The 527500-nt window shown below is 40.0% G+C and overlaps 4 protein-coding genes across 5 annotated transcripts; 2 read left to right on the top strand and 2 right to left on the bottom strand.

Annotated features, from left to right (window-relative positions):
• Positions 1 to 29348: 29348 nt before the first annotated feature.
• lg14h1orf52 (linkage group 14 C1orf52 homolog) lies at positions 29349 to 37433 on the bottom strand. Its single transcript, XM_061975666.2, has 3 exons — positions 36975 to 37433; positions 35162 to 35375; positions 29349 to 29775 (listed from the first exon to the last, which is right to left on the bottom strand). The coding sequence occupies exons 1-3, from the start codon at positions 37278 to 37280 to the stop codon at positions 29621 to 29623; spliced, it is 675 nt and encodes a 224-aa protein (XP_061831650.1). The 5' UTR covers positions 37281 to 37433; the 3' UTR covers positions 29349 to 29620.
• A 136440-nt stretch (positions 37434 to 173873) lies between these two features.
• Positions 173874 to 445830, top strand: LOC133616842 (uncharacterized). Of its 2 annotated transcripts, XM_061976458.2 has the most exons (60): positions 173882 to 174414; positions 207816 to 207886; positions 231097 to 232448; positions 240996 to 241049; positions 260715 to 260768; positions 277860 to 277913; positions 278323 to 278376; positions 282418 to 282462; positions 284403 to 284456; positions 284724 to 284768; positions 288197 to 288250; positions 290625 to 290669; positions 291945 to 291998; positions 294610 to 294654; positions 305653 to 305706; positions 309787 to 309831; positions 315911 to 315964; positions 316071 to 316124; positions 318555 to 318608; positions 325681 to 325734; positions 325813 to 325866; positions 329111 to 329155; positions 329247 to 329300; positions 332727 to 332771; positions 351071 to 351124; positions 360566 to 360619; positions 368444 to 368497; positions 368756 to 368809; positions 373881 to 373934; positions 374050 to 374094; positions 378115 to 378159; positions 379650 to 379703; positions 380233 to 380286; positions 380374 to 380427; positions 380632 to 380685; positions 392320 to 392373; positions 392645 to 392752; positions 400331 to 400384; positions 400473 to 400580; positions 403797 to 403850; positions 406677 to 406730; positions 408884 to 408940; positions 410637 to 410690; positions 412709 to 412762; positions 412852 to 412905; positions 419994 to 420047; positions 421583 to 421690; positions 427405 to 427512; positions 427629 to 427736; positions 429575 to 429628; positions 429700 to 429762; positions 430538 to 430591; positions 430721 to 430756; positions 433468 to 433503; positions 436809 to 436835; positions 439016 to 439081; positions 439960 to 440128; positions 440263 to 440372; positions 440540 to 440764; positions 444671 to 445830. In XM_061976458.2, the coding sequence occupies exons 1-60, from the start codon at positions 174362 to 174364 to the stop codon at positions 444815 to 444817; spliced, it is 5139 nt and encodes a 1712-aa protein (XP_061832442.2). In that variant the 5' UTR covers positions 173882 to 174361; the 3' UTR covers positions 444818 to 445830. The 2 variants fall into 2 exon arrangements, 1 of the variants encoding a protein (XP_061832442.2); XR_012050812.1 differs by lacking the exons at positions 440540 to 440764; positions 444671 to 445830 and having other exon boundaries at positions 173874 to 174414; positions 430538 to 430605.
• A 7837-nt stretch (positions 445831 to 453667) lies between these two features.
• Positions 453668 to 505040, top strand: znhit6 (zinc finger HIT-type containing 6). The gene is made up of 10 exons (XM_061975669.2): positions 453668 to 453889; positions 459825 to 459890; positions 466754 to 466860; positions 466971 to 467053; positions 478230 to 478333; positions 489782 to 489850; positions 491674 to 491754; positions 493350 to 493430; positions 499065 to 499189; positions 504470 to 505040. The coding sequence occupies exons 1-10, from the start codon at positions 453774 to 453776 to the stop codon at positions 504946 to 504948; spliced, it is 1311 nt and encodes a 436-aa protein (XP_061831653.2). The 5' UTR covers positions 453668 to 453773; the 3' UTR covers positions 504949 to 505040.
• Positions 505041 to 523008: 17968 nt separating this feature from the next.
• On the bottom strand, positions 523009 to 525374 carry ccn1 (cellular communication network factor 1). The gene is made up of 5 exons (XM_061975670.2): positions 525153 to 525374; positions 524822 to 525041; positions 524355 to 524699; positions 524065 to 524267; positions 523009 to 523969 (listed from the first exon to the last, which is right to left on the bottom strand). Exons 1-5 carry the CDS (start codon positions 525198 to 525200, stop codon positions 523667 to 523669), a joined length of 1119 nt encoding a protein of 372 aa, XP_061831654.1. The 5' UTR covers positions 525201 to 525374; the 3' UTR covers positions 523009 to 523666.
• Between the last annotated feature and the right edge of the window lie 2126 nt (positions 525375 to 527500).

Raw genomic sequence — 527500 nt, 5'->3', positions numbered from 1 at the left:
GTAACCATGTGTTAATCACAAAGGATATTATTTAACACGTAAACCTTAGGATTAGGTCAGACTGATTAGAAAAATAAATTTTAACCAAATATACTGCATAAGAAAGGACTACTGACAATAAATACATTTAGATACAATTATGCTATGCTAAAATAAATAAACTAAATTAATAATGATTATGTTTAACTAGTCTGTCAATAAAATTAAGGTATAAATGAAAAAACATAATTCTTGCGCTAAACAAACTCCTTTATGACTTAAGATCCAGATTTCAAAACTAACTAAATTCAATTTATCCAAACAGTCATTGTCCTGGTTTGAGTCATATCTAAAGGGCCGTGAACAATGTGTCACCATTAATAATGTGAGATCTTCCTTCCGCAACATAGAAACAGGGATACCTTAGGGTAGTGTCTTCAGTCTATACATCAATGACCTACCAGATGTATGCACAGATATAGATTTACAGATGTATGCGGATGACACAGTGGTATATACATCAGGTAAGACCTGTACTCTAGTTGCTGAGAAGTTAAATGCTAAATTAGACAAAATAGCATCTTGGCTGGCATCATCCTGTTTAACCCTAAACACTAAAAAGACTAACTCTGTCTGCTTCTTCATAAAAAAAGCTACCTCAAACAAACCTGAATATAAAAATTAATGAGGAGCTCATTGAACAAGTACCTGAAGTCAAATATTTGGGCATAATCATAGACTATCAGCTGAATTTTAAAAGTCACATTAAGAAAATGTGTAAAACCCTGAAGGCAAACCTAGGCTGTTTTAAGATTATAAGACACTGCTTAACTCTTAGCTGTGCTTTTACTTTTATGAATGCAATGATTCTTTCACACATATCTTATGGCTTAACTACATGGTCCCAGGCACACAAGTCATCAATCAAGACCAATGAGTGTCTTTATAACCGCACCTTGAAAGTTCTAGACAAGAAGAGTATACGATATCATCATTGCCAAATTTTAACCAAATACAATATTTTAAGTTTTACCAATTTTATTTTATTACACACAGTCAAACTGGTTTTTAAATGCTTGGATAACTCTGTTCCCCAATTGCTCTGCAAGGCAATTACAAGACTGCAAAGTGGTACCAGATCTACCACCCGAGCAATGTCAAAAGGCAATTGTTGTGTTCCATTCCGTAGAACATCTTTTGCCCAGACTGCCTTTTCAATAAAAGGACCACAACTATGGAACTCTTTACCGGACACTTTGAAAAGTATACCTGCACTTGTCACTTTCAAAAAACAAACAAAATTGTGGCTAGTTAAGCAACAATCGTGTTCCCATGTTTAGTTTTTACTAATTGTTTTTTATCGTGTCTGCACTTTGTCTGTGTTATTATTATTATTGGCTTTTATCTAGTTTGCACTTTGTCTGTATCATTACTATTATCATTATTATCGACTCATTCTATTTTTTATTTTCCTATTTTAATGATGTTGGATCTGTGTTGTTGTTGTTGTTGGGGACAAGTGTTGTAAATTAGCTTTGGCTACAAACACTATGATGCATACATTGGATAACTGTATCAGATGTCTATGTTTTTGTATCTGTCCCTATTTCAAATAAACCTCTATAATAAAAAAAAAAAAATGATGTCTGTTTGTTTGAGATTTTCATTACTGCCACAAGTGTTGGAAAAGTGTATTACAACTGAGAAACGCTGCGGCCCATAAGGACCACAGCTAAGAAACAGAAATGTTATTGCGGCCCTCTTGGGAGCGCTTGCGGCCCAACAATGGGCCCTACGGTTAAGAAACACTGGTCTGAAGCGACCCAGTCCGAGATGGGACAGGCTTTGCTTCAACTGCTGCGTTTGCGTCATTTATACTTCTTTCCTATTGTAGTACCACCAGTAGCGACTTACAATCAAACATTAACAATGGACTGTAACTTAGTTGAAGCTGCAGCCACACTGGGCACCACCATATTACAGCTAAGTCACGTAGTAAGGTACATGTACGCTGTATTCTGTGCATTTAATGCTGTATTGTCACATACAGTATTTATAAATTACCGATTTTTCTGCCGGTTATTGTTGGAAAGAAAAAGCACTAATGGGAAGCTATTCCCACAAATATTTCTTTTTAGATAAGAAATCTGTGAATATGCTGAATAACAACTAGAGATATCCACTATATATGTTTAACTACATGTGGGTTGTGGAAATTACAACTCCTGCTGCACAAGCCTCTGATGGTCTTAATATTAGGACCATCAATGCTAAATATTAACTTACCACTTTCCTCTGGTACTGTTCCCCTAGCATTCAAAAAAGTGGTTATTTATCTTCTGCTCAAAAGACCTAACCTCGATCCTGACATCATGGTAAACTACGATGTACCACCTTCCCTTTATCTCAAAAATCCTCAATGAAAATGTTGCACAGCAGCTAAATAAACACGTCTAACAATCTTTGTGAACCCTTTCAGTCTGGTTTCAGGGCAAACCACTCTACGGAGACAGCCCTCGCAAAAATGACTAATTGCTAACAATGGATGCTGATGTGTCATCCATGTTACTGCTACTTGATCTTAGCGGTTTTTGATACCGTCAATCATAAAATTCTATTAGAACATATCAAAACACATATTGTTATGTCAGACTTAGCCTTTTCTTGGTTTAACTCCTATTTTACTGACAGGATGCAGTGTGTCTCCCATAACAATGTGACCTCGGAGTATGTTAACCTCTTAAGGCCCAAGCTGTTTGTTTACATGCTTTTTTTTTATTTCTCTTTGCTATTTGGGCTTATTGGACCCTAATTAGAATAAAAACTAAGAATCATCTTTTTATTTGATGTACTTAGTCCATAAGTGACAAACGTGTACTTCATGTTTAGTGACATGCTAATTCTTATTTTTACACTTTTTTTTTCCAAATTCCATTGTATGTTATACTCTTCTGACACCACCAGATAGCAGTATAAGTGTCCACATAAGGGCCATAAGACCCCAATTCAGAAGTGTACACAATTTAGGAAATAAGAGCTAAAACTAAAGCTAAACTGTGCCATCAGCAGTGTCCTCACTTACGGATTTTTAGTGTGGTTTGCTAGCTGCACTGAAGCGAACCAACAGGCCCTCCAGCGAGTGGTTAAAGCGGCGGGGAAAATTACAAGGACGATACTCCCAGAGATGAGTGCCATGTACACAACTCGCTGCCTAAAGCGAGTACACAACATCCTGAAGGACAGATACCACCCAGCACATGGCCTCTTCAACCTGCTACCCTCTGGAAGGAGGTATAGATCGATTCGCGCCAGGACCACCAGAATGTCTCACAGTCTGTATCCCCAGGCTGTGAGACTGCTAAATGAACAGCCTGCCCCTTTGCTACCCCGGACCATCTTATTACCTCACTCTTCACCACCTCAATAATTGTGCTCTGGACATTGCATTGCTGCAACATCAACGTAACACCCATCAGACATCTGACTGTTCCCACCCCCACGTCCCTCTTATCGCGATCTTCCTGACAATGCTAAAATGTAAACTATTGTCAACCTGCACATCAATGCAGTTTCTATGCCGCTGGACAAAGCTCAAACAAAATCTCGTTGTTATGTATGACTTAAGTGTTATTATGACAATGACAATAAAGGAATTGATTGATTGATTAAAAAGTGCTGTCCACGCATGTGGCCAACTAAGCCTTTAGAGGTTAAGGTAACGTGCGGAGTTCTACAGGGTTCGATTCTTGGCCCTGCAGTCCTTAGCATCTACATGCTGCCGCTAGGTGACATCATACGCAAATACGGTGTTAGCTTTCTGTCACAGTGTGTTGGTGACGATCCCCAAGATGCAGAGACGGCAGGCTTGGTACAGGAAAACATAATTTAATTTAACACTAAAACAACAACAAACAAAAGAGTACAATCAAAAGGCGCGCACAAGGCGGAGAACAAACTTGGCTATGAACAAAAACTAGCACCAAGGCTAACTGTGGACAAAAAACAAAAACACTTACTGTGACACGAAGGAACTATGACATCAGCAGAGTGAACAGAAGTAGACACAGCTACAACGACAAGTATTAATGACATTGACAATCATAATACTCCAGCACTGACTGGAGGGCAAAGCAGGACTAAATAGTAGCTGGCTGATTGACACCAGGTGTGGCCCAGTGCCATCAGCCAAAGCTGAGGGGAAAAAGCACTCAGGGATACAAGCAGGAATTAAAGACAAAATAATAGCGCTTACAGGAAATAAGGACAGACAGAGGAAAAACTCAAAACATAACTAAACTGTCAGTGACAAACCCGACACTTTCACTGTTATGCTGACACCCAACTTTACATACCCCTAGAGCTGACCAACACGCCCGATTGTAGTCACCTGGAGGCGTGTCTTAATGAAAGTAAACAATGGATGTCCAGCAATCTTTTGCATCTTAACCCTAAGAAAACGAAAATGCTGATTATTGGTCCTACTAGACACTGGCACCTATTTAATAATACCACCCTAACATTTGACCAGTGTTGGGACTAACGCGTTACTTTGTAACGCGTTACTGTAACGCCGTTACTTTCGGCGGTAAATAGTAATCTAACGCGCTATTTTTTATATTCAGTAACTCAGTTATCGTTACTACATGATGTGTTACTGCGTTATTTTACGTTATTTTTTATGTAGTATCGGCTAGAAACTGAGAAGATCTGAGTGTGTTTTATTGGAGCGCTGCGGAAGAGGCGACCGGAAAAGAGGCGCGCGCTGTGTATGTGTGTATGTGTGTGTGTGGGAGGGGGCGTGTCTGTGTTTACATCAGAAGTCGAGTTTTTTGACATGGAGATATTATCACTACTTTTCTTTTGTCGACCACAAAAAAAAGAAAATTTTAGTTAAATGTAAGTTGTGTTCTTGGATCAACGATCCTATCCTAGCAATTCAAATCTGCTGAAACAGCTACAAAAGCAACATGCTTCGACGAAAAGAGAGACACACTTCACCTCCACCTCCTTTGACGAGGCACTGCGCACTGAAGGTACACACACTCTGTCAATTCTCTTATATACTCTTTCATTCTAGACTTCTAGAGTGTTTGATTATCACATCACTCTAAATGTATAGACTATAAAGTTCCCAAACATAAAGAGGGATCCTGGTGGGCCAGGCCAATCTTTCCTTATCTCTAAACTAAAACTGAGGAAATGTGTAGAGTGTTCTGGGCTTCAGACATGATTTTATTTTAGAATTTCTTGAGAGAAAAAAATGCCTGGTTAGGCTTTGTGTATGTAGTGTGTGCCTTCCTTGGTTTACAGCTATGTTGTTATTATGCTGTTTGTTACTTATGTATGTTATGTTGCAGCTATTTAAAATAGTTTTGTCAATTTGTTCTGGCCTGAAACAAATTGGCCCTTTGAAACATATATTTATCTTTGTGTGTTGTATGTAGACCACATTGATTAGCAGAGTTCAGTGATGCAAATGCATGTCAAGTTGATCAACAGATTGTATTATTCTCCAGTGCAATAACAGTACTGAAATGAAGGCTAAAAGGGCATTAAAGGGGGCCTTAAAAAAAAAAAAATATATATATATATATATATAAGTAACTAAAAAGTTACTTTTCACAGTAATGCATTACTTTTTGGTGTAAGTAACTGAGTTAGTAACTGAGTTACTTTTGAAATAAAGTAACTAGTAACTGTCACTAACCCAACAGTGCATTTGACAACCAAACAATTACACAAGGCAACTCGGTAAAGAATCTGGGTATTATCTTCGACCCAACTCTTTCGTTTGAGTCACACATTAAGAGTGCTACTAAAACTACCAGTCTAGCAGTCTGTGGTTGCCAGTGTTCTGTACTACATCGTAGTGTGCTGGGGGGGCAGTACATCTAAGAAGGACAGCTCCAGACTGGAGAAACTGATCAGGCGGGCCGGTTCTACGATCGGAATAAAACTGGACTCACTGGTGACGGTGGCAGAGAAGAGGACTGTGGAAAAACCAGTGAGCATCCTGGATGATGCCAGTCACCCTCTGCATAGCGTTATCAGTAGCCAGAGGAGCCTGTTCAGTGCGAAACTGCTTCATCCCAAGTGCAGGACTAATAGACTAAAAAACTCCTTTGTCCCACACGCCATTAGACTGTACAACTCCTCTCTGGGGAGGAGGGGGGTACTCGGATGACAGGGGATGCAAAACAATAACAGTGCAATACTTTTTCATAACATGGTCACTACTGCCTAGTTTATCTTGTTATATTCTTATTTTACTGTTATATTTGTATTCTCATTGTTGCTTTTTATTTTTGTTCTATTGTAATATTTTTCTATTTTGTTTCCATTTATACCCCCATTATTTACTTTTTACTTTTTAAATTCGATCTCAATTCTGTACACTGCTGCTGGAATTTTAATTTTCCTGAGGGAACTCTCCTGAAGGAATCAATAAAGTACTATCTATCCATCTATCTATCTATCTAAAACGGCCTTCTTTCATCTCCGTAATATCGCTAAAATTCGTTCCATTTTGTCCACCAGCGACTCTGAGATCATTATTCATGCGTTCATTACGTCTCGTCTCGAATACTATACCATATTATTTTTGGGTCTCCCTATGTCTAGCATTAAAAGATTGCAGTTGGTACAAAATGCGGCTGCTAGACTTTTGACAAGAACAAGAAAGTTTGATCATATTACGCCTATACTGGCTCACCTGCACTGGCTTCCTGTGCACTTAAGATGTGACTTAAAGGTTTTACTACTTACGTATAAAGTACTAAGCGGTCTAGCTCCATCTATCTTGCTGATTGTATTGTACCATATGTCCCGGCAAGAAATCTGCGTTCTAAGAACTCCGGCTTATTAGTGATTCCCAGAGGCCCAAAAAAAGTCTGCGGGCTATAGAGCGTTTTCTATTCGGGCTCCAGTACTATGGAATGCCCTCCCGGTAACAGTTAGAGATGCTACCTCAGTAGAAGCATTTAAGTCCCGTCTTAAAACACATTTGTATGCTCTATCCTTTAAATAGACCCCCCTTTTTAGACCAGTTGATCTGCCGTCTCTCTTTTCTGCTCTGCCCCCCTCTCCTGCCTGGAGAGGTTACTAGGTGGCCACGGATCAGACTCCATGGAGGATGCGCTTGCTGTTCCAAGTCGGGACCCAGGATGGACCACTTATCTTTGCATCAGTTGTGGACGTCTCTGCGCTGCTGACTTGTCTCCACTCAAGATGATCCCATGCTGGCCCCACTATGGACTGGTCTCTCACATTATTAACCGTATCCACTCGGCCTCCATTGCACCGGTCACTCGGGGGGATCTGCGGTGCCTTCCAAGGTTTCTCATTGTGCCCATTGGGTTGAGTTTTTTCTTGCCCTGATGTGGGATCTGAGCCAAGGATGTCGTTGTGGCTTGTGTAGCCTTTTGAGACACCTGTGATTAAGTGCTATGTCAGTAAACATTGATTGATTGATTTATTGAAGATTTTCCATTGAAATTCAGCACATATTTGTCCTGAAATGTGAATTAAAGTCACATGTCCCACTTTCACAGGTGGGTGCAAAGGCATTTTAGCAAACAGAAGGGAAAACGACTCATCTCAGGGGTAAAATATGCCAGGAAATACTTTCTCACACAAAAGAGCAGGAGTTGACAAATACGTTTTCACTGGTTCATCTTAATTATTGCACAGATGAAGACATATTTTCCCTTTCTGTGACAAACCCACGCAGATTGCACGCACGGCCTGCCACATGATGGATTGTTGGTGATTATTGGACTGACACTTTTATCTGAAGTGGATCTTGACTAATCCCCTCTTCTTTGACCCTGTTGCTAAGTTGCTAACTCAGGCCAAGCAGACAAGCAAGAGTGTTGAGGCAATGTAGAAAAAGAATGAAACATTCTTCACTTGAATTGCAAGCCATTTGTTTGCTGTTGCCTTTGCTTGGAATGTGCAGAAGGATGAGCTGCTGGTGTACGAGCGCACGTGTGAGCAGCGGGCCGCTCTCTTTACAGGATCCATAGTGTCCAGATGACAGAAATTTCCCTAACAAGTTCTCTTTATGTATTCTTTGCTCCTAAAAATGAATGTGGCAGTCATTTCCCGTAATACCAATTTTGTTTTTGAGTAATCGGTTGATAAGTAACTGTACTTGGAACGTCCCCTTTCTGACTTGATATGCCGCCCCCTCTGCAGAGCTGTAGCACATTTCACCCTATAGACCAGGAGTGTCAAACGTACGGCCCGAGGGCCGGTTCAGGCCCGCGAACAGATTTTATCCAGCCCGCAGGATGAGTTTGCTAAGTATAAAAATGATCCGAAATTTTTGAATGAAAGAAACTGCTGGTCTAAATGTGTCCACTAGATGTCGCAATAGCAATTATTTGTATCTTTGTAGATGATCCTACATATGTAAAAAAAAAATTAAACACACAATGTTAGTGCACCAGTCAAGGAAAATGAGCAAACTACATAAATAACATCCTGTAATTTGATTTTGATATTATTTTTTTATCTTGATAGATTGAAAATTATCACCAACGAGTTGACTGATGAACATTATCACATAATTCATTCAGAAAGTATAAATAACGTCAAATAAAGATAGATTACTATTAACCGCAACATGTAAGTGTAAAAAACCCCCAACATTATGATTTGTACATTTTCAGAATGTACTTGTTCTATTTTTAAACTGTGGAGGGGGGCGTGGTCGGCGCGCCTCCTGTGGGAAGGGAGTGTGTATGGCCCGGCTTCGAAGCCCAGCTGACAGGTGAGTAGATTGCCCAGCTGGGGATAATTATCTAATCACCTGTTGCCTTTATCAGCAGCGTCCGAGGCCATGAGAGGAGGCATATGAGAGGAGAGAAAAACCCACACGAAGAGAAGGAGGCCGCTGGGGACACAGCCCTGAAATGACACAAAATATAAAAATAAAAGACTTGTTCAACCCTGTATCCCGGGCTCACAAAGATTCTGTCGGTCCCAGGAGAACCCACCACGCAGGAGACGTTTACATAAACAAATAACACAATCTGAAGTTGTCTTTATTTTTAAGTTACCGTGTCGTGATTTTACCGTCCCACTTGGGAGTAAATTTTTCTCCATGTGGCCCCCGATCTGAAATGAGTTTGACACCCCTGCTATAGACAGGAAAGTAAAACTATTAATTTGATCACTTCGTTAGAGTGTCCGCCCAGAGATCGGTAGGTCGTGAGTCGTGAGTCATACCAAACACTATAAAAATGGGACCCATTACCTCCCTGCTTGGCACTCAGCATCAAGGGTTGGAATTGGGGGTTAAATCACCAAAATTATTCTGGGGCGCGGCCACCCCTGCTGCTCACTGCCCCCCTCACCTCCCGGGGGGTGATCAAGGGTGATGGGTCAAATGCAGAGGATCATTTCACCACACCTAGTGTGTGTGTGACAATCATTGGTACTTTTAATTGCAGGTTTTTGTCACCCTGGTTCATGATTACTTCAAAACGGATATATTTAACACTATGAGCAAAAAATAAATATAAAAGAAACGCCCTTCCATAGACACCACAGCCTGTGTTTTCTCATGCTCTTTCAGCATTTCCTCAAACATCTTGAGAAAAACATCAGTAGAAGAGGACGCTAAATAAAACAATAGCGACTTACCTTACCTTCTTTTTGAGCGCCGGGTCTCCCTTTTTTTCTCCATTTTTATGCAGGATATGACTGTCTTTCTCCTGTCGAGGGTACTTCTGATTTTCAGGATCGCATTCGGCTTGAGTCTTTAAAATGTTTTCCATTCAAACTACAACCCAAACCCGCCTTCTTCAGAGTTAAAATGATTGCTGAAAATTACACTAGTCTCGCTTGTTCCATCCCACTTTGCGTGAGACAATTTGACTGGAAAGGTCCATACTTTCCTTTTGTCCCCATCATTTGTAAATGTATGCAGGCCGACCCCTTCTTTAGTTGTATTGCCACAGGCTGCAACAATGCATCTGACTGACATATTTGATCATTCCTTCAAATTCTAATCCTTCAAATATCGTAATATGGGATGAAGACGTTGTCAAAACACATAGGAAACGTCCTCTTCTGTAGGCTCACATTTTGGAGCCAAAAGTGGACATTCCAAAATGGGCTGAAATTCATTAAATAACCAGCTTAAAATCACTGCTGTGTCTTTTTAGGGGGAATTTTACCTGTGCACATAATTTTAAGGTGCCACATTTTGAAATAAGTGCCAATGTTGTCAGCATTAAAGATTTGATTAATTTATGATGGCTAAGGTGTGATTCACTACAATAGGGCCCCACAACACACTGGATTCCAGTTAATTGAAATACCACACCACTGGATATTGTTCAGATATGTTAAAATGTAATTTAAGAACTTGTACACAAAGCAACACTGGAGGTGACTATGATGTCCGCATTTTCCGAGCATGCATATTAGATCGCGTTGCGCCGGCGGACGGAAGGGGGACAGGGTCTTAAAGGGGAACATTATCACAATTTCAGAAGGGTTAAAACCATTAAAAATCAGTTCCCAATGTCTTTTTCAAAATTTTACCCATCACGCAATATCCCTAAAAAAAGCTTCAAAGTGCCTGATTTGAACCATCGTTATATACACCCGTCCATTTTCCTGTGACGTCACACAGTGATGCCAATACAAACAAACATGGCGGCTAGAACAGCAAGTTATAGCGACATTAGCTCGGATTCAGACTCGGATTTCAGCGGCTTAAGCAATTCAACAGATTACGCATGTATTGAAATGGATGGTTGTAGTGTGGACGCAGGTAGCGAAAACGAAATTGAAGAAGAAACTGAAGCTATTGAGCCATATCTGTTTGAACCGTATGCAAGCGAAACCGACGAAAACGACACGACAGCCAGCGACACGGGAGAAAGCGAGGACGAATTCGGCGATCGCCTTCTAACCAACGATTGGTATGTGTTTGTTTGGCATTAAAGGAAACTAACAACTATGAACTAGGTTTACATCATATGAAATTTGCCTAATTTGCTTAAGGCAGGCCTGGGCAATTATTTTGGATTGGGGGGCCAAATATAGAAAAAAAAATATGTCTAGGAGATACATTTTAATTTAAAAACTTGCACACAAAACACAGCGAACAAATGTAAAATGCACAGCAAACTATTGACAATATAGCTATTTTAAATAACTTCACAGTGAAGTAGTCATCTACTGGAGAGCTTGGAGCAGATGGACGATCAGGTGGATTTTTTAATTGATTTTTTTACCCGCGCATACGTACTAGGTCGCGCTGCGTCGGTAGACGGAAGAGGGCGGGGGTCTTTAAAAAATGACATCCCCAGGAGAGGTTTGAAAAAAATGATGTCAAAGGAATAATGTCTAAATCAGACTTAGAAAGACTAATCCATGCCTTTGACTCCAGCCGGTTAATAGACTGCTGTAATGGCCTTCTCAATCGGCTGTCTAAACGAGCTGAAAAGCACCTACAATACATCTAAAATGCTGCTGCTTGAGACCTGACTAGAACCAGAAAATATGACCATAATAGTGCAGTGCTCAGGTCACTGCATTGGCTTCCTGTTTGTTCAGAGAATATACTTTAAAAAAGTTCTCCTTGTGTACAAGTCTTTACATGGTATTGTGCCAAAGTACATCTCTGACATGTTACAGCCATATGAACCATCACAGGCTTTGTTGACCTCAGGGAGTGATCTCCTGCTGGTATCCAGAGTCAGGGCCGAACGTGGTGAATCTGTGTTTCAGTTGTATGCTCCTAAAATCTGGAATAGTCTTCCAGAAGATGTGAGACAGGCCTCAACGTTGGCAATGTTCAAATCCAGGCTGAAAACATTTATAATTATTGTGCATATGACACACAATTTGATTTTAATTTCAATTATCATAGCTTTATGATGATTCTATTTTATGTTTTTAATTTGAATTATGATTACTTTAATGATTACCATATTTTCCGGACTATAAGGTGCACTTAAAATCATTTTTTCCCCCTCAAAACTCGACAGTGCGCCTTATAACCAGGTGCGCCTAATCTAAGGAATACGTTTGGTTGAGCTTACTCACCTCGAAACTATTTTATTTGGTGCATGGTGTAATGATAAGTGTGATCAGTAGATGGCAGTCAAACATAAGAGATAAGTGTAGGCTGCACTATGATTGCAATATGGCTCAAGTAAACAACACCAACATTTTATATGTTCCATTGAAAATATAGAACATTACACACGGCGCTCAAAAATATATCAAAATGTTTTAATACGACTTTGGTAAGCTATGAAGCCGCACCGCTTGAAGGATTGTTGGCGCATTAAACATACGAGTATTATTATGGTGTGTGTGTATAAGGTAAGACATATTATCTGGCGTTTTGTTTTGCAATATTATGCAACAGCAACTTTTTTTTTACCTTCTGGTACCTGCTGATCTGTATTTGGGATCTGTAGAAGTCCTGAAAAATTGCACGCGTTCACAAGTCAATAAACTTCTTCTTTTTCGTCTATCTTCTTGTTATGTGACATTAATCCTTCGCTGTTGCCATTTCTAATATAAAGTAGTGTAAAGTTCTTACTTATATATGTCAGTAAACTCGCCATGAAAGTGCTAAAACATACCGGTGTAGTGAGTTTTATTATTCACCCAAGGAACTTTAGTTATTAGAGTTCCAGTCGGACGGTTTTTCACGGGACACATTTCCGGTGTTGTTGTTTCCGGATGAGGAGATGCTGCTCCATTATTGATTTAAGTAAAGTCTGAATGTCATTAAAACAGTTAGCTCCATCTTTTTGATTGATTGATTGATTGATTGAGAAGTTTATTGACATCTTAAAGAATTGAATCCATGCAATGCTTTAAAAAGGCAAATGGATGGCACAAATAGACAAAAGGCTTGTTTCCATTGTGGTCCAATAAATATTCATCACATTTGATACATTCAATAATAAAACATATATAACCTGTAACATGTATATAAAAAATTACGTTAAAAAATGGATAAATTATGTATATATACACAGTATATATGTCAGGTGATTTGAAAAACAATATATACACTTCTGCCACCCCCGTCCTTGCACGCTACACTGCTACAACAAAGATGACGGGGAGAAGACGCTGCCGAAGGTGAGCCACGTAAATAAGACCGCCCACAAAAGCGACTGTCAGAAAGCAGCTTGAAGATGATCTGTAAAACATAATCTATGCAACATTTTGACCAAAGAACCACCATTATGGGCAGCACGGTGTAACAGGGGTTAGTGCATGTGCCTCACAATACGAAGGTCCTGAGTAGACCTGAGTTCAATCCCGGGCTCGGGATCTTTCTGTGAAGAGTTTGCATGTTCTCCCCGTGACTGCGTGGGTTCCCTCCAGGTACTCCTTCTTCCTCCCACCTCCAAAGACATGCACCTGGGGATAGGTTGATTGGCAACACTAAATTGGCCCTAGTGTGTGAATGTTGTCTGTCTATCTGTGTTGGCCCTGCGATGAGGTGGCGACTTGTCCAGGGTGTGCCCCGCCTTCTGCCCGAATGCAGCTGAGATAGGCTCCAGCACCCCCCCCCCCCGCCCCCCAAAAGGGACAATCGGTAGAAAATGGATGGTTGGATGGATGGATGGAACCACCATGTTATGTAGACCACAAGGAAGTGTTTTCAATTTAGAAAATAATAATATGACTCCATTAATGCGCCCTATAATCTGGTGCGCCTAATATATGAAAAAAGATCAAAAATAGACCATTCATCGGCAGTGCACCTTATAATCCGGTGCGCCCGATTTTCGCGGGAGACTCATGAATTTCAGTTCCCCTCCCGAAAATCTCCCGGGGCAACCAATCCCCGAATTTCTCCCGATTTCCACCCGGACAACAATTTGGGGGCGTGCCTTAAAGACACTGCCTTCAGTGTCCTCTACAACCTGTCGTCACGTCCGCTTTTCCTCCATACAAACAGCGTGCCGGCCCAGTCACATAATATATGCGGCTTTTAAACACAAGTAAGCGAATGCAACGCATACTTGATCAACAGCCATACAGGTCACACTGAGGGTGGCCGTATAAACAACTTTAACACTGTTACAAATATGCCCCTCACTGTGAACCCACACCAAACAAGAATGACAAACACATTTCGGGAGAACAGCCGCACCGTAACACAACAGAACAAATACCCAGAACGCCTTTCAGCACTAACTCTTACGGGACCCTACAATATACACCCCCCGCTATCACCAAACCCCGGCCCCCCATCTCCCGAAATCGGAGGTCTCAAGGTTGGCAAGTACCGTATTTTTCGGAGTATAAGTCGCACTGGCCGAAAATGCATAATAAAGAAGGAAAAAAACATATATAAGTCGCACTGGAGTATAAGTCGCATTTTTTGGGGAAATGTATTTGATAAAACCCAACACCAAGAATAGACATTTGAAAGGCAATTTAAAATAAATAAAGAATAGTGAACAACAGGCTGAATAAGTGTACGTTATATGAGGCATACATAACCAACTGAGAACGTGCCTGGTGTAGCGGCCCACTTGGATTAATGACACAAGATGCAGAGAGCTTCGACTGGTGCAACTTTAATTCTCTCCTCCTTTTCTCCTCACAATTTTGACACCGTGAAAACTATGAAGATGGACAGAAAATACAAATGCCATATTTCCACAAACAATACATAAATCATGTTTACATTTTTAAACTTATAAACAAATCTTTTTAGTAAACTTAAAGAATGAATTAAGCTTAATTACAAGTTACAGCTCTTATTTAAATAAAAATAATGACATTTTCCCGTTTGTTTTAAATGAAATGAACCACTTGTTTTACAATAAATAAAACCATTAGTCTCCTCCTACCTCCTTCCGCTTCCAAGGGCGCTAAGTTTGCTCCGCTAGTTAGCTTAGCTTCCACACACAGCTCGGAGTGACTCTCCTTAAATGTGACATATAAACAACACAAACACGAAGCACAATAAAATAATCTCTCACAAATGTTCACACAGAATATGAGAAATATATCTTTGTCAGCATGTTTTACCAGTCCTGGAGTAATGTGAGTATGCTGTTGAAGTCAGACAGAACGGCAGCAGGAAGTCAAGTATCAGCAATGAAGGAAGTAACAGAATAAGAGTGGGCTCTTCAAAATAAAGGCACAAAAAAAACGTAACATGACAGAACTGCAATTATCTCCTGAACAAAATTTGCTGCCATTTACACCTGGTATGTTAACGTAACATATTATGGTAAGAGTCATTCAAATAACTATAACATATAGAACATGCTATACGTTTACCAAACAATCTGTCACTCCTAATCGCTAAATCCCATGAAATCTTATACGTCTAGTCTCTTACGTGAATGAGCTAAATAATATTATTTGATATTTTACGATAATGTGTTAATAATTTCACACATAAGTCGCTCCTGAGTATAAGTCGCACCCCCGGCCAAACTATGAAAAAAACTGCGACTTATAGTCCGAAAAATACGTTATGCCCTATGGTCTGGAAAATACGGTATTTTATTTTATATGTTATGCCTTCTTGTCCTTTTCTGTACAGCACTTTGAATTGTGCTCTACAAATAAACGTGCCTTGCCTTGCCCAGGAGGGCCGTGGAAAAAAAGGTGATCTCCCAAGGAGGGGGCGTAAAAGAAAATATTTGAGAACTTTTGCTTTAAGGGACAAACACAAACATTAATTTTGAACTGGTTAAAGCACTCCTTTGCTTTAGATTTCTGACTGAGAGCATTTACGAGGAAAGCTATGCATTGACAGGGCCCCACAGTGAGAGACCCAAACCCCCCCCCCCCCCCCCCAACTACCACTATGCACCACCACCGTCAGTAAAACATGATAAGCATCTGTTATTACACTGCAGGAGCCACAGAGGCCCTGACGCCTCGGCCTGCCTCCCAGACTGACTAGACCCTGTCTGGGCAGTTATTTTCAGGTCAAAGCCTGCAGGCTGCATTATTGTGTTTTTGCAAAAGTGGGACCTGAGAGAGGGGAGGCGGGGAAAATGAGTGAAGAACCCGTACATGCATGAAGTCTTTGGACCCCACAAGGGAGTCAGGACACTGTGTGTGAACTCTCACTTAGTGATAAACAACGAGTGCAAGTTTCATGCGGGAAATGTCTGGCATGCCAGGAATAGTTGTCTCACCCAGTGATATCTGGGACATTACAAGGGCAGAAATAAAGAACAAAGAGTGCAGCATGCAACAAGAAGAGCACCAAAAACATCATGTAGCCGAGTGCTGCTCTGCGAGCTGGACTGGGAAAAAAAGAGGAAATGTTTTCTGTCCCAACCATACCACCACCACCACCCCCCCCTACCAGTCACAGCCTTTGTGGAGGCAGTGGCAGAACATCTGCTTAGCTGCCCCCCATTCAGATGGCCTGGTCACAGAAAAAAAATGTATGTGTGAGAAAACAGAAGGAAATGACAAGTGAACAGACTCTATATTTGTGTGTGTGTGTGTGTGTGTGTGTGTGTGTGTGTGTGTGTGTGTGTGTGTGTGTGTGTGTGTGTGTGTGTGTGTGTGTGTGTGTGTGTGTGTACCTGACTGTGTGTAGTAGCTTCGCAGCTGTTGGGTCTCCCCTCCTGATGGTTGCCCATTGTTCCCACTCTCTGTGTCTCTGGCTTGCCCCTTTTCTGTCCCGGCCGCTTTATGGGCCTTCTTTTTTTTCCCCCCCGAGTGTGCGCCGCAACTAAATTTATGTGCCGGACACAAGCCTTTCTCAGGGTATAAATTAGGCTGGACGCTGGCTGACAGTGACGCCTCGTCCACAGGCCTGCAGCTTTATGTCCCACTGAATCGCATTATTGCTGTAGGCGTTCACTCATATTTTACGACAGAAACAATCTTCAAGGCACATCAAATGTGTCACTGCAAATTACGCAAGGTATCAATTTCACTAAGACACTGAAGTTGTGGAAATGTTCATTAGGTTTTGAATAGAAATGTCCGATAATGGCTTTTTTGCCGATATCCAATATTCCGATATTGTCCAACTCTTAATTACCGATTCCGATATATACAGTCGTGGAATTAACACATTATTATGCCTAAGTTTGTTGTGATGCCCCGCTGGATGCATTAAACAATGTAAGAAGGTTTTCCAAAATAAATCAACTCAAGTTATGGAAAAAAATGCCAACATGGCACTGCCATATTTACAAACCCCGTTTCCATATGAGTTGGGAAATTGTGTTAGACGTAAATATAAACGGAATACAATGATTTGCAAAACCTTTTCAACCCATATTCAATTGAATGCACTACAAAGACAAGATATTTGATGTTCAAACTCATAAACTTTTTTTTTTTTTTGCAAATAATAATTAACTTAGAATTTCATGGCTGCAACACATGCCAAAGTAGTTGGGAAAGGGCATGTTCACCACTGTATTACATGGCCTTTCCTTTTAACAACACTCAGTAAACGTTTGGGAACTAAGGAGACACATTTTTTAAGCTTCTCAGGTGGAATTCTTTCCCATTCTTGCTTGATGTACAGCTTAAGTTGTTCAACAGTCCGGGGGTCTCCCTTGTGGTATTTTAGGCTTCATAATGCGCCACACATTTTCAATGGGAGACAGGTCTGGACTACAGGCAGGCCAGTCTAGTACCCGCACTCTTTTACTATGAAGCCACGTTGATGTAACACGTGGCTTGGCATTGTCTTTCTGAAATAAGCAGGGGCGTCCATGGTAACGTTGCTTGGATGGCAACATATGTTGCTCCAAAATCTGTATGTACCTTTCAGCATTAATGGCGCCTTCACAGATGTGTAAGTTACCCATGTCTTGGGCACTAATACACCCCCATACCATCACAGATGCTGGCTTTTCAACTTTGCGCCTATAACAATCCGGATGGTTCTTTTCCTCTTTAGTCCGGAGAACACGACGTCCACAGTTTCCAAAAAAAAAATTGAAATGTGGACTCGTCAGACCACAGAACACTTTTCCACTTTGTATCAGTCCATCTTAGATGAGCTCAGGCCCAGCCAAGCCGACGGCGTTTCTGGGTGTTGTTGATAAACGGTTTTCGCCTTGCATAGGAGAGTTTTAACTTGCACTTACAGATGTGGCGACCAACTGTAGTTACTGACAGTGGGTTTCTGAGGTGTTCCTGAGCCTATGTGGTGATATCCTTTACACACTGATGTCGCTTGTTGATGCAGTACAGCCTGAGGGATCGAAGGTCATGGGCTTAGCTGCTTACGTGCAGTGATTTCTCCAGATTCTCTGAACCCTTTGAAGATATTACGGAGCATAGATGGTGAAATACCTCAATTCCTTGCAATAGCTGGTTGAGAAAGGTTTTTCTTAAAACTGTTCAACAATTTTCTCACACATTTGTTGACAAAGTGGTGACCCTCGCCCCATCCTTGTTTGTGAATCTACTTTTATACCCAATCATGGCACCCACCTGTTCCCAATTTGCCTGCACACCTGTGGGATGTTCCAATATTTACATCTAACACAATTTCCCAACTCATATGGAAACAGGGTTTGTATTACTGAAGACACAAAGTGCATTATTTTTTTTTTTAACATGCCTCAAAACAGCAGCTTGGAATTTGGGACATGCTCTCCCTGAGAGAGCATGAGGAGGTTGGGGTGGGGGTTGTTGGTGGGGGCCGGGTTGAGGTATGGGGGGTGTATATTGTAGCATCCCGGAAGAGTTAGTGCTTCAAGGGGTTCTGGGTATTTGTTCTGTTGTGTTTATGTTGTGTTACGGTGCGGATGTTCTCATGAAATGTGTTTGTCATTCTTGTTTGGTGTGGGTTCACAGTGTGGCGCATATTTGTAACAGTGTTAAAGTTGTTTATACGGCCATCCTCAGTGTGACCTGTATGGCTGTTGACCAAGTATGCATTTCATTCAATTCTGTGTGTGAAAATGCCGTAGATATTATGTGACTGGGCCGACATGCAAAGGAAGTGCCTTTAAGGTTTATTGGCGCTCTGTACTTCTCCCTACGCCGTGTACACAGCGGCGTTTTAAAAAGTCATAAATTTTACTTTTTGAAACCGATACCGATAATTTTGAAACCGATACGAATAATTTCCGATATTACATTTTAAAGCATTTATCGACCAATAATATCGGCAGTCCGATATTATCGGACATCCCTAGTTTTGAAGAAAATATATTGTACTACTCAACTTTGCTGTTACCATTTTTTTTTTTTAAACAATACAAACTACTACAAATAGACAACCACATTATCCGTAAAGTATTAGCCCACTTTTTATGTTTTGTTTGTACACAGCCAGATCACACTATGTTAATAGCTGTGATATCAAACAATTTGTGCTCCATGTATTAGAACTAGTGATGTCAAATGATACATTTTTGAAAAGAGATTATTCACTGTGATTCATCACAGTAAATTAATCGTGTCCACAAAGTAAATTAACAAAAATGTTGGCACAGATGCAATTTATCATCCGCGATTAAGGTAAAGGAGCATGTGTGGTCAAAATAAATTGTGTGACTATGCTGCGTTCATACATGATTAATGCAATACTTTTTGTGATTAATCGTATGAGTTAATATACGTGAATGCTTGAAGTGATCAATATACTGTAAATGTTACATGTTGTCATGATTGGGCCTGTTAATACATTACATACAGTCACGATCAAAAGTTTACATACACTTGTAAAGAACATAATGTCATGGCTGTCTTGAGTTTCCAATCATTTCTACAACTCTTATTTTGTTTGTGATAGAGTGATTGGAGCACATACTTGCTAGTCACAAAAAACATTCATAAAGTTTGGTTCTTTTATGAATTTATTGTGGGTCTACTGAAAATGTGACCAAATCTGCTGGGTCAAAAGTATACATACAGCAATGTTAATATTTGGTTACATGTCCCTTGGCAAGTTTCACTGCAATAAGGCGCTTTTGGTATGACATTGTTCTTTACAAGTGTATGTAAACTTTTGACCACGACTGTACATACTTTCAGCATGTTTATACAGTGCACCCGGAGAGTATTTACACCTTTTCCACATTTTGTTGTGTTACAGCCTTATTCCAAAATGGAATAGTCATTTTGTCCTCAAAATTTTACAGACAATACCTATAATGACAATGTGATTTTTTTTCTTTTAATTTTGTAAACTTATTAAAAAAAAGTATGTATTCACAGCATTTGCTTAATATTTTGTTGATGCACCTTTAGCAGCAATTATATCCGGGTATTTGCCTGGTTTCCTCCTGTCATGTTTGGAGGAAACCAGGCACCGCTCATCACCAGGCCAATATCATCCCTACAGTGAGGCATGGTGGTGGTAGCATCATGCCGTGGGGATGTTTTTCAGCGGAAGGAACTGGGAGAGTTATCAGGGTAGAGGGAAATATGAATGCAGCAATGTACAGAGAAATCCTGGATGAAAATCCATCCAGCCTGATGGACCTTGGGAGGTGCTGCAAAAAAGTATGAGCAAAACTGCCCAAAGATAGGTGTGCCAAGCTTGTGGCATCATATTCAAAAATACTTCAGGCTGTAATTGCTGCCAAAGGTGCATCAACAAAGTATTGAGCAAATGCATACCTGCCAACTACTACGGTTTTCCCGTAATTAGTACGGTTTTCATCAACCTATTCCGGGTTACGGTTGCAGTGATAAAAAATACGGTTTTTCATTAATTAAAAAAATATATTTAAAAAAAAGTTTTATTCACGAAATCGCGTAACAACAATGACAATCGACACTGCTTCCCGTAACTTCCTATAGAGCCATTCCGAATGCCATGCGCGAGGCTATTTATAGCACCGCTGCCAAGCACGAGGCACCAGTTGCCATTGTTTCCAAACGAGCGAACGATCATGGAATCAGCCGGAGAAAAATCGCAAACGAGTCTTAAACCGAAAAGAAAACTGCAGTCATTCCGTGAAGAATATTCAAAAGCCTATCCGGGAATAATTATCCGTTCCAAAAAGGGTGAAAACTACGCAAATTGCACCTTGTGCAGACAAGACTTTTCGATCGGACACGGAGGAATTAGCGATGTAAAAGACCACGTTGGGACAAAAAAACACAAGTCTAATGCCGTTGCTAGCGATACAAGTGGAAAACTTTCAACGTTTTTCGTCGCCCAAACAGATTCTTTGGATGTGATAAATGCCGAAGTTTTATTTACGGAGGCAATAATTGAGCATGGACTTCCAATCGCACTGGCTGATCACATGGGACAGTTATTTCGGAAAATGTTTCCCGACTCGAAAATCGCCAAAAAATATGGATGTGGTCGAACCAAAACATCAAACATTATTCAGTGTCTTGGAACAGAATCCTCAAAAAGTATCGCCGATGTCATGAAGACGGAACCATTTAGCATGTCGACTGACGGCAGCACCGATTATGACGATGTAAAACTGTACCCCATTTGTGTTCAATATTTCGATGACGACATTGGAAAAGTATTGTCAGTACTTCTGTCTTTGAGGGAATGCAATACGGCTTCCACAGGCGAAAACATTTACAAAATACTCGCGGAAGAAATAGACTCAAACGAAATTCCTTGGCAGAATTTGGTTTGCTTTGCTGCCGATAATGTGTTTATACTGTTTATACTTTCAATTAACAAATTGAAGTCTTGTGAAAGGTTGACAGGATAACTGGCATTAACTGTCAAAATAATTTCAAACTATTGAAATTAGCTTACAGAATAAACATGTCAATCAACCCATATGATTTTTGCTGTAATATTTTTGTTTTGAAAAGTCACTGTGACTGATAGAAAAGTGATGGTTTTAGCAACATTTTAACCTGTCTGAATGCTAATAATCATTTTGCGTCGGGGGGCAAACCCCCCACCAGGACTTTGTCCTGTACCTACCGGGGCCTGCGGCCCCTGGACCCTGGCTACTAGGCTTTTCTGATTTCAAAAGTTGGCAGGTATACAAATGCTGTGAGAGACAAGCATTTGGCATTTTAGTAAACAATGCCCATCCCAGTTCTTGAAAATCACAGACTGAGCAGTCTTGTTCAAACCTCATAAATTGCAATAATAAACATGACTTGGAAATTGTTTTAGGTTGTTGAGTATGTTATTTCGGCTCATTTTATTCATCTATTTTGATAATCAAGTGAGAATGCTGGTGCCAGCAACTTATACAGTGGTTTGTAAACATTCATATATAATGATCAGGTTCTCAATAGTATATAAACTTAAGGGGGACTTGAAAAAAATGTGGTCCCCTACGGGGTTATGACAGAAATTAATTGAGAACCACTGGGTACCAGGCACACTTGCCAACCCCCCAATCTCCCGAATTCGGAGGTCTCAAGGTTGGCAAGTATGGTACCAGGTAATATAGCTTAATTTTTTTGTGCCTACATTTTTTTTAACCATACCTTAAAACTACAGATTTAATTATGGGCCTGAGGAAAATGAAACTCAATTTAGTTTTGAAGATCCTTTGTCACAATGTTTTCTATTTTTTTATATCAATTCAATTATATTCATAATCTGTTACTATCAACCTATGCTATTTATAGCCTACTCTATTTATACCCTACTCTATTCAAATGATTATGTACACACTCCTTGGGCTAAATCTGGGATCTCGGTTACTATGTTGTGCCATCTCATGTGTCTGCAGTGTCCTGGTATGACAATAGTTCCTTGGATCCTGGAGGGTCTGACTATTGTGGTGATGAGTACTGTATAAAGAAAGACGTTCATTATTAACCAGGGATGGGAAAGGAAAATCGGTTCTTGTTCAGAACTGTTTCCCAGTGTATCAATTCCTTGGAATCGCTTGCCAATTTTTCAAACGATTCCCTTAACGATGCCAGTAGATGGGAGTGACGTGATTACGCGACATGTGTAGTAATGTCAGACCACAAAGTTACGGCCCGTGGGCGCATGAATCGCTGTAGACTGGACTACATTTTACAAGAAAAGCTTGCAAAAATGCTACTTGTAATAATTGCAATATTGCTATTTCATCAAGAGGAGGACATAGGAGGAATATGTTGAAACATTTAAACTAGAGATGTCCGATAATGGCCTTTTGCCGATATCCGATATTGTCCAACTCTTTAATTACCGATACCGATATCAACCAATTCCGATATCAACCGATACATATATACAGTCGTGGAATTAACACATTATTATGCCTAATTTGGACAACCAGGTATGGTGAAGATAAGGTACTTTTGAAAAAAATTAATAAAATAAAATAAGATAAATAAATTAAAAACATTTTCTTGAATAAAAAATAAAGTAAAACAATATAAAAACAGTTACATAGAAACTAGTAATTAATGAAAATGAGTAAAATTAACTGTTAAAGGTTAGTACTATTAGTGGACCAGCAGCACGCACAATCATGTGTGCTTACGGACTGTATCCCTTGCAGACTGTATTGATATATATTGATATATAATGTAGGAACCAGAATATTAATAAAATAAAGAAACAACCCTTTTGTGTGAATGAGTGTGAATGGGGGAGGGAGGTTTTTTGGGTTGGTGCACTAATTGTATGTGTATCTTGTTTTTTATGTTGATTTAATTAAAAAAAAAAACATACCGATAATTAAAAAAACGATACCGATAATTTCCGATATTACATTTTAACGCATTTATCGGTCGATAATATCGGACATCTCTAATTTAAACATACTGCATGCAATAACTATAATCAAAATGAATGAATGTCGTGTTTTTGAACCATGTCAATTTCATCCCAGCAGCAGTAACGCTAGCACGTCATCTGCTGTAAATACAAACGTTTACAACAGGTACCAACTCACCGCCTATCATGTTAGCGCTATTATTTGTCAAATGGAAATGAATGCTTTCTAATGTAGGTGAGCAAGAGGCAGGCGAGACGAACACACAGTGAATAAGTTTGTGGTTAAAAACTTAGACAGTGCTCCTGATTTTCGAGAGGTGAATGTTTAATTGTCGTCGGAGAAAAGTTGCGTCTTTTCCTGCAACAACATTTTCACTCAACTTGTAGATAATGTAAATAATTCAATGTATATACTCTGATGATGATTAACTTGTGTGATGACTGTATTATGCTGATAGTATATATTTGTACCATGAATTGATTAACGTGGACCCCGACTTAAACAAGTTGAAAAACTTATTCGGGTGTTCCCATTTAGTGGTCAATTGTACGGAATATGTACTGTACTGTGCAATCTACTAATAAAAGTCTTGATCAATCAATCAAACTCAGTCATTTCCATTACACAGGTGAAACTCATTTTACAGAAGAATATGTATTTCTTATATTTATTTTCCAAATTATTTTTTTTCATATGCTATGTGCTTCTTAAGACCTCACTTTTGGCTTTGTAAGGTCATGTTACACTATATTGCCAAAAGTATTTGGCCACCCATCCAAATGAACAGACTCAGGTGTCCTAATCACTTGGCATATGTGCATAAAATCAAGCACTTAGGCATGGAGACTGTTTCTACAAATATTTGTGAAAGAATGGGCCGCTCTCAGTGAATTCCAGCATGGAACTGTCATAGGATGCCACCTGTGCAACAAATCCAGTTGTGAAATTTCCTCGCTCCTAAATACTCCAAAGTCAACCGTCGGTTTTATTATAAGAAAATGAAAGCGTTTGGGAACAACAGCAACTCAGGCAAGAAGTGGTATGCCACGTAAACTGACAGAGAGAGGTCAGCGGATGCTGAAGTGCATAGTGCAAAGAGGTCGCCGACTTTCTGCACGTGATCTTCCAATTAGCCCACGTACAGTACGCAGATAGCTTCATGGAATGGGTTTCCATGGCCGAGCAGCTGCATCTAAGCCATACCTCATCAAGTCCAATGCAAAGCGTGGGATGCATTGGTGTAAACACGTCGCCACTGGACTCTAGAGCAGTGGAGATGCGTTCTCTGGAGTGATGAATCACGCTTTTCTATCTGGCAATCTGATGGACGAGTCTGGGTTTGAAGGTTGCCAGGAATACGGTACATTTGTTAAATTTGGTGGAGGAGGAATTATGGTGTGGGGTTATTTTTCAGGAGTTGGGCTTGGCCCCTTAGTTCCAGTGAAAGGAACTAAGGAGCCTCCAGGATACCAACCTTGTGGGAACAGTTTGGAGCGGGCCCCTTCCTCTTCCAACATGACTGTGCACCAGTGCGCAAAGCAAGGTCCATACAGACATGGACTGGCCTGCACAGACTCCTGACCTGAAACCGATAGAACACCTTTGGGATGAATTAGAACGGAGACTGAGAACCAGGCCTTCTTGAAACATCAGTGTGTGACCTCACCAATGCGCTTTTGGAAGAATGGTCGAACATTCCTATAAACACACTCCGCAACCTTGTGGACAGCCCTCCCAGAAGAGTTGAAGCTGTAATAGCTGCAAAAGGTGGACCGACATCATATTGAACCCTATGGGTTAGGAATGGGATGGCACTTCAAGTTCATATGTGAGTCAAGGCAGGTGGCCAAATACTTTTGGCAATATAGTGGTACCTTTAAACTAAATAAAATTGATGTTAATCCACCATTTTTTTCAAATAAGAATTAATGGGAGAACCGATAAGGAACTGAATCGTTAAGCAGAATTGAAAGTGGAATTGGAAAAGGAAAAAATGTAACTAAAGTTTTGAGGCATGGATACACCACAGCAGTGATATCATATTTTTGATTCGATACTCCATGTATTTGTGTACCGAGCATACCAAGCTACTACTTTTTGCAGAAAAAAAGAGTTGCAAATGGAGTCTTCTCTTTACAGTCTGACCACATTATTGACTGCAATGTTTGGATAAATCATTTTGGAAACATTCCATTCTTGTCAGACTTCTGTGCCACACTCACAGTAAATTACATTAAGCTTCAGTCTGAGCATTTCATTTGACGTCCAATGTGAGACCAGCGCTGTGGTTTACTCCATGCAGCCTGATCTGAGCCATTTAGTGTTTTTCTTTCTGTTTCACAGATCTCGATGACGCAAAGCATGAGTCTCAGCCAGGGTTGTAAAGGAGCAGAAAGAATATCTCAAAGTTAGTCATGAGCTACCTAACTATGGGAGAGGTATAGCAAAATAGATGACAGAATTATGTAATTAGTAGTGATGGGTCAAATGATGCTGAAGCATCAATCACTCATGAATGATTCACTTTAAAAAAAAAATAACATGTGACCGATACAGCTGGTGTGTCATTTTACTGGGAAGCGCCAAACTGTGTTTTATCGGGAAACTTGTACTAAAATGAAGTCAGGAGAGTGGCGTGCCACGTTTGACATCGAGTTACGTCTACATCATTGATCGACATGAATCTAAGAAAAAGGCACAATTCCAAAGTCTGGGATCATTTTGATTAGCGTCAAATAAGATAAATGTTCTTCTTTTCCTGTTTACTATTTGGCGTATTGACCAGTGTTGTGCGATTCATATTCCTTTCTATACTGCTATTCTTTTTTTTTTAAAGGAAAGTTTAGTTTAGGAGATCACAAAAAGCCGCTGCCTGACCAGGGCTCAGAAAATCTGTAGAGACTCCTCCTACCCCCACCAAAGACTGTTTTCACTGCTGGACTCGAGAAAGAGGTTCCGCAGCCTCCGTAGCAGAACCTCCAGGTTCTGTAACAGCTTCTTCCCTCTTCTTGAACACATCATAATAATCCCCTCAATTCCCCCCAGAAACGGATTAACTCACTGAAATATAAAGACAATATAACATACATCCATAAACTTGATGCATATGCAAAAGTGCAATATATTTATCCGTACAGTAATCTATCTTTTTGTATCTGCACATTATTGCTCTTTTATCCTGCACTACAACGAGCTAATGCAACAAAATTACGTTCTTATCTGTACTGTAAAGTTCAAATTTGAATGACAATAAAAGGAAGTCCAAGTCTAAGTCTCTAAGTCTAAAAACTTTAATTTTGTAAATGATTTCAGTAACTTTTTGTAAAAGATTAAGACTTTATATTTTTACACAATGATAACTATAATTGTATTTTCTTTTAGTCTCTAACCGAATTGCATTGAAAAAATATGTGCCTTTTTTATTAGGGCATGGACTTTTCAGTAAAATCTATGTACCGGTAAGCATACCTAGAAAAGAATATAATTAATGCGTAGCTGTTTTATTTAGAATTTGGTGTTCTTGTCATGTATGACTATGTGTAATGTAGCAAAATACTTTAGAAATTGCAGACCCCAGGAAGAATAGCAACTCTTATTGCAGCAGATAATGGGGATCTTAATAAAAACATAATATAAACTACTAATCTTATTTGTAGGTCAAGTGTAGCGACTGTTTTAATTCATCAGATCGCCATTATGAAACATGAATACAGTATGGATTGTCGATACAGGTATTAAGTGTACCATACATTCACTAAGGCGTCATTTACCCATCACTATAATTAAGCATATAATGGGTTCCCTCCGGGTACTCCGGCTTCCTCCCACCTTCAAAGACATGCACCTGGGGATAGGTTGATTGGCAACACTAAATTGGCCTTCGTGTATGAATGTGAGTGTGAATGTTGTCTGTCTAACAGTGGTGGCCGCCTGTGATGAGGTGGCGACTTGTCCAGGCTGTACCCCGCCTTCCGCCCGAATAAAGCTGAGATAGGCTCCAGCACCCACCGCAACCTCGAAAGGGACAAGCGGTAGAAAATGGATGGATGGATGGATGAACGATGCATGTTTAGTTCCCCTCTAGGGGTTGGAACTTCTTGTTTGAGGTGTGGGATGGACTCTTAGATATAGAGGAAAAAGGTATGTACACAATGACAAAGCCTAACACAATGTTGTGTCATTTATGCTAGACCATATTTCTCAAACTGTGGTGCAAGTAGCACTAGTGGTACGCAGGCTAATCACTCGATTAAAATAGTGTTTTATTTTCCTATATTCAAACCCAGTGTTACTGTTCAAACTGTGTGTAATGTTACAGTGGCCAACAATATTAAATATTAGTGTTAAATAAACAGCTACCTTGTTTTTAATGAATACTTAGGCCTACTATGCCACTGTATTTTATGTTGGTCATTATGGTGCTACTTGAAGAGCCAAGTACTTTCTGAGGCCGTACTTGGTGAAAAAAGTTAGAGAACCACTGTCCAGGATAACCTTCCCTCGGCTACGAATGTGACAGTTTTATCAAGTTGTCAGCCTACAGACCCTTCAAAACAACTACTGAAACATTCACAGTTGCTGCTTGTTTTCCACTCATTTTAATAAGCTCCAATACAAGAGCTATTGCAACAATGTTTAACATGACTGTTGAGGGACAACAATAAACTGCTCTTAGTGGCACAATATTAAAATGTTGGTAAAGTAGCACCTCTCTGTCACGGTCAGTCAAACCTTAAAGGTATAAAGATGTTAATATTTTACATTGGGTTTCAATACAGTGTATGAGCATCGCACTCGTTTGATAATGCTAATGTTATACAGGTTTACCTCAGTAATATAATTCTATGTGTAGGAAGGTTTCTCCTGTAATTCCAAAATAGGGTTGTTGAAAAAAGGTAGCTAAAAAACTTTTCCAGCAACAAGCTGAAGAGCAATTCTTCAACAGTAATGTCTGCGCCTTTCTGGTCATTTAAGTCTAGATGCGGTTGATACAATCAGTCTGCGGGTGCGCATTACGGGCAAGGCCAGGCACATACCTGGAAGCTGGAATCTTATCAGAAGCATATTTACAGCTTTTTCATGTCTGCCCATGATGACAGAAAGGCTCAAAGAATACCTGTGATCACAAAGCTGTTCCTAAGTGGAGACATTTTTATTCTTCTTCTGCATGAAATGTTTAACCAGTAAAACACATTTGGTTTATTGACAAGTAGCCATTCATTGACAAACTTTAACACCAAGATGGATTGTAGGGCTTTTTTTGTATCACACACAATCTAATAATTTCATTATTTTACACTTTATTTCTTCTGCACAAATATATTAACTGTGCAAACGAAAGAAAAACATTGAGCAGACAGTATTATAGTTGTAAAATATCCAAGATGAGAACAACTACCTTACATGGACTTGTAACAGCATGGTAGTGTCAAGACTTCTAACACCAAGGCAGTGGATTGTTGAGTGGCACAAAGGCGCCACCTAGTGCCAAAGGTAGACAGCACAGGTCTATAATTAGAAAGTTACTATGACAACACAATATGACTGACAGAAATTGAGCATATCACATCACAAATTAAAAATATCCATAAAGTACATCTCTATACTATAGTATGTGTTATAAAAAATAATCTGGGCTCATTGCAGAGAAATCATTGCGCAAGAAAGAGAACTAAATACTAATTTATTATGATTGCGTTTAGCCTTCATTTTCATTATGTGCCATCTTATTTCTCAACATAGCAACCCCCCCCCCACCCCCCCCCCAAAAAAAGTATCATCTGGAAAATGTTTGTGTGTTGACAAATCAGCTTTTTTGTGTGGCATAAATTCTTAATCTAGTCCGTGAGTATGGATCCAAACAGTTTCTGCTAGTTTTGAATATTGTATACCATACAGACAAAAAACAACAATGCTGAAAAGATACACACGAAGCCCAGCTACCTACCTGAGTAGGTTGTGCTAATGCTCTTTGCTGATGTAAAATGTTCAAATATGACACTGATTCCATTTTGCAGCCACTTTGGACTTCACTCAATCTTCTGTCTGAGGATCCTTTTCTCCTCTTCTACAAAATTCTTGTCAGAGGTGGCTTGTCCTAAGTCTCTCTTCCTCTTCTCCTTCTGTTGAAAGCTCTCCACTCGACGTGTTTTGATGGACACAGCAGACGTCTTGGACTCATCATCTAATCAGCAGGTTAGACAATTTAGTGGAATAGAAATTATTAGTAAAGCTTCACTGTATCACAGATTTGTCTTTTTTTTCTTAAATTTTTTAACGGTAGAATTAAGTCTTTTGAATGTCTTACATATTGCAGTATTTGTTTTATTTTTCATGATTAGCTTGTACAATAATATTAACAATTATGCAGCCCTATGTTGACGTGTTCCTTATTAGTTGTGTTCACTGCGGGAGTATAAATGAAATGTAAAATGTATTTTGTGCAGTGTTGACAATATTGACTTTAACTTTCTTGACTTGTATGCACACCTTTGTCATGTTGCTTCTTGGTTTGTGCTTTGAATGTAAGTAAAATACCCAATTTTGTGATCTTGTTTATTTTATGTACCCTGTAGTCTTAAGCGTAATTTTTGGTTATTATGTATGGTTAAATGTTTTAATAGAGTACTCAAGCACTTCCTTAAATGTAACTGTATCAAAGATTCTTCCTTTGTAAGATATAGGGGTGCACCAGAAAATATCGTGTCGATGTTCGAAATTATGACGTCACACCGATAATCCGACAATATTTTAAAAATCGTTCCAATGAGGCGAGATTACCCATATTGTGCTGTAGGAGGGTAAGGGGTAAAGAAACCCTGCGTGCCGTCCAAAACTGCACGAGGAAAGAAAAAAAAACACCGGCTTTGACACGTCCAACATCACTATTATCAAGTGAATGCAGACCACCTACTGTAAAATTGTGCAAGTAAACATACTTGTTAGTAATGTTTATATATGCGTCCAGACAGAAGCAAACACAGTGTGAAGCTCTTTTTTCTTAACATTATTGCCGACCTTAACGCGCCAACAGCAGCCCTCAATACACTGCTAGCACAGCACTAGCCTAGCAAGTAGCCGAAACAACAATAACACACAACTTACAGCGGTTACGGTGACCGAGGTTGCATTCAGGAACACCCTGAAATTTCAGCATCAAACATTATGACTCAAGGAAGTTGTTTGTTGCACGTTCTTTATGTTCAGTTTTGTTGCAATAATTATTATTTTTTTTTGTAAATAGTATTTCTTATTTTTGAAGGTATTACTTGGTTAACGTTTAATTTAGATCACTGAAGTATTTACATTAATTTGTTCAACTTTAATGTCAAAAAAGTATATACAAATAAACAGTTTTGTGTATTTGGGATCCCTATACTGTAAATCCCAAAAATTTCACATCAAACCATTGAGGCATTGCGGAGATATTTGTAAAACAAGCTTGCCTTCCTTCATACTTGGTAGCTAGTGACTAATTTGTCCTTAGTTATGTCAACATATTTTGCCATATTTGCTAAAGTTTTACCTGAGGACCTGAGCGCGAGTCCGCCATTGTAGTCTGAATTTAGTCACGAGGTTCCTTATTTTTCTCTATCCTCTTGTTGTGGGGCAGACTGGTTCATACATGCACATGTATGTTAAAATCCTGCGCTGTCAGTATCATATAATTCTAATTTATATCTGTCAGTAGATTTGATATGGAAGCGCTAAAAATTACAACATGGCTGATGGAGAAAATACTCAGTCAAAATGGAGGCACATTAATAAGACCACCCACAAAACGGTGTATCCTGAAGAGACGGTAAAAAGCAGATTGAAGATGGTCTGTAAAACATAATCTATACAAAAAAATGTGACCACAGCACCACCACTGCATTTTATGTAGACCACGAGGAAGTGTTTTAAATGTAAAAAATTATCATAATTTGATCCCTTAAAACACTTTTAAAGCACTGATTTAGTACGAGTTATAGTAGTAATCAGGGCTGCGAATCTTTGGGTGTCCCACGATTCGATTCAATATCGATTCTTGGGGTCACGATTCGATTCAACGCAATTCTCGATTCAAAAACGATATTTTCCCGATTCAAAACGATTCTCTATTCATTCAATACATAGGATTTCAGCAGGATCTACCCCAGTCTGCTGACATGCAAGCAGAGTAGTAGATTTTTGTAAAAAGCTTTTATAATTGTAAAGGACAATGTTTTATCAACCGATTGCAATAATGTAAATTTGTTTTAACTACTAAATGAACCAAAAATATGACTTATTTTATCTTTGTGAAAATATTGGACACAGTGTGTTGTCAAGCTTATGAGATGCGAACTATTGTTCTTTTATTTTTATTTTTATAAATGTCTAATGATATTGTCAATGAGGGACTTTTAATCACTGCTATGTTGAAATTGTAACTAATATTGATACTGTTGTTGATAATATTCATTTTTGTTTCACTACTTTTGGTTTGTTTTGTGTCGTGTTTGTGTCTCCTCTCAATTGCTCTGTTTATTGCAGTTGTGAGTGTTGCAGGGTCGGGTTTGGTTTTGGAATTGGATTGCATTGGTATGGTATTGCTGTGTATAGTTTTGTTGGATTGACTAATTAATTAATGTATTTATTTTTTTAAATAAATAAAAAAAATAAAAATAAAAAAAAATCGATTTAAAAAAAATGAGAATCCATTCTGAATCGTACAACGTAAGAATCGCGATTTAAATTCGAATCGATTTTTTCCCACACCTCTAGTAGTAATGTCATATTTGGTTAGGACATTACTACAGGTATAGTTTGTCAAATTCACCTTTGACTCCTTCTCACTTCCAGGTGTGCACAAACTACAGTTACATCGTCTTTAAAAAGAAATAATAGATACAAATAAGTTATCGGTTATGTGTAACAGCCTTGAAAAAACAGGAAGTTATCAGTTTTGGCCTGAAAACAATATCATGCATCCCTAATAGGACTGAGCGGTATACCGGTATTACAGTTAATACCGGTATATTTTAGAAAGCGGTATATATTTGAAACGTTACCGTTGTCTTTTGATATGCCTTTGTTACGGACATTTGCTCTTCTCTGCGCCTGACCAGCGAAGCACATGGCCTCTTTGGCTTGCCCCTGCCCCTTGCGTGTTTACACCAATTTGCTTGAGAACCTATATCTCACCTTCTTTAGCGACTTTATCGCTAATCTCGTGTGTTTATGTTGTTCACTTCTTGTTAGCGACTTAGCACAGCAGCAATCGATAGCTCCTTTCTGCAGCTTGCTCGTTGTGTCAAATGTTTAGCGAGACCTCGGTTTTATAGTGCCTCTCTCTACGGCCCGTGCGGCATGCGGACTAAGCTAATGTAGTATAGTGGCTGAAAAGTAATTTCAAACTACACAGCCAGCTGCGTTCACCGCAGTGAGTGAGTAAAAGCTCTATCTAATCCCCGAGCACAAGCGTAATGCTATAAACATAACGTAATAAACAAAATGAACGAAAACTGCTTTGACATAGTAATGGCTAACTAATTACTCTATAAAAAATTAACAACACATTACGTTACTACTTACAACTAAAATAATCTGAGTACTCTAAACAATGGTTATCGAGCCGTAAAACACTTAGGCAACCTTAAATACTTTGCAGATTTTTTTTAAGATACCGGTATATACCGTTCACCGCCATTCGGACTGAAAATACTGCGGTATCAGTTTTGGTCCATATTGTCCAGCCCTAATACCTATTACTAGGGGTTAGGATTATTAATAACAATGCTCAGTTTGAGAGACACAAGTCAAAGGGGTAATAACTTAGAAGTAGGAATGTCCCGATCCGATATTGATATCGGAAATCAGTCCGATATTAGGCAAAAAAGTGAAAATCGGATTTTATCGGACTGAATCTAAAAACTCCGATATAAGCGCTCCGATATAAGCTGTCCGTTTACCGCTGCAGCACGTCTATAATAGGTGACTCTGGTTTGATCACACACCAACACAGTAGGTGGCGGCAATGCCCCTTAATTAACGTTGGTGCTGGCCGCGGAAGAAGAGCGCCTCTGATCCAGCATGCACAGCCCACGTGATCACAACGACGACAACGCGTGTGCTTGCAGCAAAGTGTAGTGATGTCGGCTGTGTGGAAGTATTTTAACCTAAACTCGGACAAAGACGTTGCCGCTAAATGCAACATTTGTCAGGCGCAAGTGTCCCTTGGAGGGACAGAACCGGGAAGGTTCAATACAAGCAACCTCATCGCACATTTGAAAAAACACCACAAAAAAGAACACGAGGATTTTCGCTAGAGCAACAAGGCGAAGCAACAAACCTCTGGCTCGCTTCAGCAACCCACGCTGGCCGAAAGCTTTGCAAGACGTGACAAACTACCACGGCACAGCAAAAAGGCAATGGCCATAACAGAAAAGATAGCCCAGTTTATTGTGCTTGATGACCAGCCCCTGTCGGTGGTGAGTAATGTCGGGTTTAAACGCTTAATGGAGCACCTCGAACCTCGCTACATTATTCCTAGCCGCCACTACATTGTAGAGAAAACTATACCCCAGATGCACGAAGAGGTTAAAAAGTAACTGAAGTGAACTTGAATTGTTTGCACTTTAAAACGTTTTTTTATTTTTTTATTGGATTTATTTAGGTTATTTTTAAGTCTTCTAATTTATTTTTAATGTATTCTATTCAATTGTATAATTATGTTGGTATTAGTGGTTATTTTGAACTTTAAATATAACATTTTGTTTTTATTGGATTTGTTGAGGTAATAATCTTTATGTTGAAGGTTAAAATTTATGTAACCAATTTTTTTAATAATAAATGGGTCAGTTTTTCCTATACCTACTCTTGCTGACTATTGTTTTCTGTTTTAACACTACAACATCAGAAACAGTAACATCACTTTATCAAGCCTTTTCTAACATTCCACACAACAAAATAAGGAATAAATATATGTATGATTCGTGCCTATATCGTATCGTATTGATATCGGTATCGGCCAATACTCAAGGCTACAATATCGGTATCGTATCGGAAGTAAAAAAGTTGTATCGGGACATCCCTACTTAGAAGTGTACCGTCTGTGGCAAATGGAGAAGCGTTTTTGTTTTGTTATTTACATTTAGCTACAAAAGGGTCATAATTGTAGAAATTTCTCCGTAAAGCCTGATGCGCCCCAGTTGCACACCACTGCAAACTACGAGCATAATAATAAACACTGTAAAATGAGTAACAGAGAGACAAAATTAGGTAGAATTTGTACTACAAGATTGAATGTAATTTTTACAGATGCATCTTACCTTACTATGTAGCGAATTGACCATACCATTGACTAAGTAATTTTTTACTCTTTCTATACTTTAACAACTATTAAGCATATTTCTATCAAACTCTTTCGGATATATATATATAAACATTATTTTATTTTCGAGAAATGTTAATTTAGTTTCACTGTAAATACATTTGCTTACAGTATACTCCCACGGTGCATATTGAAACAAATGAAATGCAGTAATCACTTCAACTCCCTTGTTTGTATACGTTCTTGTGCATGTGCATATTTTAGGTGCACTGACCTGAGTCAATAAGCTGCTCCTCAGGAGGGAGGAACTTGGCTTTGCCTGCGTGAGCCTTTGGTGCATCCTCGCCATTGTCCTCATACACATTGGACCACTTTATAGCCATGTCCATGCCAGGAGGGGGGCCCTTCTTCTTCTCAGGCTCTGCTGCTGTATACGTTTGGGGAGGTGGCACAGCATTTGTGACCCATGGCTTAAACTCCTTGGGAGCCTGAAAATAGCAGCAACAAGTAAATAAATAAGCTTTACTTGTATGTAGTAAGAAACTAAACATAGTATCTATTTATGATATCAACACAGTTCAGTCCTCTCCTTTTATCTATAAACGTACTTACCTCCCTAATATGCTTCCTACACCTTTCAAAGATTATTTTAAGACCAATTCACAAGTTCATCATCATAATACCAGAAAAAACTGATAAACTCCGTCCTATCTTCGGCCATATCACTCTTAGCCAGTTTTCCATCAAACAGAGGTCCTTTACTCTGGAATAGTCACCCTTGTATTGCAAACTCCTCATCTTCACTCACTAACTTTAAACATAGATTAAGGGACAGCTTGATGAATCAACATCCTCCATCTGTTCCTACCTTTTAATGTAGCCCTATTACTTCATACATACACACACCCTCACACTCACCTATACTCAATCCACACAAGGTAGACTACTTGTTATCTTATTGTTTCTATATACTATGTTTAATTGTGTTTGTTAATTTACTGCTTTAGGTGAGAACCTTGTCTAAGCCTTTTTGGGTTTCTTTTCTCACCTGCACTTATTTCTTATTACTAGGGATGTCCGATAACATCAGACTGCCGATATTATCGGCTGATAAGTGCTTTAAAATGTAATATCGGAAATTATCGGTATCGGTTTCATAAAGTAAGATGTATGACTTTTTAAAACGCAGCTGTGTACACGGACGTAGGGGGAAGTACAGAACGCCAATAAACCTTAAAGGCACTGCCTTTGCGTGCCGGCCCAGTCACATAATATCTACGGCTTTTCACACACACAAGTGAATGCAAAGCATACTTGGTCAACAGCCATACAGGTCAGACTGAGGGTGGCCGTATAAACAACTTTAACACTGTTACAAATATGCGCCACACTGTGAACCCACACCAAACAAGAATGACAAACACATTTTGGGAGAACATCCGCACCGTAACACAACATAAACACAACAGAACAAATACCCAGAACCCCTTGCAGCACTAACTCTTCGGGATGCTACATTAAACACGCCCCGCTACCCCCTACCAAAACCCCGCCCCCCCCCCCAACCTCCTCATGCTCTCTCAGGGAGAGGATGTCCCAAATTCCAAGCTGCTGTTTTGAGGCATGTTAAAAAAAATTATGCACTTTGTGACTTCAATAATAAATATTGCAGTGCCTTGCTGGCATTTTTTTCCATACCTTGAGTTGATTTATTTTGCATCCAGCGGGGCATCACAACAAAGTTAGGCATTATAATGTGTTAATTCCACGACTGTATATATCAGTAGATATCGGAATCGGCAATTAAGGGTTGGACAATATCGGAATATCGGCAAAAAAAGGCATTATCGGACATCTCTACTTATTACGTATTTCTCATTACTAATTTTTTGACTCCATGTTTGTTTTTTACAATGTTATCTCTAGTACTGTTTATATTGTGCGAACAAATAAATAAAACAAAATAAATTACAAAGAAATACAGATAATTTCTGAAAGAACTAAAACAGAAAGTGTCTCGTTATTGTTACCTGGAGTACAAATCACTCTCCAATTACAGTATTTATACCTATTAGTTACTGTTGTACCTCTTCGGGTGCTTTAACTGTCAGGCTATCCCAGTCTATCTCCTTGTTCAGAGGATTGTACAGGAAAGTCGGTTTGGACACGGAGCTGAAGAGCTCATCTGGCTTCGGTAGAACACTTCCACCGGCAGCCCGTTTGCTCCCTGACCGGGAAGAGTCAGGTTCGCTTCCCTGAGCGTCTTTCTCCGGCTTCTGGCTCCGCTCTCCCTGGCCGCCCTTCGCCTCTTCGTCTGAATCGCTGCTGTCGCTCAAATCGTCGTAGCTCGAAAAGAAACCTAAAGAGCCGGTCTTTTTGTCTTCAGTCATCATGTAGCGCTACGTAATGTCTTGTCTACATGAACTCTTTACACGCAATTCCGCACACTTGTGATTAAGATACGATACAACTGCATTTAGTAGGTTACGTTTCCAGAGCCGGACTCCATTTTGAATAAGCCTCCAACTCTGTCGTAAAGCACTTCGTTGTAACTTATGTCGTAAAGATTGTCGCAAAGACAAACACTCAGGCGATCGCGTTCGGCGTTGCCAGGCGTACCCAGGGGCGCCGCTAGGGATTTTGGGCCCCATGAAAATAATCTTTACAGGGCCCCCAACACAGTGTCATTATTTTTTCTGTATTATAATTTCATCATCATTAGGGGCCTCTCTGGGCCCCCCTCCATCATGGGCCCCTAGAATCCGTCTCCTTTACCCCCCCTTTTCGGCGGCCCTGGGCGTACCATAATTAGCATATGTGTATGATGTTACCCTCTGTACAAACAATCATTACAAAAATCCTAATGAGTACGAAAGTTTGACCCCTTCGATATAAAGTTGTTAGAAAACACACACACCTAACATTATGCATCGTTTCTCATGTCTCTTTATAGCCAGATGGGGGCACATTTTTCCATATAAAGGTAAAACTACATTACTATATGTAATGTTTACTGCTTAAACCTTTATTGTGAAAGTCTGTATCATTACTGCTGTAACAGGATTTATCGCGCTTCACTAACCGGAGGTAGGGGGAAATGCCGGTGTTCGACCAAGAGGTAAAGAATAAACAAAGCTCTCGGGCTGAACTGAGAAATACGAGTTTTCTATGTCCAGTTATTATCCAGATTAGTCCGGGAGCTTTGTTATTTTTCTTTACCTCTTGGTCGAACACCGGTGTTGTTTCGGTACAACACCGGCATTTCCCCCTACCTGCGGTTAGTGAAGCGCAATACATCCTGTTACAGCAGTAAGGATACAGACTTTCACAATAAAGGTTTAAGCAGTAAACATTACACTATACACGTTAGGGGTGTGGGAAAAAATCGATTCGAATTCGAATCGCGATTCTCACGTTGTGTGATTCAGAATCGATTTTCATTTAAAAAAAATCGATATTTATTTAAAAATTATTTTTTTTAAATTAATCAATCCAACAAAACAATACACAGAAATACCATAACAATGCAATCAAGTTCCAAAACCAAACCCGACCCAGCAACACTCAGAACTGCAATAAACAGAGCAATTGAGAGGAGAAACAAACACGACACAGAACAAACCAATAGTGAAACAAAAATGAATATTATCAACAACAGTATCAATATTAGTTACAATTTCAACATAGCAGTGATTAAAAATCCCTCATTGACATTATCATTAGACATTTAAAAAAAATAAAATAAATAAACAATAGTGTCACAGTGGCTTACACTTGCATCGCATCTCATAAGCTTGACAACACACTGTGTCCAATATTTTCACAAAGATAAAATAAGTCATATTTTAGGTTCATTTAATAGTTAAAACAAATTTACATTATTGCAATCAGTTGATAAAACATTGTCATTTACAATTATAAAAGCTTTTTACAAAAATCTACTACTCTGCTTGCATGTCAGCAGACTGGGGTAGATCCTGCTGAAATCCTATGTATTGAATGAATAGAGAATCGTTTTGAATCGGGAAAAAAATCGTTTTTGAATCGAGAATCGTGTTGAATTTAAAAAAAAAAAAAAATCAATTTTGAATCGAATCGTGACCCTAAGAATCGATGTTGAATCGAATCGTGGGACACCCAAAGATTCGCAGCCCTAATACACGTCTATGTTTTACTGTAGGTGATAGTTAAAGTTAAAAGTTAAAGTACCAATGATTGTCACACACACACTAGGTGTGGCGAAATTATTCTCTGCATTTGACCCATCACCCTTGATCACCCCCTGGGAGGTGAGGGGAGCAGTGGGCAGCAGCGGTGGCTGCGCCCGGGAATCATTTTGGTGATTTAACCCCCAATTCCAACCCTTGATGCTGAGTGCCAAGCAGGGAGGTAATGGGTACCATTTTTATAGTCTTTGGTATGACTCGGCCGGGATTTGAACTCCCAACCTACCGATCTCAGGACGGACACTCTATAGTCCTGCACAGCGTCCATCCATCCATTCATTTCTACCGCTTGTCCCTCTTGCGTTGTCCAGGGTGTACCCCGTCTTTCTACCAAGTGCAGCTGGGATAGGCTCCAGCACCCCCAGCCACCCCTGCACAACGTCAAATAAATTATTTACGATTATTTCCCTCATAAACAATATTGCTAAGCTTCTGTTACGATAAGTTGCCTTTGCCCATCTGGCAACGCCAATAATTTGTTTCGTTTTTTAAAAACACTTTATTTATAAACCACAATGCTAATCAATGGCAATCAAATCACAAACTGCGAACAATAAAAAAAAAGTATACATAACAGAAAAAAACAATAAATACATAATACAACTGCATTTAGTAGGTTACGTTTCCACAGCCTGACTCCATTTTGAATAAGCCTCCAACTCTGTCGTAAAGCACTTCGTTATGACATATGTCGTAAAGATTGTCGCAAAGACAAACACCCGCATTCGGCGTTGCCAGGCGTACCATAATTAGCGTATGTGTATGATATTACCCTCTGTACAAACATCCATCCATCCATTTTTCTACAGCTTGTCCCAAACAATCATTCCAAAAATCCCAATGAGTACGATAGTTTGACCCCATCAATATAATGCTGTTAAAAAACATATACAGGCACTTCGCCTAATATTATGCATTGTATTTCATGCCCTTTACAGCCAGCACATTTGTCCATATAAAGGTAAAACTACATTACTATACACGTCCATGTTTTACTGCAGGTGATAGTCCTGCACAACATCCATCCATCCATCAATTTTTTACCGCTTGTCCCTTTCGCGACTTGTCCAGGGCGTACCTCGCCCTTCGCCCGACTGCAGCTGGGATAGGCTCCAGCGACCCCTGCACAACGTCAAATAAGTTATTTACGATGATTACCCTCCTAAATAATATTTCAAAGCTTTGGTTACGATAAGTTGCCTTTGCCCATCTGGCAACAGCAATTATTTGTTTCCATCCATCCATTTCCTACCGCTTGTCCTTTTCGGGGTCGCAGGGGGTGCTGGAGTTTCGTTTAAAAAAAACAAACACTTTATGTATAAACCAGACTGGTAATCAATCAAATCAATGCAATCAGTTCCATTTCGAAAGTAATGGAAAATAGTTTATGAACAGGTCGATGGTTACCTTGCCACTAATAAACTCTTGTACAAATTCCAATCCGGCTTCAGAACTAACCACTTCACTGACACATGCCTTCTCTATCTGACCGACCACATCAAACATGAGGTGGACGCGGGCAAATACTGCGGCATGGTCATGCTGGATCTTCAGAAGGCCTTTGACACCGTTGACCACGCTATACTGTTGGATAAGCTCAGAGCAATCGGACTTGACAAAACCTCATCGAGCTGGATGCAATCTTACTTGGAGGGGAGGGAACAGGTGGTAGAGGTGAACGGCACCGTGTCCCCCCCCCCCCTCTCGGTGAGCTGTGGAGTCCCCCAAGGCAGTATATTGGGGCCTTTACTGTTCCTAGTATACATAAACGACTTGTCATCAGCATGCGACTGGGAATTGTTCTTGTTTGCGGATGACTCGGCCCTGCTGGTATCAGACAGGGACAAGTCACAGGTGGAGAAAATCCTCAGTGCTGAACTCTGTAGAACTTGCACCTGGCTCGCTGACAACAAGCTATCCATACACTTGGGTAAAACAGAATCCATCCTGTTTGGGTCCCACATCAACCTTAAGAAAGTCAATGACTTCACTATAAAAGTGGGTGACATTGTTGTCACCAGGAAGGATGAGGTCACCTACCTAGGTTCCATTCTACAGGCTAATCTTTCCTGTGATAAAATGGCAACCAAGGTAATCAAAAAGTCAACAGTCGAACGAGATTTCTCGATAGAATCTCCTCTCTGGTCAACAAAAGCACCATGAAGATTCTGGCGGGAACTCTCGTTCAACCCTTTTTCGATTACGCATGCACCTCCTGGTACCCTAGCACCTCCAAAACCCTCAAATCTAGACTCCAAACATCCCAGAACAAGCTAGTCAGACTACTTCTAGACCTCCACCCCAGATCCCACCTCACTCCTACCCACTTCTCCAAAGTGGGCTGGCTCAGGGTGGAGGACGGAGTAAAACAACTTGCACTGAGCCTAGTCTATAAAATCCGCTACACCTCCCTGATACCGAAGTACATGTCAAACTACCTCCTTAGCGTAAATGACCGCCATAACCACAACACCAGGGGGAGCTCTACTAACCACGTTAAACCCAGATTCCGATCTAACAAAGGTCTTAACTCATTCTCTTTCTATGCCACATCAATGTGGAATGCGCTCCCAACAGGTATAAAAGAAAGGGCATCTCTATCCTCCTTCAAAACCGCAATAAAAGTACACCTCCAGGCAACTTCATCCCTTAACTAACACCCTCCCCGGATTGTTGTTAATAATCAAATGTAAACAATCAAATGCAGATATTTTTCTTATACCTTCTGATCTCTCTCTCTCTCTCTATGTCCACTACTTGCTGTACATATCCTACCAAGTCAGACCTACACTGTTTCAATATCCATTTCTCTGTTCTCAATTGTTGATGACTGATGATAACAACCAAACCTACCGCCCACCCCCCACCCCCCCCCCCCCTCCACACCCCGAATTGTGAGTAATGTAAATAATTCAATGTATACACCCTGATGATTATCTTGTGTGATGACTGTATTATGATGATAGTATATATGATAGTATATATCTGTTTCATGAATCAATTTAAGTGGACCCCGACTTAAACAAGTTGAAAAACTTATTCAGGTGTTACCATTTAGTGGTCAATTGTACGGAATATGTACTTCACTGTGCAACCTACTAATAAAAGTATCAATCAATCAATCAATCAATAATACAAACTGGGAACAATAAAAAGTAGAGATGTCCGATAATATCGGCCTGCCGATATTATCGGCCGATAAGTGCTTTAAAATGTAATATCGGAAATTGTCGGTATCGTTTTTTTTTAGTTATCTGTATTGTTTTTTATTTTATTTTAATTTTTAATAAATCAACATAACAAACACAAGATACACTTGCAATTAGTGCACCAACCCCCAAAAAACCCTACCCCATTTTTGTTTCTTTCTGTTATTAATATTCTGGTTCCTACATTATATATCAATATATATCAATACAGTCTGCAAGGGATACAGTCCGTAAGCACACATGATTGTGTGTGCTGCTGGTCCACTAATAGTACTAACCTTTAACAGTTAATTTGACTCATTTTCATTAATTACTAGTTTCTATGTAACTGTTTTTATATTGTTTTACTTTCTTTTTTATTCAAGAAAATGTTTTACATTTTTTTATCTTATTTTTTTTTTTTTTTTTAAAGGACCTTATCTTCACCATACCTGGTTGTACAAATAAGGCATAATAATGTGTTAATTCCACGACTGTATATATCGGTATCGGTTGATATCGGTATCGGTAATTAAGAGTTGGACAATATCGGAATATCGGCAAAAAGCCATTATCGGACATCCCTAATAAAAAGTATACATAACAGAAAAAACCCCCAATAAAAACATATCTGTGATTACACAAGAGGAGAACACATTTTCACAAAGTGTATCATTTGTGCATTTTTGATTTTCATTGTTTTCATGCATTTCAATACAGTTTAAAGTACTTTTTAAAAGCAAGTACCGTGTTTGGGATTTTTTAAAACACATTAATGGATATAAAAGTTTGCAAGACACAATCCAGTGTTGGACGACTATTATTTTTTGTTTGGGACTGTTCAATTGTGATTATAGCAGAAATATGGGCAACACTGGTTAGATTACACTGCATTAACAACCACTTTTAAAATAAATAAAGGAATTGTTTTCATTCATCCATTTGTGTTTGATGCTTGGATACTGGTCATAATAAAAAAAATTAAAACAAATAAACTAAAACTACTTAGAACTTTAGACCAGTGGTTCTCAAATGGGGGTACGCGTACCCCTAGGGGTACTTGAATGTATGTCAAGGGGTACATGAGATTTTTTTTAAATGTTCTAAAAATAGCAACAATTCAAAAATCCTTTATAAATATATTTATTGAATAACACTTCAACAAAATATGAATGTAAGTTCATAAACTGAACATCAAATCAAGTAGGCTATTCCATTCATTACAATGCAACAATGCAATATTCAGTGTTGACAGCTAGATTTTTTGTGGACATATTTATAATTGAATCACTTGTTTATTTTTCAACAAGTTTTTAGTTATTTTTATATCTTTTTTTCCAAATAGTTCAAGAAAGACCACTACAATGAGCAATATTTTGCACTGTTATACAATTTAATAAATCAGAAACTGATGACATAGTGCTGTATTTTACTTCGTTATCTCTTTTTTTCAACCAAAAATGCTTTGCTCTGATTAGGGGGTACTTGAATTTAAAAACAATGTTCACAGGGGGTACATCACTGAAAAAAGGTTGAGAACCGGACGGCGTGGCGAAGTTGGTAGAGTGGCCGTGCCAGCAATCGGAGTGTTGCTGGTTACTGGGGTTCAATCCCTTCTACTATCCTAGTCACGTCCGTTGTGTCCTTGGGCAAGACACCTTACCCCTTGCTCCTGATGGCTGCTGGTTAGCGCCTTGCATGGCAGCTCCCGCCATCAGTGTGTGAATGTGTGTGTGAATGGGTGAATGTGGTAATACTGTCAAAGCGCTTTGAGTACCTTGAAGGTAGAAAAGCGCTATACAAGTAAAACCAATTTATCATTTATTTATAACCACTGCTTTAGACATTAGGGGTGGCCAATGAAAATTAAATAGATGCACCTACACCAACTCACCGTTAGATGTCAGTGTAGTCAAGCCAATAAAGATTCGTAGTACTACAGTGGTAGCTGGTATTGGAATAACATTAGGTCTGATTGATTGATTGCTGCTGTGCTTGCTGCTGCGGCCAGCAATCAACATTTATGAGATAGAATATGTACTGTAGTATGAACTAACCTTTCAATGCAAACCATCTCTCAAGCCACCATTATTAAGTGCAAGTTGTTCCATGTGTCGCGTTAACCACTGCGTCACATTGATTTACAGGATACGAGTTTTCTACATGCATATACGTTTTCTACAGCCAGCCCTAGTTTGAGCACTGCTATCAGATATACGCAAATTCAACTAATCTCCGCGAAATATACACGTCCTCGCAATTTTGTCCAATCCCCGCAAATTCCCCCGTACATTTTGACCAATCATCGACATTTTCACCAATCAAATGTATCCCAGCAACACCCAAACGCAACGCAACTGTCTAACCAATCAAATGTCTCCCCGCGTCTTCACTTCCTTGTTTACATTGACAGTCATTCATCCACCGACAGAAAAACACCACTTTAGATCACTCCTAACAGCAGTAATTGATTGATTGATTGAAACTTTTATTAGTAGATTTCAAAGGAAGAGAATACATTTTATGAAACAGTACAGTTAACACAGTATGGTCCATATTCCGTACAATTGACCACTAAATGGGAACACGGGGTCCACGTTGATCAATTCATGGTAATTCATGATGGGCAAGCTACTTGGAAAATGTACAAGTCACTCTCGATTAAAGGTAGCTAAGCTACAGGGATGAATTGATTAAGTGGACCCCGACTTAACCATTGTGTAATGGTCATATTGTTGTTACTCAGCCAGTGTTTGTGGGTCTGATGGACCTGTTGCATTTTGTGGCTTTTAATGCCTCAAAATCAAACACTTTTATGTTAAAATGCTGAACAGATGTTTACCTTATCCCAATAAACAAACTCTGCCAGTTTCTGCATCCCACAGGGATTCTTCTTTTGTGTTTCTGCACCTGCGGTTCCCATACAAGGTTGCAACATTGTTTGTCAACACTGTCTGCTCTCATTTTCTCGCACATTTGACCCTCTGATGTTCTGTGTACCTACACTCTGTCCTCCTCCTGTCTTGGCCTGCTGTGTGTGTGTGTGTGTGTGTGTGTGTGTGTGTGTGTGTGTGTGTGGTACACAGAACATCAATTTCCACACTTCTATTAGCCCCTTATATGTAATAGAAATGTGTAGGGGGGGGGGGGGGGGTATGGCGTGTGGTCATTAAATAGGTATTCTGATATATGTTCTTCACAGAAAATGAGCCAAAGTCAGTGAGTCTCAGTTTGAAAAATTAATTAATTGTATCATTTTTTTTAAAATAAAAAATGAAAACGGGTCCTACAGACACCACACAAGGGTTAAACAAGTTGAAAAACTTATTCGGGTTTTACCATTTAGTGGTCAATTGTACGGAATATGTACTGTACTGTGCAATCTACTAATAAAAGTTTCAATCAATCAATCAATCAATCAAGCTTTACCCGGAGAATTGTAGCAAGCTACACGGCCAAAGTAGCTTGCTACATCAAAGCTACATTTACCAGCATTTATAGCTATGGGCCCACAAGTATAGCATCAATGTTCATGTAACACGGTGTGTACAAATGGACCTAATAAGGTTCCTTTACTATTAACTATCTGTAATTTAGCTGGGGACAACCTACAACTACCTCTTCGGGTCCCCGCGCCCCACTGTATTTATTTATATAGTTTGCCTTTTCTTTGGCCCACCCCTATAATGTAATTCATTTTTTCTACCTACAGTAAAAAAACAACAACATCTATCTATATCAAAAACAATAACTTGTGTCATTGTCTACCTTTAAGAACCTTCTTAAAAACAGTTTTACTCCGTGGCTTTTAACCCAGCATGAGACTTTGAACTGTTTAAACTGTTTTTAACCTTTTAACTGCCTTTTAGCAAACACATTGCTCTTAAGATCATTTTTATCTGCTCGTTTTTCCAATATATATTTTACCTCTCTTTTAAGTGATATGTTTTAGTCTGTCTTTTGCCTGTACTTCTCTGCTTTTTATACGTTTGCTTGTTTGTGGTGTACAGCCCTTTGTTTTACAACTGTAGTTGTTTTTAAAGGGCTTTATAAATAAAGCTGGTATGGTATAGTATGGTTGTGTGGGAACAGTTGGTAATGGTTATGTGCCGTAAAACTTTTAGCTCCTACATGGGTCTAAATATAGCTAAGTTACAGGAAAAGCTACTTGTTAATAAAGTAGAGAAACTACCACCAAACTACTGGAAAATGTAGTTAAGCTACATAGCTTAGCTACATATAGCTTGTTACCAGAGGTGGGACCAAGTCATTGCTTTGTAAGTCACAAGTAAGTCTCAAGTCTTTGCCCTCAAGTCCGAGTCAAGTCCCGAGTCAAGACAGAGCAAGTCCGAGTCAAGTCCAAAGTCAAGACTGGAAAGTCTCAAGTCAAGTCCCAAGTCCTGCATTTTGAGTTTCGAGTCCTTTCAAGTCGTTTAACCACAGACTAATATATTTACACAGATTGTGTATGCTTTTAAAATGCTGTATTTATTTATTAAAACAAGTGCATTTGAAATTGCAGGGAAAAAGATAGTGCTGACATTGCACTTCAAAATAGCACTATTAACCAGTCATTTTAAACATGTAACTCATTCCTTTACAGAATAAACACATTTGAAAAAAACAAGTGCAACTGTACTTATTTGCACAAAAGAGTTAACATTGTATTTCAATGGCATATTGCATTGTAACTAGTTCCACAGCAGTTTCTATCCTGTTCTTACCTTATCTCATTGATCTAATCTCATACTGTATGTGTGTTTATGTGTGCGTACACATGAAAAACATAACAAATATATGAACATAACAATGAACAGAGTTGTACTTTTTAGATGTCAGGACCCTATGCAATATGTACACATATTCTTAATATAGTATACATTTTAACTGACCTTTATTTGACTATGTTTGTCTTTTTGTAGGTGGCTAAAATACGCGGTGCTGCTGACCACCGTCTAACTTTACGTTACTGTGTGTGATACATTGACTAACGTAATGTTACTGTGTGTGATACATTGACTAACGTAATGTTACTGTGTGTGATACATTGACTAACGTTACGTTACTGTGTGTGATACATTGACTAACGTTACGTTACTGTGTGTGATACATTGTCTAACGTAACGTTATGTGTAGGTACCTCATGCAACCCTGCTTAAAAAAAAATCACTTGACAAAAAGTATGAATAAGGTAGCAAACTGCAGTGGACGCAACAGATTGCCGTGTTTGCAATGACGTTGTAACCATAGACATCTTATAAGTAGACGCAGGTTGCTGTGACGTGAGCAATTTGTCCGCCATCTTGAAGTGGTGATGAGGAGCCGGCGAGCAGCCTAAACTGACAGTTGACAGGTAGAAAACAAAGATGGTGTTCAGCGTTTTCCTGCTCAAATGAGCAGACTGTTGGAAATAGGAATCGGGGGATTACTTTTCACAAGTAAGATTTAACATTAACGTACTATTGGTTGTATCTTATGAAAATAATATTACCACAGAGTTGAGAAGGATCAAAGATCTTCAATATTTGTATGTGAAAATCACAAATAAATATTCTGGGGGAGGATGACGCCCCTACAGGGGTTTGGTTTACAAACTTTCAGCCCCACCTAAAACAAAATTCACCAGCCGCCACTGATTATGATGCATTCTCATTTTAGGCAAAGTATAAGACAATACTTTCTTAACAGTATAATTGTAACCAGGAATAAGTCTTCAAGTAACAATATTCAAATACTAACATTGTTGGGTAAAACAGAATTTGGTTTTATTCTGAATCCAGTGAAACAGATTGGTGGTTTTAGCTGATATGAAGACTTTCAGGTGTTTATATGTGTTTATGTTTAAGTATTTGGCAGACGCTTTTATCCAAAGCGACTTACATAAAATAATACATATAAAACAATCACTGCAAATATTATCATTTAAGGGAAGAATGTAATAGAAAATATCAATACAAAGTGTCAAGACAGAATAAACTCTCTGCTGCTGCAGCAACAGAGATACAGTCTATAGGTCCCTAAGATATATAGATATCTAATGTATTCATACATTGTTTATGTAGGATATACGCATGTATATATAACCTAATCATATTGTTTCTTCAACTTAAAAATAGTTTACCGTTTTTTCCCCTTCTCTAGGATTATAATCCCAGTTTTGATCTCGGACGTCTGGTCACTTATAGCATATAAGAATATTATATTACTGTTAAGCAAACTATGAATACTAAAACACGCCAAAACATGTGTCTGTTATCATAGCTACACGTATGACAAAAAAGGGGGGTGAAAATCAGTGGTATTCAGTGAGGTAAAATGAATTAAATGCGCTGACAGTTCATTGTTCCTGCCAAATGAATTGCACTGAGTGGAGCCGCTCACCACTCCAAGATGGCGGCCCCGCGCCTCGTCTGCGCCAGTAGGCAGTAGCGCTCCATGCTGCGTCTACTTATAAGATGTCTATGGTTATAACGTTAGCAGTGAGTTTGCAGCCTCACTGATTTAACTACACAGCAAATACAAGTCACGTAACTTAGCCAATAAACGTTATCTTACATTCAAAACTTACCCTTCTTTGTGCAACTTCAAATGTTGAACGTTGTTGCGTAATATTCGAACTGCGTGATTTGCATACGGCAATTCGTTTTTTGTTGACCAAGTCGTAGTTTTTATACCCGAACGAAACCAACTTTGGCATAATTGTTGCGTTGTTTGACAACTTGTTCGGTGGTTGTACTGCAATTTGATTGGATGAATGCTGCGTGATGAAAACAACGTAGATCTAATTTGATTGGCTGTTGTACTGACAGCACACCAGCTGACAGGAACAACACGCAGAGAGACACAGACGAAGAAAATGCAAAATACGGAGCGCTCCCAAATAACTTTTTAAGCGTTGGATTTTGGGGAAAGTAGCAAGTCATGTCAAGTCATGTCAAGTCAAAAGGCTCAAGTCCAAGTGAAGTCACAAGTCATTGATGTTAAAGTCTAAGTCGAGTTGCAAGTCTCTTTACATTTTGTCAAGTCGAGTCTAAAGTCATCAAATTCATGACCCGAGTCTGACTCGAGTCCAAGTCATGTGACTCGAGTCCACACCTCTGCTTGTTACTGCTCATGACTGCCTAACAGTTACCAATGTTCTAACCAAAAGTGCGGGTAGGCTACATCAATGTGTTGGAACTAAACAAAACTTTCAAAACATGCACAAATGTGCACGAGCATACCCGAAGTTTGTGGACGACAGAGCAGACTATAAGACATAATAGTAATTATAATAATACATATAAGAATAACAGCAACAATATCCTGACAATATACATGCATGAATTCTAAATACAATAAGACCTTTGGTGGTGTTTGTTTTACAAACTATGCATGCGTGTATGTGAAAAGGTCACATCTGTAAACAATAAACATGCCAGCAGATGGAGCACACTGTTGATTAAGAGATGTGTCACACTGCCTAAATTACACTTTACTGTATAAATAAAGAATATATTGAAAATAACTTTATAAAGCATGTGTACATATACAGTAGTTCACATAAGTGAAGTACACCCTTCAACTATTTTTACTACAGTACATCCTTTTTAAGGCGGAATACTACAAAACCCCAAACCAGTGAAGTTGGCATGTTGTGTAAATGGTAAATAAAAATAGAATACAATGATTTGCAAATCCTTTTCAACCTATATTTGTCAGGGCTTGGTAAAAGGATAGGACTCAGATGCAGAGTAGGGAACTTAGACAGGCTTTTATTTTGACAGCTTCCTTTTCACCTCCAAAGTCAAGGATTACAATATCTATTTATCCAAAAACTAACCGGCAAAAAAGGTTCCAAAAAATAGGAACAACCAAAATTCGCTCCGAACGGAGGAAAACACAAAAGCAAAGACGAACTATAATTAATAAATGCTATAAAATGTATAAACAAAAAACGTTCCAACAGGAGGAAGAAACAACAACTATGAAAAATTCTATACTATCTAATCTAATAAAGTATTAACAAAAATTGTCACTCAAAAATGTGAGGAAAGAATGAAAAATAACTGAAACTTACCACTTCGGCTGAATAAACTAAATAACAAAAAATCACTCTGCTGAGGAGGAAGAAAGGAAAACTCAAAGTTAAAGTTAAAGTTAAAGTACCAATGATTGTCACACACACACTAGGTGTGGCGAAATTATTCTCTGCATTTAACCCATCACCCTTGATCACCCCCTGGGAGGTGAGGGGAGCAGTGGGCAGCAGCGGTGGCCACGCCCGGGAATCATTTTTGGTGATTTAACCCCCAATTCCAACCCTTGATACTGAGTGCCAAGCAGGGAGGTAATGGGTCCCATTTTTATAGTCTTTGGTATGACTCGGCCGGGGTTTGAACCCACAACCTACCGATCTCAGGGCGGACACTCTAACCACTAGGCCACTGAGTAGGTCCAAAATAGCAACGAAGGGATTCAGAATCAAAGAATATAAGCACAAGACGAGGCAAGGCAAGACAAGGCATGGACATGGGCATGGACGCTAGAGAGTACGAACAAACGAAACAATCTGGCACAGAACAAAGGAAGGAGTGGGCTTATAAGACACATGAGGATAATAGAGAACAGGTGGAAACAATTAGGGAATCGGGATGACGTCAGACTGATGACACAAAAGGAAGGGCAAGTGACCTGAAACGAGAGGAGAGTTACTTTTCAAACTAAAACATCACAAGACAGAAAAAACCAAGACAAGACATCCCTCACCGCGGTGTGACAGTACCCCCCCCCTTCTAGGGCCGACTCCTGACGGCCCAGATTGTCCAGGATGGTCCCTATGAAAGTCTTCAATGAGGGTGGAGTCCATGATATATCGAGAAGGCACCCACTGTCTCTCCTCCGGACCGTACCCCTCCCAGTCTACCAAGTACTGTCTGCCCCGACCCCGACTGCGAACTGCCAACAACTTCTTGACCTTGTAGACAGGGCCACCCTCAATCATCTCGGGTGGTGGAGGGGACATGGTGGCCGGAACCAGCGGGCTCTCTTTGACAGGTTTTACTCTGCTGACGTGGAAGGTCGGGTGTACACGCAGGGACCGAGGCAGACGGAGTCTTACTGCTGAGGGCCCTATGATTTTAGTAATGGGGTATGGACCTACGAACCGTGGTGCTAGCTTCTTGGAGGGAACTTTGAGCCGCATGTCCTTTGCTGAGAGCCATACTCTCTGCCCTGGTCGATATGCCGGGGCGGGTCGCCTCTTACGATCCGCTGCCTTCTTCACTCTGTCCCCTTGTCGAACCAGCACCTGACGAGCTGCTGCCCAGATGCGTCGGCAGCGTCGGACCATGGCATGTGCAGAGGGGACCGACACTTCCAGCTCATTGTCTGGAAAGACTGGAGGTTGAAAACCATAAGCACCTTTGAAAGGCGAGAACCCTGTGGCAGATGTAGGTAAAGAATTGTGAGCATACTCGACCCAGACCAGGTGTTTGCTCCATGTAGGGGGATTTTGGGACACCAGGCACCGGAGGCAGTTTTCCAGTTGTTGGTTGAGGCGTTCGGTCTGGCCGTTGGCCTCCGGGTGATAACCTGAGGTCAGGCTGGCCTTAGCTCCGATGAGCCTGCAGAACTCCCTCCAAAACCGTGACACAAACTGGGGCCCCCGGTCGGAGACAATGTCTTTAGGGAAGCCGTGAATCTTAAAAACATTGTTCATCATGATTTCTGCTGTCTCCTTGGCGGAGGGCAGCTTAGGCAAGGCAATGAATCTCACCATTTTGGTGAAACGGTCCACCACCGTGAGGACGGTGGTGTTACCTTGAGAGACCGGGAGCCCCGTGATGAAGTCCATGGAGATGTCGGACCACGGTCTGGAGGGAATGGGTAGGTGCTGCAATAGGCCCATACGGGATCCAGAGGACGTCTTGTTCCGAGCGCAGACCGAACATGCCTCCACGTACTCCCGTACCTCCGGCTCCATGGATGGCCACCAAAACCACCGAGAGATGGCGAACATCGTTCTCCGAACTCCCGGGTGGCATGAAAGCAGGGAGGTGTGAGCCCAGTGGATCACCTGTGGGCGCAACTCAACTGGGACAAACAAGCGATTATCTGGGCACCCACTAGGTGGCGGGACTCCACCATTTGCCTGCTTCACCTCATCTTCTATTTGCCAGGAGATTACTCCAACCACACGGGTAAGTGGAAGGATAGTTTCGGGTTCCTTGGCATCAGGCTCGGGGTCGAACAGTCGAGACAAAACGTCTGGCTTGACGTTTCGGGACCCCGGCCTGTAAGAGAGAGAAAAAAAGAAGCGGTTGAAAAAGAGCGCCCACCTGGCCTGGCGAGAATTGAGTCTTTTAGCTTTTTTGATATACTCAAGATTTTTATGGTCAGTCCAGACAATGAACGGGAAAACGGCCCCCTCTAGCCAGTGCCTCCACTCCTCCAGAGCGATTTTGACCGCCAACAACTCACGGTTACCGACATCATAATTCCTCTCAGCTTTGGATAGGCGTCTTGACAGGAAGGCGCAGGGATGCATTTTACCATCCTTCTCCGAGCGTTGGGAGAGGACGGCTCCGATTCCTTCGTTGGATGCATCCACCTCTACAACAAACTGGCGTTGGGGATCTGGCATGGTGAGGATAGGAGCTGAAGTAAAGCGATGCTTGAGGTTCTGGAACGCCCTTTCAGCCTCTGGAGACCAGTGGAACTGCACCTGGGTGGAAGTGAGAGCATGGAGAGGGGCAGCTATTGTGCTAAAATTTCTGATAAATCTTCTGTAAAAATTAGCAAACCCCAAAAACTGTTGAACCCTCTTCCGGCTATCAGGAGTAGGCCAGTCGGCTACAGCGCTAACTTTAGCCGGGTCCATCTTAACTCCTCCAGGAGCTAAGATAAAGCCCAAGAAGGAGATAATGTTGGCATGAAACTCACTCTTTTCAGCTTTGACAAATAGCTGGTTCTCCAGTAGCCTTTTAAGGACCTTGGTCACATGGACCTTGTGAGTCTCAATGTCTGTAGAATAAATTAAAATGTCATCAAGGTACACATATACAAAATGGTCTACGAAGTCTCTTAGCACATCATTTATCATGGCTTGAAATACAGCAGGAGCATTGGTGAGTCCAAATGCCATGACTAAATACTCATAGTGTCCACTGGGAGTGTTAAAACCAGTCTTCCACTCATCCCCCTCCCTTATGCGGATGAGATGATAGGCATTACGAAGGTCTAGTTTAGTAAATACCTTGGCTTGCTGGAGTTGGTCAAACACCGAGTTCATGAGAGGGAGGGGGTACCGGTTTTTTATGGTGATGTCGTTCAGTGGGCTGTAGTCGATGCAGGGTCTCAGGGTTCCATCCTTTTTGCCCACGAAGAAGAATCCGGCACCTGCCGGTGATGAGGAGGGGCGAATCAGTCCTGCTTTTAATGAGGCGGTGAGGTACTCCTTCATGGCCGCCCTCTCAGGTCCGGAAACGGAGTACAGGCGTCCTTTGGGGATGGTGGATCCTGGGACCAAATCAATGGCGCAGTCGTACGGGCGGTGAGGAGGAAGCGACATGGCCTTTGTTTTGCTGAAAACCTCTCGTATGTGGTGGTAGCATGGAGGAACCGAGTTCAGGTCCGGGTACTCTGATTCTGTGGTGGGGTTCGTAGAAAACAAATTAAGTTGTGCTGCATCCTTATTTCGTGTAGCACCGGTGACACATTCATTGACACAGTCCTTCCCCCAAGCTTTAATTTCACCCGACCTCCAGTCTATATGGGGGTTGTGGTGAAAAAGCCAAGGTTGTCCCAAAATCATAGTGTGTGAAGAAGTTTTGAACAGATACAGGCAAATCTTTTCTTCATGGTTATTTATGCGCATGTGTATGGGTTCTGTGGTGTGTGTGATAAGAAAAAGTTCCTTTCCATCTAGGGCTTTGGCTCTCATGGGTCGGGCTAATGGCTCAGACTTGATACCTAGTTTAGCAGCTAGACCCCAGTCCATTAAACTCTCATCTGCCCCCGAGTCAATAAGTACCCCAATGTCTGTGATAGTGTGATGTTTTACCTGCACTTTAGTGAGAGTGCGCGTAATGGGGGTAGAAGCTGAGAGTTGACTCACTCCTATGGGTCGCTTACCTGGACAGGTGGCGACGAGGTGACCAACCTCTCCGCAGTAAAAACACCTTCCTTCAATCTGTCGTCTCTGTCGTTCCTCCTGCGACAGCCGCGCTCTTCCCAGTTGCATGGGATCCTCACCTCCCTCCACGGAAGGGTGATGACTCGGCTCGGGTGAAGCGCGGTGGAAGGCTGGTCCATGCTGCGTCCGAGTGTATGTGGCCCTTCCCGCAGTAGTGGTCCGTGCGCTCCGATGTCGTCTGAGCTGAGTGAGTCTGTTGTCCGTGCGAATGGCAAGCGTGATAAGCTTGTCCAAACCGGCAGGTAAATCCAACGGAATGAGAAGGTCCTGAATCGGTGCGGCCAGCCCTTTCAAAAATACGTCATAGAGGGCTGTGGAGTTCCAACCGCTCTCCGCCGATAGCGTGCGGAACCGGATGGCGTAGTCGCATACAGAGTCTTGGCCTTGCCTCAATCTGCTCAGCTCCTGTGCTTTCTCCCGGTCGTCGGTGACTGGATCAAAAGTCATTCGTAGGGCCGCTTGGAATTCCGTGAGCGAGCCGCAGATAGCTGAGCGCCGGCCCCATTCGGCGGAAGCCCAAGCTTTGGCTCTCCCCGTTAGATGGGACATCATGAAAGCAATCTTTGCTCGGTCAGTGGAGAAGGCGTGATGGTTAAATTCAAAATGAATAGAACAGTCTATGATGAATGTCTTGCATTGTCCTGTTTCACCTGAATACTTAGTTGGAGCCGCCAATTCACTTCCTGCTCCGTCATATGACGTAGGCAGAGCGGGTACGGGAGCCGAAGCGGTGGTTAGGTAAGGCGGCTCATGTAATCGGCCATCGCCATCTGAAACTCCTCCTGGCGAGAGAGGCGTGATTCTTGAGCTTGTAGGATCGCTGAAAACGGTCCTTTCTCTGCTGGGTCCATACTGGCCAGATTGTAATGTCAGGGCTTGGTAAAAGGATAGGACTCAGATGCAGAGTAGGGAACTTAAACAGGCTTTTATTTTGACAGCTTCCTTTTCACCTCCAAAGTCAAGGATTACAATATCTATTTATCCAAAAACTAACCGGCAAAAAAGGTTCCAAAAAATAGGAACAACCAAAATTCGCTCCGAACGGAGGAAAACACAAAAGCAAAGACGAACTATAATTAATAAATGCTATAAAATGTATAAACAAAAAACGCTCCAACAGGAGGAAGAAACAACAACTATGAAAAATTCTATACTATCTAATCTAATAAAGTATTAACAAAAATTGTCACTCAAAAATGTGAGGAAAGAATGAAAAATAACTGAAACTTACCACTTCGGCTGAATAAACTAAATAACAAAAAATCACTCTGCTGAGGAGGAAGAAAGGAAAACTCAAAATAGCAACGAAGGGATTCAGAATCAAAGAACATAAGCACAAGACGAGGCAAGGCAAGACAAGGCATGGACATGGGCATGGATGCTAGAGAGTACGAACAAACGAAACAATCTGGCACAGAACAAAGGAAGGAGTGGGCTTATAAGACACATGAGGGTAATAGGGAACAGGTGGAAACAATTAGGGAATCGGGATGACGTCAGACTGATGACACAAAAGGAAGGGCAAGTGACCTGAAACGAGAGGAGAGTTACTTTTCAAACTAAAACATGCACATCACAAGACAGAAAAAAACAAGACAAGACATCAATATTCAATTGAATAGACTGCAAAGACAAGATACTTAACTTTCAAACTGGAAAAATGTGTTCCATTCATCCGTCCATCTTCTTCCGCTTATCCGAGGTAGGGCCTCGGGGGCAGCAGCCTAAGCAGGGAAGCCCAGACTCTCCTCTCCCCAGCCACTTCGTCCAGCTCCTCCCGGGGAATCCCGAGGCGTTCCCAGGCCAGCCGGGAGACATAGTCTTCCCAACGTGTCCTGGGTCTTCCCCGTGGCCTCCTACCGGTTGGACGTGCCCTAAACACCTCCCTAGGGAGGCGTTCGGGTGGCATCCTGACCAGATGCCCGAACCACCTCATCTGGCTCCTCTCGATGTGGAGGAGCAGCGGCTTTACTTTGAGCTCTTCCCGGATGGCAGAGCTTCTCACCCTATCTCTAAGGGAGAGCCCCACCACCCGGCGGAGGAAACTCATTTCGGCTGCCTGTACCCGTGATCTTGTTCTTTCGGTCATAACCCAAAGCTCATGACCATAGGTGAGGATAGGAACGTAGATCGACCGGTAAATTGAGAGCTTTGCCTTCCGGCTCAGCTCCTTCTTCACCACAACGGATCGATACAGCGTCCGTATTACTGATGACGCCATACCGATCCGCCTGTCGATCTCACGATCCACTCTTCCCCCACTCGTGAACAAGACTCCTAGGTACTTGAACTCCTCCACTTGGGGCAGGGTCTCCTCCCCAACCCGGAGATGGCACTCCACCCTTTTCCGGGCGAGAACCATGGACTCGGACTTGGAGGTGCTGATTCTCATCCCAGTCGCTTCACACTCGGCTGCGAACCGATCCAGTGAGAGCTGAAGATCCTGGCCAGATGAAGCCATCAGGTCCACATCATCTGCAAAAAGCAGAGACCTAATCCTGCAGCCACCAAACCGGATCCCCTCAACGCCTTGACTGCGCCTAGAAATTCTGTCCATAAAAGTTATGAACAGAATCGGTGACAAAGGGCAACCTTGGCGGAGTCCAACCCTCACTGGAAACGTGTCCGACTTACTGCCGGCAATGCGGACCAAGCTCTGACACTGATCGTACAGGGAGCGGACCGCCACAATCAGACAGTCCGATACCCCATACTCTCTGAGCACTCCCCACAGGACCTCCCGAGGGACACGGTCGAATGCCTTCTCCAAGTCCACAAAGCACATGTAGACTGGTTGGGAAAACTCCCATGCACCCTCAAGGACCCTGCCGAGAGTATAGAGCTGGTCCACAGTTCCACGACCAGGACGAAAACCACACTGTTCCTCCTGAATCCGAGGTTCGACTATCCGGCATAGCCTCCTCTCCAGTACACCTGAATAAACATTACCGGGAAGGCTGAGGAGTGTGATCCCACGATAGTTGGAACACATCCTCCGGTTCCCCTTCTTAAAGAGAGGAACCACCACCCCGGTCTGCCAATCCAGAGGTACCGCCCCCGATGTCTTGTCAACCAAGACAGCCCCACAGCATCCAGAGTATTAAGGAACTCCGGGCGGTTCTCATCCACCCCCGGGGCCTTGCCACCGAGGAGCTTTCTAACTACCTCAGCAACCTCAGCCCAAGAAATAGGAGAGCCCACAACAGATTCCCCAGGCACTGCTTCCTCATAGGAAGACTTGTTGGTGGGATTGAGGAGGTCTTCGAAGTATTCCCTCCACCGATCCACAACACCCGCAGTCGAGGTCAGCAGAACACCATCCGCACCATACACTGTGTTGACAGTGCTCTGCTTCACCCTCCCGAGGCGGCGGATGGTGGTCCACAGGGCCGGCCCGTGGCATAGGCCGTATAGGCAAATGCTAAGGGCGCCGTCCATCAGGGGGCGCCACGCCAGTGCCACAAATGTTGGAGAAAAAAAATAAAAAATAAAAGTTGGTACTATTACTTCTAAATACAAAAAATAATCCCACGTTAATTAAAATGCAAAGTAATGCTTATTTAATAGAAATATTATTTGTTACAACATTACGACAGCCCCCCCCCCCCCCCCCCCCCCTCCCTCCCCCCGCACGGTGCGCCCCCTCCCTTCCCGTATCATGACTCTTTTTGGACGTCACCACATCAAAAAATCAACACAAGATGTCAAAAGGGCCAAAACTGTCAGGTGCCCAGGGAAGAAAAAAGAGAAAAGAGGAGGAGAAACGAGAAAAGACAGAGGTAGCAGGTAGGTAACGTTAGCCCATACTTGCCAACCCTCCCGAATTTTACGGGAGACTCCCGAAATTAAGCGCCTCTCCCAAAAACCTCCCGGGACAAATATTCTCCCGAAAATCTCCCTATTGATGGGAGGACAACAGGGTGACAAGAACTAAATCATCCAGAGTAGAGATAAATTGTATTATTATGTTTATCTTACCTAAAAATAAATATATTTATTTAATTAAAAAAAAAAAAAAAACTAAATACAGTTTTACTATATTTTGCTAAAAATTAATTGTATTTTTATTTGTATTTTTTCTGACTCCTTATTACATCCAGCCATATAATTATACATTAAAATAAACATATTTGAAATAATTAATTTTAAATTATCATAATAATTCATTTAAAATGACCATATTTAATTATTAAAATAATTGCTTGTTTATCAAAAACTTTAGCATTTTATTCATTACATTTTGAAGCTCTCAGAAGCCAAGTTATGTTATATTCCTTAATATTTATTTATGCAAGTTTGAAGTATCAATTATCTAAACACAGTTTTGTTTGCATATTTTCAGGATATATATATATATATATATATATATATATATATATATATATATATATATATATATATATATATATATATATATATATATATATGTATGAAATACTTGACTTGGAGAATTCTGGCTGTCAATATACTCCTCCCCTCTTAACCACGCCCCCAACCACGCCCCGCCCCACCCCCGACCGCGCCCCCAACCCCCACCTCCCGAAATCGGAGGTCTCAAGGTTGGCAAGTATGCGTTAGCCTACATGAAATTATTTGTCTGTTACAGAATGTGATAGTAACCTGGCTTTTTAGCATTAAGCTAATGTTACATGATTTGGCAATTGCTATTCAATAAATAGCTAGTTCTGTTTTAACGTCGGGTTAATATTGTGGAGGGGGCTAAATTGTTATGGAAAATAATAATGTAACGTTAGGTAATTACAGTACTCCCACCTTACATTCCTCAGGGACATTTGTATTAGATCTTTTAAGCAGGTGTTTTTTGTTTACATTGTTATTGCCTTCTGGTTAGCTAATGTTTGCCCTGCAGGTAATAGTCACTTTTCCACCCCTTTACATATTAGGTATAGTTGTAAGCAGAGGTGGGTAGTAACGCGCTACATTTACCCCGTTACATCTACTTGAGTAACTTTTGGGATAAATTGTACTTCTAAGAGTAGTTTTAATGCAACATACTTTTACTTTTACTTAAGTATATTTATAGAGAAGGAACGCTACTTTTACTCCGCTACTTTTATCTACATTCAGCTCGCTACTCGCTACTAATTTTTATCGATCTGTTAATGCACGCTTTGTTTGTTTTGGTCTGTCAGACAGACCTTCAAAGTGCCTGCCTTACTGGTGACGTTTCACTTCGTTCCACCAATCAGATGCAGTCACTGGAGACGTTGGACCAATCAAACAGAGCCAGGTGGTCACATGACCTGACTTAAACAAGTTGAAAAACTTATTGGGGTGTTACCATTTAGTGGTCAATTGTACGGAATATGTACTGTACTGTGCAATCTAATAATAAAAGTTCAAATCAATCAATCAAAAGTGTGAAGGAAAAAAGATACTTGTTTTATTTCAACCGTACCGTCAAAAGCCTCAAGACTGACCGCACATGAGGACGTTCCTGTCTTCACAATAAAAGTGCTGCGCCATCGCGCCATCGCGCCTGCGCTTTCAAAACAAGAGTCTCCGAAAGCCAGCGTAAACAAGCTAGCAAGCTACGGAGTTTGACACCAATATATTTCTTGTAAAGTGTATAAAAACAAATATGGAAGCTGGACAAATAGGATGCCAAAAACCCACCACTTTCATGTGGTATTAGACAGAAAGGAGGAACTTTTCTTCTCCTCCATTTGAAAACGTGGACGTTATCATCACGACTGTCTGATTACAATCAACGCAAGTCATCAGAATCAGGTAATACACCAACTTATATTCTAGTCTTCATTAAAGAAAGGAATCTATATGTTAAACATGCATGTATATTCATTAAAACACCTTTAACATGTAAACAAAAACAGCAAAATAAATACTTATAAATTATATACTGTATATATCAATGTATATGTATGTATGTATGTATGTATATATATATATATATATATGATATGAGTGTGTATGTTACTCATCAGTTACTCAGTACTTGAGTAGTTTTTTCACAACATACTTTTTACTTTTACTCAAGTAAATATTTGGGTGACTACTCCTTACTTTTACTTGAGTAATAAATCTCTAAAGTAACAGTACTCTTACTTGAGTACAATTTCTGGCTACTCTACCCACCTCTGGTTGTAAGTTAAAAAAAAGGTCAAAGACAAAGCTATTCAGTTTCTTGTGAGTATATACACTTCACTGCCGATGTGGGGGGGCGCCACGTAAAATCTTGCCTAGGGCGCCAGATTGGTTAGGGCCGGGCCTGGTGGTCCAAAATCGCTTCGAAGCCGTCCGGAAGTCGTTTTCCATGGCTTCCCCGAACTCCTCCCAAGTCCGAGTTTTTGCCTCCGCGACCGCTGAAGCCGCACACCGCTTGGCCTGTCGGTACCTGTTCGCTGCCTCTGGAGTCCTATGAGCCAAAAGAACCCGATAGGACTCCTTCTTCAGCTTGACGGCATCCCTCACCGCCGGTGTCCACCAACGGGTTCTAGGATTACCGCCACGACAGGCACCAACTACCTTGCGGCCACAGCTCCAATCAGCCGCCTCGACAATAGAGGCACGAACATGGTCCACTCGTACTCAATGTCCAGCACCTCCCTCGTGACATGTTCAAAGTTCTTCCGGAGGTGGGAATTGAAACTCTCTCTGACAGGAGACTCTGCCAGATGTTCCCAGCAGACCCTCACAATGCGTTTGGGCCTGCCAGGTCTGTCCGGCATCCTCCCCCACCATCGCAGCCAAGTTACCACCAGGTGGTGATCGGTAGAAAGCTCCGCCCCTCTCTTCACACGAGTGTCCAAAACATGAGTCCGCAAATCCGATGACACAACTACAAAGTCGATCATGGAACTGCGGCCTAGGGTGTCCTGGTGCCAAGTGCACATATGGACACCTTTATGTTTAAACACGGTGTTTGTTATGGACAATCTGTGACAAGCACAAAAGTCCAATAACAAAACACCACTCGGGTTCAGATCCGGGCGGCCATTCTTCCCAATCACGCCTCTCCAGGTTTCACTGTCGTTGCCAACATGAAGGTTGAAGTCACCCAGTAGGACAAGGGAATCACCCGGGGGCGCACTTTCCAGTACTCCCTGGAGTGTATCCAAAAAGGGTGGGTACTCTGAAGTGCTGTTTGGTGTGTAAGCACAAACAACAGTCAGGACCCGTCCCCCCACACGAGGGCGGAGGGAGGCTACCCTCTCGTCCACTGGGTTGAACTCCAACGTGTAGGCTTTGAGCCGGGGGGAAACAAGAATTGCTACCCCAGCTCGTCGCCTCTCAACGCCAGAGTGGAAGAGAGTCCAACCCCTCTCGAGAGAACTGGTTCCAGAGCCCTTGCTGTGCGTCAAGGTGAGTCCGACTATATCTAGCCGGAACTTCTCTACCTCGCGCACTAGTTCAGGCTCCTTCCCCCCCAGCGAGGTGATGTTCCACGTCCCAAGAGCTAGCTTATGTAGCCGAGGATCGGACCGCCAAGTGCCCTGCCTTCGGCTTCCGCCCAGCTCACATTGCACCCGACCTCTATGGCCCCTGCTATGAGTGGTGAGCCCATTGGAGGGGGGACCCACGTTGCCTCTTCGGGCTGTGCCCGGCCGGGCCCCATGGGGAAAGGCCCGACCACCAGGCGCTCGCCATTGTGCCCCAACTCCGGACCTGGCTCCATAAGGGGGCCCCGGTGACCCGCGTCCGGACGAGGGAAATCTGAGTCTTTGTTGTTTCATTCCCATAGAAGTCTTCGAGCTGCTCTTTGTCTGATCCCTCACCTAGGACCTGTTTGTCTTGGGAGACCATACCAGGGGCCATGAAAGCCCCCGGACAACATAGCTCCTAGGATCATTGGGACACGCAAACTCCTCTACCACGGTAAGGTGGCAGCTCAGAGAGGAGGAAAAAATATATTATTTTTTGCAAATATTGGCTCATTTGGAATTTGATGCCTGCAACATGTTTCAAAAAAGCTGGCACAAGTGTCAAAAAGACTGAGTAAGTTGAGTAATGCTCACCAAACACGTATTTGGAACATCCCACAGGTGAACAGGCTAATTGGGAACAGGTGGGTGCCATGATTGGGTATAAAAGCAGCTTCCATGAAATGCTCAGTTATTCATAAACAAGGATGGGGCGAGGGTCACCACTTTGTGAACAAATACGTGAGCAAATTATCCAACAGTTTAAGAACAACTGTTCTGAACGAGCTATTGCAAGGAATTTAGGGATTTCACCATCTACGATCCGTAATATCATCAAAAGGTTCAGAGAATCTGGAGAAATCACTGCAAGTAAGCGATCACTCAGGTGGTACTGCATCAAAAAGCGACATCACTGTGTAAAGGATATCACCACATGGGCTCAGGAACACTTCAGAAAACGTCTCCTGCGTGGTGGGTTCTCCTGGGACCGACAGAACCTTCGTGAGCCCGGGATACAGGGTTGAACAAGTCTTTTATTTTTATATTTTGTGTCGTTCAGGCCTGTGTCGCCAGCCGCCTCCTTCTCTTCATGTGGGTCTTTCTCTCCTCTCATACGCGCCCCTCTCATGGCCTCGGACGCTGCTGATAAAGGTGACAGGTGGTTAGATAATTAGACCCAGCTGGGCAATCTACTCACCTGTCAGCTGGGCTTTGAAGCCGGGCCATACACACTCCCTTCCCGCAGAAGGCGCGCCGACCACGCCCCCCTCCACATGTATGTTCTCAAAAACCAACATTATGTAATATTCCTAATTGACCTATTTTGTAACACGGTTAATGAATGAAGTGTACTTTTGTAGTTATTTCCCGATATTTATATTTTATATTTATCCATCCATCCATTTTCTACCGCTTGTCCCTTTTGGGGTCGTGCATATATTATATAAAAAAAAAATCATGTTTATATTTGTTCATCAACTACTTTTTCTTCAGCAAATTTCCCTATTATAATTACTCCTGGCTAAACTGTGGCCACAAGCAAACATTTTATTTTGACCCCCTCCTCCCCACACACCACATTAAATGACTTTTTTTTACTTTTTAAGTTAAAGTTAAAGTAAAGTGCCAATGATTGTCACACACACATTAGGTGTGGCGAAATTATTCTCTGCATTTGACCCAATTATGTGAAACAATTTTCCTACTTTTTAATCAAACTTTTATTTACTTTGATGCATGCTTTGTACTAAAACTAATTCATGGGAAATGTGTGCAAAAATAACAAAGTTAATGCAATTAAAACGTAAACTTACACATTTTTCCCCAGTACGTCTGCTTATAAGTACAGCAATAGTGCAATAGGAGTTGGAGTTCATTTCTGGGGAATTTTGCAACATGTATTCTTATCAGTGAAGGATGTTCATTAGTCAGTCCCTTCTGTATTTCGCGATGTTGCAGTCGCGCCAATTCACACAAAGGCAATCAGTCCCCACGAATTATGCAACTTTGTCCAAAGCACATTTTGGCCAATCAGCATAATTTTCGGCAGTCAAATTTGTCTTTGAGCGACGCTCAAACGCGCACAGCAACTATCTAATCAAAATGTATGTTTAATTCTTGTGTAGACAAAGCAGGAACAGCAATGTGTAACAATATCAAGTATTTATTGCTCGAACAGCACAATTGTCGTCCCCTGTTCCCGTCTACAGTGCAAAGCTTTCTGAGTAAAGTAGAATGTAAATATTTACTTCCTTCTGTTCCTAGTTTATACATATTTATGTATTTATTTAAGCTTTATTTATCCGGGGTAAGGTAATTAAGAACATATTCTCAATTGCAATGCTGACCTAGCAAATAAGCAGCATTTACAAGACAGAGAAGTTGAAGTGTGATAATAATCCCTCATCGTCTCTCATTGACCAACAAAAATGACTACTATGGATTGTTCTCAACAGTTTACAAATGCTCTTAATGTGGGTGGGTTGAATATGTTGCAACATAAATTAATGTTTAAGATGGACACACACATTTCAAGAGTAAAACAAACATGGAGAATGTCTGCAACTTGGACAACAGAGTGAGGATATCTGCGGGGTCTTAAACAGTTTTAAATCCAACAATTTGAATTTAAAGCCTTAAAATGTCTAAAATTCTCCTTAAATCTCATAAAAGGTCTTACATACAGATTTGAAACGTGTTAAAAATCTATTAATATTACTTTTATTTAAATCATACATAAACTTCAGTCTTGCTTTTAAATGTTTAGATTTTAGAGGAGGCTATAACGTAGTTACGTTATAGCCAAAACGGAACGAAAGTAGGCTACCTGTGCTGCCCGATTAGAATTTATCAATCGCAGCAGTGTGTTGTTAGAGCTGTAGTATAGCAGCGGAGAAAACCCAATGAAAGCCCACAGCAAAGCCGAATTACGTGCATAAGGTGGGTGAGTGCAAGTACAACAATTTGTGGCTCCAGCAACAGTGCTTAAATTAAAAAACAGCATTCCCTCTCATGTGATATTGCTTAATTAACATTATTGATGTGCACTTTAACAACTAGGCTTACGACTATACCTAATATATAAAGGGGTGGAAAAGTGACTATTACCTGCAGGGCAAACATTAGCTAACCAGAAGGCAATAACAATGTAAACAAAAAACACCTGCTTAAAAGATCTAATACAAATGTCCCTGAGGAATGTAAGGTGGGAGTACTGTAATTACCTAACGTTACATTATTATTTTCCATAACAATTTAGCCCCCTCCACAATATTAACCCGACGTTAAAACAGAACTAGCTATTTATTGATTAGCAATTGCCGAATCATGTAACATTAGCTTAATGCTAAAAAGCCAGCTACTATCACATTCTGTAAGAGACAAATAATTTCATGTAGGCTAACGTTACCTACCTGCTACCTCTGTCTTTTTCTCGTTTCTCTTCCTCTTCTTTTCTCTTTTTTCTTCCCTGGGCACCTGACAGTTTTGGCATCTTGTGTTGATTTTTTGATGTGGTGACATCCAAAAAGAGTCATGATACGGGAAGGGAGGGGGCGCACCGTGCGGGGGGAAGGGGGGGGGGGGGGGGGGGGGGCGTAATGTTGTAACAAATATTATTTCTATTAAATAGGCTTTACTTTACATTTTAATTAACGTGGGGTTATTTTTTGTATTTAGAAATAATAGTACCAACTTTTTTTCTTTTCTTTTTTTTTTCTCCAACATTTGTGGCACTGGCGTGGCGCCCCCTGATGGACGGCGCCCTTAGCATTTGCCTATACGGCCTATGCCACGGGCCGGCCCTGACTGTGATGGCCTCTACGGTGTTCCACGCCATCGTCTTCTGGGGTGGAGGGTGCATGGCAAGAGACCGAAGTAGACCCAACAAAGCAACCAAGAGAGCCGACTCCACTCTCGGCCGCCCACTAACTCGGCCAGTGTCCAGTCCGCATGGATAAGCGAGGATGTGTCTCAGGAGACCGAGGTGTCCGATACCTGCTCATTCAGCCAAAACACTGTCAAGCTTGTCTGTCCCGGCGCTCAGCGCTAGCTCCTCAGCTCTGTCTCTTCATCCGCATCTCCTCCAGTCTCTCCAAACGGACTCTGGTGTGGCCGAAACCCAGCAGCTGGTCTCCATGGCCAAAAGGCTCCCGGGAGGCAGATCCAGAGTCCACAAAAAAGCACCGCAGAAGTCACGAAAGTGCCACCCCTTGTCACACAGTCCCAAAGGGTCCCGAACCAAAAGGCAAAAAATATATGTATATATAATAACACATGATAAACAAGAGGGAAACACAAAAGGATGACTCAAGAGCACAGAGCTCCTGCCAACAGCAGCCACTACAGCAGCGCCATCTTGGAAAAAAAAAAAAAAAAAAAATAGTCATTGTTTATTAGCAGTACGTTTTTTTTTAAAGTCACAGAAAACAGGTAAAATGTATTCATGCATACCAGATACAAAATGAGCTGAGCAAATTTAAATGTTATCCAAATTCTGTTTGAGGCTTGCAAACCATAATCGTCTTCTGTCTTTTTAAACAATCGCTCTGTCTGCACTCTCCGTTTTTCACAACTTTGTGCAGGTACAGTATTACTGCAGATGTTTTTATCTAACCCAACCCAATTCTGAAAGCTGCAAAACACTGAAAAAGTTATTAGTTTGGATTTAACAGCGATGCTAACAGTCCCTTTCACCTTTTGCAATTATACAGCTCTATGGCGAATCTGAAAAAATGGCTATTATGATTTTTTCAAACATTTTTTTTCAAATATTTTACATTAGAGTGGCTTCTGGTGTATTTAGTTAGTTTAACCATTTTATTTTCTAATGTGAAAGAGCAGTGAATGAATTAATCTACTTATAATTTATTTCTGGCCCTCTGATTTTCCTTTGTCTTTGTAACTTTTGTCCGCATGGATATGAATTGGTCTCAAATTATAATCATTATGGTTTTAAAAGTCTTAAAAAGTCTTACATTTGACTTGTTGAAACCTACAGTGAGCCTAAAAGTAGAATATAAGGTGTTTCTTTTTTGTAATTATAATTAATTAATACTATTGCTCGTTATGATTAATTCAAACAGTACAGTAATTTGACAATGAGCTTTGAGTTTGTGATTCTTAAGTATATGTGGTATAAAATAAGTATTTTTTTTAAATTAAATCCGGTGCTTTTTGAGGTGAAGGTCACAAAAAACACTTAAAACATTGATAAAAAATTCATAAAATCACAAATTGATTCAATGTTATTGAAAGAAAATAATCTCAGAACATTGCAGAATTTTCCTTAACTTTTGCACTGATATTGGAGCCCTGAGTATTGGCTGATACCGATATTAATGATATCAGCACAAACACTAACATACGTATTTTTTATTATTTTGTAGTGTGGAATGTTCAAAAAGGCTTGATCAAGAGACATACCTCAAACAGAGAACAATGGTAGGTACGAAAAGCAATTACCCTAATTATAATAAATGGTTTGGAATGGACTTATGTTGTCTTTTAGCTGGAATGGAGTGGTAATTGTTTTTTTTAATGACACAACAATTCATTACTTTAAGCTCAAAACATAAGTTGAATGATGCAGACACGTTTCTTACTGGACAGTTTCTAATATGCTTCTGTGTTGGAGACTTTGCATCATCAAATGATAATTCTTGATAATTAATTATGTTTACTTAATTTCAAAACTATGGTTATATTTATTTGATTAAAATTATTTTAAAGCCATAGCAGCTGAGATAGGCTCCAGCACCCCCCGCGACCCCAAAAAGGGACAAGCAGTATAAAATGGATGGATGGAATATAATTATATTTTTAAATTAGAAAAATATACATAAAATAATTCAAGCAGCAACATAGGGGCAAAAGATCCTGACTAAATTCCCATTACTACTGCGTAACTAAAATGTCTTAAATGCCGGAACCTTAAACTAGAATAAACAATAGTGATTGCAAGGCAGGGTCGTGGTCTACATGCAAGCCTACTACTGTGGTTTATTTACCTCTTTCATTCATTCAGTCTAACCTGACCATGTTGTGACAAATTCCCCATAGAGGTGGAAAGCCATACCTCTCCCAGTCTCTACTGAATCTGGCCATGAATAATTTCTCAAATGTCTTTTTTAATCAATTACTACCATTGAAATTACAAACCCTGAAACCAGTGAAGTTGGCACGTTGTGTAAATCGTAAATAAAAACAGAATACAATGATTTGTTAAACCCTTTCAACCTATATTCAATTGAATAGACTGCAAAGACAAGATACTTAACGTTCCAACTGGAAAACGTTGTAATGTTTTGCAAATATTAGCTCATTTGGAATTTGATGCATGCAACATGTTTGAAAAAAACTGGCACAAGTGGCAAAAAGACTGATAAAGTTGAGGAATGCTCATCAAACACTTATTTGGAAAATCCCGAAGGTGAACAGGCTAATTGGGAACAGGTGGGTGCCATGATTGGGTACAAAAGCAGTTTCTATGAAATGCTCAGTCATTCACAAACAAGTGAACATTTGTTCACAAAATGATGACCCTCGTCATGTCCAAGAAACCAAAAAAAACAAAACAGGATCTAGAGTCATGGGAGGGCAGGAGGGGGACATGGCGGTGGGTCGCCAGACCACATGTCCCTGAATCCACCGGGGCAGAGTTAGGTGGCGACGACGCGTAGAACGCCGCTGCACCTGACGAGGTGGGCGACCTGGGAATGGCCACATCCGTGGCCGACGAGGAGGTCGGCGTACTTGGTGTGACGGACGCCCATGGAATGGCTACATCCGTGGCCGACGAGGAGGTGTATGCGTCGTCATCGTGGCAGGCGGCGAAGCTTGGCGTGGCGCGTCAGGCGGCGAAGCTTGGCGTGGCGAAGCGTGGCATGGCGGGTCTTGGCATGGCGGGTCTTGGCATGGCGGGTCTTGGCATGGCGGATCTTGGTATGGCGGGTCTTGGTCTTGGCTTGGCTCTTGGTCTTGGCATGGAGGGTCTTGGTCTTGGCATTGATCTTGGTCTTGGCATGGATCTTGGTCTTGGCGTCGTGGAGCTGCGACTGGCGGCACTTAGCGTCGTGGAGCTGCGACCGGCGGCACTTGGCGGCGTGGAGCTGCGACTGGCGACACTTGGCTGGGTGAAGGTACTGGAACCTGCCGTTGAGCTGGTACCGGAACTCGCCGTGGTGCAAGTACTGGGACCTGTCATGAAGCTTGGCGTGGTGCTGCTGGTGCTAGCCTTGGACTTGGTGCTGGTGGCCTAGCTGGGGGTTGGGGTTTGCAGGCCGAAAGACCGGTGGTGGCGGCCGGGCCGGAGGTTGCGGCTTGGCGGGCCGAAAGACTGGTGGTGGTGGCCGGACCGGAAGTTGCGGCTTGGCGGGCCGAAAAACTGGTGGTGGTGGCCGGACCGGAGGTAGCGGCTTGGTGTGGCGATGTTGAGCCACCCCACCTGAACAATTCCCAGCCCTAGCCCCCCCCCCCTCAGGTGGAGGGAGGTCAGGAGGGGGGCAGAATCCTCCCCTCTAAATTGTCCAACAAATATTTCTTTATCCGCCACCTGAGGTTGTGTGGGCGGAAAAAAATAAACATTTTGTGATGAGGGCGGGGCATAAAAACTAGGACGTGGCTTTGTTTGACAAGATCTAATGTTCAGTAACATGTTTTGATGATGCTTTATCATGGTCATGGTATTAGAGTATTTTGCTGGAGGCGGGTGATCAAAAGAAAAAGAGTTCAGAGAAAAAAAATCTTGAGCTGTGATGTCATCTGCTGACGGTGGCGTGACGTTGTCCTGGAGCCGCGGGGCTGGCAGCAGCCTGCTTCCGCCCGGAGGAGGAAGAGCTTGCACACAGACACAGACATGATTAACAACAGGTGCGTGAGTGCAAATGAATCAGGTGTGTGACATGAGGACAGGTGAAAACTAATGGGTTGTCATGGAAACAAAACGGGGAGTGAAAAAACAGGAACTGACAAAATCCAAAAAAACACATGGCCAAACAAAACATGATCACACAGACATGACAAATATATCTTGCGGCGTACCCCAAGGATCAATATTGGGACCAAACTTCCATCCATCCATCCATTTTCTACCGCTTGTCCCTTTTGGGGTCGCGGTGGGTCGCTGGAGCCTATCTCAGCTACAATCGGGCGGAAGGCGTGGTACACCCTGGACAAGTCGCCACCTCATCGCAGGGCTGGGACCAAACTTGTTCAATCTCTATTTAAACAACATTTGTAAAGTTACAAAATACTTAAAGTTAGTTCTTTTTGCTGATGATGTGACTATGTTTTGTTCAGGAGAGAACAAGCAGAAGCTAAAACAAATAATATCAAAATAAAGGAACAAATTAAAGAGATGGTTTGACAAAAACAGACTGTCTTTGAGTCTCAGTAAAACTAAAACAATTCCATTCAGTAACAGAAGAAGAGAAAGTCAAACACAAATACAAATAGACATTGTAGACATTGAGAGAGTAAAACAAATGATAGACAATAACATGAACTGGAAATCTCATATACACTATAACGTGGCAAGACATACTTCAATAATGAATAAAGCAAAATAAGTTCCGGACCAAAAATCCCTCCATATTCTTTACTGCTCGCTAGTGTTACCATATCTGAGTTACTGTGTAGAAATATAGGGAAATAACTACACAAATACACTTAATTCACTAACCGTGTAACAAACGAGGTATGTTAAAATAACACATAATGTTGGATATAAAAACACTCAAACCCTTTATTCATTGAATAAAAAAGGTTGAAATTAAATTATTTGGTGCATTTGCAAAGAGCTAAAATTATGTCCAAAGCAAATTATAACCTGCTACCCAATAACATACAATATTATTTCTCAACAAATCAAGAAATATAATTTTAGAGAAAAATTAAAACGAAAACTTTTCTCTGCACGTACAACAATTAAAACATTAAGTATATGGAAAAAAAAATAATTAATGAATCAAGAAAATAGTTCAAACAATGGTGATCCAGTTTGAGAAACTGTTCAAAGTGTTTACAAAGTACAAAGAAGAACCTTATCAAAAAAATTAGATAATTTTATTCATCTCATTATGTGAATTACAATGTATTTAACTATTTATTGAGAACCTTATTATTTACTGTTTTAAATTGTTCACAAATTGCGAACAGGAAGTGAACAAATTTGTTTGTAAATGCTATGACATTGAAAAGGGGTAGGATTAAATCATCTCTGCTTCTTTCTTTTACTCCTTTTCAGACATGTTGTAATGAGAAACTGGAAATATGTGATGGGTCACATTATAACTGTATGCGTGTTAGAAATAAACCTAACCCATAAACCATAAACCATAAACCACAATGTATATCATCGTTCCCATGGTGATGACGCTGTTGTCTTTTTTACACAGTTCAACAAAGTTCAAAACCCTCATTCATTTGTTTGAGTGGGTAAATCTTCATGTAAATACAGACTTTAAACAGCTTGTCAAAGTATTTGATGTTCAGTCAGTCTCTGGCTTTTGCCACTGAGCTAACCTATAACCTCAAGTTCTGTTGATGTAGCGGGGTGACAGGTGAAGGAGACTCGGTGACCCCAAAACGGTTAATAGGAGAACAGACAGGCTTATGTCAAGATCATTGCCTAGTCCTCCAAGACAGAGCTATTTTATGTAGTTTGCCAGGAACATTATTTTAAAATGTATTAGTTTGAGATAACATACATTGCAGGACACTACATTACATACAGAATCACATATATCCAATGAGATTAACTTTTAAATTGTAATACATTTTGCAATGATAATAACACTATAATAAAAGTATATTATTTTGTTTTCTTTTACCAAAGGTGTTAGTAAATTACAGATATTCAGGATTCCATCTACCAATTTTTCTAAGAGGGCCTCATTACACTCTACACATGCTCTTTTGTTGAATAGTCGAAAAGTCAGGTTTTCTGGAAGATTTCTCAAGTATTTATTAAATAGGTCCCTGGTAAATGTTACAGCGTTGGTCTCACTCACGCAAAAAAATTGTCGATTGCGTACATAAAAAATATTAATATCTGATATGTAATATCTAATCTTTGTACCATTTTTTGTGAATTGTGAATTATATTTATATAGCGCTTTTCTCTAGTGACTCAAAGCGATTTACAGCGTTGTCTCAGTCACGCAAAAGCATTGTCCATTGCGTACATACAAAATATTAATATCTGATATATAATATCTAACCTTTGTATCATTTGCGAATTATATTTATATAGTGCTTTTCTCTAGTGCAGTGGTTCTTAACCTGGGTTTGATCGAACACTAGGGGTTCGGTGAGTTGGCCTCAGGGGTTCGGCGGAGCCTCCACCGCGGAGGTCAAGACACACCCGACTCATCATGTAAATAAAAACCTCTCCCTATTGGCATATTATGGATACCCCCAAACAATGTTCCCTCTAATTTTCCATCTGATTTGCAGGTGTGTAATTTGTTGGAGCTCATGCACTGTGTTGGTTTTGTTCCTTGAGGTGATGTTCATGCACGGTTAATTTTGTGCACCAGTAAAAAAAACATATAACTTTGTCTGGAATTTGAAAAAAAATGTTTTTTTTATTTTTCACTAAAGAAGGGTTCGGTGAATGCCATGTCATTTTCCATTCTATTATTTTATCAAAATTATTAAGGACAAGTGGTGGAAAATGAATTATTAATCTACTTGTTCATTTACTGTTAATATCTGCTTAATTTCTCTTTTAACATGTTCTATCTACACTTCTGTTAAAATGTAATAATCACTTATTCTTCTGTTGTTTGATACTTTACATTAATTTTGGATGATACCACAAATTTAGGTTTCAATCCGATACCAAGTAGTTACAAGATCGTACATTGGTCATATTCAAAGTCCTCATGTGTCCAGGGACATATTTCCTGAGTTTATATGGTGGCAGACCGTTACATTTCAGAGGCGGTATAGTACCGAATATGATTCATTAGTATTGCGGTACTATACTAATACCGGTATACCGTCCAACCTAACCAAAACTGATTTTTTTTTTTTGCATCACAACAGGACGAGAGCGAGCGTGATCATTGCAGCGAGAAAAAAACCCGAAAGGGTTTTCTCAGATCCAAGCAGAAAGCGTGGGTGATCTGGGCTAAAAGGATGGTGGGGTGGGCTGTTGAAGGTGATGATCCCCATCACATGTTCCACCATGTCCTGCAGGGTGTATGAATGTGGGCTAAGCACACACAACACATTCAACCCAATGCCCTCCTCATGCTTTGATTGCCATTGCTGCTTGTGACCCCTACGACATCACACGACCAAAGTCTACGTCTGAGTAGTCTGAGACGGGCGGGTAAGCTGACTCGGGGTGGCAATGAGTTTCAAAATCATTACGATGCTTTTTTCATTCGGAAGGAAAAACACATTCCAGGGCAGTAAACTAGAATGTCCCATTTCAAATACATTTACAGACATTAAATCAGGGGTGTCAAACATACAGGATGAGTTTGCCAAGTATAAAATGAAGAAGTTAGGACATAAATCATGGTCCCAATACGGAAAACCATTGCATCTAATAGAGAATGTCTCATTTGCACCCCTGGTGGTGAAATCTGTCAAAATTAGGGTGGTCCTAAAAAGAAGGTATTTTTCTATTTTTCAGTTTTAAAAGTGCTCCCCCTGTGGTCAACATATGACATAACAAGTGTGTGTAAAAAAATGATTGTGCTCCCCCTCTGGCCAACATGTAATAACAAGTGTGTGTAAGAAATTAAAATGGGCCCCCTTTGACCAAAATGTATTTAAAAAAATTAAATAAACATGTATATAGAGACATACTGTAATAACTTGAAGTAAATAATTAAGATTAAAAACCAATTACAAACATCCATCCATCCATTTTCTACCACTTGTGACTTTTTTCTCACCGGTCCTCATATGGACGGTACTTTTCCTTGGCCTGGTGGTTAGAATGTTTGCCCTGAGATCGGTAGGTTGTGAGTTCAAACCCCGGCCAAGTCATACCAAAGACTATAAAAATGGGACACATTATCTCCCTGCTTGGCACTCAGAATCAAGGGTTGGAATTGGGGGTTAAATCAAAAATGATTCCTGGGCGCGGTCACCGCTGCTGCCCACTGCTCCCCTCACCTCCCAGGGGGTGATCAAGGGTGATGGGTCAAATGCAGAGAATAATTTCACCACACCTAGTGTGTGTGTGACAATCATTGGTACTTTAACTTTGTTTTGTTGATGTCTCAAGAAGGGTAGAAAATACAAGAACAGGGCCGGCCCGTGGCATAGGCCGTATAGGCAAATGCTAAGGGCGCCGTCCATCAGGGGGCGCCACGCCAGTGCCACAAATGTTGGAGAAAAAAAATAAAAAATAAAAGTTGGTACTATTACTTCTAAATACAAAAAATAATCCCACGTTAATTAAAATGCAAAGTAATGTTTATTTAATAGAAATATTATTTGTTACAACATTACGACCCCCCCCACCCCCCGCCCCTCCCTCCCCCCGCACGGTGCGCCCCCTCCCTTCCCGTATCATGACTCTTTTTGGACGTCACCACATCAAAAAATCAACACAAGATGTCAAAAGGGCCAAAACTGTCAGGTGCCCAGGGAAGAAAAAAGAGAAAAGAGGAGGAGAAACGAGAAAAGACAGAGGTAGCAGGTAGGTAACGTTAGCCCATACTTGCCAACCCTCCCGAATTTTACGGGAGACTCTCGAAATTAAGCGCCTCTCCCAAAAACCTCCCGGGACAAATATTCTCCCGAAAATCTCCCTATTGATGGGAGGACAACAGGGTGACAAGAACTAAATCATCCAGAGTACAGATAAATTGTATTATTATGTTTATCTTACCTAAAAATAAATATATTTATTTAATTAAAAAAAAAAAAAAAACTAAATACAGTTTTACTATATTTTGCTAAAAATTTATTGTATTTTTATTTATATTTTTTCTGACTCCTTATTACATCCAGCCATATAATTATACATTAAAATAAACATATTTGAAATAATTAATTTTAAATTATCATAATAATTCATTTAAAATTACCATATTTAATTATTAAAATAATTGCTTGTTTATCAACAACTTTAGCATTTTATTCATTACATTTTGAAGCTCTCAGAAGCCAAGTTATGTTATATTCCTTAATATTTATTTATGCAAGTTTGAAGTATCAATTATCTAAACACAGTTTTGTTTGCATATTTTCAGGATATATATATATATATATATATATATATATATATATATATATATATATATATATATATATATATATATATATATATATATATATGTATGAAATACTTGACTTGGAGAATTCTGGCTGTCAATATACTCCTCCCCTCTTAACCACGCCCCCAACCACGCCCCGCCCCACCCCCGACCGCGCCCCCAACCCCCACCTCCCGAAATCGGAGGTCTCAAGGTTGGCAAGTATGCGTTAGCCTACATGAAATTATTTGTCTGTTACAGAATGTGATAGTAACCTGGCTTTTTAGCATTAAGCTAATGTTACATGATTTGGCAATTGCTAATCAATAAATAGCTAGTTCTGTTTTAACGTCGGGTTAATATTGTGGAGGGGGCTAAATTGTTATGGAAAATAATAATGTAACGTTAGGTAATTACAGTACTCCCACCTTACATTCCTCAGGGACATTTGTATTAGATCTTTTAAGCAGGTGTTTTTTGTTTACATTGTTATTGCCTTCTGGTTAGCTAATGTTTGCCCTGCAGGTAATAGTCACTTTTCCACCCCTTTACATATTAGGTATAGTTGTAAGCAGAGGTGGGTAGTAACGCGCTACATTTACCCCGTTACATCTACTTGAGTAACTTTTGGGATAAATTGTACTTCTAAGAGTAGTTTTAATGCAACATACTTTTACTTTTACTTAAGTATATTTATAGAGAAGGAACGCTACTTTTACTCCGCTACTTTTATCTACATTCAGCTCGCTACTCGCTACTAATTTTTATCGATCTGTTAATGCACGCTTTGTTTGTTTTGGTCTGTCAGACAGACCTTCAAAGTGCCTGCCTTACTGGTGACGTTTCACTTCGTTCCACCAATCAGATGCAGTCACTGGAGACGTTGGACCAAACAAACAGAGCCAGGTGGTCACATGACCTGACTTAAACAAGTTGAAAAACTTATTGGGGTGTTACCATTTAGTGGTCAATTGTACGGAATATGTACTGTACTGTGCAATCTAATAATAAAAGTTCAAATCAATCAATCAAAAGTGTGAAGGAAAAAAGATACTTGTTTTATTTCAACCGTACCGTCAAAAGCCTCAAGACTGACCGCACATGAGGACGTTCCTGTCTTCACAATAAAAGTGCCGCACCATCGCGCCTGCGCTTTCAAAACAAGAGTCTCCGAAAGCCAGCGTAAACAAGCTAGCAAGCTACGGAGTTTGACACCAATATATTTCTTGTAAAGTGTATAAAAACGAATATGGAAGCTGGACAAATAGGATGCCAAAAACCCACCACTTTCATGTGGTATTAGACAGAAAGGAGGAACTTTTCTTCTCCTCCATTTGAAAACGTGGACGTTATCATCACGACTGTCTGATTACAATCAACGCAAGTCATCAGAATCAGGTAATACACCAACTTATATTCTAGTCTTCATTAAAGAAAGGAATCTATATGTTAAACATGCATGTATATTCATTAAAACACCTTTAACATGTAAACAAAAACAGCAAAATAAATACTTATAAATTATATACTGTATATATCAATGTATATGTATGTATGTATGTATGTATATATATATATATATATATATATATGATATGAGTGTGTATGTTACTCATCAGTTACTCAGTACTTGAGTAGTTTTTTCACAACATACTTTTTACTTTTACTCAAGTAAATATTTGGGTGACTACTCCTTACTTTTACTTGAGTAATAAATCTCTAAAGTAACAGTACTCTTACTTGAGTACAATTTCTGGCTACTCTACCCACCTCTGGTTGTAAGTTAAAAAAAAGGTCAAAGACAAAGCTATTCAGTTTCTTGTGAGTATATACACTTCACTGCCGATGTGGGGGGGCGCCACCTAAAATCTTGCCTAGGGCGCCAGATTGGTTAGGGCCGGGCCTGTACAAGAGCACACCCACACACACACACACACACACACACACACACACACACACACACGCACACACATGTTTCATAAAACCCCTACTAAATAAATCAGAAGTGACTCAGCAGTACTTAAGTCGTTTTTTCCCTGAATACTTACTTATTACTCTATTTCAAGTAATTATTTGGATGACTATGTTTTACTTTGACTTGAGTCATATTACACTAAAGTAACAGTACTCTGTCTTGAGTACTGTATGTGCTTTGTCTACTCTTCCCACCTCTGGTACATAGAAATATGGTTTGTTTATTTTGAACTACTACCTCTTTAGAGGCTAGACAGCACAACAACCCCCCACACTCCAAAAACCAAGAAGACCCACAATTGTTGGAGTAATTCTTAGCATCAGTATACTGTAAATATTCTTACTATAAATTACAGTAAACCAATGTTATTGGTGACTAATTGGTTCCAGGCCTAACTATGGTAAATGAAGTAGGGTTATCAATAATAAATCAAAAAATAGTTACGGCCTTCTAGATAGATCATCTCCAAGAATCTAAGTACGTGTTTTTCATAATTAGTCCTCTACAGATTAAATTAAATTTCACCAATTTAGTCACCTTTACATTTGTTTAATCCAGTATTGTAGATTACAGTAGAAGATTATCCTCTCCTTGTATTTGTATAAAAAAAAAAAAAAGAAAAGAAAAAGAACATTTGGTAAAAGAACTGAACTTCAGTTAGGCCAATGAAGTCTAAAGCAGGGATACTCAAACTGGGGTACGTGTACCACTAGTAGTACGCCGGCTCTATATAGTGGTACGCCAAAGAATCCCTTGATTGGAGCACAGTCTTTTATTTTCCTGTATTCAAACACAGTGTTACTCTTCAAAGTCTGTGCAATGTTACATTGGCCGAAAATAATAAATATACTTGTTAATACTACTACTACTACTACTACGCTACTGTATTTTAATGTTGGCCATTACAGGGGGACTGCACTTTTTAAAAATGTTTGCCTATTTTTCACAATCATTATGAAAGACATGACGATGGCTGGATTTATTTTATTGCATTCTTAATATTAAATAAACGTAAATAAAAGTCCACTTACAGTGGAGCCAATGGGAGGTCCTCTATTCGACCCATAAAATCTGATTAAAAAAACATTAAAAAAGCGCCAAAAATACAAATTTACATTTCGTGACTTGTATATTAACCAAGTATTAGTGATATTGTTATTATAAGCGCTAACATAGTATAGTATATATATATATATCTTATAGTATATAGTATAGATAGTATAGATAGTAAGCAGCACCAAGTTCCTGGGGGTGCAGATAACTGACAATATAACCTGGTCCCTACACACCGGAGCTCTTGTAAAAAGAGCTCAGCAGCGCATGCACTTTTTGCGTCGGATGAAAAGAGCACAGCTCCCTCCCCCCATTCTCACCACATTCTACAGAGGCACTACAGAGAGCCTGCTGACCAACAGCATCTCTGTCTGGACTGGAGCCTGCAATGCCTCAGACTGGAAGTCTCTCCAGAGAGTGATGAGGACGGCGGAAAAGATCATCAGGACTCCTCTTCCTCCTATCCAGGAGATCGCAAAAAGCCGCTGCCTGACCAGGGCTCAGAAAATCTGCAAAGACTCCTCCCACCCCCACCAAGGACTGTTTTCACTGCTGGACTCTAGAAAGAGGTTTCGCAGCCTCCGAAGCAGAACCTCCAGGTTCTGTAACAGCTTCTTCCCTCAGGCCGTAAGACTCTTGAATGCATCATAAGTAAATTATCCCCTCAACTCCCCCCAAAATGGATTAACTCGCTGGAAAAAAAAAATACAATATAACATACATCCATAAACGTGGACGCATGTGAAAAAGTGCAATATATTTATCTGTACAGTAACCTATTTATTTATTTATATATATTGATATATATTTATTTATTTTATATATATATGTATATATTATTTATATATATTTATTTATTTATATAAGCAACTTATTGCTTTTTATCCTGCACTACCATAAGCTTATGTAACGAAATTTCGTTCTTATCTGTGCTGTAAAGTTCAAATTTGAATGACAATAAAAAGGAAGTCTAAGTCTAAGTCTAAGTCTAACGCAGACAAACTATTTATAGCAGCGGCGTGATCACTACCATGTGTCCCTACGTTTACATCATCGAGTGGTCTGCTGTTTCCTCGCTTCCCTGCTCCCTGTAAGTTTATTCTAGATCATAAATCGTGCATCTCACCTGGAAAGTATATGGCTGAGGATGTAATCTGACAAGTTGGGACACTTTGACCGCCATTTGAGACCTGGAACTGGCGAGAACAACACCAAAAGCGTTTGTTCCCCCCAGTTTCTTCGCAAGGATTATGAGACATTTTTCATAAAAATGGGAATACATTAACATCCCAGCAGTCGGCATCCCAATGACAGCAGACCTTGCACAGTAAGTGATGTTTTATTATGTTTGTTGGCTCTCATGTAGTCTGCAGTGAGCAGAAATCATGAGACGAGAAAAAAACCCCGCAAACATTGTGATGCGTTTTGGAAATTATTGTGCCACAAAAGCCTACATTCAAATGATCAAAATACGTAAATATTAAATGTTGTTATAAATGTGCCCATTACTACATTACATATATACTTACATAATGTATATAAAACCCTAATGGAGGTGTTTAGATGTTTTTTTTATAGGCTCTATAGGCATAATTGAACGGCTCCCATAGGCTCCAATGTAAGCAGACTTTTGATACATTTTTTAAATATTTTGAATGCATAAAAAAAAAATCCATCTGTCGTCATGTCTTTCATAACGATTGTGATAAAATTACGATAGACAAAATTACAAAAAAAAGTGCCGTTCCCCTTTAAGAAGGTACTTGGAGAGCCAAGTTTTTTCTGAGGTAGTACTTGGTGAAAAAAGTTTGAGAACCATTGGTCTAAAGTATATATATAAAAAAAAATAAATCACAGCCAACCGTGATATGATCGAAACAGAAAAGGGGCAAAGGGCAGATTAAGGGGTTGTTGCTTGCCACCTGGTGAGTGCGTGGGGTCAGAGGGTGTGTTCACACTAGCCCTTATTAATCTGGTTAAATTGAATATTGTAGCATTTACCCCTGTGGTGCAGTTTGCCTGGATTGATGTGAACAAGAGAACCAAACCTTGGTTTTTTGTTTACTGATTGTGGACCCCTTTGTTAACTAACTGGAAAAGTGGAATGTTTAATCCACATTGCACTCGCGAGAGCAACACTTGCTAGCATGCAGATGACCGGAATTTCCCTAACAAGTTCACTGTACATATTTCTTGCTCCTGAAAATGAATCTCGCAGTCTTTTCCCAGTATATAAATTATTTTTTGAGTAATCAGTACTTGCACAGCCATCTTTCCATGGCCAGACTCTTGGTGGGAGGTCATCTACAGAACAGGAACCCATGTTTCCGCATAGACAGTGTGGATAACTATTATTTTCATCACTTCATTGCATGTTTTTGTCATTCAGGTCCATGTTTACTTCATAATTGATATGGTTAACATAAATATTTTCCATCTCCTCTTTTATAGACACCATTGCCTGTACTTTTTCAGCATTTCCTCCAGCATTCCAAGAAAAAACATCATTGGAAGAGGACACAAAATAGAGTTCTAGTGGCTTACATTCTCACCTTCAGTCTGTCTCCCAAAGAGGCTGCTCCTGATTTTCGGGATTGCAATTTGCTTGAATAATTAAATGTTTTTCCTTCTTTGAAATTAGAACCATTAAAATGATCGTTCCAATTTACACTCCTTGTGCGAGTCAACTTGACTGGAGAGTTCTATACTTTCCTCACATTCCCATCATTTGAAACCTATGCAAACTGACCCCTTCTTAAGTTGTATCGCTATAACCTGCAATAATGCATCTGGCAGACATATTTCAATCAATCAATCAATCTTTATTTATATAGCCCTAAATCACAAGTGTCTCAAAGGGCTGCACAAGCCACAACGACATCCTCGGTACAAAGCCCACATACGGGCAAGGAAAAACTCACCCCAGTGGGACGTCGATGTGAATGACTATGAGAAACCTTGGAGAGGACCGCATATGTGGGTAACCCCCCCCCCCCCCCTCTAGGGGAGACCGAAAGCAATGGATGTCGAGTGGGTCTGACATAATATTGTGAGAGTCCAGTCCATAGTGGATCCAACATAATAGTAAGAGTCCAGTCCATAGTGGGGCCAGCAGGACACCATCCCGAGCGGAGACGGGTCAGCAGCGCAGAGATGTTCCCAGCCGATGCACAGGCGAGCGGTCCACCCCGGGTCCCGACTCTGGACAGCCAGCACTTCATCCATGGCCACCGGACCTGTGCCCCCCCCCTCAAGGAAAAGGGGAGCAGAGGAGAAAAGAAAAGAAACGGCAGATCAACTGGTCTAACAGGGGGGCTATTTAAAGGCTAGAGTATACAAATGTTACTTGATGCTGCGATCGACTGAACGCATCATGATTTGCCACCTCAGTAGAATGCATATCTACCCCGTGTCATGATCCGTTACCCGGATCATGGCATGATTTATGTTGATTATGTTTCTGCTTTAGTCTGTTTCCTGGGTGCACACTCTTTCCCTGTTTATTCTTGGTTTCCATGGGCACTGATTCTCCTCACCTGTCTTAGTTTTGGCAATTAGTGTTTCCACCAGGTGTTTTGGCTAATCACTCCCCTTTATAGTTTCCTGTCACCCAGCAGTAAGTGCTGGGTCAATGTTTGCTCTATGCAACATTTACGTTTCCCCTGGTTTTCTCCTCATCGTAAGTTGGTGCACGCTAGCATTCCTTGTTTATCACCCTTGGTGACATTTTGGTTTTTGTTTAGCTCCACGCTTGCTAGCGTCCTCAGTTTTCGTATTTTTGTCCTGCCTTTTATTTATTAAAATACTTAAATCTTACCTGTACGCCGCTCCTCATTGTCTTCTGCCTTGGAAGGAACACGACAACCACAACCATGCGTCCAAGACGTAACAGATTGACCCAGCCAGACGAAGTGTTCCTGTCCAACATGGACAAGCAAGACATCCTCCTGGAGCTCAGAGCGGACGCGCAGCCATGGGAGGACGAAGCCGAGCTGTCCGAAGAAGACCTTCCGGTCGACGCCATGGTAGCATGGGGGCAGCTAATGGCTAAGTTCACGGAAGCAGAGACCCGTTTCCTCCCCCACTCTCAAGCCACCCGGACGTCGTTCACCCCACCCAGTACTCGAAGGCTCCGGCAGCGGGCCAGCTCAGAGCAGGCGCAGAAGGGGTACCAGTCGGACACTTTGCCCTCAAAAATGTCTGCCAGGCTCTTCCCGTGCGGCTTCTCCTCCCCTCAGTCACCACCTGCTGGCAACTGTCCAGAAAGGCGCCAGCGGCGCACACGCACAAGGCCAGATTCCAGGCTTCCTAGAGCCCACCCGCCCGTGCCCTCTGCTCCCGCCGAACAAGCGCTCCCCCCACCAGCTCCATCTAGCATCTGGAATCTGCTTCCTGAGGGGGGGGGCAGTGCTAGTAGCGTGTCAGCGGGACAAGCAGACCTCATTCCACTGAGGATGCTGCCTGCCTCTCCTCCAGCGGGGGCGCTGTCTGCTTCGGTCCTACTTCCTGCCCCAGTGCCACAAAGCAAGTTGGACCCGCCAGAGAAGTACAGTCCGGCTTGGGTGGATGAGTGGTACAGCAAGGTACTCATTGAACTGCAACTGGAGGAACAATCCCAATCAGCAGAGAACACTCCGCCCACTCCTCTGGCTCCTCCCACGCCGACAGCCCGGACGCCTGCCACTCTGACGCCACCATCAACCCTGGTGGTCCTGCAAACGTCATCCTCTCCACCTCCTGCTCCAGCACTGCAAAGCACACAAGACCCCGCAGAGACCAACCCAGTAAAAAGGGCATTGCACCAACAGGCCAAACAACTTGAACAACAAGAGGAACAGTTTGGCGTTCTTGGGGCTTGCGTCAACGCCATGGCGGAACACCAAGACGCCCGCCTTGGGGCTTTGGAGAGACAGATGAGTAGTATACTCTCCGCACTGCAGGTGATGATTCCCCCTACGGCCAACACAGCAGTCCAGCTGAGACATCCACCACCCACAGAGACTCCGTTTCCTGCTCCGCCTCTGGCTCCGCCCACGGCGACAAACGAGCCGCCTGCTCCGCCTCTGGCTCCGCCCACGCCGACAGACGAGCTGCCTGCTCCGCCCACGCCGACAGACGAGCCGCCTGCTCCGCCTCTGGCTCCGCCCACGCCGACAGACGAGCCGCCTGCTCCGCCTCTGGCTCCGCCCACGCCGACAGACGAGCCGCCTGCTCCGCCTCTGGCTCCGCCCACGCCGACGGCGCCTCCTGCTTCCATGGCGACGGCGCCTCCTGCTTCCATGGCGACGGCGCCTCCTGCTTCCATGGCGACGGCGCCTCCTGCTTCCACGGCGACGGCGCCTCCTGCTTCCACGGCGACGACGCTTCCTGTTTCCACGGTGACGACGCTTCCTGTTTCCACGGCGACGACGCTTCCTGTTTCCACGGCGACGACGCCTCCCGCGCCTGCCTCGCCTACGACGTACCCACCTCGTGTCCGGCGGGCCGCAGCACGGCGCCGCCCACCTCCTCGTGTCCGGCGGGCCGCACCTCGGCGCCGCCCACCTCCTCTTGTCCGGCGGGCCGCACCTCGGCGCCGCCCACCTCCTCTTGTCCGGCGGGCCGCACCACTGCGCCGTCCACCTCCTCGTGTCCGGCGGGCCGCACCTCGGCGCCGCCCACCTCCTCGTTTCTGGACTTTTCATGGACACTTTTGGCGCCAACAGCAGCGAAGCCCCAGACTTTGGTACAGGACTCAAAGACTGCTGAAGTTCTGGCGCCAGTCTCGTCCGCCTCCTCAACGGCCACAGACATGGCCGTTCCGAGGTCGCCCGCCTCGACGATTGCGGCGACAATCCACCCGCCGCCGCCACCTGACTTGTCCCCGGTGGCTTCGGGGACACATGGCCTGGCGGCCCACCACCAAGTCCTCCCTCCACCCTCCCGTGACTTTTGACTTTCTGGGGTTTTTTTTTTGTAGGGGAGGGGATTCTTGTTTGGGACGTCTGGGATCCGTCCCTTAAGGGGGGGGTTATGTCATGATCCGTTACCCGGATCATGGCATGATTTATGTTGATTATGTTTCTGCTTTAGTCTGTTTCCTGGGTGCACACTCTTTCCCTGTTTATTCTTGGTTTCCATGGGCACTGATTCTCCTCACCTGTCTTAGTTTTGGCAATTAGTGTTTCCACCAGGTGTTTTGGCTAATCACTCCCCTTTATAGTTTCCTGTCACCCAGCAGTAAGTGCTGGGTCAATGTTTGCTCTATGCAACATTTACGTTTCCCCTGGTTTTCTCCTCATCGTAAGTTGGTGCACGCTAGCATTCCTTGTTTATCACCCTTGGTGACATTTTGGTTTTTGTTTAGCTCCACGCTTGCTAGCGTCCTCAGTTTTCGTATTTTTGTCCTGCCTTTTATTTATTAAAATACTTAAATCTTACCTGTACGCCGCTCCTCATTGTCTTCTGCCTTGGAAGGAACACGACAACCACAACCATGCGTCCAAGACGTAACACCCCGGACACATTCACAACAGAAAACACATTATGTGAGTTGTGTGTTATTCTAAGAAACTTGCTATGCGTACAGGAATGATCCAGCCTGGTGCTGGCTAGTTCTAGCTTAACTGACTCCTCACCCGGACTAGCAGGCTCTGTAATTGCCTGTGACCGGGCTTGCTCTAGTGTAGTTAGTCAAATGTGACTTAAACAGTAGTCTATATTCTTAGACAGGATGATGGCGCCTTCCTGGTTAGGGTGAAGGCCGTCCCTCATCAGCAAGCCTGGTTTGCCCCAGAAAGAGGGCCAATTATCAATAAACGTTAGTCCCTGTTGTCTACAGAAGCTAGCCAGCCACTTGTTAAGCGAGACTAATCTGCTATATCTCTCATCATTGCCTCTCGCAGGCAGGGGGCCAGAGACAATTACTCGATGCCTGGACATCTTTCTAGCGAGATCACAAGTCCTGGCTATGTTTCTCTTTGTAATCTCTGACTGTCTCATTCTAGTGTCATTGGAGCCAACGTGTACAACTATATTCGCATAACTAGTGGTGCGATTAGCCTGTCGTACGTGTTTACTAGGCCTGTTGCGAGTTAGCTCCCTAAGATTAGCCTCAATGTCAGGTGCTCGGGCCCCCGGGATGCACTTAATTGTGGCTGGTTTGCTAAGCTTTATGTTTCGGGTGATGGAGTATTTGATAATTCCTTCAAATTCTGCGCTATAATAACGTGAGTGGGGATGAAGATGCTACCAAAACACATACGACACAATACGAAATTGCCTCCAGTCTTATGTAGGTTACGTCAGTAGGCTAATACAGGCCCACCCACATTTTGGGGCTAAAAGTAGGCGTCGCAAAATGTGTTGCAAAAAACTTGCTTTGTCTATTTTACCCGTAGACATTATTTTTAGGTCCAGAACTAAGAAATAGACTAGACTTAGACTTAGAGACTTCCTTTTTATTGTCCTTCAAATTTGAACTTTACAGCACAGATAAGAACAAAATTTCGTTACATAAGCTCATGGTAGTGCAGGATAAAAAAGCAATAAGGTGCATATATAAATAAATAAATATATATAAATAATATATAAATATATACATAAAATAAATAAATATATATAAATACATATAAATAAATAAATAGATTACTGTACAGATAAATATATAGCACTTTTTCACATGTGTCCACGTTTATGGATGTACCGGTATGTTATATTGTCTTTTTTATTCCGGCGAGTTAATCCATTTTGGGGGGAGTTGAGGGGATGATTTAATTATGATGCGTTCGAGAGTCTTACGGCTTGAGGGAAGAACCTGTTACAGAACCTGGAGGTTCTGCTTCGGAGGCTGCGGAACCTCTTTCTAGAGTCCAGCAGTGAAAACAGTGCCAATGTTGTCAGTTTTAGAGGGGACTTTTAAGCAAAAATAATTATTTGTCTCAAACAAACCATGACTTTCATTACTTGTGTCGATAAAGCTTATGTTGGGCTTTCTCGCCACATGTCCTCCAAGAATTATTTTCTCAAGTTTGAGGAAAAAAGTGCACTAAAACTTACTCAAAGTCCTTCTTTTCAGTAAAGCAAAGCAGCACATTGTGCTTATTTGGCTATTCTACACTTACAAGTCAGTCTTAGTATACATTTTTACTTAATGCCCTGCGATGAGATGGTGAATTGTCCAGAGTGTATCCTGCCTTCCACCCGAGTGCAGCTGGGAAATTATTTTTGATAAAAATCACAGATGATAAACACTAGCTTGAACGGAGTTGATCTGTTTAAAACCATTGTCAAACTTAAAACCTAGATTTGTGACTGTTGGTTTAAAATTAGGCAGCAGGGGTCCATGTCACTTGGGTCAGCATTCAGGTTTCCATTTGGGCCGAATTAAATTATTTCCATCTTGTTCCCATTGTTCCAAATTGAGGAAGTTTCCCAAGATGGCACCGCTGTAGTGGCTGCTGGTGGCAGGAGCTCTGTGCTCTTGTGTCATCCTTTTGTGTTCCTGATGTTTCCCTCTTGTTTTCTAGTTTTTTTGTCTTTTGGTTGGGGACCCTTTGGGACTGTGCGACAAGGGGTGGCACTTTCGTGACTTCTGCGGTGCTTTTTTTGTGGGCTTCCGGATCTGCCTCCTGGGAGCCTTTTGGCCGTGGAGACCAGCTGCTGGGTCTCTGCCACACCGGAGTTCGTTTGGAGAGACTGGAGGAGAGGAGATGCGGATGAAGAGACAGGGCTGCGGAGCTGGCGCTGGGCTCCGGGACGGATGGGCTTCACAGTGTCTTGGCTGAATGAGCGTGTATCGGACGCCTCGGTCTCCTTGGACGCATCCTCGCTCATCCATGCGGACTGGACACTGGCCGAGAGTTGGTGGGCAGCCGAGGGTGGAGTCGGCTCTTTTGGTTGCTTTGTTGGGTCTGCTCCTGTCTCTGGCCATGCTCTCCCCACCCCAGCAGACGATGGCGTGGAACACCACCACAGTGTGTGTCGGTGTTGAAATTATGTTTTTGTTTGGTTGCTTGTCTATGCATGGTGCAATCGGGTGTGCACAATGTATATTATTGGTTAATTATTTTTAGTTTTTTCCGTTGTTTTACTTTTGTGGCTGCGTGTAGAAGTGGCACTGCTGGAGTGGCAGCTGGTTCCATCAGCTCTGCTCTTTTAATGTCTTTAATGTCCTTTGTGTTCTTTGATGTTTGATGTTTCCCTCTTACACACATGCTTATGTGTGCTATGGCTATGCGTTTTTTCCTCTTGGCCTCAGTCTAGACCCCCTCTCCAGGGGCCCAGGCTTAGACTGAATGTATATATATATGTATATATATATTTTTTCTTTACTCACACCCCAGTGTTGACCTGTTTCTCACCATTTTTGTAAGGGGCGCCGGAAGTTGGCAGACCCATCAGCGATCCGGTTCTGTCTCCCTGTAATGTTTGTCTGATCTTGAATTGGTTTGTGCTGAAAATCTTAATTTCCCCTCAGGGATTAATAAAGTACTGATTCTGATTTACTGCTCACCATATGCTTTTATGTCCTCAAGGCAATTTAACAGTGTTTTTATACATGTGTCACTTTTCTTTTTAAGAGGGACATAGATTTGTGTGTGATCATGATAAAGATGATATATTATATTTTTTTTAATGTGTTGCATGGGCGGGACGTACAGTGAGAAGAGGATAGGTCCAAGAATCGAGCCCTGAGGGACACCACAGGACAAGTAAGCACAGGAGGAGGCAGAGTCATCAATTCTGATTTTAAAAGCTCCGTTTGTCAGATATGACTTGAACCAGTTTGAGGGTGTGCCTCTCAAACTCACACATTGTTTCAAGCGTTGCGTGATCTACGGTGTCGAGTGCAGCAATTAAATCCAAAAGATTTAAGATGGCCGAATCGCCAGAGTGAGTCAATATTAAAAGTTTGCTAAAAACCGTTAAAAGTGCAGATTTTGATGACCTAAACACATCAACAATACCATGAAAATTAAGATATAACTGTAATGGTAAAATAACAGCTTTATCTAAAATCATTGAAATTAAAGGACGCTTTGAATTGGGTCTAAAATTTGATAGCGAAGAAGTATCTGAATTTTGTTTCTTCAGTAAAAGGTTCCAAAACAGCGTGCTGAGAATAATTTTGGACAGTTTCTGAAGCAAGACTGCTGTTAATTGTATCCTAGACATGGGGCCGATGACACTCCAGATGTTTTTGAACATACAATGTGGCATCAAGTCAGAGAAACATGCTGTTGGTTTGTGCTGAGATACGGTTTTGTTAAGCAAGTTCAGAGTCTACGGCTCAAAATGCTTGAAGGTGAATGGAGAGGTGACAAAAATAGAAGAGTTAAAAGATGGAAAAGAAAATGTTTGCCCTAATTGTGTCAGCTTTATCAATAAAACAATTAAAGAGATCATATTAAGATATTGTTTGGATTGTTGCAACATTTCATTTTAGTCTACAAAACATGTAATTATGGCTCTTTGGTCAAAAGTTTGTATACATTTTGCTATAAAGACCTATCTTCAAGCCACTTTTTGGCTGCTTGCATAAACGGTTTGTTTTGTTTACTATTGTTGATAAATGCAAACGACACTCTCCTTACCATACCCCTCACGATGACTACACTTATGTGCCCGTCTCGGCAGCCTTGTTTTGTAGGGTTTCTTTTGTTTTGTTTTGCTAAGACCGTATTGAATATGGACACCGGTGATCACCACCAGTCATATAATTTTTACTAGTTTTTCACCACAAGGTCCCAGATGACGCAGGGCTTGAAAGGGCAAGTGATTTGGCAATGCATTGTGAGGCCTGAGTAGGAATTGTTGCTGGACAAAATGTTTGTCTACATCCATCGATCCATTTTTTACCGCTTGTCCCTTTTGGGGTCGCGGGGGGTGCTGGAGCCTATCTCAGCTGCATTCGGGCGGAAGGCGGGGTACACCCTGGACAAGTCGCCACCTCATCGCAGGGCTGTTTGTCTACATGGCTGTACTCAATCAACAATCTGGAATAAAATGGATCATAAGAAAGAAAAAAAATCAATGTACCGTACCAAAACAAACTGGAACCTGTTCCGTAGGCTTGACACATTAAAAAAATAAGCAAAATTGGTCTAATTGATCCATATAAGCACGTCCAATAGACAAGATTTGAGCAAGCTTTTTCCTGTATCTCGGTCATCTACGGAGTCAGTTTTTATACAGGCAGTCAGAAATGTGAAGGGGGCATCATGTGTGCACGTTGCTGCATCATGCTCCAGCACTATTTTTCTGTATTAAAACAGTAGTAACATTGCCTTCTTCATAAAATGTAGTTGTTAGCTACCGTAGTTACCACTGAAGGTGCATGGGAGAGAGGCTGCACTTACTCTGCTCAATCCGCAAAAATGCATACGTCAAGAAGTTTTTTTCATAAAAGGAATATTTTAGTGATACAGTATATAATCTATGTGGAAAAAAATGAATGTCATTAAAACAAATATTTAAGGACACCAAAACGCATAAATCTAATTTGATTTAATCAGCCCCTTGCAGGCAACTGCACTTTTTGGGGAATTTTGCCTATCGTTCACAATCATTATGAGAAACATGACAATGGATGCTATTTTTTGTAATGCATTTTAAATATTAAATACATGTGATGAAAAGGCAACTTACATTAGAGCCTATGGGAGCTGCTCAATTCTGCCTGTAAAAGCCATTAAAAAAACATCCAAACACCTCCTTTAAGCTTTTATATACATGATGTAAACATATATGTAATGTAGTAATGGGCACATTTATAATAACGTTTAATATTTACGTATTTTAAACATAACGGGCGCAACGTTTTGCTTTCTTTTTTTCTTCATCACTGATTATTACTCAATGCAGACTTTATGAGAGCCAACAAACATAATAAAACATCACTCACTGTACAAGGTCTGCTGTCATTAGGATGCCGACTGCTCGGGTGTTCATATATTCACATTTAGATAAGAGTCCAGCAAGACCCACAATACAATGCGTTTCCATGTCACATTTTTAAGCCCTACAGTGAGACCGTGGTGTGTGGTCGGCTAAAAGAGGAGACTACGTGGGTCACAGAAATCCAGGCTACAAATGTGGTCCTGCAGTATATGCTGGTTAAGGTTAAACTTCTACCGAGTTAATATCTCTCCAATGCTAACTCCTGGATATATGCATGTGTATTTTGACAATACAATGTTTTCCTATTCTATATCATGTTAATACTTTTACTGCACTGTTGCTTCCAAATAGTATGCAAACAATAGAGAATCAAGCTGGCTATACAGTAAACTACGCTGCGAGCTACATTGCAAACACAAAAAGTAATTATACAACTAAGTGGTCCATTGCCAAACACAGCAGACACTGATCCAATTACAAGTAGATTTTTGGAAATTAATTCTTTATTTTGCCAGAAGACAGTGATGCTGTTGTTTTACAGTAGAAGGCTAAGCTAGCCACACAACAAATCGAGCTAACATTGCTAATGTATCATTCACACATTTTGAATGTACTGTTATCACTTACTATTTCATGGTCTCTATTGCCATACATAGTAAGCACCAAACACGCCACTAAAAGTAGTTTTTCGAAAAAAATCCATCTTTTTGTGAAGGTCTGTGGATGAAGCAGGATTGTCCTTGGCACACACTCAGAGTGACTTCTTCACAGATGAAGGCACACCGCCGTAAATCATAAAAGTTTGAAGTAAGGCACTTTTTAATTCAGACAAGGCTGAAAGTTTGTGTATTTACATAAAGCTACCAACAACAGATCATTTTCCTTCATTGGGTTTCATCGTGGAAATGTTGTGGTACAGCAGCTCCTACATTAATTAAAAATGGCAGACTCACACAAAGCTCTTTAGGCAAATGTCTACCATATATGGATAATCCGCTGACGTCACACTTGGAAAAAACGTCAGACTTGGAGCAAATTCTAAATTGCTCATTAGGGGCAAGTATGACGGAAGGCAAGAATGTTTTATAAATATTTTCGCAACGCCTCCATGGTTTGATTTGAAATTTTCGGGACTTATGCAGATCCCACATAAACATAAGCAGGGACCAATACTTAAGAAAACTTGGTTTTGCATAATGGGGCCCCTTTAAAAATGTTTTACAGACCTCTGGCAAAGCTTCCAAGATTGGGAAGATTTAAAATATAGTCAATTGTTTTGAATAAAACACATGGGTTGTTAAAATGATTTGCAATGATGTCAGACAAATGCGTGTTATTTTTTACTTTCAGAACTTTGTGATACTCTTTCCAGGAGTCTTTAATGATGGCATAGGAAACCTATAGCGTATCCTTCTTCCATTTTCGGTCTGCCTTTTTGCACTGGCATCTTACCTCTCTTGTTACGTCATTTAACCATGGGGCACCAACGCGTAGGGACGCACTTTAAAAAAAAAAGAAAAAAGTTGAGTAGAATTAAAAAACACAGGCATATGGTCAGAGAAGACTGTATTACATACTTGAACGTTAAGTATATCACGATTATGTGCCATTACAAGATCTAAAGTGTAGCCCTGTTCTTGTTTGGGACCACTAACATGTTGCGCAAGATCAAAAGAGTCCAAAATATGTGAAAAGTCTTCAGAGAGTGGCTTTAAAGGACAGCAGACATGTACGTTGATGTCTCCAACAATTAAATGTCTGTCATGAGTCGACTATGTACCAATCTGGACAAAAATTCAGAAAAGTAATTCATAAAATGTACGTTATATTTAGGTGGGCGGTAAATAACTGCACACCGTAGCACAAGCAGCTAAAACGTGCACAGCTCAAAGCTGTAAAAAGAGAGGGATGGCAATTTTTTTTTTAAATTGCTACTCCTCTTCCATGTCCAGTGGTCTTTGGATAATTAAAATACACACAATCAGGCGGCAAAAGTTAAGAAAAGGCTGCAGACTCACCAACACTCAGGCAGGTCTCAGTCACAAACATAAAATCCAGACACATGCAATGTGTGGTAATCCTTTAGAATAAAAGTTTTTCAGGCCACACCTGGTAGAAAACTGAACAGCTGTCTTGGTTTCCCGACACAGCCAACGAACGTTGTTGTGATTCACTCCACTTTAAAGGGGGTGAGGGCGGCATAAAGACGACTGGTGTAATTCAGGTACCAGCATAATTTCAAAGATTACAACCGACTGAAATATTCAGCTGTCATAGCCACCTTATAATTGTGCAATATCAAGCCAAGAACCTCACAAGTCAACGCCCTACGATGACAGACTTGTTTTGTAAAAAATAAATAAAAATATAAAATATAAAACATACGTTAAGGCCAGGAAAAAACACGGAGGCTATTTCATCCCTACAAGCCTGTTAGACAGGTTTCCCTGCTATTTCTTCCCTACAGGCTTGTAGGGATGAAATAGCCTCCGTGTTTTCTCCTGACCTAATGTATATTCCGCTCTACCCCGGTATTGAGCACTGTATAACAGATAAACCACAGAAACCTTGACTATAAAATATAAAACATGTTTTCTTAAACTTCCCACGGCTTGGACAAAATTCCGAATTTGTGTGGACATCAGAATTCGATCACCAAGTAAAGAATAAATGCCATTACGTCTTTCAAAATTGGGAAAGCGCCTGGCCAAAGTAATCTAAATGCATAGTTACTCAAGGCAGACCCGTAGTGTTCTGCTAACATTTTGGAGCCACTATTCACAACTATGTGGGAGAAGAAGGAAATACCTGATGATTGGTCAGAAGGAGTCATCATTTAGATGAACAAGGGCAACATAAGAGAGTGTAACAACTGGTGTGGGATCACTCTCTACCAATTCCTTGTAAGATTGTGGCAAAGCCGATCATGCAACAATTCTCAGATGCGGTGGTTGAACAAATTAGGAATGAACAGGCAGGATTTTGTAGAGGACGGGGTTGCATCAACCAGCTATTTGCCCTACGTAACATAATTGAACAGTACACAGAATGGCAGACACCGATCTACTTTAACTTTGCTCTATCGTCCATTTGTTTGAAGGCGACCACAGAGTCAGTCCCTGGGACATCTTGCGAATGTACGGAATCTCATGGCCCAAAGCTGACGTCGTTATGACCTCCTATGCCAACTTCTCTAGCAAGGTGGGACACAAAAGCCTTGCATTTCAGGTGAGGACAGAGAGAGACAGGGGTGTGTGATGTCGACGCTGCTCTTCAACATTTTTAGGAAGTGTTGGTGACGAACCCCAAGATGCAGAGATGGCAGGCCTTGTTGCAGAAAAACATGATTTTAATGTCCAAAAGAAATGCAATAAAACAGGACTCAGGAATCAGGAACCAGGAACCAGGCAACAACCAACAGGCAACAGAATACAGGAATCAAGGAGAACTGGAGACAGCAAACAAGAACCAGCAAACAGGAAACAGGATACAAGATTCGAGGAACCACGAGACAGCAAACCGCACACAGCTAGCAATCCTCAAGCTCTGACTGGAGGGCGAGGCAGGTATAAATAGTAGCCTGATTGGCAATTGCCACCAGGTGTGCCAGGCTGCCAATCAGGGACATTTGAGGGAAACGAGCGCTCAGGGAGATGTGCAGGAAATGGAACCAAAATAAGAGTGCTGACAAGAAATAAAACACAAACAGAGAAAAACCCGAACATAATCAAACTGTCAGTGACAAGCCTGACAAACATGGGTGACGCGTCAGACGACAGACCCTCTTCTCAGTATCGGAAGACCTTGACTTGGCTCTGGTCTTTCACACTCACAAAAACATCACATCTCACTGACCACAAGAAAACTCAAGTTATGACGCTAAATATTCCACACCCGTTACCAATCCAAGTAAATGGGAAAGATCTTCGGACACTTATCTTGGGAGCACAGTGAGACATGACGGGTACCACGCAACGACATCAAGAACCAGTTAAACAAAGCTAGGAATGCATTTGAATGCTCAACAACACATGGCGGTCTCAGTAATACAGCACCAAGACCAAAACTCAATTTTAATCGGAGCTGTGTGACCTCCAACTTCCTATGTGGCTTGGAATGCTGGAGAATAACAATGAGTGACAGCTGTCAGTCGTCCACACAAAAAAATCTGAGAAGAATCTGGAGGATTTTTTGACCCGACACATCAATCTAACCTAACCAAGACCTGCTAAATAGATAGCAAGACAGCGTTAGAACCTGATTGGGCATATGATGAGAAGAGAATCTAACAGTGTCCCAAAGGTAGCCCTACACTGGTAAACGGTTGGAAAAAGAAAACAAGGCCGATGGCAGAGGACGAAATCAAAGCACCGAACTTGACCTGAAGAGATGTCCTGAAAACAGCCCAAAATAGACAGGAGTGGAGCTTCTTCATTGCTGACCTACCTGCCAGGAGGTATAATGTAAGTAAGTGAGTCCCAGCAAAAAGCCTAGAATTGATTCCCAGTAAACATGTCGAATGGCTACATACCGACACTTCCCATCCAACCTGGTAAAGCTTGAGAGGTATGTGGCATTAGATTTAAAAATTATGACATTTCAGCCAAAAAGGTTATACTGAAATTGAATAACACCACACCAGTCAATTCAATATTTACTAACCATTTCCTGAGCTCAGATCCAGATCTCTCTATAGTGTATATGTGATCAAATAGATTTTTGAGGAAACTTACAGTAAACCAACGTTTCCAACCCAACTATGCTCCCCCATTAAACTCAATGGACGCTCAGCTTCAACACTGTTTAATGCACTGTGATGCTACCGCAATGAATGCGAAGATAGTCATGTCAGCTGTCACTAAAGTAGCTGACTCTGAAGAAAACACATTCTAGCGCATAGTCAGTCAATAAAATTAAAACACAAAAGTACATATTTGACTACTTATTTATTTATTTATTTATTTTACATTTAAGGGAAGCTAAGCTTCCCTTGCAGTCGTAGAGCACTGGTTCAAATTGTTTATTCAGGTCCTGGTTTCTCCTGCAGCCTCTCCTCCTCCTGCTCTAGGTGGGCTGTCTGATGGGGTGTGTATGAAAGGGATTGGGGGCATTTCACACCTTCAGGGCAGCTTTGTGGGGGGTTGGCAGCAGCTTGATGAACAGAGTGCACCTGGCTATCCCCCAACCTCGCTGGTACAGACATGGTTTGGTGATCAAAGAGCTAATCCTTGCCTCATACATCCACAGTATTTTCTTCCTCCAATTAATGTATGTCCTCGTAGAGTTTCATCTCTCCATAGGCTTTCTCCAACAACCCATGCATATTCTTAAACTACCTGTTTCCCCTGATGCCCATGGTGAACCCTGAAGGCCTGGCTGTGGGATTTTCTGACTCATTAGCCCTGCTCAGTCAAGTGGAGCCATCTGCAGATTCCTTCCAGCCAAGTTCATCGGTCCAGTCCGTGGTCTGACCGAGCTTTGATAAGCAAGAGGGTTGCTCCAGCAGTCGGCCCCCACTGTGACTTTGTTTTAGCGCGGAATGAGATGAACTGAAGGGGCAAGGGGGAAGACGATGGAGTGCGAATGGGCTTTAATGCAGTCATAAGTGAGCTGTGGCAGGATCGCACCACACCCAAAAGCAGTGTAGCGTGTTTAACGCATCTTAGCAGTGTAGTTACAGAAGTGTTAATGCCTGTCAGTTATACGGCTGCTCATCTTGGCAGAAGGTGTCTCTTTGACCTTACGTCTAATGTGCAGACGGTGTCCTGTTGACCCGGATTTTTTGTGGATATCTAACAAAAATGAAACACAAAGACAACCATTTCGCAGTAACACGTTCAAAGGGTTGATTGTTTACATAAACAGTCAACATGTTGATGATTGTGCTGTCATACATGCCCCTCCCCATAAATTATGTACAAGACTGGGAACTTCCTGCTTTGCAAGACTGATTCTGTTAACCAAAACAGTGGAACTGTCATAACCTGTCACACAGGTCATACCTTGTTTTGTTTTTGTTTTGTATTCTCCTATGTTTGGTGTTTTAGTTTCTGTCTAACGCGCTTATTCTAGTTTCGATTTCCTGTGTTGTCTGTGTTGCTTTGCAGTGACTTTATTCCCTTCCTCTGAGCGTGTTTTCCCTAACCTGCTCTTGATTGGTGATCAGTGGACTCACCTATCCCTGATCGCTAATCAAGAGGGTTTATATGCCAGCATCACCAGCCTCTTGCGACAGGAACATTGTTTCTTGTTCTAGTTGTGATTGCTTGTCCATTCTTCCTCGCAGTTGGAATCCTAATGACAGCAGACCTTGCACAGTAAGTGATGTTTGTTATGTTTGTTGGCTTTCAAAAAGTCTGCAGTGAGCAGTAATCAGTGATGAAGAAAAAAAAGCAAACGTGATGCATTCTTGAAATTAATTTGCCGCATATGCTTAAAATGATCAACGTACGTAAATATTAAATGTAGTTATAAATGTGCCTGTTACTACATTACTTAAATACTTACATCATGTATATAAAAACTTAATGGAGGTGTTGGGGTGTTTTTTTAAGGGCTTTATAGGCAGAATTGTGCGGCTTCCATGTGCTCCATTGTATGCAAACTTTGATCGCATCTATTCAATATTTTAAATGCAAAAAAAAACAAAAAACATCCATCGTCATGTCCCTCATAATGATTGTGAACGATAGACAAAATTCCCAAAAAAGTGCAGTTCCCCTTAAAGGAGTCTAGTAATTTCAAACTTAGAGCACCTCAGGGCTAGTGGCAATGTGTGTGTGTGTAGTCAAATGTGATCAGTTCAGCTGGTTGTTTCTGTTTTGACTTTGTTATTAAATAGAAAGTTAATCCATCACCCCCTTGTTATGTTTTATTGATATACAGTACTGTATAGAGCTTTATAATGAGTTCAAAGTGAACAAACTTTAAATAAAGTAGGGACTTTTGTCGACACTGGAACACATTATTCTTTCAGTATTTACATTGCTTCTCATGGAGATTATTGCTTCACTATATCAACTTTTCTATTCACGAACCCTGTTCAAGAACTAATTAAGTTTGTAAGGTTCCAAGGTTTCAAGGTTCCATTGTAACAGCCTGCTCAGTGGCCTTGTGGTTAGAGTGTCCGCCCTGAGATTGGTAGGTCGTGAGTTCAAACCCCGGCAGAGTCATACCAAAGACTATAAAAATGGGACCCATTACCTCCCTGCTTGGCACTCAGCATCAAGGGTTGGAATTGGGGGTTTGTGGAGGGAGATGTGGCCAGCGCTGTCTGCAGGAGCAAAGGTCACCGCCTCTGTCCATGGTGAGCACCATCAGCCAGGGGAGGCGTGGCAGTGCTGACGGCGAGACACAGCTGACAGGTGATTAGATTTCACAGGTGGTACATGTTAATCTAATCATCTGTTGTCTTCAACAGTAAGCGGCCGGGAGCAGGAGGAGAGAGAGGATACGGACATGACTGAAGAGTCATGTTCTGCTGGAGAAAAGACTTTGAGACAATCTATGTACGTTAAAACTTTGTTCAACTTGGCACGCCTGGCTCCTGTAAAGTGTATGTCAGTGGTACCGCTTGGAAGCGACCTCTATAGGGTTAAATCACCAAAATGATTCTCGAGCGCGGCCACTGCTGCTGCTCACTGCTCCCCTCACCTCCCAGGGGGTGAAACAAGGAGATGGGTCAAATGCAGAGGGTAATTTCACCACACTTAGTGTGTGGTACTTTAACTTTAACTTATCTATATTTACTATTTTAAACTGTATATTTTACTGTAATTTGAGCACACCTAGAGGTGAGAAAAACAAAAACAAAGGTTAATTTGGCAAAGTGTACCTGTAGATTTGTCCTAACCAAATATGAAATCACTACTGAGGTGGGGCTAACATCACATCCATTTCATCTATCAGTGTAAGCGGGAGTGTGCGATCACGTTGCATTTTGCTCGAAAACATACATTCCGAAAAAGCGGCTCAGAAATGCAAATCGTAGCTTTGGGTGGTCCACTGGCTGACAGGGTGTCTTCAGCATCTCTGATATTGCAACTGTCAACTATATCAGTGATTTGGCAGTAATGAGCGTTGTGCTGCTGGGGAAAGCAACCCAACGTGTCCCGGTGCTTTGCTGTTACAATTTGACGTCCATGCATGATTGACAAGTTTAGCCCGCTTGGACATATTCACGGTGCAATGGCTGTGGAACTCAAATGAATAAGAGCAGCTTCGCGTTTCCCCTGCTTGCTCACCAAAGTGGGTGAGTTGCGCCACTGGCGTCAAAAAACTGAGGTTAGCTCTGTTTTGCTCTCTCTGTCCAGTGTCATCATCTAAATACTAGGAGGAAATTACAGATCTCCTTGGACTTAGAGTCCTCTATTACCTCTCCTTTCTGCTGTGTTTGGGCTTCAAAATAATTGAAATGTGCTCCTGTGCAGCTAGCACACGTCAACTTAACATAATTGGATCGTGTGTTGTTGCCCCATAAACACCCTTCTTTATTTTCAGGACCGAGCAAATTGTCGGCTTTTTTTAATAAAGTTTATGAGCAATAACAAAAATGTACTGAGTAAGCGTTCTCGGTCTTCCCTTTTTGTGGATCGACACTAGTAAGAGATTCAAAATCAGTTTTTTTCTTCTGATTTCCTGCGTAGCTCGGGTGGATTTTATTTCCCTCTGACTAAAATTATGAGCCATAAAAACCACATGTTGGAAAGAAGCGGAGGTAGGCCCTGCGTTGATGGGGCAACTTGTCCCGGGCGGACCCTGCCTTCCGCCCGAGTGCAGCTGGGATATGCTCCACCGTCTTCATTTGTTTATAGCTCTTCTGCGGGGGCTTGCATGTAACTCGCAATTCTCTTCCAAAACACTAAGACCCTGTCTAGATTAAGCCGAATAACTCATTAAACAAATAATTATTTAGCCTAAGCCCCAATAATTTTTTACACGTGTAAATGCGCCGTCTATTTCTTGAATCTCCGGCTCTTTGCTTTGTATGAATTCATTGATCGTTTACAAACTGAGTTCGGAGAGGTAGCTAAAACACTGCCGACTGCGGATGGATGTTCGCTGCTAGGTAGCGAGCCATGTCTTAAAGCACCTCTTCCTGAGGGCGTTTCAGTGTTATAGCGTCACCTTTATTGTCAGTATTTAGGCCAAAATGTGTCTGTTCTACCTTTTCTGTCCACACACTGTGTCTGTTTGTAAGTACTCCGTGATTGTGCACTGCCGAACATGCTCCTTTGCTCATAAAACCAGCAATGTCACGACGTGACGACGCGCCGTCATGCCCCGGAACTGGTACTTTTCAAACAGAGTACAGTACCGTTTTTGATTCATTAGTACCTCGATACTATACCAGTACCGGTATACCGTACAACCCTACTGCACACTGTAAAAAGTGACATGACGTCAGACAAGGCACTGTCAATGTTTACTTACAAACTATGAAAAAAAACATTTATATCATGTGCTATCATTCTTGTCAAAGAAAATATTCACATTTCAGCCTACAAGAATTCCACTTCCAATTAGAGAAAACACGTTGTGGTAAGTTGTGCATGGTTTTTTTTTAATGTTTTAGCTGCGCATATGCGAACATTAGCCCTGTTATAACATCATAAGTAACTGTATACTGTGAAAATTTTTGTAGTACATATTGTAGTAGGGTCTCTCTCCCTCTTGCACAGACACACGCTACAGTTGTAGTGCAAGTTGCATTAAAAATAGATACTAAGTAAATCAGAAGCTACAGTAATCACCAGTTACTCAGTACTTGAGTAGTTTTGTCACTGAATATCTACTTCTACTCAATAAATATTTGGATGACTACTTTTTACTTTACTTGTCTCATATTACTCTGAACTACCATTAGATTTCCCTATGCCATAACAGAACGGCATCACCTCCACCACCCCTCATTTAAAAGTAATGCCCTAAAAGACATGACTCATTAAGGCATTTGAGGAACAGTTGCTGCGTGTTTCGCAGAAAGCCTTAATTACAGTATGAAATCTAATGGAAATATTTGTGGTGAGGAATTTGCCCACACAGGTTGCTTCCACAGTTCTGTTTAGTCTGAAGACTCACAGGATTCCTCAATTGGACACAAAGATCAGGGAAGCCAGCTGTGTTACAGGACGTTGCCATGATTGAGCTTCTAATCTCGGGGCTTCAGGGATTTGCCTTTTTAAAATTTGACTTCATTTATTGTGAAAACACTATATCAGGGCTATTTAACTGGTGGTGTGGGGGCCAAATCCGGTCCAGGAAGGACACCATAAACCCCAGTTAAAAAACTTGGGAGTTAGTTGGTGTTCCTCAAGGTTCGATTTTAGGTCCTCTCTTTTTCGTCATTTGGGCTATTCAACTGAGTTAAGTTAAAAAAAAATGTGTTAAACACCATTATAGTCAAATGAACTAAAGAGAGAAGAAATACAATGTTCAGAGAACTAATATGAACACTTCCTAAATCTTAATGATTAGCTGTTGCCCTATTTGGGCCCTACACCAGTGTACTGGCCTGTCTCTTGGTATCTCATCCACACTCTAGACCAGTGGTTCTTAACCTTGTTGGAGGTACCGAACCCCACCAGTTTCATATGCGCATTCACCGAACCCTCCTTTTTTTTTCAAATTCAAGACAAAGGTATATGTTTTTGGTAACACTTTAGTATGGGGAACATATTCTAAGTAACAAAGACTTAATTTACAGTTTTTTGGACACTAGGGGAACATATTCTAAGTAACAAAGACTTCATTTAGAGTTATTTGGTTATAGGGTTAGGGTTAGAGGGTTAGGGCCAGGGTTAGAGGGTTAGGGTTATAATAAGGCCATGCCGAATAAGGCATTAATAAGTACTTAATAATGACTAGTTAAGAGCCAATGTTACTAATTTGCATGTTAATAAGCAACTAATTAATGATCCCTATACTAAAGTGTTACCATGTTTTTTTACTGGTGCACAAAATGAACCGTGCATGAACATCACCTTGTTCAAACAACAAAACCAACACAGTGCATAAACTCACAACAAATTACACACCTGCAAATCAGTGTGACTTCTGCTGTTGTCGTATCCGTAATACGCCGATAGGGAGAAGTTTTTATTTACACGATGAGTCGGGTGTGTTTTGACCTCCGCCGAACACCTGAGCCCGACTCACCGAACCCTATAGGGTTCGATCGAACCCAGGTTAAGAACCACTGCTCTAGACACAGCAAACTTTCTGGTTGTGGTGCATAAGGATGTGACATCCTTCATGCATTTTTTTTTTTTTTTAAAGCTCTTTAAGTTGTCATGTTTTTGCAGCGATTATGGCTTTGACTCTTTGACTCTTGAACATCTGTTTGAGCCTTTACAGGAATACAAACCTTGACTTTTTGTAAGTTTCCAAGCAGTAAGTCAATTTTTAAAAGCACGGATATAATTCCTTTGGGGCAGTGGCGTGGATGCACACAATGTTTGAGGAGACAAAATAACAGAAACAAATTTTTGAAAAAAAAAAATAATAATAGTCTTACATGCTTTGTACTTGTGTATCTCAGGTGTGTTTGATGGGGTTATGATCGGGATTCTGATCATTTTTCCATATCAAACTCGTCTACCATTACCTTTAACAACCTTGTGTTGTGAGCTGGGACCATTGTTTGGTCCAGACTTGCCCACCACATTCCCAGAAGGCCACAATTTTAAACTATTTGGCTTCTAACATTAGTTTATTTTTGACCCATGTTTTAAAGTAATACAAATAATTTGTTAAATATTTAGTTTTTGTGCAAAATAAAAAATAAAAAAATGAATTAATTAATAAAAACAGTTAAAAAAAATTGACTATGTCATTGTGGGCTTTGTCACACTGATTTTACTTTCTTACAGTACTGGCTGGGATTCGATCTCACATCCTGCGCTTTCAAAAGCAGATGTTCATACCACAATGCCAGCAGAAAACGCCTAAAATTACACGCCTAATTGGTTCTATGACGGAGCTCTTAACTCAACATTTTTTTTCTCAAGTCAATGTCGGCCATTGAAATCAATTAAGATCAATTTAATTGGTTCTTGGCCACCAAACAGCATAATTTTAACATGTAAGATGCCTTTTAAAATAAAAAAAACCTTTTAGATATGAAATATTACAGTAGTTTTGAATAATATACAGTGTGTATCTTAGCGAGGGGATTTCTACTCCGTCGAGCTGCTTCTCTGTCAAACACACCATCAGCAGCTTCTCCATATTTTCATGGATAAAGGTCCACCATTTAGATATTATTTAAACATTCTTGGCTGGCGTTAGACTCATCTGGTGTATGGTGCAGACTAGCAGATAAGCTCAAACTGCTTTGCCAAGTCTGCTACACGCTAGTAATGTTTTTGATGATTTCTTTTTTTTAATTCAATGAATATCATCCAGTTCTTCTTGTCAGCACTGTCCTTCACACTCACTATCTTCCTTACCATGTTTGAAAAACAAAGTTATGTCCATCTTTATTTACAAAACCCAAAATCAGTGAAGTTGGCACGTTGTGTAATTCGTAAATAAAAACAGAATACAATGATTTGCAAATCCTTTTCAACTTATATTAATCTGAATAGCCTATATATTTAATGTTCGAACTGAGAAACTTGTTTTTTTATTGCAAATAACCATTAACTTAGAACTTAATGGCAGCAACACATTGCAAAAAAGTTGGCACAGGGGCATTTTTACCACTGTGTTACATGACCTTTCTTTTTAACAACACTCAGTTAACATTAGTTAACGTTTGGGAACTGAGGAGACACATGTTTGAAGCTTTTCAGGTGGAATTCTTTCCCATTCTTGCTTGATGTACAGCTTAAGCAGTCCAGAGTCTCCACCGTGGTATTTTAGGCTTCATATTGCGCCACACATTCAAAATTTCAATGGGAGACAGGTCTGGACTACAGGCAGGCCAGTCTAGTACCCACACTCTTTTACTATGAAGCCACGCTGTTGTAACACGTGCAAAATGTGGCTAGGCATTGTCTTGCTGAAATAAGCAGGGGCATCCATGAAAAAGATGTTGCTTGGATGGCAACATATGTTGCTCCAAAACCTGTATGTACCTTTCAGCATTAATGATGCCTTCACAGATGTGTAAGTTACCCATGCCTTGGGCACTAATGCACCCCCATACCATCACAGAGGCTGGCTTTTAAACTTTGCACCTATAAAAGTCTGGATGATTCTCTTCCTCTTTGGTCCGGAGGACACCGCATCCACAGTTTCCAAAATCAATTTGAAATTTGGACTCGTCAGACCCCAGAACCCTTTTTAATTTAGCATCAGTCCATCTTAGATGAGCTCGGGCCCAGCGATGCCGGCGGCGTTTCTGGGTGTTGTTGATAAATGGCTTTCGCTTTGCATAGTAGAGTTTTAACTTGCACTTAGAAATGCAGCGACAAACTGTAGTTACTGACAGTGGTTTTCTGAAGTGTTCCTGAGCCAATGTGGTGATATCCTTTACACACTGATGTCGGTTTTTGATGCAGTACCGCCTGAGTCATCGAAGGTCCCGGGCATTCAATGTTGGTTTCCGGCCTTGCCTCTTACGTGCAGTGATTTCTCCACATTCTCTGAAACTTTTGATTATATTACAGACCGTAGATGGTGAAATCCCTAAATTCCTTGCAATAGCTGTTCAACAATTTGCTCACGCATTTGTTCACAAAGTGGTGACCCTCGCCCCATCCTTGTTTGTGAATGACAGAGCATTTCATGGAAGCTGCCTTTTATACCCAATCATGGCACCCACCTGTTCCCAATTAGCCTGTTTACCTGTGGGATGTTCCAAATAAGTGTTTGATGAGCATTCCTCAACTTTCTCAGTCTTTTTTGCCACTTGTGCCAGCTGTTTTGAAACATGTTGCAGGCATCTAATTCCAAATGAGTTAATATTTGCAAAATATAACAAAGTTTACCAGTTCGAACGTTAAGTATATTGTCTTTGCAGTCTGTCCAATTGCATACAGGTTGAAAAGGATTTGCAAATTATTGTATTCTGTTTTTATTTACGACTTACACAACATGCCAACTTCACTGGTTTTGGGTTTTTTATAAGTCAAAGGCAGCGAGCAAGACCGGATGTTTTGGGTGGACATTACAGGGTTTACTGTGACATTTGCTACACCAACTAAGCTTGTAACTTAAAATTTTGCTTGCTACTGAAAGCATGACAATTAGTAGAGACAACTGTTATCCCAAAACACACTTAAGATAGGATACTCTTAAGTTGAGGTACCATTGTTCCATTAATAGTGAAAGAGCAGGAAAGGGCTTGGAAATTGTTCACATAAAGTGCCCTGTCATTTATTTTTTGATGTTTTACAAGCTACTTTTGGTTGTCGTGACCTGGCCTGAAGAGTTACCAAGGCAAGGCGCATCCATAAACAAATAGACCGGTAAATAAACGGCCGTCCACTGATCGGAACACCGGGAAAAATCATGGTACTCCTGATTGACAGTCCACCCACACTGTAAAAAAAAAATCTGTAAAAAAACAGTCAAACGAAAACCATAAAATTAAAGTAAAACATTGTAAACCAAATAATGATCAAAAACATTATAATTACAGAAATAATATCGTAATATTACATGAATTTGAAAGTAATTTAAGAAAACAGAAAATGCTATGTATAATTAATTTGGTATTTTTCTGTAAAAAAAAAAGAAATATACATAGTTTGTCATTACTGGCATATTACATAAAATAATTGTTTATTTACAGAAAATGTCTTCAATTCTACAGTTTTATAAATTATTTAAAAAAAAATAGAAAAAATACAGTAGAAATTAAATTAAAAAAATTAAATTAACCATAAAAATAGGATTTTTTTTTTACAGTGCAGGACTGGGCCACAGCCTTTCTGTCAACTGTCCTATTCCCCACATTGGAAACATTCTCAACCTTTTATACAACTCAGTCGATTGAAACGTTTTTAACAATATATTAACAACACTCTATGTCGCCCAAATGTGTCTGGAAACAAGAAGTTTCTTGTTTTGTTTCGCCTATATTACACTTTCTGCACCACCTTCCAATGTCCTGGCACCTGATCCATTTCTGTTCAAGAGAAAATAACAGATGAACAACAGGACTTGGGAAAGCTTACGTTACTTGTCTCAATGCTGTAAACATAAATGCAGCGCAATTTGAGTAGACAAGTAGTCTGAGGCTCTGCAATGACGGCATGATTCTGGAGCTCAGGACCAGTAGTGACACACGTGACACAAAGAAATAAGGCAGAGTACGAAGACAATGGCAGAAGTATGGATGAAGTCAGCTGTTTATTCTGTGCTGTCCTGTGACAACACTGCAAATAACCATCTTGTAATGTTTAGCTTTAGTTTTTGTTCTCCGGTGGAGAATGGAGTGTGCAAATCCAACTGCACAGTATCTGACGTAATTTTTTTCTTTGTAAACAGAAATACTATATTTTCTGGGCTATAGAGCACACCAAATTTTAGAAGAAATACATATGTTTCATTACATTACATTACATTAGCTGCACGGGACTATGAGCCACAGATATATACCGGTACGAAAGATTTTGAAAATGTTTATTTACATACCTTAATTGTTTCCAAACGGTGCCTGGAACACGGCAGTAAAACGGCTGACCAAACAAAACAGAAGTCATCTTCATGGACCCACGAGCTGCGGGAGCTTGCTCTCCAATCAGCTAAACAGACTCAATAACTCCAAGGTGACGTTTTGGTGAATTTCCGAAACTGAAACAATACAAAAGAGAATGCCAATTAAAGTTAATAATACTAATACAGACACTTAAATGTAAGCATATACGCATATCAGCTAATGCTAACGACTCTAGCTTAAATACATTACAATAGCACGTACAAATATGCATGAAAACACTCCAACAGACATCACACACGGGACGGTTCAGTAAGTATAAGTAGTTTTAGTTATATTGTAAAACTGACAAACTTTGCTTGGAGCGATGAATGAAGAATTATTTCGAGCAGAAACAGCATGGATGAATACTTCCGGTTCAAGTAAAGAAACAGGGAATACATTTTCAACTTGCAGCACCTGCAGTGAGCAAACACGTTCATAAGGTGGCGCCATAGCACAAACAATAACACACCTTTTCAGTGTCACTGTTTCTGTTCTATGAAAACTATTTGTTGAATACAAAACATTATGGTCGCTAGCGAAGAAAAATCCATAAATTAGCCGTACCGTTATATAAGCCGCAGGGTTCAAAGTGTGGGAAAAAAGTCCAGACAATAATGGTAGTCACGTATGTTTGTCTTAAAATGTGTATTTTAGCTGTTTAATTTAAAGGGGCTCTTTTCCAGAAAATACGATGTCAAAACATTGGAGACAGGAAAAAAACATACACTGTTTATTGTATATTTAGGGGTATTTTTTAAAAACAAGTTAAAGTGTTTCAGGTTTTTTCATACTAAGCTCAACCGATTCTGTTATTTTGGAGACATTCATTATGTCACATTTATTACATAATATAATCTTAGTTGACATGACCTTTGTCTTGGCTAGTTCAGTGTTTTGGTTTCCATTGACTCCAAAGAGGCAGTCAGCTGAAAAATGTCTGGAAGTCCCAAAGATGACCTCAGGTCTGTCTCAGTCTCAAGTGCTTGGATACATATTTTGATTTCAGGACTTTGGTTCTTACATGAAAAAGGGATTACATGCAGTTCAAAAGTATAAAAGTAACTGCAAACAGTTAATTTTACAGGAGGGCATTCAACCTGCAGTCGTTTTACACCGCCTTTGATTATAGTTTGTTTTGTTTCCGAGCAGTGATATGCTCCAAGGATCTCACCTGTACTTTTGGCTACAAAGGCATTTTTGATTAATTAATTATGTTAGTGCTGATTGAATTACAACGAGAACAACCCTCACTCCACAATGCAAACGGTCAAGTACCACTCACCTAATTCCAATAGGACTGGATCAATCAATCAATCAATCAAAGTTTATTTACAAACCCCGCTTCCATATGAGTTGGGAAATTGGCCTTTGTAACATATCTTTGTCTTTGTGTGTTGTATGTAGACCACATGGCTTAGCAGAGTTGAGTGATGCAAATTCATGTCAAGTTGATCAACAGATTGTATTATTCTCCAGTGCAATAACAGTACTGAAATGAAGGCTAAAAGGGCATTAATTGGAGCTTTAAAAAAGAAAAGAAAAAAGAAGTAACTAAATAGTTACTTTTCACAGTAACGCATTACTTTTTGGTGTAAGTAACTGAGTTAGTAACTGAGTTACTTTTGAAATGAAGTAACTAGTAACTGTAACTAGTTACTGCTTTTCAGTAACTAACCCAACACTGGTTAAGACTGAAACACAGCACTTCACGTTTGTCCAAATACAATAAATTATTATTTTTCCATACACAGACTTAGAACCTGGAGCTTTTGCCAGAGTCACAAACACTATTATAGTCACTGAAGAGTGTTAATCTCTGTCAAATGATGGCTGCTCACAGCCTCCCCTAAACAAAATACTTACAAATATCGAACCCCGATCCGATCCCAACATCTCTTGTTGTTGATTTTGTTTGAGTTCCATTCCTTAATTTCCATAATAGGATTAAAGTATGTATAATCTTGAGCAATTACTGTCAACATTTGGTTATATTTTCTTTGGAGGGGTAGACATCAAGTAGCAAGTGCGAGGTGGCCAAGTCATGCAACCTGCCCGCGCTAGAAATGCTGTCCACACATCCCCACTGATTGGGAGCTAGCCACTAAGCAAAAAGCCCTGGGCTGACAACCCACTGCCTAGTGCAGCTCTTAAGACGTTAGTGAGTAAGGTTTAAACGACATACTATCACACAGCCATACTAGCTGGTATCGCTCACACTTACCGCACTGACCATCAATCTAAACTGGGTTACGACGGCACCATTGAAGTGCATGCGTATCAGTCTGTCAACTTGCGGTCCAGCACAGCTCCTAAGGCGCTGGGAAGTGAGGTCCAAACAAACTACCGCATTTTCCAGCCCATAGGGCGCACCGGATTATAAGGCGCACTGCCGATGAATGGTCTATTTTCGCTCTTTTTTCATATATAAGGCGCACCGGTTTATAGGGCGCATTAAAGTAGTCATATTATTATTTATTTTTTTCTACATTGAAAAGACTTCCTTGTGGTCTACATAACATGTAATAGTGGTTCTTTGGTCAAAATGTTGCATAGATTAGGTTTTACAGATCATCTTCAAGCCACTTTCTGACAGTTGCTTCCGGATGTGCCATTTTACGTGGCTCACCTTCGGCAGCGTCTTCTCCCGGTCATCTTTGTTGCAGCGGTGTAGCGTGCAAGGACGGGAGTGGAAGAAGTGTCAAAAGATGGAGCTAACTGTTTTAATGACATTCAGACTTTACTTAAATCAATAACGGAGCAGCATCTCCTCATCCGGAAACAACAACACAGGAAATGTGTCCCGTGAAAAAGTGTGCGACCGGAACTCTCTAATAACTGAAGTTCCTTGGGTGAATAATGTAAACTCACTACACCGGTATGTTTTAGCGCTTTCATGGCGAGTTTACTGACAGATATAAGTAAGAACTTTACACTATTTTATATTAGAAATGACAACAGCGGAGGATTAATGTTCCATAACAAGAAGATAGAGAAAAAGAAGAAGCTCATCGACTACGATGTCGGCACGGACTACAACGGCAGTCCTGCGTAATTTTTCAGGATCTATGCAGATCCAAATACAGATCAGCATGTACCAGAAGGTAAGAAAAGTTGCTTTTGCATAATATTGCGAAACAAAATGGCAGATATTATTTCTTGCCTTATACACACACCATAATAATACTTGTAGGGGACGGCGTGGCGGAATTGGGAGAGTGGACGTGCCAGCACTCGAGGGTTCCTGGTTCGATCCCCAGCTCCTACCAACCTTGTCATGTTCATTGTGTCCTTGAGCAAGACATTTCCCCCTTGCTCCTCCTGATGGTTAGCGCCTTGCATGGCAGCTCCCGCTATCAGTGTGTGAAGGTAAGGGTGGATGTGGAAATAGTGCTTTGAGTACCTTGAAGGTAGAAAAGCGCTATACAAGTATAACCCATTTACCATTTTGTATGTTTAATGCGCCGACAATCCATCAATGGTGCGGCTTCATAGCTTACCAAAGTCGTACTAAAAAATTTGATAGATTTTTGAGCGCCGTTTGTAGTGTTCTATATTGTCAATGGAACATATACATTGTTGGTGTTGTTTACTTGAGTCATATTGCCATCATAGTGGCACATATCTCTTATGTTTGACTGCCATCTACCAGTCACACTTATCATTACACCATGTACCAAATAAAATTGCTTCGAGTTTGGTAAGCAAAACCAGAATTTTTCCCTACATTAGAGATTCAGAGTTTAGTTTCATTTAGAGTTTAGAGTTGAGTTTTGAGGAAAAAAAAGGATTTTAAGTGCACCTTATAGTCCGGAAAATACGGTACTATCACACAACCGTATTCGCTGGTATCTGTTTTAAGGAAATACTGTTTTCAAACTACTTTGTGATCAATGATTTTTGTTCAATGAACCAACCATTTTCTTTATGTAAAGACCCGTTTAAAGTAAAGTTATTACAATGCTTTGAGACTGTGTTCAAGATGCTGTTGAAGACAATTAGACTTCAAATAACTTCACAAACAAGTCGGTGACATCCCACTAATCGGATACTGTCTTTGTTTGTGCATCTATTCCATTAAGCCCACCATCTGCAGGATCTGTTTAGTTTCAAACAGAAAGGAAGTTGAGTCCACAAACTCACTCTGCAGAAAATGTGTAATCCATAATCTGTCCTTCCCATATCAAGAAGTGACCAACCTTTTTGCTCTTTTATGTCCATACAATACTGCCGCCAGTCTGGCCACCATGCACAAATGAGGTAATGATGATGAAGTCTTCGGAGGTAGTCACACCAAAGCTGGCTTTAATCCTTGATAGCAAACACATCATGATGAGGATGATGGTGATTGTCCATCTGTGTCTGAAGCTGGGTTCTTAAAACTATCTTTAGCGAAACAGGTGGCACATCGTTTGCTTCAGTGGACAGCCAGGCAACAAGAGCTATTTTTTGCCTGGTTGACACTATGGACTGTGACCATGAGGCAGCTGAAGCAAAGTCTGAGCCTGAGGAATATGTAGCTAATGAACGTAACCTATAGTTGGCAGTGTTGGTCATCTGTCCTTAAAAAAGTCATTAGTTACAGTTAAAAATTACTTCTCCCAAAAAGTAATTGACTTATTAACTGAGATAACTCATTATACGAGTAATGAGTTACTCTGCAAAGTAGGGTTGAACGGTATACCGGTATTAGTATAGTATCGCGATACTAATTAATCATATTCGGCACTATACCGCCTCTGAAAAATACAGGTCCGCCGCGCCCCCGTCGTCGTCACGGTTTACGAGCGAGTTCGGTAGAGAGTTTGGTAGTGAGTTCGGTAGCGCACAATAACGGACTACTTACAAGTAGACACAGTGTGTAGACAGAAAAGGGAGAACGGATGCATTTTGGCTTAAAAACGATAAAGGTGAAGTTATAACAATGAAACGCCCACCGGAAGAGGTGCTTTAAGACATGGCTAGCTCGCTAGCAGCTAACGTCCAGCCCCAGTCGGCAGTGTTTTAGCTACTTCTAAATCACTAATCCTCGCCTACATGGAGACAAATAAAGTAAGTTTCTTACAAGTATCATCCCTGCAGGACGAGGAATAACTAAACATGCTTCACTACACACCGTAGCACACCGGCGTCAAAATGTAAACAAACGCCATGGGTGGATTTACACCTGACATCCACTGTAATGATACCAAGTACAGGAACGTATCTGGTCGATACCACTATGATTATGTTGATATTTTTTGGCATCACAACATCATGTTTCGTTTAAAAAAAAAAGTATATTATGTTTATAAACTCAGGAAATTGGTCCCTGGACACATGAGGACTTTGAATATGACCAATGTATGATCCTGTAACTACTTGGTATCGGATTGATACCCAAATTTGTGGTATCATCCAAAACTAATGTAAAGTATCAAACAACAAAAGAATAAGCGATTAATATATTTCAACAGAAGTGTAGATAGAACATGTTAAAAGAGAAAGTAAGCACATATTAACAGTAAATGAACAAGTAGATTAATAATTCATTTTCTACCAATTGTCTTTAATAATTTTGACAAAATAATAGAATGGAAAATTACACAATATGTTACTGCATAGCTCAGCAGCTAAATTAGGAGCCTTTGTTTACTACTAAAAGACAAGTTGTCTTGTATGTTTACTATTTTATTTAAGGACAAACTTGCAATAAGAAACATATGTTTAATGTACCGTAAGATATTTTGTTAAAATAAAGCCAATAATGCCATTTTTTGTGGTCTCCTTTATTTAGAAAAGTATAGAAATAATTTCGGTACAACACTACTGCAAAGTAACTGTTACGTTATTTTTCATTTCAGTACGATAACGTACGATAACATCTTTAATGTCAAAGATGTTTATATTAACTAAATGAAGAAAAAACACACGTCTGAACTCCGTAGATTACAGTGTGCCATATGATATGCAAACAAATAAAAATGTATTTAAAAAAAATTATTCCGTAAAATAACAACATTGAATATTGAAAGTACAATACCCAATACGGTACCAAAAATGTAAACTTAGGTGAAAAGAAACATTTGGCATTTGAGTTGTGCAATTATCTGCACCTCTACAGCAAAAAAACAGCCTGAAAGAACTTTAGATAAAACTGTTAGCAAGTTCAGTGCAAATAAATGACGTACATTCAAGTAAAACATTGAAAAACGTTCTTGAATGACATTCTGACAATAAAATTGCATTTATGTATAAATATTGGGATCTTTTAGACTTAGATTTAGACTTGGACTTCCTTTTTATTGTCATTCAAATTTGAACTTTACAGTACAGATAAGAACGAAATTTCGTTGCATTAGCTCATGGTAGTGCAGGATAAAAAAAGCAATAAGGTGCAGATATAAATAAATAGATTACTGTACAGATAAATATATTGCACTTTTGCATATGCATCCAGGTTTATGGATGTATGTTATATTGTCTTTATATTCCAGCGAGTTAATCCATTTTTGGAGGGAATTGAGGGGATAATTTTGATGCGTTCAAGAGTCTTATGGCCTGAGGGAAGAAGCTGTTACGGAGGCTGCGGAACCTCTTTCTAGAGTGCGGGATGCAGCTTTAAACGCGTGTTTAATATTGCTGTGCACCATGTCCAGCGTGCTTCCACCCCTGGTTGCAAAATTCACATATTGATGGAAATGAGGGAACACAGTTTTCATGTTAGCTTGGTTAAAGTCCCCTGCCACGATGAAAACTCCCTCTGGATGTGTAGATTGCAGTTCATTAATGGAGCAGTAAAAAGCATTCAAAGCTTCTTTGGTGTTGGCACTGGGAGGAATGTACACTGCTGTGAAGATCATAGCACTGAATTCCCGGGGTAAATAAAATGGCCTGCATTTTATAGTTAATAGTTCTACATCGAGAGAGCAGTGACATGAGACTATCTTCCCATTGTTGCACCAGTTGTTATTGATTTTCTTAAGCTAATTCTAATCATACAAGCGAGCAATGACCTGTCATTAATCACGATTATTCCAAATTCCAAAATGTGATGAAATTCAGATTTTTAAAAATTATCTACATTTGAGCTTGGGGTTGGGTTAGCAGCAGCAACAAGTGTCATGCTGGCAGGTGTTGATGTGAGGTGGGATTCGATTTGCTTGAGGCAGACGTGGATGAACGTTTTTTTTCCTGGACGTAGCGTGCATGTTACATTCTTGTCTCTGATTTCAATGAGGGAAAAGTGGTGGTAGTTGCAGTATAGGAACGCTAGCTTTGAATTTCCCTGTCTCCCACTCGTCGCAATTATCCCACGCTTGTGTGTCTTTTACAACAGCGTCATCATCCCGATACCTGACACCTTGCGCTTCATTCAACCAAACTGTAGTAATGAGCCACTTCACTTTCTCAGTAACTGCAACGGCAATAATTAGTTATACAACTTGTTACTGGAAAAAAATAACGCCGTTAGTAACGCCGTTATGCTCTAACACCGTTATTACCAACACTGGTAGTCGGGTTCAATTATGAGTTATTGGTTTATGTGTTGAGAGATCCTGATTTTCAACAACATTGACACCAATGTTATATTTTAACGACAAAAACAGACTTTGCTACTTGGCCAACACTAAACAGCAAACAGATGGGTTAAGTGACTGAATGTGGAACATAATGATGCATTCAGAGGCAGAGGAGTCAGCTTGGAAGTCAACTGGGAACAGTAGACGAAAGAGAAAACTAACTTTTTACAAATGTCCTTTATATAAAGATTCAACAGTTTTGGTTAAAATTTTGATTCCTGGGGTATGGCCAAAATATACTTACCGTATTTTCCGAACTATAAGGCGCACTTAAAATCTTTTTTTTCTCTCAAAACTCGAGAGTGCGCTCTACAACCCGGTGCGCCAATGTAAGGAATAATTCTGGTTTTGCTTACCGACTTCGAAGAAATTTTATTTGGTACATGGTGTAATGATAAGTGTGACTAGTAGATGGCAGTCAAACATAAGACATATTTGTAGACTGCAATATGATGGCAATATGACTCAAGTAAACAACACCAACAATGTATATGTTCCATTGAAAATATAGAACATTACACACGACGCTGAAAAATCTATCAAAATGTTTTAGTACGACTTTGGTAAGCTATGAAACCGCACCGCTTGATGGATTGTCGGCGCATTAAACATACAAGTATTATTATGGTGTGTGTATAAGGTAAAACATATTATCTGGCGTTTCGTTTTGCAATTTTATGCAAAATAAACTTTTCTTACCTTCTGGTACCTGCTGATGTGTATTTGGGATCTGCATAAATCCTGAAAAATTGAGCGCGTAAGCTTCCCCCTTTATTGTCTATCTTCTTGTTATGTGACGTTTATCCTCCGCTGTTGCCATTTCTAATACAAAGTAGTATAAAGTTCTTACTTATATCTGTCAGTAAACTCGCCATGAAAGCGCTAAAACATACCGGTGTAGTGAGTTTTATTAATCACCCAAGGAACTTTAGTTATTAGAGAGTTCCGGTTGGATGGTTTTTCACGGGACACATTTCCTTGTTGTTGTTTCCGGATGAGGAGATGCTGCTCAAGTGAAGTCTGAATGTCATTAAAACAGTTAGCTCCATCTTTTGACACTTCTTCCACTTAAACAATCAGTCCTTGCACGCTACACCGCTACAACAAAGATGACGGGGAGAAGACGCTGCTGAAGATGAGCCACGTACATAAGACCGCCCACAAAACGGCGGATCCCAAAGCTACTGTCAGAAAGCGGCTTGAAGATGATCTGTAAAACGTAATCTATGCAACATTTTGACCAAAGAACCATCATTGCATGTTATGTAGACCACAAGATTCAAGATGCTTTATTGTTGTCCATTCCTTAACATGTACAAGACACATAAGAACTGAAATTTCATTTTCGGCACAGTCCCACTAAGAGCAGACATACGTTACAAGGGGACAAGACGGGACCGCCAACGATCGCCACTTACGGCGCTCCTTAAAAAAGTTGGGAAAAAGGTGACATTGGGAAAGGGGGAAGAGTAAAAAAAATATCAGTCTAAGGCTGGACCCTCATATCAGTCTAAGGCTGGACCTAGATATCAGTCTAAGGCTGGACAAGGATGTGTTTTTAATTTAGAAAAAAAATAATAATAATATGACTCCTTTAATGAGCCCTATAATCATTATATATGAAAAAAGATCAAAAATAGACCATTCATCGGCAGTGCGCCTTGTAATCCGGTGCACCCTATGGTCCAGAATATACGGTAAATGTCGTATTGCCTACTATTGGTTAAGTTGCTTCTTATCCAGTTCAAGATACCATTCCGTTATAATTTGTTAATTGAGATTATATGATTAATTGTGTCAAATTATTTTGTCAAGTCCATATTCAATGCAGCTGCACAGTGTTAATGCACAGATGTCAAATTCTGGCCCGCCACATCATTTTGTATAGCCAGACTGGAAATAATATGCTTTATCTTTCTATTCATCTCTATTTTCACAGATACAAATATGTATGTATATGCACTTGCATATATTTTAAACAATAATATTATATCATCACATATAAATAATATTACAGAACAAATATGCATTCCAAACATTTGTTTGTTAAAATAAAAATACTTAAACATATCTGCTTGACTTATAATATCAAAGTAAGTTATCCGTCCATAAAATTGTACACTGTAAAAATGTTATGTAATAAAAAATAAAAAAAACAGGCAGCTCAGGTCCACTTAAGGGTTCCAGGTTTGATTCCAGCTTCCGCCAACTGAGTTGTTTCTTTGGGCAAGATATTTCCCCCACCTTTCTCCCAGTGCCGCTCACACTGGTGTACGAATGTGAATGAATGTTTGGTGGTGGTCGGAGGGTCTGTAGTTCATAAATTGGCAGTCTACCCCAGGGCAGCTGTGGCTACAAATGTAGTTTACCACCATCATAGTGTGAATGTGGAGTGAGTGAATGATGGGTTCTCAGTTCTCTGTGAAGCGCTGTGAGTGTCTAGAAAAGCGCTATATAAATCGAATATAATATTATTATTATTACTTAAAAAAAAAACAGTGGTACCGTTTGTCACTTTATGGTAATATGCTGTAAAAAAAAAAAAAAACAGTACATTTTTATTCGAGCAACTGAGCTGCCAGTTTTCCAGTGCAAATCCTCCGTATTTTTTTATGGTGTACTGCACGTAAAAAATATAAATGATCAAATATTAGTAACAATCAAATATTAGCAATTGTGTAACAAGATCATGAGGCAAATCTTCATATATTCATGTCCGTATATTAATCATTGTTACAAGCAGCCCTCTGAGGGCAGCCATATCTGCAGTATCTCCAATGGGAAAATGAGTTTGACACGCCTGATCTATTGAATTGTCAATCAATCAATCAATGTTTATTTATATAGCCCTAAATCACAAGTGTCTCAAAGGGCTGCACAAGCCACAACGACATCCTCGCCCACATAAGGGCAAGGAAAACTCACCCCAGTGGGACGTCGATATGAATGACTATGAGAAACCTTGGAGAGGACCGCATATGTGGGTACCCCCCCCCCCCCCCCCCCCCTTTCTAGGGGAGACCGAAAGCAATGGATGTCGAGTGGGTCTGACATAATATTGTGAAAGTCCAGTCCATAGTGGATCCAATACAACAGTGAGAGTCCAATCCATAGTGGGGCCAGCAGTAAACCAAGATGGGACTTAAATGCTTCTACTGAGGTAGCATCTCTAACTGTTACCGGGATGGCATTCCAGAGTACTGGAGCCCGAATAGAAAACACTCTGTAGCCCGCAGACTTTTTTTGGGCTCTGAGAATCACTAATAAGCCGGAGTTCTTTGAACGCAGATTTCTTGCCGGGACATATGATACAATACAATCGGCAAGATAGGCTGGAGCTAGACCGTGTAGTATTTTATACGTAAGTAGTAAAACCTTAAAGTCACATCTTAGGTGCACAGGAAGCCAGTGCAGGTGAGCCAGTATAGACGAAATATGATCAAACTTTCTTGTTCTTGTCAAAAGTCTAGCAGCCACATTTTGTACCAACTGTAATCTTTTAATGCCGGACATAGGGAGACCCGAAAATAATACGTTACATTAATCGAGACGAGACGTAACGAACGCATGAATAATGATCTCAGCATCACTAGTGGATAAAGTAGAACAAATTTTAGCGATATTACGGAGATGAAAGAAGGCCGTTTTAGACTTAGACTTAGACTTAGACTTAGACAAACTTTAATGATCCACAAGGGCAATTGTTCAACACAGTAGCTCAGTTACAATGATGGAAAGTGTAAGGATGGAAAGGACAATGCAGGTATAAATAGACTGATATAGCGATAAAAAAATCTAACATATATATACACGAATATATACATAATATGTGTACAGAATAATATATACACAGATATATTATATTATGTCTATGACATATATACAATATATACAATATATACAACACATGTACAATATTACAGTATATACAGTATATGTGACAGCAGCAGCATAAAATAGAGAGTAGATCCAACAGGAAATAGAAAATAGACATTATAAACATTATAAACAAAGAGAAGTAGCTAACATGTCAGGTGTCAGGTAATAGGCAGAAGTCATCTATTGCTGTGTGGCGAGTGATTATACAGCTGGATGGAGTGTAAAATGAAGGAGTTCTTGAATCGCACAGTGCGGGAAGGAAGTTGAAGGAGCCTGTTGGAGTATGAGCTCCGCTGTCCCTTAATTGTCAGGTGGAGTGGGTGGGCAGGATTGTCCATTATGGCCAGCAGTTTGTCCAGTGTCCTCCTGTCCCTCACTGACACAAACGCCTCCAACTGCGTGCCAATAGTTTGGCCGGCTTTCCGGATCAGTTTATAAATCCGGTTTGAGTCCCTTTTGCTGGTGCTGCTCCCCCAACAAACCACTGCAAAGTACAGGGCACTGGCCACAACAGACTGATAAAATATCTCCAACAGTTTGCTGCACACATTAAAGGACCTAAGCTTCCTCAGGAAAAAGAGTCTGTTCATGCCCTTCTTGTAAACAGCTTTGCTGTTGTCCTTCCAGTCCAGTCTGCTGTTCAAGTGGACTCCCAGGTACTTGTACTGCTCCACATTTTAGTAACACTCTTAATGTGTGACTCAAACGAGAGAGCATTGGTTATTTCCTCCCTTATTTTTATTATTGCCACTGATATCGAGATGTTACTCTGTATCTGTATTGGTTATCTGCAAGCTTCCACTTTTATTCATGAATTTTTTCAATCTGTTGTTGAATAATTTTTCGATGATTTTTGAAAATTGCAGTTGTAAAAATAAGAGTCTATAGTTTGTAAACTGGTGTTTGTCCCTTGTCTTGTAAATTGGTACAACTTTTGCTATTTAATTTTGTTTGGGAGTGTACCTTTTTGAAATGATTGGTTCCTGATGTACTTTAATGGTTCGGAGATCTCTTTTTTAACCTTTTTTATAGTTTCTAAATCAATTCCGTCCAAGGTTAAAATGATTCTAATCTTGCTTTAATTCTAACAATAATATGTGGTTGTGCAGGCGGGAAAAACACTTTAAAGGGGAACATTATCACCAGACCTATGTAAGTGTCAATATATACCTTGATGTTGCAGAAAAAAGACCATATATTTTTTTAACCGATTTCCGAACTCTAAATGGGTGAATTTTGGCGAATTAAACGCCTTTCTAATATTCGCTCTCGGAGCGATGACGTCACAACGTGACGTCACATCGGGAAGCAATCCGCCATTTCCTCAAACACCGAGTCAAATCAGCTCTGTTATTTTCCGTTTTTTCGACTGTTTTCCGTACCTTGGAGACATCATGCCTCGTCGGTGTGTTGTCGGAGGGTGTAACAACACGAACAGGGACGGATTCAAGTTGCACTAGTGGCCCAAAGATGCGAAAGTGGCAAGAAATTGGACGTTTGTTCCGCACACTTTACCGACGAAAGCTATGCTACGACAGAGATGGCAAGAATGTGTGGATATCCTGCGACACTCAAAGCAGATGCATTTCCAACGATAAAGTCAAAGAAATCTGCCGCCAGACCCCCATTGAATCTGCTGGAGTGTGTGAGCAATTCAGGGACAAAGGACCTCGGTAGCACGGCAAGCAATGGCGGCAGTTTGTTCCCACAGACGAGCGAGCTAAACCCCCTGGATGTCTTGGCTCACACCGTCCCTTATGCCACCGAAGTTGATCAAGAGAAGAATATCGACCCTAGCTTCCCTGGCCTGCTGACATCAACTCCAAAACTGGACAGATCAGCTTTCAGGAAAAGAGTGCGGATGAGGGTATGTCTACAGAATATATTAATTGATGAAAATTGGGCTGTCTGCACTCTCAAAGTGCATGTTGTTGCCAAATGTATTTCATATGCTGTAAACCTAGTTCATAGTTGTTAGTTTCCTTTAATGCCAAACAAACACTTACCAATCGTTGGTTAGAAGGCGATCGCCGAATTCGTCCTCGCTTTCTCCCGTGTCGCTGGCCAGGCCCGGCCCTAACCAATCTGGCGCCCTAGGCAAGATTTTAGGTGGCGCCCCCCCACATCGGCAGTGAAGTGTATATACTCACAAGAAACCGAATAGCTTTGTCTTTGACCTTTTTTTTTTACTTAAATAAAGCAAATTAACAATCAGAATAGTTAACAAGATAAAAAAAAATATGAATAAATAAATGAATGCAAAAAATAAAAAATGAATATATGAAATACAATATTTTTTACATACATATTGCTTAATTTACATTAATGATGTGCACTTTAACAACTAGGCTTACAACTATACCTAATATATAAAGGGGTGGAAAAGTGACTATTACCTGCAGGGCAAACATTAGCTAACCAGAAGGCAATAACAATGTAAACAAAAAACACCTGCTTAAAAGATCTAATACAAGGAATGTAAGGTGGGAGTACTGTAATTACCTAACGTTACATTATTATTTTCCATAACAATTTAGCCCCCTCCACAATATTAACCCGACGTTAAAACAGAACTAGCTATTTATTGATTAGCAATTGCCGAATCATGTAACATTAGCTTAATGCTAAAAAGCCAGGTTACTATCACATTCTGTAACAGACAAATAATTTCATGTAGGCTAACGTTACCTATGCTACCTCTTGTCTTTTTCTCGTTTCTCCTCCTCTTCTTTTCTCTTTTTTCTTCCCTGGGCACCTGACAGTTTTGGCCGTTTTGACATCTTGTGTTGATTTTTTGATGTGGTGACGTCCAAAAAGAGTCATGATACGGGAAGGGAGGGGGCGCACCGTGCGGGGGGAGGGGGGGGGGGGGGGGGGGGGGAGCGTAATGTTGTAACAAATAATATTTCTATTATATAGGCTTTACTTTGCATTTTAATTAACGTGGGATTATTTTTTGTATTTAGAAATAATAGTACCAACTTTTTTTTTTTTTCTCCAACATTTGTGGCACTGGCGTGGCGCCCCCTGATGGATGGCGCCCTTAGCATTTGCCTATACGGCCTATGCCACGGGCCGGCCATGTCGCTGGCTGTCGTGTCGTTTTCGTCGGTTTCGCTTGCATACGGTTCAAACCGATATGGCTCAATAGCTTCAGTTTCTTCTTCAATTTCGTTTTCGCTACCTGCCTCCACACTACAACCATCCGTTTCAATACATTTATAATCTGTTGAATCGCTTAAGCCGCTGAAATCCGAGTCTGAATCCGAGCTAATGTCGCTATAGCTTGCTGTTCTTTCCGCCATGTTTGTTTGTGTTGGCTTCACTATGTGACGTCACAGGAAAATGGACGGGTGTTTATAACGATGGTTAAAATCAGGCACTTTGAAGCTTTTTTTAGGGATATTGCGTGATGGGTAAAATTTTGAAAAAAACTTCGAAAAATATAATCAGCCACTGGGAACTGATTTTTAATTGTTTTAACCATTCTGAAATTGTGATAATGTTCCCCTTTAAAGAGCGCTAAAACCCTCCAGCTAGTGTTATCCAAACCCTGCGGTGAAGATGAGCCTTTTTTCATCAAGCCCCCATGCTTGAAAGTGGGGTTATGTCTCCCATAGTGCATGATGCATTGCCCCCTTTTAACTCACATTGTCATCTGGAGTGATTAGAGGCCAGGTAAAAGGCACTTTGCCTGTTAAAAAGGGACGAAAAAATTCATCCAGTTTTTTCCCTGCTTTGCAAAAGCCATAATGTGATGAATAATGCCCTAGCAGAGAGACCTTTGCAGGGGTTGACCTGAAATGTAAAGCAGCCCTGTGGTCAGAGCAAACATGTGAAATATTTCTGTCCTTCTTAAAGTGCCGGAAAGGCAGCAGCGAGACAGTGTGAAGTCTCTTCAGCTGTGGGTACTTCCGGGCAGGGCGGGGTTAGGAGATGGCTACTTGGGTTTATGGCGTGAATGTTTTCTGAAAAGCCTCAAATTGAAGGGGGGGATAACAACTGTTGGAAGTAACGTGCAGTACCAGAGTCCAACAGAGAGGAAGATGCTGTGTGAAGTTGCTTCCATACAGCCTGCCTAAGCCTCCCCTGAAGAAGAAGCACTTAAGCATTAGTGATGTGCGATACCACTGATTTTTTATTTCCATCCGATACCGAGCAAAATTCAGGTTGGTATCGGCAATACTGATCCGATACTGATACTCTGTGCAAATACACTATATTGCAGAATATATTTGGCCACCTGCCTTGACTCACATATGAACTTGAAGTGCCATCCCATTCCTAACCCATTAGGTTCAATATGATGTCGGTCCACCTTTTGCAGCTATTACAGCTTCAACTCTTCTGGGAAGGCTGTCTACAAGGTTGCGGAGTGTGTTTATAGGAATTTTCCACCATTCTTCCAAAAGCGCATTGGTGAGGTCACACACTGATGTTGGTGGAGAAGGTCTGGCTCTCAGTCTCCGTTCTAATTCATCCCAAAGGTGTTCTATCGGTTTCAGGTCAGGACTCTGTGCAGGCCAGTCAAGTTCATCCACACCAGATTCTGTCATCCATGTCTTTATGGACCTTGCTTTGCACACTGGTGCACAGTCATGTTGGAAGAGGAAGGGGCTTGCTCCAAACTGTTCCCACAAGGTCGGGAGCATGAAATTGTCCAAAATGTTTTGGTATCCTGGAGCATTCAAAGTTCCTTTCCCTGGAACTAAGGGGACAAGCCCAACTCCTGAGAAACAACCCCATACCATAATTCCTCCTCCACCAAATTTCACACTCGGCACAATGCAGTCCGAAATGTACCATTTTCCTGGCAACCTCCAAACCCAGACTGGTCCATCAGATTTCCAGATGGAAAAGCGTGATTTTCCAGAGAAGGCGTCTCCACTGCTCTAGAGTCCAGTGGCGACGTGCTTTACACCACTGCATCCCACGCTTTGCATTGGACTTGGTGATCTATGGCTTAGATGCAGCTGCTCGGCCATGGAAACCCATTCCATGAAGCTCTCTGCGTACTGTACGTGGGCCAATTGGAAGGTCACATGAAGTTTGGAGCTCTGTAGCAACTGACTGTGCAGAAAGTCTTTGCACTATGCTGACCCTCTCTGTCAGTTTACGTGGCCTACTACTTGGTGACTGACTTGCTGTTGTTCCCAAACTCATCACTTTTCTTATAATAAAGTTGACTTTGGAATATTTAGGAGCGAGGAAATTTCACGACTGGACTTGTTGCACACAGGGCCGGCCCGTGGCATAGGCCGTATAGGCAAATGCTAAGGGCGCCGTCCATTAGGGGGCGCCACGCCAGTGCCACAAATGTTGGAGAAAAAAAAAAGACAAAAAAAAAAATTGGTACTATTATTTCTAAATACAAAAAAATAATCCCACGTTAATTAAAATGTAAAGTAAAGCCTATTTAATAGAAATATTATTTGTTACAACATTACGCCCCCCCCCCCCCTTCCCCCCGCACGGTGCGCCCCTCCCTTCCCGTATCATGACTCGGACGTCACCACATCAAAAAATCAACACAAGATATGTCAAAACGGCCAAAACTGTCAGGTGCCCAGGGAAGAAAAAAGAGAAAAGAAGAGGAGGAGAAACGAGAAAAAGACAGAGGTAGCAGGTAGGTACCGTTAGCCTACATGAAATTATTTGTCTGTTAAAGAATGTGATAGTAACCTGCTTTTTAGCATTAAGCTAATGTTACATGATTCGGCAATTGCTAATCAATAAATAGCTAGTTCTGTTTTAACGACGGGTTAATATTGTGGAGGGGGCTAAATTGTTATGGAAAATATTAATGTAACGTTAGGTAATTACAGTACTCCCACCTTACATTCCTCAGGGACATTTGTATTAGATCTTTTAAGCAGGTGTTTTTTGTTTACATTGTTATTGCCTTCTGGTTAGCTAATGTTTGCCCTGCAGGTAATAGTCACTTTTCCACCCCTTTATATATTAGGTATAGTTGTAAACCGAGTTGTTAAAGTGCCCATCAATAATGTTAATTAAGCAATATCACATGAGAGGGAATGCTGTTTTTTAATTTAAGCACTGCTGTGATTCGGTTAAAGATAATCATAACATAACATTCTCATATAATATATTATACTGTTACTTTGCATTCTGCTATTCAGCATTTCACTGTAATGATGACAATAAATTGAATCTAATCTAATTTGCATATCAGTTAACATCATACATATATCTCTTTGGTTTTTCATCTATATTATATCATTTCATTTTATTCCTGGAATCATATGTTTTTATTATTAAACTGTAATACTCAATGGTGTCACATACTCCTCTCTTCAGATGCACTGTTGAAGTTTCTAAATCCCACCCCTGGGCCATCTACCACATCTACCGCTGCTGCCTCCACTTCAGCAGCACAACCCACCAGTGATGCAGCATTAGCAGCACAACCCACCAGTTTTGCAGCAGCAAAACATACAGCCATCTCTTCACTTGATGAGAGATTTCAGAACTTTGGAGAGGTGAATGACAAGTTTGGAGTACTCCTCAATTTCCACAACTTACAAAAAGAAGAGCTGCTACAGCCCTGAGTACTACTCTGACCCATGACAGCCACCTGGACATTAATGGCACAGAACTTGCAATGGAAATGCAGAATTTCCCACCATTGCCATCAAAGAACATGACAAACATGGAACTCTTGACCTTCCTGCATGAGAAGAAGCTGGCAGAAATGTACCCCAACATGTGGGTTGCTCTGAAAATCTCTATTAAAAAGCACAAATAGAGAACTCTGTAGGATCCCCTTTTTTTGTAATATAGTTGTTAAAGTCATACTGGTTTGATATCTTGTTTTGTGCAGTGCCTTATTTATATTGTATTTTTAATTTATTTTATGCAACTTGTTGACACGTTTTATTTTGTGTTTATGTATGTAAAAAATATTGTATTTCATATATTCATTTTTTATTTTTTGTATTCATTTATTTATTCTTTTTTTTTTTTAAATCTTGTTAACTATTCTGATTGTTAATTTGCTTTCTTTAAGTAAAAAAAAAAGGTCAAAGACAAAGCTATTCGGTTTCTTGTGAGTATATACACTTCACCTCCGATGTGGGGGGGCGCCACCTAAAATCTTGCCTAGGGCGCCAGATTGGTTAGGGCCGGGCCTGGTTGCACAGGTGGCATTCTATGACAGTTCCACGCTGGAAATCACTGAGAGCGGCCCATTCTTTCACAAATGTTTGTAGAAACAGTCTCTAAGGCTAAGTGCTTGATTTTATGCACCTGTGGCCGGGCCAAGTGATTAGGACACCTGATTCTCATCATTTGGATGGGTGGCCAAATACTTTGGGCAATATAGTGTATACCTAATCTGTTGGTTAAGATTTAAAAAGTAGTGTTTTTCAAGTGTTGCTGCTCTTGAAGTATCCTCTTCAAAATATATGAAATCACAAGGCGAAAAAAATGATGGCTTTATACTATTCATATTCAATTCTGTATGGAGTGTCTCCAAATACCACGCACCCTGTCGTGATCCCTTGCCCGGGTCATGTTTAATTTGTTATATCCTTAGTTTATTGTTATATTGTGTTTTCATAACCAAGCTATGGAGATGATATCAGTTGAAATAAATGCATTTAGTTTGAATAATAATAAGTCATATATTGGAATATGGGATCCATTATTTAAATTTGTTTTGACTATTAAATGAACCTAAAATATGATTTATTTGATCTTTTTGGAAAATATTGGACAGATATGCCAGTGTAAGCTACTGTGACACTATTGCTCATTTTTTAAATGTTTTTATTTTTTATAAATGGCTGTGATGCGTGGAGAATATATATCAATGAGGGATTTCTAATCACCGCAATGTTGGAATTCTTATTAATATTGATACTGTTGTTGATATTATTCATTTTTGTATGACTACTTTTTGATTGTTTTGTGTCATGTTTGTGTGTCCTCTCAATTGCTCTGTTGATTGCTATTCTGAATGTTGCTGGGCTAGGTTTGGTTTTGGCATTGGAATTGTATTATTTTGGTAATATTTTGTTGAATCGATTTTATGTTTATATTTACATTTATATGTATATTTGTATTTATATTTGTATTTATATTTTATATTTATTTTTATTTCATTTAAAAAAAAAATAAAAAAAGACCCATCTTTAGAGTTGTTCGTTTGTTTGGCATGGTTGATGATTCCCTAGACCTGCCTCTGATCAGTGTTCGGTATGCTCACCTGCTCTTGATCACTAAACAGAGAGCTATAAATGCCTGCCTCACTATTCATTCAGTCCGGCAGTCTTCAATCATCATCAATCAATGTTTATTTATATAGCCCTAAATCACAAGTGTCTAAAAGGGCTGCACAAGCTACAACGACATCCTCAGTTCAGATCCCACATCAGGGCAAGGACAAACTCAACCCAATGGGACAATGAGAAACCTTGGAGAGGACCGCAGATGTGGGGAACCCCCCCCCCCCCCCCTCCCTCCCCAGGGCGACCGGTGCAATGGATGTCGAGTGGATCTATCATAATATTGTGAGAGTCCAGTCCATAGTGGATCTAACACAATAGTGAGAGTCCAGTCCATAGTGGGGCCAGCAGGAGACCATCCCGAGCGGAGACGGGTCAGCAGCGCAGAGATGTCCCCAACCGATGCACAGATGAGCGATCCACCCCGGGTCCCGACTTTGGACAGCCAGCACTTCATCCGTGGCCACCGAACCTGTGCCCCCCCCCCTCCACGAGGGAGAGGGGGGCAGAGCAGAAAAGAAAAGAAACGGTAGATCAACTGGTCTAAAAGGGGGGTCTATTTAAAGACTAGAGTATACACATGAGTTTTAAGATGGGACTTAAATGCTTCTCTTGAGGTAGCATCTCTAACTGTTACCGGGAGGGCATTCCATAGTACTGGAGCCCGAATAGAAAACGCTCTATAGCCCGCAGACTTTTTTTGGGCTCTGGGAATCACTAATAAGCCGGATTTCTTTGAACGCAGATTTCTTGCCGGGACATATGGTACAATACAATCGGCAAGATAGGATGGAGCTAGACCGTGTAGTATTTTATACGTAAGTAGTAAAACCTTAAAGTCACATCTTAAGTGCACAGGAAGCCAGTGCAGGTGAGCCAGTACAGGCGTAATATGATCAAACTTTCAGCCGCATTTGGTACCAACTGTAAGTCTTGTTCACTTCATGCGACTGTTTGTGTTGGCTTCACGCTACAACTATTGTTTTCCATTGTCTCTATTTTGCTATTCTAAATCAGTGTTCACCCTGGACAAGTCGCCATCTCATCGCAGGGCCAACACAGATAGACAGACAACATTTACACAATTTAGTGTTGCCAATCAACCTATCCCCAGGTGCATGTCTTTGGAGATGGGAGGAAGCTGCCCTTGCAGTCACGGCGAGAACATGACAAAGACCCCGAGCCCGGGGATCGAACCTAGGACCTACGTATTGTGAGGCACACGCACTAACGCCTGTTTCACCGTGCTGCCCCATGCCAGTACCATTTAAGTTATACTACCTTGAGCAACACAACAAATTTCCAGAATAAAAAAAGCTTTAATTGATTTTATTTGTTTGAGCAATAACTATCCATCACTCATCTAACATCTTTGAGAATCAGCATGATTTTGAATAGTCCACTTTTTTATTCATGTCCTGAAGTTTAGCATATTAACCATTAAAACATAAATTTAATAATAATAATGGATTAGATTTTTAGAGCGCTTTTCTAGACACTCAAAGCGCTTCACAGAAGTGAGAACCCATCATTCATTTTTACAACTCATTCATTCATCATTCATTCTACGGTGTGAGCAGCACCGAGGGCAAGGGTGAAGTGTCCTGCCCAAGGACACAACGGCAGCAATTTTGGATGGTAAGAGGCGGGGAGCAAATCTGCAACCCTCAGGTTTCTGGCATGGTCGCTCTCCCCACTACGCCATGCCGCCCCAAAAAAACATTCCAAATTTTCAACCATGACCAGGGTTTGAACCCAACGTTCTCTGCCTTGCACTGCAAGTACTAATGACTTCCGCCATAGAGCCACCAGTTATTTAAGGACATTTTGCATTCATATTTTAATCAGGGACCATCATTTTTTGTTTTTGGGTATTTTTGGTCCAATATGGCTCTTTCAACATTTTGGGTTGCTGACCCCTGGGTTAGACTTTGAAGGCATTCACCAAACCATTTAAAGAGGAGCCAATATAATTGTTTTCTTTTGTTTAGTTATTGTGCACTAACCACTTCATTTTGATCAAAAACAAATTTTGTGTAGCATTAAATCAAATTTTGTGTAGCATTAAATACCACAAAATTAATGATGATTTAATGATTTAGAAATTCAAAATGTAATGAAATAAGGTTTTAGAAAAATGTCTTACAAACATAATAAGACAGTTTTAGATTTTTAGTTTAGTTTGTGTGACGATCTGTCACTTAATTTTTGTTTGTTTCAATGTTTTTGTTCTGAACCTCACAGTTCATGGAGGACTTGGAAGCCAGGTTTGTGCGGTCCCAGCCCACAGCAGGCTCGGACTTTCTCCCTCCGCCTCGACCGCCGGTTCCGGCTCTCCGACCGGCTAGGCCGCTGCCGCCTTCGTTCCTACCGGCTCGGCCGCCGGTTCCGGATCTCCGACCGGCGCGGCCACCGCCGCCAACTTCCCCGTCGCCTGCTGTACATCCTGTCCCGGCTCCACGGCAATCGCCTGTGCCGGCGCGTCGACCACCGGTTCCCACAACGCGTCGCATGCCGGTCGCAGCCCCGCGTCTTACGCCGGTCGCGGCGCCACGACGACCAACACCGGCTGAGCGCCCAACACCGGCTGAATTCCCAGCACCTGTTCCTGCTCCTAGGTGGCTTACAGCAGCTGCACCAAGGCTGCTCATCCTGCCAGCACCCGCTTGTCCTGCCAGTCCGGCGAAGGCCCCAGTGGAGCCCACCATGATGTCCCTCCTGGCCTCCTGCTGGGACTCAGCGAGGGACGTGTCCTTTTCCCTCCTCCTGGCCCCCTTCCGCCCGTCCCGGGTTTTTGAACAGGGAGACACCGACAACCCGGAACTCCTTTGCCCAGTGGTGGATGGCGTCTGGCATCCGCCTAGTGGAGGGGGGCTACTACCGGCAGCGGTGCAGCCAAGCACACGCCGCTGTGATCCCCGCCACCGTCTCCTCCCACGGAGACATCATCGTCTCTGGCGGGCTTTCACACGGCGCCGCCATCTCCCTCATCACCGGTGGGACTCCGCACGACACCGCCATCTTCCTGGTCGGCAGCGAATCCGCCCACGACGTCATCTCTGGCGGGCTTTTGCAGGGCGCCGCCATCTTCATTGTCGTCATCATGGTCGACGACTCCGCCCATGGCGCTGTCAGTGTCATCGTCGACAGCTCCTCCCACGACGCTGTCGTCATCGTCGCCGCCGGCTGCACAACCTCCTCCTCGTCGCCAAAAATGCGGCCGTGTTGTGGACTTCCTCCTCGTCAGCCACTGATGTGGCCGTTCCGTGGTCGCCCGCCTAGCCAGTATCAGCGGCGTTCAACGCGTCACCGCCACCTGACTTTCCCTCGCTGGCTGCGGAGACACTTGGCCTGGCGACCCTCCGCCATGTCCTCCCTCCGCCCTCCCTTAACTTTTGGACTTTTGACCGCTCTTGTTTCCAGGGAACATCTGGAATATGTTCCTTGAGGGGTGAGGGTGCTGTGACGATCTGTCACTTCATTTCTGTTTGTTTCCTTGTTTTTGTATTTACTTCCCATCAGTGCTCTTATTTTGTTCTATTTCCTGTTTGTTCCGCGGAGCACTTTTTTTCCTCACCTGCCGTTGATTGGCAGCGGGTCCACACCTGCTGCCAATCAACATGTATCTTATTTATGCTTTGTCTCGAGCACTCCTCAGTGCTCGATGATAACACTTTATGTTGGAACGTTTATGCAAGACTGCTTCATTTCTCTGTTGATGATAATTAAAGTCATCTTACCTGCTCATCGTCCTCCTGGTTTTTGCATCTTGGGGTCACAAAGACTGCAGCCATGCGAGTTCCTAACAGTTTGGACATTTTAGTTACCTGCTATGAACATATTCAGTTCTACAATATATTGTCAAAGAATCAGATTGGGACTGAAAAGTGGATCCGATCTGAGGCCCAAAATATTGGATCCGGGTCGGAGGCTAAAAGTGCTGATCAGGGCATCCTTATTACATCCATTACTGAACTCTAGTGCCAGTTCTCAAATTGCATCATTCTAGCACCTGTGAGATGTCCTCTAACAGATACACTTTTTCTGAACCTGGCACTATTTACTATCCTAAACTGTTCTCCAAGTATCCTGCAACCCATTTTTGTTTAGTGTATGTAAATTGCACTTCACGTTTGTCCAAATACAATAAATTATGCCTTTTCCATACACAGACTAAGAACCTGGAGCTTTTGCCAGAGTCGTAAACACAATTATAGTCACTGAAGAGTGTTAATCTCTGTCAAATGATGGCTGCTCACAGCCTCCCCTAAACAAAATACTTACAAAACTAGAAAAGCAAATGGCAGATTGCAGACTTCCGTCGAGCAGAACATTTCTTCATAAAGCAACAATGTATTCATTAAGAAAAGGTACAAACCTCAAAACCAGTGAAGTTGGCACGTTGTGTAAATCGTAAATAAAAACAGAATACAATGATTTGCAAATCCTTTTCAACCTATATTCAATTGAATAGACTGCAAAGACAAGATACCTAACATTCGAACTGGAAAACTTTATTTTTTGCATATATTAGCTCATTTGGAATTTGATGCCTGCAACATGTTTCAAAAAAGCTGGCACAAGTGGCAAAAAAGACTGAGAAAGTTGAGGAATGCTCATCAAACACTTATTTGGAACATCCCACAGGTGAACAGGCTAATTGGGAACAGGTGGGTCCCATGATTGGGTACAAAAACAGCTTCCATAAAATGCTCAGTCATTCACAAACAAGGATGGGGCGAGGGTCACCACTTTGTGAACACATGCCTGAGTAAGTTGTCAGACAGTTTAAGAACAACATTTCTCAACGAGCTATTGCAAGGAATTTAGGGATCACCATCTACGGTCCGTAATATCATCAAAAGGTTCAGAGAATCTGGAGAAATCACTGCAAGCTATGATATTATGGACCTTCGATCCCTCAGGCGGTACTGCATCAAAAATCGACATCAGTGTTTAAAGGATATCACCACATCGGCTCAGGAACACTTCAGAAAACCACTGTCAGTAACTACAGTTTGTCGCTATATCTGTAAGTGCAAGTTAAAACTCTACTATGCAAAGTGAAAGCCATTTATCAACAACACCCAGAAATGCCGCCGGATTTGCTGGGCTGATGCCAAAGTTGAAAAGTGGTTTGTGGTCTGATGAGTCCACATTTTAAATTGTTTTGGGAAACTGTGGTCGTCGTGTCCTCCGGACCAAAAAAGGAAAAAAGGGGCAAAATTCAAAAGCCAGCATGTGTGATGGTATGGGGGTGTATTAGTGCCTAAGGCATGGGTAACTTACCCATCTGTGAAGGCACCATTAATTCTGAAAGGTACATACTGGTTTTGGAGCAACATATGTTGCCATCCAAGCAACGTTATCATGGACGCCCCTGCTTATTTCAGCAAGACAATGCCAAGCCACATGTTACAACAGCGTGGCTTCATAGTAAAAAAGTGTGGGTACTAGACTGGCCTGCCTGTAGTCCAGACATGTCTCCCATTGAAAATGTGTGGCGCAATATGAAGCCTAAAATACCACAATTGATACCCCGGACTGTTGAACAACTTAAGCTGTACATCAAGCAAGAATGGGAAATAATTCCACCTGAAAAGCTTGAAGGGGAACATTATCACCAGACCTATATAAGCGTCAATATATACCTTGATGTTGCAGAAAAAAGACCATATATTTTTTTAACCGATTTCCGAACTCTAAATGGGTGAATTTTGGCGAATAAACGCCTTTCTATTATTCGCTCTCGGAGCGATGACGTCACGACGTGACGTCACATCGAGAAGCAATCCGCCATTTTCTCACTTTCGTCGGTGTGTTGTCGAAGGGTGTAACAACACGAACAGGGACGGATTCAAGTTGCACCAGTGGCCCCAAAATGCGAAAGTGGCAAGAAACTGGACGAAATTTGTTCAAAATACGAGGGTGTGGGGAAAGCCGACGAAAATGGTCAGTCGTTTGTTCCGCACACTTTACCGACGAAAGCTATGCCACGACAGAGATGGCAAGAATGTGTGGATATCCTGCGACACTCAAAGCAGATGCTGACATCAACTCCAAAACTGGACAGATCAGCTTTCAGGAAAAGAGAGCGGATGAGGGTATGTCTACAGAATATATTAATTGATAAAAACTGTATTCATTACTCGTGGTTTTACGTAAATTATTATACATAAACTGTGTTTACCAATAATTTAGCTTAAAAACATTTATTTTTTTCAATCATTCGAGTACATTCGGGTAGTCTTGTGTAATGCAGTATTTTGTGTCTATTTAGGTATGGTTAACCTGAGTGCTGAGATCGTGGAAAAATATATGTTCTTAGCGCGCCTGAAATGGGCTGTCTGCACTCTCAAAGTGCATGTTGTTGCCAAATGTATTTCATATGCTGTAAACCTAGTTCATAGTTGTTAGTTTCCTTTAATGACAAACAAACACATACCAATCGTTGGTTAGAAGGCGATCGCCGAATTCGTCCTCGCTTTCTCCCGTGTCGCTGGCTGTTGTGTCGTTTTCGTCGGTTTCACTTGCATACGGTTCAAACGGATATGGCTCAATAGCTTCAGTTTCTTCTTCAATTTCGTTTTCGCTACCTGCCTCCACACTACAACCATCCGTTTCAATACATGCGTAATCTGTTGAATCGCTTAAGCCGCTGAAATCCGAGTCTGAATCCGAGCTAATGTCGCTATACCTTGCTGTTCTATCCGCCATGTTTGTTTGTATTGACATCACTGTGTGACGTCACAGGAAAATGGACGGATGTATATAACGATGGTTAAAATCAGGCACTTTGAAGATTTTTTTAGGGATATTGCGTGATGGGTAAAATTTTGAAAAAAACTTCGAAAAATAAAATAAGCCACTGGGAACTGATTTTTAATGGTTTTAACCCTTCTGAAATTGTGATAATGTTCCCCTTTAAAAAATGTGTCTCCTCAGTTCCCAACCGTGTGTGTGTGTGAGTGTTGTTGAAAGGAGAGGCCATGTAACACAGTGCTAAAAATGTCCCTGTGCCAACTTGTTTGCAATGTGTTTCTGCTATTAAATTTTAAGTTAATGATTATCTGCTAAAAAAAAAAAAAGTTTCTCAGTTCGAACATTAAATATATTGTCTTTGCAGTTTATTCTATTGAATATAGGTTGAAAAGGATTTGCAAATCATTGTATTCTGTTTTATTTACAAATTACACAACGTGCCAACTTCACTGGTTTTGGGTTTTGTATATGAAGGTGCTTTGCAAAGTAGAGGTGAACAGATCAATCCAAACCAAAACCAGAACCAGAATCAGCTTTATTGGCCACTTATGTTTAACATACAAGGAATTTGATTTTGTGCTCTATTTGTTCCATCTAAGAAATAAAGAAAAACACAACAACCACGGGAGAGCACAGTACCTTGATTATCGGTATTATCAATACCAGGTTAGTATTGGTCGATACTAGCGTGATTAGAATAATATTTTTCTGTTCAATTTATGTTATTAAATTGTTAATGAACTAAGGGAATACGTTATTGGACACAGGAGGACTTTGGAGGTTGAATGACAAAGGATTTACTGTATGTATGTAAACTTTGTCATAATTCCTGGTTGAGCCTATTAATTCATTTGATCGCTGGAGGCTTGTGTATCGTTCTAGAATGAAAAAAGACAATAATACTGGAAGTCCCTTCTCGGGCCCTCCTTGACACCTCACCGCACCCCCGAAGGGAGGCCCGCCCGACTGCAGTATATGAGAAGCACTACACTATGGGATCAGTTGTCACAATATTATTATTAAAATGATTTTAAACAGTTAAGAAGACAGAACTAAATACTAAAGTTTAATTGTATTGACAAGGTGAAAAATAAGTAACTTAATACATCTTGACACAAAATGAACTATGAACATGAACAGGAAACACATTTTGGGCCAGCCTACTGCATATGTGATATGTATTCAAAGGGTCATATTATGATTTTTTCAAACACCTCCTTGTGGTCTACATAACATGTAACTGTGGTTCTTTACGTCAAAATTTTGCAAAGATTTTTGTTTTACAGACCGTCTTCAAAACGCTTTCTGACAGCTCTTCAGGATGCGCTGTTTTGCGGACAGTCTAATTTATGTGCCTCCACTTCGACTGCATCTCTCCCACCCATCATCCATGTTTGTTTTTCGCGCATCCATATGTAATCTACGCAACTTTGTATTTTTATATGTATTTGTATACATATATGTATATATGTGTATATATATATATATATATATATATATATATATATATATATATATATATATATATATATATATAAATATATATATATATATATATATATGTATGTATATATACATACATATATATATATATATATATATATATATATATATATATATATATATATATATATATATATATATATATATACATATCAGGGGTCGGGAACATTAACATTAACAACTAAATATTTTAAAAGGTATTTCCGTGAGAGCCATATAATATTTTTTTTAACACTGAATACAACTAAATGCGTGCATTTTTAAGTAAGACCAACATTTTTAGAGTATAATAAGTCTCTCATTCTTTTTAATAACATTGTTATTCTGAAGCTAAACACTAATAAATAAAATACTTCTTACCATTAAAGGCCTATTGAAATGTGATTTTCTTATTTAAACGGGGATAGCAGGTCCATTCTATGTGTCATACTTGATCATTTCACGATATTGCCATATTTTTGCTGAAAGGATTTAGTAGAGAACATTGATGATAAAGTTCGCAACTTTTGGTCGCTGATAAAAAAGCCTTGCCTGTACCGGAAGTAGCAGACGATATGCGCGTGACGTCACAGGTTGTGGAGCTCCTCACATCTGCACATTGTTTACAATCATGGCCACCAGCAGCGAGAGCGATTCGGACCGAGAAAGCAACGATTTCCCCATTAATTTGAGCGAGGAAGAAAGATTTGTGGATGAGGAAAGTGAGAGTGAAGGACTAGAATGCAGTGGGAGTGATTCATATAGGGAAGATGCTGTGAGAGGCGGGTGGGACCTGATATTCAGCTGGGAATGACTAAAACGGTAAATAAACACAAGACATATATATACTCGATTACCCACAACACAACCAGGCTTATATTTAATATGCCACAAATTAATCCCGCATAACAAACACCTCCCCCCTCCCGTCCATATAACCCGCCAATACAACTCAAACACCAGCACAACACACTCAATCCCACAGCCCAAAGTACCGTTCACCTCCCCAAAGTTCATACAGCACATATATTTCCCCAAAGTCCCCAAAGTTACGTACGTGACATGCACATAGCGGCACGCACGTACGGGCAAGCGATCAAATGTTTGGAAGCCGCAGCTGCATGCGTACTCACGGTACCGTGTCTGCGTATCCAACTCAAAGTCCTCCTGGTAAGAGTCTCTGTTGTCCCAGTTCTCCACAGGCCAATGGTAAAGCTTGACTGTCATCTTTCGGGAATGTAAACAATGAAACACCAGCTGCGTTATCCGGCACAACACCTGCCGCAATACACCGCTTCCCACCAACAGCTTTCTTCTTTGCTGTCTCCATTGTTCATTCAACAAATTGCAAAAGATTCACCAACACAGATGTCCAGAATACTGTGGAATTTTGCGATGAAAACAGACGACTTAATAGCTGGCCACCATGCTGTCCCAAAATGTACTCTACAATCCGTGACGTCACGCGCAGGCGTCATCATACCGAGACGTTTTCAGCAGGATATTTCGCGCGAAATTTAAAATTGCACTTTAGTAAGCTAACCTGGCCGTATTGGCATGTGTTGCAATGTTAAGATTTCATCATTGATATATAAACTATCAGACTGTGTGGTCGGTAGTAGTGTGTTTCAGTCGGCCTTTAATGCGACTTCTTGAACAGGTGCGGTAGAAAACAGATGGATGGATTAAAATGAATGAGAATGTTTTATATTTTGAACGTTATTTTTCACACTGTGATTACCAGCGGAATTATTCAGTACTTATCCTGTTAAGTAATGTCAGCTAAGATTTATCTGAGAGCCGGATGCAGTCATCAAAAGAGCCACATCTGGCTCTAGAGCCATAGGTTCCCTACCCCTGATATATATATATATATATATATATATATATATATATATATATATATATATATATATATATATATATATATATATATATATATATATATATGTATTTATTTTATTATATTTATTCATTTCCAGGAGTTATCTCACCCTCTGAGAAGTTTTACTAATGTTTTCTAATGTTGTAAAAATGTGTAGAATAAATTTTACATTTCAACATTTCTGTCAACGAAGATTTGCTTCAGCCTGCGACACATAGTCATTTTGATAGTAGGCTAATATAGCTAATTAGCCACTTACATCATGTGTTGCCATCATTATAACACTTATATAAGTCTTCAAATTTTTTGCGGGTCCAGACAGATTATTTTTTTGTATTTTTGGTCCAATATGGCTCTTTTAACAATTTTGGGTTGCCGACCCCTGGTGTAGTCGAACTTCTTTCTTTTGCGTTTCAGACATGGTGTCAAACTTTTCCCTTTACATATTTTACATCATAAAAATCATACTTTACACTGCAGGAAACATGAAAAAAGCCACATTTTGAGTGAAAGGAAACTATAAACTATTCAACATTCTTCCTAAACATGAGTTATTTATGATGCAATAGCATATGATTAGTGATATACATGCTTGCCAGCGGGGTTGACAGGCAGATTTGGTTTTGTGGCTTTGGTTGACTTGGGGTCAACATCTGGAAAACCATGCATGTGGTTTAGCCCCACTAGTGATGTCCTTGCACACTAAGAACATTGTTTGTTGTGCAATCATCTGATAAAATGAGGAGATAGAACAAACCACCAGCTAACTAATAAGACATTGTTTCAAGTGTCAACGCTGTAAAATGTGTCGAGAGCGCTTATAAGTCGTCCAAAACTACAATGACGAGCCACACAGCAGGCAGTGCCTCCTTGTGCAATGTGTGTGTTCCACCTCTGTGCCTTTCTCCACACCACATGCTCCCCAAAGGGACTTTCACTTTCCACACACACTCCCAAACTTCCTCTCAGCCCAAACACCCACTTCACCCTGGACTCCCCTGGCCCCTTTCCCTGCTTTCTCATGGCCGCTTAAGCTCTGCAAAAGCACCTCGATGCATAAACACTCTCAACCCACACACACACACACACACACACTTGTACGTGAAACATTGTTTCAGCTATCGACAGCTCTGTACTCCACCATCTGTTAAGCACTCTCCCAGCTGTTGCCCACTCTCTCCTCGCTCAGCAAAATAACAGACCGATGAGCCGGTGACACGCACCACCAGACAGAAATTACATGGGACAGTATGAGCTAATTAGAGACAGAGCTCTTGCATATACAGGTAGGTAGAGTCTGCTGTCAACCTGATCCCCGAGATATACTGTATGCCAACCTCCCACAGTCACTTTCAGGTCAAACTATTTGATTCATGACTTATTTTCAGAACGAGGACACGACTGAACTAAATAAAGCTCAATGTTCTTGCTACACACTAAAAAATGTTCGGTTAAAAAAATAACCCAATTTTAATCCAACTTGTGGGTGACGGACCCCTAATTTGAGTTATTTTAACTCAACATTTTGGGTAAATTTTTTCAACCCAACTTTTGCGTTGAATTATTTAACCAAAAAGTTGAGTTATGATAACTTAATGTTGGGTTATTCCCAACCAAACTATTGGGTTAAATTATTTAACCCAAAGGTTGAGTTATGCTAACTCAATGAGCCTGTTTCCATGCACATTTCCAAACGTTTTAGCATTCTGAAAGAACCTAACATTATGGCGCGTGTAGATGGAAGAAAGCCATTCTTGTCAACACTCCCGAATTTTCCGGGAGACTGCCGAATTTCAGTGTCTCTCCCGAAAATCTCCCGGACAACCATTCTCCCGAATTTCTCCCGATTTCCAGCCGGACTTAAGGCACGCCCCCTCCAGGTCCGTGCGGACCTGAGTGAGGACAGCCTATCATCATGTCCGCTTGGCTAACGGTTTACGTTGTATTGCGCACCCTGACGGCAAGTGTGGGAGTCGGTTCTGAAGTATGAAGTAAAGAGACGTAACTTCATCACCTCGCCTGGTTATTGACTCCAACCCAGAATATTACACTGCCCATACCTACGCTCCTTCAAAGGCTGTGCTACTGGCTCCAAAGCATTGCACTTTCAAATACAACAATGAGTAGAGAGGAGTGTTATGTGTGTATATGTGTAAATAAATGAACACTGAATTTCAAGTATTTATTTTATTTATATATATATATATATATATATATATATATATATATATATATATATATATATATATATATATATAGCTAGAATTCACTGAACGTCAAGTATTTATTTTATATATATATATATATATATATATATATATATATTTATATATATATATATATACACTGTATATATAAGAAATACTTGAATTTCAGCAAATTCTAGCTGTAAATATACTCCTCCCCCCTTAACCCTGCCCACCCCGACCTTGGAGGTCTCAAGGTTGGCAAGTATGAAGAAAGCACAGGAACGGTGACATTTGTAAAAAAAAAAGTGTGTGAAGACTTGCGCGATGCTGGCTATGTTTGGACAACCGAGCAGGTTAAGTATCGTTGGAAGACGCTCAAGTCGGCATACTATAAGGCTAAAAAACAGAACAACACCAGCGGCTGGAATCCTGCCGGTTTTGTCCATTACGACCCCTACTTCACATCTAAACGACACCCGCTAGTTTTCGCAGAGCATGTAAACACCGCAAACCTAACAATTGGAAAACTGACCTTCGAGGGAAAACTGAACAGCAGGGGACCAAAAACGTTTGGAAATGCCCATGTAACCGCAGTCAATGTCAATATTCATAACCCAACTATTGGGTTTAATTTATTTCACACAAAAGCTGAGTTATGCTCACCACAACGTTGGGTTATTCCAAACCCAACTATTGGGTTGCGCAATTTAGCGCTACTTGACCCAATAATTGGTTAAAAATTATACATTTTACTGCTGGTTTGTCCTACTCCTTCTCAACTACTGATCAAAATAATTTTTATTCCATTAAAATATACTGAAAAGTAAGATATGAGTGACATTTTTTTTACAAGAATTGCCGTGTATGGTCATAGTTGTCACGGCGGGGTCGCATTTTACTGCGTGAATCGTTCTCCCAGGATGCAGACGAGACTCCAGAGGCAAGGTGCAGGTAAGGAAATTATTTATTGTCCATAAATCATGCGGGATACAAACAAAAGAGCACCAGCGTACCGATAGCATGGGAAGCTACCATGAATTGATTAACGTGGACCCCGACTTAAACAAGTTGAAAAACGTATTCGGGTATTACCATTTAGTGGTCAATTGTACGAAATATGTACTGTACTGTGCAATCTACTAATAAAAGTTTCAAAATCAAATCAAATCAAATCAACAGTGAACAACAAAAGATTAGCATGTAAACAGGCAAACAAAAAGGCAAAGCTTAGCTCAGGAATCAAATTAGTAGCCGTCGTAACTGTTGCGTGGAAGCAAATAAGAAAGCCAGACTGAGGGTGGCGATAGGCAGGGAATACGTAGCTCTCTGATTAGTGCCCAGGAGCAGGTGAGCATCCCGAACACTAATCAGAGGCAGGTGAGCATCCCGAACACTAATCAGAGGCAGGTGAAAACAATCTGCCTTCAGTGCAACTAAAACACAAACCGAGGGGTGCTCAAAACAGCAACTGAGGGATTTAAAAACTAAACAAACATGACGGATCATGACATTAGTAGTTCTATAGAATATTCTAAAATATTTGCATGTACATAAGATATGTGATTGTAAATAATGTTAATAAGATTAATCCTTAATAAAATTCCCTTCAAGAAAAAAGTACCTTTTTAATAAAAAAAAAAAAAAGCCTTTTAACCAAAAATGCGTTACTCATTGAAAAACAACCCAAAAATGGTTCATAGTTTTGAAAACCCAGAAATTAAGTTAAAATAATACCCTTATAACCCAAAAAAATTATTTCTCTTCATAAAAATAACTACAAAATTTAACCCAACACTCGCAACTCATAAATTGGGTTATCAAAATAACCCAGCATTTTTTAGTCTGTACTGGGACCTTAAGAAGGAATAAGAACAAACTAAGAGATTTCCTTTCCGCATCCACTTTTTGATTTTGTTTTCAATTTGCTTCACTCAAGTCTTTAAAAAAAAGCAAGTTTCCACATTGGCTGTATTTACTACGAAATGTTAACTTGAAAGACAATCTGCTCCCCAACCCACAAATGGCGTTTGGATTCAAGTTTTCAAGAGGGAGTTGAGAAGAGAGTGCCCAGGTAGGATTAAAGTGGGCTCCTGGGACCCGGCCAATCCCACTTCTCAGTCAAAACCGAGGACAGGCTAACAACACGCTGCAAGAAAATCCAAGGGTTGTTTTTTTCACTATGTAGAGAATATCACTGGCCCAGCGGCTCTCATTATTGACTTTTGTGTCGCTGGCATGGGATCAATTGACACTCAAAGACCTATTTATGATGTCCTTAGAACGGATGATCAACATCGGGTGGTCTGCGTGTCGCTTTGAGTGAGCTTGGCCTGGTATTGACTCTAATTTCTCTTTGAGTCTGAACAGGATGGCCAGTAAAACAATTGATGCATAGAAGTATGATTGCAGACTATGAATCTTGTGAAATAGTGTTCTGGAATTGTGTGGGCCATGAATAGGGCTGGATACTGAATTCGGTACTTTCATAAGCACCGACCAAATTCCGTATCAAAATCAAACGGTAGTTTGATTGCATGCGACGTCCTGTGCAGTTGCAACTAGTGTTGTCCCGATACCAATATTTTGGTACCTGTAAAGGGGACCACAAAAAATTGCATTATTGGCTTTATTTTAACAAAAAAATCTTAGGGTACATTAAACATATTATTCTCATTGCAAGTTTGTCCTTAAATAAAATAGTGAACATACAAGACAACTTGTCTTTTAGTAGTAAGTAAGCAAACAAAGGCTCCTAATTTAGCTGCGAACGTATGCAGTAACATATTGTGTCATTTTCTATTCTATTATTTTGTCAAAATGATTAAGGACAAGTGGTAGAAAATGAAATATTAATCTACTTGTTCATTTACTGTTAATATCTGCTTACTTTCTCTTTTAACATGTTCTATCTACACTTCTGTTTAAATGTAATAATCACTTAATCTTCTGTTGTTTGATACTTAACATTGGTTTTGGATGATACCACAAATTCGGGTATCTATCCGATACCAAGTCGATACAGGATCATACATTGGTCATATTCAAAGTCCTCATGTGTCCAGGGACATATTTCCTGAGTTTATTAACATAATATACATTTTTAAAAAACGAAAAAAGATGTTGTGATCAATGTTCCCTCTAAGGTGCGCGCCTGTGCAATTGCGTACTGCTCAAGCGTCCTCTGCGCACGGCAAATCTATGCCACGCACAAAATCAAATAAAAAGAATAAGCGCATAACAATTTTCGACACGACACGGACACGACAGAGAAAACAGTTTTCGTCATCATTGTTCAAATATTGTAACGTCTGTCGAGACGCTTTGAGGACATGAATTCCATCGATCACTTTACTGAGCAAAACTCTTTATTGTCGGCCATAAACACATCACCAAAACATTAGTAAAAAAAAATTATATCTAGCAAAACTGGTCATTTTCTGCAGTACAAACCAGACCAAAAGTAACTTTGTTATATCAAATGGATGGATGGATGGAGATTTAACTTGTTATTTAGTCAGGTTTGGGACAGGTGTGCTGCTGGTGTAGCCACAGTGTGCATGTCTGATGTTGCTCACAAGGGGTCCACTGAATGCTCAGGGAGTTTTTGCGTTTGCTCACACACATGAAAAATTAAAGGGAACATCGGTTTGGATGCCAAAACATATCGATGTAATCATAATAGTATCGACTAGATACGCTATTGTACTAGTTGGTATCATTACAGTGAATGTCAGGTGTAGATCCACCAATGGCGTTTGTTTACAATTTGACGCCGGTGAGCTACGGTGTGTAGTGAAGCATGTTTAGCTATTCCTCGTCCTGCAGGGATGATACTTGTTAGAAACGTACTTTATTTGTCACCATGGAGGCGAGGATTAGTGATTTAGAAGTACCGGTAGTTAAAACACTGCAGACTGGGGCTGGACTTTAGCCGCTAGCTAGCTAGCCATGTCTTAAAGCACCTCTTCCAGAGGGCGTTTCAGTGTTATAACTTCACCTTTATCATTAGTTTTTAAGCCAAAATACGTCCATTCTCCCTTTTTTGTCTACACACTTTGTCTGCTTGTAAGTAGTCTGTGATTGTGCGCTACAGAACATGCTCCTCTGCTTGTAAACCAGCAATGTCACGACGTGATGACGACGGAGGTGCGGGGGTATGGCGGACCGGTACTTTTCAGAGGCGGTATAGTACCGAATATGATTCATTAGTATCGCGGTACTATACTAATACCGGTATTTGGCGCGTAAACAAGCAATCAAGCAGACTCAGTCGGACTGCCTTTAGGTAATGTTACAATTTTTCATGCAAACTAAAGAAGTATTTCTTTTTTTGTATTATTTATTTGTTTTTTATATGAATTTATTAATCAATCAACAAAACAATACACAACAACACCACAACATTGCAATCCAATTCCAAAACCAAACCCGTCCCAGCAACATTAAGAACAACAATAAACAGAGCAATTGAGAGCAATTGAGGACACAAATCCAAATGTAGTGAAACAAAAATTAACATTATCGACAACAGCATCAATATTAGTAACAATTTCAAGATAGCAGTGATTAAAAAAACCCTCATTGATATCATCATTAATCAAAAATACTAAAAAAATTAGAAATGAACAATAGTGTGTCACACTTGCATCACATCCCATAAGCTCGACAACACACCGCGTCCAGCATTTTCCACAAAGATATAATTTATTTATTTATTAGTTGAAACAAATTTAAATAATGGATCCCATATTCCAATATATGACTCATTATTATCTAACCTAAATGCATTCTGTTCTACTGATATCATCTCCATGGCTTGTGTGTACCACTCAGTATGAGTTGGACTATCAACAGCTATCCATTTTTTAAATATTACCCTTTTTGTTATTATGCATATTGAAAGAAAAACATTTTTACTCTTTGATGACACATTACTAAATTGATGGAGATCCCCAAGAATACAAGTTTGCAGTGTCATTGGGATGTTTATATTAAGGAATGTGATTGCTTCTTTTGTTGTTTTCAACCATAACTCTTTTATTCTCTGACATTCCCACAGTAGATGAACAAGAGTTCCCTCAGCTGCCCGACACTTCATACATAACTTGCTATCTACTACGCCAATTTTAAACAGCTGAGAAGATGTAAAATACAATCTATTCAATATCTTAAATTGAGTCAGCTTATCTTTAATGCTTTTAAAGGGCTTATTGGCATTTTTCTAAATATCATTCCATGATATGTCTCTTTCATCTAAAATGTTTAAGTCCATCATCCATTTCCGAACACATGCATCATTTGCATTTCTAGTGTGGTGTTCATTTATTATTCCATAAAATAGTTTCATTAATTTCTTAATTGTATCTTGATTAAAAAGTGCATCTTCCAGTTCATGGCTATTTAAGGACATACTTTCAGAGGATATGCATTTATTTACAGCGTATTTTAAAGAGATAAAGTATTTCTGATAGAAACAACTTGTACTTATGGTGAGGCTTCACTTTTCAAAATGTGCAGATTTACATTGGATTTTTGCCGCAACCGTGCTACTGATTAGCATTAGTGATTTTACGAGACGATTGCTAGAACTCCAAATTCGGTAATGAAAACTACAACTAAGATGCACGTTACGATCAAACAGCCGGTGTATAACAAGTACACTACCTACAGTGTCAACACGTTTTATGGCGCAACAAAAGATTCAGCTCAATGGAAAAGATTACTCGCAAACTAGACAACACACCATAGTCTATACACTATCAATCAATCAATCAATCAATGTTTATTTATATAGCCCTAAATCACAAGTGTCTCAAAGGGCTGCACAAGCCACAACGACATCCTCGGTATAGCCCACATAAGGGCAAGGAAAAACTCACCCCAGTGGGACGTCGATGTGAATGACTATGAGAAACCTTGGAGAGGACCGCATATGTGGGTAACCCCCCCCCTCTAGGGAGACCGAATGCAATGGATGTCGAGTGGGTCTAACATAATATTGTGAGAGTCCAGTCCATAGTGGATCCAGCATAACAGTAAGAGTCCAGTCCACAGTGGGGTCAGCAGGAAACCATCCCGAGCGGAGACGGGTCAGCAGCGCAGAGATGTTCCCAACCGATATACAGGCGAGCGGTCCACCCTGGGTCCCGACCCCGGACAGCCAGCACCCCATCCATGGCCACCGGATCTGTGTGTCTCCCCTTCCACAAGGGATAGGGGGGAGCAGAGGAGAAAAGAAAAGAAACGGCAGATCAACTGGTCTAAAAAAAGGGGGGCTATTCAAAGGCTAGAGTATACAAATGAGTTTTGAGATGGGACTTAAATGTTTCTACTGAGGTAGCATCTCTAACCGTTACCGGGAGGGCATTCCATAGTGCTGGAGCCCGAATAGAAAACGCTCTATAGCCCGCAGACTTTTATTGGGCTCTGGGAATCACTAATAAGCCGGAGTTCTTTGAACGCAGATTTCTTGCCGGGACATATGGTACAATACAATCGGCAAGATAGGCTGGAGCTAGACCGTGTAGTATTTTATACGTAAGTAGTAAAACCTTAAAGTCGCATCTTAAGTGCACAGGAAGCCAGTGCAGGTGAGCCAGTATAGGCGTAATATGATCAAACTTTCTTGTTCTTGTCAAAAGTCTAGCAGCCGCATTTTGTACCAACTGTAATCTTTTAATGCTAGACATAGGGAGACCCGAATATAATACGTTACAGTAATCGAGACGAGACGTAACGAACGCATGAATAATGATCTCAGCGTCGCTAGTGGACAAAATGGAACGAATTTTAGCGATATTACGGAGATGAAAGAAGGCCGTTTTAGTAACACTCTTAATGTGTGACTCAAAGGAGAGAGTTGGGTCGAAGATAATACCCAGATTCTTTACTGAGTCGCTTTGTGTAATTGTTTGGTTGTCAAATGTTAAGGTGGTATTATCAAATAAATGTCGGTGTTTAGCAGGACCGATAATCAGCATTTCCGTTTTCTTAGTGTTGAGTTGCAAGAAGTTAGCGGACATCCATTGTTTAATTTCATTAAGACACGCCTCCAGCTGACTACAATCCGGCGTGTTGGTCAGCTTTAGGGGCATGTAGAGTTGGGTGTCATCAGCATAACAATGAAAGCTAACACCGTATTTGCGTATGATGTCGCCTAGCGGCAACATGTAAATACTAAATAGTGCAGGGCCAAGAACCGAACCTTGGGGGACTCTGCACGTTACCTTAACATAGTCCGAGGTCACATTGTTATGGGAGACGCACTGCATCCTGTCAGTAAGATAAGAGTTAAACCACGACAAGGCTAAGTCTGACATACCAATACGTGTTTTGATACGCTCTAATAAAATGTTATGATCGACGGTATCGAAAGCAGCGCTAAGACCAAGAAGCAGCAACATAGATGACGCATCAGAATCCATCGTTAGCAGTAGATCATTAGTCATTTTTGCGAGGGCTGTCTCCGTAGAGTGATTTGCCCTGAAACCGGATTGAAAAGGTTCACAGAGATTGTTAGACATTAAGTGTTCATTTAGCTGCTGTGCGACAATTTTTTCGAGGATTTTCGAGATAAACGGAAGGTGGGACACCGGCCGGTAGTTTACCATGAGGTCAGGATCGAGGTTAGGTCTTTTGAGCAAAGGATGAATAACCGCTTTTTTGAATGCTAGTGGAACAGTGCCAGAGGAAAGTGATAAGTTTATAATATTTAGCACTGATGGACCTAATAATACACTACTGCCATCTAACGTCTTGGAAATGTAACTGCATGTAAAGTCTACTTTATAATACTTGCAAATGAGGTATTACCTACCTACTCAGTGGCCTAGTGGTTAGAGTGTCCGTCCTGAGATCGGTAGGTTGGGAGTTCAAACCCCGGCCGAGTCATACCAAAGACTATAAAAATGGGACCCATTACCTCCCTGCTTGGCACTCAGCATCAAGGGTTGGAATTGGGGGTTAAATCACCAAAATGATTCCCGGGCGCGGCCACCGCTGCTGCCCACTGCTCCCCTCACCTCCCAGGGGGTGATCAAGGGTGATGGGTCAAATGCAGAGAATAATTTCGCCACACCTAGTGTGTGTGTGACAATCATTGGTACTTTAACTTTTTTAACTTTATAAAGAAATGTACAGTAGAAACTGGACAGCAGAGTTATTATTATAAGCTTACTGTTAAATGTTAAATTACTTAATGAGATTAACGTTCATAAACAAATGAACACTAACATAATTACTAAAGACCGTTACCGTGGATTTCCAGGTACCGTATTGATTCAAATAAGAAAAAAGATACCTATCCCGAGCTGTAAACTTACACTAATAAGTGTAATAAAGTAAATGCATACACTTGGCATACATTCCGATTTAAGTGTTGTTTTTTAAAATTCCAACTCAAAATATATGAGTTAATCACCTGCGGCAGAAAGTCAAAGTTAATTAGCAAAGTGCTCGCCCACTAGAGTGACTGACAGCCATGACTTCACCGCTCACCCTGTATGTTTGGGTCGTTGCTCTTCCACTTCAGTCCTACAAGTGTTGGTAGTTTTAAACCATTATAAAAATACTGAAAACAAGAAGACATTTCCGCCTTATTTGGACTTGGAATGCTAATGCTGAAAACCTTTTCGCAGCAAATCAATGTGCTTCTCTTGAGTCTCTTTGTGTTCCTTGATCTGTGCCGACAAGTCAGAGAAAGAGACACAAGCAGATTTATAACAGGATTTTGTGAGGAGAGGCTGCGAAAACTAGTCTTAACTCTTCTTTAAAGGAGACCTATGATGATTCTAATCTTCATTTAACACACTTCCTTGTGTTCCATTGGATTGGATATGTTTTGATGTATATTTTTCTCCGCAGTCTTATGGACAACCCCCTTTTCGAGTCTGTCTGCAAACCGTTTCTCCACACCCTCCTCTCAAAAAGTATATATTTTTTAATGTACAGTGTAACGGTGTTACAAAAAAGATCAATTAGAATAATATACAATGTTGGATATAGAGAACATACAAACCTTTTATTTATTGAATCACAAACATTCAAATTCTACGATTTGGTGCATTTGCAAACAGCTAAAATGATGCACAAAGTAAACTTTAACCTACTACCCAAGAATGTACAACAATTCTTCTCAACAAAAGAGGAGAAATATAACTAGGAGGTAAATCTAATTTAAAACATTTGTATGCTCGTACAACACTTAAAACCTTTAGCATATCTGTATGTGGAATTAAATTATGGAATGGATTAACCAAATAAATCAAACAAAGCACCAATATGATTTATTTTAAGAGACTGTTCAAACTAAAAGTGTTCACAAAGTACACGGAACAAGAACTATCATGAATATCTTGAATCCTTTTTTTTAGAGTATTTTTTTAATTAATTGTTTTAAATTGAGACAAAGATTATTTATGTATTTAATATTTGTTTACTTACTATGGTATATTATATGTTTATTATTTATTTGTTCACTGTTATGTTACAGAGAACAGAGAAATTGGATAAAATTGGTATGGTATGAAAAGGGTTAGGAATAAATAAGCTCAGCTTCTTCCTACTGCTTTTCGGACGTGCTGTAATGAAACAACTGGAAATATGTGATGAATTATATTGTATTGTATGCATGTTCGAAATAAACTGAAACTGAACTGAACTGAACTGAAATATGTATTTTGAAGAAGAACATCACCATTTTGTTTTCAGACAAGTGTCGAAAATAAACTTTATAAACATTATATAAGTTCACCAGTCACATTAGGTACACCTGCCCACTCTCAGATCTACAAACGTATACAGAACTGCATAAAAAGCTGCTTTTGCCAACATTTATCACACCACATGCTGCATGTAGGTGTTATTGTGTCCATAACATGTTTAGATGGAAATAATACTTTATCCTATCTTATATTGTGTCTTCTTAAACCAAATTGTAATGTCGCCACACTACACACAAGAAACTGATAGCGCTGTCTCTAGTACTACATGAAGCAAGATAATATTTCAGCCTTAAAGTGGAATTGCACTAAGGGGGGCGGGGTTAAGGGGGAGGAGTATATTTATAGCTAGAATTCACTGAAATTAAAGTATTTCTTATATATATATATATATATATATATATATATATATATATATATATATATATATATATATATATACCGTATTTTTCGGAGTATAAGTCGCACCTGCCGAAATTGCATAATAAAGAAGGAAAAAAACATATATAAATCGCACTGGAGCCCGGCCAAACTATTGAAAAAAACTGCGACTTATAGTCCGAAAAATACGGTATATATATATATCAAAATATATATATATATATATATATATATATATATATATATATATATATATATATATATATATATATATATATATATATATATATATATATATATATATATATATACTACAGTAAACAGTAATGAAAACACAGTTGTTCTACTAACTGTACTGTACTTGCTGCTTACTTAAAAAAAATAACACTTCCCTTTTACTATTTGAGTAGCTTTTGTTCTGCCATTTGAGTACTGGCGAGCGATCTCTGAATCCGGGAACAAATCACGGATTTGTTGAAAACATCCGCAAATGAGAACGGAATGTTACTTGCAAGGTGGGCCATAATACTGCGTTTCTGCCGCCTTGTGCTTCTCTGACCGTTCATGAGTGACTATATCCATTCGGCCACCGTGTTATGGGTTATAGATAAACCTATGGATAACGGAGACATATATAATAGTCTCCTTTTCAGGTGAGAGAGGACGCTAAAGGCAGTGCCTTTAAGGCACGCCCCCAATATTGTTTGTCCGGCTGGAAATTTTGGATATTACAACGTGCCGTAGTTTTGAAGCAATGCATGATGGGAATCCGGATGTTGTGGGTCAGTGTATTGTAATAATCCCAGAAATGTAGGCTCATATGACTTCTTTGTTTGTCTTGTCTTTATTGCACAAGATGTAATTAAACCACACAACAGCTCCAATGTGTGTCTATACCTTTTCCCGGCAAAACTCGAACACATACTTGCCAACATTGAGACCTCCGAATTCGGGAGATTGGGGTTGGGGGGTGGGCGGGGTCTGGGGGGGCAGTGCCGGGGGGCGGGGTTAAGGGGGAGGAGTATATTTATAGCTAGAATTCACTGAAATTAAAGTATTTCTTATATATATATATATATATATATATATATATATATATATATATATATATATATATATATATATATATATATATATATATATATATATAGTACAGTAAACAGTAATGAAAACACAGTTGTTCTACTAACTGTACTGTACTTGCTGCTTACTTTAAAAAAAAATAACACTCACCTTTCACTATTTGAGTAGCCTTTGTTCTGCCATTTGAGTACTGGTGAGCGAAATATCTGAATCCGAGAACATATCCTTCACGGATTTGTTGAAAACATCCGCAAATGAGAATGGAATGATGGGAATCCGGATGTTGTGTGTCAGTGTATTGTAATAATCCCAGGAATGTAGGCTCATACGACTTCTTTGTTTGTCTTGTCTTTATTGTACAAGATGTAATTCAACCACACAACAGCTCCAATGTGTGTCTATCCCTTTTCCCGGCAAAACTCGAACACCCACTTCCTATTAACAACGTAACTTCCCTATCCCTCCCGGAAGTTCCGCCCCCCAGCCAAAGTCATTGGCTAACACCCCGTAGCCAGCCGCTACAGTATTAACGTGCCGGCTGGAATAAACACACGCTGAGAAATAGCTCCGTGCCTGCCTACTTTGTGGCTTATAGATAAACCTATGGATAACGGAGACATATATAATAGTCTCCTTTTTAGGTGAGAGAGGATGCTAAAGGCAGTGCCTTTAAGGCACGCCACCAATATAGTTGTCTGGCTGGAAATCGGGAGATTTTCGGGAGAATGGTTGTCCCGGGAGATTTTCGGGAGAGGCACTGAAATTCGGGAGTCTACCGGAAAATTCGGGAGGGTTGGCAAGTATGCTCGAACACCCACTTCCTATTAACAACGTCACTTCCCTATCTCTCCCGGAAGTCCCGCCCCCCGGCCACAGTCATTGGCTAAAACCCCATAACCAGCCGCTACAGTATTAACGTGCCGGCTGGAATAAACACACGCTGAGAAATAGCTCCATGTCTGCCTACTTTATGGGTTATAAATAAACCTATGAATAACGGAGACATATGTAATAGTCTCCTTTTAGGTGAGAGAGGACGCTAAAGGCAGTGCCTTTAAGGCACGCCACCAATATAGTTGTCTGGCTAGAAATCGGGAGATTTTTGGGAGAATGGTTGTCCCGGGAGATTTTCGGGATAGGCTGAAATTCGGGAGTCTCCCGGAAAATTCGGGAGGGTTGGCAAGTATGCTCGAACACCCACTTCCTATTAACAACGTCACTTCCATATCTCTCCCGGAAGTCCCGCCCCCCAGCCAAAGTCATTGGCTAACACCCCGTAGCCAGCCGCTACAGTATTAACGTGCCGGCTGGAATAAACACACGCTGACAAATAGCTCCGTGCCTGCCTACTTTATGGGTTATAGATAAACCTATGGATAACGGAGACATAGATAATAGTCTCCTTTTTAGGTGAGAGACGACGCTAAAGGCAGTGCCTTTCAGGCACACCCCCAATATAGTTGTACGGCTGGAAAGCGGGAGATTTTCGAGAGAATGGTTGTCCCAGAAGATTTTCGGGAGAGGCACTGAAATTCGGGAGTTTTCCAGAAAATTCGAGAGGGTTGGCAAGTATGCTGATCCGGCCCTCGGGCCGTACGTTTGACACCCCTGATCTACAATAAACTTCCACCAGCACCGAGGCGAGGAAGTCGCTCACCAGTCGATGATGTAAACATACCCACAGAAGCAAGTGATCACAATGCCGCTATAAATAGTTAGTCTGTTTTAGCGCTTATAATAACAATATCGCTAATACTTGGTTAATATTTAAGTCACGAAATGTAGAGTATTGTTGCCGATTTTTGGATGACTATTTATTGGGTTTTATAATTGTGAACTATAGGCAAAATTCGCCAAAAATTTTGTTCCCCTAAGTACGATGATGGGCACATAGGTACAGCCTTGAGTCAGTGACATCACAAATGGCCCACTGTTCAAAAAAAGACTCCAAAACAAAGCGTTCAGAGGAATCCAAAATTGCGTGCAAGCTCACGCCCAAATGCATCGAATTTTATAATTTGACGCTTTGGCCTTGTTCAACACGGGTATCCAAGTCAGAATAGTGGGAAATCTGTTATATTTGTTGGCTTTGTTGGTCGTTACCCCAGGATGCATTTATAGCAGGCGAAGTGCAAGTAAAATGTATTTGGTAACAAAAAATTGTGCAGTAAGGAAGTGCACAAAAAGGCAAAACAGTTACAGGAAGCACAGGGAAAGCTATGCAGCATGGAGGTACAAAGGACAATGATCCACCAGAGGACAGAGCTGGCATGAAAAGCATCCTGTTTGACAACCAGGGCCAGGTAAGAGAGCCAAGCGAAGTGATAGCAGTAAATGGAAACCAACAATAAGAGTGCTGGACAGGAAATAAAACACAATACCAGAAAAGTATAATAAATGTCATGAGAGATCATGACAGAATCCTGATAGGTCCCCTTTTTCTGTCACACATTGCAGAATTCAGCAATGTTATGTTGGGCCGGAGAGAAACAGCCAATTGTTCTTTGTTTCCCATGTAAACTAGAAAACTGACGACGTCTGCCTAAGCTTGAAACTGGCCCTGGTTCAAAAATGAGTAGGCTGACTCCAAATCAGGCTTGAAACGGACCACAGTGTACTGTGTGCTCAGATTTACTCAGTGTGCTCAGTCAATCATCTCAGATATCAACATGTCCAATCAGGAAGCCACACCAATTATGTCTCAGCTGTCAATTGGGACTGACTTTGTGCCAGAGTTCTACGACTTGATCTTCAGGATGTCCAAACTGTCAGAAAGCAAATTCATCGAACTGGAATGTTCAGTGAATGCTTATCAACCACGGCCCTTTCTTTATTCCCGCGTACACACTGTAGTCACGGTCTGAGAGCGCCAGTCGACTGAGTGTCATTGAGATGATTTTACATTGCATTTATTGGCCATCCCAGTAGATAACTTACGAAGCCTGCTCGGAGGGAATATTGTGTTACATCGGGCCGTCAGTGTACACCCATCTGCCCATTTATTACTCACGAGAAGAAAGGAGAGCAGATCTGAATCTGCTTAGTGAAAACCAGTTCTCTGGTTCTTAGTCCACATCTTGAAAAGCTTTGTCTGAACTCTTTTTTACTATAGATGTAAAAGTGTAAAAAAGTAAGCCATATCTGCATTGACTGTTTCACTTTAAGAGTGTATATATGCAAAAGCGTCATGTTACCAACATCCACAATCAGAAAATGCAATTTACAGTAGCTGACTAAAAATAACAACAACTCAGTCAATGTCAGTGTTTATTTTTACACTATATGAAGCCTGGTTTTTACACATACAGGAACATATTGGATTGGTCTTACATTTGCAGCTATAACGTTTCTATTTTGTGTTTGTCTGGAAAGATATTGGGCCTGATCTACAAAACCAAAAACCAGTGAACCAGTGCACTTTGTGTAGATCGTAAAAATAAAAACAGAATACAATGATTTGCAAATCCTTTTCAACTTATATTCAATTGAATAGACTGCACAGACAAGATATTTAATGTTCGAACTGAGCAACTTAATTTGTTTTTGCAAATAATCATTGACTTAGAATTTAATGGCAGCAACACATCGCAAAAAAGTTGGCACAGGGACATTTTTACCACTGTGTTACATGGCCTTTCCTTTTAACAACACTCAGTAAACGTTTGGGAACTGAGGAGACCAACTTTTGAAGATTTTCAAGTGGAATTCTTTCCCATTCTTGCTTGATGTACAGCTTAAGTTGTTCAACAGTCCGGGGTCTCCATTGTGGTATTTTAGGCTTCATAATGTGCCACACATTTTCAATGGGAGACAGGTCTGGACTACAGGCAGGCCAGTCTAGTACCCGCCCTCTTTTACAATGAAGCCATGTTGTTGTAACACATACAGAATGTGGATTGGCATTGTCTTGCTGAAATAAGCAGGGGTGTCCAAGAAAAAGACGTTGCTTGGATGGCAACATATGTTGCTCCAAAACCTGTATGCACCTTTCAGCATTAATGGTGTCTTCACAGATGTGTAAGTTACCCATGCTTTGGGCACTAATACACCCCCATACCATCACAGATGCTGGCTTTTCAACTTTGCGCCTTTGACAGTCCGGATGGTTCTTTTCCTCTTTGGTCCGGAGGACACGAGGTCCACAGTTCCCAAGAACAATTTGAAATGTGGACTCGTCAGACCACAGAACACTTTTCCATTTTGCATAAGTCCATCTTAGATGAGCTCGGGCCCAGCGAAGCCGGCGGCGTTTCTGGGTGTTTTTGATAAATGGCTTTGGCTTTGCAAACTTGCACTTGCAGATGTAGCGACGAACTGTAGTTACTGACAGTGGTTTCCTGAGCCCACGTGGTGATATCCTTTACACAATGGCCTTTCTCACTCATCGAGGGCGGACGCTCCCCTTTCCTCTCCCTTATCTCTCCTGCTTGCTTCTTTGTCTTGTCTTGTCTTAACTTTTTGTTGCCTCTTTTTGCACTGATCTCTAAATCTAACATTGGAACTATTTAACTGACCTCAACAAAATTGACAAGATCTTGGGTTTGGGGTAACCTGCTTGTCGTGACAGAGCGGTTGTTGCTGGACACACGACGGACTCTTGGGAGAAGAAGGAGTGCCGCGTGCGTGGCGACCCTTTCAGTCGAGGACGTGAAGATATCTACCTATTCGGAATTATGACACCAGGATATCTGTTGATTGGAGTAAGCGTTGCTCTGGTTTGTCCACAAATTGGAAGTTGCTGGCAGTCTTCAAAGTACACCAAAGCTGCCAGAAATGATTGGAGGATGCAGGAAGAACCGTGGACACTCTTGTGATTTGGATCACATCGGACTGTCTGCCCCGAAGGATTTTGAGGATCAGTCACAGACAATTTAGAGTGAAAAGCAAATTTTATTTTCGCTCGCATACAAAACATTCTAACTTGGATTGCTTCCCTGGCTTCGAGACTCTCCCGAAGGACAGTGCGGCGAAGACACAACAAACTCCCTTCTTGTCTCTCATGGACACACACCTGTTGTTGTTGACTTTGGACTGACTACCGGCTGCACAACATCAAGGCCGCGGAACAGAGACACACTACAGGCTTACACACACACATGCATCCACAAAAAATATACACCACACACACATACCCCACCCCCAATCCAACGCCCTGGACGCAAATCCCATAGGGGTGATGGACGGATGAGCAGCGCTTGAGAGCTGCAGCCAGCCACCATGGCCTCCCACTCCCTCCCCTCTGTTGCTAGATATCTCGAGATGTACGTTGTAATATGTATATGTGCTTTGCTATGGAGGTTTTTTTCTCACTCCAGACTGGGCCCCCTTACAAATTGTATTATGTTTTTACTCATCCTTCCCCAGCGTTGACCTTTTTCCCATCTTTTACGGGGCGCCTTGTGGCGACCCATCAGCATTCCTGTTCTGTAACCCTGTACACTGTTTGTTTGTCTAATCTTGAATGGGTTTGTGCTGAAAACAAAGTTTTGTTGTACTTGTGCAATGACAATGAAGACCTACCTACACTGATGTCGGTTTTTGATGCAGTACCGCCTGAGGGATTGAAGGTCACGGCATTCAGTGTTGGTTACCGGCCTTGCCACTTACATGCAGTGATTTCTCCAGATTCTCTGAATCTTTTGATGATATTATGGACCAAAGATAGTGAAATCCCTGAATTCCTTGCAATAGCTCGTTGAGAAATATTTTTCTTAAACTTTTTGACAATTTGCTCACGCATTTGTTCACAAAGTAGTGACCCTCGCCCCATCCTTGTTTGGGAATGACTGAGCATTTCATGGAAGCTGCTTTTATACCCAATCATGGCACCCACCTGTTCCCAATTAGCCTGTTCACCTGTGGGATGTCCAAATAAGTGTTTGATGAGCGTTCCTCAACTTTCTCAGTCTTTTTTGCCACTTGTGCCAGCTTTTCTGAAACTTGTTGCAAGCATCAAATTCCAAATGAGCTAATATTTGCAAAATAATAACAACGTTTTCCAGTTCGAACCTTTAAGTATCTTGTCGTTGCAGTCTATTCAATTGAATATAGGTTGAAAATGATTTGCAAATCATTGTATTCTGTTTTTATTTACCATTTACACAACGTGCCAATTTCACTGGTTTTGGGTTTTGTACTAAGCTCCAAATACCATGCGCTAAACAGTGTGTGCAATTTTTAGAATTGTGTGTCTTTTTAGTAGGCGTGTGGCGGGTGATCTACTAAGACCACATGTACAATTCGTTACAAGTGCAAAAGTGGTGCAAACCACCCTTTTTTTAAATTAGGTTATTGCGTGTGCTAGCAGCTGTCACCATGGAGGTTCACATTTGCCTCCACATTTATGACATTGTAACCTGTGCTATTTTGCTATGTTGTGGAATATGCAGCACACACCACCTTTTCTGGACGATATACTGTAGAAGTGCAAATATAACCTGTTTTTGGCACGCTCTGGGAGGCACTGATGTTGGAATGGTGCATCTGGAACTATGCAAAATGCATGCAAGAAAGTTTTTTCATACGGAATGCCAAAAAAACACCATAATCATTATATATTTTTTTTAATCAGCAAGCAGTAGAAAATGGAAGGATGGATAATAGGTGATAAAATAAAGTGAAAATCTTGTGTAAAAAATATACAACATACAATTGGCCTGTAATAGGCATAAAACAAAATATGTTCTGGACCAAAAATCAATCCATATTCTCTACCGTTCGCTGGTGTTACCATATCTGAGTTATTGTGCAGAAATATGGGGAAACAATTGCAAAATGACACTATCAACTCGCTGTGTTACACAAAAAGATCCCTTAGGATATTACATAATGTTGGATATAGAGAACATACAAACTCTTTATGTATTCAATCAAAAATATTGAAATTCAATGATTTGGTGAATTTTAAAACAGCAAAAATGATGTACAAAGCAAATTATAACCTGCTGCCCAAGAATGTGCAACAACTCTTCTTAAGAAAAGGAGAAATATAACTTGAGGGAAAAATGTGACTTCTAACATTTGTATGCACGTACAATATGTAAGACTTTTACCATTTCAGTATGTGCAATTAAATTATGGCATGGATTAAGTAAAGAAATGAAACAATGTACTAATATAATCCAGTTTAAGAAACTGTTCAAACTACAAATGTTTGCAAAGTGCAAGGAAGAATAATAATGGTAAATGTCTCAAACTTGAGGAAAATAAGATATTAGTCATCTCATCATCAATGACTTACTGTATTTTTCGGACTATAAGTCGTAGTTTTTTTTATAGTTTGGCCGAGCTCCAGTGCGACTTATATATGTTTTTTTCCTTCTTTATTATGCATTTTCGGCAGGTGGGACTTATACTCTGGTGCGACTTATACTCCGAAAAATACGGTACCTATTTATGAAGAAAACTGTTGTATTTAGACTGCATTGATTTGAAATGTGTACAAACTGGATACAGGAAGTAAACATGCGTTAGTAATTGATGTGAAGTGGAAAAGGGGTTGGATTAAATTAGCATTGCTTCTTCTTACTCCTTTTTCGACATGTTGTAAATAAAATGTAAACATGTGAGGCACCATTTTGAAACTGTATTAATGTTCAAATGAACCAACCCACCAACTTAGACCCGAAAAAGGCAAAAAACATCCCCCTTTTTTCCTCACAAGTATGAGTCGACAGTCGGCATCCCAGTGACAGCAGGCATTGTACAGTAAGTGATATTTGGTGGCTCTCATGATGTCTGCAGTGAGAAAGAAGCAAACTGTGGGATGCGTTTGTGAAATTAATGTGCCGCTGTATGCTTAAAATGAGCAAAACATCACATGGACAAAAATAAGACCTTCTAGAGGAAAGTTCTGTGGTCAAATGAAACAATAAATTAGCTGTTTGGCCACAATACACAGCAATATGTTTGGAGGAGAAAAGGTGAGGCCTTTAATCCCAGGAACACCATGTCTACCGTCAAGCATGGTGGTGGTAGTATTATGCTCTGGGCCTGTTTTGCAGTGAATGAAACTGGTGCTTTACAGAGAGTAAATGGGACAATGAAAAAGGAGGATTACCTCCAAATTCTTCAGGACAACCTAAAATCATCAGCCCGGAGTCTTGGGTCTTGGGCACAGTTGGGTGTTCCAACAGGACAATGACCCCAAACACACGTCAAAAGTGGCAAAGGAATGGCTAAATCAGGCTAGAATTAAGGTTTTAGAATGGCCTTCCTTTCTGGACAATGCTGAAGAAACAAGTCCATGTCAGAAAACCAACAAATTTAGCTGAACTGCACCAATTTTGTCAAGAGGAGTGGTCAAAAATTCAACCAGGAGATTGCCAGTAGCTTGTGGATGGCTACCAAAGGCGCCTTATTGCAGTAAAACTTGCCAAGGGACATGTAACCAAATATTAACATTGCTGTATGTATACTTTTGACCCAGCAGATTTGGTCACATTTTCAGTAGACCCATAATAAATTCATAAAAGAACCAAACTTTTTGTGACCAACAAGTATGTGCTCCGATCCATCTATCACCAAAAAATAAGAGTTGTAGAAATGATTGGAAACTCAAGACAGCCATGACATTATGTTCTTTACAAGTGTATGTAAACTTTTGATCGCGACTGTAAATATTACATGCTATAATAAATGTGCTGTTAGCACATTACATAAATACTTACAGTGTGTACATAAAACCTTGGCGGATGTGTTTGGATGTTTTTTTAAGCACTTAATATGCAGAACTTTCATTAGCTCCATTGAAAGCTGACTTCTGCTCGCATTTATTAACTTTTTAGAATGCACAAGAAAAAAAGAGATGTGTGCTTGTCTTACATAATGCTTGTGAACGATAGGCAAAATTCCCCCCAAACAAGCGCAGTTCCCCTTTAAGAGGTATGTCCCAATACTTTAGTCCATGCAACAAATTGACAGCGTACAGAATCTCCTCTTTTCAACTCCTGGAAAACGGCAAAAACATCTGCTCGAATCATTGCTATCCTGAGATGCGAGCTGATGGCAAAGCCAGAGAGAGAGGGAGCGAGGGAGAGGAAGCAGTTCATCCACGTACTTCCCTGCAAAAAGCTTCATGTTTGTAAACACCACAGAATTCATGATTTTTTTTTTATGTAACCACGTTGGTTAAAGTGGCTGGCAGTCTGCCTGGTTTCCTTTGACCTTCTACATTGGTCCTTATTACGGCATCGTAGGTCATTACTAAATCTATTGTTTTACTGCAGTATTAAAGGCTGCTCCGTCTCCCAGTAGCATCGCCAAGTTCATGTGAACTTCATGTCTGTTCAGTGTGAGCTGGGGGAGGCTATAATCGTTCGGAAAAGGGAAGTGGCGTGCGTTGGTGGAGGGGGAGTGGGATGGGCAGCTCTGGGACCCACAGAGCTCTGTTTGTTTGAGGCTGATGTGGTCATCTGGATTTGGAACAGTGGAAGTGGGTCAAAGCCTGTTTGATTGAGAAAGGTGGCGTAAAACGTATTTATGTGGGGGGTTAACGATGAAAAGATGAAAGGAAAAACTGAACATAGCCCATGTGATTAGCAACCGTAAGCTATTATATTGATAAAGCATTGAGGACCTCTGTAGTGCATGTATTGCATGGTAGCATGTCTTCCAAAGCATTTGAGCACAACCCATGGAGGGTAGCACAAATGTCATGTGAGAACATTAGACTGTAGATATAAAGTATATACGTAATACACACTGCAAAAACTGAAATCTAAGTAAGATTGAATATCTCAAATAAGGGTGATATTTGCTTATTTTCTGTCTGATAAGATACTTCTTCTCACTAAGCAGATTTTATGTTAGAGTATTTTACTTGTTTTAAGGGTTTTGGTCCTAAATTATCTCAGTGAGATATTACAACTTGTCGCTGAGATTTTATGACCTACCGTATTTTCCGCACTATAAGGCGCACCGGATTATTAGCCGCACCTTCAATGAATTACATATTTCATAACTTTGTCCACCAATAAGCCGCCCCGGACTATAAGCCGCGCCTACGCTGCGCTAAAGGGAATGTCAAAAAAACAGTCAGATAGGTCAGTCAAACTTTAATAATATATTAAAAACCAGCGTTCTAACAACTCTGTTCACTCCCAAAATGTACGCAAATGTGCAATCACAAACATAGTAAAATTCAAAATAGTGCAGAGCAATAGCAACATAATGTTGCTCGAACGTTAATGTCACAACACACAAAATAAACATAGCGCTCACTTTCTGAAGTTATTCTTCATTCGTAAATCCTTCGTCTTCGGTGTCCGAAGTGAAAAGTTGGGCAAATTTACGATCCACTGGCAGATGTTGGCGTCGTCTGGCGCTGCCTCCTCGTCTTAGTGAAGGTGTGTTCGCCTTCTGTCTTCCATTGTTCCCACGCAGTTAGCAGTCTAGCTTCGAATGCCCTGTTGACACCAATATCTAGCGGCTGGAGGTCTTTTGTCAATCCACCCGGAATGACGGCGAGTATTGAATTAAGCGCGTAAGCGTGTCTCTCAATGTGCTGTTATGAGCTAGCAAATATAACAACTACACTACCCAGCATGCAACGATAGTTACGAGCATGCGCGGTAGCCCTGAGAAGTTCCCACGCAGTTAGCAGTCTAGCTTCGAATGCCCTGTTGACACCAATATCTAGCGGCTGGAGGTCTTTTGTCAATCCACCCGGAATGATGGCGAGTATTGAATTAAGCGCGTAAGCGTGTCTCTCAATGTGCTGTTATGAGCTAGCAAATATAACAACTACACTACCCAGCATGCAACGATACTTACGAGCATGCGCGGTAGCTCTGAGAAGCGTTGTTGTATGCTGGGAGTTCGAATGTGGTTATGAGCACGCTGTGAGAAAACGTTGAGAACTCAGTTAACACGCCTCGTCTGCATTATTTATAATTAGACAGACAACACACTTAATAGGAGCCATTTTGGGGTCTTTACATAAACACACAAATGGAAATGAAACGTCACATATCCCAGCATGCACCGCGCGCTTCTTCTACGGGGAAAAAAGATGGCGGCTGTTTACCGTAGTTGCGAGACCTAAACTTTATGAAAATGAATCTTAATATTTATCCATATATAAAGCGCACCGGGTTATAAGGCGCACTGTCAGCTTTTGAGAAAGTTTGTGGTTTTTAGGTGCGCCTTATAGTGCGGAAAATACGGTATATTGAGTAAAACATGCTTGAAACTGGAATATGAACTGTTGCCAAGCTGTGTCATCAACACTCACAAGTATAAAACTGCTTTTTCAAAAAAATAATTTCTTATTTCAAGCATGAAATAAAAAATCATGACTTTGACACAATTGTGTCTCATAATTAAAACGGATGACAGCCAAATGGACTTTGCTGTTTTATTTTCAATGAAACAATAGAAAATACGTACTCATATAGTAGTACAGTTGGCACAGTACAGCAAACTGACCGTTAATATTTGAACATTTAACGTGTGACATTTCAAACAATTTTGAACAGAAATAGTTCATGCACATTCAGATAAATTCTTCAAGATTACAATTAAAAAAAAATTTGGTCGGGGGCCGGGCTGTAAATATATATATATATATATATATATGTGTGTGTGTGTGTGTGTGTATATATGTATACACACACACACACACACATACACATATATATATATATATATATATATATATATATATATATATATATATATATATATATATATATATATATATATATATATATATATGTGTGTGTGTGTGTGTGTATATATATATACACACACACACACACACATACACACATATATATATATATATATATATATATATATATATATATATATATATATATATATATATATATATCAGTGTTTCCCGCAGGACAGGCATCTATTTGTGGTGGTGTGGTCGAGGGGCGGGGGGTGGCGGCGGCAGCGGCGATGACCAAGAAGAACGCGGAGTTGGAATATAATTACAATACTTTATGTACATATTTATATACAGATTTGAACAATTAGTTATTCACTGAAATATATTTATTAATTGTGGTTCTTACAAAAAATATATCTTATAAAATATAAAAACCAAAATGTCTCTTAAAGCTCTGCCCCTTTAATTAGTGAATACTAAATAATTTAACTTTAGCCTACTACTACAACCATATTATTTACCAGCAACATAAAGTGAAACAGAGGCAGAGGTGTCCTGCCACAGTCAGTCAACCTCCTCCTCCTCCTCCTCCTCCTGCTGCTGAACAGGTCGCACCTGTGGTCTGGACTGTAGGCCTACCTCCTCTCCAAGTCGAGCCCTTATCGGCCGTTGAAAATATTTTTCTATACTCATCTGTATGAAGGAGTGAACATCCAACATTACAATTTATTACTAACGAGCAGAACCGCTCTATGTACAATGCTGTCTAACCTTAAGCGGCAGCAGCTCAACACATGCAGGGTTCAACGTTAAGGTTTTTTTCTACTTGCCCGACTTCTCAAATCTACTTGCCCCAATATTTTTACTTGTCCTGCCTAGGTTTTTTTCTGGCTGTGTAGTGCTCATGGCTTATATCTTACTAAAATCCATCCCGTTGACTATTTACAACACTACACAGTATTTATTATTATTATCTATAATTACATTTAAATGGCATTGCATACATGTAAAATTAAATGCTATTTCACATTATTTGACCAGTAGCAGTTACACCCATCTGAACAGGTCAGCCACCTGTTTAAAGCCCGATCACAGTTGAAATCTTGAAATGAAGGGCCTTTAATGGCCAAAACATTAACCTGGACAACATTTTAACAGCTGGTTGGCTCAGATTTTATTATTTTCATTGCATTCACATGCTGCAGTGGACAGTGGACAATTTAGCGTCAGTATTAATGCAGTATCTGAAGCACCGTCTCCACGTGTGTTTATTGACAACAGGGTTATAACCTGGACACGCTAGCTCGTCGCTATGGTAATACGTGACTGTTACTATGTGCGTCTGCCCCAGACCCCGAGTCAAACAGCGGCGGTGTTAATGAAGCAGCGTCAGGCTGCTCACCGTCAGTGAAACGCTCGGTGAAATCGCGGATTAACGTTAAATATATGACGAGCCGCGAGCGATGCAGCTATAACCTATCTCACCTGCTGTCCTTTCAAAATAAATGCATTCAAATCCCGAAAATAAAAATTAAGAAAATCCGAGTCGGTGCTGCACACTGCACAGGTTCGGACCACTTTTGAACTTGTTTGCCAAGACGTCTTACCCTCGTATTTTGATCCTGTCGGTCTGTTCTTTGTCGTCTTCTTCTTCTTCTTCTTCTGGCCCACCAGGTGAATTAAGTGCTATTGGCGGAGTTACAATGCATAGTAGGCTACCGCCACCTACTGCACCGGAGTTGTAACTACAAGCAACATTCACAGACAGAGTCTCATTGCTTTTATGAGCGGTCGAGCGAGTCAAAAGCCGAAAAATCTATTTGTGGCGGACGTAATTATTTCGCGGCGGGCTGCCACAAATAAATGAATGTGTGGGAAACAGTGTATATATATTCCTTGCGCACTAATTGACTGAAAGAGCACGCACTTGGCATGATGATGTCATGTTATCGATGGGAAAATGCAAGTAATGTAATGCCGAGTGCATATCATTATGTCAAGCTAATGGCACTAGCATTTACTTAATTTAAGAATATTTTTCAACATATTGAGAAAAAAGGTCTCATATTTGTTTTATCCATCAAGAAAAGTGCACGTGTTATTAGTGAGAAAATACTTATTTTAAGGTATTTTTTGGGTTCATTGAGGTTAGCTAATTTTACTTGTTTTGGAAAGTCTTGACAAGCCAAATTTTCTTGTTCTATTGGCAAATAATTGTGCTTAGTTCAAATAAAATGCCCCTAAGTTTTGTATTTTGTTTTCTTGTTTTTGAACACTGACTTTTTGCAGTTCATGGGAAGGCTGGTTGTCAGTTAGTTAGTCTGAATAATGAGCACTGTCAACATGCCCTTGAGTAAGGCCCCAAACATCTCAAACTCGTGAAACATCATACTGTACTTGCAGCGTGTATGTGGAAAAAATACAAAATTTATTAATATTAAAGTTCTAGTCCCCAGCTGAAAAAGGTGACTAGTCACCAGTCAATCACATAGCACATATTAGGGTTGAGCGATATAGACGACATGCAATATACACTATATTGCCGAAAGTATTTGGACACCTGCCTTGACTCACATATGAACTTGAAGTGCCATCCCATTCCTAACCCATAGGGTTCAATATGATGTCGGTCCACCTTTTGCAGCTATTACAGCTTCAACTCTTCTGGGAAGACTGTACACAAGGTTGTGGAGTGTGCTTATGGGAATTTTTGACCAATCTTCCAAATGCGCATTGGTGAGGTCACACACTGATGTTGGTGGAGAAGGCCTGGTTCTCAGTCTCCGTTCTAATTCATCCCAAAGGTGTTCTATCGGGTTCAGGTCAGTACTCTGTGCAGGCCAGTCAAGTTCATCCACACCAGACTCTGTCATCCATGTCTTTATGGACTTTGCTTTGCGCACTGGTGCACAGTCATGTTGGAAGAGGAAGGGGCCCGCTCCAAACTGTCCCCACAAGGTTGGGAACATGGAATTGTCCAAAATGTTTTGGTATACTGGAGCATTCAAAGTTCCTTTCACTGGAACTAAGGAGCCAAGCCCAACTCCTGAAAATCAACCCCACACCATAATTCCTCCTCCACCAAATTTTACACTCACAATGCAGTCCGAAATGTACCGTTCTCCTGGTAACCTTCAAACACTGACTCGTCCATCAGATGAAAAAGCGTGATTTATCACTCCAGAAAAGGCGCCTCCACTGCTCTAGAGTCCTTTACACCACTGCATCCGACGCTTTTCATTGGACTTGGTGATGTATGGCTTAGATGCAGCTGCTCGGCCATGGAAACCCATTCCATGAAGCTCTCTGCGTACTGGAGGTGGGCTAATTGGAAGGTCACATGAAGTTTGGAGCTCTGTAGCAACTGACTGTGCAGAAAGTCGGCCACCTCTTTGCAATATGCGCTTCAGTATCCGCTGTCTCCTCTCCGCCAAGTGATTAGGACACCTGATTCTAATCATTTGGATGGGTGGCCAAATACTTTTGGCAATATAGTGTATTTGGCTTACAACAGAGCTTTTAATACTATCGTTATATCCTGATAATGCATGTTGATGAATCTGATGACACATTTTATCTGGTTCCTGCAAATCTAATCTATACCATCTATGGAGATACTGTATACACTGACGTCACCATCCATCCATCCATCCATCCATCCATCCATCCATCCATTTTCTACCGCTTGTGCCGTTCGGAGTCGCGGGGGTGCTGGAGCCTATCTCAGCTGCATTCGGGCGGAAGGCAGGGTACACCCTGGACAAGTCGCCATGTCATCGCAGGGCCAACACAGATAGACAGACAACATTCACACTCACAACCACACACTGGGGACCATTTAGTGTTGCCAATCAATCTATCCCCAGGTGCATGTCTTTGGAAGTGGGAGTAAGTCGGAGTACCCAGAGGGAATCCACGCAGTCCCGGGGAGAACATGCAAAATCCACACAGAAAGATCCCGAGCCCAGAATTGAACCCAGGACTTTCGTATTGTGAGGCACACGCACTAACCCCTCTTCCACCGTGCCGCCTGACGTCACCAATGGGAAAACATTTCACAAATTAGGCAAACTCCAAACGGTTCGTATGAAGGAATGCAAAATTGTTTAATAAATTCATTTCAAATTTTCGGGAGCTATGCAGTTCTCAATTACACAAAAACAGGAACCAATGGATAAGAAAAGTTTGTTTAGCATAATCGGTCCACTTTAATATAAAATAAATGTTGCTGTGTAAGTTCAATGATAAGGTTGCTTGAATCAAATTAAGAATGTCCAAGACATACCACGTATTAAAAATACAAAATGGTTAGTTCCAACTGGATAGCAGCAAACCTAGCTTCAGGACTTTATGACGCAGACGTCATAAAGTCATCAAAGCTCACCTTTAAGAATTCACACACATTCATTACCTTTTTGAACAAAATGGGAAGATGGAAGAAATGTAAACGTATAACAAATCTATAAGTGGCAGCATAAGAGAAAGTTATGTACAAGTTTCACTTTTGCATCTCATTGCACATAACTGTGGGGTGTTCAAAATCCCTTTATTACATTCTAGATTCTAAATCTAGTTCTAAATATGTTAATCCCATTTTTAAAAAGTTGAAAACCTAATAAAGGTTTTTACTTGATATTGGATTAATGGCTCTTTAAAGAGCCGTTCAAAAAATGGTGTGGTTACTATAGTTTTTTGTTTGTTTTTTGATTAAGGAAACAATTACTCGTAGCTGTTATAAAATTAAATGTGGATCCAAATAATTGTAATTTACACTATAATTACTCTAATAGTGTGAATTATTCTGAAATATTGAAAAACATTCTATTTTTGCTGTGTTTTCATTGTAAACAGTCCATAAAGTGATGCAACATCCACACCACTCCATCGCCTAAACAAACGTTGTAGTACAATGTAATTTTAACAATACAGATAGATGCATACACAAATAATAAGTAGGAATAAAATGTACATATGCATATAAAAAGTATGAACAAAACTAGAATACAAATAAGGACACAATAAAAATGTAAATTTAAGATGTACTACCCTACATGGTGTGTGTACGCTTGAACTACTTTACATTTGCACATCAAATGGGATCTAAACCGAGGATGTCGTTATGGCTTGTGCAGCCCTTTGAGACACTCGTGATTTAGGGCTATATAAATAAACTTTTGATTGATTGATTTGATCAAAACAACAAACCAGAAAAGTGAATCTCTGTGATGCTACGGTTCCTTTGACTCTGACTCATTTTCTAGTCTAGTGGCCAGTCGTGTGGGCAATTGCATCTGCATGTGCATGAAAAATGGTTTACACTAAGCCAGATAAGGTTATCCTGGGTAAATCCCACCTAACCTTATCCGTGTCCACACACACAACAATGCCATCGTGTAATACCCCCTGCCCCCTCCGTCCGCCGGGGCAACACGACCTAATACGCATGCGCGGAAAATGCGCACGTCAATAGTCACCTCCAGTGTTGTTTTGTGTACAAGTTCTTAAATTTAACTTATCTGAACAATATCTAGTGTTGTGGTATTTCAATTAACTGAAATCCAGCTGTGGGGCCCTATTGTAGTGAATCACACCTGAGCCATCATAAATTAATCAAATCTTTATTAGACTCGTAAACAATGTGACAAAGAACATTTTACATCAATCAATCTAGGGATCTAGATATCTGGTCAGGACACTCCTCACTCTTTTGCCTTCACCTTCATTGTCCATTCGTTTTTGGTGACTTAAACACTCTGGACCTAGAAGTTGAGTCCACGACATACATGGCGGACAATAACTGATACAGTCTGCTTTGTCAGTCCAAAAGCATTTGCTGTTTTCCGTAGTCTTCCCTCGACGGCCAGGTAATACAAAGCACAAGCTACCTTTTTTTTTTTATCACATCCACGAGAGCCCACATTCTTGTTGACTCTCCTTCGACAAATGGACAAAGTTTTTTGTTAAGTAGAATCACAGCTGACCTGGACATTCGAAAGTTCTCTTGCCATCTGAGAAGTGTTGTATCCCAAATAGCTGCAATCGCTTTCTCTTAAGGTATTCATGTGTGATTTCCACAAGCGTCTGTACAGACGGAAGGAGAAACACGGGCATGTCTGGATGGCTCACCTTCATATTTCCAGTGGTTAGCTCCGAGTTATGAAACCGCTTTATTATGAGGCTGGCGTTCTTTCTAGGGGTCACTTCCTCTCCAAATTCAGTTTGTAAACGATCAATGAGTCCGTACAAAGCTAAGAGCCAGAGATTCAAGAAATACACAGCGCACTGACCCGTGTAAAAAAGTGTCTGAGGAGGGCTACCTTAAACAATAGTTTAGTGTGGCTGAAACAGGGCTTAGGCTAAATAATTATTCGTTTAAGGGGTTATCCGGCTTAGTGTAGACATAGCCTTAGACGAATGGTTCGCAACTGCGAATTTACTCTGAATGTCTGTTCAAAAGACTCCATTCGTTCACCAATGTCAAATCTCTACAACACAGACGTCATAACATCATCAAAGCTCACCTTTAAGCATTCACACACAACACCAGCATTTCCGAACAAAGATGAGGTGATGGAAGTTAGGTAAAAATATAAAAAACTATCTGTTCCAGCACAGGAGAAAGTTATGTAAACGTTTCACTTTTGCATCTCATTAAAGCCAGAAACAGCTGTCAAGAGTAATTAAAGACAGCAGGGACCTAAACCCACAGGAGATGCTGTAATAATACAGTGAAAATAATAATGTTGTAACTGTATGATAATCCTATGTGAAATTACTAATCTCTACTTAACTCTCTGAAGTAGTGTTGTCCCGATACCAATACTTTGGTACCAAAATGTATTTCGATACTTTTCTAAATAAAGTGGACCACAAAAAATTGCATTATTGGCTTTATTTGAACAAAAAATCTTAGGGTACATTAAACATATGTTTCTTACTGCAAGTTTGTCCTTAAAAAAAAATAGTGAACATACTAGACAACATGTCTTTTAGTAGTAAGTAAGCAAACAAAGGCTCCTAATTTAGTCTGCTGACATACACAGTAAAATATTGTCATTTTTTCCACTAGCGACGCTGAGATCATTATTCATGTGTTCGTTACGTCTCGTCTCGATGACTGTAACGTATTATTTCTCCCTATGTCTAGCATTAAAAGATTACAGTTGGTACAAAATACGGCTGCTAGACTTTTGACAAGAACAAGAAAGTTTGATCATATTACGCCTATACTGGCTCACCTGCACTGGCTTCCTGTGCACTTAAGATGTGACTTTAAGGTTTAACTACTTACGTATAAAATACTACACGGTCTAGCTCCATCCTTACCCACATATGCGGTCCTCTCCAAGGTTTCTCATAGTCATTCACATCGACGTCCCACTGGGGTGAGTTTTTCCTTGCCCTTATGTGGGCTCTGTACCGAGGATGTCGTTGTGGCTTGTGCAGCCCTTTGAGACACTTGTGATTTAGGGCTATATAAATAAACATTGATTGATTGATTGAATATTGTGTCATCTCCATTCTATTATTTTGTCAAAATTATTAAGGACAAGCAGTAGAAAATGAATTATTGATCTACTTGTTCATTTACTGTTAACATCTGCTTGCTTTCTCTTTTAACATGTTATATCTACACTTGTGCTAAAATGTAATAATAATTTATTCTTCTGTTTGATACTTTACATTAGTTTTGGATGATACCACAAATTTGGGTATCAATCCGATACCAAGTAGTTACAGGATCATACAATGGTCATATTCAAAGTCCTCATGTGCCCAGGGACATGTTTCCTGAGTTTATAAACATTATATACATTTTTTTTAAACGAAAGAAGATGTTGTGATGCCAAAAAATATCGATGTAATCATAGTAGTATTGACTAGATACGCTCTTGTACTTGGTATCATTACAGTGGATGTCAGGTGTAGATCCACCAATGGCGTTTGTTTACATTTTGACGCCGGTGAGCTGCGGTGTGTAGCATGTTTAGCTATTCCTCGTCCTGCAGGGATGATACTTGTAAGAAACATACTTTATTTGTCACCATGGAGGCGAGGATTAGTGATTTAGAAGTAGCTAAAACACTGCAGACTGCCATGTCTTAAAGCACCTCTTCCTGAGGGTGTTTCAATGTTATAACTTCACCTTTATTGTTAGTTTTTAAGCCAAAATGCGTCCGTTCTCCCTTTTCTGTCTACACACTGTGTCTGCTTGTAAGTACTCTGTGATTGTGCACTGCCGAACATGCTCGTCTGCTCGTAAATCAGCAATGAGACGACGTGACGACGGCGGGGGGGACCGTTACGCTTTCGAGGCGGCATAGTACCGAATATGATTCATTAGTATCGCGGTACTATACTAATACGGGTATACCGTACAACCCTACTCTGAAGTAAATGAAAACTTGATATATTTATTGTCATCTTCAAGGACCTTATTCTCCCATTTGCGTTCAAGTGTTTTTTTTTAGTTATTCACGTTCGTCTTATTCATACTCTACCATTCAGCCTGCGAACACGCCCACCCCTAGTATGAGGCCTAATTTGCTATAACGCATATTTCTAGGTTGCATAAAAAGTATGGATAATGGCGTTTTATTAACACTTTGTGAATGTCATTGAAATCCATGAAAACGATAACACCGTTAACGTCACGTGAATGCTCGCACAACAGTGTCTATGTTTCACTTGTTATAACCACTTTGATGGTATTTGTGATGTTAAAAGTTAAAACTTCTGTTTCGCACAGATGTTTGTGAAGATGTGACGTGTCAAAGAGGGGCCAAACAGCTGTTTGTGTGTTTTTGTATTCATGTTCTTGCATGGGGAAGTGTGACAGTTTGATGTTAAAGGCCTACTGAAATGTGATTTTCTTATTTAAACGGGGATAGCAGGTCCATTGTATGTGTCATACTTGATCATTTCTCAATATTGCCATATTTTTGCTGAAAGGATTTAGTAGAGAACATCGACGATAAAGTTCGCAGCTTTTGGTCGCTGATAAAAAAGCCTTGCCTGTACCGGAAGTAGCAGACGAGTAGCGTGACGTCACAGGTTGTGGAGCTCCTCACATCCGCACATTGTTTACAATCATGGCCACCAGGAGCGAGAGCGATTCGGACCGAGAAAGCGACGATTTCCCCATTAATTTGAGCGAGGATGAAAGATTTGTGGATGAGGAAAGTGAGAGTGAAGGACTAGAGGGCAGTGGGAGCGATTCAGATAGGGAAGATGCTGTGAGAGGCGGGTGGGACCTGATATTCAGCTGGGAATGACTAAAACAGTAAATAAACACAAGACATATATATACACTCTATTAGCCACAACACAACCAGGCTTATATTTAATATGCCACAAATTAATCCCGCATAACAAACACCTCTCCCCTCCCGTCCATATAACCCGCCAATACAACTCAAACAACTGCACAACACACTCTACCCCACAGCCCAAAGTATCGTTCACCTCCCCAAAGTTCATACAGCACATATATTTCCCCAAAGTCCCCAAAGTTACGTACGTGACATGCACATAGCGGCGCACACGTACGGGCAAGCGATCAAATGTTTGGAAGCCGCAGCTGCATGCGTACTCACGGTACCGCGTCTGCGTATCCAACTCAAAGTCCTCCTGGTAAGAGTCTCTGTTGTCCCAGTTCTCCACAGGCCAATGGTAAAGCTTGACTGTCATCTTCCGGGAATGTAAACAATGAAACACCTGCTGTGTTATCCGGCACAACAGTCAGGGGGTGCATTCTACGGCGGGGGTGCGTTATCCGGCACAACACCTGCCGCAATACACCGCTTCCCACCTACAGCTTTCTTCTTTGCTGTCTCCATTGTTCATTGAACAAATTGCAAAAGATTCACCAACACAGATGTCCAGAATACTGTGGAATTTTGCGATGAAAACAGACGACTTAATAGCCGGCAACCATGCTGTCCCAAAATGTCCTCTACAATCCGTGACGTCACGCGCAGGCGTCATCATACCGAGACGTTTTCAGCAGGATATTTCGCGCAAAATTTAAAATTGCACTTTAGTAAGCTAGCTTGGCCGTATTGGCATGTGTTACAATGTTAAGAGTTCATCATTGATATATAAACTATCAGACTGCGTGGTCGGTAGTAGTGGGTTTCAGTAAGCCTTTAATTGCTTTGTAAAAGTCGGAATGTGTCGGGTGAAACAAGGATGGTTTGTTGTGATCCCAATATGCAGACCACATCGGGAGGCAGTGTGCAGGTAAGAAGGTATGCAATGCTTTAACCAAAAATTAACGAAAGGGAAAGGCAATGGCTCTGCAAAACGAAAGTAAAACTGCACTTGCTACAAAGTAAACAGAAACAGAATGCTGGACGACAGCAAAACTTACAGCGTCCACAAAGTACATCCGTTCTTGACATGACAATCAACAATGTCCACACAAAGAAGGATAGCAACAATGTAAATAGTCTTGCTTGCTAACACAAACCAGGTGTGCGGAATAGCGCTCAAAGAAGGACATGAAACTGCTACAGGAAAACACCAACAAAACAGGAAGGGCCACCAAAATAACAGCACAAGACAAGAACTAAAACACTGCACACAGAATTGATTGATTGATTGAGACTTTTATTAGTAGGTTGCACAGTGAAGTACATATTCCGTACAATTGACCACTAAATGGTAACACCCGATTAAGTTTTTCAACTTGTTTAAGTCGGGGTCCACTGAAATTGATTCATGATACAGATATATACTATCATATATACTATCATCATAATACAGTCATCACACAAGTTAGTCATCAGGGTATATACATTGAATTATTTACATTATTTACAATTCGGGGTGTGGAGGGGGGGGGGTGTTAAGTTTGGTTGTTATCATCAGTCATCAACAATTGAGAACAGAGAAATGGATATTGAAACAGTGTAGGTCTGACTTGGTAGGATATGTACAGCAAGTAGTGGACATAGAGAGAGAGAGAGAGAGAGAGAGAGAGAAAGAGAGAGAGATCAGAAGGCATAAGAAAAATATCTGCATTTGATTGTTTACATTTGATTATTAACAACAATCCGGGGAGGGTGTTAGTTTAGGGTTGTAGCTGCCTGGAGGTGTACTTATATTGCGGTTTTGAAGGAGGATAGAGATGCCCTTTCTTTTATACCTGTTGGGAGTGCATTCCACATTGATGTGGCATAGAAAGAGAATGAGTTAAGACCTTTGTTAGATCGGAATCTGGGTTTAACGTGGTTAGTGGAGCTCCCCCTGGTGTTGTGGTTATGGCGGTCATTTACGTGAAGTGAATTATATTTATATAGCGCTTTTCTCTAGTGACTCAAAGCGCTTTACATAGTGAAGCCCAATATCTAAGTTACATTTAAACCAGTGTGGGTGGCACTGGGAACAGGTGGGTAAAGTGTCTTGCCCAAGGACACAACGACAGTAACTGGGATGGCGGATGCGGGGATCGAACCTGCAACCCTCAAGTTGCTGGCACGGCCGCTCTACCAACCGAGCTATACCACCCCAAAGGAGTAGTTTGACATGTACTTCGGTATCTGGGAGGTGTAGCGGATTTTATAGACTAGGCTCAGTGCAAGTTGTTTTACTCTGTCCTCCACCCTGAGCCAGCCCACTTTGGAGAAGTGGGTAGGAGTGAGGTGTGATCTAGGGTGGAGGTCTAGAAGTAATCTGACTAGTTTGTTCTGGGATGTTTGGAGTATAGATTTGAGGGTTTTGGAGGTGCTAGGGTACCAGGAGGTGCATGCGTAATTGAAAAAGGGTTAAACGAGAGTTCACGCCAGAACCCTCATGGTGCTTTTGTTGACCAGAGAGGAGATTCTATAGAGAAATCTCGTTCGTTGGTTGACCTTTTTGATTACCTTGGTTGCCATTTTATCACAGGAAAGATTAGCCTCTAGAATGGAACCTAGGTAGGTGACCTCATCCTTCCTGGTGATAACAATGTCACCCACTTTTATAGTGAAAAAAGAAGTCTAAGTCTAAGTCTAGTCTAATGCATCCAGCGGGGCATCACAACAAAATTAGGCATAATAATGTGCTAATTCCACGACTGTATATATCAGTATCGGTTGATATCGGAATCGGTAATTAAGAGTTGGACAATATCGGGATATCGGATATCGGCAAAAAAGCCATTATCGGACATCTCTACTCAAGACAGCCATGACATTATGTTATTTACAAGTGTATGTAAACTTTTAACTACGACTGTATAAAATTTTTTGCGGCTCCAGCCGGATTACTTTTTTGTATTTTTGGGTCCGATATGGCTCTTTCAACATTTTGGGTCGCCGACCCCTGCTTTACAGGCTCGGAGCCATACTTGCCAACCCTCACGAATTTTCCGGGAGACTCCCGAAATTCAGCGACTCTCCCGAAAACCTCCCGGGACAAATATTCTCCCGAAAATCTCCCGATTTTCAGCCGGAGCTGGAGGCCACGCCCCCTCCAGGTCCATGCAGACCTGAGTGAGGACAGCCTTTTTTCATGTCCGCTTTCCCACGATATAAACAACGTGCCAGCCCAATCACGTTATTCCATACTGCCGATGAGCATGGTGCAGATGGAGAAAATCTTCTCGGTGTCCGTGTTGGCCCACACGTTGCCAAAGCCGACGCTGGTTAGGCTGCTGAGGGTGAAGTAGAGGGCGGCGATGTACAAGCTGCGCACCGACGGACCGCTGACCGTGTTGCTGACGTAGGGCATCTCCAGGCATTTGCCCAGCACATGGAGTCATCCTTGGGGAAGAGACGGGAGGGCAACAGGGTGATAAGAACTAAATCATCCAGACGAGAGATAAATTGTAATATTATGTTTATCTTACCTAAAAATAAATATATTTATTAATTAAAAAAACCAAAAACCAAATAATTTGCTAAAAACATCAAAATTAATTGTTTTTTTATTTGTATTTTTTCTGACTCCTTATTACATCCAGCCATATGTTTACACTAAAATGAACATATTTGAAATAATACATTTTTAATGATCATAATAATTCATTTAAAATGACCATATTTAATTATTAAAATAATTGCTTGTTTATCAACAACTTTAGCATTTTATTCATTACATTTTGAAACTCTCAGAAGCCAAGTTATGTTATATTCCTTAAGATTTATTTATGCAAGTTTGAAGGAGCAATTATTTAAACACAGTTTTGTTTGCATATTCTCAGGATGTATATATATATATATATATATATATATATATATATATATATATATGTGTGTGAAATACTTGACTTGGTGAATTCTAGCTGTAAATATACTCCTTCCCTCTTCACCACGCCCCCGCCCCCAACCACGCCTCGCCCCCACCTCGACCACGCCCCCCCCACCTCCCGAAATCGGAGGTCTCCAGGTTGGCAAGTATGCTCGAGCTCACATGCCAGAAGTCTATGCGTGGCGTCACAAGGCAGAACGCGGTGAAACCCAACACCAGCAGCTGGTAGGTAGGACTTGTGATCTCCCATCAGTGCAAGTCAAGGCACATAACGCAACGCAGCGCCCGGAGGTAAAGACGCAGCGCGCAGCTTTTGTGCACAAGAACCGCCTCCCACAGGCAGTCTGATGCTCCGTGGACGCCAGGTGAACACCTCCACGGTCTGACCTGCTCCATATGCGCGGGGAACCTGCGTGCGTCTTCAGTTTGGATCCGATAATCACTCGGCGCGCGCTCCGGAGCGCTTTTTGGTGCTACTAAATCCAGTCAAAAGCGGACTACAAAAACCATGAGGGATCTCTGAGGTGGCAGTAACTTTACCCAGCCAGACCTCTTCGAGCTTCCCCTCGGCTGCTTCCGAAGGGTTAAGCCCATGAGCAGGTACCCTTCGTGAGCGTGATTCTATTTTCACCCAGATTTCTGCTGCCGGGACAAATGCATACAAATGCATTTAGGAGCTCAACGGACAAGGAGTGGACACGTTTCCGCGGCAGCAACGTAAGTTGTGCTTTTATTTTGAAAAGTGGACGTGATTTCCGTTCTTGTCCCGTGGAAGGATGCTGACTGGACATAGTTCATGCAGCTAGATTAAACACAGCTGCGGACTGAGCCATTCATTCCTTTAAAATGACAAGCCTTTATTTACATGTGCGTGATACTTTGGTCATCTAATCCCACTTTATGCACGTTTTGGTTCGAAAAGTCATTTGGAAATGATATATTTCATATCAACTGTGCTACATTATGCTTGGAGTCAAAAGTGCTTATTCAGCATGCCAGTGATAAGAGACGTTCAAGAGGATAGTGCAACCCAAAACGTTGAAAGAGCCATATTGGACCAAAAATAAGAAAAACAAATCTGCTGGGAGCCGCAAAAACTAAAAAGACTTATATAAGTCTTATAATGAAGGCAACACATGACATAAGTGTCTATATTAGTTATATTAGCCTACTATCAAAATGAGTATGTGTCATAGGCTGAAGCAAATCTTCGTCGACAGAAATGTTGACATTTAATATGTATTCTACACATTTTTACAACATTGGAAATCATTGGTAAAACTTCTCAGAGGGTTAGATAACTCCTGGAAATGACTGTCTTAGAACGGCCAAAAGTATAGATGTGTGTGTCCAAGTTAAAGGAGAATGCAGTCTGTCTTCTTTTAATGGATTTATTGCAATCTTTGCAAGCTGGGTGACGTTTGCTGTGGTCTGGAACAACATGACACACAAAAAATCTGAAATGCAGCCAATATTACATACAGATAATGTGTCATGAGTCGGGATGTCCGATAATGGCTTTTTGCCGATATCCGATATTCCGATATTGTCCAACTCTTTAATTACTGATACCGATATGAACCGATACCGATATCAACCGATATATACAGTCATGGAATTAAGACATTATTATGCCTAATTTGGACAACCAGGTATGGTGAAGATAAGGTACTTTTAAAAACAATTAATAAAAATAAAATAAGAAAAATATATTAAAAACATTTTCTTGAATAAAAAAGAAAGTAAAACAATATAAAAACAGTTACATAGAAACTAGTAATTAATTAAAATTAGTAAAATTAACTGTTAAAGGTTAGTACTATTAGTGGACCGGCAGCACGCAAAAATCATGTGTGCTTACGGACTGTATCCCTTGCAGACTGTATTGATATATATTGATATATAATGTAGGAACCAGAATATTAATAACAGAAAGAAACAACCCTTTTGTGTGAGGGAGGTTTTTTGGGTTGGTGCACTAATTGTAAGTGTATATTGTGTTTTTTATGTTGATTTAATAAAAAATAAACGATACCGATAATAAAAAAAAACGATACCGATCATTTCCGATATTACATTTTAATGCATTTGTCGGCCGATAATATCGGCAGGCCGATATTATCGGACATCTTTAGTCATGAGACATGCAAAATTAAATACAATACAAGTAAAGGATATTAAATGAGCTCAAATATACCTACAAACGAGGCATAATGATGCAACGTGTACATACAGATAGCCTAATTAGCGTGTTAGCATGGATTAGCTTGCAGTCATGCACTGACCAAATAGGACCGATTAGCACTCCAACAAGTCAATTACATCAACAAAGTGCACTTTAGTGTGTTCACGCACAGCATGCAACTTTTGTTGGACAAAATGAGACAAAGAAGGAGTGGAATATTTTACATGTAAACAAACTGTCACAACCCACACTGTGGTGAGTTCGAGAACTGCCGAAATTAGTAGGACAAAACGATGTTCGCCAAATACTCTCATCAGTGAAGCATACACACAAACATGTTAAACAGTGGGCTTTCTAACAATTGGGAAGGTTTGTGTCATGTTTGTCCTCAAACAAAAAACATACTAAAACAAAACAATTATTTTTTCACCATCTTTTTCCATTTCTAATCCTTTTTAAAAAATGCTCCGGGTAGCCACGAGAGCGGCGCTAAAGAGCTGGTTGCTGACCCCCGGGACAGGAGAATAAAACTCTTTCTTCAACATTCCTCAGGAGTGTGCATTATTGACATAAAGAATTGGCGGTTTAGCTCTCCTCTCACATGAGTACACTGGAAAAAAACTCACAATCTCACCAAGTATACATTTGTAATTTCTAGTCACAATATTTGTCACAATCCCCTGGATAGTTATTTTTCAGTGAGACATAAGAACTTGTTTGTAGGTAATAGATCATCTGAGGGGGGAAAAAAATACTACTTTTGAGCATCACAAGTTTGTTATAAGACGCACAACTTCACGATACTAGTAAGTTTATAGCTAATAACAACTTTTAATTGCTAGTTTCAAGATCAGTTTTAAGTTTGTAAAGCTTAAATATAATGTCTTATTTCAAGATTTATTACCAAGACTTGTTCCATCGGCAGATTCGTTTGCTCATTATAAACAAAAACAATGTGTATTCATTGTTTTTTACTCCTTTGAAGAGGAACATATTTTCCCAGTGTAGGAGTGGAGGCACAAAAACACACTTTTTCAAAGTGCGGCCCTGGGGGCATTTGTGGCCCGCAGCAAATGATTTAAGGGCCCGCTCTGCATTCTTAAAATACTACTACAAAAAAACACAAAGTGGAACAAAAGAGCAAATAGGTTTAATGGAATGTAACGGGAAAAAGTTGAAATGTTGACATGTTTTTTCAAGCCAATATCTTTGCAGATAACTTCCTGCTTCTTAAAAACGATATCGATAACTGATTATTTTATTTTATGTATTATTTTTTAAATGTAATTTGTGCACTTGCAGCTGGGGCAGCTTCTTTAGCATAGATTTTCAAAACCCCCTCACAGCGATGCTGGCAGTTCAGGTGGCTGACAAGGTTTGATGTGTTGAAGCGTGATGGGTTTTTTTCAGTGAGAATAACTTGTTTTTAGGCAATAGATCTTCTGAGGGAAAACAATACTACTTTTGAGCATCACACGTTTGTTATAAGACGCACAACTTCCCGATACTAGTAAGTATATAACTAATAACAACTTTTAATTGCTAGTTTCAAGATCATTTTTAAGTTTGTAAAGCTTATATATAATGTCTTATTTCAAGATTTCTTACCAAGACTTGTTCCATTGGCAGATTCGTTTGCAAAATGACGTATTTTAATTGTTTTTTACTCTTTTGAAGAGGAACATATGAACGACATCGATAACTGATTATTTATTTATTTTATGTATTCATTTTTATACGTAATTTGTGCACTTGCACCTTGGGCAGCTTCTTTAGCATATACTTTCAAAACACCCTCACAGTGATGCTGGCAGTTCAGGTGGCTGATAAGGTTTGATGTGTTGAGGTGTGATGTTTCTGTTTGCAGACCATTCAGTGCAAATAGCACACAAAATGTCTCCCTCTGAAACAGTGAAGAAGTCCAGAATGATGTTTGTTTACAGTGAGCTCAGAGGACGTTTACGCCAGGATACAGAGAAAAAGGAGCGCTTGATTTACTCACCCAAATCCCACCTAAAGCCCAGTACGATCAATCTCGCCTCATTGAAACTATTTTTTTTTCTTTTGCTGACATGCAAGTTGTTGTTTTTTTTCTTAAAAGAAAATCTTTATGTTACATTGGCTTTGAAAGTGTGCTTCCCTCAGTGGAAAAAAGTTTAGACACCACTGCTCTAAAGTGTTTTACAGGATCTTTTTTATACTATTTTGGAATTCTCTACTATAAATACGCTCCAGATGTGAGCTGGAGGAGCCTACAATAGACACTGTTGTTCCCAGTTACCTCTTGAAAGCAAAGTGGAGCTGAAATCCTCTAAGCTATTTTTTTGTCCTTATGAGTGAAAATGAGACGCAAGTTAACCGAGTGGCTTCCTTTGAATTCACAGAGACTTTAGTGTGTATGCATCAGCGGTTAACTGGCTCCTGGGGACCAGACAATCAGCCACTGTTGTGGACATTGCTCCTGCTTTGCTGTCACCGGATTTGGACCAGCCAGGACTTTTTAGAACCTTCATTGACACTGACGAGTAGGTCCTATGAGGTCATACTCAATGGCCGGGTCCGGTAACAACTAAAATATTTGGCTTTGGACTGAAAGGTTGCAGTTCAAATCTGCCATGGACAAAAGCCGCGGGGCTATTTGCAGGAGAGAAGTCAGCTCCTGAACACTGCAGAAGTGTTTTTGAGCAAGGCACTTAGCCCACAACTGCTAATGGATTATGTCTATTAAAGGCCTACTGAAACCCACTACTACCGACCACGCAGTCTGATAGTTTATATATCAATGATGAAATCTTAACATTGCAACACATGCCAATACGGCCGGGTTAGCTTACTAAAGTGCAATTTTAAATTTCGCGCAAAATATCCTGCTGAAAAGGTCTCGGTATGATGACGCCTGCGCGTGACGTCACGGATTGTAGAGGACATTTTGGGACAGCATGGTGGCCAGCTATTAAGTCGTCTGTTTTCATCGCAAAATTCCACAGTATTCTGGACATCTGTGTTGGTGAATCTTTTGCAATTTGTTCAATGAACAATGGAGACAGCAAAGAAGAAAGCTGTAGGTGGGAAGCGGTGTATTGCGGCAGGTGTTGTGCCGGATAACGCACCCCCGCCGTAGAATGCACCTCTTGACTGTTGTGCCGGATAACACAGCCGGTGTTTCATTGTTTTCATTCCCGGAAGATGACAGTCAAGCTTTACCATTGGCCTGTGGAGAACTGGGACAACAGAGACTCTTACCAGGAGGACTTTGAGTTGGATGCGCAGACGCGGTACCGTTAGTACGCATGCAGCTGCGGCTTCCAAACATTTGATCGCTTGCCCGTACGTGCGTGCCGCTATGTGCATGTCACGTACGTAACTTTGGGGACTTTGGGGAAATATATGTGCTGTATGAACTTTGGGGAGGTGAACGGTACTTTGGGCTGTGGGATTGAGTGTGTTGTGCAGGTGTTTGAGTTGTATTGGCGGGTTATATGGATGGGAGGGGGGAGGTGTTTGTTATGCGGGATTAATTTGTGGCATATTAAATATAAGCCTGGTTGTGTTGTGGCTAATAGAGTATATATATGTCTTGTGTTTATTTACTGTTTTAGTCATTCCCAGCTGAATATCAGGTCCCACCCGCCTCTCACAGCATCTTCCCTATCTGAATCGCTCCCACTGCCCTCTAGTCCTTCACTCTCACTTTCCCCATCCACAAATCTTTCATCCTCGCTCAAATTAATGGGGAAATCGTCGCTTTCTCGGTCCGAATCGCTCTCGCTGCTGGTGGCCATGATTGTAAACAATGTGCAGATGTGAGGAGCTCCACAACCTGTGATGTCACGCTACTCGTCTGCTACTTCCGGTACAGGCAAGGCTTTTTTATCAGCGACCAAAAGCTGCGAACTTCTCTACTAAATCCTGTCAGCAAAAATATGGCAATATTGCGAAATGATCAAGTATGACACATAGAATGGACCTGCTATCCCCGTTTAAATAAGAAAATCGCATTTCAGTAGGCCTTTAAATCTGAATTACCTGTTCATTTTTGCAGTGTTACATAATGTAGTCATTTGCTGAGTACGACGGAACTGTTGTGCACATAACTCTTCTGTTGCAAAGTACTCGATACACTTTTAATGGTATGTATTAAATAAGAGAGGGATGTGACACATACACTATATTGCCAAAAGTATTTGGCCACCCATCCAAATGATCAGAATCAGGTGTCCTAATCACTTGGCCCGGCCACAGGTGTATAACATCAAGCACTTAGTCATGGAGACTGTTTCTATAAACATTTGTGAAAGAATGGGCCGCTCTCAGGAGCTCAGTGATTTCCAGCGTGGATTTGTCATAGAATGCCACCTGTGCAACAAATCCAGTCGTGAAATTTCCTCGTTTCTAAATATTCCAAAGTCAGCTGTATTATAAGAAAATGGAAGAGTTTGGGAACAACAGCAACTCAGCCACTAAGTGGTAGGCCACGTAAACTGACAGAGAAGGGTCAGCGGATGCTAAAGCGCATAGTGCAAAGAGGTCGCCGACTTTTTGCCCAGTCATTTGCTACAAAGCTCCAAACTTCATGTGACCTTCCAATTAGTCCACATACAGTATGCAGAGTGCTTCATGGAATGGGTTTCCATGGCCGAGCAGCAGAGTCTAAGCCATACATCACCAAGTCCAATGCAAAGTGGTGTAAAGCCACTGGACTCTAGAGCAGTGGAGACGCATTCTCTGGAGTGATGAATCACGCTTTTCCATCTGGCAAGCTGATGGACCAGTCTGGGTTTGGAGGTTGCCAGGAGAATGGTACATTTCGGGCTGCATTGTGCCAAGTGTGACATTTGGTGGAGGAGGAATTATGGTGTTGAGTTGTTTTTCAGGAGTTGGGCTTGGCTCCTTAGTTTGAAAGGAACTTTGAATGCTCCACGATACCAAAACATTTTGGACAATTCCATGCTCCCAACCTTGTGGGAACAGTTTGGAGCGGGCCCCTTCCTCTTCCAACATGACTGTGCACCAGTGCACAAAGCAAGGTCCATAAAGACATGGATGACAGAGTCGGGTGTCGATGAACTTGACTGGCCTGCACAGAGTCCTGACCTGAACCCGATAGAACACCTTTGGGATGAATTAGAACGGAGACTGAGAGCCAGGCCTTCTCGACCAACATCAGTGTGTGACCTCACCAATGCGCTTTTGGAAGAATGGTCAAAAATTCCTATAAACACACTCCACAACCTTGTGGACAGCCTTCCCAGAAGAGTTGAAGCTGTAATAGCTGCAAAAGTTGGACCGACATCATATTGAACCTTATGGGTTAGGAATGGGATGGCACTTCAAGTTCATATGTGAGTCAAGGCAGGTGGCCAAATACTTTTGGCAATATGGTGTATATAAATCTGAGTCAAATGACTGCCCATTATAATCCACTTGAGTTCAAATCTCAATAAGCTTTAGAAGGTACACCAAGGGCCAGATCTACTAAGATCCAAATACCACGCGTTAAACAGCATTTGCAAACCATAGAATTGCGTGTAGCGTTTGATCGACTAAGACTGCGTGTGCAATTGATAACAAGTGCAGAAAGTGGTGCAGACCACCCTATTTAAATTAGGTCTTTGTGTGTACTACCAGCATAATGTGTCCATGAAAACAACTCATTTCCTTCCACATTCATGTTATCATGCTCCGTCCCACCGGGTGTTGCAATGTTGAACAAACAGCACCATTGGCTTAGCGGGTAGAACGGCCGTGCCAGCAACTTAAGGGTTCCAGGTTTGATTCCAGCTTCCGCTATCGTACTTACTAGCTTTTGTGTCCTTGGGCAAGACACTTCACCCACCAGCTCCCAGTGCCGCTCACACTGGTGCATGAACATAAATGAATGAATGGCGGTGGTCAGAGGGTCCGTAGGCGCAAATTGGCAGCAACGCTTCCGTCAGTCTACCCCAGGGCAGCTGTGGCTACAAATGTAGCCTACCACCATATAGTGTTAATGTGGTGTGAATGAATGATGGGTTCTCAGTTCTATGTGAAGCGCTTTGAGTGTCTAGAAAAGGGCTATATAGTGGTTAGAGTGTCCGCCCTGAGATCGGTAGGTTGTGAGTTCAAACCCCGGCCGAGTCATACCAAAGACTATAAAAATGGGACCCATTACCTCCCTGCTTGGCACTCAGCATCAGGGGTTGAAATTGGGGTTAAATCACCAAAAATGATTCCCGGGTTCGGCCACCACTGCTGCCCACTGCTCCCCTCACCTCCCAGAGGGTGATCAAGGGTGATGGGTCAAATGCAGAGAATAATTTCGCCACACCTAGTGTGTGTGTGACAATCATTGGTACTTCTATCTTTTTAACTATATAAATCTAATTATGGGCCTGCTGCAATGCCAAACCTAGCATGCTATTGATGCGCTTTGCAAGGAGGTGGTAGACCATCACAACACCATAGCGCATTCAAGAAAATGTATTTTGCAAGATGTATATATGTTATTATAATATATTTCCTAAATGAATAAACGAACGCCATTAAAAAAAGCCACCGACAGACACCAGAACGCATCAATTGAGTTTGATTTAATCAGCCCCTTAAAGGAGACCTATTATGCAAAACCAACTTTTCGTAGTTGCTGGTGCCATGTTTTTGTTTATTTGGGGTCTGCATAAGTCCCGAACATTTGAAATCAAACCATGGAGGCACGACGAAGATATTTATAAGACATATTTGCTACTTCCTTCAAATGAGACGTTTGGAATTTACCCAATATGTGATTTTTTTCTCAAGTGAGACGTCAGCGGATATTTCCACCAATGGTATGGATTTAACCGCGCAAGTCTGCCATTGTAGTCCGATGAAGGGCTGGGCGATATGGCCTTTTTGTAATATCGCGATATTTTAAGGCCATATCGCGATACACGATATATATCTCGATATTTTGCCTTAGCCTTGAATGAACACTTGATGCATATAATCACAGCAGTATGATGATTCTATGTGTCTACATTAAAACATTCTTCTTCATACTGCATAAATATATGCTACTTTAAAATTTTCATGCAGAGAAGGAAATCACAACTAAAAAAAAATCACTATTTTTTCATACGGTGTTGATCTGGAAATGTTTGCCTCGGCATTTTGATGGTGTGGGCGTGTGGCACCGAACGGAGATGTTGACATGCGGAATAAGCACTGTTCATTCTCTAGCAGGTGACTTTTCAAATGATGCTACATATTAGCAGTAATGCTACTTTTTATAGCAACGCTTTCGCTCCACACTTGACAAATTACGGTTCGACATATTCCCACTTGAAGCCAAACCACCGCCAGACGATGGACCCCCTGCTGTTTTTTGGGGGAATGTGTGTAGAAGCTGCGCTTGCTGTCTTTGAGGAGGAGAGACAGGAAATAGTGAGGAGAGCCTGTAGTGTAATGCCAGCAGCTAAAAGCAACTGCGTGAGAACGCATACTCGAATATCACGATATAGTTATTTTCTATATCGCACAGACACAAACCCGCGATATATCGCGCATATCGATATATCGCCCAGCCCTAGTCCGATGCTGTGGTAAATAAGTTCCTTCCTTTTCTTTGTTGTTTTGTTGTGGGGCAGTTTTGCTCGTACATGCACATGCATCCTCCGCTGTTGCTATTTCTAATACAAAGTAGCGTATAGTTCTAACTTATATATGTCAGTAGACTTGACGCTAAAAAACTACAACATGGCTGACGGGGAAAAGACACAGTCGAAGTGGAGGCACTTAAAAAGACCGGCATTGCAAAGGGGCGGCATTGAGTGCATAGTGGCCTTCTTCTAACCAGAGGGTTACTGGTTCGATCCCGGCCTGGAAAGCTCATGTCAAGATGTCACCGAACTCCTAACTACTCCCGATGGGTTGTTATTGCATGGCAGCTTCTGCCATCAGTGTGTAAATTTGTGCATGTGATATATAATGTAAAGCGCTTCGGATATCATTCCACGTATAGTAAAGTTCTATATAAATACAGGCCATTCTCAGGGCTCGAACTTAACCATGGCAATTGCCGCGACCGCCCTCTCATTTGCCGTAATGCCCTAAAACATTTACCAACATTTGCGACAAAAACTTACCGTGACCACCCTTGACTTTCTACCTCTTAATGGTATATTGGATTATTCGCGGTTAGTTATACTGTCTCCTTTATAAATTACAGAAAACCTGTCATATATTAATGCATTTTTAGGTACACGAAGTAAGGCGCATGCACACCAGCGTCGTTTGACTTATTAATCATGGTGGAATACAACGTTAATCTAGCTCCTGGGAAGTTCCCTCGTAGTATAATTAGTCAACATGCCTACATGTCACCCATTATTGTGGCCGTATAAACAACGCCAACACTGTCATAAACCTGTGCCATATCGTGAGACTACATTAAACAACAATGACAAATACATTTCGGGAGAATATTTGCACTGCAACACAACATAAACACAAAATAACACATTCCCAGAATTCCTTGCAGCACCAACTCTTCCGGGACTCTACAGTCCTTTTCCCTCACTTCCCGCCGTGTGTTTAAGAGCGCATTGCTGTTAGATGGAGACAGGTATGGACAATATTGGAGACACTTGTCCCCACACTAAAAGTATACAGCGAAGGAGAAAAACTATATGATGTTGCTTTCATTTTGACAATACCGCGTCCATCAGCTGCTGTGACTGAGAGTTAATGAGGTGAGGAAACACGCTGTCACTCCTGTTTTTTTGGTTGTCATCAGCCAAACTGCTTTGTGTTTTATTTTGATATCAAAAAGTAAACGCCATGTTTTTTTTACATTACTTGTGGTTTTTTCATGTCACAAAGGTGTTACTTTAAAAACCATTTGACGCATCATTTTGTTAATGTTTTATTGTGTATAGTTAATTCCTATACGACATATTTCTGCTCAAAATCTTAATGGATCTGTCCCGATACAGCATCTACATGTACATAACTTAAAAAATAAATAACTGAAAAAGATACTTCTCTCTATTAAAAGGTAAAAATAGAGATGAAGGCATCATGAAATGACAAAAAGCTGACAAGTTTATACTAATAATGAATAAAAAAAACGGTGTATGTATGCATGCATGCTTTAGAGCCCCTGCCTGGAAAGAAAATAATGTTTGCCTTGGTGCCCTTCTAACTTGCCTTGGTTCCCTAAAATATGAGCCATCCTTTAAGGCAACACTTGCCTTAACCTTAAAAAGTGCAAATTTGAGGCCTGCATTCTACCATAAATAAGACATCCCATCCTTAAGAGACAGTCAGAAGGCAGCTTGAAGATGGTTTGTAAAACATAATCTATGCAACATTTTGACCAAAGAACCAACATTACATGTTATGTAGACCTTAAGGAAGTATTTTAAATGTAGAAAAAAATCATAACATGACCCCTTCAAGTCATCCAGCAGCTATACATTTATAAAATGATATTGCTGAAATGACAATAAATCTAACATTTCTATTTTAGACAGTCCATATATGGTGAAAAGGTTATGCAAGATGGAGCTGCAGCACAATCACCTCCTTTCTCACAGCCATTTTAACTGCCAGTTGGCTCATCCTAGGGCTGGGCGATATATCGTTATACGCGATATATCGCGGGTTTGTCTCTGTGCGATATAGAAAATGACTATATCGTGATATTTGAGTATACGTTCTCACGCAGTTGCTTTTAGCTGCTGGCATTACACTACGGGCTCTTCTTACTCTTTCTTGTCTCTGCTTCTCACAGAGACTTAAACAAGCGTACCTTCTTACATACGTCACATACCTATACGCCCTCGCGGAGCAGAGAGGTAGCAGCATGGGTAACGTTAGCTGTGGTGCGAATGGTAATACAAGAGAAAGAAGGTGCGAATCTGGTAGCAAATGAAGGAATAATTAATTCCCAAGAAAAACAGCACGGGGTTCATCGTCTGGCGGTGGTTTGGCTTCGAGTGGGAATATGTCAAACAGACAACCGTAATTTGTCAAGTGCGGGGCAAAAGCGTAGCTGCGTAATGCTACAAAAAGTAGCATTACTGCTAATATGTAGCATCATTTGAAAAGTCACCCGCTAGAGAATGAAGAGTGCTTACTCCGCATGTCAACATCTCCGTTCGGTGCCACACCAACAAAATGCAGAGGCAACCATTTCCACATCAACACCGTATGAAAAAAATAGTCCACGGCATAAGGAGATAACGTCCGCCGGAACCTACCACATAGCGAAGGACGTACACAATTTGATTTCCTATTATGGAGCTCATTTTTATTTGACAGTTATTGAAATATCTTGTCTGACATCATGCACAAAAGTGCACTTTATTTGTTTTAAACTATCGTAGTGGCGTTCTGTACCAAAAGTGCACTTTAATTTAGTGTTGTTTTGATAAGTCATCTTAGTGACATCATGCACAAAAGTGCACTAATAGCTTGTTTTAAAATGTCTCTGACAATCTTGCACTTTCTGTTTTGGAAATGACATGAATGTTTGTGCCACTGCATAATAACTGTTTAATAAATACAGTTCTGGTAAATTGACTTAGTTGTGATTTCCCTCTCTGCGTGAAAGTTTAAAATGAGCATATATTAATGCAGTATGAACAAGAATGGTTTAATGTAGACACATAGAATCATCATACTGCTGTGATTATATGCATCAAGTGTTCATTCAAGGCTAAGGCAAAATATTGAGATATATATTGTGTATCGGGATATGGCCTAAAAGTATCGAGATATTAAAAAAAGGCCATATCGCCCAGCCCTAGCTCATCCTTTCTTGATGTACTAAATATCGACACAAAACAGCGGCCGCAGAACGGTTTCAGTCTTGTTGAATCAGGCTGTGTGCTAAATAATTATATTTGCATTTTGTCCACCCAGTGTTGTGGGTGTTCTGATGATTAGCATATATTCTGCACATAATAAAACAGAAAGGCTAAATGGATTGCGCTCTTTCTGCTCAGAAAGGGGTCATATTATGATTTTTTTTCTTCATTTAAAACCCATCCTTTGGTCAAAATGTTGCATACATTATGTTTTACAGACCATATTCAAGCTTCTTTCTGATCGTCTCTTCAGGGTGGGCAGTCTTATTTACACATCTCTACTCCGACTGCGCCTTCTCCCCGTCATCTAGGTTGTAGTTTTAGCGCTTCCATATGGAGTCTACTGACAGATATAAGTTAGAACTAGACGCTACTTTGTATTAGAAATGCCAACAATGAAGGATGCATGGGCATGTATGAGCCAGTCTGCCCCACAATAAGAGGATAGAGAAATTATGTATAAATATCTTTGACAAGCCTCCACGGTTTGATTTCAAATTTTCGGGACTTATGCAGATCCCAAATACACAAAAACAGGTCCCAATGGGTAAGAAAAGTTGGTTTTGCATGATAGATCCCTTTTAACGGATTCCATTCTCTGCACACAAGTTTAGTAGATCAAGTTTGCACATGTTTTAATACATGCTATCATGTTTCAACCATGTGACTACATTTGTTAACTACTCATCAGCTATAGTGACCCTGAGTTATGGTAGGCCTTAAGTCTTTATAGATATAACAACAATGTATTTTTTGTAATTGTTGAGTTCTCCAGTAGATTGTCAGAGACACTTCAGCTTGCTTACAGGAAGTTGCTCTGTGGGCTGCAACCATCAATTATTTTACTAATCAAGATATCTATCGTTTATTTTGTACGATCATTGAATAAAACACACTTTATAGCTTCTAGAGGGCCGCGTGTAACAGTTATTGGAAGAATATAAAAGTATAATCGCCTCATTATTTTACTGCACAATTACTTCTGCATTTGATTATTCGATTTGTGTGCGTACAAATTGATGGATAACTTGCTTTGAAATCGTAAGTCCAGGTGACAAGCAGATGTTTAAGTATTTATTGTTATTTTTCCAAACTAAAAAACGGTATATAATAATTAGGGGTCCTAAAGATTTTTTTTTTTATCACATATAAATCGCGATTCTTATTCATCTTAATTGTAAATTGATTAATCATTTTCAAAAATTTAATTTTTTTTTTTTTTTGACAAATTATGTAAGAAAACAACATTTTACTTACTTGGTGCGCGTATATGTCATACGTCAGCAACTAAAAGGAGGTTTTGTAACCTGTACGGTGTAATTATTATACCAAATAATACATTTCAAAAATCAGTTTGAATCGAGTATCGATTATGATTCAGATCCTCACTCCAAGAATCGGAATCGAGTGGCGAGGTGCCCAACGATTCACACCAATAACAATTGAATATTTGTTGCATGAGCAGATCACATCAAAGTTTAAAACATAGGAAATTTCCTGTGTTACATAAGATTTTGTCTGTCAAAATGGAAACAATGAAAACATTTAGTAAGAACGATGAAGTATGCACATTATTCCCAGGCTTTCGCGGGCCACATTAAGTGACGTGTCGGGCCAGATCTGACCCCCGGGCCTTGAGTTTGACACCTGTGCTCTAGACTATGGAAAATAGTTGCCAAAACTTTCATTCCTTTTTTCTAATAAATGCACATTATCAACATTGAAATTGCACTTTTCACCGATGCATATAATAGAAAAAAGAAAAGAGAAAAAACAATTCCGCTGTTCGCTGCCACACAGGTCACGGCACCCACAATTACACTATACCACAGGCTCTTAACCCTTTTGACCTCGGGGCCTCAACTTTTCCACTACAGAGGGGCCCATGGCCCACTCAAATATTAACACTGAGTTCGTAATCTTACTCTTGATTTTAATAGTATTCAATATTTGTATCTAACCTACAAACAGTTTAACATGATAAACCTTGTAAAAATCATATAAAAGGGTGTGTTAATCAAAAAGTTTATTATCAAGACTAAGGTCAGGCTGGTTAAAACAAAAGAATACTAATCAAATGACCCCGAAAAGCGGTAGAAAATGGATGGATGGATGTACTGCAAAAGAAGGGACTCATATAAGCTCATGAAAACATTTACATACAATTACGCAGTGCTAAAATAAATACATTCTAGCTATCCATCCATCTATTTTCTACCGCTTGTCCCTTTCTAATTAATAATAAATAATATATATGTTTCTTAACTAAACTTTCAACAAAATTAAAGTGAACATGATAATACAGCTTCACCACTTAAATTGTATTTTTTGCGCTTAAGAAAGTCTATGACTTCAGCTCCGGACCATCTTTTTTTTTTTAGATTGTCATTACTGCCACAAGTGGTGGAAAAGTGTATTACAACTGATTACCATTGCGGCCCATACGGATCACGCCTAGTGGTTAGAGTGTCCGCCCTGAGATTGGTAGGTTGTGAGTTCAAACCCCGGCCGAGTCATACCAAAGACTATAAAAATGGGACCCATTACCCATGGAATTGGGGGTTAAATCACCAAAATTATTCCCGGGCGTGGCCACTGCTGCTGCCCACTGCTCCCCTCACCTCCCAGGGGTTGAGCAAGGGGATGGGTCAAATGCAGAGGACACATTTCACCACACCTAGTGTGTGTGTGACAATCATTGGTACTTTAACTTTAACTTTAACCAAACGATGAAGTTAAAGGCTGCCATATGTAGTAATGTGGCTAGAAATGGTACTGCAATCATGGTCAAAATTATTGGTTGAGATACCATCGTGTGTAGTATTCAGTGCAGTTTGGTAAACAATGCAGGTTTTTTTTCCCCATACAACTCGTGGATATATGTTTTAAATGTGTACATTTAACTAGGGATGTTCCAATAAGGGGGTTATGCTGCGGTTTCCGATACGGATCATCCATGAGTGAGATCAGCTGATACCAATACAGATCACAAGTATTAAGTATAAATTGTATTTATTTATATGAAAGCGGTTAGATTATCCCCTGGCTTGCACTCAGTGTGTAACATGTTTGTCCTCGTCCTCCAGTAATAATGTTACTTGATAATGATACTTAAGATACCAATAAATGCAGTTTATTTGCCGTAATCGAGGTGATTAATAATAGCTTAGGGGAGCGGCTCCACACTGTGGACAGAGACACACAATTAATTAGCTGCTAGTTGCTTGTCAGCCGGCGGACTAAAAATATACAGTTGACATTAAAATGCATTAATCGGAAATGGCTATAACATACTTTTTCAAAAAAATTGGCCGATACTGATCGGTGGGCGATCTATCAGCACATCCCTACATTTAACTGTTTTACAATGGTAGAAGTTAAATAGGTTATACTTGTATAGCGTTTTTCTACCTTTAAGGTTCTCAAAGCTCTTTGACACTATTTCCACATTCACCCATTCACACACTGATGGCGGGAGCTGCCATGCAAGGCCCTAACCACGACCCATCAGGAGCAAGGGTGAAGTGTCTTGCTCAAGGACACAACAGACGTGACTAGGATGGCGGAAGCTGGGGATCGAACCACGAACCCTCAAGTTGCTGGCATGGCCGCTAACAGAACACAATCAAGATCACTGAGATTCACATCACATTTAAAAGCCCTACTTATCAGCGATACCTGATGCTGGTCGATATCGATACTTGACTTGACTTGACTTTATTAATTCATGCTTGCAGTGGAGCCAGGGCCCCACTGAAAAAACAGCTGAAATTTACAATGAATATCAAACAAACAAAAATTTAAAAAATGAAAAGAACAGACAGTATTTTATATATAAAAAAATAAATAATAATAATAAATAAATAAAAATAAAAAATACACATTTTCAGGGCAACAGCATGGAAACTATTAGCATTCTGGTATTCCGCACCCATGAGCGAAAGAAACGGATACGATGCATAGCAATATCAATATTTTGTCCTTTCGTATGATGATAAAGTATGTAGCTCACTTTGGAGGTGGTACTTAACACATTTTGTATCTCCAGGTATAAAATATCCACTGTCCAATTAAAAATTTACTCCAACTCAAATTTTGTTAAATACGTATTGAGCTATTTTTGGGCAATTATTTCATTAGTTTTCATAAAATCAGTTAGGCCAATGGTTTGTGAGAAATTCTGCTTAGTGCCACACCTTGCCCACTATTTGGTGCCTGCACCCTGCACACCCATCACTAGATATTTCAGCATACGTCTTACCTCCCTCAATAGAAGAAGAGCAAACCAATAAAAGCTCGTGGAGGTTTACTCACAGCTCTTTGTCTGCTCGTTGTCTTGTGTACTAAGTCAATCTTTACTCTGGTCTGCACTGACCTCTCGACCCCAGTCACCAATCTTCAAGAAGGAGCCAAACACTAACCACGCTTGCCTTGCGTGGAGAGACGGAGAGAGTGCAAAATATGATCTATGTTTGCAATTAGTGCTTTCACAATGGAAGTAATTAGGATGGACATTTGAAAAGGAATGTCGTAAATTCCACAACCCTTCCTTGTGTTTCTTATTTGTCTCATTTGCAAATATTATATACTAGACTTTGCATGCAGTTACAATTCCAAGACGTTAAATGGCAGTAGTGTATAGACTAGGATATGTTGCCTATCCTGGAAGTCTTTGCTATGAAGTTGAGTGTGCCAGTCTTTTCTTTTGTTCAGCCATACAAAGTGTTCATACTGCAAGTATTGTACTTTACTTATTATACACTTGCTGTTTGATTGTAACGTGCATCTTAGTTGTACAAACCCCGTTTCCATATGAGTTGGGAAATTGTGTTAGATGTAAATATAAACGGAGTACAATGATTTGAAATCCTTTTCAACCCATATTCAATTGAATGCACTACAAAGACAACATATTTGATGTTCAAACTGATAAACTTTATTATTTTTTGCAAATAATAATTAACTTAGAATTTCATGGCTGCAACACGTGCCAAAGTAGTTGGGAAAGGGCATGTTCACCACTGTGTTACATGGCCTTTCCTTTTAACAACACTCAGTAAACGTTTGGGAACATTTTTTAAGCTTCTCAGGTGGAATTCTTTCCCATTCTTGCTTGATGTACAGCTTAAGTTGTTCAACAGTCCGGGGGTCTCCGTTGTAGTATTTTAGGCTTCATAATGCGCCACACATTTTCAATTGGAGACAGGTCTGGACTACAGGCAGGCCAGTCTAGTACCCGCACTCTTTTACTAAGAAGCCACGTTGATGTAACACGTGGCTTGGCATTGTCTTGCTGAAATAAGCAGGGGCGTCCATGGTAACGTTGCTTGGATGGCAACATATGTTGCTCCAAAACCTGTATGTACCTTTCAGCATTAATGGCGCCTTCACAGATGTGTAAGTTACCCATGTCTTGGGCACTAATACACCTCCATACCATCACACATGCTGGCTTTTCAACTTTGTGCATATAACAATCCGGATGGTTCTTTTCCTCTTTGGTCCGGAGGACACGACGTCCACAGTTTCCAAAAACTATTTGAAATGTGGACTTGTTAGACCACAGAACACTTTTCCACTTTGTATCAGTCCATCTTAGATGAGTTCAGGCCCAGCGAAGCCGACAACGTTTCTGGGTGTTGTTGATAAACAGTTTTCGCCTTGCATAGGAGGGTTTTAACTTGCACTTACAGATGTAGCGACCAACTGTAGTTACTGACAGTGGGTTTCTGAAGTGTTCCTGAGCCCATGTGGTGATATCCTTTACACACTGATGTCGCTTGTTGATGCAGTACAGATCGAAGGTCACAGGCTTAGCTGCTTACGTGCAGTGATTTCTCCAAATTCTCTGAACCCTTTGATGATATTACGGACCGTAGATGGTGAAATCCCTAAATTCCTTGCAATAGCTGGTTGAGAAAGGTTTTTCTTAAACTGTTCAACAATTTGCTCACGCATTTGTTGACAAAGTGGTGACCCTTTCCACATCCTTGTTTGTGAATGACTGAGCATTTCATGGAATCTACTTTTATACCAAATCATGGCACCCACCTGTTCCCAATTTGCCTGTTCACCTGTGGGATGTTCCAAATAAGTGTTTGATGGGCATTCCTCAACTTTATCAGTATTTATTGCCACCTTTCCCAACTTCTTTGTCACGTGTTGCTGGCATCAAATTCTAAAGTTAATGATTATTTGAAAAAAAAAAAGTTTATCAGTTTGAACAGCAAATATGTTGTCTTTTTAGCATATTCAACTGAATATGGGTTGAAAATGAATTGCAGATCATTGTATTTCGTTTATATTTACATCTAACACAATTTCCCAAATCATATGGAAACGGGGTTTGTAGTGTGTATTACTAAATTTGAAAGTGTTGAAATTGCCATGTTAAATCTGTAATGCTAATCAGTAGCATGTATATGGCAATGTAAATTAGCATTGAGCTAGCACATTTTTGTAAAAGTAGGGCCTTGCTTTACGTTGGAGCGTCTTCTCTCAGGCATATTTGCTTTGTTGGCATGGAAAATGCAACATTACCTTGAGACCATTTGGCTGAGTCTGCTATGAGTGCTGCTTGAGAACTTGTTTCCCTTACAAGTATATAAGCCGGTGCTTATATACTTGTTATGGGCAACAAAAGTTAGTCATTAATAACTCCAATTTAATGTTTTGCCCACGGCTTTATTCGACAACTGCCATATTCATCTATCACTACAGGATAACAGTTCCAACACTTCCTGTTCCGCCCTTTACAACAATAATCCTTTCACAATAAGAGTTTGTGCTTACTAAGTGAACAATAATAAAATGTACACAAATGAGTCTATATCTTAACAACAAAGATATCAAAATGCAGTACCATTTGATTTTACGTGAATTAGGGATGTCCGATAATATCTGACTGCCAATATTATCGGCTGATAATGCTTTAAAATGTAATATCGGAAATTATCGGTATCGGTTTCAAAATTATCGGTTTCAAAAAGTAAAATGTATGACTTTTTAAAACGCTGCTGTGTACACAGACGTAGGGAGAAGTACAGAGCGCCAATAAACCTTAAAGGCACTGCCTTTGCGTGCCGGCCCAGTCACATAATATCTACGGCTTTTCACACACACAAGTGAATGCAGACTTGGTCAACAGCCATCCAGGTCACACTAAGGGTGGCCGTATAAACAACTTTAACACTGTTACAAATATGCGCCACACTGTGAACCCACACCAAACAAGAATGACAAACACATTTCGGGAGAACATCCGCACCGTAACACAACATAAACACAACAGAACAAATACCCAGAACCCCTTGCAGCACTAACTCTTCCGGGACGCTACAATATACACCCCCCGCTACTCCCTACCCTCAAACCCCGCCCCCCCCAACCCCGCCCACCTCAACCTCCTCATGCTCTCTCAGGGAGAGCATGTCCCACATTCCAAACTGCTGTTTTGAGGCATGTAAAAAAAAAATAATGCACTTTGTGACTTCAATAATAAATATGGCAGTGCCATGTTGGCATTTTTTTCCATAACTTCAGTTGATTTATTTTGGAAAACCTTGTTGCATTGTTTAATGCATCCAGCGGGGCATCACAACAAAATTAGGCATAATAATGTGTTAATTCCATGACTCATTTTTGGGAGAGAAGGGTACAGAATATACTGTTACTGTGTAAGAAGTCATCGTGGCGGGCTTGATGTATGTAAAGTTGTGATTATTTATAGTCTTGACATGACACCCACTCCCCACATAGTGGTATTTCCCTCAGTCAACAGAGCAGTGTTTGTGGAGCTTTGTCTCACTTTGTGCAAAGACTGGTTAGCATATTGCTTTTGTTCTAATAATGTTTTATTGTTGTCAAACGACAGATATAAAACCGCAATATGCCAGTGATTTTTTTCCTCCATATTACTCTCGAACGCACAGGTGTCAAACTCAAGTCTTGGGGGCCACATCTGGCCCTATACATCATTGTGTATATGGCCTGCAGAATCCTGGAAATAATATGCATCAATAAAGTACTTCATCTTTTCTTATGAAATATTTTTGTTCCTTCCATTTTGACAAAAAAATACACGCAATTCCTTTTATATTATCTAATCCATCCATCCATCCATTTTCGGGGGGCGCTGGAGCCTATCTCAGCTACAATCGGGCGGAAGGCGGGGTACACCCTGGACAAGTCGCCACCTCATCACAGGGCCAACACAAATAGACAGACAACATACACACTCACATTCACACACTAGGGCCAATTTAGTGTTGCCAATCAACCTATCCCCAGGTGCATGTTTTTGGAGGTGGGAGGAAGCCGGAGTACCCGGAGGGAACCCACGCAGTCACGGGGAGAACATGCAAACTCCACACAGAAAGATCCCGAGCCCGGGATTGAACCCAGGACTGCTCAGGACCTTCGTATTGTGAGGCAGACGCACTAACCCCTCTGTCACCGTGCTGCCCATATTATTATATATTATCTAATAATGCGACTAACAATACATTATTATATATTCCACACATTTTTTTTTAAATATATTTAAATATCTGCAAGTTATCCATCAAGTTAAACATTAAAAAAAAAAGTTTTATGTACGGTACATTTATTTTTATATTTATTTATTTTTAATATTTTATTTATTATGTATTTAAAGATTTTACGGTAAAATTCTGGCATCCAAGCTGACAGTTTTTTACTGTAAAATGTGCAGTAGTTTTCACATAATTTGACTATAAATGGAAAAACAATACTACATTTTTTTGCGGTAAAAATATGGCAACCGAGCTACCAGTAAAAAAACCCCTAAAAACTGTGGTACCGTTTTTTATATTTACAGTAGTACGCCGTAAAATTAACATCCATCAATTTTACTGTAAAAAAAATTGGTGCCAGAATTTTACAACAAAAAAACAGTGTTATTTGCAGTACTATGATGTGAAGAACATAGCAAATTTCACGTTAAAATTGCCAAGATTTTACTGTGAAATTGCCAAGATTTTTTTTACAGTGTGCATAAAAAATACTAATAATCAATTGCATAGGCAATTGTGTAATTATTTAATGAGGCAAATCCTTATACATTTACATTACCATTAATTACGGACTACAGGCCGCTACTTTATCCTACGCTTTGACACTTGTGGCTTAAAAAGGAGCTCCTAACAGTAGCTCCTTTGAATCCTAACAGTAGCTCCTTTGAAATCCTTCTAAGTCTATAACAAGATCTGATAGCTCAGTTACAGCTCTTGTTATTACCAAATCTGTGTTATATGTGTTTTATGTTGCACGATTGCACCAAGAAAAATTCCTAGTTTGTGAACCCGTTCTCAAACAATGGCAATAAAACTATTCTGATTCTGATTCTGATTCTGATAATACAGAACAACTAATTTATGGATTTTTCTTTGCTAACGGCCATAATGTTTTTTGTTGAATAGTTTTCATTAAACACAAGCAGACACACTGAAATGGTGTGATATTGTTTGTGTTATGGCGCCATTTTTTGGACGAGTTTGCTAAATGCAGGTGTTGCGGGTTGAAAATCTATTTTTTGTTTTATTGCCTTGAACTGGAAGTAAAATAATCCGGAGCGGGATTCTTCATTCATCACTCCAAGCAACGTTTGTAAGCTTTACAATATAACTAAAACAATTCATATTTACAAAACTGTCCCATGTGTGATATCAATAGGAGTGTTTTCATACATATTTGTACCTGCTATCGTAATGTATCAAAACTTGTGTCGTTAGCATGAGCTAATATGATAACACATTTACGACTGTCAGTGTTATTAGTATTATTAACTTACAATGGCATTCTTTTTGTATTGTATTGTATTGTTGTTTCAGTTTCACAAATTTCTCAGTTATTTCACCAAAACGTCACCGTGGAGTTATTAAATCGGTTTAGCTGATTAGAGAGCTAGCTTTCGCAGATAGTGGGTCCATTACGATGACTTCTGTTTTGTTTGATTAACTGTTTTACTGTCATTTTACTGACATAGTTTTGAAACAATTAATGTATGTATAAACATTTACAAGATTGTTTTGTGTAAATAACTAATTTCACAATGTGTATATATATGCGGCTTAAATTCCGGTGCGACTAATATATGGAAAACACATTTTTTCTTCTAAAATGTAGTGGCTGCGGCTTATATTTCAGTGCGCTCTACATAGTCCGGAAGAAACTGTATTTACTGTAACAAGGCAATTAATTTCGCAACACTCATGTCATTGTAGATGGGCTGTATTCTTGTGGTTAGAGTGTCCGCCCTGAGATCGGTAGGTTGTGAGTTCAAACCCCGGCCGAGTCATACCAAAGACTATAAAAATGGGACCCATTACCTCCCTGCTTGGCACTCAGCATCAAGGGTTGGAATTGGGGGTTAAATCACCCAAAATGATTGCCTGGCGCAACCACCGCTGCTGCTCACTGCTCCCCTCACCTCCCAGGGGTTGATCAAGGGGATGGGTCAAATGCAGAGAATAATTTCGCCACACCTAGTGTGTGTGTGACAATCATTGGTACATTTTAATGGCTGAGGCTCATGGATTCCTTTAATAGCTCTAACAGGGACACAGTGGGTCAAAAAAAAAAAAGTTATCTGACTCAGCATCAGATGATCCTACTTTACGGCCCAAAAGGGAGCTTGGGTTATATTTAGTTCCCCCCCTCAATTTTTAATAACTGCCAGTTCAAACAACTAAAAGACATGTGCTTTTTTAAATTATTTTTCAGTAGATGAGTTATTGTATTTTATTTCCAATGTTGTTTTCTCTTACAATACTGCCTTTTCATTCAGTGTGAGTCTGTGCTCCCCGACATTGCATAACACAACTACATAACAAAGAGTGTGGTTTTGCACTCACACATTTCTTTCTGATATTTATTTGATTTCTCATTCAACAATGTCTGCTTCTTGTTTTCTGTCAAAAACAATACATGCCTGCCTGTCTGGGGCTCAGTCATGCCTCTTCTGTGCTGGCCTAACTTTCTTCACAAACGCCATTAAAAATGAGACGTTTGCAAGGCAGCACACATGGTGTGTCACACTCAAATAACAAGTCACTGGAAGCTTAACGAGCACACTGTGACTAATGGCACTCTCTCTAGCAAGACAACATTCTTCCAAAGTTTTTTTTTTTTTTTTTGGCCCCGCAATTTTCATCCCAAAAGGTGTCATGAGCCACTGCAGGTTGTGTCAGAAGCTTCCACTACAGGGGTGTCAAACTCGTTTTCATTGAGGGCCACATCGCAGTAATGGTTGCTCTCACAGGGCCGATTTTAACAATGAGTAATATATGAATATACATGTATATATATATATATATATATATATATATATATATATATATATATATATATATATATATATATATATATATATATATATATATATATATATATATATGTATAAAATACATTAACAATATTTTTTTTACATAAGATGCAAAAAAAAAAAATTCAAATGTTACTTTAAAAACTGGCATCTCAGTCACCAGAATTTCACAGCAAAAGCAGTGTTTTTTTGTTTTTTTTACAGCATATAAAAAAATGGAATAAATGGAATGGAATGGAGAAATAATACCACTGTTTTTAGCGGTAAAATTCAAGCAACAGAGCTGCCAGTTTGTTTGTTTTTACCGTAAAATCTTGGTGTTTTTTTTTCTTTTAATGTTTTAGTGTCTTACTGTATATGGAGAAAAAAAACAGTACCAAGTTGATTTTATGGTAAAAAACTCAGTCTGCAAAATTTAACCGTCAATTTTACAGTCTACAGTTTGATAATTTGTTTTGAAATCATAAGTCAAGCAGATATTTATGTACAGTATTTATCTTTATTTTAACAAATAATATTTGGGGAATAATATAATATTTTGATTTTGATAATATTGAATTGTAAAAGATATGCAATTGCATGCAGTACATGATTTTTAATGTCAAAAGGAAAAGAACAAATATATTTAGTAAGAAAAGATTAAGCATTTTATTAACGCATACTATTTCCAGGCTTTCGCGGGCCACATAAAATAATATGGCCCCCGGGACTTGAGTTTGACACCTTTGTTCCGCTATGAAGACGCCTGTCAAAGTGATTGATTTGGTCTAAATGTTCACCGTACGCTTTGAAGCACACCATACATGCATGGTTAAGCATGTGAAGCCCTTTTTGAGAGCAATATTCAAATGTGGCTCTTATTTCATTGGAAATCCTGGAAACGTTACCCTCACACCATTTTTTTCCATGGTCCATAAGTGATTTGTTGTGTGGTGGGATTGGAAACTTGGACATGTGACTTCACTGATTGACACCAGGATGTTTCTGGACATGTTTCTAGAAAAAATAAGTAAGTAGTTTGGAAAAGCCCATATGGTCTGTACGGTAGACTCAAAAACAACACAGGTGCCTAATTTTCTGTTGTGGAACATGGTCTGTGTAACAAGTCAGAGTGGTGAACTGAGCATATGTCATGTTCATGTTAGGTGAGGAAATAGTTTAAATACCGTACTTTCCGGGCGACAGAGCGCACCAGTATTTAAGGCACACCTACCAAATTTTATAAGAAATAAATATTTTATATATTTTAGCCGCATCGGATCATAAGCAGCAGATATATACCGGTACGAAAGATTGTGTAACTGTTTATTGTTCACTGGGGGCGGTGTGGCGAAGTTGGGAGACTGGCCGTGCCAGCAATCTTAGGGTTACTGGTTCAATCCCCACCTTCTACCATCCAAGTCACGTCCGTTGTGTCCTTGAGCAGGACACTTCACCCTTTTCTCCTGATGGGTCCTGGTTAGCGCCTTGCATGGCAGCTCCCGCCATCAGCGTGTGAATGTGTGTGTGAATGGGTGAATGTGGAAATAGTGTCAAAGCGCTTTGAGTTCCTTAAAGAGGTAGAAAAGCACTATACAAGTACAACCCATTTACCATTTATTCACATACCTTAATTGTTTCCAAACGGTGCCTGTAACACGGCAGTAAAACGGTTAATCAAACAAAACAGAAGTCATCATCATGGACCCACCAGCTGCGTAAACTATCTCTCCAATCAGCTAAAAAGACTCAATAACTCCACAGTGATGTTTTGGTGAATTTCCGAAACAGAAACAAGACAAAAAGAATGCCATTGTATGGTAATAATATTACTAATTCAGACACTTGTAAACGTGTTAGCATATAGTGAATATGCGAGCTTGATTACATTACGATAACACAAATGATATGCATGAAAACACTCCTTGGCATTGACAGGATTGCTCTTTTGCATCTCAACAGTTGTTTTTCTCACTGCCATAGGGCGGAACCATCCTTGCCCAGGCACACTCTCCTGGTGTTGGAGTATACATATTTGAAGTTTTGGCACCAGCTGCTAGACTCAATATGACCAATCTAAGTCTAAGTGATCAAGGGGATGGGTCAAATGCAGAGGACACATTTCACCACACCTAGTGTGTGTGTGACAATCATTGGTACTTTAACTTAACTTAACTTAACTAAGACTAGATCTGACCAATCTAAATTTATGAGCAAGAACTGATGAAGCCTCCTTGAATGAGAGGCGAAACGTCTTCTATGACAAACCAAACAGTCCAGTCGCGATCGAATGAATGCCCTGAGAATATAATGACCTGGATGAACATCCATAGACTCACTACTACAGACAACATACATGGGACAGTTTAGTAAATATTAATTGTTTTAGTTATATTGTAAAACTTACAAACGTTGCTAGGAGTGATCAATAAAGATACCCTTTCGGGATATACTTCCAGTACAAGGCACGAAACAGGAAGTACATTTTCAACCCGTAACACCTGCAATGAGTAAACTTGTCCAAAAGATGGCGCCATAGCACAAACAATAACACACCTTTTCAGTGTCTCTGTCGTGTTATATGAAAACTATTTGTTGAATACAAAACAAAGAAAAATCCATAAATTAGCCGCACTGTTTTATAAGCCGAAGGATGCAAAACTTTGGAAAAAAGTAGCAGCTTATTGTGTAGAAAGTAGTATGTGTTAGTCAGTATAAGTTGCTGCTTCAGTGTATTCAACACTAATATAAGTTGTTGTAGTCTTCAGTCAACTAAAAAGCAATAAACAATTGGATTATGTACTGTGCATAGACATCTAAAGGCCTCATCTGACCAGTGACACATACAGCACCACACTATTTGCACAATACCCTGTATTAGGATGGCCCGATATAGACAATATACGGTATAAATAATATCACATTTCTAGACAATATAGCTTTTAATACTATCGTTACACCATGGTAATGCATGCATGTTCATAGCTGTGTCCTGCATATTTGACAGCAACAATTGAGTGTCCTCAACGGAATGCAGCGTCCTCACTAGCGGCTAATGTTCCTCCACAGTGCAAAGCCACTTCTAAGTCAGCACACCTCACTTCTATGGCAGCAAATAAACTAAATTTCTTACGAGTATCACTGTCACCGGAGGATGAGGAATAGCTAAACGTGCTACACTACACACTTTAGGAAGATATGCTAACTTCAGCCTAGAGCTCTTGAACGCAAGCAAATGTATGCGGAACGATGCAAATATCAACAATAACAATGCATAATCAATACCACAGCAGTTAGATCGACTTGTTTTACTATCAAAAATTATTTTGTCGTTTTTGTTATTGTTTACAAACAGCACAAAAAAGCTTTAAGGGCAAAAAAACAAATAATTTAAATCAGCGCCAATAGTAGGAAATTATTTAAATTTTTAACTAATATTGTAACACAGTCATCCTGTGTTTTGTCTGATTATAAATGTGATCAAAAATGTAATAATTCAATGATCGGCATTGGTATGACCAATACTGTCCCTGTAACTATCTGGTATTGGATCGATACACAGATTTGTAGTATCGCCTAAAACTTATGTAAAGTATCTAAACTAGAGATGTCCGATAATGGCTTTTTTGCCGATATCCGATATTCCGATATTGTCCAAATCTTAATTACCGATTCCGATATCAACCAATACCGATGTATACAGTCTTGGAATTAACACATTATTATGCCTAATTTTGTTGTGATGCCCCGCTGGATGCATTAAACAATGTAACAAGGTTTTCCAAAATAAATCAACTCAAGTTATGGGAAAAAAAAGGCAACATGGTACTCCCATATTTATTATTGAAGTCACAAAGTGCATTGTTTTTTTTAACATGCCTCAAAACAGCAGCTTAGAATTTGGGACATGCTCTCCCTGAGAGAGCATGAGGAGGTTGAGGTGGGCGGGGTTGGGGGGGGAGGGCGGGGTTGAGGTGGGGATAGGAGGTAGCGGGGGTGTATATTGTAGCGTCCCGGAAGAGTTAGTGCTGCAAGGGGTTCTGGGTATTTGTTCTGTTGTGTTTATGTTGTGTTACGGTGCAGATGTTCTCCCAAAATGTGTTTGTCATTCTTGTTTGGTGTTGGTTCACAGTGTGGCGCATATTTGTAACAGTGTTAAAGTTGTTTATACGGCCACCCTCAGTGTGACCTGTATGGCTGTTGACCAAGTATGAATGCATTCACTTGTATGTGTGAAAAGCCATAGATATTATGTGATTGGGCCAGCACGCAAAGGCAATGCCTTTAAGGTTTATAGGCGCTCTGTACTTCACCCTACGTCCGTGTACCACTCCGTACAGCGACATTTTAAAAAGTCATACATTTTACTTTTTGAAACGGATACCGATAATTTCCGATATTACATTTTAAAGCATTTATCGGCCGATAATATCGGCAGCCCTATATTATCGGACATCTCTAATCCAAACCACAGAAGAATAAGTGCGTATTACATTTTAACAGAAGTGTAGATAGAACCATGTTACAGCAGAAAGTAACCAGATATTAACAGTAAATTAGCACAAAGATGAATAATAGTTTTGAGAAAGTAATACAACCACAAAAGACACAAAGTTTGCAAGAGAGATTTCTCCAGGTCCTTCCTCCAACATGTTGAGTTAATTGGAGACGTGCAGTTGAAATCATCCATAAGTGTGAATGTGAAGGTTGTTGGGCTGCATGTCTCCATGAGCGCTCGTTTGCCTCACCTGTCCCTGGTTGGGAGCCTGAAACACCTGGTTGCAGTTGCCAATCAGGCTGCTATTTATGCCTGCCTCGCCTGTTCCTCAGTGTTTGAGGGTTAATTATGTAAAGGACGTTTTGCTGTTTGCATGACTGTTCCTCCTATTTTGAGTACAATAAAAGACTCTTACCTACACATCGTCCTCCCATTTCCTGCATCTTGGGGTCACAACTACCGCAGCCATGCGAGTTCCTCACATGGGCTACATTATGTGCTCTGACATGATTGACAGGTGAGCAGTCCAAGGTGTACCCCGCCTCTCGCCTGAAGTCAAATGAATGGATACATGAAGAATGATCATGGTTTCAATGATTGAGGCATCATATGTTGGGGAATTGTGTTAGATGTAAATATAAATGGAATACAATGATTTGCAAATCCTTTTCAACCCATATTCAATTGAATGCACTACAAAGACAAGATATCTGATGTTCAACATCGAGAGGAGCCAGATGAGGTGGTTCGGGCATCTGGTCAGGATGCCACCCGAACATCTCCCTAGGGAGGTGTTTCGGGCACGTCCGACCGGTTGGAGGCCACGGGGAAGACCCAGGACACGTTGGGAAGACTATCTCTCCCGGCTGGCCTGGGAACGCCTAGGGATCCCCCGGGAAGAGCTGGACGAAGTGGCTGGGGAGAGGGAAGTCTGAGCTTCCCTGCTTAGGCTGCTGCCCCCGCAACCCGACCTCGGATAAGCGGAAGAAGATGGATGGATGGATGGACTCATAAACTTTTTTTTTTTTTTTTGCAAATAATAATTAACTTAGAATGTCATGGCTGCAACACATGCCAAAGTAGTTGGGAAAGGGCATGTTCACCACTGTGTTACATCACCTTTTCTTTTAACAACACTCAATAAACGATTGGGAACTGAGGAAACTAATTGTTGAAGCTTTGAAAGTGGAATTCTTTCCCATTCTTGCTTTATGTAGAGCTTCAGTCGTTCAACAGTCCGGGGTCTCCGCTGTCGTATTTTACGCTTCATAATGCGCCACACATTTTCGATGGGAGACAGGTCTGGACTGCAGGCGGGCCAGGAAAGTACCCGCACTCTTTTTTTTACAAAGCCACGCTGTTGTAAAACGTGCTGAATGTGGCTTGGCATTGTCTTGCTGAAATAAGCAGGGGCGTCCATGAAAAAGACGGCACTTAGATGGCAGCATATGTTGCTCCAAAACCTGTATGTACCTTTCAGCATTAATGGTGCCTTCACAGATGTGTAAGTTATCCATGCCTTGGGCACTAATGCACCCCCATACCATCACAGATGCTGGCTTTTGAACTTTGCGTCGATAACAGTCTGGATGGTTCGCTTCCCCTTTGGTCCGGATGACACGATGTGGAATATTTCCAAAAACAATTTGAAATGTGGACTCGTCAGACCACAGAACACTTTTCCACTTTGCATGAGTCCATCTTAGATGATCTCGGTCCCAGAGAAGCCGGCGGCGTTTCTGGATGTTGTTGATCCATGAAGAATGATCATGGTTTCAATGATTGAGGCATCATATGTTTGCCTTATCTAGATGTGCATACTAGCTGTAGCTATTTGGCTGTTCTAGTTTTTATTTGTATTTATTTCTTTATTACCTTTTTTATTTATTTATTTTTTAATACACTGTAGCACTTTGAGATTGTTTACTCAATATAAAGTGCTTTTTACAAATACAATCTATTATTATTATTATTATTATATTAGGACTCAAACCATGACCCTGCGTTCTCCAAAGCCTAAATCCTAATGCGTAACCTTCTGCTGCCCCAAATTATCAGAATCAGAATCAGAATCAGCTTTATTGTCATTACGCAAGGTAACGAGATTGAGGCCATTCCATACAGTGCGATGTGTGTGTGCATGCTAGAAAAACAATGTGCAAATATATACAAATTTAAAAAATGTAGAAGTGCAATGAATATGGTGTGAAATGAATATATACATGAAAAAACAAAACAAAAACAGGGTGGTTGGTGGAATGGGTTATTGCACCGAAGAGAAGGCAGTTATGAGGGACAATGGGGCAGTCCGTTCAGGATGGTTATGGCCCTGGGGAAGAAGCTGTTCTTTAGCCTGTTTGTTTTGGTTTTAATGCACCTGTAGCGCTTCCCAGAGGGCAGCAGGTGGAACAGGTCAGAGCCAGGGTGGGTGCTGTCTATGATCACTATTATTATTATAACACAGTTGATGTAATGTTTGATTCCGTTAAAACACTCTTCAGGGTTTGCTCTGCAGTGCAGTTGCTTTAGTCAAGTGTCAACACAATTTTTCGGAACACGATACAACAACAAGCAGACGAAGTGTTGTGTTTTTGTCCGCTTGCATAGGAACTCTTAAAAACTGACTGTGGTCTACATAACATGTAACGGTGGTTCTTTGGACAACATTTTTTTTGCATTGATTTTGTTTACAGACCATCTTTAAAACGCTTTTCTGACTGTCTTCATCTGAATGTCTTATTTTGTCCCAAAGCCCTTCTCCAGCCCCTTTTGACTGCGTCTCCACCCCGTCAACCATGTTGTAGTTTTATTTTTTATTTTTTTTATTTTATTTTATTTTATTTTTTATTTTTTATTAAATCAACATAAAACACACAAGATACACTTACAATTAGTGCACCAACCCAAAAAAACCTCCCTCCCCTCATTCACACTCATTCACACAAAAGGGGTTGTTTCTTTTTGTTATTAATATTCTGGTTCCTACAATATAGAATAATATAGTCTGCAAGGGATACAGTCTTTGAAGCACACATGACTGTGTGTGCTGCTGGTCCACTAACATTTTCATTAATTACTATTTTTTATGTAATTGTTTTTATATTGTTTCACTTTCTTTTTTATTTAAGAAAATGTTTTATATTTATTTACTTATCTTCACCAGACCAGGTTGTCAATGAAATTAGATTGTTTAAAGCAGGGGTCCCCAAAATACGGCCGCGGCCCCCCAGCATCCAAAATCCGGCCCATGGGAAGTCCCAAGTAAAAAAAAAAAAGTGTTTTTATTTTTATTTATTTATTTATTTATTTTTTATTTTTTTTAATCTTTCCTTTCTAATCCATTTTCTACCGCTTGTTACTCTCGGTGTCTCCTAGCCGCTCAGGCAAATCATATTGTCTAAAAATGAATTTTCCCATCGATAACGTGACAATGTTAAATGTCAAAACGGATTAAAAAGACAATGTATATATATATATGTATATATATATATATATATATATATATATATATATATATATATATATATATATATATATATATATATATATATATACAGCCCTGCCCTGGCCAATTTTTTTTAACCCAAAAGTCAAAAAGTTTGGGGACCCCTGGTTTAAAGGGTTCTTAAAACCAGGTCCAGTCCAGATTATGTCCAGGTCGGGCTCAGCAATACACACCTTCATTTATGTACACTCAAATTAGGGAACACAACAACAGATTGCATATAATCTATAAACAAAATTACATTTTCAAAATAAGCCTTTGAGGACTTCCCATCTTTTTTTTTATGTTTTTTGGCATCATTATCGTTTTCAACCATGTAACTTTCTAAAGTTAAAAAATACTGAATAAATGTTTTAAAGAAAGTAATACTAAGTGAATATCTGTTTTTGGCCTTAAAAATAAACCTTTTACCGAGTACTATAATCAAATTGACTAAATCATAACTGTCAATGAACTATACTAAAACCAATCCTTAAACACATTTTTTCAACTTCCACCCAAAACAAAGACACAATATGACAATACCAAAACAAATGCAGGGTGGATTCAGACTCCTGACAACAAAATCGGCAATCATCCGACTCTGTCATATTCCATAGTTTTAACATTTTTCCCGTGGGTAAGAAGTTATAAATAATTTTAATTTGAAAATAACGATTTTGCACATCGATAGTAGTTTTGTAGATTAATTTGAATATGGCATCCCATGGCAACGGGCAGTCAAAAAAAGTCCTCCCATTTTCCATATGTGTTATATGGGGCAGCTTTCAAAGATTTCTTTATTAAATAAAAATTATATATTTTTCTATTTATTTTAGTTCCTCTTTGCCAACTGGAATCACTTATTAGAGGTTTACAAACTAATAATTTGGTAGTTCCATAATTAATTATTTGTTTTTGTTTTTGTTCTTTGTCCAGTATTATTTAGTCTACGAGCCATTCTCCCCCACAATAAGAGGATAGAGAAAGCTAAGGAACTTATTGAGTAAACATTTGCACCGCAACTGGATTAAAATGGCAGACTCGCACAAAGTTCTTCTGGTATAGTTTGTCTAAGTCTAAGTCTGAATCTCTGCTGTTACCATGGACTGATTTACGTGGACCCCGACTTAAACAAGTTGGAACGCTTATTCGGGTGTTGCCATTTAGTGGTCAATTGTACGGAATATGTACTGAACTGTGCAATCTACTAATAAAAGTTTAAATCAATTTCAATCAATCAATGCCATAAAAAGAGATATCCGCTAAAGTAGCTAAGGCAAAAAATGTCGCTAAAGTCTCAAATTCCAAACGGCTCTTTTGGAGCAAGAAGGCAATATTGTTTTATAATTATCTGCGCCATGCCTCCATGGTTTGATTTCACATTTTGGGGACCTATGCAGATCCCAAATATGCAAAAACAAAATAATGCTAAGATAATAAATTAAGCTCAAATATGTGTTAAAATTACAGTGGAAAGAATACAGAAATATGAGTAAATGTGTCTCTTTACTACGCACTCTTCCTAATGTGTTCAGAAATGCTCATTAGAAGTATCTTTTAGAATCTTTATGTGAAATCTGAGCTGTTAAAGATAGAAAAATATGAAATATTCTTGAAAGTGATTATATGATATTAGGGGTTTGTCTTGCAATTTGTCACACAAGATGCCAATTATTTACTTACCTTACGCACATGTTTGTACTGCATAGCTTTTGGTCCGACTACAAAAATACCTGCAAGGACGCTAAGCAAACCACTCAAACACTAATTTGTGTTTTCCTGTCTGTCCCCTTTAGGTGGAACTTTCTTCTGCTCCTGTCAGTATGCTCCGCAGTACACTCTGGAGACGACGACTATCTAGCACAAGGTACATAGCAGAACTAGGTTTCTTAATAATAAGATCCCAGGAAGACAAGGAATAGCTAAACATGCTACACTACACACCGTAGGTAGATAGGCTGACCGCTAATCGCAAGCTAGAGCTAGTGAATGTAAACAAAGTCGGGAAATTGATACTAATATCAGCAGTAACGGAACCAAGTAGTATAATATCAGGTTGATACCACAGTGGTTAGATTGGTATATTTTACTCTCAAAAAATATTTTGTTGTTTTTGTTATTGTTTAGGAAATTAGTCCGTAAATACAGGAGGGCTTTAAGGGCAATAACTAAAGAATTTAAAGGCCTACTGAAATGTGATTTTCTTATTTAAACGGGGATAGCAGGTCCATTCTATGTGTCATACTTGATAATTTTGCGATATTGCCATCATTTTGCTGAAAGGATTTAGTAGAGAACATTGACGATAAAGTTTGCAACTTTTGGTCGCTGATAAAAAAGCCTTGCCTGTACCGGAAGTAGCAGACGATATGCGTGTGACGTCACAGGTTGTGGAGCTCCTCACATCCGCACATTGTTTACAATCATGGCCACCAGCAGCGAGATCGATTTGGATCGAGAAAGCGACGATTCCCCCATTAGGATGAAAGATTCGTGGATGAGGAAAGTGAGAGTGAAGGACTAGAGGGCAGTGGGAGCGATTCAGATAGGGAAGATGCTGTGAGAGGCGGGTGGGACCTGATATTCAGCTGGGAATGACTAAAACAGTAAATAAACACAAGCCATATATATACTCTATTACCCACAACACAACCAGGCTTAGATTTAATATGCCACAAATCAATCCCGCATAACAAACACCTCCCCCTCCCGTCCATATAACCCGCCAATACAACTCAAACACCTGCACAACACACTCAATCCCACAGCAAAAAGTACCGTTCACCTCCCCAAAGTTCATACAGCACATATATTTCCCCAAAGTCCCCAAAGTTACGTACGTGACATGCACATAGCGGCACGCACGGAAGGGCAAGCGATCAAATGTTTGGAAGCCGCAGCTGCATGCGTACTCACGGTACCGTGTCTGCGTAACCAACTCAAAGTCCTCCTGGTAAGAGTCTCTGTTGTCCCAGTTCTCCACAGGCCAATGGTAAAGCTTGACTGTCATCTTTCGGGAATGTAAACAATGAAACACCGGCTGTGTTATCCGGCACACCAGTCAGGGGGTGCATTCTACGGCGGGGGTGCGTTATCCGGCACAACACCTGCCGCAATACACTGCTTCCCACCTACAGCTTTCTTCTTTGCTGTCTCCATTGTTCATTGAACAAATTGCAAAAGATTCACCAACACAGATGTCCAGAATACTGTGGAATTGTGCGATGAAAACAGACGACTTAATAGCTGGCCACCATGCTGTCCCAAAATGTCCTCTACAATCCGTGACGTCACGCGCAGGCGTCATCATACCGAGATGTTTTCAGCAGGATATTTCGCGCGAAATTTAAAATTACACTTTAGTAAGCTAACCCGGCCGTATTGGCATGTGTTGCAATGTTAAGATTTCATCATTGATATATAAACTATCAGACTGCGTGGTTGGTAGTAGTGGGTTTCAGTAGGCCTTTAAATCAGAGCCAATGGTAGATCATACTTAAACAAATTGATTGATCGTTCTGTGTTTTTGTCCAATTAGAATTGTGATCAAAATGTTTCGCATTCGCTGATCTTGAAAATTTTAGGTATCAGTGTCAGCATTGGTATGACCAATAACTCCCCTTTGTATTGGATCGATACCCAAATGTGTAGTATTGGCCAAAATTAATGTAAAGCTACCAACCAACAGAAGAACAAATGATTGTTACATCTTAGCAGAAGTGTAGATGGAACTATGTTAGAACAGAAAGTAACCAGATATTAAGAGTAAATCAACAAGAAGATTAATCATAATTTTGAGAAAATATTATTACCGGAATTGATGTAATATTTAACTGCATATGTCAGCAGCCCTTTGTGACCCATTTTAAAATTGTTCTATTGTCATTTACAGATACCAAATAATATGTCAAATCTATATCTTATCGCAGGAGGCTGCAATATATATTGTGATGTAGATTTTAAGCAATATTGTCTATCTCTAGTGCTGCATCATGTTCCATATATAGCAAAACACCACAGGTTGGATCATGTAGTTGTGCAGTAAATGAGTGTCTCCATAGAGACAGCCAATAGTACACGCACAAATCTTATACGCCGTCTGCACCACTTTTCAATCAATCAATCAATGTTTATTTATATAGCCCTAAATCACAAGTGTCTCAAAGGGCTGCACAAGCCACAACGACATCCTCTGTTCAGAGCCCACATAAGGGCAAGGAAAAACTCACAACCCAGTGGGATGTCAATGTGAATGACTATGAGAAACCTTGGAGAGGACCCCAGATGTGGGTGACCCCCCACCCCTCTAGGGGAGACCGGATGCAATGGACATCGAGTGGGTCTAGTATAATATTGTGAAAGTCCAGTCCATAGTGGATCTAACATAATCGAGAGAGTCCAACTTTTGCACTTGTTATAAATTGTATAGTTGATCACCTGCAACACGCCCACTAATGGTACACACAACTGCCAGGAAGTCACAGCTGTGCTCGGGTGAGCGCGACTTATTGGACTGCGGTCCGTTTTTTTAAAAATCCCCAAAACTTCCATACTGCTGAGGTGACTTTTCCTGTTTTATCGACAATTTCTTCGCTCTCTGCAGTACTCATTTTTAGTTTCTCTTTTCGCTCGATGCAAATAATCAATCGCGAGACAACAAGATGTCGCAACCAAACGTGATGTTCGATACTCTTACCTAATTGGCTGTTAGCGTGTCACTCCCACTGTTTAGTGATCACTTCCTGCGTTGCCCAGCTACCAGAGAGCGGGTGCTTTTGTTCATGCAACCAACCTTGGTTCACAACTTCCGGTTTCTTCTGACATATAAGAAAACAAATGTACAAACATTGTTTTATTGATCGCATTTTTTGTTGGTATCAATTACATGTCTATCACAATATATATTGATATCGTTTTATCGCCACTCAGTAAATCAGGCCCTATATGTTCCGGTGCCTTCATTCCGCACTCCATCCAGCTGTATAATCACTCGCCATACAGCAATAGATGATATCTGTCTATTACCTGACTATGTAAGCTACCTCTCTTTGTTTATAATGTCTATTTTCTGCTGGATCTACCCTCTATTTTATGCTGCCCTTTTTATTTTATTTATTTTTTATTTTTTTGCTGCAGCTGTTACTGATACTGTAATATTGTACATGGTAATTGGGATTTGTTATATATTGTATATATTATATACAAATATAATATACAAACCCCGTTTCCATATGAGTTGGGAAATTGTGTTAGATGTAAATATAAACGGAATACAATGATTTGCAAATCATTTTCAACCCATATTCAGTTGAATATGCTACAAAGACAACATATTTGATGTTCAAACTGATCAACTTTTTTTTTTGCAAATAATCATTAACTTTAGAATTTGATGCCAGCAACACGTGACAAAGAAGTTGGGAAAGGTGGCAATAAATACTGATAAAGTTGAGGAATGCTCTTTAAACACTTATTTGGAACATCCCACAGGTGTGCAGGCTAATTGGGAACAGGTGGGTGCCATGATTGGGTATAAAAACAACTTCCCAAAAAATGCTCAGTCTTTCACAAGAAAGGATGGGGCGAGGTACACCCCTTTGTCCACAACTGCGTGAGCAAATAGTCAAACAGTTTAAGAACTACGTTTCTCAAAGTGTAATTGCAAGAAATTTAGGGATTTCAACATCTACGGTCCATAATATCATCAAAAGGTTCAGAGAATTTGGAGATATCACTCCACGTAAGCGGCATGGCCGGAAACCAACATTGAATGACCATGACCTTCGATCCGTCAGATGGCACTGTATCAAAAACCGACATCAATCTCTAAAGGAAGTCTAAGTCTAAGTCTAGTATAAAGGATATCACCACATGGGCTCAGGAACACTTCAGAAAACCACTGTCACTAAATACAGTTGGTCGCTACATCTGTAAATGCAAGTTAAAGCTCTATTATGCAAAGCCAAAGCCATTTATCAACAACATCCAGAAACGCCGCCAGCTTCTCTGGGCCCGAGATCATCTAAGATGGACTTATGCAAAGTGGAAAAGTGTTCTGTGGTCTGACGAGTCCACATTTCAAATAGTTTTTGGAAATATTCCACATCGTGTCATCCGGACCAAAGGGGAAGCGAACCATCCAGACTGTTATCGACGCAAAGTTCAAAAGCCAGCATCTGTGATGGTATGGGGTTGCATTAGTGTCCAAGGCATGGGTAACTTACACATCTGTGAAGGCACCATTAATGCTGAAAGGTACATAGAGGTTTTGGAACAACATATGCTGCCATATAAGCGCCGTCTTTTTCATGGACGTCCCTGCTTATTCCAGCAAAACAATGCCAAGCCACACTCAGCACGTGTTACAACAGCGTGGCTTCGTAAAAAAAGAGTGCGGGTACTTTCCTGGCCCGCCTGCAGTCCAGACCTGTCTCCCATCGAAAATGTGTGGCGCAGCGTAAAATACGACAGCGGAGACCCCGGACTGTTGAACGACTGAAGCTCTACATAAAAGAATGGGAAAGAATTCCACTTTCAAAGCTTCAACAATTAGTTTCCTCAGTTCCCAATCGTTTATTGAGTGTTGTTAAAAGAAAAGGTGATGTAACACAGTGGTGAACATGCTCTTTCCCAACTACTTTGGCACGTGTTGCAGCCATGAAATTCTAAGTTAATTATTATTTGAAAAAAAAAAAAAAAAGTTTATGAGTTTGAACATCAAATATCTTGTCTTTGTAGTGCATTCAATTGAATATGGGTTGAAAAGGTTTTGCAAATCATTGTATTCCATTTATTTTTACATCTAACACAATTTCCCAACTCATATGGAAACGGGGTTTGTAATATAATACTACAATATATACAGAATATATTATATACTGTATATATAATATGTAAATATTACATATACTGTATTTTTCGGATTATAAATCGCTCCAGAGTATAAATCGCACCGGCCGAAAATGCATAATAAAGAAGGAAAAATCATATATAAGTCGCACTAGAGTATAAGTCGCATTTTTTGGGGAAATTTTTCGCCAGTCCCTTACAAGTTTCTCGCTTACTCCAAACTTTCTTTCTGCTGCTCGATTGCCATTTTCTGCTGCATATTTCACTACTTCCAGCTTTTAACCTGCAGTATATGATTTCCTTTTTGGTGCCATTTTTTATTCAGCCCTTCTCAGTTTTTATAAGTTACGGCCAATGTTGAAATGATCAACTTACACCTTAATATTTATTACTTCCTATACTGTGTATACTGTATATACTGTTATACTTTTGATATTGCACTGGTACTGTATGTGACTACTGTACTTTTACTTGTACTGATACTTCTACCATAACTACTGGGACTTATTGTCTTGTAATTAATGTACATCAGAGCTACACAAATTGTTGTATTTTTTGTATTTAGTGTATTAGATTCAGTAACTAGTGTTTGGATCCCACTGTACGCAATATCTGAAGAGCATGGAAAAAAGCATTTCACTGTGGTGTATTCTGCATGTGACGAATAAAACCCTTGAACTTTGAATTTTCATAGGTACGGAAGTAGTAGCAGGTAGCATCTTTTTTTTCCACAATGCACTTCTGCCATGACCTGCCCCCGCCAAATTGTTATAGGTTGACGTGTGTGTGTGTGTGTGTGTGACGATTGCTGATATACGTCTAGTCTCTTACGTGAATGAGATAAATAATATTTTTTGATATTTTACGGTAATGTGTTAATAATTTCACACATAAGTCGCACCCCCGGCCAAACTATGAAAAAAACTGCGATTTATAATCCGAAAAATACGGTATGTTATATTTTATATTGATACTATGGTACATTTTTTGTCTACTTAATACCTGCATTATCCTTTCCATCCTTACCCTTTCTAGCCTTTGAAACTGAGCTACTGTGTGGAACAATTTCCCTTGTGGATCAATGAAGGTTGTATAAGTCTAAGTCTAAGTCTAAGTGCTCTTCCTCATTTTTTATTTTTATTTTACAAGACTGATTTTAATCTGATAAGGGGAAATTGACTTTACACTCTTCTGTACATACTGTTCCACACTACATAGAAAACCAGGTCACACACATGCAACAGAGAAAGACATCCAAATAGTTACTGCACAACTAATCTGGTGGGTATTGCCTTGCTCAAGAGCACATTGGCAGTAGTCAGGAAGCAGACTTGCATTTCTCCAACATTAGTAGGCAAAAGGACTTGAACTGTGAACCTCTATGCCTGAAGTCCAAGTCCTTGAGAATTTTAGATTCTTTTTTTAAATTTTTCCGCTCTTCTTTTTCCTCTATTCCTCCCTCAACATGTCTCCTCTTGTACCTCATGCGCTAGAATGCACATAGAAGCAAACCGACATAACATCTCAATTTTTGCGGTCTCAAACCTCACCTGTCTTTCTTTTTTCTTCTCGGTGCACATCCCAATTCTGTCATCTGGAGTCCTTTAGGGAAAGGCTCTAAATATGTCAAATGTGGTCCTAATGTTCAAGTGCATACTAAGAGGACCACTCTGGGAAAGTAGTGCTATCAATCAAACGGAGATGAAGACAAAATGTAAAGTATGCAGGTTTGCCTCATCTGGTCAGGTTGCACTGGAACACATTTGTCTGGTTCTGTGACACGGCGTTAAGCACGTGAGGTCACGTGATGGGCTATCATGTGAAAGACTGCCGTACAGAAGGCACTGTTGACATTTTCACTCATATCCAAATGAGCCGTGACAATGTGTACATTCAAGCATCGAGAACATGTTTTAGAATTTCAAAAAAGGACTAATGAGTTTTTAAAAGCATATTGTTAAAGTTAAAGTCCCAACGATTGTCACACACACACACACTGGGTGTGGTGAAATGTTTCCTCTTCATTTGACCCATCTCCATGTTCACCACCTGGGAGGTGAGGGGAGCAGTGAGCAGTAGCGTGCGCCATGCTCGGGAATCATTTGGTGATTTAACCCCCAATTCCAACCCTTGATGCTGAGTGCCAAGCAGGGACGCAATGGGTCCCATTTTTTTTTTTTGTCTTTGGTATGAACTCACGACCTCCCAGTCTCAGGGCGGACACTCTAACCACAAGGCCACTGAGCTGGTATTGTAGGTATTCTTGGCCAAAATTAAGCATTTGTACGCACAAAAATGGCCAATTGAAGTAAAAATATCAATTCTACAGTAGTATTGGCCTATAGCTGCGACCAAACCAACCAGACTGCGTTCTTCATTATTGTGGCACCTGATTGGCTCAGCATTAGAAACGTTGCTGTATTGGATTGAAGTAGTGGAAATGTAAAATCTCATAATAATAATACAAACCCCGTTTCCATATGAGTTGGGAAATTGTGTTAGATGTAAATATAAACGGAGTACAATGATTTGCAAATCATTTTCAACCCATATTCAGTTGAATATGCTACAAAGACAACATATTTGATGTTCAAACTAATGCTTATTTTTTGCAAATAAGCATTAACTTTAGAATTTGATGCCAGCAACACGTGACAAAGAAGTTGGGAAAGGTGGCAATAAATACTGATAAAGTTGAGGAATGCTCATCAAACACTTATTTGGAACATCCCACAGGTGAACAGGCAAATTGGGAACAGGTGGGTGCCATGATTGGGTATAAAAGTAGATTCCATGAAATGCTCAGTCATTCACAAACAAGGATGGGGTGAGGGTCACCACTTTGTCAACAAATGCGTGAGCAAATTGTTGAACAGTTTAAAAAAAACCTTTCTCAACCAGCTATTGCAAGGAATTTAGGGATTTCACCATCTACGGTCCGTAGTATCATCAAAGGGTTCAGAGAATCTGGAGAAATCACTGCACGTAAGCAGCTAAGCCCATGACCTTCGATCCCTCAGGCTGTACTGCATCAACAAGCGACATCAGTGTGTAAAGGATATCACCACATGGGCTCAGGAACACTTCAGAAACCCACTGTCAGTAACTACAGTTGGTCGCTACATCTGTAAGTGCAAGTTAAAACTCTCCTATGCAAGGCGAAAACCGTTTATCAACAACACCCAGAAACGCCGTCGGCTTCGCTGGGCCTGAGCTCATCTAAGATGGACTGATACAAAGTGGAAAAGTGTTCTGTGGTCTGACGAGTCCACATTTCAAATTGTTTTTGGAAACTGTGGACGTCGTGTCCTCCGGACCAAAGAGGAAAAGAACCATCCGGATTGTTACAGGCGCAAAGTTGAAAAGCCAGCATCTGTGATGGTATGGGGGTGTATCAGTGCCCAAGACATGGGTAACTTACACATCTGTGAAGGCGCCATGTACATACAGGTTTTGGAGCAACATATGTTGCCATCCAAGCAACGTTACCATGGACGCCCCTGCTTATTTCAGCAAGACAATGCCAAGCCACGTGTTACATCAACGTGGCTTCAAAAGACTGCTGGTACTAGACTGGCCTGCCTGTAGTCCAGACCTGTCTCCCATTAAAAATGTGTGGCGCATTATGAAGCCTAAAATACCACAACGGAGACCCCCAGACTGTTGAACAACTTAAGCTGTACATCAAGCAAGAATGGGAAAGAATTCCACCTGAGAAGCTTAAAAAATGTGTCTCCTTAGTTCCCAAACGTTTACTGAGCGTTGTTAAAAGGAAAGGCCATGTAACACAGTGGTGAACATGTGAACATGCCCTTTCCCAACTACTTTGGCACGTGTTGCAGCCATGAAATTCTAAGTTAATTATTATTTGCAAAAAAAAAATAAAGTGTATGAGTTTTGAACATCAAATATCTTGACTTTGTAGTGCATTCAATTGAATATGGGTTGAAAAGGATTTGTAAATAATTGCATTCCGTTTATATTTACATCCAACACAATTTCCCAACTCATATGGAAACGGGGTTTGTAATAATAATAATATTGATAGCATTATAAATAGCTTTTGTATTTTCTAGCTATGAAAATATTCAATTTATTAATTCAATTTATAATTATTAATTGGGGCGGTATAGCTTGGTTTGTAGAGTGGCCGTGCCAGCAACTTGAGGGTTGCAGGTTCGATCCCTGCTTCCGCCATCCTAGTCACTGCCATTGTGTCCTTGGGCAAGACACTTTACCCACCTGCTCCCAGTGCCACCCACACTGGTTTAAATGTAACTTAGATATTGGGTTTCACTATGTAAAAGCACTTTGAGTCACTAGAGAAAAGCGCTATATAAATATAATTCACAAATTCACTAATCAAAAATTCCTTCTTTGAAAAAATGGACTTAGTACGGTGAGGCCACGAACCAATTATCATAATTAAACACTTCTTCTCAGCACTCTCCATTTTTGTTGCAATGGTTGGAAAACAAAGCGAAATTTTGAAACGATATACATCAAATTTGATAACTACATAAAATTGCAACAGCTATATTGGTTGGGAATAAAACACAATTGCTTTTAACTCTTGCACCCCAGTTTGAGGCATGGCAAAAGTGTTAAGAATGTTTTTTCGCTTCAATGAACAGTGCGGTGAAGTAAGTAAACAAGTTCTTGAAATAGATATATTGCTCTCTTGAAGAGGAACTGCACTTTTTTTTGGAATTTTGCCTATCTTTCACAATCAATATGAAAGACCTGACGATGGATGTATTTTTCTTTAATGCATTCTAACTCGTAAATAAACTTAAATAAAAGTCTGCTTACAGTTGAGCCAATAGGAGGTCCTCTATTCCGCCCATAAAACCCAATAAAAAAAACATCCAAAAAGCGCCAACAATACTCCATTTACATTTCATGACATGAATATTAACCAAGTATTAGTGATATTGTTATTATAAGCGCTAACGCAGACAAACTATTTATAGCGGTGCCGCGATTACTCGCGTGTGTGCGCCAATTAGGGTTGTACTAATATAGTATTGCGGTACTAATGAATCAAAAATGGTACTATACTCTGTTTGAAAAGTACCGGTTCGCCATATTTTTTTTTTACAGGCATGACGGCGCGTCGTCGTCACGTCGTGACGTTGCTGGTTTTACGAGCAGAGGAGCATGTTTGGCAGCACACAATCACAGAGTACTTACAAGTGTAGACAGAAAAGGGAGAATGGAGGCATTTTGGCTTGAACAATAAAGATAAAGGTGAAGTTATAACACTGAAACGCCCTCAGGAAGAGGTGCTTTAAAACATGGCTAGCTAGCCAGCGGCTAATGTCCATCCCCAATCGACAGTGCTTTAGCTACTTCTAAATCACAAATCCTTACCTCCATGGCGACAAATGAAGTGAGTTTTTTAGAAGTACCATTCCTGCAGGACGAGGAATAGCTAAACTTGTTTCACTACACACCGTAGGAGGATATGATAGCTAAACGGCGTCACAATGTAAACAAATGCCATGGGTGGTTCTACACCTGGCATCCACTATAAGTATACCAAGTACAAGAGCATATCTAGTTGATACTACTATGATTACATCAATGTTTTTTATCGTCACAAAATCTATTTATATTATAATCATAAACTCAGGAAATACGTCCCTGGACACATGATAACTTAAGTTAGGACCAATGTATGAACCTGTAACCACTTGGTATCGGATCAATACCTTAATGTGTGGTATCATCCAAAACTAATGTAAAGTATCCAAACAACAGAAGAAAAGGTGTTTATTACTTTTCAACAGAAGTGTTAATAGAACATGTTGAAACGGAAAATAACCAGATATTAACAGTAAATGAACAAGTATATTAATAATCAGTTTTTACAGCTTGTCCTTTATAATTTTGACAAAATAATAAAATGGGGAATGACACAATATGTTACTGCATACATCAGCAGACACATTAGGAGCCTTTGTTTGCTTACTTACTACTAAAAGACAAGTTGTCTTGTATGTTCACTATTTTATTTAAGGACAAAATTGTCCTTCGATTGCAAAAAGAAACATGTTTAATGTACCCTAACATTTTTTGTTACAATAAAGTCAATAATGCCATTTTTTTGGGTCCCCTTTATTTAGAAAAGTATCAAAGTATCGAAATACATTTTGGTACTGGTACCAAAATATTGGTATCGAGACAACCCTAGTGCCAATGTTTACATCATCGAGTGTTTCCTCGCTTCCTTTGCTCGTGAAAGTTTATTCTAGATCATAAATCATGCATTTCACCTGGATAGTAGAAGGATGAGGACGTATTCCAACAAGTTGGTACACTTTGACAGTACGACGCGGGATTATGAGTGATTTTTTATCTAAAATGTGACTATATGAACATCCGAGTAGTCGGCATCCTAATGACAGCAAACCTTGTACAGTAAGTGAAGTTTTATTATGTTTGTTGGCTCTCATAAAGTATTTAGAATGTATGAAAAAAAGAAAAACATGTGTTCTTGTCAATACATAAGGATTGGGAATGGTAGGCAAAATGCCAAAAAGTGCAGTTCCGCTTTAAATTGGTTATTGGTTTATTTCTGGGTGACCGAATCAGCCCCCAAAATCTTGATCATGTAAAGCAGGGCCATTCAACTGCCTCCCCAGAAATGACACTGTTTAGTTCAGTTCAGTTCAAAACTTGAAAAAGACTTGAACATTTTTGCAGCAAATTCCTAAAAACAATATAGAGTGCTCCCGTTGTATAGAAGAACTTAGACCTCTGTAAACACATTTGGAGATCCTTGCATTGACATGTGAACCTCATAAATGTCAGAGTCCACTAACAGGGCTGGATTTGTAACTCTGATTAAAGAAATAAACTGAAAACAAATACACTACAGAGGATACTGGTTCTCAAATTAAGAATATTAGTGAAGGCAGAAGTGTGTTCCATGGACCCTAGCTTTTTGGAAATGTGGCCTCTCAAACCATTTAGTTGAATAACCCAGTAGAGTTTGACTGGATATGCATGTTTCAAACATTTTGTTGTTCTTGTACTGAATGAAAAAGGCTGATCTGCAAAAAAGAAGCGAGTATGTCACATGTTTATAACTCAATTATGTATACCCCAAGTAGTTTTCAAAATATGCTTGTGCATAAGACTAGTAGGACCAACAGTTGGTGCCCATACACAAGGTATTCACCTCACATGTATTTTTCAGTGTTGTCAGCTGCTTGAAAATGAATTCAGATTGAGAAAAACATTCATCCATCCATCCATTTTCTACTGCTTGTCCCTCACAGGGGCGTGGGGGTGCTGGAGCCTATTCCAGCTGCAACAAATACATACAAATTCATGCTTTAACTGTCAGTCCCATTTAGAGTAAATACCTCTGCTCGATCAATCAGGGAGAGTGAGGCTTGCATAAGGTGTGGTGTGTCAGAAACAGATTGTCATTTATTTCTGTCAACTGAACATCCCTCCTTTTTAACGTTTTTCTGTTGACCCATAAATATTTGTAATATTACTACCTGTAGCCAGCTGGTTTAAAGGATGACGAGTTAAATGGAGTTGTCACTCCCATGAAATATGCCGTAACCCTAAACTTGAAGGATGAAATGTAGATTTATTCTCTGTTTGTGTCCAGTAACAGCTTGTAAATGTGATTTTACAGTCTTCTGGTGAAAAACCGTGAACAGATGAAAGTACCTTGTACAGTTCAATGTTACTTACTTAGACTTAGTTCCCCTCCATTTGTTTTCGGTCACTGGCGACCCTTCTTGCTCCATGCCAGCTGACTCCCATCTCTCTCAGTTCTTCCTTGGCTGTTTGTCTCCACGTCTTCTTTGGCCGTCCTCTCTTCCTCTTTCCCCCTTCTGGCACCCAGTCCATTGCCACACTTGCCCGTCTCTCTCTTGGCAGTCGGAGTACGTGTCCAGCCATTCTCCTTCTCACGTCAGAGACTATGTCAGACAATGGTGCTACCCCTGCCCTTCTCATCACCTCTTCATTGGTGATGTGGTCTCTCCATGAGATCCTCAAGATGTATCTGAGGCACCGTCGGTGGAAGACATCCGGCTTGTTCGTAATGCTTGATGTCTTCATCCACGTCTCACAAGCATAGGTCACTGTAGGGATGACCACTGACATATAGAGGCGCAGCTTTGTGGACGTACTAATAGATTTTGATGACCAGATGTTCCGGAGGCGTTGGAAGACTCCTGCAGCTTTTCCGATTCTGGTCTGAACATCCTTTTCTGCGTTTCCAGTGTTTGAGATGTTGCTTCCAAGATGCGTGAAGTTCTCAACGTACTCTATGCCTTGTTCGTCTACAGTGAGCAGTGGAACGTTTTGGTCTTGTGCGACGGTCATGGCCTTGGTCTTCTCTTGGCTTATACGTAGGCCGACTTTTTCCCCTTGCTCATGCAGATTGTTGGTCAATTTTTGGAGCGCAGCGTAAGAATGGCTAGGCAGAGCCAAGTCGTCCGTTCAATGTTAAACTCCAGTATATGTGGCTCTTTTGTTTAGAGCTGCTGCTATCGTTTAGTAATCGAGTAATCTATATTAGTATATTACTATATTAGTTTGTATGATTGAACAAATAATCGTTGCAGGCCGCATTCTTTGTAATGTGCTGCCTTTTTGGTGTTTTTTTATTATTCTAACACTATTCATACAGATGCACTGAAGTGGTCGTTCTAGGGCAACCAATAAATGTCAAAACTAAGCACACAAAAGAAAGTATGTTAATATACACATGGAGGAATAATGTTAACTCGACAATACAGCTTGGTATGAACTGAAAAAAATGCAACAATACAGGGTGAAAGTTGGTTCTTTATCATTCTAGCTGAATGCTAACATATAGTGGAAGATCCCATTAACATGACTAACAAATATTAGCATTGTTATCGTTTGAAACTGTAAACGTTTAACAAAACTGCATTTCTGCTTACAGGCATATACAGTTGTGGTCAAAAGTTTACATACACTTGTAAAGAACATGGGCAGCACGGTGGAAGAGGGGTTAGTGCGTCTGCCTCACAATACGAAGGTCCTGAGTAGTCGTGAGTTCAATCCCGGCCTCGGGATCTTTCTGTGTGGAGTTTGCATGTTCTCCCCGTGATTGCGTGGGTTCCCTCCGGGTACTCCGGCTTCCTCCCACCTCCAAAGACATGCACCTGGGGATAGGTTGATTAGCAACACTAAATTGGCCCTAGTGTGTGAATGTGAGTGTGAATGTTGTCTGTCTATCTGTGTTGGCCCTGCGATGAGGTGGCGACTTGTCCAGGGTGTACCCCGCCTTCCGCCCGATTGTAGCTGAGATAGGCTCCAGCACCCCCCGCGACCCCGAAGGGAATAAGCGGTAGAAAATGGATGGATGGATGGATGTAAAGAACATAATGTCATTGCTGTCTTGAGTTTCCAATCATTTCTACAACTCTTTTTTTTTTTTTGATAGAGTGATTGGAGCACATACTTGTTTGCCACAAAAAACATTCATGAAGTTTGGTTCTTTTATGAATTTGTTATGGGTCAAATGAAAATGTGACCAAATCTGCTGGGTCAAAAGTATACATACAGCAATGTTAATATTTAGCTACATGTCCCTTGGCAAGTTTCACTGCAATAAGGCACTTTTGGTAGCCATCCACAAGCTTCTGGCAAGCTTCTGGTTGGATTTTTGACCACTCCTCTTGACAAATTTGGTGCAGTTCAGCTCAATGTTTTGGTTTGTGTGAATGTGAGTGTGAATGTTGTCTGTCTATCTGTGTTGGCCCTGCGATGAGGTGGCGACTTGTCCAGGGTGTACCCCGCCTTCCGCCCGATTGTAGCTGAGATAGGCTCCAGCGCCCCCCGCGACCCCAAAGGGAATAAGCGGTAGAAAATGGATGGATGGATGGACATGGACTTTTTTCTTCCACGCATTTAAGTCAGGACTTTGGGAAGGCCATTCTAAAACCTTAATTCTAGCCTGATTTAACAATTCCTTTACCACTTTTGACATGTGTTTGGGGGTCATTGTCCTGTTGGAACACCCAACTGCGCCCAAGACCCAACCTCCAGGCTGACGATTTTAGGTTGTCCTAAAGAATTTGGAGGTAATCCTCCTTTTTCATTGTCCCATTTACTCTCTGTAAAGCACTAGTTCCATTGGCAGCAAAACAGGCCCAGAGCATAATACTACCACCACCATGCTTGATGGTAGGCATGGTGTTCCTGGGATTAAAGGCCTCACCTTTTCTCCTCTAAACATATTGCTGGGTATTGTGGCCAAACAGCTCAATTTTTGTTTCATCTGACCACAGAACTTTCCTCAAGAAGGTCTTATCTTTGTCCATGTGACGTCAGATGAAACAAAAATTGTTTGAATTGATATTGACTGCTAACTTTTTACTAATTGGCCAGTTTGCTGGGTTCCACTCCTTTTTGTTTTGAGCATGCACTCCTACTGGCACATGTGTACGCATGTACTCATAGGTTGAAACTTTCAAAAGGTTATCTATTCTGAGGTATTTACAGTGCTTTATAGTTTCTCTTGCATGTGCACACACACAGCAAAGTCGGGCCATATTTGAAAATATATTTTTGACATGTACAATTACAGTGAAATGTTGCCATTTGTCATGTTAAAGAAAGTTTTTTTTCCCACCACCTTCCCCTATTTATCTGCTCTATGTTCCCCCTACTTAAAGATAAAGTTGATTTGATTTGATTAAAGATGGCAAAGAATGACCTTGACTTCAAAGGAGTGTTCCTTGCACTTTTTCTACCTATGGTCCTGGGAAAAGAATGACACATTTGTTTGGCGGAGGCTCCTTTCATGATCGGTAGATCAAGTCAGAAAAGCTGTTAGCGAGGGTTTCCTGTATCCTAGTTTGGCCTCATTCTTCTGGTCCTCATTGCCGTCTGGACCACAGCTGCTTTCTGGTACAACATGCTGCAAGAGAAAAAATGGTAGAGATACAATATATATTTTCAAAAACACAACTTTCATAGAAGCTTTGAGTACATTATCTAGAGTTCTTTGGCATTTCCATTTCCAAACCAAGTACAAATATTTGCTATTCCAGCTCTTGTCAGGGATTTGTGTGTATTGAATGTTTGGAGATTTACAGGTTGAAATAAAATGATTTCCATAATATACATTTAATTAATTTAGCACTACTGTATCAAATGTAGCACATTTTTGTTTGAACTGTCATGCCACCTGAACACTATGGTCCTTAGTATCATTATTAACTCCATAAAACACTGTTCAGAGGAACGTTTATGGCTGGGCTGATAAAACAATATCAATATAAAGCGCGACAGACATGTTCGATAAAAGGTTCGAGATACATATATACAGGTAAAAGCCAGTAAATTAGAATATTTTGAAAAACTTGATTTATTTCAGTAATTGCATTCAAAAGGTGTAACTTGTACATTATATTTATTCATTGCACACAGACTGATGCATTCAAATGTTTATTTCATTTAATTTTGATGATTTGAAGTGGCAACAAATGAAAATCCAAAATTCCGTGTGTCACAAAATTAGAATATTACTTAAGGCTAATACAAAAAAGGGATTTTTAGAAATGTTGGCCAACTGAAAAGTATGAAAATGAAAAATATGAGCATGTACAATACTCAATACTTGGTTGGAGCTCCTTTTGCCTCAATTACTGCGTTAATGCGGCGTGGCATGGAGTCGATGAGTTTCTGGCACTGCTCAGGTGTTATGAGAGCCCAGGTTGCTCTGATAGTGGCCTTCAACTCTTCTGCGTTTTTGGGTCTGGCATTCTGCATCTTCCTTTTCACAATACCCCACAGATTTTCTATGGGGCTAAGGTCAGGGGAGTTGGCGGGCCACTTTAGAACAGAAATACCATGGTCCGTAAACCAGGCACGGGTAGATTTTGCGCTGTGTGCAGGCGCCAAGTCCTGTTGGAACTTGAAATCTCCATCTCCATAGAGCAGGTCAGCAGCAGGAAGCATGAAGTGCTCTAAAACTTGCTGGTAGACGGCTGCGTTGACCCTGGATCTCAGGAAACAGAGTGGACCGACACCAGCAGATGACATGGCACCCCAAACCATCACCCAACCATGCAAATTTTGCATTTCCTCTGGAAATCTAGGTCCCAGAGTCTGGAGGAAGACAGGAGAGGCACAGGATCCACGTTGCCTGAAGTCTAGTGTAAAGTTTCCACCATCAGTGATGGTTTGGGGTGCCATGTCATCTGCTGGTGTCGGTCCACTCTGTTTCCTGAGATCCAGGGTCAACGCAGCCGTCTACCAGCAAGTTTTAGAGCACTTCATGCTTCCTGCTGCTGACCTGCTCTATGGAGATGGAGATTTCAAGTTCCAACAGGACTTGGCGCCTGCACACAGCGCAAAATCTACCCGTGCCTGGTTTACGGACCATGGTATTTCTGTTCTAAATTGGCCCGCCAACTCCCCTGACCTTAGCCCCATAGAAAATCTGTGGGGTATTGTGAAAAGGAAGATGCAGAATGCCAGACCCAAAAACGCAGAAGAGTTGAAGGCCACTATCAGAGCAACCTGGGCTCTCATAACACCTGAGCAGTGCCAGAAACTCATCGACTCCATGCCACGCCGCATTAACGCAGTAATTGAGGCAAAAGGAGCTCCAACCAAGTATTGAGTATTGTACATGCTCATATTTTTCATTTTCATACTTTTCAGTTGGCCAACATTTCTAAAAATCCCTTTTTTGTATTAGCCTTAAGTAATATTCTAATTTTGTGACACACGGAATTTTGGATTTTCATTTGTTGCCACTTCAAATCGTCAAAATTAAATGAAATAAACATTTGAATGCATCAGTCTGTGTGCAATGAATAAATATAATGTACAAGTTACACCTTTTGAATGCAATTACTGAAATAAATCAAGTTTTTCAAAATATTCTAATTTACTGGCTTTTACCTGTGTATATGTATATATATATATATATATTTGTATGTGTGGGGAAAAAAATCACAAGACTATTTCATCCCTACAGGCCTGTTTCATGAGGGGGGGTACCCTCAATCATCAGGAGATCTCCTGATGATTGAGGGTACCCCCCCTCATGAAACAGGCCTGTAGAGATGAAATAGTCTTGTGATTTTTTTTCCCACACATACATATATTGCGCTCTACTACGGTATCGAGCACTATTTTTTTGGATAACCTTATTAAGACATATATATATATATATATATATATATATATATATATATATATATATATATATATATATATATATATATATATATATATGTATATGTGTATGCATGTGTATATATATACATACATATATGTATGTATGTATGTATGTATGTATGTATGTGTGTATATATATATATATATATATATATATATATAGTCGAGGTTTCTGTGGTTTATCCGTTATACAGTGCTCAATACCGGAATATACGTTCGGCCAGGAAAAAACACAGAGGCTATTTCATCCCTACAAGCCTGTTTTGTAGGTTTCCCTGCTCTTCAGTCCCCTGTGTTTTTTTCCTGACCTAACGTATATGTATATATATTTATGTATATATATACCAGGGCTGTCAAACGGTTAAGACATTTAATCGCGATCAATCACATTTTGTTCATAGTTAACTCAAAATTAATCGCTGATAGATATCATTTTTCATCATTAATAAGTATACCCTAGACAGATCATTTACAGGGGTGGTGGCTTCATATTGCTGCATGACAATGTTTTAACCTTCTCTATAAATTAATAACATGTAATATTCAGCCTGCTAATCATTCTGTAATTGAGGACTCGACCAGAACAAGTTATAAAATAATTTACACAATATTTCAGCCAGACAGAAAAATCCCCTCTAAACCCCCCGCCCCATTTTCCTAAACTGACGTACTAGCATTTCTTTAGGTGCTAGTATCACAGAATAACATTACAAAACATCTCTGACAAAGCACGATTGTAATGTAAGACATTTTTATTTTGTTAATGTCAGGGTTTCCCCTAAATTACCAAAATACCTGTGCGGGTGGAGGGCGTGGTTAGGGGCGTGGTTGATATGACGTCATCGCATGATTTGCTATGATGCATATCTTTAAAAAGGCAAAAAAAATGTGAAAATACATTTAAAACAAATATGTTATTATTAAGTATAGTATTAACATATCGTATTAACATATGTAATTTTCTAACATAATGTTGTTATGTTCTATTTTTTAATTGTTACTGCTTATTGTACAATGTACTTGGATTCCTCCAATTGTTTTGGTCACTTCTTCTGTACTAAAAACTACTAGCAACAAATCTAGCATCTATTTCTGGTGTTATTGGTGACTTTCATTAAATGCCGTCAGTGTTATCTTAAATTGTGAAGATCGCTGTCTGTGGGTATATCTCGTATACATTAAAGTATGTCCATAGCACGGACACGCTTACACCGCTCCAGACAACCCTGTGCGTATGGCTGGTTACGTTAATGTGTATGTTAGTTTGTTATGGTCTGTGAACACACCATGTCGGCGGACAATGAACAAGTGTTGTGAGTCTAGGAGTGAAGCACGGAGGCAGACGTGTGAGCACGGAGGAAATACTTGTTGGAATTGGGCCCGTTGTTATGATTAAATTGGCCATAAAAGCTAAAAAGAAAGTCAGACTTTGTTTGTTTTCTCCTGGACGCTACAATACATTATAATACTTTATTTTGTTAGGTGTGGCGGCTAATATGAAGCCTGTACATTAAGGAGAAACCCTAAACGTAGTAAACCCAAATGTATAGCGTAGCTCTTTTATTTTGAAGCCGGAAAAGTGTGTGATTAGTTTGAGAAAAATTCTTGACATATTTTGATGTCGTTTGCAATAAAAAGGCTCCTTTTGACATCCTGCCGGCCGTCTTTCATTTTTGTTGAGCTTTTTTGTCATCTTACGTACTAAAGCAGTCACAGTAACAATATAAAAGTGTTATGTTATTACTGCACTTACCCGAAATCTAAACACGGAAGTAAAGCACCACCCACCTCTAGAACGACGTGCACAGCAGGCGTTCGCTGCAGGGATGTTGTCTCCTCTGGTGAAAAATAGTCCTTTCTTGTCGGGAGCACAAGTGTTCTGCTTTACATGCACACCCGTGCACAATAGTTTTTGTGTAGAGTTTGACTACTGGTGTTATTACCTATTCTTTTACCTGCAAGCTGCATTTGTGCATTCCATTACCCCGCTACAGCAAGGCTCAAGGGTCAAAAAGGAAGCCTTCGCGTTAATCGGCCTTTAAAAAAATGAGTGCCGTTATTTAAATTTATACTTAACGCATTATTATCACGTTTCAATTGACAGCCCAACTCCTGTGTGGAGTTTGCATGTTCTCCTCGTGACTGCGTGGGTTCCCTGCGGGTACGCCGGGCTGACTCCCACCTCCAAAGACATGAACCTGGGGATAGGCTGAATGGCAACACTAAATTGGCCCTAGTGTGTGAATGTTGTCTATCTGTGTTGGCCCTGTGATGAGGTGGCGACTTGTCCAGGGTGTACCCCGCCTTCCCCCCGAATGCAGCTGAATAGGCTCCAGCACCCTCCGCGACCCCGAGAAGGACAAGCAGTAGAAAATGGATGGATGGATGTATGGATGGGATATATATAAAACGAAGCATGGTTGGTTGCATGAACAAAGGAACTCGCAGTCTGGTAACCTAGCAAAACAGTAAGTGATCAGCAGTGTTGGGTTAGTTACTGAAAAACAGTAACTAGTTACAGTTACTAGTTACTTTATTTTAAAAGTAACTCAGTTACTAACTCAGTTACTTACACCAAAAAGTAATGCGTTACTGTGAAAAGTAACTATTTAGTTACTTCTTCTACTTTTTTTTTTTAAAGCTCCCATTAATGCCCTTTTAGCCTTCATTTTAGTACTGTTATTGCACTGGAGAATAATACAATCTGTTGATCAACTTGACATACATTTGCATCACTGAACTCTGCTAAGCAATGTGCTATACATACAACACACAAAGACAAAGATATGTTTCAAAGGGCCAATTTATTTCAGGCCAGAACAAATTGACAAAACTATTTTAAATAGCTGCAACATAACATACATAAGTAACAAACAGCATAATAACACTAACACTAACCACGTTAAACCCAGATTCCGAACTAATAAAGGTCTTAACTCATTCTCTTTCTATGCCACTTCAATATGGAATGCACTCCCAACAGGTGTAAAAGAAAGGGCATCTCTATCCTCCTTCAAAACCGCACTAAAAGAACATCTCCAGGCAACTACAACCCTAAACTAACACCCTCCCTTCCACATAATACCTCTTCGGATTGTAAATAATCAAATGTAGACACTTTTTCTTATACTTTCTGATCTCTCTCTCTGTGTCCACTACTTGCTGTACATATCCTACCAAGTCAGTCCTACACTGTTTCAATGTCCATTTCTCTGATGATGCAATTGATGACTGAAGTGTTGATACCAACCAAACCTAACCCCCCCCCCCCTCCATATCCCACACTCCGGATTGTAAATAATGTAAATAATTCAATGTATATACCCTGATGATTATCTTGTGTGATGACTGTATTATGATGTTAGTATATATTTGATAGTATATATCTGTATCTGGACCCCGACTTAAACAAGTTAAAAAACTTATTTGGGTGTTACCATTTAGTGGTCAATTGTACGGAATATGTACTGTACTGTGCAATCTACTAATAAAAGTTTCAATCAATCAATCAATCAATCAACAACATAGCTGTAAAGCTGGCTTCACCTAAGGAAGGCACACGTGACATACACAGAGCCTAACCAGGCAGATTTGAATTGTTGTTTTGGGCAGTAGACGGGATCTTTGATCCAAGACACAACTTACATTTAACTAAAATGTTCTTTTCTTTGTGCTCGACAAAAGAAAAGAAGTGAGAATATCTCATACTTGCCAACCCTCCCGAATTTCACTGCCTCTCCCTGGGACAACCATTCTCCAAATTTCTGCCGATTTCCAGCTGGACTTAAGGCACGCCCCCTCCCGGTCTGTGCGGATCTGAGTGGGGACAGCCTGTCGTCACGTCCGCTTGGCCAACCAAAAAGTAACCACAGAACACTATACCGTATAGGCGTATAGTGTTCTGTGGTTACTTTTTTGTTGGCCAACGGTTGTATTGCGCAGGACTCTATAAATAAGATAAATAACAAAATATAAAAAATGTGCAACTTCAAAATAATAATTTGTTCCAATAATCCTAAATAACCATTACTGCATAACAGGAACATACATTTCAACACTTAAATAGGAATAACAAACCAAATTAAATGTTACACAGACCACGTAATGTCCTGGCAGTAAACCTACAAAAAGTTGTTCTTCTCAGGTTTCTCTATGTTTACATTTGCATACTTTGCACTATTTTGTTATACTCTATTAGGCATTTCCTAATAATTCCTTATTTTTGAAGCTCAATTTAAAAATGTTGTTGTGAAGTGATTATTGTGATTTTAGAATTTTGTTTACAGTGTTTGTTTGAGTGTTTTCCATGATTGTGTTGACATTTCCCTTACTTTCTGCCACGGTAGCTCGGGAGATTTGCATTTAAGTAAGGTTACATATGAAAAAAAATGTTTACCATTTGATATTTTTCTCCCCATGTCCATATTTTTCATAGGTCATAGAAAATATCAGTAATTGTCGATATCGACCAATATAAAAAAGGTATGTCATCCATGTTGTAGTTTTTAGCACTTCCATATCAAGTCTATTGAAGGGAATAAGTTCGAACTATACGCTACTTTACATTCTAAGAAATGTACATGTACTAACCAGTTTGCCCCACAAAAAGAAGATGGATAATAAGAAGTAACTTAGTGACCGCAGCACTTAGGGTACATTTTTAGCATATATATATATAGATATCCGCTGACGCCTCAATTGGGAAAAACGTCACAATTAGGGCAGGTCCAAATGGCTCGTTTGGAGGAAGTACAGTCAGAAGGCAAGATTGTTTTATAAAGTATCTGCGCAATGCCTACATGGTTTGATTTCACAATTTTGAGACTTATGCAGATCCCAAATACACAAAAAACAGGTACTAAAAGGTGCAAAAAGTTGATTTTGCGTTAGGGGTCCCCTTTAATAATACATCCACAGTAAGTTCACTGCACGTTCGTAGCTTAGCCAGTATCAAATGACATTGGTGCTCAGACTGTTTGTCATATTTTGGGAAAAAAATCATGTTTCTAATAGTGTCTCTTGTTTTTTTAGGAGTGAATATCCTTTATCAGCTTGGGCTCACAGTTCAGAGTACCACAGACGATCCATACGAAAGGACTGCCTCACCTTCAACCACTTATACCACTGTTCCCTCACCAATAAATCTCCCATTTCCTGGACATGGGGTAATACTACACTCAAACTCTCTTTATGAGGCTCCAGCAGGCAGTCTCTTTCCTCCGGAATTCGGTGAGGAGTTTTCTGTTATTGTAAGCGTAAGCTCCTGGCGAGCAAACAACGCTTTTATTTTCAGTGTCAGAGATGGTAGGGACAGGTTGCGTTTTGGCATTCAGCTCCTGCCACGCAGAGTGGCGGTCTACACAGCAGAGAAGGCCTCCATCTACTTTACCTACAACTGGCATGATGGACGCCAGCACCCTTTTGCTATTGCCGTTAAGGCACACTCAGTGTCCTTCTATGCAGATTGTGGAGCGGTGTACCAGTGGGAGCAAACCCTGGGGCGGTCTGAGACACTTAGACATTCTGGTGGTCTCTTCACTTTGGGGAGGATGAACTCCAAAGCTGCACCCTTCAACGGTCGAGTTTGCCAACTAGATATATATCCCTCGGCCCGAGCTGCTGCACACTATTGCAACTACCTTAGAAAACAGTGCCGGCTGGCCGACACGTACCGATCGTCTTTGACAGACCGTGCTTTGAAAGTTGAGGCAAAATTTCCCCCCTCTAGCCCCTCGACAATAGCCTCTCTTGGAATAACAGATACTCATCAAATGCTGGTGAAAAAGGCAACCGTGACTCCTGACAGTGTGCCCCTACATGATTCAACCTCAAGCCCTTTACCAAAATCTCATATGGCGGACCAGAGCCTCATATCTGAATATAAACCCCTCATCAAATCGAACACATCCTCAATTCAGGCTGGCAGCTCCAGTTCGGCTACTCCGGATTTCACCCAAAGTACAGAAACTGTTACCATGACCCAAAGCATGTTGTCTAAACAACCAAAACCCCAAGGGGACACTGATCAGTTTGAGAACAGCACCGAGGACGAGAGCGACTCTGTGGGACAGCCAGCCACCAATTCCACCTCTGATCAGATATCCCGTGTGAGGCAAAGTCTTCTTAAGGACGGACTCAGGAACAACTCCAGGCACTCAAGCTTTGGGCTCCAAGAGAATCATCAGCACCTGGATTCACATCCAATAGCTCGTGGTACCACTTTGTACCGGGAAAATCAAGTGGACTATTCAGAGCAGCACGAAGTGGATGGCAGCTATGATGATATGGACATGGACGGATATGACTACGACTATGAAGACCCAGACCTCTTGTACGACTACGAAGACGGCTTACAGGGCCCCAAGGGAGAGCCAGGCCTTCCGGTGAGTAACTTAATCAACCAATGGCATTTACGACTTTGATTGTGACTGAGGTTTTAATACTTGAGCCACATGTCAGCATTTTGCATGTACAGTATGTGCAAGTTAAAAGAATAACATAATCCCTTTTTAAAAACCTTGGCTGCCACTTTGGCTTTCATGTGAAGGACAATAACTCATCGGAAGGTTAGAGGTACACCCTGCAAACATAAATGTAGCTCTCCATCCAACCATGTAATTTACAGCAAGATGGCTGTCAGGTTTACTTTGCCGCTGAACAGAATTTGGTAGCTCGGATTCTCAGGTGCTTATTTCCATAAGTGAGTTGTACTCTATCAGATCAATTATTTTAATGATATAAAACATTTTTGACTCACCTGCCAGCTTCTTTTGTATCGCCTTCGGGCTTGTAGGTGGAACACAGCTCAACTTGCCCTTAGTTGCTTCAACTTTTTAAGAGGCTGATCATAACACGCCAAAAAAATGAGCCCGACATTAATAATATTTTCATGGTAGATTCTGTCTAACTGAAGTCTGTCGACGTAGTCAGACTCTGCTCAGTATAACAAGATAAAGATGGCGTCATGTGGAAAATGTAATTGCTCACTGTAAGAAAATGTGTCAGCAATCAATTGTCGTCGGACATTGAGTTTAATTGTAGGAGGATCAAAAAGGCCACAGTGACCCAGATATTCACATTTATTTTCATCTTGGATTATGACACTGGGAAATATTATCTTGAGTAATAGAGATGGATGAGATCAAATGCGTATGTTATTTGCAGTATTATGACTCCATTGAAATTTGTATACTCCTACTTTCATATTGAAATGTTTTTGTACGTACATCAAAGTACAACAGTGAGTGCCAATTTGGCTGGATACCATTGCTTAATTTGTTTGGCGTAAATGCGTGGCCTTTATTTGCTATTATGTTTATCTGCATGTGTTATGTTGGCTACTGTCACTATTTCCAAGCTTGTTTTTAATCCTGGGTCAGTTGAAGTTCAGTGGCTCACTCTGTTTTGACCTCTGAGAGCGAACTTGAAAGCAAGCAAGCTTTTTCTTTCCCGGAGGGAGCATTTCACAGCTTTGCTGGCTCTTTACCAAGCACGCTGTGCAAGTATACTGGAGTATGTACAGGTTGCCTCTCGTCTCGATTAAGATGTAATGCATTCTAGTCTGATACTGTGTTATACGTCTGAACTAAGTTTCACTATTATGTGACATTAGTATCATAATATACTTTGCCAAAGCACATAAGAAACTGTGGGACCTACCTGACATTTAAAGGGGTCCTTAAATATTGGTTGAAGTCAAACCAGTCATGCTCCCGTAGAGCAGTGTTTTTCAACCTTTTTTGAGTTAAGGCACATTTTTTGCGTTGAAAAAATGCGGAGGCACACCACCAACAGAAATCATTAAAATAACGAAACTCAGTTGACAGTAAAAAGTCGTTGTCGCAATTGTTGGATATGACTTTAAACCATAACCAAGCATGCATCAATATAGTTCTTGACTCAAAGTAGGTGTACTGTCACCACCTGTCACATCACGCCGTGACTTATTTTGACTTTTTTGCTGTTTTCCTGTGTGTCGTGTTTTAGTTCTTGTCTTGCGCTCCTATTTTGTTGGCTTTTTCTCTTTTTTTAGTATTTTCCTGTAGCAGTTTCATGTCTTCCTTTGAGCGATATTTCCCGCATCTACTTTGTTTTTATCCTTCTTCGTGGGGACATTGTTGATTGTCATGTCATGTTCCGATGTACATTGTGGACGCCATCTTTGCTCCACAGTAAGTCTTTGCTGTCGTCCAGCATTCTGTTCTTGTTTACTTTGTAGCCAGTTCAGTTTTAGTTTTGTTCTGCATAGCCTTCCCTAGGCTTCAATGCCTTTTCTTAGGGGCACTTACCTTTTGTTTACTTTTTGTTTAAGCATTAAATACCTTTTTACCTGCACGCTGCCTCCCGCTGTTTCCGATATCTACAAAGCAATTAGCTACCGGCTGCAACCTACTGATATGGAAGAGTATTACACGGTTACTCTGCCAAGCTCTAGACAGCACAGACACTCAACAACAACACATAATTTGCAGACTATAATTACTGGTTTGCAATAAATATTTTTTAGATAATCGCTAATATTATTTTTTAGATAATCTCCCACGGCACACCAGACTGTATCTCACGGCACACTAGTGTGCTGCGGCACACTAGTGTGCCGCGTCACAGTGGTTGAAAAACACTGCCATTGAGGAACCTCTCCTTGGACTCTCTCTTTTAAAACTCTGCTTATTTGTACCTGTGGTGTTATTGTTTGTCTTTTGTGTCCATATTGTCTATGTGTCTTACTGTATGTTTGTGTTTTTCTCCCTACCTTAAGACAACGGATGCAATTTAGCTTTTGTGCTAATTCAAGCATATTTATCTGAAGCTGTATTTCATGACACATTGAATAATATGTACTGTCCTAATTCAAATAATTGAATAAAATCACATTTTAGATGCTTTCACAATCAAGCCGTTTACCACATTGTCAATACAAAGATAGGAATTAACTGTACTCGAGTTATAATGTATCAAAAATACAAAAAAGAGAAATTGTGTAACAGACCTACAATATCCTCCAGCGTCATCTGTAGTGGACATTTGTGAACATGTACAGTCTATAACTAGGGATGGGTACTGGACTCAGTACTTTTATAGGCAACGGCCGAATTCTGTCCGTACAACCGGGTATCGTTTCACGTAAAATCCAACAGTGCCAAATTTTGATACCTTTGTTGCTCTGGCGTCATGCCTGGATGCAGACTAAAGACGGGCTCAAACATTAGGTGAGGAAACAAGCACTCAAGTAGCACTCTATTGTTGGCGTTGAAAATGACAACAAAGAAATTATGTCTAATAGAAAACATTAAAACATTTTTTTTTAAACAGCAAGGGCCTGATCTACTAAAGGTTTGCATGGCTCACGTAAAGCTGATCTACTAAGCTTGTGCGCAGAGTTATTTGTTTCTTTAGTTAGCAAAATAAGGAGCACAATCAATTTAGCGTGTCTGTCTTCTTAAATACGCATACTTTTTTCTGATCATCAGACTAAAACTGGTCTGCTGCCGCTGATTTGCTACTATATTTAGTATGTCGAGAAAGGAAACAACGTGTGCACTGAGAAATAGCTGTTGAGGAAGGAGGCGATCGCGCTGCAGCTCTGTCGAATGTATGTTTTTCAACATACAGTATATGGACTGTTAAAAATAAAGTATTAGAGATATTGTCTATTCAGCAATATACTCTTCCAGTTGTATAGTAGCTGCTGGATTATTTAAGGGGCTGATTAAAACAAACTCAATTGATGCATTTTGTTGTCTGTCTGCAGGTGTTTTTTAATGACGTTCATTTGTTCATACATATGAAAGAAACGCTTCTTGCAATTTGTATTTTTCTGCATCTGGAACATTCCAACACACCCTTGCAGCACGCTAAAAAATTGGGTTCCATTGTAGATCGCACTGCAGGACTGCCTCTAAAAAGCCCAGCAAAAGTGATATATGTCTGCTGCGTGTTTACAAAATAGGACTGTCAATTGACTCTTTCTTTGGTCAGATTAATCACATTTCAGAATTTGGATTAATCATGATTATGGGCTTGCATAATTGAAATTGGCTTAAGAAAAGATCGCAATATTTAGCCTCAAATGCTATTTTATTTTATTTTAAAACAAGTTACTTGAATGCATATCATTTATTTGCACACATATTTGGTGACAGTTTTATCTAAAGTTCTTAAAGGCTGTATTTTGGAATTAAATCTGCCAGCGAACACACCGGTTGAGGGGTCTCCTCTCATTTTTGTAGTGATGTATGCATTGATCTGATCACAGTGGTCAAGGTAAAAGATCTTGTATGGTCCAAATTAATTCCATGATTACTCAAAATGTGAATATGGTTAATGCAACATTTTTTTGTGATTAATCACACGAGTTAACTTGTTAATTTTGACAGCACCATTAAAAACATAACAAAACAACACAGGGAGGAGCATGATAACATGAATGCGCAGTAAATGAGTATGTCCATGGTGAAAGTAGCGTAGTACATGCAAAAGCCTCATTCATAGGGCAGTCTGTAGCAGATATCAATTGTGCATGAAGTCGTAGTAGATCACGTGCAATACATCAACTAATGGTACACACAATTGTATAGTTTGCACACGCTGTTTTATCATGTTGTATTTATATATTTGTAGATCAAGCCCCAAGTGTGTAATAAGTATAATACTTGAAGTATAAACACAGATTTGACTGGCACATGGCAAAGACTACTCCCTAGTTAGGCTACACACCGTAGTCCAGGGATAGGGAACCTATGGCTCTCGAGCCAGATGTGGCTCTTTTGATGACTGCATCTGGCTCTCAGATAAATCTTAGCTAACATTGCTTAACACAGTGATTTTCAACCACTGTGCCGCGTCACACTAGTGTCTGGTGTGCCGTGGGAAATTATGCAACTTCACCTAATTGGTCCAAAAAATATTTTTTGCAAATCAATAATCATAATAATGTGCCGTTGTCTAGTGCCTGTGCTGTGTAGAGCTTGGCAGGGTAGTCTTGTAATACTCCATACCAGTAGGTGGCAGCAGGTAGTTCATTGCTTTGTAGAAGTCAAAACGCGTCGAGGATGGTTTGTCGTGATCCCAACATGCAGAGTACAGCGGGAGACAGCGTGCAGGTAAAAAGGTATGTAACGCTTAAACCAGAAAATAACATGGCAAGTCCCGCTAGGAAAAGGCACTGAGGCATAGGAATGGCTATGTAAAACAAAAGTAAAACTTAACTGGCTACAAAGTCAACAAACACAGAATGCTGGACGACAGCAAAAACTTACAGCGTGTGGAGCAAAGACGACGTCCACAAAGCACATCCCGTACATGACATGACAATCAACAATGTCCCCACAAAGAAGGATAGCGTACGTACAACTTAAAGAGTCTTGATTGCGTAAACAAAGCAGGTGCGGGCAATAGCACTCAAAGGAAGGCATGAAGCTGCTACAGGATAACACCAACAAAACAGAAAGGGTCACCAAAATAACAGCGCAAGACATGAACTAAAGCACAACACACAGGAAACAACAACAAACTCAAAATAAGGCACGACAACTTGGTGGAGTTTCATTGTTTAACCTTTTCTGCTGGTGGTGTGCCTCCGTATTTTTTTAATGAAAAAAATGTGCCTTGCCTCAAAAAAGGTTGAAAAACACTGGCTTAACACAATAAATAATGAATAATTCCGCTGGTAATCACAGTGTTAAAAATAACGTTCAAAATATAAAACATTCTCATGCATTTTAATCCATCTATCCGTTTTCTACCGCACCTGTTCAAGAAGTTGCATTAATGGTAAGAAGTATTTTATTTACTATTGGTTAGCTTCATAATAACAATGTTATTAAAAAGAATACGAGACTTATTGTACTCTTAAAATGTTGGTCTTACTTAAAAATGCACACATTTAGTTGTATTCGGTGTTAAAAAATATTATATGGCTCTCACGGAAATACATTTTAAAATATTTGGCTTTAATGGCTCTCTCAGCCGAGTGTGAAGCGACTGGGATGAGAATCAGCACCTCCAAGTCCGAGTCCATGGTTCTCGCCCGGAAAAGGGTGGAGTGCCATCTCCGGGTTGGGGAGGAGATCTTGCCCCAAGTGGAGGAGTTCAAGTACCTCGGAGTCTTGTTCACGAGTGAGGAAAGAGTGGATCGTGAGATCGACAGGCGAATCGGTGCGGCGTCTTCAGTAATGCGGACGCTGTAGCAATCCATTATGGTGAAGAAGGAGCTGAGCCGGAAGGCAAAGCTCTCAATTTACCGGTCGATCTACGTTCCCATCCTCACCTATGGTCATGAGCTTTGGGTTATGACCGAAAGGACAAGATCACGGGTACAAGCGGCCGAAATGAGTTTCCTCCGCCGGGTGGCGGGGCTCTCCCTTTGAGATAGGGTGAGAAGCTCTGCCATGCGGGGGGAGCTCAAAGTAAAGCTGCTGCTCCTCCACATTGAGAGGAGCCTGATGAGGTGGTTCGGGCATCTGGTCAGGATGCCACCCGAGCGCCTCCCTAGGGAGGTGGTTAGGGCACGTCCGACCGGTAGGAGGCCGCGGGGAAGACCCAGGACACGTTGGGAAGACTATGTCTCCCGGCTGGCCTGGGAACGCCTCGGGGTCCCCCAGGAAGAGCTGGACGAAGTGGCTGGGGAGAGGGAAGTCTGGGCTTCCCTGCTTAGGCTGCTGCCCCCGCGACCCGACCTCGGATAAGCGGAAGAAGATGGATGGATGGATGGATGGGCTCTCTCAGCCAAAAAGGTTCCCGACCCCTGCCGTAGTCTATAGACTACTGCCATCTAGTGTCTAGGAATTGCAACTGCATGGAAGGTTTGCTATATAATACTTGCAAATGAGACTCAGAAATATAATTAGAAAACATAAGAAAAGCTCATTTTTAACTGTTACCATAAAAAATTAGATTCAAACAATTAACATCTGTTAACAAACACAAAAGTACCAAACATTGCTGCTGTTGAGTATTGGTATCGATTCCCAGGTACTGGGAATTGGTACTGGATTTTTTCCTCCAATTGGGGCTATTTTTCCTCAAAATGTGTATTTCTGGCAGAAATATCTACTGCATGCTGGGTCTCAGGAGGATATAGCTGTATTACACAAAGCATGTTATTGTGTCAGTGTTTGTTATCAAACACTGACACAATAACATGCGCACACATGCTTGCTTGCGCCTCGTTTTGTAATAGAATTCAGCAGAACGATTCCAAAATAACCCGCAAAGTCGAGACAGCACTCGCACGTCTAGTAAAGACATGTGATTTCATAGGCGCTCCTTCGTACGTGATACAGAGAGCAAAGGATAATTGTTTAAAAAAATAAATAAATAATGGTTGGAGGAACGTTGCTTTTACAATTTGTTGATTCCTGTCACAGCTCACATAGCAACTCTAAAAGGTTTATGACACATAAATATTATTTGGTATGTTCATTTATTTAGGTTTTGTAGGTTTTTTTTGTTGAATCAGTTTTCCTTGTGTCCGCATGTGGGACTCTAAAAGAGCAGCTTTGTGCAACTCCCCCTCTCTTTGGGTCTATCGCTCTGATGAAGGATAAGGATGCTCCAGAGGAAACCCACACACATTTTTAGTCTGCTGTCACACACTTTCTTATAATGGAAACATTATGGCAGGTCTCGTTTATTAGCAACACATGCCTTCAAATGTATTCAACTTTAATTATCTCTATTTGGAACGTTTATAAACGTGCAATAATTTGTTTAAAGTGAAAGTTGTATAAGTCAATTCAAGATCTGCGTCATGTATTTTTTTTAACCCTTGTGTGGTGTTCGGGTCTGTGGGACCCGTTTTAGGTTTTTATTAAAAGAAAAATGATACAATTAATACATTTTTCAAACTGAGACTCAATGACTTTGGCTCATTTTCTGTGAAGAATATATATCAGAATACATATTTAACACACCATACACCCCCCTACACATTTCTATTACATATAAGATGTTCGGGTCCACTGGACCCGGGGCTAATAGAAGTGTGGAAATTGATGTTCTGTGTACCACACACACACACACACACACACACACACACACACACACACACACACACACACACACACACACACACACACACACACACACACACAGGCCTAGACAGGGGGAGGACAGAGTGTAGGTACACAGAATATCAGAGGGTCAAATGTGCGACAAAATGAGAGCAGACAGTGTTGACAAACAATGTTGCAACCTTGTGTGGGAACCGCAGGTGCAGAAATACAAAAGAAGAATCCCTGTGGGATGCAGAAACTGGCAGAGAAATTTTCCGTGCAACGTTCACATTGTTGTTACTCAGCCAGCGTTTGTGGGTCTGATGGACCCGTTGCATTTTGTGGCTTTCAATGCCTCACAATCAAACACTTTTATGTTAAAATACTGAACAGATGTTTACCTTATCCCAATAAACACCTGTTCAATATTTTAACATAAAAGTGTTTGATTGTGAGGCATTAAAAGCCACAAAATGCAACGGGTCCATCAGACCCACAAACGCTGGCTGAGTAACAACAATATGAACATTACACAAGAGTTAATAGTAATTTATAACTCTTTTGCTTTGTAGAAAACAGTTCCAAGTGTTAGTACAATTTTCAAAATACTTTATTGTGGTTCTGTTTTTCTATCAATGTCCATTATGTTGTCATTGAGGGATTTTTCCATCATACATATTTATGTTAATTTGAGATAGTTGATCGTTGTCTCCTCTCCAGAATGTAACCTGACTTTGTTTCTTATAGCTTCTCTTAAAAGCACTTTTAGCTGACACACTTGGCATCCGTCTTCGAGCGTCATGACTCATACACATTGCACATAAATATTGCACATACTCATCACTTTGGAGGCTGTGACAGTGAACTACATGTTAATGCTTGCCATTATCGTACTCTAACTCATTTCTTCCCCCCCCCTTCTTCATTCTGATCTAGGGTCTTCCTGGTCCCCCTGGTTTACCTGGTCCTCAAGGAGCAAGAGGCACTCGGGTGAGTAAGGTGCTGTCAGCAGCTTTGACCATGTTGCTGCTTGTCAAAGACAGATACTTTTTTAACAGGCTTCAAAAAAAGTTTAATTTTTTTGAGGGAGATACCATATTTTTTGGAGTATAAGTCGCACCGGAGTATAAGTCGCACCTGCCGAAAATGCATAATAAAAAAAGAAAAAAACATGTATAAGTCGCCAAACTATGAAAAAAACTGCGACTTATAGTCCGAAAAATACGGTACTCAGTGCTGTATTTTTAATGCAGACATTACACAACTAAGAATGGTCACACAAATGCATGCGGAGGCAGCCCGGTTGACCAGTAGTTAGTGCTCGTGCCTCACAGCGAGTTCGATTCTTGGGCTCGGGGGTCTTCTGCGTGCGTTCCCTCCGTGTACTCCGGCTTCCTCCCCCTTCCAAAGACATGCACCTGGGGATAGGTTGATTGGCAACACTAAATTGGCCCTAGTGTGTGAATGTGAGTGTGAATGTTGTGTATCTGTGTTGGCCCTGGTATGAGGTGTCGACTTGTCCAGGGTGTACCCTGACTTCCGCTCGAGTGCAGCTGGGATAGGCTCCAGCCCCCTTCCCCACACCCGAGAGGGACAAGCGGTAGAAAAATGGATGGAAAGTGTTAGGTCGCTGAGCAGTAAAGGGTTACTCAATTTTGGTCAGCAACGCAATTTGAACCTTATCGAAAGGTGGCATGTCTAGTGTATACAGTACTTCATACATTGGACATCGGTATGTTGCTTCCCATTTTGACAGTTGATTCGCGGGGAGAGTGTTGTTATCTTCCTCTCCGGTGAAAAAAAAGCAAGCTAGCCTACTTGTAAAGCAACTTTTAAGGTAGAAAGGCATAATAAAAACTTCCGTCCTTCCAAATTTGTTAAGATGCCTGCCCCTGATCACCGGCTTGTGTATTTTTTATATGTGAGGTTGGATGTCTAGCAATTATTTTTTGTGTTTCCAATATTGTGTTTCCAATTATTTGAGACTCTTATTAGGGACCGAGTCCCTTTGGGACAGAGGACCCTATTGTATTTCTAGCATTTTATTATTATACCGGCGCTTCTTTGAGCTGTAATTTGACCCCCTTAACATGCTTCAAAACTCACCAAATTGGACACACACACATCAGGACTGGCAAAGATTGCGATCTAATCAAAAAACCAAACCCCAAAAGTCAAAATTGCGCTCTAGCGCCCCCTAGGAAGAAAACACGACAAAACTGACTTTAACTCCCAGTAGGAATGTCGTAGAGACATGAAACAAAAACCTCTATGTAAGTCTCACTGAGACCTATATTTCATACTGACAACCCCCAACAAAAATCAACAGGAACTTTGCAATTCCCCCTTCAAAACAAAAGTTGTGTAAAAACAGTCACCTTTTTTCAAACATTATCTCCTCTGAGCGCGTTTGTCGTGTCGGCTTCAAATTAGCACAGGAGAGAGATTGAACCCTTCTGATTAAAAGTTGATGAAAGAGTTTTAATTACTGCTCCGGTTTGGATTTTATGAGCCCTCAAAGTCGGTCCCGTCCATCGCTGCTTGCAGCTTTAATTTTGTAATTCTTTTTCCTGTGTTGGCACCAGTGATGCTGGTAATATGAACACTTTTTTCAGTAACAAGTAACCTTACGCCTAATTTGAACCAGTAATCAGATTAAAACTTTTAAGTCACTGTGCGTTACTATTTTCTGTAATTTTATGTCGTAAAAAATATATATACCGGTAGTTATTTTCTTCACGTGTCTTGGGGAGTGACAGCATGCATGCTACAAGTCACATATTCAACAAGCGGCAAGTCACGTCTAATACATTCTATAGCAGTAAGCAATGGAGGGAGGAGAGAATATAGTAATTTTTTTTAGAGGGAATTACAGCCTCTCGCTTGAGTGCTTTTCAGCTAAAGGTAACAATATTAAGGTTTGTTGTATAGACTGCTAGTTAAAAGTTAAAGTACCACTGATAGTCACACACACACTAAGTGTGGTGAAATTACCCTCTGCAATTGACCCATCCTCTTGTTCCACCTCCTGGGAGGTGAGGGGAGCAGTGAGCAGCAGCTGTGGTCACGCTCGGGAATCATTTTTGGTGATTTAACACCCAATTCCAACCCTTGATGCTGAGTGCCAAGTAGGGAGGTAATGGGTCCCATTTTTATAGTCTTTGGTATGACTCGGCCGGGGTTTGAACTCACGACCTACCGATCTCAGGGCGGACACTCTAACCACAAGGCCACTGTGCAGGTTAAGGTTTAGCTTTAAGTAAGGTTAATGCTGCAGCTATTGATCATTTATATATATATATATATATATATATATATAATACAAATCCCGTTTCCATGAGTTGGGAAATTGTGTTAGATGTAAATATAAACGGAATACAATGATTTGCAAATCCTTTTCAACCCATATTCAATTGAATGCACTACAAAGACAAGATATTTGATGTTCAAACTCATAAACTTTATTTTTTTTTTGCAAATAATAATTAACTTAGAATTTCATGGCTGCAACCCATGCCAAAGTAGTTGGGAAAGGGCATGTTCACCACTGTGTTACATGGCCTTTCCTTTTAACAACACTCAGTAAACGTTTGGGAACTGAGGAGACACATTTTTTGAGCTTCTCAGGTGGAATTCTTTCCCATTCTTGCTTGATGTACAGCTTAAGTTGTTCAACAGTCCGGGGGTCTCCGTTGTGGTATTTTAGGCTTCATAATGCGCCACACATTTTCAATGGGAGACAGGTCTGGACTACAGGCAGGCCAGAATAGTACCCGCACTCTTTTACTTTGAAGCCACGTTGATGTAACACGTGGCTTGGCATTGTCTTGCTGAAACAAGCAGGGTGTCCATGGTAACGTTGCTTGGATGGCAACATAAGTTGCTCCAAAACCTGTATGTACCTTTCAGCATTAATGGCGCCTTCACAGATGTGTAAGTTACCCATGTCTTGGGCACTAATACACCCCCATACCATCACAGATGCTGGCTTTTCAACTTTGCGCCTATAACAATCCAGATGGTTCTTTTCCTCTTTGGTCCGGAGGACACGACGTCCACAGTTTCCAAAAACAATTTGAAATGTGGACTCGTCAGACCACAGAACACTTTTCCACTTTGTATCAGTCCATCTTAGATGAGCTCAGGCCCAGCGAAGCCGACGGCGTTTCTGGGTGTTGTTGATAAACGGTTTTCGCCTTGCATAGGAGAGTTTTAACTTGCACTTACAGATGTAGCGACCAACTGTAGTTACTGACAGTGGGTTTCTGAAGTGTTCCTGAGCCCATGTGGTGATATCCTTTACACACTGATGTCGCTTGTTGATGCCGTACAGCCTGAGGGATCGAAGGTCACGGGCTTAGCTGCTTACGTGCAGTGATTTCTCCAGATTCTCTGAACCCTTTGATGATATTACGGACCGTAGATGGTGAAATCCCTAAATTCCTTGCAATAGCTGGTTGAGAAAGGTTTTTCTTAAACTGTTCAACAATTTGCTCATGCATTTGTTGACAAAGTGGTGACCCTCGCCCCATCCTTGTTTGTGAATGACTGAGCATTTCATGGAATCTACTTTTATACCCAATCATGGCACCCACCTGTTCCCAATTTGCCTGTTCACCTGTGGGATGTTCCAAATAAGTATTTGATGAGCATTCCTCAACTTTATTAGTATTTATTGCCACCTTTCCCAACTTCTTTGTCACGTGTTGCTGGCATCAAATTCTAAAGTTAATGATTATTTGCAAAAAAAAAAAAGTTTATCAGTTTGAACATCAAATATGTTGTCTTTGTAGCATATTCAACTGAATATGGGTTAAAAATGATTTGCAAGTCATTGTATTCCATTTATATTTACATCTAACACAATTTCCCAACTCATATGGAAAAGGGGTTTGTACCTTTCACGGTGTGTCTGCCCAACCCTAACTGTGCTTCCGAGTCAGTCCTTTTTTTGGGACTAGTATTTTTGTGAGTCATGCCGCTCTTTGCGAGCTTCCTATTCCTGCCATTAAAAGACTTTATTGACTGCACCTGCCTGAGGTAATGCTACAACAAGTAATGGCTAAATGGGACAAAGGGATCTGGCCAAATAGTTACTCACAGAGACCACATCTTGAGAGGCTTTTTTTAATGGGAAATGCTGCATGGACTGAGGAGTGTCTTCTTGGAAATGGGGCTTTGGCCTCGGCGTTTCCCTTCCTGTGGTTCTGGTGATGCTCTGGGTCACAGTCTGTCCTCCTGCTTGGGTCCCATACTAGTCCTAGGTCCAGTTGCCTCCTATTTGTGCTCTACGGCAGGTCACTGCTGGTTCTGGTTGGGTGGTGCTAGCGGAATAGAGATTTGACCCTTCTCCAAGCCTTGGTCCACCCATTCCTGGCATTGGCTTCACCTTGCCAGTTGAAGCTGACTCGTCTTGACTTTTACCAGACCTTCTTTCCCTTGCCAGTTCTTGACAGGGACTTCTTGAATCAGTCCTTGAAAGGGCGGGCTATGCCTGGCAGCTGTGCGACTTGGGACACACAGCTCCTTCCTGTTGCTGCAGGGAAGGCCCAGCAATCCATCTTTTCTGTTTCAGCTGGGCCCAATCCTGTGCCGGCGGAATGGCTGGAGCTGCTCCTCTGGGCAGTACAGGCTGGACACCTGCTGCTGAGGCGCTTGAGCCATACCTTTCCTATGGTCTGCACTTATCCTTCTCCTCTCCTCCTTGCCGACCCTCCGCTAATCTGCACTTTCACACCTGGTGTGACTTCGAACTGGGAATGTCTGGAATCCGTTCTGGACGTAATTTCCTGTTTAAGACCTTTATTTTGGATTTCTATTCCTGAGCTTCCCATATTTGTATTTAAAATACTTTTTGACTGCACTTTCTTGATGTAATCCTACAACAAGTAACAGCTACACGTGACTGTGATAGTATATAACTCACATTATCTCAAAGGCCTTTAGTGGAAGTTTTTCAGTTCTGCCAGTACCAGTTCTACATTTGTGTTGTGTTTCTATCAATAAATAGTCAGAACTAGGGTTGTCCCGATACCAAAATGTATTTCGGTACTTTTCGGTACTTTTCTAAATAAAGGGGACCACAAAAAATTTAATTATTGGCTTTATTTTAACAAAAAATCATGGAGTACATTAAACATATGTTTCTTATTGCAAGTTTGTCCCTAAATAAAATAGTGAACAAACAAGACAGCTTGTCTTTTAGTAGTAAGTAAACAAACAAAGGCTCCTAATTTAGCTGCTGACATATGCAGTAACATATTGTGTCATTTATCATTCTATTCTTTTGTCAACATTATTAAGGACAAGTGGTAGAGAATGAATTATTAATCTACTTGTTCATTTACTGTTAATATCTGCTCATTTTCTCTTTTAAGATGTTCTATCTACACTTCTGTTGAAATGTAATAATGACTTATTCTTCTGTTGTTAGATCCTTTACATTAGTTTTGGATGACACCACAAATTTGGGTATCAATCTGATACCAAGTAGTTACAGGATCATACATTGGTCATATTCAAAGTCCTCATGTGTCCAGGGACATATTTCCTGAGTTTATAAACATAATATAAATAATTAAAAAAATAAGATTTTGTGATGCTAAAAATATCGATGTAATCAAAGTAGTATCGACTAGATACGCTCCTGTACTTGGTATCATTACTGTGAATGTTAGATGTAGATCCACCAATGGCGTTTGTTTCTATTATGGCGTCTCGGAAGAGTTGGTGCTGCAGGGAATTCTGGGAATTTGTTCTGTAGTGTTTATGTTGTGTTGCGGTGCAAATAATCTCCCAAAATGTGTTTGTCATTGTTGTTTAGTGTAGTTTCACTGAATGGCATATGTTTATGACAGTGTTGGCGTTGTTCATACAGCCACCCTTAATGTGACATGTTGTTAAGCTGTTAAGTAGGTATGGACTTCATTCACTTGTGTGTAGAGTGTTCAAAGTCAAGATGATTGTTCTTGATAGTTAATGGTTGGACATAGAGAAATCTTGTCTTGACTTTGTCATTTATAGACCATTTATAACACATCCTATGGTATGACTCCAGTATGCTGTGGTGGGTAGTGATGCATGTATAGCTAACACTCTATAACCCTACAGCAGGGGTGCTCACACTTTTTCTGCAGGCGAGCTACTTTTCAATTGATCAAGTCGTGGGGATCTACCTCATTCATATATATAATTTATATTTACTTATTTATGAAATATCTCTTTTTGTTAACAAGTTAAAGATGTTTAATGATAATGCAAGCATGTTTAACACATATAGTTAATATTGTTAATACATTAAAGGTGTTTAATGATAATACAAGTATGTTTAATACATATAGTTAATATTGTTAACAAGTTAAAGGTGTTTAAAGATAATGCAAGTATGTTTAACACATATAGTTAATATTGTTAACAAGTTAAAGGTGGTTAAAAGTAATACAAGCATGTTTAACACAAATAGTTAATATTGTTAACAACTTAAAGGTGGTTAAAGATAATACAAGCATGTTTAACACATATAGTTAATATTGTTAACAACTTAAAGGTGGTTAAAAATAATACAAGCATGTTTAACACATATAGTTAATATTGTTAACAACTTAAAGGTGGTTAAAGATAATACAAGCATGTTTAACACATATAGTTAATATTGTTAACAAGTTAAAGGTGGTTAAAGATAATACAAGCATGTTTAACACATATAGATTCCTTTCTTTCATGAAGACAAGAATATAAGTTGGTGTATTACCTGATTGTGATGACTTGCATTGATTGCAATCAGACAGTGGTGATGATAACGTCCGCATTTTCGAATGGAGGAGAAAAAAAGTCCTCCTTTCTGTCCAATACCACATGAAAGTGGTTGGTTTTTGGCATCTTATTTATCCAGCTTCCGTACTCCTTTGTATACACTTTACAAGAAATACATTGTCGGCAAACTCCGTAGCTTGCTAACTTGTGCACGCCAGCTTTCTGAGACTCTTATTTTGGTAGCGCAGGCAGGATGAAGCAGAGCTTTTATTGTGCAACTGTGCAGTCGGTCTTTGGAGTTTTGACGACAGGTACGGCGCCAGAGTCTGTTGAAATAAAGTGTTTCTCGCCTTCCAGTCGGTAATTTTAATGAGCTGGCAGCAGCCAGCGTCATCTCAGAAGACCCTCGGGTGCCGTGAATGTCAATTAAGTGACGAAAGTGACGTCATAGTGAAGATTTATGATCGCTCATTTTTAGGACTATTTTTTTAATGCCTGGCTGGTGATCGACTGACACACCCTCCGAGATCGACCGGTAGATCGAGATCGACCGGTAGATCGCGATCGACGTAATGAGCACCCCTGCCCTACAGGGATGAAGCCTAAATTAAATGTACTATGTTTGACACCATGGAGACAAGGATCAGTGATTCAGAAGTAGTTACAACACTGCAGACTGTGGATAGACATTAGCCGCTAGCTAGCTAGCCATCTATTAAAGCACCTCTTCCTGAGGGCGTTTCAGTGTTATAACCTCACCTTTATCTTTAGTTATTAAGCCAAAATTTGCTCGTTCTCCCTTTTCTGTCTACACACTGTGTCTGCTTGTAAGTACTCTGTGATTGTACGCTGCCGAACATGCTCGCCGCAAACATGCTCGTCTGCATGACGACGGGTGTGGGACCGGTACTTTTTAGATGCGGTATAGTACCGAATATGATTTATTAGTATCGCGGTACTATACTAATACCGATACACCGTACAACCCTAGTCAGAACATAGCTGGTTCTGGCAGCGGACTTTGATTTTTTAACAAAACAAGTCTTGAGATATGTCTTTGCTGTCATGATCTTCATGACAGTTGTGGACTTGTGTTGATTTTTCCGTGTGTGTTTGTTTATGTCCAGTGCTGTTAATTTGTTGTTTCACTTTGCCTGTCTGCTCTTGAGTGCTGGCTCCCACACCTGTTCCTGGTTGCCAATCAGGCTCCTTTGTATGCCGGCCCTGCCTGTCTGTCGGGGATGGATCATTCCTCGGTATAGCTTGGTTGGTAGAGCGGCCGTGCCAGCAACTTGATGGTTGCAGGTTCGATCCCCGCTTCCGCCATCCTAGTCACTGCCGTTGTGTCCTTGGGCAAGACACTTTACCCACCTGCTCCCAGTGCCACCCACACTGGTTTAAATGTAACTTAGATATTGGGTTTCACAATGTAAAGCGCTTTGAGTCACTTGAGAAAAAGCGCTATATAAATGTAATTCACTTCACTTCCTCTGTTTTGTGCACTTCCTAGCTGTGCATTCTCTCATAGTGCTTCTCCTGTTTAATTAGTGCACGTACTAACTTCATTTGCCCTTTTTGGTTTTAATTTTTGTTTTACTTACTGTACATTCTGCCAATCTCCGCATTCTTGGGGTTAAGCTGCAAGCACCACTCTCCAATCATTACATATGAACCTCCTCCATTACTCATGCTGGGGGACATAAGACCAGCTGGTAGAAACTAAAACACGTCTACTTGTAAAGGGTTCGGAGAACATATGAAAACCTTTTTATTCATAAGGCCGAGGCTAAGTGTGGCTTGTTTTCATTATGTGGTTGGAAGCTGAGGGCGGTGTGCGATGCTGTGGTCTTGTTTCTGCTGGCTCAGCATTCTGCGATGGACCTATTATTCCGTTAGCGTTATCAAAGTCTTTGAACTAAGGTCCAGCTTCTGCTTGAAGGCATTTGTCATGGAAATAAATGTGGCATTTTTAGGTGCTTTTGTGGCAGTTCCCAACAGTGTTAATAATAACTTATTGTGTGGTCAAGGCTTTAATGAAGGAAAGAGCTGAGGTGAATGTTTATATGTTTGTGGTTCCTTTGTGTTACAATACTTTTGTACTAAAATCATTATTTTCCACATTTTGACAATGTAAACTTTTTATTTAAACATTTTTTAGGAATACATTAGAGCAGTGGTTCTTAACCTTGTTGGAGGTACCGAACCCCACCAGTTTCATATGCGCATTCACCGAACCCTTCTTTAGTGAAAAATAAAATGTTTTTTTTTCAAATTCAAGACAAAGTTATATGTTTTTGGTAACACTTTAGTATGGGGAACATCTAAGTAACAAAGACTTAATTTAGAGTTATTTGGTTAGGGTTAGAGGGTTAGGGTTATAATAAGGCCACGCCGAATAAGGCATTAATAAGTACTTAATAATGACTAGTTAAGAGCCAATATGTTACTAATTTGCATGTTAATAAGCAACTACTTAATGGTGAATATGTTCCCCATACTAAAGTGTTACCATGTTTTATTACTGGTGCACAAAATGAACCGTGCATGAACATCACCTTGTTCAAAGAACAAAACCAACACAGTGCATAAACTCACAACAAATTACACACCTGCAAATCAGTGTGACTTCCGCTGTTGCCGTATCCGTAAAACGCCGATAGGGAAAAGTTTTTAATTACACGATGAGTCGGGTGTGTCTTGACCTTGTCACATGGGGGTCGCAGCTTGCTGCGGGGTTGTTCTTCCAACGCAAGAACGGCTCCGGACGACAGCGTAAAAGGTAGGAAGTGATTTATTTCTTAACAAAAAACAGAAAACAAGCAAAAGAAAAGCGTGCCGAACGCACGGGAAGCTAAGGCTAAATTTAGCACAGGCAAAAGACAGGGAACTCCAAAACTTATGTGACAATTTGCATGGAGCAAATACAACGAAGGCAGAATGAGTGACAAACAAAGGTAGGCTTAAATAGAGTCTCTGATGAGCAACAGGTGCGAGTGCAAGGCAGGTGAAAATCAAGTAACCATGGTGACGAAACAAACTCACAGGTGCACGAGTAACAACAAAAGGAGTCCAAAACTAACCAAACATAACTAAACAAAACATGATCCGGACCACAGATCATGACAGACCTCCGCCGAACCCCTGAGCCCGACTCACCGAACCCCTAGGGTTCGATCGAACCCAGGTTAAGAACCACTGCATTAGAGTAAATCTCAGTTGTTCACAAAGCAAAAATTCACCTGTAATTTATATACCCATCAACTTGATGTTGATGTTTTTCTCCCAATTTCCCACTTAAAAGACACTCTATCAGCCTTGCAGTGTTTGTAAATGAATAATCCCAGGCACAAATAGATGTTGGCAAGACGCATTATAATAACCTAGTGTGTTTGCCTGACTACCAAGCTTGGCACATCAGTCAATAATACGAGAATTGGATGGTACAACTTTCCAATGTTATAACAGACGTAAATGTTGTGTTGATGCAACCCACCAAGGATGTGGTGAAGTTGTGGTGACTGTGGCGCCAAATGACTACCAGGTCCTCTTACAAACCCCGTTTCCATATGAGTTGGGAAATTGTGTTGGATGTAAATATAAACGGAATACAATGATTTGCAAATCATTTTCAACCCATATTCAGTTGAATATGCTACAAACACAACATATTTGATGTTCAAATTGATAAACTTTTTTTTTTTGCAAATCATTAACTTTAGAATTTGATGCCAGCAACACGTGACAAATAAGTTGGGAAAGGTGGCAATAAATACTGATAAAGTTGAGGAATGCTCATCAAACACTTATTTGGAACATCCCACAGGTGTGCAGGCTAATTGGGAACAGGTGGGTGCCATGATTGGGTATAAAAACAGCTTCCCAAAAAATGCTCAGTCTTTCACAAAAAAGGATGGGGCGAGGTACACCCCTCTGTCCACAACTGCGTAAGCAAATAGTCAAACAGTTTAAGAACAACGTTTCTCAAAGTGTAATTGCAAGAAATTTAGGGATTTCAACATCTACGGTCCATAATATCATCAAAAGGTTCAGAGAATCTGGAGAAATCACTCCACGTAAGCGGCATGGCCGGAAACCAACATTGAATGACCGTGACCTTCGATCCCTCAGACAGCACTGTATCAAAAACCGACATCAATCTCTAAAGGATATCACCACATGAGCTCAGGAACACTTCAGAAAACCACTGTCACTAAATACAGTCCGTCGCTACATCTCTAACCGAACCATCCAGACTGTTATCACCGCAAAGTTCAAAAGCCAGCATCTGTGATGGTATGGGGGTGCATTAGTTCCCAAGGCATGGGTAACTTACACATCTGTGAAGGCACCATTAATGCTGAAAGGCACATACAGGTTTTGGAACAACATATGGTGCAATCTAAGCGCCGTCTTCTTCATGGACGCCCCTGCTTATTTCAGCAAGACAATGCCAAGCCACATTCAGCACGTGTCCCAACAGTGTTAATAATAACTTATTGTGTGGTCAAGGCTTTAATGAAGGAAAGAGCTGAGGTGAATGTTTATATGTTTGTGGTTCCTTTGTGTTACAATACTTTTGTACTAAAATCATTATTTTCCACATTTTGACAATGTAAACTTTTTATTTAAACATTTTTTAGGAATACATTAGAGCAGTGGTTCTTAACCTTGTTGGAGGTACCGAACCCCACCAGTTTCATATGCGCATTCACCGAACCCTTCTTTAGTGAAAAATAAAATGTTTTTTTTTCAAATTCAAGACAAAGTTATATGTTTTTGGTAACACTTTAGTATGGGGAACATCTAAGTAACAAAGACTTAATTTAGAGTTATTTGGTTAGGGTTAGAGGGTTAGGGTTATAATAAGGCCACGCCGAATAAGGCATTAATAAGTACTTAATAATGACTAGTTAAGAGCCAATATGTTACTAATTTGCATGTTAATAAGCAACTACTTAATGGTGAATATGTTCCCCATACTAAAGTGTTACCATGTTTTATTACTGGTGCACAAAATGAACCGTGCATGAACATCACCTTGTTCAAAGAACAAAACCAACACAGTGCATAAACTCACAACAAATTACACACCTGCAAATCAGTGTGACTTCCGCTGTTGCCGTATCCGTAAAACGCCGATAGGGAAAAGTTTTTAATTACACGATGAGTCGGGTGTGTCTTGACCTTGTCACATGGGGGTCGCAGCTTGCTGCGGGGTTGTTCTTCCAACGCAAGAACGGCTCCGGACGACAGCGTAAAAGGTAGGAAGTGATTTATTTCTTAACAAAAAACAGAAAACAAGCAAAAGAAAAGCGTGCCGAACGCACGGGAAGCTAAGGCTAAATTTAGCACAGGCAAAAGACAGGGAACTCCAAAACTTATGTGACAATTTGCATGGAGCAAATACAACGAAGGCAGAATGAGTGACAAACAAAGGTAGGCTTAAATAGAGTCTCTGATGAGCAACAGGTGCGAGTGCAAGGCAGGTGAAAATCAAGTAACCATGGTGACGAAACAAACTCACAGGTGCACGAGTAACAACAAAAGGAGTCCAAAACTAACCAAACATAACTAAACAAAACATGATCCGGACCACAGATCATGACAGACCTCCGCCGAACCCCTGAGCCCGACTCACCGAACCCCTAGGGTTCGATCGAACCCAGGTTAAGAACCACTGCATTAGAGTAAATCTCAGTTGTTCACAAAGCAAAAATTCACCTGTAATTTATATACCCATCAACTTGATGTTGATGTTTTTCTCCCAATTTCGAATCAACATTAGCAATTCAAGTGACTGTTATAATAATTCCATTAAATTCACCTCCAGAACCCTATCTCTTCCATTGCCGGTTAAAATTAAGCTAAATGCTAAATGCACACTCCAGGTTTAGGCCCTAAATATGCCTCAGATACATTTTGAATGCATTTTTAATAATAAAATGTACAGTGACGGTACCTAATAAATGCTGGAACAGGAGAAAGTCTAATTTTTCAGCCGGAAATCTGCGGCTGCACTGCAAAAAGTCAGTGTTCAAAAACAAGAAAAAAAAAAAAAAAGAATTATGGGTATTTTATTTGGACTAAGCAAAATTATCTGCCAATAGAACAAGAACTTTTGGCTTGTCAAGACTTTCCAAAACAAGTAAAATTAGCTAACCTCAATGAACCCAAAATACCTTAAAAAAGTATATTCTCACTAATAACAACTGAACTACTATATGAGAACATATTTTCTATTGTTTCATTGAAAATAAAACAGCAAAGTCCATTTGGCTGTCATCTGTTTTAATTATGAGACACAATTGTATCAAAGTCATGATTTTTTTTTCATGCTTGAAATAAGAAATTATTACTTTAAAAAGGTAGTTTTATACTTGTGAGTGTTGATGACACAGCTTTGCAACAGTTGATATTCTAGTTTCAAGCATGTTTTACTCAATATAGGTCATAAAATCTCAGCAACAAGCTGTAATATCTTACTGAGATAATTAAGGACCAAAACCCTTAAAACAAGTAAAAGACTCTAACGTAAAATCTGCTTAGAAAGAAGAATTATCTTATCTGACAGAAAATAAGCAAATATCACCCTTATTTGAGATATTTAATCTTACTTAGATTTCAGTTTTTGCAGTGTGTGAAGGTGGCTGCATCGCTACAAGTTTTGACGCCAGATTTGAAGAAAGACTGACTGTCACTGAATAAATTATTGTTACTAGAGTGACACACACACAGCAACTTACACGGACACCATGTCATTACACTGTATGTACGTACTTTATGATGTAAATACATATTTTACAATTTATTATTATATATTTTTCAATCATCACCGATGAAGGATGGATGAGATGTTTTCTGCTGAAAAAAAATCTGCCAATTTTTTAAGAAAACAAAAATATTATTTATTCCACCAACTAAGATTTTGTCATTGCGGGGTCGCAAATGCTGAATTGGGATTATATTGGTATCTACTTTCTTTTCCTAAATTGTTTCCAGCATGTTAGCTGTATACAGTATTACTGTACATACATATATCAGAGCCAGAAAACAGTAACAGAATTTTCGGCACCAATTCATACAAACATAATTGTTTTGCAATAAAGGTGTATGAGGTTAGGCATCTTTTGTTTTGTTCTTTGTACAATGTATTATTCTTTACATCCATAAATCAAGGAATTTATGTTTATTATGATTTCAAAGTAATTTGAATTATATAAACAAAATAAATGAACATTTAAACATAAGTCTTATTTGTTGCAAATTACCGGTAAGTTCAAGTAATGTTTTTTTTAATTTAGAGTATCTCACAAAATGAGTACACCCCTCACATTTCAGAATTGTATTTCCAGGAATTTTCAAGGGACACTACTGTATTAAAAACTTGTATATGCAGAACCCAAAACCAGTGAAGTTGGTACGTTTTCTTAAATTGTAAATAAAAACAGAATACAATGATTTGCAAATCCTTTTCAACTTATATTCAATTGAATAGACTGCAAAGACAAGATATTTAATGTTCAAACTCAGAAACTTTATTTTTGTTTGCAAGTAATCATTAACTTAGAATTTAAAGGCAGCAACACATTGCAAACAAGTTGGCACAGGGGCATTTTTACCGCTGTGTTACATGGCCTTTCCTTTTAACAACACTCAGTAAACGTTTGGGAAGTGAGGAGACCAATTTTTGAAGCTTTCTTGGTGGAATTCTTTCCCATTCTTGCTTGATGTACAGCTTAAGTTGTTCAACAGTCTGTTGTGGTATTTTAGGCTTCATATTGCTCCACACATTTTCAATGGGAGACAGGTTTGGACTACAGGCAGGCCAGTCTAGTACCCGCACTCTTTTACTATGAAGCCACGTTGATGTAACACGTGACTTGGCATTGTCTTGCTGAAATAAGCAGGGGCGTCCATGATAACGTAGCTTGGATGGCAACATCTGTTGCTCCAAAACCTGTATGTACCTTTCAGCATTGTATTAGTGCCCATGCCTTGGGCACTAATACACCCCCATACCATCACAGATGCTGGCTTTTCAACTTTGCGCCTATAACAATCCGGATGACCACAGAACACATTTCCACTTTGCATCAGTCCTCCTAAGATGAGCTCGGGCCCAGCGAAACCAGCGGCGTTTCTGGGTGTTGTTGATAAATGGCTTTTGCTTTGCACAGTAGAGTTTTAACTTGCACTTACAGATGTAGCGACCAACTGTAGTTACTGACAGTGGTTTTCTGAAGTGTTCCTGAGCCTATGTGGTGATATCCTTTACACACTGATGTCGCTTTTTGATGCAGTACCGCCTGAGGAAACGGAGGTCCGTAATATCATTGCTTACGTGCAGGGATTTCTCCAAAATCTCTGAACCTTTTGATGATATTACGGATCGTAGATGGTGAAATCCCTAAATTCCTTGCAATAGCTCGTTGAGAAATCTTGTTCCTAAACTGTTCGACAATTTGCTCACGCATCTGTTCACTAAGTGGTGACCCTCGCCCCATCCTTGTTTGTGAATGACATTTCATGGAATCTACTTTTATACCCAATTATGGCACCCACTTGTTCCCAATTAGCCTGTTCACCTGTGGGATGTTCCAAATAAGTGTTTGATGAGCATTCCTCAACTTTCTCAGTCTTTTTTTATCACTTTTGCCAGCTTTTTGAAACATGTTGCATGCATCAAATTCCAAATGAGCTAGAATTTGCAAAAAATAACAACGTTTTCCAGTTTGAACGTTAAGTATCTTGTCTTTGCAGTCTATTCAATTGAATATAGGTTGAAAAGGATTTGCAAATCATTGTATTATGATTTTATTTACGATTTACACAACGTGCCAACTTCACTGGTTTTGGGTTTTGTACTTTAGAGCATTATGGATTGGATTTACTATAGTAAATATTCACTATAAATTGAAAATTACTCAACAGTCTGGCAACTCAAGTGAATACCACTAATGATGTACTAACCACAAGACGAGTGCAAGATGCCCAAACGTCCACCAGCTCCATGATGTCATCGTAGAGGAGTGGAGGTGTATTCCAAAAACAACCAAAGCAGTTCTGGTGAAATCATCTCCCGATAGGATTAAGTTATGATACATTACAATGGTGCTCACACTAAATATTAACACTGTGGTCACAATTTGGACATGGTGACTGTGACGTGTACTCACTTGTGCTGCCAACTAGTTATTTTTAGAAGACGGTACATCTTCTGAAAATACACTAAGGAAAAAAAACCATTTATAAATACATATTTATATGATTTTACTATATGTTTTAATACACTTGAGTATAATTCTTGCAATAATATGCTTTTGCATTTTGTATGGAAAATACTGTTTTGGAAACCAGGTTTTGAATTACCGACACTGAACATGCAAATGATGAATGAGATATTCCTTCCAAGCTCTTGGCTTTTGTAGAGAGGAAGCCTGGCCTGTAAGCAGCAGGGATACAGATGTGCAGGAATGTAGAATATTTGTAGTGTGTGGCTCTGTGTGTCTTTCTGTGTGGAAGTGTGTCTGTGCTTGTGCAGTTGTATTTTAATACTCGCATACCTGAAGATAAAAGATAAGATGCCTTAGGTGCACAAACAACTAATGTGATTCAAGAAGTAGTTTAATGGGAATTTTGATATCTAGTTACTTTTTGTTTTAGCATGTTATGTCTACATTTATGTTCAAATGTAATAAACACTTATTCTTCTGTTGTTTGGATACTTAGGTGATATTACAAATTTGGGTATCGATGCAATACCAAGTAGTTACAGGGTCATACATTGGTCATAATTAAGAGTTATCATGTGTCCAGAGACATATTTACTGAGTTTATGAACATAAAAAAATGAAAAATGATTTTGTCATTATAAAAATGATCAAATTTAATCATTGTACCGTAATTTTCGGACTATAAGTCGCAGATTTTTTTCATAGTTTGGCCGGGGGTGCGACTTATACTCAGGAGCGACTTTTGTGTGAAATTATTAACACATTACCCTAAAATATAAAATAATATAATTTAGCTCATTCACGTAAGAGACTAGACGTTTAAGATTTCATGGGATTTAGCGATTAGGAGTGACAGATTGTTTGGTAAACGTATAGCATGTTCTATATGTTATAGTTATTTGAATGACTCTTACCATAATATGTTACGTTAACATACCAGGCACGTTCTCAGTTGGTTATTTATGCCTCATATAACGTACACTTATTCAGCCTGTTGTTCACTATTCTTTATTTATTTTAAATGGTCTTTCAAATGTATTTTCTTGGGTTTGGGTTTTATCAAATAAATCTCCCCCAAAAATGCGACTTATACTCCAGTGCGACTTATATATGTTTTTTTCCTTCTTTATTATGCATTTTCGGCCGGTGCGACTTATACTCCGGAGCGACTTATACTCCGAAAAATACGGTAGTAGTGACTAGATACGGCCCTTGTTCTTGGTATTGTTACAATCTATTTGTGCAGATCCACCCATTTGTTTACATTCAGTAGCGCTAGCTTGCTGTTAGCGGTTAGCTATTGTATCCACTTACGGTGTGTCGTGAAGCATGTTTAGCTATTCCTCGTCCTGCAGGGATGATACTTGTAAGAAATGTAGTTTATTTGTCACTATGAAGGTGAGGATTCGTGATTTAGAAGTAGCTAAAACAATGTGGAGGGACGTCAGCTATGGTTTAAAGCACCGCTTGCAGTGCAGGATTTCAGTGTTCATAGCTTCACTTTTAATCATTAGTTTTAAAGCTAAAATATGTACATTCTCCCTCTTCTGTGTTAAAAAGTACCAGTATTTTTCAAAGGCACTATACTATAGTGCCCTATTTAATTCATTTGTACCCTAATACTTTATTAGTACCGGTATACTGTATAACCCTAAATTGGACGCGAGGCAATTAAAAGGGCTTGACAGATGCATACAATCACAAGAAGACAAATAAGATCAAGATCATAAAAATAAAATGATCATAAAAGTAATCCTAATTCAATTGAAATCCTTATATGTGTTGATCAAATAATTTCAGTTGTCATATGCACAGTTAAATGTGTTTTCATCCTAGATTCAAACATTACCACTGCTGAGGCCTGTCTCACATTCTCTGGAAGATATCCAGATTTTAAGAGTATAAATGCCATGTCTGTGTGATCATGTTTTGCTTTGGTTATGTTCGGTTTAGTTTTTGGACTCTTTGTGCACTCTTGTTTGTCTTGTCACCATGACGACCATTAGTTTCACCTGTTTCACGTTTTGCACTCGCACACCTGTTGTCAATCATGTCTGTATTATTTAAGCCGATAGTTGCCAGGATGTCAGCCTAGCGACATTGTCATTACCATGCCCTGTTTATTCGATAGTCTATGCTTCATGCCATGCCACGTAAGTTTTGTTTTTTCACGTCACAGGAAGTGTAGGTTTGTTTCATGTTCATAGTTTTTGTCTAAGTGTTAGTTTTTGTTTCATAAGCCAAGTTTGTACTTCCGCCTTTGAGCGCTTCTTTGTTTGTACCTTTTTATAGTTATTATTAAATCATGTCCTTACCGTCACGCCATGTCCGCTCCAATCTCTTTGCATCTCGGGAAAACAAACCCCGCCATAGTCCACGCTATGACAATAAAACTAAAATGCAGTCTCAGCGAGTTTCGTCCTTATTCTGGGCTGGAGCAGTAGACCATTTCCTGAGGTTCTCAGATGGTTCATATGGTTCTGGCATGTCAGAGATGTACTATAGTGCAAAACCATGAAAAGATTTGTAAACAAGCAGAACTATGTTATAGTATGTTGTGTGTGTGACAGGAAGACAGTGCAGTGACCTAAGTATCAGACTAATATAGTTGTATTACTTGGTTCTAGTCAGGACTCGAGCAGCAACATTGCAGTAGTCTAACCTGCTGGTGACAAAGACATGGATTATTTTTTCCAAGTCTTATTTAGACATAATTACTCTTATTTGGTGATGTTTTTCATGTGGTAAAAAGCTGATGATGTTATTGACCTAATGTGGCTGTTAAAGTTCAAGTCTGAGTCCATTATTACCCCTAGATTACTAACCTGGTTATTGGGTTTCAGAAAAAGGGTTTTAATGTTTTTTCTTTGCTTCTGTGCGCCGTAGACAAGGAGAGTTTTATCTGAAGAAAATTGTTTTGCATCCGCATACTGGTCTGGTGCAATGACAAAGGGAATCAACAGGCCAGTGGTAGGACACACTGTAGCTGTGCAACAGCATGTACAGGTTAAACAATAAGGGTCCCAGGATTGACCCCTGAGGAACCCCACAGGTCATAGCCATTTGGTCAGAGACCCAGTTAACAATTCCAACAGAATACATCCTGTGATCAAGATAGGACTTGAAGTCTTGAACCATAATTAGCTGTTGACTGAACCTCTCACACTCCAATACATGTTACCTATGTTTTACAATATATTTATATATCTACAGTATACCTAACCCTAAACAGGTGAACACGTGTTTCATCAAAGTATGACTTAACATTACCTTGTTATCATCATATTTGTAATGTTTCATATACTGTATACAACATCACTTATCCATCACTACAAATAAAGTAGTTTCTTGTGATATACTGTATCATAGCCTCTAATTATCTGTCGGTACTTTTGACGTCCGGGATCATTTCTGATGACAGACTTTGCGTGCTCTGATATCATCATTAAATGCAACTGTAAATGTACGATAATAATAGTTTCCTTGTTTAGGAAAGCATGTTATTAATTTGAGGTGATATCATCCATACTGGATGTTTCCAAAAGCATACCGCAAGCATACCCTCATGAAGCAGCTGGTATTTATCATGAGTCATCTTTTATTCTGTACTGTTATCAGTAACCAAAGATAACATTGTGTATTTAACATGTTATTTCTTACAATGTTTCAGGGTCCTGATGGACCACATGGAAACCCTGGACCAGCAGGACCACCTGGAACCAAGGTGAGTGGCCACTTTCAATCGTGGTTAAATGGTGTCCTGACAGGGTTCTGCTTCGTATCTGGAGGGGAAAGAGTCAAATGGCTTCACTCAGAGTAGAGGACCTAAGCCAGGAATCGCTTGTCATTTTTAGCACCCTCAAGTCTTCACAGAAATAATATCTAATATTTGAATTTAATATAGCTTTAAAATACTAATTACAGTACATTGGGAGTTTTTTAACGTACCTTTGCAGTTCATTGTCATATATGACTTGTTTTTCCGGTGAGTTAACCATTGTTGCACAGCCCGACCTGTCAATCACCCAACAGGAAAATAAGTATGCAAGGTCAACAACAGCCTGAGGATATGTGTTTTGACACGTTTATTCTAAAAATTGTTTTGTTATGAAATCGAGAGCTATGTCCTGTTGAATCAGCAAATTACGTTACCTTGTCATCTGAGTTAATTACAGTTTATTTATATGTATTTGAAAACCAAGACAACATAATGAAACCAAGACAACATAAGAAACATTTTGCAGACTCAACAAAATTGATGGACTGGTGTAGAATCACGCAAGTCATTGGTCTTGTGTACTTTCCAAGAACCGTCGCAGCACACATGCAATGCAACTAGACAAGTTGGGACCCGATGCTGCATAGTGTTATTTGCATGTGTATCAGGAGGGTTGGGTGTGACACATGAAGCAAGATACCATAGAAAAGTAGAGCTTTTTTTGAGATCATCGCTCCACTCAAATTGAAAGGCATAGCTTAATTTGTTGACTGACTTCTGGTTGACTCATCCTTGTGTACTTGAAGCTTTTGTAGAGAAGTCAGGCAAATTCCGTAAGCATTGTCTCAGTTAGTAGTCTTTTACCAAATGGCAACAATTATGGCAGTTAGGTTCTGTCCCACTTAAAAGACACTCTATCAGCCTTGCAGTGTTTGTAAATGAATAATCCCAGGCACAAATAGATGTTGGCAAGACGCATTATAATAACCTAGTGTGTTTGCCTGACTACCAAGCTTGGCACATCAGTCAATAATACGAGAATTGGATGGTACAACTTTCCAATGTTATAACAGACGTAAATGTTGTGTTGATGCAACCCACCAAGGATGTGGTGAAGTTGTGGTGACTGTGGCGCCAAATGACTACCAGGTCCTCTTACAAACCCCGTTTCCATATGAGTTGGGAAATTGTGTTGGATGTAAATATAAACGGAATACAATGATTTGCAAATCATTTTCAACCCATATTCAGTTGAATATGCTACAAACACAACATATTTGATGTTCAAATTGATAAACTTTTTTTTTTTGCAAATCATTAGCTTTAGAATTTGATGCCAGCAACACGTGACAAATAAGTTGGGAAAGTTGGCAATAAATACTGATAAAGTTGAGGAATGCTCATCAAACACTTATTTGGAACATCCCACAGGTGTGCAGGCTAATTGGGAACAGGTGGGTGCCATGATTGGGTATAAAAACAGCTTCCCAAAAAATGCTCAGTCTTTCACAAAAAGGGATGGGGCGAGGTACACCGCTCTGTCCACAACTGCGTAAGCAAATAGTCAAACAGTTTAAGAACAACGTTTCTCAAAGTGTAATTGCAAGAAATTTAGGGATTTCAACATCTACGGTCCATAATATCATCAAAAGGTTCAGAGAATCTGGAGAAATCACTCCACGTAAGCGGCATGGCCGGAAACCAACATTGAATGACCGTGACCTTCGATCCCTCAGACAGCACTGTATCAAAAACCGACATCAATCTCTAAAGGATATCACCACATGAGCTCAGGAACACTTCAGAAAACCACTGTCACTAAATACAGTCCGTCGCTACATCTCTAACCGAACCATCCAGACTGTTATCGCCGCAAAGTTCAAAAGCCAGCATCTGTGATGGTATGGGGGTGCATTAGTTCCCAAGGCATGGGTAACTTACACATCTGTGAAGGCACCATTAATGCTGAAAGGCACATACAGGTTTTGGAACAACATATGGTGCCATCTAAGCGCCGTCTTTTTCATGGACGCCCCTGCTTATTTCAGCAAGACAATGCCAAGCCACATTCAGCACGTGTTACAACAGCGTGGCTTCGTAAAAAAAGAGTGCGGGTACTTTCCTGGAACGCCTGCAGTCCAGACCTGTCTCCCATCGAAAATGTGTGGCGCATTATGAAGCGTAAAATATGACAGCGGAGACCCCGGACTGTTGAACGACTGAAGCTCTACATAAAACAAGAATGGAAAATAATTCCACTTTCAAAGCTTCAACAATTAGTTTCCTCAGTTCCCAATCGTTTATTGAGTGGTGTTAAAAGAAAAGGTGATGTAACACAGTGGTGAACATGCCCTTTCCCAACTACTTTGGCACGTGTTGCAGCCATGAAATTCTAAGTTAATTATTATTTGCAAAAAAAAAATAAAGTTTGTGAGTTTGAAGATCAAATATCTTGTCTTTGTAGTGCATTCAATTGAATATGGGTTGAAAAGGATTTGCAAATCATTGTATTCCGTTTATATTTACATCTAACACAAATTCCCAACTCATGTGGAAACGGGGTTTGTACACTATGTTTTGGTTATACAATCAGTTGCTCCTCTTGTGACAATACATATTTACATAGCAAGTTCCTAAAGGCTTAAAGGCTGATATACCCTGCACCCATTTTCTATACAGTTTACAGTATCTTGTCCAGGGGTCACAGTGGGAAATGACTCAGGCTGAATCGAAATTATACCCCTTTCTCCTTTGTCTTCGCCCTTTGCTTTTGTTTTGCGTGTACATGTCGAACAAGAGGTGTCCCAATTATCGTGTAAGGTTAAGGGAATGACTAAGTTCTAAATGGGTGTATAGCCCTCCAAACACTTGCAAAACAGTATTATTGGAAAGTTCCCATCTCACCGGTGACACAATGGCTGAGCAGAAAGCACATACATATAAGTTGGGCTGTCAAAAATAATGAATTAACTCGTGTGATTAATCACATAAAAATATTGCATTAATCATGTTTACGCAGATTAATCCCACAATCTATTTTGACTGCACATGCTCCTTTATCTGGTTACCTGAAAGGTGATGTGGGTTGTTATATGGTCAGTGATCAGGTCAATGTATACGTCTCCGAAAAGATGAGTGAGGAGACTCGGACAGGTGTCCTCACTGTTAAATCAGAATACACCCAGATGGAACATTAGACAAAACATTTTAAGCAAATAAATAGCATGCGTTCAATTAAAATATTTAAAGAATGTTCTTGCATTGAGAATTGCATTTGTGTCCAAATATTAGGCTTTTTTTCAAGTTAATTAAACATTTTGCAATTAGGTCATAACCTGTGATTAATCATGATTAATCAAAATTCAAAAGTGTGATTAATCTGATTACAATATAATTTAACCACACTAAATATAAGTAATTATAAGCATAGTAATGACATGTTTCCTCAGGTATTCGATCTGTTGCTACTCCATGAAATATTGCCATGCTGTTCTTGTATTTTAAGCTCACTCGTCTTACAAACGGATCATTCTTTTTTTCAAATTTCTTACCACATTTCATGAATGATTAGGCATTTTTTCATTGTGTTTTTTTTTTTAATTTTAAATCGCTCCTAATGACAACCTAGCTAACACAACTATTGTACATATTGCAGCTTCTGAATACTGTGACGTTCACTTTTTATAGCGTATAATCTATCTAATGATGAAGTACAGCCACCAAGAGCTTGGAGGGGATGACTTAGCAGGGAACGACTGCCGTTTCATTTCTTAGAGCGTGTTTTTTTTCCCTACTTCGTCTTAGACGTCTTTCTCTCAAGGGGTGAGGGCTAGTTGTAAGACTAAAGGGGAAGGGGTCAGGGAGAAGTTGTATAATAATCTAATCCCACACGAGCTGCAAAATTACTTATTTAATCACTGTACTCTATACTCCAGGGGTTTCCCTTAATCACTATACTCTATACTCCAGGGTTTCCCCTTAATCACTATACTCTATACTCCAGGGTTTCCCCTTAATATAACTGAATGTGGCGCATCGCCATGGCAAATTCATTGCTGCCACACTTTGGGAATAAGGGTTTTATGTGAAAGCAAATTAAAGTAATATAACATATTGTAGCCTCCAGAAGAAGTCACACAAAGTCTGACACTATTTGTATCTTTTATTGCCAATCCTATGTTCACAATTCCAACAGGTTTTACCTCCCGTGCAAACACTTTTGTCCCCTTGCTTTCCCAGACACACAACAACACTTCCTCATTCTCCCCCAATCTGCTGTCAGACATGGACTGTGTGTTTGTGATCATGGAAAAAATGAACATCAAATCAAAACCACACAAACATAAAGCATTAACACCAGCAGGTCGTTACAGTATATATATATATATATATATATATATATATATATATATATATATAGTGCACACCTACTAGGATATATATAGTCCTACTAGGATATATATATATATACATATACATATATATATCAGTGATGTGCGGTGAACTATACACCAGGTGAGGCAAAGATACTTTTGGAGTTGTTTTTTTCTTTTTTTTTTACTTAAATTCATATGTGCAGCTCTAATCATTAGGTTGCACATTAGAATAACAAGAAAAAGAAGGGATTTATTTGCTTTCATAAAAACATTATCACAATGATATTATGATATGATAAATGGGTCCAAAAAGTATTTGATAAAGTTGTTATTAAATATTTTTTGGTCCCATTTGGTTTTAACAAAATAAATCAAGTATTGTGAGTGTATCTTACCTTTCTGTACTTGTATCTGAAGCAGCAATAGCTATCCTCTATGAAAACCTACTTTGTATGATCACATTCATTTTGTCTTAAAGTTCAGTTTAGAGAAGTATTTCATCTTGGATACAGTATATAATCCTCCATATTGGCAGACACATTCATTTGGTTTAATGTTTTTGCATGCAATTAAACAATATTTTTGTATCTGACAAAACACACCCACAAACACTGGTTTACTCTAATAAAAATGCCATGTTTGTTATAAATACAGTTTTGAAAAAAAGGGAAAAAAAGGCTGGCTTCCACTGGAGAGACATGTGTCTGCTCGCACTTCTCCCAGTGTGGCAGTCAGAGTACTGCTAGCTTGTTGTCACTTATTCTGCAGCCGAGTAGTCGCAAGAATGATCCCTGGGATCACTAGCGCCCTCTACCACCATGAGGCGGGAGAACTGCATGCCTCCCCCAGTGCGTCTTCGCAGCCGTTTTATGATTGCTCAGCACAAGAAATACGTTACACACATACAGTTGTTGACAAAATACACTGTGCATTATATACCTCAGCTAACTAAACTATGGAAATGTATAATATAATTCATATAGCAACCAGTGCATCTTCGCAGCCGTTTTATGATTGCTCAGCACAAGAAATACGTTACACACATACAGTTGTTGACAAAATACACTGTACATTATATACCTCTGCTAACTAAACTATGGAAATGTATAATATAATTCATATAGCAACCAGCAGTTAGCCGCGCAATCCATGGTGAGGCTCAACTGTCTGCTGACCCTTTGTGTCAGAACCAGACAGAGAAAGGAATGATATTCAACTTCATCATTCAATCAATCATATTTTTGGAACTTTCAGAGCGTTTTACGTTTCTTCGCCTATGAGAACGTTCTAAGAAGCTTTAATATTTGTTTATGAAACACACTAAGTTAGTGGGTGGATTGGGAAGGATACATACTTTTTTTTACATACATACATTTTTTTTTTCTGAGAAAATATACACATGGCCAACATTAGGCATACCTGCACAATTTCATGAATTGAATACAATATTTAGTCTGAAACTGATACAATGGTGCTCAGTTCTTATTCAGTATTAATTTGACAAAATGTTTATTGTTGTGATTGTAGTGGCATAAAATGACTCGTAGCTCATTGATAGAAAAAAAAATGCATCGGGAGGTTGATGTTTGTATGTTAATGTATATCTAAATAAAAAATGTGTCATGATCTGTTGCCCGGGTCATGTTAGGTTTAGTTTGGTATTTCCTGAGTTGTTGTTTATTTCTGTTTCAACACCCTTGTTTGTTTTCTTAGTTGCCATGGGTGCTGATTTTGGTCACCTGCCTCTGATAAGTGGTCACGATGCTCACCTGCTCCCGACCACTAATCAGAGAGCTATTTATTCCTGCCTCGCGCCACACTCTGTCTGGAAGTCTCGCTCGCTTCATGCGACAGCTTGCCTTTTGGTTACTCTTATTTGTCACTAGCCTTTGCTTGTTCCTGTGTTAAGCTTTGCCGCAGTTTCTATTCATATAGCAACCACTGCGTCTTCGCAGCCGTTTTATGATTGCTCAGCACAAGAAATACGTTACACACATACAGTTGTTGACAAAATACACTGTACATTATATACCTCAGCTAACTAAACTATGGAAATGTATAATATAATTCATATAGCAACCAGCAGTTAGCCGCGCAATCCATGGTGAGGCTCAACTGTCTGCGGACTCACCGCAAGTCTCTTCTCAAATGTGAAAATTCAGCGATTTTGAATAAAAATAATCTAAAGCTGGTGAAGTTAAATGGAAAATAACTTTATAGTATAATCACTGGATACATATAACAATTGAATAATTTGTTTTTCTTTTTACATTTTTTTCTTTCCATGATGGCACGTGAGGCACTGCCTCACCTGCCTCCCCTGACTGTACGTCACTGATATATATATATATGTATATATATCAATCACTATTGTCAAGTGATGAGACTTTGATCACCAAAAACAGCGCTGCCGAAACTGGATGTAAACAAAAGGTACAGGATTTTCTGGAGTATAGTCAGCATGTTTGCGATGTGAACGTAACTTTAATATAGTCCAGGTATACCCGCATACAGCAATCCACAGAATGTGCAAATATTAAGAGGACAGTGGCAGAGAAATTCTAACTTGAACAGCAGCGCGAAGCAATTGTGACGTCATGTTCGCTGCAGCTCGCTTTTTGTCGGGGACATCGAGGGACAGAAGTAAACGTCTCTAAACACGAGTACATTCTATAATCATCACTCACTCTACCCATGGCCTAGGAGGCCGTAGGGGTGTCATGGTGGATGCTTGGGCAGTCAGGGATCTCCAGCACTCACGATCTTCTGCTGTTCGTAGCAGGGTTTGGAAGCTGCAGCCAGTCCATTCTTTGATGTTGTCCATTCAGGCCTTTCTCTGCCTGCCTCGTCTCCGCTTCCCCTCTACTGTTCCCTGCAGGATGGTCTTTGACAGGGAGGTGTGCCTTGTGACATGACCAAACCAGGTCAGCTTGCGACGTTTAACTGTTGAAAGTAGAGGTTCCTGTTCGCCAGCATGGGTGGTAACTAGCTGTCTAACATAATCATTTGTCCGGTGTTCACTGTATGATATATGCAGCATTCTTCTGTAACACTTGCTTTCAAAGGACTGTATCCTGCGCTCAGTGTCCGCTGTGAGCGCCCAGCTCTCACAACCATAGAGTAGGGTGGAAAGAACAAGTGACTTGTAGAGTCTGACCTTCACCTGGAAGGTGATGGTATTCCTTTTCCAGATACTGGTCAGTCTTGTCATGGCTGATGTTTCTATGCCGATTCTTGCTCTGATCTCTTTTGTGGAGCTGCCATCTTCACTCACAAAGGACCCGAGGTACTTAAAGTCCTTTACTTCCTCCAGGGTTTGTCCATTCAATGTGATGTTCGGTGGTGGTAAGTGATTGTGACTGTTGACCAGGATCTTGGTCTTCTCTGCACTTATCTCCATTCCATAAGCTCTAGCCGCCTCCTCCAGTCTGGTGGTCACTTCCTGGAGTTCAGCCTCACTTTTTCCCATAAGGTCGATGTCATCCGCGAAGCGTAGGTTGGAGACGGGTCTTCCTCCGATGATAACGGAGGTGTGGAATTCTTGGAGTGCTTTTTCCATGATGTTCTCCAGGAAGACATTAAATGGGACAGGGGAGAGGAGACAGCCTTGGCGGACACCAATTGATGTTTTAAAAGGTTCTCCTATGCTGTTGCTGATGAGAACTGCACTGCTTGAGTCTGTATAAAGTGCTTAGATGACCTGTATGAGATTATTGTCAAAGTTACTGAGAACCTGCCATAGTCCTTCATGCCAGACACGGTCAAAGGCTTTTTTTAAAGTCAATGAAGTTGTGGTATGAGTTGTGCTGGTGCTGAAGGTGCTTCTCAATCAGTAGTCTGACTCATTCTATAATAACACCATAAAAAGATGCTTGATTTGTTGCTAGTCCTTTTTAATAAAAAAAAAAGTCACAAAAAGTCTCTAGACACTTGAACAATTGTACATTGTACAATAAGCAGAAACAATTGAAAATATGGAAAATAAGAGATGTGTTTTTAAATGTATCTATACATTTTTTGAGCCTTTTTAAAGAAAAGCCACCTATGCAAATTATGCAGTGATGTAATAGTGACCACGCCGCCGCCATGTCCCGAACCAAACCAAACCCTGTACTGTAGGGCGTACTTGAAATTCCAATTTGTTCTCTATCATCTGTGACCTCGCTGTGCTTTTTTTCTGTTGTTTGTTGTACTATTGAAAATGTTTCCGATTGTACGCAATGCACGGAACATGTGTTTTTTCACTCATATCCAATATCTGTTAATCTAATGCCCTAGTGGCTTGTCTCTGATTCATTCTCCAATCTAAAACCCCCTTCTTGGGGTGGAATGATGGATTGTGAGATGCTCCACCCTAATGTAGAGAAAAAAGTTAAACGCAGTTCACATGTTTCAAGCGCTGTCTGAAACGTTTCGACGGTATGCTTGCAGAACATAAAAATGGGGTTTTCTAACTACTTCATAGACTGTTGACATCTTTCAAACACTATTAAACTTTTTGGCTATGCTGGAATTTTCCCAACCACACATTTTTTTGCCTCAACTGCTGTCAGTCAAAGCCCGCTTGAAGGTACGGAGGCGAATGTAATTGTCTGAGGTGTCAAACATGGTTTCGACTAACCTGAGCAAGCTGGATGTTTAAGCCCCTTCGTGTCAGAACCAGACAGAGAAAGGAATGATATTCAACTTCATCATTCAATCAATCATATTTTTGGAACTTTCAGAGCGTTTTACATTTCTTCGCCTATGAGAACGTTCTAAGAAGCTTTAATATTTGTTTATGAAACACACTAAGTAAGTGGGTGGATTGGGAAGGATACATACTTTTTTTTACATACATACATTTTTTTTTTCTGAGAAAATATACACATGGCCAACAATAGGCTTACCTGCACAATTTCATGAATTGAATACAATATTTAGTCTGAAACTGATACAATGGTGCTCAGTTCTTATTCAGTATTAATTTGACAAAATGTTTATTGTTGTGATTGTAGTGGCATAAAATGACTCGTAGCACATTGATATAAAAAAAAATGCATCGGGAGGTCGGTGTTTGTATATTAATGTATATCTAATTCAAAAATGTGTCATGATCTGTTGCCCGGGTCATGTTAGGTTTAGTTTGGTATTTCCTGAGTTGCTGTTTATTTCTGTTTCAACACCCTCGTTTGTTTTCTTAGTTGCCATGGGTGCTGATTTTGGTCACCTGCCTCTGATTAGTGGTCACGACGCTCACCTGCTCCCGACCACTAATCAGAGAGCTATTTATTCATGCCTCACGCCACACTCTGTCTGGCAGTCTCGCTCGCTTCATGCGACAGCTTGCCTTTTGGTTACTCTTATTTGTCACTAGCCTTTGCTTGTTCCTGTGTTAAGCTTTGCCGCAGTTTCTAGTGCAATTAGCACCTCAGCCTTTTTGTATTTGTTCCCTCACTTATGAAGAATAAATAAGCATCTTACCTGCACACTGCTTTTTCTGCCGTATTTTCTGCATCTTGGGGACATGACATGCGATCCAGACGTAACAGAATGTGGAATTTACAATATTAACTATGAACAATAAAACACTGAATATTAAAGGCCTACTGAAACCCACTACTACCGACCACGCAGTCTGATAGTTTGTATATCAATGATGAAATCTTAACATTGCAACACATGCCAATACGGCCGGGTTAGCTTACTAAAGTGCAATTTTAAATTTCGCGTGAAATATCCTGCTGAAAACGTCTCGGTATGATGACGTCAGCGCGTGACGTCACGGATTGTAGAGGACAATTTGGGACAGCATGGTGGCCAGCTATTAAGTCGTCTGTTTTCATCGCAAAATTCAACATTATTCTGGACATTTGTGTTGGTGAATCTTTTGCAATTTGTTCAATGAACAATGGAGACAGCAAAGAAGAAAGCTGTAGGTGGGAAGCAGTGTATTGCGGCAGGTGTTGTGCTGGATAACGCACCCCCGCCGTAGAATGCACCCCTTGACTGGTGTGCCGGATAACACAGCCGGTGTTTCATTGTTTACATTCCCGGAAGATGACAGTCAAGCTTTACCATTGGCCTGTGGAGAACTGGGACAACAGAGACTCTTACCAGGAGGACTTTGAGTTGGATACGCAGACACGGTACCGTGAGTACGCATGCAGCTGCGGCTTCCAAACATTTGATCGCTTGCCCGTACGTGCGTGCCGCTATGTGCATGTCACGTACGTAACTTTGGGGACTTTGGGGAAATATATGTGCTGTATGAACTTTGGGGAGGTGAACGGTACTTTGGGCTGTGGGATTGAGTGTGTTGTGCAGGTGTTTGAGTTGTATTGGCGGGTTACATGGACGGGAGGGGGGAGGTGTTTGTTATGCGGGATTAATTTGTGGCATATTAAATATAAGCCTGGTTGTGTTGTGGCTAATAGAGTATATATTTGTCTTGTGTTTATTTACTGTTTTAGTCATTCCCAGCTGAATATCAGGTCCCACCCGCCTCTCACAGCATCTTCCCTCTCTGAATCGCTCCCACTGCCCTCTAGTCCTTCACTCTCACTTTCCTCATCAACAAATCTTTCATCCTCGCTCAAATTAATGGGGAAATTGTCGCTTTCTCGGTCCGAATCGCTCTTGCTGCTGGTGGCCATGATTGTAAACAATGTGCAGATGTGAGGAGCTCCACAACCTGTGACGTCACGCGCATATCGTCTGCTACTTCCGGTACAGGCAAGGCTTTTTTATCAGCGACCAAAAGTTGTGAACTTTATCGTCGATGTTCTCTACTAAATCCTTTCAGCAAAAATATGGCAATATCGCGAAATGATCAAGTATGACACATAGAATGGACCTGGTATCCCCGTTTGAATAAGAAAATCGCATTTCAGTAGGCCTTTAAGAACCTATGAACGTGAATCAATTAATTGCATTTATTTGAAACATTAGACTTAGATTTAGACAAGCTTTGTTGATTCCTAGGGGGAATTGTGTGAGACATAGTAGCTCAATTACAAGAGGCAATTATAACTATAACACTGTCAAGGGCACTGAAAAAAGGGGAATATTAAGCATAAAATATTAAAAAAAATGTTTTAAAAAAATGTACAGCGCAATGAACAATCACACTTACATTTAACAATTCAACAAGTCCAAAAAGGAGTAGGAGGAAGTGAAGCTTAGTTGATCCTACCCATGACCCATAAAAGTGTCTGATATTGTAATAAGGCACAGTTCTTCAGAAGTTATTCTTTGTTGTACTTTGTGAACACTACGTTCTTATAATACCTCTCAACGTCGCGCCTTCTTTACTTTTTCACTTCAGTTACAATCAAGGAAAATGCATGCTGAAATGCGAACCATGAACACGACGGGTAAAATAACACCCACAATCTGATTTAATATCCCTTTTCTGCAGAGCTCTGTTTTAGAAATCTGCTTCCACACGCTGGCTGCTTTGTAAACAAAACCCGCCCACTCTGCTTTGTGCCTAATCTGCATGGGGCTACTGTGATGTAGTCCCCATGATTACCGTAATAACCCGTATATCACTCAAAAGCTCAGATTTCAACCACTAAATACCTTTCTATAGTGGTAGCGTGGCCGTGCCAGCATCTTGAGGGTTCCAGGTTCGATCCCCGCTTCCGCCATCCTATTCACTACCGTTGTGTCCTTGGGTTTTAGTTAATTAAATTTCACAACATTTTAGTCAGCTAAAATTACAGTGCATTTAGTCAATTTAAGTCCTTTTCTCTTACTCCCAGATATCCACATATTCCGATGTAGTACTTGTTAAGTGCATACAGTATTGTTTTGGTGGTGAAAAATACAGCTTCCCTATGTCAAAAAGGAGAGCATCTCCTTGGATCTGCTTTGTAATCCACTCTCTCGTGTACTGTTTTAGGGCAGTGATTGGATGTATTCCAAATTCATCCCACCCATCTACAAAAAATTAAATATGATTGGATATATTTTCCGCAAACATTTTCATCTCATTTTTATTTGTTGACAAAAATGTCAGCTAATTTTGTCATTGTCTTAGGCGACATGCGTTTTTTAAAATTAGTTATTGTCTCATTTTAGTCAACGAAACTGCTCCACAGTCACACACTGGTGGTGTTTACTACATTTGTGGTCACAGCTGCCCTAGAGTAGACTCTGACCACTACCAGTAATTCACAATTACATACCAGTATGGGCTGCGCTGGTCGGTGAAATGTCTTGCCCAGGAAAACAACAGCACAGGCTGTGTTCTTCCAGTTTTTGGACAACCTGCTTTATTTCCTGAAATGGCAAACAATTGGAAAGTCCAAGGAACTCAGTGAAGAGCTAAGAAGGAGAGTCATAGATTCACACGTCAAGTTTGTAGAAGTCTTTTTGAGCCTTAAGAGTTACAAAACCATCAGTTCACTTAGACAAGGTTGAAAGCATATTATTGTCACCATCAGATAAAAGGGAAATATGTTGACAGGTTAAGGGACAACCAAGCCTCAAGCCAGCGTCACTAATGAAAGAGGACGACCTCAAAATTCTTCAACGTCACCTCATATTAACAGCTACAGTACATGACTGAAACTTGGACACAATTGCTTTACGACAGGACAATAATCCAAAACACGCATCAAAACTGGTTTTAGAATAGGCACAGCGGGCAACATTAAGCTTTTGGAATGGCCTTCCCAAACCCTCGACCTCACCCGCGTTGAACATTTGTGGACTATGCTTGAAAGTTGGATCAGTGTCAGTATATCAAAGGTTTTAAATTAACTCTACCAAGTCTGCCAAAAAAGAGTGGTCAAGTATCATGACAGATTAATGCCAGAGTCTTGTTGGTGACAAGTGTCTGGTCAAGTTAAAATCTTCTACAGGACTTGTTTTTTCTCTACATCCCAAAAAGAAAAAAAAATGACGAGGGCTCGGCAATATGACTGGAAACTGTATCACGAAATATGTTTTTTTTTATCAATAAATATTGATATATTTATGACCTATGGAAAATATGAACCAGGAGAAAAATATCAAGATTGTTAACATTTTCATTTCAATTGTCATGTCTGTTGATCATGTTTTTGTTTGGCCATGTGCTGTTTGTTTTTTTAGACTCTTTTTAGTTCCTGGTTGTGCACTCTTGCTTGTTTTGTTTCCATGATTACTCATTAGTTTCACCTGTCTCACGTTTTGCACTCGCGCACCTTTCACTAATCATGTCGGTATTATTTAAGCTTCCAGTTGCCAGGCAGTCTGTCTGGCGAAATCACCCTTTACACACCCTTGTTATTCATGCTGATGATCCATGCTGCTTTTTTTCATGCTTTTTTTCTCGTTCCAAGTAAGTTTTCTTTATTCATGCCATAGTTTGCAAGTTTTGTTTTATGTCCATAGTTATGCCTTTGTGCTAATTTTGTTTTATTAGCCAAGTTTGTTCCCCGCCTTGTGCGCGCCTTTTGTTTTCACCTTTTGATAGATTAATTAAAAGATGTCATTACCTTCATGTCGTGTTCGGTCCAGTCGCTTTGCACCACGGGAAAACAAACCCCACCATAGTCCTAGTCTTGACATCAATAACCTTCCTCTCCTTTTAATCCCCTCAGCTATCAAGGCAGAAAGGAAAGGAAATGTCGACACAACCATGGAAAACACTCAATCAATGTAAACAAAATCTAAAATCACAATAAACACTTAACAGTAACCTCTTTAAATTAAAGTACAAAAATAAGGATTATGTAAGAACTATTTAATCAAGTGAAACAAAATAGTGCAAAGTGTGAAAAGGTAAACAGAGAGAAATCTAAGAAAAAGTATTTTGTGAAGATTTAGTGCCAGTAAGTTATGTGGTCTGTGTATTAGGTCTGTTATTCCTATTAAAGTATTGAAATGAATGTTATGTAGTAATTACTATTTATTATTGGACCCATTTTTTATTTTAAAGTAGAACATGTGTTATATTGTGTTATTTTGTTTATTTACACTGTCCTGCACTTTAGTTCCTGCCTGTTGTTTCCATACATGCGAATAGGAATCGGACAAGGGTTGGAAAGATAAAAGCGGCGAAGGACTACGGTTCATTTGAAAAAAAAATAAAAATCTGCCATACCGTCGAGGTGACTTTTCCTGTTTTATCTGCAATTTCTTTGCTTCCTGCAGCACTCATTCTTAGTTTATTTTCTCACTCCATGCAGAGAATTAACAGCGAGACAGGAAGATGGAATAACTAAACTTGATAGTTTAGTTATGACTTAAATGATATGATAGTTTAGCCAATGACTGTTACGTTACTGGCTGTTAACGTGTCCCTTCCATTGTACAGTGATCGCTTCTTGTTTTGCTAAGTTAACAGACCGCGAGTACCTTTGTTCATGCAACCATCCATGCTTCATCCTTTCAGATTTCTTCCGACACCCCACCAAAATAAAAATAAAAAAATAATATATATATATATATATATATATATATATATATATATGTATACATGTATGTATGTATGTATGTATGTATATATATATATATATATACATATATACATGTATGTATATATATATATATATATATATATATATATATATATATATATATATATATATATATATATATATATATATATATAGTCTAGGTTTCTGTGGTTTATCCGTTACACAGTGCTCAATACGGGGTAGAGCAGATTATACGTTAGGTCAGGAAAAACACAGAGGCTATTTCATCCCTACAAGCCTTTTTCGCAGGTTTCTGCTCTTCAGGGGATTTAAATAAAAATAAAAAAATCCCCTGAAGAGCAGGGGCATCACATGGACAAAGATACGACCTTCTGGTAGAAAGTTCTGTGGTCAGATGAAACAAAAATTTAGTTGTTTGGCCACAATACCCAGCAATGTGTTTGAAGGAAAAAAGGTGAGGCCTTTAATCCCAGGAACACCAGGCTTACCGTCAAGCATGGTGGTGGTAGTAATATGCTCTGGGCCTGTTTTGCTGCCAATGGAAGTGGTGCTTTACAGAGAGTAAATGAGACAATGAAAAAGGAGGATTACCACCAAATTCTTCAGGACGACCTAAAATCATCAGCCCGGAGGTTGGGTCTTGGGCGCAGTTGGGTGTTCCAACAGGACTATGACCCCAAACACACGTCGAAAGTGGTAAAGGAATGGCTAAATCAGTCTAGAATTAAGGTTTTAGAATGGCCTTCCCAAAGTCCTGACTTAAATGTGTGGACAATGCTGAAGAAACAAGTCCATGTCAAAAAAAAAAAAAAATAAAAAATTTAGCTGAACTGCATTAATTTTGAAGACGAGTGGTCAAAAATTCAATCAGAAGCTTGCCAGAAGCTTGTGGATGGCTACCGAAAGCACCTTATTGCAGTGAAACTTGCCAAGGGACATGTAACTAAAAATAACATTGCTGTATGTATACTTTTGACCCAGCAGATTTGTTCGCATTTTCAGTAGACCCATAATAAATTTATAAAAGAACCAAACTTTATGAATATTTTTTGTGACCAACAAGTATGTGTTCCAATCACTCTATCACAAAAAAATAAGAGTTGTAGAAATGATTGGAAACTCAAGACAGCCATGACATTATGTTCTTTACAAGTGTATGTAAACTTTTGATCGCGACTGTATATATATATATATATATATATATATATATATATATATATATATATTTTTTTTTTTTTTTTTTTTTTGATATCGATTACGTGTTTATCGCGATATATATTGATATCCTTTTATCAGCACAGCCCTAATTTTGACCTACCACAATTGCTGATGTTAAAGGGGACCCAGAATGATTCCCCACATCCTTATGGTCTAGATAAGTATTGGTTATGGTTTTTGTAAATTTTGTTTACATTTTGTTTTACAGTCACATTAATAACCCGTTTTTTGAGTCCATCTGCAAACGGTCCGTGTGTGTGAAGGTGTTCCCAGACTGCAAATGAAACCACGCACCACCCTCTCCAAAAGTATCAGAATTCATCTTTTCAAAACGTACTATTTCGTTTTCAGTCACAGCAGAAACGAACTTCATTAATTTAGGTACACCTGCCATTTCTTGGATCAATACAGAGCTGCATAAAAAGCCAGCGTTTATGTCACTTCATAAAACACGTGGTGTTGTGGTATTGGGCGCATGCCAGTATCTTGTGTTTCCTCAAACCAAGTTGTAATTTTGCAACAGTGCTGTCTTTTTCGTCAGAGTTTAACCGCTAATCCAACTTGTGCTACCTGGCTCATGCTGACAAAATGTATGTAAAATGTCATAGACAAATAAACACAGAAACACCTATTATATAGACATCAGAGCATGCAACAAGAATACATGACACTGGAGGCTCCAGGCATCGGCACAAGAGAGCAGAACAGAGAGGAGGGGCATTGCAGTGAACATGAACTAGAAATGCCCACATTAGTACATTTGTCAATCTGTGATTTATAAAAGGCCCACTGTTAAAAAAAAGTGAAAAAAATAGCATTCAGAGGATTGTGCTGAAAATTTTAATTTCCCCTCGGGGATTAATAAAGTATTTCTGATTCTGAATGTGATTCTGATCCAAAAACTTCCTGCAAGCTCACGCCCAAATGCATGAACCTTATGATTTGTTGCTTTAACATGAGTAAAATAAAATGATGCCTGGGGTTGTTTTGAGATGACAGAAATAGAACAACAATGCTTCTTGTCAGTCGCAGATGGATGTGAAACAGATTCGGGATGCTGTCCTTAACCTTTGACCATGTCTTCATCCTAGGGTGCAAAAGGAGACCCAGGGCTGTCTCCAGGCCAAGCTCCACCAGGAGAAAAGGTACAACACTGACTACTCTGTTCTTGTTTGTTTCTATGATTGTGGGAGGACCTCTTTCTTTTTCTCGCGTGTTTTCCCGTTTCACATGTGTCTTTTTTGTCTCTTTTTTTTTCAACTGTAATTCATATTTTCCAGAGCAGCACAGTTACACATCTTCATTTAATTATGCGCACAGTGTCTTTTCAGCGTTCCTATACATTCATTTTTTTTCATCATCGGCTCCCACAATTCCAATACTTTCCATGTTTTGTTCGATAAAATAAGCGGTTATTTATTTCACTGAAAAGCTAGTCAATTCTCTTCACAGATTAATCAGTCCAGATATCTTTTATTTTACACATTTTCATGACCATACTTACCTATTGCAATGTTTTAGTATCACATTTCTCTCTGTTATTTCTTTCAATAGGGCGATAAAGGTCCACCAGGTCTGCCAGGTCCTGATGGTTTTCCAGGCTCGCTGGTAAGATTCAGTCTGTTTTAGTATATAAAAATAGTTATAGCTCACATTGATTAACTCACTGTTATTGAGTATATTAGGTTTGAAATGATCATGTTATTTGCTTAGGGTTCATGCATGCATGATGCCTTTAATAGCCCACTCTGGCTTGCTCTATTAAACCATTGTAAGAAATATTGTATGCACAGTGTCGACATTTTAGTTTTAATTTGTCTCAATATGACTCTTGACTATTCTCTGACAATATGCACTTAGTTTTTCTCTTGTGCTGCTTTTTCCTAACCAGAGCTTTAGAGTTTTGAGAGGAGATGTGTCAGTAAAATATATTATGCTTTAACGTCAAGGGTCATTTGAAAGCCACCCAGTTCCCGGGTCAATGAGCCAATTAAAGGCATCTCAGGTTGTGTGTGCTAATCAATAAAATAAGACATGTTGCAATGGAAGACCAATCCCTAAACCTCCATACATTGTACATGCCTGTGGAACTTTTTGAAACCTAATGTCTTCCATCACTGCAATAATTTCTGATTATACACAGACTCAAAAAAGTACAGCATGTCCAGAATTGAACTGGACTGTTTCATGCATGTCGTCTAAGGTCTGGTCTTGACAAAAGTCACAAGTGAACTGGCTTGACTGATAATTAATTCATGGCTTTGTCTTTACCTGTCATGTTATACATTCATTTTCTCTTAATATTCAATCCACCCCTTGTTACAACTTAGACGTCCACTTAACGGTCCTAGAGATGGATGATAAAATTTCATTCGGGCTCCAGTTTGCACAGCAACAACTTCACAACCGTTTCCCTGTAAGTAGTGCTCACTCTTAGGCTATATTTACCATCGCTATCTCGATGGATACACTACACTGCTGTTCAAGTAGATTCTTAAAATTTTGAGCAGGATCCCCTCATAGCTGACCTTCACCTTGCTTCCTATGAGGATGTCTTTGTGTTTGCAGTAGCTAAACCCAATATAGCCAAAGCACAAACTGCCCTGTTGAAGTATTTTTAGAGTAAATGACAGACTAAGGTTATACGCTCTTTACCCCCAAGTGTGACTTTTATTGAGGGTGAAGGTTCATGTGTCACCTCAGCGTGCAGCAGAATCAGTGGCACCACCTCAAAATATATTTACCTGTCCTTGAACTGTATCGTTAAGCCCCCAAAACATCTGCTTAACAGCTCTCTCAAACTAACTGGGAGAAACAAAACATCTCAGATTAACCAAACACTAAAACACTTTTCATCAGCGTTTACAAAACTTGTTCAGCTCCTTACCCAAAGTAGAAATATACAAAAACATTTTTATGATATTTACAAGGGTTCTGCCGATCAAACGTCCACTGTTCAGTGTCGGCTGATTTTCTTGAAAAAGTATCTGCCTATGCTTTTGAATGATGATTACAAACGCTGATCCCCTTTGGCTAATAATTTATTTATTTATTAGTCCTCAGCTGACAAGCTAGCAGCTAATTGTCTATATTCATACATAGTCTGTATCCCTTCCCTAATTTAATTATAGTCACCTCTATTACGGCAAATAAATTGGATTTTTTTACTCTCTTAAGTACAAACATATGTTTCCATATGAGTTGGGAAATTGTGTTAGATGTAAATATAAACGAAATACAATGGTTTGCAAATAATTTTCAACCCATATTCAGTTGAATGCACTACAAAGACAAGATATTTGATGTTAAAACTGATAAACATTTTTTTTTTTGCAAATAATCATTAACTTTAAAATTTGATGCCAGCAACACGTGACAAAAAAGTTGGGAAAGGTGGCAATAAATACTGATAAAGTTGAGGAATGCTCATCAAACACTTATTTGGAACATCCCACAGGTGAACAGGCAAATTGGGAACAGGTGGGTGCCATGATTGGGTATAAAAGTAGATTCCATGAAATGCTCAGTCATTCACAAACAAGGATGGGACGAGGGTCACCACTTTATCAACAAATGCGTGAGCAAATTGTTGAACAGTTTAAGAAAAACCTTTCTCAACCAGCTATTGCAAGGAATTTAGGGATTTCACCATCTACGGTCCGTAATATTATCAAAGAGTTCAGAGAATCTGGAGAAATCACTGCACGTAAGCAGCTAAGCCCGTGACATTCGATCCCTCAGGCTGTACTGCATCAACAGGCGACATCAGCGTGTAAAGGATATCACCACATGGGCTCAGGAACACTTCAGAAACCCACTGTCAGTAACTACAGTTGGTTGCTACATCTGTAAGTGCAAGTTAAAACTCTACTATGCAAGGCGAAAACCATTTATCAACAACACCCAGAAACGCCGTCGGCTTCGCTGGCCCTGAGCTCATCTAAGATGGACTGATACAAAGTGGAAAAGTGTTCTGTGGTCTGACGAGTCCACATTTCAAATTGTTTTTGGAAACTGTGGACGTCGTGTCCTCCGGACCAAAGAGGAAAAGAACCATCCGGATTGTTAGAGGCGCAAAGTTGAAAAGCCAGCATCTGTGATGGTATGGGGGTGTATTAGTGCCCAAGACATGGGTAACTTACACATCTGTGAAGGCGCCATTAATGCTGAACGGTACATACAGGTTTTGGAGCAACATATGTTGCCATCCAAGCAACGTTACCATGGACGCCCCTGCTTATTTCAGCAAGACAATGCCAAGCCACATGTGACATCAAAGTGGCTTCATAGTAAAAGAGTGCGGGTACTAGACTGGCCTGCCTGTAGTCCAGACCTGTCTCCCATTGAAAATGTGTGGCGCATTATGAAGCCTAAAATACCACAACGGAGACCCCCGGACTGTTGAACAACTTAAGGTGTACATCAAGCAAGAATGGGAAATAATTCCACCTGAGAACCTTAAAAAATGTGTCTCCTCAGTTCCCAAACGTTTACTGAGTGTTGTTAAAAGGAAAGGCCATGTAACACAGTGATGAACATGCCCTTTCCCAACTACTTTGGCACGTGTTGCAGCCATGAAATTCTAAGTTAATTATTATTTGCAAAAAAAAAGAAAGTTTATGAGTTTGAACATCAAATATCTTGTCTTTCTAGTGCATTCAATTGAATATGGGTTGAAAAGGATTTGCAAATCATTGTATTCGGTTTATATTTACATCCAACACAATTTCCCAACTCATATGGAAACGGGGTTTGTAGATCCTCTGTGTGGTCAGAAACGCTTAAAATGTGTACAACTCTTGCAGTTTCAGTGTTTAGCATACTTTCAGTTAGCTAGCCCTTGGCTTTCGGTACCTTTGCTTCGCTTGCTTCAGCAAATCTGTACCTCCCGCCGGGTAGATTTCAAGTCGAATATGTTATAGCAAGCTATCCTGTAGCTGTGATCACAATTAGTGGTAAGGAAAATCCAGTTTTTAGTCAAAACTGTGGTATTGAGACCACAGCGCTTTTTCTTTGCGTCCTCTCCCGGAAACAGTGGCTGCTGGAGTAAAACAACTCTCAAAGGATGCAAAATACGGCATACTATTGGGGACGGCGTGGCACGGTTGGGAGAGTGGCCGTGCCAGCAACCTGAGGGTTCCTGGTTCGATCCCCAGCTTCTACCGACCTAGTCACGTCCGTTGTGTCCTTGAGCAAGACACTTCACCCTTGCTTCTGATGGGTTGTGGTTAGCGCCTTGCATGGCAGCTCCCGCCATCAGCGTGTAGGTGTGTGTGAATGGGTGAATGAGGAAATAGTGCCAAAGCGCTTTGAGTGCCTTGAAGGTAGCAAAGCACTATACAAGTATAACTAATTTACCAATAAGTGGTAAAAGATTTATGGTACTACCTTTCTCTGCGGGATCGTTTTTTTCGTGGCCACCATAGACAGGTCGTCGCTATCACAGGTTTGACTGTATTTGACTGTACGACGAGTTTCATTGCTGCATTTATGTTATGTCTAACTCATATAGCATTCCTACTGGGCCATGATTATATTAACAACTAGGTAACAGATTACTTTTTGGTCTTGATTCTGTCAGATCTACAATAATTATATATCTTTTGTAAAGTATGTACTGAAATGCATTTGCTTGTTTCTATTCTCAAGGGTCCCAAAGGTTATCCAGGACCACCTGGACTTCCAGGAGAACAAGTAGGTTTCATAATTAGGGACCGCAATGTCCCTTTGGGACAGAGGACCCTATTGTATTTCGTGCGTTTTATTAGGGACTGCAATGTCCCTTTGGGACAGAGGACCCTATTGTAATTGTAAGGTTTTATTATTATTATTCCGCCGCCTCTTTGAGCTGTAATTTGACCATCTTAACATGCTTCAAAACTCACCAAACTGGACACACACATCAGGACTGGCAAAAATTGTGATCTAATAAAAAAAAACAACCCCAAAACTCAAAATTGCGTTCTAGCGCCCCCTAGGAAGAAAACACAGACGCAACTGCTCCTAGGAAGAAAACTCAGACAAAACTGCATGTAACTTCCTGTACGAATGTCGTAGAGACATGAAACAAAAACCTCTATGTAGGTCTCACTTAGACCTATATTTCATCAACCCCCAGCAAAAATCAACAGGAAGTTTGCAATTCCCCCTTCAAAACAAAAGTTTTGTAAAAACCAGTCACCTTTTTTCAAACATTATCTCCTCTGAGCGCGTTTGTCGTGTCAGCTTCAAACTAGCACAGGAGAGAGATCGAAACCTTCTAAATAAAAGTTGACCAAAGACTTTTAATTACTGCTCCGGTTTGGATTTTATGTGCTGTCAAAGTCGGTCCCGTCCATCGATGCTTGCAGCTTTAATTATTATTATTATTCCGCCGCCTCTTTGAGCTGTAATTTCACCCCCTTAACATGCTTAAAAACTCACCACATTTGACACACACATCAGGACTGGCAAAAATCGCCATCTAATCAAAAAACCAAACCCCAAAACTCAAAATTGCGCTCTAGCGCCCTCGAAGGAAAAAACACAGACAAAACTGCTTATAACTTCTGGTAGGAATGTCGTAGAGACATGAAACAAAAACCTCTATGTAGGTCTGCCTTAGACCTAGATTTCATACATTGACATTTTTCAGCAAAAATCAACAGGAAGTTGGCAATTCCCCCTTCAAAACAAAATGTTAGTAAAAACTGTCACTTTTGCCTTTTTGAGCTGTAATTTGACCCCCTTAACATGCTTCAAAACTCACCAAACTTGACACACACATCAGGACTGGCAAACATTGCGATCTAAAAAAAAAAAAACCAACCCCAGAACTCAAAATTGCGTTCTAGCGCCCCCTAGGAAGAAAACACAGACACAACATCTCCTAGGAAGAAAACTCAGACAAAACTGCCTGCAACTTCCAGTACGAATGTCATAGAGACATGAAACAAAAACCTCTATGTAGGTCTCACTTAGACCTACATTTCATATATTGACATCCCCCAGCAAAAATCAACAAGAAGTTTTGTAAAAACCGGTCACCTTTTTTCAAACATTATCTCCTCTGAGCTTGTTTGTCGTGTCGGCTTCAAACTAGCACAGGAGAGAGATTGAACCCTTCTGATTAAAAGTTGACCAAAGAGTTTTAATTACTGCTCCGGTTTGGATTTTATGTGCCGTCAAAGTCGGCCCAGTCCATCGCTGCTTGCAGCTTTAATTTAATTTGTTATCATGAAACTATATAATGCAGTATAATATAGCTAATAGTTATGGATAGTTAGGTATGGTTATATAAAATAATATTGTATAACACTATATTATACAATGATCATGCCATATAAATTGGGCCTGTTATGATTGAACTTTGTTGACTAAAACTACATGTAAGTAATCAAACCAACTCAAATAATGAAAAGTGTAACTTCAATAGTGTGCCAGGTTGGTTGAAGTGGTGCAGAAATGAACAGTTCGCAGATGAGGTTTGTCTTGGGGGAGTCTGTCTGGAATGAACAGTGCTTGTTTTATCCCACCTTTGGCAACTCTGGTTGGGGTTTGTGTTTCTACTCTTTGGCTTTTTATGTCTATCTAATCTCCCTATTCACTGTTCATTCATTCCTTCCCCCTCTCTCTCTTTGGTTGTCTGTTTGTAGGGCGTACCAGGACTACTTGGGGAAGCTGGGGCTGCAGGTTACCCTGGCAGGCAGGTGCAGTGAAAAATACAAAAATATGGTTCTTGGTCATTCATTAAACCTCTTTGATTCTACAAAAAAAAAAAAAATCTTACTCTTTATGTACAGCATAGCTTTGGAAACTCTTCACTTCTTTGTCAGTACAGTACAGTAACATGGTCAATAAAGTAAACAATGAGTTTTCTTTCCCATTATTTCAACTAGACTTTGTGATGTAGTGAGAAAATGTCATTTGGGAACATCCCAAATAAGTTTTTGTCACCAGTGTTTCTGTATTTGCAGGGTAATGCCGGGCCAGAAGGTAACCCGGGGCCTAAAGGGGTTCGAGTAAGTACCGGTAGCTCTCTGCTCTCATTCCTTCTTTTTTCCTTCAGCAGCAGTTAATACTTCATTTCCTGAAAGGATTAGAACAGTGTCAGGCCTTCAATCTTGCTCCAGAAAGCCAGCGAGAGCTGAGTTATATTTGTGACACACTGGATGGAGTACTGCATATGTACTTTTGTTGTTAGTCAAAGCTCCAGGACAGCTCCAAAGACAGACTTTTTTGTTGAAAGTAGGGATGCTCTCAGACCGAGAGATTACAGAGAAGAAACACAATGAAAACAAAGGAAAAGTTGGTGAAAGCAGCTTGTCAAGAAAGACTTGACTACTTTGCGAGGAGACTGTTGCTAATAGTATATTATAACTAGAGATGTCCGATAATATCGAGCCGATATTATCGGCTGATAAATGCTTTAAAATGTAATATCGGAAAATATCGGTATCGTTTTTTTATTATCGGTATCGTTTTTTTCTTCTTTTTTTTTTCGTTTTTTTTTTTTATTAAATCAACATGAAAAACACAAGATACACTTACAATTAGTACACCAACCCAAAAAACCTCCCTCCCCCATTTACACTCTTTCACACAAAAGGGTTGTTTCTCTCTGTTATTAATATTCTGGTTCCTACATTATATATCAATATATATCAATACAGTCTGCAAGGGATACAGTCCGTAAGCACACATGATTGTGCGTGCTGCTGGTCCACTAATAGTACTAACCTTTAACAGTTAATTTTACTAATTTTCATTAATTACTAGTTTCTATGTAACTGTTTTTATATTGTTTTACTTTCTTTTTTATTCAAGAATATGTTTTTAATTTATTTATCTTATTTTATTATATTAATTTAAAAAAAAGGACCTTATCTTCACCATACCTGGTTGTCCAAATTAGGCATAATAATGTGTTAATTCCACGACTGTATATATCGGTTGATATCGGTATCGGTTGGTATCGGTAATTAAAGAGTTGGACAATATCGGAATATCGGATATCGTCAAAAACCCATTATCGGACATCCCTAATTATAACCATAACTTTACAAGGCGTAATGACTACATAATACAAAATGTCACGATTATTGTGACCACAATTACCATTCACATTAGTATTTTTACTTTATTAAATAGCACCTTGAAATTCAGCATCTAATTCTCAAGGTTGCAATATTTAAAAAATTAAAAATAATCAACTGGTTTCATCCCACTAAATTTTATTTTGAGAACAAAAATAACAGGGGTGCACAAAATGGTACACAGTTGAGGACGAAAGTTCACTTTGTTATTTTAATCATTCTGATGCCTCAGCATTTAAGAAAACATTCAACATGTGTCTGTTATGTACTGAAATAACAAGCACACAAAAAAATTGAACAGCAAAGTTCTTAAAGGACAAAATTTAAGTCCCACCAAAATCTTTGTCCATGACTTGTCTTTGCATTGATATAAAAATAAAACTTGAACCTGTTACTATACCTCTTTGTGTACGAGAACAGTGCATTTTTTTCACATTATAAAAGTAAAGTTAAAGTTAAAGTCCCAACAATAGTCACACACACACTAGGTGTGGTGAAATTACCCTCTGCATTTGACCCATCCCCATGTTCACCCCCCGGGAGATGAGGGGAGCAGTGAGCAGCAGTGGTGGCCGCACTCGAGCATCATTTTGGTGATTTAACCCCCAATTCCAACCCTTGATGCTGAGTGCCAAGCAGGGAGGCAATGGGTCCCATTTTTATAGTCTTTGGTATGACAAGGCCAGGGTTTGAACTCACGACCTTCCAGTCTCAGGGCGGACACTCTAACCACAAGGCCACTGAGCAGGTCTTAAGAACTATTACATAATCTCGCATATACTGTAATGCACAGTCAAGTTTTTGTGTTGTGTTGTGCTAACCTGATAAATCCATAGGCAGAGGTGGGTAGTAACGCGCTACATTTACTCCGTTACATCTACTTGAGTAACTTTTGGGATGAATTGTACTTCTAAGAGTAGTTTTAATGCAACTTACTTTTACTTTTACTTGAGTATATTTATAGAGAAGAAACGCTACTTTTACTCCGCTACTTTTATCTACATTCAGCTCGCTACTCGCTACTAATTTTTATCGATCTGTTAATGCACGCTTTCTTTGTTTTGGTCTGTCAGACAGACCTTCATAGAGCCTGCCTTACTGGTGACGTTTCACTCCGTTCCACCAATAAAATGCAGTCACTAGTGACGTTTGACTCTGTTCCACCAATCAGATGCAGTCACTGGTGACGTTGGACCAATCAAACAGAGCCAGGCGGTCACATGACCTGACTTAAACAAGTTGAAAAACTTATTGGGGTGTTACCATTTAGTGGTCAATTGTACGGAATATGTACTGTACTGTGCAATCTACTAATACAAGTTTCAATCAATCAATCAAAAGTGTGAAGGAAAAAAGACACTTTTTTATTTCAAACGTACATCCCGTCACAAGCCTAAAGACTGACTGTACAGTTCCTGTCTTTACAATAAAAGTGCCGCTCCATCGCGCCTGCGCTTTCAAAATAAGAGTCTCCGAAAGCCAGCGCAAACAAGCTAGCAAGCTACGGAATTTGCCGCCAATGTATTTCTTGTAAAGTGTGTGAAAACGAATATGGAAGCTGGACAAATAAGATACCAGAAACCAACCACTTTCATGTGGTATTAGACAGAAAGGAGGAACTTTTTTTCTCCTGCATTTGAAAACGTGGACGTTAAGCACTGCTGTCTGATTACAATCAATGCAAGTCATCAGAATCAGGTAATACACCAACTTATATTCTTGTCAACATGAAAGAAAGGAATCTATTTGTGTTAAACATGCATGTATATTCATTAAAACACCTTTAACATGTAAACAAAAACGGCAAAATAAATAAATATAAATGATATACTGTATATATCAATGTATGTGCATATATGTGTATATATATATATATATATATATATATATATATGATATGTGTGTGTATGTTACTCATCAGTTACTCAGTACTTGAGTAGTTTTTTCACAACATACTTTTTACTTTTACTCAAGTAAATATTTGGGTGACTACTCATTACTTTTACTTGAGTAATAAATCTCTAAAGTAACAGTACTCTTACTTGAGTACAATTTCTGGCTACTCTACCCACCTCTGTCCATAGGTTGGATATGTTTTTGTAGCTCTAGCTAAATATTGGCCCAAGCGTGCCAAAAACTTGTCTAACTTTTGATTAGTAGTGCAGATAAATTGTGCATAAATAATACATAATTCATAGTTTGACCTTAAAATCCTCTATTGTACAGCAACGTATGTTATTTGTGTTCAAATGTGACAAAAGAAAATAATCAGTATTAGATTGCTAAACCTCAGAGTTTGTAATGGAATACCGTCCTACAGAACTGACATGAAATTGTGATGTTACAATTTTCAGGGTTTCATTGGACTTCCTGGTATTTCTGGACCATTAGGCCTGGAAGGAGAGAAAGTAAGTGATGTTGAGTTTGGGTAAATGTATTTATATCTCTATACAGTATGGTTATTTTCATTACAAACATTGTTGTTGTTTTTTGCTTTCCATTTTTACCCCTTTTCATGTACCTGAGCTTTCATAATAACATTTTAGAAGACTGCAGTAGAAGGCATTGCTCTTCGTCCTTATTTGAAATTAGAGTCTCTAAGAAATGTTTGTCAAAAAGGCTTGTTACAAATCACCAAACACCATAGTAGTTTGCGCGGGTTGCGTGATTTCATGAGTTTTCTAAGATTTTAAAAATCATTGTTCCATGATTGTATTATGTGACCTTTTTTAAATGACAAATCTGTCCTTTAGCTGTAAGAATTGTTTAAGTACTGTACATAGAAAAAGAGGTCTAATCTAATTACCGTATTTTTCGGACTATAAGTCGCATTTTTTTTCATAGTTTGGCCGGGCTCCAGTGCGACTTATATGTTTTGTTCCTTCTTTATTATGCATTTTCGGCAGGTGCGACTTATACTCCGGTGCGACTTATACTCAGAAAAATACGGTAATAGATTAGAGATAAGCCAATACTTGGAACAAACCGGGGAATTTATTTTCCTTTTTTAACTGATCTGCGTTTGGCTGATGAGGTGCTGAGCCCAGTCAATCTTTACAGCTTTGTCCCTATGTTTACATGGCTAAAGATTGTACTCACGTGAAATATGGGATGCATGCTGAGAGATACACAATTACATTTCCAGATTTCTTGTTACACGCTTGCTGGAGTTGAATGCAGGGTGCGTGTCTGCCCGGAACACCGGCTTGAATTAAGTAAACTGCAGTGAACGTGTCGTCTATCTACAGCAGGGGTCCCCAAACTACGGCCCGCGGGCCGGATCCGGCCCCCCAGCATCCAAAATGCGGCCCACGAGAAGTCCCAAGTTAAAAAAATATATATATTTTATTTTTTATTTTTTTATTTTTTTATCTTTCTTTTCAAATCCATTTTCTACCGCTTGTTACTCTCGGTGTCTCCTAGCCGTTCAGGCCAATCATATTGTCTAAAAATGAATTTTCCCATCGATAACGTGACAATGTTAAATGTTGATGAACATCAATGTTAATTGATGTTAAATGACAAAACGGATTATAAAGACAATGTATATATGTATATATACATATATGTATGTATATATATATATATATATATATATATATATATATATATATATATATATATATATATATATACATATATATATGTATATATATATATATATATATATATTTATATATATATATATATATTTATATATATATATATATATACACTTATACATATATATATATATATATACATATATATGTATGTATATGTATAAGTGTATATATATATATATATATATATATATATATATTTATATATATATATATACATATATATATGTATGTATATGTATAAGTGTATATATATATATATATATATATATATATATATATATATATATATATGTATGTGTATATATATATATATATATATATGTATGTGTATATATATATATATATATATATATATATATATATTAACCCAATGCGGCCCCCGAGTCAAAAAGTTTGGGGACCCCTGATCTACAGTGTGAAACCGCTTCTAAGATACTAATCCTCACCACCATGGAGAAAAATAAACAAAATTTCTTCCAAGTACCATAAGGACTATAAGAAGAGAAATTGCAAAGCATGCTACACACACATACCGAACAGGACGGCACAAGAAGCTAACCGCTACAGCTTCAATGTAAAGTAGAGGTGATCTATCCAGATGTTGATAATATCGATACCTAGTATCAGTATATAAATGATAATAAAGTGATTAGATCAATATTTTATCTTTTTCTTGTTCTTATTATTACAAAGTTATTTTTTGGGGTGGTTTTTGTTATTGTTTATAAACTCACAGAGTGAGTCTCTGGATACAGCACGAATTTGAGGGAAAAACCCAAATGATTTAATTGGGAGCCAAAAGTATTTTTTTCTTTTGCTTAGTTATTGTGCAGTATCTATTTTATAAAAAAATAAAAAATAAAATGACATGCAATATCACATACATCATCTGATTTACAACAATACTAGCAAATTATGTATTTAATAAGATAACATTTATAACAATGAATTATTGTGTTTACTTGATTTACTTGCTACAATAAATTTTTTGTTCTATAATATATTGTCAAAATATCGGATCGGGACTCAAATTCAGATCGGAGGACAAAAATATCGGATTGGACGACAAACATTTTTTATCAGGACATCTCTAAGATATATGGACGAACAGATGGATGGATGTTTAGGTACACAGCATACGCTATCATTCTTAATCTTTATTTCTTTATTTTTCTAGGGTCCACCTGGTCCTCCTGGAAAACCTGGTCCCAAAGGAAGACAGGTAATAAACATTTTTTTATTTGAGATGTCTGCATTGTTCAGAAGTTCAATAAAAACGGTAATTATTTGTCTGTGGGAGGGAAGAAACAGATATTGATCAAAATGTCAAGTGATGGCCCTGGGCACTTCAAAAGCAGACTGTTCAATCTGCTCGGTGTCTACTCCTGCTCTGTTGTTAACATGCCAAATCAAACAAGACTATGAAAGCTATTGAGAAAAAAATGGAAAGTCATTGATAACTACATTAAGGATTTCACGATATGACAAAGAACACAAGTCATGTTCAAGAGGTGGCTTAAAAGGATGATTGGATTTTAGCAGAGAAGGATACAATTAATTCCTACATTAAACTTTGATACTTTAATGTTTTTTTAATTGTTTTTAAAGGGCGTTAGCCGCTTTTTGTAGGTTGATGTTGCCAATTGGGCATGCTGCCTGTTCTCAGCTTCAGCCAAGATTTTTTTTTTCATAATCACCTGAAGAGTTTGTGATCCAAGGTAGTCCACAAACTGGCTTGTTTTGATTTAATTCAAAGCACAGTTTACAATTACATTACATCTCTCTGGACTCTTTTTGCATTTTAGAAAATAATTACATTAAAATACAGTAGTGGGGAAGCATTATTTTAAAACTACCAGCCTTACTTGTGTAACCGGTGGTCTTTTCCTCTGTGTTGTGTGGCTTTTATGGAACACGACCGACACCATGGATTGCTCAGCTGCACTTTACTCTCCCGTTATGGTAGACAAAAGGGCAAGTACAACAGTGAAATAAACATACCTGATAAAACACAGAATACAATTGTTGTCAATAAGTTTTTGCCATCGTCGAGTTCCTACACAAAATACAATACAGAACAAGAAAGTGAACTGAAGTTCTTAACATGACAATACATTTTCTGTCGTGGCATGGACGCCTACCTCTCCCGTTACGGTAGACAAAAGGGAAGTTGGAAGGCGTGTCCAACGCATATATAAATACAGGTGTCACAGTAATTATTGCAGTAGGAGGGACAACGAGACAATGGTTCCACATTGACAAAACATCGAACAATATTCAGGTATTAACATGTAACTTACACATTTTGTGTATTTATAACAATAATAAAGCATTATAAAATACATTATTTACAATACATAATGGACCCTGTTACACTTGTTCCCCTTTTCCTATATCCATAAACGTCAAAACACAAAATAATGTTTTCAAAGGTTTAAAGGGGAAATTTATGGAATACAAATACATGCAATTGAAAGTGGATATGTTTCCTCCACAGGGTGTGGTGGGTGATATTGGTGAAAGGGGGCCGACTGGTCCTGATGGCAATGAGGTAAGAACCCCTGTTATTCTGAGATGGGTTAAGTTGAGCAATTTTACCTTGTTCCAAGTATTATACAGACAGACATATTTTTTTCACCAGTAAGTTGATTGAGATGATAAATGATAATGAAACTGCGATACAGTATGTGGACAATATTAGGTTACTAAGCCATTGTCATGTCTGTGATCATGTTTTGTTTAGTTATGTTTTGCTTGGTTTTTGGACACTTTTTAGTTCTTGTCTTCACTCCCTTGCTTTGTCACCATAGTAACCATTAGTTTCACCTGGTTCACATCCTCATGTCACGCACCCGTCTCACGTTTTCACATTTTGAGTCACGTACCTGTTTTCACTAATCATGTCACCAGTATTTAAAGGCCTACTGAAATGCGATTTTCTTATTTAAACGGGGATAGCAGGTCCATTCTGTGTGTCATACTTGATCATTTCGCGATATTGCCATATTTTTGCTGAAAGGATTTAGTAGAGAACATCGACGATAAAGTTTGCAACTTTTGGTCGCTGATAAAAAAAGCCTTGCCTGTACCGAAGTAGCACACGAGTAGCGTGACGTCACAGGTTGTGGAGCTCCTCACATCTGCAAATTGTTTACAATCATGGCCACCAGCAGCGAGTGCGATTCGGACCGAGAAAGCGACGATTTCCCCATTAATTTGAGCGAGGATGAAAGATTTGTGGATGAGGAAAGTGAGAGTGAAGGACTAGAGGATAGTGGGAGCGATTCAGATAGGGAAGATGCTGTGAGAGGCAGGTGGGACCTGATATTCAGCTGAGAATGACTAAAACAGTAAATAAACACAAGACATATATTAGCCACAACACAACCAGGCTTATATTTGATATGCCACATAACAAACACCTCCCCCCTCCCGTCCATATAACCCACCAATGCAACTCAAACACCTGCACAACACACTCAATCCCACAGCCCAAAGTGCCGTTCACCTCCCCAAAGTTCATACAGCACATATATTTCCCCAAAGCCCCCAAAGTTACGTACGTGACATGCACATAGCGGCACGCACGTACGAGCAAGCGATCAAATGTTTGGAAGCCGCAGCTGCATGCGTACTCACGGTACCGTGTCTGCGTATCCAACTCAAAGTCCTCCTGGTAAGAGTCTCTGTTGTCCCAGTTCTCCACAGGCCAGTGGTAAAGCTTGACTGTCATCTTCCGGGAATGTAAACAATGAAACACCGGCTGTGTTATCCGGCACACCAGTCAAGGGGTGCATTCTACGGCGGGACTGCCTTATCCAGCACAATACCTGCCGCAATACACCGCTTCCCACCTACAGCTTTCTTCTTTGCTGTCTCCATTGTTCATTGAACAAATTGCAAAAGATTCACCAACACAGATGTCCAGAATACTGTGGAATTTTGCGATGAAAACAGACGACTTTAATAGCTGGCCACCATGCTGTCACAAAATGTCCTCCACAATCCGTGACGTCACGTGCTGACGTCATCATACCGAGACCTTTTCAGCAGGATATTTCGCGCAAAATTTAAAATTGCACTTTAGTAAGCTAACCCGGCCGTATTGGCATGTGTTGCAATGTTAAGTTTTCATCATTGTTATATAAACTATCAGACTGCGTGGTCGGTAGTAGTGGGTTTCAGTAGGCCTTTAAGCTTGTTGTTGCCAGGCAGTCGGCCTGGTGACATTATCCTATCTATCCATCCATACTACTGCTACCCATGATATTCCTGTTTACCATAGTTCATGACATGCCACAGTAAGTGTTTTTGTTCCGTGTTCATATTTAATTGCCTTTGTGCTAGTCTTTTGTTTTCATTAGTCAAGTTTGTTCTCCGCCATTGTGCGCGCCTTTTGTTTGCTTCCTTTTTTTGTAGTTTGTTAGTGTTATAAATAAATCATGTACTTGCCAACTTTCCTTTGCATTCCGGGAAAACAAACTCCAAGGTCCACGTATTGACAGAATGTCACCAGGCCGACTGCCTGGCAACAACAAGCTTAAATACGGGTGACATGATTAGTGAAAACAGGTATGTGACTCAAAATGTGAAAACGTGAGAAGGAGCGTGACATGAGGATGTGAACCAGGTAAAACTAATGGTTACTATGGTGACAAAGCAAGGGAGTGAAGACAAGAACTAAAAAGTGTCCAAAAACCAAGCAAAACATAACTAAACAAAACATGATCACAGACATGACAGCCAGTACACCTACAATAACTAAAAAAATGTAATAAAACTGCTGCGCATCGCCAAAAACGTACTATATTATTTTTGATTTTGTTCCCCATCTGCCATCACTTGTGAGGTCAAAGTTCACTAATGTTAAACAAAAGGGCCTGATCCCAATTATGGTCCAGCCCAAATGTGTTTAATGGGCTTGAGGTCAGGATTCGGTGTGGGAGAGTTACATTTTATAACACAGGGCCCAACCACTGCATTGCTAATTCATGTATTTACGATGTGTTCATCCATCTTATTCATGCAGAATAATACGTTATATAGAATAAGAATACTAGATATAAATTCCTGAATCAATTGGGTATCCTCGGAATGCGGAATTTGCACTGCTTTAAGTATCCTGTCCTGTGTACTTAGGATGTTGCTGTAATGTTTCACAGGGGCCTGTTGGTGGGACTGGTATTGGCGGCTTTCCGGGCCTGAGGGTAAGTCTCTGTTTTACAGCGCTATCATGACGTGCCGTATTTACCATCCCATATAGAATTCGGTAGTTGAATTGTTTATTGCAATGATGTGATGATGTGACATTGTAGCTCATGGATAAGAGGTTTTCAAGCAGCCGTTGTGTTGATGTTGTTACTGATAGCAACTTGAGATGTGTTATTGCTAAGATCACACTGCTGGAATGCTCCTCGCTGCTAGAGCTTGGCTAGTGAATATTATGAAGGGACTCAAAGGGATTTTTTCCCCCATTATACAGGTATATTATTCACAAGGAATCGATACTGCACCAGAGTCAGGGCCGCAGCTAGGATTTGACAGATACCGAGGTCAAAAATTGGTTGTCCAAGAGAAGCTTTAAAAGTCTGAAATCATGGGTATCCCAGCATCATATAGAAATAAAAGCTTTCATTGACGTAGAACTATCACATGTAATATTATTTAACATATATGATCATGTTTTTTAACAGTCTAGTTTTTTTATTAACATGCTGAAGTTTTGTAATAAACAATTTTAAGATCATTAAAACATACATTTAAAAATAATACCAAAACTTGGGATTCGAACCTAAGACCTTCTGCTTTGCAAAGCAAGCACTAGTGATGCACCCCATTCTATCCCCCCGTGATGCAGACCTAAAGGTCCTAATTTTTGGTTTTGTCGATTATTTTGTTCATCGGTCGAATGTAAGACAAGTAAATAATATCATCAAAGATGTGTAGATTATACTTAGAGAGATTGTTGCTGGTATTGTGTTTTGGGACGGCGTGGCGAAGTTGGGAGAGTGGCTGTGCCAGCAATCTGAGGGTTGCTGGTTCAATCCCCACCTTCTACCATCCCAGTCACGTCCATTGTGTCCTTGAGCAAGACACTTCACCCTTGCTCCTGATGGGCCTGGTTAGCGCCGTGCATGGCAGCTCCCGCCATCAGTGTGTGAATGTGTGAATGTGGAAATAGTGTCAAAGCGCTTTGAGTTCCTTAAAAAGGTAGAAAAGTGCTATACAAGTACAACCCATTTACCATTTTTGTCACTGTTTCAGTGTTTGTCCGTACACTGTTCTAATTGGATTTAAGGTGGTTGGATTTGTCCAGCATGGCATTCAATATCACAATAAGAGGGAAGCATTGCATGTAGCTATGTTTTAGTAGCTTCAGGATAGAGATTGTTTCCGATATGTCGAACATTTGAAATGTTGTAGTACCTCAATTTACAAGCTTAATTGGTTCTGTCACGGCGCTCTTAACTCAAAACAGTTGTACTGTATCTTAAATCAACGTCTGTCATTGAAATGATTTGAAATCAAAACAACACCATTTTAACATGTAACATGCCTTTTAAAAAGAAAATCTATATCTTTTGGATAAGCAATATTGCAGTACAATAGAATGTACTACGAACAACTACAGTAGTTTTATGAAGTAATGTAATAATAATGTACATTATTGACCTGGAGAGTGAACTTCTATGGTATCTCATTCCATCAGCTTCTCTGTCAAACAGACCATCAGCAGCTTCTCCATATTTTCATGGATAAATGTCCTCCGTTAGATACTATTTTAACTCCCTTCGCTGGGGTTAGACTCATTCTGCTTCAATATGGTGCAGACGAGCTCGTGTTTTTAAATATGTTTTTTTTTAATTATTCAATCAGCACTGTCCTTCACACCTACTTTCTTCATTTCCATTGTTGGAAAACAAAAGTATGTCTGTTCAAAGCTATAAGCTAATGCCATTGAGTAAAACAGGAAGTTTTTCAAGGGTCTTGTTTTTATTTATTTATCCAATTGCAGATTATTCTTACGTTTAGAGTTAAAATATATGTAACCTATTGGTTAATAATCAATGGGTCTATTTTTCTCGAACTTGCTGTTGCTAACTATTGCTCTCTGTTTGAGAAATATCACTTGATCAAGCCTTTTTTAACTACACTACAAGAAAATAATACAAGTATGTATGATTCGTGCTGATATCAGATCGGTATATTGTAATTAAAAATGTTGTATCGAGAAACCGCTACAACAAATACAATATTTTACTTCCTGTAGTTCATGATTGTTAATATTCCAAGTTGAAATTGAAGGATTGAACGATTGTTCAAAATTGCGACCTTCTGTAAACACCATCTGATCTCTGACCACAGCTAGTTAGTCTTTGGGTGGGTGTTTTCTTTTAAATCACTCCAGCTTTCAGAAGGAAGCAAAACTTAATCCTAATCAAACTGCACATGGGAACCAAAACACTTCCACTTCCCTAATCCGCCTTTTGATTTGATTCATATTTAATCATCTTAACACGCGAGTGATTTCGACATTGGCATGGTCTCGTAAGGAACTTTAATTTGACATCTAAAACACACTTTCACTTCCTCTGTGTCAGTCACACCATCGTGGCATTAGTCTTGTTCATTCCTTTAGTCTTGTTCGCTCCTTTAGCCTTGTTCGCACCTTTATTGAAACTTGAATCACACCAAGTTAAGTAATGAGAGCGGAAGCAAAAACAAAGCAGCAAGTGTTCCTTCTGGAATGTATTTGATGTCTGTGCCAGCGTGTGACACTAAATGAGATGCAGTCATCCACCGAGATGACAGAAACACGGGTTTGATGAAAATGAATAATATTACAAACCCCGTTTCCATATGAGTTGGGAAATTGTGTTAGATGTAAATATAAACGGAATACAATGATTTGCAAATTATTTTCAACCCATATTCAGTTGAATATGCTACAAAGACAACATATTTGATGTTCAAACTGATAAGTATTTTTTTTGTTTGCAAATAATCATTAACTTTAGAATTTGATGCCAGCAACACGTGACAAAGAAGTTAGGAAATGTGGCAATAAATACTGATAAAGTTGAAGAATGCTCATCAAACACTTATTTGGAACATCCCACAGGTGTGCAGGCTAATTGGGAACAGGTGGGTGCCATGATTGGGTATAAAAACAACTTCCCAAAAAATGCTCAGTCTTTCACAAGAAAGGATGGGGCGAGGTACACCCCTTTGTCCACAACTGCGTGAGCAAATAGTCAAACAGTTTAAGAACGTTTCTCAAAGTGCAATTGCAAGAAATTTAGGGATTTCAACATCTACGGTCCTTAATATCATCAAAAGGTTCAGAGAATCTGGAAAAATCACTCCACGTAAGCGGCATGGCCGGAAACCAACATTGAATGACCATGACCTTCGATCCCTCAGACGGCACTGTATCAAAAACCGACATCAATCTCTAAAGGATATCACCACATGGGCTCAGGAACACTTCAGAAAACCACTGTCACTAAATACAGTTTGTCGCTACATCTGTAAGTGCAAGTTAAAGCTCTACTATGCAAAGCGAAAGCCATTTATCAACAACATCCAGAAACGCCGCCGGCTTCTCTGGGCCCGAGATCATCTAAGATGGACTCATGCAAAGTGGAAAAGTGTTCTGTGGTCTGACGAGTCCACATTTCAAATTGTTTTTGGAAATATTTGACATCGTGTCATCCGGACCAAAGGGGAAGCGAACCATCCAGACTGTTATCGACGCAAAGTTCAAAAGCCAGCATCTGTGATGGTATGGGGGTGCATTAGTGCCCAAGGCATGGGTAACTTACACATCTGTGAATGCACCATTAATGCTGAAAGGTACATACGGGTTTTGGAACAACATATGCTGCCATCTAAGCGCCGTCTTTTTCATAGACGCCCCTGCTTATTTCAGCAAGACAATGCCAAGCCACATTCAGCACGTGTTACAACAGCGTGGCTTCGTAAAAAGGGGTGCGGGTACTTTCCTGGCTCGCCTGCAATCCAGACCTGTCTCCGGTCGAAAATGTGTGGCGCATTATAATAAATAAATAATGATAAATTCTACCTTCAAGGTACTCAAAGCACTTTGACAGTATTTCCACATTCACCCATTCACACACACATTCACACACTGATGGCGGGAGCTGCCATGCAAGGCGCTAACCAGCCCCCATCAGGAGCAAGGGTGAAGTGTCTTGCCCAAGGACACAACGGACGTGACTAGGATGGTAGAAGGTGGGGATTTAACCCCAGTAACCAGCAACCCTCCAATTGCTGGCACGGCCACTCTACCAACTTCGCCACGTCGTAAAATACGACAGCGGAGACCCGGACTGTTGAACGACTGAAGCTCTACATAAAACAAGAATGGGAAATAATTCCACTTTCAAAGCTTCAACAATTAGTTTCCTCAGTTCCCAATCGTTTATTGAGTATTGTTAAAAGTAAAGGTGATGTAACACAGTGGTGAACATGCCCTTTCCCAACTACTTTGGCACGTGTTGCAGCTATGAAATTCTAAGTTAAATATTATTTGCAAAAAAGAAAATAAAGTTTATGAGTTTGAACATCAAATATTTTGTCTTTGTAGTGCATTCAGTTGAATATGGCTTGAAAAGGATTTGCAAATCATTGTATTCCGTTTATATTTACATCTAACACAATTTCCCAACTCATGGAAACGGGGTTTGTAGTACATAGTACGTATTCAACCACACAAAATATATGAGTAAGATCATGTGAAGAACAGGGATTGTTTTGTTAAAACAAGATGTGTAGAAATGCAACAATCTGGTTTTCATTATGTCTGCAATCATCGGTCTCTGTGTGGTGTCAATGATTTCTGACCACCTGTCGGGTACGACAGTCCTTCATATGGGTTGATGGGATGCAACTGTTTCCACTTGGTTTAGCTGGTCTTTTAAACGCTTGTCCTTATTCACATGTTTTACGTTTCGCACCAACATGATTTGTGTCACTGGTGCTCAAAAAAGCTCAAATAGACTTTTGAGTTGACGCACTCATTATTCTTTCATGGCCCTTTCACTTTTCGGGAATTAGATAAGACAGTCCCACCAATTTTGCAGCAGTTCTTGAATATATATATTTTTTTTTTCCGCTACATATAGGTATTAAAATACTGGGGCTGTCAAAGTTATTGCCTTAATGTATGTGATTTTTCACAAAAGTTGCAAGTTTTGAGTATACAAATGACGTGCGTTCAAGTAAAACATTAAACACATTTTTCTGTATGACAATCTAACAATAAAATTGCATTTATGTCAAAATATTAATTTAAATCATACAAAAAAGTAAATTACTGCAATAATCTTGAGTTCCGGTAATCAAAATTCAAAAGTGTGATTAATCTAATTAATACATATATTCTAAAATACCAAAATATCGGTATGTTTTTTTTTCAACATTGCATTTTTGGGAATGAAATTGCCAATACATGCACTACATTAAATGTGAACAGTTAATGAGTGAGGCGTTCTACATTTTGGCGAGACACATTGACTGCAAATATACTCATTTAGCCAGGTCAATGTATTGTCAGGGCATGGAATCAATCACAACTGGACTGTTTAGATTGTCTTAAAATATGTTTTTCATTAGTTTATGCTCAAAGACTTAAAAAGGGCAGTTCTATTCTGAAAGCCTGGTGCCGGATTCAAAGTATTCTGTATCCTTGATAGGAGAGTTGTCATATCTAAGGCTATGTTCACACTGTAGGGTAGGATGCCCAATTTGGATTTTTTTTTTTTTTTTTGGTAAATCCAATCTTTTTATGTAAATGTTTACATCACCAAAAATATATATTTTAATTCTTCATATGGCTAATAACAATTGCTTCCATGCGCACAAAACATGACATCTCAAGGAACAATTTCCCTTGTGGATCAATAAAGTTTGTCTAAGTCTAAGCCGAAGTCTAAATCTCAGGCTGAGCCCTGTGTTTACAGAGGTAAACATGGCCCTGATCCATGTTGGTGCTGTCCCGGCACATTTATGGCATTTTTATTGAGTTTGTGCAACCTGAGTCAACATATATTATTTCACATATGATATTCAGGGAGAGAGCAAAGATTTTAGCCCTGATAATTTGTGGGGCTGCAGGGCACAATTGTTGCAACATCTGTAGTGAGGAGTGTGTGGGTGTGGAGGCAGAGCAGTGGGACATAAATGTAAGTCCTCCTACATTATAATCACTCCTAAAACATCATATTTTTGCCACTGATTGTTTTCTGCTCCTTTATCCTCCATTTACTTTCGAGCCTGTCTGTTTTGGCTTTTGAATGCAACCTAATCATTCAGACTGCAGGCATTGATTGATTGATTGAAACTTGTATTAGTAGATTGCACAGTGAAGTACATATTCCGTACAATTGACCACTAAATGGTAACACCCGAATACGTTTTTCAATTTGTTTAAGTCGGGGTCCACTTAAATTGATTCATGATACAGATATATACTATTTTCATAATACAGTCATCACACAAGATCATCATCACAGTATATAAATTGAATTATTTACATTATTTACAATCCGGGGTGTGGGATATGGAGAGGGGTGGGGGTGGGGGTTAAGTTTGGTTGGTATCAACACTTCAGTCATCAACAATTGCATCATCAGAGAAATTGACATTGGAACAGTGTAGGTCTGACTTGGTACATATGTACAGCAAGTATTGGACACAGAGAGAGAGATCAGAAATTATAAGAAACAGTGACTACATTTGATTGTTTACATTTGATTATTTACAATCCGAAGAGGTATGATGAGGAAGGGAGGGTGTTAGTTTAGGGTTGAAGTTGCCTGGAGGTGTTCTTTTAGTGCGGTTTTGAAGGAGGATAGAGATGCCCTTTCTTTTACACCTGTTGGGAGTGCATTCCACATTGATGTGGCATAGAAAGAGAATGAGTTAAGACCTTTGTTAGATCGGAATCTGGGTTTAACGTTGTTAGTGGAGCTCCCCCTGGTGTTGTGGTTATGGCGGTCATTTACGTTAAGGAAGTAGTTTGACATGTACTTCGGTATCAGGGAGGTGTAGCGGATTTTATAGACGAGGCTCAGTGCAAGTTGTTTTACTCTGTCCTCCACCCTGAGCCAGCCCACTTTGGAGAAGTGGGTAGGAGTGAGGTGGGATCTGGGGTGGAGGTCTAGAAGTAATCTGACTGGCTTGTTCTGGGATGTTTGGAGTCTAGATTTGAGGGTTTTGGAGGTGTTAGGGTACCAGGAGGTGCATGCGTAATCGAAAAAGGGTTGAACGAGAGTTCCCGCCAGAATCTTCATGGTGCTTTTGTTGATTAGAGAGGAGATTCTATAGAGACATCTCGTTCGTTGGTTGACCTTTTTGATTACCTTGGTTGCCATTTTATCACAGGAAAGATTAGCCTGTAGAATGGAACCTAGGTAGGTGACCTCATCCTTCCTGGCGATAACAATGTCACCCACTTTTATAGTGAAGTCACTGACTTTCTTAAGGTTGATGTGGGACCCAAACAGGATGGATTCCGTTTTTACCTAAGTGTATGGATAGCTTGTTGTCAGCAGGTGCAAATTCTACAGAGTTCAGCACTGAGGATTTTCTCCACCTGTGACTTGTCCTTGCCGGATACCAGCAGGGCCGAGTCATCCGCAAACAAGAACAATTCACAGTCGCATGCTGATGACATGTCGCTTATGTATATTAGGAACAGTAAAGGCCCTAATATACTGCCTTGGGGGACTCCACAGCTTACTGAGGGGGGGGGGGGGGGGGGGGGGCACGGTGCCGTTCAACTCAACCACCTGTTTCCTCCCCTCTAAGTAAGATCCACACATCAGATACATATCCTGGGTCGGATTTGAAAAAAAAAAGGATTTGTACTTTTCACGGAGTTCAGTTCAGTTTCAGTTCGAACATGCATACAATACAATGTAATACATCACACAATTCCAGTTGTTTCATTGCAGCACGTCCGAAAAGGAGTAGGAAGAAGCAGAGTTTATTTTTAACCATTCATACCATAGCAATTTTTTTCCAATGTCCTTGTTCTCTGTAACAGAACAGTGAACAAATAAATAATATGCCATAGTAAGCAAACAAATGTTAAATACATAAATAATCTTTGTCTCAATAAAAAAAAGGAGAAAAAAAGGGTTCAAGATGTTCATCATAATTCTTGTTCTGTGTGCTTTGTGAACCCTTGTAGTTTGAACAGTCTCTTAAACTGAATCATATTGGTGCTTTGTTTGATTTATTTGGTTAATCCAGTCCATAATTTAATTCCACATACTGATATACTAAAGGTTTTAAGTGTTGTACGTGCATACAGCTGTTTTAAATTAGATTTTCCTCTAAGGTTATATTCCTCCTCTTTTGTTGAGGAGAATTGTTGTACATTCTTGGCTAGCAGTTTATAGTTTGCTTTATACATCATTTTAGCTGTTTGCAAATGCACCAAATTGTTGAATTTCAATAATTGTGATTTAATAAATAAATGATTTGTATGTTCTCTATATCCAACATTATGTATTTTTCTAATTGATCTTTTTTGTAACACAGTTAGTGAATGAAGCGCACATTTGTAGTTGTTTCCCCATATTTGACATGGAAAATCATTAGTGGTGTTTGCTCTAAGACTTCAAGGGAAGTCCCAATGTTAAATATGTATTTTTAGGTTTACTTTTCATTGACTAAATATGCGCTGGAATGCACTCACCTTTTGTGCAGAATTAGCTACTTTCTCATTCATTGTGTAAGTCACAGTGCAATAAACAATGTTCAAGTCCATTGACTTCAATGGGGAAGCATAGAGTCATTGGATAAATACTCTGAGCGTCTATGGAAGTGTATTGAAAGTGTGCTTGGCCTCAGCTTGCCTGGACGCTGAGCTTCCGCATAATGATTGGATGATCTGTCTGAGGCGGAATCTTTTTTTAATTGACAGCAAAATAAGCAAATCAGCTATCTTTTTAAAAATTTTCATTCCGTTTTTCCGTGTTGATAAGGAGAATTTTACAGTCCTTTAAGTGACGTTTTCTTTGTAAAATCTAGCATCTTTTTATCTTTTATCTGTTATTCGAGACTGTACTCTTGTTTAGAAAGAAGCTGAAAAGGAGGTGCCCCTACTTGAAAGACCAGCAACCGAAAATCCGATAATGTTACATATGGGTAAAATAAATGGAATTGACGTGCAGTGTGAACTAGGGATGTCCCGATCGGATCGGCTGCCGATATTTGCCAACAATTGCGTATCGGCAAGGCATGGGAAAATGCCGATCCAGATCCAGTTTAAAAAAAAACTCCGGTCCGTGTTTTCCAACGCACCGATTTAAATAATACATTCCACTTTTCTGCTGCTCCCTAATTTCCGTTCCGCATTTTCCAGCACACCTTCAACACATCCACAGGTCTGTGGATTCTCACGCAGTTGCTTTTAGCTGCTGGCATTACACGACAGGCTCTTCTCACTCTTTCCTGTGTCTCCCTCTCACAGACAGCAAGTGCACCTTCTTACACACGTCACATACTGTCACGTCATACGTCACATACAGTACGTATACGCCCTCTCCCAGCAGAGAGGTAGCAGCATGGCTAACGTTAGCTGTGATGCTAGCGCAGCCGTGCGAGCAACGCTCCCTCTAAGGTGCTCGCCTGTGCAATTGCGCACTGTTTAAGCGTCCTCTGCGCATAGCAAATCTATGCCACGCACAAAATCAAATAAAAAAATAAGCGCAGAACAATTTTCGACACACGGACACGACAGAGAAAACAGTTTTCGTCATCATTGTTCAAATATTGTGACGTCTGTCGACACGCTTATCTCCATTCAGTGCCACACGCCCACACCATCAAAATGCCGAGGCAAAAATTTCCACATCAACACCGTATGAAAAAATTAGTGATTTTTTTAGTTGTGATTTCCTTCTCTGCATGAAAGTTTAAAAGTAGCATATATTAATGCAGTATGAAGAAGAATGTTTTAATGTAGACATGCAAGCCTTGAAAGAAAATTTGGAAAATCAAGACTACATTTCCTGCAAATGGGTGCATTTCTATCCTATATTTTAACTTTAGATTTATTCTCATATCAAACTCTTTTGGCTGTCTTTTTGACACTTACATCCGGCGCCCCCCTCAACACCCTGGATTATAAATAATGTAAATAATTCAATGTGATTATCTTGTGTGATGACTGTATTATGATGATAGTATATATCTGTATCATGAATCAATTTAAGTGGACCCCGACTTAAACAAGTTGAAAAACTTATTCGGGTGTTACCATTTAGTGGTCAATTGTACGGAATATGTACTTCACTGTGCAACCTACTAATAAAAGTCTCAATCAATCAATCAAAACACTTAGAATCATCATACTGTTGTGATTATATGCATCAAGTGTTCATTCAAGGCTAAGGCAGAATATCGAGATATATATTGTGTATCGCAATATGGCCTTAAAATATCGCAATATTTAAAAAAGGCCATATCGCCCAGCCCTAGTTCAATGATGCCATTTCTGTTTGTCATGTATAATTTTGTCTATTTTGTGTTTATCCTTGAATAAACAGGTCAGTTTCTTGTTACCAACCATTGTGTATTATTCAAACTCCCCTAATTCAGCTGGCTAGTTGTTATCAAGAGTACTAAAACCCTTTTCAACATGATTCTGACAACTAAGTAGGCTAAATAACTTTAAACTTTAATACATGCTCGGATAGGCCAGTATCGGTCGGTATCGGATCGGAAATTCAAAAACAATATCGGTATCGGATCGGAAGTGCAAAAACCTGGATCGGGACATCCCGAGTGTGAACATACTGTAGCCTAAGTCTATGAAGAGGAACTACACATACACTGACAGTTTTCAGCATATCCGCCTATTCTGGTAATTTCAGTCTTGTCAAATAATTGAGTGGACCTTGAATACTAATGCCAGTGAGAGCAGAGCCAAGCTTAGAGTCTGTCAGCAGGACTTAGCCGTATTGTGAAGTAGGAATGCACTGGTTAAGACACAGGAAATAGTGTTCTGCCAAAGGAGGACCTGAGACATTTTAGTGAGTTGGTAGGCGTCAGAACATAATGGGGTCCAGTTTTAGAGGTGTGTGTGCGTGTGCATGTGTGTGTGAGTGTGTTTGTGTGTGTCTGATTGTTTTACAGAAATTCCAATGTGTGCCTTTTTCTCTTCATAGGGGGACCTGGGCGCTGAGGGGCCTCGAGGACAGGCTGGTTTGGTCGGACCGAAGGTAGATTTCATAATGCTGATTCAAATGCGTCTACATTTTGTTTAGCTGCCAATTTGTACCAATAACACACTTACTTTTTCCATTGCATGTGTCATTAATATTAAAGGGGATGTTTGCAAACTCGGTCAAAGCAAAAAATATAACAATAACACCTCCAGCTAGCTTATATTACCATTAGGGGTTTAACAGAACATATATTATTTATTTATTTTTCACAATTACTAATCATATTAAATACAAATCGCTTTAATTCGCTATCGTGTCAGTCACACATTCACAGTCCCAGAGAAGCAACTAACAATTGACAGTCATGTTGTTGCCACAATAGGCTAGCACATATTTTGTGGGCCCATTTTGTTCATTAATATTACTTATTATTATCATCATTAGACTCCTGAAGTGCCCTCGCCCCGCCCTATAGCTAACGTCACCGTTTCACATACACACACTCATTATGTTTATAAGCACTAAAAAAATAACTATTGACTTAATTTGGTTAAAACGAGCTCAGGTAAAATCTTATTTAGTTTTTTGACTTTTTAAAAATGGGTTTAACATATCTAGATTATGTGATTTTAAAGCAGTCTCCTCTTGCATGTATAAACTCTAGATATTATCGGCCGATAAATGCATTAAAATGTAATATCGGAAATTATCGGTATCGGTTTTTTTTTATCATCGGTATCGTTTTTTTGGGGGTTTTTTTAATTTGTTTTTTGTTTTTATTAAATCAACATAAAAAACACAAGATACACTTACAATTAGTGCACCAACCCAAAAAACCTTCCTCCCCCATTTACACTCATTCACACTCATTCACACAAAAGGGTTGTTTCTTTCTGTTATTAATATTCTGGTTCCTACATTATACATCAATATACATCAATACAATCTGCAAGGGATACAGTCCGTAAGCACACATGATTGTGCGTGCTGCTGGTCCACTAATAGTACTAACCTTTAAAAGTTAATTTTACAAATTTTCATTAATTACTAGTTTCTATGTAACTGTTTTTATATTGTTTTACTTTCTTTTTTATTCAAGAAAATGTTTTTAATTTATTTCTTTTTTTATTTTATTAATTTTTTTTAAAAGTACCTTATCTTCACCATACCTGGTTGTCCAAATTAGGCATACTAATGTGTTAATTCCACGACTGTATATATCGGTTGATATCGGTATCGGTTGATATCGGTATCGGTAATTAAAGAGTTGGACAATATCGGAATATCGGATATCGGCAAAAAGCCATTATCGGACATCCCTAATAAACTCCCATCAATTGCTCTGCGCAGGTGCCCGTCTTTCCAACGTGATTACCCGGAAGTACAGTAGATGGCGCACTCCATTATCAGAAAGCCCAAAATATTCATGCATGTTTATGTCTCTATTTCATCAATTTATGCTTTTCATCAAGCATTCGAACCAGTGGCGTCATTAGGCCTTTTGGGGGAGGGGGGCAAAGGTTCCCCAAAAAAGTAGCCAGCTTATGAGTTTTAATAATCACACGTGTCATTATTCACTTAAATATAAATATGTCAAGTGTCCCTTCACTTCATAGTATAAAGTAAAGATTAGCTGATTCACATATAGGATTATCATGAGTGACAGACATTCAAACTTTAATCGAGGGTCCTTGAACGCACCACAAATATATGCTATAATATAAGTAAGATGCATATCCCTGTCCGATGCTGCCACGAATAAGATTAATCATATATTAAAAACATTTCTATCACTTAATTTTTTTCCCAAATGTTGGTGTTGTGTTTGAATACATAAAAGTGAGTTTAAATGACGTTTTGACATCCGTGTTGAGTGAACACACTCAACAATGAAGTGTTTCATGCTGGGTTTGCTGCTGACAGAAGGAACACACCTTTTGACATTTATGTAAGGGGGTCTAGGTTGTGTTACACCAGGGGTCGCCAACCTGTCGATCACGATCGACCAGTCGATCTTTGGGACCCTGCCAGTCGATTGCAAAAACATTAGAAAAATAGATATGTATTATTATGACATCAGTGACAACTCTCACCCGGAGAGTGGCCCACTGACCCGCCAACAGGCATGCATTTTTAACCCCTGAACACACCTTGCCTCTCTCTCTTCAGCATCATTTAATCTGAACTTTTATGACGTCATATTTCATAACTGACAGATTAAAATGTTAGAAAAAAAAACTTCAAATCTTTACAAATGTTGCTGTGGCTTGTGCAGCCCTTTGAGACACTTGTGATTAAGGGCTGTATAAATAAACTTGGATTCATTGATTGATTGATTGATTGATTGATTGATTGATTGATTGATTGACAAAAGCCCAGGCCATTATCATGTGGCCCCCCTTGTGGTTGTGGCCCTAAACAACCGCATAGGGTGAGAACCACAACTAGGGCCAGAGCTGCATTCAATAATAGATAGCCACCGTTACTATCGAAACTCTGCCAAATCGTTATTATTAGCTGACAACACACAAACCATAGTGCGTGTGTTACGTGAATATCACATAACTATGCCCGTCTCGTGCTCAAAGCTGGACGAGAGCAGGATTTATTGCAAGGCAGCCACGTAAAGGTTGCAAACAGCCCCTTTAATTTATATAGGGGGAAATAAATTAAATTTTTCTTGAAGTAATTTATCAACCTCATTGCTAAAAGTATATTCAGCCCTAAGCTGGGGTTTAATTTCATACCATATTCCTCACTATGCATCACAAGCCTAAATGTTTAAACTAACATGATAATCTTAATCTTCAATCAATTGTACCGTATTTTTCGGACTATAAGTCGCAGTTTTTTTCATACTTTGGCCAGGCTCCAGTGCGATTTATGTATGTTTTTTTCTCCTTCTTTATTATGCATTTTCGGCAGGTGCGACTTATACTCCGGTGCGACTTATACTCCGAAAAATACAGTATTTGTGGTAAAATTGCGTCAATCTTTATAATTGATCATGCTTTACTTGACTTGATCAGGCCTAACCCAAACTGCCATTAAAGTGTATATACTGGGGGTGTAACGGTACACAAAAATTTCGGTTTGGTACGTACCTCGGTTTAGAGGTCACGGTTCGGTTCATTTTCGGTACAGTAAGAAAACAACAAAATATAAATTTTTTGGTTATTTATTTACCAAATTTGTAAACAATGGCATAACACACATATACACACATGGTCCATTGCCAGGGTTAATGTGGTCAACATACATAAAATAAAAACTAAATAAGATAAGGCTCAGAATGGTTTCTTAACAAAACATTTCTACATATAAAGTGCTTTTTTTGATTGATTGATTGAAACTTTTGTTAGTAGATTGCACAGTACAGTACATATTCCGTACAATTGACCACTAAATGGTAACACCCCAATAAGTTTTTCAACTTGTTTAAGTCGGGGTCCACGTTAATCAACATTAAACTGCCTCAAGTTGTTGCTCAGATTAGATAAAATGACATAACTTTTCTGCTACATATAAAAAGTGGCTAACTTGGCAGTAAGAGGATATATGGGCTCATTGTTCTCCCACCATAGAAGTGGGTCAAAATCTAGTTCTTAATGCAATATGGACTTAAATCTGCTGCTATAAAAACATTTGTTATTGCTTTAGCCCTGCCTGACTCACCGAGGAGAGGCTGCTTGAATGCAGTGGTGACGCTTCAAATGGGTTAGCATGTTTGACGTGTTGGCAGAAGCATACCTGCTGCTGCTGAACAATGTCGGCAAACCTCCGTCCTCCATTGTTGTATCGCACCGAAGAGTTCCCAAACGGGGGATCTTAACGAGGCAGGAGGGTCTTCAGCTCTGCCTTTTACATGTTGTTGTAGCCCGGTCGTTGTGCCTCGGTGTGCATTGTTTACACAACGTGCGGTGCGCTTTTTAATATGTCCGTGTGGAAACTCGTTCGGTACACCTCCGAACCGAACGGAAACCCCCATACCGAAACGGTTCAATACAAATGCAAGTACCGTTACACCCCTAGTAGATACACACAATAATTATGTTTAATCTTCAAATAACTCTTACTAATCTGCTCTACTGTTGTTCATTTGTGTTTTGTCATTTCTCCTTATCTTTGTCAAAGGGACCAGCAGGACGAGCTGGCCTGCCTGGATTGAAAGGTGATAAGGTGATCTAAATATTTATATTATTGCAGTGTACCTATGTGTAATGTGTTGTTTTACTAGCACAGATACCGGTAATAGTAAACCATACTCAATAGATTGCAAGCAGACAATAATGTGAGATAGTGATGAATGCCTTACTCCAAGCCTAGCAACCAATGAAATAATATACAATTGAGAACATGAAGCAGAAAATATCTCCCAGTTATTTTTGACTTTTTCTGCCTTTTATAAAGGCCATGCTGGGCTATGAGTGTCAACAGTTAATTGCGGTCAACACAGTTTTGCTGCCATCGGTAATGCACCAAACATCATTCACTGTCTGGAGCAGGGGTGTCGAGGGCCAGATCAAGTCCGCGAACAGGTTTTATCCGGACCGCGGGATGAGTTTGCTAAGTATAAAAATGTACCTGAAATTTTTTAATTAAAGAAACCGCTGTTCTAAATGTGTCCACTGGATGTAGCAATAGCAATTTTTTGTATCTTTGTAGATGATGCTACATATGTACAAATTAAACCACATGATGTTAGTACATCAGTCGAGGAAAATGATCAAACTACATAAATAACATCCGGTAATTTGATTTTGATACAATTTTTTTATCTTGATAGATTGAAAATTAACACCAATGACTTGACTGTTGAACAGTTTTACATAATTTATTCCAAAAATATAAATAACGACAAATAAAGTATATATACTATTAACCGCAACAGGTAATTGTAAAAAACAAAAACAACATTATGATTTGTGCAATTGTGCTTGTTCTATTTTTAAACAAAAAAACAATCTGAAGTTGTCTTTATTTTGAAGTTATCGTGCCGTGATTTTAGCAGTCCGGCCCACTTGGGAGTAGATTTTTCTCCATGTGGCCCCCGATCTAAAATGAGTTTGACACCCCTGGTCTGGAGTGATCGCACAGTGATAAATGATGACAAATGTATTCATCGTAGACATGCACTTTCTCCAAAATACACAATATGGGAATCAATTTTATGATTCCCTAGGGATTTTTTTAGTATACAAAAACATTAACAGTCCATCATTCTATTGTAGATTTTATACAACAGAATATCAACAAAAAAAACCTAAAGACAGGACCGGTTCTAGGCAGGCATATATGAGGGGGCAGTGAGAAATGTGATGGGGACATCGTGTGCACACGCTGCTCCATCATGCTCCAGCACTTGTTTTCTGTGCTAATACAGTATTAACATTGCCTTCTTCATTGAATGTGGTCGTTAGCTACAATATGGGCCTGATTTACTAAGATCCAAACCTACGCGCTTAACAGTGTGAATAATCTATAAAATAGTGTGTACTATTAGTGGGCATGTTGCGTGCGATTTACTAAGACTATGTGTACAATTGCAAAGTGGTGCAGACCGCCTGTGGAAGTCGCTTCCTAGCAGCTCCACTGTAAACACGGCACAAGAGCCAAGCGTGCAGGTTTAACAAAGTTTTAATGTTTTTACACCGATTTTCCAAAGTCTTTTCCGGCATGTCGTGACGTTGCCGTCACTCCCAATCCTCTCTCCCATCCGCTCCCGGCTGCTTACTGTTAAAGACATCAGGTGATTAGATTAACACGTACCACCTGTGAAATCTAATCACCTGCCAGCTGTGTTTCGCCGTCCCGCACATGCCCCGCCCCTAGCTGATGGTGCTCCGCCCTCGTCACCATTGCCAGAAACGGTGACCTTTGCTCCTGCAGGCGCGCTGATGCACTTCCCTCCACACCGCCTTATTTAAATGAAATTTAAATCACCATGGAGACACTCTCATTTACTGCACATTCATGTTATCATGCTCCTACTTGTGGCATTTTGCTATGTTTTCAAACATGTAGGATATATTTACCTCTTTTTATGGGTATTTTAGAAGTAGTCATGCAGTGCATCTTGACACCATTTTTGTTTTACCGCTGAAGGTGCATTGGAGAGTGGCTGCACTTACTCCGCTCAATATGCAAAAATGCATACGTCAAGCAGTTTTTTTTCATCAAATAAATATTTTTATGATATATATATTTTATGTGAAAAAATATACAGTTCTGCTCATAAGTTTACATACCCTGGGAGAATTTATGATTTCTTGGCCATTCTTCAGAGAATATGAATGATAACACAAAAACCTTTCTTCCACTCATGCTTAATGGTTGTGTGAAGCTATTTATTGGCAAACAACTGTGTTTACTCTTTTTAAATCAAAATGACAAAAGAAAGTACCCAAATGACTCTGATCAAAAGTTTACATACCCCAGTGACTTTGATCTGATAACATGCACAAAAGTTGACACAAACAGGTTTGAATGGCTAATCAAGGTTCCAATCCTCACCTGTGACCTGTTTGTTTGTAATTAATGTGTGTGTGTATAAAAGGTCAGTGAGTTTCTGGGCTTCTGACAGACCATTGCATCTTTCATCCAGTGCTGCACAGATGTTTCTGGATTCTGAGTCATGGGGAAGGCAAAATAATTGTCAAAGGATCTGCAAGAAAAGGTAATTGTACTGCATAAAACAGGAAAGGGGTATAAAAAGATATCCAAGGAATTGAGAATACCAATCAGCAGTGTTCAAATGCTGATTAAGAAGTAGAAAATGAGGGATTCAGGTAGACCAGCAAAGATTTCAGCCGCAACTGCCAGGAAAAGTGTTCGAGATGCAAAGAAAAATCCACAAATAACTTCAGCTGAAATACAGGACTCTCTAAAAAATTGTGGTGTGGCTTTTTCAAGATGCATAATAAGGAGGCATTTGAAGAAAAATGCGCTGCATGGTTGAGTGACCAAAAAGTTAAATTTTGGTCTCATCACTCCAAATTGCTTTGTTCCAGAAGTTTTGATGCTTGTCTCTGTGCTGTTTGGCGTAATGTAAGCGGGATACTTTGTGACATTTGCACAGAAATGGCTTTCTTCTGGGGACTCGACCATGCAGCCCATTTTTCTTCAAGTGCCTCCTTATTGTGCATCTTGAAAAAGCCACACCACAATTTTTCAGAGAGTCATGTATTCCAGCTGAAGTTATTTGTGGATTTTTCTTTCATCTCGAACAATTTTCCTGGCTGTTGTGGCTGAAATCTTTGCTGGTCTACCTGAATCCCTCATTTTCCACTTCTTAATCAGCGTTTGAACACTGCTGATTGGCATTCTCAATTCCTTGGATATCTTTTTATATCCCTTCCCTGTTTTATGCAGCTCAATTACCTTTTCTTGCAGATCCTTTGACAATTATTTTGCCTTCCCCATGACTCAGAAACCAGAAACATCTGTGCAGCACTGGATGAAAGATGCAATGGTCTGTCAGAAGCCCAGAAACTCACTGACCTTCTATACACACACATTAATTACAAACAAACAGGTCACAGGTGAGAATTGGAACCTTGATTAGCCATTCAAACCTGTTTGTGTCAACTTTTGTGCATGTTATCAGATCAAAGTCACTGGTGTATGTAAACTTTTGATCAGGGTCATTTGGGTACTTTCTTTTGTCATTTTGATTTAAAAAGAGTTAACACAGTTGTTTGCCAATAAATAGCTTCACACAACCATTAAGCATGAGTGGAAGAAAGGTTTTTGTGTTATCATTCATATTCTCTGAAGAATGGCCAAGAAATCATAAATTCTCCCAGGGTATGTAAACTTATGAGCACGACTGTATATATATATTTTTGATCACCCCTTAAGTATATCAGCAGGTATAATATTATGTTGCTGAGTAGACGATACGTCTAATATTTATGTTGATAAGCATATATTTTGCATATTATTGAAGATGGACACAAAATGGATTGACTTAAAAGAAGCATTCAACTTTGCACACGTTTAGTAGCTCACCTTTGCGTCTGCTATCAGGTTTGCGTGTGTTTTAGTACATGCAAACCTGTAGTAAATCAGGACCTATGCGTCCAACTCCAACCTGGAGAAGAGGATTGCGCTTTGTCAGGCCTCTGCCTTCACACGTGTACATCTTTAATGTCCCCCCTGAAGACTAAGCTACTGCTGGTAGCTCTTAACCACAATGAGGTGGCAATCTCTCAGCGGGGAAACTAAAAAAATAAAATTAAGTATCCTTTATTCAACATTAGCAACTTCCTCCTGAGGGATCCCGAAGTGTTCCCAGGCCAGAGAGGAGATCTAGTCCTTGGTCTCCTCCCAGTGGGGCAGGAGACCTAGATGAAAATGTTTCTCTAATGTTGCTCTCGAGAGGGAAGTCTGAGGGTCTCTGCTGGAGCTGTTGTCCCCGCGACCCGATTCCGGATAAGCGGTTGAAGATGGATGGATGGATATCCTTCATTAAAAAGTTTTTTTTTTTAAACTAAAAAAACAAGCAAAAGCATTGAGACGAATTTGCTTACTGCAGATGCTGCAATGTCCTTTTGTTTATTGCTTTCAACAACCATAAGTAGACTGCTGTTCCGTCTTCTAATCGTCCATAGTGATTCTACTCGTATGGATTCTTCATTCATCACTCCAAGTAACGTTTGTAAGTTTTACAATATAACTAAAACAATTCATACTTACTAAATCGTCCTGTGTAATGGCTGTAGGAGTGTTTTCATGCACATTTGTACGTGCTATCGTCAACGTCACATTCTTGCAAGCATTTTCTTAATCCATATAAATCTATATACAGTATGTTCCTTCTTGAGCAGGGGGACTTTTGAGGATTCCAGGATCTCAATCCATTAAGTCAAAGTGTGTTGCCAATGCTTTTTTGGTGACTAGGCCCATTTCCTTTGAGGTCATTAAAAAGCTCCTCCTCCCGATTTTAGTCCTGTGCACGTCTACGGTTTTGCACCTGAGGGCCTTCGACAGCTCTTTGGTCTTGCCAATTATGGTTGAGAGGTGTCTTTTATACACACCCCAAGCTGAGGTCTGAGTACATTCCTTAAGGGCCAGGACTAAGTCGTGTGCTTCATAGGAACAAACCAAAATCGGGGTCAAAATGTTTGCTGGTTGGTAGAGGAAATTATTAATAACAATTATTTATCTGTGTTGTGGTTTCTTTGGTGATTTTGCCACTCTCTGTGACTGAAAATAACTACAAAAATGCTGGACTGTTCATGTATTTATAAAAGAGATAAACACACAAAATCATCAAGGATCAAATAATTATTTCCTCTACGCTTAATGAGTTATTTTGTTTGCGATGGAAATCGTAGTAGTTTTGTGTTATCCTCATAGGATACTTACACACATAACTGAAAATAATAGATTCTAGTTTATATTATGAGGTTCTTAGGAGGTTCTATTATGATAGTATAGCACAAGTTTCAAACTCAAGGCCCTTTGGCCAAATCTGGCCCGCCATTTAATTTAATTGCCCCGTCAGATAATTTTTGATGTGTCTCACCAGGTCATTGTAATGTTGTCTGCCACATGATTTTATTGTGGCCCGCCGCATAATTTTATTGTGGCCTATCCCATAGTTTTAATGTGCCCCACCACATCATTCGAATGTGGTCTGCCACTTCATTTTATTGAGGCCCGTTTCATAATTTGAATGTGGCACACCACATAATAGAAATGTGGCCCGACACGTCAATTTAATTTGGCCCACAATGTTATTTAAATGTTGCCCGTCATTTATGTGGCGTGCCGCATCTTTTTAAAGTGGCCCACCAAATCATTTTATGTTGCCCACCACATCATTTATGTTGCCTGCGTATTGTATGCTTTAAATATATTTATTCTTTCAACTTTGACTGAAAAATGTTGCTCATGCAATTGTGTATGTTCTACACTTTAAGCACTTTTTTTTTGGTTATCAAAAATAAACACTCAAATATCTGCTTGTCATCTTGACTTATGATTTCAAAGCAAGTTATCCATCAATCTGTTGGTAAAAACATAATCAAAAACAGTTGCTTTTGAAAATTGTCTAACAAGGTTTTTATACATTTATATTCATACATACTGTATTCACTGTTACATGTGGCCCTTTGTGGGCAGCCATTATTGAGAAGTGGCCCTCCAATAAAAATGAGTTTGACACCACTGTAGTAGAGCAACAGATCATTGGTTATGCTACAGTACATTGGCAGGGTTGTGTTATATCTCTTTATGATGCTGTGAAATTTAGGCCGAAGTGGGACAACGGGGTGAACCAGGAGAGATGGGTTACCATGGCGATAAGGTATGTGCACTGTCACATCAATTTTAATTTTACCCCTCGTCAGAGATGATTGATTCCATGCTAATGGGGGTATGTGGCTTCCTTCTGATATGTATACATCTTTCAGGGTCTTCTTGGTGCAGCTGGTCCTCCTGGTCCAAGAGGAAAACCAGGACCACCGGTATGTTTGAGTGTTCCGTTCAGGCTTTGTGCAGATAATTATAAACAACATCATGTAAGCACAAACTAAAGCTCGCTCAGACATAACCCCAACTCAATAACACAAGCTCTCAATGGCGGTGTTGACTGAAAGAGGCTAAGAAAGAAGTGGAATGTACAGTAGTCTGTGTGCCATTAATTTAAAAAAAATTCATCTGTAGGAAAAAACATTAAACATGGTTGTTCGTCTTACACTCTAAACAAGTCCAGATGCTATCCTCTTCCATATGACCGTTATCAAACCAACTTGAGATGAAAACCTAAAAACATATGTCTTTATTTGAAGAGAGGTCATGGGATGCTGTCGCATGGTCTTGCCAAATATTGTACTGTCAAATCACATCAGATGAAAGGCTTACTAGGCTTTATTATTACAAGTCAGTACTTTACTGTTTACTGTTCAGGCAAAACATTGGTCACTGTGAGATGTAATTTGGTACTGTCGCTGTTTAGGCACCTTATTTTGAACAAGGACAAGGTGGTTAAAGGGGAACATTATCACAATTTCAGAAGGGTTAAAACCATTAAAAATCAGTTCCCTGTGGCTTATTTTATTTTTCGAAGTTTTTTTCAAAATTTTACCGATCACGCAATATCCCTAAAAAAAGCTTCAAAGTGCCTGATTTGAACCATCGTTATATACACCCGTCCATTTTCCTGTGACGTCACATAGTGATGCCAAATCAAACAAACATGGCGCATAGAACAGCAAGCTATAGCGACATTAGCTCGGATTCAGACTCGGATTTCAGCGGCTTAAGCGATTCAACAGATTACGCATGTATTGAAACGGATGGTTGTAGTGTGGAGGCAGGTAGCGAAAACGAAATTGAAGAAGAAACTGAAGCTATTGAGCCATATCGGTTTGAACCGTATGCAAGCGAAACCGATGAAAACGACACAACAGCCAGCGACACGGGAGAAAGCGAGGACGAATTCGGCGATCGCCTTCTAACCAACGATTGGTATGTGTTTGTTTGGCATTAAAGGAAACTAGCAACTATGAACTAGGTTTACAGCATATGAAATACATTTGGCAACAACATGCACTTTGAGAGTGCAGACAGCCCAATTTTCATCAATTAATATATTCTGTAGACATACCCTCATCCGCGCTCTTTTCCTGATAGCTGATCTGTCCAGTTTTGGAGTTGATGTCAGCAGGCCAGGGAAGCTAGGGTCGATATTCTTCTCTTGATCATCTTCAGTGGCATAAGGGACGGTGTGAGCCAAGACATCCAGGGGGTTTAGCTCGCTCGTCTGCGGGAACAAACTGCCGCCATTGCTTGCCGTGCTACCGAGGTCCTTTGTCCCTGAATTGCTCACACACTCCGGCAGATTCAATGAGGGTCTGGCGGCAGATTTCTTTGACTTTATCGTTGGAAATGCATCTGCTTTGAGTGTCGCAGGATATCCACACATTCTTGCCATCTCTGTCGTAGCATAGCTTTCGTCGGTAAAGTGTGCGGAACAAACGTCCAATTTCTTGCCACTTTCGCATCTTTGGGCCACTGGTGCAACTTGAATCCGTCCCTGTTCGTGTTGTTACACCCTCCGACAACACACCGACGAGGCATGATGTCTCCAAGGTACGGAAAACAGTCGAAAAAACGGAAAATAACAGAGCTGATTTGACTCGGTGTTTGAGAAAATGGCGGATTGCTTCCCGATGTGACGTGACGTCATCACTCCGAGAGCAAATATTAGAAAGGCGTTTAATTCGCCAAAATTCACCCATTTAGAGTTCGGAAATCGGTTAAAAAAATACATGGTCTTTTTTCTGCAACATCAAGGTATATATTGACGCTTACATAGGTCTGGTGATAATGTTCCCCTTTAAAACATGTTCATTGAATCTTTTTATGGATAACTTGGTATGTTTCTCATCAGCGACAGCAGAAATAGTTACACTTTTGAATTGTGCCGGTCATCAAACAGGAGGGACCACATTCAACAAACTTGAGTGTGTACAATGATCTACATGTCTGTGTGGGTTTACTCCACCTATTTTCTACCAGTGTCCGAAACATGCATGGTATGGTGATGATGATTTCCCTCACAGTTGGGAGATCTCCCTGTGTTGAGTTTGCGAGTTCTCCTTGTGCTTGTGTGGGTTTTCTCTAAGTACTTATGGTTTCTCCCACATTCCAAAGACATGCACATTCGGCTAACTGGAGACTCTCTATTACACTTAGGTGCGAATGTAAGTGTAATGTCTGTCTATGGTGGCGACCAGTCCAGACGTCCCCTCTCTCCAAAAGTCAACTGGGATAGGCACTATTTCAGGATAGCACGATAGACAGAAAAATATGAATGAATGTATCAATAAAAGAAAAGTTAACACATTCAGTTTCTATTTCTGGTTTTCATGTGCTCTTTGTATTTTCAACAGGGTAGAATTGGAGATATGGGGCTCCAAGGACCTTCTGGACCTCCAGGACCAGAGGTCAGTTTACTTTTTTTTCAGGATGGAGGGCTGGGTATGTAATGCGAAAGATAAAAACAAAGAAGAATGCCCTGTCTTCATATTGATATTGTGACGTGGGGTAGTGCGGTACGTTAAAACGATGTATATTTTACTCTGACTGGGGATGCATACAAATACCTGTATTTTTTGGGACCGGTTCCAAATTGGGTCGGTCTAGGATGACGCTTAAGATTCGGGACAAATTATACTGATCTGTATTTTTTTATCCAGCTGATCGTCGTAAATAGGACACACTGTCACATTCAATTCAATTATTTTTATCTGTTTAGTACACACTACACCATTGACCAGTCGATCTTTGGGTCGATTGCGAAAATATTAGAAAAATAAATATGTATTAATATGATATTAGTGACACCCCTACCCGGAGAGTGACTAACAGACTTGCCAACAGGCACGCATTTTGACCCCTGAACACGCCCGCACGCCTCCCCTCTCTCGCTTCACCCTTTCATCCACACTCCCCAAGCACGGTGGCTTATTGAGGCTCGTCTCGCAAACGGCGGGAAGCTCACAAGTCAAATACTAGAGTCCGAGAACTTTGCTCCAAAATATGGATTTTATGTTGATTTATGCATACAAAAGTAAACATTGACATGTGCAAAGGCAGTAATATGTGATAAAACAAGGTATCAGCTAAAGAAGGACTTTCCCGTTTATCCCCACTTTATCACACAGGAAAAACCCGCCAGGTGAACAGTTGATTTTACTACTTCCGGCACTGACGTAAGACAACCATGTGCCTTGCGTCCCATATGTGACAATAGGATGGACAAATGTCGTACACTACTAAGATTATAGTGCCTATAAACAGTTAGCTTCTACAGATGGGGTGCCTAAAGTAGGGTGCAGGGGCCATCTGTGGTCCGTGACTCGTTGGTCATTGGACCTAGGCCAGGGGTCGGCAACCCGCGGCTCTAGAGCCGCATGCGGCTCTTTAGCGCCGCCCCAGTGGCTCTCGGGACCTTTTTCAAAAATGTATGAAAAATGGAAAAAGATGAGGGGAAAAATGTTTTTTGTTTGTTTTAATATGGTTTCCGTAGGAGGACAAACATGACGCAAACCTCCCTAATTGTTATAAAGCACACTGTTTATATTAATCATGCCTCACTGATTCGAGTATTTGGCGAGCGACGTTTTGTCCTACTAATTTTGGCAGTCCTTGAACTCACCGTAGTTTGTTTACATATATAACCTTCTCCGACTTTCTAGGACGTGTTTTATGCCACTTCTTTTTCTGTCTCATTTTGTCCACCAAACTTTTAACGATGTGCATGAATGCACAAAGGTGAGTTTTGTTGATGTTATTGACTTGTGTGGAGGGCTAATCAGACATATTTGGTCACTGCATGACTGCAAGCTAATCGATGCTAACATGCTATTTAGGCTAGCTATATGTACATATTGCATCATTATGCCTCGTTTGTAGGTATATTTGAGGTCATTTAGTTTCCTTTAAGTCATCTTAATTCAATTTGTATTTCATGACACACTATCTGTATGTAATATGGCTTTTAATTTTTTGCGGCTCAAGACAGATTTGTTTTTGTATTTTTGGTCCAATATGGCTCTTTCAACATTTTGGGTTGCCGACCCCTGACCTAGGCACATAACAAAAACAACATGTGCAAAAATTGGGAAAACGGCAAGAAGCACAATGAGGAAAAGACTCAGCCAATGACAACAACACAAAGCTTTGTCTTTTAAAAACGAAAACAAAAAAATAAAAAATAAATATATTTTTTATATATATATATATATATATATATATATATATATATGTATATATATATATATATGTGTGTGTGTGTGTGTGTGTGTGTGTGTGTGTGTGTGTGTGTGTATATATATATATATATATATATATATATATATATATATATATATATATATATATATATATATATATATATATATATATATATATATATATAGTTCCCTCCGGGTTCCTCCCACCTCCAAAGACATGCACCTGGAGTTAGGTTGATTGGCAACACTAAATTGGCCCGAGTGTGTGAATGTTGTCTGTCTATCTGTGTTGGCCCAGCACCCCCCGCGACCCCAAAAGGGAGAAGCGGTAGAAAATGGATGGATGGATATATATATATGCCGTATTTTTCGGACTATAAGTCGCAGTTTTTTTCATAGTTTGGCCGGCGGTGCGGCTTCTACTTAGGAGCGACTTATGTGTGAAATTATTAACACATTACCGTAAAATATCAAATAATATTATTTAGCTCATTCACGTAAGAGACTGGACGTATAAGATTTCATGGGATTTAGCGATTAGGAGTGACAGATTGTTTGGTAAACGTATAGCATGTTCTATATGTTATAGTTATTTGAATGACTCTTACCATAATATGTTATGTTAACATACCAGGCACGTTCTCAGTTGGTTATTTATGCCTCATATAACGTACACTTATTCAGCCTGTTGTTCACTATTCTTTATTTATTTTAAATTGCCTATAAAATGTCTATTCTTGGTGTTGGTTTTTATCAAATACATTTCCCTAAAAAATGCGACTTATACTCCAGTGTGACTTATATGTTTTTTCCTTCTTTATTATGTATTTTCGGCCGGTGCGACTTATACTCCGAAAAATACGGTATATATATATATATATATATATATATATATATATATGTATATATATAAAAATATTTATATATATACAGTATATACAGTACAGGCCAAAAGTTTGAACACACCTTGTCATTTCAATGTGTTTTCTTTATTTTCATGACTATTTACTTTGTAGACTGAAGGCATCAAAAGTATGACACCTGTGAAGTGAAAACCATTTCAGGTGACTACCTCTTGAAGCTCATCAAGAGAACGCCCAAGAGTGTGCAAAACAGTAATCAGAGCAAAGGGTGTCTTTTTTGAAGAAACTAGAATAAAAAACATGGTTTCAGTTATTTCACCTTTTTTTGTTAAATACATAAATCCAAATGTGTTTATTCATAGTTTTGATGCCTTCAGTGACAATCTACAATGTAAATAGTCATGAAAATAAAGAAAACCCATTGAATGAGAAGGTGTGTCCAAACTTTTGGCATATCCTGTCTCTTAAGTCACTGCAGAAGCTGCTGCTTTGCGGTCACGTTTTATGTCACTTGAAAGGCTGTCAATAATACACAATGAAAGCTAAACTAACAAAATCTTAACACAAATTGGACTTGTTGGATCTATGGATTACAAAACCAGACCAAACAGTAATCTGCAAAACATGCCACCAACGACTCGTTAGTAGTCGTTGAACACGCTAATCTTTTTTATCACACTGCATGAAGAACAGTAAAGTTAAACTGCAACAAAGTACTAACGTTGCCTCAAAACCACGAAGTGATGAAAAGAAACACACATCAAACGAGTCATTGTCCTATGGCACTGTTTTTGTTAAGCAGTCCCACAGACATCGAGAAATTACAGATTCCATCTCTAAATTCATGTGGTGACATGACCCGAGTATACACTGTCGAAAAGCAGGGTTGGCACTAAAATAATTTGGATTGTCTTGATAGGGCTGCACGGTGCTGCAGGGGTTAGTGCATGTGCCTCACAATACGAAAGTCCTGGGTTCGATTCCCGGGCTCGGGGTCTTTTTGTGTGGAGTTTGCATGTGACTGGGTGGGTTCCCTCCGGGTACTCCGGCTTCCTCCCACCTCCAAAGACATGCACCTGGGGATAGGTTGATTGGCAACACTAAATTGGCCCTAGTGTGTGAATGTGAGTGTGAATGTTGTCTGTCTATCTGTGTTGGCCCTGTGATGAGGTGGCGACTTGTCCAGGGTGTACCCCGCCTACCGCCCGAATGCAGCTGAGATAGACTCCAGCACCCCCCGCAACCCCAAAAAGGGAAAAGCGGTAGAAAATGGATGGATGGATGGATAGTTGTCTTGTCATTTTATGATTGTTTTTGTTTAGTACAATATGTGTATAATGAGTATAAATTGAAGGATAAAAAGATGAGTGAAACCTAAATTAATTTCATGTATACCTGTATAGGTATAAGAAAAAAATACTATTTTGATATGTATACCGTTTTCAGGATATTAAATGACCTATATTGGGATATACATTTTTGTCCCTATCGCACCGCACTAACTTAGACCGATCCTTTGTGTACAAATTTAATGTAAATACTGTACTTACAACATGTATAATGTATCCATCCATCCATTTTCTACCGCTTGTCCCTTTCGGGGTCGCGGGGGGGTGCTGGAGCTTATCTCAGCTGCATTCGGGCGGAAGGCGGGGTACACCCTGGACAAGTCACCACCTCACCGCAGGGCCATATATAATGTATCACTGCTTATCTGAAGCAAATACATTCAAAGAAACACTATGTCAAATTATACCAATGGTGCATTCTTTTAAGAACTTAAGATTGTTGTATTTTTTCAATTCTCAAGATGTGTAACTATGAGTAGAATGATAATGGTTTCCCAAAATGTCCCAATCTTCCATGCCAACAAAACATGTGTGCCTGATTGCTTGATGATGCTTGAAAGTCAGGCTTCTATTTTCAATCTCTCTCACACTGATTTACATTGTATATGCCAAATGCGGGCAGCACAGTGGTTAGTGCCCGGGTTGATCCACGGGCTTAGGGTCTTTCTGGGTGGATTTGTCTGTTTTTCCCGTGACTGCATGGGGGTACACCTGGTACTTCGTCTTCCTCCCACCTTCAAAGACATGCACCTGGGGATAGGTTGATTGGCAACACTAAATTGGCCCTAGTGTGTGAATGTGAGTGTGAATGTTGTCTGTCTACCTGTGTTGGCCCTGCGATGAGGTGGCGACTTGTCCAGGGTGTACTCCGCCTTCCGCCTGCATGCAGTGGCTCCAGCCACCCTCGCAACCCCAGGATGGACAAGCGGTATAAAATGGAGGGATGTATGGATATGCCATATGCATGGTCCTGATTAGCAATGGCAATTTTACAGTTAGAGGCAACACTGTGTGGCCTGATGGTGCACCTTTTGTGCTCCAGGACTGCTTTTAGTGCACAGACTGGAAGATAGATATTCAGAGAAGCAGCCACAAAGGAAGGAGAAGTAGACCTGGAGAAATATACCTAATCTGTTCTGAGATCAGTGTTGACGACTTTCCAACTCCAACTTTTTTCTCAAAAGTGACCAGCGTCAAATCTAGTAACTTTTTCAAATGTTTTGGAGACATTAAAGCAGTTATTGTCCTCAACGAGTAATGGGTGCTGCCTTGGGCCCCCAACGCCAAAGCGAAGCACTCGCAGGCGCTTAGATTCACAGTAGCCATGCGCAGCAGTCCCAGCTGCGGTCAGAGAGGAGACCCAGACCCCTTTGCGTCTACTGCAAATAAAATGTGTATGTACCTCGGTTACAGCGCAAGATATAAACATACATTTTTCTTTACTGTCACTCTAAAAAAAAAATCACTGCAATGCTAAAATAAAACACTGCGATGTCCCCAATGGCAACGTTCATGTTAATGAGCCAGTCATTAGATTCGGTTCGTTCGTGAATGTCACAACCAGAGTTTTTTTTTTGTTTTTTGGGGGGTTTTTTTGTGTCCGTCTAGCTTCTCAGGCAAATCATATAGAATATCATGTAGATGCCCATATCGGCTGTTCAGACTTACTTTACAAAAGAGAAGTGTAGGATACTTCTCTTGTTGCCTTATTTGTATTTGACTTTATTAAATGTATTTATATTATCATTTGGTGCAGCCGGGCTGGAGCAGGAGGGGATAGAAATAGAAAAAAAGGAAGACAGAGGGGGAAATTGTGGGGACAATAGGGGGATTAGACAGAGAAACAAAAACAACAACAGCAAACACAACAACAACAACAATAGAGCAACATCAGCAAATATGACATGTACAAATATGATGGTAAAAGTGATAGCAAATAAGCAGTTAGCGAAATAAAAAAATAATACAGAAATGACAATGAGCATTATTACACTACAAATGGTGCAATACAAATACCAATAGAAATAGCACTATTGATAATGAACAATACCAATAATTTACCTCTATTATCAACAATACAGTTGTTCAAATGCAACAATACATATACGTAATGATAACTAAAGATACGAACGAATGCAGAAAAATGGAGGGGAAGAAAGAGAAGCAACCTATATTAACCTTGTAGATTGTTATAGTAACAATAGGTTAAGCTTTTGTCCAGTCTTTTGATCAAACTTCATACTTAAAAATGCCGAACAAAATGTATTTTAATGTAAAGAAAGCAAACCAAAACTCAACAGAAGAAAGTACAATTGCAGTTCTAATCATAGGACATTTTTTCAACTCACTTTTTATCTCTCCCAGGACATTATTCCTCTCTTCCTACAGAGTCCATTGCAATACTTATGCAAATGAGGCGATGATGTCATCTAGCGACTTTTAGAACAGCCAATAGCTAATTTCATTACTGAGAAGTTGGCAACACTAGTGTCTGGGATACATCTCAAAGTGCACTGATGATATCTCCACCACCAAGACAATTACTGTCTACCCGAACCCAAAGTTTTGGCTGAATGTAAAAACTATTTTAGAAGCAATGATAAAAAATTAAAAAAACATTTATTTTCTTTGTTCTATTATTGCTGTGCCCCTGTCCATAGACCAATGGAGGGGGACCCTGCTCTAAATCACATTTAAGCATGGAAAATGTCAACAGTTCAAGGCGGCCACAGGTCACAAGGGCCACAGCTATGAGGCGTATTTTCAGTGATGAGTGATTGTGTGATGGCAGGTGTGCCTGAAGGTATTCTATCAGCCGTGCAGCTATCTCTCACTGTGTCTACATGACTATAAGCCTTTTGATACACTCCAAAATACCTAACCCTTCTCTATATGATACAGACAGAGGACTTGTTGGAGCATATTAATAGTACTCAATAAACCCTTTGTGTCTTTTTAAATGTATTATCCTCCATGTTGTGTGCATGTTTATTTATCCGCTTGATTCATACTTGAGTTATGTGTCATGTCCTGAGTCAAGTTACTTATGTGAATGTATGTGTCATTTAGGGTTTTCCTGGAGACATAGGAGTGCCTGGGCCCAACGGACTTCCTGGACCAAAGGTATGACAATGTGGTATCCGTGCTTCTGTTTTAAACCATAACACAATCTGTATAATTTATGAGAGTGTTGCATTTTAGGGTTTGTTAGGTGCCAGAGGGATCCAAGGTCCATCTGGGCCAAAAGGAACCCAGGTAAGATGATTCAGTTTTCTACACGTCTTCAGGGTAATTGACCTGGATCTAGATAAGTGGAAAAATGATTTCCATTCTTGCAAACAATTTAGATAACACAAACTGTCTCATGTAGCAGCTCTTATGTCTTAAAAGTCTCTTAGGGCATATTCCATAAGGTGAAGTCATGATTCTCATTGGGTGCTTATCAAAACAAGCCACAAAGTTTTCCAGCCTGGGGATAAAAGAGATTTTGGCAGCTGTAAGTGCTAAATGTTGCAGCACGAAAATGCATTGGTGGAACAAAAACGAACACATATTCTCTTGTTTAAGAAAGTCTATGTTGTTATTTTAGTCAATACAACTATATGCCGACGTGGTTCCATTTTAGCTACCCCTGTCTAGCACTGTTAGTATAGTTACTAGCATCACATCTATGTGTTGTTTGCTCCAATCCGAATTTAATAACACAGATTCAGCTAATGCTTTCTTGCAGGCCAATAATACATCCATAGCTTTGTGGTGGGCAAACAAAATACAAAACAAGTGTTAGTTTTGAAGCATGCCCACTTATGCAACAAATATATTTCTCAGGTGGGCTCTTTCTTAGTTGAATTGTACACCTTATATATTATGTTTTGATTAATTAATTTTGGGGTTTTATTTCATTTTTGTTATATCATAATTAGGGCTGTCAAATAATTGAAATATGTAATCGCAATTCATCGCATAGTTCATAGTTCACTCAAAATTAATTGCGATGATCGCAGATGGATAAAATGTTTAATCATAAGACAGATCATTTTCAATTTTGTTCAAATTACTTTGCTTTAAATAAATGCTTATTAAACATTATGCTTTTTAAAACAGCTCAACCCAAAATGGACAGGAACACGCTTTTAATTACAGTAAAAAAATATCTGCATCGCATTACTGTATCCCCATCAGAATTCAGGAACACTTCCATGTTTAAATTGCAGTTTTACGCATCAATAACGCAAAATGTGGATTGTTACGTTCATATTTTGATTGTCAAAAATGTTTGGTAATGTAATTTTTCATATTTTACCTTAATACTTGCTTCTGATATTCTGTACATTGCATGATGTACAAGTTAATGGTTTTCATATCTCTGCATGGCAATGTTTTAACATTCTCTGTTAATAAAATGTAACATTCAGCCTGTTAAACATTCTGTAAGTGTGGACTATCAAACACAACATTTTATAAAATAATATACACAACATTTTAGCCAGCCAGAACCTCAACCCCCATATTCCTCAACTGGTGTATTAGCATTTATTTAGGTAAAAATATCACATATCATAAAAACATCTTTGACAATTAAAGCATGGTTGTAATGTAAGCCTTTTGTAATTTTGGTCCGTGTAGTTGGACCGGATGTGACGCGTAGCGCTTTGATTTTGAAGGCTGAAGTGTGTTGGAGAAGCGGTGTTTTGACAACGTAACTATAAAAATGTGCCTCTCTACTTCTTGCCTACTGTCTTTGATATCTGTTGAGTTTGTATCTCATCTTACTAAACCAGTTACAGTAACAATCTACAATGTATGTTACCAAACTACTAAACGATAACCTAAACATGGAAGTGAAGCGCCATCTCTTTAAATGAAAGCGCTGCAGCAGGCATTTGCTGCTGTGATGATGGCTCATGCAGATCCTAGATGAAAATACACTGGAAGAAATGCCTCTCTTAAAAAGGGGGAAAAAATGTAAAAAGTAACATTTGCTTGTTATGAGCAAAAAAAAAAATCTGCCAATGGAACAAGTTGAAATTGTCTTAACATTTTCTTTTAAAAAAATACATTATATTTAAGCTTTAAAAACTTGAAATTGATCTTGAAATTAGCAATTAACCTTATTATTAACTGTTTTGTGTCTTATAACAAACTGGTGATGCTCACTATTTTTTCCTCAGAAGATACATTGCCTAAAAACAAGTTCTTATGTCTCACAAAAAAAAAAAAAATACTATTCAGGGGATTGTAGATAGATAGATAGATAGATAGATAGATAGAGTTTTATTTGTCATTATTACAGTGAACAGGTTCAAAGAACAACGAAATTGGAGCAGATCCCCTAAGGCAGTGGTACCGGTCCGTGGATCGATTGGTCCCGGGCCGCACAAGAAATTAAAAAAATAAATAAATAAATTAAAAAATAAATGTTTATTTATTTTTTTTTTTTTATTAAATCAACATTAAAAACATAAGATACACTTACAATTAGTGCACCAACCCAAAAAAACTCTCTCCCCCATTCACACTCATTCGCACAAAAGGGTTGTTTCTTTCTGTTATTAATATTTCTGGTTCCGACATAATATATCAATATAAATCAACACAGTCTGCAAGGATACAGTCCGTAAGCACACATGATTGTATTTTTTTATGACAAAAAAAAAAATACCATACCACCCCTCCACCCCCCCCCCCCCCGGTCCGTGGGACACATTTTCAAGCGTTGACCGGTCCGCAGTTACAAAAAGGTTGGGGACCACTGCCCTAAGGTGCATACACAATAATTTAGTAATATAAATAGTAAAAAAAAAAGAAGATATGTATCTATATATATGTATATATCCACACACATGCATATATCCATACATATGCCTATATATACATATACACATATAACATTATTGCACATTATAGTCCGAAAAAATAAAAAGACATGATACATGAGGACATGACGGACACATTGTGCTCACTCAGGCCTGTTTAATGCTACTATGGCTCTTGGGTAAAAACTGTTTTTTAGTCTATTTGTGCCCATTTTTAGCACCCTATAGTGTCTGCCCAAGGGTAGCAGTGAGTTGTGGGTTGTATTAAGTTTGTTTAGATATTTTGACTAGAAATTCGAAATATATACTTGGTGAGATTGTGAGTTTTTCCTGTGTAGTGATGTCGGGAGAATGACTTGGCAAGGCTTTGGACCTAGGCTTTCTATAATGTAGCCTTTTCTTTGTCTGTTTCTGCTCGCTATTTTTTTCTGCTTGTGGCTCAACAATAACTCCACGCAGATACATTTCCCCATGCTACAAAATGGGCCGAGGGTCAGATAGTACACGTGCACGTTAATCGTGCCTCCAAAATAATTTGCGCCGTGAAAGGAAATTATAGTTATTATTGCGATAACTTTGACAGCCCTAATCAGAATACATAGCTGGTATTTCAACTGTGGTGATTTCACATTTAGCGATACCATACTGTACATATAACCTGATGTACTCTACTTTATATGCAGGGCGATGAAGGACCACTTGGCCCACCTGGCAATGCAGGCCCAACTGTAAGAAATATACTATGTATATAAATTATACACACACTAGGGGCTCAATGTGGTATATACTGAATGGATGTTGCTCTCTGTGTCATTTTAGGGAAGGCCAGGAAGGAAAGGCCACACAGGTGAACCAGGTCCAGATGGTTTGCTGGTAAGTAAACCTTCTTAATCTAGCTGTTCTTTACTATTACGCTAAATAATATGTTGTATTTTTTGGCAAGACTAAAGCTGACAGTTTTACATTTGTCAGTGAGATAGAAGAACATACCGCTTACATAAATCAACATGGACCACCATACAATAGAAAATAAAATAGATATGAAAAAGAGAGATGATTCCTGGGATTTATTTGAATTTAAAGGCCTACTGAAATGCGATTGTTTTATTTAAACGGGGATAGCAGGTCCATTCTATGTGTCATACTTGATCATTTCGTGATATTGCCATATTTTTGCTGAAAGGATTTAGTAGAGAACATCGACGATAAAGTTCGCAACTTTTGATCGCTGATAAAAAAGCCTTGCCTGTACCGGAAGTAGCAGACGAGTAGCGTGACGTCACAGGTTGTGGAGCTCCTCACATCTGCACATTGTTTACAATCATGGCCACCAGCAGCGAGAGCGATTCGGACCGAGAAAACGACGATTTCCCCGTTAATTTGAGCGAGGATGAAAGATTCGTGGATGAGGAAAGTGAGAGTGAAGGACTCGAGGGCAGTGGGAGCGATTCAGATAGGGAAGATGCTGTGAGAGGCGGGTGGGACCTGATATTCAGCTGGGAATGACTAAAACAGTAAATAAACACAAGACATATACAGGTAAAAGCCAGTAAATTAGAATATTTTGAAAAACTTGATTTATTTCAGTAATTGCATTCAAAAGGTGTAACTTGTACATTATATTTATTCATTGCACACAGACTGATGCATTCAAATGTTTATTTCATTTAATTTTGATGATTTGAAGTGGCAACAAATGAAAATCCAAAATTCCGTGTGTCACAAAATTAGAATATTACTTAAGGCTAATACAAAAAAGGGATTTTTAGAAATGTTGGCCAACTGAAAAGTATGAAAATGAAAAATATGAGCATGTACAATACTCAATACTTGGTTGGAGCTCCTTTTGCCTCAATTACTGCGTTAATGCGGCGTGGCATGGAGTCGATGAGTTTCTGGCACTGCTCAGGTGTTATGAGAGCCCAGGTTGCTCTGATAGTGGCCTTCAACTCTTCTGCGTTTTTGGGTCTGGCATTCTGCATCTTCCTTTTCACAATACCCCACAGATTGTCTATGGGGCTAAGGTCAGGGGAGTTGGCGGGCCAATTTAGAACAGAAATACCATGGTCCGTAAACCAGGCACGGGTAGATTTTGCGCTGTGTGCAGGCGCCAAGTCCTGTTGGAACTTGAAATCTCCATCTCCATAGAGCAGGTCAGCAGCAGGAAGCATGAAGTGCTCTAAAACTTGCAGGTAGACGGCTGCGTTGACCCTGGATCTCAGGAAACAGAGTGGACCGACACCAGCAGATGACATGGCACCCCAAACCATCACCCAACCATGCAAATTTTGCATTTCCTTTGGAAATCGAGGTCCCAGAGTCTGGAGGAAGACAGGAGAGGCACAGGATCCACGTTGCCTGAAGTCTAGTGTAAAGTTTCCACCATCAGTGATGGTTTGGGGTGCCATGTCATCTGCTGGTGTTGGTCCACTCTGTTTCCTGAGATCCAGGGTCAACGCAGCAGTCTACCAGCAAGTTTTAGAGCACTTCATGCTTCCTGCTGCTGACCTGCTCTATGGAGATGGAGATTTCAAGTTCCAACAGGACTTGGCGCCTGCACACAGCGCAAAATCTACCCGTGCCTGGTTTACGGACCAAGGTATTTCTGTTCTAAATTGGCCCGCCAACTCCCCTGACCTTAGCCCCATAGAAAATCTGTGGGGTATTGTGAAAAGGAAGATGCAGAATGCCAGACCCAAAAACGCAGAAGAGTTGAAGGCCACTATCAGAGCAACCTGGGCTCTCATAACACCTGAGCAGTGCCAGAAACTCATCGACTCCATGCCACGCCGCATTAACGCAGTAATTGAGGCAAAAGGAGCTCCAACCAAGTATTGAGTATTGTACATGCTCATATTTTTCATTTTCATACTTTTCAGTTGGCCAACATTTCTAAAAATCCCTTTTTTGTATTAGCCTTAAGTAATATTCTAATTTTGTGACACACGGAATTTTGGATTTTCATTTGTTGCCACTTCAAATCATCAAAATTAAATGAAATAAACATTTGAATGCATCAGTCTGTGTGCAATGAATAAATATAATGTACAAGTTACACCTTTTGAATGCAATTACTGAAATAAATCAAGTTTTTCAAAATATTCTAATTTACTGGCTTTTACCTGTATATATACTCTATTAGCCACAACACAACCAGGCTTATATTTAATATGCCACAAATTAATCCCGCATAACAAACACCTCCCCCCTCTCGTCCATATAACCCGCCAATACAACTCAAACACCTGCACAACACACTCAATCCCACAGCCCAAAGTACCGTTCACCTCCCCAAAGTTCATACAGCACATATATTTCCCCAAAGTCCCCAAAGTTACGTACGTGAAATGCACATAGCGGTACGCACGTACGGGCAAGCGATCAAATGTTTGGAAGCCGCAGCTGCATGCGTACTCACGGTACCGCTTCTGCGCATTCAACTCAAAGTCCTCCTGGTAAGAGTCTCTGTTGTCCCAGTTCTCCACAGGCCAATGGTAAAGCTTGACTGTCATCTTCCGGGAATGTAAACAATGAAACACCGGCTGTGTTTGTGTTGCTGCAGTCGCCCCCAATACACCGCTTCCCACCTACAGCTTTCTTCTTTGCTGTCTCCATTGTTCATTGAACAAATTGCAAAAGATTCACCAACACAGATGTCCAGAATACTGTGGAATTTTGCGATGAAAACAGACGACTTAATATCTGGCCACCATGCTGTCCCAAAATGTCCTCTACAATCCGTGACGTCACGCGCTGACATCATCATACCGAGACGTTTTCAGCAGGATATTTCGCGCGAAATTTAAAATTGCACTTTAGTAAGCTAACCCGGCCGTATTGGCATGCGTTGCAATGTTAAGATTTCATTATTGATATATAAACTATCAGACTGCGTGGTCGGTAGTAGTGGGTTTCAGTAGGTCTTTAAGTCCCAAGAAAAAAGAAGTGTAGTGTTTATTCAACAAATGTATTTCTGCAACTGATCATAGCATGTCACCTCTCGCCACAGTTTTTTATAAAATTATTCCTAATTTGGGGTGAAGGTTTTTTAGTTATTTTAAGTTAAAATCCCAAATTTATCAGCTGGAAATGTGAGGGTAGGACTAAATAAGACATTAAGAGAAATCAATGAAAAATGTTTAGGCATTGTGTTTTTTCAACATTTTCAAAATTGTTCATACTCGGACATTTAGGCTTGTGATGTCTGTACTTTGAGCCGGTTGCAGCAAATGATTGTATTGAAACAGATGCAATTAAAGGAAGCTCATCAGCACACTGGTCGTTGTTTTCGTCTTGCAGGGAGAAAAAGGTGACATTGGAAATGTTGGAAAAATCGGACCACAAGTGAGTTGCTTTTACACTTGGAATATACACGACTGATAGTAACTTTTACGCTGTTGTGAAATTGTAGTTTTTTTATTCACTCGGTCATGCAGAGCTCATATGTGGCCTGTGCTTTTTTCAAACGACAAAAAAAGGTGCCCAGCCAATGACACAATCTGCTACTTGAGCATTTGATGATTCCTTAAACTGTCCTACTTTTAATGTTAAATGACATTTTAATCGCCTCCCAATGTTTGCCTCACCAATATGGCAGAAATACCACATCAGTGTGAACAAAGGCTTAAAGATTTTTGACGCAACCTAATTTGGCATGCGTGTGATTTTACTCTGCCAAAATGTGCGTAATGTCTATTGTTGCCCAGAAACATTCATACAGTGTGTGTTGCATGCGCCTATGTCAACTTCAGCACACAAACGTATGCATGTGCCAACCCAATACATTTGTGCGTGTGTTACAAAGCAGATCAGCTGTTTCAAGTTAGCTTTTATAGCTGTCACACATACATCTATGAAATGTTGAGACATGCTCTCTTTAATGTACATGAATCTCTACTGAACATTCAGAGCACATTCTTTCTTCCTGAAGGCCCCTTAATATTTGTTTTTGCTTTCTGTGTCTAGTGGAGGCAACCAAGTTAGTAGGGAATGCACATATGAAAATTATTGAGTGGCAACAGAGGAAACATGTAGCTGCCCAGTTGAATGTTCCTAGATTAGATTAGATTGGAAGCGTTTTTGATCCCTTGGGCCACTATGATATTACATTATATGTGCAAAACCTGAGAAAAAAAAACATTGACTATTGTAGGTTAAACAAAGGCTGATATCATATGCCAAGGTTTACCTTTATCCAATAAAGTATTTCAAGGGAACTTGTATTAGACGTTTTCCCAGGGCAGTGGAATTGAGCCAATTTCAGTTCGCTACCTTGTTCAATTTTAAGTCTGCCCTCCAGTGCACAACACAGTGAACTAAATCTAGTTCACGTTAACCTCTCTGCATCCATTGTACTGTCAGCAACTCATTTTGCACTATATATTGTATGTATACAAGTAGGGATGTTCGATAATATCGGACTCCCGATATTATCGGCCGATAAATGCTTTAAAATGTAATATCGGAAATTATCGGTATCGGTTTCAAAATTATCGGTATCTGTTTCAAAAAGTAACATTTATGAATTTTTAAAATGCAGCTGTATACACGGACGTAGGGAGAAGTACAGAGCGCCAATAAACCTTAAAGGCACTTCCTTTGTGTGCCGGCCCAGTCACATAATATCTACGGCTTTTCACACACACAAGAATGACAAACACATTTCGGGAGAACATCCGCACCGTAACACAACATAAACACAACAGAACAAATACCCAGAACCCCTTGCAGCACTAACTCTTCCGGGACGCTATAATATACACCCCCCGCTATCCCTACACCAAACCCCCCCCCCCCCGCCCACCTCAACCTCCTCATGCTCTCTACCTAGAGCATGTCCCAAATTCCAAGCTGCTGTTTTGAGGCATGTTAAAAAAAAGTATGCACTTTGTGACTTCAATAATAAATATGGCAGTGCCATGTTGGCATTTTTTTCCATAACTTGAGTTGATTTATATTGGAAAACCTTGTTACATTGTTTAATGCATCCAGCGGGGCATCACAACAAAATTAGGCATAATAATGTGTTAATTCCACGACTGTATATATCGGTATCGGTTGATATCGGAATCGGTAATTAAGAGTTGGACAATATCGGAATATCAGATATCGGCAAAAAATCCATTATCGGACATCTCTATATACAAGCATTAGAAAGAGGGTTGTGTCAGGAAAACGCTTTTGAAAGGTTCATGTTTAGAATACTTTGAAAACTTCCACTGCCTGAAACACCAGTTTCCAGTCAAGCTACCATGTAAAAGATGCGGTCATACAAAATCCTCTTTAAAACCATCTCCTACTGGTAAATGATACACGTTACCATAGTTTACCATTTCTTGTCCTAATTATGGGATTTGCGGTCAGTGTTAAGGAAAGCCATTATGCCTGCAGGCTACATCCCCTCTCAGACACTCTTCTTCTAAATCCATTGCTTTTTGCTTGCACCCTACAAGAAAATCCCCTTTAGATGGTGTTCCGTAAGTACATTTGTGGCTGTCAGTTGTTTTAGCTGAGCTCGGGAACGGAAAAAGGATTCAAAATCCCTAGTCTTTGTCCTAGTAGTCTGTTTATTGTTTTAGGCTGCTTCCCAGCTTTTGTTTTTGTAGCACTTTACCTTTTTGTCATTCACTGTCTGGCCCTCACATACAATAGAGACCACTTAAAGAAAAACAAAAGTACCAGACAGAACCGTCTGAAAAATAATTAGTAACACTAATTCAACTTATTATTACCCCACTATTCAATGCATGTGATTATAGTAAATAAAAATAATGAAATATACCGTATGTTCCAGACTATAGAACATACACCCACTAAATTTAAGAAAAATATTTAGTCGCACCGGAATATGAACCGCAGATAAATATGTAGTAAAATAAGTTATTTCCACAGAAAGGATTTTGCAAATGCTTATTTACATACCCTAATTGTTTCCAAAACAACAGGTGTCATTGTCATGGACACAATAGCTGCGGAAGCTAGCTCTGCAATCAGCCAAACAGACTCAAAACCTATACGGTGAATTTACTGAGGAATTTGAAAACCTGGAACAATACAAAACCTGAATGCCGTTGTAAGTTAATAATACTAACACAGATACTTGTAAATGTTCTAGCATATTAGCTAATGCTAACGAAGCTAGCTTCATTATATTTAGTCGCACCGGAATATGAGCCGCAGATAAATATGTAGTAAAACAAGTTATTTCCACAGGAAATATTTGGTAAATGCTAATTTTCATTCCTTAATTGTTTCCAAACGGTGTCTGTTACACAGCAGTAAAACGGTTGACAAAACAAAACTGACGTCGTCGTCATGGACACAATAGCTGCGGAAGCTAGCTCTGCAATCAGCTAAACAGACTCTATAACTCCACGGTAACGTTTTGGTGAATTTACTGAGGAATTTCAAAACCTGGAACAATACAAAAACTGAATGCCTTTGTAAGTTAATAATACTAAAACAGATACTTGTAAATGTTCTAGCATAATAGCTATTGCTAACGAAGCTAGCTTCATTATATTTAGTCGCACCGGACTATGAGCCGCAGATAAATATATAGTAAAATAAGTTATTGCCACAGAAAGATTTTATAAATGCTTATTTACATACCGTAATTGTTTCCAAACTGCGTCTGTTACACAGCAGTAAAACGGTTGATGAAACAAAACCGATGTCATCATCATGGACACAATAGCTGCGGAAGCTAGCTCTGCAATCAGCTAAACAGACTCTATAACTCCACGGTAACGTTTTGGTGAATTTACTGAGGAATTTGAAAACCTGGAACAATACAAAAACTGAATGCCGTTGTAAGTTAATAATACTAAAACAGATACTTGTAAATGTTCTAGCATATTAGCTAATAATAACGACGCCAGCTTCATTACATTACGATAGCAGATACAAATATGCATGAAAACACTCCTATAGACATCACACATTGGACGATTTAGTAAGAAAGAAATGTTTTGGTTATATTGTAAAACTTACAAATGTTGCTAGCCTTGGAGTAATGAATGATGAATCCATAAGAGTAGGAACGCGATGGACAAGGAGAAGACAAAACCTGGAAAATGATTAAGCTTTTTTCCATTAATGGAAAACACATAGAACATTTAAAAAAAAAAGGTCAAATGTACTAGAAACGGTCAAGTTATCCTGTAAAGTGATCTATCCTCCTTTCAAGTGAGCAAATGCAAACCGGTTCGAAATCAAGTGCATGTCTGTTGTTACTTCATCTTCTGGACAACACTAAGGCATGGCACTCTTAAGAGGCGCATAGCCCCATGTGACCCTACCAGCCAATCAAAATAGCATTTCCGCTTAGAGACGCTGCTTTAAATTGACTAGATTGTCTAGATTTAGATTTCTTTACTTTTCAGATTGAGTTAAGGTCTTAGAGACAAGAAACAAAACCAATGACTACAAGTGTTGCTGTATGGATGTGCAAATGTAAGGTTTTCCCTCCAGCAGTTGTGCATAAAGCTGAGATGAAACTAAGGAAATGGCTTATTGAAAATATAAAACTACCATATTTTCTGAGCTATAGAGCGCACCCGTATTCAAACCACACACACCAAATTTTCGAAGAAAAACATATTTTTACATTTTACATTAGCCGCACCGGACTATAAGTGGCAGATATATATCGGTGCGAAAGATTTTGTAAATGTTTATTTACATACCTTAATTGGTAGCGGTGCCTGCTGATCAAACAATACAGAAGTCATTGCCATGGACCCACTAGCTATGGACGCTAGCTCTCCAATCAGCTAAGCAGACTTAATAACTCCTCGGTGACGTTTTTGTGAATTTATGACATTAAAACATACAAAAAAAATGCCATTGTGAGTTAATAGTACTAACACAGACACTTGTAAACGTGTTAGCATATTCACAAATGCTAACGACCCGAGCTCGATTATCTTAAGATAGCATGTACAAATATGCATTATAACACCCCTACAGACATCAAACATGGGATAGTTTATCCATCCATCCATCCATTTTCTACCGCTTATTCCCTTTGGGGTCGCGGGGGGCGCTGGAGCCTATCTCAGCTACAATCGGGCGGTAGGCGGGGTACACCCTGGACAAGTCGCCACCTCATCGCAGGGCCAACACAGATAGACAGACAACATTCACACTCACATCTTTAGTAAGTATAAATTGTTTCAGTTATATTGTAAAACTTACAAAAGTTGTTTGGAGTGATGAATGAAGAATCCTTTCGGGAAGAAACGCTATGGACATATATACTTTCGGCACCGGCAGTGAGCAAACTCATTCAAAAGATGGCGCCATAGCACAAACAATAACACACTGTTTCAGTGTCTCTGTTGGCATAATATGGAAACTATTTGTTGAATATAAAACATTATAACCTAATCCATAAATTAGCCGCACCGGTTCATAAACCGCAGGGCTCAAAGTGTTGGAAAAAAGTAGCGGCTTATAGTCCGGAAAATACGTCATTTTTAGAGGAAGTACAGCTGAGACAGTAAAGGGACATTTACACATTATAGTTTTGGATGGTGGTTCTTGGCGGTTCTTAAACTGCTGTGAACCGTTTTTCAATGATGGCTGAAAGGCTTTCTCAACACATTTTGAAGACGGCGCCAACGCAGACTAATGCGCTAGTAACACGAATCTCCCCGATAGGTGACAGTCTTCAACCCTCTTCTCGCATCGAGCGCAGTGCCCACGTGTATCTCCTTGATGAGCCTATCATGCTTCTGTGCTTAACACCGCCACCTCTGTGTAAATACTGTGTTTACGCCGTGAAGGTCTAGGACAGGGGTCGGCAATCCAAAACGTTGAGTCATATTGGACCAAAAATACAAAAAACTAATCTGTCTGGAGCCACAAAAAATGAAAAGCCGTATATAAGTCTTATAAGGAAGGCAACACATGACGTGTCTATATAAGCTATGACTATGACCTTATGACTATGTGTCGCAGGCATAAGCAAATATTTGTTGACAGAAATGTTGCTAATGGCCTAGTGGTTAGAGTGTCCGCCCTGAGATCAATAGGTTGTGAGTTCAAACCCCGGCCGAGTCATACCAAAGACTATAAAAATAGGACTCATTACCTTCCTGCTTGACACTCGGCATCAAGGGTTGGAATTGGGGGTTAAATCACCAAAAATGATGCCCGGGCGTGGCCACTGCTGCTGCTCACTGCTCCCCTCACCTCCCAGGGGGTGATCAAGGGTGATGGGTCAAAATGCAGAGAATAATTTCGCCACACCTCGTGTGTGTGTGTGACAATCATTGGTACTTTAACTTTAACTTACCGGTAACTTAATGTTTGCTGTGGTCTGGAACAAACAACTATCTGAAATGCAGCCAATGTTACATACAGATAACGTGTCACGAGACATGCAAAAATAAATTATATACAAAGAGGATAAAAGTAAAGGATAATAAATGAGCTCAAATATACCTACAAATGAGGCGTAAAGATGCAATATGTACATACAGTTAGCCTAAATAGCATGTTAGCATTGATTAGCTTGCAGTCATGTACTGACCAAATATGCCTGATTGGTACTCCAACAAGTCAATGACATCAACAAAGATCACCTTTGTGCATTCACGCCTAGCAATAAACTTGTGGTGGACAAAATGACACAAAGGAGTGGAAGATTTTACATGTAAACAAATCGTTGCGTCACAGTCCACACGGTGAGTTCAAGAACGGCCAAAATTAGTAGGACAAAACGATGCTCACCAAATACTCTCATCAGTGAAGCATACACACAAACATATTAAACAGTGGGCTTTCTAACAATTTGGAAGGTTTGTGTCATGTTTGTCCTCAAACAAAAAACATACAACAAAAAAAAATATTTTTCCCCATCTTTTTCCATTTTTAATCCTTTTTTTTTTTTAAATGCTCCAGGGAGCCAATAGGGCGGCACTAAAAAGCTGCACGCGCTTTCCTCCAAGACCGGCGGTCTTAGAGGAAAATGTGACGAGCTCCATTTCAAATCGCCAGAACAGCCAAAAAAATATAACATGTTTAATTTGTGTGTTGGGTCTCCATAGTTCTCCGAGTTCATGGCAGATGAGCAGGTTTTGTGTTTGGTGTTAACACGGTCTTTGACATTATAGCCACAGACTGCAAATCAAACATAGAAACAATTTGGGTAAATGCAATTTACCACAGTAGACAGTAACACTTTCAAGGAATGAAGCGGACAGAGGAATGTTTTGTAATGATGTGTGACGGGATAACTTGTCTCTTTAGCAGGCGAAAATGTTCTGGAAAATAATTTCAGCTGGAATGAATGGAAAAGCTGATTTGCCTAAAAAAAAAAAAGTCATTTAGAGCAGAGTTCTTCACTTGTTGGTTTATTAGACTTTGAAAAATATGTATTTGTATATTCCCAAGCCAACCCATGGAGACAATAAATAGGTTTACTACTAGGTACCCTTGAGACTAGTTGAAACACAATTATATACAAGATACTGTATTGAAGTACAGTAGAGTCTCTATCAGTTTGGAAGTACTTGGCCTGGAAATTGTTGAATACACCTGATTTAGACTCATCCATTATCCATGAATAATTTGATGGAAAGGGCCAGAAAATAATCTGTTTTACAATATACAGTAGATTAAAAATTACCAATTCCATACATTTGCATCTGTATATGCACCAGATGCGCTTTTCCTTGCCCATAAGGTTTTGTCAGAAAAGATTGTTTACAGCAGTGTTTTTCAACCACTGTGCCGTGAGATACAGTCTGGTGTGCCGTGGGAGATTATCTAATTTCACATATTTGGGTTAAAAACATGTTTTGCAAACCAGTAATTATAGTCTGCAAATGATGTGTTGTTGAGTGTCGGTGTTGTCCAGAGCTCGGCAGAGGAACCGTGTAATACTCTTCCATATCAGTAGGTGACAGCCGGTAGCTAATTGCTTTGTAAAGGCAGGTAAAAAGGTGTCTTATGCTTAAACCAAAAAATAAACAAAAGGTGAGTGCCGCTAAGGAAAGGCATTGAAGCTTAGGGAAGGCTATGCAGAACAAAAGTAAAACTGAACTGGCGACAAAGTAAACAAAACCAGAATGCTGGACGACAGCAAAGACTTACTGTGGAGCAAAGACGGCGTCCACAATGTACATCCGAACATGACATGACTATCAACAATGTCCCCACAAAGAAGGATAAAAACAACTGAAATATTCTTGATTGCTAAAACAAAGTCGATGCGGGAAATATAAGACATGAAACTGCTACAGGAAAATACCAAAAAAAGAGAAAAAGCCACCAAAATAGGAGCGCAAGACAAGAACTAAAACACTACACACAGGAAAACAGCAAAAAACTCCAAATAAGTCAGGGGCGGTGTGACAGGTGGTGACAGTACACCTACTTTGAGACAAGAGCTATAGTGATGCATGGTTGGTTATGGTTTAAATTCATATCCAACGATTGCGACAACGACTTTTTACTGTCAACTGGGTTTATGATTTCTGCTGGTGGTGTGCCTCCGGATTTTTTCAACGCAAAAAATGTGCCTTGGCTCAAAAAAGGTTGAAAAACACTGGTTTACAGGTTGTTTGTTACCGATATGATACAGGCCAGCATTTCATTTATGATACCAATACTCAAGGCCGCCATATTGCACGGGCTTACTTGGGTCTGTCAGGGGCCCCCGATTTTGACGATGGAATGCAATCACAAACAGCGTTCAGATTTGTCTAGCGATTATGCACTCTCTCTCGACTACGTTGATTTTTTCTTATCGATCCGATCGGGGCTCGAACCCACGTAGCCCATGTGAAAGGGCATAGTGCTACTACTAAGCTAAAAGCACAGGCAGTCTCCCAGTTCACCAGCACTTTATTTGAAGTTGACTGACACAGACGTGCATGCGCCCGTCGCAAAGGAGACCTATTCATGAATAAATGTATTTTTAAAATGGGTGATATTTTTGCATTGTTGCCGTTTTGTGGAGTAAAATTATAATTTTAATTTTTTTCAAACTGTGTTGAGGTTGGGTGTTGCTAAGGTTTGGGGCAGTCCCTGAAATCCCCTCATCCCCGTATGTATGCAGCAACTCTTCCATAAAACTAAAGTCAGGTCACATGAACAAATGATGCTTTTTATAATATGATGTCACTAAATGTGTAGCGGAGACCAGCAAGTGTGGCTGGGCCATTTGGACACTGGTTCGACAGCTCAAGCTTTTAGCTCAGTGCCTATCACACTTGCACTTTCATTCAGGAAAACTCAGGTTCAAGTCCTGGAGAGAACGGAAGCAGGGGCTGAACCAAGCGGGTTACTGATGCATAGGGATGATACTCGAAACCGATTTTCCCGGTTGTTCGATAAGAAAAGAACCGAGTCCTGGGACTCGAATCCCTTTTTGAGAACCGGTACCCGTTATCGAGACCACTATAGTAAAGAAAAAGAGTTGGTTCTTTAGTCGAATCCCTGGGAACGAATCCCGTCCTGACCAGAAATGCCGCGTGTGACATCACAAGAAATGACGTCACGTAACTCAGTCATTAGGCGCAGATAGGGAAAGCAGGAAAAAAATGGACCGGAAAAAGCGCTCCAAGGTGTAATAAAGTTCAAAACAAAAAGGTATAATCCAATGAATAACTTTACTGAGAGATTTGAGCAGGGTACAAACACATGACGAACACTTTTACGACCAACCGGAAACATAGCAACCAGGCTAGCAACGCACCTCCTTTACGGCAGCTGTAGCAACGTTCTTAAAGCAACCGCAGCACATACATATATATATACACAACATATATCTCCCTTTTTTAACTTTTGTTTTTCTTTCCTTGTAAACAAAACAAAATCACACTGTATATGTGTTGTCTGTCTAATTATAAATAATGCAGACGAGGCGTGTTGGCTGAGTTCTTGACGTTTACTTTCACAGCGTGCTCATAACCTCATTCTTAGCTGCCGGGTGGCGACATGCAACAACACTTTCCGGGGCTACCGTGCATACTCGTCACTCCCGCTGCATGCTGGGTAGTGTAGTTGTTATATTCCCTAGCTCATAACATCACATCTTTCCCCCAATAAAGAAATGTTGTTAACTCAATAAAGTGCATTTCTTTTTTTAGCTTTAACTTTCAATTTTTTAGCATTGTAACCACATTTGCAAACAACTTCTCTTCAAAGAATTGTCTTTCAATAAAGAAATAAAGTGCAAAAATGTCAAAGCATCATAACAAACAGTTATTGTCAGAGTTTGTAGGACGCAAACCCCAAGATGCAGAGAAGGCGGAAGGCGTTATACGGGAAAACATGATTTAATGTTCGAAATAAAGTAAAAACACAAACTAGGAACAGGCAAAATGGAAACAGGAACCAGAAAACAGAAAAACTGGAAATAGCAAACGGCTAACAGGATCTGGCTAACAGGAAAACAAGAAGCTAGGAGAAACCAACCGTAAATAGCTATAAGGAACAGCTTACCGCTATGACGACAGCGACAAGGACAGGTAGACACTACAATGACAATCAGGTAGTGATGACAATGATCCAGCAGTGACTGGAGGGTAGGGCAGGTATAAATAGCAGCTGGCTGATTGACACCAGGTGTGGCCAGGTGCCAATCAGCCACAGGTGAGGGGACACAGCACTCAGGGAGACAAGTAGGAAATAAAGACAATAAAAGTGCTGGACAGAAAACTAAGACAAACTCAGAGAAAAAACTAAAACACAGTCAAACTGTCAGGGACAAGCCTGACAGTAGCCCCCCTTCCTATAACGGATACCAGACGTTCTAGAACCCCCCCGCCCCAAAAAAGTCCAAAGTCACGGGAGGGTGGAGGGAGGACAAGGAGGTGGGCCACCAGGCTAAGTGTCCCCGCAACCAGCGGGGAAGAGTTAGGTGGCGACGGCGAGTTGAACGCCGCCGCAATTGGCGAGGCGGCTCGTCCGCCGGTGTGGGAGAACCCACCGGAGACGATGGTGGCGCCCTCTGCTGGCCCACCGGAGAAGATGGCGGTGGCGCCCTCTGCTGGCCCACCGGGGAGGATGGCGGTGGCGCCCTCTGCTGGCCCACCGGGGAGGATGGCGGTGGCGCCCTCTGCTGGCCCACCGGGGAGGATGGCGGTGGCGCCCTCTGCTGGCCCACCGGGGAGGATGGCGGTGGCGCCCTCTGCTGGCCCACCAGAGTGCATGGTGGCGGCGTCTGTTGGCCCACCGGAGAGGAGGATGGTGGCGCCCTCTGCTGCTGGCCCACCGGAGAACAGGATGGTGGCGCCCTCTGCTGCTGGCCCACCGGAGAACAGGATGGTGGCGCCCTCTGCTGCTGGCCCACCGGAGAACAGGATGGTGGCGCCCTCTGCTGCTGGCCCACCGGAGAACAGGATGGTGGCGCCCTCTGCTGCTGGCCCACCGGAGAACAGGATGGTGGCGCCCTCTGCTGCTGGCCCACCGGAGAGGAGGATGGTGGCGCCCTCTGCTGCTGGCCCACCGGAGAAGAGGATGGTGGCGCCCTCTGCTGCTGGCCCACCGGAGAAGAGGATGGTGGCGCCCTCTGCTGCTGGCCCACCGGAGAGGAGGATGGTGGCGCCGTCTGCTGCTGGCCCACCGGAGAGGAGGATGGTGGCGCCGTCTGCTGCTGGCCCACCGGAGAGGAGGATGGTGGCGCCGTCTGCTGCTGGCCCACCGGAGAGGAGGATGGTGGCGCCGTCTGCTGCTGGCCCACCGGAGAGGAGGATGGTGGCGCCGTCTGCTGCTGGCCCACCGGAGAGGAGGATGGTGGCGCCGTCTGCTGCTGGCCCACCGGAGAGGAGGATGGTGGCGCCGTCTGCTGCTGGCCCACCGGACAGGAGGATGGTGGCGCCGTCTGCTGCTGGCCCACCGGACAGGAGGATGGTGGCGCCGTCTGCTGCTGGCCCACCGGACAGGAGGATGGTGGCGCCGTCTGCTGCTGGCCCACCGGACAGGAGGATGGTGGCGTCTGCCGGCCCACCGGACTGCATGGTGGCGTCTGCCGGCCCACCGGACTGCATGGTGGCGTCTGCCGGCCCACCGGACTGCATGGTGGCGTCTGCCGGCCCACCGGACTGCATGGTGGCGTCTGCCGGCCCACCGGACTGCATGGTGGCGTCTGCCGGCCCACCGGACTGCATGGTGGCGTCTGCCGGCCCACCGGACTGCATGGTGGCGTCTGCCGGCCCACCGGACTGCATGGTGGCGTCTGCCGGCCCACCGGACTGCATGGTGGCGTCTGCCGGCCCACCGGACTGCATGGTGGCGTCTGCCGGCCCACCGGACTGCATGGTGGCGTCTGCCGGCCCACCGGACTGCATGGTGGCGTCTGCCGGCCCACCGGACTGCATGGTGGCGTCTGCCGGCCCACCGGAGTGCATGGTGGCGTCTGCCGGCCCACCGGAGTGCATGGTGGCGTCTGCCGGCCCACCGGACTGCATGGTGGCGTCTGCCGGCCCACCGGAGTGCATGGTGGCGTCTGCCGGCCCACCGGAGTGCATGGTGGCGCCGTAGGTTGCAGACCCACCGGAGATGATGGTGGCGTCTGCCGGCCCACCGGAAATGATGGTGGCGTTTGTTGCAGACCCACCTGAGATGAATGACGTTGTCTTTTGCAGACCCACTGGGGCGAGAAGTAGCTGTGCCTCCCTAGCTGCACAGCCACTCATAGCCCCCCCCTCAAGGGACGGATCCCAGACATCACCAGATAGGCCCACAGACGACAGGGGTGGGTGGGAGAGGGCTTGGAATGAGGCCGAACTTTTCTTTAATTTATCCATTAATTCCAAAGCCTTGTTCATCCTCTCCGCCATGGACATGTCTGCGAGGTTCGAATTTGGCTGGATCATTATGTCAGAGTTTGTAGGACGCGAACCCCAAGATGCAGAGAAGGCGGAAGGCGTTATACGGGAAAACATGATTTAATGTTCGAAATAAAGTAAAAACACAAACTAGGAACAGGCAAAATGGAAACAGGAACCAGAAAACAGAAAAACTGGAAATAGCAAACGGCTAACAGGATCTGGCTAACAGGAAAACAAGAAGCTAGGAGAAACCAACCGTAAATAGCTATAAGGAACAGCTTACCGCTATGACGACAGCGACAAGGACAGGTAGACACTACAATGACATCGGCAATGACAATCAGGTAGTGATGACAATGATCCAGCAGTGACTGGAGGGTAGGGCAGGTATAAATAGCAGCTGGCTGATTGACACCAGGTGTGGCCAGGTGCCAATCAGCCACAGGTGAGGGGACACAGCACTCAGGGAGACAAGTAGGAAATAAAGACAAAATAAAAGTGCTGGACAGAAAACTAAGACAAACTCAGAGAAAAAACTAAAACACAGTCAAACTGTCAGGGACAAGCCTGACAGTTATGTCAAATAGCAGCAGAAGTGCACTTTTTGGAGAGCTGCATTATTTTCAGTTTTGTGCCAAGGGACTGATTTTATTTAACACTATATTATTATTTATACACCTATAGTGATCACAGAGACAGGTTGTTTTTGTGTTACTGTATATATTTGTTTTTCTAAAAATCCCACTTAATATACTTTGGGTAACAACAGTCAATATTTATTTATTTTATTTTATTTTTTTAGGGGGGTAACAGTCAATATTTTTTTTTTTTATTAGATTTTATTTTTTTCTTATATAATAAAAGTGAGCTTTTGTTAAACCAAATATTGTGTGGTTTTTTTCCATATCTCATATCTATCTGGACTCGAAAAGAGAATCGATAAGGAATCGGTTCGATAAGAGGATTCGATAATAGGCTCGAACTCGATAATTTCTTATCAAACATCATCCCTACTGATGCATCCCACAAATAAACCAAATAAGACAACTATTGCATTGTAAGTTGTAGAAAAAGTGCCATAATTATTTTTCAACATTTTGGCGCAACAAAAAAGTTACAATTATAATTTAATAAGTCAACTAAAAACCTAAAATGTATCAATCAATCAATCAATCAATGTTTATTTATATAGCCCTAAATCACAAGTGTCTCAAAGGGCTGCACAAGCCACAACGACATCCTCGGTACAAAGCCCACATAAGGGCAAGGAAAAACTCACCCCAGTGGGACGTCGATGTGAATGACTATGAGAAACTTTGGAGAGGACCGCATATGTGGATAACCCCCCACCCCTCTAGGGGAGACCGAATGCAATGAATGTCGAGTGGGTCTGACATAATATTGTGAGAGTCTAGTCCATAGTGGATCCAACATAATAGTAAGAGTCCAGTCCATAGTGGAGCCAGCAGGACACCATCCCGAGCGGAGACGGGTCAGCAGCGCAGAGATGTTCCCAGCCGATGCACAGGCGAGCGGTCCACACCGGGTCTCGACTCTGGACAGCCAGCACTTCATCCGTGGCCACCGGACCTGTGCCCCCCGCCCTCCACAAGGAAGAGGGGAGCAGAGGAGAAAAGAAAAGAAACGGCAGATCAACTGGTCTAAAGGGGGGTCTATTTAAAGGCTAGAGTATACAAATGAGTTTTAAGATGGGACTTAAATGCTTCTACTGAGGTAGCATCTCTAATTGTTACCGGGAGGGCATTCCATAGTATTGGAGCCCGAATAGAAAACGCTCTACAGCCCGCAGACTTTTTTGGGGCTCTGGGAATCACTAATAAGCCGGAGTTCTTTGAACGCAGATTTCTTGCCGGGACATATGGTACAATACAATCGACAAGATAGGACGGAGCTAGACCGTGTAGTATTTTATACGTAAGTAGTAAAACCTTAAAGTCACATCTTAAGTGCACAGGAAGCCAGTGCAGGTGAGCCAGTATAGGCGTAATATGATCAAACTTTCTTGTTCTTGTCAAAAGTCTAGCAGCCGCATTTTGTACCAATTGTAATCTTTTAATGCTAGACATAGGGAGACCCGAAAATAATACGTTACAGTAGTCGAGACGAGACGTAACGAACGCATGAATAATGATCTCAGCGTCGCTAGTGGATAAAATAGAACAAATTTTAGCGATATTACGGAGATGAAAGAAGGCCGTTTTAGAAACACTCTTAATGTGTGATTCAAACGAGAGAGTTGGGTCGAAGATAATACCCAGATTCTTTACTGATTCGCCTTGTGTAATTGTTTGGTTGTCAAATGTTAAGGTGGTATTATTAAATAAATGTCGGTGTTTAGCAGGACCGATAATCAGCATTTCCGTTTTCTTGGCGTTGAGTTGCAAGAAGTTAGCGGACATCCATTGTTTAATTTCATTAAGACACGCCTCCAGTTGACTACAATCCAGCGTGTTGGTCAGCTTTAACAACAAGTATGACAAGTTAGTCTTAAAACTCAGATTCCAATTAGATAAGTCTGGCAACTAAAACTTTAGAAAGCTGCACATTTTATGTGCAACACAATTCCGTTTAAAACTAACTAAAGTGCAAAGTGTGAAACTATGAGCTAATCCAATTAGGGACATTATACACGACACACTATTGCTGGGTTGTCTTTTTTCAGTACGGCTGAATGTTCCAAACAATACTTTATTAATCATTATGATCAGATATCTCATTTTATGCCATATCAGCCGACGGACGTTATTAGACATTCCAAGTTGTTTTTGCTACTGTTCATAATAATACTCTTGTTTACACCTTTACAAAATATGTAATAATACTACTATGCATTGATGGAATACCCTCTTTGACAGTAAAGTTAAGAAGGACAATGAAAAAATGGCAACTTTTTATGAACTACAGATTTACTATAAATAGGTGAGTTTTGGTACATCACATCAAGACAACTTAATACAAAATGTATCATGTACAATGTACAATGGGTTGATGTGACTAAAGTAACATTTGTGGAAATGTGTAGTATATGAAGTATCTGTTAAACGGAAGACCAAGAAGCACAGGGATTCCTGTTGGCTCTCAGAATCAGAGGAAACCACATTATGACCACACTGGCTTTTGTGGTTGGCCAATAGCAAATGTTTTTCATAATCTTAGATGAAAATCACGACTTTTCTGACTTGTGTTTGCGGTCAATTTTTCCTTGAGTCAGTGTGGATTGACACATTTAATGACGTGTAAATTCATATTCTGTGAAATATGTGGATTTAGAGGCAACATTCTAATCCTGTTTTCAGATCATGTGTGAAGACGCTGGCTTTAGTTCAAATCACAGTTCTATCTCCCTGACAGTTTTGGAAGTGGTTTTGATAACTCATACTGTATATTGGCATTTGCTAGTTGTTCCACAAAGGACTCCTTTACTAAGTAGTGTGGGTTTATTTGGCATCACACACACAACTTATTATGTGGCACATTTTTCTGTGTTGTCACCTCACTTCTAAACCATCACTTTGACCATGAAGATTACGTTGAGTCTCGTAATGGCCATCACTCATAGGTGTTTATCAAAATCAGATGCTCTGTGCCCTCCTCTGCTTGTCTGCTGGCCTGGTAGTTCATTTAGCCTGGGAATGCTTTGGGAAAAACAGGACAACCTTGCAAAAACGTTTCCACTGCACCCCCAATCCAGATATATTGCAGAAAACAAATGGACTAATGGGAAAATTAATTAAATCTAGTTGTAAGGATAATATGTAAATACTAAAGATCTATTTTTGATTCAAGCTACACATTTTTTTCTTCTCACAACTCAATTGCATTGAATAATCACAGGAAATAATACAAACCCCGTTTCCATATGAGTTGGGAAATTGTGTTAGATGTAAATATAAACAGAATACAATGATTTGCAAATCCTTTTCAACCCATATTCAATTGAATGCACTACAAAGACAAGATATTTGATGTTCAAACTCATAAACTTTGTTTTTTTTTTGCAAATAATAATTACCTTAGAATTTCATGGCTGCAACACGTGCCAAAGTAGTTGGGAAAGGACATGTTCACCACTGTGTTACATGGCCTTTCCTTTTAACAACACTCAGTAAACGTTTGGGAACTGAGGAGACACATTTTTTAAGCTTCTCAGGTGGAATTCTTTCTTTTTGAAGCGACCAACTGTAGTTACTGACAGTGGGTTTCTGAAGTGTTCCTGAGCCCATGTGGTGATATCCTTTACACACTGATGTTGCTTGTTGATGCAGTACAGCCTGAGGGATCGAAGGTCACGGGCTTAGCTGCTTACGTGCAGTGATTTCTCCTGATTCTCTGAATCCTTTGATGATATTACCGACCGTAGATGGTGAAATCCCTAAATTCCTTGCAATAGCTGGTTGAGAAAGGTTTTTCTTAAACCGTTCAACAATTTGCTCACACATTTGTTGAGAAAGTGGTGACCCTCACCCCATCCTTGTTTGTGAATGACTGAGCAATTCATGGAATCTACTTTCATACCCAATCATGGCACCCATCTGTTCTTAATTTGCCTGTTCACCTGTGGGATGTTCCAAATAAGTGTTTGATGAGCATTCCTCATCTTTATCAGTATTTATTGCCACCTTTCCCAACTTCTTTGTCACGTGTTGCTGACATCAAATTCTAAAGTTAATGATTATTTGCAAAAAACAAAATGTTTATCAGTTTGAACATCAAATAGGTTGTCTTTGTAGCATATTCAACTGAATATGGGTTGAAAATGATTTGCAAATCATTGTATTCTGTTTATATTTATATATATTTATAACACAATTTCCCAACTCATATGGAAACGGGGTTTGTAAAACAATCATCCCCTATAGCATTGACAGTGTGGATTTTCTCCCTAAATATCATTATAATTATAGTTTGCATGTTCCCCCCGTGACTGTGTGGGTTCCCTCCGGGTACTCCGGCTTCCTCCCACTTCCAAAGACATGCACCTGGGGATAAGTTGATTGGCAACACTAAATTGGCCCTAGTGTGTGGATGTGAGTGTGAATGTTGTCTGTCTATCTGTGTTGGCCCTGCGATGAGGTGGCGACTTGTCCAGGGTGTACCCCGCCTTCCGCCCGATTGTAGCTGAGATAGGCTCCAGCGCCCCCCGCGACCCCAAAGGGAATAAGCGGTAGAAAATGGATGGATGGATGGATTACAACTCTGGTACATATACAGTAAAGTCACATTCAAAATTATTTAACCCCCATGTAAATAGTAATTATTTTCAAAATGTTTAAATTTGCAGTCAATGGCGTTTTTTTAGGTGACATTTTTAATATTAGAACTATGTGTTGATCTCTTTTAAATGCTTTAGTTTTGTATTTTACTGCAAGCTACTGCCCATTAATAAACAGATAAATAGATGTTTAGTGTGGGAGCTACAGGGAAAAACTAGTGTCATTGTTATGGTATCTATTTCCTATGTGTTTTATGTTTTACTTGTTATGGCGCAGAAATAGATTTGAAAACAGATCTTGTAGACATGGTATTGTTATTTTGAAATATCTATTTTGATCATTTTTGTCTTAATCATTCACTTTAACACAATATGAGTTTGATTTCATTGACAGTGAATTTGAGCTCAGCTGAATACTTTGCACTTCATGGGTCAGCTCACTGCCTTATCCTTGAGCCAGAAGCCCCGCATTATTGCTTGCAAAAGCCCTATGTTGCATTCTGTGACCTCTTGCATTCCAAGTGTCATAACAGTTTGGAAAATATCCCTTAGATGAGTAAAGATCAGGCTCCCACATTGGCATACTTTCTTTCCATGCCTTTGAATTCTGTCTTTCTCTCCAGGGTCCTGTTGGCCTGATCGGGATAGCTGGTGTGATAGGAGTTCCTGGTGAAAAGGTAAGAAGTGTGTTTTGCTTCCATTATGCCGTCAATCAGCATCAGTCGGTTGCTTGTCTGTTTCCGACCCTTATAATTAGGGCTGCGTTATGGAGGCCCAAGAGGCCCCTGAACACAGGCCTTAGATAAACAGTGAGCACTCTCACATCAATATCTAAAACACTATTGTTACACATTTCTCCTTGATTTTAAAGTTATGGCTTAGATATGTGACATTATAATGTGACAATTCTGCTCAGTCATATCACAGGAAAAAGTAACTACCTTGAACACTTGACACAATAGAATCAGAAGTACTTTATTAATCCCAGAGGGGAAATTGAGATTTTCAGCACAGTCCCATTCAAGACCATTACAGGGAGACAGAACAGGATCGCTGACAGGTCTAATGGGGTTGCCTTAAAAAAAATGGTGAGAAAAGGTAAATGCTGGGGAGGGGGTTGGGGGGGAGTAAAAAATATTCAGTCCAAGCCTGAGCCCCTAGAGAGGGGGACCAGACTGAGGCCAAGGAAAAAAAACTCATAGCCTTAGCACACATAAACATGTTACATAAAATCAACAAAAAACTTGCAACAGAGAGGAGAGAGTGGGGGCTACGGAGGCAGGCTGCTGCTGTATAAGCCCTGCTCAGTCCATCGCCCCTAAGGATTCGCGTCGAGAGCGTTGGATGGGGGGTGGGGTATGTGTGTGTGGCGTATATTTTCGTGGACGCATGTGTGTGTAAGCCTGCAGCGTGTCTCTGTTCCGCGGCCTTGGTGTTCTTGCAGCCGCCAATCAGTCCAAAGTCAACAACAACAGGTGTGTGTCCATGAGAGACAAGAAGGGAGTCTGTTGTGTCTTCGCCGCACTGTCCTTCGGGAGAGTCTCGAAGCCAGGGAAACAATCCAAGTTAGAATGTTTTCCATGCGAGTGAAAATAAAATTTGCTTTTCACTCTAAATTGTCTATTATTGGTCCTCAAATTGGGCAGCACGGTGGCAGAGGGGTTAGTGCATCTGCCTCACAATACGAAGGTCCTGAGTAGTCTTGGGTTCAATCCCGGGCTCGGGATCTTTCTGTGTGGACTTTGCATGTCCTCCCCGTGACTGCGTGGGTTCCCTCCGGGTACTCTGGCTTCCTCCCACTTCCAAAGACATGCACCTGGGGATAAGTTGATTGGCAACACTAAATTGGCCCTAGTGTGTGAATGTGAGTGTTAATGTTGTCTGTCTATCTGTGTTGGCCCTGCGATGAGGTGGCGACTTGTCCAGGGTGTACCCGATTGTAGCTGAGATAGGCTCCAGCGCCCCCCGCGACCCCAAAGGGAATAAGCGGTAGAAAATGGATTGATGGATGGATGGTCCTCAAATTCATCCTGCAGGGCAGACAGTCCGATGTTATCCAAATCACAGTGTCCACAGTTCTGCCCGCATGCTCCAATCATTTGTGGCAGCTTTGGTGTACTTTGAAGACTGCCAGCAACTTCCAATTTGTCGACAAACCAGAGCAACGCTTACTCCAATCAACAGATATCCTGGTGTCATAATTCCGAATAGGTTGATATCTTCACGTCCTCAACTGAAAGGGTCGCCAAGCACGCGGCACTCCTTCTTCTCCCAAGATTTTGCAGTGTGTCCCGCAACAACCGCTCCGTCAAGACAATCAGGTTCCCCAAAACCCAAGATCTTGTCAATTTCGTTAAGTGGCCAGTTAATCGGTTCCAATGTTTAGTTTTGGAGAACAGTGCAAAAAGAGGCAATGAGAAAGTTAAGACAAGACAAGACAAAGAAGCAAACAGGAGAGATAACGGAGAGGAAAGGGGAGCGTCCGCCCTCGATGAGTGCCAGTGAGAAAGATAGGATATGTCCCCTGTCCCATCCACCTATCCATTTTCTACCGCTTGTCCCTTTTGGGGTCGCGGGGGGTGCTGGAGCCTATCTCAGCTGTTTTCGGGCGGACTTGTACTCCCTGGACAAGTCGCCACCTCATCGCAGGGCCAACACAGATAGACAGACTTTGATTGATTGATGGAAACTTTTATTAGGAGATTGCACAGTGAAGTACATATTCCGTACAATTGACCACTAAATGGTAACACCCGAATAAGTTTTTCAACTTGTTTAAGTCGGGGTCCATTGATTCATGATACAGATATATACTATTTTCATAATACAGTCATCACACAAGATCATCATCACAGTATATAAATTGAATTATTTACATTATAGGTTGGATGTCAATTTCTCTGTCAGAGAAATTGACATTGGAACAGTGTAGGTCTGACTTGGTAAATATATACAGCAAGTATTGGACACAGAGAGAAAGATCAGAAAATATAAGAAAAAGTGACTACATTTGATTGTTTACATTTGATTATTTACAATCCGAAGAGGTATGATGAGAAAGGGAGGGTGTTAGTTTAGGGTTGAAGTTGCCTGGAGGTGTTCTTTTAGTGCAGTTTTGAAGGAGGATAGAGGTGCCCTTTCTTTTACACCTGTTGGGAGTGCATTCCACATTGATGTGGCATAGAAAGAGAATGAGTTAAGACCTTTGTTAGATCGGAATCTGGGTTTAACGTGGTTAGTGGAGCTCCCCCTGGTGTTGTGGTTATGGCGGTCATTTACATTAAGGAAGTAGTTTGACATGTACTTCGTGCAAGTTGTTTTACTCTGTCCTCCACCCTGAGCCAGCCCACTTTGGAGAAGTGGGTAGGAGTGAGGTGTGATCTGGGGTGGAGGTCTACAAGTAATATGACTAGCTTGTTCTGGGATGTTTGGTGTCTAGATTTGAGGGTTTTGGAGGTGCTAGGGTACCAGGAGGTGCATGCGTAATTGAAAAAGGGTTGAACGAGAGTTCCCGCCAGAATCTTCATGGTGCTTTTGTTGACCAGAGAGGAGATTCTATAGAGAAATCTCGTTTTTTGGTTGACCTTTCTGATTACCTTGGTTGCCATTTTATCACAGGAAAGATTAGCCTCTAGAATGGAACCTAGGTAGGTGACCTCATCCTTCCTTGCGATAACAATGTCACCCAGACAACATTCACACTCACATTCACACACATGGGCCAATTTTAGTGTTGCCAATCAACCTATCCCCTGATTTGTAAAATTATACTTTACCATGAAATACATTACCTTCTGGCATATCAGCAAGCTGCATGACCCCAGGATGTAGAGACAGCAGCGACGTGCAGGTAGAAGGCCCTTTTATAATTATAAGGTCACAGCATTAGACCATGGGTGAAAATACATATGACAAAAATGAAGATCGCTGAGGTGAAAGAAGGCTAAGCAAACAGGATGTAAAAGCAAAAGTGTAACCCAAATAATTCACAAAAATTAACCAACGTCATCTGTGAGGCAACGCTGGAAAATAAACCCTCCTGATTAGTGATCAGAGGCAGATAAGTCCCCTGATCACTTAACAGAAGTATGTGTAGAGAATTAGCTCTCGAGTCTGAGGTACAGTAGCTGGGGCAACCAGGAAGTGGATCGAAAAATTATTTAAAGTTAAAGTACCAATGATTGTCACACACACACACTAGGTGTGGTGAAAAGTGTCCTCTGCATTTGACCCATCCCCTGCTTCACCCCCTGGGAGGTGAGGGGAGCAGTGGGCAGCAGCGGTGCCGTGCCCAGGAATAATTTTTGGTGATTTAACCCCCAATTCCAACCATTGATGCTTAGTGCCAAGCAGGGAAGTAATGGGTCCCATTTTTATAGTCTTTGGTATGACTCGGCCGGGGTTTGAACTCACAACCTACCGATCTCAGGGCGGACACTCTAACCACTACGCCACTGAGTAGGAGCGCTGGACAGGAACTAGATACAAAAACACAGGATAAAAACAAACACAAGTCCAACCTGTCTTGAGTGATCATGACAAAATATAATAATTTAAATTCTTCAGAAAGTTCATATTTTTGTACATGTTTATGTTTCTTCTTATCCCAACTATGCTTCTAGATTATTTTAACAAATGAATTAACGTTCACACTGCAGTCGTGTCCCTGCGTTTTCACTCAGTCCTGTTACCCTCTTACCCTGCTTCTCAATTATTTTCTGTCATGACCACCCTAGGGGACAGAAATTAATATAATATGTATTAATTTATTCATCTGCACACCACACTGCGAGTTACATTCTTTATATAATCACCTTAATGTCAAAGTTGATGAATAAAATGAGCTGAGATAATATTAACAACAATTTAAACCAATTTCCATGTGGAGTGTATTAAGTCGGTCTGTAACTTTTAAAGAAGACTGCTCAGTCTGTATGATTTTCAATACAAATGATTCACTGGGTTGTACAATTTTAAAACGTAAGACAGTAGCATGTAAAATGTATTAAAACTGTAAACATTGGTCACTTGTCAGCTTTATCATCTTATTCCTATTTCAAAACAAGCTGATTTTTTGTTTTTGTTGATTTTCTGCAAAATTTGCAACAATATTGTTTATATTGTAGTTTATCAGAAGAGATGAAAGTGCACGTTTCATTTACTCTCTCTGAACATATAGTCTATCCAAAAGACAATAAAAAAAAAAGCATGAAACATTCCAAACATTCCACTACAGTTTGAGAACAGTTTTTATTAAACACAATTAAAGGCCTACTGAAATGCGATTTTCTTATTTAAACGGGGATAGCAGGTCCATTCTATGTGTCATACTTGATCATTTCGCGATATTGCCATATTTTTGCTGAAAGGATTTAGTAGAGAACATCGACGGTAAAGTTCGCAACTTTTGGTCGCTGATAAAAAAGCCTTGCCTGTACCGGAAGTAGCAGACGAGTAGCGTGACGTCACAGGTTGTGGAGCTCCTCACATCCGCACATTGTTTACAATCATGGCCACCAGCAGCGAGAGTGATTCGGACCGAGAAAGCGACGATTTCCCCATTAATTTGAGCGAGGATGAAAGATTTGTGGATGAGGAAAGTGAGAGTGAAGGACTAGAGGGCAGTGGGAGCGATTCAGATAGGGAAGATGCTGTGAGAGGCGGGTGGGACCTGATATTCAGCTGGGAATGACTAAAACAGTAAATAAACACAAGACATATATATACTCTATTACCCACAACACAACCAGGCTTATATTTAATATGCCACAAATTAATCCCGCATAACAAACACCTCTCCCCTCCCGTCCATATAACCCGCCAATACAACTCAAACACCTGCACAACACACTCAATCCCACAGCCCAAAGTACCGTTCACCTCCCCAAAGTTCATACAGCACATATATTTCCCCAAAGTCCCCAAAGTTACGTACGTGACATGCACATAGCGGCACGCACGTACGGGCAAGCGATCAAATGTTTGGAAGCCGCAGCTGCATGCGTACTCACGGTACCGCGTCTGCGCATCCAACTCAAAGTCCTCCTGGTAAGAGTCTCTGTTGTCCCAGTTCTCCACAGGCCAATGGTTGTTTACATTTGATTATTTACAATCCGAAGAGGTATGATGAGAAAGGGAGGGTGTTAGTTTAGGGTTGAAGTTGCCTGGAGGTGTTCTTTTAGTGCAGTTTTGAAGGAGGATAGAGGTGCCCTTTCTTTTACACCTCTATCCTTTGTGTAAAAGATAGAGGTGTAAAATTGAGGTGAGATAACTGACTGTAAGCTAACCCGACTGTCATCTTTCGGGAATGTAAACAATGAAACACCGGCTGTGTTTTCCAGCACAACAGTCAGGGGATGCATTCTACGGCGGGGGTGCGTTATCCGGCACAACACCTGCCGCAATACACCGCTTCCCACCTACAGCTTTCTTCTTTGCTGTCTCCATTGTTCATTGAACAAATTGCAAAAGATTCACCAACAGATGTCCAGAATATGGTGGAATTTTGCGATGAAAACAGACAACTTAATAGCTAGCCACCATGCTGTCCCAAAATGTCCTCTACAATCCGTGACGTCACGCGCAGACGTCATCATACCGAGACGTTTTCAGCAGGATATTTCGCGCGAAATTTAAAATTGCACTTTAGTAAGCTAAAGCTAAAGCTGACATGTGTTGCAATGTTAAGATGTCATCATTGATATATAAACCATCAGACTGCGTGGTCGGTAGTAGTGGGTTTCAGTAGGCCTTTAACCTTCACTAATTCTTCCAAACTTATTTCACAAGGTGTCTGTTTTATATGAACATATTCAACTTCAATACAATTTTCTATCACTTTGCCAGTTGCAAAAAAATCTCCTACAACAACAAAAAGGAGGTAATTCAGCGTGTATGTAGTGGCTGCAGTGAGTCCGTTTTGCACTGCTCATTCTATCAGATTTGGACTTCAAACTTGATATTACTAATGCTTAATGTTAAGATGGAATCTGTACTTGTTTTTTTGCAGAAAAACACCTCTCACAGAGATAGGATGTTGCAAAGGGTAGTGGATTGGCATAAAACACTGTCGTACTTCCAGGTCTTTGTATTGCGGTTATCGCCACCAGTTTTCCTTACTACTTCCACTGGGTATAAATAGGAGCCTGTTGATTAGATTGAGCATCTCAGCCATTTAGCTGCAGGTTTGTGTATCGTTGTAACATGGATACTAGATTGTAGACACAGATTGTACACTGCTGCCACCTAGTTGCAGGCTTGTGTGTCGTTATAACATGAATACTACAAACCCCGTTTCCATATGAGTTGGGAAATTGTGTTAGATGTAAATATAAACGGAATACAATGATTTGCAAATCCTTTTCAACCCATATTCAATTGAATGCACTACAAAGACAAGATATTTGATGTTCAAACTCATAAACTTTTTTTTTTTTTTTGCAAATAATAATTAACTTAGAATTTCATGGCTGCAACATGTGCCAAAGTAGTTGGGAAAGGGCATGTTCACCACTGTGTTACTTGACCTTTCCTTTTAACAACACTTTTAACGTTTGGGAACTGAGGAGACACATTTTTTAAGCTTCTCAGGTGGAATTCTTTCCCATTCTTGCTTGATGTACAGCTTAAGTTGTTCAACAGTCCAGGGGTCTCCGTGGTATTTAAGGCTTCATAATGCGCCACACATTTTCAATGGGAGACAGGTCTGGACTACAGGCAGGCCAGTCTAGTACCCGCACTCTTTTACTATGAAGCCACGTTGATGTAACACGTGGCTTGGCATTGTCTTGCTGAAATAAGCAGGGGCGTCCATGGTAACGTTGCTTGGATGGCAACATATGTTGCTCCAAAACCTTTATGTACTTTTCAGCATTAATGGCGCCTTCACAGATGTGTAAGTAACCCATGTCTTGGGCACCAATACACCCCCATACCATCACAGATGCTGGCTTTTCAACTTTGCGCCTATAACAATCCGGATGGTTCTTTTCCTCTTTGGTCCGGAGGACACGACGTCCACAGTTTCCAAAAACAATTTGAAATGTGAACTCGTGAGACCACAGAACACGTTTACACTTTGTATCAGTCCATCTTAGATGAGCTCAGGCCCAGCGAAGCCGACGGCGTTTCCGGGTGTTGTTGATAAACGGTTTTCGCCTTGAATAGGAGAGTTTTAACTTGCACTTACAGATGTAGCGACCAACTGTAGTTACTGACAAGGGGTTTCTGAAGTGTTCCTGAGCCCACGTGGTGATATAAATGATAAATAAATGGGTTGTACTTGTATAGCGCTTTTCTACCTTCAAGGTACTCAAAGCGCTTTGACACTACTTCCACATTTACCCATTCACACACACATTCACACACTGATGGAGGGAGCTGCCATGCAAGGCGCTACCAGCACCCATCAGGAGCAAGGGTGAAGTGTCTTGCTCAGGACACAACGGACATGACGAGGTTGGTACTAGGTGGGGATTGAACCAGGGACCCTCGGGTTGCGCACGGCCACTCTTCCACTGCGCCACGCCGTCCCTAATCCTTTACACACTGATATCGCTTGTTGATGCAGTACAGCCTGAGGGATCGAAGGTCACAGGCTTAGCTGCTTACGTGCAGTGATTTCTCCAGATTCTCTGAACCCTTTGATGATATTACGGACCGTAGATGGTGAAATCCCTAAATTCCTTGCAATAGCTGGTTGAGAAAGGTTTTTCTTAAACTGTTCAACAATTTGCTCACGCATTTGTTGACAAAGTGGTGACCCTCGCCCCATCCTTGTTTGTGAATGACTGAGCATTTCATGGAATCTACTTTTATATTTTTCAGTATTTATTGCCAGCTTTCCCAACTTCTTTGTCATGTGTTGCTGGCATCAAATTCTAAAGTTAATGATTATTTGCAAAAAAAAATTTTTATCAGTTTGAACATCAAATATGTTGTCTTTGTAGCATATTTAACTGAATATGGGTTGAAAATGATTTGCAAATCATTGTATTCCGTTTATATTTACATCTAACACAATTTCCCAACTCATATGGAAACGGGGTTTGTAGAATGTAGCCACATATAATGACAACTTCCTTCCAGAAACCTACCCCCCTAAGGGGTCCTGACCCACTATTTTAGAAACACTAGCCTAACATATTACAGTCCACCCTCTAAAAATGCTGACAATTCCACATGTCACATGGTCCACAGGAAGTAGCATCATTTAGATCCCCTGCAGGCCGTGGGAAGGCCAAAAGAAGGCCCACTCATTCATGCAGTATGACTAGGTTGGGTTAAAGTCTCTACAAAGTCCTGTGATTTTTTTATTTCTAAAATTCTGTCATTTGCAGTGCTTATTGTAATTCTATGATAAAACTCACTCCTGTTACTTTCAGCCCTGTTGCCCAAATAAGTCATTTCTTATGTAGGAACCCTGTTCAAAAATGAAATAAAGTTGCCTAAGATGGGCCTTTATACATTTTGAGTAGTTCAATATGTGTATTATCAGATTTAGAGTTGAAAAAAGATAGAAATGTAAGTTTATTTTGAGAGAGTTATAACAAGTAAATGGCACTGATTTGGTGGAATGGCCTCTTTCCGTTCTGGTTTCCAATCCTGTCCATTTCCTCCCTTCTTCCTCCCTTCCTATTCAGAAGCGCTTTGTGTGTCACAACATGTTCCTGTGACGTGAAGCTGCTCGCTTGTCAAATATTCCTCTGAAGCATAAAGCCTCTTCCTCCTTCAGGCTGTCAAGGCAAATCATACCTTGACAGCCTGAAAATTCCTTCCACATTATGCATTGTCCATATATTTATTTCAGTAGGACCTCCTGGATTTGTTTCTGGGGATTTATAAAATATTTCAAACATTGTTTGATACATTGTGTGGTACAGGTGTTCGGTGGGTGCATGTCGAGTCATGAAACTTTCCCATTTGTTTTACATGTTTTGAGTGCAGAACGTCTCACCCAGGCTTAAAGTGGTGTTCACCTGAAACAAACTAAACCAACCAGCTGTCTCCTTGACCCTCCGCACTCCAGTTTCATGACTCTTTACAGAGAAACAAGGATGTGAATCAGCAATGCTGACAAGTCAGAGTTTCATGATCTCTTGCATTTTTCTGTTTTACAGGGTGACCGAGGACCGGCAGGTCCAACGGGTCCCGCAGGAGAGAAAGGACCACAAGTAAGTGTTAAAGGGGAACTGCACGTTTTGGGGAATTTTGCCTATCGTTCACAATCATTATGAGAGACAAGAATACAAAAGGATTTTTTGGGGGTTATTTTGCATTCTAACATGTAAAATACGGCTCATTTTTGGTGGCGAGCAATGCAGCTAATGAAAGCAATCGATTCTACTACAGATGTCCGATAATATCGGCCTGCCCCCCTGTGTATCAAATATTAACTCTTTGTAGCTCAAAAGTTCTGTCTCTTATGTAAACAAAGCAGGAACAGCAATGTGTAACAATACTGTACATTAATTCCTTATTGCCCAAAGATGGTATAGTTGAACATGTGAGAGGATCTTCTACTACACAATGGATAGTGATAACTAAGCGGTAGAGATGTCTGATAATATCGGCCTGCCGATATTATCGGCCGATAAAGGCGTTAAAATGTAATATCGGAAATTATCGGTATCGGGTTTTTTTTTTATCGGTATTGGTTTTTTTGGTTTGTTTTTTTAATTAAATCAACATAAAAAACACAAGATACACTTACAATTAGTGCACCAACCCAAAAAATCTTCCTCCCCCATTTACACTCATTCACACTCATTCACACAAAAGGGTTGTTTTTTTCTGTTATTAATATTCTGGTTCCTACATTATATATCAATATATATCAATACAGTCTGCAAGGGATACAGTCCGTAAGCACACATGATTGTGCGTGCTGCTAGTCCACTAATAGTACTAACCCTTTAACAGTTAATTTTACTAATTTTCAATAATTACTAGTTTCTATGTAACTGTTTTTATATTGTTTTACTTTCTTTTTTTATTCAAGAAAATGTTTTTAATTTATTTATCTTATTTTAGTTTATTAAATTTTTTTAAAAGTACCTTATCTTCACCATACCTGGTTGTCCAAATTAGGCATAATAATGTGTTAATTCCACGACAGTATATATCGGTTGATATCGGTATCAGTTGATATCGGTATCGGTGATTAAAGAGTTGGACAATATCGAAATATCGGATATCGGCAAAAAGCCATTATCGGACATCCCTAGATTCTACCACTAAATCACTTTAAAAATGCATTTTAAAAACCCTCAACAATACGTCATTTATGTTCCGTAACCTGTATAATAACCAAGCTGTAGCAACATTGTTATTGTAAGATCAAACACCGAGGAACTTTTTTTCGAGCTCAGTAATACATCGGCGTGCTACGGTATTAACCGTAAAAGCTAGCTATGTAACACACACACGAAATGTGTTTGAGTTTGTAATGCACAACACAATGCGATAAGACACCAATCCGTACTGACTGAAAATCATGAACAATCATATTACAGTATCTGTAAAGTATTAGCCCACATTTCATGTGTTGGTTGTACACAACCAGCTGGATGACGCATGACGTGCTGCGTCTCGCATGATCAATATTAAGTGTGACTCACTTGATGGACAGTGTCTGTTTGGTCCAGCTGGCAGGATAAGTTTGTTCCGGGTTATTTGGGTAAGCACTCCATTTCTGTCAAAATAGCATGGCTTCAAATTCCACATTTTGCAGCTTCGAGTCACTTTCACCTCACTGTCTCGGCTTTCGTCTACTCCAACGTCTCACTCTTCCTTCGTGCTGGCTTCTAGAAGCAGTAGTTCATCTTCCATATATTCAGATTAAAAAAGATAAGGTTGTGAATCCTCATTTGTCCAAAAATAGTCATCTAAGTTGTTTGTTATCGTATCTGCCATGATTAGAAGATACACACACATTTGTTTTCGGAAGTAGGATGTGCATGTGTTGCCAGAAGTCGGAAGTGTGTGTCTAATGAAACGAAAATAAATGTGCAAAGGAATTAATTCCGGGAATGATTAAAATGACCAAAATATCGTATTTTTCGGAGTATAAGTCGCTCAGGAGTATAAGTCGCACCAGCCGAAAATGCACAATAAAGAAAGAAAAAAACATATAAGTCGCACTGGAGTATAAGTCGCATTTTTTGGGGAAATGTATTTGATAAAACCCAACACCAAGAATAGACATTTGAAAGGCAATTTAAGATAAATAAAGAATAGTGAACAACAGGCTGAATAAGTGTACGTTATATGAGGCATAAATAACCAACTGAGAACGTGCCTAGTATGTTAACGTAACATATTATGGTAAGAGTCATTCAAATAACTATAACATATAGAACATGCTATATGTTTACCAAACAATCTGTCACTCCTAATCGCTAAATCCCATGAAATCTTATACGTCTAGTCTCTTACGTGAATGAGCTAAATAATATTATTTGATATTTTACGGAGATGTGTTAATAATTTCACACATAAATCGCTCTTGAGTATAAGTCGCACCCCCCGGGCAAACTATGAAAAAAACTGCGATTTATAGTCCAAAAAATATGGCACAGTAAATATTGACATATTGCATATTGTTATGAACGTGTCTGTTACTACATTATATATAGACTTGCAGCGTGTATATAAAACGTTGATGGTTTTGAAGGCTACAACTGTGACTCCCATTAGCTGCATATTCCAATAGTTTTTTATCACCATAATCTTTTTGAATGATAGACAAAAATTCCAAAAAAAGTGCAGTTCCCCTTTAATGCATTTTTTTCCCTACACCTATTAATTCCCACAACCATAGTTCAAACAGTAAACCAAATGTTTAATGCAGGCATATTCAACTGAATTGTTTTTGGGGCCACGTTTCCAGAAAGCTAAGAACTAACCTTATCCTTGTCCACACACACGCAATGATCGTTTAAGACTCCCTCCCCCCCTTCGTCCGCCGGCGCAACGCGACCTAGTACGCATGCGTGGAAAGTGCGCACGTCAGAGTCACCTCCAGTGTTGCTTTGTGTGCAAGTTCTTAAATTAAATTCAACTTATCTGAACAATATCCAGTGTTGTGGTATTTCAATTAACTGAAATCCAGTGCGCTGTGGGACCCTATTGTTGTGAATCACACCTGAGCCATCATAAATTAGTCAAATCGTTAATGGACACGTGAAAGTAAACAATGTGATATAGAACATTTCCAATTTTTTTGGATCCCTAGTTTTCCAACTAGGGATCACTCCTCACTCTTTTGTCTTCACCTTCATTGTCCATTCGTTTTTGGTGACTTTATATACTCTAGGGATGTCCCGATCCGATATTTGGATCGGATCGGCTGCCGATATTTGCCAAAAATTGCGTATCGGCAAGGCATGGGAAAATGCCGATCCAGATCCAGTTTTAAAAAAAACTCCGGTCCTTGTTTTTCAACGCACCTATTTAAATAATACATTCCACTTTTCTGCTGCTCCGTAATTTCCGTTCCGCATTTTCCAGCACACCTTCAACACATCCTCAATTCTCACGCAGTTGCTTTTAGCTGCTGGCATTACACGACAGGCTCTTCTCGCTCTTTCCTGTGTCTCCCTCTCACAGACAGCGAGCGCACCTTCTTACACACGTCACATACTGTCACGTCATACGTCACATACGTATACGTCCTCTCCCAGCAGAGAGCGAGGTAGCGGCATGGCTAACGTTAGCTGTGATGCTAGCGCAGCCGCTAAGGTGCGCGCCTGCTCAAGCGTCCTCTGCGCACGGCAAATCTATGCCACGCACAAAATCAAATAAAAAAATAAGCGCATAACAATTTTCGACACACGGACACGACAGAGACAACAGTTTTCGTCATCATTGTTCAAATATTGTGACGTCTGTCGAGACGCTTATCTCCATTCGGTGCCACACGTCCACACCATCAAAATGGCAAAAATTTCCACATCAACACCGTATGAAAAAATTTGTCATTTTTTTAGTTGTGATTTCCTTCTCTACATGAAAGTTTAAAAGTAGCATATATTAATGCAGTATGAAGAAGAATGTTTTAATGTAGACATGCAAGCCTTGAAAGAACATTTTGAAAATCAAGACTACATTTCCTGCAAATGGGTGCATTTCTACCCTATATTTTAACTTTAGATTTATTCTCATATCAAACTCTTTTGGCTGCCTTTTTGACACTTACATCCGGCGCCCCCCTCCACACCCCGAATTATAAATAATGTAAATAATTCAATGTGATTATCTTGTGTGATGACTGTATTATGATGATAGTATATATCTGATAGTATATACCTGTATCATGAATCAATTTAAGTGGACCCCGTCTTAAACAAGTTGAAAAACTTATTCGGGTGTTACCATTTAGTGGTCAATTGTACGGAATATGTACTTCACTGTGCAACCTACTAATAAAAGTCTCAATCAATCAATCAAAACACATAGAATCATCATACTGCTGTGATTATATGCATCAAGTGTTCATTCAAGGCTAAGGCAAAATATCGAGATATATATTGTGTATCGCAATATGGCCTTAAAATATCGCAATATTAAAAAAAGGCCATATCGCCCAGCCCTAGTTCAATGATGCCATTTCTGTTTGTCATGTATAATTTTGTCTATTTTGTGTTTATCCTTGAATAAACAGGTCAGTTTCTTGTTACCAACCATTGTGTATTATTCAAACTCCCCTAATTCAGCTGGCTAGTTGTTATCAAGAGTACTAAAACCCTTTTCAACATGATTCTGACAACTAAGTAGGCTAAATAACTTTAAACTTTAATACATGCTCGGATAGGCCAGTATCGGTCAGTATCGGTATCGGTCAGTATCGGTATCGGATCGGAAATGCAAAAACAATATCGGTATCGGATCGGAAGTGCAAAAACCTGGATCGGGACATCCCTAATATACTCTGGACCTAGACATTGAGTCTGCGACATTCATGGCGTATAACAATAACTGATACAGCCTGCTTTGCCAGTCCAAAGGCAATCGCTGTTTTCCGTAATCTTCCCTCGACAACCAGGTAATACAAAGCACACGCTACCTTTTTTTATCACATCCACGAGAGCCCGTATTCTTGTTGTCTCTCCTTCGACAAATGGACAAAGTTTTTCGCTATGTAGAATCACAGCTGACCTGGACATTCGAAAGTTCTCTTGCCGTCTGAGAAGTGTTGTATCCCAAATAACTGCAATCGCTTTCTCTGCAGGTATTCATGTGTGATTTCTACAAGCGTCTGTACAGACAGAAGGAGAAACACGGGCATGTCTGGATGACTCGCCTCCATATTTCCAGTGGTTAGCTCCGAGTTACGGAACCGCTTTATTATGAAGCTGGCTGTGCCGTGTTCTTTCTGACGTCACTTCCTGGCATCACATCCTCTCCGAACTCAGTTTGTAAACGATCAATGAGTCCATACAAAGCTAAGAGCCGGAGATTCAAGAAATACACGGCGCACTTACCCGTTTAAAACATTATCAAAGGAGGGGGACCTTGAACGATGGTTTAATGTGGCTGACACGGTGCTTCGGCGAAAATAATTATTCGTTTAAGGAGTTATCCGGCTTAATGTAGACAGGGCCTTAGTCTTAATTGTGTATTCCAGTGAACTACATCCTCTATAGCAGACATTTGTCTTTGGTCTATTTATTTGTCAGAGTTACAGAAGCACCCTTCTATTTTTAAGGACCTTCTACAAAAAAGCTAGTCAAAGATGATCTCTGTTTATAAGAATCTGCTGCAAAAATGTGAGCCTCACACAAGTTTTTTAACTGAATTTGGGGGCCACCAGTTGAATAGCCGAAATGATGAAAAAGGAGGACTTAAAATGAAACACCACTAGCATAATTAAAAAAAGTTGAACAAATGACTCCTGACAGCGTCTGAAGTAAACAAGCTATAGCAACACCTTAGTTACATAAACTGTATTAGGAAATTGTAAAAGAGAGGACTTTAAGGTGTGTCTTGAGGAACGCCTCCGTAATGTAAATCACAAACTTTAACCCGAGTGTTCTATGTTTGCAAGCAATGCAATGCAAGGATCTGGCAATTGTGGACAGTGGTCCACATTGTTCTATATAACAGGAACACTTGTTTTTAGTGGTTTGCTGCAAAAATGTTTGTCTCCCAAGTTTTGAACTGAATACGGGGACCGGTATGGTGTCATTCCCGGGCCGGGTTTGCCCCACGTTCTGTTGAATAGCTCTGGTTTAACGTAAGCTCATGAAACGTTGGTTATATTCCTCACACTTTGTCTAATGGCTAACCAACCGTAAAATCTCCAAACTACTAGTTAAAAAGCTGAAGTTCAGTAAAACCAAGTAACCATATCATCACATTGCAAACATGGGGCTGTTTCATATCTCTTCCGTGACGTCTGTTAACAATCATACTTATTCTAATTTGTGTTCCGTTGTGATTGTAGTGTTTTGTAATGGCCATTGGCACATAGCTGCTGTATGTCCGGTGCTCAGACAAAACTCCCCAAGCGATTGTTAAAAATGACCTGTTCCCTGCTTATTCCATGGTGCTGTCTAAACTGAAATAATAATTCACAAATCATCCTGGTTGAGTCTACTGCATCCATGCTTGCGGTATCTCCTGCAAAACTTATTTTCCGACATAGCTCATTGTCCACGGGCCTCAGTTTGACTCCATCGCTGAGATTTTGGGCACCAGTCCTGACCTAGTTGGATTAAGACCGGCTGAATGATGGCTGGCTGCTGGAGGGGATGACTAATCTGGCGGATGAATGAATAGCCAGATGATTGAAACACTGCTTGTATGTGTGTTTCACTGTTAGGGGGAGCTTTGTGACTTACTGTATGTCAGGATGATTTATAATGTTTTTGTAAGATCGTAAGAAAGGGGAGTGGTAGCTCAATGTAAAGACTACGGACAATGTCACCACCACCACCACATTTCAATGCAGTGCGTCTAGAACTCCACTGAACTTCTGTTTTCCTTCGGTACCCATTTGCAAGCTATAGTGCATTTTGGCAAACCACAATCTTAGCTATGATGTATTGTAATATTTTTTCACGTAAGTGTTTTTGTATACTAGTAATGATCCTGACATACAGTACATATGGGGCGGCATAGCTCGGTTGGTAGAGCGATCGATTCCCGCTTCCGCCATCCTAGTCACTGCCGTTGTGTCCTTCGGCAAGACACTTTACCCACCTGCTCCCAGTGCCACCCACACTGGTTTAAATGTAACTTAGATATTGGGTTTCACTATGTAAAGCGCTTTGAGTCACTAGAGAAAAGCGCTATATAAATGTAATTCACTTCACTTCACTTCACTACATATCACTGTTGGGTTCATATGTATGCTGTAAATGGCAAGTGAACATTTTCTCAGTCCATGATGATTACTCTTCTTTTTTTTTTTTTTATCTCAGGCGTACCATAAACCAGTTTTAAAAATAGTTTTTAGCTTGTGGGTTTTGTTTACATTGTTATTAAAAACAAATTGCATTGTATATGTAGTTTGTGTAGTATGATTACATGTTTGCACAACAAATACTCAATAAAAAAATGTCATGGTAAAAACGAGGCAACATTTAACCGAAATATGTAGTGGCTTACAATATTATTTTATAGGTATTGTTCTATCATGTAATGACTAATATAAGTGTTTTTACTGTGACATAGTAAAAATCCCTGAAAATACATGTATATATCTGGACTCCTACCTCAGCTTTTTGCATACCGAATAATACAGTAATTATTGAGATTTAATTTGTATATTGCTGACAAAAGACCTTAGACCTGGACAACTTGAATGATCCTGTTTTTTCATCAATAATGGTAGACCCCTGGCCAAATGTCTATATGAATGAGGTAAAAATAAATCTTTATTTTATAGGCACTAGCTATCTCCTCATGCAGAAAACAATTACGTATTGATGTGTGTTGTATGTATGTATGACATGTAAGACATATCTTTCTATGTTGTTTGTTATCTGCAAAAGGGTTATCCAGGGTTGCCCGGAGGTCCTGGGGACATCGGCATGCAAGGTACTCCTGTAAGTGTCATTCGATTTGATTCTTATTCCCATCAGCACTATTTGATTCCTTGCATTTGCACATATGTGTGTGTGACAATTCCGTGCTTAATTCTTTCTTAATCATTTGAAGTGATTTACTTGGAACTTACACTATACTAAAAAAAATGGTTCATTTGAGGTGTCAATTGTCACTTATTTAACCACTTATAAAGAGGGTAAGTAGCACTTGGGGTAATTGTTGCCTCAATAACTGTTATCTGTCTTTTTTATTTTCAGGGTCCACAGGGGCAGAGAGGTAGTCCAGGGAGTGCTGGTCCGAAGGGTCGCAGGGTGAGACCTGTAGTTGTCTTTTGAATATGTCTTGCATGCTTTCTTTAGGTAGTCTGATTTCTCCCCATGTGCAGACAGATGTCTTTGGTGACTGTTTCACCTGACAGTATAGTAAAGTCTATCCATCCACAGTTTAGAGCCACTTAGAAGTTACTAATCCTCACCTCCATGGCGGCAAATAGACCACAATTTTTTAAAGTTATCTTATCACCGGAGGGCTGGAATAACAGCTAAACATGCAACACACCGAGTAATTAAGCTGGAGAAGACAAGAAGTCATGCTATTTATTAAGCTAGTTTAAATGTAAATGACAGAATTTCCGTATTTTTCGGAGTATAAGTCGCACCGGCTGAAAATGCATAATAAAGAAGGAAAAAAACATATATAAGTCGCACTGGAGTATAAGTCGCATTTTTGGGGGAAATGTATGTGATAAAACCCAACACCAAGAATAGACATTTGAAAGGCAATTTAAAATAAATAAAGAATAGTGAACAACAGGCTGAATAAGTGTACATTATATGAGGCATAAATAACCAACTGAGAACGTGCCTGGTATGTTAACGTAACATATTATGGTAAGAGTCATTCAAATAACTATAACATATAGAACATGCTATACGTTTACCAAACAATCTGTCACTCCTAATCGCTAAATCCCATGAAATCTTATACGTCTAGTCTCTTACGTGAATGAGCTAAATAATACTATTTGATATTTTACGGTAATGTGTTAATAATTTCACACATAAGTCGCTCCTGAGTATAAGTCGCACCCCCGGCCAAACTATGAAAAAAACTGCGATTTGTAATCCGAAAATTACGGTAACAGAAAAATATAGCTGGAACCGCATTACAGTGGAGAGTTACCAGTGATGAGCAGGAAATTAGCAAGTATCTCGATACGAGATAAGATACGATACAAAGCAACTACTTTGACCAGGGTTGCCAGATGGAAAATGACAAATCATCACTTAGCAGCTTAAAATTATCGCGCATTCCCTATTTGATTTTTCTCAGAAGCATCTGTTACATTAAAACATCAGTGCAGTCCTTGTACAGTATAGTTTAAAATGCAGTTTTAATTTTTTTAATAAACTGTTGTTGGAAAAAAAAACTGCCAACGACAGAACAGCACCCCCATCTGGCTGTCATTTTGTGAGCCAATGTACAACAGCAGGCACAGATTTGTTTGATCGTATCCACGTTTGGAAGGGCTCAAATTATCCCACATTATGGGACTTTTGGAATTATTTATTTTTAGTTAGTTTTGGGGTTTCCTGTGTTTAGCGTTTCTTCATTGTTAGCGCTCCTATTTTTGTTCCACTTTCTGTTTTGGTTATGTCTTGCAGTGATTTCGCCACTGTTTCTCAGCTCTGCTTTCCACACCTGCTCTTGACTAATGATCAGGGGACTCATCTGCCTCTGATCACTAATCATGAGGGTTTATCTGTCCATGTCGCCTTCCTTGCAACACTGGCTCATTTGTTCCTGGTGTGCCTTTTTTATTTGTGCCTGCCTAGTCCTTATTAAAAGACCTTCTTATCTGCACTTCGCCTAACATCTCTGCATCCTGGGGTCACGCCAACAGAAACCATGCGCTACCGTGATATCAGTAAAGTGTCGTATGATCACACGTTATCAGTCAATGGAGGAGCAACCTGTACCCTGCTTTAAATGATATGGAGGGGTTTGGGAGGGGGGGGGGGGGGGGGGGTTCGGTTTGGTTGGTATCAACACTTCAGTCATCAACAATCAGCATCAACAATTGCATCATCAGAGAAATGGATATTAAAACAGTGTAGGACTGACTTGGTAGGTTTGATTATTTACAATCCGAAGAGGTATTATGTGGAAGGGAGGGTGTTAGTTTAGGGTTGTAGTTGCCTGGGGTGATCAAGCGTGATGGGTCAAATGCAGAGAATAATTTTGCCACACCTTGTGTGTGTGTGACAATCATTGGTACTTTAACTTTTTATAGAGCGTGTATACAAAAGTGTTTTTTTGGCCTAAATGTTTTTAATTTCGAGCCCTTCAGAATGCACTTTCAGTGTTTGTATAAACTAAAAGAATCAGGCCTTAATCAAGACATGTAAATATAACAATTGAGTGTTTTGTTGTTTAATATTTACTGTTGTTTAAACATAAAAAACATTCAACAACTCAAGCGGGAGCCCTCGAGCAAAGAAAGCAATCTCAAAACTAAAAAAAACTGAGCAAAATGGACAATCATTTCTTATTGGTCCCCTAACCTGAAAATATTGCTGCTAAAACTGCGGTCATCAAGTGGCACGTCTAATGTTTATTTTCCGTGTATGAATGTTTGTAATAAACAAATGAAGCAATGTCAGCATCCTGAAGTTTTTTAAAGGTCAATGGGTTCAAATGACTACTTTGGTCGGACTTCTTGAGAGAAGCACATCCTAAGAGTCCTCTTTGATGTCCTTTATAAAAACTCTTAATTCTCCTTCCAGTGACTTTTATAGGATGTTTACTTAGTTTCTTCCTGGTTAACATTTTGCCAAACATATGGCAGTATTTATCATGCTGAGGCGTGTGTTGTTTACTAAATTCCATATACACAGTTGTGGTTGCATTTCCTGTCTAATTGAGCCTCGATACCTCAGACCATCGCACATCCTAATCTGTAGTTCACTCTTTTCGAACTTTTAATGTCCGACAATCAACTGAAAAACTGTCAAGATGCCGCATGTCGGTTGTTGGCGTGATCCAAGGATGCAGAGGAATATAGGCAAAGTGCAAGCTCCTTTATGAGCTAACCGGGGTTTATCAGGAACTGAAAATATAGGCTATAGGAAAATATATGGCATACACTCGATACCAAACCAGCACTGAAGGAGGGAACAAAGTGGAACTAATAAACAATGAGGAACACTTGTGCTGACAGGACAAGGAACACAAGGTAAAGGTGCTGCAAAACGCAGAGACCAAACAGGAAAAACTACCAAAACAAAAGCACCAGGACAGGAACTGATACTAAACACAGGGAAAAAACAATGAAGTCCAAACTGTCATGTGGGATCATGGCAGAAACAGTCATTCGTTTTTCCAAGTTTAAAGATCAATCACAGTGAACTACATTCAATGACCTTTAAGTAGATGGAGCATTTCCAGTTAATTGGTATTTTATTATTTCAGAACCAGACCATATATGTGCAAGAAAAGGAGAGATGCCAGAGTTATTCTGAGTTCGGAGCGGGGTTGTGCCTTGCTCAAGGCACCTTGGCGGTGTCTGCTGATAACAGTTGTAACTTGTGTCATAGAAAACCACATTTTCAGTACATTATGGTGATAACAATTCATAATATAGATCTCTTATGTTGTTATTTCCAATCGAAACACTGTTTAATTGGTAACTTCACCGCCACTATTTCATCAATTGATCACAATTTTTTTCCAAAATACTGCTTGATCTCACATAAAAGGGAGTACCATAGAAGGTACTAGAATTGCAAATAATCTGTTTCAAGGTCAAATTGTTGCGGTCATAAAACATGACTGACTGTATCATTTTGATTACTACTTGCCAATTGTGGAAATAGTCTTGAGTTCTGAGACTTTTGAGGCATATTTTGCCTAACATAAGGGTTTTATATGATTCACGTTACATTTTGTGTTTTGTACTTAATTAGGATGTCAACGTGATTCAATATTGACAAAAATATGACATTCCTTCAGTCCTTAAAAACAAACCGTATTTTTCGGACTATAAGTCGCAGTTTTTTTCATAGTTTGGGCGGGCTCCAGTGCGACTTATATGTTTTTTTCCTTTTTTTTTATGCATTTTCGGCAGGTGCGATTTATACTCTGGTGCGATTTATACTCTGGTGCGATTTATACTCCGAAAAATACGGTAGTTTAGTTTGGGCTGACTACTATAGGAATCTGATATTATAGTAATTAAAGGTGTCCTGTTATGCAAAACCAATTGTTCTTCCTTGTTGGTACCTGTTTTTATGTAACTGGGATCTCCATAAGTTCCGAAAAGTTTAAATCAAACCATGGCAGAGGCATGGCAGAGATATTTATAAAACAATCTTGACTTCCAAACTTAATCCAGACAAGCTGTTTGGAATTTGATTGGCCAACATCCTGAAGAGACAGTCAGAAAGTGGCTGTAAAAATATAATTTATGCAAAATTTTGACCAAAGCATCACCATTCCATGTTATGTAGACCACAAGGAATTGTTTTAAATGGAGACCAAAAAACATCATATGACCCTTTTAGAGGGATGTTAACAAGTCAGTTGTCAAAGCTTATAACCAAACCTACTCAGTGGCCTAGTGGTTAGAGTGTCCGCCCTGAGATTGGTAGGTTGCAAGTTCAAACCCCGGCTGGGTCATACCAAAGACTATAAAAATGGGACCCATTACCTGGAATTGGGGGTTAAATCACCAAAAATTATTCCTGGGCGCGGCACCGCTGCTGCCCACTGCTCCCCTCACCTCCCAGGGGGTGAACAAGGGGATGGGTCAAATGCAGAGGACACATTTCACCACACCTAGTGTGTGTGTGACAATCATTGGTACTTTAACAAAGGTATATTTTTTACAGAAAAAACTACAAAGGTCAATGAATCCATCTCTTTGTTTCCGCTTAAAAACAGGGGAAATGAGTCTTAGTAGTGAAGTCAGGACTTCCTGGTCTTTGGCCACCACTGTCAAAAAAAAGGGCAGAAAAATATATATTCTATTAAAGTAGCGAAGGAACCATATCACTGACTTGAGCCAAGATCTGCGATGAAATACAACAAAGAGCAAACATCAGTCTGAATCTTGAAGGAATTACAGTGACATCAGAGCAATCAGGGACAGTCTGAAACACTAAATGGAAGCAGATCCTCCAAAGGGAGAAAATAGAAAACTTCTGATTGTCTGGGATTTCCTATAGAGGAAGTTAAAGGTTTTTTTTTTATCACTGTACATGTGAAGTGGCCAGACATTGTGTTTGGGCACCGCCATTAGGAATTTTCTTTTAGGGATGTAAACCTGAATGTGACAGTGATGCAAAAAACATTGTTTAATTAGTGCCATTGTGCCACCCGCAGGGGCCTCGAGGTCCTGACGGCCCACTGGGAGAACCCGGCCCCGAGGGGACCAAGGTAAACAAGTATAATAGCAAAATATGTGCCTACATGTTATTGACCCTTACGAATTAGAAATATTGATGATTTGATCATGAAACGTAACTAGTATTTTTCTATTTTCTCTTCTCAGGGTGAAAGGGGTGACATTGGGACAAAAGGAGAAGCCGGATTAATTGTACGTTTCAATAACTCTTGCCATGTTATGACCATTTCCTGAAGATGTACTGAAGATAATCGAAAGGAAATGATTATAATTCAAAGTAGATCACAATCTAAAAGTTGCCTTTGCGTACAAGTATTTAATGTCTTAACACATTCCTTTTTAGATGAAAGATTTACATTCTCACTAAAAGACCTCCATTATCTAAAGCCAAGAATAATGATTGTCATAAAAAAGGCATCATCCTTTGTTAACAAGCATGTGTGTTTCGAAGATGCACATCCTGGACACCACATGGACACCACATATTGTTCCAAACATTTGCCCTGCTCAGTATAACGGACCTCTGTGAATGCCAGAGAGACTTTAGTCTTTTTATTGAGTTATATTTATACTCGGGATGTCCGATAATGGCTTTTCGCCGATATCCGATATTCAGATATTGTCCAACTCTTTAATTACTGATACCGATATCAACCGATACTGATATCAACCTATATATGCAGTCATGGAATTTACACATTATTATGCCTAATTTGGACAACCAGGTATGGTGAAGATAAGGTACTTTTTTAAAAAATTAATAAGATAAGATAAATACATTTTTAAAAAAATTCTTGAATAAAAAATAAAGTAAAACAATATAAAAACAGTTACATAGAAACTAGTAAATAATGAAAATGAGTAAAATTAGCTGTTAAAGGTTAGTACTATTAGTGGACCAGCAGCACGCACAATCATGTGTGCTTACGGACTGTATCCCTTGCAGACTGTATTGATATAGATAGATAGATAGATAGATAGATAGATAGATAGATAGATAGATAGATAGATAGATAGATAGATAGATAGATAGATAGATAGATAGATAGATAGATAGATAGATGGATAGATAGATCAATAGTACTTTATTGATTCCTTCAGGAGAGTTCCCTCAGGAAAATTAAAATTCCAGCAGCAGTGTACAGAGTTGAGATCAAATTTAAAAAGTAAAAAGTAAATAATGGGGGTATAAATGGAAACAAAATATATATATTTAAATATATATATTGATATATAATGTAGGAACCAGAATATTAATAAGAGAAGGAAACAACCCTTTTGTGTGAATGAGTGTGAATGAGTGTAAATGGGGGAGGGAGGTTTTTTGGGTTGGTGCACTAATTGTAAGTGTATCTTGTGTTTTTTATGTTGATTTAATAAAAAATAAAAAATAAATTAAAAAAATTTAAAAACGATACCGATAATAAAAAAAAAACGATACCGATAATTTCCGATATTACATTTTAACGCATTTATCGGCCGATAATATCGGCAGGCCGATATAATCAGACATCCCTAATTTATACACTTACGAACTCAAGGCTACATAGAAAATACCGACTATAGGTGTAGGCGTATGAAAGCAAATACAGTACTGAACTTACGAGCACATTGCCTTCCACGACCGAGCTCAAAACACTTGTATCTCAAAGCAGCCCCGCCTATTGAAATTAATTTAAAATCAATATAATATGGGCTTTTCCCTCTCAAAACGCCACAATTTTAAAATTTAACATGCGTGGTAAAAAGAAAAATAAGGATTTAGATAGAAACTACTGTTTGAAAGACTTAACAATAGCATGTACTGCAAACAACTAGAGTATGAAATAATGTAATACTATTGTTTACCTTGAGGAGAAGACTTTTGTTGGTGTTTTCTATGGGCTGCTTCTCCGTCATGTAACGATAAGAACTAAGAAAATGCTGATATATATCAGTGACCGACCGCAGGGGTCAATTTTGACAACAAGTTGTCTGTATGACTGTGCACCAAAGGTCATGCTCGATAGTCCAGTTTGTCGAGTCAGGACGAGACAGAACAGGGCAAACACAGCATTTGCAGCTTCTCTCGATATTTTTATGGATACATGTTCATTGTTTGAGGTGGCGACTTGTCCAGGGTGTACCCCGCTTTCAGCCCATGTGCAGCTGGGATAGGCTCCAGTACCCCCCGCGACCCCGTAAGGGACAAGTGGTAGAAAATGGCTGGATGTTCATTATTTGGACGCCTGTTGTTGCATGCCACGGACACTGGCTGCAGCTTTGTGATGTGGGCTGATGCTATGGAGTGGTTGCCTAGGCTGCTAACTTTTAGGACATGTTTTTAATGGTTTGTTTGTCTGATTTGGTCTTTCTCTTCCTCTCATTCGTACTAACTTTCTTGGTTCTGGTGGATGGAAGGCAGGATTGTGTCAATCTCTGAGCGGCACTCAAACACACGTCAACTGTCGAGTCAATACTTATGTATGTTTCTTGTGTAAACCAAGCAGGAACAGCGTGTATCAAATATTAACACTTTGTAGCTCAAAAGTTCTGTTTCTTATGTAAACAAAGAAGGAACAGCAATGTGTAACAATACTGTACATTAATTCCTTATTGCCCAAAGATGGTATCGTTGAACATGTGAGAGGATCTTCTACTATAAAATGCACAGTGATAACTAAGCGGCCTAATATTTTCATCTTCCTTATGAGCTTCTGTCTGCCTCCCTGTACAAACCAACCACAGAAATTAAAATAAGCAGTCGTTTTTTTTTAATTTATTACAGTTTCATTTAATTCCATTTATTTATAATTTTTATTACTGTATTTTATATGTCCTTAAAGGCCTACTGAAACCCACTACTACCGACCACGCAGTCTGATAGTTTATATATCAATGATGAAATCTTAACATTGCAACACATGCCAATACGGCCGGGTTAGCTTACTAAAGTGCAATTTAAAATTTTGCGCGAAATATCCTGCTGAAAACGTCTCGGTATGATGACGTCAGCGCGTGACGTCACAGATTGTGGAGGACATTTTGGGACATCATGGTGGCCAGCTATTAAGTCGTCTGTTTTCATCACAAAATCCCACAGTATTCTGGACATCTGTGTTGGTGAATCTTTTGCAATTTGTTCAATGAACAATGGAGACAGCAAAGAAGAAAGCTGTAGTTGGGAAGCGGTGTATTGCGGCCGACTGCAGCAACACAAACACAGCCGGTGTTTCATTGTTTACATTCCCGGAAGATTACAGTCAAGCTTTACCATTGGCCTGTGGAGAACTGGGACAACAGAGACTCTTACCAGGAGGACTTTGAGTTGGATGCGCAGACACGGTACCGTGAGTACGCATGCAGCTGCGGCTTCCAAACATTTGATCGCTTGCCCGTACGTGCGTGCCGCTATGTGCATGTCACCTACGTGACTTTGGGGAAATATATATGCTGTATGAACTTTGGGGAGGTGTACGGTACTTTGGGCTGTGGGATTGAGTGTGTTGTGCAGGTGTTTGAGTTGTATTGGCGGGTTATATGGACGGGAGGGGGGAGGTGTTTGTTATGCGGGATTAATTTGTGGCATATTAAATATAAGCCTGGTTGTGTTGTGGCTAATAGATATGTAATATGTCTTGTGTTTATTTACTGTTTTAGTCATTCCCAGCTGAATATCAGGTCCCACCCGCCTCTCACAGCATCTTCCCTATCTGAATCGCTCCCACTGCCCTCTAGTCCTTCACTCTCACTTTCCTCATCCACAAATCTTTCATCCTCGCTCAAATTAATGGGGAAATCGTTGCTTTCTCGGTCCGAATCGCTCTGGTGGCCATGATTGTAAACAATGTGCGGATGTGAGGAGCTCCACAACCTGTGACGTCACGCTACTCGTCTGCTACTTCCGGTACAGGCAAGGCTTTTTTATCAGCGACCAAAAGTTGCGAACTTTATCGTCGATGTTCTCTACTAAATCCTTTCAGCAAAAATATGGCAATATCGCAAAATGGTCAAGTATGACGCATAGAATGAACCTGCTATCCCCGTTTAAATAAGAAAATCGCATTTCAGTAGGCCTTTAATGTGTTGTGTGTACCGTGTGAGTGACTTAGTTGTTTCCGACTTAAACCAAAATGTAAAATAAATCACAATACAGGAACAAAACTCGAGGACCACTTGTCGTCAGTTTTGATTCAATCATGTCTATTAAAATACTGATTTCTCTCTTTGAAGGGCAAAATTGGCATTCCAGGGGACAGAGGCCTCCCCGGCAAGCCTGTGAGTAGCAATTTATTTTTCTGCTGCATTATTTGGGTAAATGTACTGCATTGAGTACCTGCATTTTTCTGTTTCGAGGGTTCTAAAGTGCATGTTGCATGCAGCAGTAGAACCATCAAAAGGAGAAAAAAAAAAAAGGAACTTGTTCAAAAAAGAATCAATCAGACCCCAGTCACTTTATATGAAAATGCTCCTTTGTATACAGTAGGTCATATCTAAGAATATGAAAATGGAAACACATTTTATGCTGTGAATGATGTAAATGACACGACTCTTCCATTGTCAAACTCTGGTTTCATAGCGCCATCTGGTGTTTGAAACAAAACTACCCAGTCTTCTGAAATTCCTGACAGTTTTAGCCATCTGTTTATGTTGGATGCATAGCAAATGTAAATTATGATTATAATTATTATTATTAGACAAAAAAAAATACAATACAATTTGGGGATTATTTTAGTTTAGAAATTATTCTGTTAAAGCTTTTTTTTTTTTCAATTAAATTTAATTGCGAGCTATTTTACATTAAATTTGTGATTATTTTATGTTGTGGTCACTGTTTTGTTTCATTATGTGTGTGTGAATGTGGAAATACTGTCAAAGCGCTTTGAGTACCTTGAAGGTAGAAAAGCGCTATACATGTATAACCCATTTATCATTTATTTATTATTATTACCACTTGCCAACAGACAACCACAATGTCTGTATTTGTAACCACAGTGTCTTCTTTTTTTGTTTATATTACTAGGATTAATGCAATAGGTATATTGGGCCGCTCTCCCAATGTTAGACTAAATACTGTTTCCATTTTCAGTTGTCCCTCGTTAATCGCTGTTAATTGAAAACAAATTTATGCAAAGTAGGAATGCCTAGTTGTAAGTCAAACATTGTCATAGTTACAGCATAAACAAACGGTTTACAACCTTGTAAATACATTGTTCAACGTTATGAGAGCCCCACAAGAAATAACACCCTTTAGCCACCCTTACACTCTTTTAATCCAATTTAGTGATGCTGTCTGAGGCTAAGCCAATCAGTGGCCACAGTGTTGAACAGTGCCCTATGATTGGTTTTGTCCCCTCTAATGGCCAATACTACTGTAGTAATATTATTTTTGGTTTATTTAGCCACTGTTATGCTTAAAAATGCTTAACTTAAGCCCCACAAATTGTAGAATATATTTAAAAAGAATACAAAAATATTCCAGATGTGGTAAAGCCGCAATATACGAAGCGCCATGTGGTGAGGGACGATTGCAGTGCCTTTCTTGTCTCATCAAATTGATGTCTGGACTTCAAAAAAAGACGTTACTCTAAAGTCTGTGTGGCTGTGTGTGGGAAAGTTCCTGTCTGTGATCATCATAGCACTAAAATATCAGGCACACTCATCATGTTTGTGGTTTTCTCCCTGATGATGGTGATGAGTAGAACAAGGAGAGCCTGCTTCCATTCTGTGATTACACAAATATTGATTGGTGCTTTGCATGTCTACAGGGTAAAGCAGGTATCCCGGGCAGTACTGGGGAGAGAGGCCCCCACGGTGAGGGTGTAAGTCGGCCTTACTCTCCTATCATCACACATTACAAACACCATCTGGAAACTATAATGACACTTTGTGTTGATATGTGCAAGACATAGGCACCCGCTTGCTTCATGTTGTTTCATGTGGCTTATTACTAGAGTTTGAACTGCCTGAGTGGGAAAACAAAAGGCGTCGTTGGATATTTGTCTTTAGTTCCTACCTTTTGCCACGCCTCTTGGAGCTGTCTTCAGGTTTTTAATATTCCTGGAAATAAGCCCAGCCCCGAGGGAAATCAAAAATGTCAAACAATCAAATATTTGCTGGCGTGTGAGGTTTCCATAGTACGAGGGGTGGTATTAGTTATGCGTCTCGTCTTGCTTCTGTCAATGTTATCAGGTTCCTCTGTTTCACTGATGTAATCACCACTGTTTGTGTTTGTTTGGAAATTGCATGTTAGACTTGTGTATTATGTCTGGTTTATTCTCAGTTTACAGAGGAAGTCAAGTAATGACACTGCCGCATTTGACGTATTTTACAATGTTTGTTCTCTTGCAGGGACCCAGAGGACCTCTTGGAGAGGCTGGACCTGAAGGAGTGCAAGGGCCTGAAGTAGTTCTTCTTGATTATTTTTTCAAGTGATTCATTCTTTGTTTGCAGATTTCAAAGTTCATTTTTAACTCCTGATTGCAACTTCAGGGTGGGCCTGGTGTAGAGGGAGAACCAGGTGCCATTGGAGAGCCAGGGTCGAAGGTCTGTACGTCCACACAATGTTATGCATTCACCGCTACCCTTTAGAAAATATTTGGATATTCACTTTGTAGCACCCTTTAGCTTGAACATGCTGTTGCAATTTGTACTTTTAATGCAATTATAGCTTCGTTGTGTCTAACACAGCCTACATTTCAAATACTAGTGAGTGTGTCTACATGTGTGTTCTGTGTTGTGCCTCCACAGGGTGACGTTGGGCCTTCAGGAGCTGAAGGAGAGCAGGGGCAAGAAGGCATTAGAGTGAGTAGCTATAAACTATAGACTGTGTGTGCTTTACTACTAACATTGCTTGATTGATTGAAACTTGTATTAGTAGATTGCACAGTTCAGTACATATTCCGTACAATTGACCACTAAATGGTAACACCCGAATACGTTTTTTAACTTGTTTCAGTCGGGGTCCACGTAATCAATTCATAGTAACAGTCACATTCTTTGATTCAAATCTAATATGGTCTAATATTCATTCATTTTCATTTTGATGACTGTTTCATTTTCATCTACAAACCCCGTTTCCATATGAGTTGGGAAATTGTGTTAGATGTAAATACAAACGGAATACAATGATTTGCAAATCCTTTTCAACGCATATTCATTTGAATGCACTACAAAGACAAGATATTTGATGTTCAAACTCATAAACTTTTCTTTTTTTTGCAAATAATAATTGACTTAGAATTTCATGGCTGAAACACGTGCCAAAGTAGTTGGGAAAGGGCATGTTCACCACTGTGTTACATGGCCTTTCCTTTTAACAACACTCAGTAAACGTTTGGGAACTGAGGAGACACATTTTTTAAGCTTCTCAGGTGGAATTCTTTCCCATTCTTGCTTGATGTACAGCTTAAGTTGTTCAACAGTCCGGGGGTCTCCGTTGTGGTATTTTAGGCTTCATAATGCGCCACACATTTTCAATGGTAGACAGGTCTGGACTACAGGCAGGCCAGTCTAGTACCCGCACTCTTTTACTATGAAGCCACGTTGATGTAACACGTGGCTTTGCATTGTCTTGCTGAAATAAGCAGGGGCGTCCATGGTAACGTTGCTTGGATGGCAACACTTGTTGCTCCAAAACCTGTATGTACCTTTCAGCATTAATGGCGCCTTCACAGATGTGTAAGTTACCCATGTCTTGGGCACTAATACACCCCCATACCATCACACATGCTGGCTTTTACACTTTGCGCCTATAACAATCCGGATGGTTCTTTTCCTCTTTGGTCCGGAGGACACGACGTCCACAGTTTCCAAAAACAATTTGAGATGTGGACTCGTCAGACCACAGAACACTTTTCCACTTTGTATCAGTCCATCTTAGATGAGCTCAGGCCCAGCGCAGCCGACGGTGTTTCTGGGTGTTGTTGATAAACGGTTTTCGTCTTGCATAGGAGAGTTTTAACTTGCACTTACAGATGTAGCGACCAACTGTAGTTACTGACAGTGGGTTTCTGAAGTGTTCCTGAGCCCATGTGGTGATATCCTTTACACACTGATGTCGCTTGTTGATGAAGTACAGGTTGAGGGTTCGAAGGTCACGGGCTTAGCTGCTTACGTGCAGTGATTTCTCCAGATTCTCTGAACCCTTTGATGATATTACGGACCGAAGATGGTGAAATCCCTAAATTCCTTGCAATAGCTGGTTGAGAAAGGTTTTTCTTAAACTGTTCAACAATGTTCTCACGCATTTGTCGACAAAGTGGTGACCCTCGCTCCATCCTTGTTTGTGAATGACTGAGCATTTCATGGAATCTACTTTTAAACCCAATCATGGCATCCACCTGTTCCCAATTAGCCTGCACACCTGTGGGATGTTCCAAATAAGTGTTTGATGAGCATTCCTCAACTTTATCAGTATTTATTGCCACTTTTCCCAACTTCTTTGTCACGTGTTGCTGGCATCAAATTCTAAAGTTAATTATTATTTGCAAAAAAAAATTTGTTATCAGTTTGAACATCAAATATGTTGTCTTTGTAGCATATTCAACTGAATATGGGTTGAAAATGATTTGCAAATCATTGTATTCCGTTTATATTTACATCTAACACAATTTCCCAACTCATATGGAAACGGGGTTTGTAAAACCATTGTTGTCAAACTCAATTTTATTTAGGGCCACTTCGTAATTACGGCTGCCTTTAGATGGCCGCTAGCAACAGTGAATAATTTATGGAAAGATATGTATAAGGATTCGCCTCAGATATCGTTACACAATCGCCTATGCATTTGATTATTACATTTCTTATTTTACATACATTGTTGAAAATAAATAAATATATAAAACGTAGTCGCCAGAATTATACTATACATTCGACACTGTTTTTTACAAGGGGTATCCCGATCCGATAATGATATAGGAAATTGGTCCGATATCAGCAAGAAAACAGTATCGGATGATATCGACTTGCATCTAGTCCAAAGGAGCAGAGTCGAAGAATACACAAGTTTGCAGTGATCATTTTGTTAAAGGTTTGTTTGATTTAAGCATTATCTTGATATTGTTTGTATTTCTTAAACACATGTTTGCTACGAGTGTTTTGAAAAGAACCAACTTGGTGTGTCTAAATAAAAGAAAGCGAATGTAAGCAAAACCTAAAAGAGTCAAGCTTTTACCAAAGACAGCAATCATAAATGAATCTTTCAGCACATACACAATGTTTTTTTTTTTTATAAAGACGGGGAAAAACACGCTACTTGTAAATGGTGCGTGCAACAGGAGCAAACATCATTAGACGTAAAGTTAAATCATGAAATGCAACCTTACCGGAGGAAAAACTATGCATATGTATCTGGGAGAGTCTTGATACCAATTTCCTTGAACCAGCCACACACAAAGAAGTTGTAGACCTCCATGCTTTTCCAAGTTTTCATCTGTTTTGTTGTGTAAAATGGCATCTGGCGCACAATAGTTTGATATGTCTGGGAACGCTACCAACACGTAAACCTTGATATCACTCGACAAATCTTTTTTGATAAAGTATAGACATCTTTTCCATTGCATAGCTAGATTTTTTTTGCTCATATCTGCTTTTTGCAGGAAGATAAAAGCCTATTTTGTACTCAGATAGTAAGCGCACTGCTTGCATGACCACCACTGGTTTTCACTTACGGGAAGAAGCCACGTGTCGGGATACAAGCATTAGGCTTTAAGGAGTTAGCAGCTACAGTACACAGCAGCTAAGCACACGCTCTCACAAGTGGTCTGCTAGGACAGGTCCAGTCCTTCAAGCATCCGCTTCACTGCTTGCCTCTTGACCTGTTCGTAAGAGCCGCCATCCTTTACCCTATCAGGCATTCCAGATTTTCTTCTCCCTGTTGTAGGCCTCTTGCCCTCCACTTTACCTTCAATCATGACCACGAGCAGATCTCCGTGACGTAGTGTGTGGCCAATCTGGGCTCTCTGCCTTCTGTGGACGATGTACACTATAGCCGACCTTCCGTACCACTTCTTTATTACTCATTTCGTCAGACCACCTGATGTTTATGACCTTCTTCCACATCCACATCTTGCAGCTTTCTAGTCTTCTGATCTCTTTGCGAAATGTCAATGTTTCTGCACCATTTTGCAATGTACTCCAGACCATCGCCTTGATTATTATTGTTAGTCTGTCCTTTTTCAAGGACTCTTTGTCACAGTATACATTTTGTGCAGTTATACTGCCAAAGTCGCTTAAAGGCCTACTGAAATGTGATTTTCTTATTTAAACGGGGATAGCAGGTCCATTCTATGTGTCATACTTGATAATTTCGCGATATTGCCATATTTTTGCTGAAAGGATTTAGTAGAGAACATCGACGATAAAGTTCGCAACTTTTGGTCGCTGATAAAAAAGCCTTGCCTCTACCGGAAGTAGCAGACGAGTAGCGTGACGTCACAGGTTGTGGAGCTCCTCACATCTGCACATTGTTTACAATCATGGCCACCAGCAGCAAGAGCGATTCGGACCGAGAAAGCGACGATTTCCCCATTAATTTGAGCGAGGTTGAAAGATTTGTGGATGAGGAAAGTGAGAGTGAAGGACTAGAGGGCAGTGGGAGCGATTCAGATAGGGAAGATGCTGTGAGAGGCGGGTGGGACCTGATATTCAGCTGGGAATGACTAAAACAGTAAATAAACACAAGACATATATATATACTCTATTAGCCACAACACAACCAGGCTTATATTTAATATGCCACAAATTAATCCCGCATAACAAACACCTCCCCCCTCCCGTCCATATAACCCGCCAATACAACTCAAACACCTGCACAACACACTCAATCCCACAGCCCAAAGTACCGTTCACCTCCCCAAAGTTCATACAGCACATATATTTCCCCAAAGTCCCCAAAGTTACGTACGTGGCATGCACATAGCGGCACGCACGTACGGGCAAGCGATCAAATGTTTGGAAGCCGCAGCTGCATGCGTACTCACGGTACCGCATCTGCGCATCCAACTCAAAGTCCTCCTGGTAAGAGTCTCTGTTGTCCCAGTTCTCCACAGGCCAATGGTAAAGCTTGACTGTCATCTTTCGGGAATGTAAACAATGAAACACCGGCTGTGTTATCCGGCACAACAGTCAAGGGGTGCATTCTACGGCGGGGGTGCGTTATCCGGCACAACACCTGCCGCAATACACCGCTTCCTACCTACAGCTTTCTTCTTTGCTGTCTCCATTGTTCATTGAACAAATTGCAAAAGATTCGCCAACACAGATGTCCAGAATACTGTGGAATTTTGCGATGAAAACAGACGACTTAATAGCTGGCCACCATGCTGTCCCAAAATGTCCTCTACAATCCGTGACGTCACGCGCAGGCGTCGCAGGATATTTTGCGCGAAATTTAAAATTGCACTTTAGTAAGCTAACCCGGCCGTATTGGCATGTATTGCAATGTTAAGATTTCATCATTGATATATAAACTATCAGACTGCGTGGTCGGTAGTAGTGGGTTTCAGTAGGCCTTTAACTGTATCACTTGGTTCAGCTGTACACCTCACCTGGCTGCTTTAAGATCTTTATCGACTTTGTTTTCTTTCCGTTTATTTTGCCATAATCTTCTGCTGTCTCATGCATCCTGGTCATCATGAGCTGTATACCGTTCACAGAGCCAGCTACTGGGGCCTGGTCATCCCCGTATCTCACTGTCTTGATGAGATGTCCTCCCACACAAATGCTTTCATCCACCTGACCTAAAGCATCTCGCTTCAGCATAGACATTAAACAGCAAGGGTGATAAACAACACCCCTGTGTGATTCCACGTCTGATCACAGCAGGATCTGTCATACTGTCCTTCAGCCTGACTGTCTGTTTCATATATAGTGCTGCAATCAACCTTCAATCACGCCAATCAACACCAGCTCTGTAGGATCTCTAGGAGTTTTATCCAATCTACTCTGCCAAAGGCTTTCTCATGATCCACGAAGCACACGTAAAATGTCTTTGTTGTGGTCAATACATCTTAGTAAGCTAGACATACTGTACGTAATAAGTGTCCTAAATTGAACAATATTGCAGTATGAAACATGAAATTTGTCAATGTAAAAGTATAAAATAATTACAGTTACACAATACTTACAGATACAAAGTCTCCAAGGCAGAACCGTAATTTAAAGTATCCACAAACAAATGTGTCTGCATCATTTTATTTAATGCATCATGCCCTTTAATTTATAGATTATTGTGACCACTAGGTGTCGCCAAAACACAAATTAACACTGAACTTCAAAGGCTTACATCTGCCTTAAAAGTGGACTGCACTTTTTTTTTAAAGTTTGCTTATTGTTCACAAGCATTATGAAAGACAAGATGATGGATGTTTTTCGGGGTTTTTTTGCATTCTAAATATTAAATACATGCGATCAAAAGTTTGCTTACAATGGAGCTTATGCGAGCCGCGCATTTCCGCCAACAAAGCCCTTAAAAAAACATCCAAACACCTCCATAGAGGTTTTATATACATGATGTAAGTATATATGTAATGTAGTAACGGGCACATTTATAATAACATTTAATATTTACATATTTGGATCATTTGAAGCATGTGCGGCACATTTTTTTCTTCATCATTAATTATTACTCACTGCAAAATTTATGAGAGCCAACTAACATAATAAAACATCACTTACTGTACAAGGTTCGCTGTCATTTAGGTAAAGAATGTCTCATAATCCTCACAAAGAACTGGGGTGAGTGGGAGGGGGGGGCCAAGCGTCTTTTCGTGTCGTTCTGACCATTTTCGGGTCCTCAATGGCTGTCAAAGTGTCCCAACTTTTCGGATTACCTACTCAGACTTCTTCTGTCCAGGTGAGATGCATGATTTATCATCTACAATAAACTTACAGGGAACAGGGAAGCAAGGAAACAGCTGACCACTCGATGATGTAAACATAGGGACACACGATAGTGATCACTGCGTCGCTATAAATAGTTTGTCTACGTTGGCGCTTATAATAACAATATCACTAATACTTGGTTAATATTCAAGTCACGAAATGTAAATTGAGTAATGTTGGTGCTTTTTGTAGGGTTATTAATTGGGTTTTACAGGCGGAGTAGAGGACCTCCCAGTGACTTGTATTTACGTTTGTTTAATATTTAGATTACATTAAATGAAAAAAATCTATCGGTCGTCATGTCTTTCATAATGATTGTGAACAATAGGCAACATGTCCAAAAACGTTTAGTTCCCCTTTAACAACATTACTGATTATTATTCACTGCAGACTTTATGAGAGACAACAAACATAATAAAACATCACTTACAGTACAATATCTGCTGTCATTAGGATGCCGACTGGTAGGATGTTCATATATTCTCATTTAGATGAAGAATGTCTCATAATCCTCGGAAAGAAAAGGAAGGTGGAGCCAAGCGTCTTTTCGTGTCGTTTTCGCCACTCGAGTCTAATTTGGGTGTCAAAGTGTAACAACTTGTCGAAATACATCTCAGCCTTCTTTTATCCAGGTGGGAGGCATGATTTATGATCTACAATAAGCTTCCAAGGAGCAGGGAAGCGAGGAAACAGCTGACCACTCGTGATCACAGCGCCGCTATAAATAGTTTGACTGCGTTAGACTTAGACTTAGACTTCCTTTTTATTGTCATTGAAATTTGAACTTTACAGTACAGATAAGAACACAATTTCGTTGCATTAGCTCATGGTAGTGCAGGATAAAAAAAAAAGCAATAAGGTGCATATATAAATAAATAGATTACTGTACAGATAAATATATTGCACTTTTTCATATGCATCCACGTTTATGGATGTATGTTATATTGTCTTTTTATTCCAGCGAGTTAATCCATTTTGGAGGGAATTGAGGGGATAATTATGATGCGTTCAAGAGTCTTACGGCCTTAGGGAAGAAGCTGTTACAGAACCTGGAGGTTCTGCTTCGGAGGCTGCGGAACCTCTTTCTAGAGTCCAGCAGTGAAAACAGTCCTTGGTGGGGGTGGGAGGAGTCTTTGCAGATTTTCTAAGCCCTGGTCAGGCAGCGGCTTTTTGCGATCTCCTGGATAGGAGGAAGAGGAGTCCTGATGATCTTTTCCGCCATCCTCACCACTCTCTGGAGAGACTTCCAGTCTGAGGCATTGCAGGCTCCAGTCCAGACAGAGATGCTGTTGGTCAGCAGGCTCTCTATAGTGCCTCTGTAGAATGTGGTGAGAATGGGGGGAGGGAGCTGTGCTCTTTTCATCCGACGCAAAAAGTGCATGCGCTGCTGAGCTCTTTTTACAAGAGCTCCGGTGTGTAGGGACCAGGTCATATTGTCAGTTATCTGCACCCCCAGGAACTTGGTGCTGCTTACTATCTCCACCGCTGTGCCATTGATAAAGAGTGGAGCGTGGCTGGACTGGTGCTTCCTGAAGTCAACTATGATCTCCTTGGTCTTGTCGACATTCAGGACCAGGTTATTGGTTCTGCACCAGTCAACCAGATGTTTCACCTCCTCCCTCTAGTCCATGTCGTTGTTGTCACGGATGAGGCCCACTACTGTCGTGTCGTCCGCATACTTCACAATGTGGTTAGTAGTGGACCTGGCGCAGCAGTCATGGGTCATCAACGTGAACAGCAGCGGACTCAGGACGCAGCCCTGGGGGGAGCAAGTGCTCAGGGAGATGGCACTGGAGGTGTTGTTGTCCACTCTCACAGACTGGGGTCTGTCTGTGAGGAAGTCAAGCAGCCAGTTGTATAGGGGGGTACTGAATCCAAGGGGGACCAGTTTGCTCACCAAGTGCTGCGGGATGATGTTGTTGAATGCTGAGCTGAAGTCCAGGAACAACATCCGCACGTGTGTGTCCTTTCCTTCCAGAGTTAGCGCTTATAACAACAACATCACTAATACTTGGTTAATACTCAAGTCACGAAATGTAATTAGAGTATTGTTGGTGTTTTTGGATTTATTTATTTTTTATTTGATTTTATGGACGGAATGGACCTCCATTGGCTTCGCTGTAAGCAGACTTTTATTTACGTTAATTTAAGTTAGAATGCATTAAAAAAAAGTCCATCCGTCGTCATGTCTTTCATAATATATGTGAACGATAGGCAAAACTCCAAAAAAAGTGCAGTTCCCCTTTAAGTTGGACATTTGTGATCAAAAGTTTAAAATTGCCTCTAATTGGTCTAAAAATCAGACATTCATATTATGAGGGGAAATCTAAATTTCCTTATATTGTCGTTATATCTAACCATTGGTCATTTTAACCCTGTCGTCTGAACATTGTTGGAGTATTTTTTTTATTGACATATCAATATGATATTTTAAATATCATTGCAGATTTTTTATGAATATATTACAATTTATTTGTTGATTGCCTTAACAAAAAAGAAGCAAAGGGCTCATATTTATGTTCTGTTCTCATGCATAATCTCACAGTGTGAGAATGTGTAATTTGTACATTCTCACAATTGTATTTAACCTTTTTATACAAATACACTCAGAATTCCAAATAAAGCTGTGACCTTTTTCGTGGTTGCAGTCGACAAATGACTGTAAATCCCTACTGAATTTGTCACTTTTAAATCACACATAATAATAATACAAATGTTCCGTTGCCAGATATTTTTATTGGATTTTATTTGTGACATGTTTACATTTTATATGCTCATAAAACTATATAAGACTGCTAAATTATATACGCTTTACTTTTAACAAGACATTTTTATAGTGCATCCAATGTAACACACCAGTCAGGTGCGCGTATGAATGCTGAGCAATATGTGCATGGCAAACTTGTGACCTGCCAGAAAAATCAAGACGGCATGAGAGTCTGTCATGTTTATTTTCACTCTTTCAACCTGCCATTCAATAAAAATGTGTTGCTGCTTGCGTAAAGTTAAAATCTTCTAGCAATAATTGTGTCATGATATTGTGTCATGATATTTCCTGAATGATTGCTTCAACATGAATGATTACTCTGGCAGCAGAACCTTTTTTTTGATTGACAGTAACAGATTTCCGTCAACATTGTAGACTTCTCCTGTGGAGTTTCATTGATAACACATATATTTTTTGCAAATGCTATTTTTGTTGCTATCTCAGTGCAGCATGTATTTTTTTCTGATCAAAATTTGTACTACAGAGTAATAACAAGTGGGACTTAGTTGTCATTGCAAAATGCAAAGGCATCATTGTGTAAAATGTGATCCCAGGGGTAAACAGAACAATTTCATAAGTTACTACCAGTTCTTCCAATTTTACCTTAGAGGGCTTAAAGTCATACTGTTGCCTTTGTTTCCTTTTTCTCAAACAGGGCCGCCCATCCCTATACGTACCCCCTTTTTTTGTAAAAAAAGGCTCTGTTGAAGTCGTTTCCTAGCGGTACTACTGACATATACTTCACAGGAGCCAGGCGTGCCAAGTTGAACAAAGTTTTAATGTACATATATTTATTAAAGTCTTTCTCCAGCAGAACATGACTTTTCAGTCACGTCCGTATCCTCTCTCTCCTCTTGTTCCCGGCCGCTTACTGTTAAAGACAACAGATGATTAGATTAGCACGTACCACCTGTGAAATCTAATCACCTGCCAGCTGTTTCTCGCCGTCAGCACTGCCACGCCCCCGTCTGATGGTGCTCTGTCCTCAGCACCATGGACAGAGGCAGTGACCTTTGCTCCTGTAGGCAGCGCTGGCAACATCTGCCTCCACAGGCTCATATTTATTTCATTAAATGCGATGAGGTGAAAATGGATGGATGGATGGTTTCCTCCATCGGGTGGCAGCGCTCTCCCTTAGAGATGGGGTGAGAATCTCTGTTACTCGAGAGGAGCTCAGAGTAAAGCCGCTGCTTCTCCACATCCAGAGGAGCAAGATGAGGTGGTTAGGGCATTTGGTCTGAATGCCCCAAAAACACCTCCCTGGGGAGGTGTTTAGGGCGCGTTCGACCAATAGGAGACCACAGTGGTGAGACTATGCCTCGGAACGCCTCAGGATCCCCCAGTAAGAGCTGGGCAAAGTAGCTAGAAAGAGGGAAGTCTGGGCTTCTCTGCTTAGGCTGCTGCCCCCGCGACCCGACTATGGATAAGCGGAAGAAGATGGATGGATGGATGGATGGATGCATGGTTCCATAGATTCCATTAGTTGATACACAGTTTTCTTGGGGTCCATCACATACGACAATAGCATCTACCTAAATAAAAACTCAACAATACGTAGAAAATACACTCAAAAACAAAGGATATGCTTATAAACAATAAACAATACTACAATATGCTTATAAACAATAAACAATACTACAATATATTCATTAGAAACTGGCCATATATAAAATAAATACTAAAAGGGGAAGAAAAGACTTTGGTTTATCTCTTTAAGCTTGTTTTTAAAAACGTGTTCATATTTTGAGTTCTTTAATATACGAGGCAACCTATTTTTTGTATACTATCCCTTTTCTGCTCTGTCACTAATAAGACTATATTGGCAAATGTCCCATGACATTGTCACAAGGCCTGCAGCCGCAATGCATTGGTTTTGTAAAGCAGACATACTGGGATCAATCCTGGTGGGATGTAATTTATGTTTTTTTTTTTTTATTATATTAAATTGTTGTTGTTTTTTTTGCACACACACAATTTTTTTTTTTAACAATGCATCAAAGTTAGGGCTGCAGCTATCGATTCTTTTAGTGGTCTAGTAATCTATTAATTAGTTTGTTCAAATAATCGAGTAGTTGGATAAAACATCAACAACTTTATAGCCTCAATGCATATTTTAGAGACAATAGTTGAAGTAAACAACAATATTTCTGCATGCCTTAACCTTCATTCTTTTTTTCTAATAAATGCACATCATCAAGATTGAAATTGCTTTTTTAACATGTGTGCATTAGTAAAAATAAAAATTAAAAACTCTCAGCTGTTTGCCGCCACACAGATAATGCTCTAATGTGCGCATTATTGTAGCAGCCGTGCGGAAATTATCAACACATATTTAAAGTTATGTGGTGCAGATTTTACAATTGTTTATTAATTACACTTATTAAAACATTTCAATTGCATTGATTTAATTATTGAATTGTTCCAGCCTAATCAAATTAAATTAAAGTTTGAGTCCAATTAAATGGAGGCTGGGGAGGGGATCCAAGCTCCAAACAAAATTCCGCTTTGGGCCCCAATTTATCCAGGGGTTCTCAACTTACCATGAATTGATTACGTGGACCCCGACTTAAACAAGTTGAAAAATGTATTCGGGTGTTACCATTTAGTGGTCAATTGTACGGAATATGTACTGAACTGTGCAATCTACTAATACAAGCTTCAATCAATCAATGAAAGTAAGGGTATGTTACGGGAGAAAAACTCCAGACTGCATATTTCTATGTTTATAGACTCTTTCTGTTATTGTGCTGTCATATCATATTTTGTGAATTGTTGTGTGTTTTTAGGGTCCTCCTGGTCCACCTGGTGAAGACGGTCCTCAAGGGAAAGATGGTCCAAAGGTAAAGGACAAGTGGTCATGTCCAAGGAAATTTGACTTGGTACCTAAATAAAGTAAATCAAAGAAAATGGTCTCAGATTAGAAAGCTAACACAAGCTTTATACTGAATATTTTTACAATACATTAGGAACATCACTCTGGATTAGAAAAGGATTAGAAATCCGATGAACAGAATGTTGTGTTATGTATTCAGCAGATCAACTACTGACTCCTGTGTTTTCTCATGTCAAATGACTAATTACTCATATTCAATCTATTGTCTGTCCCGTTAGGGTGAGCCCGGTGAGCGTGGCGCAGTCGGAGAGCCAGGGGACAAAGGGTTAGAAGGAGACCCAGGACCTCCAGGACCACCTGGACAAGCTGGGAAACAGGGCTTCCGGGTACATGTATTTAAGATATAATGTTTCTCATACACTACTTTATTAGTAAAATAGATTACCAGACTAATGAAGACATGGGACTGCTTGTGAACATACTGTAGCTTGTCGTTACAAATCTTAACGGTGAATGGCATTGTGGTCTTTTTCTTTACATACAAACCCCGTTTCCATATGAGTTGGGAAATTGTGTTAGATGTGAATATAAACGGAATACTATGATTTGCAAATCATTTTCAACCCATATCCAGTTGAATATGCTCCAATGACAACATATTTGATGTTCAAACTGATAAACTTTTTTTTTTTTTTAAATAATCATTAACTTTAGAATATGATGCCGGCAGCATGTGACAAAGAAGTTGGGAAAGGTGGCAATAAATACTGATAAAGTTGAGGAATGCTCATCAAACACTTATTTGGAACACCCCAAAGGTGAACAGGCAAATTGGGAACAGGTGGGTGCCATGATTGGGTATAAAAGTAGATTCCATGAAATGCTCAGTCATTCACAAACAAGGATGGGGCGAGGGTCACCACTTTGTCAACAAATGCGTGAGCAAATTGTTGAACAGTTTAAGAAAAACCTTTCTCAACCAGCTATTGCAAGGAATTTAGGGATTTCACCATTTACGGTCCGTAATATCATCAAAGGGTTCAGAGAATCTGGAGAAATCACTGCACGTAAGCAGCTAAGCCCGTGACCTTCGACCCCTCAGGCTGTACTGCATCAACAAGCAACATCATTGTGTAAAGGATATCACCACATGGGCTCAGGAACACTTCAGAAACCCACTGTCAGTAACTACAGTTGGTCGCTACATCTGTAAGTGCAAGTTAAAACAGTCCTATGCAAGGCGAAAACCGTTTATCAACAACACCCAGAAACGCTGTCGGCTTCGCTAGGCCTGAGCTCATCTAAGATGGACTGATACAAAGTGGAAAAGTGTTCTGTGGTCTGACGAGTCCACATCTCAAATTGTTTTTGGAAACTGTGGACGTCGTGTCCTCCGGACCAAAGAGGAAAAGAACAATCCGGATTGTTATAGGCGCAAAGTTGAAAAGCCAGCATCTGTGATGGTATGGGGGTGTATTAGTGCTCAAGACATGGGTAACTTACACATCTGTGAAGGCGCCATTAATGCTGAAAGGTACATACAGGTTTTGGAGCAACATATGTTGCCATCCAAGCAACGTTACCTTATTTCAGCAAGACAATGCAAAGCCACGTGTTACATCAACATGGCTTCATGAGTAAAAGAGTGCGGGTACTAGACTGGCCTGCCTGTAGTCCAGACCTGTCTCCCATTGAAAATGTGTGGCGCATTATGAAGCCTAAAATACCACAACGGAGACCCCCGGACTGTTGAACAACTTAAGCTGTACATCAAGCAAGAATGGGAAAGAATTCCACCTGAGAAGCTTAAAAAATGTGTCTCCTCAGTTCCCAAACGTTTACTGAGTGTTGTTAAAAGGAAAGGCCATGTAACACAGTGGTGAACATGCCCTTTCCCAACTACTTTGGCACGTGTTGCAGCCATGAAATTCTAAGTTAATTATTATTTGCAAAAAAATAAAGTTTATGAGTTTGAACATCAAATATCTTGTCTTTGTAGTGCATTCAATTGAATATGGGTTGAAAAGGATTTGTAAATCCCGGGCTCGGGATCTTTCTGTGTGGAGTTTGCATGTTCTCCCCGTGACTGCGTGGGTTCCCTCCGGGTACTCCGGCTTCCTCCCACCTCCAAAGACATGCACCTGGGGATAGGTTGATTGGCAACACTAAATTGGCCCTAGTGTGTGAATGTGAGTGTGAATGTTGTCTGTCTATCTGTGTTGGCCCTGCGATGAGGTGGCGACTTGTCCAGGGTGTACCCCGCCTTCCGCCCGATTGTAGCTGAGATAGGCTCCAGCGCCCCCGCGACCCCAAAGGGAATAAGCGGTAGAAAATGGATGGATGGATGGATGTATTCCGTTTATATTTACATCTAACACAATTTCCCAACTCATATGGGAACAGGGTTCGTATATATATATATATATATATATATATATATATATATATATATATATATATATATATATATATATACATATATATATATATATATATATATATATATATATATATATATATATATATATATTTATTTATTTATTTTTCTATTTTTTTCAATTTTTTTGATTTGGGACTTCCCGCGGGCCGGATTTTGGATGCTGGGCCGTAGTTTGGGGACCCCTGCCGTAGACCACAGGTGTCAAGCTTACATCCAGCCTGCAACTATAAGTTTATATGGCCCGCGAAAGCCTAAAAAAGAATGTGTCAGTAAAGCATTTAATAATTTTCGATTATTGTATCTCAATTTTGACAGAAAAACTTGTAATACCAGCAAATACAGTTCTTAACTCGATGTTTTTTGATACAACAAGCTATTCCAAGCTTTTATTTTGTTATTGAAACCCTTTTATTAAAGTTTAGCCGAACTTAAATATCTGCTTGCCATATTTTACTTCTGATTTCATAGCAAGTTTTAAATCAGTTTGTAGCTAAACAATAATAATAATCAACTGAAAGGGCATGTGTGTAATAATCAGTCCCTCCATGATTTTGCAGAACTTTTTGGTGATTGTTGCAGTCTAGAATGCCTGTTTTCGCTGCAGCATTTCAAAAAGTTGCCGCAAAATCGGGATGACAGTTGCGTTGCTTTTAAATGCTGCTGTGATAAATTTGAATGGCGAAAATGTAATTTTCTTTTGGCCAAAATGTGCAGGCAAAATTGCGAGGCCGCGCATGATTTCAAGGGATCTGTTAAATTTGCATGAATTTGCGCAATTGCAACATCGTGAAATCCTGTAGCGACTGATTCATATTATTAAGTGGCCCTTCGGAAGCTTCCGTGGCCCACGATGAAAAAGGTTCGACGCCCTGCAGGGCACAAACAACCATTCACATTTTATCAATATGCAGTATCATGCTTTAAACCCCGCTATCGAAAAGCTGTGCACTACAAAACGTGCTAATTGTAGCAATTAATTCTGACTTCATTTTGATAGAAAAAAAAATCACAAATTGTTTTATTAATTTTAGTTTTGTAGGTCAAAGTGTTTAATATATTGTGCTCTTGAGTTTATATTGCTGATCAATTTCAATGTATTATTATTTATTGAGTTTATTTTTTTTTTCAGCATCAAATGGTTCAACTCAGTCAAAAAATGTCAACAGTATAAATAGGGATTTCATATTTTTAACATTTTAGGCAAATTGATGCATTTTAAATCTTTTCCAGTACTGACTAAAAAATAATGTTAAAGGGAAACTGCGCCTTAAATTAAACCAAATGTCCCAAAAAATGTTACAATGGAGCCTATGGAAGTTGCTCTATTCCGCCTACAAAGCCCTTTAAAAAACATCCAAACACCTCCATTAGGGTTTTATATACATGATGTAAGTATATACAGTATGTAATGTAGTAACAAGCACATTTATAATAACATTTATTATTTACGTATTTCAATAATTTTAAGTATACGTGGCTCATTAATTTCAAAAAGGCATCACCACGTTTGTTTGTTTTTTTCCTCTTCACTGATTATTACTCACTGTATACGTTTTGAGAGCTAACAACCATAATAAAACATCACTTACTGTACAAGGTCTGCTGTCATTAGGATGGCGACTGCTGGGAGGTTCAAATATTCCCATTTAGATGAAGATTGACTCAAAATTATTGCAAAGAAAAGGGTGGGGGGGTGTTTGGGGAACAATATCACTAATATTTGGTTAGAATTCAAGTCACGAAATGTAAATGGAGTATTGTTGGTGCTTTTTGAATGGTTATTTATTGGATTTTATGGGCGAAACAGTGGTGCTCCCATTGGCTCTGCTGTAAGCGGACTTTTATTTATGTTTATTTAATATTTAGAATGCAAAAAAAAAGTCCATCCATCGCCATGTGTTTCATAACAAATGTGAACGATAGACAAAATAAAATAAAATAAATGTTGTTCCCCTTTAAAGGAAACAACAGAGGATGTGGATTTGTATTTCTATAAACATTTGTTTTGGTTTTTATCTCTCCACAGTTGCCAATTATTCAAATTATATTAGCATTCATGATACATGAATTAAACTAAAAATGCATTTGGCATGTTGGTGTCAACAGAAATGTTAATACATTTGGGAGAAGAAGAAAAAAGGGGACAGTACGAACCAGCAGAGGTCAGCATTCACTACAACAAGGCTCAGCATTAATGGGTAGTAATTTGAGGCCCTTCTGTCCTCTGAAATTGTACTTGTGTGTTTTGGGGTTGACAGATTCTGATCTAACTCGGGGTGCTTGAGGTCTGGGAGGTCACCAAGTCAGCACACTGTACTATTGCAAAGCTCCCGTGGAACTGAGTTGCCTAAACAGTTTAACAACACAAAAGTTTAAACCCAACAATTAACATTTTTAATCACATTAATCATAAGGACGCTTTGGATAGTTTCGATGAACCACAATCAAATATGATTGATTTTTATTCTATGTCAATCGTGTTTAATTTTGCATGAGCAAAGACACTTAAGAAAGAAGGAATATGCCCTTAACGCTTTTATTAAGCAAATTGTGTAACACCTGAGTGTGCATCATACTTTGTCAATCAACTGTTCCATCATGGGTTTTTTGCAGTTAAATTTCCTATTGACATAATCCAATGTGCTGTTTAGTGTCTTCCTTATTGACTTGTATGTTTCTGCAGGGTTGGATTAATTTGGATAAACTTGTATATTTAGACATTCCTAAACACAACACAAGTGGTTTCTAATGTGCTCTCATATCAAGGTTTGAATCAGAGCTGCCAATTGCACTGTTGTGCATGAAGAATTGCATGTAAAATGTCAATGAATGAATGACAGTGCGCTGTTGCTGTTAGGGCTGTCAAACGATTAAAAGATGTATTCACGATAAATCACATTTTGTTCATAGTTAACTCAAAATTACTCGCAGATGGATGTAATTTTTCATCATTAATAAGTAGAGATGTCCGATAATATCGGACTGCCGATATTATCGGCCGATAAATGCTTTAAAATGTAATATCGGAAATGATCGTTATCAGTTTCAAAATTATCGGTTTCAAAAAGTAAAATGTATGTCTTTTTATAACGCCGCTGTGTACACGTACGTAGGGAGAAGTACAGAGCGCCAATACACCTTAAAGGCACTGCCTTTGCGTGCCGGCCCAGTCTCATAATATCTACGGCTTTTCACACACACAAGTGAATGCAAGGCATACTTGATCAACAGCCATACAGGTCACACTGAGGGTGTCCGTATAAACAACTTTAACACTGTTACAAATATGCGCCACACTGTGAACCCACACCAAACAAGAATGACAAACACATTTCGGGAGAACATCCGCACCGTAACACAACATAAACACAACAGAACAAATATCCAGAACCCCTTGCAGCACTAACTCTTCTGGGACATTACAATATACACCCCCTGCTAACCCCTACCCCCCACCTCAACCTCCTCATGCTCTCTCAGGGAGAGCATGTCCCAAATTCCAAGCTGCTGTTTTAAGGCATGTTTAAAAAAAATACAGTTTTTGACTTCAATAGTAAATATGGCAGTTACCTTGTTACATTGTTTAATGCATCCAGGGGGGCATCACAACAAAATTAGGCATACTAATGTGTTAATTCCACGACTGTATGTATCGGTATTGGTTGATATCGGTATCGGTAATTAAGAGTTGGACAATATCGGAATATCGGATATCGGCAAAAAAGCCATTATCGGACATCTGTATTAATAAGTGTACCCTAGACAGAAAATTTTCAAGTTTTTAATAGCATAACTGGACAATTAGTTTGCTTTAATTAAATGTATTTTAAACTTCATGCCTTATTAAACAACGCAACACAAAAGGGTCAAAGACACGCTATTAATGACACTTTAAAAAAATATATGCACCTCCAAGTCCGAGTCCATGGTTCTCGCCTGGAAAAGGGTAGAGTGCCATCCCCGGGTTGGGGAAGAGATCTTCAAGTACCTAGGAGTCTTGTTCACGAGTGAGGGAAGAGTGGATCGTGAGATCAACAGATCGGTGCGGCGTCTTCAGCAATGCGGACGCTGTATCAATCCGTTGGGGTGAATAAGGAGTTGAGCCGGAAGGCAAAGCTCTCAATTTACCGGTTGATCTAAGTTCCCATCCTCACCTATGGTCATGAGCTTTGGGTTATGACCGAAAGGACAAGATCACGGGTACAAGCGGCCGAAATGAGTTTCCTCCGCCGGGTGGCGGGGCTCTCCCTTAGAGATAGGGTGAGAAGCTCTGTCATCCGGGGGGAGCTCAAAGTAAAGCAGCTGCTCCTCCACATGGAGAGGAGCCAGATGAGGTGGTTCGGGCATCTGGTCAGGATGCCACCCGAGGTGTTTAGGGCACGTCCGACAGGTAGGAGGTCACAGGGAAGACCCAGGATACATTGGGAAGACTATGTCTCCCGGCTGGTCTGGGAACGCCCTGGGATCCCCCGGGAGTAGCTGGACAAAGTGGCTGGGGAAAGGGAAGTCTGGGCTTCTCTGCTTAGGCTGCTGCCCCCGCGACCCGACCTCGGATAAGCGGATGGATATGTGGTGTTTTGCTAGATTTAGTTGTTTGTAGGGATACATCATTTAAATTCCTGCTGTAGGAGCACTTGCATTCAGAGGCCGAGGTACAATTCCATGTTTGGATACCAGTTTCACACATTATTATGTGGATTGTTATGATCATGGTTTGATTGTCAAAGATGTTTGGTAATGTAATTTGTGATTTTTCTACCTGCATAAACGCTTCTGATATTCTGCACATTACATGTTGTATAAGTTAATAGTTGCAATGGCTTTAGACCTAATATTTCCATAATGTACCCTTTTCTTTGGCAAATTTCGCTCGCTATTTTCCCGCTTGTGGCTCATCAGTAACCAGTGAACGCAGCAACATTTGTCTGCCCGAGGTTCAGAAAAGACACATACGTGTTAATTAAAACAAAAAAAATTATTATAGTTAACACATTAATATTGCTTTAACTTTGACAGTCCGAGTCACTTTAATGTATTCCCAGCCCCTTTCTGCTCCCTCATTGATAAAAAAAAAATACATAAATGTAGTTTTAGTGCTGGGCTGTTATTTTTACGTACGGTGATTGATTCTTGATCAGGGTTGCGTACGGAACATGTTCTACTTTGACTTAATTATGTTAAATGTGTTGTTTTGCACTAAAAAACATACATAATTAAAAAATATATTTCCAGTATAAATGTGTTTGAGTACCGTACAAAAAATGCATTATGTTTAATTTAAGTTTGATTTAAAAAGTATAAATATATTTTGACATAAATAAAGTACAAAAATGTAGTAATTCCACTAAGGGCCCAAATTTAGCCTGGTCCTGGTTTTAATCAAGGGGTCTTTATCGGGACATGACCAACAAAACAACAAGGGAGCATAGTGAGATACTGACCTAATGATAGTAAGATGTAGATGATGTTATCAATACATTAAATTTTGTGTATGGTATTTATCTAAAACGACTTATGTTTACAGGGGCCAGAAGGAAAACCGGGAGCCCCAGGAAACAGGGGACGGAGTGGAAAGAAGGTTAATACACGAAGATATTACAGAAAAGTACAATTATTCTACCCTTTTAGGTGAAATATGATGCTAACAGAAGTGTGTCTCTGTCCAGGGTGAGAGGGGTCCTCTTGGCATTGTTGGTGAACCTGGTGATCGTGGAGACATCGGCCAGCCAGGCGAGGCAGCGCTAAAAGGGACCAGAGGAACTCGAGGGCCTCCAGTTCGTTACTACTTTTCTTCAACTTACATGATTACCATTTTTTCATATATGGCTTTAAGGGTCTGGTCAGAACAGTAAATGTAAATTATTCAACCTGCTCCCTAATTGTTGAAATTATGAGTTCACCATGTGTATTAGCGCAGAACAAATGACTTGGACATATCACACCTTTTTAGCAATTAAGTTAGAATACACAATATTTCTTGGTATGGTATGGTTTATCAGTGCGGACATGCTTAACAAGTGACATCAAGGAGCATCACATGGTCACACTTGCACAATTCAGCACCAAAATAAGTCAATGTGTTGTACTGATAATTCATTCACATCATATATTTTACTTGAGGAGACCTACAAACCCTGTTTCCATATGAGTTGGGAAATTGTGTTAGATGTAAATATAAACGGAATACGATGATTTGCAAATCCTTTTCAACCCATTTTCAATTGAATGCACTACAAAGACAAGATATGTGATGTTCAAACTCATAAACTTATTTTTTTTTTTGCAAATAATAATTAACTTAGAATTTCATGGCTGCAACACGTGCCAAAGTAGTTGGGAAAGGGCATGTTCACCACTGTGTTACATGGCCTTTCCTTTTAACAACACTCAGTAAACGTTTGGGAACTGAGGAGACACATTTTTAAGCTTCTCAGGTGGAATTCTTTCTCATTCTTGCTTGATGTACAGCTTACGTTGTTCAACAGTCCGGGGATCTCCTTTGTGGTATTTTAGGCTTCATAATGCGCCACACGTTTTAAATGGGAGACAGGTCTGGACTACAGGCAGGCCAGTCTAGTACCCGCACTCTTTTACTATGTAGCCACGTTGATGTAACACGTGGCTTGGCATTGTCTTGCTGAAATAAGCAGGGGCGTCCATGGTAACGTTGCTTAGATGGCAACATATGTTGCTCCAAAACCTGTATGTACCTTTCAGCATTAATGGTGCCTTCACAGATGTGTAAGTTACCCATGTCTTGGGCACTAATACACCCCCATACCATCACAGACGCTGGCTTTTCAACTTTGCGCCTATAACAATCCGGATGGTTCTTTTCCTCTTTGGTCCGGAGGACACGACGTCCACAGTTTCCAAAAACAATTTGAAATGTGGACTCGTCAGACCACAGAACACTTTTCCACTTTGTATCAGTCCATCTTAGATGAGCTCAGGCCCAGCAAAGCCGACGGCGTTTCTGGGTGTTGTTGATAAACGGTTTTCGCCTTGCATAGGAGAGTTTTAACTTGCACTTACAGATGTCGCGACCAACTGTAGTTCCTGACAGTAGGTTTCTGAAGTGTTCCTGAGCCCATTTGGTGATATCCTTTACACACTGATGTCGCTTGTTGATGCAGGGATCGAAGATCATGGCTGCTTACGTTCAGTGATTTCTCCAGATTCTCTGAACCCTTTGATGATATTACAGACCGTAGATGGTGAAATCCCTAAATTTCTTGCAATAGCTGGTTGCGAAAGGTTTTTCTTAAACTGTTCAACAATTTGCTCACGCATTTGTTGACAAAGTGGTGACCCTCACCCCATCCTTGTTTGTGAATGACTGAGCATTTCATGGAATCTACTTTTATACCCAATCATGGCATCCACCTGTTCCCAATTTGCCTGTTCTCCTGTGGGATGTTCCAAATAAGTGTTTGATGAGCATTCCTCAACTTCATCAGTATTTATTGCTACCTTTTCCAACTTCTTTGTCACGTGTTCCTGCCATCAAATTCTAAAGTTAATGATTATTTGCAAAAAAAAAAATGTTTATCAGTTTGAACATCAAATATGTTGTCTTTGTAGCATATTCAACTGAATATGGGTTGAAAATGATTTCCAAATCATTGTATTCCGTTTATATTTACATCTAACACAATTTCCCAACTCATATGGAAACGGGGTTTGTATAATAACATAACATGCTCACGTTTTGTCATTTAAAGTGTTTTAATTTTAAATGTAGCGTTTGTGTTTGAATGTCACCATTTTCTAATTAAAGAGGGGAGAATGAATAATTTGTAGCCAATGGATAGATAACTTATGCAGTGATGACCAAAAGAAAAAGGCGTCGATAAATAAGAGTTAAAAAAAAAACTGTTACAGAATATAGCATGGAACATTTGAGAAAATAAAAACAAACCATTAATAATGGTAAAAAAAAAAGTAAATAATAGTTAAAAAAAATATATATGTATTAATTAATATTAAATATTTTAATATTTAATTAACAAATGTTCGAATAAATACGTTAAATAACTGCAGATATTAAGGATAAATGAATGAATGTATAGATACTTTTTGACTGAAACATACAATTCACAAATAAATAGTGCATATAGATTAAAAGTGGCTGTTTGCATCATGCTCAAAGTTTTAAAATAAATAAACAAATAAAACCAAAGAATACAGCAAGAGAACCACAGACTAGCTTACGTTACAATTGGCGGTTGAAGAGAACCGATTTAACGTGAATAAATGTCTATATTTGTCACAATTAAAAGTTAAACTTTGTAAAACCACTTCGGACCAATGTTGACTTTAATTGGCTTTCTTTTTCCGTGTCCATACACGGGCGCTGCCAGCCCACAGAAGAGATCTTTGCATATAAAAAGATCAAAAATTGGATGCAGAGTTTAAACAGGTGAGCGAGACCATAAATAACTCCCGAGATTTGAACTCGGAAGAGGGCGGGTCACAATCATCGAACGCGAGCGCCCTCCAAGCATCGACTTAAGCGTGACATACAGTAGCTTCAAACGGTGATGAAGGAAACAAAATAAAAGAAGGAAAGCGTCATTCATCACATTTATGGAGATATAATTCATCTCTACATAATTGCCTGTCTAAATAAAAGACAAAGCAAAATTATTTCTCTAAATCATGTAATGTCTGCAGTTCTCCTTCTTTTGAATACTATAAATATTCAACCCTTTTTTTAGCTTGAAATAATCAGAAACTAAGAGGAAAAATCCAGGTGGAAAGTATCCATTTTTGAGAAAAACATCTTTTTTGTCCAAACCTCATTTTGAACATGTTGTGATAGGTGTGGAGAAAAGATTTATCTCTCCATCGTAAAACCACAGCATGTGCGTGTGGCTGAAGCCAGGGTTATATTTAGCTAAACCGCAGTAGCGATGAAGAAAGAAAAAAAACACATCTCTAAGACCTATTCAAAGATTATTTTGGTGTATTTTCTTCGTTTTTTCTAGGGTCAACCTGGCGTCATGGGCATAGAAGGGCAACCGGGATTGGCAGGCTACACAGTGAGTTGTTCTACTTGTGCTTTCTATACGAACATATTTTCACAATGCGCACAAACATTCAGTCGTGGTCAAAAGTTTACATACACTTGTGAAGGACATCATGTCATGGCTGTCTCGATTTTCCAATGAGTTTTCTTCCTGTTCGTGGCAGTGACAAAACTGTGCCATGCACTTTATACTTACGAACAATTGTCTGCACAGTTGCTCTTGGGACCTTAAGCTGTTTTGAAATGGCTCCAAGTGACTTTCCTGACTTGTTCAAGTCAATTATTTGTTTTTTCAGTTCTATGTTCAGTTATTTTGACTTTCCCATTGTCGCGTTTGTAACAGAGTCTAAAGACTGCATCACATGAGCCCTATTTAAAGGCCTACTGAAACCCACTACTACCGACCACGCAGTCTGATAGTTTATATATCAATGATGAAATCTTAACATTGCAACACATGCCAATACGGCCGGGTTAGCTTACTAAAGTGCAATTTTAAATTTTGCGCGTAATATCCTGCTGAAAACGTCTCGGTATGATGACGCCTGTGCGTGACGTCACGGATTGTATAGGACATTTTGGGACAGCATGGTGACCAGCTATTAAATTGTCTGTTTTCATTGCAAAATTCCACAGTATTCTGGACATCTGTGTTGGTGAATCTTTTGCAATTTGTTCAATGAACAATGGAGACAGCAAAGCGGTACCGTGAGTACGCAACTGCGGCTTCCAAACTTCCAAACATTTGATCGCTTGCCCGTACGTGCGTGCCGCTATGTGCATGTCACGTACATAACTTTAGGGACTTTGGGGAAATATATGTGCTGTATGAACTTTGGGGAGGTGAACGGTACTTTGGGCTGTGGGATTGAGTGTGTTGTGCAGGTGTTTGAGTTGTATTGGCGGGTTATATGGATGGGAGGGGGGAGGTGTTTGTTATGCGGGATTAATTTGTGGCATATTAAATATAAGCCTGGTTGTGTTGTGGGTAATAGAGTATATATATGTTTTGTGTTTATTTACTGTTTTAGTCATTCCCAGCTGAATATCAGGTCCCACCTGCCTCTCACAGCATCTTCCCTATCTGAATCGCTCCCACTGCCCTCTAGTCCTTCACTCTTACTTTCCTCATCCACAAATATTTCATCCTCGCTCAAATTAATGGGGAAATCGTCGCTTTCTCGGTCCGAATCGCTCTCGCTGCTGGTGGCCATGATTGTAAACAATGTGCGCATGTGAGGAGCTCCACAACCTGTGACGTCACGCGCATATCGTCTGCTACTTCCGGTACAGGCAAGGCTTTTTTATCAGCGACCAAAAGTTGCGAACTTTATCGTTGATGTTCTCTACTAAATCCTTTCAGCAAAAATATGGCAATATCGCGAAATGATCAGGTATGACACATAGAATGGACCTGCTATCCCCGTTTAAATAAGAAAATCGCATGTCAGTAGGCCTTTAAATGGGCTCAGAGAAGTCAACAGGTGTCGTCAATCATAATCACTCACATGAAGTTAAGAGGCCATGCCATGAAGATAATTTGATTTGATTGTAACTTTTCTATATCACTAAAATTGATAATGTGTGTTGCTGTATGTATACTTAACCCAGCAGATTTGGTCACATTTTCAGTAGACGTATAATATATTCATAAAAGAACCAAACTTCATGAATGTTTTTTGTGACAAGCAAGTATGTGCTCCAATCATCCATCCATCCATCCATTTTCTACCGCTTGTAGAAAATGGATGGATTTCTACAATCCATCCATTGGATTGTAGAATGGATGGATTTTATAATCCAATGGATGGATTGTAGAATCCATCCATTGGATTCTACAATGGATGGATTGTAGAATCCATCCATTGTAGATTCCATGGATTCTACATGGAATCTACAATTCCATGTAGAATTGTAGATTCTACATGTAATCTACAATTTCATGTAGATTCCATGGAATTGTTGATAGATCCCCTTTTGTGTGGGGTCTATCACAAAAAAATAAGAGTTCTAGAAATTATTGGAAACTCAAGACAGCCATGACATTATGTTCTTTACAAGTGTATGTAAACTTTTGACCACAACTGTATGATAAGTCGGTGATATTTAGTGCAACTGATCATTTTAAAACGTGTGGTGTATCAGAAACGTGCAAGATGTATCAGAAAAGTTCCAGGACTGTTGATCGCGTTTTTAAATATGAATGCAAGTTCAATCAACCAACACGTCAACAACCTCAATCGTTAAGCAGACGGAAAAAGGTGAGAGTTGTGGCAGGACACAATACTCACAATGTCCAGAGCGTCCAACAGTTCCTGGCAAAGAAGACTGCCGTGCTGTATGATTGTTTCCTCTTGTCATCAAGGGTCGTGGACGACATCAAGATGGCCTTGTCGACGGGGGAGGCCGAAAGAATCCTTCCATGAGTGCATGAGGGTTGGCAAGGAAGTCAGGGAAAGTGCCTTAGATTCCAAGGGGGATTACTTTGAAGGGGAATACTTGTAGTTTGTTGTTAGGATTTGAAATATAACTTTTGTGACACCAGTCCTGGAACTCTTCAGCCACAGCTCCTTGGTCTGTGTTATAGCTTAGAATTCTGGTTTGCCTCCACGAGGGACTTTGATGGCAAACATAGGATTCCTCACACTTCCTGTTAAAGATTGTTTTTGATTGATCACTTCCCAAAGAAATATACACATATTACAACAATCAATACTAGAGATGCGAACAAGAAAGCTTTACCATCAACATTTAGTATTTCTCAGACCATTTCTTTTTTTGCTTCAGATAGTGAGTGATTTCTGGTTTCTGCTTAGCCTAATTAGTTTTCTCACTTTAGGGTCATCCTGGCAAGCCAGGGCCAATTGGACCTCCAGGGCCTAAAGGTGAAAAGGTAAAACCTGTTTTATTTTATTTTTTTATTTCATGCATAATGCCTTAGTTTGGGGGTCAGCAACCCGCGGCTCTCGAGCGGCATGTGGCTCTTTAGTGCCGCCCTAGTGGCTCCCTGGAGCATTTTTTAAAAAGGATTGAAAATGGAAAAAGATGGGGGGGAAAAATAATTTATTATTAGGGACCGCAATGTCCCTTTGGGACAGAGGACCCTATTGTTATTGTAAGGTTTTATTATTATTATTCCGCCGCCTCTTTGAGCTGTAATTTTACCCCCTTAACATGCTTCAAAACTCACCATATTTGACACACACATCAGGACTGGCAAAAATTGCGAACTTATCAAAAAACCAAACCTAAAAACTCAAAATTGCGCTCTAGCGCCCCCTAGGAAAAAAAACAGACAAAACTGCTTGTAACGTTCGGTAGGAATGTCGTAGAGACATGAAGAAAAAAAAACCTCTATGTAGGTCTGACTTAGACCTAGATTTCATACATTGACATCCTTCAGCAAAAATCTACAGGAAGTTGGCAATTCCCCCTTCAAAACAAAAGTTTACTAAAAACAGTCACTTTTGCCTCTTTGAGCTGTAATTTGACCCCCTTAACATGCTTCAAAACTCACCAAACTGGACACACACATCAGGACTGGCAATAATTGCAATCTAATAAAAAAATTTAAAAAAAACTCAAAATTGCGCTCTAGCGCCCCCTAGGAAGAAAACACAGGCACAACTGCTCCTAGGAAGAAAACTCAGACAAAGTTGCTTGTAACTTCCAGTAGGAATGTCTTAGAGACATGAAACCTCTATGTAGGTCTCACTTAGACCTACATTTTATATATTGACAACCCCCAGCAAAAATCAACAGGAAGTTTGCAATTCCCCCTTCAAAGCAAAAGTTTTGTAAAAACCGGTCACCTTTTTTCAAACATTATCTCCTCTGAGCGCGTTTGTCGTGTCAGCATCAAACTAGCACAGGAGAGAGATTGAACCCTTCTGAATAAAAGTTGACCAAAGAGTTTTCATTAATTTGGATTTTATGTGCCGTCAAAGTCGGTCCCGTCCATCGCTGCTTGCAGCTTTAATTTTTAATATGTTTTTTGTTTGAGGACAAACATGACACAAACCTTCCCAATTGTTAGAAAGCCCACTGTTTAATATGTTTGTGTGTATGCATCACTGATGAGAGTATTTGGTGAACATCGTTTTGTCCTACTAATTTCAGCGGTCCTTGAACTCACCATAGTGTGGACTGTGACGCAACAGTTTGTTTACATGTAAAATCTTCCACTCCTTTTTTGTCTCATTTTGTCCACCAAAAGTTGTATGCTGTGCGTGAATGCACAAAGGGGCGCCTTGTTGATGTTATTGACTTGTTGGAGTGATAATTAGGCATATTTGGTCAGTGCATGACTGCAAGCTAATCAATGCTAACATGCTGTTTAGGCTAGCTGTATGTACATATTGCATCATTATGCCTCGTTTGTAGGCATATTTGAGCTCATTTAATATCTTTTACTTGTATCCTCTTTGTATATAATGTATTTTTGCATGTCTCATGACACATTATCTGTATGTAATATTGGCTGCATTTCAGATAGTTGTTTGTGTCCCATGTTGTTCCAGACCACAGCAAACATTAGCACCATTTCTGTCAACAAAGATTTGCAAACATTACCTAGCTTGCCAAAGATTGTAATAAATATAATAAAAGAAGACAGCCTGCCGTTTCGTTTAATTTGGGCACACACATCTATACCTTTGGCCAGTTATTTCCAGGAGTTATCTCACCTTCTGAGTAGCCTCTGATTTACTAATGGTTTCTAATGTTGTAAAAATGTGTAGAATAAATGTTAAATTTCAACATTTCTGTCAACAAAGATTTGTTTTAGCCTGCGACACATAGTCATTCTGATAGTAGGCTATTATAGCTAATATAGACACTTAGGTCATGTGTTGCCTTCATTATAAGACTTATATACGGCTTTTCATTTTTTGCGGCTCCAGACATATTTGTTTTTTGTATTTTTGGTCCAATATGGCTCTTTCAACGTTCTGGGTTGCCGACCCCTGCCTTAGCGGAATGTATAGCCAAAGTCAACAAGTAGACATTCCCCATCATGTAATTGTGAATGTGTTTGTTCAATTCCAGGGTTATCCAGGCGAGGACAATAAGACTCCAGGACGACCAGGGCCCTTAGGTGAACCAGTAGGTCTTGCTTTCCTTAAAACCTCCTTTCTGATCCTATACCCCTTTGTTCTGTTCAATCCGAGCCACACAACGAGGCAAAATGTGTTTAACCCCTGTGCAACCTTAAGATTGACTACATACGCCTACTTTTGGGTCCGCTCATAAAAGTGTCATAAGTCAGCAATACATTTTATTTTTTTACTTTCAACACTTGAAATATATCAACAATTTCAGATCTATCTATTGATATGAAGTTGTTTTTATCATTTTTTAACATTTTTTTAAATGTTTTATGGGCTTTTTTTTAATAACAAGTTGTTGTTTTTTATGGTGGGAACATTCTAAAAATGCAATATTTCTAAAAATAAGTTGCAGAGTGGACTATTTCAGGTTTGGTAATAACAGCCTTGAATAGGTCAATAATTCATGACAACACTGATTTTGATACAGTAGACAAAAAATATTATTTTTACAATGCCTACTATGATAGAATGAGAGAGGTAGTAGGCTTGCTTTATTGGAATCACACAAGTCTTTTATAAATAGCTGCCATGTTATATATAACTGCCCAATATAATTTCATTGCTTGTCAGTGGTTTAATGGCAGTTAAACTCATTTACGCTCATCAAAGCTCTGAGAATGATGCTCATGGTTTTCTGGCGCCATTTCAGGTTAAGGGGTGCAATTACACCAAAACAGTAGTTTCTTGTTTTTTCAATCAGCAAGAATAAGATGAATTTGGTTTTCAGGGAAAATGCGTAATATACCAGGATTACAGTTAGTTAAAAAAATAGCGGTTAAAATGGGAGTCAATGGGGCGGCTATAGTTCTGAAAAGAAAGAAATACTAAATGTTTATATCCTATTTTAACATCGTTGCAATCAAAAACTCAAGGCAATTTTGTAAGAAAAGAAAAAAAACTTGTGAAAAGCTACTTGGCAACATTTTAGACTGCTAACCTTCTAACTGACCCGTTTTGGGCCCTAGGGCTCCACAAGGGTTTGTTGTTTAATCAAACCAACCATTGTCCTATTGATCAAAGCGAGAGCCATTTATGATTTCAAATAAGACATTATTTTTGAAGATGTCTATCTCACAACAGCAATTTGGCAACTAAGGAACATTCACCTTGGTTTTAAATATCTTGCATAGTCTACTAACACACTGCCATAAAGAAAGTTCTTCTCACGGGTTGCAACTAGCATTCCCTCAAAGGAGAGGTCTTCAACAGTCCTTGTACTGCAGGGGGGTAGTGACATTTTTGGTTGAGGTAGACTTTTAAATGATTTTTTTTTATATATATATTTCCGCTGCCATTTTTACACAAATTTAAATGTCTTGAAATACACATTGAACCATTTACACTTCTCAGCCCCGGGGCCTCGCATTAAGTTAAGGTGTCCCTGGTCTATGTTTAAGCATTTGGATCAGAAAAATGTATCGTTTTGTAACAGCAAAACAACACAAGTAAAAGAGAGATAAGCCTACCAGCTGGTATTTTAAAACCCAGTTTTATACAAGATATATAGGCTAATTAGGGGGTCCTGCTCCATCTCTTCATCAGTTTGGTGGTACTTGGCCTGAAAAATCCTGGAGACCCCTGCTTTAAAGCAAGGCTCATTGGGAAATTACACTACCTCATGTCATTTGAAGCTCTGTTCAGATGCCACATACAATATGGGACTTTATCAGAGAACATTTGTATCCAAACAGGGTCCACCAGGAGAGCAGGGAGATCGTGGAGAGCCAGGAGATGAAGGGTATCAGGTAGAAAAATACTTTAATTCATTCATTCCTTTCCAGGTACCTATTCTAGATGACTTTGGGTAAAAGGTAAATATGGTGAATTGTTTCACATTCACAAAATCACAGTCAAATAGTCACAATTTAGCATTCGCGTTTTTTATTTAAAAAACTAATAATAATAATAATTTTTTTCTCAAAAAACGTCAGTTTTTATTGCAAAAATATCATTTCATTTACCCGAAGTTGCCAATATTTTATAAATACATAATTGTGAAGTATCAAATACAGCATAATGATACAGCATACATGGATGACGGGTGTGGCTTTAGATCAGGGGATGTTGTGAGATTGTGAACCCCTTCAAGACTGATTGATTGATTGATTGATTGATTGATTGATTGATTGATCTAGTAATAAGTTGTTTCTGGAATTACAATACCAAAACCTCTGTAAAAGTGTTCTTGCTCCATATGTGTAAGGCTTGAACCTGGATTGTGCTTCCCTGCATTTAGCTTGTTGCGAGCAAACAATGGCAAATGAAAAGAGACCGTAAGGGTTTCTGGATCAACCTTATGAGGGTTCGGATGAGGCATGTAACAGTGTCAAAATTAGACATTTTATGTGTATCTCACTTACTCGCATTTATTTGCTGTTTGCATGTGGTCTTGCAACACAACCCTCATGAATAGCGGGGATCTCATCTCTGGGACGATACTCCCAGAGATGAGTGCCATGTACACAACTCGCTGCCTAAAGCGAGTACACAACATCCTGAAGGACAGATACCACCCAGCACATGGCCTCTTCAACCTGCTACCCTCTGGAAGGAGGTATAGATCGATTCGCACCAGGACCACCAGAATGTCTCACAGTCTGTATCCCCAGGCTGTGAGACTGCTAAATGAACAGCCTGCCCCTTTGCTGCCCCGGACCATCTTATTACCTCACTCTTCACCACCTCAATAATTGTGCTCTGGACATTGCATTGCTGCAACATCAACGTAACACCCATCAGACATCTGACTGTTCCCACCCCCACACCCCTCTTATCGCGATCTTCCTGACAATGCTAAAATGCTAAAATGTAAACTATTGTCAACCTGCACATCAATGCAGTTTCTATGCCGCTGGACAAAGCTCAAACAAAATCTCGTTGTTCATGTATGACTTAAGTGTTATTATGACAATGACAATAAAGGAATTGATTGATTGATTGATTGATTGATTGATTGATTGATTGATTGATTGATTGATCTATCACATACAGTTAACCGAACGTGTATCTTTTAAGACTGTGGGAAGAAACCGGAATACCCGCAAAAAAACAATGCAAGCCACGAGAGGTGGGGGAAATAATAAATTTTTAGATGCAGTTTGGACAAGGGCGATTATAAAATCGATTACTAAACATGAATAATAGATAATCGATGTATTTATTGTAAGTAAATTAATGCAGACAGCTCTGAAATTTAACTGACGAGCCACCTCACCGAGAGATCCGACCAGCTCTTTTATTTTAGGGCACTTATGTTCCAGTTTTTCACACATTTTCATTAATTTAATACATGTGGGAATTCATTTAACTGTTTATTCCAAATGAATCGGGTTTTTTAAGTTGCAAGTGATAAACGCTTATTTAGTGAAGGGAAAATAAATGTAAAGCTGCATCAATGTACATAAATTTAAGATGCATCAATAATCGATTTTTAATCGAATCGTAGCTCCTGAATCGTAATCGAATCGTGAGGTGCTGAAAGATTCCCACCTTTGCAAGCCGCAGAGAGGTTTGAACCACTTGGCGGCAGGCAGCCGTGTTAACCACGCATCCCCCAGGAAGAATACGATTAAATTCTTTAACATTGAAACTAAATGACCAAAAGACTGGAGTTTCGATTTGTGTGTGGTAACCATAATAATTTACAGTAATTTATTCTTCTTCCTCCCTGTTGGAAAGGTTTCAAGGATGATGCATACAGTACACTAGAGCTACTCTTTCCACTTCTGATTTGTTACAAACATGTCATTATTTTGTGTTTCAGGGACATATTGGTACCACTGGATCTCGCGGTGCTGTTGGACCACCAGGTCTACCAGTACGTCAGTAATTTATGTTATGGGTCTATGCGCCTTGTGTGAGTATATACAGTAGCATTGTATTATTGATATTATTTCTTCTTCTTAGGGATCACCAGGCATGCCTGGAAATCCAGGTTCGAAAGGCGAGATGGGTTCTCCGGTAAGTTTGTGCAAATCAAAGAACTACTTTGAATTTGAATACAGGCTTGTTTGTTGGCATGTTAATGTCCTATAATAGAATGACTTCATACTTAACTTAATGTTGGGGATTATAAAGAATCCCTCGTTTTATAGCTTGAACAGAACAGACCACAGCACCCAAATGGATTTTTCCCTTGTCACCAGACACTACTGCATGTTGTGCTTTTTTTTCGGGGCTTATTTTCTGTGCTTTATGGTTTAGCTCAAATTTTATTGGGTTTTATTAAAAAAAGAACAAGACGATCTAACCTGTTAATGTGAGACACCTCATAGAAATGTGCTTTAGCTGCATATTATTGACTAAAAAGAATAAACAAATATTGCCAGATTAATGGTCATCCTGAACTCAAGGTTTTCTCTCATTTTTGTAATGGTATTGTAAACACGGTATTGTAACCATTAAAATATATTTAGCTTTTTTCAATGCAAACCAACCTAGTTTCTGTAATTGTGTTTTTTTGTAAAGCTCATGATTATACAACTTAAATCATGTATTTTTTCTGTGAGTATACATTACCTAAAGATCGGGGGCCGATATTAGCCTTTTATTAACTAATCGGATATCAGCTGACACATGCTCAGGAAGACAACATTCCCTATTTCCGGATTCCTTGTTACACACATGCAGGAAATGAATAAATCCCAGGAGAACACCGACTCAAATTTGAAAGCAGGCTGCAACGAACGCGTCGTCTATCTAAAATGCGAAGCCGCTTCTAAGATACTAATCCTCACCAACATGGGGTAAAATAAAATAAGTTTCTCTAATCACGAGAGAATTTGAGAAAAATGAATGGCTAAGCATGCTACACACACACAACGACGACACAAGCACTTTCAGGACTAAAATAGCCATAAAAAGTGGTGCATATTGCTGCATGTTTCAAAACATGGCAAAATGCAACAGGGAGGAGGATGGTAACATGAATGTGCAATAAATGAGTGTCTCCATAGTAAAAACAACGTGTAGTAGAGGCGGTATGGCGTAGTGGGTAGAGCAACCGTGCCAGAAACCTGAGGGTTGCAGGTTTGCTCCCCGTCTCTTCAAATCGCTGCCGTTGTGTCCTTGGGCAGGACACATCACCCTTGCCCACGGTGCCGCTCACACTGGTGAAAGAATGATGAATGATTGATAGGTGGTGGTTGGAGGGGCTGTAGGCGCAAATTGGCAGCCTCGCTTCCGTCAGTCTACCCCAGGGCAGCTGTGGCTACAAATCTTTGAATGATGGGTTCTCACTAGGGATGTCCGATAATATCGGCCTGCCGATATTATCGGCCGATAAATGCCTTAAAATGTAATATCGGAAATTATCGGTATCGTTTTTTTTATTATCGGTATCAGGTTGTTGTTTTTTTGTTGTTTTTTTATTTATTAAATCAACATAAAAAACACAAGATACACTTACTTACTCTCGTTTGAATCACACATTAAGAGTGTTACTAAAACTGCCTTCTTTCATCTCCGTAATATCGCTAAAATTCGTTCTATTTTATCCACTAGCGACGCTGAGATCATTATTCATGCGTTCGTTACGTCTCGTCTCGACTACTGTAACGTATTATTTTCGGGTCTCCCTATGTCTAGCATTAAAAAATTACAGTTGGTACAAAATGCGGCTGCTAGACTTTTGACAAGAACAAGAAAGTTTGATCATATTACGCCTATACTGGCTCACCTGCACTGGCTTCCTGTGCACTTAAGATGTGACTTTAAGGTTTTACTACTTACGTATAAAATACTACACGGTCTAGCTCCGTCCTATCTTGTCGATTGCATTGTACCATGTGTCCCGGCAAGAAATCTGCGTTCAAAGAACTCCGGCTTATTAGTGATTCCCAGAGCCCAAAAAAAGTCTGCGTGCTATAGAGCGTTTTCTATTCGGGCTCCAGTACTATGGAATGCCCTCCCGGTAACAATTAGAGATGCTACCTCAGTAGAAGCATTTAAGTCCCATCTTAAAACTCATTTGTATACTCTAGCCTTTAAATAGCCCCCCTGTTAGACCAGTTGATCTGCCGTTTCTTTTCTTTTCTCCTCTGCTCCCCTTTTCCTTGAGGGGGGGGGGGGCACAGGTCCGGGTGGCCATGGATGAAGTGCTGGCTGTCCAGAGTCGGGACCCGGGGTGGACCGCTCGCCTGTGCATCGGCTGGGAACATCTCTGCGCTGCTGACCCGTCTCCGCTCGGGATGGTGTCCTGCTGGCCCCACTATGGACTGGACTCTTACTATTATGTTGGATCCACTATGGACTGGACTCTCACAATATTATGTCAAACCCACTCGACATCCATTGCTTTCGGTCTCCCCTAGAGGGGGGGGGTTACCCACATATGCGGTCCTCTCCAAGGTTTCTCATAGTCATTCACATCGACGTCCCACTGGGGTGAGTTTTTCCTTGCCCGTATGTGGGCTTTGTACCGAGGATGTCGTTGTGGCTTGTGCAGCCCTTTGAGACACTTGTGATTTAGGGCTATATAAATAAAGATTGATTGATTGACTTACAATTAGTGCACCAACCCAAAAAAACGTAAAAAATGTACACTCATTCACACAAAAGGGTTGTTTCTTTCTGTTATTAATATTCTGGTTCCTACATTATATATCAATATATATCAATACAGTCTGCAAGGGATACAGTCCGTAAGCACACATGATTGTGCTTGCTGCTGGTCCGCTAATAGTACTAACCTTAAACAGTTAATTTTACTAATTTTCATTAATTACTAGTTTCTATGTAACTGTTTTTATACTGTTTTACTTTCTTTTTTATTCAAGAAAATGTTTTTAATTTATTTATCTTATTTTATAAAAAAATTTAAAAAGTACCTTATCTTCACCATAACTGGTTGTCCAAATTAGGCATAATAATGTGTTAATTCCACGACTGCATATATCTGTTGATATCGGTATCGGTTGATATCGTTATCGGTAATTAAAGAGTTGGACAATATCGGAATATCGGATATCGGCAAAAAGCCATTATCGGACATCCATAGTTCTCACTTCTCTGTGAGCCCTTTGAGTATCTAATAATAGAAAAGCGCTATATAAAATCTAATCCATTATTATTATTACTAGAGATGTCCGATAATATCGGGCTGCCGATATTATTGGCCGATAAATGCTTTAAAATGTAATATCGAAAATGATCGGTATCGGTTTCAAAAAGTAAAATATATGACTTTTTAAAACACCGCTGTACAGAGTGGTACACGGACGTAGGGAGAAGTACAGAGCGCCAATAACTCTTGAAGGCACTGCCTTTGCGTGCCGGCACAATCACATAATACCTACCGCTTTTCACACACACAAGTGAATGCAATTATACTTGGTCAACAGCCATACAGGTCACACTGAGGGTGGCTGTATAAACAACTTTAACACTGTTACAAATATGCGCCACACTGTGAACCCACACCAAACAAGAATGGCAAACACATTTCGGGAGAACATCCGCACTGTAACACAACACAAACACAACAGAACAAATACCCAGAACCCCTTGCAGCACTAACTCTTCCGGGACGCTACTATATGCCCCGCTATCCCCTCCCAAACACCCCCCCCCCCCCCCCCCCACACACACACACACACACAACCCCGCCCACCTCAACCTCCTCATGCATGTCCCAAATTCCAAGCTGCTGTATTGAGGCATGTTAAAAAAATATAATGCACTTTGTGACTTCAATAATAAATATGGCAGTGCCATGTTGGCATTTTTTTCCATAACTTGAGTTGATTTATTTTGGAAAACCTTGTTACATTGTTTAATGCATCCAGCGGGTCATCACAACAAAATTAGGCATAATAATGTGTTAATTCCACGACTGTGTGTATCGGAATCGGTAATTAAGAGTTGGACAATATCGGACTATTAGATATCGGCAAAAAAGCCATTATCGGACATCTCTAATTGTTACACGCAAAAACTTCATTTAAATAGCGCGATCTGCACCAGTTATTAATTCTCCACGCAGTCTTAGTAGATCACGTGCAACAAAAGGCTCGAAAGATCATGTGATTTCACAATGCATTGTCGGACAACAATAGCCATTTTTGCTGGCCTGTTGTTTACATGGCTGTACTGTAACTGCATTAACGTGAGCGAGAGAAAATAAAAAATAAATAAATCAAGAGACAAACTATCCCCTATTCCAAAGACTGGCTACTTCAAAAAACTAAGTAAAATTTGTACAATTTATCCATATGAGCACGTTCAAAGGAAAATAGATTTGAGTGAGCTGCGGCCATTGTTTGAGTTTGAGTTTGAGTTTATTTCGAACATGCAAGTATACAACATGATACATCACAATCTCCAGTTTCTCTTTTCAACATGTTCGAAAAGGAGTAGGAAGAAGCAGAGCTTATTTAATCCAACCCTTTTCTTTTACATAACAGTTGCTAAAACTTTTGTTCACTTCCACTGTCGAAGCCAAACGTGTCTAGAGCTTGTCAATAGAGTCAGTTTTTACACCGCTGAAAAATTTCGGAATTCAAAGTCTGTTAAGGCTCATTGTCCTCCGTTCGAATTGTGTGTCATTTGCGGCTTTCATCTCTGATGTGTCAGAGATGGAGTGAGGGTGCCCAGCCTCATTTCATAAGCAAATTTCCCTGAAAAAATTATTACTTTTAAAAACCCGTAGCTAGGTTGGCTAACGTTAACTACGCTAACGCTAACCTACTAAATGCTGTGTGAAACAGAATAAAACATGCTTTCGTTCAAACGTACCAGTCTGATGCCGTGAACACACCACCAACATGTACCAGGTGATGGCGGTAATAGTGATGCTTGATCGTCTCATGACTGCCATCCAGGCTATTTGCCAATCTTTTTATTAGCTCACTAACCTGAGGTCCTTGGCTTTACTCTCATGCTTGAAATAAAAAACAGCTCACCAAATTGTTTCTTTTTTCCCTGAAGCGATCATGACAACGATTGCGACTCTGAACAATGCCGCACGTTTGTGCCATGTTTTGAACTTGTTAAAGAAAAGAACAAAGTCATGCATACACATACTTGCCAACTCTTCCGGATTTTCCGGGAGACTCCCGAAATTTAGCGCCTCTCCCGAAAACCTCCCGGGACAAATTTTGTCCCGAAAATCTCCCGAAATTCAGGTGGAGCTGGAGGCCATGCCCCCTCCAGCTCCATGCAGACCTGAGTGAGCCTGTTTTCACGTCCGCTTTCCCACAATATAAACAGCGTGCCTGCCCCATCACGTTATAACTGTAGAATGATCAAGGGCGAGTTCTTGGTTTCTTATGTGGGTTTATTGTTAGGCAGTTTAATTAACGTTCTCCCAGCGCGGTAACAACACACAACAACAGCAGTCACATTTTCGTCTACCGTAAAGCAGTTTGTCTGCCGTAAACAGCAATGTTGTGACACTCTTAAACAGGACAATACTGCCATCTACTGTACATGCATATGTGACAATAACATCTAGGGCTTTTAGAGAGTGCAGTGCACAACTGCGCACACAACAAGGAGACGAAGCAGAAGAACGAGGAAGATACAGCCGTGAAGACGCCGACGACGAGTAAGATGAAGAAATACGCTTGAAAGTTCCAAGCCGCAGCTGCGATTGGACCTGGATAGCCTCCGGGAAGAAGTAGTGGACTACCAAGTGCTTGGCAGTGAAGATCTTCCTCAGGAAGCAAAGATTGACCGGTTTTGGGCCATGCTCAGGAGAGATGGAAGATTCCAGACTCTAGTGTATTTGATGAAAGCACTTTTGTGCGTGCCACACAGCAATGCATCATCAGAGAGGGTGTTCAGCATGGTTAGAAAAATAGTGACAGAGAATAGAACAAGGATGGACGATTCAACCCTTAACTCAACAATGAGTAGATGAGTGTTATGTGTGTGTATATGTGAAAATAAATGAACACCAAAATTAAAGTAATATATATATATATATAATATATATATATATATATATATATATAATATATATATATATATATATATATATATATATATATATATATATATAAAATATAATATAATAATAGCTCCTGATGGCTGCTGGTTAGCGCCTTGCATGGCAGCTCCCGCCATCAGTGTGTGAATGTGTGTGTGAATGGGTGAATGTGGAAATAGTGTCAAAGCGCTTTGAGTACCTTGAAGGTAGAAAAGCGCTATACAAGTATAACCCATTTATCATTTATTTATATATATATATATATATATATATATATATATATATATATATATATATATATATATATATATATATATATGAAATACTTGACTTGGTGAATTCTAGCTGTAAATATACTCCTCCCCTCTTAGCCACGCCCCAACCACGCCCCAGCCCCACCCCCAACCACGCACCCACCACCTCCCGAAATCGGAGGTCTCAAGGTTGGCAAGTATGTGCATACAGCCGTGTAAATAAGCTATTCGGAAGCCTGGAAGACCCACAATGCATTGTGTTTACCACGTCACAAATTCAAGCCTTATTTCATAATTTGAACACACTGGTTAATGCATGCTATTTGGATCCTAGTAGGTTAGGCCCTTTCAATAGTATCGGTATCGGACGAGACTCAAAATCGAGTCAGATCTGAGGCCAAAAATCAGATTGAGATCGGAGCCCAAACATGTTGATTGCAACATCCCTAACATTCGGGTTTTTTCAAGATAACTTACAGTAATTATATGCTTTGCATTCAATGTAACATTCAGCAGAACAGGGAAAAAGTATTAATAATAGAAAATAATTATTAAATATAATATATAAAATTGGTAATATACTTTTTTAATCTTCTCTATAAAGAAAAAAGTACTATAGAGTGGTGTTGGATGAAACTCAAGTTGTTTATCATATTGTTGTTCGAAGAGCATAATACTTGTGTTGCAGTGTTTTTCAGAAGCTACAAATATAAACATATTATTGTACCTACTAAGGACAGGATATAGTCATGAACCCAACGTTTTCCATGAGGCTCATATTACAGACTTGAAATGTCTCAAACATTTCCGCTTGCCATTCCTGCTCTGTATGTTTCTCTTCATGCCTGCTGTGTGTGTTTATTTAGGGTCCTGGAGGGAAAAAAGGAGCAAGGGGTTTGAGTGGCGCTCCTGGAGTGGAAGTGAGTATCACATCTTTTAAACCCATCATATGTGCAACAGAGGCCAGCTATTGTGGCTGGGCCATGTGCACGTTGGTAAACCTCACTTTCTGACAACCTCTAGAGCACTGCTGCATATCGGGTTGATAACGCGTAGGCTTTTAGCTCGTTAGCTAGCACTCTCACCTCTCATGCCGGCGACCCAGGTTCGAGTACCGGGCAGAATAGAAAGCAGGGACTGAACCACGCGCATTTTTACATGTACTACAGAGAAATCTTGGCAGAAGTACAGAACTAAGGGCACTCTTCACTTTTATTTACAGTACTTTGCCATTACAGTTTAGTTAACTTGAGCCAATACAACTTCCAATAACAATTTCTATTTAGACTAACAATGGTATTCATGTACTAAGAGAATTCAAACTTTAGTGTAGCCTTTGGCAATTGTCCTAGGCAAGAAAAGTGTAAATAAAACCTGGAAAAAGTATAAAGTATAAAGTTTCATTTAATAAGCTACCAGTATATAAAAATTGTACGCAAAGAGAGCCAGACAAATCTATGAATGACTTAGTCCTTAGTGCAGTGTTTTTCAACCACTGTACCGTGAGATATTGTCTGGTGTGCCGTGGGAGATTATGTCATTTCACCTAATTGGGTTAAAAATATTTTTGCAAACCAGTAATTGTAATCTGCAAATGTGCCATTGTTGAGTGTCGGAACTGTCTAGAGCTCGACAGAGTAACCGTGTAATACTCTTCCATACCAGTAGGTGGCAGCAGGTAGCTAATTGCTTTGTAGATGTCGGGAACGGCGACAATGGTTTGCAGGTAAAAAGGTGTCAAATGCTTAAACCAAAAATAAACAAAAGCTGAGTGCCGCTAAGAAAAGGCATTGAAGCCTAGGGAAGGCTTTGCAAAACTAAAACTGTACTGGCTGCAAAGTAGACAAAAACAGAATGCTGGACAACAGCAAAGACTTACAGCGTGTGGAGCAGCAGACGGCATCCACAAAGTACATCTGTAAATGACATGACAATCAACAACAAAATAGGAGCGTAAGACAAGAACTAAAACACTACACACAGGAAAACACCAAAAAAGTCCAAATAAGTCAGGGGGTGATGTGACAGGTGGTGACAGTACACCGACTTTGAGACAAGAGCTATATTGATGCATGCTTGGTTATGCTTTAAAGTCATATCAAACAATTGAGAGAACGACTTTTTATTGTCAATATCGGCTGCTGGGTTAAATTGTTTCATGTTTTCTGCTGGTGTTGTGCCTCAGAATTTTTTCTATGAAAAAAATGTGCCTCGGCTCAGAAAAGGTTGAAAAACACTGCCTTAGTGTCAAGCTAAACATAATTCTAAATGTATAAAACATACAGATTTATGATATTAGTAATCTAAGGATGTCGAGTAATATACTGACCATGCCTTTCTAGATTTTACGAATGCAATCCAACTAAGATGTATAATGGCATAAGATATGTTGACATATAAGAATGAAGAAAACTCAGATTTTCCGGCTCATACAATTGCTTGGATATTTTTGAAGGGGCCATTTGGTTTACCTGGTCCCAAAGGCATGAAGGGCTACTCCGGATCTGATGGACCCCCAGGGCTGACTGGCTTGCCAGGATTACCTGGGAAACAAGGACGGCAGGTACTTGTTGACATCGTCATACAGTATTATTTGAAGAATCACCATGTTTATTTATTGCAACATTGCAGTCAATTGCAAGTCTGACTTTATCACTATAACTACAAATCATTCTTATAAATCTTGCATTTAAAAATTGTATCTCCATTATGTAGCATTGCGATAAAATATGTAAGGAGATAATTGCACAGACATGAGGTCATCAGCTTTTGTTACTTGAAAAACTCCCTTTGACTTTTCCTTTTTTTTCCTCTTTTGACTCATTCGCATGTTAACTGCTTGTTCACATAAGCAAAATATTTAAATTAGGGGTGTCAAACTTATTTTCATTGAGAGCCACATCGTAGGTATGTTTGCCCTCAGTGATTGGTATTATTACACAATTGCCAATTAATGATTGATTATTCGATTCTTTTTTTTATGTACAATGTAAAGAATAATATTTGTAGATTTTTAAATATACAGTAAAATGCTGCAAAATCGACAATACATTTCATATTTTTTACCATAAACTCTATTATAATTTTTACAGTGTACAATTTGATGTATAACTTTATTTGAAATCATAAGTTAATCAGATAAAAAGTTTTTTTTTTTCTATTTTAACAAAAAAGTTGAATATATTTTGTTGCAATATTAGATGATATTTAAGTTTAAACATATATGAATGCATGGAGTACATGTCTTTTTTGCTGTCAAAATGGAAAGAATTAACACATTTAGTAAGAGAGTAAGAGTACTTTATTGACACATATTATTTCCAGGCTTTCGAGGACCAAATAAAATGATGTGGCGGGCCAGATCCGGCCCCCAGGCCTTGAGTTTGACACCTGTGATTTAAATAAATGTCACATACTTTGTAGTGCAAGGCCGGATTTTAGCATAAGTGCTACTGACATTTGGAGCCTTGATGAGCAACTTATGAAATCAATAGTAATACAGTATGGAAGGCCAAAATGGGGCCACAAACAAAATCTTGTTTAGGGCCACAAAAAACGTCAAGCTGGCATTGCAACACTGCACTGTGTAAAGGTACTTACAATAAAACTACTTGCAGTAACAGTAAACATATTGCTAAAACATGATTCCCGAGCGCGGCCACCGCTGCTGCTCACTGCTCCCCTCACCTCCCAGTGGGTGAACAAGGGGATGGGTCAAATGCAGAGGACAAATTTCACCACACCTAGTGTGTGTGACAATCGTTCGTACCTTAACTTTAACTTTAAGTTGACCAAGGACAAAGTAAAATGTGGTTATATCATTTATATAACAAAGGTTGAGATATTTAGCAGCATCTCAGGACTGGATGGTCTTCAGTTTCATATTTTCAGACTTTTTCCGATGCAGTACTGCTCATTAAATGCCATGTTTAGTTTGACTGGCTTCTTACTTTTAGAATGCCGTGCCTGAATGCTGTAATTTTTTAGCAAACAGAAAACTTTTTTTTTTTCTAGCCTAAAAAAGTACTATTGTGGTGTGACACTTCTACACGCTGCATGATACAACTGTACTTGCGAATTACAGATACAATTCTTCATTGATCTTGTTTTTCTCCCTTTTAGTCGTGTTTTAAACCAACCTGCCAGTACTATTTTTGGCCGCTTTAACCTACAGGAGCACAGCCGTATCTCACTGGCTTTATTTACAAAATGTCTTGTCAGTTTTTTATGATCAATCCCATGCTCTGTTCTACTCTTTTTGCCAGTTGGATGCACTCTGTGAAAGGATGGGATTTATTTAATAGATGGGTTCGGAGTCTTTCTGCTGTGTTTGACATATAATAGCTATGAGCAGCGGTACATAAATTGAAATGGTTGTTGTCTTGATGCTGCCAGTTTCCTAGCAGGAAGGCATTTCTGGTTAAGGTTTTTGTTTTGATTTTATTTGATATGGGAAATGTATAATTATATATTTTATTATAATTATATATCCAATTGATATAATTATGTAACCTTTCAAGGCAGCTGGAATGGTTAAAGTAAAGGAATTCCATGTCATCTTGATATTCCATCTTGCCTCGCCTCAAGCTAAGCTTTGCGGAAAAAATGAACAGACAAATGTGTATGGATATTACCTTAACACTTCATTAATCGGTGAGTCAAACACAGTATATATTCCTTAAAGGGGCTTTTTCTGGATACAAAGGATCCTTCCATGTGTTTCAACACGTTTCTACCTGAAATTGGGCAAACTAAAAAGTGCATATCAGGTTTTTTTATGTTATGGTATTTTCCCTATGTCAGGAATAAGGTTATAAAAATTTTAAGACTTCCCATGCATCAATATTGATCTGAAAATACCTATTTTTTGTGAAAGTTGTTTAGGGAAAGGATATTAATTTGGATTGGATAACACTTAGTCCCAGACCAGCAGACGCAGCTTGCCCAAATTTAGGGACAGTAATTGTTTTCATGGAGTCAACATTTTGATTTGTTGTGTACTTTTTAATTCGTCCATTAATCCAGTTAGCCAAAGGTATGGCCATATATGAATATATTGTATCTAAATGTGCTAAATTCAGTTTGAAAGAAGGTGTTGGGCTGAAAAAGTTTCGACTGTTTGGGCTATAAACTCTTCAAAAAGTTTTGACTTTGCATTGAATAGGTCAATCATTTTATTTATACGACTGCATGGACACAGACGTCAAACTTATGGGTGATGTTTAATGGTAGAAATATCTGCATGCATCTTTATACTGCAGGGCTATTCAACTGGCAGCCCGAGGGTCAAATCCGGCTCGCGAATGACACCAGACCGACTCGCGAGTTCAGTTTAAAAAAATCAAACAAGACTTAACATTTTTGCAGCAGATTCCTCAAAACACTAGAGCACTTTTATATACTGTAGATTAAGGCTACTCAACTGAAGTGTTCTGGAGTCCACATTTCCAGAAAGCTAAGGACCGGTGCGCTGAACTTCTCCCTCCATTATTATTCTTACTTTGAAAACCAACATTCTCAGTAGTGGACATTTGTTTTTGGTTTATTCCTTTTGTCAGAGTTAAAAATTTCAGAAAGAAACAGGCCTCTTGTGCAAAATACAAGTGTCCAACCTCAGTAGACACTGGCTTTTAGGAGGTTAAATTGTCAAAAGACCTGCCAATGTGAATACAGTTGTGGAGGCTGCCCTCCCGTGGGTTCTCCTGACCGTAATAGACCTTCTTGGAAGCCTGGTGGTCTGGTTTGGACACTGCTTTATTTTGGTTGCACACCAGGTCAGCACTCTGCTCTGCAACTTTTAGTCCGTGTGAGCATGCGACGTCATCACTCCGCTCGGCGACTTTTCAGTCTGTTTACATACCTCCACCGCCAGACTCAGGCCGGGAAGCCGTCCAGTAGCCCTTGGTCAAATCCAGTGTCGTGAAAAAACGAGCAGTGCCCAGCTGATCCAGGAGCTCGTCGACCCGGGGCATTGGGTAGGCGTCAAAACGTGACACTTCATTTACCTTGTGGTAATCCACACAGAACCGCACAGACCCATCTTTCTTCCCTACCAGAACTATGGGGCTGCACCAAGCACTGTGTGACTCTTCTATTACTCCCCATTCCAGCATGCATTTTAATTCCTCCCGAACCACTTTGCGCTTGTGTTCGGGCAGCCTGTAGGGCCGAGACCGCACCGTCACACCCGGGCTGGTCTCAATGTGATGTTGGATGAGGTTCGTGCGGCCGGACAAGGGAGAGAACACATCAGAATAGCGCTGCTGCTGCCTGGCAACATCTGCTCTCTGGGATGGTGTAAGCTGATTATCACAGAGAAGGCCCGAGCTCCTCCCTCTCCTCGACCGTCGTCACCATGGAAACAGGCTCCGCCTCCCTCCATGCTTTCAGGAGGTTCAGGTGGTAAATTTGGGTGCCTCCGCCCCGGTCCGAACGCCGGACCTTGTAGTCCACATCGCCTACTCGTCGTGTGACCACAAAGGGTCCTTGCCACTTGGCGAGTAATTTAGAGCTGGACGTCGGGAGTAATACAAGCACTTGATCTCCCGGTGAAAATTGTCGTAGTTGCGTCCCCTTGTTATACAGGCGCTGCTGACGTTCCTGGGCCCGGAGCAAATTCTCACGTGACAAGTGACCCATTGTGTGGAGTTTTGCTCTCAGGTCCACGACATACTGAATCTCATTTTTGCTGGGGCTTGGACCTTCCTCCCAGCTTTCCTTAACTAAGTCCAGAACCCCACGCGGCTTCCTACCGAACAATAATTCAAAGGGGGAAAACCCTGTGGAGGCCAGGGGAACCTCCCGCACTGCAAATAACAGGGGTTCCAACCATTTATGCCAATTTGGTTTGTCCTCGTGCACGAACTTACGAATCATGGATTTCAATGTCCTATTCAGCCACTCTACGAGCCCGTCGGTCTGCGGGTGGTAGACGCTGGTTCGAATGGATTTGATCCCCAATAATGGCGATCAAATGCGTGGGTTCTCCTGACCAAAATAGACCTTCTTGGAAGCCCGGGAGTCTGGTTTGGACACTGCTTTATTTTGGTTACACACCAGGCCAGCACTCTGCTCTGCAACTTTTAGTCCATGTGAGCATGCCACGTCATCACTACGTTCGGCGACTTTTCAGTCTGTTTTGGTTTTGAGTGCCTGTGTGTCCGCTCGCTCCAACTCCCAACAATGTGTCTCGGCCCGGCTGCTACTAATAGGCATGGCAGGTGATTGGATGATCAGCCCCAGCTGGGTAATCCAATCACCTGCCAGCTGTGCTTCGAGGCCTGTCCTTACACACCCCGCTCTGCAGCAGGTCCGCAGCCCCCCCTACAACAGTGTTCCAAGTTCTCCTATAATGTACAGCAGGAGTGTCTCCTATAAGATTTGATCTGAACTCGGGGGCCAGTCTGGTGTAATCCCTGGGCCAGATTACTTAAAAGGAGCTCTCCTGTTGCAAATAGTGCTATTTTCTTTTCTGAATTTAGTAACACTGACAAGATAAATAGACACAAATCAAATGTACACTGCAGAACATTCTGGTTCTCAGGAATATACAAAATAAGAATAATAGTGAGGGGAGAAGTCCAGCCCCCGGGTCCTTACTTTTCTGGAAACGTGGCCCCTAGAAAAATGTAGTCTAATATCCCTGCTTTACTGTGTTTACTATGTAGTATGATTCCCTGTGATTGTATTACTGTAGCCTAATAGTTCTGTCTAAATTCATTCCTGTGAAGGCCTCGGCCAGTATTTTCATTTTTAAGCTCAGTCTGTTTCTTATGCAAGAGCTTCTCAAAGCCTGTGGATTGTGGGTTTTAGCTCATAAATTCCAAGCAGGTTCATTCAGACGTATCGACTCCAATCATGTTGATCAAAGAACAGAAGCCATATGTGAGGCAAGGACCCACTCAATCAGCTTTTTTAATACCACTCGCTCTACTCTGCCTCACCACGCTGCTGATGGAGCAGGAAACTGGTTTGGTCTGCGGCGTGAACAAGTAGTCCGTTTTATACTCCATATTATCAAGAAATATTATGACCAGCAGAGAGGAGAGCAGACATCAACATTGTGGTTTACAAATATGCACACATTTCAAAAATGTGTTTGGCCTAAGCATGCTGAACTTTGATAGAGCTAAATTTCTTGTTTTTTGAATGTTTTATGTAGTCCTCTACATAGCATAAAAATACTGTTCATCTGTTGTTGACTGTATTCTTCTAATCTGTCTGGATACAGTGATACTTTGTTTTTTTCACCAACTCACCAACTTTGGGATGTTTCAGGGTCACCGAGGTTTGGTTGGACCAGTAGGACCTGCTGGACGTCCAGGTCCTAGGGGCAGTGTTGGTCTTTCAGGACCACCTGGAGATATTGGAGCACCTGGTCAGAAGGTGAAAATAACATCAATAAAGTTTGATCAATTATTTTTTTTACAGCATGTTTTTGAGGAAAACTCTATTTGACACTTAACCTCGTGCTAACTTTGTAAATTTTTGTGTTGTTTCAGGGGGACAGGGGCCTCCAAGGAGATAGGGGATTGTCAGGGCTTAAAGGCTTGGAGGGAGCTGCAGGTGACCAAGGCAGGAACGGTGAGACAGGAAGCAAAGGACAACCAGTGAGTACTTTCAAGTATTTATAGGAGGTAAAAGTCAAAGGTTTAATACCCTGAGCTTGTACAACTGGGAATTCCATGAACAAAATATATACCTCTTAAGTGGCATTAGATGTCAACAGTTAAGTTATTATTAGACTTTGATAAATCTTCTAAATATTTCGGTGATGATTGGTTTGGTTGCGGGACCCACCATCACAACTTAATGACAAGTGGCAACCAAAATTGGTCATCACTACACACAGCGGGAAATATTTTACTTGCTCAACCAGTCCACATGTGTTTTGCAAACCTGTAGAAGGTATTCAACCGTGTCCTTTGGGAAAGCCTGTGAAGAGTGCTCCGAGACAGTCCACTTTGGCGGTCCACTCCCTGTATGACCGGTGTCAGAGCTTAGTCCACATTGCCGGCAGTAAGTCGGACTTTGTCAGGGCTGCCCGTTGTCACCAATTTTGATCATAACTTTTATGGGCAGAATTTCTCGATGCAGTCAGGGCATTGAGGGCATCGGGTTTCACGGCTGCAGGATTTTTTTGCGAATAATCTTCACCTCCAAGTCCAAGTCCATGGTTCCATGAGATCCTGCCCCAAGTAAACCATTTTAAGTACATCTACACGAGTGAGAGAAGAATGCATCATGACATCGACAGACCTTCTGCAGTGATGCGGACTCTGTATTGGTCCGTCATGGTGAACAGGGAGCTGAGCCGGAAGGCAAGGCTTTTAATTCACCGGTGGATCTATATTCCTACCCTCACCTATGGTCATGAGCTCGATAGAGGGAAAGATGAATACAGCAATGTAATGTACTGCAAAGAGGAATGGGCAAAGAATTATGGCCAAAACTGCCCACAGATAGGTTTTCCAAGCTTGTAGCATCGTGTTAAAAAGATGTGCGTCTGTAATTGCTGCCAAAGTTGCATGAACAAAGTATTGAACAATAGCTGAGAATACTGAAATAAATGTGATTTTTATTGTATTTTTAATACATTTGCACAAAATTTATGACTGTATTCCATTTTGGAATATGGCTGTAACATAACAAAATGTGGTGAAAGTGAAACGCTGTGAATACTTACCGAATGCACTGTAAAAGGTCATATTTTAACTAAATATAGCTTTTGGGGGCTCAGATTGCAGTCAGCTCCAGAATGCATGTGATGGACACTTTTCTAGCCAAAATGGAGTCTAAGAATTGTCTGCAAAGTCCTTGGATGGAAACATTTTGCTTGGTAAGACCAAGTTATGTAAGATCCTCACACTCCAGAGACCCCAAAAAAGGTGCTTTACTTATGTAACTCTTCAAGAAAACAACATTCAATCCTTTCAGCTTTCCCCTCCCTTCCCTCCTATCTCCATTTATGTTAATGAAACGGAGAACAAAATGCAGCCCTTGGGTCAGATCGTTTTACACTATTTAGTGAATAGAGTTGCTTAGCCAAAGTTGTTGGCCCAGAAGTGGATTTGTCTAGAGGATGTGGATGACTGGCTGTATAAACATCAGGGCTGCCACCATGGACGACAGACAGACCTCAGACCGATTTGGGTGCAGACACTTGAACCCCTATCACAGTGTGTGTCTTAGATGTAGTGTGTGACTATGGGCTGGGGCTACTGTTGATCCAGACATAAAACATTGTGCATGTCCCCTAGTTCTTTTGAAATGCAGCAGGGTTGTGTAAAGGCCAACGTATTGCATTTCTCTTTGGTTGGTAATGGCCTTGCAAAAAAAAAAAGAGAAGAAAACAGGACACCTACGCACATATATCTGTACACTCCTGTGAACTTTGTCTTGTTATTAAATGAACAAAACATCTTGTTGATGATCATGTGTTTTCCAGGGGGAACCAGGCAATCTGGGAATGGCTGGTTTGCAGGGCTTTCCAGGTCCAAAGGTAAAAAAAAAAAAATAGCGCACCAACTGTATGCTGAATTATCAAAAACTAAAATATTGTCCTTTCCATAGGGTCCAAATGGAGACGTAGGACTGAAAGGTTTAATCGGCCCCAAGGGCCCAATGGGTACTATGGTAAGTTAATGCTGTAGTTATCGATAAACCCTCTGAAGTATGGTAATTTCCGGACAATAGAGCGGACCTGAATGGATATCAGCCGCCCAAGTTTTGGACAAAGTGTAATTTATACAGATATTGGTCGCATATATCTATTAGCCGCTGGTGTACACATTGAAGCATGAAGTATTTGTGTTCATTCACAAATTTAACAAAAGTCAGTTCCTGTAATCCTGCACTCTGGGGCAGTTGGTATTATCTTTTTCGGTGTCTGAGTTGAGATCAGTTGGAGTTGCTTCGGCCGGCGGTTTCTCTGCCTCGTTTTTACTTTCACTTTCTTATCAAGGCAGGTAGCCTCTGGACTTGTTCACTCTTCTTCGGTGTGTGGCGGTCCAGCCTTACAGGTCCAAATGGTTGTGGTCAATTTCTGTTCTATGTTGCCGCTGTTTCCTTTTTTAATGGTCGGGTCAATCGTCTTCGGCTGGAGGTTGTGTCTTCATGATAAGTGTGTTCAATTTATTGTGGACAATTTCATTAGTCCACCGTGACATTTTGGGCAATTTCATGGGTCTGATGTCACAAGGCTAAAGTTATTTGCAGGACATGATGCTTGGAATCCGAAAAATTCATGAATTAGTTGCAGAGTTGCACAAAGCAGAGGGTTCAAAGCGTAGCGGCTTGTAGTCTGGAAATTAAGATAATCAGAAAAACTGTAAGATTCCCTTCAACAGTCTCCGTAACTGTCATTGTACAAAAAAACTCAAGTCACATTCAATATTATTGTTTGTTTCAGGGATTCGCCGGACCAGTAGGACCTGAAGGAAAAATGGGTCCAATGGGAAAACCTGTAGGTTTCTGTGTGTGAGTGTATGCGTGTGCAATTAAACTGTCTATTTTCATTAAAACAAGGGGCAATGAAAATAGAAATACAAAATAGAAAAACATTAGTCAAAATGTTTATTTTCTATTTCTGCAGGGGCCACGAGGTCCAAGGGGGAGCAGTGGTGAAATGGTAAGATCGAATTCCAACCTGTAATCACAAATGAAAAGAATCCAAAATTTATAAACTATAAAGACTAGAGATGTCCGATAATATCGGCCGATAAATGTTTTAAAATGTAATATCGGAAATTATCGGTATCGGTTTCAACCTCCCGATTTTCCCTGGAGACTCCCGAATTTCAGTGCCCCTCCCGAAAATCTCCCGGGGCAACAATTCTCCCGAATTTCTCCCGATTTCCACCCGGACAACAATATTGGGGGCGTGCCTTAAAGGAACTTCCTTTAGCGTCCTCTACAACCTGTCGTCACGTCCGCTTATCCTTCATACAAACAGCGTGCCGGGCCCAGCCACATAATATATTCGGCTTTTACACACACATAAGTGAATGCCATGCATACATGATCACACCCATACAGGTCACACTGAGGGTGGCTATATAAACAACTTTAACACTGTTACAAATATGCGCCAACCTCCCCACTTCAACCCCGCCGCTCCCCCCATCTCCCGAATTTGGAGGTCTCAAGGTTGGTAAGTATGCTCTAGTATACTCTGGACTGAAGCTGTGTGCCTTCATTGTTTTTGTAGTTGTTGTTTTGAGGCATGTTTAAAAAAAATAATGCACTTTGTGAAAGTCAAAGTATAGTATTTCCCAGAGTTGTAGAGGGTATTAGGATTATCTCAGGGAGAGCATGTCCCAAATTCCAAGCTGCTGTTTTGAGGCATGTTAAAAAAAATAATGCACTTTGTGACTTCAATAATAAATATGGCAGTGCCATGTTGGCACTTTTTTCCATAACTGGAGTTGAAGTTGTTCTCTTATTTTGATTGATTGATTGAAACTTTTATTAGTAGATTGCACAGTACATATTCCGTACAATTGACCACTAAATGGTAACACCCGAATACGCTTTTCAACCTGTTTAAGTCGGGGTCCACGTTAATCAATTCATGGTAAAGTTACATTGTTTAATGCATCCAGCGGGGCATCACAACAAAATTAGCAATAATAATGTGTTAATTCCACGACTGTATATATCGGTATCGGTTGATATCGGAATCGGTAATTAAGAGTTGGACAATATCGGAATATCGGATATCGGCAAAAAAGCCATCATCGGACATCTCTAATAAAGATTATTGATTTTTTTACGATACACTTGTGTTTATTGTCTATCAATATTAGGCTATGGCATCCGACTTGATACATGCAGATTCCTCACTGCAAAATCATTCTTAAAGTGGTTTATGGCTATAAGAAATACTATGCATGGGAAAAACTGTACTTTATTACTCTCTTGAAGGGATATTCAATTAAATGTTTTTTAGGGCAACATTTCAGAAAGCTAAGGACAGTGGGACAGGACTTCACACTTCACCATTAGTCTTATTTTGTCCATTCCGGAGAACCAGCGTCCTCTACAATAGGCATTTGATTTTGGCCGATTTATCTTGCCAGAGTTACAGGAGAGCTCTGCTGTTTTTAGGGCCCTTCTGCACAAAAGCCAGTCAAAGATAATTTCTATGAGAGCACTCTAGCGTTTTCAAGAATCTGTTACTAAAATGTTAGTCTCACATAAGTTTTTTGAACTGTATTCACGGGCCACAAGATGAATAGCCCAAATCCAACCTTGAGGAACACTAGTTGTATAGCTAAAAAATTGAACACACGACTACTGACTGCATCTGAAGTTTACAAGCTACAGCAACACCTTTGGGAAAAAAGGTAATAACTTGAGGGGTGCCTTGAGGAATGCCTCAGTTTTTGTAAATCACAAGTGTTCTATGTTTGCTAGCAAGATTAAAATGTCAATGCAAGGATTTGTCAATGTGTTTACAGTGGTCCAAGTTCCTCTATACAACAGGAACACTATTGTGTTTTGAGGAATTTGCTGCAAAAATGCTCATCTCCCAAGTTTTGAAATTAACTGGTCCAGATTTGGTCCCCGGGCCGTAGTTGAATAGCACGGCTCCACTGTCTTTAACATTAGATAAAAGCAAGCTGCGTTTCAGTGGCAGCTTGAGTAAAATTCATGTTATCACTGTGATATGCTTGTGTCTGCTGGCGCTCGTTGTGTGGCCTTGCTGTGCTCTCAAACAACCTTGCGTAATCATTCTCGAGGAAATGTCGTGTCAAATTGTTAGAATGACAAACCGCAGCATTTTCTGCATATTCACTTCTTTCCCAGCTCATAATATGTAATCTAAACTAAGAAGATGGCCTTCAGAATTATTCATCATGTCCCAACACTGCCAAGTCCTTCTATTTCTTTTCTGTGATTTTTGTGGTGGTGTAAATTGATTACTTCTACAAGTAAGGGTACTGCTTCAAAAGATTCATACTGTCTTTGTAGTTTCATACTTGTGCTTGAATGGCATTTATTAAAAAAAACATTTGTGACGTTTTTTTAAGTCAACAGTGTTGCATAATATGACATGTCTTGCTCAGCTCTTCTATGTATACACAGGCTACAGGCAAAAGATAAAAAACACTTCCAAATGATGTCTCACAAAATGAAAACTCAAGCACCAATATGGACATAGACAAAGACATGATAGAATTCCAATCACAATTATACTTCTTTACAACATTAGAGACTTTTACAAGTGTGGAGATACAGTTTGGCCATACAGTACAGCTTTATGCCTGCACTCTTTCACATTCATCAAAATGATGATGATGATTTAGAACATTTTCACACCAAAATGTTACTTTTCAGGGGCCCCAAGGACCACATGGACGTCCAGGACCCAGAGTAAGTTGCAGCAAAATGTCATTTAAATTGCATTCTTTATCCATCCATCCATCCATTTTCTACCGCTTATTCCCTTCGGGGTCGCGGGGGGCGCTGGAGCCTATCTCAGCTACAATCGGGCGGAAGGCGGGGTACACCCTGGACAAGTCGCCACCTCATCACAGGGCCAACACAGATAGACAGACAACATTCACACTCACATTCACACACTAGGGCCAATTTAGTGTTGCCAAACAACCTATCCCCAGGTGCATGTCTTTGGAGGTGGGAGGAAGCCGGAGTACCCGGAGGGAACCCACGCAGTCACAGGGAGAACATGCAAACTCCACACAGAAAGATCCCGAGCCTAGGATTGAACCCAGGACTGCTCAGGACCTTCGTATTGTGAGGCAGACGCACGAACCCCTCTTTCACCGTGCTGCCCCGCATTCTTTATCATTGAAACATATTATGCTCCTCTATATGGCACTGGAATCAGGGTTCAGAACATTTAGTGAGATTTTACAATGTATTGGTAAACCAAATATTTATTGATAATTTAGACAGATAAAAGTACTTATTTGGAAAGTGAGCACAAGGAGAAGACAATGGATTTGTTTAGAGGTGAGTGTGCAGGTGGAGGAGGGCTTTGTTGCATTCTTAGCATTGGGTCATAAACCAGACTTGAGTCAATGTAGGCAAGCTTGAGCTAAAGTTGGAACTTTCTTCCCAATCTCAACCTTTTTGCTATGAAATTTGGCTTCTGCTGTACAGGATTGGCACAGTTGGTCACTTGCATGATTGTTTGGCCTACTTTTGCCCTTTATGATGCACAGCTTCCACCTACAAACCCCGTTTCCATATGAGTGGGGAAATTGTGTTAGATGTAAATATAAACGGAATACAATGATTTGCAAATCATTTTCAACCCATATTCAGTTGAATATGCTACAAAGACAACATATTTGATGTTCAAACTGATAAACATGGTTTTTTTTGCAAATAATCATTAACTTTAGAATTTGATGCCAGCAACACGGGACAAAGAAGTTGGGAAAGGTGGCAATAAATACTGATAAAGTTGAGGAATGCTCATCAAACACTTATTTGGAACATGCCACAGGTGAACAGGCAAATTGGGAACAGGTGGGTGCCATGATTGGGTATAAAAGTAGATTTCATGAAATGTTCAGTCATTCACAAACAAGGATGGGGCGAGGGTCACCACTTGGTCAACAAATGTGTGAGCAAATTGTTGAATAGTTTAAGAACAACATTTCTCAACCAGCTATTGCAAGGAATTTAGGGATTTCGCCATCTACGGTCCGTAATATCATCAAAGGGTTCAGAGAATCTGGAGAAATCACTGCACATAAGCAGCTAAGCCCGTGACCTTCGATCCCTCAGGCTGTACTGCATCAACAAGCGATATCAGTGTGTAAAGGATATCACCACATGGGCTCAGGAACACTTCAGAAACCCACTTTCAGTAACTACAGTTGGTCGCTACATCTGTAAGTGCAAGTTAAAACTCTCCTATGCAAGGCAAAAACCGTTTATCAACAACACCCAGAAACGCCGTCGGCTTCGCTGGGCCTGAGCTCATCTAAGATGGAGTGATACAAAGTGGAAAAGTGTTCTGTGGTCTGACGAGTCCACATTTCAATTTTTTTTTGGAAACTGTGGACGTCGTGTCCTCCGGACCAAAGAGGAAAAGAACCATCCGGATTGTTATCGGCGCAAAGTTGAAAAGCCAGCATCTGTGATGGTATGGGGGTGTATTAGTGCCCAAGACATGGGTAACTTACACATCTGTGAAGGCGCCATTAATGCTGAAAGGTACATAAAGGTTTTGGAGCAACATATGTTGCCATCCAAGCAACGTTACCATGGACGCCCCTGCTTATTTCAGCAAGACAATGCCAAGCCACGTGTTACATCAACGTGGCTTCATAGTCAAAGAGTGCGGGTACTAGTCTGGCCTACCTGTAGTCCAGACCTGTCTCCCATTGAAAATGTGTGGCGCATTATGAAGCCTAAAATACCACAACGGAGACCCCCGGACTGTTGAACAACTTAAGCTGTACATCAAGCAAGAATGGGAAAGAATTCCACCTGCTTAAAAGCTTAAAAAATGTGTCTCCTCAGTTAACAAACGTTTACTGAGTGTTGTTAAAAGGAAAGGCCATGTAACACAGTGGTGAACATGCCCTTTCCCAACTACTTTGGCACGTGTTGCAGCCATGAAATTTTAAGTTAATTATTATTTGCAAAAACAAAATAAAGTTTATGAGTTTGAACATCAAATATCTTGTCTTTGTAGTGCATTCACTTGAATATGGGTTGAAAAGGATTTGCAAATCATTGTATTCCGTTTATATTTACAATCTAACACAATTTCCCAACTCATGGAAACGGAGTTTGTAGATTATGTCATTTCAAAATGTTGTATCCAATTCTTTTTAAAGGGTGGCAAGAAGAATCATTGCCAAATGTTACAATTCCGTTCAATTGGAAACGTAAACTAGCATCTTATGCTTCCACCTTGGGGTGTCTAAGGTCAATCAATCAATTAATCAAAGTGTATAAAACCCCAGATGGTGAAAAAGTAGAAACCTTGAGAAGGGATTGCAGATGCAAGGACCCCCCCTGCAATAGATGTTGAGTGGGTACAGTTATTGAATTGTTAAATTAATATTGCTACAATTAATTCATTGTTAGATTAATAGATAGTGGTAGTCAAAGCCGTCAGGAAACCAACAAATAGTTATGAGTGTATCTTCTTCCAGGCTCATCCAGTTAGCTTCGCAGAGATGTCTATAGCTGTGATAGTGAAGTGGTCCAAATAGTGGTTTAATTCGGGTCAGCTAACACCTCCTCCAGACTGGTACCTTCAGAAATTAACCGTGGCCACCTGGTATCATCTCCAGGCAGGAGGGTGAAAGGGAGGGACAGAGCAGAGAAGCGGCAGATCAACTGCTCTAAAAAGGGGTCTATTTAATAACTACAATATATAAATACATTTTAAGGCGGTATTTGAATGCTTCTACTGAGGAAGCATCTCTAAATATTGCTGGTAAGGCATACCAGAGTACTGGACATTGTCTAGCCCACCAACAAGAACAACATGACGCAGACAAAGAGCACATTCAGCATTTATGTTAAAGTTTCTCAAGGATACTATTGTATGGCAGTATTCTAGTCACATTCATATTGAAGATCACTCCATGAAAAGGCTCCTGTTACTTCAGACTCTAATGATACAGAGTGAACTGTCTATTCGTGTAGCGCCTTTTTTAATGTGTACTTTTCTTTTCCATTCATAGGGTCCCCCTGGTGCTCCAGGTCCTACTGTAAGTAAGAACTAGGGATGTCCGATAATGGCTTTTTGCCGATATCCGATATTCAGATATTGTCCAACTCTTTAATTACCGATACCGATATCAACCGATATATGCAGTTGTGGAATTAACACATTATTATTCCTAATTTGGACAACCACGTATGGTGAAGATAAGGTACTTTTCAAAAAAATCAATAAAATAAGATAAATTAATTAAAAACATTTTCTTGAATAAAAAAGAAAGTAAAACAATATAAAAACAGTTACATAGAAACTAGTAATTAATGGAAATTAGTAAAATTAACTGTTAAAGGTTAGTACTACTAGTGGACCAGCAGCACGCACAATCATGTGTGCTTACGGACTGTATCCCTTGCAGACTGTATTGATATATATTGATATATAATGTAGGAACCAGAATATTAATAACAGAAAGAAACAACCCTTTTGTGTGAATGAGTGTGGGAGAGGGAGTTTTTTTGGGTTGGTGCACTAATTGTAAGTGTATCTTGTGTTTTTTTTGTTGATTTAATAAAAAAATAAAAATTAAAAAAACGACACCGATAATAAAAAAAAACGATATCGATCATTTCCGATATTACATTTTAACGCATTTATCTCGAGTAAGAACATGTAATTCTGTCTTGAGTTGCATACATTTTTCAATAAGATTATGCAATAATGATGGGAGATTCACACCACTGTCGCAAAGTTTTCCCACGGTCATTCCCCTTTTTGAAAATATGTTGGCCAGTTCTTATTAGAATGAGTATTAAAATTGGTTGTTTTCTATATACCAACCAAATTCCTTAAGTACTAATGGATACCAATTCACGTAAAATCTAATGTTAATCTATTGCGATACCTTCGTTGCACATAATAATAATAATAATAATACCTGGGATTTATATAGCGCTTTTCTAAGTACCCAAAGTCGCTTTACATGTAGAACCCATCATTCATTCACACCTGTGGTGGTGGTAAGCTACTTTTGTAGCCACAGCTGCCCTGGGGTAGACTGACGGAAGCGTGGCTGCAATTTGCGCCAACGGCCCCTCCGACCACCACCTAGCATTCATCATTCAATTCACCGGTGTGAGTGGCACCGGGGGCAAATGGTGAAGTGTCCTGCCCAAGGACACAACGGCAGCGATTTTTGGATGGTAAGAGGCGGGGAGCGAACCTGCAACCCTCAGGTTTCTGGCACGGTTGCTCTACCCACTACGCCATGCCGCCCCTACACACATGACATGAGTTCCGATTAGAGACTCGGTACCGGCTACAGCCCTTGGCGGGTAAACAAGCGTATTTATATCTGACTCAGCCGGACTGCCTCTAGGTAATGTTGCAACAGTTGGTGCGTAATAAGTATAAACACTTTATAGCGATCAACAAAAGACAAGACTGGCACATTCAACTTAAAGGCAAACACCACATCCTGACTACGGCATCACACCAAGGACAAACTGAAATAAATGCATACTTGCAAATGAGACTCAGAAGTATAAGAAAACAAGATATACTGGATAGCACAGTTATTATCAGATCAGTATTGAATGTTAAATGTTTTTAATAAACAAATGATTAATTATTACAACATGAACACAAGCAAAAGTACCAAAATTGGCTATTCAATAGAAATACATGTATAACATAGAATCTATCAATTAATTCAATTGTTTTTTGACAGTTAATATCAAACTGTCAGCTTTCACAATCCCCTTGCAAGCACACACAAAGTGTAATCTTTTTCATGGACTTCAATGACATTCACAAGTGTTAGGAAAACTTCATGTTGTTTTTTTTTACACAGCCAAAAAAAAGGCATCACGGAAATGTCTGCCTCATTATTAATGAGCCCGCTGTCATTTCGTACCGCAGCACTTGTGCCTCACTTACTGATCAGTTGGACAAGAGAACGCAAATATTTTTTCCCACAATTCTAATAAACCAGAAAAAACATCAAACATCTTTTTTTTATCTCCACACAGTATGTGATAACTGGTGGAATGTTTTATTTACCCCTCTGCAGGGAAAGAATGTAACAGCTTATTGATACAAGACTTTACTCTCATATTAAAATCTTTTTTTCCCCAATTGTAGCTATAGTAGAAATATATGTTTTTCTTTAACCCTGGGGCAAAGGTTATTTTTGTTCAATAAAAATAAATGTTTATTTTGTCCCCACAGAGGCAGCTATATGAGGATTCAGCATTCTACAGCCCGTCTGACTCTAATGGTTCCCCCGGGAAAGAGGTGAAGTATTGAATTCATTCAATAAAGGAAGTTTGAATGCATAACAGACAGATGGATAGTGAAATACATTTATTACTACATCAAATCAGTAACAAAATCGGCCTACTATCACCTCAAAAATGTAACAAGACTTAGAGGGCTCATGTTAGCTCAAGACTTAGAATAACTTGTCCATGCCTTTATTACCAGTAGGCTAGACTATTGTAATGGTTTCCTTGCAGGTCTTCCCAAAAAAAACTGTCAGGCAGCTAAAGCTTGTTCAGAACGCTGCTGCTAGAGTTCTAACAAAGACCAAAAAATGTGAGCACATTACACCAATTCTTAAATCCTTACATTGGCTCCTTGTACATCAGAGAATTGATTTCAAAATCCTCCTGCTCACATATAAATCACTACATGGTCTAGGGCCGAAGTATATCACTGATATGCTCCCACTATATAAGCCCTCTAGATCACTAAGATCTTCTTCTGATACCAATCTGTTAGCGGTTCCCAGAGTAAACTCAAATCAAGGGAGAGCATCATTCAGTCACTATGCAACAAATAGCTGGAATAAACTTCCTGAAGATGTCAGACTTTCCCCAACTCTGACTACTTTTAAAACTAGACTGAAAACTTTTATGTTCACCTTCGCTTTCAGCTAAATCTTTTAATCTTTTAACTTTTAACGTCCGCCCTGTTTATTTTTATTGTCTGCATTTTAATTTTGCTTTTATTTTCTTTCATTTCACTTTGTTGTCTGTGAAGCACTTTGAGTCTGCCTTGTGTATGAAAAGCGCTATACAAATAAAGTTGCCTTGCCTTGCCTTGCCTACATGAATCTGCGTCAGTTTGGTGCTGATTGTGTTTATCAAGATATTTCTCTCATTTCTGACCAGAATTTCCAGAACACTGACGTCAGCCTACCAGACCCGAGTTCCGAGATCTTTAAGACATTGAATTACATGAGCAGTGTGATCGAAAGCATTAAAAAGCCCCACGGAACAAGAGAGAACCCTTCTCGTGTCTGTAAAGACTTGATGGATTGTCATCACAAGCTAAAAGATGGTGAGGGCAGCTTGACGGATGAGAGTCAATGATTAAAAAAGTATTATAATACATTAACACTAAAGTAATATCTTATGATAATGTTTAACTTAACCCTAAGTCACTGTTCTCATATTGTTCCCGCTCTCTTTAAGGATGGTTCTGGATTGATCCAAACCTTGGATGCACTTCAGATGCTTTCCAGGCTTTTTGCAACTTTACTGCAGGGGGTCAGACTTGTTTACATCCCCTGGCTCCCAATAAGGTAATAAAGTATATGGTGATAACATCTTAAGATGCATAGTGCAACAAAACAAGCATTCACCATGATGCTATTAGCAGTCTTAGCTCTGATACTGAAGCAGTTGCCGGAGGCAATGATGCACTTTTTGTGATGACAGATTGATGGAACCTCTGTTTTTGTCCCTGCAGATGGTGTTTGGTGTAGGGAAAGTCCAAATGAAGTTTCTCCATTTACTGAGTACTGAGGCCAGCCATAGCATCACACTCCATTGCCTAACAGATCCTTCCAACAGCACCGCAGATGGCTTCGTCTCTCCCGGCCACACACATAATCGTCGGTTTCAAGGCTGGAACAATCAAACGTTCGAGACCGACACGCTACTTGAACCACACGTGCTACAAGACGAGTGTGAGGTAGGACTGCAGCATTGTCCTAGTTTTTTTCCAAAAAACGGTCATATTTAACACTGGTACAGTCGGTCTTATGTTCCTCCTGGTGCGTGACAGACAATTCCCAATACTCTCGCCTCTTGTGACCATGAGTTCCTGCAATGATGATTCTGCAAAATGTATGAGCCTGCCTTGTCATTTTCTCACTGATTTTGAAGCTGTCTTTAAAGAACACATAGCGTCCAGTCTTTATGTATTTTTTGCTCCTGAAAATGAATCGGGCCGCCATTTCCCAAATTATCAGTTTGTTTTTCAATAATCGTTAGATAACCAAATGTACTTGGAACTCCCCCTTCCCATCGGCCCACTCTATATCTGGTCCACTATTGGTGTGACGTCATCTAGAGCAGTGTTTTTCAACCTTTTTTGAGCCAAGGCACATTTTTTGCGTTGAAAAAATCCGGAGGCACACCACCAGCAGAAATCATAAACTCAGTTGACAGTTAAAAGTCATTGTCGCAATTGTTGGATATGACTTTAAACCATAACCAACCATGCGTCAATATAGCTCTTGTCTCAAAGTAGGTGTACTGTCACGACCTGTCACATCATGCCATGACTTATTTTGAATTTTTTGCTGTTTTCCTGTGTGTAGTGTTTTACTTCTTGTCTTGCGCTCCTAGTTTGGTGCCTTTTTCTCTTTTTTTGGTATTTTCCTGTAGCAGTTTCATGTCTTCCTTTGAGCGATATTTCCCGCATCTACTTTGTTTTAGCAATCAAGAATATTTCAGTTGTTTTTATCCTTCTTTGTGGGGACATTGTTGATTGTCATGTCATGTTCGGCTGTACATTGTGGACGCCGTCTTTGCTCCACAGTAAGTTTTTGCTGTCGTCCAGCATTCTGTTTTTGTTTACTTTGTAGCCAGTTCAGTTTTAGTTACGTACTGCATAGCCTTCCCTAAGCTTCAATGCCTTTTCTTAAGGGCACTCACCTTTTTTTTTATTTTTGGTTTAAGCATAAGACACCTTTTTACCTGCATTTGCAAAGCAATTAGCTACCGGCTGCCACCTACTGATATGGAAGAGTATTACACGGTTACTCTGCCAAGCTCTAGACAGCACCGACACTCAACAACAACAACAACACATAATTTGCAGACTATAATTACTGGTTTGCAAAAAAATGTTTTCACCCAAATCTGTGAAATTAGATAATCTCCTTCGGCATTCCAGACTGTATCTCACGGCACACTAGTGGTTGAAAAACACTGATCTAGAGAATTGGAGCCCATTTCCTCACATAGACAGTGTGGATAAAGACATACAGTATAAAACTCGCATTCTACTCACTTAATTGCATGTTTTTGTCGCTGTGGTCCATGATTACTACAAAACTGATGTGCTTAACATTATAAGCAAAAAGAAAATATTAAATAATCGCCATTTCCGGACTTCCTCGCTCTTCCATCTCATCTTCCATAGACAGAATAGCCTGGTTCCTCGTTATCTTTCAACATTTCTTCAAGCATCTTGAGGAAAAAACATCATTTTTTTTCAAGATTGCGCCACTGTAGTGGCAAATCGGTTTAATTCAGCTAAAATCTGCTTGTGTGGGACAGGACGTCATGCACAAACAGAAAATAAATGATCCGGTTTCCTTTTTAGAAAAAAGTTCTGTTTTCAAGGCGGATCGTATTTTAAACTTTGAAACTTCCCAATGGGTGGCGACCAACATGAAGTCAACTTGTCAAAGGTTTTAAGACGTAATTTCATCTTGTTGACACAAATGGATGAAGACATGCCGATTCTGGAGGTCCAAAATTAAAGAATAATACACAGACATAACCCAGGCCGCTATATGGGTATATTGGGGCCTGTGTCAAATAGCAGCTGTTACGGGGACCGGGACAGCAAGTGATTTTTTGTGTGACACGCTCGCCAGGCATGATGTAACTGTTGTAGATAAAATAAAGTTGTTTATCAAGGCAAAACCGTGGTCTGTGTTGCCGTTCACAGCCTGTTTTTAATGGCAGGACCAAGTTTATTTGCTTCTGCTCCTCTGGAAGGACATATTCAACTTTTTGTGGTTCGCTTTATTACAACTTCCCTTATTACGTGCTTACGCGCAGATTTGCGAGGTCTCGTAAAAGTCTGCGCTATTTCGCTACACAATGTAGTCGCATCAGAATGGCGGTGGGGATTGAGAGGTGGCGGTGCCCTACCATGATGACGCTGTGACACCGTTTCGGATCGCTTGGAAACCCAAGGTCATTCTGCTCACGTTTAGTAGATCAGCTTTGCGTGTGCTATCAGGTTTGCACGTGTTTTAATGCACGCAAACCTCTAGGAATTCAGGCCCTTTATTTCAAACATGAGTCACACAAATAATTTTAAGTCAATCAATCAATGTTTATTTATATAGCCCTTAAAGGCTTACTGAAATGCGATTTTCTTATTTAAACAGGGATAGCAGGTCCATTCTATGTGTCATACTTGATCATTTCGCGATATTTCCATATTTTTGCTGAAAGGATTTAGTAGAGAACATCGACGATAAAGTTTGCAACTTTTGGTTGCTGATGAAAAAGCCTTGCCTCTACCGGAAGTAGCAGACGAGTAGCGTGACGTCACAGGTTGTGGAGCTCCTCACATCTGCACATTATTTACAATCATGGCCACCAGCTGCAAGAGCGATTCGGACCGAGAAAGCGACGATTTCCCCATTAATTTGAGCGAGGATGAAAGATTTGTGGATGAGGAAAGTGAGAGTGAAGGACTAGAGGGCAGTGGGAGCGATTCAGATAGGGAAGATGCACATAGCGGCACACACGTACGGGCAAGCGATCAAATGTTTGGAAGCCGCAGCTGCATGCGTACTCACGGTACCGCGTCTGCTATCCAACTCAAAGTCCTCCTGGTAAGAGTCTCTGTTGTCCCAGTTCTCCACAGGCCAATGGTAAAGCTTGACTGTCATCTTTCGGGAATGTAAACAATGAAACACCGGCTGTGTTATCCGGCACACCAGTCAGGGGGTGCATTCTACAGCGGGGGTGCGTTATCCGGCACAACACCTGCCGCAATACACCACTTCCCACCTACAGCTTTCTTCTTTGCTGTCTCCATTGTTCATTGAACAAATTGCAAAAGATTCACCAACACAGATGTCCAGAATACTGTGGAATTTTGCGATGAAAACAGACGACTATAGCTGGCCACCATGCTGTCCCAAAATGTCCTCTACAATCTATGACGTCACGTGCAGGCGTCATCATACCGAGACGTTTTCAGCAGGATATTTCGCGCGAAATTTAAAATTACACTTTAGTAAGCTAACTCGGCTGTATTGGCATGTGTTGCAATGTTAAGATTTCATCATTGATATATAAACTATCAGACTGCGCGCTCGGTAGTAGTGGGTTTCAGTAGGCCTTTAATCACAGGGGTCTCAAAGGGCTGCACAAGCCACAACGAAATCCTCAGATCAGATCCCACATCAGGGCAAGTAAAAACTCAACCCAATGGGATACAATGAGAAACCTTGGAGGGGACCGCAGATGTGGGGACCCCTCACCCCTGGGCGACCGGTGCAATGGACGTTGAGTGGATCTAGTTAATAGTGTGAGAGTCCAGTCCATAGTGGGGTCAGCAGGGGATCATCTTGAGTGGAGACAAGTCAGCAGCGCAGAGATGTCCCCAACTGATGCACAGATGAGTGGTCCCGACTTTGAACAGCTAGTGCTTCATCTGTGGTCACCTAATAACCTCTCCACGCAGGAGAGGGGGGCAGAGCAGAATAGAGACGGCAGATCAACTGATCTAAAAGCGGGGTCTATTTAAAGGCTAGCGTATACAAATGAGTTTAAAGATGAGACTTAAATGCTTCTACTGATTGACTACAAATTGTTAATAATTCTACTAATTGTGTTGCAGATCCAAGATGGCAGCTGGCACCAGTCCCGTTTCTTCTTCCATACTCAGGAGAGTCACCAACTACCTATCGTAGACCTTAAGGAACCCACAATGCCACGTCCCAATGTTCAGCGACATATAGAAGTTGGTCCTGTCTGCTTTTTTTGAAGTAACTGCCATCATTCTCGGCCTTGTTTACACAATTGGCTGGATCCCTCCTGAATGTCTTCCATCCGAAGAAAAAAAAACTGTACTCATCATGTATGAAATATGGTTTTACTTGTTTCAATATTAGCCGAATGGTGCTAAGACTGGCTGTATATATGGACCCATATTGCCCTCAAATCGCAGTGTTGGGCCTCACTATGCAGCAGCCAATCAAAGTCCACTAAAACACACCTCGCCTCCCCTCCACACACACTCAGACCCTACATAAAGGAGTGTCTATGATGGGAGCACTGTATAACTACAAGTATATATGAGTGCAATAGCATGTGGATGTTGTTGAAATGATTTCCAGGCAGAGGCTTGATGGATATTGTTTTCATGAAATGTTATCTTTGGTCCTGTTCATCTTCACAGATGGTGCTCTACCTCTACCTTGCTTTCTGAAATAATTGCTTCTAGGTTAGTCTTTGTTTCCTTTGTGTCGTATGTACCGGTTACATCAAGGTTTATTATGTTGTATAAGTACTTATGTTGATTTGGTCACTTTTAATTTATGAACCGTTATTTAGTGTGCTACATTTTTTTGTAGCTTTAGCCTACATGTGGTAGGTTCTTCTGGGGAATCGTGTCATTGGTGCTGCAACAACGAATGAGTCAGTGGTAGTTTTTTTTTTTTTTTTTGCGTTTCCTGTGTATATATTGCCAGCATACTGTATGTTTATTTATATCCTTTTTGGTTTTTAACATTACTGTACAACAGTAAATAATACTCTCAGAGAACTACTTGTTCAACCACACTTATAGAAATATTTATGTTTTGGTGGTGTTTTTTTTCTGTACGGTTGTCACACTCCAGTTTGATCAGAGGTAGCTGCAGTGAACTGGCAGCTAAAGCCAGAATTCTATAAAACACAGTCGTCATATCCTTAAGTTATATTACTTTAAGCAAAGTATAATTATATAAATTGTCTGGATAAAAGAAATGGATGCATCTGTATAAATAATAAATATGATGAAAAATAAATTGAACATTTACCACTGGTTGTGTTTTTTTTTAAGGTTAATCACCTGTATGACTTATTTTGATTGGAAAAGAATGAGTGCAGGCATGCATTTCACAAAAAGCAGCAAATATATGAGTCAAATACGCCAAAACAAATGATGTGTTATGTTTGGACTAAGGGGAGGTGACGGCAACAGACACCAGAGGGCGTAACGTTCAATAATTTATTATATATATAGTCAATATATATATAATAAAAAACAATACTACTAAACTATAGAATGGAGTGTGTGACCAAAATACAAGAGTGTGTGGTGTAAGACTATGTGTGTAGATAGCTGAAGTGTGTTACCAAGTGTTGATGAGAGCAAAGGAACACGGAATTCCTTGGAACAGGCAGGTGATCCGGGCGAGAGAGAAGCGTCAGAGTCCGAGTCCATGCGAGGGGGTCGAGATCCGGGAAGGCAGTCGAGATCCAGGGGGGAAAGTCCAAGGGAACGAGACGCACAGCTCGAAACCAAGGCAACGGAAGGAAAACACTGCGGGCACAAGGAAGAAGACAGGAGACAAATCAAGCACGGGGAAGAATGATGGAGAGAGAGCAAAAGAGAGCATAAAGCTTGTGTCGGCTTACGGTACACCATAGAGAAACTAAGTTCCCGCCAGGATCCCTGGGTCCACTGGTCCTTTAAGCAGTTCACCCTCATCAGTTCCAGGTGTGCAGATTGCTGATCGTCTGCAGGCTTGTAGCTGCGTGGGCGTGCTGCTCTCAGCGTGAGCAGAGGCACGTCCGAGCGCGCTGTCAGCGGAGCCTCTAGGTGCTCCCACAGTGGAGGGAGAAGCAGACTGCGCGTGCGCCGTAACATGATGCTAGTTATTATTTACAACAAACTCCCTTCTTGTCTCTCATGGACACACACCTGTTGTTGACTTTGGACTAGCGACTGCACAACATCAAGGCTGCTTAACAGAGACACGCGGCAGGCTTACACACACACATGCATCCACAAAAAAATACACGCCACACACACATACCCCACCCCCTATCCAACGCCTTTGACGGAAATCCTTTAGGGGTGATGGACAGCTGGGCAGCACCTGAAGAGCTGCAGCCAGCCACCGTAGCCCCCACTCCCTCCCCTCTGTTGCAAGTCTTGAGATGTATGTTGTAATATGTATATGTGCTTTGCTATGGAGGTTTGTTCCCACTCCAGACTGGGCCCCCTAAGGAGACCATATTTATCGTATTTTTTTACTCATCCTCCCCCAGCGTTTACCTTTTCCTCATCTTTTACGGGGTGCCTTGTGGCGACCCATCAGTGTTCCTGTTCTGTAACCCTCGACACTGTTTGTTTGTCTAATCTTGAACGGGTTTGTGCTGAAAACAAAGTTTTGTTGTACTTGTGCAATGACAATAAAGACCTACCTACCTACCTACCTATTTGACCACAATGATCGTAATGGTGGCCATTGGGACTCAGGTAAAACAAAGTACTCACTGGCTTCTTACGCTCTCACAGGATTAACGTGGACCCCGACTTAAACAAGTTGAAAAACTTATTCGGGTGTTACCATTTAGTGGTCAATTGTACGGAATATGTACTGTACTGTGCAATCTACTAATAAAAGTCTCAATCAATCAAAGTCAAGTTACACAACAAAAATCATGCACACTGCCTTCCTGCTCGGTGCAAAATAAGCTTAAAAGCATGTCATTGCAAACTGGATTGTACCACACCAAGTTGTAAAGGTGAGGCTCCTGAAGTCAGCATTTCTTTTTATCATGTTTTTTTAGAAGAAAAGTTTTTTTACAAGTTTAGGTTTTTTTTGTTCGTCAAACTCGTGGCATCATTGGGCCTTTTTGAGGGAGCCTTCAACTCCCCTAAATATTCTTAAAACCCACAAAATTATTTGGTGTCATAATAATACACCATTATCATTATTAGTGCATCTATAGGTGGGTTGCAATCACGTGACCTTGAGGCACATCCGGGCATTTCTGGGTTTCAGGCGATGGCCTAAGCCCCATTAGGCTACTGTTCATTTACCTGAATCCGACCAGATTTAGGCTTTTTTTTTTTTAGTTTTAGAGGCAAACATAAAAGCGATCATGAAAATATATTTTATATGGGATAGAATGGATTTTTTTTTTTTTATATTTCAACCATTTATCACCATTTACTGCTACCTCACTTCACTTGATACTTACGGTATTTCGAGAAGAAAAGGAGGCACACTGTCTTTACATTTGGAGGGGTCCACAAATTAAACATTAATCGGTGAAGGACAAAATTTTACTTATTCCTGCATCGGTAGGTAACGTATTTGATTGACATATTGAGTGCTGTGCTGCTGAGATCGTGACGCTAATGAAAAAAGATATGTTTGTTTGCAGTTGATTTTCTGATACAATTATTAGCCTCATCTACAATTCATGTCTGCAGTTTTATTCATGCTGTGAAGTTCATATTTTATCTCATTATTTACCTACAGATGTCCCTGGTGTTCAACAATGTTTCCTAGCAATATCAAGATTCAGTATATGCGGTTGAGCCTACGAGAGAACTGTTCTTCTAGTTTATGAAAACCATTAAGGATATTTTCTTGATGCTATCAAATATCACCAAAGACGCTATAATGTGGTAATCCGTATCGAATAAAGCACTTGGCTTTCTTGCACAACAACAACAAATAAGCTTTCAGTTTATGTTATGAAAATCGAGAAAGAAAATACGGTGTATTGTACCAACAATCACAATATTTATCACTAGGACTTAAAATGACGTTAGTTTCTTTGCACAACCTGGTCTTCCTAATTATATTTAGGCATATCAACCACAGAAAAACAAAAACTAATGCGATCTCTTGTCCTTCCTTTACGTTTTCTTTACGACCCTACTCAGAGAGTCCGCCCTGAGATCGGTAGGTTGTGAGTTCAAACCCTGGCCGAGTCATACCAAAGACTATAAAAATGGGACCCATTACCTCCCTGCTTGGCACTCAGCATCAAGGGTTGGAATTGGGGGTTAAATCACCAAAAATGATTCCCGGGCGCGGCCACCGTGAACAAGGGGATGGGTCAAATGCAGAGGACAAATTTCACCACACTTAGTGTGTGTGACAATCATTGGTACTTTAACTTTAACTTTAATTTAGTTCTGCTATCAAACACTACTACTACATAACTTGATTGCACCACAGAAAGTTTCCCAAGCCAATCAAATTTTCAAACAAACATTTTACAAAATGATCACTGCAGACACACGCATGGTCTGATTGTATTCCACAAGATGATGAAAGTGATATTTTTAAGAGCCATTTCCTTTGTCGCACTCTCTTTTTCCTGACTCTATTCCCTTTATGAGACACTTATTTGAAAGCTATTTCCTATCTCTCTATTTGAACGACTGGAACACCTAAGAACAGAACAGCAATAAGGCATTTTCTAATCAAACTCTACACTTACTCTCACTTGTTTTAATTCTACGCTCAAGCTGCTTGACCATCATGTGAATTAAGCCGCGAATAAGAAAAAACAATGTGATGTCCTATGCAACCATCCCTAGGGGGTTAAAAAGTTAAAGTTAAAGTTAAAGTACCAATGATTGTCACACACACACTAGGTGTGGCGAGATTATTCTCTGCATTTGACCCATCACCCTTGATCACCCCCTGGGAGGTGAGGGGAGCAGTGGGCAGCAGCGGTGGCCGCGCCCGGGAATCATTTTGGTGATTTAACCCCCAATTCCAACCCTTGATGCTGAGTGCCAAACAGGGAGGTAATGGGTCCCATTTTTATAGTCTTTGGTATGACTCGGCCGGGGTTTGAACTCACAACCTACCGATCTCAGGGCGGACACTCTAACCACTAGGCCACTGAGTAGGTAAGCCTCCTATGTCTTTAAAACCTATAGTGATGCCTGTTTCCAGCTTTAATCAAGGGTCCTTGAGTGCACCACAGTTATGTGCTATAAGATGCCGAGGTGAAACTTAGACATAATTTGTCCGATGCTGCCACAAATAGATGTATTGTGTTTATATCGTTCTTCCATCACCTCATTCTTGTTCAGAATCAGAATCAGAATCAGCTTTATTGTCATTACGCAAGGTAACGAGATTGAGGCCATTCCATACAGTGCGATGTGTGCATGCTAGAAAAACAATGTGCAAATATATAGAAATATAAAAAATGTAGAAGTGCAATGAATATGGTGTGAAATGAATATATACATGAAAAAAAACAAAACAAAAACAGGGTGGTTGGTGGAATGGGTTATTGCACCGAAGAGAAGGCAGTTATGAGGGACAATGGGGCAGTCCGTTCAGGATGGTTATGGCCCTGGGGAAGAAGCTGTTCTTTAGCCTGTTTGTTTTGGTTTTAATGCACCTTTAGCGCTTCCCAGAGGGCAGCAGGTGGAACAGGTCAGAGCCAGGGTGGGTGCTGTCCTTGATGATGGCACTGGCTCTGTTGAGGCAGCGGGAGGTGTAGATCATTGGTGCTGTGTTTGAATGCATAAAGGTGAGTTTTTATGACGATTATAATGAAGTTGTCGATAAATGTTCCAAAATCCGCCACAGACACACTCCAACATTTTGTACAAAATCTTTCTAGATAATTTGTCTCATATTGTCTCTTCCTACAGTGCATCCAAAAGGTTTTGACAGCGCTTCACTTTTTCCAAATTTTGTTACAGCCTTACTCTAAAATAGAATAATATACATTTTTGTCTTCAACATTCTACACACAATATCCCATAAGGACAATGTGAAAACGTTTTTTTTGCATCACATGTACATAAGTTTTCACAGCCTTTGGCAGCAATTACAACCTCACGTCTTTTAGAACACAATGCCACAAGCTTGGCCCACCTATTGCTTTTTGTCCATTCCTCTTTGCAGCACCGCTCAAGCTCCATCAGGTTGGATGGAAAGCGTCTTGTGCAGCCTTTTGCAGATCTTTCCAGAGATGTTCAATGGGATTCAAGTCTGGGCTCTAGCAGGGCCACTCAAGGACATTTACAGAGTTGTCCTGAAGCCATTCCTTTGATATCTTGGCTGTGTGCTTCGGGTCGTTGTCCTGCTGAAAGATGAACCGTCGCCCAAGTCTGAGGTCATGAGCTCTGTGGAGCAGGTTTTCATACAGGGTATTGTGGCCAAACAGCTCAATTTTTGTTTCATCCGACATCACAAGGACGAAGATAAGACCTTCTGGAGGAAAGTTCTGTGGTCAGATGAAACAAAAATGTAGGTGTTTGGCCACAATACCCAACAATATGTTTGGAGGAGAAAAGGTGAGGCCTTTAATCCCAGGAACACCATTACTACCATCAAGCATGGTGGTGGTAGTATTATGCTATGGGCCTGTTTTGCTGCTAATGGAACTGGTGTTTTACAGAGAGTAAATGGGACAATGAAAAAGGAGGATTACCTCCAAATTCTTAAGGACAACCTAAAATCATCAGCCTGGAGGTTGGGTCTTGGGCGCAGTTGGGTGTTCCAACAGGACAATGACCCCAAACACACATCAGAAGTGGTAAAGGAATGGCTAAATCAGGCTAGATTTAAGGTTTTAGAATGGCCTTCCCAAAGTCCTGACTTAAATGTGTGGACAATGCTGAAGAAACAAGTCCATGTCAGAAAACCAACACATTTAGCTGAATTGCACCAATTTTGTCAAGAGGAGTGGTCAAAAATTCAACCAGAAGCTTGTGGATGGCAGCCAAAAGCGCCTTATTGCAGAGAAACTTGCCAAGGGACATGTAACCAAATATTAACATTGCTGTATGTATACTTTTGACCCAGCAGATTTGCTCACATTTTCAGTAGACCCATAATAAATTCATAAAAGAACCAAACTTTATGAATGTTTTTTGTGACCAACAAGTATGTGCTCCAATTACTCTATCACAAAAAAATCTAAGTTGTAGAAATGATTGGAAACTCAAGACAGCGATGACATTATGTTCTTTACAAGTGTATCCTCCTAAGGTCAAAGCTGTTTGTTTACATGCTTTTTTTTTATTTCTCTTTGCTATTTGGGCTTATTGGACCCTAATTAGAATAAAAACTAAGAATCATCTTTTGATATGATGTACTTAGTCCATAAGTACACAAATGTGTACTTCATGTTTAGTGACATGCTAATTCTTATTTTTACACTTTTTTCCCCCCCAAATTCCATTGTATGTTATACTCTTCTGACACCACCAGATGGCAGTATAAGTGTCCACATAAGCGGCCATAAGACCCCAATTCAGTAGTGTACACAATTTTGGAAATAAGAGCTAAAAGGCGTAAACTTTTGACCACGACTGTACTTGAGATTTCTTAGTTTTTTATTCTTAATAAATTTGCAAACATTTCTAAAAAAAAACAACTGTTTGTACATTGTCATTAATGGGTATTGTGTTCACCATTTTGAGGACAAAAATGAATTTATTCCATTTTGGAATAAGGCTGTTTTATATCAACTGAAGTGCTGTAAATGACAAAGGGCAGCCTGTTTCCAGTGAGGGTTGGACTCCGCCAAGGCTGCCCTTTGTCACCGATTCTGTTCATAACTTTTATGGACATAATTTCTAGGCGCAGTCAAGGCGTTGAGGGGATTTGGTTTGGTGGCTGCAAGATTAGGTCTCTGCTTTTTGCAGATGATGTGGTCCTGGAGGATCTTCAGCTCTCACTGGATCGGTTCGCAGCCGAGTGTGAAGCAACTGGGAAGAGAATCAGCACCTCCAAGTCCGAGTCCGTGGTTCTCGCCCGGAAAAGGATGGAGTGCCATCTCTGGATTGGGGAGGAGACCGTGCCCCAAGTGGAGGAGTTCAAGTACGTCGGAGTTTTGTTCACGAGTGAGGGAAGAGTGGATCGTGTGATCGACAGGCGGATTGGTGCAGCGTCTTCAGTAATGCGGACGCTCTATCGATCCGTTGTGGTGTAGAAGGAGCTGAGCCGGAAGGCAAAGCTCTCAATTTACCGGTCGATCTACGTTCCCATCCTCACCTATGGTCATGAACTTTGGGTTATGACCGAAAGGACGCGAACACGGGTACAAGTGGCCGAAATTAGTTTCCTCCACCGGGTGGCGGGGTTCTCCCTTAGAGATAGGGTGAGAAGCTCTGTCATCCGGGAGGAGATCAAAGTAAAGCCGCTGCTCCTCCACATTAAGAGGAGCCAGATGAGGTGGTTCGGGCATCTGGTCAGGATGCCACCCGAACGCCTCCCTAGGGAGGTGTTAAGGGCATGTCCGACCGGTAGGAGGCCGCGGGGAAGACCCAGCACACGTTGGGAAGACTATGTCTCCCGGCTGGCCTGGGAACGCCTCGGTATCCCCCGGGAAGAGCTGGACGAAGTGGCTGGAGAGAGGAAAGTCTGGGATTCTCTGTTTAGGCTGCTTCCCCCGCGACCCGACCTCGGATAAGCGTAAAAAGATGGATGGATGGATGGAAGTGCTGTAAATACTTTCCGGATGCACTTTATGTGTGCTGTGATCACATGTCTCATCACTTTTGTCTCTATATCAGTTGTGTCCCCCAAAGGAATGAAAAATGATATTTTTTATTTGGATCTATTTTATAAATACTATATATTTCAGGACAAAGCTTGGATATTTGTATTACCCTGACCAATGTTTCTCTATACATTGTACTCAATGTCCTTCCCATTTTTTGTGGTTTTTTTTTTGGTTGTTGTTATTGTATTTATACAATGTGCCACGGAACACAATTCTTATATTACAAACAAACAAAAAAAGACCAAACAACTCAAAATCTCATTAGGTCGAGTGGTTACTCATGAGGACCTTACATAATAAACGGGATGTAATTGCATCTCCGGACACTGAGGGGCGCCAAAGAGCAGAGTTTAAACCGGATCTAGCAGCCAGGAAATTACCGCGTGGTCACCGGTGGAAGAAGAAGAAGAAGGTTTGTTTTGAAGCGTGGCTGCTCGCTTCCTACAATGTGCTCCACATTTTCCATCCCGACAAACATAATGTCGCCCCCGGAGACATCTGTGGACAGCAGTAGTGAAGGCGAAGAGTCGAAGGGGACGAAAAGAAAGGTTTCTCTCTCGAAGTAAGTGTTCGGAAGTCAAAGTAAGACCATACGCAGATATCAAGTTCATGTAGTGTTTATTTGTAATTATGTAGTTATTATTATGATATCACCGAATTCTCAATATTTATGTCGTTCACAAACTAGACTATAAAGTTATTTCATTAAAAAAAAAACACGTTCCTGTGCTGTGGCTGCTTCCGGTGACACCGACTTGAAACACTGCCTTGTAATATTTGGTCCACCCAGGCTCCAGCACCCCCCGCCACTCCATAAGGAACGAGCGGTAGAAAATGGATGGATGGATGTTGCCAAAATCATTTTTTTATGTCTATTATATCTGAAAAATTACATTGTGACGAACTAAAGTAAGAGGGATTTCTGCACAACTCTCTGTTCTCTCACTGCAAAATGTAGGTGTGTGATCCATGAGTTAACTACAGTTCCTAGTTGAATTACTGTAGAATTGATATTTAAAATGTCCTTTTTCGTTATACTGTTAACATTTTGACATCAAGAGGCATAAAGAACATATCTTTTAACAACTGATTACGGTAATTAATAACTCACCATTGCAATACTTTAAACTAGAGATGTCCGATAATATCGGCAGTCCGATATTATCGGCCGATAAATGCTTTAAAATGTAATGTCGGAAATTATCGGTATCGGTTTCAAAATTATCGGTATCGGTTTCAAAAAGTAAAATCTATGACTTTTTAAAACGCCGCCGTAGCAAGAAATACAGAGCGCCAATATACCTTAAAGGCACTGCCTTTGCGTGCCGGCCCAGTCACATAATATCTACGGCTTGTCACACACACAAGTGGATGCAAGGCATACTTGCTCAACAGCCATACAGGTCACACTGAGGGTGGCCGTATAAACAACTTTAACACTGTTACAAATATGCGCCACACTGTGAACCCACACCAAACAAGAATGACAAACACATTTCGGGAGAACATCCGCACCGTAACACATCATAAACACAACAGAACAAATACCCAGAACCCCTTGCAGCACTAACTCTTCCGGGACGCTACAATATACACCCACCCACCTCAACCTACTCATGCTCTCTCAGGGAGAGCATGTCCCAAATTCCAAGCTGCTGTTTTGAAGCATGTTAAAAAAATTATGCACTTTGTGACTTCAATAATAAATATGGCAGTGCCATGTTGGCATTTTTTTCCATAACTTGAGTTGATTTATTTTGGAAAACCTTGTTGCATTGTTTAATGCATCCAGCGGGGCATCACAACAAAATTAGGCATAATAACGTGTTAATGCCACGATTGTATATATCGGTATCGGTAATTAAGAGTTGGACAATATTGGAATATCGGATATCGGCAAAAAAGCCATTATCGGACAGAAGTTTTTCCCACAGCACCGGAAAGTATCAGTGGCGTTGGGTCGCTAGGGAAATGAGGGGAGCACTTAGGCCTCTTCTACACCAAGCCGGATAAGGTTATCCAGAGTAAATCCCACCTAACCTTATCCGTGTCCACACACACAACAATGCCACCGTTTAAGACCCCCTGGCTCCTCCGTCCGCCGGCGCCACGCGACCAAGTACACATGCGAAAAAATGCGCGCATCATAGTCACCTCTGACCTGGAAGTGTATTCTTACCCCGTGATTCAATGTAGACTAATGACACATTTCTTTTAACAGTAAACCTTGCTTGCCTCACCATCAGCAGCTGTTAAGACTATTGTAGTGAATCACACCTGAGCCATCATACATGAATCATATCTTTAATGGACGTGTGGAAGTAAACACTGTGATAACGGACATTTTACAACAATCAATCGAGGGCTCTAGATATCTGGTCAAGACACTGTTCTTGTAGGCTGAAATTGGCGGTCGTACTTGACGGCCGCAACCACTTCATGGCTTCACAATAGCTACGGAGTACAAAACTAGACGTTGAGTAATCGCTTGACATACAAAGCGGACAATAACTGATAGTCTGCTTTGCCAGTCCAAATGCATTCGCTATTTTTCGTAGTCTTACCTCGTCTACGGGAGCCCGCATTTTCGTTGTCTTTCCTTCGACAAATGGACAAAGTTTTTCACTAAGTAGAATCACAGCTGACCTGGACATTTGGAACTTCTCTTGCCGTTCTTCTGACAAACATATCCCACCAGGCTGCCGTTCTTCCAGGGCTTATCCAAAACAGTCGCTCAACTTTGCTAAATTGCCGTCTGAGATGTGTTGTATCTGAAATAGCTGCAATCGGCCATTTCCTTCTCTCAAGGTATTCATGTGTGATTTCCAAAAGCGCCTGTACATGTACAAGAAGAAGAAACATGGGCATGTCTGGATGACTCGTCCCCATATTTCCAGTGGTTGCCGCCGAGTTACCGAACGGGTTGTTATGAAGCTGGCTGTGGCGCGTTCTTTCTGATGTCACTTCCTGTGTGGGGCGCGGTCTTTCTGGCGTCACTTCCTCTCCGAACTCAGTTTGTAAACGATCAATGGGTCCATACAAAGCTAAGAGCCGGAGATTCGAGAAATACTCGGCGCAGTTACCCGTGTAAAAAATTATCCAAAGAGGGGAACCTTAAACGATGGTTTAGTGTGACTGACACGATGCTTAGGCTAAATAACTATTTGTTTAAGGCAGTGGTTCTCAAATGGGGGTACGCGTACCCCTGGGGGTACTTGAAGGTATGCCAAGGGGTGCGTGATATTTTTTTTAAATATTCTAAAAATAGCAACAATTCAAAAATCCTTTATAAATACAGTATATTTATTGAATAATACTTCAACAAAATGTGAATGTAAGTTCATAAACTGAACATCAAATCAAGTAGGCTATTCCATTCATTACAATGCAACAATGCAATATTCAGTGTTGACAGCTAGATTTTTTGTGGACATGTTCCATAAATATTGATGTTAAAGTTTTTTTTTTTGTGAAGAAATGTTTAGAATTAACTTCATGAATCCAGATGGATTTCTATTACAATCCCCAAAGAGGGCACTTTAAGTTGATGATTACTTCTATGTGTAGAAGTCTTTATTTATAATTGAATCACTTGTTTATTTTTCAACAAGTTTTTAATTATTTGTATATATTTTTTTCCAAATAGTTCAAGAAAGACCACTACAAATGAGCAATATTTTGCACTGTTATACAATTTAATAAATCAGAAACTGATGACTTAGTGCTGTATTTTACTTCTTTATCTCTTTTTTTCAACCAAAAGTGCTTTGCTCTGATTAGTGGGTACTTGAATTAAAAACATTTTTCACAGGGGGTACATCACTGAAAAAAGGTTGAGAACCACTGGTTTAAGGGGTTATCTGGCTTAGTGTAGACATAGCCTAAATGTTGTCATCATCAAATTTGCATAAAACAGAGCTTTTCGCTTTGGGTCACAACAGATATGTGACATTATCTAATGTTTTTAACCTTATTTAACCACAGAACATGAAGTTTTTGACTGGTTGGTTTCATTTTGCATAGTAGTATGTGCTCATGTGCATGTATTACCACACATGGGTTATTTAAAAAAAAATCATGGCGTTTCCTGGCTCCTTTTAAGTATGCGCTGTTTTGCAAGATAATATACACTTCATTGTACGTTTAGAACATTCCTTCTCAAATAGTGGGGCGGGCGCCCCTTGGGGGGGCGTGGTGCGATGCCAGGGAGCGCGTGTGACCTCGGGGAACATGCTTTTTTTTGCCGTATCCGAATATGATGAAGAGTATGTAGCGCTTGGCTTCACTGTAACCATGGTGGGAGACGAGGAAAGACCGGTGTGTTGTTTCCTTTAATGTTAATAAGCTTACAATATTATGCAGATGTATAGTTAAAACAATTTTATAGACAAATTATACTATCTGTAATCACGGTGGAGAGTGGGGGGGCGCAAAATATTTTCTTCTTCGTAGGTGGGGCATAACAGAAAATATTGGAGAAGCACATCACTATATTGATGATTAGATGCGTTATAATGCACAACCAAGTCAGCTGTGGTTTGTGCGTATCAAGACGTTAGGACGCCATCTACTGTACGGAGTTGGAAGACAAGCTATACGGACAGTCCCGTTATAATGTGTTTGTTGGCTAGGATAAACACACCAAAGCTATAAACATTTTTCTACTGTTGCTAAATGTCTATTTTAATTGTTCCGGGCTACCACAAATAAATTAATGTATGGGAAACACTAACAGATTTGAAGTAAATGTATTAAATGAATCACACACCTGTTGAGAATGTTGCTGTTCAGCTCCTTGTTAGGGAACAAACGTATTAAAACAAACAGTTTGTCATGCCATAGTGTCAAATCATAAGGTTCATTCATACATTTCGACGTTAGCATGCACAAAGTTTTGGATACCTCTGAACGCTGTGTTTTGCAGTCTTTTTTTTAACAGTGGTGTCAGTGTGATGTGACAGTGTGGTGGAAGTACTTATGTGGGCATTTATGATACCGTATTTTCCGCACCATAAGGCGCCCTGGGTTAAAAGCCGCGCCTTCAATGAACGGCATATTTCAAAACTTTGTCCACCTATAAGCTGCCCGGTGTTGTAAGCCGCATCTAACTGCGCTAAAGGAATGTCAAAAAAACAGTCAGATATGTCAGTCAAACTTTAATAATATATTAAAAACCAGCGTTCTAACAACTCTGTTCACTCCCAAAATGTACGCAAATGTGCAATCACAAACATACGTATATCAACATGGACAGAGCTGCGTGAAAAAAGCCACCCGGCCTCTTCGCGTAAACTTACCTTAACCACTCGCTCATCTTTTCTTCATCCATCCCTTCGAGTTAGCTTTTTATGATGACGCCGGCTGGAAAGGTCTCTTTTGGCAAGGTCTTCCTTTTGAATATCACCATGGGTGGAAGTTTCATTAACATGGCAAGCTAGAACCACAGTGAAGGATGACTTCTCATTCCCTGTGGTGCGAATATTCACCGTATGTGCTCCCGTTGTATCCACGGTGCGTTTCACAGGAATATCAGTTGCTGTGAAATAGTAATCCGTGTGCGGATGGAGAGATTGCGTCTTTTCATGAACCGGATCCCTGACGCTTAGTAGGAGCCATTTTGTGGTCTTTACAGATGTAAACACACAAAGGAAATGAAACGTACGGTGATATCCGCGCGCTTTTTCTTCTTCTACGCGGGCGGGTGGTTGCTTACAGTAGAAGAAGAAGCGCTTCCTGTTCTATGGGGGCGGGTGCTTACCTTGGCGGTTGCTTGCGTAGAAGAAGAAGCGCTTCCTGTTCTACCGGGAAAAAAGATGGCGGCTGTTTACCGAAGTTGCGAGATCGAAACTTTATGAAAATTAATCTTAATATTTATCCATATATAAAGCGCACCGGGTTAAAAGGCGCACTGTCAGCTTTTGAGAACATTTGTGGTTTTTAGGTGCGGCTAATAGTGCGGAAAATACGGTACATGCTGTCGGCCAGCCTTCACCCACTCTGCTTCAGGCGGTTAGACTGTTGGCGACATTTTCCCGTGTCATCCTTTTTGTCTAATGCCCTCCTGTCTGTTTTGGTGTCTATAAAATAAATATTCCTGTTTATTTGTCCACAACATTGTACACGGGATTGTTTTGTCAATATAGTCCACTACGAAATTGGATTATCCGCTAAACTCCAACATGCGACATGCAGTGTTATTAATGCTGGTAAAAACTTTTTTTTTTAATGCAGGTGTGAATCGATATGAGATAGGCAGGTGTACCTAATATTATTACCAGCTGAATTTATATACTGTTTATGAAGTTTATTTTCGACCGAGTCTGGAAAAAACAATAGCGATGATAGCATTTACACCAAAGCATGTTAGACGACAACGAAGTGTGTTAAATGTAGGTCAAAATCATCCTAGGTTCCCTTTAAGTAGAGGTTCTAGTGCATTTTAGGTTTATCACCTATTGTGTCTGACTGTGTATAATTAACTCTTGTTTTGCCAACAGTTGTGGTGTTTGTGGCACAGAGGAGGCCAAGTACAAGTGTCCTGCCTGTTTCACACATTCTTGCAGGTAAGAACATGGACATACTATCCTGCTCTACATACTTAGAGAGCGGAGTAATTTCCAACGTAAGACTTTAAAAACTGTGCCACATGGAAGAACCGTGAGGGTGCACATGTCCACAATTTAATAAGTAATGAGTGTTTTTGACCTTGGGCAAAATCACTTCATGTTTGATTTTTTTTTTTCATGCAAAAGTGACCACATACACATGTTCCGAATCCTTGTCCTTGACTCAACTTGTCCAGTTTCCGGTTACCAAGCCAAGTCCTGAAAGGCAATACTTGTGGTTTGAGCTACTGTCATCCTGTGTTTTTTCCTCAAGCAGAGTGTGATCATGAATCAGGAGGAAAAAATCTAACTCAGTGCTGTAGATCCAATTGTCACATCCGTCTTGAGTAACTAGAACATTTTTTTGTTGAATTAAGTAAAGAGTTAAGTCATTTTGTATGTTAAATACACTCAAAGCATTGTTGGTAAATTAATATATGCTAAACATTCACATATTTTTGTCATAGGTAACACAGCCACTTAGTATCATATCTAATCTAAAATATATTACATTTTGACTGCCACAAACGTTTATTGATCCCCAAGAGAAATTGTATAAAAATCGAAAATATAACTGAAACACTCTCAAAAACACTAGAAAAAGTAATACAATAAAATATAATAAAAACTACCAACTATGCAGATGTAATAGCACATAATAAAAACAATAGAATGGGTAGACTATAGAATACAATAAATTAAACAGGGTTCACACACTTTCCAATCAGGCAAAGAAACATAATTACAAATAGATAAAGAATGAACATGAATAAAAGTAAATACAACTTAAATTTGCACATTATGCAAAGGAAGGTGCGGTATTATTGGACAGGTAGTAGCATGAATAAACCAGAATCATCTATTACAGAACTGTGTTATATTCTTATTCCTTTTATTACTCTGCCAAGTAAAACCTTTTTGAGGGCTTAAGAATACTTGAAAATGTACCTTGTTCTAAAAAAAATATACACATGTTCATCATATTAGGACGTACGATTTACATACGTATAATCATCAAAGATCATATACAGTAAAACACAGGTCGTTAGCCATTTTGGTTTTCTGGCCCGATTTGGCCCGTTGCATTTTTTCTTAGTTGTTGGTTGTGTGGATGTTTATTTTGCATGTGTTTATTTTGTCATCATGTGTTGTGGGCCACCAAAAAAATAGCTGTGGGCAGCAAATGTCTGCTGGACCACACTTTGACACCCCTGCTTAGTGCAGAGCGATATGCACATGATTGGTTGAAAAGTTATCTTGGTGGCAGAGAACAGTATGTGCATATGAACAATGTAGATTCAGATAAAGAGATTATAACACATGGAGTGCCCCAAAGTTCTGTACTGGGACCAAAATTGTTTTTATTGTATATTAATGATATCTGTAAAATCTTTAAAAAACTCAACTGTATTCTCTTTGCTGATGATACAAGTCTGTACTGTTCTGGGCAAGACCTTGACCTACTCTTAGAGACTGTGGAAAGTGAACTCCACATACCGGTACTAAAGCAATGGTTTGATGCCAATAAACTGTCAATCAACCTAAATAAGACAACATTTATGATTTTTGGAAATAGGAAAAACAACATACAGTGTCATATAAGAATTGATGATATGGAGATAGAAAGGGTGTATTCAACAATTTTTGGGAATCTATATGGATGATAAATTAAATTGGAAACTGTACATAAATATACTTAAGACAAAGATGGCAAAAAATATTGCTATGTTACATAAAATCAAAAACTCTGTAAATCAAAAGGCTCTTAACATGTTATATAATTCTTTCGTACTCCCATATCTTAATTATTGTGTTGAAATCTGGGGTAACAATTACAAATCAAACATCAACTCTATATTCTGACTTCAAAAGAAAGCGATTAGAATTTTAAATTACGGTATGTGGATTATCATGATCATACCAATGCTCTGTTTCTTAAATAAAAAACATTAAAACTGCACGATCTTGTTGACCTCAACACTGCTATTGTGACGTACAAAGCTCATAACCACATGCTGCCTCGGTGTCTACAGGAGAGGTTGAAACCCAGAGAGAATCCCTATGACCTCAGAGGTTCAGCTGTCTTTCAGAAAGCAAACATAAGAACGAGCTTAAAAAGTAAATGTGTTTCTGTCAGGGAGGTTCAACTGTGAAACAGCTTGGATGATTCCTTAAAATGTTCCAGTTCCATTCACACATTTAAAAAACACTTTAAGACCAATGTCTTGGAAAAATATATCACTCTTGAATCAACACTGTAGTTAATACTATGATCAATGTTAATTAAAAACTAAATGTGGGATATACCGTATTTTCCGCACTATAAGGCGCACCGGATTATTAGCCGCACCTTCAATGAATGGCATATTTCATAACTTTGTCCACCAATAAGCCGCCCCGGACTATAAGCCGCGCCTACGCTGCGCTAAAGGGAATGTCAAAAAAACAGTCAGATAGGTCAGTCAAACTTTAATAATATATTAAAAACCAGCGTTCTAACAACTCTGTTCACTCCCAAAATGTACGCAAATGTGCAATCACAAACATAGTAAAATTCAAAATAGTGCAGAGCAATAGCAACATAATGTTGCTCGAACATTAATGTCACAACACACAAAATAAACATAGCGCTCACTTTCTGAAGTTATTCTTCATTCGTAAATCCTTCGTCTTCGGTGTCCGAAGTGAAAAGTTGGGCAAATTTACGATCCACTGGCAGATGTTGGCGTCGTCTGGCGCTGCCTCCTCGTCTTAGTGAAGGTGTGTTCGCCTTCTGTCATCCATTGTTCCCACGCAGTTAGCAGTCTAGCTTCGAATGCCCTGTTGACACCAATATCTAGCGGCTGGAGGTCTTTTGTCAATCCACCCGGAATGACGGCGAGTATTGAATTAAGCGCGTAAGCGTGTCTCTCAATGTGCTGTTATGAGCTAGCAAATATAACAACTACACTACCCAGCATGCAACGATAGTTACGAGCATGCGCGGTAGCCCTGAGAAGCGTTGTATGCTGGGAGTTAGAATGTGGTTATGAGCACGCTGTGAGTAAACGTTGAGAACTCAGTTAACACGCCTCGTCTGCATTATTTATAATTAGACAGACAACACACTTAATAGGAGCCATTTTGGGGTCTTTACATAAACACACAAATGGAAATGAAACGTCACATATCCCAGCATGCACCGCGCGCTTCTTCGTCATCCACTGTTCCCACGCAGTTAGCAGTCTAGCTTCGAATGCCCTGTTGACACCAATATCTAGCGGCTGGAGGTCTTTTGTCAATCCACCCGGAATGACGGCGAGTATTGAATTAAGCGCGTAAGCGTGTCTCTCAATGTGCTGTTATGAGCTAGCAAATATAACAACTACACTACCCAGCATGCAACGATAGTTACGAGCATGCGCGGTAGCCCTGAGAAGCGTTGTTGTATGCTGGGAGTTAGAATGTGGTTATGAGCACGCTGTGAGTAAACATTGAGAACTCAGTTAACACGCCTCGTCTGCATTATTTATAATTAGACAGACAACACACTTAATAGGAGCCATTTTGGGGTCTTTACATAAACACACAAATGGAAATGAAACGTCACATATCCCAGCATGCACCGCGCGCTTCTTCTACGGGGAAAAAAGATGGCGGCTGTTTACCGTAGTTGCGAGACCTAAACTTTATGAAAATGAATCTTAATATTTATCCATATATAAAGCGCACCGGGTTATAAGGCGCACTGTCAGCTTTTGAGAAAATTTGTGGTTTTTAGGTGCGCCTTATAGTGCGGAAAATACGGTAAATAATAATGGAAGTATACGGTAAATGTTTGTATATAGTATATAATTGGTACAAAGGTTTAACACGTGTACAAGGATGTTTCACGTGCCTTTACTGTGTATATAATTTAACTGTGTTTATGTTGTGTATAATGTGTATTTATATGTTGTACAAAGGACATTTCATAATTTTCGGAAGTTCATCTTGTACTTGACATTGTTTATAGGGTTAGGCGCAATAAGTGTTCAACTTCAGCCTAAACCCTTTCGGTCTGCAACATTTTCATTTTTAATCTATGAATGTACAACTGTTTGTTTATTTTGTTGACCATTGACCGAAGAAGAATAAACTTATACTTATACTAAACTTAAATTACAATATATTTCGTAGTATGACACAAAAATGTCTATAGTACGATATAACTATTGGTTGTATTGCAATTTTACGTCTGGATTGAGGCTAATGTAACTGCAATTTAACGTCACTTAAAATAACTTTGCGACATGAGCCACTGGGAGCATGAATGTCAGCATTGCAAAGACAATAGACTACAATGGAAGCCAAACCAACAAAACCTGAAGAGAAGTTGGTGCCAAAAAGAGGGAAGAGGAACTATTTTTGTTTGGATTAAAAAAGTCAGAGATCAACCGAACAATCAGCAAAACATGCAGCCAACAATTTGTTACTAGCAACTTGAACACGTCTATTCTTTTCTATTACTTGAAGACATCTCATGAAGAGCAGTACACGGTGTTAAAATACGACAAAGTAGTAACGTTACCTCAAAACTATGTACCGGTAGAGTTGAAAAGAAAAATACACCAAATGAACCTGTATTCCATTTGCACAACAGCATGTGAAATTCATTGTCAATCAGTGTTGCTTCCTAAATGGTCAGTTTGATTTCACAGAAGTGTGATTGACTTGGAGTTTCGTTTTGTTTTTTAAGCGTTCCCTCTAATTTTTTTGAGCAGTTTATTTTTGACCACATCACACAGCACTACCCCTGCACTCGGCTATTGTGCTGCCAGTTAAATGTACATTTGGGGCACATTTAAAGGGGAACTGCACTTTTTTTAGAATTTTGCCTATTGTTCGTGAAAGACATGATGAAGCATGTATTTTTTTTTGTGCATTCTAAAGGAAGTGGCTGGGGAGAGGGAAGTCTGGGCTTCCCTGCTTAGGCTGCTGCCCCCGCGACCCGACCTCGGATAAGCGGAAGAAGATGGATGGATGGATAACTTGTAAATAAAAGTCTGCTTACAGCGGCGTTAATGGGAGGTCCTCTATTCCATCCATAAAACCCAATAACGCATCCAAAAAGCGCCAACAATACTCCATTTATCTTTCCTGACTTGAATATTAACCAATTATTAGTGATATTGTTATTATAAGCGCTGTCGCAGACCAACCATTTATAGCGGCGCCGTGATCACAAGCTTGTGTGCCAATGTTAGCATGGACTGATCAGCTGCTTGCTCGTTGTCTTGCTCGTCAAACTTTATTGTAGATCATAAATCATGCCTCTCACCTGGATAGTGGAAGAACAAGGACGTATTCCGACAAGTTGGTACACTGGGACAGCCAATTTGGACCTTACAATGGCGAGAACTACAAGAAAAGACGCTTGGTTCTACCTCCCTTTTAATTAATTAATTAACTAATTAATTTTAAGTAATTTTTCATGTACCGGTAAATGGGAATATATGAACATCCTACCAGTCGGCATCCTAATGACAGCAGACATTGTACAGTAAGTGAAGTTTTATTATGTTTGTTGGCTCTCATAAAGTCTGCAGAAGTCAGTGATGGAGTTGAAAGGAAAAGCAAATGTTGCGATGTGTTTTTGAAATGAATGCGCCGCGTATACTTAAAATGAGCAAAATATGTAAATATTAAATATTATTATAAATGTGCGTGTTACTACATTACATATATACTAACACCATGTATATAAAACCCCAATGGAGGTGTTTGGATGTTTTTTAAGGGCTTTATTGGCAGAATAGAGCGGTTTCATTAGTCACTATGTCTTTCATAATGATTGTGAAGGATAGGCAACTTCTAAAAAAAGTGCAGGTCCCCTTTAAGGTGAATAGAAGTTCATATAAACGTCTGCTATGTTTCTGGGAGGGTTTTACGTAACTCCATTCAGTGTAAAAGTTGTGTTCCATCTGGGCCTGAACAAGCCAGGTGTAACTTATCATTTTAAAACAAATGGCGCCTCTCTTTTTTAATTTAATATATAAAAAAGGCCAAAGAGGTATGTCATGTATGTGATAAAAAAAGAGTGTTTCCACTGTTGCTTAACACAATATTTAAGACTGACACACAGCCATGTATTTGTAGTCACTGACACTTTCTTTTGATTCCTGGCCTGCAATAACATGCCACTAGTAGTAGCAACAATCTGCGGTCTATTCCTCGAGTTCTGTTGATGTTGAACATTTAGCACCTAATCCTAAAAATCTGCTCGCATATTGAAAGTCAGGCTGAAATTGTTTGGCACCAGAGGATGCCCTTCCCATACTCTTACGGACGCCTGCTGTTGAAGGCATCAGTCAGCATTCTTTTTGCATAGATTCTTTAGATTCAGTGTTATTCCTTCTCCGGCCAAATACCTGTCTCTCATGAGTGAAATTGGCAGTAGCAACGCATGGCATGTTTTTTTTTGTATTTACACCTTTACACGCCTGTTTGCACAGTCAAACACATTTCTGTTATGTAATGCTGACCCTTTCAAAATATTTTCTCCCTTGGGGTTTGGACTAGGGCGGCAGCTATCGTTTAGCTTAGTAATCGAGTAATCCATCGATTAGCTTGCATTATTAATTGAGTGATCTAATAAAACACTTCACAGCTTAAGTGCTACTGTTAACATCTTGCCTCGTTCTCATGAACCCAATAACATGTTTTGTCAGATGCCAAGTCTTCCATACTTGACATACATTCTGGTGTACATTCTTCTCTGGGAAGTGTTGTGAAAAAGCCATAATACAACAAAAAGTAAATGCTTTTACTTACTGAATTTTCCTTTTCTCTTTGTCTTTAAGTTTGATTTGTGTGAAGAAACACAAGGAAAAATCAAAATGCACTGGTGTTAGAAACAAAACAGCTTTCGTGACTCTTTCTCATTTTGATGAAATGGCACTTCTCAGTGGTAAGTATGTTGTTCTTCTTACAATGATAAAAAAAAAGTAATATTGTTTTGCTAATGTGTGTTTAAAAATGCTTTGGTATGTGTATTTAATGTTCAACTTTTATTTGTAGACTACAGATTTTTGGAGGATACAGGAAGGTTTGCTGATGGTGCCCACAGAGATCTCATTCGTGTTCCTCGTGCTTCTTGGAAAGTGAGTTCTCTTTGTTTAACTTAAAGGGGCCCTTTTATGCAAAACTCACTTTTCTTCCCTTTTGGTAGCTGCTGTTGTGTATTTGAGTTTGAGTTTATTTCGAACATGTATACCGTACACTTACAATATGATACATCACAATTTCAAGTTTCTCTTTTTACCATGTTCCAAAAGGAGTAAGAAGAAGCAATCCTACCCGCTTTTCCATTACATAGTAATTGCTAACACTTTTGTTCACTTCCTGTTCTCAACGTATTCACAATATACTCCATAAATAATATTAGAAAATAAATGAATAGATAATTAGTGAAATAAGTTGTATTTCATATGGTGAGATAAATAAGATTATCAATAAGTTCAGAATGTTTATCATGGTTCTTCTTCTTCTGTACTTAGTTTCTTAAATTGTATCATATTCGTACACTGTTTGAGTTCTTTACTTATTCCATTCCATACTTTAATTCCACATACAGATATACTAAAGGTTTCAAGTGTTACAATAGTTTTATATTACATTTTTCTCTAAGGTTATATTTCTCCTCTTTCGTTGAGAAAAAATGTTGTACATTCTTGGGTAGCAGTTTATAGTTTGCTTTGTGCATAATTTTGGCTGTTTGCAAATTCACTATATCATGGATTTTCAGTATTTTTGATTCAATAAATGAAGGGTTTGTATGTTCTCGATATCCAACATTATGTATTATTCTAACTGATCTTTTTTGTAACATGGTTAGTGACTGAAGCGTATCTTTGTAGTTATTGTGCAGACATATGGGGAAATACCTCAGATATGTTAACACAAGGATATGAAGTGATTTTTGGTCCAATACATTTTTAGCTTTATTTATTATTGATGTATTTCTTCCCACCTTATGTTGTATATTTTCATATGAGATTTCCAGTTCATTTTATCATCAGTCATTACACCTAGAAATTTGATTTCATATACTCTTTCAATTTCTATTCCGTCTATTTGTATTTGTGTTTGACTTTCACTTCTACTGTTACAGAATAGCATTATTTTAGTTTTACTGAGGTTTAAGGATAGACTGTTTTTGTTAAACCATCTCTTTAATTTATTAATTTCTTCTGTTATTACTTGTTTTATCTTCTGTGTTTGCTCCTGAAAAAAACGGTTGTATTGTTCAGGAATAATACTAACTGTAAGATTTTTGTAACTTTACCAATATCATGTATATAAAGACTGAACAATTTCACGTATTGCTTCCTGTTGATTAAGTAGCTTCTAATCCAGTTTAAGACCAACCCTCTGATGCCATACCGTTCTAATTTTTAATTAGAATATTGTGATTAATTGTGTCAAATGCTTTAGTTAAATCCATAAACACTGCTGCTAAACACTGTTTACCATCTATTGCATTGGTAATTTCCTCTGTTATTTCGATTAAAGCCATCGGTGTTGAAATATTAGCTCTGTATCCATTTTGGTTCTCAGTGAGTATTCTGTTTGTTTATGAAACTCTCCAATCTGTTATTGAACAGTTTTTCAATAATTTAAGATAATCGTGGAAATGTAGTAACAGGTCTATAATTTGTAAATTGGTGTTTGTCTCCAGTCTTATAAATCGGTCCAACTTTAGCTATTTTCATTTTGTTTGGGAATTTGCCTGTTCTAAATGATAGATTACTGATATACAATAATGGTCCTGAGATCTCTTCAAAACCTTTTTTATTGTTTCCATATCAAGTCCATTACAATTGGCGTGGCGAAGTTGGGAGAGTGGCCGTGCCAGCAATCTGAGGGTTACTGGTTCAATCCCCACCTTCTACCATCCTAGTCACGTCCGTTGTGTCCTTGAGCAAGACACTTCACCCTTGCTCCTGACGGGCCTGGTTAGCGCCGTGCATGGCAGCTCCCGCCATCAGTGTGTGAATGTATGTGTGTGAATGGGTGAATGTGGAAATAGTGTCAAAGCGCTTTGAGTTCTTTAAAGGGGAACATTATCACCAGACCTATGTAAGCGTCAATATATACCTTGATGTTGCAGAAAAAAGACCATATATTTTTTTAACTGATTTCCGAACTCTAAATGGGTGAATTTTGGCGAATTAAACACCTTTCTATTATTCGCTCTCTGAGCGTTGTGACGTCACATCGCGAAGCAATCCGCCATTTTCTCAAACACCGAGTCAAATCAGCTGTTATTTTCCGTTTTTTCGACTGTTTTCCGTACCTTGGAGACATCATGCCTCGTCGGTGTGTTGTCGGAGGGTGTAACAACACGAACAGGGACGGATTCAAGTTGCACCAGTGGCCCAAAGATGTGAAAGTGGCAAGAAATTGGACGTTTGTTCCGCACACTTTACCGACGAAAGCTATGCTACGACAGAGATGGCAAGAATGTGTGGATATCCTGCGACACTCAAAGCAGATGCATTTCCAACGATAAAGTCAAAGAAATCTGCCGCCAGACCCCCATTGAATCTGCCGGAGTGTGTGAGCAATTCAGGGACAAAGGACCTCGGTAGCACGGCAAGCAATGGCGGCAGTTTGTTCCCGCAGACGAGCGAGCTAAACCCCCTAGATGTCTTGGCTCACACCGTCCCTTATGCCACCGAAGATGATCAAGAGAAGAATATCGACCCTAGCTTCCCTGGCCTGCTGACATCAACTCCAAAACTGGACAGATCAGCTTTCAGGAAAAGAGCGCGGATGAGGGTATGTCTCCAGAATATATTAATTGATGAAAATTGGGCTGTCTGCACTCTCAAAGTGCATGTTGTTGCCAAATGTATTTCATATGCTGTAAACCTAGTTCATAGTTGTTAGTTTCCTTTAATGCCAAACAAACACATACCAATCGTTGGTTACAAGGCGATCGCCGAATTCGTCCTCGCTTTCTCCCGTGTCGCTGGCTGTCGTGTCGTTTTCGTCGGTTTCGCTTGCATACGGTTCAAACCGATATGGCTCAATAGCTTCAGTTTCTTCTTCAATTTCGTTTTCGCTACCTGCCTCCACACTACAACCATCCGTTTCAATACATGCGTAATCTGTTGAATCGCTTAAGCCGCTGAAATCCGAATCTGAATCCGAGCTAATGTCGCTATAGCTTGCTGTTCTATGCGCCATGTTTGTTTGAGTTGGCTTCACTATGTGACGTCACAGGAAAATGGACGGGTGTATATAACGATGGTTAAAATCAGGCACTTTGAAGCTTTTTTTAGGGATATTGCGGGATGGGTAAAATTGTGAAAAAAACTTCGAAAAATAAAATAAGCCACTGGGAACTGATTTTTAATGGTTTTAACCCTTCTGAAATTGTGATAATGTTCACCTTTAAAAAAGGTAGAAAAGCGCTATACAAGTACAACCCATTTACCATTTACAATCGATTGAAGTTTTGGATTTGCATTTTTTCCCAATTTTAACTATTTCCTCTTGTGTCACTTTCGTGAGGAACATTTAGTTGGTATTTCTATCTATGATGTCATTGAAGTCCTCAGTTGAAACTGTGTCTGGAATCTTTTCCTCCAATTTTGGTGCAATATTTACAAAGTAATTATTTAAGCTTTTAACTACTTCCTTCATGTTGTCGTCATTTATGTTACCGTCTCAGAAGCATTGGGGGTAATCCTTCTTAGTGCCATTTTTAATAATGCTTTTGAGGATGCCCCATGTTGCTCTCATATTGTTTCTGTTCCTGTCTAATAATTGACTTTAATATTCTTTTTTACACGTTTGTAGTATGGTGGTTAGCTTGTATTTATTCTTTTTGTATACATTTTCTGCTTTTGTTGTTCTTTGTGTTATAATTTTTGTTATAATATATTCTTCTTATTACAAGCATTTTTTATCCTTTTGTCTTCCATGGTTGATTGTTCTTTCTCTACTTCTACTGAATTGTTTCCACGGTCAATGTTCGTCATAAATTATTATGAACGTGTTCAAAAAAATTACTATATGGTTCATCAACATTCTTTTCATTGTACACATTGTCCTAATTTTGCTTTTCTAGCTCATTTTTTAAAGCAATCATACTCTTCTCTTGGCATAGTCTTCGAAATGTCTTTTTGTCATCCATGTACCTCTTCTTGTAGTTTACATCATATATTGTAAAAACTCGCAGATGATCACTAATGTAGACCACTTACCACTGTAATCACTATCATAGATGAAAATATTATCAATAAGTGTGGCACAGTGTCCTGTGATTCTGCTTGGCTTTGTGATTTTAGGATATCAACTGATGCTTTACATTGTATCAATGATGACTTGCGGCACTTTTAACTTGTTTATTTCAACTATTTCGTACATTGCACCATTCAGAGATCAATTTGAGGTGTCAGACTGTAAACTTATATCACCCTGTGTTGTCAGAAGTACTTTAAAACAGCTTAAAACTCTCACCGTGGCTTCTGGTTGATAAGCAACCACTTTGAATTGCAGTGGGGGTTCGTTGGCTTGAGGCTAACTGCTCTTCCAACTCGCTTTATTTCACCGAATCAATTCCCACATCAATTTGCAAAACCTGTGACGTTTTTCGCATTGATGACGTCACCGGAAAATGCATATACGGTATACATTTACCCAAAGCGCTTTGCATGAGTCCGACACTGTAGTCAATAGGCGCCTTCTTTTTTTACTATCCTCTTGTTGTGGGGCAGACTGGCTCAAACATGCACATGCATCCTACACTGTTGCCATTTCTAACTAATTTATAGTTCTAATATCTGTCTGTAGACTCTCTATGGAAGCGCTAAAACAGCAACAAAGATGGCAGGGATAAGACGCTGTGGAAGTGGAGGCACGTAAATAAGACCGCCCACAAAATGGCACATTTTGTCAGAAAACCACTTGAAAACTGTCTGTAAATAATAATCTATGCAAAATTTGGACCAAAGAACCACCATTACATGTTATGTAGACCACAAGGAAGTGTTGTAAATAAAGCTGGCAGCTGATTTTATAGCAGAGCCACTTTCAATTATTTTTAATCCGTCAGTTAAAAACAAAGACATTCCATCAGATTAGAAGGGAGGTGATCCAGCAGTTCCTTCTAATTATAGGCCAATATCAAATTTATGTGTCTGGAATCTGGAATCCCTTGTTTTTGATCAGTTGAAATAGTTCCTCTCTTCAAATACAATTATTTGTAAATATTAATCAGGTTTCAGGAAACAGCACAGCACCATCACTGCTATAATGAAGGTGGTAAATAACATCATTGTAGCGCTAAAAAAAACAGTACTGTGCCTCAATTTTTATTGATCTCTCCAAAGCATTTCACAAAGTAGACCTCGCTATTTTAAAACACAGGCTGTTTCTCATTGGACTGTCAGAACATACGGTCGCTTGGTTTTCAAAATATTTAGAAAACAGGACCCAGTGTATTAAATATGAGGGCCTTTGTTCAGAATTTGTCAATGTTCATAAAGGGGTGCCTCAGGGATCTGTATTGGGGCCCCTCTTATTTATCTTATACATCAATGATCTCTAACAACATTTCTCTGATGCTAATATGCATTATTATGCTGACAATACAATTATGTATTGCTCTGGATCTGTGGATTCACTGCAGAAAGCTTTTGTCGCTGTGCAAAATTCACTGATTAAAACTTATGCTTTTTTCCAAACATAGGCAGGTGCCTCAAACTCTCCCGGTAGTGTCCACTCTTGAAGGGAATGTCATAGAAGTGGTGCATGAATATAAATACCTTAGTGTTTTATTTGATGACTCTCTCCCTTTTAAACCTTTTATTGATCAACTGGTGAAGAAACTAAAACTTAAATTTGTTTTTTTCTTCCGTAATAAGAGATGTTTTTGGTGTAAAAAAGCGCCTTGTCTCTGCCACATTTTTATCCGTGCTAGATTATGGTGATCTTTTTTATATGAATGCTACTCATTCCTGTCTTCAGATGGTGTACTGTGTTTACTATACTTCTTTGAGGTTCATCACAAACTGTAGAGCAGTGGTTCTTAACCTTGTTGGAGGTACCGAACCCCACCAGTTTCATATGTGCATTCACCGAACCCTTCTTTAGTGAAAAATAAAATGTTTTTTTTTTCAAATTCAAGAAAAGGTTATATGTTTTTTTACTGGTGCACAAAATGAACCGTGCATGAACATCACCTTGTTTAAAGAACAAAACCAACACAGTGCATGAACTCACAACAAATTACACACATGAATTGATTAACGTGGACCCCGACTTAAACAAGTTGAAAAACTTATTCGGGTGTTACCATTTAGTGGTCAATTGTACGGAATATGTACTGTACTGTGTAAACTGTACTGTTTCATATAATGTATTCTCTTCCTTTGCAATCTACTAGTAAAAGTTTGTCAACCAAAAACCTGCAAATCAGATGGAAAATTAGAGGGAACATTGTTTGGGGGTATCCATAATACGCCGATAGGGAGAAGTTTTTATTTACACGGTAAGTCGGATGTGTCTTTACCTCCGTGGCGTAGGCTCCGCCGAACCCCTGAGGCCGACTCACCGAACCCATAGGGTTCGATCGAACCCAGGTTAAGAACCACTGCTGTAGAGCCATGACACACCACTGTGACTTGTTCTCTCGGGTAGGATGGCCTTCTCTGTCCCTTAGGAGACAGTATCATTGGTACACTTTTATTTACCAGGCTCTTCTGGGACTATTGTCTGATTATATTTGTACATTGATTTCACAGAGAAGTACGAACTCTTATGCACTGAGATTCAACGATCAGTTGTTGCTATCTGTCCCTTTTGCTCGCACTGAGCTGGGGAAAAAAGGTTTTGTCTATGTATCTTGTGCTTGGAACATGTTACAAAGAGACTGGCAGATGACTGAATTTGTATCCTTAAATGTTAGCAAAATCTAAATTGAGAGCATTTGAAGGAGCCTCAGTTATCTGTAACTGTTTTACTTGATGTCCATCCTGTCATTTTAATGTGTAATGTGAATGTAATTTTATGTGTAACTTTGCTGTCTCTTGAGCAGGAGTCCCTTGAAAAAGAGGTTTTTAATCTTAATGGGATTTTTTCCCTGGTTAAAAATAAAATGTCGGGGGGAAAAATCATAATATGAGTCCTTTCAATATTGTTCTGGCTTTTTAAAAGCCATATTATAGTGAATTGAGTGTTTAAATATGTTCTTCTGTTTCATTTTGTCACAGTTTCTTAATGATAAAGGCAAAACGGGTGTTGTTTTTCTTATGGGGAAATACATTAATGTGTCTTGTATTCATGTTAGCATTTAAGCTAGCTAGTCATTAGGGCACTATCTGCTTCTCCAGAAAATAAGCTTGAGTCTTTCAAAGTACTGCAATCAATCATGGTTTTGCAATATTTAAAATTTAAAACAGTAATACTAACCGTCAGGAATTATATGGTAATTCTTACATCCCTATTATTATTATTATTATTATTATTAACAAAATCATAAAGTGCCTGTTAGCTTAATTTGCTAATTCAAACAATAATTGGAAATAACCAGAGATGATCTTAACATTTTTTTTAAATGAAATATTTCCAAAGGCAGTCTTGTTTTAATGTGTGCTGACTGATGACATTATGATTTTCTTTTTTAGTATGATTGTTTTGTTAATGACTGAGTAAATCCAAATGATTCTTCCTCCTCACTACTGTGAGCTTTTTCTACTAGAGTTTAGCAATTGCTAAAGTGCTTAATTTGTAACCGTACGATTTAAACTTTAAATCTTTCAAATTTTAAAATGATTTTGGTGCTTTAAATCAGAGATTTGTGACCCATTGGGGTTCTGTGGAGGTAGTGGCCATGGCGTGAATTTTTTATGTGACTAGACTTATTTTGAAATATTTTTTTTAATATTTTCCCTCTATGTTTTCCATGAATGTTAATGTCTCTAATATACATTAACATTAATCCAATTGGCAGGTAGCCCATTCTCAGCGAACTGCTATTTTATGTTTAAATGTGAATTTGGATCGGAAAAAATCATCCAAAACTGCAAACAACACTCTATTTGCAGTACATGCCGTGACGTGCATATTAACCAAGCTATATCGACATTGTTATTGTAAGAGCCAACACTGAGAAACTACTTTACTGGCAGTGTGACACATCACCTTGCTCACACTGCTCCTCTGATCATTAGCGAGTAGACAGCTTCTAACTACTAGCTAACTTGAGCTGCTAACAACGTTGGTTGCGACTCACCATAAAAATAAAGAAGAAGCTTGAGCTGCTGCTGCTGTATTGTCTTTGAGTTAGTAAAAGTTAATGCTATGTTATAAATCATACATCTCACTCAGGGTTTCCCCTAGACTTCCAAGATACCTGTGGCGGTGGGGGCGTGGTTATGGGTGTTGTCACCATGACATCATCAAGTAATTTCCATCATTTGCTATGATATATATATATTTTTCAAACACTCAGAAAATGTATACATACATTTAAAAACAAATCTGTTATTATTCATTGGTATTAACATATATTTTTTTATTGTTTTGCCATGATTTTAATTTTTGTTGCTTTTTGTACAATGTACTTAGTACATATAACTACCGTACTGCAACATTGCTACGAAGCATTTTTATCTGAGGAGTGAGGATTATTCTAAATTAACCAGCTCAAGGAGAACACAAGTGCTGAAAAATACAACATCCCAGTGAGGGCGGACATTATGAGTCACTATTTTATGTTCTTATTTGAAACTTTTTGCGCATATTAAATGCTAGGATTGCTATGCGCTCTGTAAAATCAGTGTGCTGAGGAAATAAGTTTTGGTAATGCTTAAAATGACCAAAATATTTAAATATTACATGTTACCCCTGGATGTTTTTTTAGTGGGATTTGTCGGTGGTATAGATTGTAGGGATATGGCAAAAAAATAGATCACGATGAATTTTTTCATATCATCCACACAATTTTTATTTATTTTTTATTAAACAGATTGTCCTCTGTAGAATTATAGCGAGCACCACATTCCTACTGTTTGCTACTGCAGTATCTTGTAACAGGCATTTCCACCCTGTTTGATTAAGGTAACATATGCAAACAGCAGATAACTGTCATTATGTTTGTATCTATGATTGTGTTTACTAGAGATGCAACAATACAGGTAACCCACGCAATGGTCCGTACCTAGTTTTAGCACCATGGTTTTGCTTTTTTTGGGTACGTTTTGTGGGGGTAAATTAACAACTTTTCTGCCTCTCAAAGTTATTTTGGTTTTTTTGCTTGTCATCACAAACATTCTGCAGTAAACAAAGTATAATTGGTGTGGTGAATATTATAAAACTTTTATTTCAAGTTAACATTTACTAAACAACAATTTCGAATGGTAAATTATCATTTGTATTCTTTAATTACTTGTATACATCAGTGTTTCTCACCAGTGCTTTGGCAAACAAGTTGTGGAGTTTTTAAAACTCAAATTCTGTATTTTGTATTCTGTATTTTCATTCATTATAAGAATACTGAATGAAATTACATCAAAGTGCAGTTTGAACATGAGGTACTGTAAAATAATGTATATCAACACATAAAACAAGTTTAATGATTATTTCAGGAACAAAATGTTTTGTTTTTTTATCCACAAACAAACGAAAAGAACCCAATGTGTAGTACATGTTATAACAGAGGAGTGGAATCTTTGCAAACACAAACAAAAAGTCTGATTAAAATATTTAGATATAAAAATGCCTTTTCTGATTAAATTAGTGGGTGTGTTGATTCTCCCAGTCGGGACCAATACAGCCACATAGACGTTCTGAGTGCCTGCAAGTCCGCATTGAAGGCCGAAATACTGGTGAGCTGTAGAAGATAGTGAAAGTAAAAACTGTCCCTAAAGCCGCTGCAACTTTTTAATGTTGTGTTTCAACTTCTGTGCTAGTGTTAGCCATATTTTAATTTGTTCTTCTGGGCTGCAATTCCAGCTGTGTAAGAGGAAGAGGCACATTGCTGATTGAACATTCAATATGTTGTGACAAGCCTCACTTTTGCAACCGTGGAACGGGAGGTCGCGCACACGTACATATTTTCACACAAACACACGCAAACGTACACAACTACCGGTACACACATATTCACAGACACACACAGATCAAGGTCAATAATAATGAATTACAAATATGTAGCCATCCTCATACAACCCCTTTCTGCGGTGGCTCCAAACTATGTCAATATGGTTTTTATTTTGGATGCTTTGTGCTTGTTAAATCAAGATTATTTGCAGTGATGCTCCATTGCTGGAATGTTAACAGTGACTCCTTCAGAGGTCAAATCGGTCAAAAATAATGAAACTTTTTCATCTACCGTACTTCTTGGAGAAAAGCACTGATAAAGGCTTGGAACATGATGAGTTGGATGATTTAGCTTCTTCTAGTGCATTGCAAGTCCTATGATCTGGTGGTAGACATGCCTAACTCCTATCGTTTTAATAAATCTCTTACCATCACTAATTGCCTGCCAGTCTGAAGCCATGAAAGACGTAAATGAGCAGCAGAAAGGTAAATCTTTGCCCTTTAACATTTTAGATGAAGGCACTAAAGTCAGGTTCAATGATGCAGAACAGATGTTTGGTATTTAGACATATTTGTCTAAAGGAACCCTCCACCCCCACTTTCTTTCCTCCTAAATTGAAATGTCAGCCAACCTTTAGTTGCAACAAAATCTGCTCAAGGCTAAGGAGAAGCTTTCTTTTTTCAGAGAACGATGGTTTTGTCACAATTTGCCTGCTATAGACTGTTTTATACATGTGTATGTGTATGTGTCGTTCCTTGCTACATCACGCTTCACATGTTGCGGTTTCACCATATTGAGGATGTTTTTTTGTCCTAAATGAAGCAAAAATATCTATACTACAGTAGTATTCGCCACTAGCTAATACCAAACAAATCTGTTCAGTATCATGGCCACTGCAGCCTCAGCATCATTACTATATTGGATTGGATTAAAACAGCGTAAAAGTGACTAAAGGGTGTTGTTCCATGTTTAGAGGGCTCTTATAATGTTGAAAAATATATTTCGAAGATTGAAAACAGTTTTATTATGCTCTAGCTATGAAAATATTGGATTTATAATTAGTGATTCCTACTTTGCGGAAATGTATTTCTCATCGTCATGTCCGGAACCAATTAACAGCAATAAACAAGTGACATCTGTATTTGTGTTTTTTCCTTTTCTGTGAGGTACAGCTGTAACACTTCTTGTATGTCACTCTAATGTTGCGTGTTTTTCTTGTGCAGGTGAAGAAGCTGATAGTCAATGCCAGAAAGATGAACATCACACTGAGAACACTTCCCAGCACATTCACCAAGAGCAAAGAAAACTCCACCATCTTTCTGCATAAGTAAGAAGTCACAATTACTCTGATAAGCATGACACATTTTGAATTCATGCAGAAGAATATGCCTCACATCACTGGTAATGTTGCATTACATATTTCATATGTTACATATTTACACATCTGCTTAATTTTTTTTACCATAGTTCTTCCATATCTGAAGTTACGACTGATTTATAGGTATGTCAGCAATTGAAGAGAACCATTAGTATTTATTTAGTAAGGGAGTGGAATGTTGGAACTTAAAAAAACAAAAAAAATTCTCAATGGCATTTAGTCATCAAATGGGATTAATATATTATCGCATACATATGCATATAAAATAATCAATCAATCAATCAAAGTTCATTTATATAGCCCTAAATCACGAGTGTCTCAAAGGGCTGCACAAGCCACAACGACATCCTCGGCTCAGATCCCACATCAGGGCAAGAAAAAAACTCAACCCAATGGGATTACAATGAGAAACCTTGGAATAATAAGTGTTGCTATGTATGTTGAATTACCACAGGGTGGCACTCTTGCTAAGCCCTAAAAGTTACATACAACCTCACGCTGCTGAAATTACTTTGTGGCATCCTCCTGTAAGCAATGGGATATTTGCATCAATGCATACACCAGCTGACCAACCACCAATAAACAAATATACACACACAATTACAGGTGGAGCATAGGCCAAGCAGCCTATACATTACACTGTACTGCACAGTGCAGTATTATTAATTAGGATGTTTGTGCCGATACCAGTATATTGTACCACTATTATGTATACCACCATTATAATATAAAAACATGTACTTTAATTAGTGCTGTCAAATGATATTTTTTAAAGAATCAGATTAATCACACTTAAATTTGGATTAATCACGATTAATCACAGGTTATTACTCACGTGAAAAATTTAAAATAACCTAAAAAAGAGCCAAACATTTTGACACAAATGCAATGTTATTGTCATAATGTCATCCAGGAACATTTTTTTTTTTTTAATTATTGAATGTACGTCATTTATTTGCTCAAATCTTGATAACCGTTTTATTTAAAGTCCAGTCAGGGTGTATTTTGGAGTGAAATTTTACAGGGAGCACTCCAGTCGCAGTCTCCTCACTCATCTTTGCATTGACTATAAAGCAACCCGTGCCAACTTGCACTTAACCATTTGCAATTAAGGTAAAGGAGCCAGTAAGGTACATTCAAAATACATTATGCGATTAATCTGCGTCTATACATGATTAATGCAATATTTTTTGTGATTGATCACATAAATTAACTACTTAGTTTTGACAGCCGTAGTTAAAACAGGTTTGCCTTTTTTGTTGGGAGACACTAAGGTTTTTGAAATGTGATTTTAAAATCACTATGTGCTAAAGAGTGACAATAATAAACACAAATTGTAATAAAGTACATAAGAAAAGGGCGCTGTATTGGTAAACATTTAGACAGCCTTCACAGAGAGTGTTGAAAGTATCATTGGCAGATGTATGTCCGGTGTAGTGACAACATCTTGACTGAATGTAGCTCGATTTTATTCAATGGAAAATATTTTGGTCATCTGTTTGATAAATGCATATAGGAAAAAAAGACTGTTTTGTGGTTGAATCTGCTTGTCAATGTGTTAGTTGCAGCACTCTGGATGAGATTATATTAGTTTAACACCTGCTTTGTCAGTTTTGCAAAAAATGCATTACAGTAATGTGGTCTGATTGAAAAAATAGCGCAAGTCACAAAGTCAGAATTCGCCAAACCATGAATTTACACATGAAAAACGTTTACAAACGAGGACACCCAATGAAATACAGTAACTTGTCTACTCTTATACAATTTTGCACAACGGGTGGAAATCTGGGCAAATATACAGCCACATCTGTACTAATAAAACATAATGTTTGGTACTACTACCATAATGTGCCCATAAACATCTTATTTTGTCAATTCTCCTTACCCATGGTCATTTGTTGTGCAAGATGAGTGCATAGTCTCAGGGTTCGATAATAGAGATACTATCCTGTCAGTTGGTTTTAAACAACTTTGTTTTTTAAATTCAAATTTATATTACATATCAGATTAGGGATGTAACAGTATGAAAAATGTCATATCTCGTTTATTGTGAACAAAATTATTTAGGTTATCATCATGGCGGTATTGTTGAAACTGCTCAAAAAGTACTAATAAACACTGAACTATTTTAACCAAGTTTTATTTAAATAAATAAATAATGAGGTACACACAGACAGTCTGCTTTCCTTCGCAGAAGAAACATTAAAGGGGTCATATTACGCTAAATCTATTTTTCTTAACGGTTTGCACGTTTTTGTGTATTTGGGATCCCCATAATTCCCGAACATTTTGATCCAAACCATGAAGACCAAGGCTGAGTTATTGATAAAACACTTTTGCCCCTTTCCAAACAAGTCGTTTGGAATTCAAGACGATTGTGACGTACGTATGTTGCCTTAGTTACATCAGCAGCTGTCTCCTTATATGGTAGAGGTTTACCAGACGAACTTTGGCGAGTTTTAATCAGTTGTAGTCAATAAATTCCTTATTTTTCGCTATCCTCTTGTTGTGGGGCAGACTGACTCATAGATACACATGCATGCTAAAATGCTTCGCTGTTGCCATTTCTAATATAAAGTACAAACCCTGTTTCCATATGAGTGGGGAAATTGTGTTAGATGTAAATATAAACGGAATACAATGATTTGCAAATCATTTTCAACCCATATTCAGTTGAATATGCTACAAAGACAACATATTTGATGTTCAAACTGATAAACATTTTTTTTTGCAAATAATCATTAACTTTAGAATTGAATGCCAGCAACACGTGACAAAGAAGTTGGGAAAGGTGGCAATAAATACTGATAAAGTTGAGGAATGCTCATCAAACACTTATTTGGAACATCCCACAGGTGAACAGGCAAATTGGGAACAGGTGGGTGCCATGATTGGGTATAAAAGTAGATTCCATGAAATGCTCAGTCATTCACAAACAAGGATGGGGCGAGGGTCACCACTTTGTCAACAAATGCGTGAGCAAATTGTTGAACAGTTTAAGAAAAACCTTTCTCAACCAGCTATTGCAAGGAATTTAGGGATTTCATCATCTACGGTCCGTAAAATCATCAAAGGGTTCAGAGAATCTGGAGAAATCACTGCACGTAAGCGGCAAGGCCGAAAACCAACATTGAATGCCCGTAACCTTCGATTCCTTAGGCGGTAGTGCATCAAAAACCGACATCAGTGTGTAAAGGATATCACCACATGGGCTCAGGAACATTTCAGAAAACCACTGTCAGTCACTCCAGTGTGTTGCTACATCTGTAAGTGCAAGTTAAAACTGTACTATGCAAAGCAAAAGCCATTTATTAACAACACCCAGAAACACCACCGGTTTCGCTGGGCCCGAGCTCATCTAAAATGGACTAATGCCAAAGTGGAAAAGTGTTCTGTGGTCTGACAAGTCCACATTTCAAATTGTTTTTGGAAACTGTGGACGCCGTGTCCTCCGAACCAAAGGGAAAAATAACCATCCGGACTGTTAAAGCCGCAAAGTTCAAAAGCCAGCATCTGTGATGGTATGGGGGTGTATCAGTGCCCAAGGCATGGATAACTTACACATCTGTGAAGGCACCATTAATGCTGAAAGGTACATAAGTTTTGGAGCAACATATGTTGCCATCCAAGCAACTACTTTTTCGTGGACGCCCCTGCTTATTTCAGCAAGACAATGCCAAGCCACATTCTGCACGTGTTACAACAGCGTGGTTTCATAGTAAAAGAGTGCAGTTACTAGACTTGTCTGCCTGTATTCTAGACCTGTCTCCCATTGAAAATGTGTGGCGCATTATGAAGCCTAAAATGCGACGACGGAGACCCCGGACTGTTGAACAACTTAAGCTGTACATCAAGCAAGAATGGGAAATAATTCCACCTGAAAAGCTTCAAAAAATGGTCTCCCCTGTTCCCAAACGTTTACTGAGTGTTGTTAAAAGACAAGGCCATTTAACACAGTGGTAAAGATGCCCCTGTGCCAACTCTATTGCAATGTGTTTCTGCCATTAAATTCCAAGATAATGATTATTCGCAAAAAAAAAACAAGTTTCTCATTTCGAACATTAAATATCTTGTCTTTGCAGTGTATTCAATTGAACATAAGTTGAAAAGGATTTCCAAATCATTGTATTCTGTTTTTATTTCGGATTTACACAACGTGCCAACTTCACTGGTTTTGGGTTTTGTAGACAAAGATCCATTTGCAAAACACATTTACAGCAATGGTCATTTTAGAGTCTCCCAATAGCCTAAAATGCCTGTTTTTACGGTGTTTGAAAAAGTTTACACACACAACATGTAAACTCCACACAGAGATGTTGCTATAAATATTTATATCTGGATCTACAGACCGTTAGGCTGACATGCTAACCCCCAACGCATTGTGTGCGGCCAATTATTGGTTACATACATGATGAATTTATGTCAGGGCTGTCAGTTTATTGCATATTTCATCACCCCCAAATAAATGGCTGGGAATGATTGAAATTTCCATTATGAGTACTATGCATCAATGTTTTTTGAACTGTTTGTGGACTTAGCTACTTTGGTTAGTTTTTATTTGTAGTAGAATGCCCTGCGTCCCCAAGAGGGACAAGCGGTAGAAAATGGATGAATTGCTTTCTACGTATTTCATGGTCTGCCGTGAAAATTGTTTTTCTTTTCCAGGGTTGCCGTCCAAAAATCTGCTTGTGGTAACTATCTTTTAATAGTTTAGCTGGCTTCCCAACTTTTTCACATTTCACAATTTATTTTACCCTCAAGAGTGTCAATTAAAGATAAACATAGTGACACATTATTGCACTTGGACACTGTTATTTTCGGTCTCCCAATGTAAAGCAGCTGCCTCATTAGTCTAGCAGATGGTACACAATAACTTTTTTTAAATGACAATTTCTGCCTTCTCATCCATCTGTCTCCATCACCTCATCCATTGAGGTTAGAATCCATGACTATGGAGCTTTGCATACATTTGTCATAACTTTGTGGCAAGGCCTCAAAGGTCGGCCAACCTTATCCATCAGTGTTGTCTTGCTTTGGCGCCTGATGGACAGAAATAAAGGAGCCAGGTTTTCTTGAAATGTGCCCTTTTTTAATGTGTCCAATACATAATCCAGTCGGATAGATTCCTGCTATATGTTCCAGGCGACTTTGTAGTGTGGATGACACTAGAAATCCAAACAATTCAATCAGCAAAGCTAATATTGTCTATTTTGAGATTTGTTTCACATATTAAAATTCGACACCTTTGCAGTGCTGTTTAAAATCTTAGAGCAGTGTTTTTCAACCTCTGTGCCGTGGCACACTAGTGTGCCGTGAGATACAGTCTGGTGTGCCGTGGGAGATTAATGTAATTTCACGTAATTGGGTTAAAAATATTTTTTGCAAACCAGTAATTATAATCCGCAAATAATGTGTCGTTGTTGAGTGTCTGTACTGTCTCGAGCTTGGCAGAGTAACCATGTAATACTCTTCCATATCAGTAGGTGGCAGCAGGTAGCTAATTGCATTGTAGATGTCGGGAACATGGTTTGTCGTGATCACAATGTGCAGGTAAAAAGGTAACTAACGCTTAAACCAAAAATAGACAAAAGGTGAGTGCCGCTAAGAAAAGGCATTGAAGCTTAAGAATGGCTATGCAAAATTAAACCACAACTGAACTTGCTGCAAAGTAAACAAAACAAGAATGCTGGACGACAGCAAAGATTTACAGCGTGTGGAGCAGACGGCGTACACAAAGTACATCCGTACATGACATTGACAATCAACAATGTCCCCACAAAGAAGGATAGCGTCCACACAATTTAAATAGTTTTGATTGCCAAAACAAAGCAGGTGCAGGGAATAGCGTTCAAGGAAGACATGAAATTGCTACAGGAAAATACCAACAAAACAGGAAAAGCCACCGAAATAGGACCGCAAGACAAGAACTAAAACACGACACACAGAAAAAAACCTCAAAATAAGTCACAGCGTGATGTGACAGGTCGTGACAGTACACCTACTTTGAGACAAGAGTTATAGTGAAGCATGTTTGTTATGGTTTGAATTCATTTACAACAATTGCGAAAATGACTTTTTATTGTCAATATCGGCTGCTGAGTTTCATTTTTCAATGATTTCTGCTGGTTGTGTGCCTTGGGATTTTTTCAATGAAGAAAACGTGCCTTGGCTCAGAAAAGGTTGAAAAACACTGTCTTAGAGCACCTCCACCTTATTGTTTTAATGAACATTTTGAGCAGCTCGTTGTAATATTGGTTGATGTCTTTTTATTTATTTTATTTTTTTTCAAACTACTGTCTCCCTCTCATTTTGCCAATGATTTGTGGCACTTATCTCAGGTATGCACTGCAGCCTTCCCTGAAATAGTTGAATACATTTTAGCAAGCCCCTTTTTCCAGCCAAATGCATAGTTTCCATTTGCTCTAACAACAGAATATTGGCATCACACCTGGTGCCCCACCTTTATTTTCTTGCATGTGCAAGCATATACAGGCCTCTACATACACATGGTCCCGTACTGACGTATTAAAGAGGAAACTCAGCCAGCAAGTGCATACGTTCCTCTGACTAAGGGGTTACAAGTGTCAGTCCCACCTACAATTACATAGGGAATCTCCTCCCAGACCCCCTTTTTTATTGTACTGTACAGTTCACACGCAACCATCGCCTGCGAGTTCATTAGCTACAGCTTTACAATGTAGAGACTTGGCCAGTTTGACACATTTTCATCTTCTAACTCTGTACACATGAAATACATTTAGGTTGTATACCAAAGCAGGGTAGTAGTTGCAAGCGAACGTGTCCAATAGGGCAGCGATGCCCAACCACCGATTGGTACCGGGCCGCACAAGAAATTAAAAAAAAAAGTTTTTAAATTTTTTTTTAAATTTAATTAAATCAACATAAAAAACACAATATATACATTATATATCAATATAGATCAATACAGTCTGCAGGGATACAGTCCGTAAGCACACATGACTGTATTTCTTTATGAACCCCCCCCCGTGTTGACCGGTCCGCAGCTTAAAAAAAGGTTAGGGACCACTGCATTAGGGGACATCAGAGCAACCAAAGTTTAAACTAGTGTATTAATCTTACAACTATTTGGCACTTATGTCAAAGTAGTAAGCACTTTGTCACTTTCGATGTGATACTAATATTGGCGTATTGAGTATTGGTCAAGACCGATATTGATTGGATACAGTTTCAGCACGATTCAGGAATATTGCTTTATAGTATGGAATGTTAGAAAATAATCGATCAATGGAAAACTCAGAGAATGGAAGTATATGAAAAACACTAACCTATTTATTATCAACAGTCTGGAATGGACTTTAGCTGTCTTTAAGTTGAAGTGGTGCGGTTAATGTTTTTTGGAGACACCTAGTGGCCATAATAACGAATTGTGTTAAGATAATGAAACAGTAAGTTGAATGATGGGGGACATTTGTTACTGGATACTTTCTAATAAATTTTTGCCTCGAAGACTTGGTGTCTGTCAGTAATATGCAACTATAATTATTTGATACTTGCTTTTATGCTGACAACATGCTGAAAGACTGCTTGTATCAGAGCCCCTATATCGGAGATTTTAGATGCAAGCTGTTAAATGATACCGCTATATATTTTATCTGAGCGTTTTACACAATCAGTATCAGATCGGGTAACATCAACTGGTAACCATACATGTGTAACTACTGAATGTAAAAATGTATATGTATATTTAGCATACTGTTTTAATAAAATAGGAATTCACTATACACCTTGAGATAATTTTAACTTGCATTTGTCTGAAACTCGGCTAAAAGCTGGAGTTACATGTATTTAGAACATTCTTTTTTTTATTTTTAAACGCTACAACTACGTACTGTACAACTAAGTCACTTTTGTTTATTTGTTGTCTGTTCCACCATTGTTCTTTTTGTAATAAAATCCATCCACAGGGCAAGCCAGCTGATTTTGCACCATTTTGCCTGTATACAGTAATACTATGCGATTACTTGTCATGTTCCACATGACATTTTGGACTTTGGGTTGGTGCTTTCCCTGTTTCTTCCACACTTTATTGTTGTGTGCTTTTATATATATATATATATATATATATATATATATATATATATATATATATATATATTTTACATATGTTTCCTATTTTGGTTCTTGCTCCTGCCCAATGACTGTGTGTAGGAAACAGGGCGCAGCGGTCTTACATTTTCTAATTAGCTCTTTAAAATGGAGTCATCGTCGCAAAGACAAATATGACTCATTGTGTTTGTCATGCGTTTGATTTGTTCATGTTATTTCTTGATATATTTGGTATACTACTTTATATCACTAAATGTGAAGTGAATTACGTTTTATATAGCGCTTTTTCTCAAGTGACTCAAAGCGCTTTACATTGTGAAACCCAATATCTAAGTTACATTTAAACCAGTGTGGGTGGCACTGGGAGCAGGTGGGTAAAGTGTCTTGCCCAAGGACACAACAGCAGTGACTAGGATGGTGGAAGCGGGGATTGAACCTGCAACCCTTAAGTTGCTGGCACGGCCGCTCCACCAACCGAGCTATACCGCTCATGGCAGATAGCGTAGTTTCGTTTTGTCTGCTTCCTACTATTTTTATTCTGTGCCTTTTATTTATTGAGATCTCTGTGCGACTCCCTTTGTTGTGTGGTCTGATTTATTTATTTACTAAATCCTGATTTTACAGGCAGCAATGTCCTTGCATCCTGGGGTAAGCTGAACCTAATCATGTCCGAATGTAACAGTTTTAAGCGTTAAAGACGCCAAAAGTTATTAGATAATCAATTAAATTTGATCACAAGCTCTACTGGAAATTTAACATAAAATAACTGAGTGGTAAAATAGCAAAACGTATTGGAATCCTAACAATAACAGAGCCTATTGTGAATCACAAAACCTTGCACATTCTATGTTGCACACTCTTTTTGCCATATCAAAATGATTCTGTGGAAGTCTGGGGTGATAGAAGAGCACCTTACAAAAGTAAGGTGCTCTTCCTTCCATCTACTTCCGCTTATCCGAGGTCGGGTCGCGGGGGCAGCAGCTTAAGCAGGGAAGCCCACACTTCCCTCTCCCCAGCCACTTCGTCCAGCTTCTCCCGGGGGATCCCGAGGCGTTCCCAGGCCAGCCGGGAGACATAGTCTTCCCAACGTGTCCTGGGTCTTCCCCGTGGCCTCCTACCGGTCGGACGTGTCCGAAACACCTCCCTCGGGAGGCGTTCGGGTGGCATCCTGACCAGATGCCCGAACCACCTCATCTGGCTCCTCTCGATGTGGAAGAGCAGCGGCTTTACTTTGAGCTCCCCCCGGATGACAGAGCTTCTCACCCTATCTCTAAGGGAGAGCCCCGCCACCCGGCGGAGGAAACTCATTTCGGCCGCTTGTACCCGTGATCTTGTCCTTTCAGTCAGAACCCAAAGCTCATGACCATAGGTGAGGATGGGAACGTAGATCGACCGGTAAATCGAGAGCTTTTGCCCCTGCACTATTTATAAAGTCACAAACCATACAATTTATGTGAATGGTATGGTGTATATGTGGATTTCAAAACTGCACAAATAATATTGAAAGCAAGATATCCTACATGATCTTCTACCACCGAACATCTAAAACATGATCAGACCTACAGATGGAAAATATAATTTGACGATTTAATTGAATTTAAAGCAGCTTTGTCAACACAACTTTTAAAAGTACAGTATGTGCAGATGTCATATTTGTGGGGTGACTTATTTGAATCAGTTATATGAGGAAATTAAAGCAATAACAATATTATTTAAAAACTAAATACATTTAAAACATTTATATTTCATTGGTACAACAAAGAGGAAGAAGTAAAAAAATATCTTAAGGGTGTAATCATGAAAATATTTATACACAGTACATTTGATAAAATGCAGGGTAGGATGTCCAGTTTTGATTTTATGTCAAATCCGATCTTTATATGTAGTCGTTTACCTCACTCGAAAAATGCAATGTCAAATATGAACGCAATCTGAAGTCACACGTGCTGCAGTGTTTACAGAAGTAAACACGGCTCCAATTCTAGTAGGTCTTAGTCCCGGTGGATTTGTGTCAATTTTAAGTATATTGTGCATTCAAAACTCACATTTTCTGAACGGAATTATTGCGCAGAGTAGATAAAGAAGGAAGAGGGCAATTATTTTTTACTCCTGCAGTTTGCGGGACATTTTTTTCAATGTCTGCACTGAAGAGCGTGTGGACGAGCAGTCGGAGACCGCTAGTGGAACATTGACATGAGTTCCTAAAACATATTATTTTTGCCTGTTTTCTGCTCATTTGTCAACTTATTAGTTTGCCATCGTCGATTTTAGCGAATAATTGTGACCCATCGACGTTCTGGTTGGATGAATGCGACCGTAGCGTTCACATTGCATTCACATCACATACACATCCTATTATATCCACACACGAAAGAAGCCTGGGTCGGATTTGAAAAATTCTGAATTGCACTGTTCACATTGACATGGAAAAATCTGATACAGGTCACATGGGCATAAAAAATCGGAATTGACCTGCAGTGTGATCAAGGATCTTTGTGAATGAAATTAAATATATGTATCCTGGTGATATACTTAATACTGTCAAGTATTAGATGATTATGTATCGTATTGATTATTAAAAATCCTATTTGAGTGATGGGGCAGGACAATATAAGCTTTTGCTTCTTCCTACTCTTTTTTTTGGACACATCACATGTTTTTTTTCTTTGTTTTTTTTCTGTTATTCTTACTATTGTTTTTTATTTGCAAATGGAGATATTGTATTGAAGATGTTTTTTTTCAATTGTGTACAACTGTAAATGGTTTGTTCTTTTAGAAATAAATTGGTTAAATTAGGGGCGGTATAGCTCGGTTGGTAGAGCGGCCGTGCCAGCAACTTGAGGGTTGCAGGTTCAATCCCCGCATCCGCCATCCTAGTTACTGCCGTTGTGTCCTTGGGCAAGACACTTTACCCACCTGCTCCCAGTGCCACCCACACTGGTTTAAATGTAACTTAGATATTGGGTTTCACTATGTAAAGCGCTTTGAGTCACTAGAGAAAAGCGCTATATAAATATAATTCACTTCACTTCACAAATTGAAGTTACCGCACAAAAGTTAGTTTTGCTGTTTTGGTTTTATTTTGTTGGGGGGATTTTTGACAGCCCTGTGAAAATATTTACAAATTCCTTGTTTAAAAGAGTTATGTTTCATTGAAGTGAAACTGGTGACTAAAGGGCTTTAGAAAACTTGAAAGTCATGTCATATCAGATTGAAAGCAATAATCTTGTGATGGACTATTCGTTGTCAATCCTAACTGTATTTGTAAAGCTCAAACTAAAAACAAATTGAACTTTGTTCCCTTTTTAGAGAAAAACTGTTTCTCTGGCACCTGAAGATCATGTTTCCTCAGAGTGGTGCAGAATTCAGCCAGAGGAGGTAAGTTAGATTCAAATTCCTAAATAAAGGGGCATTTGATAAGATGTTACCTTTATGTTACTGTTCAATTATCTTGAATGGCCCGTTTGCAACTTTAAATAAAACAATATCACAAAAACACCACCGTCCAGCTTATGTTGCCATCAGTGGTTTACCAAAACATATATATATATATATATATATATAAATGTCAAGATTTTTCCAAATTACAAATTTGCATGTTCTCCCCGTGACTGCGTGGGTTCCCTCCGGGTACTCCGGCTTCCTCCCACTTCCAAAGACATGCACCTGGGGATAAGTTGATTGGCAACACTAAATTGGCCCTAGTGTGTGGATGTGAGTGTGAATGTTGTCTGTCTATCTGTGTTGGCCCTGCGATGAGGTGGTGACTTGTCCAGGGTGTACCCCGCCTTCCGCCCGATTGTAGCTGAGATAGGCTCCAGCGCCCCCCGCGACCCCAAAGGGAATAAGCGGTAGAAATGGATGGATGGATAATTGTATTGAATTAAAAAAATGCTCACGTACATACAGGAATCATGTTGTGCACATACACAAAAGCAGTCCCAGAGAAGCAACTAACTTTTCATATCATGTTTTTGTTACAATGGATAGAATATACATTAAATGATGGCTAACATTAGCTAGCCAAATCGCTAACATTATCTTAACAACTCATAAAGCTAATGAGCGTGTCTTTATACAATCGGTACAGGAAGACACGATCGGTCCACGCATGCGCAAAGACTGTCTCACTTCCTTCATTTGCATGTATTACGACGGAGCTTCAGCAACGTCACATGCTGTGATATTTGAATCCATCCATCCCTCCATCCATTTTCTACCACTTGTCCCTTTCGTAGTCGCGGGGGGGTACTGGAGCCTATCTCAGCTGCATTCGGGCGGTAGGCGGGCTACACCCTGGACAAGTTGCCACCTCATCGCAGGGCCAACACAGATAGACAGACAACATTCACACTCACATTCACACACGAGGGCCAATTTAGTGTTGCCAATCAACCTATCCCCAGGTGCATGTCTTTGGAGGTGGGAGGAAGCCGGAGTACCCGGAGAGAACCCACGCAGTCACGGGGAGAACATGCAAACTCCACACAGAAAGATACCGAGCCCAGGATTGAACCCAGGACCTTCGTAATGTGAGGCACAGACACTAACCCCTGTTTCACCGTGCTGCCCTGTGATATTTGAACATTATATTAATTATTTTGTACAAAAATAAAATCATACACAACAGAAAAAGAGAACAACTATAAGAAAATGAACAGTATTATCCCCACAATTTCAGTAACTTTCACTCTACTGTCATTGCACTGAATGACGGGTGCAGGCACATCTGAATTGTTATTAAACAAAAATATGTATTGGCAATTGGCAGTTTTGTGAATTGATTCAATGTAAAAGTATTGAAACAGATTGATTACTATATTTCGTTAAAATTTTCATTCAAGTTTCTGTACGGATAAGATAGTTTGTGACAGTCAATTGGTAAAAGTGACAGCTCGCACATACCTAACTGCAGTAAGACTGCCTTAAATTAGGTCGACTGGGAGTGACGTAAATTTGCGCATGCGTGGGACCGATTATGTCTTCCAGTACCAAGCACTTGCGCTTGTTACGTACGAGTGTAGTTTATGTGCAATGCGCACTAAAAGCTGTAAGAGGGCAGGATAATAATGTTTAAAACAAAACGGAAAGTTAGCGCCCTACGCATCCGCATAAAGGTTGCGAACAAGCCCTTTATTTAGCAAGCTTTATTAAGTAAATTGTACTTTTTTATTCATGGTGTTTTTTAAATTTCATTTTAGGGTGTCTCACGGACTAACACTTGAACATATCTTGACTCCTTATATACACCCTACAGAGTCCGATCCCGTGATACGCCAAAAGTAAGTATTTTCTACTTGATGCTGTTTCTTGTATTTGTTCTTTTTAGTTGCTGAACAACAGAACAGAGCTAAGCGCTTAATACAATGGGCATAACTGTAACCTAATTTAGTTGCGATTTAGTTCCAATAAAATGATCATATATGAATGTATTACACATGCATGATCATCATCTGTCTTCTGTGCATGTAGGATATGTGGCATACATTTTCATATGACTGTGGACTAAGCTTTAACATTTACATTCATATACCATATGTAGAGGTAATTTTGCATTTTCAGCTTTTTATAAACATGCTGAGTATTATCTTTTATGGTAGTGTTTCCCACTTTCTTTCTGTCATGTTGTCAACCTTTTTTGCATTGTTATTATTTTAGTCAGCCACAGATCTTAATGGGACCCACTGAGAGAAATGAGTGTGACTGAGCAGCGAGCTTATCTTGGTAGAATATATTATGCATTCATGAATAAATAGCATTTTCTGCTCTTTCATACTCCTAGTACAAATTGTAAAGGTTTATACATGTTAGGTCGTTTAAGGTCATATGAAAAAACCTTAAAAACAAACAAAAAAATACACCATAAAATAAAATGTAAATACACACCTAAATTAAATAAAACAAAGGAAAACTTCCACAAAAAAATCCGGAACAAAAAATATTGTTGTCTTTTTAAATATAGACAAAAAGGCGCAAAATGAAAGAAGTAAAACAATAAATCTCAGGATATGAATAACTAACATACATGCAAAAATAATGATAGAAAGAACGTTGACAGATTCCTTTCTTTTAATTCCGGCAACTGCTCAAATTAACTTAAAGCTATTATTGCGTTTACTCGTTGAGTAAAGAATGTAAAAGTTGCCACAAAGCAGTGATGAAATACGCTGCAACAATACTCTGTCATAAAAGAAACCAATACATGCTTAAAAATAGTCATCCAGCCATCCATTTTCTACTGCTTGTCCTTTTCGGGGGTGCCGGGGTCTATCCCAGCTGCACACGGGCGAAAGGCGGGGTACACCCGGGACAAGTTGCCACCTCATCGCAGGGCTAACACAAATAGACCGACAACATTCACACATGAGGGCCAATTTAGTGTTGCTAATCAGCCTATCCCCAGGTGCATGTCTTTGGAGGTGGGAGGAAGCCGGAGTACCCGAAGGGAACCCATGTAGTCACGGGGAGAAAATGCAAACTCCACACAGAAAGATCCTGAGCCCGGGAATCGAACCCAGGACATTCTTATTATGAGGCACCAGCATTAACAACTGCGCCACTGTGCTGCCCTAAAAATAACCAAAACTCCAAATCAACACTAAGGGGGCTTGGTTGCAAACCATCCAGTAACGTAGGAGAGTTTGTGCACATTTACTTATAAGTGAGTTGTAAAACTATCAATGCTGTGCACACAGGTATTATAACACCAAGCTAAACAATCTAAATGAAGTCTTAGTATGGACGGAATGTTTTACTAATACAGTAGGTTTTCATAGATGTCAATTTTGCTGTTAATATTTTTATGGCAAGAACATGACAATTTCATTTTGCAATCAAACCCACCTTGTGACACTGTGTTGATGTGCCTTTGTTTCAGGTTGAAGAGGTATGTAGAAGCCCCGATTGAGGATGTCAATGTTTTCATGAAGGCAGAAGGACGAAAGGCAAACTCAGTCAGGTGAGATATATTCTTTAGTCATAATTTTTTGCCCAGTACAAAAACTCAGCCTACACATAAAAATGTAAATCCAACAGTAAAAAAGACAATCTGTGATAACCACATAAACAGCCATTGCAGTCAACTTGTTGGCAGGTCGTAAATGACTGATAAATGTGTGCCAGTTCCAAGTCCACACTTATTGCCAAACCTAACACGCTCTCATAAACATACTTATTAAATCCCAAAAGCTTACAATAAAGTCAATTTCCTTGATGGCACAATGGTGCTTTATGTGAACAGTCCATCAATATTATTGGATACTGTTTGTTTGTGTATAGAATACATTTTACAGATCAGTTTAAATATGGAAGTTTCATTATATTCACATACCCAACCTGCATATTGGAATGTTAATGCACGAGATGTCGGATGCATTGAGGTCACCTACCGTCTTTCTCGTATTTATAGTTTTACTTGTGTTTTTTAATCAACATATACATATTTATAGTTGTAGTTTGTCATGTATTTTAAAATGCCAGGGTTATGCAATGCCAAAAATTTTACACCCATTATTTTGGCACATTTGCTCATTGTTTACTGACAAATAGTACCGTATTTTTCGGAGTATAAGTCGCACCGGAGTATAAGTCACACCTGACGAAAATGCATAATAAAGAAGGAAAAAAACATATATAGGTTGCACTGGAGCCCGGCCAAACTATGAAAGAAAACTGCGACTTATAGTCCGAAAAATACGGTAATATGTTGATTCAGTTTAAAACACAGAAATGTGAATTGATGCATTAAAAAAAACCTTCCGGCCACATAATTCATAACTTGAAATTATCCATTTTTGTGTGTGAATCTGAATTGTTATTTGTTTATATTTGCGCTTTGTTAGACTATTGGCCTCTCAGTCAACTTCAGCTTGGACAGACTTCAGACTCTAACATACTCTGGTGGAATGGAGTCCGCAGAGGTCTGCGTATACTCAAAGCGGATGACCGGCATGCAAATCTCAAATTTTACAACCGCGCTGACTCACTAATGTCACACAAAAAACTGTTAAGTATTTTTCATATCAACCCGCATCAATCTGTATTTTGCTACCAAAGCATACCATTAAGTCAAAATCAGGCTATTGTATGAATGAAATGTGTTCCACGATTTACCTATGAGAACATTTTAGACGCAATTGATTTGCCCAGTCGATAACCTGCTGCAACATTATACTCGGAACAGCTGGTAGCGACTACTACTCCCCAAAATTACTCTCCTTCCTCGTCACTTGTGGCTTTTAATGGCTGTGCATGTCACCGTCTTTTTATTTCACTGCCTGCAAATCCAGAAGGCAGATCTGCTTCACTTATTTGTTGTTAGTTTTGGAAGCCAAGACAGAAATAAATGTAACAAAACACTCAAAGATTATGGGAAACATAGGATTGTAACTGACATTTCACAGGAAACTACAACATTGCAGTAGGAATGGCCTAAACTCTATATCACGATATATAGTGCAGCCTCCTGCGATAATAATATATATCATAATATATCATTTGGTATGTAAGGCCTAGTTCACACAGCAGTTCAATTCCGATTTTTTTAATTTCAGTGTGAACAGTGCAATTTGCTGCCCCCGCGACCCGACCTCGGATAAGCGGAAGAAGATGGATGGATGGATGGACAGTGCAATTTAAAGTTTTGCATATATGTGGATATAAAATAGATATCTATGCAATGTGTCCTCAATGTGAACGCTCCCGTGCTCAGGTCGCAAAACATAAATGATTTGCCACCATGGAGGCGAGGATTGATGGCTTGGAAATGGCTTTGCACTGTGGAGGGACATTAGCCTTTAGCAAGAAAGCTACATTGCTTTGAGGACGCGTTTGTTCACTTGGCCCTGTCAAATTTGCGGGAAACAGATTGAATGTGTCATCAACATGTATTTTAATAATATAAGGATAGCATAAAAGCTCTGTCATCGGCCAAATGTATATAATTTATAATGTATATATATAGGGACGGCGTGGCGCAGTGGAAGAATGGCCGTGCGCGACCCGAGGGTCCCTGGTTCAATCCCCACCTAGTACCAACCTCGTCATGTCCGTTGTGTCCTGAGCAAGACACTTCACCCTTGCTCCTGATGGGTGCTGGTTAGCGCCTTGCATGGCAGCTCCCTCCATCAGTGTGTGAACGTGTGTGTGAATGGGTAAAATGTGGAAGTAGTGTCAAAGCGCTTTGAGTACCTTGAAGGTAGAAAAGCGCTATACAAGTACAACCCATTTATATTGCGTAAGCTTACACTGCAGTGCACGTGTCTATGGAAGCACTTGTGACTGTGGAGATTCCACACAGAATCCACTCAGTTCACATCACTCGAGTCTGGTAGCACCTTAATGAGGACAAAAGGATGGATGGATTAATATTGGTGTGATATAGTTGATAACCTGCTGGTTACCAAATTTATAAAACAGAAACTTCAAGAGCTATTTACCAAATACGATAAAAATGAATGGTGTGTTGAATAATTTACTAAAGAAATGTATTCGGAACCTGCTTCAATAAAGAAACCCTTATGCAAAAGTAGACATGCAGCCAGTCATCCTCTGACTGGAAATGATGAAAATGCAAGAGTCATTCCCACCTCTCTAAATGTTTGTTTTATGTTTTAATATTATAATATTTTCCACTCCCAACATCCAGATGTTGTCCTCATTCTTCTGTCTGTTAATCGAATCATACAGAACACCAACACCTGTTGACGAGACAGAGATACTACATTTGCTGCCAAAAATGTTTTAACAACTCCAAAACAATAACTACCCTGTCCGTCTGCACTTTCGCTTACAAATTTGTGGTAAACACCCTGCAGCTTTTCTCACCTTGTCTGTTTGTCAGGTTGCCCTACGGCTAGTTCAGGTCTGAGCAACATTGTTTGATTACTTGGATGTAATGTTATTTTAATTGCAATGTATTAAGGCCAACAAATAATTGCACTTAAATCCTGGGGATTTTAATGGCAAAAAATGTCCTCAGGATATGTTGCCTTGAACATATTGCAATTAAATATAACTGTAATATAATTTGAAAAAAAACTTGTTCCGTCCATACCTCCACTTAGCCAAATTATAATCTGAAATTTAGTGAATATTTTTACTGAATGTTTTTTTATACTAATGTTTGCATTAAGAGAGTGCATTTTTGAACATATTACTGTTACTTTGTTTTGTACAAAACCTGAGCTTGGTGGATAATAAAAAAAATACTTTGTTTATATCTAAGTGAAGTATTTGTTCCGAACCAGTCCTGCAGGAATGTCTAAAAACTCTAACAATTTAGTTATGAGATCATGTCAAGTGATCTGCAACTCCATATCCATGCCCAGGGGGAAGGCTTCTTGGAAGATGGTCCACCCGTAAAAACCTGCAAATGTCACGTTGTAGGAAAGCGCTTTGATTGGCCTATTGAGTGGGTGTCTGCTTGGGCGGTTCACAGTCTCCTTGTGCTTTTAGCAAAACAAACAAAAGCTCGACAACCTTATTTTTTGTTGGTTTTGACAGATGGTGGGGACGGTGCCAATTGCAGTATAACTCCAACCTTATATTTGCATTGTCTTTTGTGATTGTAAAAGCAATCCATGTCCACCGAGAATCCAGTTAATTATTCAGACTTGTGATTTATTGCCATCCCTAACGTTTGACAGGGCTACTTGCAGAGAATATTCATGTCATCCCAAATAAGTACCTTGTTTTGTGGTATGAGAGCAGCTCCACAAGACTTCTGTTTAATCCATTTTGGAACTTTAGCTGGTTACACATAAAGGTGTCCCGAAAACCACTTTTTCACTTCCCATACTTTACCAATATCGGAGCCTTGAGTATTGGCCAATACCAGCAGCAATCATACATACTTTTATTAGTTTGTAATGTGGAATGTTAAAAAAAGGCTTGCTCAAGTGAATTTACTCAAACAGAAAACAATAGTAGGTATGAAAAACACTGACCTATTTTTATTTATAGTTTGGAATGGACTTATGCTGTCTTTAAGTGGTAATTGTTTTTGGTGATAGCCACATTAATTAATTTGGTTGGGATTATGACACAGTAAGTTGAATACTGACAAGTTTGTTACTGGATACTTTCTGATAAGTTTCTGCCTTGGAGACTTTGTATCCGTCAGTACCGCATTTTTCGGACTATAAGGCACACTTAAAATATTTTCATTTTCTCTACAATCGACATTGTGCCTTATAACTCGGTGCGCCTAATGTACGTATTGATTGTGGTTGTGCTTACCGACCTCGAAACAATTTTATGTGGTAAGTGTGACCAGTAGAAGGCAGTCACACATCAGAGATATGTGGACTGCAGGTTGAAGCCTGTTAAAAAAATTACGCTAACAAGTAGCCGTAAGCAAGCAACACCAAAACTGTGATGTTTCATCGAGAATGTTTTAGTACGATTTTGGTAAGCTACGAAGCCGTACCGCTTGATGGAACGCGGAACATTACGGCTGTTGTGGAACAATTTCCCTTGTGGATCATTAAAGTTTGTCTAAGTCTACCATAGTCGTACATACTGTTACAACATACGGGTATTATTATGGTGTGTGTGTATAAGGACCCCAAAATGGCACCTACTAAGAGACATTATCTGGTGTTTGGTTTTGCAATATTTTGCAAAACCAACTTTTCTTATCTATTGGTACCTGCCGATGTGTATTTGGGATCTGCATAAGTCCTGAAAATTTGCGCGCATCCGCCATTAGTCAATAAGCTCCTTCTTTTTCTCTATTCTCTTGTTGTGGGGCATTCATCCTCAGCTGTTGCCATTTCTAACAAAAAGTAGTGTATAGTTCGAACTTGTACAGTATCTGTCAGTAGACTCGCTATGGAAGCTCTAAGGACTACTGGTACAACAAAGATGAAAGGGAGAAGGCGCTGTTGAAGTGGAGCCAAGTAAATAAGACAGCCCGCAAAACGGCGCAGCCTGAAGAGATGGTCTAAAAGCGGCTTAAAGATGGTCTGTAAAACATAATTTATGCAATATTTTTACCAAAGAACACCGATTACATGTCATGTAGACCACAAGGAAGTGTTTTATATTTAGAAAAAAAATCATCATATGACCCCCTTAATGCACATTATAATATGGTGCACCTTTTGTATATAAATAGACCTGAATATACCCGCTCATCGGCAGTGTGCCTTATAATCCAGTGCACCCTATGTCCGAAAAATACGGTAATATGCATCTCTAATTATTTGATCATTTTATATTTTGACAAATGTCATGTTTGAGTCTTCAACACTGTTTTACTTATGTGACACTTAAGTATGTCTAGCTTGTGTGCAATTGCTTTTAGCTGTTGTGCAGCTGCTAGCTTCTTAATAGCCTATTGCCTACCATGTTTACGTATTGTAAATTATTAAGACTAGGACTGCTTGTATCAGAGCGCTAATATGGGATATTTTTGATGTAAGCCGATATAATCAGATTTTGCTGATATCAGTCCGAAAGCGGATCAGGACACCCTCTAGTTACAAACATTTAAAATGACATAACAGATTTGGTCTAAATGTCATTTGGTTTAACTTAACCAACAGACTCAAATCATCTTTGTGCTTGCTTCTAATGTGATCTGGAATAGGTACCACAAGTTGGAGATACAGAAGAGCCTAAGAGACAACTTGAGCTACAAAATACTGATTGAGTATCCTGTACTCCATGTCGCACTGAGGGCTCATTGGAAGGACTTCCCGTTGAAAGGACCAGGTAAAGAATTCCTTATTCAAAACACAATGAATGAAGTTCTATTCTAATGTCAGCACTTGTCTTTTTATTTTTTTAAAAAAAAAAGAAAAAAAAAAAAAAAGAAATTTTACAGTTGTTTCTTGATGCTTTGCTTCATAAAATTTTTTTGTTGAACACCTATGACTAATCGTACCAAAAATGATTCCAACGGGATTGTATCTTGAACTTGGTTTCTCCAACAGAGACTGTAAATATTCCCCCCGCCTCTTATTTTTCACCACGGCAACGTGCTACACTAACAGAAAAGAGTACTCTGCATAGCATCACAGGCTCCAGTTGAACCTCAGCAGCAAACATGGCCAGAGAGAGGATCAAATACGGCTTACTGTTGAATATAATGACCTCATAAGATGTGGAGTGACATGAAAGGAGTTAGTGTGCTTATGTCACCTGTATGTCACTCCTCAGTGTGGAGTCATGTGCGCCATGTCTTTGTGGAGAAAGAACACATCTGTTTTGCTGGACAGAAGAGCTAGGCGATATGGGAAAATAAATCGTATCGCAGTATATATTTTTTCATCAGTCAATAATAAATTAAATCCAATTTTTGTCTTGTTTAAATGTTACATTGCCAATAAGTGAGATGTGAAGACAGAAGGTTTTTTTTTGCTTCAAATATGCATTGTTGTCAAGGGTTGAACATGACAGCTGTACTGGAGAACATGATACAACAGTTTCGGATGCACTGTTTCAATATCTTACGCCGCCATTTCTCTATAGATTGTGTAATAGATAGATGCACGTTACACCACAAAAAGAAGCATTGTTTACTGTACGCTAAAAACGTATACAAACCATGAACTCACTTCTGACATGTCTTTAACCCTTGTGCAAGCCTAATATTGACTATACACACTTATTCTTAGAATCCAAAAGGAACCCGCTCATAAAAGTGTCATGTTTGTCATCTTTTAACAACTTCAGATCTATCTGCTGATAAAAGTTTTGGTTTTTATGTCTAATTATTGATGTATTTTTATGTTTAATTGGCCTACTTGTCAAAAAATAACTGTTTTTTTTATACTGGAAAATGCCAATTATGCAACATTTTTAATGCCGAGTGGAACTTTCAAGGTTGGGTAATTACAGCCTTGAATAGGTAAAAAAAAATCATGACAACTTTGCTTTTCATACAGTTGACAAGTAGACAAATACATTTTTACAGTGCCAACTATGCTAGAATGACAGCAAAAACAGACACGACTTAGTTGAGTTCACACAACTGCCCAAGATAATTTCGATTTCATCGCAGTTTGACTCATTTACGCTCATCAAAGCTCAGAAAATGATGTCTCATTTTTTTGGTGCCATCTGTTGGTTAAGGGGCGCAATTACACTAAACAATAATTTTGTGTTTTTCAATAGACAAGAATGACATTGATTTGGTTCTCATGTTTAAAAAAAAAATATACCAGGATTACAGCTTGTTTAAAAATATCAGTTACAATGGGAGTAAATGGGGCCGAAAGAGTTCTTACGAAAAAGTGTGTATACTTTATTTTTATATCCTATTCTAACAGTGTTGCAATCAAAAACACAATGCAATTTTATAAAAAAAAATCTGTAAAGAAAAGAAAAAACTCCCGTTAACCTAAGAACTGAACAATCATCACATAAGGAACACGTGAACATTTTACACGTTTTGTTGAATACAATTTGTCCTAGCCCCACTATTTTAAGCAGCTAACTTCACCCACTTCACACGGCCAAGTTTGCCAAGTTTAATGACAAAGTAAAAACCTCTTTTTCACCCTGGCTACTACATAATACCTTTGTGCTGTGCTGCTGAGGTTGCTGCAATCATGTGGACAAATTGTCTCATTAGTATTGAGGAAAGGTTTTGCAATATACTGTATATTAGGGATGTCCGATAATGGCTGTTTGCCGATATTCCGATATTGTCCAACTCTTTAATTACCGATACCGATATTAACCGATACCGATATCAACCGATATATACAGTCGTGGAATTAACACATTATTATGCCTAAATTGGACAACCAGGTAAGGTGAAGATAAGGTACCGTATTTTCCGCACTATAAGGCGCACCGGATTATTAGCCGCACCTTCAATGAATGGCATATTTCATAACTTTGTCCACCAATAAGCCGCCCCGGACTATAAGCCGCGCCTACGCTGCGCTAAAGGGAATGTCAAAAAAACAGTCAGATAGGTCAGTCAAACTTTAATAATATATTAAAAACCAGCGTTCTAACAACTCTGTTCACTCCCAAAATGTACGCAAATGTGCAATCACAAACATAGTAAAATTCAAAATAGTGCAGAGCAATAGCAACATAATGTTGCTCGAACGTTAATGTCACAACACACAAAATAAACATAGCGCTCACTTTCTGAAGTTATTCTTCATTCGTAAATCCTTCGTCTTCGGTGTCCGAAGTGAAAAGTTGGGCAAATGTGAGATCCAAAATGGCCGGTTCCGTCTCGTCGAAGTCATCGGAGTCAGTGTCACTGTTATCCAGCAGTTCTGTGAATCCTGCCTTCCGGAAAGCTCGGACCACAGTTGTGACCGAAATATCTGCCCAGGCATTTACGATCCACTGGCAGATGTTGGCGTCGTCTGGCGCTGCCTCCCTGTCTTAGTGAAGGTGTGTTCGCCTTCGGTCATCCATTGTTCCCACGCAGTTAGCAGTCTAGCTTCGAATGCCCTGTTGACACCAATATCTAGCGGCTGGAGGTCTTTTGTCAATCCACCCGGAATGACGGCGAGTATTGAATTAAGCGCGTAAGCGTGTCTCTTATTGTGATGTTATGAGCTAGCAAATATAACAACTACACTACCCAGCATGCAACGATAGTTACGAGCATGCGCGGTAGCCCTGAGAAGCGTTGTTGTATGCTGGCAGTTAGAATGTGGTTATGAGCACGCTGTGAGTAAACGTTGAGAACTCAGTTAACACGCCTCGTCTGCATTATTTATAATTAGACAGACAACACACTTAATAGGAGCCATTTTGGGGTCTTTACATAAACACACAAATGGAAATGAAACGTCACATATCCCAGCATGCACCGCGCGCTTCTTCGTCATCCACTGTTCCCACGCAGTTAGCAGTCTAGCTTCGAATGCCCTGTTGACACCAATATCTAGCGGCTGGAGGTCTTTTGTCAATCCACCCGGAATGACGGCGAGTATTGAATTAAGCGCGTAAGCGTGTCTCTTAATGTGATGTTATGAGCTAGCAAATATAACAACTACACTACCCAGCATGCAACGATAGTTACGAGCATGCGCGGTAGCCCTGAGAAGCGTTGTTGTATGCTGGGAGTTAGAATGTGGTTATGAGCACGCTGTGAGTAAACGTTGAGAACTCAGTTAACACGCCTCGTCTGCATTATTTATAATTAGACAGACAACACACTTAATAGGAGCCATTTTGGGGTCTTTACATAAACACACAAATGGAAATGTAACGTCACATATCCCAGCATGCACCGCGCTCTTCTTCTTCTTCCGGGGGCGGGTGGTTGCTTACAGTACAAGAAGAAGCGCTTCCTGTTCTATGGGGGCGGGTGCTTACCTTGGCGGTTGCTTGCGTAGAAGAAGAAGCGCTTCCTGCTCTACCGGGAAAAAAGATGGCGGCTGTTTACCGAAGTTGCGAGAACGAAACTTTATGAAAATGAATCTTAATATTTATCCATATATAAAGCGCACCGGGTTAAAAGCCGCACTGTCAGCTTTTGAGTAAATTTGTGGTTTTTAGGTGCGGCTAATGGTGCGGAAAATACGGTACTTTTAAAAAAAATTAATAAAATAAGATAAATAAATTAAAAACATTTTCTTGAATAAAAAAGAAAGTAAAACAATATAAAAACAGTTACATTGAAACTAGTAATTAATGACTCTATTGATATATATTGACGAATAATGTAGGAACCAGAATATTAATAACAGAAAGAAACAACCCTTTTGTGTGAATGAGTGTAAATGGGGGAGGAATTTTTTTTGGGTTGGTGCACTAAGTGTAAGTGTATCTTGTGTTTTTTATGTTGATTTAATTAAAAAAAACGATACCGATAATAAAAAACCGATACCGATAATCTCCGATATTACATTTTAACGCATTTATCGGCCGATAATATAGGCAGGCTGATATTATCGGACATCTCTACTGTATAACGATATTGTTTTATTGCCCAGCCCTACTGCACAGTATGATCAAGTTGAAGCTACTGACTCAGATGAATTTGTTTTCTCGTAATAGACCACAGTATCACCCTTCTATCAGACCCATTCTGGCTGAATGACGAATTAAGTTATTCTGGTCCGTGTTTGTGTGTGCCCTCAATGATAAGGCGTTGCTGTGCTGCGGTTTTGGTGTAATGTTAGTCAAAGGAGCATCCTGATAATTGCTCAAGCTACGGCCTGGGAAGCTGGACAGAAAATGATAACAGGCGATCAGATACTGTGACAGCAGCTTATGCAGCGAGGATAAAGGCTTTAGAGGCTCTCAGGCTCCACTGCACTCCAAGAGGAGGCATCCAGTATCCTGCTTTAAAGTACATTTGCAGTACTTTTGACACGGAAAGAGAATCCTTTGGTAAGAGGTCGTGAACCAGATTTAGGTGGAGTAGTTGGACTCAACACAACACAACGATTGATTGGATCTTTCAAACATGCTATAAAAGTTATTTTTTCGTATACCTTCCTACATTTTTATCCAACAAGCCTAAACAAAGCAATTGCTTAGACCTCTTGAGTAGAGGAGATTACATGTTGAGTGATGGCATGTTGGCCAGGAGGTCAGTGATGTCAGGTGTGACAGGCGCCTATCCAAAAGAAGTACTTATGTAAACAGGAGAAGCAAATTGCAAAAGAAGGGAGAAGCCAAGAAAAAAATGATTCACAACTTAAATTTTTTTTTTACAAGGACAATGTGTGTAATGTTTCCTCTGCCTTTTGTTTTAAACACACTTCTTTAAAAGTAAAACTAGTGTTGTCACAGCCTTTGTTTCTCACATGTCCTCCCTGTTTCATTACATAACTAATAGCTTGGCACGTTGCCCCATCCTAAGCACCAGCAAGGGGCCAAAGCATAGCGTCATCCTTCCCATCCTGCCTGAACTGTCCCTCATTTTCACCATCCATGTTTACACAAGACTCTCGCTGTGCTGGAGCGAAGTCATCACGGCAAATCATTTGGCCATCATTTTGCAACCAACTGCCAATATTTGATCTCGCTGTCTTTTTATACACAAATGGGGTTGTATTGTTTCAGCTGAGGTCGCGTCAGCCTGCGAAAAGTTCGCAACAAAGAGTCAAGCGGCGGACCAAGCAAGCCAGGACCAGAGACGATCTTCACCTCTCCCGAATGGTTCTCAAAAAACCGACCTCGCCACAGCACAGTCAAGCCCTGAAACGGAGCCCCCGCAAAAGAAAAGGGCAAAGACTGAATTAGAGGAGGGAGAGATCGAGGACAGTGATGATGAAGATGAGAACACTGGGGAAAATACCAGCACCTCCATTAAGATATGTGCTGGTGCCAACAGCCTTGTTAATTCCATGGACATGAACAAAGATGGACTGATAGACAGAGAGGATGATAATTGTATTACCGGTAATAAAGATGCCAACACTGTTGATGACAATGGGGATGCCAAAGAGAGTTCAGAGGTCAGCATGGCTGAGAATGCTATGAAAGAGCCTCTTTCTATCCATCAGTCTGTTATTACTCCCAGCAGCCCTGAGTTGGAGTGACACAGTCCAATTTGCATATACTCACAAGTATTCTTGGTATCATGTAACCTTTTTTTGTTCATATTTTCTTCAATAAATACATTTTATTTTAATGTATTAGTGCCACATGTCTGATTTAAATCTCAGCTCCATTTTCTTCCTGTGCCTGGCCTCTACAGGTTTATTCACCATCTTATTTCGTACCGTAATTTCCGGACTGCAGGCCGCTACTTTTTTACCACGCTTTAAAGGCCTACTGAAATGCGATTTTCTTATTTAAACGGGGATAGCAGGTCCATTCTATGTGTCGTACTTGATCATTTCGCGATATTGCCATATTTTTGCTGAAAGGATTTAGTAGAGAACATCGACGATAAAGTTCGCAACTTTTGGTCGCTGATAAAAAAGCCTTGCCTGTACCGGAAGTAGCAGACCAGTAGCGTGACGTCACAGGTTGTGGAGCTCCTCACATCTGCACATTGTTTACAATCATGGCCACCAGCAGCGAGAGCGATTCGGACCGAGAAAGCAACGATTTCCCTATTAATTTGAGCGAGGATGAAAGATTTGTGGATGAGGAAAGTGAGAGTGAAGGACTAGAGGGCAGTGGGAGCGATTCAGATAGGGAAGATGCTGTGAGAGGCGGGTGGGACATGATATTCAGCTGCGAATGACTAAAACAGTAAATAAACACAAGACATATATATACTCGATTAGCCACAACACAACCAGTCTTATATATAATATGCCACAAATTAATCCCGCATAACAAACACCTCCCCCCTCCCGTCCATATAACCCGCCAATACAACTCAAACACCTGCACAACACAGTCAATCCCACAGCCCAAAGTACCGTTCACCTCCTCAAAGTTCATACAGCACATATATTTCCCCAAAGTCCCCAAAGTTACGTACGTGACATGCACATAGCGGCACGCACGTACGGGCAAGCGATCAAATGTTTGGAAGCCGCAGCTGCATGCGTACTCACGGTACCGTGTCTGCGCATCCAACTCAAAATCCTCCTGGTAAGAGTCTCTGTTGTCCCAGTTCTCCACAGGCCAATGGTAAAGCTTGACTGTCATCCTCCGGGAATGTAAACAATGAAACACCGGCTGTGGTTGTGTTGCTGCAGTCGGCCGCAATACACCGCTTCCCACCTATAGCTTTCTTCTTTGCTGTCTCCATTGTTCATTGAACAAATTGCAAAAGATTCACCAACACAGATGTCCAGAATACTGTGGAATTTTGCGATGAAAACAGACGACTTAATAGCTGGACACCATGCTGTCCCAAAATGTCCTCTACAATCCGTGACGTCACGCGCTGACGTCATCATACCGAGACGTTTTCAGCAGGATTGTTCGCGCAAAATTTAAAATTGCACTTTAGTAAGCATGTGGCATGTGTTGCAATGTTAAGATTTTATCATTGATATATAAACTATCAGACTGCGTGGTCGGTAGTAGCGGGTTTCAGTAGGCCTTTAAACCCTGCGCTTAAAACAATGCTAATTTACGTTTTTTTGACATGTTCTTTAGCTTCACATGCCACCGATAAATTTTGCTTCGTCACATCAGACCAATGAAATTTCCAAAAGGGTCACGGTGGACCAATAAAATTGTTCACATTAAAACAAACACACTAACACAATCATTCAGTCAGACTTTTAGCGTTTTATGGACTCAACCTCGTCAAGGAGAAAAAACAACGAAATGCACAAGATGCAGCCCCAAAGCCAAAGATGATCGACTCGTCCTTAGAAAAAAGAAAAACACGGAATTGACTAACAAACTAACAGGCTCCAAAAGGCTGGACCACCGCGCGCTGAAGAAGACCGCGAGGTAAAGAAACGTACTGTACAGTCAATATAAGGACAAGTGCTCTAAAACCTCTCCAGGAGGCTGCTGTATGTTTTGTTACAGGCACAGTATTTTCTTACTTTTGTGAATGAACACAAGCGCTTGTGTAAATATTCCATGTGTCAATCCGCACACCTGCAGCTTATAGACTTGTGCGGCCAATATGTGTGTACAAAATAAAACGTAGGTGGGTGTGTCTTACAGTCGTGGTCAAAAGTTTACATACACTTGTAAAGAACATAATGTCATGGCTGTCTTGAGTTTCCAATCATTTCTACAACTCTTATTTTGTTTGTGATGGAGTGACTGGAGTACATACTTGTTGGTCACAAGAAACATTCATGAAGTTTGGTACTTTTATGAATTTATTATGGGTCTACTGAAAATGTGACCAAATCTGCTGGGTCAAAAGTATACATACAGCAATGTTAATATTTTGTTACATGTCTCTTGGCAAGTTTCACTGCAATAAGGCGCTTTTGGTAGCCATCCACAAGCTTCTGGCAAGCTTCTGGTGGAATTTTTGACCACTCCTCTTGACAAAATTGGTGCAGTTCAGCTAAATTTGTTGGTTTTCTGACATGGACTTGTTTCTTCAGCATTGTCCACACGTTTAAGTCAGGACTTTGGGAAGGCCATTTTAAAACCTTAATTCTAGCCTGATTTAGCCATTCCTCTACCACTTTTGACGTGTGTTTGGGGTCATTGTCCTGTTGGAACACCCAACTGCGCCCAAAACCTAACCTAACCAGGCTGATGATTTTTGTTTGTCCTGAAAAATTTGGGGGTAATCCTCCTTTTTCATTGTCCCTTTTACTCTCTGTAAAGCACCAGTTCCATTGGCAGCAAAACAGGCCCAGAGCATAATACTACCACCACCATGCTTGACGGTCAGAATGGTGTTCCTGGGATTAAAGGCCTCACCTTTTCTCCTCCAAACATATTACTGGGTATTGTGGCCAAACATCTCAATTTTTGTTTCATCTGACCACAGAACTTTCCTCCAGAAGGTCTTATCTTTGTCCATGTGTATATTTAGGTGTGCTCTATAGTCCGGAAATTACAATATGTAAAATTAATTGAAGACTCTCAATCGTCCGTAGGTGTGAATCATACTTGCCAACCTTGAGACCTCCAAATTCGGGAGATTTTTTTGGGGGGGTGGGATTAAGGGGGGAGGAGTATATTTATAGCTAGAATCCACTGAAATTCAAGTATTTCTTATATACATATATATATATATATATATATATAAGTAAAATAAATACTTGACTTTCAGTGAATTATAGCTATATATATATATGATTTTTTTTTTAATTATTGTAATTTTTTTTAATTATAGGCTATATATATATATATATATATACATATTAATAAAATAAATACTTGAATTTCAGTGTTCATTTATTTACACATATACACACATAACACTCCTCTCTACTCATTGTTGTATTTGAAAGTGCAATGCTTTGCAGCCAGTAGCACAGCCTTTGAAGGAGCGTAGTTATGGGCAGTGTAATATTCTGGGTTAGAGTCAATAACCAGGCGAGGTGATGAAGTTACGTCTCTTTATTTCATACTTCAGAACCGACTCCCACACTTGCCGTCAGGGTGCGCAATACAACGTAAACCGTTGGCCAACCAAAAAGTAACCACAGAACAGTATAGTGTTCTGTAGTTACTTTTTGGTTGGCCAAGCGGACGTGACGACAGGCTGTCCTCACTCAGGTCCGTACGGACCTGGAGGGAGCGTGCCTTTAGTCCAGCTGGAAATTGGGAGAAATTCGGGAGAATGGTTGTCCCGGGAGATTTTCGGGAGAGGCACTGAAATTCGGGAGTCTCCCCGAAAATTCGGGAGGTTTGGCAAGTATGGTGTGAATGTTTGTCTCTGATTTACTGGTAAAGAGGTCAGACTACACCTAACAGCTGGGATAGGCTCCAGCTCTACCCGTGACCCAGATAAGTGGTAGAAAGGATAGATGAAAGACTACGGTACATGGAAGTTAAAGACCTGAACTCACGCATGTAATGCCCGTGTACATTGCTGACACAATTTTTTTTTATAACGAAGTACAATCCAGCACCATATTGTTATTCCACTACTGTAATTTCAGAATGGGTAAAACCAACTTTATGTCAATAAATCACCTTTAACTCTGAAAACCATTTCTCTTTCTGGTCACGTAAGACTACTAGTGCAAATTTTCCATCAGCTAGTAAACGTTAATGTTTTTTGACACCTCCGGAGTGTCCCCTGCTTTGCATGCTCTCACACATGTGGCCTCTCTAAACTGTATTCTTACCTAATGTTAGTTTATTACAACAGCGGTGCCAGTAATAACGGACAGTCCAGCCCATTGGTGGGGCCAGTGTTTATAGATGTGTTTTTATGGCCAATACTAACCTCTTTTGGTTGTTAACCCCCATTGACTGACTTTCTTTGATGTCTAAGCCGGTGATGACGTATTTTCCACCCGTTTCCAGTCAGGGGCAATGATCTCACATGTGAGTGCATCCCTTCTCTTAGGTCAACTACTGGACCAGAGACTTCAGTCTGTTCATTTATATGAATGATGCCGTACAAAGTCCAAACTTTGCTTTCAGTTGAGGACTTGTTCTCCCTTCAAAGTTATAAAGCACCTTTAAAACAGATATTTATGTCAGCCTTTCTGGTACTGATGATGTACAGTACAGTCTGAAAACATGCAGTGAGGTTTCCTTTGACTTCCAATTTCCAGTCTATTTTATTATTGAACTAAGAATCGATGCTACACTCAAAGTTCGATATAACGCGGCCGTTGGGGTCCATAGAATACAGATCGTGTTTTGCCTGAGGTAGGGTTGAATAGAAATCCTTATTTTCTATCCTGATAAAATGACACAGGGGTCGGCTCTTTAGCACTGCCCTAGTGGCTCCCTGGAGCTTTTTCAAAAATGTATGAAAATTAAAGATGTCCGGTAATGGCTTTTTTGCCCATATCCGATATTCCGATATTGTCCAACTCTTAATTACCGATTCCGATATCAACCGATACCGATATATACAGTCGTGGAATTAACACATTATTATGCCTAATTTTGTTGTGATGCCCCGCTGGATGCATTAAACAATGTAACAAGGTTTTCCAAAATAAATCAACGCAAGTTATGGAAAAAAATGCCAATATGGCACTGCCATATTTATTATTGAAGTCACAAAGTGCATTATTTTTTTAACATGCCTCAAAACAGCAGCTTGGAATTTGAGACATGCTCTCCCTGAGAGAGCATGAGGAGGTTGAGGTGGGCGGGGTTGGGGGGGGCGGGTTTGAGTAGCGGGGTGTGTATATTGTAGCGTCCCGGAAGAGTTAGTGCTGCAAGGGGTTCTGGGTATTTGTTCTGTTGTGTTTATGTTGTGTTACGGTGCGGACGTTCTCCCGAAATATGTTTGTCATTTTTGTTTGGTGTGGGTTCACAGTGTGGCGCATATTTGTAACAGTGTTAACGATGTTTATGCGGCCACCCTCAGTGTGATCTGTATGGCTGTTGAGCAAGTATGCATTGCATTCACTTGTGACTGGGCCAGCACGTAAAGGCAGTGCCTTTAATGTTTATTGGAGTTATGTACTTCTCCCTACGTCCGTGTACACAGCGGCGTTTTAGTCATAAATTTTACTTTTTGAAACCGATACCGATAATTTCCGATATTACATTTTAAAGCATTTATCGGCCGATAACATCGGCAGTTCGATATTATCGGACATCTCTAGTTTAAAGTGTTAGATTAAAATAAATGTTTCATCACTGTCATGCTTAAAAAAAAACAACAACAACCTATCGTTCATGTTAAAGAGCCAGTCAATACATTGGTTTGTTCGTGAATATCACAACTCTTCAGTCTTTTGATCAAATTTGATACTCTAACATTTAACGATGTGGAACAAAGAAAAATACAACTAAACTAAGAATCAGCAGAAAAAAATTGTAATCATGATTTGCATTTTTTATCTCACTTTTTATGTCTTTTACTGTTATTCCTCTCCCACAGCGCCCATTGCAATGATGTATGCAAATTAGCCAATGATGTCATTTAGCAGCTTTTATGACAGTCAATAGCTGCTTTCCTTACTGAAAAGTTGGCAACACTGGAAGATTAAGAGAGATCAGAAGAGACGGAGGACAGTGAGGACGGAGATGTAGAAGAGATACAAATTGGTTACACAGATGCAGAGGTTGGCACAGTAGAGCCAGCAGAGAAAACAGTGGAGATGATTTCAATTTCTAATTTCTGGTTAATTAAGACTAGCATTAGGAGAGCACAGTGCAGGAAGAGCTGTTGGATGTGAGGACAGTTGCAGCCTCAACGCCGACTTAAACACTTGGTGGGGAAACAAGCACTCAAGCAACACTTGAGTGTTGCTTGAGTCACTCGAACGAGTATGACGATCCTCCTGGTAGGGGTGTATCCCTTTATGGAGGATGCCTGTGCGTTACTTTGTTTTACGTAGGGAGACTGGTGCACAGACAGTCACCACACAATCCTTGACAGAATCGGGTCAGGGTCCAGTGGCATGGAGTTCAAGACGACTGGGGACCCTTTTCTGCTGCAGCCTTCTTCCGCCTGCTCCGCCGTTGAGGTCTTCACCGTATCCCTGGCTAGGGGGCAGTCAGGTACTAGGCCTTTGCCAAGGGCCACCTGGGGTAACAGTAGTAAAGGGTTTAACCTCCTGGTGCCCCAAGACCCCATAGAGGAGCCTCCACTGCTGGATGCACTTCAGCAAGCAACACTAAGAACAGACTCAACCAACTGCCTCAATGTAATGTTACAATTTTTCATGCTGTCAAAGCAAGTAGGCCAGTAAGGAAACACTTGAACGTAAAGTAAGGCTTCACTTTTCAAAATGTGGTAGCTCGATGCTAATTTACATTGGCAGAGCCATATACATGCTACTAATTAGCATTAGTGATTCTTCATAGCAATTTTTAACACCTCCAAATTTGATATCAAATACTGCATCTAAGGTCCTCATTACAATCAAACAGCTGTAAGTACAATACTTACAGGATAAACACTTTGTAGGGCTCTACTTATGCCCCAACTGGCACAACTTAATGGCAAAGACTACTTCCCATCGTAGGCAACACAACAACTATACACTACTACCATCTAATGTATTGGAATTGCAACTGCATACAAAGGCTACTACTGTATATAATAGTCACAAATGAGATTAGAAGTGTAATAAAACAATATAATAACTGGAGAGCACAATATCCAGAACATTGTTGAATTAAAAATTCAGATTTTATTGTTCAACAAATTAACTTTTACTAGGACATAAACACACAACAGTACTGAAAATTGCCACCATATAGCACCAGTATCAATTCCCAAGTACCTGGAATTGGTATCGTGCCGATCCAAATGTGAAAGCACCCATCCCTAATTTTAACTTAATTGTTATAATTTGTATATATATTTTAAAAAGTATCTCATTTTAAAGGCCTACTGAAATGCGATTTTCTTATTTAAACGGGGATAGCAGGTCCATTCTATGTGTCATACTTGATCATTTTGCGATATTGCAATATTTTTGCTGAAAGGATTTAGTAGAGAACATCGACGATAAAGTTCGCAACTTTTGGTCGCTGATAAAAAAGCCTTGCCTGTACCGGAAGTAGCAGACGAGTAGCGTGACGTCACAGGTTGTGGAGCTCCTCACATCCGCACATTGTTTACAATCATGGCCACCAGTAGCGAGAGCGATTCGGACCGAAAAAGCGACGATTTCCCCATTAATTTGAGCGAGGATGAAAGATTTGTGGATGAGGAAAGTGAGAGTGAAGGACTAGAGGGCAGTGGGAGCGATTCAGATAGGGAAGATGCTGTGAGAGGCGGATGGGATCTGATATTCAGCTGGGAATGACTAAAACAGTAAATAAACACAAGACATATATATACTCTATTAGCCACAACACAACCAGGCTTATATTTAATATGCCACAAATTAATCCCGCATAACAAACACCTCCCCCCTCCCGTCCATATAACCCACCAATACAACTCAAACACCTGCACAACACACTCAATCCCACAGCCCAAAGTACCGTTCACCTCCCCAAAGTTCATACAGCACATATATTTCCCCAAAGTTACGTACGTGACATGCACATAGCGGCACGCACGTACGGGCAAGCGATCAAATGTTTGGAAGCCGCAGCTGCATGCGTACTCACGGTACCGTGTCTGCGCATCCAACTCAAAGTCCTCCTGGTAAGAGTCTCTGTTGTCCCAGTTCTCCACAGGCCAATGGTAAAGCTTGACTGTCATTTTCCGGGAATGTAAACAATGAAACACCGGCTGTGTTTGTGTTGCTGCAGTCGGCCGCAATACACCGCTTCCCACCTACAGCTTTCTTCTTTGCTGTCTCCATTGTTCATTGAACAAATTGCAAAAGATTCACCAACACAGATGTCCAGAATACTGTGGAATTTTGCGATGAAAACAGACGACTTAATAGCTGGCCACCATGCTGTCCCAAAATGTCCTCTACAATCCGTGACGTCACGCGCTGACGTCATCATACCGAGACGTTTTCAGCAGGATATTCCGCGCGGAATTTAAAATTGCACTTTAGTAAGCTAACCCGGCCGTATTGGCATGTGTTGCAATGTTAAGATTTCATCATTGATATATAAACTATCAGACTGTGTGGTCGGTAGTAGTGGGTTTCAGTAGGCCTTTAAATGGTTTTCCAGTCTTCAATGTAGTATTAATATTTCTTTAAAAAGTGTCTTAGTTTTTAGGTGCAGGACACTTAGCTTCATAAAACAAATTATTTTATAGCAAATGTATTTTCTGGGGACTCAAATGACACCAATTGAATGGCCCCTTGCCATTTTTTTCTGGCGTCTGCACATCCAGCAAAGAGCAAAGTCTTTGCATATCAGTGTCCTTTTTGTTGTTGTAAAGGGAAAGAATATACAAATACTTGATAGAAATATACAGATACTGTATCTTCGTTGAGTTAGTGCAAACGTGTGAAAAATAAAGACATTCAGTTGTATTTTGATTTAAAAAAAATAAATAAACAATTCAAAATATGCTTGTGGCAAACACTTCAATTTTTACTTTCTCTTTGCACTCCAAGTAAATATGTCAGATGATCTTTCTGAAGCCTCACACTCCTTACCATTTTACAGATGTCGACTTGATATTGTCCACGTATGACGGTTAGGAATGTTCAAATTGAAAACTGTACTGTATATAAAGCCCCCATAACTATGTTAGCTTGAGGTTGGAACAGTTCATTTGGAATGACCAACAATCTCTTTGAAGGGTCTGCTGCAATCATCGTTATGTCATCAACGTTGTGATGTCATTGCTTTATGTCAGAAGCCTTGGCTCAGATATGTGCTCGCTTGGATTGTTTCCAGTCAACTGTTTGTCACTTTGATTGCCTCCCCCATCAATACTCCTCTTGTCCTGGAGTCGATAACAAGTCTCGTAGCTGCATTGTTCCTCAGGGACCTGAAGATTGACAGTGTTGAGTACATCAGAAAAACTGCACTTTAAAAAAAAAATGCTGTCCATCATCCCTTTCTGTGCATTCTAAATAGTAAACAACTGCTAGCACAAAGCGGCTTATAATCCAAGTAATGAGGATTCACCTATTCTGCCTAAAAAGCTCTCTCAAAAAAACATACTGTACTTTATATACACATTGTAACCATGTAACAACAGACACGTTCATGATAACATGTAATATTTACAGTATTGTAGCTTCTTTTCTGGGACGCACTGATTTCACAGCGCGCTTAAAATGACCAAAATACTGTAAATATTACATGGTATCATGAACGTGCCTGTTACTACATTACATACCTATTTCTAGCTAGGGATGTCTTCAAATAGTCGGAGATTCAATAGTCGGATGTAGCCTTTTTTTTTAGGTGAAAAAGTCGTAAATGAGAACTTTGTTTTGTTCACTTTATATAAGACTATATCGTTCATAAGTACCTTAAGAATAGTCACGTTTATATGTTTAAGGTCACTCTCATGTGATGTTACTTACATCTAGTGACCAGTCAGTATACACTACTACAAACCCCGTTCCCATTTGAGTTGGGAAATTGTGTTAGATGTAAATATAAACGGAATACAATGATTTACAAATCCTTGTCAACCCATATTCAATTGAATGCACTACAAAGACAAGATATTTGATGTTCATACTCATAAACTTTATTTATTTTTTTTGCAAATAATAATTAACTTAGAATTTCATGGCTGCAACACGTGCCAAAGTAGTTGGGAAAGGGCATGTTCACCACTGTGTTACATGGCCTTTCCTTTTAACAACACTCAGTAAACGTTTGGGAACTGAGGAGACACATTTTTTAAGCTTCTCAGGTGGAATTCTTTCCCATTCTTGCTTGATGTACAGCTTAAGTTGTTCAACAGTCCGGGGGTGTCCGTTGTGGTATTTTAGGCTTCATAATGCGCCACACATTTTCAATGGGAGACAGGTCTGGACTACAGGCAGGCCAGTCTAGTACCCGCACTCTTTTACTATGAAGCCACGTTGATGTAACACGTGGCTTGGCATTGTCTTGCTGAAATAAGCAGGGGCGTCCATGGTAACGTTGCTTGGATGGCAACATTTGTTGCTCCAAAACCTGTATGTACCTTTCAGCATTAATGGCGCCTTCACATATGTGTAAGTTACCCATGTCTTGGGCACTAATACACCCCCATACCATCACAGATGCTGGCTTTTCAACTTTGCGCCTATAACAATCCGGATGGTTCTTTTCCTCTTTGGTCCGGAGGACACGACGTCCACAGTTTCCAAAAACAATTTGAAATGTGGACTCGTCAGACCACAGAACACTTTTCCAGTTTGTATCAGTCCATCTTAGATGAGCTCAGGCCCAGCGAAGCCGACGGCGTTTCTGGGTGTTGTTGATTAACGGTTTTCGCCTTGCATAGGAGAGTTTTAACTTGCACTTACAGATGTAGCGACCAACTGTAGTTACTGACAGTGGGTTTCTGAAGTGTTCCTGAGCCTATGTGGTGATATCCTTTACACACTGATGTCGCTTGTTGATGCAGTACAGCCTGAGGGATCGAAGGTCACAGGCTTAGCTGCTTACGTGCAGTGATTTCTCCAGATTCTCTGAACCCTTTGATGATATTACGGACCGTAGATGGTGAAATCCCTAAATTCCTTGCAGTAGCTGGTTGAGAAATTTGCTCATGCATTTGTTGACAAAGTAGTGACCCTCGCCCCATCCTTGTTTGTGAATGACTGATCATTTCATGGAATCTACTTTTATACCCAATCATGGCACCCACCTGTTCACCTGTGGGATGTTCCAAATAAGCGTTTGATGGGCATTCCTCAACTTTATCAGTATTTATTGCCACCTTTCCCAACTTCTTTGTCAAAAATGTTTATGAGTTTGAACATCAAATATGTTGTCTTTGTAGCATATTCAACTGAATATGGGTTGAAAATGATTTGCAAATCATTATATTCCGTTTATATTTACATCTAACACAATTTCCCAACTCATATGTAAACGGGGTTTGTACATATGACCATCCAAAAAATCCATAAATTGGGTGATATCAAACGAATTATGAATATTCTAGCAGATACTGTATACAGCATGTTTATACAATGCATCTGGAATGTATTCAAGTATTCACATTGTGTTATGTTACAGCTTTATTTTAAAATGGAATAAATACATGTTTGCCCTTAAAATTCTACAGACAATACCCCTTAATGACAATGTGAATAGTTTTTTTTAAATTATTATTCAGATTTATTAATACTAAAAATAAAAAAAATCACTTGTACGTAAGTATTCACAGCCTTTGCTCAAACTTTGTGTGGACCTTTCTCTCCTCCAGGGGGTTCCTCGGACCACCAAGCACTGTCATGACAGCCCGGATCAGGGTTACAGCACTTTTTTATTTTCTAATATAGTGTCTCTGTGCTTTTCAGCAATTGTCTTGTGTCTGTCTCCGGTTCGCTCTCGCTCTTGCTCCAACTCCTCTCTGACTGCTGCCTTTTAACAGAGCGACAGGTGATTAGATAACCAGGCCCAGGTGGACCATCTACGCACCTGTCGCTGATCTTGAAGCCGGTCCTGGCACACCCCGTTTCGCTGCAGGTCCGCGGGCCACGCCCCCCCTCCACATTTTGTTTTTGCACTTTTGGCAGAAATCACAGCCCCAAGTCTTTTTGAATACGATGCCACGAGCTTGGCACACATTTTTTGGGCAGTTTTGCCCATTCCTCTTTGCAGAACCTCTCATGCTCCATCAGGTTGGATGGGAAGCATCAGTTTTCATCCAGGATGTCTGTACATTGCTGTATTCATTTTTCCCTCGATCCTGATAAGCCTCCCAGTTCCTGCCGATGAAAAACATCCCCACAGCATGATGCTGCCACCACCATGCTTCACTGTAGGGATGGTATTTGCCTGGTGATGAGTGGTGCCTGGTTTCCTCCAAATATGATGACTGGCACTCACGCCAAAGAGTGCAATCCAGATCATTTTGTTTCCCATGGTCTGAGAGTCTTTCAGGTGCCTGTTGGCAAACTTTTTACTAAGGAATGGCTTCCGTCTGGCCACTCTACCATACAGGCCTGATTGGTGGATTTCCCTCTGGAAGGTTCTCCTATCTCCACAGAGGAAGGCTGTATCTCTGACAGAGTGACCATCGGGTTCTTGCTCACCTCCCAGACTAGACTACGATGAATGCAGCAATGTACAGAGACATCCTGGATGGAAACCAACGCTCCCCATCCAACCTGATGGAGCTTGAGTGGTGCTGCAAAGAGGAATGGGCTAAACTGCCCAAAAATAGGTGTGCCAAGCTTGGGGGATTGTATTTAAAAATACCTAAGGCTGTCATTCTGCCAAAGGTGCATCAACATAGAAATGACCAAAGGCTTTGAATACTTATGTACATGTGATTTTTTAGGTGGTATTTTTCCCAATAAATTTGCTAACTTATAAAAGATTATACAAATGTTTTCACATTTTTATTACCGTATTTTTCGGACTATAAGTCGCAGTTTGGCCGGGCTCCAGTGCAACTTACAGTATATATGTTTTTTTTCTTTTTTATTATGCATTTTCGGCAGGTGCGACTTATACTCCTTTGCGACTTATACTCCGACAAATACGGTATGGGGTATTGTCTGTGAAATTTTAAGGACACAAATTCACTTTTTTCATTTTGGAATAAGGCTGCAAATGTGAAAAAAGTGAAGCGCTGTGAATACTACTTTTCAATGGTGTTGCTGGTTTTTATAGAAGGGCTGTATAGGCCAGGGGTCGGCAACCCGCGGCTCTAGAGCTGCATGCGGCTCTTTAGCGCCGCCCTAGTGGCTCTCTGGAGCTTTTTTAAAAATGTATGAAAAATGGAAAAAGGTGAGGGGGAAAAAAACTATTTTTTGTTTTAATATGGTTTCTGTAGGAGGACAAACATGACACAAGCCTCCCTAATTGTTACAAAGCACACTGTTTATATTAAACATGCTTCACTGATTCGAGTATTTGGCGAGCACCGTTTTGTCCTACTAATTCTGGCGGTCCTTGAACTCACCATAGTGTGTTTACATGTATAACTTTCTCCGACTTTCTAGGACATGTTTTATGCCACTTCTTTTTCTGTCTCATTTTGTCCACCAAACTTTTAACGTTGTGCATGAAAGGTGAGTTTTGTTGATGTTATTGACTTGTGTGGAGTGCTAATCAGACAGGGACGGCGTGGCGCAGTGGAAGAGTGGCCGTGCGCAACCCGAGGGTCCTTGGTTCAATCCCCACCTAGTACCAACCTCGTCATGTCCGTTGTGTCCTGAGCAAGACACTTCACCCTTGCTCCTGATGGCTGCTGGTTAGCGCCTTGCATGGCAGCTCCCTCCATCAGTGTGTGAATGTGTGTGTGAATGGGTAAATGTGGAAGTAGTGTCAAAGCGCTTTGAGTACCTTGAAGGTAGAAAAGCGCTATACAAGTACAACCCATTTATCATTTATTATTTATTATTTGGTCACTGCATGACTGCAAGCTAATCGATGCTAACATGCTATTTAGGCTAGCTATATGTACATATTGCATCATTATGCCTCATTTGTAGGTATATTTGAGGTCATTTAGTTTCCTTTAAGTCCTCTTAATTCAATTTATATCATATGACACACTATCTGTATGTAATATGGCTTTTAATTTTTTAGGCTCCAGACAGATTTGTTTTTGTATTTTTGGTCCAATATGGCTCTTTCAACATTTTGGGTTGCCGACCCCTGGTATAGGCGAATCACCTTTACCGGTTTTTGCACTGTTTAGAACACACAAATATGGTCAATACAAGATTGTTCCTAACTCATATATCCATCCATCCATTTTCTACCGCTTGTCACTTTTTGGGGTCGCGGGAGGTGCTGGAGCCTATCTCAGCTGCATTCGGGCAGAAGGCGGCATACACCCTGGACAAGTCGCCACCTCATCACAGGGCCAACACAGATAGACAGACAACATTCACACTCACATTCACACACTAGGGACCATTTAGTGTTGCCAACAAACCTATCCCCAGGTGCATGTTTTTGGAGGTGGGAGGAAGCCGGAGTACCCGGAGAGAACCCACGCAGTCACGGGGAGAACATGCAAACTCCACACAGAAAGATCCCGAGCCCGGGATTGAACCCAGGACTGCTCAGGACCTTTGTATTGTGAGGCACATGCACTAACCCCTGTCCCATTGTGAATTCCCCCCAAAGTGCAGATTTCCTTCGAAGAAGGGATGTTTCCTTTATGAACAGCAGATGGTGCTTTTGAACATGTCTTGCTGAATGAATAGAGCCTGACCGTACAGACTTGGGTTCATTGTCACGTCCATCATTGATCGTCTTGAGCTGCATGCTCTGTATTACATAGCATCGGATGAGGTTTTAATTCTCCTATAAACATAGTCCGTGCTCGGGGAATGAGGTATTCCACTGAGGGTTTTCATTGCCGGGGCCTCTGTGTGTGACAAGGTTGTTTTTCTGTGCAATTATTGTATGTTTAAAAGTTGCTGTTGAATGCTTGACAGGACTAACCCCCCACTTTGTTGGGATCAATGAATGTGATATTGAGCTGTCTGGAAAAAGATAGCGTTGAAAGATGAGTTCTGCACTTTCATCACAATGGAATGCTACGGATGGCTGAAATGAGGGACTGTTCACAGAGGGCTCACAAAAGCCATTACATAACCAAGTTAGCTGTATTGTGTTAACGAGACAAATAACAGTCTGATTGCCTGGCGCTTTAGGGATTGAAGCAGCAAAGGGAAAGAGCAACGACAGGAGTGTTTTGACTGTAAATCAGGAAGTCCCATAACTTTGTGATTAGGTGAACTTCGAAAAGTAAAAAAAAAAGCTAAATGGACACATCCTGCATGTGCAAAGCCGCGTGCACCAAATCGTGCAAGGAGGAATAATTCTATATAGAAAAGCTTGCTTATAGTGGCTTGCAAATGCAATTAGATGAAATCTTCTAGAAGCCAAGTGAGTACAAGGGAGTGTTTTGTATATTTTTGGAAAATCATCCAAGCTCAAGTGAACATGTTGCTCTGAAATACTTTCCAACATCTGCCGCCCATCAGGATGTCTGCTTTCCGAGCCACTGCTGCATTCCTGAGCCACTCCCAATACCTGGATCAAAAAAAAAGAAAAGAAAGAAGAAGCCTTCCCTGCACCCCTGAGCTCTCTGTGCCTTGGTTCAAATTTCACTGCAGGTATTTCGCACCAGGTGCAAGCCTCTGCTGTCTGGCTGTTTTTTTTTTTGTCTTCTTCTTTTTTTTGAGGAGTCATAAAAGTAACAGACATTGGCACAAGAGCAGTGTGAGTTCAGGTAAACAATGAAGGAGTTAGTCAGGGGGTGCTCTTGTGACAGGAGCAGCTCAATAACAACTTTCTGCAACCACAAGAACACCACTTCTACCTTTTACCTCTACCCTGTCAACATGCTTTCCTATCGCCTGTTGTAGGGTTTTTGTTTTTTGTCTACATCCATACATGTAGACACGTACATTTATAGTTTACGTTGTATTATTAAAAACAATCTACCAGTTTGAGAAACAGTACTAACAACTTTAAGAACAAAGAAGAATGCAGAGACCCAGTGTGATACATGATATCATGATCCTGAATTGCATTGCATAAGGCGTTGTCATCATTTATTACATAATTTTCTGTTTACTACACAAGTGCTGTATATGCCAAGTTTATTCATCATATCCTACTTAATATTCACACTTCATTCGTTTATCATTACATAATAATTATTACACTTATTTATTACCGAACAAGAAATCCATACTTAATTCATCAAAATTCTGTAAAAAGCAATCACCTTTTAAACTTGTACATATTGAACAATTCAGGACAATTAAGTACACCTTGGTTCTGCCTACTCCTTGTTGGACATGTTGAATTATTAAACTAATCAATGTGATGCACTTCAATGTGACCCTTTTGGCCTTTGCATATTCGATACAAACTACAATCTTCCCTTGTTTATTGCGGTTCAAATCTGATATTTCTATATATAGAGTAGGGATGTCCGATAATGGCTTTTTGCCGATATCCGATATTCCGATATTGTCCAACTCTTTAATTACCGATACCGATATCAACCGATATATGCAGTCGTGGAATCAACACATTATTATGCCTAATTTGAACAACCAGGTATGGTGAAGATAAAGTACTTCTTTTTTTTTTAATTATAAAATAAGATACATTTAAAAACATTTTCTTGAATAAAAAAGAAAGTAAAACAATATAAAAACAGTTACATAGAAACTAGTAATTAATGAAAATTAGTCAAATTAACTGTTAAAGGTTAGTACTATTAGTGGACCAGCAGCACGCACAATCATGTGTGCTTATGGACTGTATCCCTTGCAGACTGTATTGATATATAATGTAGGAACCAGAATATTAATAACAAAGAAACAACCCCTTTTGTGTGAATGAGGGAAGGGAGGTTTTTTGGGTTGGTGCACTAATTGTAAGTGTATCTTGTGTTTTTTATGTTGATTTAATAAAATAAAAAAACGATACCGATAATTTCCGATATTATATTTTAACGCATTTATCCTCTCTAATATAGAGCATACAAAAATCTAAGTTACAACCTTTTAAGTATGTTTTTTAACATTAGGAGAGCCCTTTAGACATTGAAATAACACCCTTAAGTCACCTGTATACTCTTCTAATCCAACATTGTAATGCTGCCTGAGGCTGAGCCAATCAGTGGCCATGATACTGAACAGCATGTTATGATTGTTTTGGTCTCCTCCAGTGGCCAGTACGACTGTAGTATTGATATTTTTAGTTCATTTGGACACGTTTATGCTGGAAAATGCTTTATGTAGGCCAAAAATGTTGTTGAATATGACGTGGTCAAGCCGCAATATTTGAAGTGGCAAGGGATGACTCAAAAGCATCGTCGTTCTTTTCGCCTTAAGGCAAGGGGGGCTCGTTTTGTCATTGCCATATTCTAAAAATAAAATGAACTCTGTAGATATTTTTCCAAGATTGTTTAGTTTAGCATAGATTGACCTACATTGAAAGCGTACCAAAAATTACTTGGGGCGGTATAGCTCGGTTGGTAGAGCGGCCGTGCCAGCAACTTGAGGGTTCCAGGTTTGATCCCTGCTTCTGCCATCCTAGTCACTGCCGTTGTGTCCTTGGGCAAGACACTTTACCCACCTGCTCCCAGTGCCACCCACACTGGTTTAAATGTAATTTAGATATTGGGTTTCACTATATAAAACACTTTGAGTCACTAGAGAAAAGCGCTATATAAATATAATTCACTTCACTTGACAGTTCCCCCCTCCCGAAACTTTAATTTTTTTCTGTTTTACGACCCTCGGTGGGTCTTAAGGTGTTTTCAGAGCAGCGCTTAAGACTTGCCGTACTCTCACACAGCAGTAACCTAATCCACCCCAAACCCCCCTTCTCACAATCAGTGGCGTGTATGGCTTTGCCAGATCAAATAAAAGAATAGCATTCCAGCGCTGACCTCATGTCAGCAGAGAGCCTCCACGGTGGTGTTATATAAGAAGAGACCCGTCTGAGAGTTTGCTGGATCTGCAGCAGGAAACCGTTGACATTTGTGCGTGTGCGGTGTCGCAGTTTGAACACAGCAAGACCAGGCGGTGTCATATTTCATAAATAAACATACTTTATTTGTAGCATATAAAATTAAATCATTTTACAATTTATTCCAGTATGACTCTTAATATCCAAATAAAGTAGCTACATTTCCTTAGATAAATAATAATATTAACAACACTAAAAAAAACAACATTCATTCATCCTTTGACATGTTTTGCTTTGTCTTTTTCAGGAAAGGGAGTTCACTAGCTGCCACAAAACATGAACGATAATGCCCATGTCAGGAAGTCATGCAACCGCACACTTGTTAAACAAGCTGTGAGGTGGGTTGGTGCGCTAATTGATGTTGAGTACACATATGCACACGCATATAGTCTACAGTCGGGGGGTCGTGTCTGATGTCCAGGATCAAAATATACACAGTGAATTGATATCAGCCGCTAACGTAAATGTACAAATATTAATTACATTGTGCTCCGTAACGAAGCCAGCTTAGACGCTCCCTTAATATGAAGCAATTCTTAGTAAAGAGTGCTGATGTAGTCACAGCAAACAGTGCACTTCATAAAGTCCTCCTGATGTAAGCCCACAATTCCTTGGGAATCTAGTTACAACAAGAAGCTGGTAGTTGTTTTGGTGGCCTATTTACACCCCTGCGTTCATCTGGACCGCCACCTCTTTTGCATTGGGGGTCTTCGCCAATCAGTCTCTGAACTTGTGGATGTCGTTAGAGAGGCGGTAGAAGGGGTAGGAGGCTTCGTTGGCGTGGGGACAGTTGTAGGTGCACTTGCAGGACTCGATCATCATGATGTTCTTGTTGAAGGTCTCGCCGTCCTCGCAGCGGAACTTGACGCTGATGGTTCTGGTGTCGTGGGGACCGCAGCAGCGACCGTCCACGCAGGTGCCGCAGTACTTGGGTCTGTACTTCTTCAGGCTGGAGCAGCCGGCGTAGGTGAACTTCACTGGCTGGCTGGACTTTTTGGTTCGACTGCATTTCTTTCCTTTCTGCAAATGCGAGCACAGTTGAGGCATTAGTGAGGAATTTAAGCCCTACGGTGATGTCTTCTTAATACGCTCGGGTCGCAGGGGTTGAAGCTTACCTTAAGATTGGAGTACAGTGACTGGGTGCATGGTCGCACTTCACAGATTCGTGTCTCCTTGACCAGCTTGCACTCGCTGTTGTTGTTGGTGACTCTGGTGGAGATGCCTGTTCCACAGCTCTTGGAGCACTGAGACCAGGGCGTGGTTTGGATGATGCACTTGTGGCTGTCAAACATGTGGATCTCAGCTTGCGGCCTGAAGGCTGTCATGAAAAGAAAATAAATACAATAAGCAAACTTTACTCTCATATTTCTTTAGATCAGCCATTTAAAAAGTGTGTTTCTCTCACCAGCTAGCGACTTCAGTCCTCCCTTCACAATTGCGATCAGCTCGTTCCTGTTGGTCAGGTCTTTTTCCAGCTCGTCTGTCATTTTGTCTTTGCCAAAGATCTTCTCCAGGATGTCTGTCTCCTTGCCGTCGTCGCACACCCACTCTTCACAGCACTGACCCGCTACCTTGACAAGTCTTGGGTTGGCGCAGCCCAGGTTGGGCAAGGAGAGCTCCTGAGGACACAGCGGGACACATCCCACTGCCCCGTCGATGCATGTGCACTGGTGTTTACAGTTGGGCTGGAAGCTCTCTGCGTTCTGGTAGATCCTACTGTTGTACTCGCAAGGTCTGCCCTCTGACTTGGCTGAGGGAGGGAGAGAAAAACCAGGAATGTTATTCCTCCCTGCTCTCCACTTTGAAGCCCTCTGAGAAGCCATTTTCACCGTGCTCTGAGGTGAAGCCGACATGTCTGTGCACTTTACGTACCTCGGCAGATGCCACGAGTTGTAGCAGCAGCAAAGCTTGCCCCGAAGTTACACTCCAGCCCCTTGGTGTGGTCGCAGGGCTCGGTCAGGCTGCAGTCCTCGTTGAGCTGCCTGGCGCAGACTTTGCAACAGCCGCAGCCGTCAAGGACGACGCTGACGCCGGGCGCGCACTTGGGCATCTCCACGGGGCACTCGCACATGGACGGGCAAGAGGACAACACCTGTACAACCGAGAACAAATCTCTTAAAACGACCGGAAACTATGGAAACACGTCTAAAAATAAAATATGGTTGACCCGCATTTGCATTTAATGAAGTTCATAGAAACTTACCAAGTTGATGCTCCCCAAAAAGGTAACAACGGCAAAAATCATCATCATCTTGGATAAATTTCTTGCCAAGCCAGGTCCCAGAAGTAGAAAAGTAGTGAAACGCTGTCTTGAAGTATTCCCTCTCGCTTTGTGTTGGCTTCTAGAGGTCCAAGCTGGGCTTAGTGAAGCTCTCGGTAAAGTCTGCTGAGCCCCGGCACCCTCCTCTCTTTTATACTCTACTGGGTAGCTGACGTCGTCCCCGGGCTGCCTGCTGAACTGTTCCCAAACTATGCCAGGAATGTTTCTCTGCGCTTTTTCCATCCAAGACCTAAGCTCCACCCTGTCTAAACCGTGTGCTTTTTTTTCTTTCTTCTCTCTCTTTCGCTCTGGGATGGATTTTTTTTTCCCCCCTCCAACACTCTTTTCCGTCTCACATTTTCCCTTCTTGTTTATCATAACCATCCATCCATCCATCCATCCATTTTCTACCGCTTATTCCCTTTGGGGTCGCGGGGGGCGCTGGAGCCTATCTCAGCTCCAATCGGGCGGAAGGCTAGGTACACCCTGGACAAGTCGCCATTGTTGATCATAACCCCCCCATTGAAATTCTTCCTGTCAGAAGAGGTGTGCTTATCCTCTCAGATTTGTGCGTTTTCATTTATCTGTCCAGTCATTTTGTCAAAGAATATGATTTATTGTTTTCAGAACCTTTTTGTCTTTGCATTTCCCCCAATAGGACAGGATAGTGAACCCACAAAATAGTGTCAACTCATAAAGCTTATGGTATGAATTAATTATCATAGGCATGGAGAAAAGCAATAGGATTAAATAAGCTCTGCTTCTTCCTACTCCTTTTCAAACACGTTGAATTGTGTAAACATGTAAAAAAAAATAAAAGGGGCATGTTTGCAGTGATTATGACAACCAATATTGCATTCATAAGGCGTCACCACGACGTGCAGTAGCTTTTTTTTTCGCATGAGAAATCCGAAAGTGTGGGCTGCAATACGTTTAAGTCTATTTCTGGCTCTCCGGCGCATTTATTCAGAGCAGTTAAGCACTTCCAGATGCGCACCAGAAGTCAGACGTAACAATATGACCATATTTGGTATTGCAGTAGCCTACATTATTACCATATCACCCCCACCCCCCCTCCCCCCTTTTGGCAAGCAGACCACAAAGCATTCCTGACATCTTAAAGGCTTGTTAAATATGGTCTTTATGCAGGGAAATTCCTTTACATTCACCGCTCGCGGCAATTTGAACTTTTCACGCCATCCGTCTGTCACGTTTCCGAGAGTGGGGTGGGAGTGGGGGCCGTTATAAAAGCGCTGTAATTTACAAGCGATTAGAGTTGAGTTTGCGAGGGAGAGACAAACACTTAGTTTTTACTTCCGGATCGACACGTCGTCTGCGTCACGTGTTGGGACGGCTCCGGTGAGTTTCCCCTTCCCCCCAACTTGTTGTTTCTCACTTTATGACGCAAATAAAACAATTAGAGAATCTGTTCGAGCTCTATGTGTAAAAGGTGGGCATGTTTTCAGTCTGTAATATGTTTTTTTTTTTGCTGTCATTTGGACTTGGAACAGCCTGCTGTGCGCATTCAAAAGGGGGCGTGTCTCTTTGTGGGTGGGTAAACGATACAAATATCGACAACATCGATACCAAAGGTAGTACCAGTAATAAATAGAATACAGTAATATTAAATGTGAATTCTAATGCACTCAAACATTTGAAGTACATAGTATTCATTAAAGTGAAAGTCACTGCTAGGGGATTAAATACAAATACTAACTGGGAAAAACATGATTTGCTATATATATATTTATATATATATTTTTTTAACCCCCTGTGCACATTTGATTTAACTATTATTTAGCATAAAAGTCCCAATGTTTTTTTAAAAGTGTAAAAATCTTTTGGTTCATATTATTTTGCTAAAATGTATCAATAAATTCCAGTACTACATAAAATATCAAAGGTAATGTTTTTATTCTTTATGTTGACCCTTTTGCAGGCTTTTTGATCAGATCAGGGGTCCCCAACTACGGCCCACGTCCAAAATCCGGCCTGCGGGAAGTCCCAAGTCAAAAAAAAAAAAAGAATATATTTATATATATATATATATATATATATATTAGAGATGCGCGGTTTGCGGGCACAACCGCGGAGTCCGCGGATTATCCGCGGATCGGGCGGATGAAATAAAAAAAAATTAGATTTTATCCGCGGGTCGGGTCGGGTCGGGTGGTTCAAATTTAAAAAAATTAGATTTTAAATAGATTCAGGCGGGTGGCAGTTAAACCAATTCGGAAATATATATACATAGTTAAATGTTGTTACCCACATACGGAAAACGAGCAGGCACC

The sequence above is a fragment of the Nerophis lumbriciformis genome, linkage group LG14, assembly GCF_033978685.3.
Source record: "Nerophis lumbriciformis linkage group LG14, RoL_Nlum_v2.1, whole genome shotgun sequence".
NCBI lineage: Eukaryota > Metazoa > Chordata > Actinopteri > Syngnathiformes > Syngnathidae > Nerophis > Nerophis lumbriciformis.
The sequence above is the reverse complement of the archived record's forward strand: the minus strand, read 5'-3'. Positions and strand labels throughout refer to the sequence as shown.

What these genes read in the sequence shown, in the direction of transcription:
- lg14h1orf52 (XM_061975666.2), bottom strand. Translation starts at nt 37,280, where the DNA reads ATGATGACTGAAGACAAAAAGACCGGCTCTTTAGGTTTCTTTTCGAGC. An exon ending in CAGTTAAAGCACCCGAAGAG is followed by an intron (nt 35,376 to 36,974) that starts GTACAACAGTAA and finishes TGCTATTTTCAG; the next exon opens with GCTCCCAAGGAGTTTAAGCC. An exon ending in GGAGCAGCTTATTGACTCAG is followed by an intron (nt 29,776 to 35,161) that starts GTCAGTGCACCT and finishes CCTGCTGATTAG; the next exon opens with ATGATGAGTCCAAGACGTCT.
- LOC133616842 (XM_061976458.2), top strand. Translation starts at nt 174,362, where the DNA reads ATGCATTTAGGAGCTCAACGGACAAGGAGTGGACACGTTTCCGCGGCA. An exon ending in CGGGGCCTAAAGGGGTTCGA is followed by an intron (nt 284,769 to 288,196) that starts GTAAGTACCGGT and finishes TACAATTTTCAG; the next exon opens with GGTTTCATTGGACTTCCTGG. An exon ending in TTGGAGAGCCAGGGTCGAAG is followed by an intron (nt 380,428 to 380,631) that starts GTCTGTACGTCC and finishes GTGCCTCCACAG; the next exon opens with GGTGACGTTGGGCCTTCAGG.
- znhit6 (XM_061975669.2), top strand. Translation starts at nt 453,774, where the DNA reads ATGTGCTCCACATTTTCCATCCCGACAAACATAATGTCGCCCCCGGAG. An exon ending in GATCCCGTGATACGCCAAAA is followed by an intron (nt 491,755 to 493,349) that starts GTAAGTATTTTC and finishes CCTTTGTTTCAG; the next exon opens with GTTGAAGAGGTATGTAGAAG. An exon ending in CTTCCCGTTGAAAGGACCAG is followed by an intron (nt 499,190 to 504,469) that starts GTAAAGAATTCC and finishes GTATTGTTTCAG; the next exon opens with CTGAGGTCGCGTCAGCCTGC.
- ccn1 (XM_061975670.2), bottom strand. Translation starts at nt 525,200, where the DNA reads ATGATGATGATTTTTGCCGTTGTTACCTTTTTGGGGAGCATCAACTTG. An exon ending in AACTCGTGGCATCTGCCGAG is followed by an intron (nt 524,700 to 524,821) that starts GTACGTAAAGTG and finishes TCCCTCCCTCAG; the next exon opens with CCAAGTCAGAGGGCAGACCT. An exon ending in AGGACTGAAGTCGCTAGCTG is followed by an intron (nt 524,268 to 524,354) that starts GTGAGAGAAACA and finishes TTTTCATGACAG; the next exon opens with CCTTCAGGCCGCAAGCTGAG.